The following is a 505,039-nucleotide window of genomic DNA, read 5'->3' as shown; positions in this document are numbered from 1 at the left end:
GAAAGTTTTAGAGGCAGTGTGCGAGCGTGATTGACATAACGTGAGGTCGATTTTTTTTTTTTTTTTTTTTAAATGTGCGAAAATTTTGGATGCGAATTTCAGACTCGGTATAACAAATAAAGGCTTTATATATCTCACTTTGCATGTAATGAGTCTATATAATATATTAGTTTCAGCTTTTAAGTTGAATTATTGAAATAAATGAACTTTTGCACCATATTCTAGTTGTGTGTGTGTGTGTGTGTGTGTATATATATATATATATAGTGTATATATAGCAAAAACTTTTTAATTACACACAGGAATATATGAAGAGTTCAGATGCAAAAGCCTCTAAATGCCATTTGAAATTTTCTTCTTTAATGATGATTTTTATCAAACTTGTATATTTAAGTTCAGTAATTTCACTTAAATGACAATTAATAGGTAATTATCATTGTTATTTAAGTGAAATTACTGAACTTAAATATACAAGTTTGATAAAAATCATCATTAAAGAAGAAAATTTCAAATGGCATTTAGAGGCTTTTGCATCTGAACTCTTCATATATAGCCTAATTTTACGTAATGTATATATATATACTGTATATGCTTTTTCTATACCTTCCAAAACTAATGTATAACTGTGTTTATCTTGTGTTTGCTGTGATCCACAGGTGTGCCTGAGCTGGTGTGTAATGAGGAGTGACTCACGGAGCACTTGTTGGGCTTCTCCCCGGAGTGGACCCGCATGTGTATGAGCAGCTTGTAGCGCGCGTTGAAAGGCTTGTGTTTGCGCGGACACGCGGCCCAGAAGCAGGTGAAGTCCTCGCCCTTACGCTGGTCCACGTGGACCTTCTCGATGTGCTTGACCAGCTCGTCCCGCGGCCCGAACACAGCGCCACAGTCCAGCCAGCGGCAGCGGTGACCTCCGCTCGGGTCCTCGTCCTCGTCCTCCTCCAGCATGGAGGGAAGAACCATCGTGCTCTGAGTGTGCGATCCCCGAACGTGAGCGCTATATGGAGGCGGAGGCCCTCGAGGAGGACTGGGCGTCCGGATCACAGCGGAGAACTTCAGCTGGATTGAAGGCGAGTGTTTGTTCTGGATCTGGTGTGCGGGGAGAAGCTGCGGCTCCACCACTAGATTAGTGAACTGATCTTCTATTCCCTCTAAATGCTGCATTCGGAGACTCTCCGAGTCCGTTTGGACACACACACTCTTGTTCGTGTGTTTTCCATGGTTCGGATGAGGGATGCAACTTCCTCTGACTCCCAAAAAGTGTCCGCAAACGTCAGACTGCAATGGCGAAGGAGTCCCTGGTGGAAGAACAGGTATACTTTATTGTATTGCTGAGTTAGTCTGGGACCTTTAATACAATATTCAGCAATATTACTGATCTCCTGCACTAATAACTGAGCTGGACGATGGCTGTACATATATCACTTAAAAACTGAAACTACTATATTATATAGACTCATTACATGCAAAGTGAGATATTTCAAGCCTTTATTAGTTATAATTGTGATGATTATGGTTTACAGATATGAAAAAATTTGAATATTGTGAAAAGGTATGTAATCCATAATCATCACAATTATAACAAATAAAGGCTTGAAATATCTCACTTTGCATGTAATGAGTCTGTATAATATATTAGTTTCACCTTTTAAGTTGAATTACTGAAATAAATGAACTTTTGCATCATATTCTCAGTTTTCGAGTTTCACCTGCATATATAAATGAACTAAATTAATAACTTTTTTTACAACAGAAATAAACCATCACTGAACTGACTGTGACATATATATAAATACACTGATGTTATATTGCTTGTATGTGTTGAAGACACTCGTAATGCACTTGTAACACAAATAAAGAACACTTTAATATCACTAATCACACATGTAATTAGTCCAGACACTTGACACTAAGTTTGTCCAATTTAGTACACGACATACACTTAAAGTTATGCTTTACTACAATTTAATTACAACTAAAATACACTTTAGTACAAAATTAGCTGTTTCAAAAAGCACACTTCAAGTTAACTAACCATTAACACACTTGTAGTCTTCTAAATTAATTCTGTATTATGAATTTTTAAGGCCAGACAAGTAATATGTTGAGGTCAGTGTTTAAAGAAACACACACGCCTGCGCGCATCTCTATAAACACGAGATATGCATGTCAGCGTTCACAGGTTTGTGTTTTTGAAGTTTACGCAGAGATGATAACACTTTTCAAAAATGTTTAAAACTTGCACCATGGATCCTGTTTCAAAGTTTGCGTTCTCGACACTGTTATCGTGCAAATGAACGTCTTCAGTAGAGCGGTGTCGTGTTAGCGGCCCCTAAGTTAAAGGTTTAGTTCACTTTTTAAAAAACTTTTGCTGATAATTTACTCACCCCCATGTCATCCAAGATGTCCATGTCTTTCTTTCCTCAGTGGAAAAGAAATTAAGGTTTTTGATGAAAACATTCCAGGATTTTCTCCATATAATGGACTTCAATGGGGACCAAACGGTTCAAGGTCCAAAAGACAGTTTCAGTGCAAACTGTTCAAAGGGCTTTAAACGATTCCAGACGATGAATAAGGGTCTTATCATGTGAAACGATCGCTTATTTCAAAACTTATTCCAAAAATGTAACTTTTCTAAGGACAAATGCTAGCCTTGCTCTATTCTGTGAGGCGCGTTTGTAACGTCACGTAATACGTAATTACGTTCAAAAGGTCACGGGCGACGTAGCCGGAAGCACAGAGTCAGTTTTTACAAGTTGAACGCATAGGTTGAACGTGCAAACTAAATCAAACGCCGTTTATAAAAAAGGAATTAAAAGGTAAAACAACGACGTCGGACGATTTTGATTCTGTACTTCCGGCTACGTCGCCCGTGACCTTTTGAACGTAATTACGTATTACGTGACGTTACAAACGCGCCTCACAGAATAGAGCAAGGCTAGCATTTGTGCTTAGAAAAGTTACATTTTTGGAATAAGTTTTGAAATAACCGATCGTTCCGCATGATAAGACCCTTATTCATCGTCTGGTGTCGTTTAAAGACATTTAAAGCTGCATCTGAAACTGTTATTAACTGTCTTTTGGACCTTGAACCGTTTGGTCCCCATTGAAGTCCATTATATGGAGAAAAATCCTGGAATGTTTTCATCAAAAACCTTAATTTTTTTTCGACTGAGGAAAAAAAGACATGGACATCTAGGATGTTGTATGTAATATTTAATAATCTCTACAACGGAAGTGAATCAATCAAAACTCACTTTATCTGGACAGTAACTTTATTCTACAGTAGATCTGCTGTAAAGCCTAAACACTCTCTGTTATCGCTGTAAAGCTGCTGTGAAACTGTTAAATTGCTGTATAGATGAACTTGACAAGTATACTTAACATGTTTTTTTGTCTCCAGGGGTCGGACACGATGCCGGAGAGTTTCGAGACCCGATGATGTACGCCACCAGAGATGTCGGGGAGGTTCTGATGATGGAGTTGAGGTCGAGTCCGAGGCCGTCCGAGAGAGGAGATAAGGACAGCGCTCTCTTCTTGGAGCGGGACGAGAGGCTGTGGTCCTCGGTGAACAGGTAATGCGGGAGAGACGGCGGGTTGGAGAGGGACTCTGGCACGAGGTCCGCCGGTTCTGATGTGTGTGTGAGACCCAGAGGAGGCAGAACCCGGTACCCGTACGGCCAGTCCAGCTTCCCGCTGCGCATCGACTGGGTCTCGGCGAGGCTGAGCGTGGTCGAGGCTAAAGACTCTCTGGACAGCAAACACCTGCAATACATCATGGCATTACTGTCATTCCAAGCTGTTATTTTAGTTATAATCATATTTTGAATTCCTTTATACTTTTGTTTTGCTGTTATAAACTAACATTTATTTTTGTCTTTTTTCAGTTAAAGTCCCACTGTGGAGAGAATCCAGCTTTTAATGTTGTTTATGTGTGTGTGTGGTGTTTTTAATCCGCTTTAACACACACCGTGTGTGCGTTGATAAGTGGACAGCATTGCTGAGTATTTCCTCCTTAAAACTGCAGTGAACCAAAGACAGTCTCAAAAACACGCTTTGGTGTTTCTGACGCCACAAACCACCTTGTGACCAATCAGATCAACGTGTGATCGACAACCAGTGGATCTCTGAGTGAGTGAGTGAGTGAGTGAGTGGGGGCGGGGCTCATCTGCATATTTATAGCACCGCACATACTAAATGAGGCGAGGGTGTCGAGTTACATTCCAGATATTTTAAGACATGAAGAATGATTTTAAAGCAAAAAAAAAAATGTAATTTTGGTGATCAAAGATGCGTTTTAAGGGATACAATTATTGACTACAGGGATGCTTAAATATTTCGAATTAGCTTTTATATTTTTATATGTTAATTTTAGTTACACTTTTTTTGTGCTTTTGTCATTTTATTTGTTTTAGTTTTTTTATTGCACTATATATTTTTATTTTAGTTGAAGTTTGTGTCTGTTTTCAGTAAATAATTTTAGTGCTTCAACTTAAACTTATTTCACTTTATTTACAGCTTATGAAAACCAAAAATTCAGGTTTTCATAATCTGTAAGCCATAATCATCAAAATTATAACAAACAAAGGCTTGAAATATCTCACTTTGCATCTAATCAGTCTATATATTAGTTTCACGTTTTAAGTTTAATCACTGAAATAAATGAACTTTTCACCTAAAGTTTCACCTATATATATACAGTATATATATATATATATATATATATATATATATATATATATTAGGGCTGTGCAAAAATTAATTGCGATTAATCGCATCCAAAATAAAAGTCTGTGTTTTCATAATATAGTTGTGTGTGCTGTATATAATTATTTTGTATATATAAATACCTATGCATGCATGTATATATTTAAGAATTATTTGCGCTTAAATTCTGTATATATATATATATATATAAATACATAATCTATATTATATAAATATTTTATATATGAATAACACATTTTCTTAAATATATACATGCATGTGTGTGTATTAATATATATAAAATAATTATATACAGCACACACAAATATAGTATTTAAACACAGACTTTTATTTTGGATGCAATTAATCGCAATTCATTTTTATATATATAAAATATATAAACTGTATATATATGTTCGATTTCTTTTCACGTGACTTTTACAGTGCATTTCAGATTCGGAGAAGTCATGGATCAACATGAATGTGAGTAAATTATGATGAGCCAGGTTTGATTATGTAGAAGCATAAAGTAGAAGTGAGATTTGAGAGCTTTGGAGGGGAAAATAATGACTCGTATATTAATCTATTTGACATCTAGTGCAAAAGTCATATGTGCGTTTGATGATGTATTCTCCGTAAGGATATTTACCTGGCATCAGTGAAGGGAACGGCGAGTGAGTGAGGCGGGTTGTGTTGCGCTGAAGTTTGATTGACGGATGGAGGGACCGGACCCAGACTGTGGACCAGCATGGCGTTACTCGTCACCTGCAGGTTTGAGCTGCCGTTCGGCCCGAAAACATTTCTGTTCATCCCCAAAGACAAGTAACCTGAGAGAGAGTCATCACACATTTATAACCCATGACTGAATGAAGATAATTCATGCTTGTATTATATAAAATCTTCTGTCCAGAAGTCACATAATACTGAAGTTCAGACTGTCTGATTGAAATCTTGCCATTAAAGAGCAGGAAAAGCTGGCAGTAAAAGACTCCAGCAGAGAATAATGATCAAGCGGTGCTTTCAGTCGATCAGAGGCGGTTCTGCCCTACAGATGTACTTATTCTCCTTCCTTCTACAGCATAGGCAAGTTTATTTATAAAGCACAGATTTCATACACTATGGCAATGGTTCTCAAATTTTTTTTTGCCACGCCCCCCTTTATGCTTTTTTTTTTCATGTCACTTTTTACCCAGCCATCCAATCACAGTAAAGGAGGGGCGGGACTAATACCACACCGACCAACTGACACAACATTCTTTCTGTAGAATGAACGACATCAACCAGCATTCTAAAAATGTCCAGTTCTTAAATGTTCTGTTAAGTGAACATTCTATTCTTCACACATTCTGGAAATGTTACTTTTAAAGAACTCCTATCATAGCATTTGAAATGTTCCTATTTTTGTTTCAGGAGTTCCCAAAAACAGTTTAACGTGCATGCAAGGATAAAAAACACTTTATTTGTCTTATAATATGCATTTATTTTTACCCGATTTGATCAACGACTCCCAAATGATTCGTTCGACGAGTCATTTTCCCAAACAGCTCCTTTGAGTGACGCGAATCTGCGGCGATTGGTCACATGACCCAGTCAGTTATTATTGGTAAACCGTAGGCAGAGACTGTCGGCCCATAACCAGGATTATAGCTCGTCAAGTGTTGAAAACTGTATATAGTGTTTGAACAGAAAAAGTGCTCTTTCCACACGGCCCCTTACGCGCGTCTCCGTCAAGAGCGAGCTTTCCCGGCGAGACTCACATTGCGGCGGCTTTAAGGGGCAGTGCTTATTATATAGAGCGAAGTCAGATTTGGCGAAGTCGTTTAGGAGGTAATTGCCATTTTTCAGTGAATGTCTGGTGAATATCAAAAACAAAACTAACTTTACCCCGCTTAGAAGCTGCGCGGAGTGTACACAACACAATATAACTATAGTAGTGTGCATGCTACAGAAAACATAACAGCAAACATTATTAATATTACTCACAGATTGTGATTCGGAGGAGGACGAACCTGATCCATATACACTGGATACTGAGCCCTCCTTCGGGAACAACCGGCTTGCGAATGATTCGTCATTAAAATGATGAGAACACAAGGTTCGGGCTATTCTGTTGCTAATATGAACTCTGACCACTGCACTGATTCTTCACATGCTCGTCTCTGGACAATGGAAACAAGTGACTGAACTGTCTTTACAATGTAGGACACAGTGTCTTCTGGACATGATGCGATTCAGCTGAAGTTTTTGAATGTGTTCGAGACGTCACTCCCGTCTGCGCGCTCTCTACGTCACGATGTAACAGCTAATGACTCGTTTCAAAAACAATTAATTTCATAGACTCAGAGTCGACTCTCACTTTTGAAAGACAATAACTTTATATACGGTGCACTTTCAGATATAAATCTTTGCAGGATGTTTTCATTCCCTTAGAGCTCTAGTCCACACTACAGTCATTTTCAACAATCCATGATAGGGGCTCTTTAAGTGTTCTCTGAACATTCCAAAACAAGTTGTTGCATTTAAAAAACGTCATATCTCAGGGAAATATTTCCATGATTAACGTATAAATAAAGTTTTTGTGCTAACGTTTCGAGAACATTATTACAGACCAGAAAACGTTGAAGGAACGTTCTATTAACGTTACTGGAAGAATTGTTCATAACTTCTGAGAATATTTCCTTGTTATGGCTTATACAACCTTTGTGGAAGAAAGTGTTTTATTGTTTCCCTGTTTATGTGCAGATTACACATAAATAATTGTTTTTCAAAACAGAAGAGGATAAAGATGGCCTCTGCTGTCTTCTCATGCTTAGCAGATTTATATATTGAGTTGAACATTTCATTAAAGGGAACTTTCTTCCATATTGTGCCGTATATCTGAGTGAAACGCTTCTGGAACAAGAACAAATGTGGGTGGGGCTTGATTGTATACGTGGGAACTAATTGGATGGTTGTGTTGTTTTGTTATTGGTGGGTCTCATGTGAGTGACAGGTTGTGCACGGATAAATCGTTTCTTTTTTTTTTTTTTCTTTTTTTTTAATAATTTTATTTGTAGCAGTTTTTTGTACAACACAAAACATATCCAAATCTCAAAAATGTTTACAGAAAGATTGTTATACATAAAATAAAACTAAACAAACAGCACCCACCACCCCCCACCCACCCACCCGCCCCCACACCAGACAGAGAGAATAAAAAAAAAAATTACACTTTGAATCACTAAATCAAAATTGGAAAAAAAAAAAAAATCATCATAATAAAATAAAATATAAATTGACAATGGAAAGATGAAATAAGAAAAAAGTCATCCATATTACATACATGTCCAAAGATATTTCAATTCTTAGAAAGATACTTAAGGAAGAGGCCCCAGATTTTATCAAATTTTTTAGATGCATCAGCTTTAGAAAAACGAATCCTTTCGAGCTTAAGGGCAGCAACCATTTCAGCCAGCCATTTATGAAAGCTGGGTGGTACAATGGACTTCCAGTCCATCAAAATCACCCTTTTGGCCACCACCATACCAAACGTTAGAGACAGTTGTTGAGAATGTGTCAATGCTAATGTTGGGTCGGAACACCCAAACAAAGCCAACTCAAAATCTGGACTAATCTCTTCTCCAAAAACATTTGAGGACCACGAAAAAATATTATTCCAAAACTCAGAAATCTCAGGGCAAAACCAAAAAGTATGAGCATGCGACGGATAAATCGTTTCTAATACATTACATAAAAAGAATTGTCCACTTTGATTTCATGGTGACTTTATATTTTTGCCAAAATAATGATATAACAGGCAGATGGTTGAGATTTTAAATAGCAATAATGAGCATCAACAATACTGGGTTACAAATCACAAATCAATCCATATTTTCAGCATTTCAACTCAACATTTAATGTAAACCATGAGTTTTTGTGATATTTCCGTTCTGTATTAAACAGAAACACATGAATAGTCATGGAATTCCTCGAGTCAGAGAAGCGTTTCTGCTCTGTTAAGTACTAACGAGTTTCTCTCTCGGCTTCCATGGCTCATTTAGGTCCAAGATTCTGCTTCGTTAATCATCAAAAATATGAAAGCCAGGGTTTGGTCGGAGCTGCTGGACGATATTGAAATGAAATATATCAACCAGTGAGTAAATCTGTGTTTTTTGAGGAGGACGAGACCAGATTAGTCACTATATTTCAATATAACTAGGCAGGTTTATGATCATGACACTATCAATAATGGCTCACATCAACTAAATCAAATTGAACTAAAATGACACTATTGTCTTCTGTATGCTGCTTAAAGCAGAATCTGAATTCCCTTCATGTATTGAAATATATCAGATATTAAACAGTATTTTTTTTTATTGTTTATTACTGTGAAGCTGCTTTGAAATGATCTGTAATTTATAAAATGCTTCAGAAATAAATATGTTTTGACTTCAAGTCAACATGAATATTTTAGGGATGCACGATATTTCGGCCAATATATCGGTTATTAGAAAATTTGGCCGATATATTAAAACCAATAAATAATGGATTATTTCCTTCAGATGCTGATTTGAAAATATGATTTGAAATCACTTAAAGAGAGGAAAATACAGTTCAGTGCAACACGTGGAGCTGTCATAACATTATTATAACGAGAACATTATAATTGTGTGTTTGGGACGAGGCTTTTTAATTGATGAGACTTTTGATTTTATAATCAGGCTCTCAAAAATTATATAAAAATTTGGATTTATATATATCCAATATATCGGTTCTCGGCTTTTAAATATAAAGAATTATCGGTTATTAGTATATCGGCCAAAATTTTTATTACGGTCCATCCCTAGAAAATGTGTTCCAACTCACTTTTATTGATGATTTTGATATAATTGTTCAGTGTTTAATTGATCTAATGGTGAAAATATCTCTATATCAGGCATCTATGATGTCGGCAGGAGGAAAGGCATCTCAAAGCACACCAGAAGTGTAAGTTCAGAAAGTAAATGGGTTTCATGTTGACGTTATGAACCTGTATTATATACATAGTTCAATTCAAGTCCACTTGTGATGAAGGACCTGTTATATGTGACAGTGCGAGAGGAACTGAAGGCTGGAAATGCTATTTAAGTGTGAGTGGGGATGTTGGATTGTCTCTTATCTAATTCAAAGCATCATGTCTGGTGTTGTGGCTCACTGGGCTGAGCAGTGTGAAGCGCAGGGATGGAGATACGGCCTATTTCATCCTCACTGCGGACGTGTCCCTTTTACATTATGAACATCGCCTGCACTTTCATGTGGAAGCTCATTTCTGCCACAGAACAGAAAAATAAACGGTAAACTGTGGTAATAAAAAAGGTAATTGTGACCTTTTCCTCACAATTCTAACTTTTTTCCACACACGTCCAAGAAAAAAAGTAATTGTGAGATTAAAAAAAATATATATATTCTATGGCAGAAAAAAAAATGAAATTTGAAGATGTTAACTCAGAATTCCAAGATGTAATCTCTCAATTAAAAGTTTATAACTTGCAATTGTGAGATAAAAATGTGCATATATGAGGAAACTCTCCAATATGAGTTTATATCTTGCAATTAAGAAATTTATTCTGTGGCGAAAACAAAAAAAGAACAAAATTGCTGGATGTAAACTTGCAAAGGCAAGAAAATTGGTCATTATTAGCTTTATTTTATTCATTCCATGGTAGGAAGAAAAGAAAAACAATTGAGAAACATAAACTCAGAATTCTGAGGTGTAAACTCGCAATTATGAGGAAAAACTCTGAAGTTTCCATACTTTCAAAGCCATCGAACACGCCAAAAACCTGAGAAGTTTATTCTTGATTTGTTCTTACCATTGTCCGTGCAGCTGGGTCGAACCGATTGTTTGGAAGAGGATGCTGGGAGTGAAAGCGACGAAGCTTGGTGACGTGACGACTGTGGAAAGCCCAACTTCCCATTGATCAGCACCTGGCGGCGGAGACTGAGGGCCGAGCTTCCAGAGGTGGAGTCGGGATGGAGAGACGGGGAAGAGGAGGGACCCGTGTGGATCCTCAGCTGAGGTACCTGAGCCATACTGCAGGGAGAAACCATCAGGTTACAGCCTTTCCCGTTCATGTCCGTCACTGCTCCGATGGGGCGACACAAAACATCATCTTCAGATTTACGTCAGTCACCTGATGAACATGAAGACTAGTCAGATTTCCATAGCGAGATCCATTGTCACCGTCTAAAACGCGACCGCTCTCATGTTTCGCCACAGCAAATGTGAGTAAATTTTCTGTCATCTTTGCAGGACTGTGATATGAAGAGTGTGTGAAGTAACATATTTCAGCAACTGTGTGAAAGTGAATTGCACATAACAAGAACAATACTGGTATAAACATCACTATCTTTTGGCATAATATCCATCAAATTTAAATACCTCCTTAGTCCTCACTACAAAAACTATGTAAACTGCGTTTTCAAATTTATCCACTTTGGAGAGCATTTTCGAAAAGCTTAATTTTCATTTTTTTAAAAACAGTGTCTCAGTGTGGACGCAAGGCCGATACAAAACCGTATTAGTGTGAAGTACAAGGCCTAAATTAACCACTTTTACATTATTTAAATTATACTACATTAGTCATTCTTAAAGGTCAGATCAAGTACACAGACAAAAGCTTGGTGACGTGTTGGTGACTTGGTGACGTGAATGTTGGTGTAGAAATAATTTTACCTCAGAATTTGCTGGAAATTTCACAGTAAATTACAAAGAAACTACAAGTACACAGTAGAAAAACTGTGTATTTTGATGCTCATGATGAACTAAACAGCATCAAAAAATATTTTCAAAAATTAGATGAATATTTTTAATGTTAACAGTGAGACAATAGGCCTACAGTATATGCACCCTTAACATTCAGTGTTTCTCAGAAGCGGAAGTCGTCATTGGGAAAACTTTTATAGCGGTGAATTAGAGACTACAAAATATATGTTTTGTTTACCCATTTGCTCACATAGCAAAAGAAAAACTCTTTAATAGTGTTTCACAACAAAAAAAAAATAGAGAGATATTGATATTTGCAGTCAGAAGAGATAAATATGTCAACTTTGCACTCTCTCACACAGCCAGACAACTTCACAACAGTGTTAAATAGTTCATATAATATAATACAATGTAATATAATACACTGTATAATGTTATAAATTTTACTTTTTTAAATGAATATAAAAAAACAGCAGGATTTGATGTTTTTGGTCTTAAAAAGCTTTACCAGTCTGTGAAAATGGTCCATTGAAGATTTTGTTTTATAAGTTGTTCGGTTTGCAATAAGTGTCATTATTACAATTGATTTTCTTACATCATTATATAATTAGCCTAATAAAATCAATAATGATGAATAAACGCATTTTGATGGACAAACCGAAATCGCGCTTTCACGATCATCCCTGAAGCCGTCAAAATTTCAACCGTCTCTCTTCGCGCGCAAAATAATTTGAAATGTATTCAACTCGTTTAATTTTACATTAAAAATGTAATCTCACACTTTACAGTAGTTGATGAAACACACGTCAGTTTAGCGTGTCCTAACTCCTACTGTGTTGGTAAACTCACCTGTTAAAGCCTCCTCCTCATGAAACCTTTATGAAATAAACCAGCTCAGGCGATCTTCTGCCGCGGTGACGTCATCGTCGATCGGGAATTCGGGATCGATCTCGGAGAGTTTCGGCGTGTTTATAGTGTGTTCATGTTGAGTGATTGTGATTGTGAGCTGCTCCTGCCGCTGTTGTGTGTGGGTTGGGGATGGTTGTCATGGGCGGGTAGATCAGACTCATTTGCCCTTTTGCCCCACAGAACCTTCATCATGTGAATGTTTGCCAGCATTACATCATCATGGCACGCTTTTTAAACACCATATTTGGATTCGTTTGCGATCAACGCGCATTATTGATGAGCAATCATTAAACAAGTGTTTGCATACTGTAACTTGTTTAATAACTTCAAATGTCAATGCATGGCATACATAGCCTACTTAAAATAGAATGCATAACTGATCTGAATGATTGTTCTCTTTTGATGTCTAGTTTCGAATAGTTTTGTAATGCAGCATCTTGCATGTGACCTTGTGTTTGTCTTTTGGCTTGAATGTGAATGCTTCTAGTAATATTTATTTTAATAAAGCAAAGGCCTAAAAATGATTGGTAACACTGACACAATAAGTCCTCATTAGTTTGAGCAATATTTTATAAAACATCTTATCTTTGTTACAGTAATATTACCTTGTCAAAATACAGTATAATGTTAATGCATCAAAAGTTGTATGCTAACATGCTGTGATTGACAGTAAATTGGAAGTATTGTTTATAAATGTAAACCTAATTGTAAAGTGTTACCAATGTTTTTTTAAATGACCAATTCTTCAAGTTTTCTATCTGTTTGTCCAGATCCCCCTGAGGCCGAGCTGTCTGACGTGGCTTTGCACTGATACCTCCTGTGTGTGTGTGTGTGTGTGTGTTGGGTCCAGCTCTTCCACTGGCACTTTGAGTGTTTGCTCGGTGAGTTTGCTGCTTGTTCTCATGGCAACATGGGTGTTTATTCTACAGGAGACTTGAGCGAACGCAACGTCTAATAAAAGCTCTGTATTATTATATGATTCAAATGGAGATGCTGTTGGTCTGGATGTATGGAGGCCGGTGTGTGTGTGTGTGTGTGTGTGTGTTCAGGGTGACCAAACATGAATGCTGGCCTCTAGTGGAAATCACAGGGCAGCAGAAGTGACTGTAAGATGTGAAAAATGTGTTTACATGCCTGCATTCGCTCACTTCATTCATTGTATTCTAATTAGGGGGTTTGTGTTGGGCTCTATAATAATCTGTCCACACTAATGCAGAGCTGAGACTGGATTGTCTAACAGTCACTAAGTGCAAATAGACTTCTGAAAGGGTTTTATTATAATAATATTTTATTATATTTTATTTATTTTATACCAGTGTAAAATAAATTAAATCTATTGAAATGGAAGGCTATTTTCATTAATTGAAATAAAGCTGAAATAAAACAAAATTAGTAATTCCGATAATACAATAAAAACTGAAATAACATGTTTTTATTTTGAATTATTAAAAATGAAATAAAAATAGCAAAAGCAAAAGCATAAAGCAAAATGACTAAAATTGAACTAAAATTACTAAGTACTGAAATTAACATATCCTAAAATGACACTGGCTTTATTTAATGCTTAAATGAAATGATCACTTAATTGCTAATAATAATTCATAAATTTCACAGATAAAAAAAACAGAAAGGCTTTCACTTCTTTTGGTGCGTGCAACTAAATTATTCTCAAAATGATCAATGCCATGTGAATTGCATTGCATTATTTAACCATTATACTGTAATGCTGATATAATTCTAATTGCAGTGTTTAACAATGCTGATATATTTTTAATTGCATTATGTCTATGGCTATATGGCTATAGCCAAAATGTTTAGCACCGTTTTGTACAGTTGCAAAAGGTTTTTCACATATCTGTAAAAGTAAAGATGTAAAGATGTTTCAATCTTTCAGTGATCAGTTCTTAAAATAACCATTTTATGTTAGTGTGAAGAACATTTTAAAATGTTAAATGTCAAATATTAATGATTGTGCTGTGTTCAGATCTCGTCCGGTTGAAGAGAAGAAAGCCTGTGATTGGCTGAGATGTTTCTCCAGCAGAGGGCAGTGGAAGAACACACACTACAGTGTTTTCATCTGAATCCATGTCCATATTTAAAAAAGAAGCATCAAATCACCTCGTCAATCTGTGTGTGTTTCATGACAAAGGAGTTTAGTAGCAGGTCTGGCACACATGTTCAGCGTATGACCCGTTACATGATTCATGTCAAGCTCTGCTAGAGTCATTATTCCTGTCATCATTTACAGTATTCAAACACGATGGGTGTTTATGGAGAGCCCGAATGCAAATGGTCATGAAAAGCCTTCCTCGATGACCTCTCAGATCACGTGCTGCATCTAAAGGTTTCTTCATGAATATAATGCTCAGACTGTGATTAATCGAGAGCGCGACACCTGTTTTAAAGGCTCCCAGAACTCATTTCTGCTGGATAATGTCACACACAGTGAGAATGTCACGGACTGAAGGACCGTTCACACGCGAACCAAAGGGATTTCATCAGAGCACTGTTTAAGGGATTTAGTTTGGACTCTTTCTCTGGCAATTTTCCATCATTTATGACAAAGTGCATTTCCATTTTAATATTTATCCATTGTAATGGTGATACAGAATTGCATTTTTAATTGCATTATTTATCCATTATAATGCTGCAATGTTTAGCACTGTTTGCAATTGCAAAACACTACTTTTAGGTTTCATATTTAAAAACAAAATGACCAAATATCGGCCTAGACGATATCAGTCTATCACTATTAATAACTTGAGTTGAACAGATACACAAGAAGAAATTAAATGCCATTAAAGTCCCAAGCATTGCACTCGTGATATCTATGTTTCAGTGAGAAACTCCTGAATCATTAATAGGCAGAGATGCTGTTTTTAGTTTGAGAAACGCTTAGGACTAATATTCCCTTCTATTATGTTGTGAGTTTTAAAGACTATTGGAAAGACCAGCCACGAACCCACAGTCCCTCAGATACGACAGCACTTAAAGGTGCAGTGAGCCATTTCTGAGAAACTGTTAAAAGTGGATCCGAACACCAACACATGTGTAGCCAATCAGCAGTAAGGGGCGTGTCCAATCATGAGGGGGAGGGGCCTGTGTTCCAGAGCGTTTGTGAATTTGGAGGCAGAGCTTTCCAGATAGTGGTGGAAAGCTTGTTGTTGGGGTGATTACTGCAGCTTTAATGACATTAAATAAATTTAATAAATTTAGATTATTTGTCATTTGCACACTTTATTGAAATGCTCATGACTCGGATCAGGTCACAATACAAAGACACTGCGGGACAATAACATGCAGACTGACAAACAACAGATGAAGTGTTTAAAAGTAATGATAATATAACGTCATAATAAATACAGGGATATAGAGTTATTTTTTTATTTTATTTTTTTGTAAATATGTCTATAGTTACATTTTAGTTTTATTTAGAAACATTGCCTTGGCAACTAGTTTAAATATTTTTATTTTATAGAAAAATATTTTATTTTAAATAATGAAAATATTTTTTAATGGTTTTAGTTTTAATAATTTTGTGTTTTTTATTCATATTTTTGGTCTGTAACGCTTTAGATTATACAGCCTGGATAGTACTGCATAATTAAGCTGAATTTACAACGTAACTTTTGTAATTATAGTGTACCTATAAAAAACTACATGTAAGTATAAGGGAACAATATGTCAAGTTTGGGGAATAAAGGGAAAACAACCAGGAGAATTAAACAAATATTTATACTGTAAGTATTATAGAATTAAGGGTCTTATTCTACTATTGTGAAACAACAATCTTACATTTTTCATGTTTCAAGTAAAGCTAAAACAATTGAAACAAATGTAAATACTGGGAAATATACTCTTATTTCATGTAGTGGTGCTTTGATGAAGACATTGATCCATCCATATGGGTTGTATGGATTACTAGTTATTGCATATATTTTGTATGATGCTCCAACTTGTAGAAACACATGAGCTTGCACTATACTTTCATTTGTGTTAATCTGAAGAGGGAAAGTTGAGGGTAAAAGATGAGTAAATGGCGAGGACGTATTTCTGGGTGTACTGCATTTTCATTTTATAATACAGAATATCAAGAGACATGATTTCTTCTTCAGATTCATCAGTGTAAAGAAAGAAAAAGAAGAAGAGAGACAAAAAGAAGAAGCCAAGCAAGAGACAAAACGGAACAAAGTTTCTGTCTAGACTTAAGCATCTCCGCATTTGAAATGAATTGTTGATTAAAAGCAGTTTTAAACAAAAACAAAAAGTGCTGTAAATCTGTTTTGAATTAAGTTGATTTTCAAATAAAGGTTTTGAGGGTAACAAGCACCAATACATGAAACGAGATCTTTCCCCATATTTAAGCAAAAGTTGCAATAGTTTTAGTTTTCAGTGCACTTTTGTGATTTAAAAGATTACTGTATAAAGGCATAGATATGTAGCATGTCATTTTTAGCCTAGGCTATACAGTGTGTATTGGTTCACCATTATCACAATAAGGTATGTTCGTGCTAAATTGCTTCCAAATGTAAGATTGTTGTATCATAATAGTAGAATACCCGTTAGTTCTGTAATACTTACAGTATAAATATTTTAATTCTCCTGGTTGTTTTCCTTTTATTCCCCAAATGTATTGTTCCCTTACATGTAAGTGCTTTATAGGTAAACTATACCAAAAGTTACACTGCAAAATCACTTTAATTACGCAGGGCTGTAATCTAAAGCGTTACCGCGGTATGTCTAGTATAGTTTTTTATTACGTTTTAGTTTATTTAGTTTTAGTTTAAACAAAAACAAAAATTGTTGCCTTAAACTGCTTAAAATTAAATACATTTTTAAAAAAAATATTATTTCAGGTAATGTTTATTTCATTTCAAGTAATGATTCTTTATGACTTTTAGTTAACAATAATAACCCTGAAATAGCTAAAAGGAAATTTATTTCTCATATTCTCTAAATTATTTAATGTTAAAGCTGTGCATCCAGTCAGACTTTACAGTATTGTATCTGTTATTTGGAAATGTGTCTAACACAAAATGTAACATTTCCATGTTCTCATGTTGTGACCTTAGAAAGATACTGTGACCTTGAAATCTTATCATGTGACTAAAGGAGACACATACGGATCTGAAAGATCATGAAATCTGCCTTTATTCTGCTCATTTTTCATCATAAAATGTGTCATGAAGGCAACTGGAACTGCTATTCTGAGTTATTTATGGTTATTTGATTTTGAGGAGCATGGCGATTGATCAAAGTATATGATTTGATTTCGTTTTGTTTGCTTTTTATTGTGGCGGAGAATCGACCCTAGAAAACTGTGTTTGCGAGCGCCGTCTTTGCACAAAACTCGCATTAAACATCCTATGAAATTCACCGTGTCAACATAGTTCTTCAAAATCCAATAAAATATGTCAGCACAGTTTTCATGAACCCAATAAAGTGTAATTTTGAAGCGAGCAGTGTATGTGTGTGTGTTCTTTCAGGTCCTCTCCTGCTCCTCCAGGGTTATTACTCATGTTTTCCAAATTAAAAGCATTGAAAGCAACACTGTTAACGACTGACCGCTTTACAGTCGGAGCTCTTTGAGTCTGTGACGTTGTTGGCTTATAGTGAAAAGCTTCTGTTTTGAGAGGTGTGTGACACACATCATCATCATCATCATACTGCAAAAACATTATTCGTCAGTATTTTATCTCATTTTCCAGCACAAATATCTAAACATTCTTAAATCGAAATACTTTTTCAAGTAACTGACAATATTACATTTTCTGAAAAAAAAAAATCATTTGAGTTTGTGCCTAAAACAAGAAAAAAATTGTGCCAGTAAGGTCAGAAAAATACACTTATTTTTGACCCTGTTAGCATAAATTTCACTGTAAAAAAATCACTGAAAATATTGGCTCAATAAATGACTTCCAAACAATTTTCCCCATACAAAAAAAGACTGTCATTGCTCACAATTAAAAACATTTTCACTGAATATATTTCATAAAGTATCAAGTCGAAATGAAAAAATCTGTTGGATGAACAATATACGCATGCGTTTAGAAAAACCGTTGGTATGGACAATTCAAATGCGCATGGGCGGGAAAGCGTTAAAGCGAGCGAAGCCGAACCAGCCGGAACCAGGCAGTGCTGAGGACCGAAACAAACTTCCCCAAGAGAAATTAGATAAGACGTTATGGTGAGTATTGAGCACGGAAATTATAAGGGTTTAAAAATAATTATCTAATGCTAGCCCTATTTCTCTCATGTCATATGTCTAAAATACTGTTTGATCAACTTCTGATATGTAATTTGCTGTGTGATTTGTGTGCCATGCGACCGCTGAACTCTTTATTAGATCGTTAAGAAAGCTATTCTCGACCACTTTTAGGGGCTTATTGCCTTTTATTAGCATAGCAAACTCTTCAAGTGCCTGAATTTCTTATTTATCATTTTTTTGTCTCTTGTCAGTAGCTTGACAGTCCTGTCAGTCCTGAAAGCTGGATATACCAAGAAATAAATAATAAAGCAAAACTTACATCGAGATTTACATGCCCTGGTGAAAAAAAAAATAATGCTGTAACTTAATTCAGCCAGACTACAACGTTATTTCAAGTGTGTTAATGATTAGTCAACTTGAAGTGTGCTATTTTATAACTAATTTTGGTCTAACTATACTTTAAAAAGGTTTTCGCCTTTTAATGGGATAGGCCAGTAGTTAGACTGGAAGTGAGGTGGGAGAGAGTTTGAGAAAGAGAGACAGGAGGGACGGGATCAGAAAAGATCCACAAGTCGCTTGTCCATGGCTATCAAAAGCCCCTTTCACACAGAGATTCAGTCCCGCGCTGTATGAACAAAAGCCTGGACCAATGCCGTCAGGGGTGTGTCAAAGTGATGACGCTCGTGCCATCGCACGACTCTGTTGCTCTTAGAAGAAAGTTTGTGTTCGTCATCAACAAAGAAAGGACGAACAAATGTCTGCAAACTGGAACAAAGCAGAGACCACCAGTTCCTCACTATCCGCGCTGAAGCGGAGATCGTTCACCAGCTTTGTGGAACGGTATGCGCGTGTACATGTTTTCAACGCGTACGTTACATGTCTCATCCTGATGTCGTGTCTTTCCGGGATTTTTTCATTATCCGTGTATTTTCCGGTGTTGTGCCGAATTTCGACCCCCGCCAAATTATTACCCCCCTAGCATTGGTAGGTTTAGGATTAGCTGTGGGGGAGGGGCAAGGATTAGGGGCGGGGTTGGGATTAGGCAATCAGGTACTGACTTCAACGAGGGGGGTAATAATTTGGCAGGGGGTGGAAATTAGGCACAACACCGGCAATGATACCAGGTCCCCAACCCGGCATCAATGCCCGGGTCGTGTTTATGTTCACACAGAAGGCGTTCTGGCAATTTCCCGGCAATTTCCCGGGATCAACGCGCTGTGTGAAAGGGGCTAAAGACAGTCTCAAAAACACGGTTTGAAATCGCTGGTGTTTCTGATGTCACAAACTATCACGTAAACAATCAGATCAACGTGTGATCGTCAACCAGTTGCTGAGTGAGTGGAGGCGGGGCCTCATTTGGATATTCATAGAACTGCATACTAAATGAGGCAAGGGTGTCGAGTTACATTCAAGCTATTTTAGGAAAAAATGTTTAAATATGTAATTTTGGTGATCAAAGATTAGTTTTAAGGGATAAAATGATTGACTACTGGGGGACTTTAACAGACTGTTAAATTAAATTCACAGAGATTCAATCAGGCGTATTGAAAAAATTTAATGTGACTAATCACTAGAAATTGAGTTGGAGAGGTCTGGGATTTTTTTCTGTGTACTTGTTTGAAAAACAAACTCACTGAATTTCAAATATCTTTTTTTGCAGTGTGAAGCATGTGCTCTTGTGGTGCTGGAGGATCTCCCGAGTGGATCCTGAGGAGTGTGTGAGTGTTTCTCCCCATCAGTCACAGCGGGGTGGCAGGTTAGCAGCTGAAGGTGTGTCATTAGACCCCCGCTGATCGCCTCCTGGACCGGCCCACCTCACATTCGTCTTCATTAAAGAGCCGTTGACTGGGTCTCTCTGAGCAGATGGCCATTAATGTGTCCACCTTATCCACGGGGACTCTACCTGGAGAACCAACGTCACCCCTCCAAGCGGCCCGTTCTGAGAACGCAGGGACTCGCCTGTTTCAATCACTTCCCAGGTGAGTATATAAATGGTTGCCGGTGGGTGGCGAAGGCACACGACAATGCGCCTAATGAAGCCATAAGTACACTCACGCAAACGACAAGTACTGCTATTTTAGTGGCACCATCAGATCTAGACTCAGGCAATCACTTGTTCTGTTTTTAAACCTGTAGTTTAGCAGCATGGACTTACCATCTGAACTGAATGTGAAGGGTACTCTAAACTATTGGTTTAAAGATTGCAAACTCACAATCAGATCATTTCTTTTGCCCTGACGGTATTTTTTTTAAGGTTTTATGTTCACATCAGAAGCATTTAATCAAGTCAATCATTACTAAAAACCATAAAGAAACACATTTTCATCACTAAAATTAACTGAAATAAAATAAAATGTACAAAAAGGTAGTTGCAAAGACACGATTTCTAAATTAAAACTCTTAAAGATAAATACTAATAAAAACACTATAGCCATAGGGGAAAAAATGCTTTCAGTATTTTTATAATGGAATCAGTTCTTCTTCCCGGCCTAATCAAACGTCATTCCTAAAACATAAATTGGTGGTCGTGACCCAAAAATGGGATGCTAAACAATTTTACTGCTATTTGGTCTTTGTCGCAATTTGTGTGGATCCTGAAGCAAAACTACTTGAGAAGCTCTTCTTTAACACATCATCAGGTCTAATAACTCAAACAACACCTTGTTAAGTTAAAGTGATCCTATTATGCCATTTTAAAGCTTCCTAATTTTGTTTTGGCGTCTGCTACAACAGGTTCACATGCATCCAAGTTAAAAAAATGGTCACCCAGATGACATAGTTGTCTGTTGTGATTGGTCTACTCTGCTCTGATTGGTCAGATGGCCCAGTCTGTTGTAATTAGTCTACCCTGCTCTGATTGGTCAGCTGGTATCAGTCTGCTGTGATTGGTCTGAAACCAAACGCTCATTATCATATCTGAATCTCAGCTCTTGACACACAGTGTCTTCTCGACACAAACAACACAAACCAAACTCTTCCAGTCTCAGATACACTACAGTGTTTGAGGGTGGGGCTAAGAGACACTGTTCAGCCAATCAAGACCAGAGGCTGGCATTATCCAAATTAGCTAAGAAGTGAGACTGGAATTGTTGACGACTCGTTTCAGCAGAATCAATTCTTTATTTTAGGGAGACAATAACTTTAATTGTCATGCACTTTGATCTTCAAAGCTTTGCAGACCTTTTCGAGTTGAGAGATGAGACGGGTTTGGTGGTTCGTCTGTCACGTCCGGTTTGAGCATTAGCTGAGATTGTAAGAGCCTGTGTGAATTATGAAACAGAACAGACTGTGCACAATCATTCGGGAGCATGTGAAATATTTACACTGAACTGAGATTCAGTCTGATTCACAAAATCTCAAAATTCAGTTTTACAGGACGCAAATGCGAGTTGGTCCATTTATGAGATGTTTTCATTCATTGCACACACTATAAAAACACTGGGTTGTTACGTCTGACCCAGGAGCCAAAAACTACCCAAACACTGGGTTGTTACGTCTGACCCAGGATCTGGATAATGCAAAAACTACCCAAACACTGGGTTGTTATGTCTGATCCAGGATCTGGGCAACAAAAAACTACCCAAACACTGGGTTGTTACGTCTGATCCAGGATCTGGGTAACACAAAATCTACCCAAACACTGGGTTGTTATGTCTGATCCAGGATCTGGGTAACACAAAAACTACCCAAACACTGGGTTGTTACGTCTGACCCAGGAGCCAAAAACTACCCAAACACTGGGTTGTTACGTCTGACCCAGGAGCCAAAAACTACCCAAACACTGGGTTGTTATGTCTGATCCAGGATCTGGGTAACACAAAAACTACCCAAACACTGGGTTGTTACGTCTGATCCAGGATCTGGATAATGCAAAAACTACCCAAACACTGGGTTGTTATGTCTGACCCAGGATCTGGGCAACAAAAAACTACCCAAACACTGGGTTGTTACGTCTGATCCAGGATCTGGATAATGCAAAAACTACCCAAACACTGGGTTGTTACGTCTGACCCAGGATCTGGGCAACAAAAAACTACCCAAACACTGGGTTGTTATGCCTGATCCAGGATCTGGGTAACACAAAAACTACCCAAACACTGGGTTGTTACGTCTGATCCAGGATCTGGGTAACACAAAAACTACCCAAACACTGGGTTGTTACGTCTGATCCAGGATCTGGGTAACACAAAAACTACCCAAACACTGGGTTGTTACGTCTGATCCAGGATCTGGATAACACAAAAACTACCCAAACACTGGGTTGTTAAGTCTGATCCAGGATCTGGGTAACACAAAAACTACCCAAACACTGGAAAAATGACACAAAAAAATGACCCAAAAGGCTCAACACAGGATTTGGGTAGAAAAAATAACAGGGCAAGGTAATGAATATGTAAAGTAAATTCAAGGTTCCCTGTCGGCTTGAATATTGCTAATGAAGAATCCGGAAAGTCTCTGTAAACAATCGTTCTGCACCTGCTGCCATCCTATATTTTCTTTATAAACTTTTCAGCTCTCTGCTTCTGACCCATCCCGTCCTTCAGGGGTCAGAGGTCAGGCAGGTGTTTGAGGAAGCAGCTAAATTAAGAAAAGATGAGCCGCCTGAGGCTGTGCCACTTCACTTCACAACATTCATCTGAAAAAGCTGCTACAAGAGCAACAGAAAGACGAGGTTGCGTGACTCTAATGCTGAACACATTCATTTTAAAGCTTAGTTATCATCTTTATAATACGCTAGGGGGAAAATGTGTTGCTCAAATGTTCTTCACGTCTCAGGAGACTTAATGGAGATCGTTGAGAGAGTTAATGTATAATGTTAAGAGACTTGGTTTTCCATTTCATCATGTTGCAATCTAAGAGAAACAATTGAAATATATCATCAACGAGATCTCTTTTGTGGTTGTACTGTGTAATCAAGTAAATGTTAATCAAGGCAAAACATAAATTATCTTTATTGCACGGAACTTTCATTTGCGCTAGTGGAATTGTGGGCGGGGCTTCAAGGTCCCACCCAATCAGAATGCAATATAATATATCCTGCATATTAATTTTATTGATGTTCTCAAGAGATTAGTCATTGCTAAAGCAATATATCAAAATGATAATAAATAAATATAGCCTATTATTGAAATTCCACAGCAGGGGTGTCTAGCTGGTGGCATTTAAAGTCGTCTGATGAATTATAAGATTAAACTCTCAGATGTGGAGTAAAGCTTTATTGAAGCAGATCTACAGTGGCTGACTTGTTGCCTTGTGTTTATAATGTTTCTGATGCTTAAGATGATAACATCAGTGAAACACTCCTTTTTCAAAAAACAATGTTTGCATAAAAATGAACAAACTGGATTAAATGAAGCGTTTAATCTTCAATATAATGAATATAAATTACCTGACGTGTTTCTCCATGTGTTTCCATGTCCAGTCAGTCAGACAATTGGTTGAGTTCGTCCTGCTATAGTGAACGCAAGTTTCGTCCGGAGATTTAATGGCAGACACTGGTGTGCTCAATTAATGTTTTTTGAATATGGTGAAAGTTTAACTCATAATGATGACATCTTCATGACTGCAATATAATATCAGCATGACATAATTAACATTCATGATGTAAGCCTTTTTAATCCTTATTAAGCTGCTGTATCATATTTCTGAATCCTCTAAATGAGCAACATGATCTGATAAACCTGTCGCACTCGATCTCCTCCAGTCCTCCTGTCTCTGACTGAGAGTTTAGACTCTTTTATCAAGTAAAAGTCCTTTAGTATATTGTACAAACATCCCCCTTCAGCTCGAGCTTCACGAGTCTTTCCGCAGTCAAATCTGCTCTGACATTATCAAGTAAACATGAGAATAGCTGTGATATTGTTAGCTTGACTGATGCAGGTTTGCTTTTTTATTATCATCATTTATTATAAAAATCATGAGGATCAAATATGATCAACAGGCTTTTGCGGAAGGTTTATTTCTTCATCTCTCTTATTGCATTGCATTAAACTAAGCATTTAAATATCATCTTAATATATTTGCGGATATTGAAATGTTATGCAAGTATCTGCCATACTGTTATAAAGATGTCATTGATTTACATTACAAGCATCAGGATCTGCAGTAGACAGTATATTCTTGCTCTGTTCGGGTCTCTGAATAATATCAAGCTGTTTTTTTGAGCCATAAAAGCCTGATGATTTATGATACCCAACAAAAAACATAGATGCTTTTCATATCTCAATGTTCACTAAATTGATTTTTCTGCCAATTATTTCATACGTCAAGGTTCAGTTAGTCAGGAGGTCTTGACGAGTTTATCCAGTAGTCGCTCCTCTGATCGAAACGAGACGGCTCTGTGATTATCGTCACTCATCACAAAGACAGCTGCTCCGTGTTATTTTATCTTTGTCTTTATTAAGTCAGATCAGTTCTCCGTCTCACTCGTCTTCTCTGATGGTGTGTCGTCTGTCTGCGTTAGATGGAGTGAGTGGCACTGTGAGCTGACGGATCATCATGAGGTCATTGGCAGCGGACTCGGCTTGTTAAGGCTCTGAGAGGCTTTTGGCTCGCGCGCCGCGGGGGAACCGATATATTTCCCCATCGACCGCCATTCTGTCGCGCTAATGGACGAGCCGTCCATTTCACTTGAGTGACGCGACTGCTCCGAGTCAGAGATCATTGGGACGGATGATTTTCTTGCAGGGACAAATCTGGCAACAACTGTAAGGTTACAGTGTCTCAGACTCAGTGTTGATAATGATCTTGCGTCTGCCGAGCTGAATGAGACGACAGCGACAATCTCGATTCAAACACAAACCCAAGCTAATTCCTAAATAACACTGATTCTCATGATACTATTAAAGAGCCCCTATCATAGCATTTGAAATGTTCCTATTTTTGTTTTAGGAGTTCCCAAAAACAGTTTAACATGCATGCAAGGATAAAAAACACTTTATTTGTCTTATATATCTCTTTTATACCCAACTCCGTCAAAATTTTAAATCAAAATTTTTAGATTTGTACGAGGAGGAATGAGAAGTGTGCAATAACTTGGTGTTCTGCTTGTTGTTTTAGTATTGTATATTATTTTTTTTTTAGTTTTTTATTAGATGTGTCATGAGTGTGTGTGTAGTTTACATGTATGTCTTTAGCTGGTATTTGTTTTACTATGTGTATTATTGTTTGTAATGGCAGCTACTACTTTGCACCACTTTGAGTCCATGACAAATTTCCCCTAGGGGACAATAAAGTATATTCTATTCTATTTCTATTATAATATCAATTTATTTTTAACTGATTTGCTCAACGACTCCCAAATGATTCGTACAACGACTCATTTTTCCAAACCACTCCTTTGCGTGACGCTAATCGGCGGTGATTGGTCTGATGACAGACCCAGTCAGTTGTTTGTTAGCATAACGCATAAACATATTGATAAAGCACTGAAGTACTACAAGACGCTCTATTCTTTATGACAACTCCAATAACAGCGACAAACATTCATATATTTAAAAAAAATTGACATATTTAAAATTGATATATTTAATCGCTTGACAGCCCTACTGACTTGCTGTAAGACAGTTTCATATCTATACATGACAACTGCTGTCGGATCTAAATGTTCGCTGTGATCTTACTCGTAAGGTTTGATAGACACAGTCGAATCAGTGTCATTTAGAAATTAGATTGGGTTAGAATTAAGCTAAAAAGCAGAAAAAAGTCAAATTACTTTTCTGATTGTCCTTGTTTTAAGCACAAACTCCCTTCATTTTCATAGTCTGTTAATTATCTTGATTTAAAAATCCTTAGATATTTGTGCTGGAAAACAAGACAAACTATGCAAGAAATCATTTCTTTGTAGTGTTTGTGTTGTTAGAAGCATCCAATTGTCACGCTCAAGGACTTTATGTGTTCAGTGTGAATGAAAACAAGGCTGTGAGTGATTGAAATACAGCAATTTACGAGCTTTTGTCCCTTGCATTTTTTTGTTAGAAAGACATAATCAGTGTTTTGTTGCCCTAATGATCAGCATAAGAGATTCTGGTCAATCAGAGTTAAATTAACAATGCGAGTGTTTATGTAATTCAGTGTGGATTATATAAACACTGCCCGTCTTAATTTATCAGTCGGGGTTTTACTGCGTTTACTTTAAGCCTTAAGTCTCAGAGAGAAAGATCAATTATATTTTTTGTATTTAAACCATTTGACATCCGACATCTCCTGAGAGATGTTTAATATCAAGCAATCAGTTGCAATTCTAAAAAGTCTCCAAATTAAATCTAGTTTGAGTTTATCCTGTAGCTCCGCCCCTTTCCCCGCCCCCCAATCTAAAAACACGCCGTTATTCTAATGCGTTCCGGGTGACTTTGTGTCCTGAAGCTAAAATACGAATTTTCCGGTGAAATTCCAAAGGCAATCACATTTTCTGTCTCGGTAAGCAGCGAGTGTAGCTCGGGGTCGTCGATGGAGGTTGTTCCTCTTCCACAGGCGCTTTACATGAACCCTGAGGCTTACCTGTGTAATTAACTTTTTTCAGTCCGCAGTGGATTTCGATTCCCAGCGGAGTCCGTTGACTGTAACGACACTGTTCTCCTCTCGTCTGCTAAACGCCTCCTGCTTCAGATTATGATTAGAAGAGGCTCTTTTGAGGAGTTCGGTGTTTGCGTTTCCTTTCAGTGGCTGATCAGGGAATACATACATGCCATTGCTAATTAATATTTTTAATACGGACACATCAGGTTGATCAAAAGTGACAGTAAAGCCATCTTCACAAAAAATAAACGCTTTATTCATCAAAGACTCATGAGAAATTAAACGCATCTGGTTTTAACACAAATGTTTTTAACATTGATGATAATCATAAATGTTTTTTGATCCTCATATCAGAGTGATTTCTGAATGATCATGTGACACTGAAGACTGGAGTAATGATGCGGAACATTCAGGAATAAATTACACTTTACTGTATATTCACATAGAAAACAGATGATTTACACTGGAATAATACTTCACTGTTTTACTGTTTTACTGCAGCCTTTTGAGTCGAAGAGACTTTAGTCTTACTGACCTCAAAACAGTGCAGAGGACGATAAAAACACAGCAAACTGGAAACGTTCTCAGAAGGTGTGTTCAAAGTTATCTTGTCTTTAGTAATGTTCTCAAAAAGTAAATTATACATTGTTCTTGGTGTTTTTTAAAAGCCCCCCTGTAGTCAATAATTGTATCCCTTAAAACGCATCTTTGATCACCAAAATTAAATAAAAACATTCTTCATGTCTTAAAATATCTTGAATGTAACTCGACACCCTCGCCTCATTTAGTATGCGTGGCTCTATGCATATGCAGATGAGCTCCGCCTCCACTCACTCACTCAGAGATCCACTGGTTGTCGATCACACGTTGATCTGATTGGTTACAAGGTGGTTTGTGACGTCAGAAACACCAGCGATTTCAAAGCGTGTTTTTGAGACTTTGGTTCACTGCAGTTTTAAGGAGCAATGCTGTCCACTTATCAACTTACACATGGTGTGTGTTAAAGCGGATTAAAAACACCACACACACCTAAACAACATTAAAAGCTGGATTTAACACAAAATTGTCTTAGTTGGACATTCGTCTAATGCATTTAAACGTTGCTACTTGCTCATTTTACAACGTTCAGAGAACATTCAAAAGTGACGTTCCCATGATATTTCCAAAGTGATAAAATGAACATTCCCTCAATGTTTTGTACGTTCATAGAACACTCAAAAAATACCTTTTTTTATAATTTAACGGTAACCTTTGCAAAACATTTTTGTTCTTCGTCTGAACGCTGTTTAATTGCTGGTCTGAATCCAGCATTAAACAGCCTTTATAATCACAATCTGTTCCTTTAGTGCATCCGCATTGTGCTGCTGTAGATAAACCAATGCCACAACAGTTAAAAGTGCAGACAGTTCAGAAATCCCTTTGCCAGTGGGGTAAAACTGAAGCACTTACGAGCCGTCTGTGTGAAATGATAACATTGATTAAAGCACGAGAACAGACAGTTTGTGTTGCTGAGACATCAGTGCTTGAGAAGCTCGGCATCTGCGTATCTGTGACTGTTACAGGGAATCAATGAACGAGTATCTGAAGCTCGGCATCTGTGCGTCGACCTTGCGTGTCAGAGAAGAGTAGTTAGTTTGACGGAGGTGTTGGGTAGCGGGTCTCGCGGGACGGGCGGCGTAATTACCGTAATCTTGCGTTGAAGAGGAACGCTTCTCTTGATCTGTGTGGTAATGATCTGTCGTGAATACAGGATCTTGTCTGCTCTCATAATCAATGTTTTAATTTCATTTTGAAGTAATGAAAGTCATGAAACCCGTATGCATATTAATTTTAGAAATGCATGCTCATTAACGACATGCAAACAATAGTTAACCAGGCTGCATAGGCCACGTCATGATTAGGTATGACAATTTTCAACCACACAGTAGCTTACAAAAATTCATATTAGCTCAAAAGTACTGGGATATTATAGTTCAGATATAAACACTGATGTCTATGGTAGCGTAAAAATAGAGTAAATCACTTTTTGAAAGTAACTTGACACTTCAAATAAAGAAAGAAAATAATTACACCAGTAGGTGGCGACAAGTGAAAAGTTAAAGTTAAAAATGTATTTGTAATTGAATCTTTAGTTCAAAAGATTCGTTCAAAAACGCTGATTAATCCAGTAAGGAAATATTATGAGTCATTGAATCATTCACTCAACCCGATTTTCTTTGAATACTTCATTCAAATTAAGAAACGTTTAAGAACGATACGAACCATATGAACGAACTGATTCACTGAAATGAATCGGAGCTTCGAGAGACAGGTGGTGAATGAATAAATGTAATATAAGAATAGACTGATATGTCCCATTGGAGCGTTCTTCAGCAGCTTTGCAGTGAATGTAAGCCATAGACCGTAAAAGTAGCTGAGTCTGCCAGCCAAGATAGCTGAGGCTGAAGAGGCGTGTCCACCGGCCGGCTCAGTCTCACTCAAAGCCCGCCCTTTTACCCATATATGGATTGGCAAGAAGGTGGGCGGGGTTCGGATTTCCCAAGATTTTCCAAGATGGCGCCGCCTATGCCCCTCATAAACAGCCTCAAAACCATTCTTAAGAGAGTCTATGGGTGACGTCACAGACGCTTTGTCCATTTTTTTTACAGTCTAGGTGATCTATAGATGATTTTTATAGGTCAGACTGAGAAACAGTAAATGTTTGTGGTCCGTTCAGGCTTTTGTCACACTGCTCTGAAAAATCCACATTAAATACCTTCTTTATCTAGTAGAACCGATTTAAGCTCTTATAAACTAGAGCTCTACAGTACTCCCTGTTACTGTGTATTAAGTGTCTTTTAAACTTTTTTTTAAAACATTCTTTCTTCAGTCGAAAAGAAATGAAGGTTTTTGATGAAAACATTCCTGGATTTTCTCCATATAATGGACTTCAATGGGAACCAAACGGCTCAAGGTCCAAAAGACACTTTCAGTGCAAACTGTTCAAAGGGCTTTAAACGAATCCAGACGATGAATAAGAGACTTATCAAGCGAAACGATTGAAAAACGAAAAAAAAGCAAAACGAAAAAAAAGTTTAAGTTTAATATGCACAAATGGTCGCCTTGCTCTGTTCTGTGTTCATTTCTGTTCAAAATGAACGAATTTTTTCCCGAGTCAACTCCTTCATTTTGTTCGATGAATGAACCAAATGACCCGAAAAAAGATTGCTTCATTTTGATAAACAGGTTCGAACAGGAGAGTCATGAACACGTGTCACAGAACAGAGCAAGGCGAGCATTTGAGCTCATAAAACTTAAACTTTGTTATTTATTTATTACATGAGCAATCGTTTCGTCTTGATAGGACCCTTATTCATCGTCTGGAATCGTTTAAAGCCCTTTGAACAGTTTGCACTGAAACTGTCTTTTGGACCTTGAACCATTTGGTCCCCATTGAAGTCCATTATATGGAGAAAAATCGTGGAATGTTTTCATCAAAAACCTTCATTTCTTTTCGACTGAAGAAAGAATGTTTTAAAAAAAAGTTTAAAAGACACTTAATACACAGTAACAGGGAGTACTGTAGAGCTCTAGTTTATAAGAGCTTAAATCGGTTCTACTAGATAAAGAAGGTATTTATCAAAAACCTTCATTTCTTTTCGACTGAAGAAAGAAAGACATGGACATCTCGGATGACACGGGGGTGAGTAAATTATCAGCAAAAGCTTTTTTTTTTTTTAAAGTGATCTACTCCTTTAATCCCTTATATCTCATCTATGATCCCAAAAAACGAGATTCTTCATGCTTTAAAATATCTTTAATGTAACTCGACACCCTTGCCTCATTTAGTATGGGCGGTTCTATGAATATGCAAATGAGCCCCGCCTCCTCTCACTCACTCAGAGATCCGCTGGTTGACTCACACACGTTGATCTGATTGGTTACACCAGCGATTTCAAAGCGTGTTTTTGAGACTGTCTTTGGTTCACTGCAGTTTAAGGAGGAAATACTCAGCAATGCTGTCCACTTATCAACGCACACATGAACACCATTAGAAACACCACATATAAACAACATTTAAAAGCTGGATTCTCTTTAAATGAGGCTGATTTGTGCAGATGCTTCTGCTGTGAGTCACATTTTTCAGTCCTTCTCCTGAGGAGAGTCTCAGACTGAAGCTTGATTGGTAGAAGGCGTGGTCAGTTCTGGATGATGGGAGGAGCCTGATGACGGCCATCTACATGACCTCATGACCTTTTTCATTTCCATGTGAAATGCACCATTTTTTCCCCGGTTGCATTCACGTTCACGCTGCCAAGTTCTGCATCAGAAGGGCGTTGCGTGCATGTAAACGCACCCATAAACTTCTTCAGAGCTCGAAATCAATCCTGAGTTCAGAGCTGTTGATAAGACATGTTTCGATGGGACAAATGAATCCGCTTCGTTTCCATCAACGTCTCCTCAGTGCGTCTACAATGCACCGTTGTTTCTCAGACCCTTTTAATCTAATTGGACATTAAACTGCTGTCATTATGCTGGTTGTTTATGGTGCCTTTACCTTTTCATCACGGCAAACATTTTTACATCAGCAACCTAATTAAATCAAATGCATCAGACGAGAGGGCTGATGCACGGCGAAACGTGTCACTCGATAAATCTCCCTTATGATGCTTCCACACAACGCATCATTTATGTTGTTTATAGGCCTCAGGAAAAGGTGTGTGTGATGGATGGATGGATGGCGGAGGAGGTTCTTCGCATTAGTTGGCACAGGTTGGCGTTGTTCACGTAACTGAGCTCTCGTTTTATTAAAGCGTGTCATTTTACACGTCTAATGACTCAAAATGAAATATCGTTGGCCTTGTTTGATCTTGCTATAATCCTTCATGCTGCTCGCTAATGCAATTAGGGTTTAAATTATTTATTTATTTTGTGGCTTTATAGCTTTTTTGGGGTCTAACTAAATCGAGTTGCATTCAAAAAAACTTTGAAACATGCCATTTTGGTGGTCAAAGATGAGTGTTAAGGGGTTCAACTAGTTTTCATAGCTTTATGAGAAACTCAATTTCTAGGTTGGGAAAGTCATATTAGTTTGTTCACTCCCCTTAACTAAGACCTATGAAAGTTTAATATTGTGAATTTAACTTTGGAGGGGAGAAATGACATTTGAGTGTTGCAATATTCAATAACCAGTCGGAAAAACTGAACTGAGCAGGTGGGAATTTAATTATGCATGTTCAAATTGGAATTTCTCACACTATGAATGGTGGAATATAGACTGAAACGATGACTCAACGCTGCAGGGAGATGATATATGTAATATACGGCTCCTGTCTTTTGAGGTTAACAAATTATACATACATGTGTGCGTGTGTGTGGGACGGTGTCGCTGCTCCAGAGAGGGTTTTCTATCTTTAGGGAGAGACGCAGCATTAGCAGGCATTGTCTAAAGGTGCTGCGGAAAAAAGGTGATTTTTTTTCTTTCTTTGGCCGGAGGCTCTTGAGAGATTCCCTTCATGCCTTTATGCACGGAGCGCCAGTGTGTCCCTCTTCATGGGTGTTTAAGCAAGCACTTTAAATGGAAATGCACTTGACATTTTAGGAGGAGATGCAATCAGACATTAGAATGCAGCTGACATCACTCGAAATGAGTGAATTCTTCCTCTCTTTCTCTCTCTTGTCTTCTCTTTGTGAAGCTGACTGAAGATAACACTTGCAAATTTATAGAGCACAGATGCTGCGTTTTCTCAAAATAGGGCATATTGTATTAAGCGTGAGAGATCAAGTGTTCCAAATCAAATCTGTGCTCATTGCTGCTGTGGAAAAACTTGCATTCCTCTTTATTTAAGAGACACACAGACTGTGATGATGCAAATCTGCTTCATCACGAGGGGCTTCCAGCCGTCTGCAGACGAAACGCATAAAACCTGCTGCTCATTCGGACATTACCGATTAAAACTGACATAAAGCATTTAGAAATTTTCATGAATTTCCAAATCACTCATTTTCACAAATAATTACAAACAAACAGCAAGTTGGATTAAACACTATTTTCATGTATGAGATTTTGTGTGGTAAAACATACTCTAATCATTTTTTGATTTACATTTTTTATTTTTAAAGTCCCCCTGTAGTCAATTTAATCGTTTACAACACACCTTTTACAACACTTACTTTTCCTTAAAAAAAACGTCTGCATGCCTTAAAATATCTTGAATGTAACTCGACACCCTCGCCTCATTTAGTATGGGCGGTTCTATGAATATGCAAATGAGCCCCGCCCCCACTCCACTGGTTGGCGATCACACGTTGATCTGATTGGTCACAAGGTGGTTTGTGACGTCAGAAACACCAGCGATTTCAAAGCGTGTTTTTGAGACTGTCTTTGGTTCACTGCAGTTTTAAGGAGGAAATACTCCGCAATGCTGTCCACTTATCAACGCACACACGGTGTGTGTTAAAGCGGATTAAAAACACCACAAACAACATTAAAAGCTTAAAATAATGCATATGTAAGATTCACAAGTAAGTTTGTGCTCAACGCAAACGTCCCGGGAAAGCACATGAACAGAGTGGGTCTTTCTCTGGCTGTTTTTTGCCTGGGTGCATGTGGCTTGTCTTTGCAGGCCTCCTCGAGGGAAGCACCCCCTTATTACTGCAATTACAATCTGTACACATTTCATTAAACTAATATGTGTGTGTCTGGGCCGCTGAGCATGTGTGAACACATCTCCCAGCTGGAACCCGTCCTCTGCCCGCAGCTTACCAGCGCGACGAGCCATCAGAGCTAAATAACAGGTGGCGAGAGCGAATATTCCTCAATTTCTTTGCCTTTTGAATCACAGTCTTTCATTGTGGGAATCGTTCATTAGTGCTTCAATCGTCTCCTCTCAAACGCAGACGCTCTCCGATTGTTATGCTAACCCGATTGGAATCCGATCAGATTTAGATATAAAAATCACATGAAGTTCGATCTTTACAAATCCTTTTCAAGCTACAATCATGTGAGGTTTGAAATCCTTTTTAAAACGCATTTCTGGAGATCCGTCTCCGTCTGAACGATCTGGGGTGTGTTTCCCGTCCTGGGGTCTGTTTTTCTCTATACTCTAACGATGGTGCTAATTTTCTTCAAAATGTTTTTTTTTTTTTTTCTGAAGGCCTAGACTCTATATTAAACTAAAATACTGCATTAATAATTTTTTGAAAAAAATAATATATATATATATATATATAGAAAAATACATATATTTTTACATGGCAAAATAGACCATAAATATTGCATAAATATTAATAAATTCAATTGAATTGTCTTAAAATACTAAATTACAAAGAATAAATATTATAGAAGAAAAATAAATTGCATTGGTTTTACTGGGATGGAGGAAATTAAATTTTTAGGTGTCCGGTCACTTTTGACCGGGAAGATAACAAGTGTGACTCCGAAACGAAGAGCACCTGAGGGTCAAATAAGACAACATCTCTATTGCAAACCCCTCCATGCTGCGGATGATGATCTTCATTTATATAGCGCTTTTAACAATGTATGTTATTTTCCAGCTAAAGTTAGGTTTGATTGATTCACTTCCGGTGAAATGATTTGAAATGAATGAATGCATGTTATTAAACTACGGTCTGCTAAGACGACACCGTTGATGGCGCTGATGGCGTTCACATGCGCATTAAGAACTGATTCTATAGTTATGTGCGTTTGAGTATATGTGCGCAGGTTTGTAATTCCATACACATTAGGGCTGTCAATCTTCCTCTATAATACTATTCGAATTCCATTCCTTATTTTATGTAATATTCAAATAATATTCGAATATTAAATGCTCAAATTTATCCTATTATTAATATTTACGACATTACACATTCTTATGGATCGTCAATGCCACTATAGCCTGTGGTTGTTGTTGCACGTTCGGCCCACTAGAGGGACATCTAACATTACTACAAGAAACATTTAGGGGCTGTTTACACCTGGCCACTTCAGATCGGATAGCTCTGATTTATCAAAACGATTTCATTTACACCTAGTCACATAAATGTGTTTTACAAAACAGATATAAATCCGATCTTTAATCCCCGCGCTATATACAGATGTAATGAAGTGCACGTCACCGAAAGCAACAGATTTGAGCTGCATTTTATTGATCATCAGCTAATTTCAAAATCAGCAAAGACAACAATAGGCAAGGCAAGTTTATTTATATAGCACATTTCATACACAATGGCAATTCAAAGTGCTTTACATAGAAGAAATTAAAATAATCAAAATAAATCAGAATAATTAAAACAGTTTAGAATAAAAAATAAGAAATAATGAAAAATAAAAATTATGATAAAAATAAAATACAGTAAATTAAAACTATTTAGAATAAAATGAAGGAGAGCGGAGGGCGAGCGACAATAAGGGAGAGCGGCAACAGAACTGGTAATATCATTTCATTCCTTTACTTTTAATGAAGATGGTAGTGTTAAGCGTCTGCGTCTTACTATCACTTTGATTTGCGATAGATTGCGGCGCGTTGGCTTGATGAATAGGGACTCAGCTCTGAGGTGATGTGATCGTCATATCGCGTCGGAAGTTCCGGGAGTCTCCCGCATATTGATAGCATCTCCCTGATGGCTGCAAATCAGTTAAAATCTCCCGAAATCCGCGCATAACATACATAGCGCGCGGCACGTGCATGGCAGAGAGGGAGTGAACGAGACCTTGCGAATGTGCCACGCGAAAGCTAGTCGCGAGCTCTCCTATTGTTAATAAGAAAGCGATAAGGGGCCGTTTACACCTGGTCACTTCGGAAGTATATATTTATTTTTAAATATATATAAAAGCAATATTCGAATAGTAACTTTAGCATTCGAATAGTATTGATTTTTTTTATATTCGAATTATATTCGAATTTCGGAATTCGTTCCAACCGCCCTAATACACACCATGCCTGAACAAACTACTTGTCTTGCCTATAATTTTTTATACACAATTTTATTTTATCACTTCTGGGTTGGTTCGTGAACTCTAATCTCCACAAAACGGACAGGCACATCAGATCTGAACAGTTGTTCAATAATTCAATAATTTTAGCCTCAGATTCCTTTGCCTTTTGAGTCTCATTGCAGTGTTTGGTTGTGGGAATCGTTCATTAGTGCTTCATCCACTGAGGTCAGGAGCGTTCGATTATTAGCTGCGCTCGACGGCTGTTATCGCTTTATTTATGCCGCTGCTTTTATTTGGGGTTTGCAGCTTGCTGTGTGTTTAATGAAATGTGTCCCAAATATTGGAGGAAAAGGACCGTAAATGATCAGCCGTAAGTGAGCATCACTGCAATAAAACATAATCACCTCTGAGATTAAACGAGGGAAATGTCAAGTCTGGAAATTGAACAAGTTGACTTCAAAATATCTCCTGCTTCCTCAATTTAGCACAAAGATGAAACCGTCTCAGACCAAATGTTTGCATCATCAACTCAATTATTTCTCATCAAGTAATCTGATCTGCTCCACATGCATTTTATAATTTATTAATCTTAGTTAATATTAATTTCAGCATTTAATACATTATTAAAATTAACAGCTGTTTTTTTAACTAACATTAACAAAGATTAATAAATACTGTAACAAATGCATTGCGCATTGTTAGCAAATTTATTTAGTAACCCGTTAGTAAACCGTATACATGTTATACACCTTTAAATAATATAAGAAATACCAGTTAGCAATATCAAGCCGTTTTGTACAGCTATACGGTTAATGATGCTTCACATATTGAAGTTACAAATGACCGTGCCATTAGAAATAAAAAAATAAGGTGGATATTTATATTGGATTGTATTCATTTCTGAACTGTGAATAAAACATCAGTGGAAAAGTTGTGGAACATAAAGATCTCCATTTAAGTCAAATGAACTATTAAATATGTGGAAACGCTCTATACTGTAAATCACAGACTAGACCGTGAAATGCTGGCGTCACAAACTCTGAAGCGTCACTCATTCCCTTCAAACCTCCTCCGAGGACGAGAGCGTGTCTTCACTGACTGTCTGAACACTTTCCCTGGGAAATTAATCCCATTAAACAAGTTTCACCTCAGAAATTTCCATTAATATGTCCAGCATGTGGAGAGAGAGACCGAGAGCCTGCTGGTCTTAACTGGACTCAGAGCTATTCTGGGCACACTAGACTGGTCAGACTGGGAACCCAGCTTAAACCAATCATGACCAGCACTCTGACTTTAGTTTAATCTGTTTCCTCGTACAGTAATCTTATTTGAGGTCATGGTTGATAAAGTCACAAGTCACATTTCTTTCCAGTGTTGGGGGCAATGCATAACAAGTAACACAAGTTAAATAATCAGATCGGACTATAGTTACTTTCTTAATTTCTTAATCATTTTTTAAAGTTCAAGTGGTGGTGGTGATGGCACAGTGGATAACACACGTGCCTTTGGTGTGAGAGACCCGGGTTCGAATCCACTGTGAGACACCAACGTGTCCCTGAGCAAGACACTTAACCCCTAGTTCTCCAGAGGCGTGCGACCTCTGACATTTATAGCAATTGTAAGTCACTTTGGATAAAAGCGTCAGCTAAATGAATAAATGGAAATGTTAGTGTTACTCTTGTGATAGATGCACTTTTATCATGGAGAGATCCACTTTTATGATGGACAGATGCACTTTTATGATGGACAGATGCACTTTTATGATGGACAGATCCACTTTTATGATGGACAGATGCACTTTTATGATGGACAGATCCACTTTTATGATGGACGGATGCACTTTTATGATGGACAGATGCACTTTTATGATGGATAGATGCACTTTTATGATGGACAGATGCACTTTTATGATGGACAGATCCACTTTTATGATGGACAGATGCACTTTTATGATGGACAGATCCACTTTTATGATGGACAGATCCACTTTTATGATGGACAGATGCACTTTTATGATGACAGAGCATTGTTATGATGGACAGATGCACTTTTATGATGGACAGATGCACTTTTATGATGGACAGACGCACTTTTATGATGGACAGACGCACTTTTATGATGGACAGACGCACTTTTATGATGAACAGAGCATTTTTATGATGGACAGATGCACTTTTATGATGGACAGACGCACTTTTATGATGAACAGAGCATTTTTATGATGGACAGATGCACTTTTATGATGGACAGATGCACTTTTATGATGGACAGATCCACTTTTATGATGGACAGATGCACTTTTATGATGCACAGATGCACTTTTATGATGGACAGATGCACTTTTAGGATGCACAGATGCACTTTTATGATGGACAGATGCACTTTTATGATGGATAGATGCACTTTTATGATGGACAGATGCACTTTTATGATGGACAGATCCACTTTTATGATGGACAGATGCACTTTTATGATGGACAGATCCACTTTTATGATGGACAGATCCACTTTTATGATGGACAGATGCACTTTTATGATGACAGAGCATTGTTATGATGGACAGATGCACTTTTATGATGGACAGATGCACTTTTATGATGGACAGACGCACTTTTATGATGGACAGACGCACTTTTATGATGGATAGACGCACTTTTATGATGAACAGAGCATTTTTATGATGGACAGATGCACTTTTATGATGGACAGATGCACTTTTATGATGGACAGATCCACTTTTATGATGGACAGATGCACTTTTATGATGGACAGATGCACTTTTATGATGGACAGATCCACTTTTATGATGGATGAACTCTCCCTTTAAGTTAGCGATGTCATTCCTTCTGTAAGTATAAAAACTCTCTCAGAGATAGATGTGTCTGCTGTAGAGAAACGTCTCGTTATCTTTTTGCACTAGCAGAGACTCGAGATCTCTAACTCAGATGTTTAGAGCCGCAATCGGCACAAATCCAAGCGCTCTTCGGTGACCCATCTTTCCAAGTCTCCGTATTGTTTGGCATGATGTGTTGTCATAGCAACAGGCAGACAAAAGGAGCGCACGCAGGAAAAAGGGCTTTCTGTACTCGCTGTGATTTTTCTATCTAATGGACCTAATGTATAAGCAGAAGGTAAAAGCATTCTTCCAGCAAATGGGTGGCTTTTGGCTCGGAGAGAAAATAGCACTTCACCATAGTAACTGGTGACTGAAGCCGCTCACCCTGCATGTGTCACACCGTGCGTCAAATCACGCTAATTGTAACATGTCACGGGTCGATTCAGGTGCCGCGAGGAAGAGGTGAAAACTAACGGCGGAAAACAACATATTGCATTGTTTTAATTATGCGATATTATGATCCTTGAAGGATTATTCATCAGTCATCCAGGCAAGCTGTTGCTGTTCGGATCCGTACTGGAGGCTTTCAGGCGACAATCCAGTTCTGGGTACATTTGGGCCAAACTCCTCATTTAAAGACCATTATTTATTTAGAAAATCATTCAACAATGCATGCTATTTTAGATATGAAATCCCCTGCAGTCCTTCTGAATACTCATGACTTACTGTCAAACCAAAAATTATTCAGACACCAGATATAATTCTGGATATGTTTTACTAGTGTGTGTTGGACACTATAATTTATAGACATTTATGTAAGTGAGAAGTCATTTGTAACATATTATACAGTGATTCCTCCTGAAGTGTGTACACACACACTGAACAACACGAAGCATTGCTTGGTCACTGGTTGAGCTAAACTGGTATTATCTAATTGTGGAGTTAAAGTTCTTGTCATATTTTATTACCATTTTCTAAACTATAGCGAATAAACTGTGATAATGCGAGAAATGTTGAAGATGTCTGAATACATTTTGGTTTGATTATGCTGGTTTCTTTGTGGGCATCAGTTAAAGTGATGCTTTGCTCAGCAAATGCCACTAATAAAAAGAAATAGTACAAAATATGGATTCAGATGGAGAATATAGGCTGTAGCTAATTTAGGAAAGTGCTCTTTGACCTTGCCAAAGCAAATAACACAGAGCCATTAAATGATACACGCTTTTTTATAATGAGACTCATTCCCAAAAGAACACATCATATTTGCTTAGCATACATCGCCTCGTTTAAATTTGATCAATATCTTATTAAATATTATACAGCATACAGGATTTGTCATATAAAAAAGATGCATGGGAAAGCATTCAATCTGACCAGTCAGCATACAAACATATTGCATTCAAGGTTACCTTTTTTTTTTTTTGCATCCATGGGGAAATTGCATAAAATATTCAGTATCATTTGAGTTTGTCCCACAGAGAATAAAACTCACCTTCGTTATTTTCCTGCATTTTCCATCCCTCTAATATTTTGCAGACTTTCACACTATTTTCGGTTCATATTAAAAACGTCCCCTGCCGACACAGAGCCACGAGTCTGAGAGGAAAAAAGGTCAAAGCAATTTATATTTGACATGTGCGGTTTGATCGCCTTGTCATCGCCTCGGGCCACACACACACACACACACACACACTCCACTTCACAGCGATCCAGACACATGTGTTTCTTTGCATTCGCTCCAGAGACGTCCTCGGATAGATGGTGTTCCAGCAAAGTGACCTGTGGCGGATGCGTGAGAGTCATCAATTCTTGCATGCACCGAAATGAAATGTTCTGACATGCCGGCGTGAATGAAAACACACACACTCTTGACGGAGCTCTTAATGGGAAGAGGTGTCCGGGACCCACGAGTGCTTATTTATGAAGCAGACGCCAGCAACACGGGGTGGCGCTCCGCTGCCTTCCTCAATAACCATCATGGCAATTTCACCGTGATTTACGATAAAGCTCTCGCATAACCTTGATTCTGCTGTATCATGAAGGAAACGTCTGCGGACACGTCTGTGCGCCCGCGGGTCTGTCGTCGCTCTGGATTCGTATCGTTGGTGTGTGTGTGTGTTTTATTGGAGTGGAAGTGGCATATGCGCCAGGCCTGTTGGGACCCGGTCTCTCCGGAGCTGCTAGTTAGAAAGATGCTTTAAAAGTGACACGTGAAAATTATTTATATCAACACTTCCATCCAAACACAGTCCAGTTAAGTCATATTCAGTCATTACAGTGATAGTATGAAACCAAAGCAACAGAGATTGTTTTGGCTTTACAGTAGATCTAGAATAAAGTTATTTTCCAGATAAAGCTAGTTTTCATTGATTCACCTCCGTCGCAACGATCATTAGTTATTAACTGGGGCCCAATAAAATCCGTTTTATTTTTTCCCAAATTCCGTTTTATTTTTTCCCCAAATTCCGTTTTTTTCCGTTTAAATTTTTGGGAATTAAGTTATTTTTTTATTTTAGTTGTAAAAAGAGCTTTTAATGTTAATGATTAGGGGTGTAACGGTACATGTATTCGTATTGAACCGTTTCGGTTGGAGGCTTCCGGTTCGGTACGCATACAAACCGAACGATTGCTTGGACCATTTTTCCGGCCGGCAAAATTTGGAATGGTGAAATGCTTTCAAGTACTTCACACATCTTTTTCCAGCACTTCAAAATTCAAATATTATATAAATAAATATATATTTAAATGTTATTTTTAATGTGATGACCAAAACATTATTCGTTCATCCTTCAAAGATGACCCCCATTTATAAACCTGAAAGTTTCAAGATCTAGGAAAACTCACACTTATTTAAAAATATTTTTTCTTTAAGCAAATAGGAAATTTATCTGGCATTTCTTTCTTTTTGCTGTATCGGAAACGTACCAAACCGTGACTTTAAAACCGAGGTACGTACCGAACCGTGATTTTTGTGTACCGTTACACCCCTATTAACGATTAAAATGTACACAAATAAAATGGGCATTTACTCCTAAAATGACAAACACTGCATGATGCAACATAACACTGCACTCTAAGTATACAAGTAACAACTAAATATGGTTATGAGCTTTAAACTGTCCTGTAAAATAAATTAAATTAGTTTATATAAGTTAAAATAAAAGTCATACTCTAGCTGCGTCGTAATGTGCATACTATCCCTAGCACACACTCGGTCCGGCACCTCATAGACAGACGTGCACGGAGGGGACTTTGTGTGTGTGTGCGACGAGTTTCTTAACTTTTTCGTAGACGAAAGCAGAGCCGTGGAGAGCCGCTTCGCCATGCTTTCAGTGGACACGCGGCTATTGTTTTGATGCCGTCATGAGCTGAAATGACGGGAGGGGTTGTGTCGCCCAGATTTGCTTCCCCGTCCCTCTGCATTTTCCCCAGACATACGTTCCTCTCCCACACAAAAAACGGAATTTCATTCCAAATATGTAAAATTCCGTGTTAACACTAGATTCCGCGTTAATTGGCCAATTCCGCGATTCCGTCCGCGATTCCGTGATTGCGGAAATTATAGGGCCCTAATTAACTTAGGGGCGGCTAACATAACACCGGTTTAACAGTTAAAGGGTTAGTTCACCCAAAAATGAAAATTCTGTCTGTATTTACTCACCCTCATTTTTTCCATAGTAGGAAAAAATACATACTATGGTAGTCAATGGGGAATGAGATCTGTTTGATTAAGGCCGGATTCACACATAGCGCCTAAAAACGCGTAGAAAACGCTGGGCGCGCCGCATTCTCCATTTTGCAAAGCGCCAGGGCGGTTGTGCTTCAGTTGGTTCTTGTCACATGACCTATTGTGTGCGTATGGTGCGCTTGCGGTATTCTGAAAAGTTGGGATGTTTTTATCTCGACGCGGCGCAGACGCGCATGAAAAAAACGAGCGCGTCGCACCGCGACCGTGTCGCTTCCATTATGAGCGTGCATACCGCGCGCCTACATTTGAAATAACGAACTTGAGCGCGCAAAAGACGCGATATGTGAACCGGCCCTAAAACATTCTTCCAAATATCTTCCTTTGTGTTCAGCAGAACAAATAAACACATAGAGGTTTGGAACAACATGAGGGTGAGTAAATACTGACAGAATTTTCATTTTTGGGTGAACTAACCCTTTAAGTTCTCTCTTCGCAAACTTTAAAAACGTGAGTCTGTGAGAATGCTGATGGCGTGCACATGCGCATTAAGAGTTCTTTCTGTAAGGTTGCGTGTTTGAATATATAGCGCAGGCATGTGGTCCTTCCCTAAAAAAACAACCCTCAACAAACTACTTGTCTGGCCTTAAAATTTACAATGCAGAATTTTAGCCACGCGAACCGGATTTATCCCGACAACTATTATCTGTACAGAGGTAAAGGGAAGGAGGCCTTCACGGGGAGGGACTAGTGACACTTCAGGACGGCGTTGTCGTCAAAATGTACAAGCAGGACATCCGACGGGGTTTCCCAGATCACATCACATATACTACAGGACTTGATAAACTCTCGATCGGACAAAGAAGGACCAGAGGAGATCGTGCACGACAGGTTTTGGAGTACTCGAATGTTATTTTAGCATGTACTGTTGCTTTAAGTGACAATCCTGCAGACTGTGCCGATGAACTCCTGCTGAATTACACAGTTAATAGATCCACGACTCGCCTCACAAACAAACAGACTGAATGTGCTCATGCAAACCAGTCTAAAGCTCACGCCATCTATCACCCTCTCCGGGAATAAGACGAGGATGACTTCGCCAGCGCAGGACTGTATTAAACTCTTCGGCGCGCAGTGGGCCGGGGACCAGGAGATGAGGAAAATCCCCCGGGAGAGAGGAGCGTGACAGAAGCCGGAGGAACACACGCCCGCTCCTGCTTTAATAACTCTCCTCGCATGTAAACAGATCACCCCGATTCACCACGGTAAAACTACACTATACTGATGACTTCTGAGAGGACGTGTTTCTCCGTAAAATACAGGCTTTTGTCCTTTTTGACTCGTCCTAATCATAAAACTGCCCATTTCAAACTTTATAATATACAGAAACTAGGGTTCCACTTTATATTAAGTGGCTTTAAGTAGTATGTACTTACATCAAAAAACAAGTACAATGCACTGATTGTGTTGATGTTGTATTGTAAAACACTTGTGCTGCTGTTGAGGAGTGATACGGGTGAGGGACAGGTGTAACGGAAGGCCAATTTATGGTATTTTTACAATATAAAAACTTGTATGTACACAATAAGTCCATTCTATCAAATGATTCCTTTCAATATAAGTACATACATAGTACTTAAACCACTTAATATAAAGTGGGAACAAAACTTTTAGTGGCAATATAGTCAAAATAATTTAATGTAATTAAATAGTTATATTTTAATTTAAAAGAAATGCAGTCCATTAAATAGTTATATAATTAAAGTACTGAGGATTTAAAAACTTAATGTTCTTGCACATTTTTATTACAAATTACCTTTTTCTCGTCTTTTATTATTACAGGATTTTTATTATTATAATTTTTTTACTCATAAATGGCTATTTCTTCTTGATAAAATGTTAGATGTTGACATGTCAAGAAATTTTTTTTTATTATACTGTAAAAGTTTGCATTAATTGCCATAACTTCTTAAAATGTTATTATTAATTTAGGACTTTATTAATTTCCACGACTTTCTGAGGTTTTATTGATTTCTTTGATTTTTATTTTATTTCTTTTTTTCCATAACTTTTTAAGAATTTATTTTCCAAGACTTTAAGATTGTATTAATTTCCATAGCATAAAATTGTATTGATTTCAATTACTTTTTGAATTTATGAATTTCCGTAATTCTTTAATAATATTATTTTTCAAGCCTTTTAAGGTTTTATTAATTTCCATAACTTAGGATTTTATTAATTTCCAAAATGTTTTAAGATTTTAATAACTTCCATTAATTTTTAAGAATTTATTTTCCGAGACTTTTTCCTAATTTCCATAACTTTTTAAGATTTTATGAATTTCCATAATTCTTTAAGATGATTATTTTTCAAGCCTTTTAAGTTGAATGAATTTCCATAACTTAAAATTTTATTAATTTCTAATTCTATTAACTTTGAAAACATTTATTCTCCAAGACTTTAAGATCTTATTACTTTTCCTAACTTAAAATTGTATTAATTTCCATAACGTTCCTTAATTCTTTAACATTATTATTTTTCAAGCCTTTTAAGGTTTTATAATTTCTTAAGGCCATTGCACACCGAGTCCGAAATTCGCATCCGAAATTTTCGCACGTTAAAAAAAAAATCGACCTCACGTTATGTCAGTCACGCTTGCACACCGCCTCCGAAACTTTCGTCCGTCATAAAATTAATCGGATCGGGTTCGATTTTCTGCGTTTTTCGCATCCAGAGCCAGCATTTTGAGAGGTCTTTTGAGGGCCGGGGGGAGCTCGTCCTCAAATCATTGCACATATGCGCCGTGCTTTCAGTTTCGGTTTTCAATTCGATCAAGTGTTTATGTTCTCTTCTCTATATTGGATTATGAAATTAATAAACCTCCCCTTTCAATCAGATTGAAATTTAGGATCGAATAAGGTGTGATTGAGCAGCCTATTCGATAACTAATGTATTATTTGGGCACAATACAGTATACACAATAACAGCCTAGCTGTTCAGTCTGCCCAGCGCTTCCAACGGGCCGCGCGCGGGTGTGTGTTTGTCCGTGTGTGTGTGCGTGTGTGTGTGTGTGTGTCCATACCTGGTCCATTTCAGACACACTGCCAGTCTCCGTTCAGAATCGATTGGTTCACGGAAATTGGTGGTCTTGTTTTTAATATGTGGCTCCAGAATCGCTAGCAAAGCATCGAACTGTCCCACTGACATTCTGAGGTAAATTTTGAACCGCTCAGGAATCAGGATAAATTCGCAACTCCTTTATAAGGAACTCTCCTTCCTCTCGGCGCAATTTCAGGATTGGATGGACGTAATATTTTCTCTTTCTTCCCTTTTCAATAAGAGAGAGGGCAAAAATCATCCTCACTGCTTGACGAATCCATTTGGTATTTTTGCGTTTTTCCCCGCAACGGTTTAAGAAATACGCAACGGACTCGGTGTGCAAGGTTTCTATGCGTGACGAATTTTTAAGCTGACGAACACGAAAATACGCATACGAATATTTCGTGCTCGGTGTGCAATGGCCTTTAGACTTTTAAGATTTTAACAATTTCCATAATTTTAGGATTTATTGAACTTACTGTCAATTTGATAAGTTATTAATTTCCACAATGTCTGGAAATCACACTGGAATTCTCTCATAAATATCCATGTTCTCCGAGGCCGTGACTAGACCCCGGTTCTTCAAGAAAAATTACAATTAAGGGAATTAATTAAAATCAATATGTGATATTAGCTGACATTTCGATTTTTATCTGTTTTAACTTTTCCATTAAACATTACATCTGTTTTTTGTCAAATGCATTACATGCACAGCATTATATCCATGCAGTGTGATTCTTTTTAGTGAGTCGGTTCGTTTGTTTGCTGAATCAGCTCGTTGTTTGGTGGCTTTTTGAACCTCTGGTATACTGGTCTTTGAGTTGATTTCTAGCTCCTGAAATATGAAGATTATGGAGGTATATTGTGTGTGAGTGTCTACAGCACATACAGGCCTTAATCACGAAGATCTACTTATTTTCTGCTTGATGCGGTGACATGTGACTGCGTTCGTTTGAAATGCCAGAGCGTCCGCAGGAAATGAGCTCGTGTTGGTTTTCAATTTTTGAAACAGAACACGGGAGATCATTAGATGAGTGCGATTAACCTTTAGATGCATGTAAACAATGCATCTGCTTATGGATTTGTGATGATGGAATAAGATGTCTGAATATCTACAGCTGAAACTTGAAAAAATTAGAATATGGTGCAAAAGTTCATTCATTTCAGTAATTCACCTTAAAAGGTGAAACTAATATATAGACTGATTACATGCAAAGTGAGATATTTCAAGCCTTTATTTGTTATAATTGTGATGATTATGGCTTACAGATATGAAAACCTTTTCACAATATTCTAATTTTGAATTTGGGGATGATTATAAGCCATAATCATGAAAATTCTAACAAATAAAGGCTTGGAATATCTCACTTTGCATGTAATGAGTCTATATAATACTTATATAATACTATAAAACTTTTGCACCAAATTCTAACTTTTGGAGTTTCACCTGTATAGCTGCTAGTGTTGGGTCGTTAAATAAGTGACTTAAAGGTGACATTATGTGCCTTTTCACAAATGAAATGGTGTGCCCAGAATGTGTGTGTGAAATTTCAGCACAAAATACCAGATCATTGTTTATAGCTCATCAAATTTGTCCCTTTTGGGTGTGAGCAAAAACATGTTGTTTTGTGTGTGTCCCTTTAAATGCAAATGAGCTTTAGCTCCACCTCCGTCCAGAAGAGGGTGGAGTCTTCACACGAGCTTCAGAGACTCCGGCAGTAACAGCACAGGCGGATCTGACTGATCCAGGATCAGGAGTAACAGCAGCTTTAGCTCCGCCTTCAGTCAGAGGAGGGTGGAGCTTCACTTTTACACGTTTCTGAATGTTAGCGGAGGCATTTGTGTAGTTCATCATCATGTTGAACTCTTCCACAAGTGTCCACAGTTCCTGAGACAGTGTTTATAAGACAGCGGTCACATGTTCTGGTCAGTAGTGTTCAGTGTCGTCTGCTCGACCGCAGAATCTTCTCCAGTGCGTTAGAACTGGGCTCTGTTGGCGTCGCCCAACCCAGTGTCACTGGTGTGTGTGTGTGTGTGTGTGAACGTGCAGATTAAGGGCCCGGAATATTATAATAAGATCCTCTTCATACGCCAGAAGGAGAGCGAAATCTGATCGGCTTATCTTATGACATGCTCTCAGAGAAAGGCTCACCAGAACAGAGTTACTGGATTTCACTTTTCACGTTTTCTGTGTTGTTAGAAGCACTGGTGACCCGATCATAGCACTTAAACAGAGATTTTAACCCTCTGAGACACCGATAAATGTTTGCATAACTCGATGACAGATTTATCAATTTTCTTACCGTTTTTTTCCAGCAGAAAGCTAACGAGCTAGCCATCACGGGGGTGTCTTTGGTGTCTTTCTAGCCTTTACAGAAGGTTTTCTATCCAGCCTGGAACTTGTGCTTCCTTTCAGAGGTTTTCAGCAATAAATCCAATGGCGTATATCAAACTTTGATACTCTTGAAGTCCATAATTCATAAATAATCCGTCATTTTTGCCGCTAGCTCGATGCTAGCTGCCATTTTGGATATCACGTGATGGTTTTTGACCAATTACAGGCTGATCCGTCGTAAACATTGGTGTGCGTCATTAGGCATATAGTGGAGAGAGATAGAGACGCACAGAGACGTGCGTTTCACAGAGAAACACTGGCCTTTTTTGATGCCATGCAGGATGATGGATTTTCAGGAAAACAGATCTTTTTGACAGATGAGGAACTAGATTACCAGGATAGACCCAGCTGAAGTGCCATTTATTTATTTACTGTAAAAAGTATTATAGTAGAATAAAAGTAGTATAAAAAGAAGATAATAAATAAAATAGAAATGCAAAGCCTGTGATGTGGCCCTCTGTGTGATTGCTGATAGGAACTGTTTTGAGGATTGGCACCAGTGAATTTCATGAGGCCCAAAACGCCTGGAAAAATCTCAATAGTTTTTGTTCTGTACAAGTTATAATGTTTATTCCTGTGCTCCAAGACATGAACAAACTTTTTTCCAGAGGAAATTTGATTAGCTTTTTTTTTATTTGTGTGTGATTTCAACAAATATTTGAGTTATTCAATTTCCATTTGTCTTTATGGTCCCATAACTTATTTTACATTCAGGTGATATCAATGCAACACAAATAAGCTGAAAGTTCAATTTGTCCTTAAATAAAACAGCTGTGTCAATTGTCTGTGCACCAAAGGGTTGATGTTTTACAAGCTTTTTTAGTAAATGACACCAGACGGAAAATTAATTGTAAAAATACCCTTAGGTCTCTAAGGGTTAATGATATATCCTCTTTAAAAACACTTTCAAATGACAAAAGCAGCATCTTTCCCCTGATTTGATCTCTGACCGTTCCAGTGGGTCATCACACCTGTGTCTGTAGCGATGATGAGATAATCTAGACTGCGTATTAAACACAATAATTATCCCTCAGAAGCTCATTAGGCATAAACTCTGCTCTCTAGGGATACAAACACAGCCTTTAGTTAAAGAAACGCTGACGAAAGAACACGCATCTGGCTCCTCTCTCGACACGCTCCACCGCTCGCACGCATTCTGTTGTGTTACAGAAACAAGCCTCAGATTGCGATCCTTATTAATTTTGCCATGACAACATTAATGGAGTGCAATGGTCCGATTCATCCCTTTCTCGGTCTCTCCTCCCTCTGGAGGCGTTTGACGAGCTCCTGTCAGTCTCGGGTGGGCGGAGCCTCGTCTCATTAATAAGTCATCGTTTACTCAATCTGTTTAGATGTGAATTTAAATGAGCTAATATGGAGTGAGACTCCAGACATCCGTCGCGATTGTCTGCTGGATTGTGTTTGACAGCATCACGAGCAGCACCTCGCCTTCTTACGAGGATATTAATCGATAAATATTAATGCTGTGCTTTTTATTTTAAAAACTATCTCATTGTAAAACAAGTTTAACTTACAAATTAAAGTTAATATAATGGAGATGGCTAGACGGATGAAAGCCTGAACATTCTATGAACGTTATTTGAGATTTTAATTCGAAACCTTAAATTACTTAAAATAGAACTTATCAAAAGTAAAATACTTAAATGTAACGGTGAGGGAAAAAAAAAACTGAACATATTTTGATTCAAACACTTGTCTTGAATGAAAATTTGCATTGCAGGGAATTTTTTTAGAACAGCTAATTTAATATAAATCATATTTTATAGTATTATTTTATTCTATAAAATGTTGTATTTTAATATTATATTATAATACTGTTGTTCTAATATTTAATATATCCAAATAAATAATAATTAAATATACATTTTATCCACATTTATAACCAGCTATCCATGTCCTGAAAAGCAATATTAGTGTTTGTGCAGCATCAGTTCAAGTTGCAGATAGATAGATAGATAGATAGATAGATAGATAGATAGATAGATAGATAGATAGATAGACAGACAGATAGATAGATGTATAGATCTAAATATATATAGACAGGTTGATAGATAGAAAGATAGATGTATAGATAGACAGAGAAACTTATAGACAGACAGACAGATGTATAGACAGACAGACAGCTGTATAGACAGACAAACATGTCTAGACAGACAGACAGATGTATAGACAGATAGACGGATGTAGATGTATAGACAGACAGACAGATGTAGACAGACAGATGTCTAGACAGACAGACAGACAGATGTATAGACAGACAGACGGATGTATACAGATGTCTAAACAGACGGACAGATGTCTAGACAGACGGACAGATGTATAGACAGACAGAGAGACAGATGTATAGACAGACAGACGGATGTATACAGATGTCTAAACAGACAGACAGATGTATAGACAGACAGACGGATGTATACAGATGTCTAAACAGACAGACAGATGTCTAGACAGACAGACAGATGTATAGACAGACAGACGGATGTATAGACAGATGTATAGACAGACAGACAGATGTAGACAGACAGATGTTTAGACAGACGGACAGATGTATAGACAGACAGACGGATGTATAGACAGACAGACGGATGTATACAGATGTCTAGACAGATAGAAAGATGTCTAGACAGACGGACAGATGTATAGACAGACAGACGGATGTATAGACAGATGTATAGACAGACAGACAGATTTATAGACAGATAGACAGATGTCTAGACAGACGGACAGATGTATAGACAGACAGATGGATGTATAGACAGATGTATAGACAGACAAACAGATTTATAGACAGATAGACAGATGTCTAGACAGACGGACAGATGTATAGACAGACAGACAGATTTATAGACGGATAGACAGATGTCTAGACAGACAGACAGCTGTATAGACAGACAGATGGATGTATAGACAGATGTATAGACAGACAAACAGATTTATAGACAGATAGACAGATGTCTAGACAGACGGACAGATGTATAGACAGATAGACAGATGTCTAGACAGACGGACAGATGTATAGACAGACAGATGGATGTATAGACAGATGTATAGACAGACAAACAGATTTATAGACAGATAGACAGATGTCTAGACAGACGGACAGATGTATAGACAGACAGACAGATTTATAGACAGATAGACAGATGTCTAGACAGACGGACAGATGTATAGACAGACAGATGGATGTATAGACAGATGTATAGACAGACAAACAGATTTATAGACAGATAGACAGATGTCTAGACAGACGGACAGATGTATAGACAGACAGATGGATGTATAGACAGATGTATAGACAGACAAACAGATTTATAGACAGATAGACAGATGTATAGACAGACAGACAGCTGTATAGACAGACAGACAGCTGTATAGACAGACAGATGTATAGACAGATGTATAGGCAGACAGACAGACAGATGTACAGATGTGTATAGACAGATAGATGTATAGATAGACAGATGTATAGACAGACAGTTGTGTATAGACAGAGAGAGAGAGGTATATTGCCCGATCTGAGTTTATGGAGGACGTTCAGATCTGATCGCTGCTGGTACATGTATATATCCGACGAGGTCAGATCGCGAGCGCGCAGCGTAAACACTGGCGCTGGAGTGTGTGTGTGTGTGTGTGTGATGACTCTGGGAGTACATTAACAGAAGAGCCCCATCTGGGCGGCACCGTTCCACTCGACGCCCCGATTCATTATCTCTCCATGTTCCCTGTGACCTGCAGAAAAATGACAACTGATTTACCTCAAGATCAATTTGTATGTAAATCAGAGAAGGACTGGAGTGCGGCGAGTGGCTTAGCGGCGTTCATGCGCGGGTCTGAGACTCTCAGTGTGTGTGTGTGTGTGTGTGTTCGTCAGCACCGGGCCGGACCCGAGAGGTTAATGGAGCTGATTCAGATCACGTGACCCCGCTCTGACACGTCACGCCAAATAAAATCAACACAAACCGAGACTCTTTCCATGCATGATTCATCAGAGGGCTGTGCTATATTGACAGAAAAATGTATTTCGATATTTTCTGTGATTTTGTTGATAAGGATAATTAGACAAAATTGAGTGTGTTGTTCTGCTGGTCTTGGATATTTTTAGATTCTGACCCCTCACTGTCACGTCTGCGGCTGGATGCGCGAGACCACGTGATTTGCCTGTCCGACGTGGTTTTTCTTGATTTGGGGGTTTCTATCTTACAGTCTATGGCTTCTACAAGGATATATTGGTGTGCAATACAAGTGAGAGTCAGCACAGGGGGTTATTTTGAAATTGACAGTGTTTTTTGACTGTATAGAGGGAATGCGCGTGTAGGGCTGGGCGATATGGCCAAAAAATCATATCTCGATATTTTTTGGTCAAATGGCGATATACGATATATATCTCGGTACTTTCTACGTTTTCTATTTAGATAAAGAAAATCTTAATATTTAAAAAAAAAAATATATATATAATGATATCCTACAATGATATCCTACAAACAATGTTGATATTGAAGGATATGGAAACAAATATAATATAGGCTATGCAATATATTATGTGCAAAAAGCTTTTGTTTTTATATTGACTAAAAGCTAAACTAAAAATGAAAATAAAAACAAAAACAAAAGCACAAACTAATTATATTAGCCTGCATTTGATTACCCCATTATAATCACTTTCACTTTCATTAAAATATATATACTTGTAGGTTTAAAATTCCACATATGGCACATTTATTTTCTCCAACAACAAATATTTTAGCAATATGTTTATTTTAGTCAGAATTATTGCGTACTACGTAGTACTATTCACTCACACTGCAACCTCCGCTATTTTTCAGATGTGCTCATATCAAACTACTGTATCGATATAAACGGTATTGCCTCATTTCATATCGTTTCAAAAAATATAACGATACATCGTACATACTCGATATATCGCCCAGCCCTATGCGCGTGACATCACCATCGGCCGGCGTGCATCCAGTTCCTCACAGTGAGTGGCAAAAAGACTGAGCGGCTGTATGTGTGTTCAGCGTGAATGCCGCGAAAAACAAACACAACACACACAAATAAAGTGGGAAAGAGCTTTACGATTGACTGTAGGCCTACAACTAGATTTGACAAAACATCGGAGGTCTATTTTTACAGACTGCTATAGAAAGAGGAGCAAATGGATCGTAGCAATTCACAGAAACAACTGGACTCCAGTCAGCCAAAGGTGGATTTGCAGTTATCATTTTGTGTCAATATGCTGAATTTAGCTGGAAAACCATACCCATATATTTTGTATTGTTATATACATTATCAGCTCATCAATTAAATGTTTATCATTGCATATTCTGCATTATTGGATGTTTTTTTTTAATAAAAAAAAAGGTCACTGAAAAACACGGGTATCCCGTATCCCTCTTCCCGTCATGCAATCTGTGGCCCTGTGGACCATTTGTTTTACATAGTAACAATAACTAGGGGGCGTGGCTTTTGCGAACAGTCAATTGTGATGATTATGGCTTACAGATTATGAAAACCCCAAATTCAAAATTAGAATATTGTGAGAAGGTTTTCATAAACTGTAAGCCATAAACATCACAATTATAGGCCTGAAATATCTCACTTTGCATGTAGTGAGTCTATATAATAAATTAGTGTCACCTTTTAAGTTGAATTACTGAAATTGCACAATGTTCTAATTTTTCGAGTTTCACCTGTAAATATTTCACCAATTAAGGCATGATATTTCCCACTTTAATTGATTTCCCGCTGCGTTTTCAAGGAAACACTGAGACCGGACCTGTTGTACCGTTAGTTGAGGAGCCGTGCTGTAGACGATCTAACAGCCCCAGTTATTCCTAACGTGTACTTCTCAGTTCCACTATATTCAGCTCGCGTCACTATCTGGCGGCCCGTTTGGAGCCCCGGCGTGTTGTGGGACGTCCAGCGGCCAGTGAAATGACCTTTATCTAGGCTGACGAGCCGATCCCCGACTCGCTGATAGAGCTGCCAGTTTCCCTGGCTTTGATTGCGCGTCTGGCGGAGCTTCTCCTGAGCTTGTCGTTGCGAGCGCACGCTGGGAGGTGGAAGACTCATGCCGAGACACAGATGTTGTGACAGCATCACCTCCTCCGTCACACACACACACACACACAGATTTCAAAGCCAGATGAAACTAGAGCATCTCACCTGATGTGTTGATCTCTGTTGCGTCAGACGCTGGGTTTGAGCTGATAATCGGGATGCGACGAACACTGTCAAAATTCCCCTTTGAGGAAGATGAAAATATGTTGATAATATGCTGCATTGATTTGAGAATAGAATAACTAATATGTATTGTATTAGAATATTATACATAGAATTAAATCATCATTTCTATAACAATAAGAAAGCTAATATAAATGTGTAATATTAAAACAAAAGTCTAATATTTGGTTAAACTGTAACGCATGTAAAATGAAATTATGTTGAAATGCTACATTCATTTATATAAGTTCAAGTTAATATGTATTAATAAATTCATTTTTATTTTTACATTGAAATAAAATTGAAAATAAACCAGAACGGCACGCATATTTTAATTTAATAAATGTTTGTATTAATTAGTTATTCGTGGCTTAAAACAGGTACAGGTCAATTAGGATTGTATGTGTATAAATGACATGCTTTATTGTATGATTAGTATTTTTATTATTATTATTATTTTAGAAAAGCCTTTCTATAGGGGCCCGAGATGCACATTAGCTTATGCTATACTCTCGACGTGCAATACATATTTTTAAGCTTTCGACTGGAATCATATTTTTTTGTACGGTCACAATATAAATGAACTTATAAATAAGCATAGAATAACTCATTTTAATTATATTAATTTATAATTCACAATTATTTTCATGATTTGTTATCACAACACTTTTTCAACTTTGATGATAATTTATGAGGTTCAGATAATATAATATTCTAAGTTATCAATAATTATATATTAATTATATAATATTGTACAATGAATGTCACAGTAAAATTGACATTTCATCATTTGTATAAAAATAAGTAAGCTAATATAAATGTATAATATTATAATAAAACTCTAATATTGGGTTAAACTGTAAGTTTGGAGTGACGTATGTAAAATTAATTGAAAATCTGAAACTATTTTATCATTCACACAAATTCATATTCTAGAATAGCTAGTTTTATTATTATAATATATCTTGTTAGAATAATAATTATAATGAATATTTTAATTATAACAAGATATGATAAATTAATATTATATTTGACTGGATTCATATTTTAAAATGTTATGTTATATTGAATATATTGTATTACATTATGATACTATACTTTTTTAGATTAAAAGATTAATTTTAATTAATAAGCTTAAAAATAACTGATTTAAATTATATATATATATATAGATATTTATAAATCACAGTTATTAAATATATTACAATAATATTTAGAATAATAATACATTTAAAATCTTCTTTTTTATATAATGTAATTGTAATATCTGAATTATAAATTATTTTTACTTCATTTATTAAATTATTTGTTTAATATAGCGATGACTGAAAATATAGATGACATTTTATTATTAATATTATTGTTCATATAATCTTATTAATATTATATTAGTTGTCTGTTTAGTGTGTTAAGTCATAATTGTAATAATTTAGTAGTATTGTTAAAATATTTGGAAAGTAAACAGATTATTTATTACATTTTATTATTTTGTTTTTAAGTTTATACATTTAGAAATCTAAATTTTATGTAATATTGTAAAATTATATGTTTGTGTGTTTGTATATTATTCTTTTTTATGTATTTATTTATTTTTATTTTACATTTATTATACATTTTTGTTTAATACATATTATTTATATATTTTTAATATTATGTTTATTATATAATATATATTATCTATTTTAGTGTATTTATGAATGTTTTCAGGTTTGTGGGTAAAATGCAGTACGTCAACAATTGAAATGGGGCAAATTAAAGGTGTTTCCATAAATTCTGATGTGGGATCTAGTTCGTTTGTCCAGTGTAGATTGTAGATTTGCTGTAACGTTGCTATTGGACGAGAAGTCGTGGACCTGAAGAATGGTTGATCGTTGCGTGAGTTCGGTTGAGCCTCTCTGATGCAATTATTAATGATTCATTGCCTTCAAGAATCATTTCTGATTAAACCTTTGCAGGAACATTTCCTTTGACTCGGAATCTGGCTCTTATTGTACGTCTTTCTTTAGTCTGGACCGATCAATCTTCTCAATTAGATAGGTTTGCAGCTTGAGATGTTCATTTGGGACGCAGCCGGTCGTTTCGCAGCGGTTCAGAGGTTGAAGCTTCTCCCTGATTTCTGAAGAACAGAAAGTGACAGGTAGAAGAACGAACATCTCTTCTGAAAGGAAACATGTCCATCACTTACTCTGGTCACACACACACACACACTCTCTCACTCACTCACTCACTCACTCGCACACACAGCCAGTCCCATCCCAATCTGACGGACAGATGAATCAAATCAAACTGGACTTGCTTTGTGTTTCAGGAGTTCCTTCTCCAATAAAAGCTGAAACGACTTTGAAAAGAGACGTTTCTCTTTGAATAATGTTTTTTATGCCCTTCTAGTTTCAGGCTCTCCTAGAACAGGTTTTCCTGCTTGAATGTTGATTATTCTCCTCATATTCTCTATTATTGAGGCTCCTCTCTTTCCAGTCTGTCAGTAACGCTCTGTTTACTTCCTGTCTCTATGAAGCCCCTCCTCTTTAAAAGCACACTGTGCTCTGATTGGTCAGCTGGATCAGTGTGTTGTGATTGGTTGAGCACTTTGAGTGTGTTTGGGAAATGCCCGCCCCTTAACTGCCAGTTTCCACCATAGACTGAAGAAAATATGTGCGTAGTGTGTGTGACGTCACCCGTAGTGTTTCTAAAGAGCGTTTTTGAAGCCTAAAATGGGCGGAGCCGGCCGTCGCCATCTTGGCAGCGTCACTCCCGGATAAATGAAAACGTGCCGCGAAGAGGATTAGCTGAGGTGACGTGACGCTAACACACAGCAGACAAACGGCTAGCAGTGACATCAGTCACTCAAGTGGCCACGCCCTTAATTATGCAGAACTAATACTGCTTAATATAATTTAAACGGATTAGTCATAAAAAACATTCACCGTCCTCACAGTCGTCATGAAGGGCAACATTAGCTTTATAGACCAAAACCACTTTTTGCACCAGACTGTTTACTGAATGTAAAGTTGGGCATTTTAACATGCGGGTCTATGGGAGTCTGTCTAGTGGCCAGTGGAGGAACTGCAGTTTAAATCATGTAGGATTTGAGCGACCGGAAGCCCCTCCTTCTGAAAAGCACACTGTGCTCTGATTAGTCGGCTGGAGCAGTGTGTTGTGATTGGTCGAGTGTGTTTGGGAAATGTCCCGCCCACCAGTTTCAACACACTACTAACTCAAGCAGACCCCGCCCCTTTATTCTGCGCTGAAAAATAAAGTGTGATTGTTTACTAAAGAAACACACACACACACACACACACACATTATGTTCAGATATGACTGGTGTGTGTTTGACTGAAGTCTGTGTTTGCTCAGCTGATTGATGGCTGACCTTGAGCGCTGATGGCTTTCGTCAGGTGACAGTTCGTCAATATCCTCCTTTGTCCAGTCTGACATCGGGAAATTCAGCTTATTAATGATTAATATGTGATTAAACGCGAATCCCTCATGATCTCACGCTGCTGTTTTCTCATTTTCATCAACTAAATGTTTCATGCCATAGTCAATAGTAAAAGCTGGAAATTAAATAATCTGCTTTTATTCATTTATGAGAGTTTTTCTTTCTTTTTTGCTCATGTTTGTGTTGATTTGTTGAGAATTACAGATGATGTTTTTGAAGAAACCCAGAGGAGAATGCTGTCGCTCTTTATTAGCGTTCGCAGTTTCATTGAAATTCTGGAATTTAATTCATGTTTCGCTCCCATTGGCGGATACCATTCATGTTTTAAGGCAAGACTAAGTGAAAAACGTTTTTTATATGCTCTCACACACACAAACACATTCTCACACACACAGACACACACATACACTCTCTCACACACACAAACACATTCTCACACACACAAACACATTCTTACACACACATTTTCACACACACAGACACACATATATACTCTCTCTCACACACAAACACATTCTTACACACACAGACACACAGATATATACACTCTCTCTCACACACAAACACATTCTCACACACACACAAACACATTCTTACACACACATTCTCACACACACAGACACACATATATACTCTCTCTCACACACACAAACACATTCTTACACACACAGACACACACATATATACACTCTCTCTCACACACAAACACATTCTTACACACACATTCTCACACACACAGACACACATATATACTTTCTCTCACACACAAACACATTCTTACACACACACACACACACACACACACACACACACACACACACACACACACACACACACACACACACACACACACACACACACACACAAATATGTCTGTGTCTGCTGAGTGAAATTGCCTCCATTAATCTTGTCACGGCCAGTTTACTTTTATCTGTAAAGCTAAACACATTAAACAGCCAACAGCCAATCACAGGCTTCCTGCAGAACCAGTCCTATACATCTATACATCTGACACACACTGAACACACACGAGATCTCTTTCCTTTCTCCTGAGATGAAGACTCCAGTAATCTCATGACAGCTCAACAATATCTATTCACATTCAGTTCATATCTCTATACTGGACATCAACTATTGACTCGTGTGTGTCTTTCATTTCTCCGGAAGATTTCAGGATATTTCTGAGAGAAAAGCTGACAATATTTAGTCTCGTCACGTCAGCGCTTTATACAACACACACACTGTTTTAAAGCAGATTCTCAGAAAAGAAACAGGGAAATGTTGCAGTGTTCAAAAATTCATTTTTTCCCTGTTTAAATTCCGGATTCGTTTCAATGCTTACATTGATTTTTAGCAATCTAAAGGCATAAGGTCTAAGGTCTAATTCAGTGAAATAGTGGAACTTATTAATGTTGTAACAAGACTTTTTTTTTTTTTAAATTCCATCAGTTTTTCCAGTTTAATATTTCAATATGTTAATGTTTAATTAAAAGATAATAATCAAAAGGTACTTATGATCAATTTAATTCATACAATGTTAACAATTTAATGATTTACTAACTCTTTTACAGTGATAGGGTTCTATTAAAAGTCTTTTAAATAATAAAATCAGAAATTTTTCAGAAATTTTCAAATGTATTATCAAAACTGATGGTAATCAAATAAAGGTGAAAAAATAACAATTTCATTTTTAAATGTAATCAAATGAAAATTTTACATCTCTTAACAGCATTATTTTTTAAGTGCTGCACAACAAAAGTTGTAGAAGATGAAAACTTGTGATATTTTTATGTTATTCATGTTATTATTATCACTAAACACGATCTATCAAATTCACACATTGATGTCTCGTGAAAAGCTCTTTTTATTCACCGTAAATGAGTTTAACAACTCAAATCCTCATTGGACTTTCATTTTTGACAGATAAAGCCACAAAAATGTTTCAGTAATATGAAAATTGTGAAGTTTTAATTTATCAAAAATGATGGTGATCAAATGAAGGAAATTTAATTCATCTTAAAATGTAATCAAATGGAAATTTAACATTTCATAACAACATTAAGTGCTTCACAACAGTTATAGAACATAAAAAAAAATATATATTTTTACTAGGACTGTGCAAAGATTAATTGCGATCCAAAATCCAAAGTAAAAGTTTGTGTTTACATAATATATGTGTGTATAATTATTTTGTATATATAAATACATATGCATGCATGTATATATTTAAGAATTATTTGCACGTAAATACTGTGTATATATATATATATATATATATATATATATATATATAAATACATAATCTATATTATATTGAAATATTATATATATATATATATATATATATATATATATATAACAAATTTTCTTAAATTTATACATGCATGTGTGTCTATTTATATATACAAAATAATTATACACAGCACACACACACATATATTATGTAAACACAAACTTGTATTTTGGATGTGATTAATCTGAATTAATCTTTGCACAGCCCTAATTTTTTACGTTATTCATATATTATTATCACTAAACGCGATCAGTCTATCAAATTCACACACTGATGTCTCGTGAAAAGCTCTTTTTATTCACCGTAAATGAGTTTAACTACACAAATCTGCATTGGACTTTATTTGTGACAGATAGAGCCGCTGAAATGTTTCCCAGTTGTGTGAGTTTTCCTCTGGAAGTGTCGGGATGTGCTGCCGCTCTCAGCCGGCCGTAAGAGTGTGAAATTATATCCGGTTTAGTGTGATTTTATGGCTCCTGAACAGATGGAAGGCAGATTGTAATATCACTACCTGAGCGACTCCAAACGCCATCACACATCCCAACAATCACATTATAGGATCCGCAGTCTTATAAGCGGATTCGGGATCGTATAGCGATTGCCTTCGGATCCATTAACCCCCCGTGCGCTTTTATTTCTTCCCAGCATTCCAGAGGCTGTTGGGTTTAACGACCCCGCCGAAGGAGAAAAGAGGAATGCTGATGACCTGTTACGTTTTTATTTCTTCCATAAATTACTCCATTATGATCTCCGTAAAGCGCTGGAAGGTGGCTAGCGCAGAGCAGCTAACAGCTGTTAGCCTGGATTGAGCTCGACTGCTGGAGTTATCAGGAACAGTGATGATGATGACGAGGAGTACACTAACCTTCATCACTGTACCATTCATTCTGTCACTCTATCTATCTATCTATCTATCTATCTATCTATCTATCTATCTATCTATCTATCTATCTATCTATCTATCTATCTATCTATCTATCTATCTATCTATCCCCCCACCCCCCCAATAGTTGCGTTTAAATGTTTTTTTCTAATCCATCAGAAAAAATCTTGACTCCCAACTCACCGTTTACCAATTTCAACTCTCCTATTTTTTGAGGGAAATCTGGTTTGTAATCACTGAGATGAGGGGGTGGAAACCATTTAAACAAATTATAATAATGGAATGTTTAGTGATTCATTTTGATGTCATATATCACAGCGGCAGAACAAATGCTTCCCATCGCCCGTGACAGATCGCCGTACACGCATACGGCTGAAAAAGCGAGCGTGTCGTCCAATTGTTATGAGTGCTCTGATAGAACGGCGTTTGTTAATCTGTCTGTCTAACAGAGCTCGAAGCATTTTCTCATTATTGGTTTTATCTTAAAAGCAGGAACGAGCCACAAAGACGGCTCCCTCACAATAAGAAATGATGTTTTCGTTCATGTCCTGAGTGCAGCATGTGAATGCAAGTGTAATTTGGTGGATGCATCATCTTTTAGGGTAACTACCCGAATAACATTGCTCACCGTCGGCCCGGATACGCTCCGACTCGGAGAATAATGGAGAAACCGGAGCGATAGAATGGCGAAACAACACAAAAGCAGGACAAGCACTCAAAAGAATAAGACCCTCCAAATAATAATTTTGACAACCCCGGGGGGCAGTTAATGTTATGGCAGGGGACCCCCTCCTCTCTCTCTCAAACGCACTGATCTAATTATTGCATGTTAAATGGGCATCTGGTAAATGGTGCATGTAATGATGCATTTCCAGTGATCTGCATTAAGTGCGCTCTTGTCCTGCTCGGAGGCTTCGACACACAAATTGGCCCTCTCAGGCTCTTGGCCCTCCATCATGGCTCCGGGCTCCCGAATAACCCCACTTACGACGTGCCCCGGGTCCTCCGCGCAATTAATGAAGTCAGGCCTTTGATTGATTCAGTCCATAACGCGCCGCTCTCGGGGAATTGAGCGGAGATCATAGAGAAAATGAATTCGGAAAATACATGAGCGAGAACATGTCCTCTCTTGCGGGTGAGTTTATTTGACATTCATATTCATGAAACTGCCAATTTATGATTATTTTCTGAAGGCTAATTAACAAGTGAGAGTTTGAAATAACCTCTGATTAGTGTGTGTTTTTCTAGTCGACTACACTGGCCCGTTTCTTTAGGTTTCGCTGCCAAAATATTTAGGTTTTAGCGTAGTAAGGTTCGTTAGTTACCATTTATGAATTGCACGCATTTATTAATCTTTATTTAAACATTTACTAATACTTTATTAAAATCTTGTTTACATTAGTTAATGCACTGTGAACTAACAATGAGCAAAGACGTTAACAAAGATTAATAAATACAGTAACAAATGAATTGCTCATGGTTCGTTCATGTAAGTTAATACATTGATTAATGTTAACTAATAAACAAGTGTTACCGGTTTCAGAAAGAATTGTGGGTGTGCTGATTGACAGTCCTACAAGACTTATTAACATTGTAAAATCAAGAAATACCAAACTAAAAGATTTGTTTTCTCCAATCTGAGCCTAACAGGAATGACAGCGGATATAAATAAGCCCATCTGGAAGACGCAGACTTTAAAGAAACCGTCCGTTCACGCAAATACAAATTCTCCAATTTATTTACAGTCGTTCTAAACATCTTTGCTGTTATTTTTTCTGTGAGGCACAAAAGGGAAACGTTAAAGAATGGAGATTTTCCCCGTACGGTGACAGTGACGATGCCTGTGAAGCTCCAGAAATGACGAAAAGCACTTAAAGTCCTCCATTAATGCCATAAGTCCATTATGTAGTACGTCTAGTCATGAAGGTTTTTGCTGATGTATAGCGTCATTTATTTAAAAGCAGCACTTCACTTGCTGCCTTTTTAATGATTTAATTCTTTGAAAAAAATGAATAATAATTTAAAGCTGTTGCAAATGGGGCAATTAGTTTGTGGTCTCTGCTTTTATGTTTTGTGAAATATATGTTTTTATAATTTATTTATTTGTTTAGCAAAAAGCGTAGTGTTCCAGCAAAGGCCTATGGGAAACATATGGCAAACATTAGCAATTATTTGAAGCAAAGTTAGCTGTGCTTTTTGGACTTTATAATGTACTTTTTGATTCTTTTGGGAGAAACACAGAGCTGCATAATTCTGGATAATTTCAGAATCACAGTTTAATTTTTTAAAGGGATAGTTCACCCAAAAAGGAAAATTAGATTTACTCACCCTTAAGTCATCCTAGGTGTATGACGTTCTTCTTTCAGACGAATACAATCAGAGTTATATTAAAAAATGTCCTGGCTCTTTCAAGCTTTGTAATGGGAGTGAATGGGTGTATGTCTTTGGAAGTCCATAAAAGTGTCCATGATAAAAGTGCATCTGTACATGATAAAAGTGCATCTGTCCATCATAAAAGCGCATCTGTCCATCATAAAAGTGCATCTGTCCATCATAAAAGTACATCTATCCATCATAAAAGTGCATCTGTCCATCATAAAAGTGCATCTGTACATGATAAAAGTGCATCTGTCCATCATAAAAGCGCATCTGTCCATCATAAAAGTGCATCTGTCCATCATAAAAGTGCATCTGTCCATCATAAAAGTACATCTATCCATCATAAAAGTGCATCTGTCCATCATAAAAGCGCATCTATCCATCATAAAAGCGCATCTGTCCATCATAAAAGCGCATCTGTCCATCATAAAAGCGCATCTGTCCATCATAAAAGTGCATCTGTCCATCATAAAAGCGCATCTGTCCATCATAAAAGTGCATCTGTCCATCATAAAAGTGCATCTGTCCATCATAAAAGCGCATCTATCCATCATAAAAGTGCACCTGTCCATCATAAAAGTGCATCTGTCCATCATAAAAGCGCATCTGTCCATCATAAAAGCGCATCTGTCCATCATAAAAGTGCATCTGTCCATCATAAAAGTGCATCTATCCATCATAAAAGTGCATCTGTCCATCATAAAAGTGCATCAGTCCATCATAAAAGTGCATCTGTCCATCATAAAAGTGCATCTATCCATCATAAAAGTGCATCTATCATCATAAAAGTGCATCTGTCCATCATAAAAGTGCATCTATCATCATAAAAGTGCATCTGTCCATCATAAAAGTGCATCTGTCCATCATAAAAGTGCATCTATCATCATAAAAGTGCATCTGTCCATCATAAAAGTGCATCTATCATCATAAAAGTGCATCTGTCCATCATAAAAGTGCATCTATCCATCATAAAAGCGCATCTGTCCATCACAAAAGCGCATCTGTCCATCATAAAAGTGCATCTGTCCATCATAAAAGCGCATCTGTCCATCATAAAAGCGCATCTGTCCATCATAAAAGTGCATCTGTCCATCATAAAAGCGCATCTGTCCATCATAAAAGTGCATCTGTCCATCATAAAAGTGCATCTGTCCATCATAAAAGCGCATCTATCCATCATAAAAGTGCATCTGTCCATCATAAAAGTGCATCTGTCCATCATAAAAGCGCATCTGTCCATCATAAAAGCGCATCTGTCCATCATAAAAGTGCATCTGTCCATCATAAAAGTGCATCTATCCATCATAAAAGTGCATCTGTCCATCATAAAAGTGCATCAGTCCATCATAAAAGTGCATCTGTCCATCATAAAAGTGCATCTATCCATCATAAAAGTGCATCTATCATCATAAAAGTGCATCTGTCCATCATAAAAGTGCATCTATCATCATAAAAGTGCATCTGTCCATCATAAAAGTGCATCTGTCCATCATAAAAGTGCATCTATCATCATAAAAGTGCATCTGTCCATCATAAAAGTGCATCTATCATCATAAAAGTGCATCTGTCCATCATAAAAGTGCGTCTATCCATCATAAAAGCGCATCTGTCCATCACAAAAGCGCATCTGTACATGATAAAAGTGCATCAGTCCATCATAAAAGTGCATCTGTCCATCATAAAAGTGCATCTGTCCATCATAAAAGTGCATCAGTCCATCATAAAAGTGCATCTGTCCATCATAAAAGTGCATCTGTCCATCATAAAAGTGCATCTATCATCATAAAAGTGCATCTTTCCATCATAAAAGTGCATCTATCCATCATAAAAGCGCATCTGTCCATCACAAAAGCGCATCTGTACATGATAAAAGTGCATCTGTCCATCATAAAAGTGCATCTATCATCATAAAAGTGCATCTGTCCATCATAAAAGTGCATCTGTCCATCATAAAAGTGCATCTGTCCATCATAAAAGTGCATCTATCATCATAAAAGTGCATCTATCCATCATAAAAGTGCATCTATCATCACAAAAGCGCATCTATCCATCATAAAAGTGCATCTGTCCATCATAAAAGTGCATCTGTCCATCATAAAAGTGCATCTATCCATCAATGAAGTGCTCCACAGGCACTGTCGGGGTAATGAAGGCCTTCTGAAGTGGAGTGATGCGTTTGTGTGAGAACAATATCCATATTTAATACTTTATGGACTAAAAGAACGAGCTTCCGGCAGACGGCCGTACACAAGTCGCCTTCGAACGTCACTTCCCTGACGAGAGCGCCGGTCTCCTCGGCTCTGACCGCTCCTGGCCTGCGTCTGCAAATCCGCCGTTAGTGATCCGAGCGCCGGCTCTGAAAGGGAACGGGAGAAGACGCTCTGATTGGTTAATTGCACGTTGCGCCCAAATCACATCTATGAGTAATGTAGCGACTTCAGACCAACACAGTTTAGATTAGCGTCGGCCGAGATGAGGTCCGCCCGCAGTTACTTGCGTTTCAGATTGTTAAAAAGGGCCCATTAAGTTAGTAAACTATTTGTCAATTTGATGAATCTCAGTGGAAATGTTCTACCCAAATGCATTCATGTATTTCCGATGCGTAATGCTGAGGTGAGGTGTGTGCATCTCTTCTGCGGTGAACTGACCTTTCCTCATATTATTACCTTTATGAGCCTTGATTTACAGAACATGCCCTGCGCTGATATCCACTCTGAATGTCGGGACGAGGACTCATTAAAAGACCTTTAAACGAGCCTTTAGAATGCGCCCTGTCTTTGTTTTATTTGTCTTCTGCTTAATTAGAGAGGATCATCCGACGCATAAAGAGCATGAACCAACAAATCCCATAATGCAGCTGGAGCCCATTCAGCTGAAACTCTCATATCCATCCATATATGATTTCAGCCCACACACAATCTGCGCTCACACACACACACACTCTCACACACACACACACACACGCATCCATGGAGTCGTTCTCCTGCTGCTTGAGTGTTATATACTTGAAATATTTTGACTAATTTGATTTTGTTTTGAGTCATCAATGAGTTTAATAGTGATGGATGCTGTTCACACACACACACACACACACACACACACACACACACACACACACACACACACACACACACTCTCGCACTATTTCTGCTGTATCTTTATTAGAGTGTTTTTTAAGCTCTCCTATAAAGCTTCTGTATGATATTTCCAAAGCCTCTACATGATCTGATAAACCTGTCGCACTCGATCTCCTCCAGTCCTTCTGTCTCTGACTGAGAGTTTAGACTCTTTTATCAAGTAAAAGTCCTTTAGTATATTATATATTATTATTTATTATATATTGTACAAACGTCCTCCTTCAGCTCGAGCTTCACGAGTCTTTCTGCTGTCAAATCTGCTCTGATATTATCAAGTAAACGTGAGAGTAGCTGTGGTATTGTTAGTAATATTTCAGCTAGACTGAAGCAGGTTTGCTTGATTATCATCATCATTTATTATTAAAATCATGAGTATCAAATATGATCATCAGGCTTTCGAGGAAGGTTTATTTGTTCATCTCCTGTTGCATTGCATTAAACTACAGATCTTAAAACTAAGCATTTAAATGTCATCTTACCAAGACATATTATCGACAGATTGATATTTAAATACATTTTATGTAAGTATCTGCTATACTGTAATAAAGATCTCCTTGATTTACATTACAAGCATCAGAATTTCATCACTTATTGTCCATATGCACATCAGCGTCTGCAGTAAACAGCATATTTTTGCTCATATGCTTCAGTGTCTGGATAAAACCGAGCTGTTTTTCCCTCCATATTCTCTCTATATCTGACTATATGAGCCATTAAAGGAGATCTTTCTATCTAAAGGTTCAGTTAACTGTGCCATTTTAATTTCAAAAAGATAGATTTTTCTCTGTAATATTTCATATGCAAAACTTTCACCTCTCTATCACTAATGAAATTATTTTATTTATTCATTAATCTCGCTTTTTTCCGCAGATGAATCTGATCACGGTCGACCCGGGTTTGCCAGTGATCTCCACATGAGAGCCGATCTATAATCTACACTCAGAAGAAAGTCCTACCAGATGTACATCTGTGTAAAACCACATTTGAGGAATAAGTAGCACATCTAACCTTTATTTCTCTACTTACGGGCATAAATACGCAAGTACAAAACACGTAAAACTAAGATTATGTGATTCAGCTGGCAAAAATATAAATTGTTATTATAAACTGTGTATATATATATATATATATATTAGAGCCAGAACGATATATCGGCATGCCGATATTATCGGCCGATATTAGGCATTTTCCATAATATCGGTAACGGCAGTTATAATGGCCGATAAATGAATATTTAAAAAATAAAATAAAAACGGACGAAACACGCTTTAATCATCTCTCCTTGGCCTGTTATATTGAAAATGTATGTTTTACAATTTGCAGTATGATGTTATCTATTGCTAAATTATGGCTCATCATAGAAGTGAACATTTAGACAGAGAGAAAAAGTATCAAACGTATCTTGTGCAGAGAAGTTAGCTTTCCTTTTACACGTGTGTGAAATCCAACAATATTTAATACAAAAAAAAAATATCGGCCGATATATCGGAATATCGGATTTTAAAACCCAAAAATATTTGTATCGGTATCGACCTTCAAACTCCTTTATCGGTCGGGCTCTAATATATATATATATATATATATATGAAGAGTTCAGATGCAAAAGCCTCTAAATGCCATTTGAAATTTTCTTCTTTAATGATGATTTTTATCAAACTTGTATATTTAAGTTCAGTAATTTCACTTAAATAACAATTAATAGGTAATTATCATTGCCATTTAAGTGAAATCACTGAACTTAAATATACAAGTTTGATAAAAATGATCTTTCTAGAAGAAAATTTCAAATGGCACTTAGAAGCTTTTGCATCTGAACTCTTCATATATTCTCTTCTTTGACCATGTGGGCGGGGCAACCTGTCATATGTCATATCTCATTTGAGATCAGCCAATAGCAAACCACCACCATCCAATCAGTTCTTCACAGACACAATCAACATTTGTTCTTGTTTGAGAAGCGTTTCACTCGGATATACGGTGCAAAAAGGAAGAAAAGACAAACCCAACTTCCCTTTCATGCCAGTTTTAAAAATGTATAAATACAGTATAAGATGGCATAGTTAATTTCTTTAATTAGATCTTGGCATTTACACAAAATGTATATACAGTAATAATAAAATATATATTAATAATTAACTTTATTTTCTATCTCAAAGAGCTTCACAGAAATAAGAAAAAACAAACGAGATACAATAATAGAAAAGAAAAGCATTCAGATAAACAATACGAATATAAAACATGTCAATATATAAAACATGATATATAGAAAAGAAAGGTTGATGAAAGCGACCCTAAAAAAGTGCGTTTTGAGGGCAGATTTAAAACCACTAAGAGATTCTGCTTGCCTAATAATGCTGGAAACATCCCGACTCGTTGTGTATCCGGATCATCCACGCATAACTGAGTGTGTGTTGCATGCTGTGTTGTTTTCCTCAATGCTCTTGGCTTCGTCTCTCTTCCATGTGCCTTTAAAATCTGTGCTGGAAAAGTGAATTCATGACATGACAGATGGATATGGAAGAGAAGAGGCCAGTGTCTCCTCCTCTTGATCTGTGTGCTTAATGAGACTCGACTGCAGGAGGCCGATCTGCACTCGTATGAATGATAAAGCCGGGTCGAAGCCCGCATGGCTGTTTGTCTCTGAATTACTGATGGATTTCTCCGACCGGATCTGCTGGAGTTCTTTATTAGTGTGACTGTGACCTTTCTGCTGGGATCGGGCTGCTGGGAGTCAGGCTTTCGTTGGGTTTTATCGGCAGAAGCGGCAGAAGCTTCTCTTTGTCCCTCCAAAACCGATTAATGAGTCCCGGTGCTTTACAGAAACACACGCTGAAAATATGCATGGTTAATAATGTCGAAATAATTACACGAGCTGGCGTTGAGTGTCGCCACATGAGGCAGCAGAGAGTTAAAAATGCTTTCGCTAATAAAAAGACGAATTCACATTAACCTTCATTTACAGTGATCCACCCGTTGCTGTGTGTGACCCTGGAATAAGCCAATAAGACAATATTAGGCTGAAATACAATTATTTGAAAATATTAAATATGAAAGGAAAATCCCCTTTAAATGTTTGCCATTTTGCTGCATTCACTCACAGAAATATATTTTTGATATATTTACGGTAGGTAAAAATCTTCATTGAACATGATCCTAATGATCTTGATATCCGAATGATTTTTTGGCATAAAAGAAAAATGTACAAATTTGACCCACAGAGTGTATTGCCACAAATATTCCCTGTGACTGGGTTTGTGGTCCAGGGTCACACACACTATTTTTGTTTTTAGGATCATATAAAATGCTTTGTGTGCAGAGCAAACCTTAACTGAAGTCATTCACTAATCAATAGTAGCCTAGACTTGTTGTTTAACTACTGTGCTCTATTACCGGTGGGCGTGGCCTCCTAGGGCAGCGAAGCAAGTGCATTCTGGGAGTTGTTGTCTTTCATCCACATAAGCCAAAAATACATTTTCTGGCTTTTCCCAATCTAGAAAGCTCCACATAAATGACCCATTTTAAATACACATTCATCTTTCCAGAGGTGAAGTATCCTAAATTGATCAAAAGTGACAGTAAAGTAATTTATAATGTCATAAAAGGTCATTTTATTCATCAAAAAATCCTGAAAAACAAAGATAACTGTTTTCATCATTGATAATAACTCATCTTAGAGTGATTTCTGAATGATCATGTGACACTGAAGACTGGAGTAATGATGGTGAACATTCAGGAATAAATTACACTTAGATAAAGAACAGATGATTTACACTGGAATAATAATATTTGACTGTATATCTGATTGTCTTAGTGAGCAGAAGAGACTCTTTCAGAAACATTAACCTCTTTTACGTAGTGCACTTCAACATCTCTGCTTTTGTGTTTTACTCAGAAAATACCAGCTTGCCAGTTTCTACCGTTGTGAGTAAATAATAACAATCTTCATGTTCCTTTAACTATGTGTTTGTGTGTTTTCTATCCATCTTGACAGTACCAGTATGTGCCCTAGAGAGATTTGGCAGCGTTCATGAACAGAAATGTCTTCACACTTCTGCGGGGAAGATCATCAGCACAATGATCTGGATGCGATTGATTAATGACGGGCATGTGGTCATTGTGCCTGTAATGGACGTATCAGTCACACGTCTGCTGTTCGAATTAGACGTCATTAATTGTGACAGGCGCGGAGACGGTGTCGCGGTGAAGGGCCAAACTGATTAAATGCTTAATTTTGTGGGGACACGAGAAGCAAGAGGCTTTGTTTTGTTTGTGTAGTTCGGTGAGCTCATGCATATTTATGAATATTCATGTAGGGTCACCTAAACCCTCTAATCTGGGATATTTTGCATGCTGTTTCTGATATGACATGCTTACGCGTTATCCCACAATGCTTTGCTGTTTGAAAGTCATGATGGCATTTATAGAAGCTGTAACTAGAATTACAGCATCGTTGCTCATTTGAGTCTCGGTTCGTTCTCCTAAAGTTCGTTAGAAATTAAAATAGACACAATCCTAGTCGTTAGAGATGCAACGATTTAAATATTTAACCGATAATTCTTTATACTTGATAACCGATATATCGACCGATAAATCCAAATCCAAATTTTTATATCATTTTGAGAGCCTGATTACAAAAATAAGAGTAAAAGCCACGGCCCAAACACACAATTATAATGTTCTCGTTATAATTGTATGTAGCCGATATGACAGAAATGCCTTTTTTGAAGTGATTTCAATCACATTTTAAGCAATTCAGAACCATCACATCTAAAGTGTCTCAGCTGAAGGAAAAATCCATTATTTATTGGCTTTAATATATCAGACAAATTTTCTTATCAGGACCGATAACGATAATATTAAAAATGAACAAGTATCGGCCGATACCGATATGGTGGCCGATATATATCATGCATCACCAGTCCAATCACCAGAGTACGAGCATAGAGCTATGACATTAATGTAGAGTAGCTCAGAAGTGTGTGAGTTCATTATAGTTGATGGTGTTTTGGCAAACCTGAGCACAGTTTGAGCTCTTTTCTGAAGTAGGATTATACTGTGGTATTTCTCCATCTGTCAAGACTTCTGCTGTCTATGAGAAATAACTGAGCTAGATAAGAGATCGCACATGTGAAAATCAGGACGATGCACGTGTAAACTCTTAGAAACTGTGACTTATACTACATCTTATGCTGTCAATGCTCATTTGAGTCTCGTCTTTGTCTCAGATGTTTCTACTGGAATTCCTCAGTTGCTCGTTGTCAAGTAACAAGCTTTAAATTGAATGTAAAGCAGTTTAGATCATTGATGAGAAATATTTGAGTTCGTATTGAGACTTTTATCTCTTATTGGCAAGTTCATACAGACACACTCACACACACACACATACTCACTTAAACACACTCACACATACACAGACACACACACATTCAATAATCTGAAAGTGTTGTGAAAGTGTGCTGGCGGTGAAAGAGTTAAATCATAACTTGGCAAATATGCGACATCACCTGTTTGCAGGAAACGTCTCGCTGTAATATCTGAGCTCGTACAGAAAGTGTTTAGATGTCCTCTCGCTGTAGGAGCCCATGGTGTGTGTGGCGTAACATCAGCTCGTCCTCCGTCACGCCCGTTCTCTCTCTCTCTCACACACACACACACACACACACACACGTCCTCCAGTCGGCTCGTCCTCCACGAACACAAAGGCCAGTCAGCCGGCCTGATTGTTGAACAAAAGCGAGAGTGTGAGGAGCGAGCCTCTGGTCCCAGACTGGATCTGCACACTTCACTGACTCTCGCTGGCGACAGCTGACACACACACACACACACACACACACTGTTATTAAGACACATCAACAGTTGGAGCCGGAGTCGGAGAGACGATCCTGTGTCTGAACCCCGTCGGGTCCTCACCTGTCTCTCTGGCACCCGTTCTCATCCTCTTACGCGACTCAAATATGAGAATATACTGCAAGACATAATGCGATATACTGCAAAACTAGTGTGAGTGTCACAATATACTGCAATACAAAAATGCAGCAATCTAAAAAGTGGCCTACATTATTTGAAGAATATCTAGCTGGTGAAAGAGCGCAAGCATATTCGTCTAAAATAATTCAATATTTAGAAATGAAGAAAAAATAGCTTTACATGTAATATTCACAAAGTGTGTACATATATTGCACATATAGCATTAAGACTATAATGCCCATATTTGAGCAGTAATGTCTGTGCTGTCCTGTGATAATGCAGCTGAAAATATCAAACATTTATAATGTAAATAATTAAGAAATATATTACATTATATATTTCTCCATATATGTGTGTTAAAAGTGAGATATTTCAAGCCTTTATTTGTTATAATTGTGATGATTATGGATTACAGATATGAAAACCCCAAATTAAAAATATTGGTAACACTTTACAATAAGGTTCATTAGTTAACATTAGTTATGTTAATACTAATAATGAACAGCACTTATACGGCATTCATTAATCTTTGTAAACGTTAATTTCAATATTTACTAATACTTTATTAAAATCTTGTTAACATTAGTTAATGCGCTGTGAACTAACACGAACAAACAATGAACAGCTTTATTTTTATTAACTAACATCAACGAAGATTGACAAATACCATAACAAATGTATTGCTCATGGTTAGTTCATGTTAGTTAATACATTTACTAATGTTAACTAATGAACCTTATTGTAAAGTGTTACCAAAATATTTTTAAGATATAATTAGAATATTGTGAAAAGGTTTTCATATCTGTAATCCATAATAATCACAATAATAACAAATAAAGGCTTGAAATATCTCACTTTGCATGTAATATTGAGTCTATATAATATATTAGTTTTAGCTTTTAAGTTGAATTACTGAAATAATAGAATTTTTGCATGATATTCTACTTGTTGTAGTTTCTCCTGTATTGATCTTCATCTGTGGCGATCATGTCTTCTTCTCTAAGGTTGTCCCTCTCCTCTCGCTCCAGTGCGCAGGGAGGAGTGTGTGTGGGGAACAGCAGGACCGGCAGCTCGTGTGTGTCCCGCCCGGAGCGATGCACATGCCGGCCCAGCGGCGGACCAGTCCACACACACACACCACAGACCCGCTCATGCTTCTGCCAGCAGTCGTCAGTGTGTCCGGCACACGGTCAGCACATTATTCCCTTACTGCTTTATTTAAAACTGCTTACACACATTTTCTAAACTCGGCCTTTTTTATTTTTATTTTTATTTTTATTTTTATCTTGACACACAAACCCAAGAATTGCACACACAATGCCTCGTGTCTCTTGCTGCATTCAGAATATCACACACACATGTACGTTGCAAACTTGTGCCCTAATATTATATTTTTGGATGTGTCATACACACAGTTATTCTGAATCTGAAGCTCTTCTTTCACGTGTATTTCTGTACAAGATTGAAGAGATTCACGGTAAAGGCGAAAGCAAGAGTGAAACCAAATGATTATTGTTTTACTGTAAGTGTGTGTGGCTGTGAATACAGTAATACAGTCTGAAACACATATTATGGGATGGCACAAAATATTGTTCATTTTTTATGCCATCCATTTTTTTATTATTATCATTTTACAGTTTTTTTTTTCAACTGCTTACACACAAAATATTTTCTTGTCACAATTTCTGAAACATGACCACCAGAAACACACACACTTTTTGTAAACCACTACACACAATTCACACAATAATCTAACAGGAAGTCTCTTGATGTCCTTTTTCAAACACAACCTATAAAAATACCACAGTAATTCACCAGAGCCTAACACACACACACACACACACACACACTACTCAAACTCACACACAATCCTCACACACACACACACACTCACACCCACTCCTCAAACTCACACACACTCACGCAAACACACACTCACACAAACTCCTCACACACAAACTCCTCAAACACAAACTCCTCACACACACACACACACACTCCTCAAACTCACACACACTCACACAAACTCCTCACACACAAACACTCACACACAAACACACACACACACACACACACACACTCCTCACACACAAACACACGCACACACTCAAAACACACTCCTCACACACACACACACTCCTCACAAACAAACACACACACGCACACACACACACTCCTCACAAAAATACACTCACACAAACACACGCACACACTCAAAACACACTCCTCACACTCACACACACTCCTCACGCACACACACACTCCTCACACACACACTCCTCACAAAAATACACTCACACAAACACACACACACACACACACTCGAAACACATTCCTCACACTCGCACACACTCCTCACAAACACACACTCCTCACAAACAAACACACACACACACAAACACACACACTCCTCACAAAAATAAACTCACACAAACACACGCACAGACTCAAAACACTTTCCTCACACTCACACACACTCCTCACACACACACACACACACACACACACTCTTCACATGTGCAAACACTCATCACTTTACTGAACACCAGCCAATCATGGCTTTAGATTAGGCCTGTACAGGTTTTGATGCTTACACACATTTTCAAAAGTTTGCCTCTTTTTTTAAAACTTTACACACACATCCAAGAACTGCACACACAAAACGCACATCGCCTCACGTCTCTTGCAAAATGATGCACTACATTTGTAATATTCTGAATGCAATGCTTTATGTGAGGCGATGTGCATTTTGTGTGTGCAGTTCTTGGATGTGTGTGTAAAGTTTAGAAAGCGTGTGTGTGTGTGTGTAAGCAGTTGATCAAAGCTGTACCCAAGCAGATGTGTGTGTGTGATGATGCTTATGAAGGAAGTTGCCATCTCCCCTCTCTTGTGCCATAAATTACCCTGCATGTAAACAACTGCTCTTATCGCATTCATAATGAGGACGAGACATGTTACGAGTCTGCCGGCGGTAATAAGCGGGATTAAAATCCATAAATCTTTACAACAGGGACGTTAATATGATCAATCAAAGGCTTTGTTCCTGTGATCAGAGCGCATGTGTCACGCCAACGTGAGGAACGGCGTCAGAATGGCCTTGTGGGAAGTTTCTGATCATCTCTCCTTCTTCTGGACATCATGAAGATTTAGTGAACTTTACATGATCAGTTTATGGAAGTCATTTAGTTTTGTATTTCTTTCCCGTAGACAGATATACCGCAAAGTTTGGAATAAGTGTAATGTTTTAAAATGTTCTTTTCTGTTCACCAAATCTGTGTTTTTTTAATCATAAATACAGTAAAAATTGTGAAGTATCATTCCAGTGTAAATCATCTGTTTTCTATGTGAATATACAGTAAAGTGTAATTTATTCCTGAATGTTTAGCATCATTACTCCAGTCTTCAGTGTCACATGACCCTTCAGAAATCACTCTAATACGTGATCAAGAAACATTTATTATAATTATTTTATTAGAGTGATTTCTGAAGGGTCATGTGACACTGAAGACTGGAGTAATGATGCTGAACATTCAGGAATAAATTACACTTTACTAGATATTCACATAGAAAACAGTAACTTTCAATTGTAATAATATTTCACTATATTTACTGTATTTTTTAGTAAATAAATGCAGTCTTGGTGAGCAGTAGATACTTATTTTCAAAATCGTTATAAATCACTATTCCAGATTTTTGTCTGCTAGTGTTAGCCATTGATTTCAGCACAATAATAGATTTCACGTAAAAGAGGTTTTGGTGTTCATATAGAAAATAAAATATGCATATAATTCTTAATAAATGTTATAAGAGTAGATATCAAAGAGCAGCACATTCAGTCCTCTTCATAGATTCGTTACATTGCAGGCAAGCGATCTGATTGGACCGTGCAAATGTTGTGCGTTTGTGTGTGTTTTTCTGGATTCATATTGATAAGTAATTAGCTGAGGATCTCTATGAATATCAAAAGGAAATATTCCCTACATGTGTGTGTGTGTGTGTGTGTGTGTTTTTATCAGTGCTGCGCAGAAGACAATAATGCGAATGCTTTTGAATTATAAGCTTTGCTACAACAATCTATGAGTGAAAAGGAACTTTTTTCCCGTCTGCATCATCTCAGCGAGTGTTTTATGCAGTGAGATGTATTCGGCCTTTTCCCAAATTTCAGTTTGGATGAGAAACTTTTGGAAAACGTGAGCTTTTTTAACGAAAACGCCATTTTGGAATGTATCCGGATGAATGTACAGTCCCTCCAGGATTTCACGATTTTTTTTTTGTGATTTTTGCGATCAAAATGACTGATTTTGTGGTGGTAATTTCCAAACATTTGTGAAAAAATTTGCGATTTATATATAACATTTACCATAATAGTATTGAGTCCTTCCAGAAAAACGCAGAGTTTTTTTGTAATTGTTGCGGGCAAAAATTGATTGATTACGTTGCCCGTTTTCTTTAAAAATGCGATGGAATATGCGGGATATTTTAGCAAATTTATGCGATGAAATTTCAGGAATTTGCAAAAATTGAGGGAACTTGCAAAAATTGCGGTTTGATGAAAAAGAGAAAAAAAGTGATTCCCCCAACATCCTGCTCTCACTAGGCTAATGTAAGAGTCATTTCTTATTACTTCCTTTGATAAGCAAGCATACTACATCATAGAAAGTGCTGGGAATATTTAATTTCTCATGTTTTATTTCCGACTGTAACGAGTGTAAATAAGGTGTGGCCCCTTTAAGAGCTCTCTGCAGTGTTATATGTGCGCCTCGAACGCCCCGTGTGTGCGGGTCATTTCTGTTTGATGCTACTTCTTTTATCTTATGTTGTTTATTAACTAACGACGTGACGGTAGAACGTGTGACAGACAGTTATACGAGTTCGATTTGTGAGATGTCGATCGCCTCCGTGAGTCTGTCCGGCGTCGCGTAATTGCGTCACTTCATAACGTTCCCATGGAAACAGGGGGAAATTGCTTCTCTTGTGTGAAGCAAACGCAACATTTTTCAACCTTCTGCTAAGATACATGTGACTTTTTTTGCAACGAAAATGCGAGGATTATGAAATTATGCAAACCCCGCATATTTTGCACGGAAATCGGCAATTTATGCGGCGAAAGTGCGGCGTATTTGAAAAAATGTGGCCCCCGCATAAATATGCGGACCTTGGCTGATTTTGCATTGAATTCAGCGATCGCATAATCGCGTTTTTCTGGAGGGACTGAATGTAGGCGTACCCTTATCTCTCTCCGCAAACAAACACAGTTGACATGGATTTCCATCCTTCCTCTGGGAATGGTTTGGGAAGAGAAGGTCACCTCTGAAGTGCCTGAACCTCTCGGGCTGAATCATCACCTGGCATTGCAATGGAACCCCCCCCCCTCCCGCTGTCCGACACTACATCAGCCGATCCGCTGGGACTCAGGTGTGTTTCCCTCTCGGTGAATAATTGACCTGACGCCAGAGGAACGGGGGGGTCGTCTCCTGCAATGACAGAGAGGACGCCCCGAAACCTGCTTCCACAGTCCTGAGCAGAGAACGATCATAATGCAGGATCATAACGCAGAGTTCTGCGTATAACATATCTAAACACCAGACTCCATAAATCTGGTTTGCTCTGAAACATCTCAGATTTGCGTTTAAAAGACGTCTAATAGCGTCCAAACACAGCCAGATGTCTAGACTAACACAAGGCAACGTCTGGCTGTCAGTGGAGATTTAATAGACGACTAAAGCATCGCCCAATAATAGACTAGTCATCAGTTAGATCACACGTCAAAGAAATGAAACCAATCACTGTTGACTTTGCCTACATGATGGAATATCACACATCTCACGAATTACTGAGGCAAAATGACATGTAATCAAAGTCAAGGTTATTTTGGCTATAAGTTTGTTACTCTGCCGGACTATATCGGGTCTATAGTTTACCTAGACGATTGCTCATTGTGAACACGACATTTCTTAATGGCCACGCTAAACAGAGCAGTAAATATAGTCTGTCTTCTCAATCTTCTCTTGTTCGCCGGGTCAGACAGATATAGATGGACGTTTTTTCCCCACTACTCCCTATTTGTAAGGAAATAAAATTGCGTAAATTGGCCTATTGGTGGACTTTTACTTATTTTAGTATTTCAACCTTAAAGGAGTAGGTCACTTTTGCTGATAATTTTTGCTGAAAACGTTTGCTGATAATTTATGTCATCCAAGATATCCATGTCTTTCTTTCTTCAGTCGAAAAGAAATGAAGGTTTTTGATGAAAACATTCCAGGATTTTCTCCATATAATGGACTTCAATGGGGACCAAACGGTTCAAGGTCCAAAAGACAGTTTCTGTGCAAACTGTTCAAAGGGCTTTAAACGATTCCAGACGATGAATAAGGGTCTTATCAAGCGAAACGTTCGCTCGTTTAATAAATAAATAACAAAGTTTAAGTTTTATAAGCTCAAATGCTCGCCTTGCTCTGTTCTGTGATGTGCGTCCGTGACTCTCCTGTTCAAACTCGTTCATCAAAATGAACAAAATGAACTCGAAGAGTCCTCGATTAAAATTAAGGTAAAATTTATACAAAACGTAATTTACCTTAAAGAAATGCTTTTTACAAAACAAAACTTAATTTAGTGATCAAAATTAAGTCTGACCCATCAAATCTTCCGCATCTTACTCATGCTGTTCAATTTTCCTAATCAGCAAGCATAGATGTAAAAAAAATGAGCATTTTACGTTTTACTGTTCTCTGTACTTGAACTATCACAATTTACAGCACAGTGTAAATTAGATGCATATATATATCTGAATAATTCATAATATACATCAGAACAGGTAAAAAATCGCTGTATGATTACTAGGATAATTTTATAGTACAATATTTGGCAACACTTTACAACAAGGTTTACATTAGTTAGCATGAACTAATAATGAGCAATTCATTAATCCTTATTCTCGACATTTACTAATGTATTTTTTAGGTCAAATATTGTAGCATTTATGCACTGTAAACTAAAACATGAACCAGTAACAATACTGTAAAACTATAATGCTCATTATTAGTTCATGTTAGTTAAAAATGTATTTCTTATTGTGTTATCAAATATCCACGCTTGTCTGATCATTGGCGACGCTTAGGAAAGATCAGCATAATTATCAGGTTTTGATGTCAAAGATGATTATCCATTATTATATTAAGCGTTATGATGTGTAATGCCGTTCTCGTGAGTGTGTGTCCCGTTTACTGCTGGAATCGTTCAGTCACATGGTATAAAATATGGAATAATATAACCTGCACGCTTACAAAACTATTTCAAACTTTCACATTAGAGTTTGTGAGGTCAATGACAAAGCCCAACAAACTTTCCTTTTAGAGTCAAAAGCTTATAAATCACAAAACTACTTAATCTAAAACATTAATAATCCTGATGTTTGGCTCACAGTTATAATAACGTGAGTAATCTGTAGTGTTGCGGTCGCAGTATTAATATCAGTCGTCTGCAGAAGCGAGGCCAACTCTCTAATCACGGAGAACATCGCATTCATCTGGACAGTGATGAATAAAACACAGTTACGTTTAGGTTGTGTGTGGAGCGAGACTGATCTACATGTGGGAGTGTGTAATCGCTTGATCTCAGATCTCGGACGCTTAGTGAAATTAAACACGAAAGCCTTCACAATGGAGATCTTTAAACAGCAGCACACTGACAACAGACATAAACTCAAACATGCATGATGCTTTTATTGGCTTTATGCAGCTGCACTACTTCCTGAACTTCAGCCTGCTCCTTGTTTCCTTGTTTCCTGTCTGCCATTATTGGACAAACTGATTAATCCAGGTGTGCCTGACCTCAGTAGTCACGGCAACAATAATCAGACACACCTGAATTAATCAAGTTTGTCCAATAATGGCAGACAGAAAACAAGGAGCAGTAAAAAGAAATAATGTTTCTAACTTAAATTAAACTATTATTAAATGAATCCGGTAACATAAAACATAAATATTAGATGAAAACTTAAACGGAAAATAGAAATGTTGCCATACTAAAGCACTAAAGTTACCAGAACTAAATATACATAAATATACTAAATAATAATGAAAATATGTAACAAAATGACTAAAACTTAGACTAAAATCAAAATGAAACCTTAACATTTAAAAGCTTAAAACAATCAATATTAACAAATACTATAATAAAAAATTAAAATAAAATAAAGCAGAAATATTAGATGTAAAATAGACATGTTGCCACTGAAAATACTAACTGAAAATACTGTAAGTTTCAGTATTAAAACTGCAAACATTTAAATAGTTAATTAAATTAAAATAAAAACTATTAATTACAAAAGCACATAATACCATACTGTAACTAAGACTTAAACTGAAATAAAAAATCAAGGAGACACTAAATATGAACAAATACCATATAATGGTATAAATAACAAATAATACAAATTATTAATAGATAATACCATGAATGGTGTTTATATATAAATATTCATCAAAAAACAAATATTTGATGAAAACTTAAATGGAAAGTAGAAAGGTTGCCCTGGCAACTAACTGAAATTAAAAAAAAAAAAAAAGTTTATGTACAATTATAGAAACGGAAATAAAAGTGAATAAAACCTATATACTAATGTTAAATAAAAAAAACTAATAATGACAAAATGATATAAGGAAAAATAGAAATGTTGCCATGGCAATTAACTGAAATAAAATATTTAGGTGCTAAATGAACTGTAATAAAATTAAAATTTAATTAAATTTAATTAAAATGCTAAAATTAATTTACAAAATTAACAAATATTTTTTTCAATAAAATATAAAAATAGAATTATATATATGAATTATTATAATAATAATTATAAAATAAAATCTAAAATAAATATTTATATATATATATATATATATAGTTTCAGCAGTAAAAGGTATATATATATATTCTTTTTTTCACATATATATTCTGTATATATTTATACATACATGAAAATCAAATAACCGTGAATGAAAGCCCTGTGTGATGTGTGTGTGTGTGTGTGTGTGTTTGCACTGAAGAAAGATGTCCTGATGTGGAATCATGGGAAAACGAGCAGCTTCATCATCAGCTGTATGACCGGCTCGTCGATAGAAATGATGTTACGTTACCCATGGTGCTTTTCAAGGGGAGCGTAATTGAGGCGATTGTGACGGTGACTGATGTTCCCGAGGAGTGTTTCTGACCCGCTGATGATGTGTGGCCACATTCACATCTCCATCATGTGTGTGTGTGTGTGTCTCGACCTACAGCCACTGGCACACTGCCGTTACCCTGAGCATAATTTGGCAGATCAGTGATTGTGCACAACATGCTGGATTCATCCTCGCTGACGTGTGTGTCGTTCTCTGCATCTTCGGACTCTTCAGTGCATTTGCATTTATATATCCGCCGTGCTAATGCCGGGATCTTAATGCGCCGTCACACATCACTCCACATTCGGGCGTTTGTCTTTGCCGCGTCAGAAATTCATTACAGTCCTGGAGGTCGAGGCTGTCTACTGTGATTATATTACTTAGACACGATGCATGGTGAAGTGAACTCGAGTGTGTACGACTGTAGCTAATGCCAAACGAACGTCACACGCTAATGTTTCAAACAGAAAATATACAGCTGCGAGCGAACTGAAAACACTGCTGATCGTATCACTTCATTATTAATATAACTGACGAAACTCCAACAAATCTGTGCGATGGATGCAGTTATTCATCTAAACGCCGTTCGGGAGTGTAAAAGGCATTCATGCATTAGTGTTTGTTTTGGCTGGTTACGTCAAATCTGCTGAAACCTCCAACTAGCTCACAAATGCACTGCACAATATTCAGTATCGCTCGGTAGATCGATCGTCATCACGAGGTAGGCATCTATTTTATTTAGCTATGCGTATAATGCGCGAATCGGTGGGCGGGGCTAAACCTGCCGTGTTGAAGTAGGCGTTGATCATCTTCTGCGGGGGTTTTAGCCTCTTTGACGTCATATTTCCCCACTTTTAAAAACGAGGCGTTTTCAGAGGCTGGTGTCAATAAAAGCTTTTATTGGACTAATAAGGACGTTCTGAAACTTACAGGATATTCTTATAATATGATGACCTCTTAGATGTCAAAAGCTCAAGGAAAATTTGATTTCTCAGTTCATCACCCCTTTAATGGGTCCTGTGTCCGGTCTTAAAGTGACAGTAGCCTAATACACCGGCTGCCAAATTATGAGATAATATTAAAGATATCTATATGGTATTATATGAAGTGGCGTAACTCTGGAAGACCACTCGCCACAGTGGCTGGTCAGCAAACAGTGAATGCCAATGTATGTATATGTAATGTATATTTAATTTAGAAACTGCTTGTAAAGTCTTGGAGAGCAGAAGAATCTCCAACTTCTGATTGGTGGTTTAGCTGGTCGTGATCAGCTCAGCTTCTCCGTGGCCGAACTTCAGGGAAATATTGCATTGGCACATTGTAAATTCGTATAATCCTGGCCAAAGTATTATCTGGTTTAGTCACAACAAAGCCAGTTTGTGGATTTCCTCCAGTTTGAAGCCTCGGTCATCTTAGCCTCGTCCACTGGGAGCGATCGCACAAAATCCTGTGATGGGATGGTGGACAATAAATAATAGAGCAGACGAACGAGTGAAATCATCTGGGCTCGTGATGAATGAGCTTCTGCTGTTTTATTAGCTAATGGATTAGAGGTCCAGTCCACTTGCATATTGATGATTTTCTGCATATACTCACTCATATTGTAGCGTATGGCTTTATGATGGAGTGCGGGGATCATTCGTACGGGAACGTTTCCCATTGAACTCGCTCTACATATCGGATGATCTCTAGCAGCGATTAATATCTCCCGTGAGAATATTCCCTCTGATGGTCCAAACACTGATCAGAAGATTCAGAGATACCTGTGCCATTCATTATTCAACACAGAGGAATTAAGGTGATAAAACAGGACTAATATAATGTGCTGCAATTCAGATTTCTGGTAAAAAAAAAATAACTGATGGAAATATAATGTTCAGAAATTAGTAATTCGCTGTGAAGTTTGGAAGACTATATAACAGGAATCTGTATCTGTATATATATCTGTCTGTCTGTCTGTCTATCTATCTATCTATTTATCTGTCTGTCTGTATATCTGTCTATCTATTTATCTGTCTGTCTGTATATCTGTCTATCTATTTATCTATCTATCTTTCTGTCTGTCTATCTTTCTGTCTGTCTATACAGTATATCTGTCTGTCTGTCTATCTATCTATTTGTCTGTCTATCTGTCTGTCTATATATCTGTCTGTCTGTCTATCTATCTATCTAGTTGTCTGTCTATCTGTCTGTCTATCTGTCTATCTATGTACTGTATCTGTCTGTCTATTCTATCTCTGTCTGTCTATATATTAGTCTATCTGTCTTTCTGTCTGTCTATGTATCTGTCTGTCTGACTATCTATCTATTTGTCTGTCTATCTGTCTGTCTGTCTGTCTATCTGTCTATCTATGTACTGTATCTGTCTGTCTATTCTATCTCTGTCTGTCTATATATCAGTCTGTCTATCTATCTGTCTTTCTGTCTGTCTATGTATCTGTCTGTCTGTCTATCTATCTATTTGTCTGTCTGTCTTTCTATCTGTCTATCTATGTACTGTATCTTTCTGTCTGTCTGCTTGTCTGTCTGTCTGTCTAACTATGTGTCTATCTATCTATGTGTCTATCTATCTATCTATCTATCTATCTATCTATCTATCTATCTATCTATCTATCTATCTATCTATCTATCTATCTATCTATCTATCTATCTATCTATCTATCTATCTATCTATCTATCTATCTATCTATCTATCTATCTATCTATCTATTTGTCTGTCTGTCTATCTATCTATCTATCTATCTATCTATTTGTCTGTCTGTCTATCTATCTGTCTATCTATGTACTGTATCTTTCTGTCTGTCTGCTTGTCTGTCTGTCTGTCTAACTATGTGTCTATCTATCTATGTGTCTATCTATCTATCTATCTATCTATCTATCTATCTATCTATCTATCTATCTATCTATCTATCTATCTATCTATCTATCTATCTATCTATCTATCTATCTATCTATCTATCTATCTGTCTGTCTATCTATCTATCTATTTGTCTGTCTGTCTGTCTATCTATCTGTCTATCTATGTACTGTATCTTTCTGTCTGTCTGCTTGTCTGTCTGTCTGTCTAACTATGTGTCTATCTATCTATGTGTCTATCTATCTATCTATCTATCTATCTATCTATCTATCTATCTATCTATCTATCTATCTATCTATCTATCTATCTATCTATCTATCTATCTATCTATCTATCTATCTATCTATCTATCTATGTGTCTATCTATCTATCTATCTATCTATCTATCTATCTATCTATCTATCTATCTATCTATCTATCTATCTATCTATCTATCTATCTATCTGTCTGTCTGTCTGTCTGTCTGTCTGTCTGTCTGTCTGTCTGTCTGTCTGTCTGTCTGTCTGTCTGTCTGTCTGTCTATCTATATGTCTATGTATCTGTCTATGTATCTGTCTGTTTGTCTGTCTGTGTCCCACTATCTGTCTGTCCATCTGTATCTGTCTGTCTATGTGTTTGTCTTTCTGTCTGTCTATATATGTATCTGTCTGTCTGTTTTATTAATGTTACTTGCCAGAAACCTTTACTGCAGATCATCCAATCAGAATTAAGCCACAGATTACAGATTATAAACAGTGAGATGATCCGTTTGTTCAGGTCTTTTTTCTGGTTGTTCCTTCATTACAATCTCCCGCTCGTTTAAAGTGAAACACTGTGCATTCACTGCTAGCGAAGAGCAATGGGCCTGTGCTTTAGATTCCAGATATCCATTAAACGTTTCTGTTTGGTTAATTGTACGTCCATTGTGCAAATAAAAGTGCATCAGTAATGGAAAATCATTCGTCTGTATTGTAATGCAGATGCTTCGTCTTTAAACTGAATTCTGAGGCTCCACAAAAGTGCCAGCGAACATCGATCTTACGCAGAGGAAAATAAATATCGAGTCGCTGCAACTCTTTATTTCGGTTGTTCTGACAGAGACGACATGCAGGAAAACACGACCTTATAATGGAACGAGTTTATCTTACTCTCTGCCTGAGTGCACTGCTGGACTACTGGAGGAGATACGTGTGTGTGTGTGTGCACTGAGACTGCTGGACTACTGGAGGAGATACATGTGTGCGTGTGTGTGTGCGTGAGTGTGTGTGTAAGGAAACTCTCTCCCTGCTCTGAATATTAGCCTCAGTAATAGCTGGTATTATGTTCTGTCTGTATTCCCTCAGTCTCTCTTCAGCAGAGTCTCAGTTAATTGATAAGCAGCATAAACACATTTACAATTCTGATGGCGAAGGGCCAGTGTCTCATTTCCATAAAAGTGTAAGAGCAGAAAACATCTGGTGCTGCTGTAGATGCTGTCACCGGCTTTATGACAATCAAATCTGAAGGAATAATATCTAATATTAATGCAGATCTGTTGACCTCACAGCTGTACGGTTCGAGTGTGTGTTCTGTGATGCCAGGGATCTGATCATGTGTGTGAAATAAAGATCATTACTGACCTTTTTTTAACAATCAGATGCTCTTTGGTCATTTCTGTTTTGAAATTTTAAAAATCACAACTTTATCGCAATGTTACTTTTATTGGCATTATGTATGTGAACACAAAAAAAATTGAGGTCATGATCTGAGCATGCTAAGTGGTCTTAAAAAAATAAGAAATAAATGGGAAATGAATGGGAAATTAAAAAAAAAAATGAAAAAAAAAAATTGTGAGTTTTTGTTTTTTGTAAAAAAAAATAATAAGAAATAGTTTTTGAGATTGTTTCAACTATATATTCAAATCCACCACCAACAACAACAACAACAACAAAAAATGTGTTCATAAACAGCTGGGGAATTCACATGCCTCTCCATAGAGAGCTGTATATGCCATCTAGTGGTTACACCAGGATTCTACGCTTTTTCTTTATACTGTAACCAGATGGTCAAAAAATATTTTTTTTTTTCTGAAGGCCTAGACTCTATATTAAACTAAAATACTGAATTAATATTTTTTTGAAAAAAAAAAAAATATATATATATATATATAGAAAAACATATATATTTTTCCATGGCAAAAATAAACCATAAATATTGCATAAATATTAATAAATTCAATTAAATTGTCTCAAAATACTAAATTAAAAATAATAAATATTATAGAACAAAAATAAATTGCATTGGTTTTACTGGGATGGAGAAAGTTTCATTTTTAGGTGTCCGGTCACTTTTGACCGGGAAGATAACAAGTGTGACTTCGAAACGAAGAGCACCTGAGGGTTAAAATATATTCTTGCAGACTTCATCTGCCAATTATCGTTAGGGTAAAGTCCGAGGTTATTATTATCAACAAAAGTATTATGAACAATCCCTTTTTATTTCCAAAAGTTTTGACTGGAGGTGTGTGTTTCTATCAGCTCTGACTGAAGTGTGTTTGTGAAGCGTCACTCGTCCAGCATGTTCTCTTCTTAGGCCGCATTAGTGATGCTTATTCTTCTGACGTTTTACTGCGGCGAAATGTTGGAATGTGACACAGCCCACACGGTTTCCACGGTTACCGTTCTCGAGAAGCGCGGATAACAAACCTCCATCTGTTCTGCTGTATTCATCACACATGCCCACGACCCATTTCCCCAAAACTTCATCTGCCAGCTCGCAGTTCATTAGTGAATACTGCAAGCATCAGTTAAAACTTCTGTACACCACTACATTGTGCTGCATCATTAATCACTGTCTCTTCCAGAGCGCTCGCGTCGGCCTGCCAGACACCGTCAGGAACCCACTGGACGATTTTACCACTCCAGTCCTCATTATTCAGGGGCTGGGAGCCCAAATGCCACAGTGACATGGTTTCCTTACACTGGTCCTGTGTCCAGTTCTTCCTCAGACCTGCTAATGGACCATCTTAGAGGAACTGCAGGTGCGCAACTGTTTAAAGGTGCATTACGCAACATTTCATCTTAAAAATAGCCGTTTGTCTAACCCGTGCATGCTTAACCCCTTAGCTGTCACCCCCCTTTTTGAGAATGGGGGTTAAAATGCACTATTCAAACTTAAATGGTTGTAATTTAAGAATGCTTTGGAATATATACCCCAAGCTTGTTTTAAAGAAAACACTCAGCAGAATATTGCTGAAGTGAAAACACTTCAAAAAATGAAAGTATGAAAAAAGTTATGGAAGTTTAAATTTACAGTAAATTAAATATACTGTACTATATATTTTTTATTTTATATAAAATATATATATTATAAAATATTTTTTACTCTAAAATTTCTATAAAATCAAAGGCATACATCTTATCAAGTTATGTTCCAAATTTGAAGTTGATATCACAAAAATTGAAGTTCCCATTAGATTTTGTTTAGGCGTAGTACCAAAAATAGCCACCGGGTGCCATTGAATTCCATTGAATTTAGTTGTATATATTCTGCCTTAACAAATTAATACATTTCTGTCCAAATATCAAGTCTGTTACAAAATTTGGAACCTTGAGACTCTGACCTTTCTGACAATATCAGTTTTGTCAAGATTAGAAAAGGTTTTGATCATAATTTATGAAATATAATGATACCCAAAAGGGGAGGAGCCTGATAAAATAAGTACCGTTTCTATGCTAACGCAACTTTCAATTATAAAACAGTTTTCACACGACGAATTCTGAGTTTATAAGCTTTCAAATGATACCTAATTTATGATAACTACTAAAATATGTGATATAATAAAAAAAGGCGATAAAAAATAATGTTATATTTTAGAGGATAATAAATATAAATATTATCATTTTTAGAGGATAATATTGTACTATAATTTTTTCTTTTTTATTGAAAAATACTAGATTATATGTTTATTATGAACTTTTAGCATAAAAACAGAAGTTTCAATGATTAAAAGTGGGTTCATCAACTTTTTGTAACAAAGGTCAAAACTCCTGTTATGATGCAGATTTTTTGAGATGCACTCTTGTCATAAATTCATCAATTACTCTTCCTACATAATTTTTAACACAAAACAGGGGTAAAATATCTATTTAGAAGTCTTAGACCTTTCCAACAATATATAATTTGTCATAATTAGATTAGGATTTAATAGAAATATAGTGAAGTAAAGTTAGGCGTCCCGGTACCGGGACAGTGACAGTTGGGGTTAAACAATCGCCTGATGGGCTGAATGAGCCCTTCTCTGATCACTGCGATCACTGCCTCTATAATCCTGTACAGTAAATAAATAAGAGGGATTCGGGACGGATTTGAGACTGGCGTGACGTCATGCGCGTTCACGCTCGCCTGGCGATGTGTGTATTCGCCGCCATTCTCTGTATCAGTAAGACAACTCGAGCGACAAAACTTTAGTCAACAACTTTTTGTCAACTAAAACTTTAGTCTTTTAGGAGACAAGACTGTGACAACTATATAGCAAACCTCAACTGTCGATTCTTTTATTTCGTCACAAATTGTAACTATATCATCGTACAATTCTTTATGTAAAGTTTGATATATTAGTATGCCCAACTTTATTTGCATAGACACAGGTATGTTCACGTAAAGCGATATATACTATAAAGCAAATCACATCTGTCAATGTTTTATTTTGTCGCAAATTCTTACTATATTATCGAACAGTTCTTTATATAAAGTTGCATATATAAGACTGTCCAAATGTATCCCTATACATACATACATTCACGTAAAGCGATTTATACTATATAGAACATTTCAACTTGTCAATTTTTTATTTCATCGCAAAGTGTAACTATTTTCGTACAATTCTATATATAAAATTGGATACATAAGTATCTTTTTAAAGTAGATTTTTGAAAATTCCATTGCAAATTGTAACTATATTTTCATACAGTTCTTTGTATATGGATAAATTTGGGCATTTTTATATATCAAAATGCCCAATATATAAATATATATAAAAATGTCCAGATTTATCCATATACATGAAGTGTTCACATAAAGATATACTATATAGCAAATCTCAGCTGTCTACAGTTCTTTACATAAAGGTTGATATTTTAGGATGTCCAGTTTTATATTTTTGTATAAACACAAAGCGTGCTATACAGACAGATTTTCATGAGATCAGGCTGAATCTTCGTACAGTTCTTTATATAAAGTTGGATATTTAAGTATATCCAAGGTTATCCATGTACGAACGTTACATGTCTTTTTGTTTTTGGACTTCCGTGTCCCTTCGTTTCCCGCCACTCCTTGTTTCCATGGTCACCGTCTTCATCAGTTGGTTGGGTTCGCCTGTGTTGTGTTGGTCAGTTCTCCGTTCTCTCGCTGTTTGTCACTATAATCACAATTTGATTTGAGTTTTCTGTTCAGGAGTGTCTCGTCCACTTTCTCTGCAGTCAAGCCCTCTGTTTCAGTCCGTCCCTTGTCTCTGGCATTGTTATTTCAGATCATCAGTGATACGTGGTTGTGTTAGGGTGGGTAAAGTTTTTATTGTTCAGTTTGATATTCCTGCTCTCCGGTTTCGAGTGAGCGTGTGGTTTATGGTGCGTTTCACGGAGAGATTACATGTTATAGAGTGCGTCATATTTTCTTTGACCTTTTTTAGCTTGTACTTCGCCAGTCTGCTTCTGTCATAATTGATTCACTCCCCTCGGGTGTCATTCGAGAGTTGATAAATCATAGATGCTGGCGGTTTTAGATTGAAAATATGTGAGAGACAGAGAGACTGTGATCTTACGTGTACGAGACGAGACTGAGCGGCATGAGTCCGCATCTGATGCTCTTTCGTGAGAGTTTGGCACATTACGGTTTTCTACTGTATTTTTTATGGTTGTTTTTGTTTTTGGTTGAAGGCTCATAAAAGTGTGAAAGTGTAACACAGTTGTTGTTTTTTTGCCTTTTGTATATCATAATTTATTTTAGTTTAGTTTGGAAGCTTGTGAAAGTGTGATTTAATTGTTTTTACATATTTCATTTATTTATCTTTTATTTTATTTTGGAGGCTTATAAAAGTGTGTACAATTGTATGCTTATTATTTTAATTTAATTAATTTTACTTTATTTTATTTTGTAGGTTTCATAATAGTATGAAAGTGTGACATTTAGTTGTTTTTGCATACTTATTTTTATTTTATTTATTTTGTAGGCTTCTAAAAGTGTGACAGTTTTTCGTATATTTTGTATTGCTGTTATTTTTTCATTTTTTATTTTAATTTATTTTACTTTTTTTGAAGGCTCATAAAAGAGTGTGTGTGATAATTGATCGTTTTTGCATTTTTATTTTATTTTGTTAATTTAATTCATTTTGTAGGCTTCTAAAAGTGTGACTTTTGTGTGTATATTTTGTATAGCTTTTATTTATTTATTTTTTTGAAGGATCACAAAAGAGTGTGATATTTAATTGTTTTTGCACATTAATGTTATTTTTGTTTATTTCATTTTATTTTATTTTGGAGGATTATTCAAGTGAGTTTTTTGTATATGTTGTATGGTTTTTATTTTTATTTCATTTTGTGGGCTCATAAAAGTATGAAAGTGTGATATTTAATTGTTTTAGCATACTTATTTTTATTTTATTTATTTTTTGGAGGCTTCTAAAAGTGTGACAGTTTCTAGGATATTTTCTATGGCTGTTATTTCATGTTTAATTGATTGTTTTTACACATTTTTATTTTGGTTATTTAATTTTATTTATTTTGGAGTCTTCTAAAAGTGTGATATTTAATTGTTTTTGCACATTTATGTTATTTTTGTTTATTTTATTTTATTCTGGAGGATCATACAAGTGTGAGTTTTTTTGCATATTTTGTGTGGTTGTTATTTTTATTTCATTTCATTAATTTTACTTTTTTATTTTGTGGGCTTATAGAAGTGTAAATGCTAGCTGGATTTTCCATCCTTTGGAAACACAGCTTTGTATTGTCTTTGACCAAACAGCTGCTTCGAGGATCCATTAACGTGAGAAGCTGGAGCGCTGCGGGACGGTTCACACACTGAAGTGTATTACAGTAGGTTCAGTTGTTTGTTGAAATCACTAACTCTAACTATGAGCTCCAGAACTGATAATGATGGACTCGTATTGAGATGACGATCCGCTTTCTCTCTGCGAATGGTGTGTGTTTGCTGGTGTGATGGTGTTGTTTGTGTTGAAACACAATCTGTTTCTCGTCTCAGTCCAAACCTGGTGTGAGTGTGAGCCGCTGGGGTGACAGGTTGTGTCTTCAAGCTCAAGTAAACATCAGAAGCAAAGCAGAAAACCTGCTCGTATGCTCCCATCAGCTCTTCTTCTAGTTTTACAGGCTCATTTCAGTTTTTTAGCGTATTTTGTACGGGTGTTCTTATTTTATTTTATAAATTTATCAGCGTTGCCATGATGTTACTATCCTGCAGTCACATGACCTGTAATAAAAAATAAAAAATAACAGCCATACAAAATATACACAAAAAAGTCACACTTTTAGAAGACTCCAAAAAAAAAAAAAATTGTCATGATGTCACTATCCTGGAGTCACATGACATTTACATCTCAGGTGATTGGCTCAAAATAAAGCTGTATCTGAGGATGGACTCACTGTAAAAAGTGATCAGTTGACTTGACTTAAAGAAAAATGAGGACAGCCGTTGCCTTAAAATGATTAAGTAAATAAACTTCACGCTTATTTAAAAAAAAAAAAAAGGTAACGTGGAATTTTTTTCTCTTCAATTAAGCATTAAGTTTCTTCACAGTCTGTACAGTTTATCTGCTGTTTATTTACAGCGTTTGAGCTTCTAACATTAATGAATCCTCAAAGCATGTGTTTGGTTAAAGACAAAGCAAAGTGAAAACACTGTGTTTCCAAAATAACACAACTATTAATTGTCACACTTTTAGATGAGCCTCGTCGCCGTCTTCTTTTCTCCTCGGCCTTTGAAACCTGACGTTGACATTTTGTTTATGTTTATGTATTTTTTTGTGTGTGTTTTCTGTCTCTTGATTAGTTTTATCTGTATTATATGCTTTACATAAAGTATGTATTTTACGTTTTTTGTCCACTCTGGTCATTTTAAAGTGCTTTAGTTTGATCATTCGAGGGCGACGTGTTTCCTCGATGTGGTTAAGTACAGGTAAGTGAACACTGGAGCGCTGCTAGCATTGAGATGAATGTGAAGGTAAAGGTTATCTCTCTGCAGACGGTATATTCTTCCGTGTTTCGGGCATAAATGCATGCGATTGCAGAGCTCTTGTAATTGTCCTGTCGTGTTTCAGCGTTTCACGGGCCGTCACGGTTCAGTCCTTCAGCGTTTCGTCATTATTGTGAAGCTGGTCATTATGCCAACCATCTGCTCCTCATTGGAGACGAGCTCTTGTCGTGTTTCTGCTGATGCCGTCGTATCAGTCGGGCCCTGGAGCCCGTCCAGAGAGAAACACTTCAGGATTCACGGCTCTCGGGAGCTTTGGACAGGAACTCGCTGTTTTTACACCGCTGATGAGGAGCATAATGAATCCAGCTCTTGACGCTCCACACAGTGTTTGTGTGTGTTCACTATATACAGTGTGTTCACGTCACAGTTCAAGTCGCCGTGAAGCAGAAGTTGTGCTAGTGTTTTCTTGCACACACAGACACACACAGCTCTACTGCACTGAAGGTTACTGGGAAAAGGGTCGTGAATGTAAACATCACTCTAAAAAAATGCTAACCCAACTTTGGGTCAAATGTGGACAAACCGAGTCGTTGGGTTAATTTTTATTTAAAATTTTAACCCAACGTTTAGGTATGTCCATATTTGACCTAAAATTGGGTTAAAACAACCCAGCATTTCCGTAGTTTCCGTACTATTTACTGTACGGTGAATAACTGTGATCTAACCGTATACATTCAATGTAATTTTACAATAAAACAGTTTACAGTTTTTGGATTGACATTCCCATAATTCCCTGTGTTACTCTTCACATTTGATGTATTTTTGATGAAATTTTTCTTTTTCTTAGGTTTCTTATCAGTTATATGTGCATTAGGGTTTTCTGTTACTTGTAATGTAGTTAAATTAATGTTTATTGCATTTTTTTAATTTCTTGTGTGTAATGATGTTTAGTGTTCGTGGGAATGACACTGTGCAGAAGTATACTAATATTAAGTTTCCTGTGGAAAAGCTGCTTGTTTGATCATGTGACTCTCATCTCCACTGTGATTGGTGCTTGTCAGTGTATTACAAAGGTACAAAACTATCGGTTTTAGTACTTCAAATCTTTGGTTTATTAACGTTATGTCAGATAATATACATATATATATATATATATATATATATATATATATTTTTTTTTTTTTACTGTAACTAAGTCTGATGTTACTGTATTTTTTTTACTGTAAATTTCACAGCTGCCAGTTTTTATACCGTATTTTTTCATCTTTTACAGTGTGAGTCATTAGAAAGGGTGCATTGCATTCTGGGAGACAGCTTTTCTATAATTAACGTGCAGTTTTCCTTCAGATGAGCTGGGTTTGATTTGACGAGTGAAGCTCTTAATTTCAGCCCGAAGCTGTTCTCAGAGTTTGGCGTTGTGGTTGCGTGTGTATTCAGCCGTATTCCCGTGTGTGTCGGGTCGGTTCTGATCCGCTCGGCGCTGATGCCACACGTTTCTGTCGCCGCACAATCGATAGTCGCCCTCCGGGCCTCCGAGAGGAAGATCAAAGATCCCACTCATCGTCTCTGACAAAGTCTCTCTCTCTCTCCTCTAAATCCTGTGTGTTTTGTTGAACTTTTGAAGCGCTCCACTTTCTGCCGCTGCAAAGCCCCCAAAATGGAACTTGAAGTAATCAGAAATGTCAGAGCAGAAACCTAAAACATCATTATCTGGCCTCGTTTATACACATTTTCTCTTTCAAGCACAAGCCTCTTGGAAGTTTCTGTGCATAATTGGAAAAACAACAAACGTTAAAGCAATTCGAAGTCTCCAATAAACCGTCTTCCAATAAAAGTCTGTGTGTCGTGTCAACAACGCCTGCATGAGTCTTCCCCAACTCACAACTCACAAGGGAAAACTCACGCAATTAACGTTTTTATTTCGTGGTGCAGACGAAAACATTTTTGTTTGTTATTTTTTTGTGAATTTTAAAATATTTGTGAGATATTAGCGCAATTTTGAGAAAAAAAATATTAAGATTAACAACTCTGGATTTTGAGGTATAAAAGGAGAAAAATTTGGAAGTCACAATTACCTTTTTTAATATTTTTTTTAACGTTTTTTTTAAACTGAGATGTAAATTCAGAATCATTGTTATTGTAGTATCATTGAGATATTCATATTTTTATTTCATTTTTATTTTTATGTCCTCTGTTTTCCTTTTAATTTTACTTAAAGTTAAATAATTGAATAATTGTGTCTTTTATTTCTTTTTAATGTGTCTATATAGTTTTTATACATTTTTATTTCAGTTTTCAATTTTAGTTATTTTAGTACATTAAATTTAAACATTGCCTGCAAATAGCTAATATATATATATATATATATATATATATATATATATATATATATGAAGAGTTCAGATGCAAAAGCCTCTAAATGCCATTTGAAATTTTCTTCTAGAATGATGATTTTTATCAAGCTTGTATATTTAAGTTCAGTGATTTCACTTAAATGGCAATGATAATTACCTATTAATTGTTATTTAAGTGAAATTACTGAAATTAAATATACAAGTTTGATAAAAAATCGTCATTAAAGAAGAAAATTTCAAATGGCATTTAGAGGCTTTTGCATCTGAACTCTTCATATATATTAATAGCTAATATATATATATATATATATATATATATATATATATATATATATATATATATATATATAACATTTAATTTATTTAAAGCAACTATTTAAAAAAAATATGGTTCTACTTTTGGTTTTAGCTTCAATAATCTATAATAACCCTGCTCAGAGTTATGAGATTTAAACTCAAAATTGGAAAACCAGCGAACATTAAAGTTCATTAAACTTCTGCAACAAGTGGACTACAGCAAAATACTCCACCTCATGTCGACACCTGTATGATTCTCTGTCACACAAGCAGATGTAAGATGCTCTTTTCCTCCAACGTAATTGACACCACAGTCATCCATATGATTCATGCATCAAATTTCAGAGTTGAAAAATGCATTCACCTGAATATGCATGAAACATAACATTTGATAACTATGGTATATGTAAAGAATCTAATCCTAAACTTAATTTACTGTTTGTCTAATTGATTTGTCAAGTGTTTGAACTGATAAAATCGTGTTATATCGTTTTTGGAGATTTTTTAGATTATTTTAGAGTAGTTTGTCAGTGCATAATGGCATAAGAGTTACATGAAATATGTGTTTTTGAGTATTGCAATATTCTTATGTTTTGTATATGACTGTTGTGAAGTGATGTAATTCATGATAAGAGCTTATTGTTAATGTTCTATACTCATCTGCATAGTGTGTGTGTGTGTGTGTGTTAATGATGGTAATCTCCGTCAGTAAAAGCTGCTGATTGTAGAGGCTGGCTTCTCTCCCTGCTCTTTTAGCTCGACGTGATCTAATGAAATGCTGTCCTTGCACTTTAATGGAGGGATATTATACAACTCTTCCCCGAGAACGAGGGAAATGATCCTGGGAAAGGTGTGCTTCATACATTAGCTCTGAAGTCTAATGAACAGCCGTGAACTCTCTGTGTGTGCGTACAGTAACACTAATAATGGGCTGTCTGAGCCTCACGCGAGCTGCCCGAGACTCTTCTGCTGGAGAATGTTCCTGAAACATTCATTAAGAGTTTAATGTCTCTATAAATACTCAACGGCACATTTGTGTGCAAAGAGGGCTGAATAAGGAACACTATAAAAAAATCGTGGGTTATTTAGTTAGTTCGTTTTTGTGTTACCCAGATCCTGGATCAGACGTAGGGTTACCCAGTGTTTGGGTAGTTTTTGTGTTAACCAGATCCTGGATCAGACATAACAACCCAGTGTTTGGGTAGTTTTTGTGTTACCCAGATCCTGGATCAGACGTAACAACCCAGTGTTTGGGTAGTTTTTGTGTTACCCAGATCCTGGATCAGACGTAACAACCCAGTGTTTGGGTAGTTTTTGTGTAACCCAGATCCTGGATCAGACATAACAACCCAGTGTTTGGGTAGTTTTTGTGTTACCCAGATCCTGGATCAGACGTAACAACCCAGTGTTTGGGTAGTTTTTGTGTTACCCAGATCCTGGGTCAGACGTAACAACCCAGTGTTTGGGTAGTTTTTGTGTTACCCAGATCCTGGATCAGACGTAACAACCCAGTGTTTGGGTAGTTTTTGTGTTACCCAGATCCTGGATCAGACGTAACAACCCAATTTTTGGGTAGTTTTTGTGTTACCCAGATCCTGGATCAGACGTAACAACCCAATTTTTGGGTAGTTTTTGTGTTACCCAGATCCTGGATCAGACGTAACAACCCAGTGTTTGGGTAGTTTTTGTGTTACCCAGATCCTGGATCAGACGTAACAACCCAGTGTTTGGGTAGTTTTTGTGTTACCCAGATCCTGGATCAGACGTAACAACCCAGTGTTTGGGTAGTTTTTGTGTTACCCAGATCCTGGATCAGACGTAACAACCCAGTGTTTGGGTAGTTTTTGTGTTACCCAGATCCTGGATCAGACGTAACAACCCAATTTTTGGGTAGTTTTTGTGTTACCCAGATCCTGGATCAGACGTAACAACCCAATTTTTGGGTAGTTTTTGTGTTACCCAGATCCTGGATCAGATGTATCAACCCAGTGTTTGGGTAGTTTTTGTGTAACCCAGATCCTGGATCAGACGTAACAACCCAGTGTTTGGGTAGTTTTTGTGTAACCCAGATCCTGGGTCAGACGTAACTACCCAGTGTTTGGGTAGTTTTTGTGTAACCCAGATCCTGGGTCAGACGTAACAACCCAGTGTTTGGGTAGTTTTTGTGTAACCCAGATCCTGGATCAGACGTAACAACCCAGTGTTTGGGTAGTTTTTGTGTAACCCAGATCCTGGATCAGATGTATCAACCCAGTGTTTGGGTAGCTTTTGTGTAACCCAGATCCTGGATCAGACGTAACAACCCAGTGTTTGGGTAGTTTTTGTGTAACCCAGATCCTGGATCAGACGTAACAACCCAGTGTTTGGGTAGTTTTTGTGTAACCCAGATCCTGGATCAGATGTATCAACCCAGTATTTGGGTAGTTTTTGTGTAACCCAGATCCTGGATCAGACGTAACAACCCAGTGTTTGGGTAGTTTTTGTGTAACCCAGCTCCTGGGTCAGACGTAACAACCCAGTGTTTGGGTAGTTTTTGTGTAACCCAGATCCTGGGTCAGACGTAACTACCCAGTGTTTGGGTAGTTTTTGTGTAACCCAGATCCTGGGTCAGACGTAACTACCCAGTGTTTGGGTAGTTTTTGTGTAACCCAGATCCTGGGTCAGACGTAACTACCCAGTGTTTGGGTAGTTTTTGTGTAACCCAGATCCTGGGTCAGACGTAACTACCCAGTGTTTGGGTAGTTTTTGTGTAACCCAGATCCTGGGTCAGACGTAACTACCCAGTGTTTGGGTAGTTTTTGTGTAACCCAGATCCTGGATCAGACGTAACAACCCAGTGTTTGGGTAGTTTTTGTGTAACCCAGATCCTGGATCAGACGTAACAACCCAATGTTTGGGTAGTTTTTGTGTAACCCAGATCCTGGATCAGGCGTAACAACCCAGTGTTTGGGTAGTTTTTGTGTAACCCAGATCCTGGATCAGACGTAACAACCCAGTGTTTGGGTAGTTTTTGTGTAACCCAGATCCTGGATCAGACGTAACAACCCAATGTTTGGGTAGTTTTTTGTTGCCCAGATCCTGGATCAGGCGTAACAACCCAGTGTTTGGGTAGTTTTTTGGTTGTTTTTAATGCTGGCTTATTTGTGCCACTTTTGCAACTTAAAATGTAATGGACACTTTATATAAATATCAAAATTCTGACTTTTTTCCTCATAATTCTCCAAATTGAAAGGTATAAACTCATAATTGCAAGATAAAAAAGTTGCAAAAACCTTTTAATTTTTTATTCTGTGGTGGAAACGAGCTTCAATTATATGCAGTGAAAGCGTCTCTGATTCGTGTGTCTCGGCGTCTGAACGGTTGATGTCTGAGACCGCTGCTCTCGAGTCGTATCCCAGCATGCTCTTTATTAGCACACTTATGGAGTGAGATACGAGGCATTATTTCCTCCGCAGAGATCGGCCTTTCTGATTAAATTAAATGGTGAATTATAGATGAAGCCTGGCCGGGTTCAGCCCGCATGCTTTGTGCTGATCTTTTGGTCTGAGCATCTTATAACGCGTTTGCCCTTGGTTTATATCCATAGAAGGAGTGATAAAAGATACATCAGCAATGCATGATGGGTCTGACAGCCGTATTTTTGTTTGCAGTGAAATAAAAACAGCGTGTCTATCGATTCTGTGCTGGAGAAACAGTATATCTATAAACTTCATCTGTGAAGGGCACCAGCTGTCTGTCTGCCATACATTATTCATGGATCTGGACATTTTAGATCTTGCTGATGTTTAGTATCATATAATTGGACGCTTTATTGCGCAGCATCAACTTATCTGCTGTGAATATGCATCAGGTTTTTCTCTGAATTCTCCTGCTTGTGATGGATTGATGTTTGTCCTGTTCAGGCCTCCAGGGGGCAGTCCAGCTGTTCATGCATTTAAACTTCACTCACACCTAACATCATGATCTGAGGTCATGTGACTTCATCTGTGAGACCTTGTGGGAAACTCGCATCACTGCAAAATACTGAAAGAAATGGCACTTTATTTTACACTGTCCTCGTTGCATGTTGCATGTATTTACCATAGTAAATTATGCATAATTACATGCAACTAACCCTCAACCAAATCTTAATTCTATATTAGTAAGTGCATGTAATTGCTTAATATTACTGAGTGCTTATATAATTATACTGTAACAATTACACCTTCAAATGAAGTATAAGCAAAGATCTTGTATATTGTTTGATAAAATAGAATCTATTTTGCATTTTTTAGGACCACACAGCTGTTTTTAATTGAAAGAGAACAGAACGAGAGCACAGGCCATGATGAAGCGCTGCTGAAAGGCATGCTGGGTAATAGTGACATGTCACTGAGGCACATCTGCAACAGGTTGAAGAAAACGCAGCCGAAGCCAAGACTGATTATGTGTAACTCTGAGTGGGTGAGTTCACATGAGTGACCTGAACCGGGAGTGTGTGTGTGTGTGTGTGTGTGTGTGTGTGTGCTTCAACTCACTGATGGTTGTTGGTAAGAACAGTCTGACAGTGTATTGTCCTGTCCTGTAAATGCGCCTGGGATTGATACAAATTTACTGGGATTGATAAAAAAGAAATTATTTCAAAATTGAAAATTCAAAAAATTCAATTTTAATTCAAAAGTTACTTATTTATGTTTGTGCTGTTAGATTACTGTTAAATCTTACCTTTCATGAACCATATCATTCACATCCCTCAGAGAGACCCGAGAATATCACAGAGATCGCCTAGCAACCACTCAGAATACCCAACTGCATAGCAACGCCCTGGCAACCGCCCCCACAAGACTCTATCATGATGGTGAGTTAAACAAAACCCACTAATTTTCTTCATAAAATGTAAAACTGTATGTTTTAATTGATATTTATTTATTGATCTTTATTTGTTTGTTTTTATATCTTTTTATGAATTTTTATTCATATCTCGTTTATTTAGTTATGGATTTATTTACATATTTATTTATTTTTCTTTTTTCCAATTATTTGTTTATATTTAATTCTTAATTATTCTATCTATCTATCTATCTATCTATCTATCTATCTATCTATCTATCTATCTATCTATCTATCTATCTATCTATCTATCTATCTATCTATCTATCTATCTATCTATCTGTCTGTCTGTCTGTCTGTCTGTCTGTCTGTCTGTCTGTCTGTCTGTCTGTCTGTCTGTCTGCAGTATTCAGTGTGTGTATATACCGTATTCAGGGTGTGTACCGGCCTCCATTCATATAGTAAAAGTTATAATATAATTGAAACTCGCATCATATCATGGCCATCTGTTAATGCAGTGCATCTCATCATGATCTTCATGCAATCTGGAGCTTTCAGAGATTTTGTCGATGAGAGTTTCTGACATTACCAGGGGGCAAATAGTGTAATTGATACCAGTCCTGCAATCCCTGAGAGAAGCATATGTGCATCACACACCACACATACATCAGCAGCGCTAATGCATGAAACCTGTAAAACACGCTCTGTTGTTTGATATTACACCGCCGTTATTACAGTTGTAGCTCATTTTGACACACTTCCTGCGTTTTCTGTGAATATGAACCCTCTGTAATGTGTAATTCTGCATTATTGCCTTCTCCGTGTAGGGTAAACATTATTGTTTGCGTGTGATGCTCGTTTGAGCCAGGGCTGTGAATGTGAATGAATTGCTGGTGTTGTAGTTGCTGATTGTGAGCGGAGGCTGTAACACTTACTCATCCTGTCAGCTTTCAGAACCAAAAGAAAATGAAAGAAGAGTTGTGTTGATGCGGAGGAGAGTCGGATATGCCTGGGTTCACTCAAGAAAGCACGTCTGAACCGGATCAGATTTACATCCAGCCCGTAATTGACTTGAGGTGTGTGAAGGGTTTGGTGTTCTCGGGCCGATTTCAGCAGCGTCACGCTCCGCTGAGGAGCAACACGTCCACCTCTGCTTTGCTCTTTTGCATGCAATAACTTCTAATTGCTGGATCTCCGGTCCGGTCGCGTGACTCCTGTACCTGCTCGCGCCCTCGCGTTCACCCGGGATTTGAAATTCATGTGCCGTCCGAGTCGTCAATCACGCTGACAGCGGAGAGGCACACTCCAGAAACACTGCTTACATTACAGTTAATTGTTCAAAAGAGCTACAGTAGCGTGGACGAGCTAGAGTTCATGTTTGAACTGTTACAATGAAAAATGTATCAGTTCCCAAACCTGTGATTCGCCTTGCTAGACCGCATTTGATGATGTCATAGATCTTCCAAAAGTCAAATAGAATTATGCATTTGAACAGATGCTTTTATCAAAAGCGACTTACAGTACATTGTAGGGGTGTCACAATATATCGCAATACAAAAATGCATGTATCGTGGATGGATAATGACTATAGTTCACCCTAACACAGTCTCATCCCAAAAAGTCATATAACTGACGTTTTGGGACGTATTTTGACCATACGTCAATATCCGCCTTTTTAGGGCCCCCTTATATGACGTCTTGGGATGAGACCGGGTTGTTCACCCAAAATGGAAATTAGCGCGCATGAAAAAATGTATACGTTTTAGTGTCTGAACAACATTAAACTACTGTATATAATGTTAAATATAATGTCTAATAATGCGATGGGAATATTTATGGGTCCTGATAATGCCAAATCTCTGATGCTACCAGTAAAAGTGTCCAACATTATTTTAAATATACTAGTCAGTGAGAGAGATCATCATATATCAAAATGTCTTGAATGTAACCCGACACCCTCGCCTCATTTAGTATGTGCGGTTGTATGAATATGCAGATGAGCCCCGCCTCCACTCACTCACTCAGAGATCCACTGGTTGACGAGCACACGTTGATCTGGGGTGCGTTTCCCGAAAGCATCTTTAGCCAACTATGGTCGCAATTTCCATTGATCTCTATTGGAAAACGGCGGAACTTGCGACCATAGTTGGCTAACGATGCTTTCGGGAAATGCACCCCTGATTGGTCACAAGGTGGTTTGTGACGTCAGAAACACCAGCGATTTCAAAGTGTGTTTTTGAGACTGTCTGCAGTTTTAAGGAGGAAATACTCAGCAATGCTGTCCACTTATCAACGCACACATGATGTGTGTTAAAGCGTATTAAAAACACCACACACACACATAAACAACATTAAACGCTGGATTCCCACCACAGAGGGACTTTATTCTGATTGTTTGCTGAAGTATATACTGTATGCTTCCCTAATAGGCAACTCAACTCAAGCTAGTGTTTAGAACAGAGTTTATGTTTTCTTTGATCAGACGTGCTTTCATTCGGTATATCCGCTCCTGTCATCCTCACGCACTTTCCCTCGGAAACAATTCAATTTTAATGGTGCCAGATCCGTGTCTTTCCTGCGGTTGTTTACAGAGGGGTTGTACAGTATCTTGAGTGACACTGAATGCTCTCCTCACACACACACACACACACACTTTGAAGTGCGCAACAAGCCCTCTGTGTGTCTCTAAGTGTGCTGATATGGAAAATGGCATTACAGTAAACATCATAATATTCTCACGAGCTCGCAGCTAATGCCGCTCGATGGTTTTCCCATCATCCTTTGCTCTCTGTGTGAGAGAAAAATGCACCACGGTGGTGCTTCAACCCATCTGGCGTCTTGGATCTATATCGGTCAGAAAGGAAGATGGGTTGTGAATTCATGTTGATTTTAAGAGCTCCTTGATTGCAAAATAACAATAAGAACTAAATGTGGAAAGAAAGAAAGGGGTGATGATGGCGCAGTGGATAAGACACATGCCTTTGGTGTGAGAGACCTGGGTTCGAATCCACTGTGAGACACCAATGTGTCCCTGAGCAAGAAACTTCAAGGGATACTCCACTTTTTTTGGAAATAGGCTCATTTTACAACTCCCCCAGAGTTAAACAGTTGAGTTTTACCGTTTTCGAATCCATTCAGCCGATTTTCTGATATTTAGAAGAGTATCAGTAACCAGACAGTTTCTGGTCTCATTGACTTCCATAGTATATTTTTTTCCTACTATGGAAGTCAATGAGACCAGAAACTGTCTGGTTACTGATACTCTTCAAAAACATAAATAGTGTTTTGTCGCTGTGGCGTGAGATCGAGATCGCTCTGGCTCAGCTCAAGAGAAACAGCAGCGCTGATCTCTCTTCCGGCTCAATAATACCAGTCACAGCGCCAAATAAACATGAATAAGCATCTGAAAGTGTGTTAAAGATAGAGTACAACTTATCGAAATCTGTATCATGTCACATTGATTCGCTCAATCAGCGTTTCAACCGTGGAAAGACGTCAGTTAAACAGCTTGTAATCAATGTATCGTCATACCCAGATAGCAAACTGACATTGAATCAACGTGGAAATATGATATCGAAACAACGTTGATCTGACATTGTTTTGCTCATCGAATTAACGTTGAACCAACGTCAGACGCGTCATTCTTTCAAAACTAACGGAAAATCAACTTGAAATCAACGCGTTGTTTCAACGTTATGAAAGCAAACCAATTTTCGATTTTCATTTAGCTTTGAAGAATGCCGCGTCTGGCGTTGGTTCAACGTTAATTCGATGAGCAAAATCAACGTTGTTTCAATGTCATGAGAGACGTCGTTTCCAAGTTGATTCAATGTCAGTTTGCTGTCTGGGTATTTACCTCAGAAAACCCACATAAACTCGTTAGTCAGCTAGAAAAAAATAACTCTAGAGAGGAGCATTTTGCTAAATATATACACCATATTATGCATTATAATCTTAATGTTCTTCAATATTTAATGCATATTTGAATAAATCTGGAAAGTTTTTATGACAGCCACCATTTAAATGTTTATATTTCATAGTTTACTCCCATAGTTTACAGCATTAGTTAAGAGATTTGATTTCCTTGAGAAAATGTGCTATTTATTGTAACTGATATCCAAAATAATCAATATTGAATCGAATCGAATTGCAAGCTTGTGAATCGAAATCGAATTGAATTGTGAAATTTGTGTCAATACCCAGCCGTACTGCTGATAACGACAGAACTTGCGACTATAGTTGGCTAACGCTGCTCCTGATCATTCGCTTAACAAACATCGTAAGTCCGATCGGTTAGATAAGTCAGGAGAGTCAGAAGGCCTGAGCAGAGTTTAGTGATTATTGCTCTAGTGGAAGACACTGCTTATACTGTAGTCTCTCTAAGCAGCTTGATCACGTGATTTCAGCTCGAGAACATCCAGAAAACACCAGTATGTCTTTGTTGCTCTGAAACAGATATAAATATGCCGTGTCTGTGAAAGCTTGTTGACACGCTCCCCTATTGTTCGCACAAGTGATGCCCTTCGCAAAAGACTCACTCCAGGTGTTCAGAGATGGAATGAAAATTGAGTGCTTTCAGGCTGATGGGACCATTACACCTTTAACCACAAGAGAAAAATGCTCCGTTCAGCCTTCTAGGATTACCACAAAATTACACCAAATGACTTACAGGGCAAGTCACAGCGAATCTGTTGACAGAAGGATCTGGACGCGCAGGTTCAGGCCGGTTTCTTCTCCAGCTGTAATGAATCATCATTGAAACGAGCATCTCCAAGTGCTGTAATTATAGTGTTCGACGGGTGAACTGCAGCTACTGTTCTTATAATCATTCACATATACAGTCAAACCAAAAATTATTCAGACACCGGATATAATTATGGATTAGTTCATTTATGTAAGTGAGGAGAGCAAAATAAAGTAAACTGGGCAACTCTTTACGATAAAGTTAGTTCACATTAGTTAACTACATTAGTTAGCATGAACTAATAATGATAATACAGCGTTTATTAATCTTTGTTAATTCCAACATTTACTAATACTTTATTCAAACCTTTTTTTATGCACTGTGAACTAACAATGTTTTTATTAACATTAGCAAAAATGAATAAATACAATAACAAACGTATTGCTCAGTGCTGGTTAATACGTTAACTGTTAACTAATGAACCATATTGTAAAGTATTACTGAAAACTGTGATATATTATTCGTAAATATACATACAGTGACTAACAATGATTCCTCTAATTTGAGCTGGTGATGTTTTGCTGAAGTGTGTTTTCTGCTCTTTTTACACACACAGCATTGCTTGGTCACTGGTTGAGCTAAACTGGTATTATCTAATTGTGGAGTTCAATTTAAAAGTTCTGCTCATATTTTATCACCTATAGCGAATAAACTGTGATAATGTGAGAAATGTTGAAGGTGTCTGGGTAGATTTGCCCTCCGGTTGCTCCGAGAGCTTCACCTGAGGGTTCGGCTGAATGAAACCTCCTCCTCCACTTCATAAGTCCTGTTTAAAACCAGACTTTAACCTAAAGCCCTCGCGCTCGCTTCCCCCGGGGACACAAAACCAGCGTTCACTCCATGTCAATTACAGCGATTCCATCTGGAAATTCCAAAGGCAGGAGCTCAAACTCACAATGGCTGACTTTACATCAAAGCAACATCATGTTTGTGCTGCGCTGTGATGAATGTGCTGTGAGAGATTACAACTGTGATATTTAACTACACGCAAGTTAAATATCGACTCATTTTAGTTAGAAAGTGTAAAAAAAAAATGTGCAAACGCATCAGGGTGTTGCTAAGTGGTTGCTAGGATATTTTGGGTGGTTGCTAGGGTATTTTGGCTGGTTTCTAGGGTGTTCTGATTAAGTGTTCAGTTCAGTCTGAGGAAAATGTGAGTGGTGCTACTCTGTGCAAAAGCATCAGGGTGTTGCTAAACAGTTGCTAAGTGGTTGCTAGGGCACTATGGGTGGTTGCTAAGGTGGTAAAACTGGTAAAAATTCAGGGTTGCACTTTATTTTACAGTTTCCTTGTTAAAAATGTTACATCTACTTACCATAACATAACAGTAAATTATAACCAAATCCTAGTCATAGCCTAACCCTATTGTAAGTACTTGTTGTTAATTAATATTACTCGGTACTAAATAAGGATGCAAGTACGATTATTGTCTGAGAAATAATCACGGTTCGATTATTATGCATCAATTAATTTTACAACACTACTAATGTATAATATCACATGAACACTCAACACTAGATTTTAATGTGTTATTAAAATTACCATTTAACATAACTCGATGTGTAAAGAGTTAAAATTAGTTGAAGAATGTCAGTAACCAAACAGTATTTTTTTTCTTACTATGGAAGTCAGTGGGGTCCATCAACTCTCTGGTGACCAACGTTCTTTTGTGTTTAGCAGAAGAAAGAAACTCATACAGGTTTGCAATAACTTAAGCCGTAAATGATGACAGAATTATCATTTGTAAGAGAACTATTCCTTCAAAGGAGCTGTGCATTAAAATCTTTCTAAATATATATTTGTTATTTGTGCAAAAAACTTGATTAATGTTATAAGTAACTTCAAGGAACGTATATATATATATATATATATATATATATATATATATATATATTAATATAATAAATAATAATAATAATATATATATATATATATATATATATATATATATATATATATATATATATTTTTTTTTTTAATAATGACCCCTTTAAATCCATCATGTTTTGTGAATCTTGAGTGTTTTCCACAGGACAGTATTGAAACTCTATCAGTGTTTATAGTTCCCCTCCTCTATTGTTCCCGTCTGCAGGAATTGGGAATCTTAAGCCTCATAATGGCAGTGCAGAGGGAGGGGTGCTATAATTAACGTTAAGTGAGCAGATGTCGAAAGAAAAGTGTTTTTCACTGTAATAAATGCGGTTTTGGATTTACCACCTCTGGGTAAAGCAACCCTATCTAAATCACCCCGGGGCCCGGCTCTTAAAGCGCCCTGTAATCCTGGAAGTGCAGTAAAGCGAGGGTGAAGCCCTTCTGCTTCGCAGGAGATCGAATGTCGGCTCTTAAGTGCAGCAACAATGTCAATGAAACCGAGATGAACAATATTTGCATTGTCGCTACACGATGACTTCTGCCGGCTTCACCTCGAGGTGTGGGATGGTGTCAGCCACATCAGCAGGACAAATGAAGAGCGTACACACACACAACGTCAAATAGCTTCTACAGTCAAACCAAAACTTATTCAGACAACTTCGACATCTCTCACGTTATCACAGTCTATACGCTATAGTTTGTTGATATGATATGACAAGAACTTTCACTGGACTCTCGTTATGTTAGACTCTCACACATGAATTATGTTGAATATCTGTCACACTGTAAAAGTAAAAAATGGTTGTGATTTTAACTGTAAAAGACTGTACAAATAACTGTGATACATTTAATGTAATTTTACTGTAAATCACCATTAAATTTACATTCCACAATTCCCTGCGTGACACTCCACATTTGAAGTATTTTTTTTAAATAACTGTTTTTTTCATAATTTTATTATTTTTTTAATCATTTATTAAATCATTAGGGTTTTATGTTACGTTTAATGTTGATAAATGAATGTTTATACCATTTTTAAAATTTCAACATGTTACTATGATTGTGTTTGTATGAGTGTTTGTATGAATGACACTGTGCAGCATCTTTATAATAGTACCAGAATACCTTAGCAACCACCAATAATGCCCTAGCAACCACCTAGCAACTGTTTAGCAACACCCTGATGCTTTTGCACAGAGTAGCACCACTCATATTTTCCTCAGACTGAACTGAACACTCATTCAGAACACTTTAGCAACCAACCAGAATAGCCTAGCAACCACCCATAGTGCCCTAGCAACCACCTAGCAACTGTTTAGCAATGCCCTGATGCTTTTGCACAGAATAGCACCACTCACATTTTCCTGAGACTTTTTTTTTTTTACTTTATTTTGCTTTCCTCACTTACATAACTATAGAGTCCTGCACACACTAGTGAAAGATATAAACAATTATATCTAGTGTCTGAATTATTTTGGACTGTGTGTATGAGGGGTTTACTTTATATTGAAACTAGGTCACTGTAGATAGACAGGAATCTTTTATACAGTTTCTCTGTTTCCATAATAATTACGGAGTGAGAACAGCGGGGTTTCGGAGTCTGTGCTGTTTATTGATGGAGTCCACCATCATACACGACTTCAATTGTTTCCATCTGAGTTGTGGATAAAACTCCCGGTGCTGTTAGCGGCTGCATTTAATGATGCATGGCTGAAATAAACATTTTTTCAAAATATAATCAACCTCCCCCTCTTCCACTGGAGTCAATCACTCAAGTAGCTTTTCATTTCGCTAGGCTTAGAGAAGCTCTTTCTTCTGCAGTCAGAGGAAATCATTCAAACGCTTAAACAGAGACGGAGAGAAATGACTGCACTGAAGATACACACGGGAAATGGGTTTGTTTGCTTCATGGTCGAACTCTGCACAAATTAGAGACTTTTTCTTTTCTTTTCCCTTTCACACACAAAAAATATCTAGTTGAGTTGTGAATGTGATTTAGTGCGTGCCTTTTAGTGTTTGCAGTAAACAGACCAAAAAAGAAACACAAGAAACCTTTTCATTCAGATGTTTTTACAGGTTGGACTCGTAAATGAGTGTAGATCAATTCACAGGCGAATAATTCTCATCAGCCGGTTATTTTTTAGTGAATCAAAACAGAGAACGTGTTCAGTATAGTCCGATTCACCAACAAATGACTCTTATGAGTCGATTCTTTTAATGAATTGCTTAAAGAGAAAGTTTCACCCTGTGGTGAGAATCCAGTGTTTAATGTTGTTTTTGTGTGTGTGTGGTGTTTTTAATCCGCTTTAACACACACCATGTGTGCGTTGATAAGTGGACAGCATTGCTCCTTAAAACTGCAGTGAACCAAAGACAGTCTCAAAAACACGCTTTGAAATCGCTGGTGTTTCTGACGTCACAAACCACCTTGTAACCAATCAGATCAACGTGTGATCGACAACCAGCGGATCTCTGAGTGAGTGGAGGCGGGGCTGGCTCATTTGCATATTCATAGAAGTGCGTATACTAAATGAGGCGAGGGTGTCGAGTTACAGTCAAGATATTTTAAGGCAAGACGACGTTATTTTTAAAAAGGAAAAAAAAAAAGTTTAAATATGTAATTTTGGTGAGTTTTAAGGGATACAATTATTGACTACAGGGAGACCTTAAATATATTAAGAGGACCCAGAGTTGAGATGTGGGCATTAAATGAGTCAGTGCTGGTGTACCGATAGGGATGTACTCCGTATTTATGAATGAACGGCTCGTTTTAAAAAAATCGACTGACATTTGTTAAGACACCTGCATTAAACAACATTACAATCCTCGTGATAACTTTCGTTAACTTTACATGAAGTAAATCCACAGAGATATAGAGCTGTATAGAGACATACAGAGCGACCGCAAAAACAGAAGTTCAAACACAATATTCTTGTTTCTCTGGTGCATAAGGTCTATACATTACAGATTGCATTTAAAAACATTTTATACATATATTTTTTTTTTGTATGTTGTTTAATGTGTTTATATTTTATATGCTGCTATGCTTTTGTTTATGCTAAAATGTTTTATTGTACAGCTCTAAATCTGCTATGGAAATATATTTTGACTTGATTTTTCTTAAATAACTGATGCTAAACTCTTCAAATACGAGACAAGTTCAGGTTCTGCTTTAAGAAGTGCCGTTGTTCAGTTGAGTTTATCAACTATGTGAAGTTAATCAATCATGAAATAAGTTAATGCAACTATAGACCATTTCACAAGATGTAAACAACACTGGTCCAGAAGCACTTCCTGTTTCAGTTTGTAACTGTTTTCTTTATTTCACATGTAAAGAAAACATCTTAAAGATGTTTGTTTAACTTTTTGATTCAGTTTTAAATGTTCTGTTGGTTGTATTTTATCCCAGCTTTTATGTAGTGTTAAAAAACTGAAACAGGAAGTGCTTCTAGACCAGTGATGTTTACATCTTGTGAAATGGTCTTTAAAAGCAGCTCTGCAGAAGACACACACGCTCTTTTTTGATCCTGTGCAGTTGTCCCGGGTTCAGTGTGGGGTGAAGGGTCGCGACGCGAGGCCGCGAGCGCTGCCGTGACCCCGGGCAGAATCAGCGCAGGGGTCCGAGAGAACCCGCCGTCTCCACCGCTCTCAGCAGGAGCTCGTGCAGCTCAAAGAACAAAAGCAGAATTAAAGCACTCGTGTGTGTGTGTGTGTGTGTGTGTGTGTGTGTCATCATTGATTCCCAGTGTTTTAGTTTCAGTAGCAGCTCTCGGGAGTTTATTGGAGGTTTACTGCGGCGCTTCATCTCAATCATTCGGCTTTCGGGTTCGTGAAAATAGGTTTCCGGGACTGCGTGATGTGACGATGCTCTTGTTTACACACCTTTTAAATGAGCCTGGCGTTCATCCTCTGTGTGTGTGTGTTATAAGCGCGTATCATTGCTGTTAATTTGCTGCTGTGTTCTCGTCGACTGATGTCTGGAGGATACGAGACTCTCTCGAGACGCTTGAAGGGGGATAGTTTTGATTTTAATTTTTCCTGCTTGCTTTGCATTTTGTTGCCCTGTAGCGAACATCCATTAATGAGATAAACAGGTCATCGCTCTGGGTGGAGCTCACACAACCTGTCGAGAACACGTCTGGGTCACGCTACACACACACACTTCTTTATTGGCGAACCTTTAACCTTTCTACTGCACAGACGCTTCTTTATGGGTGAAAAGGCTCTACAGATTATGAACTTTAAGACAAAAGAGAAAGTCTTATTGTAATAACTGTTCTCTGAAGGATCTTCTTTAGGGAACCCGACGCTGTTCATGGCATCCTTCTGGAACCTTGATTTATTTATTTATATTTGATTTATATTTGAAAAAAAATTTTTTTTAACTAATTTTAAGAACATTCATTATTTGGATTATTTTAATAGGAGATTCCCTCTCAAATTCTCATTTAAAAAAAACAACAACAATCATATACTGTATATGTGTGTGTGAGTGTGTGTGAGATGGCATGGCTGATATGCTGATGACGAGAGCGTGTTGAAAGCCGTCGACCCTCAGGTCAGTCACACACACTCTCTGGGAATCGTCCAGCGTTATCAGATGGAGGCGCAGGTCTAGAGTTACGCGGAAATAATCCCGTTCGTACTTCAGGATCGGCACATGATCGCGCGGGCAGGGCTGGGAGAGAGATGCTCACCGCGGCTCTGGGTATGGGCTCTATGCACGGCGTTATTTCCGGTGAAGCATTAGGGATGCTCGATAACTTCCGCCGATCATAGAGTCCAATGCAATACCGAGAATTTATATTGAATTTTATACTCCATGGTTATACTAATGAAACGTTAGTCACAAAAACAGATAAAACAGACAACCCTCGTTGTGTTTATGCTTCTTTTTAAAATTATTTTAAATAAACATAACTATATATAAAATTACATCTAAACGTATGTACGTTTCGTTTCAAAGACGGGAGGAGAGTAAATATTGAAGACTCTGCCATAATCCCGTTTTCTCCGGTTTTCCTCCGCTTTAATCTCCACAACCGGAAATGGACGAGCATCCTTACGTCAAATGCGGAACTTATGCGTGCATATAGCCCATTGATCGCTGGAAGCGTGTCGTGTCTGGTTTCCTCTTTGTGCTGTGTGTGTGTGTGTGTGTGTGTGTGTGTTGGTATTACCTGAACATAGAAAGACATTCCAGATCCAGAAGATCCTCTCAGGAGGACATGTGTCACAAAATGATCATTTCAGAATGTTTGGAGCACACACACACACACACACACACACACACACTCACAGACACACACACACACACACACACACATATATATACACACACACAGACAGACACACTCCGACACAACACACTCTCTCTCACACAACACACACACTCACACGCACACACACATATATACACACACAGACACACTCTCATATACTTACATACACACAGAGAGACAGACACACTCAGACACAACACTCTCTCTCTCACACACACACACACACACACACACACACACACACACACACACACACTCACACACTCATATACAGGCACACACTCACACAAACGCTCTCACACACACAAACACTCTCACACACACACACAGACAGACAGACTCATACAGACACTCACACAGATAGACACACACACACTCGCACACACACACACACACACATACACACATAGACAGAATCATGCAGACACGCACCCACACACACATTCTACACAGACACAAACACACACTCACACCAATTTCGAAACGTTTTAAGTTGCATTGCCAGAATTTTTATTTATCGGTCTATTCATTAAAATTAAGTATTGTTTAAGTATTGTTCTCCTCAACTAAGTGTATCTTGTTTAAATGATGCTTAAATATGTTTCTTGCAAAAGCAGAAAGCCCATATTGATAATAATGCTGATTTTCTCTGAAGTGTTGACCGTATTAAAGACTCCCGCTCGACCGCCGGCCGCCATTTCTCACCGTGGGTTTATTATTTCAGGACATTCGTGTTCGCAATGATGGAATGGAAATCACGGTTAACAGCCGCACTAACATAATCATAGATGTGGAGTATTGAAACGCAACTGTATTCATGCATAATTTGTCTGTACGCATTTCAAACATTGTGTTTCGAGACAGATCTCTCGATGACAGAGCGATGGCGTTCCTCAGAAATCTCCATAAATCATCATTAGGAGAACGCCCCGACATGTGACTCATTAATCATGAGGTGGGATTTGCTTTCCTCTTTGGTTACTCAAACCTCAGATCTACAAACACGCCTGTCCTCGTAATGTCACGACTCCACAATACTGAAACACACACACACACACCTGAGTAAAAGAGCAGGTTCGGGTTCCCGAGACACGATGGCTCACGGAGCTTCATTCACACACTCGGCACTCGCTGTCGTGTTCATTCAGTATAGTGTGATTAATCCTCTCTGACACGAGCGCTTCAACACATCTCTGTCTTCCACATTCGGCTCAGAAACTGTGTGCGACTCTTGAATACGTCACAAATTATAGTTGGTTTCTGATTACAAATTACATGATGATAATTGTAGTTTTCTATTTGCAATGTAATCTATAAGATTGTGTATTGATGTATTTTGACTACTTTTAGATAAAAATATAAATTATATTTATAAAGTGATATAAAGTCGTGATTTATGGGAGATATAAAGTCATAATTGTGAGATATAAAGTCAGAATTGCGTGTTATAAAGTCAGAATTGTGTGATATAAAGTCATAATTGTGAGATTTTAAGTCATAATTGTGTGATATAGTCATAATTGTGTGATATAAAGTCATATTTGCGTGATATAGTCATAATTGTGAGATATAAAGTCATAATTGTGATATATAAAGTCATAATTGCATCATATAAAGTCATAATTGCGTGATATAAAGTCATAATTGCGTGATATAGTCATAATTGTGAGATATAAAGTCGTAATCGTGATATAAAGTCATAACTGCGTGATATAAAGTCATAATTGCGTCATATAAAGTCATAATTGCGTCATATAAAGTCATAATTGTGTCATATAAAGTCATAATTTTGTGATATAGTCATAATTGTGAGAAATAAAGTCATAATTGCGTCATATAAAGTCATAATTGTGTCATATAAAGTCATAATTGCGTGATATATTCATAATTGTGTGATATAGTCATAATTGAGTGATATAAAGTCATAATTGTGAGATATGAAGTCATAATTGTGAGATATAAAGTCATAATTGTGAGATATAAAGTCATAATTGCGTCATATAAAGTCATAATTGCATGATATATTCATAATTGTGTGATATAGTCATAATTGTGAGATATAAAGTCAGAATTGTAAGATATAAAGTCATAATTGCGTGATATAGTCATAATTGTGAGACAAAGTCATAATTGTGATATATAAAGTCATAATTGCGTCATATAGTCATAATTGCGTCATATAAAATCATAATTGCGTCATTAAAATCATAATTGCGATATATAGACAGAATTGTGAGATATAAAGTTGTAAATGTGAGATAAAAAGTTGTAATTATCTTTTAAAATCTTTTAAAACATGTTTTTCCACATGCTAGAATAACATATAATAAGTTAAATGAGTTTTTATTGAGTTTCTCCCTCGAACGAACACGGCACAATATTCCTCATTATAATAATTCATATGCAGAATAAAGGGGCGGGGCTGGTTGACTTAGTTAGTAGTGTGTTAAACTGGTGGTTATGGAAAGGGGCGGGGCATTTCCCAGACACACTTGAAGCGCTCGACCAATCACAACACACTGATCCAGCCGACCAATCAGAGCACAGTGTGCTTTTCAGAATGAGACAGGAAGTAAACAGAGCGTTACTGACAGACTGGGAAGAGAGGAGCCGCAACAATGGAGAATATGAGGAGAATAATCAACATTCAAGCAGGAGAACCTGTTCTAGGAGAGCCTGAAACTAGTTTAATAATAACTCTTTACACTTAAACACTTCAGTTTTGTAAAGAAATTCATAGTAATTTCAGCAGAAGCCTTTTGAGCAGAATGTTTTAAAAAAAGATGCGTGTGTGAATGTTTGACTGATGGTGAATGTAAAGAACACGAGATGATTTCTGATTGGGCGGCTCAGAGCTGATTTCAGTCTTTCTGTCATGTCGATTATTTAATTTGTTCTTTTGTTGATTTGATGACACATGACTGATGTCCTCCCTTCTGCAGACAGTTCAGAATCAGACATGTACAATTAACAAATGAACAATTCGTACATGATTGGCTCATCAGTCATGGCAAACACTGCTTTTGTTGGGATCTGCGTCGCACTGATGCATGAATGTCATTTCTCGTGCCGTTAATGCATGCATATCATTACAATTCCCAAAATATGTAAAAATGACAGTATTCATTATTCCCAATCATGTGTGAAAGTCAGTGCCATCCCAGGTGCCGTCCAAAGTGTATAAGCGAATATTTTGGATGTGCACATTTTCCAAAAGTTGCATTTGCACACAGAAATGAGCCTGTAATCACCTTTGATTCAGATCTTTGTCTGATTGCAATCAGCACAGCTTATTCTCCCGCAGCGCAATCTGAACCTGCGCTCGCCAGACGCTCTCCTGCTCTAAAAGCAGCGGTGTGTGTGTGTGTGTGTGTTAAGAACTGTAATGTGACTGCAGGGACACTCTAATGACCCACTGAATGAATCTTCATATTGATCACCTTCTCAAACGCTTTTAAAGCATCAATAGCACTTAAGGTTAAGGACACGTGTGACCTCTGTGTTTAAAGCAGACGGACATCTGGCTGGCAGAAGGAGGACGCTCACGAACGCTCTTACACACCTGTGGTCATCTCTCGCCGGTCTTCAAGTTGAACACACAAGGGTTTGAGATAGTGAGGGCTGGTGTCTTAGGTTGGTTAACGTGACACACTTATTATCTTATTAATTGCCTTCGTGATGAATCTGCACCTGCAACAGAACAACAGCGCTTACAGGATACACCACTGTTCACAATCAGCTTATTACCTTAAACATCGAGTTGCACTGCCACAATCAATGAATGAAGGGATATGCAAGGTAAATAAATGTTTAATAAATCAAATAAATATCTAATAAATTAAATAACATAGGCTAATAAATTAAATAAATACATGGGCCCCTATGTAATAAATTACATTAAAAAAATAATGAATTAAATAAATATGTAATAAATTATATTTAGTTAATTATCCAATAAATCCATCCAATATTGAATCAATTAACTAATTATATAAATATTAAATAGATACATATTTAATTTATATGTATATATATATATATGTATATATATATATATATATATATATATATATATATATATATATATATATATATATATTTTTATTAAGTAATGTGTCTTATTTTAGTATTTTATTGTATATTTATTTGTTGTAAACCAGAGCTCTAGATGAGACTCGTGTGAGATGGCTGAGGAGGAACTGTCTGGGACTCTCATATGAACGGCGCTGGGTAAATGAAATAAATAGGTAATAAATTAAATTTAAAAAAAATATAAATTAAATAACCATGATAAATAAATAAATATCTAATAAATAAAATCTATAAATAAATGCTTAATAAATCAAATAAATATTTAATATATAATTTGGACATATTTGATTAATTAATACATATTAAATAAATAAATAAATAATATTCAATAAAGTAAAAAAATATATTAATTAAATAAATAATATAATATATAAATATTTAATGAATTCAATTAATCCACTCTAAAACATGCTTGGTTTGGGTCAAATATGGACAAACCCAGTCATTGGGTTAAATATTTTTTTTTACAACAACCCAACATTTTTTAGAGTGTAAACATTTAAAGGGATAGTTCCCTTTGAAATTAATGTTTGATATGTTTTATCTTACCTCAAGGGCATCCAAGATGTAGGTGTCTTTGTTTCCACAGTAGTTTCAATTTTGATATTTTTAGGCCAAACCGTTCTTGTCTATCAGTCATATAATGCAGGTTATGGTTACAAGAGGTAAAACGATATAAATACTGTTGGTTTTCTCACACAAACCGCTCATTTCGTGTCTTAGGCCATCAATGTGTACTTACATTTACGAGTCATTAAATCATGTTTAATTTGGACTTCTCTGTGCTGCTCTTTGAGGTGGTGACCATAGACCTCCATTATATGACTGAGACAAGAACGGTTTGACCTAAAAATATCAAAATTGAAAATACTGTGGAAACAGAGACACCTACATCTTGGATGCCCTTTAGGTAAGATAAAACATATCAAAAATGTATTTCAAAGTGAACTATCCCATTAAATAGTAAAACACTGTGAGCAATGCTAATCTAATGCTGTAAATAAGAGCTATTCGATGATGTTTCGCACAGGTCCAGATGTTATTCTCCTCTGTGTTCTGAGTGGGTTGTGATCTCCACTCGGGTTGCGTTTTGAAGTCAGCATGAAAAACTCAGCGCCTGTCCTTGACACACTTCTGCAAGGTGGACACGGTGACCCCGTCAGCTGGTGTCCCGTTCCCCGAGGACACGAACGCCCCGCGCCGCGACCGACCGCATCCATCTTCACGAACCCCCTTCAAACGCCTTGGGCTCGACCTCGGAGAACTCCCCACACGCCTGTGATTAATGCTGTTTACTCCAGCAGGTCAAACCATTTCAGCTTGAGGAGGGGAGACATTATGAGAAAGAACAGCGTAATTACTCAGGGCTTTGACCTGCCAGCGTCAGGCTCACCGGAGCAGCGCGGCTAATAAGAACATCCAAACGCGGCTCAAGAAATGCTTCTCTTTTAATCCCATCAGGAGAAATGCAAACAGACCCGAACGAACGAGTCACGGTTCATCAATGCAGATAGAGAGCTATAGAATCATAATGGAGAGCGATTCAGATCATAGATGAGAAGTGTTTGAGCTCATATGGAGACTGGGCACTGATCGAGACATCGGTGAGATCTCGGAAACATGCGCTTAGCAACCATTTCTGTCAACTAGTTTAGTCTTACTTCAAACGAGTGGTGAACCAGAGCTCTAGATGAGACGCATGTGAGATGACTGAGCTCCTTCTCTGGAGAAAATCAAATACATATTTAATAAATGAAAAAATCAAAATGTAATTAAAATAAATTATAAACACATATTTAATCAATTCAAATTAATATACATTCAAAAAAATAACTCTGTGAATGAACATAAAAAAACATGGAAAGGTTTTCCACATGATTAACTTGCTTTATTTCAGCATTATTCAATTCTGTTATTGCAATTTAATGCACTTATGTTGGGTCAACTTAATGTATTAAAGGTTGATTCAACTTATTTACTATTAGATTCAGGTCTTCAAATTCATAATATTCATTCATCCAATACAATAAAATGTATTTTAGTGTCACACTAATACATTTCTAGACTATAACCAAGTAGTAGATACCAATAGCACTTGTTAGCCTCTAACTTATAAGATTTACATGCTTCATAAACCAAAGCATTTGCTAAAAGAATTGTTGAATCATTTTTCAACCTAAGCAAATGCTCCACTCTTCTCCACAATGGTAACACACAGTAATTGAAATGGTACTAATAATTGCAATGTATTTGAACATTAAACACAATTACGCACTATAAAGTCTTCCCATTTTCTCAAAAACGCATAAAATAACACTTAATTTAGACATTTATCCTCTCTTAATTCAGCCATATGCAAAGCATTCTGGGAACTAACGAGCACCGCCCAGTTTCAGTTAATGCAACACAAATCATTCATGTAATCCAACGCAAACGGATTAAGTAAACTTACATTTTACTTATTTAAGTAGATTGAACACAATCAAATTAAGTTTGGACAAAATGTATAGCAATTGTGTTGCTTAAACTCATTTTAATTAAGCAATTTTGACAAGCAGCAAAAATAATTTTTTGAGTGTAAATATAGAACTATTTTTTATGAATTAAATATCTAATGAAATAAATTAATATTTAATACATAAATCAATAAATGTTTATTAAATAACTAATATATACATATTTAATCAATCAAATAAATAATATATTAATATTTAATGAATTAAATTGATATCAATAGTAAACTGTCTGGGACTCTCATATAAACAGCGCTGGATAAATAATAAATTAAATAAATACATACGTAATAAATAAATATTAATTAAATATTAAAAGACTCTTATAGGTATTCATTTAATTAATAAATTAAATAAATTGTATAAAGTAAATAAATACATATTAATAAATATACATATTTAATAAATGGAAAAAAATAATGAATTAAATATCTAATAAATTAAATACATATTTAATAAATTAAAATTAATTATATAAAAATATGAATTAAATATCTAATAAATAAATATTATCATAAACACATAAATTAATACATATTTATTAAACAAATAAATAAATATTTAAATTTGGGTCAAATATAGACAAACCCAAAATGTTGGGTTAAAAATGTAATTTAAAATTTTAACCCAACTTTCACTTTCAGCTGTACATTTTTTAATACATTTTTAACCCAACATCTGGGTTTGTCCATATTTGACCCAAACTTTTTTTTTTAGAGTGTATTAATATTTAATGAATTAACTGTATAAATATGAATGATTCTCTGCACATTGAGACATTGTTTGTCTTGTGAACTCTCGAGCTGCTCCTCGCTTGAGCTCCAGATGAGACGCGCGGGAGATGTGTGGAGAAACGGGAGATTTATTTCTCCTGGAGAAGCGAGTGAGCGACTGAAGCGCTGTCGTTTCTGTTTCCTGAAGGCTTCTTCTTTCTTCAGGATCTCTAGAGGATTGCCCTCGCTCTGAATCAGAGGTCAGGTCGTTTGGAGGCAGGTGAGTGTGTGTGTGTGTATTAAGGATGCACTCGACAGCGCTGAGGAGGAGTGAGCGTTACACAAGTCTTCAGAGTTATCGGCACGCATGTATGGTGGGCGTCAGTATTAGAAATAAACAGAAAGCTTTCATGTTCTTCTAAAGGTCACGGAGACTCTGATATCGACTCGTGCTGTTCCTCTCGGAGCTTCACATGATGAGGGTCGCGGGAGGTCATCGTTCAAACACTCGCTTGTTCTTCCATGAAGAGGCCACCGCTGATCTTCACTGGGACACGCGGCGTCTCATGATGGGATGGAGACACAGGACGGGCTCATTAGTCCAGCGAGGTAAACACAAACACACTGACTCAACATAATGATCTGTTTGCTCTTCATCAATCACACACACACACACACACACACACATCCGCCCATAAGGACCCTGAGTACTATTTACTGCTGTTTGCTATAACAAACTGCTAACCCTGATGCTGAAGTTTGGCAGGAGCTCATCTCGCACTGTCTTTGCTTCGGGCTGAAGTCACGCAGTCAGATGAACACACACATGCTAAACACAGCCGTATTAATGTTACTCAGAAAACCTGATTACGGAAATGAATGAATATAAACGAGTTCTCACAGACGGGAACATGCTGTACCTGTTCAAAGCTTTGAGTCTGTCATTTTAATACGTTTATTCGTTAAGAACGCGTTAAACTGAGCTTTCTATTCATCAAAGAATCCTGAAAAAATCAATGTATTAGTTTCCACAAAAATATGAACTCTGTTCAACACTGATAATAATCATAAATGTGCCTTGAGCATCAGATCCTCATATTAGAGTGATTTCTGAAGGGTCATGTGACTCTGAAGACTGGAGTAATGATGATGAACATTCAGGAATAAATTACACTTTACTGTATATTCACATAGAAAAGAGTTATTTTACACTGCAATAATATTTCACTGTATTTTTAAACAAATAAATGCAGCCTTGAGCGCAACCCCAAACTTTTGACCGAACTTTTCCAATTCTATATTAAAATATTCTATATTAAATTATTTTTCTATATTTTGTGCATTAAGTGAACTCAGTGTTACCAGTTAACCGTCACGTGTCACGTGTGTAGTCTTGAATCCATGCATAACTATTAAAGTTTGTTTTTGCCACAGAATAAAACATTTTATAAGATAATTGCGACTTTTTATCTCACAATTACGAGCTTATACCTCACAATTTTGACTTTATAACGAGTAATTCTGAGAGATAAAGTCAAAATTGTGAGATATAAACTTGTAATTGCAAGTTATAATGTCCAATTCTGATGTAAAGAGTTTATATCTCACAGTTCTGACTTTATAACACTTTATCACTCAATTATGAGATAAAAACATAACAGATAACATTTTTTTTTTAAATTTAATAAAAACTGATTTTAAATATGATTTAAACAAGGAGATGATGCAATGCATCAGCGAAACACAAGTGTCTTTTCGTCTGTATAAAGCACAATTCAAATAGTAATATAAGCGAGCAAGTGTTGCTGTGTGTCCTTGTGTCTCTGTTGGAGACGTGTGTGTGTGTGTGTGTGTCCTCGCTCCGCCCACAGGTGTCCCGGGATCTACAGGTGACCTGGAAACAGTAGTCGCACAGGATGATTGATCGCATCATTTAAAGGGCCGAGCCGCTGCTCCAGTTTTCTGAACGTCCATTTCAATAATCGTAAAACTCCTGGCATGATGAAAAGTGTGTATGGATTATATCCCAAAATGTGTGAGAGGAATGTTTGATTTCATTATGCAATATATCCAAAATCAAAGGTTGGAATGAAAATGAAGCTTTTTCTAACTATTCAGAGGATCCCATATGGCACTGAATCGTGTGTGTGAGGATGACTCATTCAAACACAGTTGCTGCTAAACAACATTTTAAAGACTAAATGAAATGCTGTTTTGCTTCTGTAATGTGAAGTTTTTTCAATATTTAACAGCAGGACTTGATTTCACTCGTTGCGTGGTGTACAGTGTCTGAAGGAAGATGTTTTTATGGATAATAATGTGCGGTGATTCTGTATTTTTATCTTGTTTTCCAGTACAAATATCTAAACATTGTTGCATCAAGATATGTTTACTTAAAATGAGTGAAGATATTAAATCTTATTTTCTGAAAAATGTATATGAAGTGAGTATGTGCTTAAAACAATAACAAATATCTGTCAATGGGGTCAGAAAAATAATCCTGTTTTATTTAAAGGAGTAGTTCACTTTTAAAAAAAACGTTTGCTGATAATTTACTCACCCCCATGTCATCCAAGATGTCCATGTCTTTCTTTCTTCAGTCGAAAAGAAATTCAGGTTTTTGGTGAAAATATTCCAGGATTTTCTCCATATAATGGACTTCAATGGGGACCAAACGGTTCAAGGTCCAAAAGAGAGTTTCAGTGCAAACTGTTCAAAGGGCTTTAAACGACACCAGACGATGAATAAGGGTCTTATCATGGACTCTTTGAGTCATGACTCGAAAAAAGATTCGTTCATTTTGATGAACGAGTTCGAACTGGAGAGTCATGAACGCGCATCACAGAACAGAGCAAGGCGACCATTTGTGCTTATAAAACTTAAACTTTGTTATTTATTTATTAAATGAGCGATCGTTTCGCTTGATAAGACCCTTATTCATCGCATCGTCTGGAATCGTTTAAAGCTCTTTAAACAGTTTGCACTGAAACTGTCTTTTGGACCTTGAACCGTTTGGTCCCCATTGAAGTCCATTATATGGAGAAAATCCTGGAATGTTTTCATCAAAAACCTTCATTTCTTTCCCACTGAAGAAAGAAACACATGAACATCTTGGATGACGTGCTATCAGGAAATATTAATTCTGAAGTGGACTACTCGTTTAAATGTACCGTAAAGTATAATGTCCTAGTGTTTTATGTAGTAAAAGCTGCTCTTTCCTCTCATTCTGCAGACACTGCTCTGCGCTGTTATTGAGCAACTTTTAAATGCTCCAATTATGTAAATTACACAGAGATTACTTGTGATGATTACAGTAATGGCGAGGTGAGACGGCCAGCAGATCCAGCATGTTAATGCTCTCTGTCGGGGTGTTTTCGGCGCGGTGGCGAGCAGTAAATCCATATTTTGACTTTCGCTGTTGGATTTTTAATTTTTTTGTCTTACAGGAGAAACGCCGTAATGGAGGTGGACTGTAAATAAGCGGAAGCCCTTCTTGACAAATGAATCCATTAACATTTCCCTGTGTCGCCTGGCAAGGAGACTTGCCGTTTATGGGGCAGAAAAGCAGGCCTGTAAATCTGAGAGTCCGCACCGGCCCACGATGCAGCACTTTATCTGCCTCTCGCACGGCATCTTTATCTGCCTAAATTAAGTTTTGATTCCTTGCCACATACGGTGCCGCAAATCACTTTTAACGCTGATATCAAGAGCGGCGCTGAAGTCGGCCCGTGGCCATGAAAACCTCTTGATTTTGTAGCATCCTCTGTTGTTCGGGGCCGGATTTAACCCCTGCTGCTCTGCTCATTTCCCATGCATGATCTCTCGCGGGAAAGGGCGGAGGACGCTCTAGAAAGGGATGGAGACGAGGTTTATGGGCAGAATAAATCTCCAATTTAAATGTGATTTTAGCACCGCGTGTCAAAGACGGATTCCCTGACTTCTGTTTCACTTCACAACACCGGCCTGAACTCAGAGACGGAGGACGCCCATCATTCACTGGGACGCTTAATGTCTTTGTTAGCGGAGGGGAAGAGCTGTCGCGGCGGTGACTGACGGGCCTTTCATCATTAGCGGACGCTGACGGACAGATCTGACTGGAGGAGAGCATCAGTTCTGAGGGGTGAGTTTGCGCTTTAACTTTGATTTGTCATCAAGGTTTAGATATTACATCTTAGTATCGTAAGAAAGTCAACATTAATGCATTATTATTAGCTCATCCAACATGTTTATCCCTGTTGCACCATGCATTCTGCCAACACTTTTATCCAAAGCAACTTACATTGCGTTTCAAGCCACACATTTACGCTCTTATCAGTTCCTGTTATCTTGGGAATCGAACACATGATGTGGCGTTGCAAGCGCTGGCGCCCGACTGTTTGAGCTACAGGAAAGCTGTACGTGAGCTCATTTACGTGGCCTGCCTTGTATTTAAACTAATTGATTTTAAAAACGACACTGTTGTCTTCGTTTCTTCTCATAATTTATGATCTTTTGCACAGTTTTTTGAACTGAACTGAATCAACACTGAACTAAATCAAGACTGAATTGAACTGAATCAACACTGAACTTAAATCAACACTGAACTGAATTGAACTGAATCAACAATGAATTGAACTAAATTAACGCTGAACTGAATCAACACTGAATTGAACTGAATCAATACTAAACTGAATCAAGACTGAACTGAACTGAATCAACACTGAACTGAATCAACACTGAACTGAACTGAATCAACACTGAACTGAACTAAATCAACACAGAACTAAATCAAGACTGAATTGAACTGAATCATCACTGAACTTAAATCAACACTGAACTGAATTGAACTGAATCAACAATGAATTGAACTAAATTAACGCTGAACTGAATCAACACTTAATTGAACTGAATCAACACTGAACTGAATCAAGACTGAACTGAACTGAATCAACACTGAACTACACTAAATCAACACTGAACTGAACTAAATCAAGACTGAACTAAATCAAGACTGAATTGAACTGAATCATCACTGAACTTAAATCAACACTGAACTGAATTGAACTGAATCAACAATGAATTGAACTAAATTAACGCTGAACTGAACTGAATCAACACTGAATTGAACTGAATCAAGACTGAAATGAACCGAATCATCACTGAACTTAAATCAACACTGAACTGAATTGAACTGAATCAACAATGAATTGAACTAAATTAACACTGAACTGAATCAAGACTGAATTGAACTGAATCAACACTGAACTGAATCAAGACTGAACTGAACTGAATCAACACTGAACTGAACTAAATCAAGACTGAACTGAACTGAATCAACACTGAACTAAACTGAATCAACACTGAACTGAACTAAATCAAGACTGAACTGAACTGAATCAACACTGAACTAAACTGAATCAACACTGAACTGAACTAAATCAAGACTGAACTAAACTGAATCAAGACTGAACTGAACTGAATCAACACTGAACTACACTGAATCAACACTGAACTGAACTGAATCAACACTGAACCGAACTGAATCAACACTGAAATTAAATCAACACTGAACTAAACTCTATATAGAATAGATAAAACTCTATTTCTATAGAAATAACCTAAAGTTGACTTGTTTTTTTCTTTAAAAGTGTATAGTTCTTGTTCTGATTCGATGAATTTACACCTAAAACCTTGAAGTTTAACTGTACAAACGACCTTTGACATTTAAACCCTGATGAGTTAATTGTGGTCGTTTGATCAGAACCCGTTTCTGGATTTGAGAATCGCTGCTAAAAACACGCTCAGTCTGTTTGTTCACTGTTTCTGCTTTTCTTCTCTGATTAATATCAGCCCAATTAATTAAAGCATAATGGATTCTTAACAGTTTTACCGCCATATCAATAAAAAACTAAACGGGCATATGCAAAGAGCACTAAATGCCTTATTTATGCATGAACGTCAGGACCATCTGAATTAATTCAGCTTTCTCCCTCTTAGGTCTGCGGCCGCCATTAGTTACTGAAGAACTGGACGAGCTTCTGTGACATTACGATGTGCTTTCGCTACAGAATTTGTTAAAGGGCCATTCGCTTGAAATATCTGCACTGACAGTAAAATACCAACCAGAGCCATTAGGTTTGAAGCCCAATCAATCTCATACTTAAAAAAAATACTAGTGTCTCACAAAAGACAAAAAACAGGCAGAGCATCAGTCGTGGAAATACATATACGCTTACATTAAGAGGTCAGCCAAACATAGCTATAGTTGGAGGAGTAAGTCAAACCACTCCACATTTAGAGTAATCAATCAGTGTGCTTCGTTAGAGTAAACCCACAGCACTTTATAGTCACTTTCCCAACTCCTGATTTTAATTTTAATACTGCAAAGCAAATAAAAAAAATCTATATTCTCACACACACTGCATTTACCAAGCATCACGAATTAGCATAATAATAACACAGGGAAGGAAATACTGTAATCATAGTTTGGTCAAGTTTGAATCTGTTTCCATGAGTAATAGATAATGTTCTCTCAGGCCCATCAGCAAAAAAAGCAATTTCCCTCCCGCTGGTAATTCAGAGTGAAACGCCACGAGATGTCAGATTCTCTCCGACATCATTGTTCATGCCACAAAAACGAGACGAGTCGACGCAGCGGTCACGCTTTCTCTCATCTCAGCATTACTGCCGTTTATTTACAGACTGAAGATCGTTTCTCATCTACGCCTGAAACTAAAATAGAAGATAAACATGTCTGAATTAATTCATCTTTGTGGTTTGGTGTAATTTTTTAATGTCTTTGAGCTGCTCACCAAAGCTGTATTTATTTGAGCAAAAATACAGTAAAAATACTGACATTTAAAATATCTATTTTCTATGTGAGTGTACTGTACAGTAAAGTGTCATTTATTCCTGTGAATTTCCAGCATCATTACTCCAGTTTCAGTGCAAACTGTTCAAAGGGCTTTAAACGATTCCAGACGATGAATAAGGGTCTTATCAAGCGAAACGATCGCTCGTTTAATAAATAAATAACAAAGTTTAAGTTTTATAAGCTCAAATGCTCGCCTTGCTCTGTTCTGTGATGCGTGTTCGCGACTCTCCTGTTCGAACTCGTTCATCAAAATGAACAAATCTTTTTCCGAGATATATGGTTCATTCAACGAACGAATTGACTCAGAAAAAGATTCGTTCACTTTGATGAACGAGTTCGAACAGGAGAGTCACGAACACGCATCACAGAACAGAGCAAGGCGAGCATTTGAGCTTATAAAACTTAAACTTTGTTATTTATTTATTAAATGAGCGATCATTTCACTTGATAAGACCCTTATTCATCGTCTAGAGCCCTTTGAACAGTTTGCACTGAAACTGTCTTTTGGACTTTGAACCGTTTGGTCCCCATTGAAGTCCATTATATGGAGAAAATCCTGGAATGTTTTCATCAAAAACCTGAATTTCTTTTCCACTGAAGAAAGAAAGACATGGACATCTTGGATGACATGGGGGTGAGTAAATTATCAGCAAAAGTTTTTTTTTAAAGTGAACTACTCCTTTAAACAATAATTTATGTTTTTGTGGAAACATTTTATTTTTATTTCAATTCAACATCAATTGGATTTATTTTATTCAATTTTATTTTTCATAAATCTTCGATTACGACATACAATAACGTCTTTACTGTCACTTTTAACCAGTTTCATGTGTCCTTGCTGAATAAAAGTATTCATTCATGTATTTTTTTTTTTTACTTTTAAATGGGAGTATATATATATATATATATATGCTGTAAGTCTTGATAATGTCCATGAAATGTCTTAAATGTGTGTCACAAAGAGTCCACCTTTAAGGGCAACCAATCCAGTCCGTCGTTACGCTGGACTTAAGAAGCAGTGATGAGGATTACAGGCCAGACGACTCTGTAGAGCTGAAGAATAAAGAGACGCTGCAGCTCCGTACAGAGAAGAGTAAGGGGAGGAAATGATGTCACGGCGTGTCACTTCTGGTGCCGAATGAGTGCAGCGGGGGACATTAGTCTTGGAGACTCGGTACATGTTCTTTTCCCAGCTCTCTCGGGGGCCGTGTTTCTTTTGGGGCCGTGATGGGAATAGGTCATCAAAGTGGGTTCATAAAAACGGCCCCCCAAAAACAGAGATATTACAGAGCCGAACCTCGGGGCGAGAGAGAATTAAGGCCATCTGAGCTGGTGTTGCTCTTTGCTGACTGAGACCTCTGACATTTTGATATTACTTTGGAGAATTGTATCATTTCAAAGTTGTAAAGCTAAAAAAAATCTGGACATAAAAGATATATGTTGTTTTTAAAAGATGAACAACATGTGGCACTTAATGCTTGCTCGGGATGCGGTGTGTTTTCCTGCCCTCTATTGTTCCATTGTGGCCAAACTAAGGGTGACCATACGCTGTAAAAAATAAAATAAAAAATATATTATATTTATGGTAAAAAATACACGGCCATCTGTGGCTATAGCAAGTTACTGTAAAAAACATGGTAGCAACATTTGAGGTTTTGCAGATGTAAGTTAAATTTACAGTAAAATACCGTATTTCATTAACTGATATGTTAATTTACCATCCCATTGAAATACTAGAACCAATCACAGCGGTGATGAGAGTCACATGATCAATCACAGCTCATCACAAGCTGAGAAAGTTGCAGTAATAAGGTGAATAATCGTCATTCACACAAACGCTAAACATCATCATTCCTGAAATTTAAAAAAATGCAATGAAAACTACGAAAAACTGACGATATTTCAACTAAAAGCGTCACACAGGGAATTCTGGGAATGTCAATTGACATTTTTCCCCTGTAAATTATACGACTTGTTCTTTTTCACTTCCAAAAACTCTGTTTACTCTATTTTACTGTAAAACTACATTACAGTTTCACAATCACTTTGTTACTATATTCAGAACCTTGATGTCATTTTTCTCACAACCAATGATCAAAATGCACATTTTTCAAAACTCAAACCATTTCTCAATTGCTTGGATAGACTACACATAAAACTCAGATCATTTGTTCATTCAACATAAATCCCCTGTTCAATACGACACAACTGAACATCACAGTACGACTATCTCAAAAGGCAAAAATTCACACATTACATCTCAAATGAGTGTCTATTCATTTCCTTACAGTGATCTGACACAACTGCTCACAATGATCAGAACTGTTGCGTTACTTTTAATGCAGACAAACAATCTTCAACTTTACAGTAAATCATGAAAGTTTCAAGATAACGAGATTCATTGTCACCGATTAGCGTGGAGCATGAACCAATTAGACTACAATATCCATGGATGTAGCCTAATATTATATATTTTTGATTCCAACAAACCTCTGTTGTGTTTACTGTAGTGTTTTGCATCAATATATCACACACTTTGTTCAATGATTCATCTGTGTGTATTCTCTCTACGACTGCAGTGATTTACAGAGATGTGTTTACTGTACATGTAGTGCCATGTTGAAACCTGGATCTCTGATTTTGTTCTACAATATTTAATGATTGTAAGAACAATTACAGTGAAACTATCGGTTGCTTGTATGTGTGTATGTGTGTGTGATCTATAGTTATGTTTCAATGATATTTCACAGTAAATTTGTTTATTGAACCAATGATTGTGCATGTGCAAGATTTCTTTAAAGATGTGAACGCACAATGCAATGTTCTGTGTGATAACCGTTGTGTGTTTTGTGCCTAAAGTTTAGAAAAATGACATCGAGGTTCTGAAAATATTATCAAAGTGATTGTAAAAAACTGTTAATATTACATCTATCGCAGTTATTAACCGTATATAGTATGGAAACTTTCAATTTTACAGTCGCATGCTGACGGAAAGCCCCGGAAAGCGCTTTCCTTAGTTCCCTTTATGAGATTCCACAGGAGGCCACCCATGATGTTAACCCCACCCAAGTAAACGGGTTTCTGAGGTGTCACTCACCAAGATTAAAGGCGGTCCAGAAGACCTGCTGTAAACAGCATTAACTCCATCGCTAAACATTATAGAATTGCATAATATTTACAGAGCCTGTTCACATAGAAAATGTGAGGATGCATAAATCAAATGGAAAAACATGACAAGCGTGTGTCTTTAGTGACCATGCATTCTGTGTAAAACTGGAACTGAAATGAACTCTGTTTACTTTACTGGCCATTTAGCGGATGCTTCATCATGTGAATCCACTGAAGAGCTGAACTGCCTAAACCCGAGGGTCCGAGTCTCGCTCCAGGACTGGGTTCAGCAGTTCTCCGGGTTCCTAGATCTCTTCAAACTGAGGATGAACCCGACACACTGAGGTCAGCAATCCGGAACCATGAGGACATGACATCATCATACGGGCACATGCAGAGACACGATGGAAGAACACCTGCAGAAGAGTCTGATCTCTCACACACACACAACTGCAGAAGAGTCTGATCTCTCTCACACACACAACTGCAGAAGAGTCTGATCTCATGCATGTTTACAAACAAGCATAAAGTGTGTATGTGGGCGTGTATATGTGTGTGTATGTGTGAGAGAGATTGTGTGTGTGATGACATCATCATCCATCATATGTAGACTTGATGCAAGAACACCTGCAGATAGAGACTGATGAGGTCGACACACACACACACACACACACTGTTATCGTGAGCTCAGAGACGGGCTCGGCCTGGGTTTGCAGGATCACTTCAGTTATCATGGTTAGTGGTTTTCTTCCTGTCATAATTATCGATCATGCCTTCTGACGAGAGCATGCTTTGGGTAATTAGCAGCGCTGAACGAATAACAGGAGGGCAGTGATAAGCAAAGCAAACGTCGTTAAAGGTTTCGTTGATTAGATTCCACAGAGGTTTGTTTTCCTCTTGTTGATTCAGTGTCGTGGATCAGAACCAGGAGTAAAACATTAACCTCAATAAAGTCCTTCTCAAACCTCCCAGTGTGGGTTTCACATCACAAACATTCTCCACTGACCATCGTTGCAAATTACAAAATAAAGAAATGATTTTTTGTATATATATATATATATATGAGTGTGTGAGTGAGTGTGTCTTTGTGTATATGTGAGTTTGTATGTGTGTGACAGAGAATGTGTATGTCTTTGTGTGTGAGGGTGTGTGTGAGAGAGAGTGTGTGTGCATGTGAGTGCTTTGAGAATGTGTGTGTGATAATGAGTGTGAATGTGAGTGTGTGTGTGTGTGAGAGAGAGAATGTGTGTGTGTGTGTGTGTGTGAGAGAGAGAGAGAGAGAGTGTATGTGTGTATATGTCCCTCATTCTACAGTATTTATCTGTGCTGAGATTATGCTAATCATGCGCAGAAAACTTATCCTAATCGAAACAGAACAAAACAGTTCTAAATGACGTGTGAAAACAAGAGTTCTGCCCTAACCATAAATCTGATTTGATAACACACACAGACACACAAGGTTAACACCCGCTCCGCGCGCCCGCACCTGGTTTTCTTCACCCTAGACTCGGAGCGCGTCCGGATTGGCTGGAGCGCCGGTGTCTCGCGCTAGGATCCGCGCGCCTCTTCAACTCTCCATCAGAACGCGGCGAGCACGCGCTGGAGGAACTTCAACTGACAGACGCCGATCCTGAACATGAACTCACCTCAGGAAAACTGATTTTTAAGACCTATTGACGGCTAATTTTCGCGAAGCCTTGAGAGAAAACTGCTCAGAAGAGGTAAAACCGAGGATATTTAATCCCAAACATATGTGTTTGACGGGCGTTGGTGGCCGCTGACTGTCAGAAGAAGAGTGCGCTGAGGTAAAAACCAACGGATTCGACCAATATTTCCCCCCGCAAATAACGCGACAGTCCTTGGTTTTGCTATAAACAACACCTTTATCTGATTATTTCACCTGACAGCGGAATTTTTTCTTGTTCGACTGTTTATATGATGGGAAGAAGTCAAAAGACTGCGAGAGGAGAACGAGGCGGATCGGGATTCTTACCGCAGATGGTCACTGTGTTGATTTTTAGTATTTTATTGCTTATCAACATCGGGGCGGCTCAAGGTAAGAAAACCCTTTTAGTATTTGTTATTCACGAACGGCAGGTGAAATATCGATCTTTATCGCTGACTGGAAGTTTGCTGAACGAGCGAGATAAAGTTTCGTTAAATTAACGTTACTGGTCTGATAATTTGCAGGATTTGCGGATGAAAAGTTGTCAAAACAACAGATCTGTCTGTAACTTACACGGACGTGCTAATTAACTTACTGTCTGGTTTCAGTGAATAATGAGTCTGTGGGGAAATTAATTCAGTCAATCATTTTGCTTAGATAATCAAATTTAATATTTCACGCCAGCGGGAATTGATCGTTTTTGTCTCGTGTGTAAATTCCGCGATTCTCTGTTGGAATAATTTTGTAATCCATTTGCGCAAGATCAGATTTGTCTACACTCTTAGTCTACAAAAATAGTCTAAATCTTTGGGTTCAAAAATGTAATTAATATATGTTTATATATTTGTCCACAACACGTCATTTTTTAGGGTGTATATGTTCAACAATATAATATAATATTATTATCAATGTTGTTATATTGGTTGCTCTAGTTTTGTTTATTAATGGTGATATGTAGCCTACATATATGATTACGATATTGGTTTTTATGTTTGAGCCAATATTGTCACAGTTGTTTACATTTCTTTATATTGAATATCATATTATGTGGATGATTGACATTTGGCCTTAATACTAGGTATGAGCTCATAGTGAGGTCATTACTTGAGAAAACTTTGTCTTCTGCTCTTCTGGCTGAACAAAAGCAGGAGTGTGTTTGAGAACATTAGACATGAGCGCAGCGACGTTTGTTCAATTTGTCGTTGTTTATGCGCAGACACTGACCTTCCCGAAGCGCTTATCGTGCTTGTTAATGTCTTCAGTCCTGTTGTGAATGCTGAATTTTTTTACAGGGCATTTGTGTTGTGCTTTCTGCTTTTAAAGGATACGAGTATTTGATCCGCGTTGATTTTCATACGGATTTGCTGTAAATTAGAGATCACATGTTGTGGTGTGTTTTTTTTTGTGATGTGTATATATATATATACATATATATACCGTATGCAACGGAGTTTAAATGGGCTTACATTAGATTAATTACATAAATTGGGAAACCTATATAGCAAATTTCATACATGGTGGGATTTTGTTTTCATGTTTAAAAATATAAATTATGTCCTCAGGGTCCCTCCCCCTGGAGTGAATTTCTGCCATTTGAATAATTAAATCCTCCACTTAATATATTTTATATTATAGGTCATTAATTTAAAAAAAAAAAAGTTAATTCGGTAATATTTTAAGGAAACGGGGAAAACTGCAGTACTTGCATATCAAAATATCACTAATGGCCTTGTTCTGTTTGAATGGTGCTGTTGCGTTTAAATTGTCAATTTACCCAAATTCTCGGTTTCTATGAGTGAAATAAGTATTTGTTTTCATTTATTGACTATTTCTGCTGTATTTTCAGAAATGCATGCTTTGATTGCATTATAATGAACTAATTAAATGAATGTTCCTCCGGGCACATCATGGTGAGTTAAAAGTGCTTTCTCAACGGTGAAGACGCTTTCAAGTTTGTGTTTGGCATATCTCAGATACGCCAGTGCCGATGCCGTTAGCCTTCTTAAACGTGTCCGTTCGGTGCAGTGGCGTGTTGGGACTCCATTAAAGGGATTTCGCTGAATAATTGTTGAGGAAGTAAGCAGGCAGCCATGTTTCTGACACGAAAGGATGGCACAAAGAGCTGCATCTCCTCCGAGCGGTGTTTGACATTGACTTCAACCCTCCCTCAGTGGTTTACCTGCAGTTATAGTGCTCAGATGGACTGGATTATACTCATCTTGTGTTTTTGACATCATTTATTCTCCCCCCAGCATTTTTTATACATCTAAACAACAATTAACAAACATTCATACATCAGCAACCAACAACAGCAAATACAACATAGACATTGTGCTTTTACATTATGTGCATAAAGAAAAAGTGTGAAAGAATGAGGTCAGTAAATCACTTACTCTAAAAAATGCTGGGTTGCTTCAACCCAAATTTGGGTCAAATATGGACCAACCTAGCCATTTGGCTACATTTTTAAATACAATTTTTAACCTAATAGTTGGATTTGTCCATATTTGACACAACAACCCAGCATTTTTTAGAGTGCAAGCAAACCTTGACACCAACATCAGATCGTTCTCTTACAGTTATAATTGCTTTGAAGATCATTTATGAAAGGATGCAACGTTACAGGGAACCTGGAGCCCCTTAAATTAAGTCTTATTTTTGTCCAAACTTAGGAATTGTAAAATATTTGCCAACAAAGAAGTTAAGGTTACATACAGAGTCCAGTTCATTTTTGCCACTGTTTTTGTGCGCACACAATGCCAAAGAGGCCCATTTATTCTCTTCTATTCTAAATTATTATTATTATTTGAAAAAGTGCTATTTGTGTTGCATGCTTCAGGCTCGCATTGCAGTTCCAAAAACGTCAGGAGTCAGATTGTTAGAAACCCTATCCAGTCTAGCGAAACCTCCCTGGACAATTGTGCATAGTTAATGAGGAACAAGGAAAGGATGAGGAAAAACTATCCCGCTCCAGTGTCTGAAGGGCATCGCAGGATGACATAAGCCCGATTCCAAAAGCCCTCGGAGGCCAATGCCATCGACTCTAATGGGAACACGAACCAAGTCTCTTCGTGTCCATTAAGAAGTCGATATTTAGGGAGAACATTGTTTGCGACTAATTAATGGCCCATAGGTTTTTTGGATACTAATGAGCTACACGTTTCCGGTTCACATGGGGATCTTTTCAGTTCTCTTGGAGAACCGGCCAAAAGTATGGTTTCAGCTTTTCTGCATGAAAAAAAAAAAATTCCCTTGCACTCCTTTTCTCTCCTTATCCACCTATTTTTCACTGTCGATGCACTTGTTTTAATTAAGTGTGTGAATTCCCACTCGTCCCAGTGTTCTCTCGGCCCTTTCCATGAGGAGAAGACGGCGATAAAGAGCAAGTGCCTGAATCAAGTACAGTAAAATCACTGACATCTCCACCACAAGTGCCTGATTATGAATAAGAGGCGACTGTGAATGTCAAGAGAGAGCGAGGGGGATGAAACCGAGCTTCCCGACCCTGAGAACCCTTGACAATGCTTAAAAGACAATCTCGTCATCCTCTTTAACGGAAAACGGAGGCTGAAGTAGATCGTTTTGAATATGCGGGGCCTTTGTTGATGAAAGCAGAAGATCCCAAATGTGCATAATCCACTCTTGTACATTTGTTTTCCTGTAGCATATGCAACGCTCTATCCTCTTTTTATGCAAACAAAAGCCTTGTTTGTTCTCTTCTACACATAATTACCGGTTTAAAACCGGTGCGTCAAAGCGTGAGTTCACTTTTTCCATGTGTTATGATGTGTCCTCTGAGCTCTGTTTATGAATGCCTAATGGTATTATTGGTATGACAATATTTTCAATGCTCAAAACACATAAAAATTCAGTGTAAGTGAGAATGTTATTGCGATCATCATTACTCCAACCGCTTCCCTCATTGCCTAACGGTCGGGTCTCATGGGCGCTACTAAGGTTACAGTCATCATGGTCGTTCTCCAAGTACGTTTGGGAACACAAAGAGAGCATTGTGCGCCGAGCGGCTACCACAGCATGACCTAGTGCCACTGTATATCGTAATTCCCTCAGGATGCAATGATGTAGAGCGTTTTTAGTTGGAGAAAATGAGATCTAACACAGTCACGTGCCAGTGAAGGGAAGGTCGAGCCAAACGGTGCGTCATCAGAAACTTCAGCATTGCACGCTGTTTGTTGGCCTTCCCCCGTGCTGAGGATATTTTTTCGTGATAATTGCTGTGAAAGTCGTGCTGAGGTTGCAGCTCTTTTCTCCTGACGTCACGTCGCGCTCTGGCTGTGTAAAAGATGTATTACGGTGTGCGTTGTGCATTGTCTACGCCGAATCGCACCGTATCCAGCTGTGCGAGTAGGTGAGCGAGCAAAGTCACGGCAATGACAGACTCTATCCGTCGCAAAAAAAGAGGAAAAGCGAACGGGGAGTGGAGTGAGTGCAATTAATCACACACTGTCACCCTGTAAACTACAGGGGAAGCATCAAAGTGCAGCTCTGGGTTCTATTATCAGTCCATTAGCGAGACACTTCAAGCATTGCACTGCAGAAGTGACCGACCTGTCTGTCAACACATCTCTTTTATAGAAGCCAGGACTCGGGCGCACGTGCAAACCTTACGTATTCTTCAATATGAAGTGATGTTACGCTTCCCTTTTAACGTAATGAATCAGGTTTTTGAAATCCAAACCCAAGCGCTCAAAGCCTCTTTGTTTTCCACTTACAGAAATGCTGCTGCCCCGAGAATCCTCAGTGTCCAATTATAGCTGAGGATCAGAGAAATGTAATTTACAGCCCCTGCTCCTCATGGAGAGGGTAATTGTGATCAGGAAATGGAGAGAGAGAGATGAGTTATTACCAGTCAAGGGGTTTCACATTTAGGGCAGTTTTGAAGAGGAGAGTGACGCCTCTTTCACGCTTGTGAAGGATAGAGTTCGGTCTTTTGGGAACGGACGACGCCCGGCCATAAATGTGCTCGACCACATACCGGCCCTGCTGGTGTTCGGCGCCGCTGTCCGACCAGCGAAACGCTCAGACGTGACATTGTGAAGTGTGTCATTTTTCTGCGCCACCAAACCAAATCTGTACTTTCGTTCGGTTTCGAAATGTAGAAATTTCTTACCAAAATGAAGATGGCAAGGAAAAGCCAAGTTCATACCAATAAAGATAAATATAAAGAAATGATTACAAGAATAGCAGAGTCCACAGCACTACTGTCACGATAACGACCCACAGTTGGAATCACTTTCGGATAGGGCTGTCAAACGATTAATCGCGATTAATCGCATCCAAAATAAAAGTTTGTGTTTACATTATATATGTGGGTGCACTGTGTATAATTATTTTGTGTATATCTATATCTATATCTATATCTATATCTATATATATATATATATATATATATAAATACACACACATGCATGTATATTTAAGAAAAAAATATTTATATTTATATGTAATATAAATTGTATATAAATCTATATATAGTATATACATGAAAATATTTCTTAAATATTTACAAGCATGTGTGTGTGCACCCACATATATTATGTAAACACAAACTTTTATTTTGGACGCGATTAATCGTTTGACAGCCCTACTTTCGGAATGATTTTAACAATTAAACATTCACAGCCAATCAGCATTTAAAGCAACAGATGACAAAACAGCAGCGCGTGAATAGAATAAACTGAGCGATATCGTCCCCTGTTAATAGTTATCTTTGTAGTTATCCTTAACACAGCGAATTAAACGTGGAGTTCGCTTGTTTACAACAAAGTCCCTTTATTTAACCAACATGAACTAATGAGCAGGACATTTTTATCAATCGTTGTTTAAAATACAGCTGTTCATTGTTAACTCATGTCAGCTCAGATCCATTAAATAATATAAACATACATTGAAAGTGAATGTTGAAATCTAGATAAAGTAAGCTTACAGTAATAGATTGATAGATTGCTTTAGAAAAGCATTTCTTGCGGTGTAGTTGCTCTGTGAAGTTTAATGCTTCGTGCTGTGGGTTTGTTCACGTCACTGTGGTAGTGATGCATAAAATAAGTCAAAACATATGCATATTCTTAGTAGTGTATCTGAAAAGTCATTATTTTGTTTGCTGCCTCTAGTGGTGCAGAAAATACACTCTTAACCTCTGACCTTCCTAAATGAAGCAAAATGTTGCATCATTTGTCTTGTAACAACTGAACAGTCGTGCAGTAAAAGCTTGATCATTTTTGGATGGTTGTCTTTGCATTTTTTTCCTTGTCATTGTGGCTTATGATAGCAGAACACAGTTTTTCGCTTATTGCATGCTTGGGCAGCGGCTATAAAAAGCACACGGTCCCACCAGAAACACTTTGCTTTTAGCTCCGCTGTCGTGTGATGGCTCTCCCTGTAGGCAAAAAGTGGTGTCCAATCAAACAAGATGCCTGCTGGGATATTGTCACAGCGTGCACGAGCGAGTTTACTTGCAAGCTCTTGTTTCTCGTAGTATGGCAGAAAAAAAATCGCATTACTATGGACGCCTTATATGACTTTTTCTTTTTTCTAGGCAAACTTTGTTGCATTATTTTCCTGTTATCTCTGTAAAGCTGCTTTAAAACACTCTGTATTGTAAAAAGCGCTGTATAAATAAAGGTGACTTGACTAGAGGCGACTCCCAATGTCAATCAAAGACCAAGAAACGCATGCAATCCCATCCTGTAAATAGCCGCAAAGCCTCTAAAATTACATTCGTCAAATTATTAGTATTCTTAGCTAATGCACGACACTTGTCCGCCGGCCAAATTGACCATCATGGGATGGATTTTAGTCGTGCATACTGATGTAGAAGTCTTGTAATGAAAGGGCTGTTCACCGTAGAGGGAGGCCGGGACAAGCAATCACAGCCCTGCTGGAATCATGGGAACATGAGACCCACGCGTTTCCATTTCCTATCTTCACTTTATCAGCCTCCTGGCTCTGTTATTCTTTAGCTCGGCAGACAGCAGATGAAAGCATAGCACAGATAAATGTTTGTGCTTTCCTGTTTTTATGGGGCTTAAACAAGAACATACATTTACTTGGTACTTTGAGGTTTTCCTTTGGATTCTGCTTTCCATTAAAGGCCCCATGCAGCCCGAGAGATGATAAGAGGTCAATGCTGTTGTCCTACTGTTGACTTGGCAGTAAAGTCGGAGCTCAAAGGGGGACTTGAGGGTCTGGTCCTGGATGGGTCATTAGAGAAACGCTGCCTCAGGCCAGGCTCCCCTTTTAAGCCTGATTTTACTTGAGTCGTGCTTTAAGTTTAATGCGCAGAGCTGCAGTTGTTTTTTATTATCACGGACAGGTGTTCTGTGGGCAGGAGGGAAACTCTTGGTTAGTCAATATTAAATGTTGTTCACAACCAGATGTAAAAAACAAACAAAAAACTTGGAAAAAGGCAACCTATTGCAGTCGATTTGGTAACTCAACTAAAAAAGGGATATTTCACCCTAAAATGAAAATTGATGTTACCCTAAGTAAAATTCATATTGCATTTTTATTCATCTTGACTTCTCACGATATCCGAGCAATGACCAATGTTAGGATTTTCATTGAATAATACATTACATTCATTTAAGTCCTATTGGATTTTAAATATAATTGTAAACATTAAGTTATCATTTCATTATTTCACTTGCACACTTATAATTTGTTGTTCCGATGGAAAGTTGGGACGACATTTGGACCGGTATTGAGTATCCAAGTAGGTCAATAAAACAAATTAGAGTATTCCTGTTCAGTGCAGATGAAATAACAAACTGACTCATCCTACTAAATTCTTCCTCTTTTCAAGCCACTTCTTTACATTTATCTGAAAGTAAGTAGACGTCCGATGAACCCCATGTGCTCTCCGGCAGGTTATCTTTCTTCATTTGGGGCTTTTAGACTGATCCTAGCGTCTGGATCGCGCGCTATCAGACAGTGATGAAGCGTTCTCCGTCTGACAGATCCTCAACCCGGCCCGAACATGTTTTGTCAGAGAGAATAACTAAACCCAAGGCCCGGAGAGCACAAACCCTGTCGGATAAAGATGCATGAATACCACGCATTCATCTCTCCAGAATCAATCTTCTGGATAATTCCCCCCATATTTCTTCTTTTTAGTTATCTACAAAGCTGCCAAGCAGTTTTAAACTGTACGGGCAGGCCATTACGGGAAAGCTTCAGTGAGTGCGTGTCACAATGTCAATGTTTAATGTTGTTTTTTCGACCGGTTAAATGAGGTGCTAAATTAGAGCATTGTGCGATCCGTTCGAGGCTTGCGTTCTCGTTCGGCATTTCGGTATCTAGTGTAAAACCAAGTAATGGGAGTCTATCTAAGATTCATAATCTTGCATGTTGTGTTTTCTCATGTCGCAGCATTTCAGAGACAAAAACCCTTGCTTTCATGTAATGTTCTGGTGTGGTTCTCTTAATCTCAGTGTGTGTTTGCCTTTGTTTTCCATGTATAAGCAGTTGCTCTGTGTTTGGACCATTAGTTTTTCTGTGTGTGATATCACTGGGTAAACCCAAACTCAGCACTTTCATGTTCAGTCACATCTCCAGGCCGTTTCCCCTGGGTCCGCGAGCCGCGAGTGCTTAACTGGGCCATGCTCACTGGGGCTAATTTTGCTGGAGCCCAATTGAGAATCGTACAGTAGTAAGTCTCCTTAATGAAGGCTTTCTGCATGACCTGCCGCGTTCGTACCCGCGGGGAAACACGGATCACAACAATAGCACGATCACCTACAAGAATGGAGAAGACGAAGACAGGAAGGTGTCAAATGAGAGCGTTCAACATTGTTAATCACAGGACGCTTTGTGGGACAAGCCCAAACCCCAAAACTGCGTTTAATTCATCATAAAAATCCCCCCAGAATGAAAAAAACACTGGAAAAACGTCAGGCCGGAATCCTCTGATTAAACCTGACCATTTAGAAAGCCCGTTAAAGTAGAACTACTGGAATCATTAAAAAATCCCTCTCCTGTGGGCACTCGGAAAATTCCATAATAAACTTCAACAACAATTCACCGGCCCAAACGAGGCCCTCCAAACTTAGACAGGGAAGTAGATAAATAAATAATATCCTCTTCTAAAGTGATAGGAAGCGTAATGGAAGTGGTGAATGGCTGGATAAAGTGGAGAGTCAGCATTGCGCTGGGATAAAGTGACTCTGTGCTTATTGACAACAGGCCGAGTGAAAGGAGCCATTTCTGACTTTGTGCACAAAAGCTTCTGTGTGTTTTTAGTGTTCGTCAGGGATGGGCAGCATGACGGTGTGTTTACAGTGTGTCGGCCAACAGAGACTCGTATCCGCAGATGCTCAACGTGGCGCATTAATATAGATTTAAATTGATGTGTGGTATATTGGCTATTTTATATATATATATATATATATATATATATATATATATATACATTTATTATATATTTTAAATAAATTTATTTATTTATTTTTTAACTGTTTTTGGTATTTTTTAGCGTCTTATAAAATAAGCAAAAACAGCTTCATATAATAGATTTCTTCTATTTAATAAAAAAAAAAACCTTCTCAGAAAAAATGTACAAAAATCACTTGGGCATTTTTCTTAAAGGGTGTTAAAAATAAAGTAAGTGAAAAAATATACATTTTTATCATATTAAATTTAAATGAAGGTAAGTTTTAAATGAAACAAAGTACTTTTTTTCTTTTAGTAAAATATTTAATTCACTGGAAATATCTATAACAATATATAATTTAAAATATGAAACTATTATTTAATATATTACCCTTTTAATTTTTTTCAGTGGAATTCCAGTGTCAGTAAAAATACCATGATATACTGTCGGCGTGATTCGGTCCTACCTAATTTTTGGAAATTTAATATTTTATTATGGTTTCAAATGTTGTTTTTTTAAAATGTATTTATTTATTTTTACAAGTTTTGGTATTTAGTTTTTTTTAAGTCTTCTAATATGAAGCTGATTTTAGCTTATTTTATATTCCATATATTTAATATTTAGTAAAAAAAAAAAGTAAGTGTATAATATAATATGATCACATTTATATACCAGGGCTCTAAATTAAATCAAAGTGCTTTTTTCTTTTTGTAAAATGTCTAGTAACACTTTACAATAATGTTCATTAGTTAACATTAGTTAGTGTGTTAACTAACTCAAACTAACAATGTGCAATACATTTATTAACCTTTGTTAATGTTAGTTAATACAAATCCAGCTGTTCATTGTGTGTTTATGTTAGTTCACAGTGCATTAACCAATTCGACCTCTGATTGTAATACGTATTAGTAAATGTTGAAGTATTGTTTATTGTTAGTTCATGTTATCTACTTGACTCATGTACCTTATTGTAAGTGTTAAGTGTTACCAAATGTTTTGACTAAATATGTAGAGAGTATTTTCCAGTGTCAGTGACCATACCATAATATACTGTGAGCATGATCCGTGATTCGGGAATGAAACGCCCACCCCTGGTGTCGCTGCCATAGTTTGTTAATGTGTATGCCTGTGCATTCATTATTAACTTGTGACATTTTTAGCTCCTTCTGTCTGCAGGATGCAGTTGGCGGCTTCTCTCTGTCAGTCAGGGGTCATAAACTCAGTGCAATAATGAGCGCTGGCTGATTCTCCGTGCATTAAGCGTCTCTAACACACTCTCACGGAAACGCAGGGATTCACCCATGACACGGGAAATGTGTCGAATCCTGGGCCGACCGGGCCAGTTCCTGGCTGGCGCTGGACCAGTGAGTTGTTTAAAGGGAACAGCGGCGCGCTCATTCACGAGTCTGAAGTGCCGAACGCACTGTTGGCGTTTCAGGGAGTTGTCAGATTTGAATTACAGCCCCTTGAATGCTTTCCTTCAGTAGCCGTTCACATAAATTCTCCCGGCTGCACACTTTTTTTGCCTCTCGCATTTGTGAGAAAACACGTCAGTAAATCTCGACATGGTTGTTCTTGCAATAAAACTGCAAAAGTTCTGCACTTTACTGGTTGCATTTTTGGTGCTTTATCGTTGTTGTTGTGAGGGAAATGTTTTATTGTACCGCCGTGTTCCAGCGCTGAGGTTCTGCGCCAACAAAAGCAATGATTTGGGCCAGAAAGGAAAAAGGAGTTAACAGGAGGAAAAGAAGGACGAGTGAGGGAGTCTAGGATAGCAGAACTCTCCGATTTCCTCCTAAACCCAACAAGGCATATTCGGATACATTAACCGCCGCTATTCTTGACTGGTTTTCTTGCTATTTGTATATGGAAATCAAAACCTCAAGTCTGCGAAACAATAGCCTGCTGAGCTGAAAAGCTGGCGTTTTCCCCTTGCACATATACATCTTTCCTTTTTCATCCCCTTCCTTGTCATGTGCAAATGATTTTGTGTGGAAATCTGATCTCTTTTGTGCTGCGTTTAGTGGCAACGCAAGAAATCACATGCCGTGTCTGGTTTCAGCCGATCTCTCATTCTGGCAGTTTGTTTCCACACTGGTTGAGCTTTAGCGACGTAGGCACATGACATATAGCATGAATATTTACTCTTTTTTAGCTCTGGACTTGCATTTTCTCTCTTTGTTTGTTTTCAGTAGTTCCTGACAGAACACATGGTAGTATTTCTACAATCTCTGCTCAGACTCTCAAGAGTGTAAACAACTCGTAAAATAGAAATGAGTGACATTTGAGAGCCGGTCTTGGGCAGTCCGAGACCTTTATCTGAAAGGAGTCGATATCGCAGAGAGGGACCAAAAAACGAGAGGCTTGACTGATGTGTAACAGTCAGAGAGACCAGCCTTTCTCAGAGAAGGACCACCATCATTTCCAGGGTTGTGACGGTGGGAGTTTTTTACCACCGGTTTAGGGGTGATAAACATTAAAAAAATAGAAACAAGGCTTAAAATTTTGTAACAAAGTGTTTATTTTAGCACTTCCGTCAGTGAATATCAGTAATTATTGGTAACATAATTAATATAAGAAAGTTACAAATATTTCCCGACAAAGATGCGTCATATCGCATGTGGGACACGAGCAGGACAAAGACTTTCTCTTTTCTAATATCTTCATTTTCTCCTGAAGCAACGGATACTTTAGCCAATTTTATCTTCCGCACTGTCGAGACATTTAGACCATGTTTGATTTTGTGCTGCCAGAGAAAGCGAAACTAAAATCCAAAGCGTGTGTGAAACGTGCTATACAAATAAACGTGACGTACCATCATAACACAAGCACAAACTGTTAAGTAGAATTTGATGTGTGAGGGAAAAGGTATCAGGCCCATTATATTAGCATTTTTACTGTGGTAAAGTTGAAAAAGGAAGGAATGTTTATAATCCCCTGAGAAAGTGGGCGAGACGTGTGTGAAGATTTGGGAAAAGACGCAAGATGTTTCGCTGATAATCGGGTGACCGGATCGCTAAACATGATACAGAGCCTAAATTTAAAGGGATACTCCACTTTTTTTATAAATACTCTCATTTTCCAACTCCCCCAGAGCTAAACTGTTGAGTTTTACCTTTTTTGAATCCATTCAGCCGATCTCCGGTTCTGGCGGTACCACTTTTAGCTCAGCTTAGCATACATCACTGAAGTGCACAAGACCGTTAGCATTTCTCAACAAAAAAATTACCAAAGTGTTTCGATATTTTTCCTATTTAAAACTTGACTCTTCTATAGTTACATCGTGCACTAAGACCGACGGAAAATGTAAAGTTGTGATTTTCTAGGCTGATATGACTAGGAACTATACTCTCATTCCTGCGTAATAATCTTTTTTAATTATTTATTCGGGACAGTGCACATTAATGGACAGACTAACATTTCTGTAAAGACTGTAAATGAGCCAGGTTATAGCATAAATGCTAATTTTCATGAGTGCAGCAGGCGTATTGATATGACGCAGCACCTGAAAATAGTGCCCAGCTTCTAACGTGACCGGGACTAAGTTTGTGTAGTCATACGCCTGCTGCACTCATGGTACGACAGTGAAGTTTCCTGATTATTACGCAGGAATGAGAGTATAGTTCCTAGTCATATCAGTCTAGAAAATCGCAACTTTACATTTTCCGTCGGTCTTAGTGCACGATGTAACTATAGAAGAGTCTAAATAGGAAAAATATCGAAACACTTTGGTAATTTTTTGGTTGAGAAATGCTAATGGTCTTGTGCACTTCAATGATGTATGCTAAGCTATGCTAAAAGTGGTACCGCCAGAACGGATTCAAAAACGGTAAAACTTAACAGTTTAACTATAATGAGCCTATTTCCAAAAAAAGTGGAGCATCCCTTTAAGGGCTCACGTGACGTACCTCTCATTCGGCACTCGAATGCAAATGTTTCCATGGCTTCAATGTAACATTTAATTTCTAACCTATAATTTCTTTTGTAAACAAAGCTTTGTGCTTCACTCGAGTCGTAATATTCACATACAATGTTTTTTTTTTTTATCGGCAAGAAAAAAAACAACAATCACGTGTATTGGCAAAGCCCTAGTCATTCGGTCTGAAGTGTTCCTGAGGCTGGCGGCTCTGTCCTCGAGTCTCTTTACCTTCCTTTCGTCCTTCCTTCAGGTTCACGAGCGCTGTAGCGAAATGTGCATTGACGCACTGCGAGTTTGTGACTGATAGTGTTTGATGGCCTTTTTAAAAGTGTATTTCAGATCACTCACAGTCGCTCATTGTCCCGGTGGTCTCGGGGTTACAGAAAAGTCCCTTGTGTTGTGTAATCTGCAAATGATAAAAAGCATTTTCCCTCCAGCCACAGTAACTTTATATCATTGAGCTGGCGTGGCGTCCCATGCCTGGATTTTTCCCCCATATTGTTGCGATTATGTGTGCGTGTGGGTTGGAGGTGAAAACAGTAGCCCCATTTTCTTTTCTATTTAGCCAGCTGAATGTGCTGTGAGAGGGGAAGAAACGCCGGTTCGAGTTTCTCACCAGATATGGAAGAGATGAAGCAGATAATGATTTGTTAACCAGGGTCTCGCATGGCCTTTCCCAGCCTCCCTGAAGGTGAACATTTCAAACGTTTCCTTGCATGGACCAATCAATGTGCGCTTGCATCTGAATGGTTTTCCATGCTCATAAAATAATTGTTTTTATGAGAGAACAAAGTCATCAAGGTTTTTAAGTGTGCTCAAAACAAAGAAATGTAGGCCATATGCAGATTTCAGCAGCATTGTTTCTTTGTACGTTGCGGTGCTTTTTGATCATTTGTTCATTTTCATTCTCTCAGCTGGTCACAAAATCTAAAACCCACACGTCTCATCTGTGCAGTCGGTAATTTTCCCAAGCTTTATGTATTATGTACATAAGTATTAGGGCTCTTGTATCAGTGTTTGCAAGGCAGCACTGTATTGAATTGTATTTTCTTTGACTTATTTTTTCAATAACCTCGGTCGAACTGCTGTTCTTCTAAATTTGACTCACATTTTCCATTTCCCTTTCCATTCAAAATTAAAGTGATGATATGTGATATATACAGTATATATGAAGAGTTCAGATGCAAAAGCCTCTAAATGCCATTTGAAATTTTCTTCTTTAATGATGATTTTTATCAAACTTGTATATTTAAGTTCAGTGATTTCACTTAAATGGCAATGATAATTACCTATTAATTGTTATTTAAGTGAAATTACTGAACTTAAATATACAAGTTTGATAAAAATCATCATTAAAGAAGAAAATTTCAAATGGCATTTAGAGGCTTTTGCATCTGAACTCTTCATATGTATGTATATGAGAGCTGGATATTTTAAACCTGGTGTGGTTTATAACTGAATGTCTTTTTCGTTCTTGCATCCTTTTGCTGCATAGAGTTATATTTTACCCATAATTTAATATTATACTTTTGCTGACTTTAAATCAAAAGATAGTATTTTGGATTTTTTTTTTTTAATCAGAAAATCACTATTAGATTTTCTTGCATTTCTTGCATGCATTTACACACTAAATTTGCTTCCTGAACTGATTGGCCTTCTCGCACGCATCCATATTGCACAGTACTATTAATCTCCGCAGGCGGCATATTTTTTTTATTTTATTATTTTACCCGTAATGTAATGTTATTCATTTGCTGCCCTGCAAGCACTTCTAGTTTGCTCATTGTCTTATTTCGCCATGGAGAGCAATGTTGCGCTCGGCCAGACTTTTCTGCTCCGATCAGAATACATTACGGAGAAGGTTTGGATGTTGCCTCATTCATCATTTTGATGATCACAACCCAAATGGTTTCGTGAGTAGCCCTCGTCAATGGACGGTCTCTTTATTAATCGCATTCGGGCCTCGTTTTGTCCTGTCGAGTCTTGTCCCCCTTCCCCTCACCTCTGAAGATAAATAAGCATTCAGCAGAAGGTTTCAGATGGTAATTGACAGGCAGCACTAAACAAATTCACTTGCCCTCCGCCACCCCTCCCGTCCTAAGCCCATCTAATCTAACTAATGCCCCCGTTTTTGTGCTGGAAAGTGAATTAAAAACAGCCAACTCAATACCTGATCCATATCAGGGAGCTAGTTGCATGCACATTAGCCGTTCGTCTGCTGCCCCTGTAATTGCGTTACACCACTTGAAGGCTGTAACTATTAGGAACATACAATCTCCCTGCCGTTGTTAATCGCAGCCTCCGCAGGCCTGAAGGCTCCCGATACCCAGATTAAGGGCCGATCCGGATGGAGGGATGGAGCGCGGGGAGAAAAGCCACAGGCGACCATGGAAAGCATCTTTGTGAGGAGGAGTTCAGCTGCTGGGTTGGTGGATCTTTCTGGGAAGCCGTCCACTAATCAGCATCTTTCTGCTCGCCACCATATTTCATCCCTATTGTGCTCCACGCCCAACAGCGTGGCCTGCTTTTCTCGGTCTTTCTCTTTTCCTCCCTCCCCTCCGCTTTCTCCAGCCCTTCATGCCTCTGCTATCTGTCTTCATTCTTACAGCCAAGAATATGCCGGCGGAGACCACACCAGGCTTATAATCTCCTACTCCCATTTCTCACTGCTGCTTAGAGAAAGACGCTTTCTCTGTAACTTTGAAAATAGCTGCGTGACGTCATTAGATCTCTCTTTTTGTAAAGCAAGGCTTGTGAGCTCAAAGGTGATTTCAAGTGTCACCAAAATGACGGATGAATAATGACTTGAGTTTAGGCTTATACCGAACCTATAGCTAACTACCAGTGGTTTATTTACAGTGATTTATACATTTACATTCATGCATCAGATCCCAGGAGAAACGGTTCTTTTTAGAATCTTAAACGGTTCCGTCGGGCGTTTCGTATATTAATATTTTTAGTAAAATTTTATGAACTGAACATCTCGTAAACTTGCTTCATCACTAGAATTTTTTTTAAAAATAACCTGTTAAACACCAAATAATTATGAGAGATTTCTCATTTGGCATTAAGCGCTCTTTAAACTTGAGTTAAGAACAATAGAGTTCTATATAGAACATTTTAATGCATTTATAAGACACATTTATGTGTTTGGCAGACACGTCTTACAAAGAAAAAACACCAATATACAATAATAGCTTTTTCTTCAAAACAAGTATCAAGTATTTACTCTGAGTATTTTAAAAAATGACACTTTAGCCAGTCATGCATCTAACAACATCTATAAGACACATTTATGTATTTGGCAGACACGTCTTACAAAAGAGGGACACAAGCAATTCGTCAAAGAGACACCAATATACAACAATAGCTTTTTCTTCAAAACAAGTATCAACTATCAAGTATTTACTCTGAGTATTTTAACATACTAAAAAATGACACTTTAGCCAGTCATGCATCTAACACATTGACGTTTTTCAAGTTTTCTCTTTGTCTTTGGTGGCTTTGGGCATGTAGACTGAGGAATGCATTTAATGGGCTTGGTGTGTACATATAGAGGGGGTTGCTGGGATATAAGCACTAGATGGTTGCGTCTCACTTTACATGATGCTCGCTATGCATTCTCTCGACAGATGAGAGATTCTCTGTGAGAAACAGCGCTGTGGCAAACTAGATCTGGTTACATGTTACAGGCCTACAGAGCTCGCCAAGATGGCTGGTAGTTTAGGGACGTGTCCAAGAGCTACAGTAACAATCCCTGCTTCATTGTTAGTGTCATGCAGATAAACTGAAGGAAATGCAACACTCTTAACCTCTGCCACATTCCCTTTCATGTAAGGCTAAAAAGTCTCAATTACATGCCATTTTAATTCCTGTAATGGCGTTTCATTGTTGGCATCATTCAGTTTAAATATAGTTTCATGCAGTTTATATTTGTTTTGTTGTAAAATATATCACAGTTAGGATACCCTTTTTTAGGCTTTGTGTGACGGGTTAAAATCATAATGAAATGCCATTCACAACCAATGTATCCCTGTATCGTGATTTATGAGATAAATAAGATATTTAACACAACAAACACATGATTTTATCCACCAGGAAGTGATTAGATGGTGTCTGATGAATAGGATCTGGTCTTAGATTATAAATCTGCATAATTTTCTCTTTAGCATAACATGCATTGATGAATCAATCCCTACCAGGAATGTTGTTGATTAAGGAATTAAATGAGTTGCTAGGTAATGCTGGAAGAGACGTATGGCTCGCTTTGTTGGCCGTCATCTGTTCCAGTCTCTTTAATGGAGACCCCTGAGTGAATCCAGAGAGCTGCTCTTTAAAATTTTATAACTCTTAACAGGCTGATTTATAATGATGGGCCGAAGTGTAGCTCTGCCGCAGCAGAAATTTCTTTGTCAATACGAAGTGCAAAGACAGAGATGTCCGAGAACAAAAGAACACGGTTTACAAAGTAAACCAAACAAGAGTCCCACGTGACCTCCGTCTCTCGAACCTCTGACCTCTACAAAGTCACTTAAATCATTATCTCCCCAGCCTCTTTCTTCACAGGTCCCGAAGCTCTACCTGCCAGCTGACGTCCAATGATCAATTACAACGGACAGGGGTATCCGTGTCTGGGAAGCTCCCTGGAGGCGGATTTGTCAGGGATGGGGGGTCATCAGATATGCTCGCGCTGAAGCATTGGGGTGGTCGCGCACAGACAGAAGGTCGTTTTGTCATTGTCCTTGTCTACTTCGCATTACTCACCAGTGGGGCGGGTTAATGATAAACCGATCTGGCCCGAAGAAGCCGTGAGTGAGAGCCGTGCCAACTACCAGAGACAGCCGAGGGTGTCTAGTTGGGTGATTCAGCCAGGCTCTGACAGATAATCCCTTAGTGGGAGAAACTGGGAGTATCCGTGGGAGAGATCCGCTCAGAACGACATTAATCCTGCTGTTTATTCTGTTAGTGGCTGTGTCCTCTCTGTCAGGTGCGCCGGCCAGCGTCCAGGACCCCGTCACCTTCAAAGCCCTGTTTGTTTTCGCTGGAGCGTCTGAGTGATGTTAGTCTCCTGTAATCCTATTCAAAAGTCCCTTCCTTAGCCGCCTCCGTTTCCCAGGATCAGGAATCTTGGAGCGGGGTTACGTGGACGCCTAATTAAGCCCATTAGCGGCAGCGTTAAATCTGACTCGTCATAAGCATGCCAGACTTTATCTTGAACCGTGTGTTTACATAAAGTCAACGTTTATGCGTCAGCTGCCCTCCCTGCGCATATTTATTCATCAAATATATTTCAGTGTAAGCTAAGAATGCTTAATGTGTTAATGCCCTGCAGAATTAGCACAAAAAAGTCTTTGCTTTTAAAAACACTGATTTGAAATTTGAGCAAATGAGAAGTAGATGCAGTCTTGCCAGTTCTCTTGCTGATATGTTTAGTTATTTGTTTAAGGTCGTCTTGTATGGGATGTTGTAGTATTCAAGCATAAAAGACAGCAGTGGTGTTTGATCAGAAAATACTTTTGATTCGATCTATGCTTTAGGATCCCCAAACTTTATTTCAGCCAAACCCCTTTGAGCTCAAGTCCATACTTCAATAATTTAACAACATATTTGCATGTTAACGTTTCTCTGATGTTGGTTAATGGCCAAATGATGTACTGGTAAACAAAATAAAATATTGCACATTTTTAGCAAGTATCTGATTTTGTTTCAGTTCCTTTATTGTCCACAAATGGAAATTTGTCTTTGGCTTCACTATACAGCACAAACAAGGACACCAATACAATATACATAAAACAATTAAAACAATAATGTACATGTACAGTACATATCCACCCCTACTCGTATTTATATCTTCTCAACATCTAAAATTCTGATGGCAAAGCATCTAAAACGTCTCCTTGATGGTAAACATGACATTTAGACTGTAAGGGATGAGAAAAATCCTCTGTAATAAGCAATGCTTTTTGTTTAACTTTTATATTTGTGACCGTGTCTCGAGTCGCACGGATATATCTGTGGTGATTGTATTGTATTGGTCAACATGATTGATTTTTCTTTTATGCCAAAAAACATTAGGATATTAAGTAAAGATTATGTTTCATGAAGTAAATTTCTGTAAATATATAAAAATATATAGTTTTTTTATGTTTCTCTGCAAAATATTGTCCTATCCTAACAAACCATACATCAATGGAAAGCTTATTTATTCAGATTTCAGATGATGTATACATTTCAATTTCAGAAAATTGACCCTTGTGACTGGGTTTGTGGTCCAGGGTCACATTTTTATATACAAATATTTTAATCAAACGTGTCATCTTGTTGCTGTTTGTTTTGGATCAAGAACTGTCACAAGAGCGGTCACTATACGGCGGTCTATTATCACAAGATAACAACGTGTATGTGTACTTTCCTACTTAAAACACCCACCTCAGGTCACGCACAGCAGGTCCTGTAGTCGTAGAGTCAGGATATCCTGCCAGAACCCATGGGCCGCCCTGTCTAGCATTGATTTACTGATGAGTGACTCTTGGGTAAACAGTTTCATTTCCCTGTCCTAAGCTCTCTCATCTCTTCTAATGTGATGCAGGTGAGTGCCAGAGAGGAAAACTCCTCCGGCGTGATCTAACCCAGTCTCCAGTCCTGTAATTACATCCCCAAATACACCCTGGGCCCGCTCACAGTGGGGCGACGGCGAGTTTAATCATCTGTCCTTTGATTGTGCCATCTAAAGAACATGCGTTTGATGCAGAACATGCAGTGCTTTTTGTTCTTGTAACGCGTCATATCTTATTCCAGACATCTGTTCAGTCGTGACCCCGCCGTCTACTTGCACTCCTGTTTTTGAGCGAGGCATGAGAGGGAGGGTTGTTTGGTAATATTGCAAGAGTTTTTTTTACAGATCACCCCCATTTAATTTGGGTTTGTAGCTTTGAGGCCAACATCTAAATGTTAGTGTACTCCTAAAAGCTAATTTAGCATTTACAATCTCCAGTCCTTTTTGTTTCAGGAAAATGGGGCATAAACATCTATGACTTGCAGGGGATCAAATTCATGCAAAAATTTTTGGTTTTGTAGTGTGTGAAGTTTAACGGACACTCACTTGCTGTCAGGACGAGCCCGTTATGCAAAAGGGAAATACTAAATGCATGAAATACAATAAACAGCACATGCATCTGAAAGGACATCTGTGTGAGTTAGTTTGAAGCTTTTGAAATTGTTAAAGTGGACATATCATGCAAAATCCACTTTTTTAGCCCTTAAATGCATTTTGTTGTATATTTGGAGTGTTTATAAGTACAGAAAAGATGAAATTATTCTCTTCAGGTGCTTCGTTTATATCTTTATATTCTGTTTTGGTCATATTTTTCAACCTGTTCAGATTTTTCTGTTCTCTATGACGTTTTTTGAACTATCACGATCACCGTCATTTGCAGCGGAACTGCCAAATAAGGACATCGACTACCGGCCCAACACTTCCAGCAATCCGCCATTATTATTTCTCGCTCCGATTTTGTAGTCCGAGCTCAATGATGCAGAAGTTACGAGAGAGCAAGTCAAAATGTTCGGTTGTTGGATGTACGTTAGTGACCTGAAGCACTTCAAGGATCCCCACTTCAACAACCTCCGCCAGTAACGTTATACAGAAGGGTTTGCCGATCGACTTCGTCTGAATGAGGGGTAAATTCCTTCTATCATTTAGCTGCTGTGTTTTCTGATGCTTTTCTACACGTAAGTTATTATATTATTATCAATCCAGATTTTTTTGTGGTAAGATTAGACCGCAGTCATTTATCTTGTCAGTGTGCTTGTTTTAACAAGAGAAATAGTCGACTTTCACTAATAACACAACATAGTTAACTTAACGTTACATACCCCTGCATCCATATGAAGAGGTTGTTCTGCAGGTTCGTCGTCATCTTTATCAACTCGCTCGCTCTGGCTTGAATATGTAAGGCTTGATGGACAAGTCTTCTGTTGTTGACATTTTGTTAACGAGTGAATAAAAATGTTCTTTGAAGCTATAGTAATCGTATATCTCTTATCAAACTACAATAATGGCCGAACGTGGGGAGTTGAACCGACCGTGAACTCATCGACCTGGAGAGCGGGCGGGGAAAGACACATCTCCTTTTTATTTAAAGGGGCCGCTTTGAAACGGGTCGCTCACAGACGCACATCAGAAAAGAGGCTTGTGGAGCTATAATAATGAGGAATTCAGACCCAAGCATTGCAGTTATGCTTTATATAGACCACAACGATATGATTTATATGTAAAAATGAATGATTTAAAAGCATGATATGTACCCTTTAAAACAGCAATGCATTTATTGATAATAAATGGGTGCCGAACCAAAAGACATGTACGTTACACTAATGGCTCGTCTTGTTCGAAGAGTAAGAACGTTTTCTCCCATTTATGCCTCCTGCATAGGACTAGCTATTGCTTATGTCCCACTCTAACTTCCTGTTTTACAGGAAATAGGTCATCACAGAAGTGAAAATTGAAAGGGAATCACTGCAGAGTCAATTTGCCAGAGAACTCAAGTGTTCTCCACAGCGGCCGCTTTAGTCTCTGATAACATAATTGGGACTCGGGTACGACCCGCCCAAAATACAAATTGCTTTTCACAGTATGAGGTTCAGCGCGTCTGTAAATGTGCCACGTCGAGAGGAAAACAGAAGATGCGTTCGCATAGTTTCTGGTGCTCCACGGATGTAACTGTTGCCCCCAGAATGAAATAAGAGAATAAACAGTCTGCTTCCCAGCATAGACACACATGCATCTTTTAATGACGTTCAGCTTTTCCCCTGCTCTTTGTTTTTGCTGTTTTGTATCATTAGTCTGGTTTCCATTACATATGGCGCTGCCCACAGTCCACTCCGGGGAGATTCGCATGCTATATTCAACCGCAGAAGACGGCCTGTTTGCCAGCTTCAGCTTAGGATGCTCATGATGTCATTTCCTGATCATCTGATTCCTTTTTAGGGCTGCACGATTAATCGAAAAGAAATCGCAAAGTCTGTGATTATTTTATAGTACGGCTCTGTGATCGGAAGTAAATGCTGATCCATTTGAACACCAGAGGGCGTCTTGCACACACACACCCCAAATATGCCCCGCAGAAGTACGATAAGACACATTATTCCAGGGAATCCCTTCGGCATCTGTAGCTGAATAAGCAGAAGATTGAAATGCTTTGATTTGATTTATTAGATGTTGTCTTTTGTTGGACAAGAGGTACATTAATGCTCCGTTCAAGTCCTCCTGGGAAGTTCGTACTTACGAGGTGGGAAGTCGTCTTCACGACGTGAGGTGCGTTCAAGTCAGTTTCGTCGGAGCAAAATGGCGGTCTACCTTCTTTTAATGAATTACACGAAAATACAGCAAGTTTTGTAAAAAAATGAAGAACAAAGAGTGCGCATCAGGTGTGTTTTTCTTTTTATGTTTTTTATTATCTTATGAAGTCAATGTAAACTATCATTAGGTATAATTTTTATATTATAATGATGTCATATTTTGTGCAGAGAGCTTGCTTTATAAATGAAAAAGCCTTACAATGACAATGAGTAAACATTGAAATTCAATTAAAATTAACCATCAACAGACGTTGAATGAACGTTTCTCACTGACACGCCCCCAACTCGTACAGATCGGGGCTTAAAGAAAATCCAGAGCTGCCCACTGGTATTTACGACATTGCGGTGGCGTTCAACTCGTAATTACGATCTATACGAGATGACTTGAACGCAGCATAATGCTTCCCATGTTTGGTGAAGTTTGTCGTGCTGCTTTTTCATAAGCAACTCAAATTCGCAGTGCTTTCAGATGGAGCAGCGGATGATCACAGAGCCATACGTCACTGACAAGCTGCGCATAAAATCATCACAGATTTGATAATCGCGATACGCCCCACTCCTTTGGTGTGTTTGTGCCACAATAGAAGAAAAAGCCTCGATAAAGATAACCCACCGGACTCTTCTTTGCAGAGTAAACATGGCGAACAAGAACGCCGTTGACTGGGTTCGAGCTGCGTGACGCCCTTCCTCCCCTTTGGCCCATTACCTCTCATCGTGTTTATTCTGCTACTCCAAATATTGTTTCATCGCTTTGAAGAAAAACAGCAAATAGCCACAAGGGCGTCTTTAAGGCCGGTGTTTAACGTAGTACGCCGTCCAGCCCAGCGGGGTTTGAGGTGCGCCGAACACGACTGAATCAGACCTTTGATGCTGACTGGCCCTGACACAAACAATGCGGCCTTTCACAGCCCTCACCCTGTTGTAATTAACTTGCTGAAAACCTTTTCCACCACTTGTTTTTTTAGGCCGCTTTCCACCGCTGCTCGAAAGGGCCCAGAGGGATGCGGAGGGGATCACGAGCAGGAGAGGGAAAGAGAGAGACGGTTCCAGTGAACTTTTCTTATCTTTTGCCCTTTTAAAATTACCACAGAAAAAGACATTTGACACAGCAGCACAAAGCAGCGACTCTCTCTGAAACGTCACCAAAACAAACCAAACGAGACAAAGGGGAAACAAAAAAGTGGCAGGTTTGTGTCTCTTGAAACTCCCTATGTCATAAAATAATTGTGGGAAGACTCACGGTGTATTTCTAAACCGCTTCCTGGAAGCAACTGGGAGACAAATGCTGCAACGCTCCAGAGTGCTCTCATAAAAACACAACAGGACTGGGACTGAACCCCTGCCGTCCTCTGAATCGCACCGCAGACACGCTCGCTCTGTTCCAGGACTACCTACTCAGACAGCATTTTAAGGTGTCATGCTGGCTTTTTTAAAAAGCTATGCAGATTAATTATAATGCCTTTTAAGAGACTCTTAGTCAGCAGTGACACAATGTAGAGCTCAGTGAAAAAAAGGGCACTATTCAAAATTGAACACAATTCAGTCTAATTAAAAGGACTTTTCCCTTCATAATGTTTGTTTGCAACATGCTGGAATCAGTTGTGAGTCCTGTGTAGGGCTGCAACGTTTAATCGACATTGTCGACAATAAAAAATTGTCGAGTAGTCGTTTGATCTCGCGATTTGCGTGCAATATCGTGATTTATCGTGATCGCTAGAGTGTAATGCAGCCCTTTATAAAAGCAAAAAACAGCGTGAATTATGACGGAGTGCAAACGAATCCGAACTTGCAAAGGTTTGGCAAAGTTTTACAAAACTTAAAACCAACAATGCGGTCATGTGCAATACATGCAAGGCAGAACTTGCTTTTCACGGGGGCACCACATGCATGTTGGAGCACTTAAAGAGGAAACATGACGGGCAAAAGAGGAGCCGGTGAGAGCCGAGTTCTCCAGCTGGAGCTAACTAACTTAACTGTAGTGGTAACATATCTCTTTAATTATTAGATCATGCAATACTATTAATAGTAATATCATCAATAATAATATAATTACAGTAATGTGATTTATTTTGCATAGAATAAAGCTTGATTGAGCTTAGGAGTTTTATTGTAACACTATTTGGTATTATAGTCTTATTTGCCTGTATTTTGTTAAAAAATCATGAAGACTTACAAAAGGGGATGTTGGGAATAATATCATGGCAGTTACTTTTTCTTTTTCATTCTGTAAATTAAAAGGTGAATGAGAACATCTCTGTCAGCTCCATTCTCATGTAATTTTATATCTATAATAATGGTTTGCAGATTAATATTTTACCCTTTTTGTGTCCTGAAGTAATGACCCTTTTTCTGTTTCAGTTCTATGTAAAGCAGTGGGCCTATTAAACGATGCTTAGAGAGCATTTGTGTGTGATTTGAGTTAAATTTAAAGAGAATGACCTGTTTAGTTGGCTCCAAGTTCATTAAAACCATTTGATTTTCTTTTTTATATTATAGTAAGAATATGTATAACTCAATGTTTTAACTATTTGAAAAAGCTGAATAATCGTTCCAAACTTAATGATTAGCCGGCAAAATAATCGATGATTAGTCGATTAATTGATTATCAAAATAATCGTTTGTTGCAGCCCTAGTCCTGTGCGCTTTCTGTGTCAATTCAGTTCACATTTATTTCTTATAGTGCTTTTCACAATACACAGCAGCTTTACAGAAAGTGCACGAGTCCACATTACAATTCATTGTGCTCTAATATCAGAGAAAACCATGTTATGCATTTCATAAAAGTCTATATACCAGTAAGCTAAAATGTATTCATTTAAACAATGTAATAATCAGTCATTTGTGCACAATTCAGCACAGTTAACTTTCACACGCGTGGGTCCAGACGCCTACCTGTTTCTTTTCTCTTGTACTTGTGAAGTTTCTTTGCAATTTGGATGCTGCCTTCGAAAGACACAAGGCAGTTTACTACAGAGCTCTTCAATATCTTGAGTAATGTCTCGAGTCCTCTTCCGCCTGATAAATGCTGCCCTGTGTGGGCCTCTTTTTCCAATTTGAACAAGATCAGGTTCATTAAAGTTATTTAAACTCTGCCATGCATGTCCCCAGACCACAGAATAAGCATTATCGATGTGGTTTTCTGTGAGTGTGCTCATCAATTTGTGTTTCTATACCTCATCCTGACCCTTAACTTTTTTCTGAAACACACTCCAGTGGTCTGTCCGCTGTAATTAGCACCAAGCATTTAGCTATTTGCTCTCATGCAGGCTGGTAGCGCAGTTACGTTTACTCTGTCTGACACTGTTTAACTCCATTGCCTGTGTGATTTAATGTGCGGTGCTCGTATGAGGCCATCATCTTCGGGACGACATCATTAGCGTGGACCGTGGTTAGACGTCTGGACCCGTGAGGACGGATGTTGACTCTATTGTGAATGTTGGGCAAGATGTTGCATGAGCTAAAGCCAAGTTAATGTGTTTTGACACATATTACAGGCTTAATTGTGAATTTAATTTTCTGTCACAATGGGGTGGCTTTGATGGCCAATTCACACAGAGTCAATCTGTCTTTCTTTTTGAGAATGAATCTCCAACTGAATCGCTACAAGCGAACACACTGGGATTTGCGTTCGTCCGTTGGGATTTAACTTGATTAGTTGGCACTGATTCACTTCCTTCTGGCCCGATACGACACTCTCCGCTTTAACTTTCAGACCCAAGATGACTTAGCAGCTCCACAGCTCTGCGTTGATGGATCACAGTCGACAGCTTTCTAAATCTGCTGTCTTCTCATTCGCCAGTTATGAATGATTCCTAAGGTTAGACTGAGGCAACACTTGATCCATTAATGCTAACAATTTCTCTTCTATTCTATTCTAGATCTATAAAAACTGGGAAGGGTCATAGCACGCACATATTGTTGCTGAAGTAATGACCCTTTTTCTGTTTCAGTTCTATGTAAAGCAGTGGGCCTATTAAACGATGCTTAGAGAGCATTTGTGTGTGATATTTGAGTTAAACTCAAAGAGAATGACCTGTTTAGTTCATTAAAACCACTATTTCAAAAGCTCAACTGATTTTCTAGTAAGAATATGTATAACTCAATGTTTTAACTAATTGAAAAAGCTGAATAATCGTTCCAAACTTAATGATTAGCCGGCAAAATAATCAATGATTAGTCGATTTAATCGTTTAATTAATCGATTATCAAAATAATCGTTAGTTGCAGCCCTAGTCCTGTGCGCTTTCTGTGTCAATTCAGTTCACATTTATTTGTTATTGTGCTTTTCACAATACACAGCAGCTTTACAGAAAGTGCACGAGTCCACATTACAATTCATTGTGATCTGTTATCAGAGAAAACCAAGTTATGAATGACACACGCATATTGTTAGTTTAACTGCTTACTTGTAAATCACTTTGGAGTAAAGCGTCTAATGTTAAGGAGTAGACCCAGAATAAAGCTCCTCGGAGGAGCCAAAGCGAGGTGAATGTTTTCTTGTGGAGAAGGACGTTGGAGAGCGCTGGAGGGAGTGTGATTGCTCCGGGGATGCACTGTCCAATCAAGTCCTCTTGCTGAAGAGATTGGCTTCAGGGATGAGTGGGAGTGGGTGTCTCTGAGTAACGTGCGCCCTAGCTGGGTCAAGGGCGGATGGTGACTCTTGACCCAAAGCATCATCATCGCTTTGGGTCAAGATTGCTGAAGTTAATCGAAGCTGATATTTGCACAACACCATGCGTTTCGTGTTTGCCCTGCACATCCAGTTCTGTCACAGTTAAACCGCTTTGAGAAAAGGGCTCTTGAAGCGACAAAGGGAGCGCAGTGCTTTGAGGCTGCTAAGCTGCTAGAAGTCAAAAAGAAAAGTACAACTGTGAGCACGACTTATAACCTCTCATTTCTGCCTCTGATTACACCTTTGGAGCAGTTTCACCTCCCTCTTTGAGGAGTTCTGGGAACTTCCCACTCCAAATAGCTGCACTTTTAATAGAACATCAAACTGTGATGAACAGAGGGGAGTTTGTAATTTTAGATGTTTTCCCCCTCTTTTCCACAACGCTGGAAACCCGAGAGGGGGCCTGGTGAGTGAGAGAGTGACTGATTTGAAACAGTGAGTGGTTAACCTCATTCATTCTCCAACCCAGCGTACTCCCCTCTGGCTGAACCCCTCGTCCTCATCTGCATGGGGAACCTGAGATGACCACTCACCTTTTGGAAGAAACGCTGTTAAATGATCGAGTAGAGCGAGAGGAAATGAGAGCACTGTCACCTTCCTAAACGAAGGTGACGTAATTCACCCTTCACAGGGAGTTTGATTGACAGGCGATCCGACCAATCCGAGCCATTTTTGTCCGACAAAGCAGTCGGGAGAGTTAGTAGATTAACTATGGAGTAGATGAACTGGAGTGTCCTGACGTCTTTCCGCGGTTAAAACAACATCGTTCATGTTCGTTCATGTTTATTTGATGCTATAAATAACTAGGACAAGATGATCTGTTCACAGGCAGCTTTAACTGAGCGATCTGTCAGACACAAAGAGACGGTGATTGAATTTCTTAAAAAAATTACCAAATTTGGACGTTGAGACTTTTTCATATAAAAGTAAGCTGGCTTGTCCTGTCTGTCAGTGTGTTGTCGGTGTCCTCTGCTCCGACATGTATTTAACATGATGTGGTGTGGCGGCGGGGTGGCTTGTTGGACACATCAACAGTCACTAAAGGGGGTGGGTCTTTGCGAACGGTCAATTGTGGTGTGGGCGGTCGTGTGTGCGTTAAGTGCGCGAGACCCTATTTCGCGTGGTGGTGTGCACAGCGTTTTCTGCAACATTCCGCGCGGTTAAATTAGTTGCTTACTAGGGCTGGGTAATAAATATCGATTTCTCGATATTAATCGATTCTCATTTTTACGAACCGATATCGATGCTTAAATCTCAAGAATCGATTAGTCATCCTGTTTCATTTGAATGAATGGATCATTGTATCGCGGCTGCGCGCATCCCAAAAATCACAATAATCTTTGTCCTTTGTTACTATTGATATGAAACAAAGTCTCAATTTTCAATTTTCAAATTACGTCCATTTTCTTTAGAAATTCAAAAACATAAATAGCGTTTTGTCGCTGTGGCGTGAGATCGCTCTGGAGAAACAGCAGCGCTGATCTCTCTTCCGGCTTAATAATACCAGTTACAGCGCCAAATAAACATGAATGAGCATCTGAAAGTGTGTTAAAGATAGAGTACAACTTATCGAAATCCATATCATGTCACAATGATTCGCTCGATCAGCGTTTCAACCGTGGAAAGACGTCAGTTAAACAGCTTGTAATCAATGTATCATATTTACCTCAGAAAACCCACATAAACTCGTTAGTCAGCTTGAAAAAATAACTCTAGAGAGGAGCATTTTGCTAAATATATACACCATATTACATATGCATTATAATCTTAATGTTCTTCAATATTTAATGCATATTTGAATAAATCTGGCAAGTTGTTATGACAGCCACCATTTAAATGTTTATATTTCATATAATCTTCTTATTATAAAAATAAATAAGTGTAATTTAAGTGTTTGTATAGCTACAAAAGTTCATTATTACCTTCATATTAGGCTAATGAAGCCTATAGGCTACAACTAGACTGCCATAGTTTACAGTATTAGTTAAGAGATTTGATTTCCTTGAGAAAATTTGCCATTTATTGTGACTGATATCCAAAATAATCAATATTGAATCGAATCGAATCGAAATCGAATTGTAAGCTTGTGAATCGACATCGAATCGAATTGTGAAATTTGTGTCAATACCCAGCCCTATTGCTTACATTTACAAAATGAGCATACAAAGGCAGACATAAGCCCTTTTGATAAACAGAAAGGTCCATGTTTTATAAAAATGTTAACAAAACCAAATGAAAATGTTTAGTGAAATTAGAAAATATGTAAGAGATCACTAATTTAGTTGTATAGGCTACGTTCTCATATTCATTTATTTTGTAATTAATTTCAAGGTTTACAAACATTCACACGTGTACGTTACTTCTCTCTGCTGGTTCCTGATGGTTTAGAGGACAATTATTCAGTCGTCACAAAGAACAGGACAATGAATGCCTCGTCCGTTTGTGGAGGCTCGCTTAAAGTATAAACAAGACTTTACACTCGCTTCGGACTCCTCCCTGTCAGTCAGTTGTGATTGAGTCCGAGTCAGCGATCAACCCATTGTGTGTTGAGTTATTCCTCCATGCTAACTCATACGTCTACCTGCTGTGCTTTCCTCACATGGGCCTCCCTTGACCATACAAAGGTCCTCGCTTGATTCATTCCATTGTTTTTCCGTGCCATGATCTACAGCCTATTGAAGACTGAGAGCAACAATGCATCTATTCACACTGAGCATTCAAGGCCACCCAAATCCCATATGGCAACGGGAGGATGCTGGGAATTTCCTGATTTTTTTTTTTTTTGAATCCTTACCACAAAAATTCGCTCATCTCTTTGGCAGATACTTTCCAGTGCCGTGCGGTTCTGCTTTCTGTCTTGTGTGGCAGCTCTTCACCAGCTTGTCTCTGATCACAGTAGATTCGTCAGGTTTGAACCCTCTCTAGTGGCCACGGACCCTTCGGTGGTGGTCTTATATTCAAGTCCCTGTGAATAAAGAGAGTCTGCTTTGATAACCTGACCTGTTTACTCACCAGTGTCTCCAGGGCAAGGCAGCTTTGATCAGCTCCAAATTAACTGACCAGTAAGGGAAATATTTAACGTCTGTGATCCCAGCTGGTTTCTCTCTTCTGCTCCAGGATGTTTTTTTTTTTTTTTTTTGCATTGCATTGCATTTCATCTCTAGTAAATGTTTGCTGTGTTGAATCCCTTTTGAGTTAGACATAAAAAAAGTTTTTCCTGCAGAGATAGTCGAACCAAAATGTATTCTGACAATCACTTACATAAATGAACTACAGTGTCCTGCACCCTCTATCAAAAATTATATATACAGTCATAAATTTATACAGAGAGCATATGAAGAGTTCAGATGCAAAAGCCTCTAAGTGCCATTTGAAATTTTCTTCTTTAATGATGATTTTTATCAAACTTGTATATTTAAGTTCAGTAATTTCACTTAAATAACAATTAATAGGTAATTATCATTGCCATTTAAGTGAAATCACTGAACTTAAATATACAAGCTTGATAAAAATGATCTTTCTAGAAGAAAATTTCAAATGGCACTTTGAACTCTTCATATGTAACCAGAATATGCTAGTTATATGGATATGGAAGCGCCATGCTAATGTTTTTAATTTCTGGTCACTTTCTTTGGCTAAAGAAAAGGAATAATCTCAAAGCTCCATAGAAATCATCCTTCATTAAATATAATTAGATAATGCTTTTAATTACCAATTTATTGTTTAAAACTATTTTGCAGATTTTCCCTTTCAGAATCAGCATAGAAAACGATTAGAGTCAGCAGATACTGCCCGGTTCTAGTCCATAAGGGACCACAGTTTGCTACATCTATATTGCTGCAGTTTAATGCCTAGTGTGCTTATATAGACAGTATTTTGATTTTTTATTTTTTTCTTCTATGCCACCCTTATTTAGAAAAGCTCAGGCCGTTGTGTCCGGACCGTACCACGGTTTCCGCCGCATCACTGGGGCGATGTTAAGCCCTATCAGGACCTCTTCAACAACAGTGCCCTGATTAATAGCCTCTCACCACCGTGCCATTCATCATCTTTAAAAGGGAGACAGAGAATAAGACGAGAGAGGAAAAAGAGGATAGAGCCAAGAAAAGAGGATACTAGGGGAAAGTGCTTACTGGAGAGACCTTAAATCATCCAGGCTTTTTCCCCCCCTGTCCCCGCTCTCACTATCTCTTTTTGCCTTTCTTCCACCCCGTGCTCTCGATATCACACTCTTCCAGCCGCGGTGTAATCATTGCAGGTGTGAATGCGGGGGCAGATGCATTGTTGGCCTGTAGGTGAGCTGGCAGAAGTGAAGATCGCATATGTCCTGTTCCCGGTCGCGGCGGGGGAAAGTTAACCGCATCAAGGTCAGCATCCGGGCACGGGTGTATTTGTGAGGTTCAGTTCTCCTGATTTCCTTTTTAATGAATCACACTTTCACAAATTATAGACAAATCAAAGGTCTTCTACAGAAATCCAGCTAAGCCATATTTCACCTGTTATTGCTCATTCCCGTGCTCATTAAATGCCGGCCAGCAGACATCAGCAGTGGGAGACCACGGTGATTATGGCACCTACATCTTTTTAAGGAGCACAGATAAGAATGAGGAACGAGCTCTCGGGCGCTTTGGACTCCAGCTACCACGTACTGTAGATAATGCTGGTTCCATTACCAGAACCGTATTTCAGCACAACCGGCCGTTATGCTCAGTCTCTTGAATCATGAATGGGGAAGATAGTCCAGAACACAGGCACAAGTGTGTCCATATTGCGCTGCATGTCACTGGCAAAGGCGTTGGCTCAGGTTCCAGGTCGGCACTGTGAAAATATTGGCCGATCTCTATCGGCCCAGTGTGTGTTTTGGCGTGCCATCACCAATGTGCCCCTCCTGTCCTGTTTTCTTCTTCCAGTCCTGGCCTGTGATCTGCAATGGGCAGCTTGCTAACCTCCGGGGCAGCTGGCCTGCCTGATGGGCCCGATTCATCACACTGGTTGGGTCCGAAGAGGCCCCTAAAGCCTTGTTTATGCTTTCGCCTGACTCCGCAGCGTGAGCCTCCACAAATGGACGAGGAATTTATACTTGACGCGATTGGCGTTGTGCTATTCTTTGAGACGACAGGGAGCGACTCCAAATTGGAATTGGACTAATAAGGAGCAATTGTCCTCTAAACCATCAGGAATCAGCGGTGAGAAGTAAGGGACACATGTGACCATGTTTATTTTAGGACACCACCAATACCACACCACAAAAAGAGTTGTGTAAAACCCAACTTGTGACATTAGAACAAAATATATGGATATGAGAACATGTGTATAGAACTAAATACAAAATCTCTTAAATATTTTCCAATTTCTCGTGTGAATTTTTGTTAAAAACATGGACCTTTATGTTCATTAAAAAGGCTAATGCTAGTGTAGGCCAGTGTTGGGTGCAACTAATTACTAAGTAATTAGTTACTGTAATTTAATTAATTTTCCCTTGAAAATGTAAAGTAAGGGATTACTCTTAATTTATCTGTAATTTAATTACAGTTACTTCTGATGTAATTGAGGTAAATACTGTGTATAGATCAGATCTCACAGCAATTCGTATGCATTTTATGAGGTGTCTAAATATTACGACCGCACTCGTACAAATTCGTATGAATTATTGTAAAATATGTATGAAAAAAGTGTGAAATATCACGAGATCAGACATAAAACAATACTGGGTTTAACATCAAAATGTATTGTCTGATGCTAAAAAGTATGTTTTTATAATGTAACCTTCTCCACCTTGGTCAGTTTAAGGATAATTCATGCAATTTTTATAGTATTTATTTGAAAGAATTAATACAGATTCATGTCTATCCTTGTATTATTCAGCTGGTTGAGATTGATATGGGATTTTGAAAGTAATTAGTAATTAAAAGTAATTAAATACTTTTTACGGAGAGTTATTAGTACAGTAATCTAATTACACGGTTGAAGAGGGTAATTAGTAACTAGTAATTCATTACTTTTTTAGAGTAACTTACCCAACACTGGTGTAGGCTCATTTTGTAAATAAAAGCAACAAACTGGGCGCTGGTGTGATGCTCGGCTAGATTTGCCTTGAAGTCGTTTATGCACCTTCGGCGCGGACGCGGCGAGTGTAAACCGAGCTTTACTCGGGCCTGTTGTTGTCCTTGAAGTGTCAGCAGAGATTACGACTACTACAACTAGACTCTCCCCTGTTTAGACCTCATCGACACTGATCCTCAACAAACTCGTCTCAATACCGGCGTAACGACTCTTCAACCAGATGGAACTGGATAATATTCTGAATCTTCTGACCCAATCTGACCTGTAATGCTGCCTGAATCATAATCACACACTGTTTGTTCATTGGCCAGAGGAGAACTGAGCGACTGAGCCTGGGTTCTCACAAGGTTTTCCTCTTTCCTATGGCTTTTGGTTAGCTTAGTTGGGGACATTTCATTTAATATTACTCAACAATATATTTCATCTTCCTGCATTGACGCCAGTATACGAGAACTGAACTGAGCTGGACCCGAGCAACTATATATATTAACCAACTAAATGAGTAACTTTAGTTCTGGAAACACATTTTGTTGCATTATATTCCTGTTCTTAAAGGGATAGTTCACTTTGAAATTAATTTTTGATATGTTTTATCTTACCTCAAGGGCATCCAAGATGTAGGTGTCTTTGTTTCCACAGTATTTTCAATTTTGATATTTTTCAGTCAAACCGTTGTTGTCTATCATACACTGGAGGCTAAGGGGGTCCACCAAAGAGCAGCACAGAGAAGTCCAAATTAAACATGATTTAATGACTCGTACATGTAAGTACACACTGATGGCCTAAGACACGAAACGAGCGGTTTTTGTGTGAAAACGAACAGTATTTATATCGTTTTTACCTCGTGTAATCACAGTGATCTGAATCAGTTGTTCAATGTCCAACTGAACCGAACTGAATCAGTTCAATGTTACGCCGGAAGTGATCGCTTGCGTGTGACGTCACTCAATATTTACACGGAGATTTCGGAGGTTTTACCTTTTACTAAACATATTTAGATATCCCGAAATCGGCTTTCATTGCGGTTTCCCGCATATCTAAATATGTTTAGTGAAAAGTAAAACTTCCGAAATCTCTGTATTAACAAAGAGTGACGTCGGCGCGCAAGCGATCACTTCCAGACCGAAGCGTCATGGCTATGATTACACGAGGTAAAAACTATATAAATACTGTTCGTTTTCTCACACAAACCGCTCGTTTCGTGTCTTAGGCCATCAATGTGTACTTACATGTACGAGTCATTAAATCATGTTTAATTTGGACTTCTCTGTGCTGCTCTTTGGTGGACCCCCTTAGCCTCCAGTGTATGACTGAAAAATATCAAAATTGAAAATACTGTGGAAACAAAGACACCTACATCTTGGATGCCCTTGAGGTAAGATAAAACATACCAAAATTTAATTTCAAAGTGAACTATCTCTTTAATCTATATTGTAAAAGCACTATATAATAAAGATGACTTGACTTTATTGTGTTAGTTATTAAATAAACCCTGATGATGGGGCCGTGATAAGAATGCTTTCAAGCCACGCCATAGGGAAGTGCATTCCAGACGGTTAACCGGCCACTCAGAAAGAGAAGTGGAGAGAGAGAAATCCCAGTTACCCGCAAGACGGATGACTTGCCCCAGGCCTGGTCTGAATGCTGAAACGCCCCCTGTGGTGTGGCAGCGAAACATCCAACACACAGGCTTTCATTTGCTCAGCAGGAGAGGGGTTATCCAGGGCCAACGGGGGCCAGACTCTTCACTCACGGTATTAAACGACAGCCAACAGTTGGCATGAGAAAATCAGCTCGGCCCTCCCTGCGCTGCGGTGGATTGTGTGGCCCCGGGGCCCGCCTGCACCCCAGCTGCTGCAGGATCGAGCCGAGGCCCCGGGGCCACATGAAAGAGTCCTTCAAAGACTTCTCTCGGGACAATAGAGGGCAGGCTGCCCTTTCTTTGCGTTCCTTCGTGCTTTTTATTGGGTTTCTTTCCCATCAGGCCTTGTGTTTGGAGGCATTTCCTGTCAGCGGTGCCTGTTCTACCGTTGTGCGTGTGTTTATTTGCAGTTTATCTCCTCTTGTGAGTGCCAAGTCCGAAGAAGCGGAGCTGCAGGCGTGCGTGTTGTGTGAGATGGAGACAGCTGGAGGGTATATTTGAGATTCCCAGGTGAACGCAAGTTTATAGGGAAGTGAATTACCCGTGTAGTCATTCATTACCAATAAACAAATACGTGTGAATATGATCTAGTCTCCTTGCCCAGATTTTGGGCTTTATAATTAGAGAATGTTAGGAGGGACAACGCGGTCTCTCTTCATCAGTTCATCGGTGTGATTATTAGTTCCTAAAATAGTCATGTTTCATGTTCATGTTTCTCCCATACAAGAGTCGTTCCAAAATATAGAGCTTGAGAATGAATGTGGAGCAGCTCAGATTATTCGATCATATTGAGATTTCGATTTCATGATCACAATTTGAAACATTGTCGAACCGTTCAGAAACACAGATTAGGTTCGAACATCTGATAGGCAGACAAATCTCCATTTGCTCTCATTGCTGTTCAGTGTTTTTGAATAAAATGTGAGATCTGCCACAGTCAGTAAACATGTCTTCTGCATAGATGAAAAGCTGAGCTGATTGCAGTGCAAACAACAGCTAATGGAAGCTGTATGAAAGAGACTCATTTCACCACATTTTTCACATCACCGCAATCAGAAGGTTTTTCTCTTGTGTGATTGATGTTTGGGTTTCGCTCTGTTTGGTTGAGAAACTCCCCAGAAATGGTGGCACTGGTGTTCCCACAGCCTCTACTCTCCATTATTCTCAGTAATTGCATTATCGCCTCTGATATTATTTTCTATTATGTTTTCCTCCCCTCCATTGCTCCTTTGACCATGCATAGTGTGTGTGTGGCACTTGTCGATCCAGTGATGATGTGGCATTGTAAATGCGGTGCGGTGAAAGGCACGAATTGCCTTTTGAATCCGAGGGAAACGTAATAGAGAGCGCGACTAGACAGAACAACTTCACCCCGCAGCAACCTTTAATCCGTGTACCTGTACGTATCCAAGTGTGGCATTTCAGAGCATAACCGATGAGCTTTTCAGCGGCGGATATTAACTGAAAATGAATTTCCACACATTCTATTTAATCAAATGTCAGCAAATTAATTGATTTGGATTTTTTTTTTGCTTTCCGGCATGGATGCTTTTACACTGTAGACTTTATTTTGATGTATTTTCCATTGGCTTATAGCTGTGCAGGGTTTGCTCCTTCCCCTTAATTCTGGTCCAAAATGATCAATATTAAATTGGATTAGCCATTGAGAAACCCCATATCATTTGACTAGATATGACAGCTGTGGATAGCATGTTATTTATTGCATGAATTATTAGTATTCATATTTATTGTGCCACTTGGACATTAGCATTGAGCCCAATTTGGTGTTGAATTAAGCCTTTTAAAGTACAATTCAGTTCTTTCATTTTAAATTGAGGTAGTCAACAGGATGCAGAATTGCAATGAGGAAATAGAATTAAAATTTCATTGTGCTGTAATATTTAAGGTCAAGTTTATCAAGGCGTACGTAACTTGTAGACTGATCCTGTTTAGATTTGTATTCATTTCATTGATTTCAGCACATTAATTAATAAAGTAACTTTTGTAGATAAAGATGGAAGAACACTTTCTTTCCCAGAATGCATCACTATAAAATGCAATTTTGTTCATTTTTCTTTGTCATTCCAATTCAGATTCAAACATAACTCCCTGTGTGTTGTGGCCAATTCAATTAAAATTAACATGGCAAGGCCAAAAAAAAAGAAAAAATATTTAAAGTGTTAGTTCACCCAAAAATGAAAATTCTGTCAGTATTTACTCACCCTCATGTTGTTCCAACCCCGTAAGACCTTCGTTCATCTTCGCAACACAAATGAAGATATTTAAGATATTAAGATCACTCCTGCATACTAGTCCATAGGCTTCTTGAGGGAATGACTCTTGCTGGCATCGAAAAGTCATTAAAGACATCGTTAAAATAGACCAAGTGACTACAGTGGCTCAATCTTAACTTTATCAAACCACGAGAACACTTTTTGTGCGCAAAAAACAACAAAAATAACGACTTTATTTCAACTATTGGTTTATTTCTCCCTCTGCCTCGAGTCAGGTTACTAGTTTAATAGCGTAAGCTTCTGTTATTGTACGTCACACGCATCACACACATGACCAGCGTCGGCCAATAGTGAGCCTACGTGTGATGTAGCTCTACGCAATCACACTACGTTAACTGACTACAGGCCCATGGAGAAGGAAGTGAATAGTTGAAATAAAGTCGTTATTTGTGTTTGTTTTTGCGCACAAAAGTATTCTCGTCATTTGATAAAGTTAAGATTGAGCCCCTGTAGTCACTTGGACTATTTTAACAATGTCTTTAATGACTTTTCGATGCCAGCAAGAAGCCTATGGACTAGTATGCAGGAGCGATCTTAATATCTTAAATATCTTAATTTGTGTTGCGAAGATGAACGAAGGTCTTACGGGGTTGAACAACATGAGGGTGAGTAAATACTGACAGAATTTTAATTTTTGGGTCAACTAACCCTTTAATGAAAGTGATTCGCCATTAATTTGCTTGTATTTGATTTCAGTCTGACCCAGTTCTCTAAACCCTCAAACTGTATCTGATTCATATCCATCAATCTAGCTTTCTCTATCGTGCACGTAAACACAGCCCATCAACTCCTGGTTTTAATACACCTTGTGTGTTCTGGAGCAGTGGTGCGCACTGGCAGTGCTGTTAATTATCCGTCTAACACCTCAGACAAATGGGGCTGAAAGTCCATCGCGGCGACCCCGAATGAATGTCATCCGCTCACCTCTCACTCCAGCGCTTGCTAACTCACTGTAAATGGGTTACCGGGCACTCGCTCCACAGTTAACCCCTACTCTCTACATTCAGTCATTTTGTCTAGTCAGAGGAAAACGTTTGCATCCGATTCCCAGCGGTTCTCCTTTCACAGATATTCTCGGCGGTCGTGCCACTCGTGCTCTTAGTGCCGCTTTCTTGAGCTCACGCCTTTAATTTTTCAGTGTTTTGTTCCGTTTGCATAACCTCCCATTGACCTCGCTGTTGTCAGTCTCATAAGGCCGGTAAAATCCAGCCCTTTTCTCTCGCTCTCGGCTCTTCCTCTTTGTGGATTCTAGAAAATGTCTTTGTCATGAATGTAATTACTGGGTATAGATCTAATTTAAAATGCAACAGAGGATAATGGGTCTCACATTGTGGATGAAGCGCGTCAGGTCGGGGTTTTAGAGCAGAATTACACACTTTGAAAGGTCATGCAATGTTGTACGACGTTGCTGGATATTACACGCATCGCATCAATAGTTATTTATCATTCTGAACGGCTGTTTAAGTTCTCGGTTTTGCCTTCTAACAAATGTTATTCTCATTACTGTATTTACCACCCACGGTTTTTGCCGTCGATGTTAATTTAACTTAACTTGTGATGTCAGTCGTATCCGGCGTGTTTAGCAAATCAACTTCTAATAGCCGTGTTGTGGCATGTTTTGATTGCACAGGTCTAAATTGATCTACAATTAACCGTATTTCCATTGCAATAAAATGCAGGAATTCGGCTGAACGAACGCAATCGTGTCTGACAGCTCAGACGAAAGCTCAGTGGCCCCGACAGAAACCTGACGGAAATTAAACATGTCAAACACGTCCTTCGTTCTCTCTAGGAAGGATTGCATGTTAAGTTGCTGTGCAATACCTCAATTCATCTGACGTTATTTTGCATCAATGCCTTTTGTGCTTTTGAGTTTCTGTTAACATTGGATGAAATCCTGTGGAACGTTGACGATTATTACATTTACTACTATACTTGCAGGAAACCTCAAGGTACTTTTAAGTATTGCAGTGTTTGCTTTCGTCCGTCTAAGGAGTAAATGAGAGAATTTGTTGTTGCTAATGGAGAGGCAGTGCATTCAGTCAAACCAAAACTTATCCAGATGCCTTCAACATCTCTCACATTATCAGTTTATTGGCTATAGTTTGGAAAATGGTGATAAACATGAGCAGAACTCAGTGGATATTCGACTGGTTCTGTTGGACTCTCACACATGAATTATGTTGAATAACTATCAGCGGTTAAATTTAACTACACAATTAGATAAAACCAGTTTAGCTCAACCAGTGACCAAGCAATGCTTCATGTTGTTCAGTGTGTGTGTAAAAAGAGCAGAAAACACACTTCAGCCAAACATCATCAGCTCAAAGTGGAGGAATCATATTTGGTCCCACATTTGATGAAAAACCACTGTGTGAAGAATATTTTTTTCCTTTTTTCCCCTTTAGTGTCCCGTACAAACTAGTAAAACAATTTTTTTTTTTTATGTTGTGTCTGAATAATTTTTGGTCTGACTGTATGTGTCGCTAATAGAGGGATCGAGACTCGTATGGCAGCTCAGATTGAATCTGCATCTTTCACCGTATCGGCCGGGGAAATATTCGCTCTGACATCCCCCTCCCGTCTCTCTCTCTCCGATGGGCGGCCATTTAACCCCGCCACCAGACCTGGTGAAATATTAATGCACTTAAACGCGGATGAGGTGAAAGAGGTCTGCCAAAGACAGGACCCCTGCAGGCACCCCCCCCCGCACGCCTGTACGCTTCTCAATCACACAGTCACGCATACACTACTGCTCTGGAATAATTAGCCTCGCCAAGGCTGCATATACATATTTGATAAACATATTTGGTAACACTTTATTTTACTATGTCCTTGTTGCATAAAATTAGGCATAATTACATGCAACTATCCCTCAACCAAATCCTAACCCTATAGTAAGCACATGTAGTACGCAGTATTTAAATATATAGTTACACTGTAACAATGAAACCCTATCTTTTGACCAGTACTGTAGGTTGTCATTGGTCATTAGCAATTGTTGCGCCTTTTGAACGCTCCCCCAGATTTGAAACCGAATCTTAAAGCGGATTAAGGGATAAAGGTGTGTTTATTTGAAAGCCACAACCCCAGAATTCCGCCAGAAGCTCCTGGAAGCGGTGCAGAATGCTGATCTGTGGGAAGGCCAGGGGCCGCGTGTGAGAGTGAATAATGAATAAGAAGCTAGTTGGGGAAAGAGATGGACAGAAAGATAGGAAAAGAAAAAAGAGTTTTAGCAAGCAAGAGGAAAAGAGCAAGAGCTCGGTGTAACGCTTAAACCCAGCAGGATTAGGTGAACTCTAAAACGCAGGGCCTCTGGGATGTGCCCTACCTCTCCTTACACCCCGCCCACCTGGTCATGTGATGGGCTAAGCCAATCAGAACAGAGTGCGTGTGTCATCTATCCGGACCTGACCTGACTGTGGTTTAGTCATTCACGTCAACTCATTTTAGCACTTCCAAAGCATTTTGCTCTGTCTAAAGTGCATTTTTAAATTTTATTTAGTGTGCATACTTAATTTTACGTACTTTGGTGCTCTCCTTGCACCCGGCCCACTTGGCCATGTCAAGGTCAATAGCACTTTAAAACTGCTAAGGTCATGCACAACAGACATACAATAACATCATAAAATAGTCATTTAATACAAAACATCACCAAGCAAATAAAACTGTGATGCGCCAAGGCAGCCAATCAGAACAGAGTGCTCATTGAGTGCATCACATCAACTCATTACAGCCCTTCCAAAGCATTTCACACTGTCTAAAGTGTAAAAATAAATCAATTTAGTTTGTGTAGTTAATCAGGTATTACTAAACCGCTTTAGTTGCCTATATAACCCTGTTTGGGAGAGCAGGCGCTCCAGTGGGTCACTTCACATTCATGTCAAAGCCAGCCGTCGGCCTGGAGGGCTTCGACGCGCAGTGCCTCCGGTGGGTGCTGTTGTCATGGCGCTGTATGAAGTCATCAGTACTCCTTGATGCTATCACTCCATTCGCTGCGGCCTTTTGAGACCCCGACCCCCCGCCCGCCGCCTCACCTCCGGCACGGTCCACTTCCATTAGCACCTTCAGAAGCCTCAGCTGAGATTGAAGTGACAAAGATGGCTAATATTGGGCATTAATATTTCATACGTGCAGAAAAATCCATGCATCTGTGGGTGTCACGTATACTTTATGATTCCAACTAATGCATCTTTGTATAGTGGCGGGCAGGATGTCGTTCTCCATTGACTCTCGCTATTTTGTTCTGCTTTTAGAGTAATGAATCTCTAGCATGAACTTCATCTACAATCGAGAGATTCTGCAAAGACGGAGAGACACAAGTGCTTCACTGTGTGTGTGTTCATGCACAGGCCTTCAAAGATGGGAATCTGGCAGTCATGAAATAATAGTTATTCATAGAATATTTAAAATGATATAGTGTACATAAAAAAATAAAAAATTTGAATGCAAAGATTGTAATGTACTTTCAATGGTAAACATGGTAATTAAGGGTAGGACGAACAATTACATTTATAAACAATTTACGATAAAACGTGTTAATCCACATCCTGCCCAAGTTAATTTTATTTTTTTTCTTTATTATTATTATCCTGCTACAGTTACTCTTCTAAATTGAGCATTAACTAAATATATTTTATCTCTCTGAATATTTTAATATTATAATATTGCAAACATTTTAAACAATTTTTAAAGGAAGATTTAATGTACTTGTTTTAACAATGTACATGCTTTTTTTTAACCCCCAAAGAGCAGTAAAACAGAAATGATTGTCTATGGTGTTCAACATTATGAATCTGCGGCGCGCGGGATATGGTGATGGAAAAATTTTGTGTTGTCCCGAGAAGCGTTGTTCACTCGCAAAACTTTAGCATTTTCGATAATAAATGTTGATTTCGCTGGCAAAACCTTTGGATTTTCCCTAATAAACGTTGATTTCGCTGGCAAAACCTTTGGATTTTCCCTAATATACGTTGATTTCGCTTCCAAAACCTTTGGATTTTCCCTAATAAACGTTGATTTCGCTGGCAAAACCTTTGGATTTTCCCTAATAAATGTTGATTTCACTTCCAAAACCTTTAGATTTTCCCTAATAAACGTTGATTTCGCTGGCAAAACCTTTGGATTTTCCCTAATAAACGTTGATTTCGCTGGTATAACCTTTGGATTTTCCCTAATAAATGTTGATTTCGCTGGCAAAACCTTTGGATTTTCCCTAATAAACGTTGCGTTCGCTCGCAAAACGTTTAGATTTTCCCAGAGAAACGATGCATTTGTATGCAAAACTTTTGCGTTCTCCCGAGAAATCTCGTCTCCACTCGGAAAACTTTTGCATTCTCCGGAGAAACGCTGCGTTCATTAGAGAGAGCTAATTTTTGACAAATAAGGGCAAAAGCATTGACACATATTTTTTCCTCCCTTCTCATGTTGTTTTCCTTTGCCATGTCCCTTTAGGGGCTCCGTATGAAACCAATGCTGCTGTTAGGGCTTCACTTGTATTGAATATGTAGAATTCCTTTTATTTTAAGTCATGGAAAGTCCAAGAAAAGCACAACCGCCGCTTGCTTTTGTGTGCTTCTCTTGTGGCCGTGTGAGGCCGGGTTTGCAATTCTTTAAATGTCCCGGCCATGAAGTAATTGTACGCTGTCTCCGGTGATTGGTAGCTGGAAGAAAGAGTCCGTCGACTGCCAGAGAACCGGATCCCTGCTTGCTCGCGTATCATTACCGGCTTCTGGGAGAGCCCTTACCCTGCAGATTAGGGGAAAGTCTTGGGGTGAACAGGGCTAAAATGTTTCTGTTTATTTTGGCCTGCCGGTTATCTCATGAATCATTTATTTTCAGAGCACAAATGCGAGTTGGTAAGATGCTGTTTGAGCCCTTCATGCTGCCAGGGTTAAGTGGCCGAGCATCTAAAGGGAGACGGGGAACCATTAGGCAGATTCGCCTGAGGAAAAGAGCCACCAGCTGCCAGACAGATGACTGTGCCACACGCACAGGTGGGCACGCTCAATGATAGGTCTGTTAACTCAGACGCCACTAATGTGTGCCTCTCTCTTCTGAGGATTCAGTATCTGCTACACATCTCTCATTCGTGCTACGTCCAGCCCATTTGTGCGGCTTCAACAAACATATTGCAATTCCATTTCATGCCACTAGTTGTATTTTGTGTATTTATTATTATTTGTTTTATTCAGTTATTTGATAGGGACAATGCACATTAATGAACATCTGCATTGAAACCACAAAAACAGACAGATTAAAGCCACAGGGCGAATTTACATCCATTGAGACAAATTGTTGAAGTTGTGCACTTCACTTTTAAGGTTTCGATATTATTTGTGACTTTATTATTATTCATTTCGCAAGTGCATTTTTGAAATGGAAATACAGCTTTTTCTGCTGGAATGGGGAAAAACTCTGACGAGTTTGTCAGTATAAATAATTGGTTACACTTTATTTTGAGGTGTCATCATTGTTAAACGTAAATGAAAATTATGAAAATTTGAAATCTTGTGCTGGCAATTAAATGAATTAAAATGTTTTGTTGAATTTAACAAATTCTTTTTTTAAACATTATAACTAATAACAATTACAAGCAGATATCAAAACTAATAAAACGATTATTCAAAATGTTCATAAATACTATAATAGTATATAAAAAACTAATACAAATGATAAGCACATATCAAAGCTACTAAAACTTAAAATATGAAAATATTAGCTAATTTAAAATGTTCATAAATGCTATAACAGTATTTACAAAAATAATAATAAATACTGTTTTTTATTTTTATTTTTTTTAAGTAGTAGTAGTAGTAGTATTCTTTTAAAGCAGACTCTTCAAAAACACCATAGTATTACTGTGGTTCTTGTCCAACAAAAAAACCCAGAAAAAAACACAGCAACATGCTATTTTTCTTTGCTCACACACCAGTTTTTCACTTGTTTTTGAGCAAATATTTCTGTGCATCAGCTCAGAGAACGCTGTGCACGATGCCCCCAGAACGCCTTTTCTTTCTTTAGATGTCTGTAATCATTTTCTGAGAGTTCGTCATGCGTAGGTCGGGACATAAGCCACGGCGTGAAGTGACACGACGCGCGCGTTTGATTGACAGCCTGTTGATGAAGCCGGCGGCTTTGAGCGCGGCAGAGCAGATCATCACGACGATATCAAAATAAGCATTATGAAAAATACAAGCCGTTTCCCTGCCATGCATCATTAAAAACACACTTTCTGCCTCTGTAATCATATTAATTCCTCAACAGCTTTATTTAATGACAGGGAAAGCATAATATGGAAATCCTGGTCGTTACGAATTGCCATAATTTATGAACAAAAGCAATGTGACGGTGAGCAAGGCCAGCTGATCTAATATTGAGAGATGTTCTCGGCAGGGCTGATTATCAATACAGAATTGCAAATGTGCGGAAGAAAGCTTCCCAGCAGTCTCGGAAAACCGTCTGGGAAAAAAAAAGAGAGCAAATGTAGAAAGCTGCGGCGCCGTGCAGTTCGTCCGTATGGGCGAAGCATGAAGTCTTCAGAAGTGTGCCGGCTACATGAGCTCATGCTGCACTGGGTGTCTGAATAACTCACCAGAGTCCGCCGTCACTGACTGGGCCTCGGCTTTCATGTGCTCCTCCGTCTCTCTCGCTCTTTCGGCCTCTTCGTGAGTTCAGTCTGTGCCTCGTGCCCCGCTGAGTCTAGAGCTTGTGTTTGTGTTTTTGTTTTCCCGGGGTAAAGGAAAGGGAAGGGAGTCCGGTGAAGCGTCCGTCCTCGTGTTGGTCTCCCACAGATGGCCTGTTTCTGAGGACCCGGGACGCTTTCCTGTCACGAGTTGTGTAGTTCGTACTGGTTCATTTGCTCAAAATTAAGTCTATTGCCATTTTAACTCTTTGCTGGATATATAAGACTATTTGTTTATTCACTATTTCATTGTGTTGTAACTTTCTTTTGTTCGCACTGGTTTAACTAGTTAAGTCAGGTTTATTTCCCGTTTTAACACTTTGCCGGTGGCTATAGGTACAGATTCAAATATATATCGTTTGTTCAGTTTTGTTTTTTATTTGTTTGTTTAGTTATATGATTGATTATTAGGCCGTGTGTCCACCAAAGTGTTTTTATCCAGCTGAAAACGCTAGACGCTCTGCTGAAGACGCCGTGCTTTGGGCGCTTTTTCCGTTGAGACGTTTCGTTGCTATGATACAGAATATCCGCAGCACAGTTTGAATGTTGTGACAGTTGGTCAGTGTGGTTTAGTCCCGCCCCTCCTCCACTGTGATTGGACGGCTGGGTAAGAAGTGACAGTGACGAGCGCTGCGTTTTATCCAAAGTTGAATGTTTTTCAACTCTCGGCGACCAGTAAAAAAAACGCTCAGCGCCTCGGTACGCTCATGGCGTTTAAAAAAACGTGGCGCTCCCATTGAAAACAATTGAAAACATAAGCCAGGCGCGTGGAAAAACGCTTTGGTGGACACACGGCCTTAATTTTATTATTCATTCGCTTGTTTGTTCATTTATTTGGTTTTTAACTCTTTGCAGGTGTTGATTGGTAGGACAGAACTGTTTGTCCATTCATTCATCCCTCCCATTTGTTTATTCATTAGTTCATTCATTCGTTTGTTCATTCATTCTTTCTGTTTGTTCATTCATTTGTTTGTTCATTTGTTTGTTTGTTAATTAAAGGAGTAGTTCACTTTAAAAAAAAACTTTTGCTGATAATTTACTCTCCCCCATGTCATCCAAGATGTCCATGTCCTTCTTTCTTCAGTCGAAAAGAAATTAAGGTTTTTGATGAAAATATTCCAGGATTTTCTCCCTATAATGGACTTCAATGGGGTCCAAACGGTTCAAGGTCCAAATGAGTTTCAGTGCAGCTTCAAAGGGCTTTAAAAGACACCAGATGATGAATAAGGGTCTTATCAAGGACCCTTCGAGTCATGACTCGAAAAAAGATTCGTTCATTTTGATGAACGAGTTCCAACAGGAGAGTCACGAACGCACATCACAGAACAGAGCAAGGCGAGCATTTGAGCTTATAAAACTTAAACTTTGTTATTTTTTTATTAAATGAGCGATCATTTCGCTTGATAAGACCCTTATTCATCGTCTGGAATCGTTTAAAGCCCTTTGAACAGTTTGCACTGAAACTGTCTTTTGGACCTTGAACCGTTTGGTTCCCATTGAAGTCCATTATAAGCAGAAAATCCTGGAATATTTTCATCAAAAACCTTCATTTCTTTTCGACTGAAGAAAGAATGACATGGACATCTTGGATTACATGGGGGTGAGTAAATTATTAGCAAAAGCTTTTTTTAAAGTGAACTACACCTTTAATTAATTCATTCATTTGTTCGTTTGTTCTCTCTTTTTCCCCTGCTTTGATTCATTCTATCAGACCTTTTAGACTTTTTCAACTTTCTAATTAAAATTTGTTTTCTTTTGAATTTTAATTTCAATAAACTAGAATTGCAATTCTCCAGCTATTGACTGCCTCATCTCCCATTCAGTTTAATTCAAGTTTCAGGAGCGTAATCATTTCAAAGAGAAGATGTGAATGGCACCCGGCCCCGTTTCAGGAGTCAGACCGGTTTGTGGAAAGCCAGAATCGAGTCTGAGAACTCTTTTGTCGCCTCGCTGTTGCAAAGCATCGGAAATGGCCCAGCCGTCTCTATCCGACTGTCTCCTCTCATCTGTGAACTTGTTCGTTTGAAGCCAGGATAAGTAATGTGGTTCTCGGAGCTGCAGCTCCATTTTTGCTTCGTTTATGATCAATAATAAGTACTCTGAGGGAAGAGCCAGCCGAGCGGGTGTTGCTGATTTATTGATTTCTGTGGGGCCGTACCGCATGCATGCTAATGAGCAACGTGATGCATTGCAAAGCTGTGAACTCTGGAGTGTTTTCAAATTATTGTAGCACAGCCATCGACCCGTCCACCTCCACTGTCTTTTTATGTGGTTTCGGTGTTAAAAGCCACATTGGAATTACGCTCATCTGTAAAACGTGGCTTTCGTGCTCCCTCTGGCAGAGATTTTTATTTGTTTTTTGCTGTTTGGCTGCGTTTCGCCTCGCCAGAGCTGAAGTTTGTAGATGGATGTTGTTTGTGGTTTAAAGTGACGGCAGCAGCCAGATCAGCTAATGCTGAACACTGAACGTTTCTCTTGGCTTCATCACAACCGGAAAGCTCAGAGGAGAATATTATTGCTCTTTTATGAGATGACGGTAGCTCTGAATCAACAATTTCCTATTTGTCATGATCATTTGTTAACAAACAAGTATTCATTTCTTTAATGAGCTCATTGTTGAATACATAAATGTTGTTATTGTTTTCGTTTATGAAATACTTAACTTTGACGGTTTCTTCTGATAACAGATCACTCTGGATTGTGATATGGACGTTTGCTGCTTTAAAACGTTGTGTATTGTGAAAAGCGCTCTACAAATACATGTGAATTGATTTGAACTTTAATTGGGTTCTCTAATATGTTTGGTTTTAAGTATAAAGTTTGTTTCAATTTTTATTACTCATAACGACAGAGTTTGTTTGAAAACAAGCTGATTGTTATTATTCAGTCAAATTAGCCCTATGGGGTTGTTCGTTTCAGAGTCACACTCGGGGTGTTCGGGTCCAAATGGACACAAAGGCCAGGATTCATATTAAAAAAAAAAAAAAAATCATGATCGTTTTTTTTTTACTCTTTTTTTAAAAAAAAACAAACAATCTTTTCTATTTTGGTGTTTTGAGAATTTCAAAATTAAAAAAAAAAAAATTATAATTAGTATTAATGCAATAATTATGACAAAATTTCCCCCCATTAAACATAATAGAAAAAATATTAAAACATTTTTTTTTAAAGCTGTATTTCATTTTAGAGTCACGCCTAGGCCTCAAAAAAGCAATTTTTGAAATGAGATGGATGCCATCTCGTGGACAAACTGAGCTTTTTAAAAATGCAAAACACATGTATAATCTGAATTTTTTGGTGTGTTTGTGTATAAAAGTGTGTTCGTGTGTGTGTGGATGTGTCTGTTTTGCACTCTTGATGTTTTATAGATTCACCCCTTCACTGTTGTGTGCTTTTTTTTCAAGATCGTGGCTGATTTGTAGATTATACGCACAAAAAAACTCAGTATTTTTGCCAATTTCCCATTCATTTTCCATGCGGGTCCATTTGGACCCGAACACCCCAAGTGTGACTATTTTTTTTACTACCACTTAGACTATTCACATCCTGTCCCCAATTTTTTGGGGTGTTCAAATACCAAATACCAACAAAGTCACCAAATTTCGGACCATTCAGAGGAAACTGTGATTTAAAAAAAAAATGTATTTAAATTCTTCGGGTGCATTTGGGCCGAACAACCCCAGAGGGTTAATGTGGAGAAACGGCTCAAAGGGACTTTGCCAAGTAATGTTTAATATTTGTATTTCGTATTTTGCTGAGTAAAGTGAAGGCCACATTATAATGACATGTCGAATGTAGTACGTTGGAATTTCATTCACACTATATAGAGCTCACTTTTTAAGGATTGCAAAGTAATTACTTATTCAAAGTAAGGACCTTTTAGGAGAGAATACGATTTGGGACGCAGTCGTTCTCTATATATTGATGTGTTAAATAGGAGGAGACCTACATTGGTGGAGGAAAGTGTGTTGTAGGAGAGATCTCTGTGGTGTACTGTGACTCTGGATGTGGTGTGGTGAGCCCGAGCTGATGTGAACGGGAGGTTACGACAGATTCAGGAATTTATTCATCAGTTCTCCTTTAACTTTTATAGCCGCTGCGGGGCGTACATCTGTGCCTTGATCTTACAACAAACCCGTCAGTTCACATCGCCACCAGTGCTCAATCAATATCCATTTCAAACTAGACAAATACATTTTTTGATGCAGTTTTTGTCAGACCTGTGATGTATAAAGACAAACTGTGATGTGTTGATATTATACAGCGTTATAGGTCCTGTTTCCGAGGGTTTTATTGGTTGAATGAAAATATTGCTTGCATTTACAATTGCAATACAATATAAATATATATATTAACATCGATTAATCACATCCAAAATAAGTTTGTGTTAACATAATATACTGTATGTGTGTATAATTATTTAGTTTAGCTCACTGAATGTTTCCTTTAAGTATTAACTTTGTCCCATATGTTTCTTCTAAAGGGAAACAGAAATGGTCACAAATGACACAACAATTTTGCATCAAGAATATCGAGCTGTAAAATGAATGTGGACAGCAGTTCAGCTCATTTAATGAGAAATATTTCAGAAATATAAATATCCAAGTGTTGGTTTAATCTAACTGATCTAGGAGGAACTGTGGAGATTAAACGGGCTTTTCTCTCCGGCGGGTCGGTTTACAGCTTCTCCTCCGAGTGTGTGTGTGTGTGTGTGTTTAGTACTTGACTGATCTCCGTCAACAAACCCAGAAACAGCCAACTCGTTCACGTCCGCCCCGTAAGAAAACTCTGAATACCGGGGGGAAGCGCTTTGACAAGGAGAGACGTGAACTAATTAACTAACTTAAACAAACTTGACAAGAGGAAGGAGAAAAAAAGCTTTCAGTGCCCCCTTTTAAAAAGCCATTACCAGGAAGTGCCAGAGAGTGTGTGTGTGTGTGTGAGAGGGAGGGTGTGTTTGTGAATGATAGTGAGTGTGTGTGGCCCTAAAAGTGAGCAACTTTATTATAATAATAATAATTCATTTTATTTGTAGGCGCCTTACGTAACACTCAAGGACACCTTTCATGCAGATAAACACATAAATAAAGATTCACAACCGGTCGGAGATTCATCAACCATATCGCAGGAAGGCCTGCCCAGAGAGATGTGAAGATGGGGAAGGGTCATACTTAGGGTTGGGTATCGTTTGAATTTGAACGATTCTGATTCCGATTCCTTGTTTCGGTTCCTAACGATTCTCGATTCAGATTCTTTTAAGAGGCAGGGTCAAAAAAGTTTAGCTAACCTTGCTAACCAACGGCCTTTCTGAAGGAAATATTCCTTCTGTAAAAATACTCCTTTTGTCACAAATTTTGCATTTTGCCGAGATTTCGTTATTTTTAGAAAAGTGAAGCCACACTTTGGATCGCCGACGTAAGCTACTCATGTTCGACTCGCGTGGTTATGCCAACACTTCCGGTAGACGCTTCTTCGTTGGTGTTGTTCAGCGGTTTCTTCTTCCGCTCGGCGGACTGCAGTGAATATCGAAACTAGGAATCGAAATTTTAACTTTTGAACGATTCCGGGAAAAACGAAAAGTTAGTCTCGGTTCCAATCGATACTCGATTCTCGATACCCAACCCTAGTCATACTGTGGATCCGGTTCCCCAGATGAAGAGCAACTAAAGCTCCATCCCATGGAAGCGCGTGCAGGGATGTTTCCTTTTCCAGAAATGAAGTCATTTAAATTTTTACCCCTAAAAAAGCTGAAGGGTCGGTCAATATAATTATCTCTGGGTGAAAAGTCAACGTTAGGCTCTCATTTAGATGGCTAGATAAACGTGTGTGTGCGTGTGTGTTCGCCGCAGGGCTCGGTTTCTTCAGATGGAGTCGTTCAGGAGGTGAAGAGGGAGATTATGGATCATTTGTGGGTGGAGATCTGTCAGAAACAAGGGCTTTGTGAGCAATCCCAGACTTCTGACAAGATGACCTTTCATCCCAGTAAACAGAAGCCCAATTTAACTGTTTATCATTCAAGGAATGTCGGGATAAACACGGAGAGCTGTTCTGACTTACTTTTTTGTCTTGTTTCCAGTCCAAATATCTAAAAATTCTTAAATCAAGATGCGTTTACTAGACGAGTACAATTACGTTAGATCCTGTTTTCTGGGGGAATTTAGTAAAATTAAGTGAGTTGATGCTTTAAGAAAGCTAAATGATCTGCTAATGGGATAAGAAAAAAATAATCTTAATTAAACCGAAACGAGATTATTTTTCTTACCCCATTGGCAGATCATTTTGCTTGTTTTAAGCAAAAACTCACTTCATTTTGATTCATTCCGCCAGAAAACAAGACTTAATATCTTATGCGTCTTGATTTCAGAAATGTTTGATATGTGGACTGAAAGCATTATTATTTTGCCGTGTAGATGAAGAGTTTTGCCGTCTCAGTGAGTGTGTGTGTCTCGAGGGCTCTGTGTTGAAATAAAGAGATCCGTCTCTGTAAATCTGACATGCAGATGTCTTCATTACGTTCACGATTAATCACTGGAGTTCTTCTCACACGTTTGAATTTCTCTCGCTGTTTCTTCACATGGTTGGAGAAGAGGGAGCGAACCCGAGAACGCAGCGAGGAGGAATCAGATGTTCAGTCTGGTGAGATGTGAGGACGCGCGGACGCTTGTTGATGGGAATATTGTTAACGCTGCGACTATAAAGAGCGTCCTGGTGTCCTTGGAATATACACGGGTTTCCATCAAATCCCCTTTCCCCTGGGAAGAGTTTAGCAAACCAAATCGATATTTATTTTGTTGTGGTCATTATTATTCGTGGAGAGTGTCCACATGCAAATGATTGGATTTTCAGCTTATTAATTAGGGGTTGAGATCTGTCTGTCTGTCTGTCTGTTATATTATGTTAATATGTTAATATTATAAAATAAAATGTATTTTTAAATTATGTATATAAATTAGATTTTATATCACAATATTTTATTAAATTATTCTTAATAAATATTATTTTAATTAAACATTATAAATAATAAATACTTCATTTAATTTAAATATATTTAAGTACAAAAAAATTAATTACAAAATTTAGATATCTAGATATATTATTATAAATAAATATATATATATATATATATATATATATATATATGAAGAGTTCAGATGCAAAAGCCTCCAAGTGCCATTTGAAATTTTCTTCTAGAATGATCATTTTTATCAAGCTTGTGTATTTAAGTTCAGTGATTTCACTTAAATGGCAATGATAATTACCTATTAATTGTTATTTAAGTGAAATTACTGAACTTAAATATACAAGTTTGATAAAAATCATCATTAAAGAAGAAAATTTTAAATTGCATTTAGAGGCTTTTGCATCTGAACTCTTCATATTGTATATAATTACATTTTTATATCTACATTATTTAATTTACAAACAATAAAAAAATGTTTTCTGTCACAGAAATAAATTTGTATCAGTGAGATTGATGTATCAGCCCATATTTGTCTATTTTGAGATGATTTTAATAGGAACGGTTTAACTCTTAAACTCACAGCACAGTTATATTCCAGCTAATGCAGACGTCGCTGCCTTTCTCCCAGGCTTTGTCATCTTCTTTTATTAAACCCTCTCTCTTCTTCTCATTTTCCTCTTTTGAGATGTGACGAGCTGAAAATAGAAAGTTTAGCGTGAGCGGCGACCCAACGCTCTTCAAAGGGAAGAGGTCCTGCGCCGAGCACAAGCGCTTACACACATTGTAATTAGAGGAAAGGCCATTATCTTGTAAAGATGTTTTCCTTCACAGACCAGAAGAACATTTGCCTTGAGGATTTTCTGTGGTAACTTAATAATGGAGGCGTTCAGGTTCATTAGCGGCGGCGCTTCTGAAGGCCCGGATTCAGTAATAGGAAAAGTCTTCTCCAATCCGGCCGCTCGTTCGTCGAGGACGTGTTCATCGGCACCCACGCTTTTCACAGCGAGATTAAGCTTTCTAATGAATTTCCAGTCCTGTACGCTTAAGCCTCATCCAAAATATTAAATCAGAGTGAATTCATCTCTGATGATGTCGCTGTTTCTGCCTCCTGCTCGCGAAATTAACACATTTATTAAACCAATGAATTGAGACGTCTCCTATTAATTGGCAAAAGTGCTGAAAGCTCTGTTGGTAAAACGCACCGCCGAGGCTGGAAAATGAAACTAAAGCCGCTAATTAGTAGATGAAATCGTCCGCTTGTCTAAAGCACTATCATCACCACCATCGTGCCCAGAGATTAATAGGCGGAGCTCGTAAAAAAAATGAAAAAATGAGATGGTGGTTTTCAGAAACAGCTGGTGAGGCCCACAGCACAGAGAGGGTCATCGCAGGGGCCCGTTTAATGAGTCCGGGGCCGACGGCGCGCTCCTGTCTTTGGGCTTGTCAGAGCGTGGCACTTCAAAGGCAGACCTGACGACTCTTATTTTCTGATCTTTTTATTTTGTATTATTTATTTGCACTATTTTATTATATTTTACTTATTTTATTTAATGTACTTTTTTATGTTTTTGAAATTTGATATACTTTTTATTTTATTTATTTGTATTTATTATTTTATATATTTTAATTGTTTATATTTTGTCTTATTTATTTTTTGATCTTCTTATCTTATATTATTTATTTGCACTATTTTATTATATTTTACTTATTTTATTTTATGTACTTTTTTATTATTTTAAATTGCATGTACTTTTTATTTTATTAATTTTTATTTATTATTTTATTTATTTTGTCTTATTTATTTTTTCTCTAATTTTTAGTACATTTTATTTAAAAAAAGTAAAAGTAATATATATATTTATTTAATATTTATCCACCTTATTGCAGAAGCACATGGTGCTATTTTAGTATAACTATTCCAGTTTTTATTCAATATTCTTATACATTTGTTTTATTTTAGACAACAAATGTTAGTTTTAGAATTTTTTTTTCCAACTTTTATTTATTTATATAGCACATTTAATAATGGTGTTTCCCAAAGTGCTTCACAGTTAGAATTAAAGCATGCCTGTATAAAAACATTTACCATGCCTTGCAAATGACTACACACTCTTAGACGTTCACCTTCACACAACTGTATTGTGAGATTAGTATAGAAAAGAGAGAAAATTACGTTATTACGTCAATGAACAGAAAACCCTTAACTAAAAGCTAAGATAAAAAGATAAGTTTTCAACTCAATCTCTATTGTTTGGTCTTGCTCGCTCACCCGTTGACTTCCTCCTAGAATAAGGGCCAGCTAGCAAACATCGGCTAAATAATACCCATCAGTCTTCAGACCAGGAGGGTGAAGAGCTCTGGATCTGCCAGGGTCACAGGGTCACCTGTAAAGAGGTGCTAATGAAGGGAAGGTCCCGTACGACGACTGACGGGCTTTGAGATGAGGCCCGTTTGCAGGTTTGAGTGAGTGCAAACATGACCTGAGACACGTGGCTTTCATTACCCGGACCTCGAGTGCGGCCCACCGGCCACTCGCCGGAAGCAGAACAGGAGGCGAGGCTGATTTGAAATTGGGTGTGGATGTCAACAAATTGATAACCTGCCCAGAGGCATCGGCATGTGGCGGAGACCATTATAACACTCACATGTGCAGTTGTGTTTCTGCTCTCCACCAGTCTTGCTATGATAGTCGGTGTTACCGGTGTTTCAGAAGCAATCACTTGCTCACCTACCGCCGATTTGATTTCAGTGAGTCATGTAGTTCAGTCAGAGAACAGACACTACAATTAAAAACTAAACAGTGGCGTCTAATAACACATTGGTACCGAGTCGACCGTTTTCTGGGATTTGTTTTCATGATAATCGAATGTAAAGGTTTTTATCTCTAAAATCTGTTTATAACGCTAGTATATAGGGCATAGATTAAGTAAACGAAATCGCTAGTTTATACCACTAACAAGGCTCATAATAGCCTCACACTAACGCAGTAACATAATGAGGCTCCATACATGCAAAACAAAGCATTGAGAACTTTGTAAGTGTACAGACCGTTTAATAAGAAGATACTTTATAAAGACAGTTCACTTCGCGTATACAGACAGGAGCCATCTTGGAAAACTCGAATGTCGTTATACGTCAGCTGGTTGATCGGAATTACGTTTGCGAAATCTAATTACATGGAAATGCTTGAATTATATCTGTTTATAAACATATTACAAGAGAAGAAGGGGTCCCTTCTTGAAGGGCTCAGTCTCGGAAGCGTGTCTAGCTCGTCACGTCACGCCCGCAGCGAACACACATAATGATGATTATGGTTCACAGCTTATGAAAACCCCAAATCCAAAATTAACATTTTGGGAAAAGGTTTGCATTTCTGTAAGACATAACCATCATAATTATAACAAATAAAGTCTTGAAATATCTCACTTTGCATGTAATGAGTCTATATAATATATTAGTTTTACCTTATAAGTTGAATTACTGAAATAAATGAACTTTTGCACCATATTCCAATTTTTCGGGTTTGAATATTAGAAACGACCCTTCCGACATCCTGCAGGATCCCTTTTCCCCGTGTGCTCTTTGTCCACGTCCCGACTGCATCTGGGGTCGTCTCTCCACTCCTCCCTGCTGTTTGACCCGACTAATAGAGCCACTTACCAGCCTTTTAACTCTGAACTGCACTGGTTAACCCCTCACAGATCCAGTCCTGCTCCCCAGCACATGTGGAGGCTTGTGTGTAAAAATGAATAATAATAATAATAATGCAGTATAAAACAGAACTGAATTTCGCATACAAAAAAGATCAATAGTGTAAAAAAACCTAATAAAAATGACAAAAGCACAGAACAAAATGAAAACTTGAAACTAAAATTAAAGTTATAACTGAAAAAAAGCTCATATTATTCCAGCAAAATTGAGGAATGATGACAAAGTTCATTTCTGGAGTCTTACTTAGTTCACCCAAAAATGAAAATTCTATCAGTATTTACTCACCCTCATGTTGTTCCAACCCCGTAAGACCTTCGTTCATCTTCGCAACACAAATTAAGATATTTAAGATATTAAGATCACTCCTGAATACTAGTCCATAGGCTTCTTGAGGGAATGACACTTGCTGTCCTCAAAGTCATTAAAGGACATCGTTAAAATAGTCCAAGTGACTACAGTGTCTCAATCTTAACTTTATCAAGCGACGAGAACACTTTTTTGTGCGCCAAAACAACAAAAATAACGACTTTATTTCAACTATTAGTTTATTTCTCCCTCTGCCTCGAGTCAGGTTACTAGTTTAATAGCGTAAGCTTCTGTTATTGTACGTCACACGCATCACACACATGACCAGCGTCGGCCAATAGTGAGCCTACGTGTGACGTAGCTTTACACAATCACACTACGTTAACTGACTACAGGCTCATGGAGAAGGAAGTGAATAGTTGAAATAAAGTCGTTATTTGTGTTTGTTTTTGCGCACAAAAAGTGTTCTCGTCGTTTGATAAAGTTAAGATTGAGCCCCTGTAGTCACTTGGACTATTTTAACGATGTCTTTAATGACTTTTCGATGCCAGCAAGAAGTCTATGGACTAGTATGCAGGAGTGATCTTAATATCTTAAATATCTTAATTTGTGTTGCGAAGTTGAACGAAGGTCTTACGGGGTTGGAACAACATGAGGGTGAGTAAATACTGACAGAATTTTCATTTTTGGGTGAACTAACCCTTTAAACTCCCATTGGTCAGTGGTGGTGATGTAATCAGTGGGTGTGGCTCTGAGGCTCCGCCTCTTTGAGGGCATTTCTTCTGCACACAACACACCGCAGAGCTGCTCTACAGCTGTAATTCTAATCGAAAGCGACACTCACACTTGTTCATGTTTAACACAGCATCACATGCATTTGGTTTAAGTAAGATATGAATCCAGTAGTGAGAGTTTGTATAAAATATTGATTCATGATGTTCTTGTAATGTAACACTTTAACTTTATCATTCTAATTGAATGTTTATAGGACGACGATTCGAGGAGTCATTCGTGTCTTGTCACAGTGTAGTTTAACTCTTGTGTCCGAGGTTTGATGACATGTGCCCCACTGAAGACAGTGTTTCTCTCGTTATCTGGAGGAATCTGTGTAGGGACTGTGTGTTTGGACCGATCGAAGCAGGCTTTCTCTGATGAGCAGGAATCACTGTTGGCTTGCCGTCTGTGACGGATGATAAAGAGAAGTCGTTGTTTTGCTGAATGACTGGACGTAAACTGCTGTGTGAAAGAATCGACCGCAGATATGAACAATGTGCAGGATAGTGTTATCGCCAGCAGATCAGCGGCACGCATTAACACATTTCATAGGACGTGAATATTGACAGGAAGCGTTTATACGCCCTATCGGCTCGATGGCTGATTCAAATGTATTTAATTTCTCCAATGAAGCCGCATAAATGCTTGTGCGGCGCATCGAGAGTGAAGGATGTCGAGCAGATAAGCTTCTGAATGGAGGCCAGAAACAATATATACGGCAATATAAGGCGTATCTCTCCGCCGCGTTATCTGAAATACCCTCATAAACGTGTGTTTATCTGACGTGTGCTGAGAGCTGACTCGTGCGTGCAGGTTTCCCTCTTTTTGCATTTTCTTTCAACGATTAGGCTTGTTGAACGTCTGCTGTGTGTTTGCCAGCCGCTAAATGAAGACGTATAAATCTCACAAATGAAAACAAACACATGCAACGATGTTTGACCCTAATTAAAGCCGGGTCGCGAGCACAACGCAGCGAGACGTGAGGACTGATATATACGGCTTCGCTGCACTCACGTGTGTTTTGAATTTGCTGTTGACCCGTGTTTTACCCTGACGTGTCACTTTAAGCACTAATAATGAGGATTTACTGCTGACCGTTGGTTCTGGATGCTGGACACACACATCAGCCACAGAAACACTGGGAATGCATAGAGCAAAGTTTGTTTCTTCTTGTTGTAACCCCTCGGTTTGGCTTGCCAAGTAAATGTAGGCTCATTACCGAGAATCAGCGTTTGAAGAGCTGTTTTAATGACAAACCAAAGGAAAAGATTGACAAATCGCTCATAAATTGAATTGTTTTTGCTGACATTTTAGTTGCAATTAAAATGCTTCTGATAGAATGCCAGTTCTGTTGCTATCAGCAATTCTGCATATTTGTAATCCTTAATGAAAGTATTTTTATTGATTAGCCTACACAAATGAAAGCATGTTTTAAACTTTGCTCATGAACGTTATTTTTTGTGTCGCAATTCTCAATATTCTCAATAAACAGTAGCATCTGGTTTTCGAGCGCTGATGACGTGAGAGAACCTCGATTTAGAGAAGCAGGTGTTAGGAAAACGCTAATGATGATCAACGACTGACTAATGCGTTCATGACCTCTTCACCTGCGTTAGCTTCAACCTGGAAGTGCTTTATCTCCCTTTATTGCTCTCATTTTCACTCTAATTATTATTTACAGAACATCTAATAATGATAATAATAATGTAGGCCTTATTGAATGACTGTCAGATGCTACAGGTCTGAATCCAGCCTGGGAAAACGTCTCGTTTCTGCCAACGAAACGCTTGTTTGAGTGTCTGTATTCAGTGTTCACGTCACACCCAAAGCAGGTTTGTAATGTTATTTTTACCAATGAATTAAGACAGTGATATTAAAAGACCGACGTCAGTACATCTTAATGAGGATGCATACTATATACAGGCCAACAGATGCAAGCTGAATTTTGTGTTAAGCATTTGTAAGAAAATGCTTAATGTGGTTTAATGCATTAGAAAGTTATTTTGGACCAAAATTCAATATAATAATAGTAATAATACCAATTCAACCTTATTGATCATGCACACTATATACATGCAAGTAGATGCAAACACAATGCATTCATATTCTCGCCTCTATATGGTATGCATCATTGATAATTTGATTATTTAATATCACTTTTTAAACCTTTTTCACGTTAAGCGTTTCGTGTTCCACTGCTTTTAGTGACTGACAGACTGTGCAGGTGATCTCTTTTGCACAACACTTGTTTAGTTCACATATTTTCCCCTTTTTTGAGTCTAAATATTGGTAGCTTGAAACCGATGGAAAATGGACATGTCTGTGCTGTAGTTTTGGCCTCCAGTTCTCTGTGCCAATCGATTCGAACGTAATGACATTAGCTCAACCAATGGTGTGAGTTTGGGGCGGGGCTTACTGTTTCTGACCTATGGCAGTATTTTTAACCAGTTTTTTGCTTCTGAATTGACTATAGAGATGATTTTAAAGCTGAAAGCATATTTCTCTCAGTATTGATATGTCATACTCATACTTTGGAGATGAAGAACTACCACAGCAAACGGACTTAAAGGAGAATTCTGCTATTTAGCACTTTGAGTCTATTTTCTAGTTTGTTTTGAATGAAGAAATGTTGACGATGGGTCCTGATCGCATCTGACCACTGTCGACCGGCATGCACAAACATAAAACACCCCTTAACGTTCGATTTCAAAACTGTGGTGTTCGTTGATGATTAAAATCAAATATAACGGCGCAATGTATGATTTCAATCCATGCTATTTGCTATAGTGGAACTATTTTTTCAGATATCTCACAACCGCGTATAAACTCCCGCGTGATATTTGAGTCTGAAGCGTTAGCACACTCCCGACCACTTGATGATGGTATCGCAGTAATATCAACGAGCAATGAGTCCTCCATCAGAAATCAATGCGATTTTACAAAATGCCAAATAAAACACGTCAGAAACCGTATTTCGCTATGCTACTTGTTTTCAATCGTCAACGAACACCACTCGCTGAGTAAAATAGATGTCCAAAACAAACTAGAAAATAGACTCAAAGTGCTAAATACCGGCATTATCCTTTAATTATATAAAGATGATGAGAAATAATCAGTGAAATTTGCTTCGTGTTTTTTGGATACTACTCCATCCAACCCTGGGGCCGCTTTCACAAAGACAGACTTTGACTACGGCTTGGATATAGTAGAGTCAGACTTCAGATAGACGTCTAAATCAGACCGCTGCACTGAAGACTCTGACTATCTTAAGCAGGACTACACTGCAATGCATTCTGGGTAAAATAAGACTTTTTAGAAACAATAAGAAATGTGTAATTAGGAAAGTGCCTGTCTGTAGTGTAACTGGTCGTCACTGCTGGTTGCCACGGTAACAGAGTCTCAAACCTAAGTTAGCCTGGGGTGTCTAATTGTGTTGGTCTAAATTAAGTCGGTCTTTATTTTTGGGAAACACTCTAACTTCCATTAGTCTATGGACTTGTCTAACACTATAGAGCGGTCTAAAACAGCTTTGAATGATCAGAGGAGAGGCTCTTCAAGGATGTGTCCTCGTGCGTGTGGACGGGCCGGGACAGACGGCTCGGTCTGCAGATGATGGGATTCTGGCCGGTTTCCCCTGTTTTACGGTGAGTCTCATATCGAAGGCTTGCGCTCGAGGCCCGTGTGCGTCGAGGTTTGAGAAGACAGGAAAGCTCGCTGACCCGTGGCGGAGTTCAATTAGCATTTGCAAATTACACCTGCTCTCCGCGTGCCTCTGAGCCGCCGCCGACGGGCATGGCAGCGAGGGGAAGATGTTGTCGGTGTTATTGCATGGCTGTATGAAATATTAACGCCACAGAGCCAGCTCTCCGGGTCCCTGTACTCATCAAAAATAGAGCAGAAAGAGAAGGCGAGAGGGAGAGGAGAGCTAGGGGCGTCGCCGCACCACCTGGCCGGGAATGACGTTAACCTTTGACCTCTCACACCTCGTGACCCGAGCGGCCCGGTCCTCTTGATGACATTAGAACGGGTCCGGCGAACCCGCTGTGGCCACAGGGTCCCTACGAGAGCAGCTTCCCTGAAAAACAAAACACATTTTTATTATACTAATGTATATAATCAAAAAAACTATAATTAATACATTTTTTATACAAATATTTTATTTTTATAACATATGTCAATATATACACACACAAGCTATAAATCAAACAAATCAAATAATAAAAATATACATTTATAAAAATAATATTTATGAATAAATTATTAAAAAACTTTTTATTAAAAACTTATTAAAAATCTATCTATCTATCTTTCTTTCTTTCTTTCTTTCTTTCTTTCTTCATTCCTCTCTCTCTTCCTCCCTCCCTTCCTTCCTTCATTCCTTCCATTTTTTCTTCCTTCCTTGCTTCCTTGCTTCTTTCCTTTTTCCATTTTTTTCTTCCTTCCATCCCTTCTCCCTTCCTTCCTTCCTTCCTTCCTTACTTCCTTCCATTTTTCCATCTCCCTATCTTCCTTCCATTTTTCCTTCCTTGCTTCCTTCCTTCCTTCATTCCTTCCTTCCTTCCTTCCATTTTTCCATTTTTCAATCTTTCTTTCTTTAAGCTCATTAATTTCACCTGCTTCAAATGTAATAATACGAAACTCACAGTTGGAGGGAGACACATCTCCTGTTCCAGTGTGTTTGTCTGGGGAACAGATGTGTGTGTGATGTGTTTGATGATCTTCCTGTACTGAAGGATGTGAGGTTCTTCCCCCTTTAAATCACATTGGTTTCTTATGAAACAATACGCTTCTCTGAATCAGAGCGAAGCGGGAACAATCCTCTTATTTCCTCCGGGGTTCTGATGCGGTTTCTTCAGTTTGCTGTCATTGCAGGAGATGTTGTTTGTGGCGACACAGTGACACACATGTGGTCCAGTGAGGTTCTGGTGAGGGACACACTGTTGCTGGGGTGTTTTCGGCGTCTCGGCTCATTAGAGATGATGGAAACTTTTCCTGCATTCACATGGGAAAGTACTAAGGAGTGGATTCATTTGGTGACAACAGTGTAATGTCTGATCCGTGTGACGGGTTACTCTGGTAAAGAGCCTCCACTTCAAACGGAAAAGAGCGTAAATCTAAAAACTGATGTTCCTCAATAATAGACAGATTTGGGGATGAGGGATAGGGATAGTTCATCCAGAAATAAAAAGGGATAGTTCATCCAGAAACTATCATTTGAATTTATGTGTTTATCACATTTTAAAAATTATTTAACAGCACGAAAACATTACAAAAAATAAATAAATTATCAATTAAATTTGTGAAATTTGTTAAAAATTATTATTATTTTTAAGTATGAAAAATATTGCAAAATTATATTTTAATAAATAATAATAATAATTATTATAAGTTAAAAAAGTACATTAAATAATATTAATAATAATAATATATTTATTGAAACTCTACTTAGAATTTCTTTTGTAAATCAAAAGAAAGACATAAAAGACTTTGTGTTTGTCCAAAGGGTGTAAAACCTGTTGTTTCGCAGACATAAAAGCAGAATGTGGCGATCCGCTTGTGAATGTTTTGGGTTACCTGTGTACAGGGTGGCCACGGGTCCTTAAAAAGTCTTAAAGTTTTCCTAATAAAAGGCCTTAAAATATTAAAATGTCTTAAATTCAGCTTTGATGGGTCTTAAATATTTCTGGTCACGTTACCACTAAAATGTCTCCAGTCTGACAGACCCAATGTCCATCAGATAACAGTGAAGCATCGACTCGCGAGAATGATTCTGATTTTATTACATAAACAGCGATTGATGATGATGATGATGATGATGATGATGTTGTATTTGTGGTAGCGCTGTTGAGACTCGCTCGTCTCTGTGAGAGAGTTTATAGTGAGAAATCAAAACACAGGAGAAACATACTGAGGTAATGTTCAAAATGTTGAGTTTATGTATAACATATGATATAGTTAAGGAACATAACATGACAGGAGCTATTTTTCTGAATATTCTCCCGATTGCAAATGTAACATTGATTTTAGTTCACTAAACAAGTAGTTAAAATATTAAATTCCTTCGCTTAAACATTAAATATTACATACATGTTTGTAATATAATGTATTTCCATCACAGGTTTGGTCTTAATTTCATTCAAATTGGCATTAAAAAGTCTTAGATGTAACTTGTTTATATCTGTAGACACCCTCTTACAGATCTGATGTTGCTAGCTCTCGTTATAAGCCGAGATGTGTTGTGTGTGTGTGTGTATATATCTCTGCAGGATGTGTCGGGCATATTCCTGCTCAAGCTCCAGTTATGGTCTGATGGCTGCATAAAAGTGGCGCCTGCTTTCGGGAAAAAAGACACTTTCTGCAAAGCAGGACGCTCTGGTAATGGACACGGTTACTTACGCTGCGTTGAGATTTTGGCTGAAGGTTGGCGTCAGGTTATCCAGCGGCTCCACACTGTCCTGCGGGGAAATAATGCAGTGCTTGGCCATTTTCAAGGCTTTCCACACTGAATAACGGCCTGACCTGCACTCGTCCTCTTCCAGCTGATGGCGTGTGTGTGTTTCGGCGTGCTCGTGCCCTCCTCGCTTTGCTTGATGAGACCCAGAAGTCTCAAAGGTGCTGTACTGATGTGTCCAACTAAAACACATTTTTGGTAAAAAAAAAAAAAAATGTTAAAATCGATTCCCTATTTTTGTTTTCGAAACTTGTGTTGGTTCGTCCGATCGATTGTGCGATCGACTTTCGAATGTAAAGTGACGGTCCTAGTCGTAATATAAAATAGAAACACATGCAACCCAGTTTGGGGCTTTACTTTTATAGGGAATAGATGTGCTTTTATACAGAGTCATGGCAGCAAAAGCTTTGAAAAATAAATAAAAAGGAGAAAAAACCAATCACATCTTTTGTTATTTGTACAGATTCTTTGAGGTAGAATTAACTAGACAGATTGCTAGACTTGTGTTGTCTCATTTCTGTCCACTTCGAACGGAGGAGAGCGTAATACCACATTAATAGACAGGCATTTGAAACCTCATTAAAGGGATAGTTCGTCCTCAAATTAACATTCTGTCATCATTTACACTCACGCATGTTGTTCTGAACCTGAAGGACTTTGTTTCTTTCTTCTGTTCAACATAAAAGAAGATATTTTTGAATCTGGAATTAATGTGTTGAATATATTAACATTCGGAACAAAAATGTATCAATTAGATTTGTGAAAAATGTGAAATAATGCTGAATATTTTTTAAATAATTGTAAAATAAATACGAAAAGTTAATGGAATTAACTTTACAGGCTGCAAGACTTGTGCACAAAAAACTGTAAAGTAAAATAAATATTGTTTCAATATTATATTTAAAATATTGTTTAAATATTGTTATTTAAATATAATAAAAAATATATAATAATATATATTATATATAATATTTATATAATATTATTTTTATTTTATATATATTTTATTTAATATTTAGATAATTATATTATAATATATATAATATATATATAATAATATTAGTATAATTTAATAATAGAATAATTCAGTTCAGAATTATTCATAGAATAATATTCTATGAATATTTCAGAATTCAGAATAGAATAATAGAATAATTCAATTAAAATAGATGTCCTAAATTATGAAAACATTTATAAAAAAATTTAATTAAAAATAATGCATAAAAGATATTATTTTAAAACACACACACACACACACACACACATAAATAAATAAATATATACCCACTAAATCTGTGCGGAGAACCATCGAGACCCAAATGGAGACATTGATCACAGAAACGACTGAATAAAAGCAGCTTTAATCTGCATGAAGAGTTTTATGGTGAAATATAAGCATTTCCCCAAAGAAAATATCATTTCACATTCAGACTGATCATACAAATGAAGAGGTGTTGTGGTACAAATGAAGTCTCTAACTCAGTTTCTCGTTATATCCCAATATTCTTGAGTCGCGGTCCGGCCGGAGCGTTCGGAGGGGGGTCGGTGGCACAGTTTGAGGTTCTGGACAGCCGGTCCTGCGAGGCGTGGCCCATAAATCTTGGCGTTATTGATTAGGATTAGAGGTGAAATGTTATGATAATGTTTGGTGGTTTCAGGAGTTGTGTTGTTCACTGGAGCAGTTAGCACATTAATCACAGCTGTCCGGCTGGCAGTCGGGGGATTCGGGTCTGGAACGGGTGAAGCCCAGCTGCCCGCGCCGGCTCGGGTCACTTCTGTGAAGGACGGGGGACTATAATTGAAGGCCCAGCGTCCCCAACACAGCACGCATGTCTGACACCTCCACGCGCAGGGAATCACACATGTCTTATAGTGAGAGGCTTGTGTCTTTGGCTGTCTGTGCTGGGATTGTTTTCATATACCTGTGTGTGTGTGAGTACACTACAGTTCAAATGATTTTTTATGTTTTTTTAAAAAGAAGTCTCTTCTGCTCTCTTTATTTGATTAAAAATACAATACAAAAAACTGTAATATTGTGAAATATTATTACACTTGTTTTCTATGTGAATATACAGTAAAGTGTAATTTATTCCTGTATTTTCATCGTCATTACTCCAGTCGTCAGTGTCACATGATCCTTCAGAAATCACTCTAATATTTATGATGATTATCAGTGTTGAAAACAGTTATTTACAGGAAGTTACAGGAAGTCATTTCTACCCACTGCCATTACAATCCACAACAACTCTCTGGGCAGGGAGAGGAGACTGAATGACACGTGAATATAAAGGACATGATATTATATTTAACACTCAATATTCACATGTGATATTAACTTCACATTTTGCGCACTGTTGCACTTGTGTATACATTTTATACTTGCTAAGATACATTATTTGTAATATTTTTAATCTTTTTATTTATCAGTATCAGTTTATGTTATGTGTTTTGTTTGTATTGTGTGTTAAATCCTGCGGCAACACTTCAATTTCCCCTTTGGGGATTAATAAAGTTTTTCTAATTCTAATTTACATTTTTATATCAGGATTCTTTGATGAATTGTAACATTAAAAAGCTACTATTCAAAAGTTTGGGGTCAGTAAGAATTTTTATTTAATTTTTTTGGGGGAAAAACATCAGTACTTCGATTCATCAAGGATGAATTAAATTGATCGAAAGTGACAGTAAATACATTTATAATGTTACAAAAGATTCTTTTTCAAATAAATGCTGTTTTTTTATTTTCTATTCATCAAAGAATCCTGAAAAAAATTATACATAACTGTTTTCAACACTGATAATAATCATAAATGTTTCTTGATCATCAGATCCTCATATTAGAGTGATTTGTGAAGGATCATGTGACACTGAAGACTGGAGTAATGATGCTGGACATTCAGGAATAAATTACACTTTACTATATGAAGTGTTTGGTTCCAAAACGCTATAAATCCATTTTGATGAATTTGAGTAAAACTGTGTTTTCTTTAGCAAGAAAATGGGAAGATAAAAACCACTATTTTCGGTTTCAAATTTTCACATAGCATTTGTAGGCTATAATAACAATAAAAAATGAAATCCAGGTTTTGATTTCCAAAGATTTATTATAAAAACAGATAGTTTTTCCCCCCAAAATGCAATAAATCCAATAATTTTTTTTTTTTTTAATTTTATACACATTGACTTTCTTGTGCATACTATAAATCCATTGCTTTAATATAACAATATTCGCTAACACTTTAAGGGTTCATGTCATGAATTATCATGAATTCATGGATAAATGAATTATGCATTAATTCATATTAATATCATCAGGAACTAACAACGTTTTTTTTAACAGTTCAACGTTTTTCATTCATGACTTCATGGATGAACAAAACCTTAATTAAAACATTAACTAAGACGAGCACATCATCATGAATTATGATTTATTAAGCATGATCTAACGTTATGCATATCGCTGTTGTCAACCTGGGACGTCGCCGCTGAACTTTTTTGACGGCGATCAGCTGTAAACTGGCTTGGTCCTGCTCGGTTTTCGTTGACTTTGAATAAAACAACTGAAAGTTTTCCAAAAGATCCTCTGGGGGTCAGTGTGTCAGCGTGACAGAAGTTTGATGCTGTCGTGTGAGAACAAGCAACAGCCGGCATTTCCTCCTCCCGAGTCCATCTTCTTCCTCACGTAAATGATTCGATTTCGATGTCACGTTTACCCATGCAGGATGCCTTACCCTCCGCAGGTTCACCAATGCTGTCAAAATTATTCATTTTATTGTTTGTTTGTTGATCGAAAGGACAAAATAGAGAAAACCTAGGAAGCCGGGTTAGTTAAAGCGCTGCCGTTACTGTTTACATTGCGTGGAATGGTGCGTTGTGATCGGTTTAGCGGATATGTGGCATTTTGCAGAAAAGGGAGACTGGCGTTTGTCGCGGTTTGGAAAGAAAGGGAGAAAACATTACATAATAACACGACGGATATCCCATTTTACGTAAAATTAAACATTGTTTTGTATCTGGTCGGTATTGAAAAGTCAGATTTTTGCAGTAACTCATTTTTTTTTAAATGGCGTTTTGGAACCAAACTCTTTATATATTAAATTGTCATTGTTTTTTGTTGTTGTATTTTTAAATGTAGCCTTGATAAGAGACGAGCCCATAACTTTAGAACGGCAGTGTATATATTCACAACATTTAAATTCATAGGGTAATTGAACAACCATGGACAAAATGTTCAAAAGTAAACTATCCCAGAAACAGTTGAAAGTGCGTGATCCAGTTTTCTGGTCTCAGACCCTCGGCTGTACCAGAGGAGTACTTCAACAGCTGCTTTGACAGGGAAGATCATCGGTCTCTAAATCCGTACAGACGTGAGTAAGGGTTGCAGATTACAGACGGAGTCAAATATTTGAGGAGGTGCAGAGACGAAAGCTTTTCATCCCTCCAGAACCATTTCTGCCGCTTTCAGAGGGAATCAGAGGCTTGTGGGAAATGTATGCTGACAGGTGAAGAGGAAAAGAGAGATTATTGAAGAACCGATTACAATGCACACGTTCGCCAGAGTGAAGACGGCACAATCAGAGGAAATACATGCTTCTGTTGTCACTTAAACAGAAGATGGAAGCAGTTTCTTTTCATTTTGTGAACAATTGTTTTTATTGAGCAGTCAGTTCAATACAAGAACAAATATACAACGTTTTAAAGTGTTGCTTATACTGAATTTATAAGACGTTCCAGTGCACTCTCAGAAAAAAAGGTACGAAAGCTGTCACTGGGGCGGTACCTTTTCAAAAAGGTACACTTTTGTACCTAAAGCATATTGGTACCTTCATGGTACATATTTGTACAATTATGGTACCAATATGCACCCTTTAGGTACAAAAGTGTACCTTTTTGAAAAGGTACCGCCCCAGTGACGGCTTTCGTACCTTTTTTTCTGAGAGTGTACTGGAACGTCTTATAAATTCAGTTTTATAAATTTTTTCTGACAGTGTGGAAAGGTAAAAAAACAAAATACCAAATGCTGGGTTGGTCAAATATTAAATTAAATTTTAAACTCAACGTGTGGGTTTATCCATATTTGACCCAAAATTGGCTTAAAACAAGTGTAGATAAATAGAAAACGTACATAAACACAACAATACTTTTATTTAAAAAAGTAGAAACGAAGGATTTAACAATGTCAAAAGACGCAACCAGTTTCTGATAACTGGCCCCCGATCGGTCAGACTCGCGGTGAACGTGCTCCTACATATTCAGGCCGTCGGTGTAATGAGAACGGCCTTTTCCTCCAACGCTGAGCCCTTAATGAACCGCCGCCAAAATGCCTTGCTCAGGACTTCTGCCTCGAGCGCTCTTCCGTCGCAGGCCTGAAGGGAACAAGACTCAAAGCCACAATTGCTGGCGAGATTGGCAGTGGAAACTTGGGAGACAACATGTTTGCCATGCAACCTAAATTGGCCCAATGAGCAATTTCTCCCTGTAAGAGCCGTGTTTGTAGATGCTGACCGAGATACAGCAAACCGCCATTACATTTATCCAGCAAATGAGACACTAAGAAGCGCTTCATATATCATGTGAACCAGCAGGGGAGTCGCTCCACAGGAAAGTGCTCTTGCGTGATTTATGCGCGATTTTACCATTTTATATGTAGTGTAGTTTTCATTGATCACGCCACAAACTATTTAATGACCACAGTTTCATGTTCCCAGTCACTGTGAGTCGGGCGTTAGGAAAGAGGAAACACTGGAACACTGTTTGAACATTGATGTGTTAAAGCAGCCCAGCATTACCATCTGTGACTTAACCAATCATGTGAGTTTGGGGCGGGGCTAACTGAGTGACTGGCCAATGACCGATAGCCAGTGACTCAGAGTGAGGAAACGCCAGTAAAACAAACGATTATCAGTTTAAACTAAAGCTTGGACTCGATATAGTGTTCCTGAGATCCAGAGATCATGGATATCCACACGCAGAACGCTTTATAGAAATACTATATAGGTCTAAATCCATGTGATCACTCATATCACTGTTATATAACATCATCATATCGCCAGCCCTTTTTATTTAAAATTCATGCAGAATATACGATGGTAAATATTAAACTGATGTCTTGTCAATACAATATATAACAATACAGTTTATGAGGAATGATTTTACCCCTAAATTCAGCAAACTGACACTTAATTAAAACTGCAAATCCAGCTTTCTCTGCCTGGATCCAGATGATTCTGTCAATCTCAGCAGCCTGGACAAATATACCTCAGATTTATGAAATTAATTTAAATTATTAGGGCTGATTAATCGCGATTAATCACATCCAGAATAAAAGTTTGTGTTTGCATAATATATGTGGGTGCACTGTGTATAATTATTTTGTATTGCATATATAAAAATACACACACATGCATGTATATTTAAGGAAAAAAAAATATTTATATTTAAAATATTTATATTTATATGTAAATTATATATAAAGCAGTATATACATGAATATATTTCTTAAATATATACAAGCATGTGTGTGTTTTTATATATGTAAAATAATTATACACAGTGCACCCGCACATATTATGTAAACACAAATTTTTATTTTGGATGCGATTAATCGGGATTAATCGTTTGACAGCCCTATTAATTATTTTAATCTCAAAACGTTTTAGATGCGTTTCGTGATTTTCACACTGAAAACAAAAGTTGCCACTCAGTGTGTGTTTGTGTTTCTGCCACTCAGTGTGTGTAACCGCAGTCACTCACATTAACTCTATTAAGTTGAGAGAAATGTTGATTATGACTGCTATCATGACTTTGTTTGTTGACCTTTACAAGAATTATAAATGGGCGTTGGTGGGGAATAAATAAAAGTAATAAATGTAGAGGGTGGTCGATAAGCAGTGTGTTTTTAGCGTTAGGATGGTGTTTTTGTGTAGTTCAGGTTGCTATTGAGCGTGAGAGCTCAGATCAGCTTTGATATCTCCGCGCGGTCTCTAATGACTTATGCATGAGAAGAAGATGGACAGAATCACCTTCTACTGTAAAAACAGAGAGAGAGAGAGAGAGAGAGAGAGAGGCTGAAAGGTCACACAGTGAGGAGGAGGGACGAGCTGAACGAGCCACTGGTGTGTAAAGCAGATTTCCCGCTGGTCACTGGTGTGTTTCACTGGTTCTGATGGGTCAGATGGGTTTGACTCTGAATTGATATCAGCCGCTCAGAATTGATGTTGGACATCTCGTATATCACCAGCCCACACACACCACACAAACTAATGTTTAAGTCAGTCACTGTTGCACACATTATTTCTTGCACACTGTTTATTTAAAAAAAATAATAAAAATATTTAAAAAAATATATATTTTTGGAAGTCTCTTCTGCTGCATTTATTTTTTATCATAAATGCATTTAAAATAGTGAAATATTATTCCAGTGTAAATCATCTGTGAATATACAGTAAAGTGTAATTTACTCATTACTCCAGTCTTCAGTGTCACATGATCCTTCAGAAATCACTCTGATCTGATGATCAAGACACATTTATGATGATTATCAGTGTTGAAAACAGTATTTTTCAGGATTCTTTGATGAATAGAAAGTTCAAAGGAACCACATTTATTTGACACAGAAATCTTTTAATAATATTACAAACGTCTTCACTGCCAGTTTTCATTAAATTCAATGCGACCTTGCTGAATTTGCGTAATGAATCTCACTGACCCCAATCTTTTGATCTGTAGTGTGTGTTTTCTTCAAAAAGAGTCTCGTTCCCTCTCGTGTGCCGTCAGGTTATTATGACAAGAGCGTTTGAACACACTCATGAGTCATTGTTTACGGTTCTCTCCATTTATGCAAATAAGCAGGTAGATGATGCGGTAATGATGGTGTGTGTGCGTGTCTGTGTTGTGACTGGATGTGAGAGTGACGGTTCTCTGAGGTCTCTGTAGGGGGTCTCTCTCTCGGTGTGTGTGTGTGTGTGTGTGCTGTAATGGCAGTGAGATGGGAGGAGGAGGAGGAGGAGGAGAGCACTTGCTCCTCATTGCCCTTCCATTATCACTGGTTGACCTACTTCAGTGGAAGAGTGCGGATGAAATCACGGGTCCTGCTGGTCCCTCGACTACAATAGCCAAGAGCGAGTTAGAGAGTGTGTGTGTGTGTGTGTGTGTGTGTGTGTGTGATGCTGTCTGTCTTCCACCTCGACTCCTCAATACTCCATTGGTGTGTCATTTACAGTTAACACCTCCATTATCACTCATGTCCCGCTGCTCTCATGTGGCTTTCCTTTTATGCCTTTGTTGCGTTTCCAGACCGTGTTTGACTTGTTCGGTCTGGGGTTATAATAGGAAACTAAGATTAAATCCATTTAAAAAAAAAAGATTTTTGTTACTAGTAATATAAATGTGTACAGGTGCAATTAGAATATTGTGCAATAGTCTTACAGCTTATGAAAATCACAAATTCAAAATCTCAGAATATTACATGAAATCTGAGAAGTGTAATCATGCATATGCGTATAGTTATATATACTAAATATATTAGTTTCAACTTTTTATTTGAATTTACTGAAATACATGAACTTTTACACTGTTCAAATTTATATTAAAAAAAATAAACTAAACTTAAAGTGAATATAAATGTCTACACAGTATGCTGTTTGATTATTTTTATTTTCCTCTCTCTCACTTTGGTTTGATCTTCTCGTATTTCTGTTGTCTTCAGTTGTAGCTTCTGTACGTGGTCATCGAGTTGTTTGATTACATAAATGCAATGATTAATAATGAACTACTTAAATGCACATTATTATTGATCATCCGAGCATCTCTAGCCTTTCCAAGGCTTCAACTTCAAACTGCAAACAGAAGTCAAGTCACTTTTATTTATAAATGATCAGTGTATTCAGATATTCCGACTGTTCTCATGCAGAGATGAAACCCAGATCCGTCTCTTCTTTAAAGATATTGTTTTTCTTTCATCGGGATCTTAATGATTTAATTCATCTCTTGGAGTATCTGAAGGGAAACGAGACTCGATATCAGTCGTATTGAAATGAAGACGTCCTCCTATATATGATTTAGTCTGTGAAATTCTGTGGAAATACCAGTTACTCAAGTCAAAGAACTGTGATTTCCATGCATTTGGCAGATGCTTTTATCTGAAGCGTTGTAGTTTGCATTGAAGCCGTGACATGATATAAGGCTGGGGATGTGTGGTTTGAACTAGAGCTGCACTATTAATCATTAAAAGATTGCAATTTCGATTCAAACACACAGACTAAATGACACTGATTCTCCTGTGTCTATTAAAGTACGATCACAGCGTTTCAGATCTTTGATCGTTTCACATTCAGATGATCAATTACATTGTTACACCAGTAGGAGGCGACAAGGGGCTTGTACGGTTTTATTTATTCATCATTGACTCATTAATTGAATCATTCGCTCAACCTGATTTAACAAAGTAATTAATTCAAATATATTAAATATTTCTAAATAGATGGTGGAAAGTTATGTTCAGACCCTCTAGTAAATCACATATCGTTATCTTGTTTAGAATCGGGATCTATATTTTAAAAAAAAATTGGGATTCTCAAATTATGTTTCTGATTCACGACGGTCTTTCTCTTTTTCTGTAGATGTTGGACTTCCTCTGTAACACTTTCAAGTAATGTTTTAAAAACACTGCACACACTTTTTCCTTTGCAATAACGTCAGCCATAACAACGGCTGCTGTTCACGGACAAGTCTTCAGGAAGACGCCCTTTAAAAACTGACCATTTCAGACACAATGAGAATATCACGACAGAATAATATTTTTTTCTGCAAAAAAAAATAAAAATAATATATATATATTCATATTCATGCAAAAGAAAAAGCTTTATTAACATTATAAGTGAACTTAAGGAACATTAAAATAATAATAATAAAAAAAAAACAAATCCATGTTATGAGCCTTTTAAGAAGAGACATTACAGGCAAAAACTTTTTTTTTTTTTTTTTCATGCACATTTTGGATTCATTTTTGGAGCCTTTTGGGTTCATTCTTTATCATTTGTTTTGTCCGTTCCAGATTAAATCTTTCGTATTATTGACAAACATCAAGACCCTAAAATATATTTATGAATGCATGTGAATGATCACAAAATTCAAGATATGGGGGTTAGAAAATGAATATATTTATACATTTAAAGGGGTCATGAACTGGCTTTTTAAATTTTATTATATTGTTGTCTGAGGTCAACTTATGACGTTCGCTTGGTTTTTGCATTCAAAAACATCAAAATGAACAAGTAATAGGCTATTATGTACCCAAGTTGTGAGCCTACTTGAAAAACGGTCGGTTTTTATGGGCGTGTCGCACTGAAGACTTGGAAGTAAACGCCCACTGCTGTGAGTGGAGAACAGTTTTGCATATTATAATGAGTTTAACTCACCCGTCGGTGCACTTGAGGGAAAACGTCCAATGTTGTCAAATGGCAACCGGATTCGCCCATACATGTTCGACCCAGAGTCCGTGTGTTGGACAATTCCAAAAGCGTCAGCTAAGTGAATAAATGGAAATGTAATATTTATATCACTTTATGTAGTTAATCAATATCACACAAAGAGTGCCATTTCAGTTTTTCTCCTCCAAAAATCAGCATGATTAAAATGTGATATTAAACAGTTTAATAAACAATAATTTAATTACAACTACAAAATGTTGCAGAATAATGTCATATATGAATGAATAATAGCCTATATTGTGCCAAAAGGGCTCTTTTTCTTGTCATTATAACCTTCTCTGGAGTTGAGTAAAGAACCCTATGCTACATGTAAGCCTTATTTCTAAGAGTGTAGGGAAATATGATGACATGGATTAGTTAATCTTTCACCCTGTCGACCTGTAGTGTCTCCGGGAGACGTGGAGCATCACACACTGCTTATATAAGGTGCTTTACTAATGTTTCTGTGGTGCTTTTGTGGAGCGTGAGAGTGGCACAGTTTTAATGTTGAGGGGCGAACTCTTCCATGTTTCCCCATCAGGTTGATGTGAAGTGGAGGAGTTAAGAGGATTGTGGTCCTCCTGATGATGATTAAATGAGTTTGGCTCATCGGGGAGGAGTCCGTGCTCTCGCCGGAGGGCTTCATAACGCATTAGCTCATTAGCTCCTGAAGACGCTGGTCATGTTAGCTCAGACTCCTGCTGTAATGCCGTCAACACGGCTTGGCGTCGGTCTCTCCGCGATCCGCTCCGCCGCTGCAGGCCAAGATTTGTGCGACTTCACTTTACATGTTCCCCGTCGACGTGAAGCGCACATCAAACTCGTCTCATCCTCAGCTTCAACACCTACGGTGTGTCACACGCGCAGCCAGAGTCCCCAGTCTTTCATATCATAAAGAGCTGCGGGGTAATATAGACACACGGGAACCCACAAACGACACATTTGCTCTTATATGTGTATAAAACTACATTTTTCTCTCTGATATCAATGAGATGGGTGTAAAGAAAATAGTTTCGCTGAAGTCTCAGACGTTCAGTGTTGTGCTTTTGTCATTATTTTTAGTGTTCGTTTACAATAACATGACAAAATCCTAAAACTGAAATTAAAACTACTATTTTAATAGTATTCAAATAATGACTCTGGATGTATTTAGCATCTGCTAATGGCCTTCTTGTTTTGATTTTTTGACATCTGAGACAAAGTCAAGTCTCCAATCTGCTTCATCTGAGCTGCTGTAGTTTACACGTGTGTGTGTGTGTGTGTCGTTGAGTTTCATGAGATCAGGAGACGTTGATAGTAACGTGTGAGTGAAATCTCCATTAAGAGCTCTAGAAGAGCAAACTTTGTGTGTGCTCGTGCAGGTATGAGGGATGAGAGGAGGATTATTCATGCTTGCGTTCCTCAGGATGGAGTGTGTGTGTGTGTGAGTGTGAAGAGAGAGAGAGAGAGAGAGAGAGAGAGAGAGAGAGACAGCACTGGATTGTGTGACAGACAGTCAGAATGTTCCCAGCTCTCATTCACTGACACGTACAGTCCTAAATGTCCTTCAGCTGTGTCTGTGTGTGTGTGTGTGTGTGTGGTATTCTGGGAAAAGTTAGAGTTACTGAGGTGCCAAACACTTTAAACGTTACAGCAGTGTAAGTGAGGTGTGTGTGTGTGTGTGTAGTGTGGAGGAGTACACACATTATTGATAGACGACACAGTACAACACAGTTTTGGGGTCACTACGAATTTATTCAAAATAAGTTAATAGTTTTATACTGCAAGAGAGCATTAAATTGACCAAAAGTGACAGTAAAGACGTTTAGATTTCAAGTAAATGTTGTTGTTTTGAACTTTCTATTCATCAAAGAATCCTGAAAAATACAATGTCACAGTTTCAACAAACACATGAACTGTGTTCAACACTGATAATAATAATCATAAATGTTTCTTGAACATCAGATCCTCATATTAGTGATTTCTGAAGGATCATGTGACACTGAAGACTGGACTTTGATCACAGGAATAGATATTTTATTAAATATAAAATAGAAATAGATATTTTAAATTGTAATAATATTTTTCTGTATTTTTTGAGCAGCCTTAGTGAGCAGAAGAGAGATTTACAGAAGTGTATTTTAGCTAATATTTGCTGAAGTGTGTATTATTTTCATCTTTGAAGTAATGTTTGAGTAAATATTGTATTTTCCTCTCATTTGTCTTCTTTCAGTCAGGTATCGATCAAATTCTCATCAGTCCTTATCAGTAGACGACTATAAATCAATCTGTGCATTATGATATATTGATAACCGTTAATGATTACAAAATGTTACAGTTGATTAGAATCAATATAAAACTAATAGTGTGTTTTAATAATAAGTTTGGTGTCATTATAGTGTCCATTTGAGCAAACAAGGTTGTTTTTCCCCTCTAATATTATTATAATGACACATTATGTTTATATTGTGGAATATTTGGATAATGTGTTTGGAAAAGCAGCTTTAGATTATGCAGATTATGATTTAGCATAGTCACCATAGCTAAAAATGTGTGTTGTTCTGGTTAGATAAGGAACAATGGGAATGTGTGTGAACGTGGCCTTTTTACCCAGAGTCCTTTGTGTGAGAGGAGATAAGCAGCCATGTTCTTCTGACTTTCATCCGAGTATTGATGTAGTGTGTGAGTTGGTCATCGTTAATGTTCTCTGATATTTCTCCGATCTTGATTTGCAGAAGGGGTTTAAACTTTTGCCCTCGGCATCGTGGTGAGGAATATTGAGGCGTACGGGGGACGACACGTGTGTGTGTGAGGACACAACAGCCGCTCAGCGATCAGAATCGAGTATAAATAATGCAATTAGCCCTTTAGTTGATTTGGAAATGTGAATGCTTATATCTACAGGGTGACGCTCGAGCAGAAACCCTCTGACTCCTGGAGAAATGAGGAGATGTGCAGAGCTTAATTAGGGACCAACATCACAAATCGAGCAAGAGCTGTGGTTTCATTGTCTGGTTACACAGCGCAACTAACACTAAAACTATTCTTTCAGTCAAAATAAGGCTAAAATATAAATATAAGAGGAAAATCTTCAACAAAAACATAATCAGAAAATTAGTTGGTAAAACCAAAAATAAAAATGATTTAAAGCTAAATACAAAAAAAATATGTAAATATTAAGAAAAACCTAAAACTATTAAAAATAAATTAAAGCGAAATACAAAAATGTAAATATTAAGAAAAAATATAACTATTAAAAATGATTTAAAGCTAAATACAAAAATGTAAATATTAAAAAAACTAAAACTATTAAAAATAAATTAAAGCTAAATACAAAAAAAATTAAATATTAAGAAAAACCTAAAACTATTAAAAATAAATTAAAGCGAAATACAAAAATGTAAATATTAAGAAAAATAAAACTATTAAAAATGATTTAAAGCTAAATACAAAAATGTAAATATTAAAAAAACTAAAACTATTAAAAATAAATTAAAGCTAGATACAAAAAATGTAAATATTAAGAAAAAATAAAACTATTAAAAATAAATTAAAGCGAAATACAAAAATGTAAATATTAAGAAAAAATAAAAATATTAAAAATGACAACTTTAACACTTAACCTAAAATTAAAATGAAATCTGTAAAGATTTATATATATATATATATATATATATATATATATATATGTATATATATAAGCTCCGCCCCCTTAGTTACTGTTGCTAAGTGACAGCTGTCAGCGTGTGAACCCCGTCCTGAGATGTTGTTGAAGGACCAGCTCTCATCGAGGAGCATCAAGTGGGACTTATATGGAGGGATATATAAAAGATTTTCAAAATAAATATGGCGGGATAAGCCTCATGTTACGGTTAGCCTATAGCTATGCAGGTTTGTGCGACTAACTTCCAGAAAATGAAGGTTTTGGTCTTCATTGGGATTGTTGAATCCTTAGGGAACCATGTGCGCTGGCATCCCTGATATCATAAATAGACTGGGCTTAAGTCGTTTAGTGCAGATAATACTCCACTGCCATTGGCTGATCTGCGTTCGAGGGGAGGGGCTTACCGATTAACATCAGATTCAGCCGTAAAGTTTTTGATCATATAAGCAGCGTGAGGACATCAGATGGCAAACGCTCCGGATCACCACGTGTTCTCCGGCCAAACCTTTGTGCTCATCAGCTTGATCCCATCTGTGAGTGTGTGTGAGTGTGTGTCCGCAGTAACGAGCTGTGGGTTTGTTCTGTGCTTCAGTAATGACCTCGAGGCACTGGAGGTCAGGGTGTGACCGCATCTTCTCCGGCCAATTATCATGTGTGGCGCTGGTGCTGGCGGGCCCTCGCTGTGACGCGTGTGACAGGGGTACAGTGAGATCTGGGCTTTGATTGGCACCATCGTTAAACCCTCAGACGGGCCGTGACCTCCACGCCAGCCTTGACCCCCGACCCCTGCTTTAAAAACACTGTGTCTGCATGAAATCTCAAATGCTGTTTCTCAGAAAAACACCAAGACTTGCCAAGAGAAACTCAAAATATTGCTGTATATAATCTGCAAATAATCTCCCAATAACAAATTATTCCGCATTAATTGAATAGCTCTATAGTCTTACTGTATGTCAAATACTGATTCATTTTTATTCTCTTGATTTTCTCTATTTTTTTTATTTTTTTTATGAGAGACACTTGAGGTAAAGTTGATACTCTCTAAATGTAATACTTTTTAAAAATGTTTTACGTTTTATTATCTTTATTAACATTTTATTGCAGTGGTTCTCAACCAGGAATTCAGGATGCAGGATGATTTAAAAGTATTTTAGTACATTATTAAATATTAAATTTATTTTATATTATATATATATTTATTATATTTTATTTTTTATATATAATTTATTATTATTCATAATTTTCATTAAATATTAATATTAAGAGAACCAGTGTTTGTTTAAATAATATTTAATAATTGTTACATATTTAATAATATTTATTAATATAATATCTTAAAATAATTTAACTCTAAACACAAACTAAGATCGTATTTATTTTTTCCCTCCCTCAATATCTATTGTTTTTATTGAAGATCAACAAATCGCAGAATCAATTGAATACATAAAAATTCATTTGAAAACTAATACTTTATCTTAACTATAGCAGAAATAATAAAAATACTTGTGCTGAGCATTTAAATTAAAAGTTTGTGTTTTACAATATATGTATTTAGTTAAACAGAATATATATTTCCACAAATACTTGCAAATATTTCTTACATGCATGTGTGTGTATATTTATGTTTTATTTTAATTGCGATTAATTGTCGCCAGCACTGAAAAATGCTGAAACTCCATGATTGTGAAGCGTTGAATATTGTGCCAACACGGGTTTGCTGACATGATGTGAAGTGATCTGCGAGACACTGTTGTGGACTCCGTCAGTTAAACGCAGTGGGATACGCCTGGTCTCTGGGAGGGTGGCGTGCCGCTGTAAATTAGTCCCTGGCGGTGACACAGTGCTTGCTGGGTAATTTGGACAATGGGGCGTTTGACAGCTCACCCATCACTGCGACGGCACCCTCGGGACGAAGCCCTCGCCGCGTCGTCCTCGCGCTCCTTCAGCCTCTCTAAGTAGCAGCATCATTCTCCAATCAACCAACAAAATGGCTCTCCATCCTGCGCTGGGGAAGAGCTGAGGATTGGGCGAGAGACACACTTTTTCCCTTCATAAATCTCTCTCTCTCTTGCAAGGATTGGCTGTATGATTGAAACCACACATACACAAAAAACGCTTTGAAATGCTGGAAGAATGCATCCTTTGTCAGATCTCTTTGGCCTTGTTGTTCATCTATAAACACAGGTTTGGGATGTTTCGGTGTCCGGCTGCAGTTTTGGTTTCGTTGGCTAGCGATTCGGAGCCACACTAGCGCTCGTTTCCATGACACCCTGGGAATTAATATTTCTCTCTTTGAGTATCATTTCCCATGGTGATAAGTGAGGAATGTGGCCTTGTGCCGAATGGAGATTTCAGAGACTGAAAGAAGGAGCGTTTCGTTGTAGATATTATATATTGTATTATATATTTTCCTTATAGATATATATATATATCCCTGTATATATATATATATATATATATATATATATATATATATATATATCCCTGTAGATATATATATTAGTGCTGGGCAACGATTAATCGCATCTAAAATAAAAGTTTGTGTTTACATAATATATGTGTGTGTGTACTGTACAATATATACTTTTTTGTATATATAAATACACTCACATGCATGTATATATTTAATATTTTTTAAGTATTTTAAAGATATGTACAATTATTATATTTATATATACTGTATATAAATGATGATGATGAAATACTGTAAAAAAATGATACAGTATATACATGCAAATATTTCTTAAATGTATAAATGCACGTGTGTATTTCTATATAGAAAATAAGTATACACTCTACACACACATATATTATGTAAACTCAAACTTTTTTATTATTTCAAGTATTATTTACTTAAATTTTACTGTAAATTTTACCGCTTTTATTATGTAGCATTATTTTTTCAGATATTTTTTAAACATTTAGTATTATTTATGTAGTTATCAATTATTATTATTTACTTAAATTTTACTGTAGTTTACTCCTTTATTATTTTTTAGCATTATTTTTTTATGCTAGTAAGTATTTATTACTAAAAATATTATTGTTATTTACTTGCAATTACTTCAATTTATTCATTCATTATTACTGAACATTTTTTGAATTATTTATTATTAATGTTATTATTATTATATACTTAAATGTTACTGTAGTTTAGTGTTTTTTCGTATTATTTAAGTGTTATTGTTCTAGTTATTAATCACAATTGTTTGTTTATTCATTATTACTTAGTGTATATATTATATTACTATTAGTAGTATTGACTTTATTTTACTGTACTTTATTTCTTAGATTTAAAAATATGGCTATAATGAAGTTATGATTCTACTTTGGAGAAATAAAATCACATTTGCGAGTGAATACACCCATCAGTCGTGCTCCACAGGAGAGGACAGCGCACTCATACCCGGGCAGGAACAAGTATGAAATATTATAAAACCTGAATTTAGTTGTCAGATGTTCAGTGCGGGGAAAGCTGGTTTCCGTGAGATTCGGCTGAAGCGACGCCATGGCAACCGCGTGTTTCTGCCCTGACCTAGAAAGAGTGAAATGAGTGTGTGTTTCCTTCAGTCGAGACTTTCTATCTGTTACTATACACACACACACACACACACATTTGGAGTGTGTTTATCATCGAGGCTAACAGAAAGAACGAGTCGGACCGTCCCATATCTGCAGTTTCGACTGAATCTTATCTGCTCTTTTTTTTTGAGTATTGACGCATCAGAGACGAGCATTTCATGCAATAACGACGTGTTTAAACAGAAGCAGAATGAACCCAAACATGCGTATTGTTCGACCCACACACAAAACGTGAACATTTGTTAAGTAATTGATGGTGTTTAATTCGTAATGAAAGTTTCACCTCTGGATTGATCCGACCCGCTTTCCCTTAATGATTTCAGTCTTAAACTTCGGTCCTCATGAAGTGTGTGTTTGGTTTGAGTGTGTTTTGACATTAGTGATGATATGTTTTTTAACGTCACGTGTGTTCATCACATCGAAAGTGTGTGTCTGACATCCTGGAGTCCTTTTATTGTACACTGGTTTGACTTTAAAAAGTAGATACCTTGTTGTTCGTTAATACAACGAAGGAGATGGGTTTAATAAATAGAATCTCAAAATATTACGTTATTTGAACCCCTCTACTTATTATTATTATTATTATTATATTTTTTTTTAATTAAGAAAACCATCTCAAACACAATACAAGCATCAGATTGTTACATAATAGAGGGGGAAAAAAATGAACGAGTGTAACGAACGCTCACATACGAATGTAACCACAGTAATATACATATAAACAACTAAAAGATTTGCACATGAATTATGATATTTGTGATGGGCAGTGTAGGACAGGTTCATGGTTTGAGGTGGTCACAGTGTGTGTTGCGCACGAGTCCTGCTCTCCGTGCGGCAGCGAGACGAGAGCGACGGAGGATTTATGGCGGCGTTCACGCTCGACTCTCTCCTGATGGAGGAGACGCAGCGCTGAGGTGATACACTGCTGTCCCGGACCGTAAATCTGACACACACACACACACACACACACCCAAACCAGCTTATCTTTCACTGCGCTGTCAGCAGCTACCATCACACACACACACATACGTGGAGGATACATGTAGAGGTGCAGTGTGTGACACACTGATCTCACACACACATTGATATCTTTTGGTAGTGTGTATCTGTTAAAACGATTTGTACTTTTCCCAGATTATTACACAGAGTTGCTTGAAGTTTCCCACCAATAGTTTGATCTAGTTCACTGATTCACACACACAGAGTCTCGACTCACCGGCTGAGGTATAAAACTCATTATAATATGCAAACCTGTTCTCCACTCACAGCAGTGGGCGTTTACTCCCAAGTCTTCAGTGCGACACGCCCATAAAACCAGTGTTTTTGGGTACAAAACTAGGGTACAAAATAGCTTAATACTTATTAATTTTGATGTTTTTTAATGTAAAAACCAAGCGAACGTCATAAGTTGACCTCAGACAACAGTAGCCAGTTCATGACCCCTTTAACACTTTATTTTACAGATGTTACATGTACTTACCGTAGTAATAACAGTAAATTATGCATAATTACATGTAACTAACCCTCAACCTAACCGGTAACGCTTCCTTTTACAGTCCAGTGACCCATGTAAATACTATGTACTTATTTTAGTAACTACAATTACTGGGTAATAACTAGTACTAACCCCTGAACCATCTACTTACCTTATATTAGCCAGTACTGTAAGTACTGTACTGTAAAAGGAAGTGTTACCACCTAACCTATAGTAAGACATGTAGTTCATTATTATTACTCAGTACATTAGTGTAACAATGACACATTAAAATAAAGTGTAACCGAGTCATTCATTCATTCATTCATTAGATTCAGCCAGTGAGTTCGGGAATCATTTGACTTGATTCATTAGTGAATCAGTTCAAACTGCCGTTGTGCTGTTCATAACACAGCGAGATGTTGTGCGTGTGTTATTGTGTTGATGTTATTTCTCAATACCTCAGTGTTTTGATCTCATCACATTCAGTCGAGGCTGCAGATTCACAACTCTGTTCAAATATCATTTCTATTTGCGGCAAACGTCCAGAAACGCTGACTCCATCCCCTGGTTTCTCCCTCAGAAACATCTCTCGCTCTTGAAGGATTCATTTCCTCAAATCATGTTACTCGTGTTTTGTGACGGTGTGCTGGCGATGCCGTTTCTCCCTCTCGGCTTTCGTCAGATTGCTTCCAGTTTTATTGTGATATTTCCCTGCAGCGTTTCTGTTTCTCTCTTTCACCAAAACTCCTGTCCAAACACACGTTACACAGCTTTACACACACTTTAATTGTCTAAATAGGTTAATAGATCTATAACAATTGAAATCTTTTGATACGTTTAATATCTAGATTTACTGCAAGTCAGTCCAGCGAGTTTTATTGGTAAATGCTTTTAAATCTAATGAAAATAATAATTTTATTTATCTATATATATGTATATATATATATATATATACTGTATATATATATATATATTTAAAAGGTAATGTGTAATTCTGAACATCTCGAGTCATTGTAATTCAATCATTAGTAATTTAAAAGATGTATTTTTGTTAATGATAATAAAGTTTTACTGGTAAATGCTATTTAAAATAATAATATTTTAATTATAATATTTTAATTTAATAATAAATATGATAATTGTATTTATTTATGCTGTTTTGATTTTTTTATGCCGTTTATTTGTTAATTTATGCCATTTATAATGTTATTTTTATGAGGTTTATTCATGACGTTTATTTGCCATTTTTACCGTAATAAAATACGGAGGAAATTTCAACAACATGCTTTTCTCCTTTCGATAATGGATTAGCGGTAATATGTAATCTCAGGAGTTACTGTAATTCAGTTTTTTTTCAATGAAACAAATGTGTGTTAGGTGGGCAGATCAGTACAGGACACAGAACATGTGGGATGCTGGAAAATAACAATGTGTTTAACAATCAGATTCTGCAATACACTGTATTTAATATATCATGAGGATCACGAGTTGCGCATTTGTGCTAAATCCGCGCAGACTTGGCATAGAAACGCCATATTGGCTCGTGATTTACAGCGTTACTCACCAAAGTTCACGTTTACCCGCTTTTGTTAATTTCAATCCCTGAATGTTGCGCTCCTGTTTGTCACTAACTTCACGCCTATAAGCCATCAGGAATATTGCCGACTCGTCTCCTTACGCTCGTCCTAATGCCTGTTAGCTGTCCGTGGTTTTGCCTGTATTTGGTGTTGAAAATGGAAACGTCTTCGATTTCACACTCTATTCAATGAACGCTTGTGTGTCAAAAATCAAGCCCTAAGATGCACTAAACTCACGCCGAAACGCGCATTACTGACGATTCACTTTAAGGCCATTGCACACTGAGTCCCATATTTTCGTATCCGTTTTTTCGTATTTGTGATTCGAATTGTCTGAATTGAATCCATTCAGACTGCTTGCTACGGATGCGGAAAAGGCAGAAAATCGAACTCCATTTGATTTTTTTTTTTATGATGGACGAAAGTTTCAGAGGTTGTTTGCAAGCGTGATTGACGCTTGATTTTAACGTGCAAAAATTTCGGACGCAAATTTCGGACTCAGTGTGCTAAGGCCTTTACACGCGACGCCACGGCACACGCCACTCGCTCGGGGGAAGCCGACGTTAATTGAAAAAAACAATTAGGCTTTGGGTGAAAGAGACTCCAGTGAACCCGAACCTGAACCCACTTCCCACATCATTTATTCCCAGCATGCTCTTGTCAGAGAATGGGCTGTTTGGACACACATGGCCTGCTCTCTGCACATGTAGAGTCTTGTGTTGTTTTAGGTTCGTCTTCCCGCTTTGAAGATGTTTGGCACTCGTTCATCTCGATCCGCCATATGAATGGGAGGTGTAGACGGGTTCGCCTGATCTTACAGCTGCTGTGTTTGCTTTCCGACACGCGGTTATCTCGTCCGCACGGCTTTTCAAAGAGTTGTTCGTCTCGTGTGGCGAGTTATAAAGGACTCGACCTCTTTATTTTAGGAGCCCGCTCCTTTGAGCTCTTTATTCTCCAGCTCCTCACTCAGATCTGTGGTGTCTCACTGTTAACACAAGACTTTGATATCCGAGCTCCTGATATCTGGCTTCGGAAGAGCAAATAAAGATCTCTCGAGTTTCAGCGACTCCAGACCAAGGTTATTCTTGTTAAGTGAAACTAAAACCATTAAAAACATGTTTGTTGATATAAACTACCTTTCAAACTGTTTGGGGTCAGGACTTTTATTCATCGAGGACACATTAAACGGATCAAAAGTGACAGTAAAGACATTTATAATGTTACAAAAGATTCTATTTCAAATAAATGCTGTTCTTTAGAACTTTATATTCTCAGAGAATCCTGAAATATAAAGTGTATCAACTGTTTTCAACACTGATAATAATCATAAATGTTTCTTGAAGCTCATATCAGAGTGATTTCTGAAGGATCATGTGACACTGAAGACTGGAGTAATGATGCTGAAAATTCAGGAATAAATTACACGTTACTGTGTATTCACATAGAAAATAGATGATTTATATTAATAATATTTTTCACTATTTTGAATGCTAGTGTATAAATAGTTTTGTGAAGTCCTTAAAACAGAAACGGAAATAAAAACTAAATAAATATTGAAAAAAGCGCTAAAAACGAATAAAAATTGCAAAAGCACAAAATGACGAAAATTTGAACATGGAAGATATAAAAACAAGAAATATAATTGAAAACTATAAGGCACACTGCATGCATTGATGTGTCTGCAGTGTTTGTTATTCCAGTCTCACAGGACTGAACTCTTCTGTGATCTGCCGGGTCACTGCGCGCTTCTGCCTTCATATCAGAGCTTACGAGATGCATTTCATTTTCATGAGCCATTTCAGCAGGAGAAATCCAATTGAAAAGTTTTTGCCGGCACTCTTTTTCACTCTTCTCTCTCCCTCGCTGACCTTCCCATCTCTCTGTGTGTGTTCATACAGTCCAGCTGCTGTCTCTGAGCGCATCATACGCCGTTACATCACCCTGGATTAGATTTACAGTTTTCCACGGCGTTCTGCTCGCAATATTTATAGATGTAGGTCATCTTATGGTACTTTTACACATCGAGGGGCAAAGTCATTACTTTTCAAAGAAGTGTTTTTATTTACACTGTTTTCACTAAAATATGCAGCAGCAGCAATGTTTGCTCAATATCGTGCATCAGATCCTCATATCAGAGTGATTTCTGAAGGATCATGTGACACTGAAGACTGGAGTAATGATGTTGAAAATCACAGGAATAAATTGCACTTTACTGTATATTCACAAAACTGCAATTTTGCAAGTTTTTACTGTATTTCTGATTAACTAAATGCAGCCTTGGTGAGCAGAAGAGACTCTAAAATCCACTTCTTTACTAATTTATGCACAAAATATGCATATTAATGACATAAACATGCCTGGTTACTTGATGGTCTTTTATGGACAAGTTGCTCAACGATGCCAAAACCCACTTGTTTTCCCTCCAGATTTGTTTTAATTTGATTTATGCACCAACAATAACGTAAGCATCATAATCCAAATTCACATGTGGATTCATATTCAGAAAAGCATTTTTCGGTTATTATAGTACTGTGGCATAAGATGATCCAGTGGAAACACTTTTGCATATTCTAATATCCTCAGTGGAAATGTATGAAATTGAATTTTAATCTCACTTCATATGGAAGTAATTTGTTGTTGATTTCGGATGAAGATCGCTCTAAAGGGTTGCAGATTTGTTGGTGAAGGCGAAGTGATGTCAGTGAATCAGAATAGGCGAAACACTAATTGCCGTAAGCGTGTTGTTCTAGTTTCTAAAGGTGACGGAGGTCACGCAGGGACTGTGCGGTGTGACTGCTGAAGCTAAAAACTCACAGGCAATTAAAAGACACTGAGCAGCTCAGATGATTCAAGGTCAGACTCTTTTATACACACTTTTTTTCTTGTTTTTATTTCTGCGGAAACTCAACAGGCCTGTTTTTCCGAGAGGTTTTTCTAGATGTGACTGTGATAACTGTGCCTCAAATTACATCCCTGAGCTCCAGCATCAAAGCATGGCAGTCTGGCGTGAAGGTTCCCCAGCGTGACGGCATGCAGACGGGGCGGAGCCCGACATGACCCACACACACTTCTGTTGAGGGTCAACTGTCCACACCAGCAGTTAAGACAGTATACTCTTAGGGAAAAGGTTTAGTCTGCTTCTATATTGAGCTCTTTGGTTCCTGATTCAATTTTAAAGAACCCTTCAATGTGGTTCTACTCTCTCCTAAAGGATTATTAGGAACACCTGTTCAATTTCTCATTGATGCAAATATTTAATCAACCAATCACATGACAGCTGCTTCAGTGTATTTAGGGGTGTGGTCCTGGTCAAGACAATCTCCTGAACTCCAAACTGAATGTCAGAATGGGAAAGAAAGGAGATTTAAGCAATTTTGAGCGTGGCATGGTTGTTGAGTATTTCACAATCTGCTCAGTTACTGGGATTTTCACACACAACCATTTCTAGGTTTTACAAAGAATGAAGTGAAAAGGGAAAAACATCCAGTATGGGTCAGTCCTGTGGGCCAAAATGCCTTGTTGATGCGAGAGGTCAGAGGAGAATGGGCCGACTGATTCAAGCCGATAGAAGAGCAACTTTGACTGAAATAACCACTCGTTACAACCGAGGTATGCAGACAACACACACAACCTTGAGGCGGACGGGCTACAACAGCAGAGACCCCACCGGGTACCACTCATCTCCACTACAAACAGGAAAAAGAGGCCACAATTTTGCAAGAGCTCATCAAAACTGGACAGTTGAAGACTGGAGAAATGTTGTCTCGATTTCTGTAGAGTCCGAATTTGTCGTAAACAGAATGAGAACATGGATCCATCATGCCTTGTTCCCACTGTGCAGGCTGGTGGTGGTGGTGAAATGGTTTTCTTGGCACATTTTAGGCCCCTTAGTGCCAATTGGGCATCGTTTAAATGCCACGGCCTACCTGAGCATTGTTTCTGACCATGTCCATCCCTTTATGGCCACCATGTCCCCATCCTCTGATGGCTACTTCCAGCAGGATAATGCACCATGAATCATTTCAAATTGGTTTCTTAAACATGTCAATGAGTTGACTGTACTAAAATGGCCGCCACAGTCACCAGATCTCAACCCAATAGAGCATCTTTGGGATGTGGTGGAACGGGAGCTTCGTGCCCTGGATGTACATCACACAAATCTCCATCAACTGCAAAAATGTGATCCTATCAATATGGGCCAATATTTCTAAAGAACGCTTTCAGCACCTTGTTGAATCAATGCCACGTAGAAATAAGGCGAAAGGGGGTCAAACACAGGATTAGTATGGTGTTCCTAATAATCCTTTAGGTGAGTGAATATACAACATTAGGGATCTTGACAATCAGAGGGTTTCTATAGACCTCTGGGGTTCTTGACGCACTACATGTATCTATTAACTCATGGATACTTAGTATGTGTGATTCTTGTTAGAGTTTATAGCACAATTGGACACCATATGACAGTGAATAGTGTAGTTTGTATCAGTGTGAATGAGGTTTTGATGTTCTGTTCCAATGAAGTCCTGACAAAACAGGCAATATCTTTTCCCTGAGCTTTATCTATGGACTGCATGTGACCATGGCAAAAGAATGTTCTGTTCTTTGCGTAAATAACAGAATACCATCTTCATACATTGAATTATCTGTACTGTCAATCAGAACTTGTAGAAACGACGTCAACAGATTATCTTTTTGACCGTAAGTGCTAGTGTGTCTCTTTAGACAACAAAAACAAAACGTTTTATTCTAGCTTCATTCATTTTTTTTCCATAAAACAACATTTGTACCAAGTGTACAATGTGCATAAACAATGTTTTTATTGTTTTTTTTGGCAGTTTTGGTCTGTAGCTTCTCTACTTTTTCCATATATTGTGAAAACACGGACCGACAGAAAATTCCATCAGTGGCGTGGAAGCGTCTCATAAACTACGGAAAATTCTGTCAATGGCATGGAAAGAGTTAAAGATATGTATTGGAATTGAAACCTTCAGTCTCAAATACACAAAGTGCAATAAAATAGAGTAAAAGAGAAAGGGTGTTTTCTTCCCGCTTGGATGCAAAATAAGGAACCAAAATCTCCAAATTGCCCAAATCTCCAAGTGTTTTTGCCTGTGTTTTCTTGCCTTAAACGGGGGCAGGTGCTGATGTGCCACATTATCTCGTGGGCTTTTCTGCTGGACTGAATGTGAACTCTATTCTGTGTCTTTTGTCCACTCGAGATCTGCGAGTCTGTGGGGGCTTGTTGGCGGGAAGGCAATTTTCTGTCATGTTTTTCCATTTCTCGAGTGCTTTTCGCCTCTTTTATTCTCTTTTATTTATTATTTCTGCTGACGAAGTGGAGCACAAGCGCTTCATGCCACCGTGTGATCTCTCAGGCCTGCCACGAGACAGACAGACAGATGCCGTGCTTCTGTGACTTTACTTGTTTTTTGGGTCAAGGTCTGATAGCTGGCGGTCTCGGTGTCTGCGAGCGTTACACGACTGTCAGTGGTTTGGCACGAGGACAGCGTTCAAGAAATGTTCAAGTGTGTGTGTGTGTTTGGATGCATGTGTGTGTGACTGAGATAGGATCATGCTCAGCAGGGCTGGCAGTCGCACCGGGTCTTGGTTCTGGTCCACAGCTAATTGTTGTGCTGATAAACCTGCCCTGGTTTGCTCAGATACTGCCCGATGGGAAGCTCTCAGCAGGTTTTCCTGTGTTGTTGTACTGTCACTACAATAGAGACTGAATGTTTTTAAAGTACAAACACCACATATTTTCATTTTTGTTAAAGTGATAGTCATCATTTACCTCAAGTTGTTTCATACCTGTGTGAATATATTTCTTCTGCTGGACACAGAGGAAGATATTTTAAAGAATATGAGTGACCACACAGTTGATGGACGCCATTGACTTCCATATCATCCGTTTCCCCACTATGGAAGTCAATGGTGTCCATCAACTGTGTGGTCACTCATATTCTTTAAAATATCTTCTTTTGTGTCCAGCAGAAGAAATATATTCACACAGGTATGAAACAACTTGAGGTAAATTATGAACTCTTCATCATGAAATCATCAACTCTTGAACATTCTTCAAAATATCTTCTTTCGTGTTCCCATCAGTCATTGGGCATTTTTACTGCGTGATAATTGTAAGCAGCAGCACAGCAGTTCATATGCTTCAAATTATTACCAGAAATGGATCAATATTAAGTCAGCTGTTTAAAGCAAATAAAGAAGCGATGCAGGAGAGTACTTATGTGCAAACATCGTGAAACTGTTTATTTTTTCAGTGTGCGCATGTCGAAAAAACTATTCTGACTTGAAGCTTGTGACACATAAACGCACACTTCATGTAAACACTTCATTTCAAATTCATCAGTCAGAATGAAATCAGTCTGATTGAGACAAAATGTGTGCATGTAAACATAACCACTGAGTCAAATATCAGTATTAATGCTGCTCAGGATTTAGGGTTTGATTTAAACACTCTTTAAATACAGCGCTTTAACAATATACAGAGTTTCACAGCAGCTTTACAGTGATAACAGGAGATCACAGTCACAGTGTTTCGGCTTTACAGCAGATCTAGAATAAAGTTACTGAGAGTGTGTGTAGGGGAAGGTCAAGTCGAGGTCACGGCTCCCCTTCAATTAGCAGTGATTGGGCCGGTGACGGGCAGGTGTGATTGAGGACCCACGTGTGATGAAAAGCAGACACACTTTACCCAGAAGCCCCTGGGGCTCATGTGCTAATGCAGTCTCAGCGGTTGACCTCCATCTCCTCGTTCCCTTAACACTCGACACACAGCCGATAGACACGGGCCTGTTACAACACGGCTGATACCGATGTGCTGTCGCAGAATCGTCCCGGTGAGAGAATCGGTTTTATTATGCAAACAAATATACTATTTACAGTTGACAGATACAACAAAAACCAAGGCCAACAAAAATACATAATAACAGCCAACATGGTGTGTGTGTGTGTGTGTAACTGGGTGCGGGAATGGGAGCATATGTAATAATAATCAAAAAAGATCTGTAAAAATGTGTGTCTGTTTCGTGTCTGTCCCTTTAAATGCAAATGAGCTGCTGCATCCAGCACAGAGGGCGGAGCTTCAAGAGCTTGTGTGTGTGTGTGTGTGTGTTAGTTTTACAATGGAATTCTCAAGTTTGTACAAACAGTAACTAGGTTTCCCTGGTTACGCCTGACGGTTTATTTAGCAACCGGAGATATTTATAATCCGCTCGGCCCGGAGAACCCTTGAGTTTTTAAAACTATAATTAAAACACACAGGTAGGAATAGTATAACGGCTAACTAGATGTTTGTTTTGATGCAATAAATTGTAATCGGATACTGACTGCCTGTTGCTATGGTTACTGACAGCTGATGTATCCAGCGCAGTTATTTATTAATTTCGAACGGTGAACAGTCAGTTTCACCAGAACTCCTTTACTAGGTGTCCTCTATCACTTTTTAATGGACACCCTGCAGCCAATCAGAATGGAGTATTCACCCTGACCATGTTATAACTAAAGTTAGAAATCATCCACCCCTTTAAAAGGCTTCCTCTCGTCCTCTCCGCCTCTCCAGATTCATTCTCCTCCTGTGTAAATAATTGATGTCTGGCGGTCAGTCGTTAAGAATAGAAAGGTGACGAACGCTCTGCAAATGTCCTCGCACTTCTCTCTCGCGGATGTTTGAACGAGGCCGACAAACACGGGACGCATAACACCGATTCCCTCTCGGGTGGCGTTTCGCTGTGGATGGCCTCTTCCGGTGATAAACACAGGGTTGTGTTTGATGAGGGAGACACCGCTGAGGCAGGCTCTGATGAAAGCCGGCCGTGATTACAGGGGACGCTTCCCCGTCTGCAGACAAATATCTGTGGAATTTAATAAACCAGATTCCCTCGGCTCCGGGAGACACACGCAGGGTTTTGTGGGAAATGAAATCAGACATATTTAGTCTCAGGCACCGAACGCAGTGTGTGTGAAAGTGTGTGAACGCTAATGCCTCTGGTAATGGGGAGAAAACATTCAGAAGTACATCATACAGACACTGAGTTTGATTTGAGTACATCACATGATGAAGCTATCTATCTATCTATCTATCTATCTATCTATCTATCTATCTATCTATCTATCTATCTATCTATCTATCTATCTATCTATCTATCTATCTATCTATCTATCTATCTATCTATCTATCTATCTATCTATCTATCTATCTGTCTGTCTGTCTGTCTGTCTATCGTTCTATTGTTCTATCTATCGTTCTATTTATCTATCCATCATCTATCGTAGAGATTATATTCTTTTATTCATTATATTACAGTTTTTCTCCGTCGCTTTGGTGCATTTCTCACATCACTCTTTACATTTGCTCAACAGTTAATGCATTTCTCAAAACAATTAGTACAAACTGCAAAACTTAGTTGATAACCTGCAAAAGTGTGTCACTTGCTCAAAATGGATAACTCATTCCTCAAAAGCAAGTATTCATGTCATTGAAAGTGTCCGTGTGGTCAAGATGAAGTCCTAACACCAGTGTTTATGAACAAGATAGTCAAATGGCTTTGTCATGTTTTCATTATGATAGTTTACTCTGTATGTATTTGACAATGCAAAAAAAGTAATATCTTGGTGACACTACCTGAAAATGCTCAAGACAGTCCTATACACTATTTGCACAGCCATTTGAAAACTACAGTAAAGTTTCCCATTACTGTATTTAGTGAGGTACAGTAATTGAGTACAAGACACTGAATATGTATGTTTCACATTTTTACTGCATGCTCTTTGCATTTCTAATTTGTTCAGAGCATTGTGCAAAAGAAAAAATACACCCTTATTTACAACAAACATAAACTCCCTTTGGGTAGATCGGTGCACAACTGGAAACAAGATCACACTACATACTGGAACTGAACATACAACATACATATACTGTAAATCATTCATGCACATCTCTTCTCATCAGTGAAAGCTGAGGCTCACCTGCCAGAAATTGTTCACTTTAGGATAAAAAAAGTTTTTTTTTTAAAGATAAAAAAAAATGTAAAATTTGCTTGACAGATTTTGACAACTAGTTAGTGCTTTAATTTAACTATTTAATTATTATTATTATTAGTTTAACATTTTTGTATGTGATGACTCAAGCAATGAAATGAGGACTATTAGTTTTATGTGGAATGACTATTTAGCATTCACAAGTATACTTAATTTGGACTGATATGACATAAGCAAATGATAATGCTATCTGTTGTGCAAATGTAAATAGTGATGTGAGAAATGCACCAAAGCGACTGAGAAAAACTGTATTATGATGTAGTATTTTGAGAGGTGGTTTGTGTCGTGTACAGCGGTGTCGTGTGGCCTGTTCCCTTGTATGCCGAACCTGTGTTTGATTACAGCGCCTGCATGTGTTTCTCTTTAGCTTTAGCTGTCGAACAGTAGCTCACATCCCATCAGCCTCGCAGGCAAACACATGTACACCGACGACAATCCCCATAAACAGCCGCCAGCGCTCACTCCTCCTCCTCTTCTCTTCCTCTGTAGATGATGACTATCTGGGACTGGGCGAGCTCCCGGAGACGTTCCCCTCGGACCCGCCCGAGCCTCTCCCGCACTTCCTGATGGAGCCGGAGGAGGCGTACATCGTGAAGAACAAGCCCGTCAACCTTTACTGCAAGGCCACGCCGGCCACGCAGATCTACTTCAAGTGCAACAGCGAGTGGGTCCATCAGAAGGAGCACACGGTGGAGGAGCGCGTGGACGAGACTTCCGGTTAGTGGAGCATAGAAAAGCACACACATATGAATAAGGATGCATTCACGTTGCAAAACTGATATTGTGGAACGAAAATATCCAGGAAATGTCACCAGATGACTTGAATAGCTATATTCTAGAGTGAGGGGGATGCTTTTTTAATGATTCACAGTTTTTATTTTCTCCTTCAGATCATCAAAACTGTACGTTCATTCTCCAAACAGACACCCATCCAACACGCGTGGTTACAATTGCCTAAAGATCTGCAAGAAACAAAAAACAAAACAAAATTTAAGTGCAAAAAATATTAATTCATTAATTAAAGTGACTATTCACCAAATTCGTACATTCATGACCCCCAGGTCATCCTCCTGTACCCCCAGTAAATGTCAGGGATCTGCCCCAGTTTCTCTTATGAACCTCATTTCCCCCAGTGATCTGCATGCCGTTCCTTCATATCGCCCAATTCTGGGACCCAATCTTCGTGACCGCCAACTTCTCATAATAATTAATACTTATTTGAATCCATTGAGTTGTCTCCACATCAGTGGTTAGAGAAGATGGGGGACTATTTATATGAATTTACTTAAAATATAATATTATTTTCATTCTGAAGACATTTTTGAGTGGAAAATCCTAAATGATTTGGGAAACACTTTTTTTTGTTTTGCTTTTGGCTTTCCAAGAAACAACTCAAACATATTTCAGTTTCCATAAAGTGAGTTTAAAAACAAATCTCTTTCCAATTGAGTTTTCATAGGCCACATTAACATTGTTTTTGGCCATTTCGATATGACTATAAAATAATAATTATTATGATGATTGTTATTTAAACGAAATATATTGTAATAATACTATTTTACTGTAAAATAAAAAATCAAGTTATAAAAATACATTTATTTTTATTATTATCATTTTATATATATATATTAGTTTATTGTGATTATTATTAAATAAAATATTAAACAAAATAAGAAATATATTGTAGTAATATTATTGTACTGTAAAATAAAAAAATCAAGTCATAAATATAAATATATTTCATGTCATATAATTTTATTGTGATTTTTAAATAAAATATAAAACAAAATAACAAATTGTAATATACTATTGTAATATTAATACTAAATACTATAGTAATAATACTAATAAAATATATATATATATATATATATATTATTGTGATTATTTTTTAAACAAAAACAAAAGAAATATATTGTAGTAATGCTATTGTACTGTCAAATATAAAATCAATAAAAATTATTTACATTTTTTTTGTGAAATTACATTACCTATAAACTTATTCTATATCTTAATTTCTTCATTTTCAAACAGTAAACCAACAAACTTTTTTTATTTTGTGAGGTTGTGAGCAATAAAACATGCGCTGGCGGTTCAGAATGAGGCTTTATGTTCATTCACACACATGAGCGGGAGTGCATGCTGTATATTAACTTTACTAAATCACACAATCTGCCATTTGACTATATTGCGATATTGATTATATTGTGAAGTATCGTGCAGCAGTACGCCTCTCACAGCATGTCGTTCCTCAGGCGGCCGAGGCTTAAAGTGGGGAAAATCACGCAGATGAATAATTCAGAGACGTCACCGTGTCCCGCACTGTAACGAGAGTGGGATTCCTCAGGCTTGTTAACTCCGCTAACCGAAGCCCGTAAAGCCGGCGTAGGACGGGTTTGTTTGCGGCGGGCGTCCGGGACACGGACATCATTAGCACTCCAGGTTTTGATGCTGAGATCTTCTGTCTGACACACAGTGACTCGTGGGACGCGAGGCAGAGATCTTGAGCATGAGAGACGCGGCTCGTCCTCGGCAGTTACGAAGCGCTTCAGGAGGTCGCTTTCAACTGTTGTGTTTCTCTGCGTCTCATCTGTGCTTCTCTCGCTCTGTCGAGTTCAGCGTCTCTCTGCTCATTTTATCATGTTTTGCTCTGTTTTGCTGCTTCCTGTGATGACGACCATCGGGAGTCTGGAGCCTCTGGCTCCTCCAGAACTAAAGAGCGATTTCAATCCAAACGACTACTGTACATCCACACTGCAGACATATATATATATATATATATTATGGGTGTAGCGATTCCCTCATGATTAATACATATCACGACACTGATAATCAGTGGGATATTCCAAGACATATTATAAAACATTAACAAAAAATATTGATTTAAAATGCTAAATTTGGTTTTACATAGTGTGTGTAAATGAATAGAGTTCCCAATACAGAACAATAGAGACACCAGAATAACAATATTCATGACTCTGAAGATGAAAATACTGAATTATTATAAACAAACATGTTCTGTGACTAGATATATTTATAATAATGTCGGACACTTTACTGGAAACGTCTGATATTTGGCATTATCAGGACACACAAATATTCTCCCGTTGCATTATTTTACATTATATTCAACATTATATACAGCAGTGTAATGTAGTTCTGACATTCAGAGGAAATGTATATATTAGTGATGTCAACGTTAATATGAATATGATTATTTTTTTCCAGTTTAACACGTTTAAGTATTAAATGCAATTAACGCAGCATCTGTTTTTCATTCATCCTTTAGCTATAACTATAATATAGCTATATTAAAATTTGGGGAAACAAACCTTTTTTTATTGAGACATCAGAAGCTATATTAGTAGAAGTGATAGTGGCCTTCATTCAGTAAAAGATGCCATTAAACAAGTATTTAAAATGTACAGTATTTATGCTGTTTTTACATTAATCTGGAGATTAACTGTGAATTTTTTACAATATAAAATATATTAAAAACGTATAAAAACTTAAGTGTTTTTACTTGTGATTAATCAAGTTTAATCACAGAAAAAATCACAGAATATATATATATATATATATAAATAGACATATTTTTTAAAAAAGATTTTTTTAAAAGTTATTAATTTTTTTTAAGAATATATATATATATATATATAAATATTCTTAAAAAAAGTATAACTTTTAAAAAAATCTTTTTTAACAGTTAAGCACTAAATATGACAAATATGACAACATATTTATAGATAAATATGTTTTCTTAGTTGCTGGAGTTTAGCTGGTTTGAGATTGCAGTGTATGGTCATAAATGGCCTGTTCTCCATGTCTTTTTCAATTCCTGGTTTATTGAATCCAGCAGGAAGATCGTAGCGATGCTGGGCTAGAAATAAATGGACAATACTGGTGTGTGCACGTGTGTGTGTGTGTCTGTGGGGATTTAATATCCAGCCGTTCAATAGGCGCGCGGCTCTGAACGCCAGAGAGTGTGATTGCTACCTGTGCGCTAGCGGCGACAACTCAATTTCCCTTTTTTGGCAGCTGAATGCAACCAATCAAAGGAGCCGTGTCGTGTGTAATGGCTCCAGAGCCCTCGGGGTGTTTGATTCTCTCTCTCACACACACACACACACACACTGACCATTGTGCTTCAGAGAAGAGACCAGCTTAAACTTAACACAAACACACTCACAAAAACATCTTTCAGACATGCAAATTGAATTTAATGGAAAAGCTGAGAGGAAATCAAATCTTGATGTGTGTATTGGGGTTTAAGCTTTAGCTCAGGCAAACTGATTTTCAATCATCCTGTCGACCGTTTTCTTAGCCGAGACATTGACGAAGATGAGGTTAACACGGAGTATCGGCTCTCCGTCCTGAATGTCAGAGGCGTTTGTGTGCGCAAGTACGAGTTCACCCGAGCTTTATGCTTCTCTCTCTATAGTGTGTATGCGCGCGACGTCACGTGACTGTGGTTACACACACTGAGTGGCAGAAACACACACTGAGTGGCAGCTTTTGTTTTCAGTGTGAATGCCACGAAACGCATCTAAAACGGGAAAGAGTTTTGAGATTAAAATAATTAATTAATAGTAATTCATTAAAATTAATTTCATAAATCTGAGGCATATTTGTCCAGACTGCTGAGATTGACAGAATCATCTGGATCCAGGCAGAGAAAGCTGGATTTGCAGTTTTCATTCAGTTTGCTGATTTTAGGGGTAAAATCATTCCTCATAAACTGTATTGTTATATATTGTATTGACAAGACATCAGTTTAATATTTACCATCGTATATTCTGCATGAATTTTAAATAAAAAGGTCTGGCGATATGATGATGTTATATAACAGTGATATGGATTTAGACCTATATAGTATTTCTATAAAGCGTTCTGCGTGTGGATATCCATGATCTCTGGATCTCAGGAACACTATATCGAGTCCAAGCTTCAGGCCCCGTCCACACTACTGCGTTTTCGTTTAAAAACGGAGACCTTTTGCTACGTTTACTTTGCACCTCCCGTTCAGACTAAAACAAAGACCTAAAACGTAGTTTAGAAACACGTGATTGTCACGTGATCCGCGTTTTCAGTCGTTTTAATGTGGACAGAGATCAATTCTAATGCGCAAATAAAACGCTGGTGTGGACAGAGATCATATTCGTTTTAATTCTCTGTTTTTAAACAAAAACGCAGTAGTGTGGACGGGGCCTTAGTTTTGTTTTACTGGCGTTTCCTCTTTTAAACTCAGTCACTCCACAGCACCTCTGACACTCAGTCCGGCTGAGGGACGTCAGTGCATAACATACAATTTTTTTTTTTTTAAATAATATGCTCACTGAATCCTTTTGACATGATTTCAGAAATCGATAAAAAAAAGTTAAATTAAAATTGCAATTATATATTACTGTGTGTGTATGTATATATGTGTATATACTGTATATATATATATATATATATATATATATATATATTAGGGCTGTCAGTTTAACGTGTTATTAACGGCGTTAACGAAAACGCATTTTAACGGCGTTAATTTTTTTATCGCGCGATTAACAGTTTAATTCGATTAATGTGTGTGTGCGTATATATATATATATATATATATATGTGTGTATTGTATTAAAAATACATTTCAATGACATTATTGCACGTTGTGTAGAACTGTAGTTGGCATCACACAGAGTGTTGTGGTGGAATGCAATTCTGGACATTTCCTTGCTGTTTCTCTCTCTCTCTCTCTCTCTCTCTCTCTCTCTCCTCTGTCTCTCTCTCTCTCTCTCTCCTCTGTCTGTCTGTCTCTCTCTCTCTCTCTCTCTCTCCTCTGTCTCTAATTTCCCCTGATTGACAGAAAAGACCCGCAGATAGAGGCAGGTTGAGCTGGTCAATAGCTATTTGAGCTGATGGAAACTTGATCTGATGGTCACAACCCCCCCTTCTCTCTCTCTCTCTCTCTCTGTCTTGTTATCGGTGTCTCTCGCTCTGGTTTTGCTGCTGTGTCTGGTCAGAGAGGCAGATTAACAGACACTTTATGCCGGGCTCAAGCAGAGACGGGTGGTTATCAGTGCCAGCCACTCGGCTCCAGCCTGCTGTCCCCAAAATAAATAAAGAAAGACTTTTCTTACTGCGCGGCAGATCATTAGCTCACTGCAAACGGATTACTCTGGAAGGCAATGGAGTCGCTTTGAGGAGAAACACCTACTCAAATGCTCTCCTATTGATCCGGCCTCTTAAACACTCATCCGCGCCTCTGAACTCGCATCACTGATGGGGTTTTCAGGATCGCATCTATTTATAGCGACTCGCGCGTTCATCTGAATTACTCCGATGGGTGTCGGCCAATTTTAATTCCGGCCCGTTCGGTCGGCGTGAGCTATTGCACTTAGGAATGACACGTGTGGAAGCAAGATGGATGGCAGTCGATTTGTTTCTTCCGAGCCGTGTGTTTTTCAGCCGCCGTGTTTAATTACGTCGCTCGCCACACGAAACGGCCACCAGGAGGAAATGTGAACGCTCCAATCTTCCCATCAGCGTCAATCTCACTTAAATTCAGCGTCTTCTTTTTCAAACTTAAGGTCATAATAAGGCTTAAATATCAGGGATCGAGCATTTCGCTCTCATTTGCCACTGAAAGTAGAACTATAAAATGTATTTAGGAGTGCGTGTGCAAATAATGTATTTATCTATTTTAACATATTTAAGGTCCTAACAAGGATAAAATGGTGTAACAAAAGTCTTAATGTTTGTTTTTGAGGTTTTAAATTTGGGTCCTGAAGTATTGAAGCTCGTTTTGCCACAGAATAAAACATTTGAAAAGATAATTCGACTTTTTTTTTCTATCACAATTGCGAGATCACATCACAATCTGACTTTTATCTCAGAATTGAGTAATATAGTCGCAATTGAGAGTTATACATTCAGATTTGCATGATAAAAAGTTACAAATGTGTCTTATAAAGTCAGAATTGCATGATATAAAGTTGCAATTGTGAGTTATAAAGTCAGATCTGTGTGATATTAAGTTGCGATTGTGTGTTATATAAAGTCAGATTTGCATGATATAAAGTAGCAATTGCGAGTTGTAAATTCAGATTTGCGTGATATAAAGTTGCGATTGTCTGATATAAATTCAGATTTGAGAAAATGCAAAAAAAAAAATGAATTATTAAACCTCACGTGAGTGCTGCACGTTCAAAACACGTTGCTCGTTCTCAATCTCAGTTCGCCATCAGTGAATACGGCACACATGATTCCTTACAGTAAACATTGTAAACATAATGCACCAGCACAACAGAAGACTGTATGTTCTTTGTATTGTTGCATGTTTTAGATGGTTATGAGATGCATATTTTATGTTTGAGCAGCTGGAAGTAGTAGACATTTCAAAATAAGAGCCCTTGTGTATTGCAGATGTGTTTACAATTAAATATCCTGCATTATGCAGAACTTTTTTCCCTTCCAATTATCCTGAATTAACCCTATAATTAGATATTTTGGGTATTACCTGCCATTTAAGAAATTATCTTTAATAATTATCTAATAATTCCACAATTATTAAATAAATACAGTTTAAAGTTGTACTTTTTGTATTCAAGTGAATTATATAATTTGGCTTGTGAATGTCTCCTCATTAAAGTTCATTATGCGCTGCTATTTTTGATATTATAATCAGATGTGCTGCGTGGGAAAAGGTAAACGCCTCTCTCTCTCTCAGTGTGAGGGCGAGCGAGCGAGGGCTAATGGAGGTCAGGTGAGGATCTGCTGGACTGAAGCGTCACTGATGTTAATCTCCTGAGGCCAGCGACATTGATTGCTACAAAGCAGGCTAAGTTAATTATATGTCGCTACAGCGATGTAATGCACACCACAGATCGAGTGATGACGTGAAGCGCTAATCGATGAAGAACAACCAGAGCTGTGAGGATGAGGATTATGATTATGATGATCTGCACATCAATAATGCATCATGTCAAACAGAGGAGACGTAATGAATGACAGGCAGGAAACTTATTTCATCATCATTTCTCCAGTGAAGAGAGCGTGGCGTTCGGGAGGAGTCGGGATTTATTGCATTTTTTTAAGGCAACGATTTCGCTTAACGAGCCGATGATTGTTATATTTAAGTGACGATTGAGAATCAATATGATAGCTGATAAAATTGATACATTTAACTTTTGTTATAATTTCATATATTTAAATATATAACATCATATATTTTTATTTTAAAAAAATGTAATATAATTTAATACTTTATTTGAAATTTAGTTATATTTAAAATCATGCTTTATATGAATATAACATTTATTATTATGTGAATAAAATTAAATATATAATATCACTTTATAATTTATATGTAATAATTATTAATTACTTAATAATTAATTTGTTTTATTTATTTTCATAATGTTATCATTTATATTTTATTTATTATTATTACATAATAATTACATTATTACATTAACACTGCTTCATCCTGATTTTTTTTAATATTATAATTTTTACAAATATTATAATGTACAGTAGAATTTAACATTTTTATGTAGAATTGAATATTTTAACCCTTTTAAATTTTTGTTTGAGAAAAAAATGGTATTGTAAATATTTAAATAAATAATAATATTATTATATAAATAATTGTTAATCAATTATTATCATTATTATGTAGTTATTTCAATGCAATGATTTATTTTTGAAAAATGCAGATTTAATTAGTTGGGTACTTTTACACATTGATATTATTTCCCTGCTCTGTAATTTTCTATCGTAAATATTATATAATATAGAATATGATAAATTAATATTTACTATTGTCCTAATCATATCAGTGCCATGATTAAAATAAGCAGGTGCTGAGGGTCAATCAGTAGGTGATGCATCCGTCATCTTCACCCTGATCCTCCTCTCTGAGGCTCCAGCATCACACAGCTTTAATTATTGATGCTCATAACGACTCATAAACAAGGTCAATCGTGCTTGGGTCAGTGAGCAGCGTTGGGTTGGTGGAGGTGCCGTTCCCACGGGCTCGACCCGCAAATCAAACATGTCTCTCGCATCATGTGATCATTCCCAGACTTTGATGTTTCGCCTCTTTTGTGTCACACATGAACATCTGAGTCGTTGAGTGAGTGCTAGATGACGGCCTCGGGAATTATTCAGCCGCAGATCAACAATGCGTTTCCAATAAAGCCGTTCGGCATTGTAGCTTAATGCAATTTTGATGTAAATATAATGCCAAGTTAGTCTTTGTTGGCTTTGGAGGCCAGAAAGAAATGTGTGAGAAATGTGAGCAGGCGAGCTGACTGTATTCAGCACATTAAAAATGTAATTTCAGTGCCAGCGCTAGATTCCTAATCCTAATAAGCGGGTAAATAACTCTTCCTGTGTCGAGAGAGGACACAAGCCTGGCTGTGTTCGTCTCCTACCGCAAGCTACTGTATTTGATGGACAAAAACTGCTGTATTGTTTCAGATCTGGATCTAGTGTTTGCAACTCATTTTACTTCCATAATGTGACGTATTTCTGAGATAAACAGGATATTGAGTTGACTGAACGATGAAAGGTGTGTTTAACACCAGAATGGAGCCGGTCCTGATTGGGGTCGTACTACTAAACTGTGCTTATCTAACTATTGGACCGTTAGTTTTCATTATAACCAACAGCTTGAGTGGCTTAAAGAAAGTCAGAAAGATAGTCAAAAGAAAGTAAAGTAAAAAAAAAAATGTTATAAATATGATATTTTTATTTTATATTGTATACATAAATAACAATAAATACATATATTATATGCAAATAAGTAAAAAAAATACATATATTTATATGTGTGTATTTTTCTATATTTCTTTTAATAATTAAAAAAAATATAAATATTACATAAAATAAAATAAAATCAAGTATATTTAACTGTATACTAAAAATAAAATAAGTGTATATATATTCTTTATATATACATAGTTTGTATATGTATATAATATATGTATTTATTATATATATGTATTTTTTATTTTTATATTATTTATTGTAATTTTGTAATATTTTATAGTACATATTATTTTGTCATTATTTTTATTATTTTACAATATTTTGTAAGCAATGAAATGTTTATTTTTATAATTGTGATCTATTCAGTTTTTATGAGCTTGTATATTAATTTGTACTTTTAAAAGAAAAATGTGATGCAAGACCTTTTAACACGAACGAATGAAGGGATATTCATATCCCATGATATTTGCATGTTGCATGTCTAAAAACTAGTAGTTTGTCTTTGCGAGGAAGTAACGGCGTGTGTGATTGTAAACTGCAGATGAAGCAACAAGCAATTAGTATGTAGGAGAGCAGAGAAACCACATTTGCATAGAGGATTACTGTGGCTTTATGGCTCAGGCTGCTGTCGCTGGCAATGCAAGACAATCAGAGAAAACGATCCAATCAGAACTTGTGCCCAAAAATCACCCAGCAGAAAAAACAACCCAATCAGAACCTGTGCCCCAAAACCACCCAATCAGAGAAAACAACCCAATCAGAAGTTGTGCCCAAAAATTACCCAATCAGAGAAAACAACCCAATCAGAACCTGTGCCCCAAAATCACCCAGAGAAAACGACCCAATCAGAACCTGTGCCCCAAAACCACCCAATCAGAACCTGTGCCCCAAAACCACCCAAACAGGGAAAACAACCCAATTAAAACCTGTGCCCCAAAACCACCCAATCAGAATCTGTACCCAAATGCCACCCAATCAGAGAAAACAACCCAATTAGAACCTGTGCCCAAAACCACCCAATCAGAACCTGTGCCCAAAAATCACCCAAACGGAGAGAATGACCCAATCAGAACCTGTGCCTGAAAACGACCCAATCAGAACCTGTGCCCCAAAACCACCCAAACAGAGAAACAATCCAATCATAACTTATGCCCCAAAACCACTCAAACAGAGAGAACGACCCAATCAGAACCTGTGCTCCAAAACCACCCAAACAGAGAAAACCACCCAAACAGAACCTGTGCCCAAAAGCCACCCAAACAGAGAAAACCACCCAATCAGAAGCTGTGTCTGAAAAGGACCCAATCAGAGAAAAGCACCCAATCAGAACCTGTGCCCCAAAACCACCCAAACGGGGAGAACGACCCAATCAGAAGCTGTGTCTGAAAATGACCCAATCAGAGAAAACGACCCAATCAGAACCTGTGCCCCAAAACCACCCAATCAGAGAAAACGACCCAATCATAACCTGTGCCTGAAAACGACCCAATCAGAACCTGTGCCCCAAAACCAACCAGAGAGAACGACCCAATCAGAAGCTGTGTCTGAAAATGACCCAATCAGAGAAAACGACCCAATCAGAACCTGTGCCCCAAAACCACCCAAACAGAAAGAACAACCCAATCAGAACCTGCCTGAAATTGACCCAATCAGAGAAAATAACCCAATCAGAACCTGTGCCCCAAAACCACCCAAACAGAAAGAACGACCCAATCAGAACCTGTACCTGAAAATGACCCAATCAGACAAAACAACCCAATCAGAACCTGTGCCCCAAAACCACCCAATCAGAGAAAACGACCCAATCATAACCTGTGCCTGAAAACGACCCAATCAGAACCTGTGCCCCAAAACCAACCAGAGAGAACGACCCAATCAGAAGCTGTGTCTGAAAATGACCCAATCAGAGAAAACGACCCAATCAGAACCTGTGCCCCAAAACCACCCAAACAGAAAGAACGACCCAATCAGAACCTGCCTGAAAATGACCCAATCAGAGAAAATAACCCAATCAGAACCTGTGCCCTAAAACCACCCAATCAGAGAGAATGACCCAATCAGAACCTGTACCTGAAAACCACCCAATCAGAACCTGTGCCCCAAAACCACCCAATCAGAACCTGTGCCCCAAAACCACCCAAACAGAAAGAACGACCCAATCAGAACCTGCCTGAAAATGACCCAATCAGAGAAAATAACCCAATCAGAACCTGTGCCCTAAAACCACCCAATCAGAGAGAATGACCCAATCAGAACCTGTGCCCGAAAACCACCCAATCAGAACCTGTGCCCCAAAAGCACCCAATCAGAACCTGTGCCCCAATACCACCCAATCAGAGAGAATGACCCAATCAGAACCTGTGCCCGAAAACGAACCAGTCAGAACCTGTGCACCAAAACCGCCTCTAAGACCCGTTGGGCTCGACTCACATGGACACACACTCGCTCGGGCCGATTCAGCGTCTCCTCTTACACGCTCATCCCGAGACAGTGTTAATGTTCCTGATTGGATTAGACACTCTGTATCGCCACCATAAACGATGAGATGTATAAGGCTAAAGGCGTGAAGAATGAAGCGGGGGTTGTAATGTAGCGTTTCGAGAGGAGGATCCGGGCTGAAGGCGAACGCTTGTGTGTTGAGCGGCCAGATGAACAATAATCAGAGGAGTTTAGCCAACGGGATTCGGCCTGACGTGACTGAGAAGAACAGCTCAATCATCCTGGCCCTCGATCTGCTCAAACACAGACGAGCTCTAATCACACTAGCGGCGACCGATACTGGCCCTTAGATGGCTCATTACATGCAAACTGAGATATTTCAACCATTTATTTGTGATAATTGTGATGATTATGAAACTCCAAATTCAAAATGAGAATATCGTGAAAAGGTTTTCATAAACTGTAAACCATAATCATCACAATTATAACAAATAAAGGCTTGAAATATCTCACTTTGCATGTAATGAGTCTATATAATATATTAGTTTCATCTTTTAAGTTAAATTACTGAAATTTATGAACTTTTACACAATGTTCTAATTTTTCGAGTTTCACCTGTAAATTATAAATCTTTAAAATATCTTAAGACAAAAAATCTTTAAAATAAACATGCTTATACTTTAGATGGCAACTTCTTGAATCTGCAATCCTATTACAGTATTTTTCACAAATAAAGTAATTGTTTAAAAATATATGAATATGTGAATAAAAAGGAAGTAAACACTGTAACGGCACTCAGTAATCTGGTCATTTCGTGCGCACTGGTAATCATGTGTTATCACATAAAGACAAGGTAACGTAATTTTACATACAGCAAACAGTGAAAACTATATGAATATGACATAGTGGGACACTGGATATCATAGATCTCCATAATAAAGGCTAGATGTCCGCACTGGCGGCCATCTTGCTACAGGCAGCTGGCTCACTCGTAACATTGTGTTTTAATGGTGTATCTACTTTTTAAATACCCGTAACTTGCTCAATTTTCTACCGATTTTCAAACGGTTTGGTTTCTTATAAACATCAGAGATGTAGTTATAACACTGCATACTAATGAATAATAAGTGTATAAATAAATAATCATCCACAATTAGAGCCTCGTTAATAATGTTTGTAAGAAACCAAACCGTTTGTAAATGCGCCAAGATTTCTGCAAGATAAGAGTGTTTATGTTCGTTCTGATCACTCATCTTACATTAGGAACCACAGAGCCCGTCAGAAGGCTTGCCTGTGACAAAATGGCCGCCAGTGATGACGATAGAGACGCCTAGCCTTTATTATTGATGTCTATGCTGGATATAGCACAGCATATTTTAAAAGTCCAGAGCGCCGTCAAAATAAAAGTCCCTCTTCCAACACATCTAACAAATCACACTTCTCTTGATGATCTCTACGCCTCTGCGGTTTGTGTATGACGTGTGGCGTTCTGTGACGGCACTAATTAAGGCATGTACGTAAAGTAGAAGGAAGTAGAAGGATAGAGATGGTACGAGAATGCATCAGCTAATCTATGATATGTAGTGATGTATGAAAATGCAGCTTTATATAAAAAAGTATATTACAAATTAATTATTTATATATATGTATATAGTGACACTAAAAGCCAGAGGTCAAGCATATGAGCGTTTGACTGCAGAACCTCGATGTCTCAGTGTCAGTGACTCTCTCTCTCTCTCTCTCTTTCTCTGTGTGTGTGTAGGTTTGGTGGTTCGGGAGGCCAGTATCGAGATCACCCGTCAGCAAGTGGAGGAAATGTTCGGTCTGGAGGACTTCTGGTGTCAGTGTGTGGCCTGGAGCTCAGCGGGAACCACCAAGAGCCGAAAGGCCCACGTCCGCATCGCCTGTGAGTCCACACGCACACACACACTAACAACACACACACTGTTCCGACATAAACAGGAACTCAAATTCTGATGTTTCCTTTCGTTTCATTGTGTGACGTTTACATTCTTGTGGTCATGTTTAGTGTTTCTAAACAAAAGCACACATCTATAATCTCACCAATCACAGCGCTCGGTGTTTATAAACAGCTGCTGATCTCACTCTTTCCAACAATTCATCTGGCATCCCTCATGCAGACTCCACTAATGTCTCGACACGTCGCTGTTGCAGACGCTGAGACAGACACACACTCGACACAGTGACGCCAGAAGGGTTTGTTCACTTCAGTCACTCTAACGACTCAGTGAATGTGATGTATTAAAGCAGGGATTCCCAAAGGGATTTGTCTTGTATTCTGTTTTATTTTATTTTTCGTTATTTCATTTACTTTATTATTTTATATTAAATATGTATTTTATTTATTTTATATATATATATATATATATATATATATATATATATATATATATAATTTAATGTATTTAAAATATAATTTTATACTATACTTTTTTATTTTATTTAATATTTTATTTAATTTTACATTGATTTATTTTTATTTTTTACATTTTTATATATATATTTTATTTATTTATTTATTTATTTATTTATTTTTTTACATTTATACATATATATATATATATATAATTTTTATTTTGTTTTATTTATTTATTTATTTATTTATTTATTTTTTCAAGTCAAAGGGGTTCAGTTTCTGTCTGTCACTTTCCAAGAGAGCTGTGGCAGAACGAGATGTTTTCTCAGCATAAAGAGACGCTGGGAGCAGATACTGATGTACTGCTGCTCATTCTTAGTTTAGATGGAGGAGCTCTTCAGTGTGTGTGTGTGTGTGTGTGTGTGTGTGAATGAGAGATGCCCTTCACTGTGTGAAATGACTCAGTCACGCTAGATGAACAGCACAGGTGAGCACCACTAATACATTATCTATCGCTCTCGTCCGCGTCTGCAGTCGTTCAGCAGTGCACATGTAGTGTCTACACTCCTTTACTGCAGGAAACACTGATAATACATCTACAATCTGCTCATCAGGATAACTCACAAACACTCTTTATTGCTCGTATTTGTCTGAAATAATTGCATATGCTTAAAATCATGTGAGACAGGGCAATAACCTGAAATGTAATGCAATAAAACGACAAGTCATAAATCACATCTTTTTTATCATGACATGCAATAAGTGAAATCTCATTCAAAATCACGCTTTTTTTTACCATTAAAGTCCACTTATTATAATTTTTTTTGAGAATGGTAATGTTTGTTAATCAGGTTATCAGGAAGTCCCTCACTAGACTAATTAGCTTAAATCAGTCCAATGAATTCAGCAAGACTAATTCAAACCAATAAAGTGAATCTTTTGATTGATTCATTTCAAAAATTGGTTCATTTGTTTGAGTCACACTGTTTAGAGTGCATTTATGCGTTGGAACAAGAGGAACAAAAGCAATTTGTGTCAACAAGAGTCAACAATATTCGCTAAGCACACTCTAAAAAATGATGTCTTGGATTTACTTAAAATATATATGCACCATTTTTGCATCATACTTTTTAAGTAATCCCAACTTGGAATAATTTTACTTAAAATTAACAAGAAAATCTTTGTTATATGTACTTAATTATTTGAGTTCACGCAACATTCTTTACTTAAAAATGTATGCATCACGTTACATATATTTTTAAGTAAAGAATGTCACGTGAACTCAAATATTTAAGTTTATTTTATGTAAAATTATACCAAGTTAAAAATTTACTTAATTAAATGATTACGGATTACTTAAAAAGTATGACGCAAAAATGGTGCATATATCTTTTAAGTAAATCCAACACAGTGCAGGCCATGTGAGATCAGAACAAATCTTAGTTCTGTTTACTTAACATTTAAGCTCATTTATATATAAAAATAAGACAATTAAATCAGTTGAACCAACCATTTTAACTTATTTTAGATCTTCAGCTTACATGTCTTAAAATAAATTAAACATGCAAATCACACACAATAAAGCATTTCACTTTATTATTTATTTTTTACCCAAAACTTTTAAATTGCATCTTAAAATATATTAAAATAGAAAATAGTTGTTAAAATAATAATAATAATAGTCACAATATTACAGTTTTTTCTTGGATCAAAGAAATGAAGGCTTGGTGGGCAGAAGATATATAGGCCTATATATTTATTTTTTTCAAAAATCAATAAAAAACATTTAAATGTAACAAATTAGTCCATTATTAAATGCCTATAAATAAAAAAATTAGTCTATTAATATCTATTAGTTTAAACAAAACAGAAGTTAATTAATGACTTTTGTCCAGAGGTTTTGAACGAATCTTTTCAAAAACATTTTAGTACTGGAAAACAGTAAAGGTCTACAATCTTTATTTGAAGCTAAACTTTTGTTTAAAGGGTATTTACTTATTTTGATAATAATTTTGAAGGTTTAATTTACTGAATTGTCGCTGTCATTTAGGAATAATATTGTGCTAGAATCAAGATTGCCATTATTTAATGATAAATTGTGCACGGAGCTGTAGGCAATGTGTTTTTGAATGTAATATTTATGTTAACGTTATAAAGTAGGCTAACCCGCGCCCAAAGCCCCCTTCCCCACAATCCATGTATAGATAGAGAATATGGGAATTTGTAAATATGCAAGGTACATTTGTTTTATCCAAAAACAACTCGCTAATAAAGTAGGCCTATAATCCGTGGGGGAGAAAGCGCCGTCCGAATTGGTAACCGAACGCGTCAAACACGTCGCGTCTAGTTAGATGCTTGAATCTTCCGCAGCCCGCTCAAGTTCAAATTTTTCTACCGAGGAAGACTTTCGCGGCAAACGAGTCACCCAATTCGCGACGCCCGGCGCGAATGATGCGTCTTCGCGTCTTTGCATTGACTATGAATGTAATCTGCTATCGCAAGTAATTAAATTCACGTTCTGTGTGAACACACCATTAATGCATAAGCCAACATCATGGTCATATATTTTGAAAAAACACAATATACTCTTCAAATACTCGCGTGCAAAACACTTATTTCATTCATTAACATGTAGACTAAAAACGTTTACATTCGTAAGTAACACGTTTCTAATTGTTGATGCACAATTTGTAGCAATTCTGAAATTCAGTTAAAAGTAAATTTCTTGACCAAAAATGCAATAAATGATCATGTGTAGGCCTTGTACAAAAAATAAGCTTACCTCTTCTCAACGTCTTCACATGTGCTGTGAAATAAAATGGCTTAAAACTTTTGTCTGGATAGGCATCACGGGAAATTGCATATCACGTGGCTAATATAGTTACTTAAAATGATATGCTAGATTTACTTAATTTTGACGCAAGTTGACATGCCTTATGTATTTTTCATTTTATTTATACATACATTTAAGTGCACCTAGTAACTTATATTTTTGTGTTACACACACTATATATTTTAAGTAAACGTTGAAAAGTTATGAATACTTAATTTTTTATGTTTGATCCAATTACTTTTATAAGTAATGGTTGTTCAGCCAACGAATCGTTTTTTAGAGTGCACAATGCCAGGTTTATTAGACAACTAGATTAGGAATTACATTAAAGTCGGCATGAAACGATAATTGTGCTTTTTGTTTCTTCTCTATTGTTCTGTATAAACGCTTCTGGAACAAGAACACATGTGGGCGGGGCTTGATTGTGTCTGTGGTGGAATTGATTGGATGGTGATGGTTTGCTATTGGCTGATCTCATGTGAGTGACAGGTGGCCCCGCCCACATCATCAGAGACGAGAAAAGATGCTGCGAGAGGAACTGATTCTCATTGAACATTACCAGGAACATGAATTCAACACAAAAATGATGAATCATTTAGAATAAACACTTCAATGTTCCATAAAAAAACAAGAATTGTCATTGATTAATCTGTTGATTTATTTCTTTATGCTGTAGATTCAGTACGTGTGTGTTTTCAGTGAGTCTAGGAAACCTAATTAGTCCTCCTCGTTAACCTGTTGGCTTTAGTTACAGTCAGGCTGGTCTCAGGTCAGTGTCACCGCAGCACAATCTGCTTAAATCATTGTAACCTGATTTGATTCACATCAAAATTAATCCCTATTCAAGTGTCCTGGTGTGGCTCCGCTGACCCCCCTCTCCCCCCCTCTCTCTCTGGAGGCTAATGGAAACACCAGTGATCATTTACCCTTTTCAGCGTCTTGTATGTGACAGATGTTTTAATCAGGGCCTGAGTAACACTCCAGAGCGATAAATAAGCAGCGTTTTGTTGTTGTGGAACGGTGATCAATGGAAACGCCATAAAGTTCAGGAGCTGTAGAAGGCTCTGCGCTCTCATTGAGGATATTAATTGCGGGTGTGATTTGTGAGCGTGTCGCGTCGGGCACTTGCACCGTGAGTTATGAGGGGACGAGCTTCGATCTGGACACACAGGCTGTTTAACACGGACTCACACACAGCAGTGATTTACCTCAACACAACACACTCAACTAGACATATGACCGGAGAGAGAGAATAACATACTACTGTACTGTACTACTCATACTTCTCCTTTCTTTCACGCTGTGTGTGGAATAGAGGGCTGAGTGCACTGCATTGCATTATGGGATATAATATGGGTCATAGGGCATTGCAATATATATATATATATATATATATATATATATATATGAAGAGTTCAGATGCAAAAGCCTCTAAATGCCATTTGAAATTTTCTTCTTTAATGATGATTTTTATCAAACTTGTATATTTAAGTTCAGTGATTTCACTTAAATGGCAATGATAATTACCTATTAATTGTTATTTGAGTGAAATTACTGAACTTAAATATACAAGTTTGATAAAAATCAACATTAAAGATGAAAATTTCAAATGGCATTTAGAGGCTTTTGCATCTGAACTCTTCATATATTAGGGCTGTGCAAAAATTAATTGCGATTAATCGCACCCAAAATAAAAGTCTGTGTTTACATAATATATTTGTGTGTGCTGTGTATAATTATTTTGTATAAATACATATGTATGCATGTATATATTTAAAAATTATTTGCGGTTAAATTCTGTATATATATATATATATATATATATATATATATATATATATATATATATATATGAAGAGTTCAGATGCAAAAGCCTCTAAAAGCCATTTGAAATTTTCTTCTAGAATGATCATTTTTATCAAGCTTGTATTGTATATTTAAGTTCAGTAATTTCACTTAAATGGCAATGATGATTGCCTATTAATTGTTATTTAAGTGAAATTACTGAACTTAAATATACAAGTTTGATAAAAATCATCATTCAAGAAGAAAATTTCAAATGGCATTTAGAGGCTTTTGCATCTGAACTCTTCATATATATATATATATACAAAATCTATATTATATAAATATAAATATTTTATATATGAATAACACATTTTCTTAAATTTATACATGCCTGTGTGTGTATTTATATATACAAAATAATTATATACAGCACACACAAATATATTATGTAAACACAGACTTTTATTTTGGATGCGATTAATCACAATTAATTTTTGCACAGCCCTAATATATATATATATATATATATATATATATATAGCTCTATTACAAAATAATTAATTATACTAAAATAATTATATTGATTTTGTAGAGGATTGAATCGGCATAGAAAAAAAAATAAACAAATTGCAAGCATAGATAAATACAATAGAAGAAAGCAAGCAGTGCTTTTTTGTTTTTGAGGTAAATCTCACTGTATTCAGGCACAGAAATGGATTACTCAGAATTAAAATAACTAATATAATTTATATTTGTTAAAGTACAAGTCATTTTCTGACTTAAAGCTGACACAAACAGTACATTAGGCTGCTGCCACTTTAAGATGAATGCACAGACCTAAGATCTGTTTACAACTAATAACCGAGGATACTCACCGAGACGGGCATTTTCACTTCATCTTGCCTGCACGTGTCCATTTAAGCTCAAAAGAGAACTGAATTTGGAGTTCACGTGCTGTCTGCGCCGCTGTGTGTGTGTCTGTGTCATACCTGTCAACACTCCCGTTTTTCCTGGGTTTCTCGGTTTAATATTTCTCCCGGGAAACTCCTGTAATTTGCATGGCCCAAACTCCTTTATGAATAATCGGACCAGTATGTTTGTCTAATGTTGATCAGTTGCCAGATCTTGTATTAAATGCATTATATTCACACAATCCACACACCATATACAATTTCAACCCATTTGTCATCTCAACCTGGCAACCTATAACCCATTTACGCAGTTGCAGAAAGCTTAACCTGAAAGCGACCAAATGTTGACAGCTATACACACAGTCCTCTTGCGTTTGCCTGACTTGACTTAAAACACATGCAAATGATAAACTTTCACTATATTATGGTTAAACTTTGCAATTAATCAGCGAATCTGATTATTAAACTTGATATCGCGCATCCAGTGATGTGACTGGCACATGCGCACATCGCAATATCGATGTTAAAACGATATATCGTGTAGCCCTAATTTGGATATTCCATGGAAATTTGCATACTGTATATGGTAAATGTGCATATACTGCAGCAATCCTAGGCTTGACAGCGATTCCAAACCCAGGATCAGTTTCAGTGTGTGTAACGAGGGCTCGTTTGGTGGATTTGAGCGCTAGATGCAAACTCTGCTGGCTTTACTTAATCAGCGGCAGCGTTTCAGAGGTTGAGACGGGAGAATTCAACTATGTAAATGGCCCTTAATTCACTAGCTTGTGTAATTTAGCACGAGTAGCCAAAGACATGCAATTAATGTAATTGTTTTCATATGCGTCGACATGTGCGGGCGCAGCTTGGCAGAGGAGGCTCATGGGAGCTGAGTTGTGCCCGCCGGGTTCAGCCGAACACAAGTGTGGTCGAGGTTGAGAGCTGATCTGGCCACGACTCCTTTAGTGTGTGAGAGAAGCCGTCAGCATCTCAGCCAACACAAGCTGTGATATTTCCCCCCGAAGCCGTTCTTCTGTCCGAAGACAACAGGAGACGTTTTGTTGTGAACTCCTCTCCTTTCAGTTTTACACAGTGGCAGGTTTCAAAGTAAACTCCACTTTTTATATTTTCTAAAGGAAATTTGAGTGTTTCATTCTTTTGAGAGCGCACTACCGCTATGTTGCTATGGTGATTTGGGTGGTTGCCAGGGTGTTGCTCAGGCGCCCTCTAGGTGTTTGCGAGTTGCACAATGAGTATTAATGCATGTAAGGGGTTTGTTTAGATCCCCATGAGCACTAATAATTGTGATTTATTGACTTAACATGTTTAGAATGTTTATTAGGCTATATAAAATATGGAATGTTTCGAAGCCTTTCGTAAGATTCAGCTGAAAAGAAATGCAAGAAAACCTGGGTGATGCTTGCCTGTGCATAACTCACTATTGTGTTGCCAGGGTGTTTTCAAGCAGTTTCTATTGTGTTTTTGAAGTCTTTTTATAGTCCTGAAGTAGTTTCAGTGTTCTTGGTGGTTGTTAAAAGGTTGCTAGGGTATTGTAGGTTGTTGCTATGGCATTTTTTTAAGAAGTTTAAAGCTTTTTTTTCTGCCTGTTTTGTTGCCCAGCATTTGCTACAGTGTTCTGGGTGGTTGTTAAGAGGTTGCTAGGGTATTGTAGGTTGTTGCTATGGCGTTTTTTAAAAAGTTTAAAGCTTTTTTTTGTCTGTTTTGTTGTCCAGCAGTTGCTATAGTGTTCTGGGTGGTTGTTAAGAGGTTGCTAAGGTATTGTAGGTTGTTGCTATAGCGTTTTTAAAGAAGTTTAAAGCTTTTTTTTGTCTGTTTTGTTGTCCAGCAGATGCTACAGTGTTCTGGGTGGTTGTTAAGAGGTTGCTAGGGTATTGTAGGTTGTTGCTATGGTGTTTTTTTAAGAAGTTTAAAACTTTTTTTGTCTGTTTTGTTGTCCAGCAGTTGCTATAGTGTTCAGAGTGGTTGTTAAGAGGTTGCTAGGGTATTGTAGGTTGTTGCTATGCCATTGTAGGTTGTTGCTATGGCATTGTTAAGAAGTTTAAAGCTTTCTTCTGCCTGTTTTGTTGTCCAGCAGTTGCTACAGTGTTCAGAGTGGTTGTTGAGAGGTTGCTAGAGTATTATGGGTGGTTGCTATGGTGTTGCTAGGGTGTTCTGGGTGGTTGCTAGCTGGTTTCTTAGAGTCTCAAGTGAAGAGTGTCAAGTCTGCATAGTGTAGTAATACTGATGATTGATTTAATATGTTAAATATAGTTTTAATTAAAGAATGCACTAAACTGATGAGAGTTGACGTGAAGACATTTATAACGTAAGTTTTCTATTTCAAACATGTGCTGTTTTTGTCTCTCTAAGTGAGCAATAGAGACTCCTGTCTTTCAGAAGCTTTGAGGCCTTTGGTGAGATTCGGCTGTGTGTGAAATGCTTGTAATTTGTTTATCTTTTCTGTTATGCAGCTGAAGTTTCAATTAAAGTTTGTTGTGTGTTCTTGCACGTATCGAGACAGAAACGCCGCGTTTCATCTATCGTCTCCAGCCTTGCATTAATTTATAATAAGCAGAAAGGTTGTGTACCGCTACATATCACAAATGGCATTGTAATGCATTTGGCCCATTAGAGGCGGTAATAAATTCAGCGTGTGTGTTTGGTCATTTCCACCATGTCCAGCTCTACCTTACATTATTCACCACTCAGGTTTTGGCCCTGGAACGGGACAAAATATGGATCGCATTTTGTCAAGAACCCCAAAGTGCTTTAAATCGGGCCACTCGGAATATTTCCTGATAGTTTACTCTCCCGCACGTCATCCGAGATGTTCATGTGTTTCTTTCTTCAGTGGGAAAGAAATGAAGGTTTTTGAGGAACACACTCCAGGATTTTCCAGATGTGAGTTTCAGAGCAGCTCGACACGATCCAGCCGAGGAATAAGAGTCTGATCTAGACAAACAACAAAACACACATTTATATACTTTAACCACTAATGCTGGTCTTGCACAACACACATTACGCCATCAGGGTGAAAGGTCAATAAATATAATGGTCCAATGAAGTAAATGATCAGGAGATATTAATTCTGAAGTGGACTACTCCTTTAATGTGACACAGCCAGTGCGCCACACATCAGAACAAACATCGAGGAGAAGCTTTGATTCAAACTCGGAAACTATTCGGAGACAGATTGGACGAGGAAACTTTCCTCGGGACGTCTGCCAGGATGTAATGAGTCAGTGACAGGAACATGCGAATACAAACGAAAACACAAACTGCAGTGCCAACGAGCTCCTTTTAGCATCTTCTGTGCCTCGTTTTCATTTAACAAAGTGCTTTCTTTCATTCCTATACTATAGTGTGTCATGTTGCTGTGTGAGTCGAGCCTCCTTCATCTATACAGAGTTTCACAGCAGCTTTACAGTGATAACAGGCGATCACAGTCACAGAGAGTGTTTCGGCTTTACAGCAGATCTAGAATAAAGTTACTGTCCAGATAAAGTTAGTTTTGATTGATTCACTTCCGTTGTAGAGATCATTAGACATTAACCCTTCGGAGTCTTGGGCTATTTTGGCCCTTTTTGAGTGCTTTTTAATTTTTTTTAATTTTGCGACATAAACAAACATTTACCATACCAGTTTTTGGTATGTTTTTTTCAGCACAACATCACCTATATGACCAGACAATTAGTTCATCACTTTGATGTACTGTATCAACATACTGGACCCAAAATCACACAAAAAACACAAAATCCAAGGCACAAGTTTTGAAAAACGTTATCATCACTGTGTTAACTTCAAAAACGTGAATCTGTGAAAAACATGAGCAATATTGATCATGAAGAAGCTCCAGTCCTCCTCTATATGAGTGTCAGTGTTTCTGAACTCCTGAAACGCCTCCATTGTAGTCTTGAGTTTCTCCCACGAACGAACACGTCACAATTCCCTCATTATAATAATAAATGCGCAGAATAAAGGGGCGGAGCCTGGTTGAGTTAGTTAGTAGTGTGTTAAACTGGTGGTTATGGAAAGGGGCGGGACATTCCCAAACACACCCGACCAATCACAACACACTGATCCAGCCGACCAATCAGAGCACAGTGTGCTTTCAGGAGGAGGGGCAGGAAGTAAACAGAGTGTTACTGACAGACCGCAACAATGGAGAATATGAGGAAACCTGTTCTAGAGCCAGAAACAAGAATGCCTCTTTGATTCATGAAGTTAACATTGAGAGCGACTGCGGTGAAGAAGGCAGAAACCCAGTCTCTGAACTGGCCTGAGCCGCGTCCGATTTACAGTCTCAAGCTCACGTGTGTCAGAATATAACACATTAATTGTGCCACAACGGGGCGTGTGTGTCGACCGGGTCTCGAGGGAAGGCCTGTAATGGAATGAAAACGCTGGTAATTGGACTGAGTTGTTTAGACTGCCAATCCCAGTGCCGAGTGGAGACTGACTCACGCTTTAAACTTCCAGTTATTACTGTAATGGCCCCCGATGAGCTCGCTGACGACACACACACACACATGCAGCGTTCATGTCCGTGTGATAAAGCTGTTTTGGACATATTCATTTCACTTTTCTCTGTTGTAGAAACTGCATTGGGTGATATAACTAAAACAGATCTGTATTTTTTTCTGTGGTGTTTCAACTCAATAATTCCCAAAAAGGCATTTTCTCCACCAATCATTTTATCCAAACAGCCATTGTAGCTTTACAAAGAAGATTACATTTTTAATTCAAGTAAAACATGGTAAAATCGACACTCTCTCTCTCTCTCTATTTACACACACACTTTTTATAAAAACACTTTTCCCCATCATTTTATCCACACATTTATTGTTCCTGAAAAAAAAATAGTTAAATTATTCTCACACTTGTTTTTTATTCTATAATATAATATACTGTATATTCTGATTCAGATATCAATTATTAAATATACTCAGTGGTGGAAAGAGTACTGAAAAAACATACTCAAGTAAAAGTAAAATTACACAATTTTAAACTTACTCAAAAAAGTACAATTTCTGAAAAAAACTACTTAATTACAGTAACGTGAGTATTTGTAATTCGTTACTTTACACCCCTGAATATACTCGTCCTTTAGCCTGTTCAGTGATTTCTGAGTGATGCTAACGAATGATTCACAGAAATGAATGGCTTCACATTCACAACTCTAATGGCGTTTCTGCCGGATCACTGAGATTAAATGAAAACACGGATCATTCACACAATGCTGCTCAGTTTTATATCAGCAGCCGAACCATTGTAAATATGTCTCATAAATATTTGAATTGTTAAATTTACTACACTCTTTAAAAAGCACTTTGAGCTAGTACATGTATGAAGGCTACTGTGTGTGTGTGTGTAGTCAGCTGACACGGTTGTTTAACATCACAGATGATGGGGTGTTTCGTCTAGAGAGCAAACGGTTGATTCTTCTTCAGATGGTGTGTGTGATGTGATTTGACGTGACGCTTATGCGGCGGCTCTTCAGTGTCACTTCAGCCGTTCAATCTAATAAGTGATCAGAATAATGTTGTGTTTTTTAAATATTTCCTGATATGAGTAGACAGCCTGTGTGTGTGTGTGTGTGTGTGTGTGTGTGTGTGTGTGTGTGTGTGTGCTGTTGGCAGTCTCTCTCTGTTTTGACCTTGGTTTGTTGTGAGACCCATAGGGCAGCTTTCTGTCTCTGATCTCGACAAACCCGCGACCTTCATCTCTCGTCTCACTGAACGCTCCTCTTCAGTGACGAACATCGGCTTCAGGACGAGTGACCTGATGATGATGCGCTCTCGAGGCGATCTGAATGCCTCCTGACCTCAGATCAGATACATGAGGCCATTCATTTAGTTTTGGAAATCTCTATTACATCTTTCTTTAAAGGTGTGGTATAATACAATTTTCACATGTCCCCAGAGTGTGTGTGTGTGTGTGAATTTTGACCTCAAATACCCCACAGATATTTTTATAGCATGTTAAATTTGTCACTTTTTGACGTTGAGCAGAAACGTGTCATTTTTGTGTGTGTCGCTTTAAATGCAAATGAGCTGCTGCTCCTGCCACAGGGGGCGGAGCTACAACAGCTGGTGTGTGTTAGCAGCTCCGATTACCTCACACACACACACACACACACGCACTGAACATTTCAAAAACGTTGAGCTTGTTATGTTCAAACCTGAGTCAAGTTTATTTGATGAATTTATATAGATTATGTGTACTTAACTCTCCTCAAGTCTTTGATTAGCATATTCTGTCATGGTCATCTATAATTGTGTTCCTGGGGGCGGGGTTTATGTAAATGTTAGGGTTGGTGATGTCACTAACCCGTGAAGAAGCTCGTGTAGTTCTACCAGCCGTTTGTTGTAGTCCTTAAAAGGAGATTTCTTTAAAAGCAAATATCTCTTTTTGCTTTGATCTTCGTAACTTTGCAGATGTTGTTCATGCTCAAACAGCAACATTACACACTAACTACAGCTAGAGAAGTGAAATCATAATCAACCACCGCTTTAAATATAATGTATGTACTGTAGTGCAACAATAATTCATATTTAAAAGCACAGAAGAGCTTCCGGCGGCCTGTACCCAAACACACTTCCCATAATGCCCTGTACCGAGAGCACAAGTGCCCGAGTGAAACAGAAACCCAACTTCTTTAACATACTGTACACAAAGCGCTTGTTTCTGTCCAACACAACTATAACACTCTGTTAACAACCACTGGCTCCGTTTCATAAGCGTTATTATAATCCATCCATCAAATATGTATGAAACGTTTCTTTTATCCTCACTGCATTCATTCCAGCAAACACGTCTCCTGTTACTGCTCGTTTGGGCCTGTGATCCGGCGCCGCAGGTCCACATTTAATCAAATTCTATTTTGCATGTGAGTTGAGAGAAATATAACCTCAAAAACAGGCCAATTAACCCAAAAATAAGCTTGAAGACATTGGTATATTTACTGTAAAGAATATGATCCATTTTTAGAACTATTAAGCTTTCTTAATGTGTGTGTGTGTGTGAGAGAGAGAGAGAGACAGTTTTTTTAAATTTAAATTAAAATAAAATATGTCATTAGTCATCAGATTTTAATGAGAGTAAACAATATATTTAACAGACTCTTTCTGCACATAACACGAGCAGTTTGGGCTGCAGTCGTGAATCTGTTTCATCACAGAGTCGGCGACTGACTGACTGACTGACTGACTGACTTCCCTTGAATGGGATTTTACTTGATTGTCATTTTCTCTTCAGGTACGGTGTTGTTGATCTGTTTGGAGAGAGCAGACGCCGTATACACTATAATATGTGTGTAATGGACCCGCAGGAGCGACACACACTCCTGATCTCACCTCCTCCAGCGCGTGTGGGAACGCAGAGAAATATTGGATTTTTATTAGAGCAGCAGTGAAATCTCTCGTCCTCCGTGGCCCTCTTGGACGGGCGTAGATAGACTGAGTGTGTGATGGAGGAGGCCCAGAGGAGTGTGTGGGATCGGCTCATCCATCACTGTCAGCGAGGGAGAAGCGTGCGCGAGTACCACCGGCCTTCTGACTGACTGACGGGAGCTGTCAATCATTCCTGCAGCTCCGCCCTCGTCTCATTCGCTGGAGTTGATGTGACAAAGTCGTCTAGATTTGTTTGAGTCAAACAAACACAAGAACTTGACTAGCAGTGACGTGACCTTGACAGAAATTATGAGAGTCTGTCTATCTGCATTTTGAATGCGTGTTTGAAACATTTTTGGATTTAGACCATTTATTCACTGTAAAATGTAAAAAATGTGTGACGTCACCCGTAGTGTTTCTGAAGAGCGTTTTTAAGCTCAAAGTGGGCGGAGCCAACTTGGCCGCGCATCACTCGCGGATAAATGTGCAGCGAGGCGGATTAGCTAAGGTGACATGAAACTAACACAAATGGCTAGCAGTGACATCAGCGGCAATCCACCTGTCACTCAAGTGGCCACGCCCTTAATTATGCAGAACTTTACGGCTTGATATAATTCAAACGGATTAGTTATTAAAAAACACTCACCCCCTCATAGTCACAGTCGTCATGAAGGGCAACATTAGCTTTATAGACCAAAACCACTTTTTGCGCCAGACTGTAAACATGTTTATTCTGCTGTAAAATTGGCCGTTTTAACATGCGGGTCTATGGGAGTCTGTCTAGTGGCCAGTGGAGGAACTGCAGTTGGATTCAAGAGTGAGACTGGAACGTTGTTGCTTGACATAGACATATTTGGATTGTCTTTTTCAAATAGTAGTTGTTATAGGCACTTTCTATGTTGATTACAATCATTGTTTATATTATGCATGAGTAGTTTCGATTTGTTTGAACTTTGGGTAATATGCCTGTCCAGACTCATGCTTTCTAGGTAGGGAGCTGACTAGGCTTTGAGACACAGCTCATGTGTTGCACTACTAGCTAATAGTGTGAATGCACATGACGTCATGTGGCAGGTTTTGTTTTCAGTGTGAATGCTGCAAAAAACACAAACACATCTAACGGGAAAGAGTTTTGAGACTGACTGTATAAATAGTGTTGACAAGAGTGAGGTATATTTGTATAATATACATGTCATGTAATATTAATATACATGCATGTGTGTGTATTTATGCACACACACACACAATACAAAATAATTATACACAGTGCACCCACATATATTATGTAAACACAAACTTTTATTCTGGATGCGATTAATCGCGATTAATCAGCCCTTATAATTGAAATTAATTTCAGAAATCTGAGGTATATTTGTCCAGACTGCTGAGATTGACAGAATCATCTGGATCCAGGCAGAGAAAGCTGGATTTGCAGTTTTCATTAAGTGTCAGTTTGCTGAATTTAGGGGTAAAATCATTCCTCATAAACTGTATTGTTATATATTGTATTGACCGGACATCAATTTAATATTTACCATTGTATATTCTGCATGAATTTTAAATAAAAAGGTCTGGCGATATGATGATGTTATATAACAGTGATATGAGTGATCACATGGATTTAGACCTATATAGTATTTCTATAAAGCGGATATCCATGATCTCAGGATCTCAGGAACACTATATCGAGTCCAAGCTTTAGTTTAAACTGATAATCGTTTGTTTTACTGGCGTTTCCTCTATTAAACTCAGTCACTCTGAATCATTGACCCGAGTGTGTATCCGTGTGTATGATGCTTCTATCACTCACAGAGAAATGAGTCTGAATCCATTTGTCTTCATGGCACCGTTTTCCCAGCATGGCCCGATGATAAATGTGTAAATGACACCGACGGCAGATAAGCCGGAAATATCGTGTGGAAAATCTGGTTCACATGCTTTGAATGAGCCTGGTCTTAAGAAAGCCTGATGTACAACATGGAGAGTTGTGTAAAGTCAGTGTTAAGCTGTCTAATGGCATTAATATTCAGGGTGAAACACGAAACTCATTACAGCACCTGTGAAAGCGCTGGCCGTCAGCATGTGCCGCCTCACGGCCTCCTCATCCCAATGCTTTATTCACGCTGGAAGTCAAATATGTACCCAGGAAAGCATGAGGAGTGAGGAGCGAATGCTGAGTGGAAACACACACACACACACACACACACACACACATCTGTATTCCAGCAGCCTCCACCGGACTCACAGAAGCTGAGAGGAGATGTTTGAGGGAAAGATGGCCAGAACTGTTAAATATTACAGAATGAATAACCAACATCTGATGTCATGGATGGAGAATGGCCCGCGGTGGACGTGTGTGTGTGTGTGTGAGAGTGGAAATGAGTTGAAACTGCTGTAGACCTCCACTGATTTACTAATAGGACTGATTTTGGTTTTGGTTTGGATGCGTGTGTGTACTAAATAGCACTCACCTTTTCTATTCTATACTATTGGACATGCAGCAACAGGTGTGTGTGTAACTATTTGTCCACTCTTAAAGTGACAGCGTCCTAATATCTTATGGATAAAAGCGTCTGCTAAATAATAAAATGTAAATGTGTGTCTCATGTACGTTTAGGTTGCTGATTTTACAACAGCTTATTCACTCAATCATATTCATAATGCATTAATGTTTAAGTTTTATTTTAACTCTGTTGTCAAAGTGAAGCCAAACTCATTCATTCGATGCAATGTTTGGTTTGTTGCCATTACAGAGAAAAGTATTTAAGTCACTGGATTATTTAGTCAATTATTTGACCCCTTAAAACTCATCTTTGACCACTAAAATGACATATTTAAGAGTTTGTTCCTTGAAAAAAATGTTTGTCATTGAATGTAACTCGACACCCTCGCCTCATTTAGTATGTGCGGTTCTATGAATATGCAGATGAGCCCCGCCTCCACTCACCCACTCACAGGTTGTCGATCACACGTTGATCTGATTGGTTACAAGGTGGTTTGTGAGGTCAGAAACACCAGCGATTTCAAAGCGTGTTTTTGAGACTGTCTTTGGTTCACTGCAGTTTTAAGGAGCAATGCTGTCCACTTATCAACGCACACATGGTGTGTGTTAAAGCGGATTAAAAACACCACATAGACAAATAAACAACATATAAACTGTATTATTTCATTTAATTTTTACCACAGGTGGATTTTACAAAGTGATTATGTAATAAAACATTTTGCGTTTTAAGTTTCAGAAAAACAATTTGTGTATTTGTTTTTTGTTGGTAAATTGGTTGAGATTTTGGACATATTGACGCCACATAGATCCATGTGAGATTTAAGAATTTCAACTATTTTTGAGTTTTATTTTAAACAATTCCATTTTGCAGTAATTTTTTTTCAAGCGAAAAAACACAGTAATAAAAAAGTTATAACATCAAAAACAGAAATACTTAACTAGTTGACATCTAAAAATTGTAAAGATTTTTTATTCAATCCTCATATTAGAGTGATTTCTGGAGGATCATGTGAAACTGAAGACTGGAGTAATGATGCTGAACATCACAGGAATAAATTACTCTTTACTAGATATTCACATAGACAACATATGATATACATTATAATAATATTTCACTGTATTCAATCAAATAAATGCATAATGTCAAACTTTTGGCTCGGTCGTCTGCATTCTCATGCTTCTGTGTTTCTCTCGCAGATCTCAGGAAAACGTTTGACCAGGAGCCTCTAGGAAAGGAAGTGTTATTGGAACAGGAAGTGCTTCTCCAGTGCCGCCCGCCAGAAGGAGTTCCTGCTGCTGAGGTACGGTTCATTCGTCCCCACACATACACTGTTCGTAAAGATGGACGCTCTTCCCTCTCTTCCACTGGTGAAACGCAGGGATGTGACGTGAGGATATTATCATGTGTAACCTGGGAGCTTTTAAATTGCTAATTTGAAGACCGGAGTAAAATGTGCGTGTCCGTACAGGCATTCATAATGATGCGGAGCAGAGCGAGGGTTTTCCCGTAGTAATGACCTGAGGACACAGTGGGAAAATGATGTAACCAGCGGTGCTTCTGAACACCAGTAACACCAGCTGTCGTAGCAAACCGAGTGAAAAGTGAAGCTGCCAAAGTCCTGATGCTGATTTGGGACCTGATTCTGCACAGTCACGATATCAAGGCCCCGCCCTCACACACACACACACACACACACACACACACACACACACTCGCAGAAACCCTTACTGCAGAACAACTCTTTATGTCAGTGTGAAATGAACAGTAATGGACATGTAGAAATTCAAGTTGAAGCTCCAATCTCGTTGCGAAAATCCCCCCAAAACTCTCTTGGTCCCTCAGTGACACTTCATTTAGAGGAGCTGTCAATCATGACGTCACATTCACGTTTTTATAGCATCAAATGTGACCCTGGACCACAAAACCAGTCACATTTTTGAAATTGAGAGCTGATAAACAAGCTTTCCACTGATGTATGGTGTGTTAGGATAGGACAATATCTGTCAGAGATACAACTACTGAACATCTGGAGAAAAAATTGAGAAAATCTCCTTTAAAGTTGTGCATTTATGTTCACGATTGTGTTGCATTCACTCCCAAAATAAATATTGTATATATTTACAGTAGGAAATTACAAAATATCTTCATTGAACATGATCTCTACTTAATATCCTAATGATTTGTGGCATAAAAGAAAAATGTATAATTTTGACCCATACAATGTATAGTTGGCTATTGCTATCGCCACAGACACACTCGTGCGACTCGTGATCCAGGGACTCAAATAACCAATTAGACCAAAAAAAAAACACACCAAAAACGAAAACTTAAACGTATATCAGCGTGTTAAAAACTACCTAAAATGACAGAAAACATCGTCAGAAAAAAATGATTTGAAGTGTAATTTGGTTGTTTAGTTTCTCTTAGACTTCATCTATACTGGGACCAGTACCGGGGGCGATCGAGGCGCTTTGGCTTCTCTTGATCTCCACACACCGGCACTCTCCTGATGAGTTTTATATCCAATTAGAGATTAACGTTTGTTAGAGGGGCCGAAGCAAAGGTAAACTCCTGGCCGACTGATGTGTAGATAACTCAATCACCTCCACTAAATGTCAGACTTTGTTCAGAAACATTTACCTCGGCGGCCACCTGTTAATTCCTATTTAGCTACACGGGACATATTGATTCAGGCATCGATTTTAGCCGGAGTGGGCTGTCAGACAAACTCGTCCCAAAGTTTTAGCTAAACAGGATTAATAGATGGCAGCTGTAAAGGATTTGTTCAGAGCATCCAGTGTTTTTCCCTTTAAAGCGTCCATCTTTACAATAACAAAGAGTAGGACGCAACGTTTTGATGCAAATCCGCAGCAAGCGAAACCTCCTCCAGGCAGGCTTAACAAACTCAATGGGCAGATTTCAGAGGAGGGTTTCATGTGAACGCCTCGGGCGGTGTTTTTCCCGCTCTTTTAATCATCTTAGCACGTGCAATGGCCACCACCATTAACTCCGGACTATCTTTAGCTCGCTGGCGTTGACGTGGAGGCGTGGGCGTGTTGAATATCACCCCGGATGTGTGGAGGAGAATGGGATGTTGTGTCACGTGACGTCCACATTGTCAAATGAGCTTTATTGGGGGAAATTGCTGGAATATTGCAGAGAAGTTTGAGCGTTTGGTTCATGTGCGTCTGCTGCTTTACACACACGGGTTTGGATGTTTCTGAAAGATCACACAATGAACATTTGGCTTGTTTTTGGCCAAAGAGAAATAGTTTATTCCCTGTTTGGGCTGAGAAACAAAAAGCAAACAGACGTACAGGTGAAACTCGAAAACTGAGAATATGGTGCAAAAGTTCATTTATTTCAGTAAAAGGTGAAACTAATATATTATATCGACTCATTGCATGCAAAGTGACATATTTCAAGAGATATTTCCCATTATTGCGAATGAATGCACTCAGAAATTAGATAAAAAGACAATTAATATTCAGTAATATTGCCTGTTCAACTCTATCAGATGAGAACTGAATTGAGCTAAATAATGAAATTAACTCTGCCACAATTTACTCTCTTGGACTGAGTTAAATCTTCATTGAACCGGGGTTAATATCGTAAACGGAAACTGCTTAAATCATTTAAGTTCACTGATATGAAGCTGGAATAAAATATAAATATTAAATTGAACTAGAAAAATTGAAATGTTGCCTTGGCAATAAACTGATATAAGTTGAAGTTGAAGCACTAAAATGATTAACTGGAAATAAAAACTAAATATTAAAAAGAAAAACATAAAATAATGGAATAACTTTAATATAAAACTAGAATTAACATGAAAATTAGAAATCTAAAAATAAAGCTAATTCAAAATATTAATAACTATAATAATGAGCTGAATAACAACACTAATGTCTTTTGTAGAGCTGCTTATTGCTGATTTTTTTTCGTAATTGATGCATTTTGCGACTTATTGTCTTCTTTATTAGTGCCTTGAAACCCTCTCTATTGCATAAAGCGCTTTACACTGTTAAAAATAAAGTTTCCGAAAGGCTTTTTCTTCAAAGAACCGTGTTTTTAATATCTAAAGGACCTTTTGTGGAATCGATGAACAGATTCCTCGGATCTTACAGGTTCTTCACGGACACATCGATGCCAATAAAGCAGCTTTATGTTTAAGAGTGTAGACATAAATGTGGATATATGATCTTATCGGCCGGCTGATTGAATGTAAAATGTATGGTGGATTTTCTTATCAGCTGGATTTGAAGTAAAAAGCACATTAACCCAACGTGAGTGAAACCAAAGAGCATTCTGGGTCAGATCAGAGCGGTCTCTCCGGGGAGCGTGTTGATTGGCTGAGAGCGTTTCCTTTTGATTCGGCTCTGACAGGAAGTGTGCTTGACCTGGAAAGCTCAGTTAAGTGAGCAGAAGTTCATTGCAGGTGGAAACGCTGACAGAACAAATGAGCCGCAATCAGAAGGGAGTCGTTTCCCGCCAACTCCACAAACTCAGGGAACAGTTTCTTCTTCTACCAGAGGATGGACTCCGTCCCGCATTAGAGAACTACATCACAGATCCTGGATCAGCTCATACAGCCACTCCATCCCGCATTAAAGAACTACATCACAGATCCTGGATCAGCTCACACAGCCACTCTGTCCCGCATTAAAGAACTACATCACAGATCCTGGATCAGCTCATACAGCCACTCTGTCCCGCATTAGAGAACTACATCACAGATCCTGGATCAGCTCACACAGCCACTCTGTCCCGCATTAAAGAACTACATCACAGATCCTGGATCAGCTCACACAGCCACTCCATCCCGCATTAGAGAACTACATCACAGATCCTGGATCAGCTCACACAGCCACTCTGTCCCGCATTAAAGAACTACATCACAGATCCTGGATCAGCTCACACAGCCACTCCGTCCCGCATTAAAGAACTACATCACAGATCCTGGATCAGCTCATACAGCCACTCTGTCCCACATTAGAGAACTACATCACAGATCCTGGATCAGCTCATACAGCCACTCTGTCCCGCATTAGAGAACTACATCACAGATCCTGGATCAGCTCACACAGCCACTCTGTCCCGCATTAGAGAACTACATCACAGATCCTGGATCAGCTCACACAGCCACTCCATCCCGCATTAGAGAACTACATCACAGATCCTGGATCAGCTCACACAGCCACTCTGTCCCGCATTAAAGAACTACATCACAGATCCTGGATCAGCTCACACAGCCACTCTGTCCCGCATTAAAGAACTACATCACAGATCCTGGATCAGCTCATACAGCCACTCCGTCCCGCATTAGAGAACTACATCACAGATCCTGGATCAGCTCACACAGCCACTCCATCCCGCATTAAAGAACTACATCACAGATCCTGGATCAGCTCACACAGCCACTCTGTCCCGCATTAAAGAACTACATCACAGATCCTGGATCAGCTCACACAGCCACTCTGTCCCGCATTAGAGAACTACATCACAGATCCTGGATCAGCTCACACAGCCACTCTGTCCCGCATTAAAGAACTACATCACAGATCCTGGATCAGCTCACACAGCCACTCTGTCCCGCATTAAAGAACTACATCACAGATCCTGGATCAGCTCACACAGCCACTCTGTCCCGCATTAAAGAACTACATCACAGATCCTGGATCAGCTCACACAGCCACTCTGTCCCGCATTAGAGAACTACATCACAGATGGCGCCGCTTCGCTTCTCTTGGCATGTTTCGCTGATGTTATTTTCTGTCTTCCATCAATTGTTTGCTGCATTATGTTTTTCAACTCAAACATGATTAGATCTGAGCAGATGTCGTCATATATCAACATATCTCTTTTCTTTTTTTCTATTTTTCTATCTATTGCATCAACACTTGTATTGATATTAGTGAGTGCATTCATATGATAATCTGCATCAAATTTCAATTATTCTTTTTTTAGTTTATTTTTGTCTACAATGCAAAAAATAAATACAAATAAATGCATTTTCAAAGTTGCAAACATGAACATTTTTATGAACTAACATTACATTTACAGTGCAGCATTTATTATCCTTTGTTAAATGCATTAGCTAATCGAGAGTTGCTAAACATGCAATATCACTCTTTCTACTCTTTCAAAACTGCATGTTTAATTCAGCCGTCATTAATTGTGAAATTGGTTTAAAAAATGTTTTTTTCACTGTACAAAGATAATCAAAGTCATTTCAGCGTGGCTCGTTTAGGTTTATAACTCGAAATATTTGAATTTTGTTAAATAGTAATAATTTTCATGATTATGGCCAAATTCAAAATCTCAGAAAATTGATAATCAATAAAATACGGATTTTAAATCCAGAAATGTTGGCCCTCTGAAGAGGAAGATCATACATATGTATATATTTATATAAATATGAAATATAGTACTTTCACCTTATAATTTAACTAAAATACATACACTTTTGCACGATATTCTAATTTTCTGTGTGGACTCCTAAAACATGCGTGTGTGTGTGAATGTTGATCTGGGCGTGTCACATCGCTCGGATCACGCTCTCCTGTGTGTGTGTGTGTGTGTGTGTGTCCTGTGCAGGAAGGGTTCAGAGAAGGATAACAGTCAGGAATGAAATGACACGATCACACACTGCAATAAGAGCTCCTCTCTCTCGGAGAGCTCACCGTGAGCCTCGGGTCTGCTGTTAATGACATAAAATAACCAACCGGCCTTCTGGGTAATTACATCCAGAGAAAGAGAGCAGACGTGCAAATAAAATAACACAATTCAATTTATTTCAGTCCATTTTGTGATTAAAAAGCAGCTGAAGTATCAGTGTTTGAACAGTGGCTTCTGGAAGTGAACTCATAATTCAGAGCCGGCGACGGGTGACGATAGCATCTAAAACTCGCGGTGATGTTTGCTCCTGTTAGACACGAGTGGGGGTTATCTTTCGTTGAATGGCCACTCTAGAACCGTAATCCTGAGATCTGCTGAAGAAGCGTCCACTCCCATGATGCATTGCAGATCCTTTTAGTCTTGTACAGTTCTATACACTTTGATTGGAAGGCTTGGGGTCAGGAAGATTGGTAATGTTTCTGAAAGAGTCTCTTCCGCTCACCAAGGCTGCATTTATTTGATTACAAATAGAGTTCAAATAGTGAAATATTATTATAATGTAAAACAGCAGTGAATATGAATCAAGTGTGATTTATTCCTGTGATCAAAGCATCATTACTCCAGTCTTCAGGGTCACATGATCCTTCAGAATAATGATCTGATGATCAAGAAACATTTATGATTATTATCAGTGTTAAAAATAGTTCATATTTTTTTTACCATTTTCATGATTCTTTGATTAATAGAAAGTTCAAAAGAACAGCATTTATTTGAATTATAAATTTCCTGTCACTTTTGATCAATTTAACGTTTGCCAATCTCAATAAAAGTCTTAATTATGTAAACAATAAGGTACTCGGGGCTGTGCTGTAACGTGAATCAGTAACGGCTGAAGGGCGTTGTTAGGCTTGACGTGAAGCGGAGTAACCCCTTCAGCCGTTACTGATTCATGTTACAGCACAGCCTCCTCGAGTACCTTATTGCTTTTATAAAACGGTTGCCACACAATATTAAAGTAAATAACAATGTATTAGTGCAACTTTCTTGAAGTAAAATCACTAAAAGCCTTCCTTCCAACTAGTGTTAATTTCGTTAACGAAAACTAAACGAAAATATTTTCGTCAACGCACATTTTTCACCGAACGAAAACTAGACGAGACGAGACTAAAATCCCCACTAATAAACAATAACTGGGACTAAATCAGAAATAATTTTCGTAGACTAATAAAGACGAGACGAAAATGCAGTTCGGTAAATAAAGACTGGGCTAAAATCTATGGACATTTTAGTTCACGAACAAAGACGAGACGAAAATTACATATTATTATATGATATGGTTTTGTCAAATCCTGTCTCCTCCTCCGCCTCCTCCTCGTCAGCTCTTCCGCCACACACACCCACGTTCAAACCTGGAGCGGGCGGGCACAGTCAGAATAGCCTACACAACACACATGGAGCAGACAGGAGTTGGATTCACGGTGAGGCGGTGGCGACAGGTTAAAAGTAAAACATGCTTTTCACGGGGCTCGGGAGAAAGAAGAGACGTGATATATGGACACATTTTGTTACAATGATAAACTAACTAATGATGGCTAACTTTCATTGCATTTATCCAGGCTGGCTATGTTGCGTTAGCTTCTTAGCACGTAGCGACCGTAGCCAAAAACTCAATTTCGACCAAAAGTGGAGATAGAACCTTATAATTCTAAGCTCACGACTTGTTGATAGAATTGTATGTGAAGTTAAATTTATGCTAACTTAGATATGTTATACTGGCCGGGCAACTATAGTTTCAGTTACATTTGATTAAAGCAGACAGACGCTTTAAAAAGATTAACGTTAGTTAAAAAGATTTCATACGTTCTAGCAATCTATGCCTTGTTTCACCTTAAATACTGTACCTTTATATACCATGTGAACTAGCTGGCAGGAAAGCACTTTTGTTGTATCAGTTGGAGTTTTTTTTTTTTTTTTCACAACATTGACCTCAAATCTATTTATTTTATTATTCTATGTGAACTAGCTTTAAACAGCCAGCACTTGTGTTAAGTTCATAATACACTTTATTTTATTTATTTGTTTCCTTTGTCAGGTGTATTTTATTTGTTTTAATGCAAGCATTTGTGTTTGTGTCTTTGAACCTTAACAATGTTCAAAATAAATATGCACATATTGTCAGAACATCTTCCATGTCTGCATGTGTTCCTTAAAATTGTGTTTTTTTTATCAAAAAGATGAGAGAAAATGTTGAAATGTGAAATAATTTTAGGAAATGTTAAATATTATCTGCTGACAAAAAAGTAAAAGGTTAAAATGATGTCCTGACTAAAACTAGACTAAAATGTTGACAGTTTTTTTTGACTAAAACTAAACGAATAAAATTATGTTTTCTTGGACTAAAATAAAGACTAAAATGCTCGACTTATAGTCGACTAAAACTAGACTAAATAAAAATGGGATGATGTCGACTAAATGTGATAAAAACTAACAAGCGATGCTGAAACTGGACTAAAACTGAAACTAAATTTAAAAATGGCTGGTAAAATTAACACTACTTCCAACACATTCTCATCCCAAAAAGTCATATAACTGACGTCTTGGGACGTATTTTGACCATACGTCAATATCCGCCTTTTTAGGGCCCCCTTAAACGTCGGTAGATGGTCATACAACTGACGCTTTACCTTTAACGTCAGTTAGGTGACGGGTTAGGTTTAGGTCTGGGGTAGAGTTAGGATCCCATAACCTCATCTACCGACGTTTAAGGGGGCCCTAAAAAGGCTAATATTGACGTATGGTCAAAAGACGTCCCAAAACGTCAGTTATATGACTTTTTGGGATGAGACTGCGCTAGAAAAAAATAGTCCCTGAGTGTGAACAGCAACAACGCTCCAATGTGTAATATGCATGAAAGCTCAAATAAAAACAACGTAGAACTGCAGTGTTGCACAGCGATCAATAGAACCGTTGGGCCTATCTTTATCCTGAATAAAGCACAGCTCTTGACCAATCAGAATCAAGGATTCGAACTAACCGTTTTATAATTCCAAATAATCCCCAAACCTTTGAATTATAGTTAGCCTGGATGCCAGCCCGAACTCCGCCCACGACATTTTTTGTTCGGGAAGTTCGGTCTGGACTCGATCCATTGAGGAGTAATTATGATCAGGCAAAAAATGAACGGGCCAATCAAATTGCCAGGGCGGGCTTTATATGATGATGGACAGATGATCTGCAGGGACGTAATCATCACGTTATCAAAGAGCGCTTGTCAGAGATGACTGCAGCGGGAGAATTGAGAATTAAGAAGATGGGACGTAATGAAGAGCCTGCGGTCGTTGTGGTTTCTCCTTTGGTGGCACTCATGGAGGAGCAACACTCGTTATTTAACTTCTAAAATAATAAAGTTAGGCTACGTTCTGTATTTGAAAACTGCGCTATGCAAAGGAGTTGACTTATGCGTTGCTCTGATTGGTTGTTGGTCTACCGACTATCCAATTGAGTGCAGAGGTTGTTTTTTTTTTCTGGTTCGGTTACGACACGCCTCATAATCAAAGCCTAATGGAGGAGATTCAGGCTCATATTCTCTCTTGAATACGAGTATGACGAAGTCAGGCTAAATTATAGTGTATATGTATATATATATAGTGCATGCTGTAAGTCAGGAGGCCTCGTTGTATACGGTACGATCATTCATGATTTGCACACATCCTTCAACAGATGAGTGGTGATATGTGCTTCATCTCAGATCTGGTGAGTTTGGCTCTTTATTGAAGACTGGATTAATTCCCTGCGGACTGAATGAATGTTAAAGCGTTCTAGAGAAGAGGGCGGTTGCTGTCACACACTCTTCTGGGCTGTTCTGGGAGGTGTGTGTGAGTGTCAGGTGTGTGTTCGTCTCCTCCACTGACAGCCAGACGACACTCACGCTTGCCTCACCGCTAGAGTACAGAAACACATCCATTATCCTGATTAACTGTGGAAACACTAACGCCACCGTCTCCTTCCTGTCTGTCTCTCGCTCAGGCCAGAGGCGCACATTTTAAAAATAAGTTTATATCAACACATCGGGCCACAATATATCGCAATACAAAAATGCAACAATATGTATCGTGGATACTTCACCCAAAATAAGTGTCAGGACTGCATTACACTACTGTATATAATGTTGAATATAATGCGATTGGGAATATTTATGGGTCCTGATTAGGGTTGGGTATCGTTTGAATTTGAACGATTCTGATTCCGATTCCGATTCCTTGTTTCGGTTCCTGACGATTCTTGATTCCGATTCTTTTAAGAGGCAGGGTCAAAAAAGTTTAGCTAACCTTGCTAACCAACGGCCTTTCTGAAGGAAATACTCCTTTCTGATGGAAAGTCACAAATACTCCTTCTGTCACAAATTTTGCATTTTGCTGAGATTTTGTTATTTTTAGAAAAGTGAAGCCACACTTTGGATCGCCGACATAAGCTACTCATGTTCGAATGTTGGTGTTGTTCAGCGGTTTCTTCTTCCGCTCGGCGGACTGTGAATATCGAAACTAGGAATCGAAATTTTAACTTTTGAACGATTCTGGGAAAAACAAAAAGTTAGTCTCGGTTCCGATCGATACTCGATTCTCGATACCCAACCCTAGTCCTGATAATGCCAGATGTCTGTGTGCGACATTATTATAAATATATGTACTGTAGTTACAGAACATGTTTGTATAAAATAATTCAGTATTTTCATCTTCAGAGTCATGAATATTGTTATTCTGGTGTCTCTATTGTCCTGTATTGGGTTTTCCAGAAGTCTATTCATTTACACACACTATGTAAAACCAAATTTAGCATTTTAAATCAACAGTGCATTTTTTGTTAACCTTTAATCATGTCTTGGAGTATCGCAGTAATGTTGTATCGTGATATCGAATCGGGACATGAGGGAATCCTCACAAATAAAAAACACATTTCTTACTCAGACAAGCAAAGTGAATGATCGATTTACTTGCCCACAGGACAAGCACATGAAAAGGCTAAATATCGAGCCCTGTGTGTGTGTGTTTAAATGAATATATATGTATGTAAACAACAAGGCTTATTTCAGTGATGTATATCCGCTTCTGTCGTGTTAAGCAGTTTTCTTAGTCTGAGGCACTGGCATTTTCAGGACATTTCTAATAGTTGTTTGTGTGTGTGTGTGTGTGTGCTATCTCTCGCTGCAGATAGAGTCAGAGCGAGGTGTGTTGGAGCAGTCTCAGGGTTTGTCAATGAAACACACACTGATTGTGCTCCTGGATTAGGCTGTAATGTAATCCTCTATTGTCGTCCCGAGTCGCTCACACACTTGTTTGTTTTCTCGTCCACGTTTGTTCTGTGTTCATATTCAACCACGGCGCGCTATACATCTAATTGTTTCAAGCTTTTCTTCTTTCTTTTGACACCGTTTCTGTCGCTGAAGGATTAGCAATAAATACATTCTCTGAAAATGTAATTTCAGCTTTGTGTTTTTGCATAATGAGCATGAGCCGTTCCTCTGATCTGATCGACATTATCGCAGTGACTGAGGAGACCCGAGTGAATGTTATTCCTAAATGTGATCAAAAGGGAAATGCATTATTATAATTAAGATCGTGATCGCAGCTGATATTAGTGTAAGGACAGTAATCCTGTGTTTCGCAGAGAGCCAGTTGGACGTTAGCGACAGCAGAAGTTGTGAAGTGATAAACTGGTCTCGTCTGTTCTGGACAGATGAATCCTCAGCCCTCGCGATTCTCCTCGAACCCTCGCAGAGCCGGATCTGGAGCGAGCCGATCGTGCCAGGCAAAGCAAACATGCTGAACATTTGGGTTCGGGAGAGCAGAGCCGGCCTGTCCAGTGAATCACGGATCATGTGACCCGCGTATTCCAATTCAATTCTATTCAAAACACTTTATTTGTCCCCAAGGGGCAATTTGTGAGGCCACATATAGTAACGAAAACATTATGCATTGTAACATCCTACGTTAAATAAATAACACAGTATAAATAAATACATATTAATGAATACCTAATATATTAAAAAATAACTAAATTTGTTAAATTTGTATGTTTCCTCTCTCAGTCATGTGCATGAATGGAAACATCGCATTAGCTTAGTCAGGTGTCTAATATCATACAGAATGTCTAATATAATCATATAATGATAATGTCAGTGAAACCATCATCTTGAATCAAGAGCTGTCGTGTCCGAGTAGATTCACAACATTTTGTGCACGACGCAAAATATATGTATTTATAATATAATATTTATAATGATTTATTTTACAGTTTATTCTTATTGATATTTATTTTTATAATATTCATTACATATACTATTATGATATATAATATATTCTATATTCAGAATACATATATAGTATTTTATTTAATTTATATAATGTTTATGATATTTAATTATATCATAATTTATTCTTATTGATATTTTTATGTAATATTTATTATTTACACTAATATTTAAAATTCAATATTCACAATACACATATTTGTAATAATAATGTTATAAATATGTTTATTTATATCAATCAAAATGTATTTTATATATATATACACACACACATAAATATATATATATATCAATAATATTTATTTAAAATATATATGCATATACAGCTGTAATTATGTTTAATAATATAACATTATATATTAAATCTAGGGCTGTCAAATGATTAATCGCATCCAAAATAAAAGTTTGTGTTTACATAATATATGTGGGTGCACTGTGTATAATTATTTTATATATATATATATATATATATATATATATATATATATATAAATACACACACATGCTTGTATATTTAAGAAAAAAATATTATTTAAATATAAAATATTTATATATTTATATATAAATTATTTATAAATCTACATACAGTATATGCATGAAAATATTTCTTAAATATATACATGCATGTGTGTGTATTTTTATATATAGTAAACATATATTATGTAAACATAAACTTTTATTTTGGATGCGATTAATCGTTTGACAGTCCTATTTAAATCCAATATTCATAGTATATTTGTATATCGTCCAGTTTTAGTTCATAGTAAAAACAGGACCCACTTTGAGGAAATTATTATAAATGTACTGTGTAATATTTATTTATTCATATATTTATTTAATCATATGTCAATATACAATATATAAAATCCATATTCACTGAATGTTTATTGTTTATTTCATATATCGCCCATCTCTAATTATTTATATAATGTTCAATAATATGACAACATTATTTAATATATCGTCAGTTTTAGTTCATAGTGAAAATAGGACCTGCTTTGAGGAAGTCATGTATAATATTTATTAATGTAATATTTATTTATTTATTTAATCACATGACCGTATATCCACAGTGTGTTTAGTGTTTATTTAATGCATGTTCCAGCTCTAGTTGTGAGGCTGTCATTATTCGGGTGACAGTCTTCTTCATGACCTCTTTTTCTTGGCAAGCCCATAAAACGGACTGAAATCAGTGCAGTGAAAGAGCGCTGTGTTTCCAGTCCTTCTTTTCTTTTCTCTGGACTCTCAAAAGCACTTGTCAGCGCGCTCGGATAAAGCCGGGGGTTCAGAGGTGACCGTGCGCCCGAGAGCCGCTGAGATCGTCGCCACGGCAACCGCGTTTTCATTCAGGCGGTCGCTGGGCAAGCCGGGGTCCTGCCAAGTCACATGGCGAAGGCCCACGGTGTGTAGAGAAAAGACTCGTCCGGGGAGATGCGAGCGGATTGGAAACTATCTTGGGTGGAGCCGCCGGGGTCCTGCTCTATTGTGCTTTCAGAGAGACCAACACACTGATCACGGTGTTCCCTTCAGTTTCTCCTGCGAGGCAGAGATGGGTTAACATTCATGAAGTTTATTTAAATTATTAAAATGTTATAAGAAACGCTGAGGAGAAAAATGGTTCTTTTAACAACTGATTACTGAAACGTTATTTAGGGAACCCAAATGTTTGGTTCTTCTATGGCAGCACTGGAACACACACACACACACATACACATGTTTGTACTGGGGCTTGTATATATCCGAACCGGCCAATGGCCAGTTTTTTACCGGCCATGAATGTAATGTAATATAATGACACCAAAATTGTAGATTTCAGTGAAAATTCACAATAATCTCTTCCAATTTTGAGACCACAACTAAAACTACTAGCCTAATATTAAGTAAACAGTATAGTAAAATAAAAGCAAATAATCAAATTACAAGCAAAATCAACAACAACAACAGCGTGAGCGTCCTGCTTGGCATAACAGGGCATAACCGACCCAGTTGTCAACGTCTGTCGCCATGGTTACTGTTGCAGTGCGAGGTCAAACCTGGCGGAAACCGAGGGTAACGCGGATATGACGTCATTGACCGGTGACACCCCTGCTCACACGCCCCGTTTCCTTGGTTAAAATCACAATTTTCTCGTGATTTACAAATAGTTAGAAATATTTGGGATATTGTAAGACAAGTAATCAACAAAACAAAATATATAACATTGGCCTAGTGGTTTTTGGATATTTTACTGCAAAAAAATCCTGCATATTGTACCTTTAATGCTTATTTAATTTATTATTTAACATTATGTTTATTTTTTTATTATATATTTTATATATCATCACTGTCAGACTGAAACCTGTATATCTCATCATTTTGTTTTTCAACTATTGGTCACCCTTTACATTCGTCTGTGAGATGTGTGAATATTTAACTAATGGAAACTGCTGAAAAGAGCGTGTGACTGAACCTGTCAGTCAAACCTCGTGACTCCGCCTCTCTCGTGAAGGAAGCATCACACACAGGTCGGGGGGGCGTCTCTGCTTGTTTGCAATGCCAGGGTTTATAAAGAATAATAAAGTGTATTCTTTACCTAAGAAACACTGAAGGTGCATGGTTTATGTATTTGATGAGCAGAGAAAAGCATCTTTGTCATCGGGTCATATCCAATAATCTCTTTTTTTAAATTTTATTGCAGGAATACATACAGAAATTTTACAAAATACAATCGACCACAAAAAAAAAAAAAAAGATAAACAGCAATATAAATATATTTGTGTTTTTTATTTTTAGCACTTACCTGTTTTATCATGTAAAATGATTTACTTAAATATAAAGTGCATTACAGATGAAACGCATTATTATTAGATGGAATAAAAGAAGTAAAGAAAAAAGAATATGTATCATTTTAAATAAATGTCTTTTGTTGAGTGTTTTAAGGTATTCAGTAATCGAACATCTTTCACACTTTCCCTCATGGTCTTAAATAGCCCGTGTGAAGCTCTTTATCTTTAACACACAGGGTTTTTTTTGCCAAATGACAGAAAAGACTGAGCGCCCACATAGAGTTACAGTAAACTTTATAACTTTACAGTTCCACGTATGCATGGCCGTAAGTGTGTGTCGTGAGCTGAAGAATGGCGTGTGTGGGCGAGTGTAAACACGCTTGCGCTCGTTTCATTAACTTAGGCGTCTCCAGAGAGACCGAACGGAACGCAGAGACCGAGACGCATGCGGTCCGTGACCTTTGACCTCGGGCATACACACACCCACCAGTCAGAGAGAGCAAGGGAGAATGGTATTGCTCAGAAGATTTGATGAGCTCATATTGAAATCACGTCGTAAGGTTCATATCTAATTAGCCTGCGTTTTAAGGGTTTGTGTAGTGCATGATTAAGGGAAAGTCAATGCATTCATTCATTATAAACACGGATGCAATGAACCAAGGACACATGCGTTAGTGAGCGTAGTTCCCGCTCATGGATGTTTACGTCTCTCTGTCATGTGACATGAGATCGATTAGCGGTGAAGATCACCGTGATTGAGACGTAACCGAGGAACAGAGGTCAGAGCCGGTTTGATCCGGTTTAACGTCTAGTTTCTGCTGGAACGCTGCAGATTCTCAGCTATTAATATGTATTCATATTGATTTGGGACACATTTCCATATTTTTCTCTCTGCGTATAGGTTGTTTATGCCTGGATTGATCGGATCTTCATAACTTCTGTGTTCTCCTGCTGTGTTGACTTGAGCGGATGAGATGTTGGGTAATGATTCACGGTATTTTATTGTGTTTCTGTACATGTGGACACATGAGAGCGAAATATGCACCAGCGGCGTTATAAGCACGACGATTAATATACAATATACAGGCGAAACTCGGAAAATGTGAATATACTGCAAAAGTTAATTTATTTCAGTAATTCAACTTAATAAATCTGAAATAAGTGTCTTATGCTCACCAAGTGTGCATTTATTTCCTCAAAAATACAGTAAAAACAGTGCAATATTATTCTAATCGTCTGTTTTGTATGTGAATATACAGATCAGATCCCATGATTTATCACATGTTGGCAGATAGTGAAGCTCAGTGTTGTGTTGCTGAGACTCAGGGCAGGTTAACAAACCCAGCCGAGATCTAGAGACGACACACACACACACACACACTGTGCCCTCGACCTTCAGTGTTAATCAGGACATCTGTGCATGTGTGCGGGACGTCCAGAGAGGATGATGCTTTACCTGTCGACGCTATTAATCACTACTGTGTGTGTGTGTGTGTGTGTGTGTTGACGGGTGTTTGTTGGTGTGACTGAGTGAGTGAGTTAGTGTCAATGTGAGTTGACTGTGTGTGTGTTTTTTGGTGTGAGTGAATGAGTCAGTGAGTGTGCGAGAGTGTGAGTGAGTGAATGAGAGTACGAGTGAGTGTGTGTGAGAGTGCGAGTGTGCGAGTGTGTGAGTGTGCGAGAGTGAGTGAGTGAGTGAGTGAGAGAGTGAGTGTGAGTGAGTGAGAGAGAGTGAGTGAGTGAGTGAGTGAGTGAGAGAGTGAGTGAGAGAGTGAGTGTGAGTGAGTGAGAGAGAGTGAGTGAGTGAGTGAGTGAGTGAGTGAGTGAGTGAGTGAGAGAGAGAGTGAGTGAGTGAGTGAGTGAGTGAGTGAGTGAGTGAGTGAGTGAGTGAGTGAGTGAGAGAGAGAGAGTGAGTGAGTGAGTGTGAGTGAGTGAGAGAGAGAGTGAGTGAGTGAGTGAGTGAGTGAGTGTGAGTGAGTGAGAGAGTGAGTGAGTGAGTGTGTGTGTGTGTGTGTGTGTGAAGGATTGTTTAAAATGAAGTCAGGAGCCCTAGAGTTGTATATAGAGCCCCAGTGAAGGTGTTTTCAGGAGTTTGGTCTTGATCTTCTCAGCGCCAGACGAGTCGTTCGGCCTTCAGCGTCCCGTCGGCGTTCCCACATGAAACAATAATAACTAATAGCTGATTTCTGTGTGTGTTATATCAGTATTATTTAGCCATCTGAGCTGCTCACGACTCAAACAAGGTTGTTGTTTTGTGAAACTGTTCCAAATTAACGTAATAATGTCTTTGGCATGTGAATAATCCACAAACAGTGCGTTTGAATGTGAGGATAATAAAAGAGTTGTTATTTCTTTTCTTATGTTGGACGTCGTCTTTTTTAATCTGGAATGGTGGCAGCGGCTGGTTTATATTTGTGTCATGCACAGATTAGGACATCCGTCTAGTCCAGTGTGTGTGAAGAGAACACACAGGTAAACCCGCTCTTCATCTGCCGGAGTCTTCCGCTTCTGATCCGACTGAAGATTATTTAAATGCTGCCGTCATTTAAAGCAATTACTGCGCTCCATTAAATATTAATGCAGGTTTTTCCTTCATCCTCAACCCGCGTTCAATCACATAGAGACATTTAACCATCACACACACACACACACACACACACACACACACACACACACACACACACACACACACACACACACGCACGCACACAGCTGCTTCAAATTAAATTGATGTCAGCTTCTCTTGATGGAGCCACAAACAATAATTGGCTCCTAATGCTTCTGCCTATTTGTATAATGACCACTTGTATTAATAATTTCCTTCATGAATATGAGCGCAGGACTAGCGGCTGGTGTGTGTGTGTGTGTGTGTGTGTGTGTGTGTGTCCTCAAACCAATCACAAGTGCAGACTCTCTCCTCTATATCCCACTCTCCTACTAGTTATACAATATCTGTTCAAACCTCTAACCCTAAAAGAAATCAATACTTTTATTACTTAAATTGAGCAAAAGTCACATTTGTAAAAGTGATTTCTGTGTACGATGTTTTCCACACGAATATGAAGCCTCACAACTGTTTTCAACACTGATAATAATCGTAAATGTGTCTTGATCATCAGATCCTCATATTAGAGTGATTTCTGGAGGGTCATGTGACTCTGAAGACTGGAGTAATGATGCTGAACCTTACAGATATTCACATTGAAAACAGATGATTTACACTGGAATAATATTTCACTGTTTTTACTGTATTTGATCTAATAAATGCAGCCTTAGTGACCATTTTAAATCTCACCCCTTCAGAACACCGCAAAAAAATCGTATTTCTTTTCTCTGATTTTATATACCTTTTCCAAGAGCGATAGAAACACAATCTGATGACTGACATGCAATTTCCTTCCGTTAATAAATGTGCCAATTATCGCTCTGAACGTCTCGCTGACAATCAGACAATAACGAGCGTCTGTGTGGGAGTGAGAAGTAGACAGTGAACGCTGTCAAAACCAAAACTGTGTGTGTGTGTGTGTGTGCTTTTATAGATAGCACACGTGTGTTGAGCTCCGCATGGATTGGCTGATGTTCAGCTCTATGTATAGCACATGTGTAGTTCCTAAAGACAACTCGAGGAAATGCATGAAATTAATATATAATATAATATTAGTGCTGGGAAACGATTCATCACATCCAAAATAATAGTTTGGGTTTACATAATATATATGTGTGTAATTATTCTGTATATATAAATACACACACAGATATATACAGGTGAAACTCGAAAGATTAGAATATGGTGCAAAAGTTCATTTATTTCAGTAATTCAACTTAAAAGCTGAAACTAATATATTATATAGACTCAATATTACATTATCAATCCATTATTAGTTATGAAAACCCCAAATTAAAAATGAGAATATTGTGAAAAGGTTTTCATATCTGTAATCCATAATCATCAAAATGATAACAAATAAAGGCCTGAAATATCTCACTTTGAGTCTATATAATATATTAGTTTCAGCTTTTAAGTTGAATTACTGAAATAAATGAACTTTTTGCACCATATTCTCAGTTTTCAAGTTTCACCTGTGTGTCATTTTAAAGCTGAAGTCATTTCTGCAGCAAATAAACAATTTGTTGTCAAGTCACCTTTATTTAAATAGTGTTTTTTTACAATACAGATTGTATCAAAGCACAACATGATTGCATGAAAATAATATAAGAAGTTTGTTTCTAGAAGCAAATTGTGTCATCGTCCACCTGAAGTAAGGCAGATCAATAATATAGTTATTGCAGACATGAGAGTGTGTGTGTGTGTGTGTGTCCTGTACATCAGCTCCTGACCGGCGCGAGCATTTAGAAGAGCTTTATTTGCTCTCGATAACACTGGTGTGAAACGGCTTCGGCTCACGTGTTTCACCCATGATGCCTTGCACTCAACGCTGTAAGTGGAGGGAGTGGGAAATGGCTTTAGGTAACCCAATATCTGTCTGATTCACTCTAGTTTCCTGGTAACCGTCGTCTTGCTCAGCTCCAGATGTTCTGCAGTCCACTCCTGGTTTACCGTCAGGAACTGGAGATCACTGGTGTTCACTGTGCATCTCGCTTCATTTAGTCAGATCAGCAGGAAACGATTTATCAATGATCAGCTCCTGTATAATCATCACTACTTTTCAAATATTACTATTATTATTTGGAATTTAAATAATGATGCATTATTTTTCCCATACCAATCATTAACAAAACAATTACTATTATTATTATTATTATTATTATTATTATTATTATGTTTTTAATTCATTTGAAGAAGCTTTTATTGTTGTTGTTGTTATTATTAATATTATTTTTTATATTATTATTATTATTATTATTATTTAAAATTTAAATTATACATTTTTTCCACAACAACAATACAATTATTCTTATTATATGATTTGAAGATGCTTGTTGTTGTTTTTATTTATTATTATTATTATTTGGAATTTAAAAAATAATTCATTTTTCCCCACATTAACAATAAAAGTACTATTATTATTATTATTATTATTATTATTATTTACAGTTTAAATAATGTATTATTATTATTATAAACAGTTATTTTTTGTTCAGTATAATAATACAAATTTGGGAAAATGTACGTGTATGTCATAATGCAAACATGCTTCATTATTCTCATGCAAAACTTTTATAATGTTTTCTCTTGAATTTACCATGAAATATGATTTATTTAATTGTATTATTTTTATTATTATTTGCAATTTAAATGGTGCATTAATTTTCCCACATTAATAAAATTTATATTTATTAATTTATCACCATCATTGTTATTACTTTATTTCCAATTTAAATAGTGCATAATTAATAGACCATTTTTGTGCATCTGCTTAATTGTCATGAAATACATAATGCACATAAGCATGATTATCTTCATGCGAAACATCATTTTATATAGATTTTAGCGTGAAACAGCATCTAGGCATGAGATTTGTTCATTAACTAAAAAGCCCAATACAGTAAATGAGCGTCTCTCGGGGTGGACGTGAACGAGCCTCGCCAGCGCAGCGGGGAACACACACACACATCTGCCGTAAACACACACTGATGGCCGTCTGAGACGCATGCTTGGGTTTTGTTTGCCTGTTTGCTTTAGTAATTTGAGGGCCACATATAATCACCTTGGCAAGCCGAGGGCCCAGTGGATTTGTGGGTAATCCTCATTGATTTTTTTGTCTTCTCCATCCCTCTCAATGGCACCATTTGGCTGATTACATCACAGGATTGTATGATAAAGCAACATCAGCTCAATTCAATTCCATTCGCACCCATTTTGTGTTATTGCTTCAGTTCTGAATGAATCCAAATGGATCCGTCCGCCGATCACGTCCGAGCACCGCGGGATTATATATATATATATCCGAGAGTGACCGGTCGGCCCTTAACCACTCACCCGCACCACGTCCAACTCATTAAATATTAACAAACAGTAATGGAAGGCAATAAAAAGGAAAATTGCACATCATATGCAATACTTTGTTTTTATCAGCAGACGAGCCCTTTAATGAGGCCAGGAAGCCATCAAGTCGGAAGTTATTTTTAGAGCCAGCATAAATCAAATTATGAGTAATAATTTATCATTCTCAGTCTTAATTTTCCACAGAGTTCAGACGCCTGCTCCCCGCCAGTGTGTCTTTGAGTTGTTTATTATGCTCATTTGATGATGATTTTAGCTCCGGTTTGACTTTCTACCCAAAATCTTTACTTTTTGCCTCGCTTTTGGAGTGGTTCGTAGTGCATCGCTGTGTGATTACCAGGGTGTTTCAGATGATTGCAAGAGTGTTTTATTCCCGTCTGCTGTGAAAAGAGTCATGCATCCTTTCATAAACCTCGAAATGACCTGTGATTGGCCAGTCGTGCTGATCTCAGGTCTGTCCAAGTGCTCTCCTGAGACCAGTGAAAGGAGAGCGCTTGATCATCTGCCGTTCCTTCTTGCCAAAACCGAGAGGAAGACCTGCATGATTTACAGTCATATAGCTCTAAAACAGTTCCTTTCTCCACAGATGTGACCTTAGGTTCAATATCGAGGCCGTTTGGAAACGGGAAACTCGTAATAAAAGGTCAAAGAGCCTGAAAGCACTTAGAGAAACACAGTATTTACTTCCCGTCGGCCTGCATGAGTTTGTCAAGTGGAAATAAAGAGAAAATGTGATCGATATTGACGTTTTATGGAGCCGTTTTCACACACATCAACACTTCTGCCGTGACACGAATTTATTGAAACGGGAAATAAGAGGAAAGCTGCCTTTAAATCTGTCACCCTGATTTATGGATCCTGACCGGATTAACGTCTGTTCCTCCAGGCGCTCGTGTGTCTAAACCCTGTGTGTGTTTGTAGGTGGAGTGGCTGAAAAACGAGGAGATCATCGACCCCGCGGACGACAGAAACTTCTACATCACCATCGACCACAACCTGATCATCAAACAGACCCGTCTGTCGGACACCGCCAACTACACCTGCGTGGCCAAGAACATCGTGGGCAAACGGAGAAGCACAACGGCCACCGTCATCGTCTACGGTACGTCTGCGTTTAAATCAGTCTCTCTTCAATCCAACACGACTTAAACTGCAGTTCCTCCACTGGCCACTAGACAGACTCAACCCATAGACCCGCATGTTGAAACGGCCAACTTTACAGCAGAATAAACATGTTTACAGTCTGGCTAATTTTGCCATTCATGTCGACTGTGAGGGGGTGAACTTAAGGGCGTGGCCACCTGAGTGACAGGTGGATTGCTGCTGATGTCACTGCTAGCTGTGTGTTAGCGTCGTGCCACGTCAGCTAATCCGCATTGCTGCTTATATATATAAAATCCTGCATGATGTCTGCTTTCTAACTGAGATAGATCCGATTAATTAGTTCCAGGGCCACAAAACACAGTGTTTTTTTTATTTATGCTCCATTATTATGTTCTGAACAGAAAACCGCTAAGAACAGAAAACCGCGCTGGTGTTTTAAATGTTGTAAATTCCCCCCGAAGGCGAAGGCAAACGCAACTTTGCTGTTGTGAAGTCGCAGCTCGACACATGCTCATCCGCTGTAAAGACGAGACGAGTCTTTCAGGAGCTCTTCGACAAGTGAGAGAAACACACGCCTGCTGCGATCGCTTACTGTTCCCAGATCTGCAGAGCTGGCACACACACACACACACACATGTGCTGATACACTGACTTCTCTTTCTCATCCTGAAGCAGATGTGTTTCAGAGCACCCTGAACAGCGATAGATAGATAGATAGATAGATAGATAGATAGATAGATAGATAGATAGATAGATAGATAGATAGATAGATAGATAGATAGATAGACATATAGATAGATAGATAGATAGATAGATAGATAGATAGATAGATAGATAGATAGATAGATAGATAGATAGATAGATAGATAGATAGATAGATAGATAGATAGATAGACATATAGATAGATAGATAGATAGATAGATAGATAGATAGATAGATAGATAGATAGATAGATAGATAGATAGATAGATAGATAGATAGACATATAGATAGATAGATAGATAGATAGATAGATAGATAGATAGATAGATAGATAGATAGATAGATAGATAGATAGATAGACATATAGATAGATAGATAGATAGATAGATAGATAGATAGATAGATAGATAGATAGATAGATAGATAGACATATAGATAGATAGATAGATAGATAGATAGATAGATAGATAGATAGATAGATAGATAGATAGATAGATAGATAGATAGATAGATAGATAGATAGATAGATAGATAGATCGATCGATCTGTCGAATCTTTAGTCTTCTTTGGCAGGAACGGTTGGAGCCGCTGAACATCTTCTCTCAGTTCCCGCTCTCGGATGGAGAGATGCTGATGATGTCATCGGGTTGAGTTTCTCCTCCATCTCTCACTGAACCACACACACACTCACCCGGACTAACACACTCCTGTTATTCACGCTTTTACTCGCGTTATCGCCTCACAGGAGGAGCGAGGCGGGAAAACCTTCACGCGTAACTGTGAAAAGGGCACGACTCTTTGATGGATTTCTGGAGACACAAAGATCACAATCCCTCGTTCAGGCCGAAGCGCTTTCATCCCGGCTCATCCGCACAAGAAATGAACCACAATCCATCAGGGGTGAAACAATACATCATGTCACAAGACATCACAATACAAAAATGCAACAATACGTGTTTTGGATAGTTCACCCGAAACATACTGTCTGTGTGAGGACAGAATAAAGTTTTCAGAGTTTTAGTGTCAGGACTACATTACAATACTGTATATAATGTTGAATATAATGTCTAATAATGCAATCGGGGAATATTTGTGTAAAACGTGTCCGATATTATTATAAATATATCTGTTTGTCTACTATAGTTCAGTATTTTCATCTTCAGAGTCATGAATATTGTTATTCTGGAGTCTCTATTGTCCTGTATTGGGAACTCTATTCATTTACACACACGATGCAAAACCAAATTTAGCATTTTAATCAACAGTGCGTTTTTTGTTTTCTTTTATCATGTCTTGGAGTTTTGCAGTAATATGGTATCGTGATATATATCGAATCGGGACATGAGGGAATCCTCACACCCCTACAATCCGATCCCAGGAGCGATTAAATCAGTGATTAAAGTCATCAAAATAACGACAGAAAATGCACTTACTCTTATTCTGTCTTTCACATGTCCTTATGTGTGGATTTGTTCAGTCACTGTCAGGAACAGAAAAGCATCCCGCTGTTGTGCTTCTGAATAAATGAAGGTTTAGAAACAGTGAGTGATGACACAAAGTTTATTTTGGGTTGAGTTATTCCTTCAAGTGTGTGTTCCCGTTTTCCACTCGAGAGCTCATCACTCGCTGCTGTGATAAACTGAGGATCTTTCGCTATCAAAGCTACAATCACGTCTCTCAGCCTCTCCAATCGTGTCTCTCTGACTGATTGAAAGAGGAATCAGCGCTGCTGTACGCATCACTCCCATGAGTCTTAGCGACGGTGTCGGAGTGTGTCTGTTTTAACTGTGTTTTCCATCAAATGAGTAAACGAGTGAGTGGCTCAGGCCTTGTCCACAAACGGTTTCAGTTGAAAACGCGTCTGAGGAAACGGCGGTGTTTAAACACAATGACGTAAGTTTAGTCATGTGACCCGTGTTGAACCAATAGATATTGATGTTTCTAGGGGTATCGATTCACTTTCACACAGTTGGTGAAATCTGTTTCTTCACACACTCTTCATATCTCAGTCCTAAACATGACAGAGTTTACTCACATTTGCTGCGGCGAAACATAAGAGCGGTCGCGTTTCAGACCGAACATATAATGGTGAGAGAGCGACCGGACGATCGGGGAAGGCAGAGATATTCTGTTTCAGAAGAATCACGCGATCATTTTTTTTTTTCAATTGCTTTTATTTATTTATTTATTTTTTTATTTAACAGTCAGACATACATACAAACCAACATGGTGCAGTAGAGAGCAATCGTGTAAATCCATAATTCCAGAAGTGACATAAGAGTGATTTAAGTGTTTGATCTAAGTGTGTATGTGTATGTGTGTGTGTATGCATAAACAAAGTAACCATTTATTATTTATTACCATTGTCATTACCATCATGCTGGTCGACCTTTATTTCCATCCTTCCTCCTATCTAACTATTGCCATTGTCAATCCTGTATAAAATAAAAGATTATATAATAAGAAAATATATGATAACCTTCCCCCACATCTCGTCAGTCCCTATCTTTTCCTATTTTTTTTTTCACGCGATAACTTTATTATCTGTGTGTCCGCCTGTATCATCGCGGTGAGTGTTTGTGAGTGTTTACTCATGCGCTGTGAAGGGGAGTTTGGTGCTGGTGTGGACGGACAGTGCTTCCAAACTATAGAAACTGCCGATGAACGTCTTCTGTCGGTCTCCCCGTGTGTGTGTGTGTGTGTAGTGAACGGTGCCTGGTCGACGTGGACCGAGTGGTCGGTGTGTAGCAGTCGCTGTGGGCGTGGCTATCAGAAGAGGACGAGGAGCTGCACCAATCCGGCGCCGCTGAACGGAGGAGCCATCTGTGACGGACAGGCCATCCATAAACTGGCCTGTAACCCGCTGTGTCCAGGTAAACACTTCAGAAACACAACGAGGCTCACGTTTCTCTTACATCTTCAAATTCTGACACTTTTTTCTCACAATTATTATTTTTTTTAATTTTTTTTTTTTTTTGAACTTACATTTTTTATTAATTCTTAACAGAGCAGTTACATGCATCAACAACAATTATCAAAAATGTTGCTAAAGTACAATCTTGGAAAGAGAGAAAAAAAATATATATATATATATTTCAGCATTGCATTTAACATTTCTATGTGGTTTCCTCAAAATTATTTTTGACAAAAAATAAACGTAGTCAAAATATTCCAAGATAAAAAGTCGCAATTACCCTTTATTTTTTTAGGCGGAAAACAACTTTAATACTTATCTTACACATTGTTTTTGTCATCTAGCAGATTGGGGTGAAATAGATAGATATGTGTTGGAAAAACAATATGTGACCCTGGACCACAAAACCAGTCACATGGGTAAAAACATTTTTTAAATTGGATCTGACAGCTGATAAATAAGCTTTCCACTGATGTATGGTGTGTTAGGATAGGACAATATCTGTCAGAGATACAACTACTGAACATCTGGAGAAAAAATCGAAACATTGAGAAAATCGCATTTATGTTCACGATGGGCTATATGCACGCATAAGTTCCGTATTTGACGTAAGGATGCTCGTCCATTTCCGGTTGTGGAGATTAAAACGGAGGAAAACCGGAGAAAACGGGATTATGGCAGAGTCTTTAATATTTACTGTCCTCCCGTCTTTGAAACGAAACGTACATACGTTTAGATGTAATTTTATATATAGTTATGTTCATTTAATATAATTTTAAAAAGAAGCATAAACACAACGAGGGGTGTCTGTTTTATCTGTTTTTGTGACTAACGTTTCTTTAGTATAACCATGGAGTATAAAATTCAATATAAATTCTCGGTATTGCATTGGACTCTACGATCGGCGGAAGTTATCGAGCATCCTTAATCCTTCACCGGAAATAACGCCGTGCATAGAGCCCATTGTGTTGCATTCACTCACAAAATAAATATTGTATATATTTACAGTAGGAAATTACAAAATATCTTCATTGAACATGATCTCTACTTAATATCCTAATGATTTGTGGCATAAAAGAAAAATGGATCATTTTGACCCATAGATTGTATAGTTGGCTATCACTATCGCCACAGACACACCCGTGCGACTCGTGACACACATGTGACTCGGTCACGTCGGCCGCAGTGTAAATATGAATCCCATGAGAAGCCCGGCGATGGACTGGTCATGAATGTGAACACTGATGAGTGTGTCTTTACTGCAGTGGACGGCCTGTGGACGGACTGGAGTAAGTGGTCTCCGTGTGGGACGGAGTGCACTCACTGGAGACGGCGGGAATGCAACGCTCCGGCTCCTAAAAACGGTGGGAAAGACTGCGAGGGAACGGTTCTCCAGTCCAAGAACTGCACTGATGGACTCTGCATGCAGAGTGAGTGTCTCCGACATTTAGAGCTCACTGCTAACAATGCTCTCCTTACTCAGTATTTCTGTCTTGTTTCCAGTCCATATAAATCAAGATGCATTTACTAGATGAGTAAAATCAGGATATGAAGAGTTCAGATGCAAAAGCCTCTAAATGCCATTTGAAATTTTCTTCTTTAATGATGATTTTTATCAAACTTGTATATTTAAGTTCAATAATTTCACTTAAATGGTTATTTAAGTGAAATTACTGAACTTAAATATACAAGTTTGATAAAAATCATCATTAAAGAAGAAAATTTCAAATGGCATTTAGAGGCTTTTGCATCTGAACTCTTCATATTATGTCCTGTTTTCCACGGGAATTAATCCAAATTAAGCGAGTTGATGCTTAAAACAAATCTGCCAATGGTGTAAAAAAAATATCTTAATTCAAACAGAAACTAGATTATTTTTCTGACCTCATTGGCAGATCATTTTGCTTGTTTTAAGCAAAAACTCACTTAGTTTTTATTTATTTCCCCATAAAACGTAATATCTTATGGCATTTTACTACTTTAGTAAATGCATCTTGATTTAAGAAAAGTTTGATATTTGGTAAGTAAGGAAAGCATGTTTTCGCAGTGCTACATGCCTTCCACACACACCTTTCTCTTTCAGCATCCAGAAATCCCAGATCACACCTCAGACTCTCCGTCTGTCTTTCACTGCATGAAAACTGTGGTTTCGTTTCGTTTTCATATCAAAGCCATTGTTTTTTGAATTAGGCTTATTTTTACCTCACGGTCTGTTTTCTTCAAATCTAACGAAGGTGTTTGATTCAAATTAGACGAAACAATAGAAGAAGAAAAATAAACTTCATCCGTTGTTCATTTGGAAACAGCTCTTATCTATGGAAGCTTGTTTCCAACACTGAATAAAAAACAGAAAAGATCATTTCAAGTTTCTCACAATTCCGAGTTTGTCAAAAATAACACAATTACTAGTTACAATTACAATTACTACTTTTTTCTCTCAATACCAAGTTTATATCTCAAAATTCAGAATTTTTTTTCCAAAATTCCAAGTTTATATCTCAAAATGCTGAGAAAATAGTCAGAATTGGGAGAAAAGACGTTGCAATTACCCTTTATATTTTTTTAATCCAAGGTGTAAACAAGCTTTCATACTTGTCTTACGCATTTGTTTTTGTGTAAGGATGCAGTTGCCCTGGATCCTCAGTGTCCTCCTGTTTTCTCTCGTCAGAAGAGCTGTTGTCCTCTAACAGACTATGTTGAAGTGGATGTCGATGGTGTAGAAACAATATGTGACTGTGGGTCACGTGTAAATATAGCCTGTGTGATGTGATGAGATGTAATGAGTGCACTCGCAGCCCAGCGTTCAGCAGCTATATTTAAAATAATGATAAGGGATTATATCGTACTTACAGAAAGTTTCATAATTGCTCCATGTCTATGATTACTATGATTTGGACCCTATTTTAAAACGCACAGAGAGAGGGAGAGGAAAATCACGGCTGCTCAGACTCACTCTCTCAGCTGTTTTTCTAGTGAAGGCAAATATTATATGTGTTGAGAAGCAGTTTTATGATCCTTTAACTCTTTCACAAGATGTTTTAAACACATGTAAGTGGGAAAACAGAAAATAAACTTTTCGATCGGTCGTAATTTACTCAGTTTTGTGTCGTTTCAAAACCATAGACTCAAAAGAACAGACACATAAAGTTGTAAACGTATAAAGTGAGAATGAATAAGTTTAACTCATTTTAACTAAATAAACTCATTAACGTAACATAAATTCATTTAAGTTTTATTAAAAGTACTTGATTTTTAATGTACTTGGGTTTTAAAAGTAAAACAGATGAACCGACCGACATCCACATATAAGCATTTCAATGGGCTTAAAAAATTTGACTTTTTACTGCAGATGTAGTTCATGAACAACTGAGCGACTGAATCATTTGGTGTGATTTGTGAACCAGCTCAGCTGGTTCACAAACCATCAGCCATGTCTGATTCGTGATCGAGTCGATTCTTTCCAGTGGATCAGCTGAGCCGATTCTTTTCAGTGATTCAGTTGATTCACTGGAAATAATCGATTCAGCTGATTCACTAGAAGTAATTGACTCAGCTGATTTTCTGGAAATTATCGATTCAGCTGATTCACTGGAAATAATCGATTCAGCTGATTTACTGGAAATAATCGATTCAGCTGATTTACTGGAAATAATTGGCTCAGCTGATTAACCGGAAATAATCGATTCAGCTGATTCACTGGAAATAATCCATTCAGCTGATTCACTGGAAATAATCGATTCAGCTGATTCACTGGAAATAATCGATTCAGCTGATTCACTGTAAATAATTGACTCAGCTGATTCACCAGAAATAATCAATTCAGCTGATTCACTGTAAATAATCGATTCAGCTGATTGACTGGAAATAATCGATTCAGCTGATTGACTGGAAATAATCGATTCAGCTGATTGACTGGAAATAATCGATTCAGCTGATTGACTGGAAATAATTGACTCAGCTGATTCACCGGAAATAATCGATTCACTGGAAATAATTGACTCAGCTGATTCACTGGAAATAATTGACTCAGCTGATTCACTGGAAATAATCGATTCAGCTGATTCACTGTAAAAAATAGATTCAGCTGATTCACTGGAAATAATCGATTCAGCTGATTGACTGGAAATAATCGACTCAGCTGATTCACTATAAATATTCAATTCAGCTTATTCACTGGAAATAATCGACTCAGCTGATTCACTGGAAATAATTGACTCACTGGAAATAATTGACTCACTGGAAATAATCGACTCAGCTGATTCACTGGAAAGAATCGACTCAGCTGATTCACTGGAAAGAATCAACTTGATCAGGAATCAGACATCTCTCTTTTTCAGCTCGAAATAACGAGGAACGATATGTTTTCATGGAATGTAGTGAAGTAAAAGTAAATGTTTCCCAAAATAAAAGTACACACTTTTTTCCTCATTTGTTAGTGAGAGTCTAATGTAGACGATCATGGAGTTTGAGAACATAAACAGAGCTCAGAAAAGCAGGAAGATGATGAGATCATTCAGACCAAATCTGACATAAGCAATATTTCATGGATTTAATGTAATGCTATTGTGGGCAAAAAGTGCGGTTTGATGTTTCCCATTTTTCGATGGATTGGATTTATCATGCGATTGCTATTTGAAGTCCAGTTTTGATTTAGCATGTTGGTATTTTACACAAATCATAATCACAATAATCACAATAATCATTGATATTTTTAGGCAGTGGTCTATAGTGATGTGTCAATCCCTTGTCACGCTCCACCACTGGGAGTAAATGATGACAGTGCAGTCGGGATGGTGGTCTGTGTGGGTACAGATGTCCTGTCGTGTGTCTCCAGTGAACAGGAACTGGATTCTCTGCTGTTTGCCATTGATTATACATGCAGAGGTTGAGAAGGCCAGAGGAGATTTGAAACTAAACGTTTCCCTCTTCTGAAGCGCCCCGTGTTTATCTGCTAATCCTCCCTTCACTCCTCTCTCCAAATGACATCACGACTGCAGTTTGGAAATACAAAAACAAAACGTTTCCTCAGTAATAAATGCATCTGTTGAGGGCGAAGCGGAAAAAGCAGCGAGCGAAAGCGTTTGTTTTAATAAACGTCGAGTTTCATATTCATTTTGATTAGGTCATGAAAATGAAATGACCAGGGGTCGCAGAGATGCAGAGCAGATTGAATCAAACGTCGTTAATGATAATCAGGAATCTAATTACCAGTTTCATGTGGCGTGTAAATGATGAGCGAGTGTATTGATCAGGGTCTCAAAGGAACGTGTGTGTCTGATGTTTCTCATCAGTTTTACGAGCTCAAGTTCAATGCAGTAAAAACACAAGATTTGACTTTAAAGAGAAGCCTGATTTTTCTATAATGCATACAGTAGTGTTAGACTGCAAAATAAAGTTCTTCCTCTTGTGCTTTTGTCTTGTTTTCCAGCACAAATATCTGAACGTTCTTCCATCAAAATGTATTTACTAGAGAAACTAACATATTAAGGCTTGTTTACTGAAAAAATGATGAAGATCCACCATATGCGTAACACATTCAGACAACGGGGTCAGAAAGATCATCATTTCCCGTTGAGTTGTTATTGTTTCTGACCAGATATTATATTTTAAGCACAAACTCGTTTTGATCATTTTTTATTTCATTAAACAAGACTCAATATCTTCAGTCATTTTGCAAAAACATCTTGATTTGGTATATTTAGATATTTGTGCTGGAAAGCAAGAGCATAATGTTTTTTTTGCAGTGCATTGTGGTCCGTCCTCTTGGTGGTCGAGTTGTTAACTGAGCAGCGTACAGGAAACGCCGTAATCTCAGATATTGAAGTCATTTGAATCTTCCTATTCTCCCAGTGAAATGCATTGTGGGAGCATTACCTCTGGTCAGATGGATGGCTAGTTTGCGGGGAATATAAAACCCATAACGCTATAGATTTAGGCTCACTTCCCTTGATTGATATTCCCCTTTCTCCAGCTAAAAGGGTGAAACCACTTATGTGCATGCTAATGACCATTTCACTGGGCGTTTATCTGGAATGCACATTATCTGAAAGCTCACATTATTGCAAATATCATTGGACATGAATTACACTCGAGACGTGAACTCGGCTCGTCCTTCAGAAGCGTGAGTTCATGCCGTTAGAAAGCATTTACGGAGCGTTTCCTCTGCGTTAATGGCACTGCCGGTCTTCCAGGGCGAGTTTGGGAGAAAGTTATTTGCTTTTTGAGTTTGTAAAGTGCTCAAATGGTGTTTCAGGCGCAGGTCAGATTGAATTTGAAGTCTTGTTCTGGATTGGGCTGTGTAGTTTTGGCCTCGATCGCTGCGTCCTCCCGCTGTGTTCGGCTGTCTTGCTTTGTTATGATGTTGCTTTTCTGGGCTTTGGTTACTTAACGCACAGACAGATGACATTTTCTTGACGTATCGATCCACGGAAAAGGGCACGGCTAACACAAGGGCAAACACCGGCTTTTTCTTCTCCCAGAAACTAAATCTTGTGCACATTTTTTTTTTTTTTTGCTGTATGAAATCTAATATTTGCATTTCATATGGAGCGACAGCAAACATGATTTCCATCATCATGGTAGTGTTTGTTGCCCTTGTGTATTTTTTGCTGTTTAAGAGCTGTTTAATTGTCATGAAAATAATCTAAATAAGTTTATATGATACAATTTCTTAATTCACTGCACAAAATGCTTTTCTTTCTTAGTATTTTTCTCTTGTTTCCAGTCCAAATATCAAACTTTTCTTAAATCAAGATGCATTTACTAAAGTTGTAAAATTACATAAGATATTAAGTCTTGTTTTGTGGGGTAATGAATAAAAATGAAGTGAGTTTTTGCTTAAAGCAAGCAAATGATCTGCCAATGGGGTCTAGTTTCTGTTTGAATTAAGATTATTTTTCTTACACCATTGGCAGATCATTTAGCTTTTTTTTAAGCAAAGACGAATTAATTTGGATTAATTCCCTCAGAAAACAGGACATAATATCCTCATTTTACTCGTCTAGTAAATGCATCTTGTTTTAAGAATTTATAGATATTTGGACTGGAAACGAGACAGAAATGCTAAGTGAGAAAGCATTGTTTGCAGTGATTTTGGTCTGTAATGTGAGCTGAACATCTGTTTGCGAGATTGACTGGGTCGTTTCAGGAAGACACAAAGCAGAGGGGTCAAAGGTCACACGAGTTCCTCACAGCACAACATCTCTGTCGGTTTCATGCACATAAAAGCTCCATCCATCAGCGCATCGATTTTTCTGTCCATCGATGGATCTTCCCGTCTCTGACCGACTGTTTTCTACATCCAAATGGAGCTGTATCGTCTTTTGTTTGTGTATATTTATTTACGTGCCACCATTCTTTCAGTAGGACGTCACGGAAGCCCATTTTCACCACATTAGGGAATAATCATGCTTTTGTTCATAATTATTACACAAAGTTGAAATTATAATATGCCAAGTCCTATTTATGAGATGAAAAGTTGGAATTATGGCATACTAAGTCATAATTTCCCAAATTATTTTTGAAATTGACATAATTCAAAATGAGTTATGAATTATAATGCGAAATTATGACGTTGAGAAAATTTAAATTATGACTTAAGAAGTCGTAAATGTGACATAAATAGTCAAAATTATAACAAAAGTTGAAATTGACAATGTCGAAACTATGACCGTCGTTAAAATTTTCGACTTCAAAAAGTCTTAATCACAACATTAAAATTAGAAATAATGACATACTAAATCAGAATTATGAAAGTGGAAATTAACACAAGACGAAATTCATAATTGACAAAAAGTCCAAATTTAGATGCAAAATTTACAAATCAGAATTATAACATAGAAAGTCACAATTTCAACTTTTTATCTTATAATTTTGACCTTCTTTTTCTCATTATTTTGTCATTTTAAGTCATAATTTCATGGTTTTTGTTCTAATGTGGTGGGAATGAGCTTCCAGAACAGGAAAGAAAACCACTTAATGCCAGCGCAGGCCGAATGCACGATATGCAGATATTCTTGCGTGGTCGGGCCGTTCCTCATGCCACATCAGCGGGCGTCTCTGGTCTAATGGCGTCAGCTCCCAGAGTGCAGCAGAGAGGCCGTTCCTCACGTCCGTGTGTCAGATGTGAGGCTGCGAGTGCTTTTGACTGTTTATCAGCTTAAATCCGCCCCGCTCGCTCGTTAGTCCTAATGAAGCACTAAAACCCGTCTGACGGATGGTGCCGTTCCCTCGTTTGTCTGCAGAAAAGAGTCCGGGCTGGAAGTGACACCAAATGGAGAAGAATCGCCCTCGCCTGCCGTCATCACTCATGTCTTTATTTGGCTTGTTTGATTTTGTTCAATCCGATTGTGTTGAATTTGATTTTCATCCCTCACCCTCCATCCCTCCCTCTCTTTATCCCAAAGGTTCCTTATATCAGAAGTCCTCCGAACACACAGACAAGAGCAATGCTCTGCCTCATCCATGTGAGTCCTTCATTTCATTGATTTCTGTTTGCATGCGTCTCCAAACCTTCCTTATTTCCTCCCTTTTATTCGTTTTCTCCGTTCATACCATCTCTTTCCCTCTCGAGAGTGTTTGAGTGCTGAAAAAACAAGGTCTAAGGTTGTTGGATGACCAAATCTGGTGGTTTTAGAGCGGTTTTGGGTTTGTGTCAAGCCTGGGCGACCATCTAAATCAGCAAAATAGACCAGACCAGGTGTTTAAACTGACTTGGATTCAGGCTTAATGCAAGCAAAACAGACCAGACTCCCTGACCTAGACTGTCTAAGGTGGTTTGGCCACATCAGATCTGTTTCGCTGGTTTTAAAGGGTTTTAGGGCTTGTATAAAGACTGGGGCTCCAGCATATATCACCAATCCACCTTAGATTGTCGAGTCTGGTCGGTTTAGAGGTATTTGTATTGGGATTTGTGTTAGGCCTGGGCGACCAACTAAACCAGCTTACACCAGCAAAACAGACCAGACTGGGGGACCACCTTGAGTCTAAGGTGGTTTGCAGGTTTTTAAGATGGTTTGGATGAACTCTTAGGCTAAAATATACCGAACTACATGAACACACTAGCTTAGACTAGTCACATGGTCTGGTCTGTTTAGCTAGTTTTAGACTTGTGCTAAGCCTGGGAGAACATCTAAGCCATCATAGACCATCTTAAAGCGTCTAATCTAATGTAATGCGCTCACCCAGTTTGGTTTGTTTAGCTGGTTTTCAACGGGTTTGGGACTTGAATGATGTATGGGATAATATCTAAGACTTGCTAAGACCACCTTATACAGGTTCAAGCCGCATCCAGCTGCTTATTTACAATGTGAATCCTTGGAAAATTCCTATATTAAAATTCCTCTATTGAGTGTGTGTGTGTGTGTGGTGTCTCCGGCCTTTAAGCCCTGGGCGTCTCTTTCACATGTGATCGCTTGCTGAGGAAATGTGTGTGTCTCTCGCCCGCTTCTCCAGTGCAACCGCTCAATAATCCTTTTCATTTCTCTCTCTCTCTCCTCACGCTGTTCTACCTATAGTCCCTCATGTTCAAAGAAGCATATTAATCTCAGTGATACATTTTAATGCTCACCTCTGGTGTGTGTGTGTGTGTGTGTGTGTGTGTGTGTGAGACGCTTTATCATCAAAGTACTCGACCGGACGGAAGGGTTTCACGGATAGATCATGATATCGCTGGACTTTCATCATTCCGGCTCGATTCTCCGCGTCCATACGGAGCAGAATATGAGCATTATGCTCCTGTAGAGGGTCATCATTTACCTTGATATCTTTGTTAAAGATGGAAGTTTATGAATAATACAGAAGATCCTTCTGTTTGCAGAGAAATGAGGGAGTATCCATGTCAGCCGACCAGGAATAGATTTTAGTATTTGGGTATTCGGGTCTCTCTCGCTCATTTGGGATGCGGTGTGTGTGTGTGACCGTGTCGAAGTGACCGTGCGTGGAAACGTCGAACTCTGAGTGTGTCAGATAATCAAACCCCGTTCGCTGGCCTCTCTTCGCTTCTGAGATCACGGGTCAATCGATGGGATCAGCTCCTCTCCCTATCCTGAACTCATGCCATCCTCAAGCAGGGCGACTGAACCGTCCTGGAGGAACTCAGGTCTGAAAGCCACCATTAAATCTAATTTTTTTTTTTTAATACTGCAGGTTTTTTTTATAAATTATTTATCGGTGCACGTCATTATTGTGTTAAATTCATGTTCCTGGTAATAAGGCTGTCAAAATGGCTGAATAATATTGAATTTCCTATGGAATATTGCAGTGTATATTGTAAATGATGTATCATCATTGTGTTAAATTCATGATCCTGGTAATAGGCTGAAAAGCTAAATTCCAATTTCTTTCTTAAATATTAGCATAATTCTAAAGACTTAATGAGATAATTCAACCAAAAATTAAAATTAGCCCATGATTTACTCACCCTGAAGCCATCGTGTATATGACATTCTTCTTTCAGACAAATACAGAGTTATATAAAAAAAAATGTCCTGGCTCTTCCAAGCTTTATAATGGCAGTGAATGGCCATTTCTGGTTTGAAGTCCATAAAAGTGCATCTGTCCATCATAAAACTGCATCTGTTCATCATAAAACTGCATCTATCCATCATAAAACTGCATCTGTTCATCATAAATGTGCATTTGTCTATCATAAAAGTGCATCTGTCCATCATAAAAGTGCATCTGTCAATCATAAAAGTTAATCTATCCATCATAAAAGTGCATCTCTCCATCATAAAAGTGCATCTATCCATCATAAAAGTGCATCTATCATCATAAAAGTGCATCTGTCCATCATAAAAGTGCATCTGTCCATCATAAAAGTGCATCTGTCCATCATAAAAGTGCATCTGTCCGTCATAAAAGTGCATCTGTCCATCATAAAAGTGCATCTGTCCATCATAAAAGTGCATCTGTCCATCATAAAAGTGCATCTGTCCATCATAAAACTGCATCTGTTCATCATAAAACTGCATCTATCCATCATAAAACTGCATCTGTTCATCATAAAAGTGCATCTGTCCATCATAAAAGTGCATCTGTCCATCATAAAAGTTAATCTATCCATCATAAAAGTGCATCTCTCCATCATAAAAGTGCATCTATCCATCATAAAAGTGCATCTATCATCATAAAAGTGCATCTGTCCATCATAAAAGTGCATCTGTCCATCATAAAAGCGCATCTGTCCATCATAAAAGCGCATCTGTCCATCATAAAAGTGCATCTGTCCATCACAAAAGTGCATCTGTCCATCACAAAAGTGCATCTGTCCATCATAAAAGTGCATCTCTCCATGATAAAAGTGCATCTATCCATCATAAAAGTGCACCTGTCCATCATAAAAGTGCACCTGTCCATCACAAAGTGCATCAGTCCATCATAAAAGTGCATCTCTCCATGATAAAAGTGCATCTATCCATCATAAAAGTGCATCTATCCATCATAAAAGTGCATCTATCCATCATAAAAGTGGATCTGTCCATCATAAAAGTGGATCTGTCCATCATAAAAGTGCATCTGTCCATCATAAAAGTGCATCTGTTCATCATAAAAGTGCATCTGTCCATCATAAAAGTGGATCTGTCCATCATAAAAGTGCATCTGTCCATCATAAAAGTGGATCTGTCCATCATAAAAGTGCATCTATCCATCATAAAAGTGGATCTGTCCATCATAAAAGTGCATCTGTCCATCATAAAAGTGGATCTGTCCATCATAAAAGTGCATCTATCCATCATAAAAGTGGATCTGTCCATCATAAAAGTGCATCTGTCCATCATAAAAGTACATCTGTCCATCATAAAAGTGCATCTGTCCATCATAAAAGTGGATCTGTCCATCATAAAAGTGCATCTATCCATCATAAAAGTGGATCTATCCATCATAAAAGTGGATCTGTCCATCATAAAAGTGCATCTGTCCATCATAAAAGTGCATCTGTCCATCATAAAAGTGCATCTGTCCATCATAAAAGTGGATCTGTCCATCATAAAAGTGCATCTATCCATCATAAAAGTAGATCTGTCCATCATAAAAGTGCATCTGTCCATCATAAAAGTGGATCTGTCCATCATAAAAGTGCATCTATCCATCATAAAAGTGGATCTGTCCATCATAAAAGTGCATCTGTCCATCATAAAAGTGCATCTGTCCATCATAAAAGTGCATCTGTCCATCATAAAAGTGGATCTGTCCATCATAAAAGTGCATCTATCCATCATAAAAGTAGATCTGTCCATCATAAAAGTGCATCTGTCCATCATAAAAGTGGATCTGTCCATCATAAAAGTGCATCTATCCATCATAAAAGTGGATCTGTCCATCATAAAAGTGGATCTGTCCATCATAAAAGTGCATCTATCCATCATAAAAGTAGATCTGTCCATCATAAAAGTGCATCTGTCCATCATAAAAGTGGATCTGTCCATCATAAAAGTGCATCTATCCATCATAAAAGTGGATCTGTCCATCATAAAAGTGGATCTGTCCATCATAAAAGTGCATCTATCCATCATAAAAGTGGATCTGTCCATCATAAAAGTGCATCTGTCCATCATAAAAGTGCATCTGTCCATCATAAAAGTGCATCTGTCCATCATAAAAGTGCATCTATCCATCACAAAAGTACATCAGTCCATTATAAAAGTGCATCTGTCCATCATAAAAGTGCATCTCTCCATGATAAAAGTGAATCTATCATCATAAAAGTGCATCTATTCATCTAGGATGGCTTCAGGGTGAGTAAATCATGGGCTAATTTTCATTTTTGGGTGAAGTGTCCCTTTAATGTGAGAGGGGGAACAGTACTGTGTTGTCTCCTATACCCACAAGAGGGCGCAATAAACGAGTATAAACCAAATCAAGCATTGCGTCTTTAATTAAAAAGAAATGACATTCACTTTTTAAACGAGGAAAATTAGGTTACAATAGTGCATAAAACTGAGTAAGTGCATCAATAACCTGAGAAAACACACTTCACCACAATGAACTACATGAACACACACCAGCAAACTGGCATTCAGAAACACTCACACATCTACATATAGATCATCACACACACACCAGATGCTCTTGATCTGAGCGAGTGCGGAGCGCTTTCTGTTCTCTGTGTTCCAGCTGATGATGAAAGACTTTTCCTGCCATTTTATTCAAATTAACAACTCACCCACACCGCGCTGAACTGGATAAGCTAAGCTTTTTTTTATTTATTTTTTTTTACAAATTTGACGAATATTCAAAATTGAATTTTTTATTTGACGGCCATACCTGGTAATGTTGAATGAGAATCAGTTCCTCTCGCAGCTTCTCTTCTCTTCTCTGATGATGTGGGCGGGGCCACCTGTCACTCACATGAGATCAGCCAATAGCAAACCATCACCATCCAATCAATTCCCCACAGACACAATCAAGCCCCGCCCACATGTGTTCCTGTTCCAGAAGTTTCACTCGATATACAGAACAATAGAGAAGAAAGAGCAGCACATCTTTAAATGGGAACTTCCTCTTTCAGGAAACAGTTTTAAAGGAATTGTTCAGACAAAACTAAAAGAAAATTGTCATTTATTCACTTTCACATTGTTCCAAACCTGTAGGAGCTTCCTTCTCTGACAAAAGGAGGGTTTCTGTCATTTCTAAACCTTATAAATCACAATCAGTGCTCATTATATGGTAGAAAAGCACATTCTGCTTTTGTGAGGAAAGTGGTACAGCTTTGAGTTTGGGCCGACAGAAATCTTCCCAAGTGTGCGATAAGGCGATTGAAAACCATAAAAGAGAACGATTTCAGCCCGGATAAAAGCTTGATGGTTTAATGTTTAAGATTAGTTTTAATAAATATTAGTATTAATCTAATTGTAATGTAAATTACTGGAAGTTGTGCAGCATAAACTTTTTATTGCATTACTTTTCTTAAATACTTGCTATATTTCAAAGTGAAACATTGCAAGGGTTATATTTATTTTGATTAATGAACATCAATATTTATTTTATACATAATTTAATATTTTATAAAATATTAAAATAAATCTCATTATATTATTAATAATTCATAATACTTTTTTTCATAGTAATAATTCATAGTACTTTCTTATTGTTTAATATTTTATATTTAGTAATAATAATAATTATCATAATTATTAACAACAATAATGATAATAATTAATAATGAAAATCTTAAATACTTGCTTTGTATTTCATATTGAATAGTATTTTTTTATTTTTTTGTAATAACTTATCCTGGTACTAATATATAATTACAAAATTGTTGTCCTAATTGTGCAGACCTACAAACACAATCAGCAAACATGGAGCTTTTTTATTAGGATTTTGTTTTTTACCACAGTTTTAATCAGAAAAATTGCAATTAATTTTTTTTTTTCTCCAAATCACGCAGCCCTTCTCTCAAACTTTCAGCTTTGCACGCGCGTGTGTGTGTGTGTGTGTACATGTAAAGCGCTGTGTTTGTGCGTCAGACGGGTCACAGCGGCGGGTTTGGAGGGCGAGTCACATTAGTGAGATTAATCTGGAATATCACAGTGATTAAACTCGACCGTTCAGCTGATCATGACATCGATTACTGTTACCTTCACCAACACACACACACACACACACAGTATTTACTCCCAGAAAGGCCCCAGACTGGAGCTGCTGGTTGCTGTATTTCTCATCTGAAGTAAAGCTCGTTCTCGTTAACCGCATCAGGTTATTACTGCGCGCTCATAACCCAATATACATAATTGAGTCGACAGACACTCAGTGCTGCTTTATAACACACACACACACACTGCTGACGCCTACTGAGGGCTTATGCTGGAGTATTGCTGTTTATAAAATGCGTTTCTAAAATAGGTCACTATAAAAAATAAAAAAAGTAATGATTATGAAAACACAGTTTTGCTTTCTGCTTCAAAATATCACATTTAATTCGATGCGTCACTCGCCGTTTCTTTGTACCGTAATTAGTAACAGTAATGCCAGCAATTTCAGAGTAAAATGTACACATTTTATCAGTATATTAAAGATAAAAGTGGCTTAAACTTTTTTTCTGACATTTCCTGAATATAAATCAAATTTTATCATTTTTTATCAGTAAAAAAAAAAAATCTTAATATTAAAATACATTCTTATTTTAAAAAATAAGTGGTGTTGCTTTTCAGATCAATTTATTGTTTTGAGTGTTATTTTTAGGTATTTAATTAAAAAAGAAAGAATAATGAAAAACGTGATTTATTTTGTCAGTGCAAGTCCTGCCCGTTTGATCACAGTGAATCCATAAGGTGATGCACATGCAGGAATATCATGAGTATGATTGTTATGAATGCATGAGTACCAGTTGAATGACATCAGGGGTGTGTGACGGCGCCCTCTTCTGGTGGACCAGTGTGTCAGTGTGAGTGGGGCGCTCGTATGGATGTTCGTGTTTGCCTGTCTCCTCGCGGACACCTATATTACACACGCTCACACACTTGTCACTGCTTTGACAGGAAATTGCATTTTTCACAATTATCAAGGGGACAAAGGGCCTGTTTCTATGGAAATGAGGGCAAAGTATTGCTTCTAATGACGGCTTGTCAAAGTTTCCATTCCACACAATCATCGGGACTTTTTCTCCGAGACGGGAAGAGCCGAGGGTGGAATAGATGTGACGGCACGAGAGAACGGGGGAAAGTCTAATCTCTAGACGTGATCCGTGATGAAGTGAGGGAACACAGTCAGGCCAGATCGATCTCAAGCACACACACACACACACACACACACACACACACACGTCTGTCGCTCTGCTGGATCTGTTCTAATGCTGTTTCTTGTATCTGTCTTAAAGACAACTCATCTTTCCCCCTTTGCATTCATTCCACTTACAGTAAAATTAACAAAAAGAGTTTGTATAGTTGTGTGTCTATTAGGTGTGGCAAACCTTACATTACGATACAAGTCATTTTACATCATGGTTACAGCTTTATTAACCAATCAGCTTCAAGAACTGTCTATTCATATTCTATTATAGATATTATGATTATTACTACTTTTATTTTCCAACTATACCTAACTCATAAAGTAATTTTAAAGTCAAAATCCTCTGCATGAATGTAAATGATTATATTTTCTTGATTGACACACAGCTTCAGATCGGATGATTCACACATGACTCGTATCGTATGAATGAACCAGTCTGACATCAGTGTGAAAACCTAAAGACTTCACACAATCAAACTAATATAATGAAACCGAATGTGATTTTAAGTTCTCACACACACACATCATTGGATGATATGCACTCAACGCTGATCACATGACCCAGTCCTAGTGTCCATTATAGCGTGATGATGTGAGATCTAAAAATTCTTGTTTGCTGTTTCACATGTACAGACTACATGACTACACACACCTCAACGGCACTACACTTCCCAGCATGCCTCGTGTTCCCCGCCATCACCTGATCAATCACCATGGATCAGCTGTCTGTCATGGTCTCGTCATCATCTGTGTATTTAGCTTGTCGTCAGTTGTTTGTGTGTTGTGCGTTGTCTCATCTGTTGAGTGTGTTACTCATTAGACAAATTAGTTACTTCTCAATGATCTCCGTCTTCCGTGGATCTAACGGTGACTGAGACGCATGATCAATACATCACCGGTTCCTCTCTCTCGCTGGACACTAATAAAGTCTTGAGTTATTAATATCTGAGCGATCAGTGAGGATATTAGACTCTAGATAGAATCTCCCTCCTAATTTAACAGCGCTTTAATAAAGGCATGAGACTGATCTTGTGTGTGTGTGTGTGTGTGTGTGTGTGTGTGTGTCTCCAGCCGCCCCCAGCACAGATGACGTGGCTCTTTACGTGGGAATCGTCATCGCCGTCATCATGTGTTTGGTGATTTCCGTCATCGTGGCGCTGTTCGTGTACCGGAAGAACCACCGGGACTTCGACTCGGACATCATGGACTCGTCGGCACTCAACGGAGGATTCCAGCCGGTCAACATCAAGACGGCTCGCACAGGTACGGGACGCGTCCCCGCGCTGCACACTCAGCTAATATGAGAGATTCCTTAAAGGGTTAGTTCACCCCAAAATGAAAATGATGTCATTAACGACTCTCCCAAACCCGTCAGACCTCCGTTCATCTCCAGAACACAGTTTAAGATATTTTAGATTTAGTCCGAGAGATTTCTGTCCCTCCGTTGGAAATGTGTGTACGGTACACTGTCCTTGCCCAGAAAGGAAATAAAGACATCATCAGAGTGGTCATGTGACATCAGTGGGTTAGTTAGAGTGTTTCGAAGCATCGAAAATACATTTTGGTCCAAAAACTGGGACTTTATTCAGCATTGTGTTGTGTTCCGGTTCTGCTGTGGATCCGCGTTCAGTGCCGCTGCTGACGTGTGTGTGGTATGTGCGTCTTACGTCACATCCACAGCAGAACCGGATCACAACACAATGCTGAATAAAGTCGCAGTTTTTGGACCAAAATGTATTTTCGATGCTTCGAAACACTCTAACCAACCCACTGATGTCACATGACTACTTTGATGATGTCTTTATTTCCTTAAAGAGTACCTAAACACTTAACCAACTTTTTTTAGTTAATGATCTGTAAGAATGGATCTTTATTAATACCAGTCATTGATTCGAGTAACTTTTTTTGGCATTTGTTTATAAAGTGTTCTATTTCTACAATATATGGTGTAAAAGCGTCTCAGTGCTGCCCTCTTCAGGTTGAACGGTGGCTACTGCAGTTGAATTTTCCTATTGGATGTTTGCGGTGGTACGTGACACAGCGGTTGTTGGTGACATACAAAGAGATGCGTCTCAGGTGCACGCCCCCCTCCGCTGGGCTCCGCCCACTTTTCCAGCATTTTTCAAATATTGCCAGTGGGTGGAGTCAGGCTCTGACCAGGGGATTAGTTACCCTTTCAAAAAAATAAATGCATATACATAAAAACATGTCATACACAACTGGATGGTGGATATGATTTTTCTTTAATAACTAGAGTCTGCCCAACATATGCACACCGATGATATCAATATTTTATTGGGCTTTTATTGCTTTTCTATATTTGTGATATGTGAGAGAACATTTGCCTAGTTTGATATTTCCTGAGAATATCCGCCGTGGCAGTCCAGCCTGAACTCATGACACTCCTCTTTGTGTCAGTGTCACTGTAATGATAAAGGAAGTGACGGATGGTGTGCCGCTGATGAATGCGACCGCAGACGGAGAATTGATGCGCGTCAAAGTCTGGAACGAGGAGATACTCATAACTCAGCGGCGTTTGAGTTTCCTGCTATTAGGAGCTTGTCAGCGTGATGTGAAGGCAATCTGCACGTTATCATGACGGTGTAATTAGTTTTGTCTGTCTGGCATGTTGAGTGTTAATTACCCATCAGCCTGAGTTACGCCAGCCGAAGGTGTTGTGGGAAACAATGGGTCGAATGCGCATCAGCGTTTGCACTTCACACACCAGGAGAACAAGAGCACCGCAATCATCACTTATCAAACACAATCATTCATGAGTTTTGAACATCTTTGAGCTAAACTATTTACTTGGACTCGCTGAGATTAAGCAAATATTTCAATAATTGAATAAACCTTTCATGTGTTCCTGTTTTTATTTATTTATTTATTTTTATGTTGATTAATGGTCACACAACATGCAGGTAAACACATATTTCATATTTTAAGTAAGTGTTTTATTTGGATATTTATATTTATCATTTATATATCATTTTTTTTTTAATTTAGATATATTTTTTAAATATGAAAATGGGAAACTAATGGGAATTTAAATGTTCAAAAAAGTTCCAAAGCTGTACGATTTCTTTCTCTTCCAGGTTTGATATAGTTAACGTAAACTAAAACCACTAAAAATAAAATAAACATTAACTGAAATGGGGTTTATAAAACACAGTTAGAAAACACACACACACATGCATATATATATATATCTTTATATATATCCCTCAATATATCTATATATATTTTCATTTACTTTTCGTTTTAATCTAAATAAAAATATCTAAAAACTATATAGACATTTATTTAAAAATCACAATAAAATATAATAAGTACACTAATAAAAACAACTAAATTACTGAAACTTTAACTAAAATAAAAAAATAAAATACAAAAACATTCAAAATATTAATAAAAAAATGGATTACAAAAGATTGTCCATCTAGAGTCAGTCATTGGGGACCGATGTTTTCTACAACCCAAACATCATCGAAATATCTTCTTTTATAACATGAAAGTGAGTAAATGGTCATTTTTCGACTTCTATGGTGTTTTAATTGGCTAGAACTGCATGTGAAGCCCCAGATTCCCCCTGAAGTGATCTTACGTGTGTGTGTGAAGCGTGTGTTCGGTGACCTCTCCTCGAACCTCAGGTCTCAGCGGCAGACGGTCACGGATGCAGAGAATCGTTAGCGGTGTCAGTTTGCGAGTCGCGTGCAGTGTGTTCGCGCCCGATCTCATGAATATTCATGCGTGTACCTGTGAAGGATCGGTGTGGATCCCGATGCCCTCTGAGTCTGGGTAAAGATGAGGACCGTAACGAGGGAAAGACTAATGATGCCTCCGGATATATGCCGCTCTTCAGGGAGAAACGCTTCATCACAGCGCAAATAATAGACACTCGATTCTACTCAATGCATTAATAATGCTTTACCAGCGTGTGCTAAACAGGTTTGCACTAAGCGTTTTAGGCCTGTGTGTGTGTCGCACACTTGGAAACCCAACTAAAAAATGTCTTATCACACTTATTTGTGTTATTGTACTATAATGTAAATAATTACTGTAGTTTTTATTTAATATGTTGAAGTACCGTTTATTAGTTTTTGTATTTATACACTTTAGTTCACAAGTTTGGGGTCAGTAACATTAGTTTTGGAAAAAAATGAATTCCTTTATTCAGCAAGGACAGATTAAATTGATCAAAAGTCACAGTAAAATATTCTATTTCAAATAAGTGGATCAAAACCTTTCAAAGTTGAACATGAATTTTGAACAAGACCCGTTCTTGTCTTATAAGACTTTGATGTTTTTAACGTTCACAACTTTTACAAAACATTTTCCACACAATACAAATATTAAAGCCAAAAATATGTATAAATGCAACTTTCATGAAGTAAAAACCTTCCTTCCGCTGGAAAAAATAGTCCCTGGCCGTAAACATTACGCATTATTTCGCAGTAAAGACTGTCTTTATGAGTGAGTGAGTCAGTAGAGGAGACATTTACATTGAAATGAGTCCGTTTGTTGAACACGGAGAAGAAAGATGCAACTGACACATGACCTGGTCTCGTTAAAAGGACCAGGTTTTGCTGCAGACATTCAAGTGGATATTTTATTACGAATATAGGACTGACCTGAAGGAAAATGCCATGTCTACTGTAAATGCTCACTCGATTCCTCAATACTCTACAACCAACAATATCAATGTGAACAAACGTGTTTGCGTTGCTAAGAGTGGTTGCTAGGGGTGTAACGGTGCGTGAAGCGGTCAGCCGTGTTTTATCGTGAATATAACACGGCTATTGACCATTATTAGGGCTGTGCAAAGATTAATTGCGATTAATCACATCTAAAATAAAAGTTTACATGATATATTTGTGTGTGCTGTGTATAATTATTTTGTATATATAAATACGCACACATGCATGTATATATGTAAGAAAATGTATATTATGTCATATATAAAAAATAATTATATTTATACATAATATAGATTATGTATGCATATATATATTTATATATACTATATTTACGTGCAAATAATTCTTGCATATATATACAAAAAAATTATACACAGCACACACACATTATGTAAACACAAACTTTTGTATTTGGATTAATCACAATTAATCTTTGCACAGCCCTAATTAAAATATATTGTCGTCAGTTGTTGTTATAATAATAATATATATATTATTTTTCTTGAACATTATATTATCAGATTTTGATTGACTTTAATTAATTTGTCAATTTAAAAATGAAATATCGTATGTATATTATAACTAGTGCTGTATTTGGTGTGTGTGTGTGTGTAGCTGATCTGCTGGCGGCTCCTCCTGACCTGACGTCCGCGGCGGCCCTGTACCGAGGACCGGTTTACGCGCTCCACGACGTGGCCGACAAAATCCCCATGACCAACTCTCCTCTGCTGGACCCGCTGCCCAACCTGAAGATCAAGGTGTACAACTCGTCCGGTCTGGTGACGCCGCAGGAGGACCTGTCCGACATCTCGGCCACACTCTCTCCCAAGCTCCCGCACGCGCTGACGGAGGCCGACACCATGAGCCGGCGCACACACACACTCGTGCGCTCCTGGGACCCGTCCTGCACCGCGTTCGGCTCCTTCAACGCTCTCGGGGGTCATCTGATCGTGCCCAACTCAGGTCAGTGCGGATCTGTGTCCGGACCACACGACAGATGCGCCGCTGTTGTGCCCACTATCATCGGTGGGTTTAGGATGAGTTAGGCAATCAGGTACTTGATTTCAACGATTTGGCTGGGGGTCGAAATTCAGCACAACACCAACAAAATATTTCGTACGTGAATATTATGGCACGAGTGAAGCACAAAGCTTTGTTTACAAAAGAAATAATAGGTTAGAAATTAAATTTTACATTGAAGCCATGGAAACATTTGGATTCGAGTGCCGAACGAGAGGTACGTCACGTGAGCCCTTAAATTTAAGCTTTGTCGGCTCTGTATCATGATTAGCGATCCGGTCACCCGATTATCAGCGAACCATCTTGTGTCTTTTCCCAAATCTTCACACACGTCTCGCCCACTTTCTCAGGGGATTAGAAACATTTCTTCCTTTTTCTACTTTACCACAGTAAAAATGCTAATATAATGGGCCTGATACCTTTTTCCTCACACATCAAATTCTACTTAACAGTTTGTGCTTGTGTTATGATGGTACGTCACGTTTATTTGTATAGCACGTTTCACACACGCTTTGGATTTTAGTTTCGCTTTCTCTGGCAGCACAAAATCAAACATGGGCTAAATGTCTCGACAGTGCGGAAGATAAAATTCGCTAAAGTATCCGTTGCTTCAGGAGAAAATGAAGACATTAGAAAAGAGAAAGACTGTCTTTGTCCTGCTCGTGTCCCACATGCGATATGACGCATCTTTGTCGGGAAATATTTGTAACTTTCTTATATTAATTATGTTACCAATATTTACTGATATTTATTTCAGTACAGGCTGTAGTGTTTCACTGACGGAAGTGCTAAAATAAACACGCTTGAAGCCATCGTGCGCTCGCACATGTGTTTCAGTGTTAATCGTGTTTTCTCATGATTGAAGCTTCTGGGTTTTATAAGAAACAGGCCTGTGTGTGTGTGTGTGTTGGAGAGAAAATCACAGCCCGACCCATAAACACACATTACAGGACGCTCGAGTAGAGAAACCAAACCACGGCCGAGTGAACAAACCCGTAGAGATCGTGCTGTGAGCGGTTTATCAGACTGCAGATTTCATTGAGGGAAGGAAGTGTTTGTCATTGGTCTTTCATCAAAATATAGTGAGTCTGAAACAATCATCAATCTGCTCGTCGTCCAACCGTTCGTCAGCGAATCTCACAAACCTGTCGACATCAACTCCACTGGCAAAAGAAAGTATACTTCGCTTAAAGTCAATCTTGTTTTCAGATTTTTCATGACAATTGTTTCCTGTTACTGTAATGCAAATAAAATTATACATTATATTTAGCCTACTTAAATATCTAGAGCCAACAATGAGGTTCCATTTGTTAACATTAGTTATTTAACTAACAATGAATAATATTTCTAAAACATTTCTTAGTTATGGGAACAACATATACTGATGCATTAATAAACCATAAGTTGCATACATTTTTTAAAACATTTGTCCCTTTGTATATTAACTAACTTTTACAAAGATTAATAAACACACTAACTAATGAAACCTTATTGTAACTTTTAATATGCAATATTATAAAAACATATGAAATGTAAATGTGGTGATGTGATTTGTGATTTTACACCATGTTCATGTCTAGGTTTTGCACTGTCCTGATAAACCTCTCGTCTCAAAACACCATAGGAGCCTTTTAGGAAAAATGACATTCATATTGTCACAATACTTTGATATTGAGCCATTAAATAATTTTATGATCACACGTATCCCCCCGAGTCACAGTGAGGCTCCTGAAGGCAGTGAGGTGTGTGTGAATGATGGCCACATCCACTCGGCTTTAGAGATGTGGCTGTCTGAACGCTCCTCATGGGCGCCGCGAGTTTTACAGCTCCCGGGAGAACAGCGCTGGATCATAAATTAGTCCTCAAAGTGCCTCAGTGTCCGCTGAGATATAAAGGGATTAGGACACTGAGAGGGTGATCACTCTCACGCCTGACACCCATCCTCGACTCAGGCATTCATAACAGGAGCGCGTCAACACGGCCCCTGAGGGAGACACTGCTTCTGTTTACATGCACATTCAATCGGACTGAATTCATTCCTATTGATTTCGGATGGAGAGTTTACATCAACCAGTCCCTCCAGAAAAACGTGACTATGCGATCCCATGATTCAGTGTATAATCAGCCAAAGTTCGCATTTTTTTCAAATGCGCCGCACTTTCGCCGCTTAAAAAGATTTCCGTGCAAAATATGCAGGACTTGCGTGATTTCAAAATCCTCGCATTTTTGTTGCAAAAAAGTCACAGATCTTAGAAAGTTGAAAAATGTTGCGTTTGCTTCGCACGAGAGCCGCCATTTCCACCTGTTGCCATGGGAACGTTATGAAGTGACGTAACCTGTAACGTGTTGCCATGGAAACGTTATGAAGTGACGTAACCTGTTGCCATGGGAACCTTATGAAATGACATAACCTGTTGCCATGGGAACGTTAAGAAGTGACGTACAGTAACTTGTTCAAGGGAACGTTATGAAGTGACGTAACCTGTTGCCATGGGAACGTTATGAAGTGACGTAACTTGTTCATGGGAACATTATGAAGTGACGTAACCTGTTGCCATGGTAACGTTATGAAGTGACGTAACCTGTTGCCATGGGAACGTAATGAAGTGACGTAACTTGTTCATGGGAACATTATGAAGTGACGTAACCTGTTGCCATGGGAACGTTAAGAAGTGACGTAACTTGTTCATGGGAACGTTATGAAGTGACGTAACCTGTTGCCATGGGAACGTTATGAAGTGATGCAACCTGTTGCCATGGGAACGTAATGAAGTGACGTAACCTGTTGCCATGGGAACGTTATGAAGTGACGTAACCTGTTGCCAGGGGAATGTTATGAAGTGACGTAATTACGCGACGTGAACATCATTGAAAAGCTGTAAAACAGGAGCACACTTTTATTTTTTATATTTCATTTATTCATTTTTACAGAAGTTGTAGCTACTTAGCTACTTTTTAGCACTAGTTTCTGTTTGACGTCCATATTCACATGTTGTGTTCGCCTTCGTCTTCTTCGCTGGGTATTGGCACGCATGCTATTACGCGTCATTTCCAGTTAGTTTAATTGCGTGATTTTTCGCAACAAAACGTGGTTTGTAGACAAGATAGAACGGTTGGGTGACAGAGTTGTTGTCAACTGGTGTAGTGCGTTATCTCCTGTTGTGGATCAATCACGTTGTGTCGTGTGGTGTGAACAGCTCAACAACTTGATTTCACAGAGAGCAAGTCATGTAGTGTGAACCGCACAGTTCAGCCTGACGTTTTAAAATCATGTAGTGTGAACTAGGCTTTAAGTGTACTAGATTCCTGACGCCTCGTGCGCTGGATTTCCTCAGCAATTCATAGTTCCCACCGCAGATCCCTGGATCTCAGTAGCACTGCAGGAACATTTAAATGCTCCAAACTTTCTATAATGTTAAATAAGATCATTTCCATTCACTCTCTTGCACAGCTAATACGTTTCCGGACCATTTTAAAAACATGAAATGTCACTCACAGGGTGTTTTATGTCCTTAATGTGACACAGTTCTGAGTGAAACTGACATCCAGCAGGAGAAGAGAGTCGGCCTTGATTTATCTGTCAGGTGTTGTTTGGATCAACCAGACTTCTCTCTCTGTGTGTGTGTGTGTGTGTGTGTAACAAATATTATATTTTATAAATATATTACTACATTTATTTTTTTATTTCTTTTGATTCTTTTATTAGTTGTGTTTGCTGGAATTTATTTTATTTTTCTCTTCTTGGTTTTTGTTTGACACGTTATTGCACTGATCACTTATTTTATTTTTGAAACCTAATGTGCACGGATGAATTGATCACAATAACAGCAGGAATGTGAATTCAGTTCATTAGATAGTTGATTTTGATTTCTTGTTGACGTGAACAGACTCGATCCGGCTGAAGTCTGTGGTTGTGCTCTCTGGTGATGCGGTTCTTCTGTTGTTGGTGAGTGACAGTCGCTCAAAGGGAAGTTCACATGAAGGACACGAGAATCAATGAGTCTGTGAGACTGGAGCAATTCACCACTCTGCGCATAACAACACACAAGTTTGTAAAGTTCCCCCTGTGTTGAAAATGTTGAAAGTCTATGTGGTGTTTTTAATCCGCTTTAACACACACCGTGTGTAAGTTGATAAGTGGACAGCATTGCTCCTTAAAACTGCAGTGAACCAAAGACAGTCTCAAAAACACGCTTTGAAATCGCTGGTGTTTCTGACCTCACAAACCACCTTGTAACCAATCAGATCAACGTGTGATCGACAACCAGCGGATCTCTGAGTGAGTGAGTGAGTGGAGGCGGGGCTCATTTGTATATTCATAGAACCGCACATACTAAATGAGGCGAGGGTGTCGAGTTACATTCAAGAGATTTTAAGATATGTCATTATTGTGTTCAAAGATGAGTTTTATGGGATACAGTTATTTACTACAGGGGGACTTTAAATGTTTTAAAAGTTAAAACGTTCCATTTGATGATTTTTGTAATTGAAATGTTACATTTGAATGTTCTATGAAACCGTAGCAACAAAATGTTAGACAGACATCCGACTACAACGTTCCTTTCCATTAATGAACGTTAAGAAAACATTATTAAAGACAAGATCCCTATGAACCAATGTTCTGTTTGTTCATAACCCTGAGAGTGTTCCCTGTTGGCTGAGACGTGTGTGTGTGTGTGTGTGTTTGACACTGACAGGGCGTTTGGCACGGGGTGGCAGAGGTCACAGGCTGGCAGACTGATGGTGTGTGTGTTTGTGTGTGTCTCTCTGCAGGAGTGAGCTTGTTGGTGCCAGCGGGCGCCATCCCTCAGGGACGAGTCTATGAGATGTACGTGACGGTTCACAGGAAGGAGAGCATGAGGTAACGTGACAAACGTCCTCATTCTGGGGATTATCGCCCATGAAGACGCCCATCTGTACCTGACACACAACTACATGTGCCATTCTTACATTGCTCACTTATTAAAGTATCTGTTTGTCTCCGATCTCGATTTAGCAGTGACGCAATCTTATTCCTAAATGACAGTTCGTCTCTGTCTATTAAACCTTTGATCATTTCCATCACAGCGAGCATTCAGATGTACGTTCTGATCCAGAGAGAGCAGTTGTCATGTATGGATATGACACGGTGTCATTATTTCTGTCTTGCATGATTCAGATTATCACAGAAGTACTGGGATAAAAGCCTATAGTTCTGATATAATGACTGATGTCTACGGTTCAGTGATTTATATCCGTACTATAAACTTTTATCATGGTACTTCTGTGTACTTCTCATAAATCTGAATCAGAGCAAATCACCTTTTAGAAATAACTTGATGCTTCAAAAAACTATTGTCTTAATTACATCGTTTCAACAGTAGTGACTGTTAAAAACATGTATTTGTCATTGAATCAAGAGATTCGTTCAAAAAACACTGATTCATCCATTAATGAAACAAGTGAAGTCTTTATGAGTGAGTCATTGAATCAAGAGATTCGTTCAAAAACACTGATTCATCCATTAATGAAACAAGTGATGTCTTTATGAGTGAGTCATTGAATCAAGAGATTCGTTCAAAAACACTGATTCATCCAGTAATGAAACAAGTGAAGTCTTTATGAATGAGTCATTGAATCAAGAGATTTGTTCAAAAAACACTGATTCATCCAGTAATGAAACAAGTGAAGTCTTTATGAATGAGTCATTGAATCAAGAGATTCGTTCAAAAAACACTGATTCATCCATTAATGAAACAAGTGAAGTCTTTATGAATGAGTCATTGATTCAAAAGATTCGGTCAAAAAACACTGATTCATCCATTAATGAAACAAGTGAAGTTTTTTATGAGTGAGTCATTGAACCAAGAGATTCGTTCAAAAAAACATTGATTCATCCATTAATGAAACAAGGGAAATCTTTATGAGTGAATCATTGAATCAAGAGATTCGTTCAAAAACACTGATTCATCCTTTAATGAAACAAGTGAAATATTTATGAGTGAGTCATTGAATCAAGAGATTCGTTCAAAAACACTGATTCATCCATTAATGAAACAAGTGAAGTCTTTATGAGCGAGTCATTGAATCAAGAGATTCGTTCAAAAACACTGATTCATCCATTAATGAAACAAGTGAAGTCTTTATGAGCGAGTCATTGAATCATTCGTCTAAATGAAGAAAATAATAACAATTCAAATTAATTAAAAAAAAAAGTTATGTAATTGTTACTAATACAATATATTACAGAGATCTCATTTCTAGTCAATCCATGTCTATTTCTCTAGCATACAATACAGGTTGTTTCGAAGCAGCTTTATTATTCCGTGTCATTATTCAGCTCAAAATGTTCAATCAATAATATTACTGAATATGAATTGACTTTTAAAGCCTAACTGAGCGAGCCACGGGCGACAGCGGCAAGGAACGCAACTCTGTTGGTCGTTGATGTTTAATGTGTGTGTGTTTCTTCAGGCCGCCGCTGGACGACACACAGGAGACGGTTCTGAGTCCCGTGGTCAGCTGTGGTCCTCCTGGAGCTCTTCTGACCCGGCCCGTCATCATCACCATGCACCACTGCGTCGAGGCCGACAGCGAGGATTGGCTCATTCAGCTGAAGAGCCAATCACAGCAGGGCCAGTGGGAGGTGAGTGGGCGGAGCCATTTAGCAAGGAAGTTCAGATGGTGGCCATCGAGTTTAAAAGAACAGCCTAAAAATGTAGAAAGTCTATAGTCTGAAATTTTCATGTGTTTTTGTATTCGTCATTCAGTGGCTCTGAATTTGTCAAAACACCTCTCGAAATGCTTGCTACGGATGTGAAAAGCTCAAAAACATCGAACCTGATCCGAATTTTTTCTTGACGGACGAAAGTTTCGGAGGCAACGTGATTGACTCGACGTGATGTTGTTTATTTGTAAACGTGCGAAAATGTGAGACTTGAATTTTGAGCTCTGTGTGCGAGGACCTTAGCACTAAAATCTCCTACTCTTGAGTGGCTCGAAAGGTCCTGGGAAAATGATGCAAACTCAAAAAGTGTGAGAACAATAAACACACTAAATCTGACACTGGTATCGTAAACTTCTTGAGCTCAAACTCTCATACGCATAAAGACGAACCAACTGAGAATGTGAATCACAACATTACAAACTGATTTACAGCACAAAAGTTTTGAAAATCAGACAAAAATATATAGTTACAAGAACTTGGCTTCAGTGAGGGAAAGAACTACAATCCCATGAAGCATTGCGAACATCAGAATTTAATTAATAACTACAGAGAAAAATAAAACTGCTCTTTTAAAATGTTGATCATATTTATTTTAACAATATGTTAGATTTATGTTAAATGTGTTGCATATGTGTTTATTCAAACTGATCGACTCAATTACGTCATTCGCAGTGCTTCATGGGAGTGGGCGGAGCTAAAGAGCTCTTGGCATGTTTTGCTCTCTGATTGGTGGAATTGTCCGCACAGCATCATGGGTAATGTAGTTTTTCACCAGGAATTCCTCTGTAAAACGCTATTATTTTAAAACTAAGCTGAAATGATGCAGGCACAACACAAGCAAACCCTCGCAGCTCACAGTGGGACTTTATAGGTTTAGAAGTAAATCATAAATATCATTTAATCATTAAAAATCAATTTCCCAGTGAAATAAAATCAAAACCATTAAAAAAAAGAAAACCATTAAAAAAAGCATTTCCGTTACTTGAAAAAAACGTTAACTTTGACGTTGTGGCGCAGCAAACTGCATTGGTTAAATATGAATAACTTATTTTTTCACTTGTGTCCATGGAATGAAGCAGCCGGAGGTCAAACGTGTTCATCTGAAGCATCTGAGCTGTTGATGTGCGATCGTGTGTGTGTGTGTGTACATATGTGCGACCCCCTGCCGGTGTCCCGTTGGATATCAGGCGGCCCGGACACTCGCTGCAGCCAAAACACGCGCCGACTGTCAGCTCAACACGGACCCGGAGTTAATTAGACGATGGCGATGGAGAACGTGATGTCAGACGAGTTTCCCACCCACTGGCCTTGTCATGATCACGGGCGACGAGGAGAAGTTGTTTATCCGAAGCAGAAATGAACAGAACTCCTCCGGGCCTCTATTGTTCACACAAACACAATGTTGGCGAGTTAATTAGCCATGCAGGAGGCGACGCAACCCACGCAAGAGCTGCGATACACTCACACCACCCTCAACACACACATTCACACCCTCGCACTGCTGGAACGGTACAGTACACTGCCGCAGTGTCAGAAGAACTGGAGGACGGCGTCCGAGGAACAGACTCGACACCACAACTAAATATTTAAAAGAAATAAAGCTCAAATAAAAGATCATCATATAAATACTAGATGGAAAACTTTAAAGATATATATATATATAATTATGAAGTACATGAAATGATTAAACTTGAAACTAAAATTAAAATGAACTGAAAATGTGAATATTTCCAGTTTGGCAGTAACCTAATGAAATGGTTTTGAAAAAATAATAACTAGTGCGAAATCTTAAATAGTTCGAAATACTACTATAAAACAAATCATTGGATAATTTACACAGTTTATAATATAATGATAAAATATAACTACAGTATGTTATGAATTATATTCGGTTTTGTTATTGTAAACTAAAACAATTGAAAAAATGTTAGTTAACTTAAAATCAAGCTGAAATAAAATAACATGTAAATAATAGATTTAAAACTTATAAAACTTTTTAAATAATTGTAATAAAAAATATATATATAATACAAATGGCAAAAGCACAAACTAAAAATGTAACTAAAATTAAAAAGAAACTGAAAATATAAAAATAAATACTCATTTAAAATGTGAATAAATTCTAGTAATACTAAAATAACACTGCAAAGACCAATTATTGGCCTCCCTCTCTCTCTCTCTCTCTCTCTCTCTGTGTCTCTCTCTCACTCGGACTCTCTCTCGCTCTCTGTTTCTCTCTCTCTCTCTCTCTCTCGGTCTTTCTCTCTGTGTCTCTCAAATTCAAATGAGCTTTATTGGCATGACCATTACATAGGCAATGGACAAATAATTAGTAAATGAATCAGTAAACAAATGCATGAAATACATGTGTATATATATATATATATAAACAAACAAACAAACAAACAAACAAAAAAAGACAGTTTTGAACCAACATTCTGACTTTAGTTTTGTCTACTGGTTGACTCTCGTAGTTTGTCTGTGTCTCTCTCTCTCTCTCTCTCTCTCTCTCTAAGTGTCTGTCAGAGCTGGGCTCCTCCATCAGTGTGACTCTTGGTCCCGAGAGACGCTCTCCTCTTTTGAGCTGCTTAGCAACAGTCCGTGACCTTGTCTCATCTGATCCCACATAAAGCGCTGTTGGATGGCCTTCAGCCGTTCGCACAGAGGAGCGAGCGATGGTGGGCGTCTGGTGGAGTCGGCCAGAGGAAGTCCTGTTGTCTTCAGATCAGATAAACTCTTGTCTGCTGTGCTGGAAAGAAAGTGTGTTTCATCCTGCGCTCTTCCCTCAATCTCTCGTTCTCTTTTGCCTGAAATAACGAGCGCTTCCTGTTGCTGAGAGACGCCGCGGTCCGTCAAACACTTTCTGCTGCCGTTTCATTATTCAGAAGCTTGTTCCCTGCATGCATGCATAATCTGATAGAGACACAGAATAGATGTTTGTTTGCCTCCCAAGCGTCTTCTATTCGCCTCTAAATTGAATGCAAATTCAGTTTAAAAAGAAGAAACTTCCTGTCACGGCACGGATGAACCGCACGCGGGGAACCGCTCGGACCTCACACACACACACACACACTCTCTGACTGAGTGAATCAAAGCAGCGATGAAGTAATGAACAACAGTTGACCCAAAATTTGAAAGTGTGTGTGTGTGTGTGTGTGTGTGTGGGTGGATGCTGTCTAGATCCAGAAATGTGACAGAAAACACACATAAGTATCATAACGTTAATCCATATGACTCATGCACACTCATGCATATTCAAATCTGCCGTGCTGCATTCATTTATAAAGGGTGTTGTCATGCATACAGTTTGCTTCTCTCATAAAACCTTAAATTAAAGCTGAAATTAAATAAAATAAAATCATATATAAATATTAGATTAAATGAAACTGAGAAATTTTATGAATTTTATTTTTTAAATATCAAATGAAACAGAAAATTGGAAAAACAAGATTAAATTAACATTACATAATGACTTAAATTTCAGTTGGTTTCTCTCATAAATCGCACAATTATACACTATTATATTATATTCATCTCACTTGTGTTGGTAAAACTAAACCAACTAAAAAATGTTCATGGTCATTGAAATCAAATTAAAATAAAATAAACATTACAAACTTTGCTTTGTCAACTAACTAAACAAAATTATTTCAGTGCATTATGACTTTGATTTTAGTTTGTTTCTCTCTCATAATCCTCATTTAATTAAATATTATATTTTTGTAAAAATTAAGTAAAATCAAGCTGATATAAAATTAAATATTAAATGGAAAAGTTAAACTTTTTAAGAAATAATATTATTATAGTGCATAATGGCTCCTCTCATAAAGTCACATGACGTGATGGTGTCTAGTGTTTTTGAACACGGTATGGAAAATAATCAGCGACTGTGTTTTTATGTTCGGCGGCACTTCTCTAGGAAGGTGTGTGTTCCGCTCGTGTGTGTGTGTGGGTTCGAGCAGCACATGTTCTCCAGAGTGTGTTGAATAATATCCCGTAATGGCACAGTTGTGACGGTGATGGATACTCGAGGCACAGGCAATAACGCCACATGCGTCTGGACCTTTAAACAAAGAAATAACTATCGATTCCATCTGACGCGTGACAGCCGTAATATCCGTGTGTGTGTGGAGACGCGGTTCCTTCACACACTGATGATGACTGGTTGATCACACACAGATAGGAAATATTGCGTTCCCGGTCGTGTCAAAATACATATCCGTCCGAGTCATTCCACGCGGTAAATGTGTTTTTCACTCGCCCACTCTTTGATTTGATGCGTTTGCCGTTCAGAAAATGACGTTCCTCTGTTTCTGAGTGCGCATTTCTGTCTTTTCTCCTTCGGAAAGCAACATTTCTCCGAGAACGTTAGTGGACGGTGGTTTCTGCATACATTGAGCGACAGCTCGTTGCTCTGATGAATGGACTGAGAGCTGGAGTAAATAAATCATTCTGCAAGGCATTAGCCCAGTTTTCCATCCTGTTTGCTAATTATCTCACTAACGCGCTCAAATCCCGCGCTCCCACAGGATGCGTTAAAGAGGCTAATGGCTAGTCATAATGCCGCTGTTTAACGGCCAAGCCGACTATAAAGTATTTTAATTCCTTTTCTCTCGTCCGTAATGGGATGAAATTAATGACAGTGTGAGCGTCAGGATTAGAGCTAATAGATGGAGACGCTTCCCAGCTGCGTAATGAGACACGCACACACACACCAGCACGAGCGTGAGGTCAGAGGTCACAGAGAGCAGGTCCGGCGCAGTGATGAGCTCGTGATGTGAACACACACACGTTCAATTATGCACACACTCACTTGCACACTCACACAATTAATCACACATTCAGAATCGCGCACACACTCAAAAACACACACACACACACACAAACTAACACATGTATTTCTTCTCACTGAACTGCTGTTATAAGCACTGTTTGTGGTCAGTAAGAGTTATTCAGTATCTGAAGCTTAGAAGCATCAGGATAAACTCTAATCATTAAATATCACATTAAAAATAAATATTACAAACTATTAACATCGGAAAATGGTTCGAGTTTCAGGGCTGAGAAAGAATATTACAAGTAACATTGCTCACTTTATTATAGTTTATTATTTCTCTGTAATGTGGAACAATTAACTTTTAAAATATGAAGCGCTCAATTCCCAGTGCACAGTGTGTGTGTGTGTGTGTGTGCACACACACACACTAACCCGACCCCTAAACCGGAGGGTTCTCTTTACATTCGCTCTGTTTTGGACTGATTGTTTGAATGAGTTGAGTTCCTGGATCATTAGACTGAACACTGTCTGGAGTTTAGTGGCTTAAAATGATCCGATCGCAAACTGAGAAACTGAGAACGAAATCCAGTGAAATGATTCGAGTAGAAATACTCCCAAATCATGCACTCGTGTAACGCCATTGGTCGACTGAAATGTTGTACGTTTAATGTTGTTAATATGTCTGTGGTGTTTTTAATATGCTTTAATTAAGACAAACCATAAGTGTGGAGGCGGGGCTCATTTGCATATTCATAGAACCGTGTTTAATAAATGAGGCAAGGGTGTCGAGTTACATTCAAGATATTTTAAGACATGATTTATGATTTTTCTTGGAAAAACATGTAATTGTCATTTTGGTGATCAGAGATTAGTTTTAAGGGATACAATGGTTGACCAGAGCAACTTTAATATATTAAAGTTAAATGAATAATTGTAAATGGGATTACAAGTGTTTTGACATCAGACACACTGAAGGTGTGTGTGTGTGTGTGTGTGTGTGCAGGACGTGGTGGTCGTGGGCGAGGAGAACTTCACCACCCCCTGTTATATCCAGATGGACGAGGAAGCGTGTCACATGCTGACGGAGACGCTGGGCACGTACTGTCTCGTGGGTCGCTCCGTCAGCGCCAACTCCTCCAAGAGACTGAAGCTGGCGATCTTCGGGCCCGTGAGCTGCACCGTGCTGGAGTACAACATCAGAGTCTACTGTCTCGACGACACACAGGACTCGCTGAAGGTGAGGCACACACACACACTCTAACCTGGCCTCTAAACCTACCCATCACACACACACACACACACTAACCCAACCCCTAAACCGGCCCATCTTTCACACACACACTATATATATATATATATATATATATATATATATATTTTAGGGCTGTGCAAAAATTAATTGCGATTAATCGCATCCAAAATAAAAGTCTGTGTTTACATAATATATTTGTGTGTGCTGTATCTAATTATTTTGTATATATAAATACACACATGCATGTATATATTTAAGAAAATGTGTTACTCATATATAAAATATTTATATTTATATAATATAGATTTTGTATTTATATATATATATATATATATACAGAATTTAAGCGCAAATAATTCTTAAATATATAGATGCATGCATAGGTATTTATATATACAAAATAATTATATACAGCACACAAATATATTATGTAAACACAAACTTTTCTTTTGGATGCAATTAATCGCAATTAATTTTTGCACAGCCCTAATATACATATATATATATATATATATATATATATTAATAAGAATTAACAATAATATTTTAATAATAATTTATAAGGGAATTATTTATCATTTCTAACATTATGAACTATGTAGTGAATCAGTTCATTCAGATGATTCATGTGAAAGAACCAGTTCAAAATTATTCAGTGATTCATTGATTTAATTCCATGTGCATGATTTCACTTCTCGTGTGCGGCTGATCATTTTTAATTAACTTTCAGTTTATTGTATAAATGTTTGTGATTTCTTGTCTTATTAGTTGCTTTTCATGTTATTTTTTAGTCTAAAATGTAGTCATTTTGTTATGCGTGTTGTCATTAAGTTTAATATTGCTATTTAGGTTGTTTTATTTCATTTCCAGTTAATAATTTAAGCGCTTCAATTTAAACTCAGTTTCAGTTTATCGCCAAGCAGACATTGTTAATTTTCAGAAATGTAATTTATATTTTATTTCAGCTTTATTTTGATAATAAAGTAGATTAAACTATTTAGTTCATGATAATAACCCTTTTTTAATACATCAAGTTGGTTAATTATCTAAGAACTTTAGTTCTGTTTGTCAACTAATGTGTCCAACTCTTCTTGTGAAGTGTTAAAAGTAGTTTGCTGCTTTTTGTTTGTAGAAGTGCAGGGTGACCAGTTCAGTCTCAGTGTGTGTGTGTGTGTGGGTGTTTGCAGCAGATGTAGTGTAGGTGTCAGCAAGCAACAACATCATCTGAATATAAACAATGATATGCATATAATTTCTCTTACCCCTCGACATATTAACCCACTGCACATTCATAAATCACAAACTAACCATGCAAAACTCATTAAAGTGCGAGTTGATGGCAGATGAATGCGTGTTTGTTCCTGCTGAGCGCTGACGTGTGTGTGTGTCCGTCAGGAGGTGCTTCAGATGGAGAAACAGATGGGCGGGAAGCTTCTGGACGAGCCCAAGTCTCTGAACTTCAAGGACAGCACACACAACCTGCGCCTGTCGCTGCACGACATCCCACACACACTCTGGAAGAGTAAACTCATCGCCAAATACCAGGTACACATCACTTGCCGAGTATATTTTTTAAATATGTATACTTTCATTTTGGAAAACTTATTTTACTTTAAAAACATTGACATCGTTATTTGGATCTGAAGACATTCGCTGATTCATGAACGAGTTGATTCTTTCCAGCGAACCTGTGGAGTTGGTTCACAAATCACACTGAACGAATCATCCATGAATCACTGATTCGATTGAGTCAACGACTCTCTGATCCGGTCAAAATGAGTCATGAATTGAATGATATTGCGTTACTCTTAAAATAGTGAAGAATTTTGCCACATATGTGCTCAAATTCATTTTCTCCATTTTTACAATAGTATATAGTTTATTATTTACTTTGCACACTTGAATCATCAGTACTTCTGTATTGTTACTCAAGAAAACCAGAAAATGAGTACTTTACTGTTTGGAGGATTTGTTTAGAAAACAAAAACAACGAAGTTATTAAAAACTAAAAAAATGACTAAACAAAACTATAAACTGAAGTAAAATGTATTTAAAAAACACATTTTAAAAATGACAATTAAAACTAAGTAAAAATATGAAAACATTATATCTAAAAATAGAACTGTATATGAAACTACAACAGTGTCAATAGTAAAATAACGATGATGTGGGGTGTTTATGATGTTAGTTTCCCCCTTTGAGGCACTGTGTGATATGATCTTGAAACTGGTGTCTTTGGTCCGTGTTAACGCAGAGACGGTGTGTGTGTGTGTGTCAGGAGCTCTCCTTCCAGCAGGTGTGGAGTGGATCTCAGCGTAACCTGCACTGCACCTTCACCCTGGAGCGCTTCAGCTCCTGCACGCTCACACTCTCCTGTAAGCTGTGTGTGAGACAGGTGGAGGGAGAGGGGCAGATCTTCCAGCTCAACACCACCCTGGCTGAGGTCAGGCTCACAAACACACTCTACATCTGATGCACACTAAAACACACAATGCGATTTGACCAATCACAATCCGCCATTTTTGTTCCGACAAAGCAGTCAGGAGAGTTAATCCAAACCGGGGGTTCGTGGACGATAAGCTGCCATTGGTCGCATAATGGCCCCGAGGGGTCGTAGGAGTCCGTATCCCCCCCCCCCACCCCAATCCCATCCCACAGACCTACTATTTGTCCAATAACTCACTATATTGGTCAAACGGCCCAGGACACTACCCCACCCATTCCCGGGCCACACGTGGAATGAAACTCATCAGAGAAACTCAAAATTTGGACTCGAAAAAACTAAAAGGGGTACCACTGTCGTTTTTTTCGGGGCGAAATTTTGAGTTTCTCCAATCTTCTCAAAACTCTGGACCTGAGTGCAAAAATGGAGTCTCTGAGATATGGAGATCCCACGTGGCATTCATCCCATTATAAAAATAGTGGGGTCGAGGACGGCCCTTGGTGCCACAGACTCAGGGGGCCTCCCTGAGTGCAGTAAAATAGCTTTCATCCCAAAATTTTGAAAGCTAAGCTTAAAAACCACGTGTCCACAAACCCACTATTTGTCCAATAACCCACTATTTTTATAATGGCATAAATGCTACGTGGGATCTCCATATCTCAGCTCTGGAAGGGTCTAGAGCCTCCATTTTTGCACTCAGGACTAAGTCTCATGGCCCTCTATCAGAATACAGAGTTTTGAGAAGATTGGAGAAACTCAAAATTTCGACCCGAAAAAAATGACAGTTTTAGATTTTTCGGGTTGAAATTTTGAGTTTTGAGACAACACTGTATTCGTTTAAATTTATACGTTAAAAAATGACCAAATTTGGAAGTTGAGACTTTGACACTGACAGATCAGGTTACTTTTGATATGAAACCATGTCCCCTTTTCACTGTGTGAGAACATGGTGTGTGTGTGTGTGTGAGTGTGGGTGTGGCTTGTTGGCCATAGCAACAGGAGCTCAACAGGAATGCTCAATTACACTTGAAATAATTTTTGAATAATTAAACAATATCTGAAAGCTTTTGTCAGAGATGAGGTAGTGTGTTGTGTCTGAATCTGAAGGTGTGTGTGTGTGCGCAGGACTCTCAGTGCATCGACACGTCTCTCCTGGACCCGGCCAGTAACATCACGACACTGGTGGGTCCGAACGCCTTCAGGATCCCACTGTCCATCCGGCAGAAGCTGTGTGGGAGTCTGGACGCGCCTCAGACCCGAGGCAACGACTGGAGGATGCTGGCGCACAAACTACACCTGGACAGGTCAGTCACATGACCACTGCACTTCATCTGTGTAACCATACGCATCACGATACGAATGATAAAAATCGGGAAATATCCGAGCCCTGAATTGGCTTCGTTCAAAGCCCGGCAGTATCAATACGTGCGTCGCCAGGAGTTCAAGCACAGCCCTAGAAAACATATTATAAAGACACACTTACATATTCTCTGATATGAGAGCATATTACACTGAAGTAGACTTTATACATGTTCATTAAAAAAAACGGTTGCATTATTTCCTATTATTATTACTGTAACGCTGCTTTGAAACTCTATTGTGAAAAGTGCTGTAGAAATAAAGGTGATAGGACTGTTACATACTGAACACTAGGTGGTGCTCTAGTCACATGTTCTCCTGGTTTGCTTTTTCCTGAAGTTACACTGTTGATGACATTGAAAGAGTTGTCTTTATAAAAATGACCCTCAATTTATTGGGTGTTTTCTGCTGCTATGACCACAATTCCATTCATATCAATATTGTTGATGTTTCTATTTGATTAAATGTTTTTTCCATATTTTATTTTTATTTAAGGTCATTTTCAATAGTTTCAATGTCATTTTTCAGTTTGTTTTGATTTTTTTTTTTCATTTAATTTTAATAATGACATTTTATTCTATGTAATAATTTAATCAGCAAAATGTTCATCTTCCTAAATGAAATGTAAACTTTGTGTTTAAACTTTAGAGCACATTTATATTTACTCACAGTGTAATAATGTTTACTAACAAACACAAATCAATCTTCCTCCTACTGATGACCTGTGTGTGTGTGTGTGATCAGGTATCTGAACTACTTCGCCACCAAGTCAAGTCCGACCGGTGTGATCCTGGACCTGTGGGAAGCCCAACACTTTCCCGACGGGAACCTGAACCGCCTGGCCGCCGTTCTGGAGGAGATGGGCCGTCACGAGAACATCGTTTCCATGGCAACCGAGCACTGACATCACCGTGACGACGGCAGACCTGCTCCGAAACGCATTCAATCCCGCAAAAACAAGGAGACATCCCGAGGGAAGAGTCTGTGCGATTCCTGGTACAGTTTTCTTTTCTATTCGTCGAATCAGTTTCTTAGGAAACGCGACTTCTGCTGTCCAAATACTGGACTTTAGCCCTCCCCGACACGTCACATGACCAGTACCGGGACACGTCACACGACCGAGACACGGGAGCGGCTCGCAGGCGATTAAAACACGCGTGTTGGAAAATGCCTTTATTTATACGTTCCTTTCTTTTCATATCTGTTTTGTTTTTGGTCTTCTTGCGCCATCCAGTGGACAGAGCCTGTAACGACACGTCCAGTCTCCTGTGTATATACAGCAAACTGTAAAGTTTAACAGTGTTACTATGATTATTACTTTTCATTTTATTGTTAATTGCGTTTTGTTGCATAGTGATCTGTATGTAATCGAAATTTAGAAGACAAACTAGGGACTAAACTCTTTTTAACTGTGCGATTCAGTCCTGGATGTTCAACGCCTTTCAGGAACACACACATGTTCATCATAATCACGTTGCTTTTGTACGGCGAGGGTTTCAGTACGGCATGTGAATCGCTGCGACTTTAACGGATCAGAGGACGTTCACCGATGGATGCATGCAGTCGAAATAACTGTACAAACTAAACTAATAGCCATTGAGTGTTTGTGATTCCAGCGTCCACCTTCAGTTGTCCAGATTTATAAAGCTGTCTATGCAAATTCTGCATCCTTTATCAAACTAACTATACATGCTAGCAGTCGCTTTCCATAGTTACCAATCATGCGATTATATTTATAGTGAGGATGTTACTTATTTTATGGCACGTTCATGATGTAATTTGCGAAAGCTTGCATCTCCTCTGTGAAGTTTCTGTACAAAATGTAAGAAAGAATTTTTAAACAAGTAATAAATTATATTTATATGCAACACTGAATTCTGGTGCGTCTTGGTTTTTTTTGTGACGGCAAGTGCTTCACAATATGAACAAGCAGCTTTACAGGAACAAAGGTGAAAATATGATCAAGGGTCAGTATGAATTTAAATGTGTTCATCACACCATGTGAAAAAATGAGTGCTCGACCGCAGAGGTGGAAAGAGTACTGAAAATTTGTACTCAAGTACAAGTACAAGTAGTTGCTAAAATATTACTCAATTACAAGCAAAAGTACTGGTGTTAAAAATGTACTGAAGTAAAAGTAGACCCTTCCAGAGCTGAGATATTGAGATCCCACGTAGCATTAATGCCATTATAAATATCTCAATATCTCAGCTCAGGAAGGGTCTGGAGCCTCCATTTTTGCACTCAGGACTAAGTCTCATGGCCCTCTATCAGAATCCAGAGTTTTGAGAAGATTGGAGAAACTCAAAATTTCGACCCAAAGAAAAAACAACAGTGGTACACCTGTCATTTTTTGTTTAGTTTGTTTTTTTCAGTGCGAAAAAATAAGTTCCTCCAATCTTCTCAAAACTCTGGATTCTGATAGAGGGCCATGAGACTTAGACCTGAGTGCAAAAATAGAGGCTCTAGCCCCTTCCAGAGCTGAGATATTGAGATCCCACATAGCATTTATGCAGAGCCGGCCCGAGCCTTTTGGGGGCCCTAAGCAGAATTTGATTTGGGGGCCCCTCCCACGACGTGGAGTCACCTGTGTTTGACGATTATTGACACAAATGTCACGCAATAGCCTAAAGTTACATTATAAATGAATACACTGAGGTTATAGGCTACTACAAAATTAATACTTAAATACCTAAAACGTGTTACATAAATCCCATGAAACTGCCTGAAGATCGGTTATAACGGTACACAACACACACATTTAGAGGCTTAAATAACTGGGAATGTTAAAGGATGTATAGGCCAAACCAGGTTTAATCAGAATCCCGATATTGACACGGATCATCACAACATGTCTTCATATTAGGGACTGAAGTGAGTGTTGGCAGTCAGGTGCTGGAGGACTGGAGGAACGGATGTGAAGAGGACACAATCAGCGGCAACACGCACTCATCCACACAAACACTGCTGGGCTTATTACACACAGCACTGATCTGGCACTGCACTACTGTGTACTAGACCAGACAGCAGGTGCACACGCACACACACACACACACACACACACCGCAGTCAGTGTGTGAATCTCATCAAAACCAGATCCTGGTCACACGTCACCCCAAAATATAAAGCAGGAAATATATAAACTTAGTCCTGAGTGCCAAAATGGAGGCTCTAGACCCTTCCAGAGCTGAGATATTGAGATATTTATAATGGCATTAATGCTACGTGGGATCTCAATATCTCAGCTATGGAAGGGTCTAGAGCCTCCATTTTTGCACTCAGGTCTAAGTCTCATGGCCCTCTATCAGAATCCAGAGTTTTGAGAAGATCGGAGAAACTTAATTTTTCACCAGAAAAAAAATACGAAAGGGGTACCACTGTCGTTTTTTTTTTCGGGTCGAATTTTTGAGTTTCGATATATCAGCTCTGGAAGGGTCTAAAACCTCCATTTTGGCACTCAGGTCTAAGTCTCATGGTCCTCTATCAGAATCCAGAGTTTTGAGAAGATTGGAGAAACTTAATTTTTCGCCCGAAAAAAAAACAAAAACGAAAGGGGTACCACTGTCGTTTTTTTTTTTTTCGGGTCGAATTTTTGAGTTTCTCTAATCTTCTCGAAACTCTGGATTCGGATAGAGGGCCATGAGACTTAGTCCTGAGTGCCAAAATGGAGGTTCTAGACCCTTCCAGAGCTGAGATATGGTGATCCCACTTAGCATTTATGCCATTATAAATATCCAACACTTTCCCTACAAAAAAAGGGGGGGCCAACATGTTCCATAAATCCCATGAAACTGCCTGAAGATCGGTTATAACTGTACACAACACACACATTTAGAGGCTTAAATAACTGGGAATGTTAAAGGATGTATAGGCCAAACCAGGTGTAATCAGAATCCCGATATTGACACGGATCCATCACAACATGTCTTCATATTAGGGACTGAAGTGAGTGTTGGCAGTCAGGTGCTGGAGGACTGGAGGAACGGATGTGAAGAGGACACAATCAGCGGCAACACGCACTCATCCACATAAACACTGCTGGGCTTATTACACACAGCACTGATCTGGCACTGCACTACTGTGTAATAGACCAGACAGCAGGTGCACACGCACACACACACACACACACACACACACACACACCGCAGTCAGTGTGTGAATCTCATCAAAACCAGATCCTGGTCACACTTCACCCCAAAATATAAAGCAGGAAATTTGTATAAAGACTTAGTCCTGAGTGCCAAAATGGAGGCTCTAGACCCTTCCAGAGCTGAGATATTGAGATATTTATAATGGCATTAATGCTAAGTGGGATCTCAATATCTCAGCTCTGGAAGGGTCTAGAGCCTCCATTTTTGCACTCAGGTCTAAGTCTCATGGCCCTCTATCAGAATCCAGATAAGTTTCTCCAATCTTTTCAAAACTCTGAGACTTACCCCTGAGTGCAAAAATGGAGGCTCTAGACCCTTCCAGAGCTGAGATATAGAAACTCAAAATTTCGACCGGAAAAAAAAACGACAGTGGTACCCCTTACGTTTTTTTTTGGGGGGGGGGGCGAAAAATTAAGTTTCCCCAATCTTTTCAAAACTCTGGATTCTGATAGAGGGCCATGAGACTTAGTCCTGAGTGCAAAAATGGAGGCTCTAGACCCTTCCAGAGCTGAGATATCTAAACTCAAAATTTCGACCCAAAAAAAAAAAACGACAGTGGTACCCCTTAAGTTTTTTTGGGGGGGGGCGAAAAATTAAGTTTCCCCAATCTTCTCAAAACTCTGGATTCTGATAGAGGGCCATGAGACTTACCCCTGAGTGCAAAAATGGAGGCTCTAGACCCTTCCAGAGCTGAGATATAGAAACTCAAAATTTCGACCAGAAAAAAAAAACGACAGTGGTACCCCTTACGTTTTTTGGGGGGGGGGGCGAAAAATTAAGTTTCCCCAATCTTCTCAAAACTCTGGATTCTGATAGAGGGCCATGAGACTTACCCCTGAGTGCAGAAATGGAGTCTCTAGACCCTTCCAGAGCTGAGATATAGAAACTCAAAATTTCGACCAGAAGAAAAAACGACAGTGGTACCCCTTATGTTTTTTTTTTTCGGGTGAAAAATTAAGTATCCCCAATCTTCTCAAAACTCTGGATTCTGATAGAGGGCCATGAGACTTAGTCCTGAGTGCAAAAATGGAGGCTCTAGACCCTTCCAGAGCTGAGATATCTAAACTCAAAATGTCGACTGGAAAAATAAACGACAGTGGTACCCCTTACGTTTTTTTTTGGGGGGGGGGGGCGAAAAATTAAGTTTCCCCAATCTTCTCAAAACTCTGGATTCGGATAGAGGGCCATGAGACTTAGTCCTGAGTGCAAAAATGGAGGCTCTAGACCCTTCCAGAGCTGAGATATCTAAACTCAAAATTTCGACCCGAAAAAAAAAACGACAGTGGTACCCCTTACGTTTTTTTTGGGGGGGCGAAAAATTGAGTTTCCCCAATCTTCTCAAAACTCTGGATTCTGATAGAGGGCCATGAGACTTAGTCCTGAGTGCAAAAATGGAGGCTCTAGACCCTTCCAGAGCTGATATATCGAAACTCAAAATTTCGACCTAAAAAAAAAACGACAGTGGTACCCCTTACGTTTTTTTTGGGGGGGGCGAAAAATTAAGTTTCCCCAATCTTCTCAAAACTCTGGATTCTGATAGAGGGCCATGAGACTTAGTCCTGAGTGCAAAAATGGAGGCTCTAGACCCTTCCAGAGCTGAGATATCGAAACTCAAAATTTCGAACTAAAAAAAAAAACGACAGTGGTACCCCTTACGTTTTTTTTTGGGGGGGGGGGCGAAAAATTAAGTTTCCCCAATCTTCTCAAAACTCTGGATTCTGATAGAGGGCCATGAGACTTAGACCTGAGTGCAAAAATGGATGCTCTAGACCCTTCCAGAGCTGAGATATAGAAACTCAAAATTTCGACCAGAAAAAAAACGACAGTGGTACCCAAAAAAAAACGTAAGGGGTACCACTGTCGTTTTTTTTTTTCAGGTCGAAATTTTGAGTTTAGATATCTCAGCTCTGGAAGGGTCTAGAGCCTCCATTTTTGCACTCAGGACTAAGTCTCATGGCCCTCTATCAGAATCCAGAGTTTTGAGAAGATTGGGGATACTTAATTTTTCACCCGAAAAAAAAAACATAAGGGGTACCACTGTCGTTTTTTTTTCTGGTCGAAATTTTGAGTTTCTTTATCTCAGCTCTGGAAGGGTCTAGAGCCTCCATTTTTGCACTCAGGACTAAGTCTCATGGCCCTCTATCAGAATCCAGAGTTTTGAGAAGATTGGGGAAACTTAATTTTTCGCCCCCCCCCCCCCCCAAAAAAAACGTAAGGGGTACCACTGTCGTTTTTTTTTTCGGGTCGAAATTTTGAGTTTAGATATCTCAGCTCTGGAAGGGTCTAGAGCCTCCATATTTGCACTCAGGACTAAGTCTCATGGCCCTCTATCCGAATCCAGAGTTTTGAGAAGATTGGGGAAACTTAATTTTTCGCCCCCCCCCAAAAAAACGTAAGGGGTACCACTGTCGTTTTTTTTTTCGGGTCGAAATTTTGAGTTTAGATATCTCAGCTCTGGAAGGGTCTAGAGCCTCCATTTTTGCACTCAGGACTAAGTCTCATGGCCCTCTATCAGAATCCAGAGTTTTGAGAAGATTGGGGAAACTTAATTTTTCGCCCCCCCCCCCCAAAAAAAACGTAAGGGGTACCACTGTCGTTTTTTTTTCCGGTCGAAATTTTGAGTTTAGATATCTCATCTCTGGAAGGGTCTAGAGCCTCCATATTTGCACTCAGGACTAAGTCTCATGGCCCTCTATCCGAATCCAGAGTTTTGATAAGATTGGGGAAACTTAATTTTTAGCCCCCCCAAAAAAAACGTAAGGGGTACCACTGTCGTTTTTTTTTCGGGTCGAAATTTTGAGTTTAGATATCTCAGCTCTGGAAGGGTCTAGAGCCTCCATTTTTGCACTCAGGACTAAGTCTCATGGCCCTCTATCAGAATCCAGAGTTTTGAGAAGATTGGGGATACTTAATTTTTCACCCGAAAAAAAAAAACATAAGGGGTGCCACTGTCGTTTTTTTTCTGGTCGAAATTTTGAGTTTCTATATCTCAGCTCTGGAAGGGTCTAGAGCCTCCATTTTTGCACTCAGGGGTAAGTCTCATGACCCTCTATCAGAATCCAGAGTTTTGAGAAGATTTGGGAAACTTAATTTTTCGCCCCCCCCCCCCCAAAAAAAACGTAAGGGGTACCACTGTCGTTTTTTTTTTCAGGTCGAAATTTTGAGTTTAGATATCTCAGCTCTGGAAGGGTCTAGAGCCTCCATTTTTGCACTCAGGACTAAGTCTCATGGCCCTCTATCAGAATCCAGAGTTTTGAGAAGATTGGGGATACTTAATTTTTCACCCGAAAAAAAAAACATAAGGGGTACCACTGTCGTTTTTTTTTCTGGTCGAAATTTTGAGTTGCTTTATCTCAGCTCTGGAAGGGTCTAGAGCCTCCATTTTTGCACTCAGGACTAAGTCTCATGGCCCTCTATCAGAATCCAGAGTTTTGAGAAGATTGGGGAAACTTAATTTTTCGCCCCCCCAAAAAAAACGTAAGGGGTACCACTGTCGTTTTTTTTTTCGGGTCGAAATTTTGAGTTTAGATATCTCAGCTCTGGAAGGGTCTAGAGCCTCCATTTTTGCACTCAGGACTAAGTCTCATGGCCCTCTATCAGAATCCAGAGTTTTGAGAAGATTGGGGAAACTTAATTTTTCGCCCCCCCCCCCAAAAAAACGTAAGGGGTACCACTGTCGTTTTTTTTTTCGGGTCGAAATTTTGAGTTTAGATATCTCAGCTCTGGAAGGGTCTAGAGCCTCCATTTTTGCACTCAGGACTAAGTCTCATGGCCCTCTATCAGAATCCAGAGTTTTGAGAAGATTGGGGAAACTTAATTTTTCGCCCCCCCCCCAAAAAAAACGTAAGGGGTACCACTGTCGTTTTTTTTTCCGGTCGAAATTTTGAGTTTAGATATCTCATCTCTGGAAGGGTCTAGAGCCTCCATATTTGCACTCAGGACTAAGTCTCATGGCCCTCTATCCAAATCCAGAGTTTTGATAAGATTGGGGAAACTTAATTTTTAGCCCCCCCAAAAAAAACGTAAGGGGTACCACTGTCGTTTTTTTTTCGGGTCGAAATTTTGAGTTTCGATATCTCAGCTCTGGAAGGGTCTAGAGCCTCCATTTTTGCACTCAGGACTAAGTCTCATGGCCCTCTATCAGAATCCAGAGTTTTGAGAAGATTGGGGAAACTTAATTTTTCGCCCCCCCCCCCCCCCCAAAAAAAACGTAAGGGGTATCACTGTCGTTTTTTTTTCCGGTCGAAATTTTGAGTTTAGATATCTCATCTCTGGAAGGGTCTAGAGCCTCCATATTTGCACTCAGGACTAAGTCTCATGGCCCTCTATCCGAATCCAGAGTTTTGATAAGATTGGGGAAACTTAATTTTTAGCCCCCCCCCCAAAAAAACGTAAGGGGTACCACTGTCGTTTTTTTTTCGGGTCGAAATTTTGAGTTTCGATATCTCAGCTCTGGAAGGGTCTAGAGCCTCCATTTTTGCACTCAGGGGTAAGTCTCATGACCCTCTATCAGAATCCAGAGTTTTGAGAAGATTTGGGAAACTTAATTTTTCGCCCCCCCCCCCCCCCAAAAAAAAACGTAAGGGGTACCACTGTCGTTTTTTTTTTCAGGTCGAAATTTTGAGTTTAGATATCTCAGCTCTGGAAGGGTCTAGAGCCTCCATTTTTGCACTCAGGACTAAGTCTCATGGCCCTCTATCAGAATCCAGAGTTTTGAGAAGATTGGGGATACTTAATTTTTCACCCGAAAAAAAAAACATAAGGGGTACCACTGTCGTTTTTTTTTCTGGTCGAAATTTTGAGTTTCTTTATCTCAGCTCTGGAAGGGTCTAGAGCCTCCATTTTTGCACTCAGGACTAAGTCTCATGGCCCTCTATCAGAATCCAGAGTTTTGAGAAGATTGGGGAAACTTAATTTTTCGCCCCCCCAAAAAAAACGTAAGGGGTACCACTGTCGTTTTTTTTTTCGGGTCGAAATTTTGAGTTTAGATATCTCAGCTCTGGAAGGGTCTAGAGCCTCCATTTTTGCACTCAGGACTAAGTCTCATGGCCCTCTATCAGAATCCAGAGTTTTGAGAAGATTGGGGAAACTTAATTTTTCGCCCCCCCCCCCAAAAAAAACGTAAGGGGTACCACTGTCGTTTTTTTTTTCGGGTCGAAATTTTGAGTTTAGATATCTCAGCTCTGGAAGGGTCTAGAGCCTCCATTTTTGCACTCAGGACTAAGTCTCATGGCCCTCTATCAGAATCCAGAGTTTTGAGAAGATTGGGGAAACTTAATTTTTCGCCCCCCCCCCAAAAAAAACGTAAGGGGTACCACTGTCGTTTTTTTTTCCGGTCGAAATTTTGAGTTTAGATATCTCATCTCTGGAAGGGTCTAGAGCCTCCATATTTGCACTCAGGACTAAGTCTCATGGCCCTCTATCCAAATCCAGAGTTTTGATAAGATTGGGGAAACTTAATTTTTAGCCCCCCCAAAAAAAACGTAAGGGGTACCACTGTCGTTTTTTTTTCGGGTCGAAATTTTGAGTTTCGATATCTCAGCTCTGGAAGGGTCTAGAGCCTCCATTTTTGCACTCAGGACTAAGTCTCATGGCCCTCTATCAGAATCCAGAGTTTTGAGAAGATTGGGGAAACTTAATTTTTCGCCCCCCCCCCCCCAAAAAAAACGTAAGGGGTATCACTGTCGTTTTTTTTTCCGGTCGAAATTTTGAGTTTAGATATCTCATCTCTGGAAGGGTCTAGAGCCTCCATATTTGCACTCAGGACTAAGTCTCATGGCCCTCTATCCGAATCCAGAGTTTTGATAAGATTGGGGAAACTTAATTTTTAGCCCCCCCCCAAAAAAACGTAAGGGGTACCACTGTCGTTTTTTTTTCGGGTCGAAATTTTGAGTTTCGATATCTCAGCTCTGGAAGGGTCTAGAGCCTCCATTTTTACACTCAGGACTAAGTCTCATGGCCCTCTATCAGAATCCAGAGTTTTGAGAAGATTGGGGATACTTAATTTTTCACCCGAAAAAAAAAAACATAAGGGGTGCCACTGTCGTTTTTTTTTCTGGTCGAAATTTTGAGTTTCTATATCTCAGCTCTGGAAGGGTCTAGAGCCTCCATTTTTGCACTCAGGGGTAAGTCTCATGACCCTCTATCAGAATCCAGAGTTTTGAGAAGATTTGGGAAACTTAATTTTTCGCCCCCCCCCCCCAAAAAAAACGTAAGGGGTACCACTGTCGTTTTTTTTTCCGGTCGAAATTTTAAGTTTCGATATTTCAGCTCTGGAAGGGTCTAGAGCCTCCATTTTTGCCCTCAGGACTAAGTCTCATGGCCCTCTATCAGAATCCCCCTTACGTTTTTTTTGGGGGGGGGGGGGGGCGAAAAATTAAGTTTCCCCAATCTTCTCAAAACTCTTGATTCTTATAGAGGGCCATGAGACTTACCCCTGAGTGCAAAAATGGAGGCTCTAGACCCTTCCAGACCTGAGATATCTAAACTCAAAATTTCGACCTGAAAAAAAAAACGACAGTGGTACCCCTTACGTTTTTTTGGGGGGGGCGAAAAATTAAGTATCCCCAATCTTCTCAAAACTCTGGATTCTGATAGAGGGCCATGAGACTTAGTCCTGAGTGCAAATATGGAGGCTCTAGACCCTTCCAGAGCTGAGATATCTAAACTCAAAATTTCGACCTGAAAAAAAAAACGACAGTGGTACCCCTTACGTTTTTTTTGGGGGGGCCGAAAAATTAAATTTCCCCAATCTTCTCAAAACTCTGGATTCTGATAGAGGGCCATGAGACTTAGTCCTGAGTGCAAAAATGGAGGCTCTAGACCCTTCCAGAGCTGAGATATAGAAACTCAAAATTTCGACCAGAAAAAAAAAACGACAGTGGTACCCCTTATGTTTTTTTTTTTTCGGGTGAAAAATTAAGTATCCCCAATCTTCTCAAAACTCTGGATTCTGATAGAGGGCCATGAGACTTAGTCCTGAGTGCAAAAATGGAGGCTCTAGACCCTTCCAGAACTGAGATATCGAAACTCAAAATTTTGACCTGAAAAAAAAACGACAGTGGTACCCCTTACGTTTTTTTTGGGGGAGTGAAAAATTAAGTTTCCCCAATCTTCTCAAAACTCTGGATTCTGATAGAGGGCAGTGAGACTTAGTCCTGAGGGCAAAAATGGAGGCTCTAGACCCTTCCAGAGCTGAGATATCGAAACTCAAAATTTCGACCGGAAAAAAAAGCGACAGTGGTACCCCTTACGTTTTTTTTGGGGGAGTGAAAAATTAAGTTTCCCCAATCTTCTCAAAACTCTGGATTCTGATAGAGGGCCATGAGACTTAGTCCTAAGTGCAAAAATGGAGGCTCTAGACCCTTCCAGAGCTGAGATATCTAAACTCAAAATTTCAACCTGAAAAAAAAAACGACAGTGGTACCCCTTACGTTTTTTTTGGGGGGGGGTGAAAAATTAAGTTTCCCCAATCTTCCCAAAACTCTGGATTCTGATAGAGGGCCATGAGACTTAGTCCTGAGGGCAAAAATGGAGGCTCTAGACCCTTCCAGAGCTGAGATATCGAAACTCAAAATTTCGACCGGAAAAAAAAACGACAGTGGTACCCCTTACGTTTTTTTTGGGGGGGCGAAAAATTAAGTTTCCCCAATCTTCTCAAATCTCTGGATTCTGATAGAGGGTCATGAGACTTACCCCTGAGTGCAAAAATGGAGGCTCTAGACCCTTCCAGAGCTGAGATATAGAAACTCAAAATTTCAACCAGAAAAAAAAACGACAGTGGTACCCCTTATGTTTTTTTTTTCGGGTGAAAAATTAAGTATCCCCAATCTTCTCAAAACTCTGGATTCTGATAGAGGGCCATGAGACTTAGTCCTGAGTGCAAAAATGGAGGCTCTAGACCCTTCCAGAGCTGAGATATAGAAACTCAAAATTTCGACCAGAAAAAAAAACGACAGTGGTACCCCTTATGTTTTTTTTTTTCGGGTGAAAAATTAAGTATCCCCAATCTTCTCAAAACTCTGGATTCTGATAGAGGGCCATGAGACTTAGTCCTGAGTGCAAAAATGGAGGCTCTAGACCCTTCCAGAGCTGAGATATCGAAACTCAAAATTTCGACCCGAAAAAAAAAACGACAGTGGTACCCCTTACGTTTTTTTTGGGGGGGGGGCGAAAAATTAAGTTTCCCCAATCTTCTCAAAACTCTGGATTCTGATAGAGGGCCATGAGACTTAGTCCTGAATGCAAAAATGGAGGCTCTAGACCCTTCCAGAGCTGAGATATCGAAACTCAAAATTTCGACCAAAAAAAAAAAACGACAGTGGTACCCCTTACGTTTTTTGGGGGGGGGCGAAAAATTAAGTTTCCCCAATCTTCTCAAAACTCTGGATTCTGATAGAGGGCCATGAGACTTAGTCCCGAGTGCAAAAATGGAGGCTCTAGACCCTTCCAGAGCTGAGATATCGAAACTCAAAATTTCGACCGGAAAAAAAAACGACAGTGGAACCCCTTACGTTTTTTTGGGGGGGCGAAAAATTAAGTTTCCCCAATCTTCTCAAAACTCTGGATTCTGATAGAGGGCCATGAGACTTAGTCCTGAGGGCAAAAATGGAGGCTCTAGACCCTTCTAGAGCTGAGATATCGAAACTCAAAATTTCGACCGGAAAAAAAAAACGACAGTGGTACCCCTTACGTTTTTTTTGGGGGGGCGAAAAATTAAGTATCCCCAATCTTCTCAAAACTCTGGATTCTGATAGAGGGCCATGAGACTTAGTCCTGAGTGCAAAAATGGAGGCTCTAGACCCTTCCAGAGCTGAGATATCTAAACTCAAAATTTCGACCCGAAAAAAAAACGACAGTGGTACCCCTTATGTTTTTTTTTTCGGGTGAAAAATTAAGTATCCCCAATCTTCTCAAAACTCTGGATTCTGATAGAGGGCCATGAGACTTAGTCCTGAGTGCAAAAATGGAGGCTCTAGACCCTTCCAGAGCTGAGATATCTAAACTCAAAATTTCGACCGGAAAAAAAAACGACAGTGGTACCCCTTACGTTTTTTTTGGGGGGGCGAAAAATTAAGTTTCCCCAATCTTCTCAAAACTCTGGATTCTGATAGAGGGCCATGAGACTTAGTCCTGAGTGCAAAAATGGAGGCTCTAGACCCTTCCAGAGCTGAGATATCTAAACTCAAAATTTCGACCTGAAAAAAAAACGACAGTGGTACCCCTTACGTTTTTTTTGGGGGGGCGAAAAATTAAGTTTCCCCAATCTTCTCAAAACTCTGGATTCTGATAGAGGGCCATGAGACTTAGTCCTGAGTGCAAAAATGGAGGCTCTAGACCCTTCCAGAGCTGAGATATCTAAACTCAAAATTTCAACCTGAAAAAAAAACGACAGTGGTACCCCTTACGTTTTTTTTTGGGGGGGGGGGGGGGGGTGAAAAATTAAGTTTCCCCAATCTTCTCAAAACTCTGATTCTGATAGAGGGCCATGAGACTTAGTCCTGAGGGCAAAAATGGAGGCTCTAGACCCTTCCAGAGCTGAGATATCGAAACTCAAAATTTCGACCGGAAAAAAAAACGACAGTGGTACCCCTTACGTTTTTTTTGGGGGGGCGAAAAATTAAGTTTCCCCAATCTTCTCAAATCTCTGGATTCTTATAGAGGGTCATGAGACTTACCCCTGAGTGCAAAAATGGAGGCTCTAGACCCTTCCAGAGCTGAGATATCGAAACTCAAAATTTTGACCAGAAAAAAAAAACGACAGTGGTACCCCTTACGTTTTTTTGGGAGGGGGGGTGAAAAATTAAGTTTCCCCAATCTTCTCAAAACTCTGGATTCTGATAGAGGGCCATGAGACTTAGTCCTGAGTGCAAAAATGGAGGCTCTAGACCCTTCCAGAGCTGAGATATCGAAACTCAAAATTTCGACCGGAAAAAAAAACGACAGTGGTACCCCTTATGTTTTTTTTTTTCGGGTGAAAAATTAAGTATCCCCAATCTTCTCAAATCTCTGGATTCTGATAGAGGGTCATGAGACTTACCCCTGAGTGCAAAAATGGAGGCTCTAGACCCTTCCAGAGCTGAGATATCGAAACTCAAAATTTCGACCCGAAAAAAAAAACGACAGTGGTACCCCTTACGTTTTTTTGGGGGGGGGGGGGCGAAAAATTAAGTTTCCCCAATCTTCTCAAAACTCTGGATTCTGATAGAGGGCCATGAGACTTAGTCCTGAGTGCAAAAATGGAGGCTCTAGACCCTTCCAGAGCTGAGATATAGAAACTCAAAATTTCGACCAGAAAAAAAAAACGACAGTGGTACCCCTTATGTTTTTTTTTTTCGGGTGAAAAATTAAGTATCCCCAATCTTCTCAAAACTCTGGATTCTGATAGAGGGCCATGAGACTTAGTCCTGAGTGCAAAAATGGAGGCTCTAGACCCTTCCAGAGCTGAGATATAGAAACTCAAAATTTCGACCAGAAAAAAAAAACGACAGTGGTACCCCTTATGTTTTTTTTTTCGGGTGAAAAATTAAGTATCCCCAATCTTCTCAAAACTCTGGATTCTGATAGAGGGCCATGAGACTTAGTCCTGAGTGCAAAAATGGAGGCTCTAGACCCTTCCAGAGCTGAGATATCGAAACTCAAAATTTCGACCAGAAAAAAAAACGACAGTGGTACCCCTTATGTTTTTTTTTTTCGGGTGAAAAATTAAGTATCCCCAATCTTCTCAAAACTCTGGATTCTGATAGAGGGCCATGAGACTTAGTCCTGAGTGCAAAAATGGAGGCTCTAGACCCTTCCAGAGCTGAGATATAGAAACTCAAAATTTCGACCAGAAAAAAAAAACGACAGTGGTACCCCTTATGTTTTTTTTTTTCGGGTGAAAAATTAAGTATCCCCAATCTTCTCAAAACTCTGGATTCTGATAGAGGGCCATGAGACTTAGTCCTGAGTGCAAAAATGGAGGCTCTAGACCCTTCCAGAGCTGAGATATCGAAACTCAAAATTTCGACCAGAAAAAAAAACGACAGTGGTACCCCTTATGTTTTTTTTTTTCGGGTGAAAAATTAAGTATCCCCAATCTTCTCAAAACTCTGGATTCTGATAGAGGGCCATGAGACTTAGTCCTGAGTGCAAAAATGGAGGCTCTAGACCCTTCCAGAGCTGAGATATCTAAACTCAAAATTTCGACCCGAAAAAAAAAACGACAGTGGTACCCCTTACGTTTTTTTTGGGGGGGCGAAAAATTAAGTTTCCCCAATCTTCTCAAAACTCTGGATTCTGATAGAGGGCCGTGAGACTTAGTCCTGAGGGCAAAAATGGAGGCTCTAGACCCTTCCAGAGCTGAGATATCGAAACTCAAAATTTCGACCGGAAAAAAAAAACGACAGTGGTACCCCTTACGTTTTTTTTGGGGGGGCGAAAAATTAAGTATCCCCAATCTTCTCAAAACTCTGGATTCTGATAGAGAGCCATGAGACTTAGTCCTGAGTGCAAAAATGGAGGCTCTAGACCCTTCCAGAGCTGAGATATCTAAACTCAAAATTTCGACCCGAAAAAAAAAACGACAGTGGTACCCCTTATGTTTTTTTTTTTCGGGTGAAAAATTAAGTATCCCCAATCTTCTCAAAACTCTGGATTCTGATAGAGGGCCATGAGACTTAGTCCTGAGTGCAAAAATGGAGGCTCTAGACCCTTCCAGAGCTGAGATATAGAAACTCAAAATTTCGACCAGAAAAAAAAAACGACAGTGGTACCCCTTATGTTTTTTTTTTTCGGGTGAAAAATTAAGTATCCCCAATCTTCTCAAAACTCTGGATTCTGATAGAGGGCCATGAGACTTAGTCCTGAGTGCAAAAATGGAGGCTCTAGACCCTTCCAGAGCTGAGATATCGAAACTCAAAATTTCGACCAGAAAAAAAAACGACAGTGGTACCCCTTATGTTTTTTTTTTTCGGGTGAAAAATTAAGTATCCCCAATCTTCTCAAAACTCTGGATTCTGATAGAGGGCCATGAGACTTAGTCCTGAGTGCAAAAATGGAGGCTCTAGACCCTTCCAGAGCTGAGATATAGAAACTCAAAATTTCGACCAGAAAAAAAAAACGACAGTGGTACCCCTTATGTTTTTTTTTTTCGGGTGAAAAATTAAGTATCCCCAATCTTCTCAAAACTCTGGATTCTGATAGAGGGCCATGAGACTTAGTCCTGAGTGCAAAAATGGAGGCTCTAGACCCTTCCAGAGCTGAGATATCGAAACTCAAAATTTCGACCAGAAAAAAAAACGACAGTGGTACCCCTTATGTTTTTTTTTTTCGGGTGAAAAATTAAGTATCCCCAATCTTCTCAAAACTCTGGATTCTGATAGAGGGCCATGAGACTTAGTCCTGAGTGCAAAAATGGAGGCTCTAGACCCTTCCAGAGCTGAGATATCTAAACTCAAAATTTCGACCCGAAAAAAAAAACGACAGTGGTACCCCTTACGTTTTTTTTGGGGGGGCGAAAAATTAAGTTTCCCCAATCTTCTCAAAACTCTGGATTCTGATAGAGGGCCGTGAGACTTAGTCCTGAGGGCAAAAATGGAGGCTCTAGACCCTTCCAGAGCTGAGATATCGAAACTCAAAATTTCGACCGGAAAAAAAAAACGACAGTGGTACCCCTTACGTTTTTTTTGGGGGGGCGAAAAATTAAGTATCCCCAATCTTCTCAAAACTCTGGATTCTGATAGAGAGCCATGAGACTTAGTCCTGAGTGCAAAAATGGAGGCTCTAGACCCTTCCAGAGCTGAGATATCTAAACTCAAAATTTCGACCCGAAAAAAAAAACGACAGTGGTACCCCTTATGTTTTTTTTTTTCGGGTGAAAAATTAAGTATCCCCAATCTTCTCAAAACTCTGGATTCTGATAGAGGGCCATGAGACTTAGTCCTGAGTGCAAAAATGGAGGCTCTAGACCCTTCCAGAGCTGAGATATCTAAACTCAAAATCTGACCGGAAAAAAAAACGACAGTGGTACCCCTTACGTTTTTTTTGGGGGGGCGAAAAATTAAGTTTCCCCAATCTTCTCAAAACTCTTGATTCGGATAGAGGGCCATGAGACTTAGTCCTGATTGCAAATATGGAGGCTCTAGACCCTTCCAGAGCTGAGATATCTAAACTCAAAATTTCGACCTGAAAAAAACCGACAGTGGTACCCCTTACGTTTTTTGGGGGGGGGCGAAAAATTAAGTTTCCCCAATCTTCTCAAAACTCTGGATTCTGATAGAGGGCCATGAGACTTAGTCCTGAGTGCAAAAATGGAGGCTCTAGACCCTTCCAGAGCTGAGATATCTAAACTCAAAATTTCGACCTGAAAAAAAAACGACAGTGGTACCCCTTATGTTTTTTTTTTTTTTTCGGGTGAAAAATTAAGTATCCCCAATCTTCTCAAAACTCTGGATTCTGATAGAGGGCCATGAGACTTAGTCCTGAGTGCAAAAATGGAGGCTCTAGACCCTTCCAGAGCTGAGATATAGAAACTCAAAATTTCGACCAGAAAAAACAACAACAGTGGTACCCCTTATGTTTTTTTTTTCGGGTGAAAAATTAAGTATCCCCAATCTTCTCAAAACTCTGGATTCTGATAGAGGGTCATGAGACTTACCCCTGAGTGCAAAAATGGAGGCTCTAGACCCTTCCAGAGCTGAGATATCGAAACTCAAAATTTCGACCAGAAAAAAAAACGACAGTGGTACCCCTTATGTTTTTTTTTTTCGGGTGAAAAATTAAGTATCCCCAATCTTCTCAAAACTCTGGATTCTGATAGAGGGCCATGAGACTTAGTCCTGAGTGCAAAAATGGAGGCTCTAGACCCTTCCAGAGCTGAGATATCGAAACTCAAAATTTCGACCGGAAAAAAAACGACAGTGGTACCCCTTACGTTTTTTTTGGGGGGGGGCGAAAAATTAAGTTTCCCCAATCTTCTCAAAACTCTGGATTCTGATAGAGGGCAGTGAGACTTAGTCCTGAGGGCAAAAATGGAGGCTCTAGACCCTTCCAGAGCTGAGATATCGAAACTCAAAATTTCGACCGGAAAAAAAACGACAGTGGTACCCCTTACGTTTTTTTTGGGGGGGCGAAAAATTAAGTTTCCCCAATCTTCTCAAAACTCTGGATTCTGATAGAGGGCCATGAGACTTAGTCCTAAGTGCAAAAATGGAGGCTCTAGACCCTTCCAGAGCTGAGATATCTAAACTCAAAATTTCAACCTGAAAAAAAAACGACAGTGGTACCCCTTACGTTTTTTGGGGGGGGGGGGGTGAAAAATTAAGTTTCCCCAATCTTCTCAAAACTCTGGATTCTGATAGAGGGCCATGAGACTTAGTCCTGAGTGCAAAAATGGAGGCTCTAGACCCTTCCAGAGCTGAGATATCGAAACTCAAAATTTCAACCTGAAAAAAAAAAACGACAGTGGTACCCCTTACGTTTTTTTGGGGGGGGGGGGTGAAAAATTAAGTTTCCCCAATCTTCTCAAAACTCTGGATTCTGATAGAGGGCCATGAGACTTAGTCCTGAGGGCAAAAATGGAGGCTCTAGACCCTTCCAGAGCTGAGATATCGAAATTCAAAATTTCGACCGGAAAAAAAACGACAGTGGTACCCCTTACGTTTTTTTTGGGGGGGGCGAAAAATTAAGTTTCCCCAATCTTCTCAAATCTCTGGATTCTGATAGAGGGTCGTGAGACTTACCCCTGAGTGCAAAAATGGAGGCTCTAGACCCTTCCAGAGCTGAGATATAGAAACTCAAAATTTCGACCAGAAAAAAAACGACAGTGGTACCCCTTATGTTTTTTTTTTTCGGGTGAAAAATTAAGTATCCCCAATCTTCTCAAAACTCTGGATTCTGATAGAGGGCCATGAGACTTAGTCCTGAGTGCAAAAATGGAGGCTCTAGACCCTTCCAGAGCTGAGATATAGAAACTCAAAATTTCGACCAGAAAAAAAAAACGACAGTGGTACCCCTTATGTTTTTTTTTTTCGGGTGAAAAATTAAGTATCCCCAATCTTCTCAAAACTCTGGATTCTGATAGAGGGCCATGAGACTTAGTCCTGAGTGCAAAAATGGAGGCTCTAGACCCTTCCAGAGCTGAGATATCGAAACTCAAAATTTCGACCCGAAAAAAAAAACGACAGTGGTACCCCTTACGTTTTTTTTGGGGGGGGCGAAAAATTAAGTTTCCCCAATCTTCTCAAAACTCTGGATTCTGATAGAGGGCCATGAGACTTAGTCCTGAGTGCAAAAATGGAGGCTCTAGACCCTTCCAGAGCTGAGATATCTAAACTCAAAATTTTGACCCGAAAAAAAAAAACGACAGTGGTACCCCTTACGTTTTTTTTGGGGGGGCGAAAAATTAAGTTTCCCCAATCTTCTCAAAACTCTGGATTCTGATAGAGGGCCATGAGACTTACCCCTGAGTGCAAAAATGGAGGCTCTAGACCCTTCCAGAGCTGAGATATAGAAACTCAAAATTTCGACCAGAAAAAAAAACGACAGTGGTACCCCTTATGTTTTTTTTTTCGGGTGAAAAATTAAGTATCCCCAATCTTCTCAAAACTCTGGATTCTGATAGAGGGCCATGAGACTTAGTCTTGAGTGCAAAAATGGAGGCTCTAGACCCTTCCAGAGCTGAGATATCTAAACTCAAAATTTGGACCTGAAAAAAAAAACGACAGGTGTACCCCTTACGTTTTTTTTGGGGGGGCGAAAAATTAAATTTCCCCAATCTTCTCAAAACTCTGGATTCTGATAGAGGGCCATGAGACTTAGTCCTGAGTGCAAAAATGGAGGCTCTAGACCCTTCCAGAGCTGAGATATCGAAACTCAAAATTTCGACCGGAAAAAAAAACGACAGTGGTACCCCTTACGTTTTTTTTGGGGGGGCGAAAAATTAAGTTTCCCCAATCTTCTCAAAACTCTGGATTCTGATAGAGGGGCATGAGACTTAGTCCTGAGTGCAAAAATGGAGGCTCTAGACCCTTCCAGAGCTGAGATATCTAAACTCAAAATTTCGACCTGAAAAAAAAACGACAGTGGTACCCCTTGCGTTTTTTTGGGGGGGCGGGGGGGCGAAAAATTAAGTTTCCCCAATCTTCTCAAAACTCTGGATTCTGATAGAGGGCCATGAGACTTAGTCCTGAGTGCAAAAATGGAGGCTCTAGACCCTTCCAGAGCTGAGATATAGAAACTCAAAATTTCGACCAGAAAAAAAAACGACAGTGGTACCCCTTATGTTTTTTTTTTTCGGGTGAAAAATTAAGTATCCCCAATCTTCTCAAAACTCTGGATTCTGATAGAGGGCCATGAGACTTAGTCCTGAGTGCAAAAATGGAGGCTCTAGACCCTTCCAGAGCTGAGATATCTAAACTCAAAATTTCGACCCGAAAAAAAAAACGACAGTGGTACCCCTTACGTTTTTTTGGGGGGGGGCGAAAAATTAAGTTTCCCCAATCTTCTCAAAACTCTGGATTCTGATAGAGGGCCATGAGACTTACCCCTGAGTGCAAAAATGGAGGCTCTAGACCCTTCCAGAGCTGAGATATAGAAACTCAAAATTTCGACCAGAAAAAAAACGACAGTGGTACCCCTTATGTTTTTTTTTTTCGGGTGAAAAATTAAGTATCCCCAATCTTCTCAAAACTCTGGATTCTGATAGAGGGCCGTGAGACTTAGTCCTGAGGGCAAAAATGGAGGCTCTAGACCCTTCCAGAGCTGAGATATCGAAACTCAAAATTTCGACCGGAAAAAAAAACGACAGTGGTACCCCTTACGTTTTTTTTGGGGGGGGGCGAAAAATGAAGTTTCCCCAATCTTCTCAAAACTCTGGATTCTGATAGAGGGCCATGAGACTTAGTCCTGAGTGCAAAAATGGAGGCTCTAGACCCTTCCAGAGCTGAGATATAGAAACTCAAAATTTCGACCAGAAAAAAAAACGACAGTGGTACCCCTTATGTTTTTTTTTTTCGGGTGAAAAATTAAGTATCCCCAATCTTCTCAAAACTCTGGATTCTGATAGAGGGCCATGCGACTTAGTCCTGAGTGCAAAAATGGAGGCTCTAGACCCTTCCAGAGCTGAGATATCGAAACTCAAAATTTCGACCGGAAAAAAAAAGACAGTGGTACCCCTTACGTTTTTTTTGGGGGGGGCGAAAAATTAAGTTTCCCCAATCTTCTCAAAACTCTGGATTCTGATAGAGGGCCATGAGACTTAGTCCTAAGTGCAAAAATGGAGTCTCTAGACCCTTCCAGAGCTGAGATATCTAAACTCAAAATTTCGACCGGAAAAAAAAACGACAGTGGTACCCCTTACGTTTTTTTTGGGGGGGCGAAAAATTAAGTTTCCCCAATCTTCTCAAATCTCTGGATTCTGATAGAGGGTCATGAGACTTACCCCTGAGTGCAAAAATGGAGGCTCTAGACCCTTCCAGAGCTGAGATATCGAAACTCAAAATTTCGACCAGAAAAAAAAACGACAGTGGTACCCCTTATGTTTTTTTTTTTTTTCGGGTGAAAAATTAAGTATCCCCAATCTTCTCAAAACTCTGGATTCTGATAGAGGGCCATGAGACTTAGTCCTGAGTGCAAAAATGGAGGCTCTAGACCCTTCCAGAGCTGAGATGTAGAAACTCAAAATTTCGACCAGAAAAAAAAACGACAGTGGTACCCCTTATGTTTTTTTTTTTCGGGTGAAAAATTAAGTATCCCCAATCTTCTCAAAACTCTGGATTCTGATAGAGGGCCATGAGACTTAGTCCTGAGTGCAAAAATGGAGGCTCTAGACCCTTCCAGAGCTGAGATATAGAAACTCAAAATTTCGACCAGAAAAAAAAACGACAGTGGTACCCCTTATGTTTTTTTTTTTCGGGTGAAAAATTAAGTATCCCCAATCTTCTCAAAACTCTGGATTCTGATAGAGGGCCATGAGACTTAGTCCTGAGTGCAAAAATGGAGGCTCTAGACCCTTCCAGAGCTGAGATATAGAAACTCAAAATTTCGACCAGAAAAAAAAACGACAGTGGTACCCCTTATGTTTTTTTTGGGGGGGGGGGGGGGGTGAAAAATTAAGTTTCCCCAATCTTCTCAAAACTCTGGATTCTGATAGAGGGCCATGAGACTTAGTCCTGAGGACAAAAATGGAGGCTCTAGACCCTTCCAGAGCTGAGATATCGAAACTCAAAATTTCGACCGGAAAAAAAAACGACAGTGGTACCCCTTACGTTTTTTTTGGGGGGGGCGAAAAATTAAGTTTCCCCAATCTTCTCAAATCTCTGGATTCTGATAGAGGGTCATGAGACTTACCCCTGAGTGCAAAAATGGAGGCTCTAGACCCTTCCAGAGCTGAGATATAGAAACTCAAAATTTCGACCAGAAAAAAAACGACAGTGGTACCCCTTATGTTTTTTTTTTCGGGTGAAAAATTAAGTATCCCCAATCTTCTCAAAACTCTGGATTCTGATAGAGGGCCATGAGACTTAGTCCTGAGTGCAAAAATGGAGGCTCTAGACCCTTCCAGAGCTGAGATATAGAAACTCAAAATTTCGACCAGAAAAAAAAACGACAGTGGTACCCCTTATGTTTTTTTTTTTTCGGGTGAAAAATTAAGTATCCCCAATCTTCTCAAAACTCTGGATTCTGATAGAGGGCCATGAGACTTAGTCCTGAGTGCAAAAATGGAGGCTCTAGACCCTTCCAGAGCTGAGATATCGAAACTCAAAATTTCGACCCGAAAAAAAAACGACAGTGGTACCCCTTACGTTTTTTTTGGGGGGGGCGAAAAATTAAGTTTCCCCAATCTTCTCAAAACTCTGGATTCTGATAGAGGGCCATGAGACTTAGTCCTGAGTGCAAAAATGGAGGCTCTAGACCCTTCCAGAGCTGAGATATCTAAACTCAAAATTTCGACCCGAAAAAAAAAAACGACAGTGGTACCCCTTACTTTTTTTTGGGGGGGCGAAAAATTAAGTATCCCCAATCTTCTCAAAACTCTGGATTCTGATAGAGGGCCATGAGACTTAGTCCTGAGTGCAAAAATGGAGGCTCTAGACCCTTCCAGAGCTGAGATATCGAAACTCAAAATTTCGACCCGAAAAAAAAACGACAGTGGTACCCCTTACGTTTTTTTTGGGGGGGGGCGAAAAATTAAGTTTCCCCAATCTTCTCAAAACTCTGGATTCTGATAGAGGGCCATGAGACTTAGTCCTGAGTGCAAAAATGGAGGCTCTAGACCCTTCCAGAGCTGAGATATAGAAACTCAAAATTTCGACCAGAAAAAAAAACGACAGTGGTACCCCTTATGTTTTTTTTTCGGGTGAAAAATTAAGTATCCCCAATCTTCTCAAAACTCTGGATTCTGATAGAGGGCCATGAGACTTAGTCTTGAGTGCAAAAATGGAGGCTCTAGACCCTTCCAGAGCTGAGATATCTAAACTCAAAATTTGGACCTGAAAAAAAAACGACAGTGGTACCCCTTACGTTTTTTTTGGGGGGGCGAAAAATTAAATTTCCCCAATCTTCTCAAAACTCTGGATTCTGATAGAGGGCCATGAGACTTAGTCCTGAGTGCAAAAATGGAGGCTCTAGACCCTTCCAGAGCTGAGATATCGAAACTCAAAATTTCGACCGGAAAAAAAAACGACAGTGGTACCCCTTACGTTTTTTTTGGGGGGGCGAAAAATTAAGTTTCCCCAATCTTCTCAAAACTCTGGATTCTGATAGAGGGGCATGAGACTTAGTCCTGAGTGCAAAAATGGAGGCTCTAGACCCTTCCAGAGCTGAGATATCTAAACTCAAAATTTCGACCTGAAAAAAAAACGACAGTGGTACCCCTTACGTTTTTTTTGGGGGGGGGGCGAAAAATTAAGTTTCCCCAATCTTCTCAAAACTCTGGATTCTGATAGAGGGCCATGAGACTTAGTCCTGAGTGCAAAAATGGAGGCTCTAGACCCTTCCAGAGCTGAGATATAGAAACTCAAAATTTCGACCAGAAAAAAAAACGACAGTGGTACCCCTTATGTTTTTTTTTTCGGGTGAAAAATTAAGTATCCCCAATCTTCTCAAAACTCTGGATTCTGATAGAGGGCCATGAGACTTAGTCCTGAGTGCAAAAATGGAGGCTCTAGACCCTTCCAGAGCTGAGATATCTAAACTCAAAATTTCGACCCGAAAAAAAAAACGACAGTGGTACCCCTTACGTTTTTTTGGGGGGGGGCGAAAAATTAAGTTTCCCCAATCTTCTCAAAACTCTGGATTCTGATAGAGGGCCATGAGACTTACCCCTGAGTGCAAAAATGGAGGCTCTAGACCCTTCCAGAGCTGAGATATAGAAACTCAAAATTTCGACCAGAAAAAAAACGACAGTGGTACCCCTTATGTTTTTTTTTTTCGGGTGAAAAATTAAGTATCCCCAATCTTCTCAAAACTCTGGATTCTGATAGAGGGCCGTGAGACTTAGTCCTGAGGGCAAAAATGGAGGCTCTAGACCCTTCCAGAGCTGAGATATCGAAACTCAAAATTTCGACCGGAAAAAAAAACGACAGTGGTACCCCTTACGTTTTTTTTGGGGGGGGGCGAAAAATGAAGTTTCCCCAATCTTCTCAAAACTCTGGATTCTGATAGAGGGCCATGAGACTTAGTCCTGAGTGCAAAAATGGAGGCTCTAGACCCTTCCAGAGCTGAGATATAGAAACTCAAAATTTCGACCAGAAAAAAAAACGACAGTGGTACCCCTTATGTTTTTTTTTTTCGGGTGAAAAATTAAGTATCCCCAATCTTCTCAAAACTCTGGATTCTGATAGAGGGCCATGCGACTTAGTCCTGAGTGCAAAAATGGAGGCTCTAGACCCTTCCAGAGCTGAGATATCGAAACTCAAAATTTCGACCGGAAAAAAAAAAGACAGTGGTACCCCTTACGTTTTTTTTGGGGGGGGCGAAAAATTAAGTTTCCCCAATCTTCTCAAAACTCTGGATTCTGATAGAGGGCCATGAGACTTAGTCCTAAGTGCAAAAATGGAGGCTCTAGACCCTTCCAGAGCTGAGATATCTAAACTCAAAATTTCGACCGGAAAAAAAAACGACAGTGGTACCCCTTACGTTTTTTTTGGGGGGGCGAAAAATTAAGTTTCCCCAATCTTCTCAAATCTCTGGATTCTGATAGAGGGTCATGAGACTTACCCCTGAGTGCAAAAATGGAGGCTCTAGACCCTTCCAGAGCTGAGATATCGAAACTCAAAATTTCGACCAGAAAAAAAAACGACAGTGGTACCCCTTATGTTTTTTTTTTTTTTCGGGTGAAAAATTAAGTATCCCCAATCTTCTCAAAACTCTGGATTCTGATAGAGGGCCATGAGACTTAGTCCTGAGTGCAAAAATGGAGGCTCTAGACCCTTCCAGAGCTGAGATATAGAAACTCAAAATTTCGACCAGAAAAAAAAACGACAGTGGTACCCCTTATGTTTTTTTTTTTCGGGTGAAAAATTAAGTATCCCCAATCTTCTCAAAACTCTGGATTCTGATAGAGGGCCATGAGACTTAGTCCTGAGTGCAAAAATGGAGGCTCTAGACCCTTCCAGAGCTGAGATATAGAAACTCAAAATTTCGACCAGAAAAAAAAACGACAGTGGTACCCCTTATGTTTTTTTTTTTCGGGTGAAAAATTAAGTATCCCCAATCTTCTCAAAACTCTGGATTCTGATAGAGGGCCATGAGACTTAGTCCTGAGTGCAAAAATGGAGGCTCTAGACCCTTCCAGAGCTGAGATATCTAAACTCAAAATTTCGACCCGAAAAAAAAAACGACAGTGGTACCCCTTACGTTTTTTTTGGGGGGGCGAAAAATTAAGTTTCCCCAATCTTCTCAAAACTCTGGATTCTGATAGAGGGCCATGAGACTTACCCCTGAGTGCAAAAATGGAGGCTCTAGACCCTTCCAGAGCTGAGATATAGAAACTCAAAATTTCGACCAGAAAAAAAAACGACAGTGGTACCCCTTATGTTTTTTTTTTCGGGTGAAAAATTAAGTATCCCCAATCTTCTCAAAACTCTGGATTCTGATAGAGGGCCATGAGACTTAGTCTTGAGTGCAAAAATGGAGGCTCTAGACCCTTCCAGAGCTGAGATATCTAAACTCAAAATTTGGACCTGAAAAAAAAACGACAGTGGTACCCCTTACGTTTTTTTTGGGGGGGCGAAAAATTAAATTTCCCCAATCTTCTCAAAACTCTGGATTCTGATAGAGGGCCATGAGACTTAGTCCTGAGTGCAAAAATGGAGGCTCTAGACCCTTCCAGAGCTGAGATATCGAAACTCAAAATTTCGACCGGAAAAAAAAACGACAGTGGTACCCCTTACGTTTTTTTTGGGGGGGCGAAAAATTAAGTTTCCCCAATCTTCTCAAAACTCTGGATTCTGATAGAGGGGCATGAGACTTAGTCCTGAGTGCAAAAATGGAGGCTCTAGACCCTTCCAGAGCTGAGATATCTAAACTCAAAATTTCGACCTGAAAAAAAAACGACAGTGGTACCCCTTACGTTTTTTTTGGGGGGGGGCGAAAAATTAAGTTTCCCCAATCTTCTCAAAACTCTGGATTCTGATAGAGGGCCATGAGACTTAGTCCTGAGTGCAAAAATGGAGGCTCTAGACCCTTCCAGAGCTGAGATATAGAAACTCAAAATTTCGACCAGAAAAAAAAACGACAGTGGTACCCCTTATGTTTTTTTTTTTCGGGTGAAAAATTAAGTATCCCCAATCTTCTCAAAACTCTGGATTCTGATAGAGGGCCATGAGACTTAGTCCTGAGTGCAAAAATGGAGGCTCTAGACCCTTCCAGAGCTGAGATATCTAAACTCAAAATTTCGACCCGAAAAAAAAAACGACAGTGGTACCCCTTACGTTTTTTTTGGGGGGGCGAAAAATTAAGTTTCCCCAATCTTCTCAAAACTCTGGATTCTGATAGAGGGCCATGAGACTTACCCCTGAGTGCAAAAATGGAGGCTCTAGACCCTTCCAGAGCTGAGATATAGAAACTCAAAATTTCGACCAGAAAAAAAAACGACAGTGGTACCCCTTATGTTTTTTTTTTTCGGGTGAAAAATTAAGTATCCCCAATCTTCTCAAAACTCTGGATTCTGATAGAGGGCCGTGAGACTTAGTCCTGAGGGCAAAAATGGAGGCTCTAGACCCTTCCAGAGCTGAGATATCGAAACTCAAAATTTCGACCGGAAAAAAAAACGACAGTGGTACCCCTTACGTTTTTTTTGGGGGGGGCGAAAAATGAAGTTTCCCCAATCTTCTCAAAACTCTGGATTCTGATAGAGGGCCATGAGACTTAGTCCTGAGTGCAAAAATGGAGGCTCTAGACCCTTCCAGAGCTGAGATATAGAAACTCAAAATTTCGACCAGAAAAAAAAACGACAGTGGTACCCCTTATGTTTTTTTTTTTCGGGTGAAAAATTAAGTATCCCCAATCTTCTCAAAACTCTGGATTCTGATAGAGGGCCATGCGACTTAGTCCTGAGTGCAAAAATGGAGGCTCTAGACCCTTCCAGAGCTGAGATATCGAAACTCAAAATTTCGACCAGAAAAAAAAACGACAGTGGTACCCCTTACGTTTTTTTTGGGGGGGCGAAAAATTAAGTTTCCCCAATCTTCTCAAAACTCTGGATTCTGATAAAGGGCCATGAGACTTAGTCCTAAGTGCAAAAATGGAGGCTCTAGACCCTTCCAGAGCTGAGATATCTAAACTCAAAATTTCAACCTGAAAAAAAACCGACAGTGGTACCCCTTACGTTTTTTTTGGGGGGGGGGGTGAAAAATTAAGTTTCCCCAATCTTCTCAAAACTCTGGATTCTGATAGAGGGCCATGAGACTTAGTCCTGAGGGCAAAAATGGAGGCTCTAGACCCTTCCAGAGCTGAGATATCGAAACTCAAAATTTCGACCGGAAAAAAAAACGACAGTGGTACCCCTTACGTTTTTTTTGGGGGGGCGAAAAATTAAGTTTCCCCAATCTTCTCAAATCTCTGGATTCTGATAGAGGGTCATGAGACTTACCCCTGAGTGCAAAAATTGAGGCTCTAGACCCTTCCAGAGCTGAGATATCGAAACTCAAAATTTCGACCAGAAAAAAAAACGACAGTGGTACCCCTTATGTTTTTTTTTTTTTCGGGTGAAAAATTAAGTATCCCCAATCTTCTCAAAACTCTGGATTCTGATAGAGGGCCATGAGACTTAGTCCTGAGTGCAAAAATGGAGGCTCTAGACCCTTCCAGAGCTGAGATATCGAAACTCAAAATTTCGACCCGAAAAAAAAAACGACAGTGGTACCCCTTACGTTTTTTTTGGGGGGGGCGAAAAATTAAGTTTCCCCAATCTTCTCAAAACTCTGGATTCTGATAGAGGGCCGTGAGACTTAGTCCTGAGTGCAAAAATGGAGGCTCTAGACCCTTCCAGAGCTGAGATATCTAAACTCAAAATTTCGACCGGAAAAAAAACGACAGTGGTACCCCTTACGTTTTTTTTGGGGGGGCGAAAAATTAAGTTTCCCCAATCTTCTCAAAACTCTGGATTCTGATAGAGGGCCATGAGACTTACCCCTGAGTGCAAAAATGGAGGCTCTAGACCCTTCCAGAGCTGAGATATAGAAACTCAAAATTTCGACCAGAAAAAAAAAACGACAGTGGTACCCCTTATGTTTTTTTGGGGGGGGGCAAAAAATTAAGTTTCCCCAATCTTCTCAAAACTCTGGATTCTGATAGAGGGGCATGAGACTTAGTCCTGAGTGCAAAAATGGAGGCTCTAGACCCTTCCAGAGCTGAGATATCTAAACTCAAAATTTCGACCTGAAAAAAAAAACGACAGTGGTACCCCTTACGTTTTTTTTTTGGGGGGGGGCGAAAAATTAAGTTTCCCCAATCTTCTCAAAACTCTGGATTCTGATAGAGGGACATGAGACTTAGTCCTGAGTGCAAAAATGGAGGCTCTAGACCCTTCCAGAGCTGAGATATCGAAACTCAAAATTTCGACCAGAAAAAAAACGACAGTGGTACCCCTTATGTTTTTTTTTTTCGGGTGAAAAATTAAGTATCCCCAATCTTCTCAAAACTCTGGATTCTGATAGAGGGCCATGAGACTTAGTCCTGAGTGCAAAAATGGAGGCTCTAGACCCTTCCAGAGCTGAGATATCTAAACTCAAAATTTCGACCCGAAAAAAAAAACGACATTGGTACCCCTTACGTTTTTTTTGGGGGGGCGAAAAATTAAGTTTCCCCAATCTTCTCAAAACTCTGGATTCTGATAGAGGGCCATGAGACTTACCCCTGAGTGCAAAAATGGAGGCTCTAGACCCTTCCAGAGCTGAGATATAGAAACTCAAAATTTCGACCAGAAAAAAAAACGACAGTGGTACCCCTTATGTTTTTTTTTTTCGGGTGAAAAATTAAGTATCCCCAATCTTCTCAAAACTCTGGATTCTGATAGAGGGCCGTGAGACTTAGTCCTGAGGGCAAAAATGGAGGCTCTAGACCCTTCCAGAGCTGAGATATCGAAACTCAAAATTTCGACCGGAAAAAAAAACGACAGTGGTACCCCTTACGTTTTTTTTGGGGGGGGCGAAAAATGAAGTTTCCCCAATCTTCTCAAAACTCTGGATTCTGATAGAGGGCCATGAGACTTAGTCCTGAGTGCAAAAATGGAGGCTCTAGACCCTTCCAGAGCTGAGATATAGAAACTCAAAATTTCGACCAGAAAAAAAAACCACAGTGGTACCCCTTATGTTTTTTTTTTTCGGGTGAAAAATTAAGTATCCCCAATCTTCTCAAAACTCTGGATTCTGATAGAGGGCCATGCGACTTAGTCCTGAGTGCAAAAATGGAGGCTCTAGACCCTTCCAGAGCTGAGATATCTAAACTCAAAATTTCGACCTGAAAAAAAAACGACAGTGGTACCCCTTACGTTTTTTTTGGGGGGGGGCGAAAAATTAAGTTTCCCCAATCTTCTCAAAACTCTGGATTCTGATAGAGGGCCATGAGACTTAGTCCTGAGTGCAAAAATGGAGGCTCTAGACCCTTCCAGAGCTGAGATATAGAAACTCAAAATTTCGACCAGAAAAAAAAACGACAGTGGTACCCCTTATGTTTTTTTTTTTCGGGTGAAAAATTAAGTATCCCCAATCTTCTCAAAACTCTGGATTCTGATAGAGGGCCATGAGACTTAGTCCTGAGTGCAAAAATGGAGGCTCTAGACCCTTCCAGAGCTGAGATATCTAAACTCAAAATTTCGACCCGAAAAAAAAAACGACAGTGGTACCCCTTACGTTTTTTTTGGGGGGGCGAAAAATTAAGTTTCCCCAATCTTCTCAAAACTCTGGATTCTGATAGAGGGCCATGAGACTTACCCCTGAGTGCAAAAATGGAGGCTCTAGACCCTTCCAGAGCTGAGATATAGAAACTCAAAATTTCGACCAGAAAAAAAAACGACAGTGGTACCCCTTATGTTTTTTTTTTTCGGGTGAAAAATTAAGTATCCCCAATCTTCTCAAAACTCTGGATTCTGATAGAGGGCCGTGAGACTTAGTCCTGAGGGCAAAAATGGAGGCTCTAGACCCTTCCAGAGCTGAGATATCGAAACTCAAAATTTCGACCGGAAAAAAAAACGACAGTGGTACCCCTTACGTTTTTTTTGGGGGGGGCGAAAAATGAAGTTTCCCCAATCTTCTCAAAACTCTGGATTCTGATAGAGGGCCATGAGACTTAGTCCTGAGTGCAAAAATGGAGGCTCTAGACCCTTCCAGAGCTGAGATATAGAAACTCAAAATTTCGACCAGAAAAAAAAACGACAGTGGTACCCCTTATGTTTTTTTTTTTCGGGTGAAAAATTAAGTATCCCCAATCTTCTCAAAACTCTGGATTCTGATAGAGGGCCATGCGACTTAGTCCTGAGTGCAAAAATGGAGGCTCTAGACCCTTCCAGAGCTGAGATATCGAAACTCAAAATTTCGACCAGAAAAAAAAACGACAGTGGTACCCCTTACGTTTTTTTTGGGGGGGCGAAAAATTAAGTTTCCCCAATCTTCTCAAAACTCTGGATTCTGATAAAGGGCCATGAGACTTAGTCCTAAGTGCAAAAATGGAGGCTCTAGACCCTTCCAGAGCTGAGATATCTAAACTCAAAATTTCAACCTGAAAAAAAACCGACAGTGGTACCCCTTACGTTTTTTTTTGGGGGGGGGGGTGAAAAATTAAGTTTCCCCAATCTTCTCAAAACTCTGGATTCTGATAGAGGGCCATGAGACTTAGTCCTGAGGGCAAAAATGGAGGCTCTAGACCCTTCCAGAGCTGAGATATCGAAACTCAAAATTTCGACCGGAAAAAAAAACGACAGTGGTACCCCTCACGTTTTTTTTGGGGGGGCGAAAAATTAAGTTTCCCCAATCTTCTCAAATCTCTGGATTCTGATAGAGGGTCATGAGACTTACCCCTGAGTGCAAAAATTGAGGCTCTAGACCCTTCCAGAGCTGAGATATCGAAACTCAAAATTTCGACCAGAAAAAAAAACGACAGTGGTACCCCTTATGTTTTTTTTTTTTTCGGGTGAAAAATTAAGTATCCCCAATCTTCTCAAAACTCTGGATTCTGATAGAGGGCCATGAGACTTAGTCCTGAGTGCAAAAATGGAGGCTCTAGACCCTTCCAGAGCTGAGATATCGAAACTCAAAATTTCGACCCGAAAAAAAAAACGACAGTGGTACCCCTTACGTTTTTTTTGGGGGGGGCGAAAAATTAAGTTTCCCCAATCTTCTCAAAACTCTGGATTCTGATAGAGGGCCGTGAGACTTAGTCCTGAGGGCAAAAATGGAGGCTCTAGACCCTTCCAGAGCTGAGATATCGAAACTCAAAATTTCGACCGGAAAAAAAACGACAGTGGTACCCCTTACGTTTTTTTTGGGGGGGCGAAAAATTAAGTTTCCCCAATCTTCTCAAAACTCTGGATTCTGATAGAGGGCCATGAGACTTAGTCCTAAGTGCAAAAATGGAGGCTCTAGACCCTTCCAGAGCTGAGATATCTAAACTCAAAATTTCACACTGAAAAAAAAAAACGACAGTGGTACCCCTTACGTTTTTTTTGGGGGGGGGGGTGAAAAATTAAGTTTTCCCAATCTTCTCAAAACTCTGGATTCTGATAGAGGGCCATGAGACTTAGTCCTGAGGGCAAAAATGGAGGCTCTAGACCCTTCCAGAGCTGAGATATCGAAACTCAAAATTTCGACCGGAAAAAAAAACGACAGTGGTACCCCTTATGTTGTTTTTTTTTCGGGTGAAAAATTAAGTATCCCCAATCTTCTCAAAACTCTGGATTCTGATAGAGGGCCATGAGACTTAGTCCTGAGTGCAAAAATGGAGGCTCTAGACCCTTCCAGAGCTGAGATATAGAAACTCAAAATTTCGACCAGAAAAAAAAACGACAGTGGTACCCCTTATGTTTTTTTTTTTCGGGTGAAAAATTAAGTATCCCCAATCTTCTCAAAACTCTGGATTCTGATAGAGGGCCATGAGACTTAGTCCTGAGTGCAAAAATGGAGGCTCTAGACCCTTCCAGAGCTGAGATATCGAAACTCAAAATTTCGACCCGAAAAAAAAAACGACAGTGGTACCCCTTACGTTTTTTTTGGGGGGGGGGCGAAAAATTAAGTTTCCCCAATCTTCTCAAAACTCTGGATTCTGATAGAGGGCCATGAGACTTAGTCCTGAGTGCAAAAATGGAGGCTCTAGACCCTTCCAGAGCTGAGATATCTAAACTCAAAATTTCGACCCGAAAAAAAAAACGACAGTGGTACCCCTTACGTTTTTTTTGGGGGGGCGAAAAATTAAGTTTCCCCAATCTTCTCAAAACTCTGGATTCTGATAGAGGGCCATGAGACTTACCCCTGAGTGCAAAAATGGAGGCTCTAGACCCTTCCAGAGCTGAGATATAGAAACTCAAAATTTCGACCAGAAAAAAAAAACGACAGTGGTACCCCTTATGTTTTTTTTTTTCGGGTGAAAAATTAAGTATCCCCAATCTTCTCAAAACTCTGGATTCTGATAGAGGGCCATGAGACTTAGTCTTGAGTGCAAAAATGGAGGCTCTAGACCCTTCCAGAGCTGAGATATCTAAACTCAAAATTTGGACCTGAAAAAAAAACGACAGTGGTACCCCTTACGTTTTTTTGGGGGGGCGAAAAATTAAATTTCCCCAATCTTCTCAAAACTCTGGATTCTGATAGAGGGCCATGAGACTTAGTCCTGAGTGCAAAAATGGAGGCTCTAGACCCTTCCAGAGCTGAGAAATCGAAACTCAAAATTTCGACCGGAAAAAAAAACGACAGTGGTACCCCTTACGTTTTTTTGGGGGGGGCAAAAAATTAAGTTTCCCCAATCTTCTCAAAACTCTGGATTCTGATAGAGGGGCATGAGACTTAGTCCTGAGTGCAAAAATGGAGGCTCTAGACCCTTCCAGAGCTGAGATATCTAAACTCAAAATTTCGACCTGAAAAAAAAACGACAGTGGTACCCCTTACGTTTTTTTTTTGGGGGGGGGCGAAAAATTAAGTTTCCCCAATCTTCTCAAAACTCTGGATTCTGATAGAGGGACATGAGACTTAGTCCTGAGTGCAAAAATGGAGGCTCTAGACCCTTCCAGAGCTGAGATATCGAAACTCAAAATTTCGACCAGAAAAAAAACGACAGTGGTACCCCTTATGTTTTTTTTTTTCGGGTGAAAAATTAAGTATCCCCAATCTTCTCAAAACTCTGGATTCTGATAGAGGGCCATGAGACTTAGTCCTGAGTGCAAAAATGGAGGCTCTAGACCCTTCCAGAGCTGAGATATCTAAACTCAAAATTTCGACCCGAAAAAAAAAACGACAGTGGTACCCCTTACGTTTTTTTTGGGGGGGCGAAAAATTAAGTTTCCCCAATCTTCTCAAAACTCTGGATTCTGATAGAGGGCCATGAGACTTACCCCTGAGTGCAAAAATGGAGGCTCTAGACCCTTCCAGAGCTGAGATATAGAAACTCAAAATTTCGACCAGAAAAAAAAACGACAGTGGTACCCCTTATGTTTTTTTTTTTCGGGTGAAAAATTAAGTATCCCCAATCTTCTCAAAACTCTGGATTCTGATAGAGGGCCGTGAGACTTAGTCCTGAGGGCAAAAATGGAGGCTCTAGACCCTTCCAGAGCTGAGATATCGAAACTCAAAATTTCGACCGGAAAAAAAAACGACAGTGGTACCCCTTACGTTTTTTTTGGGGGGGGTGAAAAATGAAGTTTCCCCAATCTTCTCAAAACTCTGGATTCTGATAGAGGGCCATGAGACTTAGTCCTGAGTGCAAAAATGGAGGCTCTAGACCCTTCCAGAGCTGAGATATAGAAACTCAAAATTTCGACCAGAAAAAAAAACGACAGTGGTACCCCTTATGTTTTTTTTTTTCGGGTGAAAAATTAAGTATCCCCAATCTTCTCAAAACTCTGGATTCTGATAGAGGGCCATGCGACTTAGTCCTGAGTGCAAAAATGGAGGCTCTAGACCCTTCCAGAGCTGAGATATCTAAACTCAAAATTTCGACCCGAAAAAAAAAAAACGACAGTGGTACCCCTTACTTTTTTTTGGGGGGGCGAAAAATTAAGTTTCCCCAATCTTCTCAAAAGTCTGGATTCTGATAGAGGGCCATGAGACTTACCCCTGAGTGCAAAAATGGAGGCTCTAGACCCTTCCAGAGCTGAGATATAGAAACTCAAAATTTCGACCAGAAAAAAAAACGACAGTGGTACCCCTTATGTTTTTTTTTTCGGTTGAAAAATTAAGTATCCCCAATCTTCTCAAAACTCTGGATTCTGATAGAGGGCCATGAGACTTAGTCTTGAGTGCAAAAATGGAGGCTCTAGACCCTTCCAGAGCTGAGATATCTAAACTCAAAATTTGGACCTGAAAAAAAAACGACAGTGGTACCCCTTACGTTTTTTTTGGGGGGGCGAAAAATTAAATTTCCCCAATCTTCTCAAAACTCTGGATTCTGATAGAGGGCCATGAGACTTAGTCCTGAGTGCAAAAATGGAGGCTCTAGACCCTTCCAGAGCTGAGATATCGAAACTCAAAATTTCGACCGGAAAAAAAAACGACAGTGGTACCCCTTACGTTTTTTTTGGGGGGGCGAAAAATTAAGTTTCCCCAATCTTCTCAAAACTCTGGATTCTGATAGAGGGGCATGAGACTTAGTCCTGAGTGCAAAAATGGAGGCTCTAGACCCTTCCAGAGCTGAGATATCTAAACTCAAAATTTCGACCTGAAAAAAAAACGACAGTGGTACCCCTTACGTTTTTTTTGGGGGGGGGCGAAAAATTAAGTTTCCCCAATCTTCTCAAAACTCTGGATTCTGATAGAGGGCCATGAGACTTAGTCCTGAGTGCAAAAATGGAGGCTCTAGACCCTTCCAGAGCTGAGATATAGAAACTCAAAATTTCGACCAGAAAAAAAAAACGACAGTGGTACCCCTTATGTTTTTTTTTTTCGGGTGAAAAATTAAGTATCCCCAATCTTCTCAAAACTCTGGATTCTGATAGAGGGCCATGCGACTTAGTCCTGAGTGCAAAAATGGAGGCTCTAGACCCTTCCAGAGCTGAGATATCTAAACTCAAAATTTCGACCCGAAAAAAAAAAAACGACAGTGGTACCCCTTACTTTTTTTTGGGGGGGCGAAAAATTAAGTTTCCCCAATCTTCTCAAAACTCTGGATTCTGATAGAGGGCCATGAGACTTACCCCTGAGTGCAAAAATGGAGGCTCTAGACCCTTCCAGAGCTGAGATATAGAAACTCAAAATTTCGACCAGAAAAAAAAACGACAGTGGTACCCCTTATGTTTTTTTTTTCGGGTGAAAAATTAAGTATCCCCAATCTTCTCAAAACTCTGGATTCTGATAGAGGGCCATGAGACTTAGTCTTGAGTGCAAAAATGGAGGCTCTAGACCCTTCCAGAGCTGAGATATCTAAACTCAAAATTTGGACCTGAAAAAAAAACGACAGTGGTACCCCTTACGTTTTTTTTGGGGGGGCGAAAAATTAAATTTCCCCAATCTTCTCAAAACTCTGGATTCTGATAGAGGGCCATGAGACTTAGTCCTGAGTGCAAAAATGGAGGCTCTAGACCCTTCCAGAGCTGAGATATCGAAACTCAAAATTTCGACCGGAAAAAAAAACGACAGTGGTACCCCTTACGTTTTTTTTGGGGGGGCGAAAAATTAAGTTTCCCCAATCTTCTCAAAACTCTGGATTCTGATAGAGGGGCATGAGACTTAGTCCTGAGTGCAAAAATGGAGGCTCTAGACCCTTCCAGAGCTGAGATATCTAAACTCAAAATTTCGACCTGAAAAAAAAACGACAGTGGTACCCCTTACGTTTTTTTTGGGGGGGGGCGAAAAATTAAGTTTCCCCAATCTTCTCAAAACTCTGGATTCTGATAGAGGGCCATGAGACTTAGTCCTGAGTGCAAAAATGGAGGCTCTAGACCCTTCCAGAGCTGAGATATAGAAACTCAAAATTTCGACCAGAAAAAAAAACGACAGTGGTACCCCTTATGTTTTTTTTTTTCGGGTGAAAAATTAAGTATCCCCAATCTTCTCAAAACTCTGGATTCTGATAGAGGGCCATGAGACTTAGTCCTGAGTGCAAAAATGGAGGCTCTAGACCCTTCCAGAGCTGAGATATCTAAACTCAAAATTTCGACCCGAAAAAAAAAACGACAGTGGTACCCCTTACGTTTTTTTTGGGGGGGCGAAAAATTAAGTTTCCCCAATCTTCTCAAAACTCTGGATTCTGATAGAGGGCCATGAGACTTACCCCTGAGTGCAAAAATGGACGCTCTAGACCCTTCCAGAGCTGAGATATAGAAACTCAAAATTTCGACCAGAAAAAAAAACGACAGTGGTACCCCTTATGTTTTTTTTTTTCGGGTGAAAAATTAAGTATCCCCAATTTTCTCAAAACTCTGGATTCTGATAGAGGGCCGTGAGACTTAGTCCTGAGGGCAAAAATGGAGGCTCTAGACCCTTCCAGAGCTGAGATATCGAAACTCAAAATTTCGACCGGAAAAAAAAACGACAGTGGTACCCCTTACGTTTTTTTTGGGGGGGGTGAAAAATGAAGTTTCCCCAATCTTCTCAAAACTCTGGATTCTGATAGAGGGCCATGAGACTTAGTCCTGAGTGCAAAAATGGAGGCTCTAGACCCTTCCAGAGCTGAGATATAGAAACTCAAAATTTCGACCAGAAAAAAAAACGACAGTGGTACCCCTTATGTTTTTTTTTTTTTCGGGTGAAAAATTAAGTATCCCCAATCTTCTCAAAACTCTGGATTCTGATAGAGGGCCATGCGACTTAGTCCTGAGTGCAAAAATGGAGGCTCTAGACCCTTCCAGAGCTGAGATATCGAAACTCAAAATTTCGACCAGAAAAAAAAACGACAGTGGTACCCCTTACGTTTTTTTTGGGGGGGCGAAAAATTAAGTTTCCCCAATCTTCTCAAAACTCTGGATTCTGATAGAGGGCCATGAGACTTAGTCCTAAGTGCAAAAATGGAGGCTCTAGACCCTTCCAGAGCTGAGATATCTAAACTCAAAATTTCAACCTGAAAAAAAACCGACAGTGGTACCCCTTACGTTTTTTTTGGGGGGGGGGGTGAAAAATTAAGTATCCCCAATCTTCTCAAAACTCTGGATTCTGATAGAGGGCCGTGAGACTTAGTCCTGAGGGCAAAAATGGAGGCTCTAGACCCTTCCAGAGCTGAGATATCGAAACTCAAAATTTCGACCGGAAAAAAAAACGACAGTGGTACCCCTTACGTTTTTTTTGGGGGGGGCGAAAAATGAAGTTTCCCCAATCTTCTCAAAACTCTGGATTCTGATAGAGGGCCATGAGACTTAGTCCTGAGTGCAAAAATGGAGGCTCTAGACCCTTCCAGAGCTGAGATATAGAAACTCAAAATTTCGACCAGAAAAAAAAACGACAGTGGTACCCCTTATGTTTTTTTTTTTCGGGTGAAAAATTAAGTATCCCCAATCTTCTCAAAACTCTGGATTCTGATAGAGGGCCATGCGACTTAGTCCTGAGTGCAAAAATGGAGGCTCTAGACCCTTCCAGAGCTGAGATATCTAAACTCAAAATTTCGACCCGAAAAAAAAAACGACAGTGGTACCCCTTACTTTTTTTTGGGGGGGCGAAAAATTAAGTTTCCCCAATCTTCTCAAAACTCTGGATTCTGATAGAGGGCCATGAGACTTACCCCTGAGTGCAAAAATGGAGGCTCTAGACCCTTCCAGAGCTGAGATATAGAAACTCAAAATTTCGACCAGAAAAAAAACGACAGTGGTACCCCTTATGTTTTTTTTTTTCGGGTGAAAAATTAAGTATCCCCAATCTTCTCAAAACTCTGGATTCTGATAGAGGGCCATGAGACTTAGTCTTGAGTGCAAAAATGGAGGCTCTAGACCCTTCCAGAGCTGAGATATCTAAACTCAAAATTTGGACCTGAAAAAAAAACGACAGTGGTACCCCTTACGTTTTTTTTGGGGGGGCGAAAAATTAAATTTCCCCAATCTTCTCAAAACTCTGGATTCTGATAGAGGGCCATGAGACTTAGTCCTGAGTGCAAAAATGGAGGCTCTAGACCCTTCCAGAGCTGAGATATCGAAACTCAAAATTTCGACCGGAAAAAAAAACGACAGTGGTACCCCTTACGTTTTTTTTGGGGGGGCGAAAAATTAAGTTTCCCCAATCTTCTCAAAACTCTGGATTCTGATAGAGGGGCATGAGACTTAGTCCTGAGTGCAAAAATGGAGGCTCTAGACCCTTCCAGAGCTGAGATATCTAAACTCAAAATTTCGACCTGAAAAAAAAACGACAGTGGTACCCCTTACGTTTTTTTTGGGGGGGGGGGCGAAAAATTAAGTTTCCCCAATCTTCTCAAAACTCTGGATTCTGATAGAGGGCCATGAGACTTAGTCCTGAGTGCAAAAATGGAGGCTCTAGACCCTTCCAGAGCTGAGATATAGAAACTCAAAATTTCGACCAGAAAAAAAAACGACAGTGGTACCCCTTATGTTTTTTTTTTTCGGGTGAAAAATTAAGTATCCCCAATCTTCTCAAAACTCTGGATTCTGATAGAGGGCCATGAGACTTAGTCCTGAGTGCAAAAATGGAGGCTCTAGACCCTTCCAGAGCTGAGATATCTAAACTCAAAATTTCGACCCGAAAAAAAAAACGACAGTGGTACCCCTTACGTTTTTTTTGGGGGGGCGAAAAATTAAGTTTCCCCAATCTTCTCAAAACTCTGGATTCTGATAGAGGGCCATGAGACTTACCCCTGAGTGCAAAAATGGAGGCTCTAGACCCTTCCAGAGCTGAGATATAGAAACTCAAAATTTCGACCAGAAAAAAAAACGACAGTGGTACCCCTTATGTTTTTTTTTTTCGGGTGAAAAATTAAGTATCCCCAATCTTCTCAAAACTCTGGATTCTGATAGAGGGCCGTGAGACTTAGTCCTGAGGGCAAAAATGGAGGCTCTAGACCCTTCCAGAGCTGAGATATCGAAACTCAAAATTTCGACCGGAAAAAAAAACGACAGTGGTACCCCTTACGTTTTTTTTGGGGGGGGGGGCGAAAAATGAAGTTTCCCCAATCTTCTCAAAACTCTGGATTCTGATAGAGGGCCATGAGACTTAGTCCTGAGTGCAAAAATGGAGGCTCTAGACCCTTCCAGAGCTGAGATATAGAAACTCAAAATTTCGACCAGAAAAAAAAACGACAGTGGTACCCCTTATGTTTTTTTTTTTCGGGTGAAAAATTAAGTATCCCCAATCTTCTCAAAACTCTGGATTCTGATAGAGGGCCATGAGACTTACCCCTGAGTGCAAAAATGGAGGCTCTAGACCCTTCCAGAGCTGAGATATAGAAACTCAAAATTTCGACCAGAAAAAAAAACGACAGTGGTACCCCTTATGTTTTTTTTTTCGGGTGAAAAATTAAGTATCCCCAATCTTCTCAAAACTCTGGATTCTGATAGAGGGCCATGAGACTTAGTCTTGAGTGCAAAAATGGAGGCTCTAGACCCTTCCAGAGCTGAGATATCTAAACTCAAAATTTGGACCTGAAAAAAAAACGACAGTGGTACCCCTTACGTTTTTTTTGGGGGGGCGAAAAATTAAATTTCCCCAATCTTCTCAAAACTCTGGATTCTGATAGAGGGCCATGAGACTTAGTCCTGAGTGCAAAAATGGAGGCTCTAGACCCTTCCAGAGCTGAGATATCGAAACTCAAAATTTCGACCGGAAAAAAAAACGACAGTGGTACCCCTTACGTTTTTTTTGGGGGGGCGAAAAATTAAGTTTCCCCAATCTTCTCAAAACTCTGGATTCTGATAGAGGGGCATGAGACTTAGTCCTGAGTGCAAAAATGGAGGCTCTAGACCCTTCCAGAGCTGAGATATCTAAACTCAAAATTTCGACCTGAAAAAAAAACGACAGTGGTACCCCTTACGTTTTTTTTTGGGGGGGGGCGAAAAATTAAGTTTCCCCAATCTTCTCAAAACTCTGGATTCTGATAGAGGGCCATGAGACTTAGTCCTGAGTGCAAAAATGGAGGCTCTAGACCCTTCCAGAGCTGAGATATAGAAACTCAAAATTTCGACCAGAAAAAAAAAACGACAGTGGTACCCCTTATGTTTTTTTTTTTCGGGTGAAAAATTAAGTATCCCCAATCTTCTCAAAACTCTGGATTCTGATAGAGGGCCATGAGACTTAGTCCTGAGTGCAAAAATGGAGGCTCTAGACCCTTCCAGAGCTGAGATATCTAAACTCAAAATTTCGACCCGAAAAAAAAACGACAGTGGTACCCCTTACGTTTTTTTTGGGGGGGCGAAAAATTAAGTTTCCCCAATCTTCTCAAAACTCTGGATTCTGAAAGAGGGCCATGAGACTTACCCCTGAGTGCAAAAATGGAGGCTCTAGACCCTTCCAGAGCTGAGATATAGAAACTCAAAATTTCGACCAGAAAAAAAAAACGACAGTGGTACCCCTTATGTTTTTTTTTTTCGGGTGAAAAATTAAGTATCCCCAATCTTCTCAAAACTCTGGATTCTGATAGAGGGGCATGAGACTTAGTCCTGAGTGCAAAAATGGAGGCTCTAGACCCTTCCAGAGCTGAGATATCTAAACTCAAAATTTCGACCTGAAAAAAAAACGACAGTGGTACCCCTTACGTTTTTTTTGGGGGGGGGCGAAAAATTAAGTTTCCCCAATCTTCTCAAAACTCTGGATTCTGATAGAGGGCCATGAGACTTAGTCCTGAGTGCAAAAATGGAGGCTCTAGACCCTTCCAGAGCTGAGATATAGAAACTCAAAATTTCGACCAGAAAAAAAAACGACAGTGGTACCCCTTATGTTTTTTTTTTTCGGGTGAAAAATTAAGTATCCCCAATCTTCTCAAAACTCTGGATTCTGATAGAGGGCCATGAGACTTAGTCCTGAGTGCAAAAATGGAGGCTCTAGACCCTTCCAGAGCTGAGATATCTAAACTCAAAATTTCGACCCGAAAAAAAAAACGACAGTGGTACCCCTTACGTTTTTTTTGGGGGGGCGAAAAATTAAGTTTCCCCAATCTTCTCAAAACTCTGGATTCTGATAGAGGGCCATGAGACTTACCCCTGAGTGCAAAAATGGAGGCTCTAGACCCTTCCAGAGCTGAGATATAGAAACTCAAAATTTCGACCAGAAAAAAAAACGACAGTGGTACCCCTTATGTTTTTTTTTTTCGGGTGAAAAATTAAGTATCCCCAATCTTCTCAAAACTCTGGATTCTGATAGAGGGCCGTGAGACTTAGTCCTGAGGGCAAAAATGGAGGCTCTAGACCCTTCCAGAGCTGAGATATCGAAACTCAAAATTTCGACCGGAAAAAAAAACGACAGTGGTACCCCTTACGTTTTTTTTGGGGGGGGCGAAAAATGAAGTTTCCCCAATCTTCTCAAAACTCTGGATTCTGATAGAGGGCCATGAGACTTAGTCCTGAGTGCAAAAATGGAGGCTCTAGACCCTTCCAGAGCTGAGATATAGAAACTCAAAATTTCGACCAGAAAAAAAAACGACAGTGGTACCCCTTATGTTTTTTTTTTTCGGGTGAAAAATTAAGTATCCCCAATCTTCTCAAAACTCTGGATTCTGATAGAGGGCCATGCGACTTAGTCCTGAGTGCAAAAATGGAGGCTCTAGACCCTTCCAGAGCTGAGATATCGAAACTCAAAATTTCGACCAGAAAAAAAAACGACAGTGGTACCCCTTACGTTTTTTTTGGGGGGGCGAAAAATTAAGTTTCCCCAATCTTCTCAAAACTCTGGATTCTGATAGAGGGCCATGAGACTTAGTCCTAAGTGCAAAAATGGAGGCTCTAGACCCTTCCAGAGCTGAGATATCTAAACTCAAAATTTCAACCTGAAAAAAAACCGACAGTGGTACCCCTTACGTTTTTTTTGGGGGGGGGGGGTGAAAAATTAAGTTTCCCCAATCTTCTCAAAACTCTGGATTCTGATAGAGGGCCATGAGACTTAGTCCTGAGGGCAAAAATGGAGGCTCTAGACCCTTCCAGAGCTGAGATATCGAAACTCAAAATTTCGACCGGAAAAAAAAACGACAGTGGTACCCCTTACGTTTTTTTTGGGGGGGGCGAAAAATTAAGTTTCCCCAATCTTCTCAAATCTCTGGATTCTGATAGAGGGTCATGAGACTTACCCCTGAGTGCAAAAATTGAGGCTCTAGACCCTTCCAGAGCTGAGATATCGAAACTCAAAATTTCGACCAGAAAAAAAAACGACAGTGGTACCCCTTATGTTTTTTTTTTTTTCGGGTGAAAAATTAAGTATCCCCAATCTTCTCAAAACTCTGGATTCTGATAGAGGGCCATGAGACTTAGTCCTGAGTGCAAAAATGGAGGCTCTAGACCCTTCCAGAGCTGAGATATCGAAACTCAAAATTTCGACCCGAAAAAAAAAACGACAGTGGTACCCCTTACGTTTTTTTTGGGGGGGGCGAAAAATTAAGTTTCCCCAATCTTCTCAAAACTCTGGATTCTGATAGAGGGCCGTGAGACTTAGTCCTGAGGGCAAAAATGGAGGCTCTAGACCCTTCCAGAGCTGAGATATCGAAACTCAAAATTTCGACCGGAAAAAAAACGACAGTGGTACCCCTTACGTTTTTTTTGGGGGGGCGAAAAATTAAGTTTCCCCAATCTTCTCAAAACTCTGGATTCTGATAGAGGGCCATGAGACTTAGTCCTAAGTGCAAAAATGGAGGCTCTAGACCCTTCCAGAGCTGAGATATCTAAACTCAAAATTTCACACTGAAAAAAAAAAACGACAGTGGTACCCCTTACGTTTTTTTTGGGGGGGGGGTGAAAAATTAAGTTTTCCCAATCTTCTCAAAACTCTGGATTCTGATAGAGGGCCATGAGACTTAGTCCTGAGGGCAAAAATGGAGGCTCTAGACCCTTCCAGAGCTGAGATATCGAAACTCAAAATTTCGACCGGAAAAAAAAACGACAGTGGTACCCCTTATGTTGTTTTTTTTTTCGGGTGAAAAATTAAGTATCCCCAATCTTCTCAAAACTCTGGATTCTGATAGAGGGCCATGAGACTTAGTCCTGAGTGCAAAAATGGAGGCTCTAGACCCTTCCAGAGCTGAGATATAGAAACTCAAAATTTCGACCAGAAAAAAAAACGACAGTGGTACCCCTTATGTTTTTTTTTTTCGGGTGAAAAATTAAGTATCCCCAATCTTCTCAAAACTCTGGATTCTGATAGAGGGCCATGAGACTTAGTCCTGAGTGCAAAAATGGAGGCTCTAGACCCTTCCAGAGCTGAGATATCGAAACTCAAAATTTCGACCCGAAAAAAAAACGACAGTGGTACCCCTTACGTTTTTTTTGGGGGGGCGAAAAATTAAGTTTCCCCAATCTTCTCAAAACTCTGGATTCTGATAGAGGGCCATGAGACTTACCCCTGAGTGCAAAAATGGAGGCTCTAGACCCTTCCAGAGCTGAGATATAGAAACTCAAAATTTCGACCAGAAAAAAAAACGACAGTGGTACCCCTTATGTTTTTTTTTTCGGGTGAAAAATTAAGTATCCCCAATCTTCTCAAAACTCTGGATTCTGATAGAGGGCCATGAGACTTAGTCTTGAGTGCAAAAATGGAGGCTCTAGACCCTTCCAGAGCTGAGATATCTAAACTCAAAATTTGGACCTGAAAAAAAAACGACAGTGGTACCCCTTACGTTTTTTTGGGGGGGCGAAAAATTAAATTTCCCCAATCTTCTCAAAACTCTGGATTCTGATAGAGGGCCATGAGACTTAGTCCTGAGTGCAAAAATGGAGGCTCTAGACCCTTCCAGAGCTGAGAAATCGAAACTCAAAATTTCGACCGGAAAAAAAAACGACAGTGGTACCCCTTACGTTTTTTTGGGGGGGGCAAAAAATTAAGTTTCCCCAATCTTCTCAAAACTCTGGATTCTGATAGAGGGGCATGAGACTTAGTCCTGAGTGCAAAAATGGAGGCTCTAGACCCTTCCAGAGCTGAGATATCTAAACTCAAAATTTCGACCTGAAAAAAAAACGACAGTGGTACCCCTTACGTTTTTTTTTTGGGGGGGGGCAAAAAATTAAGTTTCCCCAATCTTCTCAAAACTCTGGATTCTGATAGAGGGCCATGAGACTTAGTCCTGAGTGCAAAAATGGAGGCTCTAGACCCTTCCAGAGCTGAGAAATCGAAACTCAAAATTTGGACCTGAAAAAAAAACGACAGTGGTACCCCTTACGTTTTTTTGGGGGGGCGAAAAATTAAATTTCCCCAATCTTCTCAAAACTCTGGATTCTGATAGAGGGCCATGAGACTTAGTCCTGAGTGCAAAAATGGAGGCTCTAGACCCTTCCAGAGCTGAGAAATCGAAACTCAAAATTTCGACCGGAAAAAAAAACGACAGTGGTACCCCTTACGTTTTTTTGGGGGGGGCAAAAAATTAAGTTTCCCCAATCTTCTCAAAACTCTGGATTCTGATAGAGGGGCATGAGACTTAGTCCTGAGTGCAAAAATGGAGGCTCTAGACCCTTCCAGAGCTGAGATATCTAAACTCAAAATTTCGACCTGAAAAAAAAACGACAGTGGTACCCCTTACGTTTTTTTTTTGGGGGGGGGCGAAAAATTAAGTTTCCCCAATCTTCTCAAAACTCTGGATTCTGATAGAGGGACATGAGACTTAGTCCTGAGTGCAAAAATGGAGGCTCTAGACCCTTCCAGAGCTGAGATATCGAAACTCAAAATTTCGACCAGAAAAAAAAACGACAGTGGTACCCCTTACTTTTTTTTGGGGGGGGCGAAAAATTAAGTTTCCCCAATCTTCTCAAAACTCTGGATTCTGATAGAGGGCCATGAGACTTACCCCTGAGTGCAAAAATGGAGGCTCTAGACCCTTCCAGAGCTGAGATATAGAAACTCAAAATTTCGACCAGAAAAAAAAACGACAGTGGTACCCCTTATGTTTTTTTTTTCGGGTGAAAAATTAAGTATCCCCAATCTTCTCAAAACTCTGGATTCTGATAGAGGGCCATGAGACTTAGTCTTGAGTGCAAAAATGGAGGCTCTAGACCCTTCCAGAGCTGAGATATCTAAACTCAAAATTTGGACCTGAAAAAAAAACGACAGTGGTACCCCTTACGTTTTTTTTGGGGGGGCGAAAAATTAAATTTCCCCAATCTTCTCAAAACTCTGGATTCTGATAGAGGGCCATGAGACTTAGTCCTGAGTGCAAAAATGGAGGCTCTAGACCCTTCCAGAGCTGAGATATCGAAACTCAAAATTTCGACCGGAAAAAAAAACGACAGTGGTACCCCTTACGTTTTTTTTGGGGGGGCGAAAAATTAATTTTCCCCAATCTTCTCAAAACTCTGGATTCTGATAGAGGGGCATGAGACTTAGTCCTGAGTGCAAAAATGGAGGCTCTAGACCCTTCCAGAGCTGAGATATCTAAACTCAAAATTTCGACCTGAAAAAAAAACGACAGTGGTACCCCTTACGTTTTTTTGGGGGGGGGGCGAAAAATTAAGTTTCCCCAATCTTCTCAAAACTCTGGATTCTGATAGAGGGCCATGAGACTTAGTCCTGAGTGCAAAAATGGAGGCTCTAGACCCTTCTAGAGCTGAGATATCGAAACTCAAAATTTCGACCGGAAAAAAAAACGACAGTGGTACCCCTTACGTTTTTTTTGGGGGGGGCGAAAAATGAAGTTTCCCCAATCTTCTCAAAACTCTGGATTCTGATAGAGGGCCATGAGACTTAGTCCTGAGTGCAAAAATGGAGGCTCTAGACCCTTCCAGAGCTGAGATATCTAAACTCAAAATTTCGACCCGAAAAAAAAAACGACAGTGGTACCCCTTACGTTTTTTTTGGGGGGGCAAAAAATTAAGTTTCCCCAATCTTCTCAAAACTCTGGATTCTGATAGAGGGCCATGAGACTTACCCCTGAGTGCAAAAATGGAGGCTCTAGACCCTTCCAGAGCTGAGATATAGAAACTCAAAATTTCGACCAGAAAAAAAAACGACAGTGGTACCCCTTATGTTTTTTTTTTTCGGGTGAAAAATTAAGTATCCCCAATCTTCTCAAAACTCTGGATTCTGATAGAGGGCCGTGAGACTTAGTCCTGAGGGCAAAAATGGAGGCTCTAGACCCTTCCAGAGCTGAGATATCGAAACTCAAAATTTCGACCGGAAAAAAAAACGACAGTGGTACCCCTTACGTTTTTTTTTGGGGGGGCGAAAAATGAAGTTTCCCCAATCTTCTCAAAACTCTGGATTCTGATAGAGGGCCATGAGACTTAGTCCTGAGTGCAAAAATGGAGGCTCTAGACCCTTCCAGAGCTGAGATATAGAAACTCAAAATTTCGACCAGAAAAAAAAACGACAGTGGTACCCCTTATGTTTTTTTTTTTCGGGTGAAAAATTAAGTATCCCCAATCTTCTCAAAACTCTGGATTCTGATAGAGGGCCATGCGACTTAGTCCTGAGTGCAAAAATGGAGGCTCTAGACCCTTCCAGAGCTGAGATATCGAAACTCAAAATTTCGACCAGAAAAAAAAACGACAGTGGTACCCCTTACGTTTTTTTTGGGGGGGCGAAAAATTAAGTTTCCCCAATCTTCTCAAAACTCTGGATTCTGATAGAGGGCCATGAGACTTAGTCCTAAGTGCAAAAATGGAGGCTCTAGACCCTTCCAGAGCTGAGATATCTAAACTCAAAATTTCAACCTGAAAAAAAACCGACAGTGGTACCCCTTACGTTTTTTTTGGGGGGGGGGGTGAAAAATTAAGTTTCCCCAATCTTCTCAAAACTCTGGATTCTGATAGAGGGCCATGAGACTTAGTCCTGAGGGCAAAAATAGAGGCTCTAGACCCTTCCAGAGCTGAGATATCGAAACTCAAAATTTCGACCGGAAAAAAAAACGACAGTGGTACCCCTTACGTTTTTTTTGGGGGGGCGAAAAATTAAGTTTCCCCAATCTTCTCAAAACTCTGGATTCTGATAGAGGGCCATGAGACTTACCCCTGAGTGCAAAAATGGAGGCTCTAGACCCTTCCAGAGCTGAGATATAGAAACTCAAAATTTCGACCAGAAAAAAAAACGACAGTGGTACCCCTAATGTTTTTTTTTTCGGGTGAAAAATTAAGTATCCCCAATCTTCTCAAAACTCTGGATTCTGATAGAGGGCCGTGAGACTTAGTCCTGAGGGCAAAAATGGAGGCTCTAGACCCTTCCAGAGCTGAGATATCGAAACTCAAAATTTCGACCGGAAAAAAAAACGACAGTGGTACCCCTTACGTTTTTTTTTGGGGGGGCGAAAAATGAAGTTTCCCCAATCTTCTCAAAACTCTGGATTCTGATAGAGGGCCATGAGACTTAGTCCTGAGTGCAAAAATGGAGGCTCTAGACCCTTCCAGAGCTGAGATATAGAAACTCAAAATTTCGACCAGAAAAAAAAACGACAGTGGTACCCCTTATGTTTTTTTTTTTCGGGTGAAAAATTAAGTATCCCCAATCTTCTCAAAACTCTGGATTCTGATAGAGGGCCATGCGACTTAGTCCTGAGTGCAAAAATGGAGGCTCTAGACCCTTCCAGAGCTGAGATATCGAAACTCAAAATTTCGACCAGAAAAAAAAACGACAGTGGTACCCCTTACGTTTTTTTTGGGGGGGCGAAAAATTAAGTTTCCCCAATCTTCTCAAAACTCTGGATTCTGATAGAGGGCCATGAGACTTAGTCCTAAGTGCAAAAATGGAGGCTCTAGACCCTTCCAGAGCTGAGATATCTAAACTCAAAATTTCAACCTGAAAAAAAACCGACAGTGGTACCCCTTACGTTTTTTTTTGGGGGGGGGGTGAAAAATTAAGTTTCCCCAATCTTCTCAAAACTCTGGATTCTGATAGAGGGCCATGAGACTTAGTCCTGAGGGCAAAAATGGAGGCTCTAGACCCTTCCAGAGCTGAGATATCGAAACTCAAAATTTCGACCGGAAAAAAAAACGACAGTGGTACCCCTTACGTTTTTTTTGGGGGGGCGAAAAATTAAGTTTCCCCAATCTTCTCAAATCTCTGGATTCTGATAGAGGGTCATGAGACTTACCCCTGAGTGCAAAAATTGAGGCTCTAGACCCTTCCAGAGCTGAGATATCGAAACTCAAAATTTCGACCAGAAAAAAAAACGACAGTGGTACCCCTTATGTTTTTTTTTTTTTCGGGTGAAAAATTAAGTATCCCCAATCTTCTCAAAACTCTGGATTCTGATAGAGGGCCATGAGACTTAGTCCTGAGTGCAAAAATGGAGGCTCTAGACCCTTCCAGAGCTGAGATATCGAAACTCAAAATTTCGACCCGAAAAAAAAACGACAGTGGTACCCCTTACGTTTTTTTTGGGGGGGGCGAAAAATTAAGTTTCCCCAATCTTCTCAAAACTCTGGATTCTGATAGAGGGCCGTGAGACTTAGTCCTGAGGGCAAAAATGGAGGCTCTAGACCCTTCCAGAGCTGAGATATCGAAACTCAAAATTTCGACCGGAAAAAAAACGACAGTGGTACCCCTTACGTTTTTTTTTGGGGGGCGAAAAATTAAGTTTCCCCAATCTTCTCAAAACTCTGGATTCTGATAGAGGGCCATGAGACTTAGTCCTAAGTGCAAAAATGGAGGCTCTAGACCCTTCCAGAGCTGAGATATCTAAACTCAAAATTTCACACTGAAAAAAAAAAACGACAGTGGTACCCCTTACGTTTTTTTGGGGGGGGGGGTGAAAAATTAAGTTTTCCCAATCTTCTCAAAACTCTGGATTCTGATAGAGGGCCATGAGACTTAGTCCTGAGGGCAAAAATGGAGGCTCTAGACCCTTCCAGAGCTGAGATATCGAAACTCAAAATTTCGACCGGAAAAAAAAACGACAGTGGTACCCCTTATGTTGTTTTTTTTTCGGGTGAAAAATTAAGTATCCCCAATCTTCTCAAAACTCTGGATTCTGATAGAGGGCCATGAGACTTAGTCCTGAGTGCAAAAATGGAGGCTCTAGACCCTTCCAGAGCTGAGATATAGAAACTCAAAATTTCGACCAGAAAAAAAAAACGACAGTGGTACCCCTTATGTTTTTTTTTTTCGGGTGAAAAATTAAGTATCCCCAATCTTCTCAAAACTCTGGATTCTGATAGAGGGCCATGAGACTTAGTCCTGAGTGCAAAAATGGAGGCTCTAGACCCTTCCAGAGCTGAGATATCTAAACTCAAAATTTCGACCCGAAAAAAAAAACGACAGTGGTACCCCTTACGTTTTTTTTGGGGGGGCGAAAAATTAAGTTTCCCCAATCTTCTCAAAACTCTGGATTCTGATAGAGGGGCATGAGACTTAGTCCTGAGTGCAAAAATGGAGGCTCTAGACCCTTCCAGAGGTGAGATATAGAAACTCAAAATTTCGACCAGAAAAAAAAACGACAGTGGTACCCCTTATGTTTTTTTTTTTCGGGTGAAAAATTAAGTATCCCTAATCTTCTCAAAACTCTGGATTCTGATAGAGGGCCATGAGACTTAGTCCTGAGTGCAAAAATGGAGGCTCTAGACCCTTCCAGAGCTGAGATATAGAAACTCAAAATTTCGACCAGAAAAAAAAACGACAGTGGTACCCCTTATGCTTTTTTTTTTTCGGGTGAAAAATTAAGTATCCCCAATCTTCTCAAAACTCTGGATTCTGATAGAGGGCCATGAGACTTAGTCCTGAGTGCAAAAATGGAGGCTCTAGACCCTTCCAGAGCTGAGATATCTAAACTCAAAATTTCAACCTGAAAAAAAAACGACAGTGGTACCCCTTACGTTTTTTTTGGGGGGGGTGAAAAATTAAGTTTCCCCAATCTTCTCAAAACTCTGGATTCTGATAGAAGGTCATGAGACTTACCCCTGAGTGCAAAAATGGAGGCTCTAGACCCTTCCAGAGGTGAGATATAGAAACTCAAAATTTCGACCAGAAAAAAAAACGACAGTGGTACCCCTTATGTTTTTTTTTTTCGGGTGAAAAATTAAGTATCCCCAATCTTCTCAAAACTCTGGATTCTGATAGAGGGCCATGAGACTTAGTCCTGAGTGCAAAAATGGAGGCTCTAGACCCTTCCAGAGCTGAGATATAGAAACTTTAACATTTCGACCAGAAAAAAAAACGACAGTGGTACCCCTTATGTTTTTTTTTTCGGGTGAAAAATTAAGTATCCCCAATCTTCTCAAAACTCTGGATTCTGATAGAGGGCCATGAGACTTAGTCCTGAGTGCAAAAATGGAGGCTCTAGACCCTTCATGAGCTGAGATATCGAAACTCAAAATTTCGACCCGAAAAAAAAAACGACAGTGGTACCCCTTACGTTTTTTTTGGGGGGGGGGCGAAAAATTAAGTTTCCCCAATCTTCTCAAAACTCTGGATTCTGATAGAGGGCCATGAGACTTAGTCCTGAGTGCAAAAATGGAGGCTCTAGACCCTTCCAGAGCTGAGATATCGAAACTCAAAATTTCGACTTAAAAAAAAAAACGACAGTGGTACCCCTTACAATTTTTTTTTTTGGGGGGGGGGCGAAAAATTAAGTTTCCCCAATCTTCTCAAAACTCTGGATTCTTATAGAGGGCCATGAGACTTAGTCCTGAGGGCAAAAATGGAGGCTCTAGACCCTTCTAGAGCTGAGATATCGAAACTCAAAATTTCGACCGGAAAAAAAAAACGACAGTGGTACCCCTTACGTTTTTTTGGGGGGGGCGAAAAATTAAGTTTCCCCAATCTTCTCAAAACTCTTGATTCGGATAGAGGGCCATGAGACTTAGTCCTGATTGCAAATATGGAGGCTCTAGACCCTTCCAGAGCTGAGATATCTAAACTCAAAATTTCGACCTGAAAAAAAAACGACAGTGGTACCCCTTACGTTTTTTTGGGGGGGGGCGAAAAATTAAGTTTCCCCAATCTTCTCAAAACTCTGGATTCTGATAGAGGGCCATGAGACTTATTCCTGAGTGCAAAAATGGAGGCTCTAGACCCTTCCAGAGCTGAGATATCTAAACTCAAAATTTCGACCGGAAAAAAAAACGACAGTGGTACCCCTTACGTTTTTTTGGGGGGGGCGAAAAATTAAGTTTCCCCAATCTTCTCAAAACTCTGGATTCGGATAGAGGGCCATGAGACTTAGTCCTGAGTGCAAATATGGAGGCTCTAGACCCTTCCAGAGCTGAGATATCTAAACTCAAAATTTCGACCTGAAAAAAAAAACGACAGTGGTACCCCTTACGTTTTTTTGGGGGGGGGGCGAAAAATTAAGTTTCCCCAATCTTCTCAAAACTCTGGATTCTGATAGAGGGGCATGAGACTTAGTCCTGAGTGCAAAAATGGAGGCTCTAGACCCTTCCAGAGCTGAGATATCTAAACTCAAAATTTCGACCTGAAGAAAAAAAAACGACAGTGGTACCCCTTATGTTTTTTTTTTTCGGGTGAAAAATTAAGTATCCCCAATCTTCTCAAAACTCTGGATTCTGATAGAGGGCCATGAGACTTAGTCCTGAGTGCAAAAATGGAGGCTCTAGACCCTTCCAGAGCTGAGATATCTAAACTCAAAATTTCGACCTGAAAAAAAAAACGACAGTGGTACCCCTTACGTTTTTTTGGGGGGGGCGAAAAATTAAGTTTCCCCAATCTTCTCAAAACTCTGGATTCTGATAGAGGGGCATGAGACTTAGTCCTGAGTGCAAAAATGGAGGCTCTAGACCCTTCCAGAGCTGAGATATCTAAACTCAAAATTTCGACCTGAAGAAAAAAAAACGACAGTGGTACCCCTTATGTTTTTTTTTTTCGGGTGAAAAATTAAGTATCCCCAATCTTCTCAAAACTCTGGATTCTGATAGAGGGCCATGAGACTTAGTCCTGAGTGCAAAAATGGAGGCTCTAGACCCTTCCAGAGCTGAGATATAGAAACTCAAAATTTCGACCAGAAAAAAAAACGACAGTGGTACCCCTTATGTTTTTTTTTTTTCAGGTGAAAAATTAAGTATCCCCAATCTTCTCAAAACTCTGGATTCTGATAGAGGGCCATGAGACTTAGTCCTGAGTGCAAAAATGGAGGCTCTAGACCCTTCCAGAGCTGAGATATAGAAACTCAAAATTTCGACCAGAAAAAAAAACGACAGTGGTACCCCTTATGTTTTTTTTTTCGGGTGAAAAAATGAAGTATCCCCAATCTTCTCAAAACTCTGGATTCTGATAGAGGGCCATGAGACTTAGTCCTGAGTGCAAAAATGGAGGCTCTAGACCCTTCCAGAGCTGAGATATCTAAACTCAAAATTTGGACCTGAAAAAAAAACGACAGTGGTACCCCTTACGTTTTTTTGGGGGGGGCGAAAAATTAAATTTCCCCAATCTTGTCAAAACTCTGGATTCTGATAGAGGGCCATGAGACTTAGTCCTGAGTGCAAAAATGGAGGCTCTAGACCCTTCCAGAGCTGAGATATCGAAACTCAAAATTTCGACCGGAAAAAAAAAACGACAGTGGTACCCCTTACGTTTTTTGGGGGGGCGCGAAAAATTAAGTTTCCCCAATCTTCTCAAAACTCTTGATTCTTATAGAGGGCCATGAGACTTGCCCCTGAGTGCAAAAATGGAGGCTCTAGACCCTTCCAGAGCTGAGATATCTAAACTCAAAATTTCGACCTGAAAAAAAAAACGACAGTGGTACCCCTTACGTTTTTTTGGGGGGGGGGGGGGCGAAAAATTAAGTTTCCCCAATCTTCTCAAAACTCTGGATTCTGATAGAGGGCCATGAGACTTAGTCCTGAGTGCAAAAATGGAGGCTCTAGACCCTTCCAGAGCTGAGATATCGAAACTCAAAATTTCGACCGGAAAAAAAAAACGACAGTGGTACCCCTTACGTTTTTTGGGGGGGGGCGAAAAATTAAGTTTCCCCAATCTTCTCAAAACTCTTGATTCTTATAGAGGGCCATGAGACTTGCCCCTGAGTGCAAAAATGGAGGCTCTAGACCCTTCCAGAGCTGAGATATCTAAACTCAAAATTTCGACCAGAAAAAAAAACGACAGTGGTACCCCTTATGTTTTTTTTTTCGGGTGAAAAAATGAAGTATCCCCAATCTTCTCAAAACTCTGGATTCTGATAGAGGGCCATGAGACTTAGTCCTGAGTGCAAAAATGGAGGCTCTAGACCCTTCCAGAGCTGAGATATCTAAACTCAAAATTTGGACCTGAAAAAAAAACGACAGTGGTACCCCTTACGTTTTTTTGGGGGGGGCGAAAAATTAAATTTCCCCAATCTTGTCAAAACTCTGGATTCTGATAGAGGGCCATGAGACTTAGTCCTGAGTGCAAAAATGGAGGCTCTAGACCCTTCCAGAGCTGAGATATCGAAACTCAAAATTTCGACCGGAAAAAAAAACGACAGTGGTACCCCTTACGTTTTTTGGGGGGGGGCGAAAAATTAAGTTTCCCCAATCTTCTCAAAACTCTTGATTCTTATAGAGGGCCATGAGACTTGCCCCTGAGTGCAAAAATGGAGGCTCTAGACCCTTCCAGAGCTGAGATATCTAAACTCAAAATTTCGACCTGAAAAAAAAAACGACAGTGGTACCCCTTACGTTTTTTTTGGGGGGGGGGGGGCGAAAAATTAAGTTTCCCCAATCTTCTCAAAACTCTGGATTCTGATAGAGGGCCATGAGACTTAGTCCTGAGTGCAAAAATGGAGGCTCTAGACCCTTCCAGAGCTGAGATATCGAAACTCAAAATTTCGACCGGAAAAAAAAAACGACAGTGGTACCCCTTACGTTTTTTGGGGGGGGCGAAAAATTAAGTTTCCCCAATCTTCTCAAAACTCTTGATTCTTATAGAGGGCCATGAGACTTGCCCCTGAGTGCAAAAATGGAGGCTCTAGACCCTTCCAGAGCTGAGATATCTAAACTCAAAATTTCGACATGAAAAAAAAAACGACAGTGGTACCCCTTACGTTTTTTTTGGGGGGGGGGGGGCGAAAAATTAAGTTTCCCCAATCTTCTCAAAACTCTGGATTCTGATAGAGGGGCATGAGACTTAGTCCTGAGTGCAAAAATGGAGGCTCTAGACCCTTCCAGAGCTGAAATATCTTTTCGACCGGAAAAAAAAACGACAGTGGTACCCCTTACGTTTTTTTTTGGGGGGGCGAAAAATTAAGTTTCCCCAATATTCTCAAAACTCTGGATTCTGATAGAGGGCCATGAGACTTAGTCCTGAGTGCAAAAATGGAGGCTCTAGACCCTTCCAGAGCTGAGATATCGAAACTCAAAATTTCGACCGGAAAAAAAAACGACAGTGGTACCCCTTACGTTTTTTTTTGGGGGGGGGGGGGGGCGAAAAATTAAGTTTCCCCAATCTTCTCAAAACTCTGGATTCTGATAGAGGGCCATGAGACTTACCCCTGAGTGCAAAAATGGAGGCTCTAGACCCTTCCAGAGCTGAGATATAAAAACTCAAACTTTCGACCAGAAAAAAAAAAACGACAGTGGTACCCCTTACGTTTTTTTGGGGGGGGGCGAAAAATTAAGTTTCCCCAATCTTCTCAAAACTCTTGATTCGGATAGAGGGCCATGAGACTTAGTCCTGATTGCAAATATGGAGGCTCTAGACCCTTCCAGAGCTGAGATATCTAAACTCAAAATTTCGACCTGAAAAAAAAACGACAGTGGTACCCCTTACGTTTTTTTTGGGGGGGGGGGGGGGGGGGGCGAAAAATTAAGTTTCCCTAATCTTCTCAAAACTCTGAATTCTGATAGAGGGCACTGAGACTTAGTCCTGAGTGCAAAAATGGAGGCTCTAGACCCTTCCAGAGCTGAGATATCTAAACTCAAAATTTCGACCTGAAAAAAAAACGACAGTGGTACCCCTTACGTTTTTTTGGGGGGGGGCCGAAAAATTAAGTTTCCCCAATCTTCTCAAAACTCTGGATTCTGATAGAGGGCCATGAGACTTAGTCCTGAGTGCAAAAATGGAGGCTCTAGACCCTTCCAGAGCTGAGATATCGAAACTCAAAATTTCGACAGGAAAAAAAAACGACAGTGGTACCCCTTACGTTTTTTTTGGGGGGGCGAAAAATTAAGTTTCCCCAATCTTCTCAAAACTCTGGTTTCTGATAGAGGGCCATGAGACTTAGTCCTGAGTGCAAAAATGGAGGCTCTAGACCCTTCCAGAGCTGAGATATCTAAACTCAAAATTTCGACCCGAAAAAAAAAAACGACAGTGGTACCCCTTACGTTTTTTTTGGGGGGGCGAAAAATTAAGTTTCCCCAATCTTCTCAAAACTCTGGATTCTGATAGAGGGGCATGAGACTTAGTCCTGAGTGCAAAAATGGAGGCTCTAGACCCTTCCAGAGCTGAGATATAGAAACTCAAAATTTCGACCAGAAAAAAAAACGACAGTGGTACCCCTTATGTTTTTTTTTTCGGGTGAAAAATTAAGTATCCCTAATCTTCTCAAAACTCTGGATTCTGATAGAGGGCCATGACACTTAGTCCTGAGTGCAAAAATGGAGGCTCTAGACCCTTCCAGAGCTGAGATATAGAAACTCAAAATTTCGACCAGAAAAAAAAACGACAGTGGTACCCCTTATGCTTTTTTTTTTCGGGTGAAAAATTAAGTATCCCCAATCTTCTCAAAACTCTGGATTCTGATAGAGGGCCATGAGACTTAGTCCTGAGTGCAAAAATGGAGGCTCTAGACCCTTCCAGAGCTGAGATATCTAAACTCAAAATTTCAACCTGAAAAAAAAACGACAGTGGTACCCCTTACGTTTTTTTTGGGGGGGGTGAAAAATTAAGTTTCCCCAATCTTCTCAAAACTCTGGATTCTGATAGAAGGTCATGAGACTTACCCCTGAGTGCAAAAATGGAGGCTCTAGACCCTTCCAGAGCTGAGATATAGAAACTCAAAATTTCGACCAGAAAAAAAAACGACAGTGGTACCCCTTATGTTTTTTTTTTCGGGTGAAAAATTAAGTATCCCCAATCTTCTCAAAACTCTGGATTCTGATAGAGGGCCATGAGACTTAGTCCTGAGTGCAAAAATGGAGGCTCTAGACCCTTCCAGAGCTGAGATATAGAAACTTTAAAATTTCGACCAGAAAAAAAAACGACAGTGGTACCCCTTATGTTTTTTTTTTCGGGTGAAAAATTAAGTATCCCCAATCTTCTCAAAACTCTGGATTCTGATAGAGGGCCATGAGACTTAGTCCTGAGTGCAAAAATGGAGGCTCTAGACCCTTCATGAGCTGAGATATCGAAACTCAAAATTTCGACCCGAAAAAAAAAACGACAGTGGTACCCCTTACGTTTTTTTTGGGGGGGGCGAAAAATTAAGTTTCCCCAATCTTCTCAAAACTCTGGATTCTGATAGAGGGCCATGAGACTTAGTCCTGAGTGCAAAAATGGAGGCTCTAGACCCTTCCAGAGCTGAGATATCGAAACTCAAAATTTCGACCTAAAAAAAAAACCGACAGTGGTACCCCTTACAATTTTTTTTTGGGGGGGGGGGGCGAAAAATTAAGTTTCCCCAATCTTCTCAAAACTCTGGATTCTTATAGAGGGCCATGAGACTTAGTCCTGAGGGCAAAAATGGAGGCTCTAGACCCTTCTAGAGCTGAGATATCGAAACTCAAAATTTCGACCGGAAAAAAAAAACGACAGTGGTACCCCTTACGTTTTTTTGGGGGGGCGAAAAATTAAGTTTCCCCAATCTTCTCAAAACTCTTGATTCGGATAGAGGGCCATGAGACTTAGTCCTGATTGCAAATATGGAGGCTCTAGACCCTTCCAGAGCTGAGATATCTAAACTCAAAATTTCGACCTGAAAAAAAAACGACAGTGGTACCCCTTACGTTTTTTTGGGGGGGGGCGAAAAATTAAGTTTCCCCAATCTTCTCAAAACTCTGGATTCTGATAGAGGGCCATGAGACTTATTCCTGAGTGCAAAAATGGAGGCTCTAGACCCTTCCAGAGCTGAGATATCTAAACTCAAAATTTCGACCGGAAAAAAAAACGACAGTGGTACCCCTTACGTTTTTTTGGGGGGGGCGAAAAATTAAGTTTCCCCAATCTTCTCAAAACTCTGGATTCGGATAGAGGGCCATGAGACTTAGTCCTGAGTGCAAATATGGAGGCTCTAGACCCTTCCAGAGCTGAGATATCTAAACTCAAAATTTCGACCTGAAAAAAAAAACGACAGTGGTACCCCTTACGTTTTTTTTGGGGGGGCGAAAAATTAAGTTTCCCCAATCTTCTCAAAACTCTGGATTCTGATAGAGGGGCATGAGACTTAGTCCTGAGTGCAAAAATGGAGGCTCTAGACCCTTCCAGAGCTGAGATATCTAAACTCAAAATTTCGACCTGAAGAAAAAAAAACGACAGTGGTACCCCTTATGTTTTTTTTTTTCGGGTGAAAAATTAAGTATCCCCAATCTTCTCAAAACTCTGGATTCTGATAGAGGGCCATGAGACTTAGTCCTGAGTGCAAAAATGGAGGCTCTAGACCCTTCCAGAGCTGAGATATAGAAACTCAAAATTTCGACCAGAAAAAAAAACGACAGTGGTACCCCTTATGTTTTTTTTTTTTCAGGTGAAAAATTAAGTATCCCCAATCTTCTCAAAACTCTGGATTCTGATAGAGGGCCATGAGACTTAGTCCTGAGTGCAAAAATGGAGGCTCTAGACCCTTCCAGAGCTGAGATATAGAAACTCAAAATTTCGACCAGAAAAAAAAACGACAGTGCTACCCCTTATGTTTTTTTTTTCGGGTGAAAAAATGAAGTATCCCCAATCTTCTCAAAACTCTGGATTCTGATAGAGGGCCATGAGACTTAGTCCTGAGTGCAAAAATGGAGGCTCTAGACCCTTCCAGAGCTGAGATATCTAAACTCAAAATTTCGACCCGAAAAAAAAAACGACAGTGGTACCCCTTACGTTTTTTTGGGGGGGGGCCAAAAATTAAGTTTCCCCAATCTTCTCAAAACTCTGGATTCTGATAGAGGGGCATGAGACTTAGTCCTGAGTGCAAAAATGGAGGCTCTAGACCCTTCCAGAGCTGAGATATCTAAACTCAAAATTTCGACCTGAAGAAAAAAAAACGACAGTGGTACCCCTTATGTTTTTTTTTTCGGGTGAAAAATTAAGTATCCCCAATTTTCTCAAAACTCTGGATTCTGATAGAAGGTCATGAGACTTACCCCTGAGTGCAAAAATGGAGGCTCTAGACCCTTCCAGAGCTGAGATATAGAAACTCAAAATTTCGACCAGAAAAAAAAACGACAGTGGTACCCCTTATGTTTTTTTTTTTTCGGGTGAAAAATTAAGTATCCCCAATCTTCTCAAAACTCTGGATTCTGATAGAGGGCCATGAGACTTAGTCCTGAGTGCAAAAATGGAGGCTCTAGACCCTTCCAGAGCTGAGATATAGAAACTTTAAAATTTCGACCAGAAAAAAAAACGACAGTGGTACCCCTTATGTTTTTTTTTTCGGGTGAAAAATTAAGTATCCCCAATCTTCTCAAAACTCTGGATTCTGATAGAGGGCCATGAGACTTAGTCCTGAGTGCAAAAATGGAGGCTCTAGACCCTTCATGAGCTGAGATATCGAAACTCAAAATTTCGACCCGAAAAAAAAAAACGACAGTGGTACCCCTTACGTTTTTTTTGGGGGGGGCGAAAAATTAAGTTTCCCCAATCTTCTCAAAACTCTGGATTCTGATAGAGGGCCATGAGACTTAGTCCTGAGTGCAAAAATGGAGGCTCTAGACCCTTCCAGAGCTGAGATATCGAAACTCAAAATTTCGACCTAAAAAAAAAAACGACAGTGGTACCCCTTACAATTTTTTTTGGGGGGGGGGGGCGAAAAATTAAGTTTCCCCAATCTTCTCAAAACTCTGGATTCTTATAGAGGGCCATGAGACTTAGTCCTGAGGGCAAAAATGGAGGCTCTAGACCCTTCTAGAGCTGAGATATCGAAACTCAAAATTTCGACCGGAAAAAAAAAACGACAGTGGTACCCCTTACGTTTTTTTGGGGGGGCGAAAAATTAAGTTTCCCCAATCTTCTCAAAACTCTTGATTCGGATAGAGGGCCATGAGACTTAGTCCTGATTGCAAATATGGAGGCTCTAGACCCTTCCAGAGCTGAGATATCTAAACTCAAAATTTCGACCTGAAAAAAAAACGACAGTGGTACCCCTTACGTTTTTTTTGGGGGGGGGGGCGAAAAATTAAGTTTCCCCAATCTTCTCAAAACTCTGGATTCTGATAGAGGGCCATGAGACTTATTCCTGAGTGCAAAAATGGAGGCTCTAGACCCTTCCAGAGCTGAGATATCTAAACTCAAAATTTCGACCGGAAAAAAAAACGACAGTGGTACCCCTTACGTTTTTTTGGGGGGGGCGAAAAATTAAGTTTCCCCAATCTTCTCAAAACTCTGGATTCGGATAGAGGGCCATGAGACTTAGTCCTGAGTGCAAATATGGAGGCTCTAGACCCTTCCAGAGCTGAGATATCTAAACTCAAAATTTCGACCTGAAAAAAAAAAACGACAGTGGTACCCCTTACGTTTTTTTTGGGGGGGCGAAAAATTAAGTTTCCCCAATCTTCTCAAAACTCTGGATTCTGATAGAGGGGCATGAGACTTAGTCCTGAGTGCAAAAATGGAGGCTCTAGACCCTTCCAGAGCTGAGATATCTAAACTCAAAATTTCGACCTGAAGAAAAAAAAACGACAGTGGTACCCCTTATGTTTTTTTTTTTCGGGTGAAAAATTAAGTATCCCCAATCTTCTCAAAACTCTGGATTCTGATAGAGGGCCATGAGACTTAGTCCTGAGTGCAAAAATGGAGGCTCTAGACCCTTCCAGAGCTGAGATATAGAAACTCAAAATTTCGACCAGAAAAAAAAACGACAGTGGTACCCCTTATGTTTTTTTTTTTTCAGGTGAAAAATTAAGTATCCCCAATCTTCTCAAAACTCTGGATTCTGATAGAGGGCCATGAGACTTACCCCTGAGTGCAAAAATGGAGGCTCTAGACCCTTCCAGAGCTGAGATATAGAAACTCAAAATTTCGACCAGAAAAAAAAACGACAGTGGTACCCCTTATGTTTTTTTTTTTCAGGTGAAAAATTAAGTATCCCCAATCTTCTCAAAACTCTGGATTCTGATAGAGGGCCATGAGACTTACCCCTGAGTGCAAAAATGGAGGCTCTAGACCCTTCCAGAGCTGAGATATCGAAACTCAAAATTTCGACCGGAAAAAAAAACGACAGTGGTACCCCTTACGTTTTTTTTGGGGGGGCGAAAAATTAAGTTTCCCCAATCTTCTCAAAACTCTGGATTCTGATAGAGGGGCATGAGACTTAGTCCTGAGTGCAAAAATGGAGGCTCTAGACCCTTCCAGAGCTGAGATATCTAAACTCAAAATTTCGACCTGAAAAAAAAACGACAGTGGTACCCCTTACGTTTTTTTTGGGGGGGGGCGAAAAATTAAGTTTCCCCAATCTTCTCAAAACTCTGGATTCTGATAGAGGGCCATGAGACTTAGTCCTGAGTGCAAAAATGGAGGCTCTAGACCCTTCCAGAGCTGAGATATAGAAACTCAAAATTTCGACCAGAAAAAAAAACGACAGTGGTACCCCTTATGTTTTTTTTTTTCGGGTGAAAAATTAAGTATCCCCAATCTTCTCAAAACTCTGGATTCTGATAGAGGGCCATGAGACTTAGTCCTGAGTGCAAAAATGGAGGCTCTAGACCCTTCCAGAGCTGAGATATCTAAACTCAAAATTTCGACCCGAAAAAAAAAACGACAGTGGTACCCCTTACGTTTTTTTTGGGGGGGCGAAAAATTAAGTTTCCCCAATCTTCTCAAAACTCTGGATTCTGATAGAGGGCCATGAGACTTACCCCTGAGTGCAAAAATGGACGCTCTAGACCCTTCCAGAGCTGAGATATAGAAACTCAAAATTTCGACCAGAAAAAAAAACGACAGTGGTACCCCTTATGTTTTTTTTTTTCGGGTGAAAAATTAAGTATCCCCAATCTTCTCAAAACTCTGGATTCTGATAGAGGGCCGTGAGACTTAGTCCTGAGGGCAAAAATGGAGGCTCTAGACCCTTCCAGAGCTGAGATATCGAAACTCAAAATTTCGACCGGAAAAAAAAACGACAGTGGTACCCCTTACGTTTTTTTTGGGGGGGGCGAAAAATGAAGTTTCCCCAATCTTCTCAAAACTCTGGATTCTGATAGAGGGCCATGAGACTTAGTCCTGAGTGCAAAAATGGAGGCTCTAGACCCTTCCAGAGCTGAGATATAGAAACTCAAAATTTCGACCAGAAAAAAAAAACGACAGTGGTACCCCTTATGTTTTTTTTTTTCGGGTGAAAAATTAAGTATCCCCAATCTTCTCAAAACTCTGGATTCTGATAGAGGGCCATGCGACTTAGTCCTGAGTGCAAAAATGGAGGCTCTAGACCCTTCCAGAGCTGAGATATCGAAACTCAAAATTTCGACCAGAAAAAAAAACGACAGTGGTACCCCTTACGTTTTTTTTGGGGGGGCGAAAAATTAAGTTTCCCCAATCTTCTCAAAACTCTGGATTCTGATAGAGGGCCATGAGACTTAGTCCTAAGTGCAAAAATGGAGGCTCTAGACCCTTCCAGAGCTGAGATATCTAAACTCAAAATTTCAACCTGAAAAAAAACCGACAGTGGTACCCCTTACGTTTTTTTTTGGGGGGGGGGGTGAAAAATTAAGTATCCCCAATCTTCTCAAAACTCTGGATTCTGATAGAGGGCCGTGAGACTTAGTCCTGAGGGCAAAAATGGAGGCTCTAGACCCTTCCAGAGCTGAGATATCGAAACTCAAAATTTCGACCGGAAAAAAAAACGACAGTGGTACCCCTTACGTTTTTTTTGGGGGGGGCGAAAAATGAAGTTTCCCCAATCTTCTCAAAACTCTGGATTCTGATAGAGGGCCATGAGACTTAGTCCTGAGTGCAAAAATGGACGCTCTAGACCCTTCCAGAGCTGAGATATAGAAACTCAAAATTTCGACCAGAAAAAAAAACGACAGTGGTACCCCTTATGTTTTTTTTTTTCGGGTGAAAAATTAAGTATCCCCAATCTTCTCAAAACTCTGGATTCTGATAGAGGGCCATGCGACTTAGTCCTGAGTGCAAAAATGGAGGCTCTAGACCCTTCCAGAGCTGAGATATCTAAACTCAAAATTTCGACCCGAAAAAAAAAAACGACAGTGGTACCCCTTACTTTTTTTTGGGGGGGCGAAAAATTAAGTTTCCCCAATCTTCTCAAAACTCTGGATTCTGATAGAGGGCCATGAGACTTACCCCTGAGTGCAAAAATGGAGGCTCTAGACCCTTCCAGAGCTGAGATATAGAAACTCAAAATTTCGACCAGAAAAAAAAACGACAGTGGTACCCCTTATGTTTTTTTTTTCGGGTGAAAAATTAAGTATCCCCAATCTTCTCAAAACTCTGGATTCTGATAGAGGGCCATGAGACTTAGTCTTGAGTGCAAAAATGGAGGCTCTAGACCCTTCCAGAGCTGAGATATCTAAACTCAAAATTTGGACCTGAAAAAAAAACGACAGTGGTACCCCTTACGTTTTTTTTGGGGGGGCGAAAAATTAAATTTCCCCAATCTTCTCAAAACTCTGGATTCTGATAGAGGGCCATGAGACTTAGTCCTGAGTGCAAAAATGGAGGCTCTAGACCCTTCCAGAGCTGAGATATCGAAACTCAAAATTTCGACCGGAAAAAAAAACGACAGTGGTACCCCTTACGTTTTTTTTGGGGGGGCGAAAAATTAAGTTTCCCCAATCTTCTCAAAACTCTGGATTCTGATAGAGGGGCATGAGACTTAGTCCTGAGTGCAAAAATGGAGGCTCTAGACCCTTCCAGAGCTGAGATATCTAAACTCAAAATTTCGACCTGAAAAAAAAAACGACAGTGGTACCCCTTACGTTTTTTTTTGGGGGGGGCGAAAAATTAAGTTTCCCCAATCTTCTCAAAACTCTGGATTCTGATAGAGGGCCATGAGACTTAGTCCTGAGTGCAAAAATGGAGGCTCTAGACCCTTCCAGAGCTGAGATATAGAAACTCAAAATTTCGACCAGAAAAAAAAACGACAGTGGTATCCCTTATGTTTTTTTTTTTCGGGTGAAAAATTAAGTATCCCCAATCTTCTCAAAACTCTGGATTCTGATAGAGGGCCATGAGACTTAGTCCTGAGTGCAAAAATGGAGGCTCTAGACCCTTCCAGAGCTGAGATATCTAAACTCAAAATTTCGACCCGAAAAAAAAAACGACAGTGGTACCCCTTACGTTTTTTTTGGGGGGGCGAAAAATTAAGTTTCCCCAATCTTCTCAAAACTCTGGATTCTGATAGAGGGCCATGAGACTTACCCCTGAGTGCAAAAATGGAGGCTCTAGACCCTTCCAGAGCTGAGATATAGAAACTCAAAATTTCGACCAGAAAAAAAAACGACAGTGGTACCCCTTATGTTTTTTTTTTTCGGGTGAAAAATTAAGTATCCCCAATCTTCTCAAAACTCTGGATTCTGATAGAGGGCCGTGAGACTTAGTCCTGAGGGCAAAAATGGAGGCTCTAGACCCTTCCAGAGCTGAGATATCGAAACTCAAAATTTCGACCGGAAAAAAAAACGACAGTGGTACCCCTTACGTTTTTTTTGGGGGGGGGGCGAAAAATGAAGTTTCCCCAATCTTCTCAAAACTCTGGATTCTGATAGAGGGCCATGAGACTTAGTCCTGAGTGCAAAAATGGAGGCTCTAGCCCCTTCCAGAGCTGAGATATAGAAACTCAAAATTTCGACCAGAAAAAAAAACGACAGTGGTACCCCTTATGTTTTTTTTTTTCGGGTGAAAAATTAAGTATCCCCAATCTTCTCAAAACTCTGGATTCTGATAGAGGGCCATGAGACTTACCCCTGAGTGCAAAAATGGAGGCTCTAGACCCTTCCAGAGCTGAGATATAGAAACTCAAAATTTCGACCAGAAAAAAAAACGACAGTGGTACCCCTTATGTTTTTTTTTTCGGGTGAAAAATTAAGTATCCCCAATCTTCTCAAAACTCTGGATTCTGATAGAGGGCCATGAGACTTAGTCTTGAGTGCAAAAATGGAGGCTCTAGACCCTTCCAGAGCTGAGATATCTAAACTCAAAATTTGGACCTGAAAAAAAAACGACAGTGGTACCCCTTACGTTTTTTTTGGGGGGGCGAAAAATTAAATTTCCCCAATCTTCTCAAAACTCTGGATTCTGATAGAGGGCCATGAGACTTAGTCCTGAGTGCAAAAATGGAGGCTCTAGACCCTTCCAGAGCTGAGATATCGAAACTCAAAATTTCGACCGGAAAAAAAAACGACAGTGGTACCCCTTACGTTTTTTTTGGGGGGGCGAAAAATTAAGTTTCCCCAATCTTCTCAAAACTCTGGATTCTGATAGAGGGGCATGAGACTTAGTCCTGAGTGCAAAAATGGAGGCTCTAGACCCTTCCAGAGCTGAGATATCTAAACTCAAAATTTCGACCTGAAAAAAAAACGACAGTGGTACCCCTTACGTTTTTTTTGGGGGGGGGCGAAAAATTAAGTTTCCCCAATCTTCTCAAAACTCTGGATTCTGATAGAGGGCCATGAGACTTAGTCCTGAGTGCAAAAATGGAGGCTCTAGACCCTTCCAGAGCTGAGATATAGAAACTCAAAATTTCGACCAGAAAAAAAAACGACAGTGGTACCCCTTATGTTTTTTTTTTTTCGGGTGAAAAATTAAGTATCCCCAATCTTCTCAAAACTCTGGATTCTGATAGAGGGCCATGAGACTTAGTCCTGAGTGCAAAAATGGAGGCTCTAGACCCTTCCAGAGCTGAGATATCTAAACTCAAAATTTCGACCCGAAAAAAAAAACGACAGTGGTACCCCTTACGTTTTTTTTGGGGGGGCGAAAAATTAAGTTTCCCCAATCTTCTCAAAACTCTGGATTCTGATAGAGGGCCATGAGACTTACCCCTGAGTGCAAAAATGGAGGCTCTAGACCCTTCCAGAGCTGAGATATAGAAACTCAAAATTTCGACCAGAAAAAAAAACGACAGTGGTACCCCTTATGTTTTTTTTTTTCGGGTGAAAAATTAAGTATCCCCAATCTTCTCAAAACTCTGGATTCTGATAGAGGGGCATGAGACTTAGTCCTGAGTGCAAAAATGGAGGCTCTAGACCCTTCCAGAGCTGAGATATCTAAACTCAAAATTTCGACCTGAAAAAAAAACGACAGTGGTACCCCTTACGTTTTTTTTGGGGGGGGGCGAAAAATTAAGTTTCCCCAATCTTCTCAAAACTCTGGATTCTGATAGAGGGCCATGAGACTTAGTCCTGAGTGCAAAAATGGAGGCTCTAGACCCTTCCAGAGCTGAGATATAGAAACTCAAAATTTCGACCAGAAAAAAAAACGACAGTGGTACCCCTTATGTTTTTTTTTTTCGGGTGAAAAATTAAGTATCCCCAATCTTCTCAAAACTCTGGATTCTGATAGAGGGCCATGAGACTTAGTCCTGAGTGCAAAAATGGAGGCTCTAGACCCTTCCAGAGCTGAGATATCGAAACTCAAAATTTCGACCGGAAAAAAAAACGACAGTGGTACCCCTTACGTTTTTTTTGGGGGGGGCGAAAAATGAAGTTTCCCCAATCTTCTCAAAACTCTGGATTCTGATAGAGGGCCATGAGACTTAGTCCTGAGTGCAAAAATGGAGGCTCTAGACCCTTCCAGAGCTGAGATATCGAAACTCAAAATTTCGACCAGAAAAAAAAACGACAGTGGTACCCCTTACGTTTTTTTTGGGGGGGCGAAAAATTAAGTTTCCCCAATCTTCTCAAAACTCTGGATTCTGATAGAGGGCCATGAGACTTAGTCCTAAGTGCAAAAATGGAGGCTCTAGACCCTTCCAGAGCTGAGATATCTAAACTCAAAATTTCAACCTGAAAAAAAACCGACAGTGGTACCCCTTACGTTTTTTTTGGGGGGGGGGGTGAAAAATTAAGTTTCCCCAATCTTCTCAAAACTCTGGATTCTGATAGAGGGCCATGAGACTTAGTCCTGAGGGCAAAAATGGAGGCTCTAGACCCTTCCAGAGCTGAGATATCGAAACTCAAAATTTCGACCGGAAAAAAAAACGACAGTGGTACCCCTTACGTTTTTTTTGGGGGGGCGAAAAATTAAGTTTCCCCAATCTTCTCAAATCTCTGGATTCTGATAGAGGGTCATGAGACTTACCCCTGAGTGCAAAAATTGAGGCTCTAGACCCTTCCAGAGCTGAGATATCGAAACTCAAAATTTCGACCAGAAAAAAAAACGACAGTGGTACCCCTTATGTTTTTTTTCTTTTTCGGGTGAAAAATTAAGTATCCCCAATCTTCTCAAAACTCTGGATTCTGATAGAGGGCCATGAGACTTAGTCCTGAGTGCAAAAATGGAGGCTCTAGACCCTTCCAGAGCTGAGATATCGAAACTCAAAATTTCGACCCGAAAAAAAAAACGACAGTGGTACCCCTTACGTTTTTTTTGGGGGGGGCGAAAAATTAAGTTTCCCCAATCTTCTCAAAACTCTGGATTCTGATAGAGGGCCGTGAGACTTAGTCCTGAGGGCAAAAATGGAGGCTCTAGACCCTTCCAGAGCTGAGATATCGAAACTCAAAATTTCGACCGGAAAAAAAACGACAGTGGTACCCCTTACGTTTTTTTTGGGGGGGCGAAAAATTAAGTTTCCCCAATCTTCTCAAAACTCTGGATTCTAATAGAGGGCCATGAGACTTAGTCCTAAGTGCAAAAATGGAGGCTCTAGACCCTTCCAGAGCTGAGATATCTAAACTCAAAATTTCACACTGAAAAAAAAAAACGACAGTGGTACCCCTTACGTTTTTTTTGGGGGGGGGGTGAAAAATTAAGTTTTCCCAATCTTCTCAAAACTCTGGATTCTGATAGAGGGCCATGAGACTTAGTCCTGAGGGCAAAAATGGAGGCTCTAGACCCTTCCAGAGCTGAGATATCGAAACTCAAAATTTCGACCGGAAAAAAAAACGACAGTGGTACCCCTTATGTTGTTTTTTTTTTCGGGTGAAAAATTAAGTATCCCCAATCTTCTCAAAACTCTGGATTCTGATAGAGGGCCATGAGACTTAGTCCTGAGTGCAAAAATGGAGGCTCTAGACCCTTCCAGAGCTGAGATATAGAAACTCAAAATTTCGACCAGAAAAAAAAACGACAGTGGTACCCCTTATGTTTTTTTTTTTCGGGTGAAAAATTAAGTATCCCCAATCTTCTCAAAACTCTGGATTCTGATAGAGGGCCATGAGACTTAGTCCTGAGTGCAAAAATGGAGGCTCTAGACCCTTCCAGAGCTGAGATATCGAAACTCAAAATTTCGACCCGAAAAAAAAACGACAGTGGTACCCCTTACGTTTTTTTTTGGGGGGGGGGCGAAAAATTAAGTTTCCCCAATCTTCTCAAAACTCTGGATTCTGATAGAGGGACATGAGACTTAGTCCTGAGTGCAAAAATGGAGGCTCTAGACCCTTCCAGAGCTGAGATATCTAAACTCAAAATTTCGACCCGAAAAAAAAAACGACAGTGGTACCCCTTACGTTTTTTTTGGGGGGGCGAAAAATTAAGTTTCCCCAATCTTCTCAAAACTCTGGATTCTGATAGAGGGCCATGAGACTTACCCCTGAGTGCAAAAATGGAGGCTCTAGACCCTTCCAGAGCTGAGATATAGAAACTCAAAATTTCGACCAGAAAAAAAAACGACAGTGGTACCCCTTATGTTTTTTTTTTCGGGTGAAAAATTAAGTATCCCCAATCTTCTCAAAACTCTGGATTCTGATAGAGGGCCATGAGACTTAGTCTTGAGTGCAAAAATGGAGGCTCTAGACCCTTCCAGAGCTGAGATATCTAAACTCAAAATTTGGACCTGAAAAAAAAAACGACAGTGGTACCCCTTACGTTTTTTTGGGGGGGCGAAAAATTAAATTTCCCCAATCTTCTCAAAACTCTGGATTCTGATAGAGGGCCATGAGACTTAGTCCTGAGTGCAAAAATGGAGGCTCTAGACCCTTCCAGAGCTGAGAAATCGAAACTCAAAATTTCGACCGGAAAAAAAAACGACAGTGGTACCCCTTACGTTTTTTTGGGGGGGGCAAAAAATTAAGTTTCCCCAATCTTCTCAAAACTCTGGATTCTGATAGAGGGGCATGAGACTTAGTCCTGAGTGCAAAAATGGAGGCTCTAGACCCTTCCAGAGCTGAGATATCTAAACTCAAAATTTCGACCTGAAAAAAAAACGACAGTGGTACCCCTTACGTTTTTTTTTTGGGGGGGGGCGAAAAATTAAGTTTCCCCAATCTTCTCAAAACTCTGGATTCTGATAGAGGGACATGAGACTTAGTCCTGAGTGCAAAAATGGAGGCTCTAGACCCTTCCAGAGCTGAGATATCGAAACTCAAAATTTCGACCAGAAAAAAAAACGACAGTGGTACCCCTTATGTTTTTTTTTTTCGGGTGAAAAATTAAGTATCCCCAATCTTCTCAAAACTCTGGATTCTGATAGAGGGCCATGAGACTTAGTCCTGAGTGCAAAAATGGAGGCTCTAGACCCTTCCAGAGCTGAGATATCTAAACTCAAAATTTCGACCCGAAAAAAAAAACGACAGTGGTACCCCTTACGTTTTTTTTGGGGGGGCGAAAAATTAAGTTTCCCCAATCTTCTCAAAACTCTGGATTCTGATAGAGGGCCATGAGACTTACCCCTGAGTGCAAAAATGGAGGCTCTAGACCCTTCCAGAGCTGAGATATAGAAACTCAAAATTTCGACCAGAAAAAAAAACGACAGTGGTACCCCTTATGTTTTTTTTTTTCGGGTGAAAAATTAAGTATCCCCAATCTTCTCAAAACTCTGGATTCTGATAGAGGGCCGTGAGACTTAGTCCTGAGGGCAAAAATGGAGGCTCTAGACCCTTCCAGAGCTGAGATATCGAAACTCAAAATTTCGACCGGAAAAAAAAACGACAGTGGTACCCCTTACGTTTTTTTTGGGGGGGGCGAAAAATGAAGTTTCCCCAATCTTCTCAAAACTCTGGATTCTGATAGAGGGCCATGAGACTTAGTCCTGAGTGCAAAAATGGAGGCTCTAGACCCTTCCAGAGCTGAGATATAGAAACTCAAAATTTCGACCAGAAAAAAAAACGACAGTGGTACCCCTTATGTTTTTTTTTTTCGGGTGAAAAATTAAGTATCCCCAATTTTCTCAAAACTCTGGATTCTGATAGAGGGCCATGCGACTTAGTCCTGAGTGCAAAAATGGAGGCTCTAGACCCTTCCAGAGCTGAGATATCTAAACTCAAAATTTCGACCCGAAAAAAAAAAACGACAGTGGTACCCCTTACTTTTTTTTGGGGGGGGGCGAAAAATTAAGTTTCCCCAATCTTCTCAAAACTCTGGATTCTGATAGAGGGCCATGAGACTTACCCCTGAGTGCAAAAATGGAGGCTCTAGACCCTTCCAGAGCTGAGATATAGAAACTCAAAATTTCGACCAGAAAAAAAAACGACAGTGGTACCCCTTATGTTTTTTTTTTCGGGTGAAAAATTAAGTATCCCCAATCTTCTCAAAACTCTGGATTCTGATAGAGGGCCATGAGACTTAGTCTTGAGTGCAAAAATGGAGGCTCTAGACCCTTCCAGAGCTGAGATATCTAAACTCAAAATTTGGACCTGAAAAAAAAACGACAGTGGTACCCCTTACGTTTTTTTTGGGGGGGCGAAAAATTAAATTTCCCCAATCTTCTCAAAACTCTGGATTCTGATAGAGGGCCATGAGACTTAGTCCTGAGTGCAAAAATGGAGGCTCTAGACCCTTCCAGAGCTGAGATATCGAAACTCAAAATTTCGACCGGAAAAAAAAACGACAGTGGTACCCCTTACGTTTTTTTTGGGGGGGCGAAAAATTAATTTTCCCCAATCTTCTCAAAACTCTGGATTCTGATAGAGGGGCATGAGACTTAGTCCTGAGTGCAAAAATGGAGGCTCTAGACCCTTCCAGAGCTGAGATATCTAAACTCAAAATTTCGACCTGAAAAAAAAACGACAGTGGTACCCCTTACGTTTTTTTTGGGGGGGGGCGAAAAATTAAGTTTCCCCAATCTTCTCAAAACTCTGGATTCTGATAGAGGGCCATGAGACTTAGTCCTGAGTGCAAAAATGGAGGCTCTAGACCCTTCTAGAGCTGAGATATCGAAACTCAAAATTTCGACCGGAAAAAAAAACGACAGTGGTACCCCTTACGTTTTTTTTGGGGGGGGCGAAAAATGAAGTTTCCCCAATCTTCTCAAAACTCTGGATTCTGATAGAGGGCCATGAGACTTAGTCCTGAGTGCAAAAATGGAGGCTCTAGACCCTTCTAGAGCTGAGATATCTAAACTCAAAATTTCGACCCGAAAAAAAAAACGACAGTGGTACCCCTTACGTTTTTTTTGGGGGGGCGAAAAATTAAGTTTCCCCAATCTTCTCAAAACTCTGGATTCTGATAGAGGGCCATGAGACTTACCCCTGAGTGCAAAAATGGAGGCTCTAGACCCTTCCAGAGCTGAGATATAGAAACTCAAAATTTCGACCAGAAAAAAAAACGACAGTGGTACCCCTTATGTTTTTTTTTTCGGGTGAAAAATTAAGTATCCCCAATCTTCTCAAAACTCTGGATTCTGATAGAGGGCCATGAGACTTAGTCTTGAGTGCAAAAATGGAGGCTCTAGACCCTTCCAGAGCTGAGATATCTAAACTCAAAATTTGGACCCGAAAAAAAAACGACAGTGGTACCCCTTACGTTTTTTTTGGGGGGGCGAAAAATTAAATTTCCCCAATCTTCTCAAAACTCTGGATTCTGATAGAGGGCCATGAGACTTAGTCCTGAGTGCAAAAATGGAGGCTCTAGACCCTTCCAGAGCTGAGATATCGAAACTCAAAATTTCGACCGGAAAAAAAAACGACAGTGGTACCCCTTACGTTTTTTTTGGGGGGGCGAAAAATTAAGTTTCCCCAATCTTCTCAAAACTCTGGATTCTGATAGAGGGGCATGAGACTTAGTCCTGAGTGCAAAAATGGAGGCTCTAGACCCTTCCAGAGCTGAGATATCTAAACTCAAAATTTCGACCTGAAAAAAAAACGACAGTGGTACCCCTTACGTTTTTTTTGGGGGGGGGCGAAAAATTAAGTTTCCCCAATCTTCTCAAAACTCTGGATTCTGATAGAGGGCCATGAGACTTAGTCCTGAGTGCAAAAATGGAGGCTCTAGACCCTTCCAGAGCTGAGATATAGAAACTCAAAATTTCGACCAGAAAAAAAAACGACAGTGGTACCCCTTATGTTTTTTTTTTTCGGGTGAAAAATTAAGTATCCCCAATCTTCTCAAAACTCTGGATTCTGATAGAGGGCCATGAGACTTAGTCCTGAGTGCAAAAATGGAGGCTCTAGACCCTTCCAGAGCTGAGATATCTAAACTCAAAATTTCGACCCGAAAAAAAAAACGACAGTGGTACCCCTTACGTTTTTTTTGGGGGGGCGAAAAATTAAGTTTCCCCAATCTTCTCAAAACTCTGGATTCTGATAGAGGGCCATGAGACTTACCCCTGAGTGCAAAAATGGAGGCTCTAGACCCTTCCAGAGCTGAGATATAGAAACTCAAAATTTCGACCAGAAAAAAAAACGACAGTGGTACCCCTTATGTTTTTTTTTTTCGGGTGAAAAATTAAGTATCCCCAATCTTCTCAAAACTCTGGATTCTGATAGAGGGCCGTGAGACTTAGTCCTGAGGGCAAAAATGGAGGCTCTAGACCCTTCCAGAGCTGAGATATCGAAACTCAAAATGTCGACCGGAAAAAAAAACGACAGTGGTACCCCTTACGTTTTTTTTGGGGGGGGGGGCGAAAAATGAAGTTTCCCCAATCTTCTCAAAACTCTGGATTCTGATAGAGGGCCATGAGACTTAGTCCTGAGTGCAAAAATGGAGGCTCTAGACCCTTCCAGAGCTGAGATATAGAAACTCAAAATTTCGACCAGAAAAAAAAACGACAGTGGTACCCCTTATGTTTTTTTTTTTCGGGTGAAAAATTAAGTATCCCCAATCTTCTCAAAACTCTGGATTCTGATAGAGGGCCATGAGACTTACCCCTGAGTGCAAAAATGGAGGCTCTAGACCCTTCCAGAGCTGAGATATAGAAACTCAAAATTTGGACCTGAAAAAAAAACGACAGTGGTACCCCTTACGTTTTTTTGGGGGGGGCGAAAAATTAAATTTCCCCAATCTTCTCAAAACTCTGGATTCTGATAGAGGGCCATGAGACTTAGTCCTGAGTGCAAAAATGGAGGCTCTAGACCCTTCCAGAGCTGAGATATCGAAACTCAAAATTTCGACCGGAAAAAAAAACGACAGTGGTACCCCTTACGTTTTTTTTGGGGGGGCGAAAAATTAAGTTTCCCCAATCTTCTCAAAACTCTGGATTCTGATAGAGGGGCATGAGACTTAGTCCTGAGTGCAAAAATGGAGGCTCTAGACCCTTCCAGAGCTGAGATATCTAAACTCAAAATTTCGACCTGAAAAAAAAACGACAGTGGTACCCCTTACGTTTTTTTTGGGGGGGGGGCGAAAAATTAAGTTTCCCCAATCTTCTCAAAACTCTGGATTCTGATAGAGGGCCATGAGACTTAGTCCTGAGTGCAAAAATGGAGGCTCTAGACCCTTCCAGAGCTGAGATATAGAAACTCAAAATTTCGACCAGAAAAAAAAACGACAGTGGTACCCCTTATGTTTTTTTTTTTTCGGGTGAAAAATTAAGTATCCCCAATCTTCTCAAAACTCTGGATTCTGATAGAGGGCCATGAGACTTAGTCCTGAGTGCAAAAATGGAGGCTCTAGACCCTTCCAGAGCTGAGATATCTAAACTCAAAATTTCGACCCGAAAAAAAAAACGACAGTGGTACCCCTTACGTTTTTTTTGGGGGGGCGAAAAATTAAGTTTCCCCAATCTTCTCAAAACTCTGGATTCTGATAGAGGGCCATGAGACTTACCCCTGAGTGCAAAAATGGAGGCTCTAGACCCTTCCAGAGCTGAGATATAGAAACTCAAAATTTCGACCAGAAAAAAAAACGACAGTGGTACCCCTTATGTTTTTTTTTTTCGGGTGAAAAATTAAGTATCCCCAATCTTCTCAAAACTCTGGATTCTGATAGAGGGGCATGAGACTTAGTCCTGAGTGCAAAAATGGAGGCTCTAGACCCTTCCAGAGCTGAGATATCTAAACTCAAAATTTCGACCTGAAAAAAAAACGACAGTGGTACCCCTTACGTTTTTTTTGGGGGGGGGCGAAAAATTAAGTTTCCCCAATCTTCTCAAAACTCTGGATTCTGATAGAGGGCCATGAGACTTAGTCCTGAGTGCAAAAATGGAGGCTCTAGACCCTTCCAGAGCTGAGATATAGAAACTCAAAATTTCGACCAGAAAAAAAAAACGACAGTGGTACCCCTTATGTTTTTTTTTTTCGGGTGAAAAATTAAGTATCCCCAATCTTCTCAAAACTCTGGATTCTGATAGAGGGCCATGAGACTTAGTCCTGAGTGCAAAAATGGAGGCTCTAGACCCTTCCAGAGCTGAGATATCTAAACTCAAAATTTCGACCCGAAAAAAAAAACGACAGTGGTACCCCTTACGTTTTTTTTGGGGGGGCGAAAAATTAAGTTTCCCCAATCTTCTCAAAACTCTGGATTCTGATAGAGGGCCATGAGACTTACCCCTGAGTGCAAAAATGGAGGCTCTAGACCCTTCCAGAGCTGAGATATAGAAACTCAAAATTTCGACCAGAAAAAAAAACGACAGTGGTACCCCTTATGTTTTTTTTTTTCGGGTGAAAAATTAAGTATCCCCAATCTTCTCAAAACTCTGGATTCTGATAGAGGGCCGTGAGACTTAGTCCTGAGGGCAAAAATGGAGGCTCTAGACCCTTCCAGAGCTGAGATATCGAAACTCAAAATTTCGACCGGAAAAAAAAACGACAGTGGTACCCCTTACGTTTTTTTTGGGGGGGGCGAAAAATGAAGTTTCCCCAATCTTCTCAAAACTCTGGATTCTGATAGAGGGCCATGAGACTTAGTCCTGAGTGCAAAAATGGAGGCTCTAGACCCTTCCAGAGCTGAGATATAGAAACTCAAAATTTCGACCAGAAAAAAAAACGACAGTGGTACCCCTTATGTTTTTTTTTTTCGGGTGAAAAATTAAGTATCCCCAATTTTCTCAAAACTCTGGATTCTGATAGAGGGCCATGCGACTTAGTCCTGAGTGCAAAAATGGAGGCTCTAGACCCTTCCAGAGCTGAGATATCTAAACTCAAAATTTCGACCCGAAAAAAAAAAACGACAGTGGTACCCCTTACTTTTTTTTGGGGGGGGGCGAAAAATTAAGTTTCCCCAATCTTCTCAAAACTCTGGATTCTGATAGAGGGCCATGAGACTTACCCCTGAGTGCAAAAATGGAGGCTCTAGACCCTTCCAGAGCTGAGATATAGAAACTCAAAATTTCGACCAGAAAAAAAAACGACAGTGGTACCCCTTATGTTTTTTTTTTCGGGTGAAAAATTAAGTATCCCCAATCTTCTCAAAACTCTGGATTCTGATAGAGGGCCATGAGACTTAGTCTTGAGTGCAAAAATGGAGGCTCTAGACCCTTCCAGAGCTGAGATATCTAAACTCAAAATTTGGACCTGAAAAAAAAACGACAGTGGTACCCCTTACGTTTTTTTTGGGGGGGCGAAAAATTAAATTTCCCCAATCTTCTCAAAACTCTGGATTCTGATAGAGGGCCATGAGACTTAGTCCTGAGTGCAAAAATGGAGGCTCTAGACCCTTCCAGAGCTGAGATATCGAAACTCAAAATTTCGACCGGAAAAAAAAACGACAGTGGTACCCCTTACGTTTTTTTTGGGGGGGCGAAAAATTAATTTTCCCCAATCTTCTCAAAACTCTGGATTCTGATAGAGGGGCATGAGACTTAGTCCTGAGTGCAAAAATGGAGGCTCTAGACCCTTCCAGAGCTGAGATATCTAAACTCAAAATTTCGACCTGAAAAAAAAACGACAGTGGTACCCCTTACGTTTTTTTTGGGGGGGGGCGAAAAATTAAGTTTCCCCAATCTTCTCAAAACTCTGGATTCTGATAGAGGGCCATGAGACTTAGTCCTGAGTGCAAAAATGGAGGCTCTAGACCCTTCTAGAGCTGAGATATCGAAACTCAAAATTTCGACCGGAAAAAAAAACGACAGTGGTACCCCTTACGTTTTTTTTGGGGGGGGCGAAAAATGAAGTTTCCCCAATCTTCTCAAAACTCTGGATTCTGATAGAGGGCCATGAGACTTAGTCCTGAGTGCAAAAATGGAGGCTCTAGACCCTTCTAGAGCTGAGATATCTAAACTCAAAATTTCGACCCGAAAAAAAAAACGACAGTGGTACCCCTTACGTTTTTTTTGGGGGGGCGAAAAATTAAGTTTCCCCAATCTTCTCAAAACTCTGGATTCTGATAGAGGGCCATGAGACTTACCCCTGAGTGCAAAAATGGAGGCTCTAGACCCTTCCAGAGCTGAGATATAGAAACTCAAAATTTCGACCAGAAAAAAAAACGACAGTGGTACCCCTTATGTTTTTTTTTTCGGGTGAAAAATTAAGTATCCCCAATCTTCTCAAAACTCTGGATTCTGATAGAGGGCCATGAGACTTAGTCTTGAGTGCAAAAATGGAGGCTCTAGACCCTTCCAGAGCTGAGATATCTAAACTCAAAATTTGGACCCGAAAAAAAAACGACAGTGGTACCCCTTACGTTTTTTTTGGGGGGGCGAAAAATTAAATTTCCCCAATCTTCTCAAAACTCTGGATTCTGATAGAGGGCCATGAGACTTAGTCCTGAGTGCAAAAATGGAGGCTCTAGACCCTTCCAGAGCTGAGATATCGAAACTCAAAATTTCGACCGGAAAAAAAAACGACAGTGGTACCCCTTACGTTTTTTTTGGGGGGGCGAAAAATTAAGTTTCCCCAATCTTCTCAAAACTCTGGATTCTGATAGAGGGGCATGAGACTTAGTCCTGAGTGCAAAAATGGAGGCTCTAGACCCTTCCAGAGCTGAGATATCTAAACTCAAAATTTCGACCTGAAAAAAAAACGACAGTGGTACCCCTTACGTTTTTTTTGGGGGGGGGCGAAAAATTAAGTTTCCCCAATCTTCTCAAAACTCTGGATTCTGATAGAGGGCCATGAGACTTAGTCCTGAGTGCAAAAATGGAGGCTCTAGACCCTTCCAGAGCTGAGATATAGAAACTCAAAATTTCGACCAGAAAAAAAAACGACAGTGGTACCCCTTATGTTTTTTTTTTTCGGGTGAAAAATTAAGTATCCCCAATCTTCTCAAAACTCTGGATTCTGATAGAGGGCCATGAGACTTAGTCCTGAGTGCAAAAATGGAGGCTCTAGACCCTTCCAGAGCTGAGATATCTAAACTCAAAATTTCGACCCGAAAAAAAAAACGACAGTGGTACCCCTTACGTTTTTTTTGGGGGGGCGAAAAATTAAGTTTCCCCAATCTTCTCAAAACTCTGGATTCTGATAGAGGGCCATGAGACTTACCCCTGAGTGCAAAAATGGAGGCTCTAGACCCTTCCAGAGCTGAGATATAGAAACTCAAAATTTCGACCAGAAAAAAAAACGACAGTGGTACCCCTTATGTTTTTTTTTTTCGGGTGAAAAATTAAGTATCCCCAATCTTCTCAAAACTCTGGATTCTGATAGAGGGCCGTGAGACTTAGTCCTGAGGGCAAAAATGGAGGCTCTAGACCCTTCCAGAGCTGAGATATCGAAACTCAAAATGTCGACCGGAAAAAAAAACGACAGTGGTACCCCTTACGTTTTTTTTGGGGGGGGGGGCGAAAAATGAAGTTTCCCCAATCTTCTCAAAACTCTGGATTCTGATAGAGGGCCATGAGACTTAGTCCTGAGTGCAAAAATGGAGGCTCTAGACCCTTCCAGAGCTGAGATATAGAAACTCAAAATTTCGACCAGAAAAAAAAACGACAGTGGTACCCCTTATGTTTTTTTTTTTCGGGTGAAAAATTAAGTATCCCCAATCTTCTCAAAACTCTGGATTCTGATAGAGGGCCATGAGACTTACCCCTGAGTGCAAAAATGGAGGCTCTAGACCCTTCCAGAGCTGAGATATAGAAACTCAAAATTTGGACCTGAAAAAAAAACGACAGTGGTACCCCTTACGTTTTTTTGGGGGGGGCGAAAAATTAAATTTCCCCAATCTTCTCAAAACTCTGGATTCTGATAGAGGGCCATGAGACTTAGTCCTGAGTGCAAAAATGGAGGCTCTAGACCCTTCCAGAGCTGAGATATCGAAACTCAAAATTTCGACCGGAAAAAAAAACGACAGTGGTACCCCTTACGTTTTTTTTGGGGGGGCGAAAAATTAAGTTTCCCCAATCTTCTCAAAACTCTGGATTCTGATAGAGGGGCATGAGACTTAGTCCTGAGTGCAAAAATGGAGGCTCTAGACCCTTCCAGAGCTGAGATATCTAAACTCAAAATTTCGACCTGAAAAAAAAACGACAGTGGTACCCCTTACGTTTTTTTTGGGGGGGGGGCGAAAAATTAAGTTTCCCCAATCTTCTCAAAACTCTGGATTCTGATAGAGGGCCATGAGACTTAGTCCTGAGTGCAAAAATGGAGGCTCTAGACCCTTCCAGAGCTGAGATATAGAAACTCAAAATTTCGACCAGAAAAAAAAACGACAGTGGTACCCCTTATGTTTTTTTTTTTTCGGGTGAAAAATTAAGTATCCCCAATCTTCTCAAAACTCTGGATTCTGATAGAGGGCCATGAGACTTAGTCCTGAGTGCAAAAATGGAGGCTCTAGACCCTTCCAGAGCTGAGATATCTAAACTCAAAATTTCGACCCGAAAAAAAAAACGACAGTGGTACCCCTTACGTTTTTTTTGGGGGGGCGAAAAATTAAGTTTCCCCAATCTTCTCAAAACTCTGGATTCTGATAGAGGGCCATGAGACTTACCCCTGAGTGCAAAAATGGAGGCTCTAGACCCTTCCAGAGCTGAGATATAGAAACTCAAAATTTCGACCAGAAAAAAAAACGACAGTGGTACCCCTTATGTTTTTTTTTTTCGGGTGAAAAATTAAGTATCCCCAATCTTCTCAAAACTCTGGATTCTGATAGAGGGGCATGAGACTTAGTCCTGAGTGCAAAAATGGAGGCTCTAGACCCTTCCAGAGCTGAGATATCTAAACTCAAAATTTCGACCTGAAAAAAAAACGACAGTGGTACCCCTTACGTTTTTTTTGGGGGGGGGCGAAAAATTAAGTTTCCCCAATCTTCTCAAAACTCTGGATTCTGATAGAGGGCCATGAGACTTAGTCCTGAGTGCAAAAATGGAGGCTCTAGACCCTTCCAGAGCTGAGATATAGAAACTCAAAATTTCGACCAGAAAAAAAAAACGACAGTGGTACCCCTTATGTTTTTTTTTTTCGGGTGAAAAATTAAGTATCCCCAATCTTCTCAAAACTCTGGATTCTGATAGAGGGCCATGAGACTTAGTCCTGAGTGCAAAAATGGAGGCTCTAGACCCTTCCAGAGCTGAGATATCTAAACTCAAAATTTCGACCCGAAAAAAAAAACGACAGTGGTACCCCTTACGTTTTTTTTGGGGGGGCGAAAAATTAAGTTTCCCCAATCTTCTCAAAACTCTGGATTCTGATAGAGGGCCATGAGACTTACCCCTGAGTGCAAAAATGGAGGCTCTAGACCCTTCCAGAGCTGAGATATAGAAACTCAAAATTTCGACCAGAAAAAAAAACGACAGTGGTACCCCTTATGTTTTTTTTTTTCGGGTGAAAAATTAAGTATCCCCAATCTTCTCAAAACTCTGGATTCTGATAGAGGGCCGTGAGACTTAGTCCTGAGGGCAAAAATGGAGGCTCTAGACCCTTCCAGAGCTGAGATATCGAAACTCAAAATTTCGACCGGAAAAAAAAACGACAGTGGTACCCCTTACGTTTTTTTTTGGGGGGGGCGAAAAATGAAGTTTCCCCAATCTTCTCAAAACTCTGGATTCTGATAGAGGGCCATGAGACTTAGTCCTGAGTGCAAAAATGGAGGCTCTAGACCCTTCCAGAGCTGAGATATAGAAACTCAAAATTTCGACCAGAAAAAAAAACGACAGTGGTACCCCTTATGTTTTTTTTTTTCGGGTGAAAAATTAAGTATCCCCAATCTTCTCAAAACTCTGGATTCTGATAGAGGGCCATGCGACTTAGTCCTGAGTGCAAAAATGGAGGCTCTAGACCCTTCCAGAGCTGAGATATCGAAACTCAAAATTTCGACCAGAAAAAAAAACGACAGTGGTACCCCTTACGTTTTTTTTGGGGGGGCGAAAAATTAAGTTTCCCCAATCTTCTCAAAACTCTGGATTCTGATAGAGGGCCATGAGACTTAGTCCTAAGTGCAAAAATGGAGGCTCTAGACCCTTCCAGAGCTGAGATATCTAAACTCAAAATTTCAACCTGAAAAAAAACCGACAGTGGTACCCCTTACGTTTTTTTTTGGGGGGGGGGGTGAAAAATTAAGTTTCCCCAATCTTCTCAAAACTCTGGATTCTGATAGAGGGCCATGAGACTTAGTCCTGAGGGCAAAAATGGAGGCTCTAGACCCTTCCAGAGCTGAGATATCGAAACTCAAAATTTCGACCGGAAAAAAAAACGACAGTGGTACCCCTTACGTTTTTTTTGGGGGGGCGAAAAATTAAGTTTCCCCAATCTTCTCAAATCTCTGGATTCTGATAGAGGGTCATGAGACTTACCCCTGAGTGCAAAAATTGAGGCTCTAGACCCTTCCAGAGCTGAGATATCGAAACTCAAAATTTCGACCAGAAAAAAAAAACGACAGTGGTACCCCTTATGTTTTTTTTTTTTTCGGGTGAAAAATTAAGTATCCCCAATCTTCTCAAAACTCTGGATTCTGATAGAGGGCCATGAGACTTAGTCCTGAGTGCAAAAATGGAGGCTCTAGACCCTTCCAGAGCTGAGATATCGAAACTCAAAATTTCGACCCGAAAAAAAAAACGACAGTGGTACCCCTTACGTTTTTTTTGGGGGGGGCGAAAAATTAAGTTTCCCCAATCTTCTCAAAACTCTGGATTCTGATAGAGGGCCGTGAGACTTAGTCCTGAGGGCAAAAATGGAGGCTCTAGACCCTTCCAGAGCTGAGATATCGAAACTCAAAATTTCGACCGGAAAAAAAACGACAGTGGTACCCCTTACGTTTTTTTTGGGGGGGCGAAAAATTAAGTTTCCCCAATCTTCTCAAAACTCTGGATTCTGATAGAGGGCCATGAGACTTAGTCCTAAGTGCAAAAATGGAGGCTCTAGACCCTTCCAGAGCTGAGATATCTAAACTCAAAATTTCACACTGAAAAAAAAAAACGACAGTGGTACCCCTTACGTTTTTTTTGGGGGGGGGGTGAAAAATTAAGTTTTCCCAATCTTCTCAAAACTCTGGATTCTGATAGAGGGCCATGAGACTTAGTCCTGAGGGCAAAAATGGAGGCTCTAGACCCTTCCAGAGCTGAGATATCGAAACTCAAAATTTCGACCGGAAAAAAAAACGACAGTGGTACCCCTTATGTTGTTTTTTTTTTCGGGTGAAAAATTAAGTATCCCCAATCTTCTCAAAACTCTGGATTCTGATAGAGGGCCATGAGACTTAGTCCTGAGTGCAAAAATGGAGGCTCTAGACCCTTCCAGAGCTGAGATATAGAAACTCAAAATTTCGACCAGAAAAAAAAACGACAGTGGTACCCCTTATGTTTTTTTTTTTCGGGTGAAAAATTAAGTATCCCCAATCTTCTCAAAACTCTGGATTCTGATAGAGGGCCATGAGACTTAGTCCTGAGTGCAAAAATGGAGGCTCTAGACCCTTCCAGAGCTGAGATATCGAAACTCAAAATTTCGACCCGAAAAAAAAACGACAGTGGTACCCCTTACGTTTTTTTTGGGGGGGGGGCGAAAAATTAAGTTTCCCCAATCTTCTCAAAACTCTGGATTCTGATAGAGGGACATGAGACTTAGTCCTGAGTGCAAAAATGGAGGCTCTAGACCCTTCCAGAGCTGAGATATCTAAACTCAAAATTTCGACCCGAAAAAAAAAAACGACAGTGGTACCCCTTACGTTTTTTTTGGGGGGGCGAAAAATTAAGTTTCCCCAATCTTCTCAAAACTCTGGATTCTGATAGAGGGCCATGAGACTTACCCCTGAGTGCAAAAATGGAGGCTCTAGACCCTTCCAGAGCTGAGATATAGAAACTCAAAATTTCGACCAGAAAAAAAAACGACAGTGGTACCCCTTATGTTTTTTTTTTCGGGTGAAAAATTAAGTATCCCCAATCTTCTCAAAACTCTGGATTCTGATAGAGGGCCATGAGACTTAGTCTTGAGTGCAAAAATGGAGGCTCTAGACCCTTCCAGAGCTGAGATATCTAAACTCAAAATTTGGACCTGAAAAAAAAACGACAGTGGTACCCCTTACGTTTTTTTGGGGGGGCGAAAAATTAAATTTCCCCAATCTTCTCAAAACTCTGGATTCTGATAGAGGGCCATGAGACTTAGTCCTGAGTGCAAAAATGGAGGCTCTAGACCCTTCCAGAGCTGAGAAATCGAAACTCAAAATTTCGACCGGAAAAAAAAACGACAGTGGTACCCCTTACGTTTTTTTGGGGGGGGCAAAAAATTAAGTTTCCCCAATCTTCTCAAAACTCTGGATTCTGATAGAGGGGCATGAGACTTAGTCCTGAGTGCAAAAATGGAGGCTCTAGACCCTTCCAGAGCTGAGATATCTAAACTCAAAATTTCGACCTGAAAAAAAAACGACAGTGGTACCCCTTACGTTTTTTTTTTGGGGGGGGGCGAAAAATTAAGTTTCCCCAATCTTCTCAAAACTCTGGATTCTGATAGAGGGACATGAGACTTAGTCCTGAGTGCAAAAATGGAGGCTCTAGACCCTTCCAGAGCTGAGATATCGAAACTCAAAATTTCGACCAGAAAAAAAAACGACAGTGGTACCCCTTATGTTTTTTTTTTTCGGGTGAAAAATTAAGTATCCCCAATCTTCTCAAAACTCTGGATTCTGATAGAGGGCCATGAGACTTAGTCCTGAGTGCAAAAATGGAGGCTCTAGACCCTTCCAGAGCTGAGATATCTAAACTCAAAATTTCGACCCGAAAAAAAAAACGACAGTGGTACCCCTTACGTTTTTTTTGGGGGGGCGAAAAATTAAGTTTCCCCAATCTTCTCAAAACTCTGGATTCTGATAGAGGGCCATGAGACTTACCCCTGAGTGCAAAAATGGAGGCTCTAGACCCTTCCAGAGCTGAGATATAGAAACTCAAAATTTCGACCAGAAAAAAAAACGACAGTGGTACCCCTTATGTTTTTTTTTTTCGGGTGAAAAATTAAGTATCCCCAATCTTCTCAAAACTCTGGATTCTGATAGAGGGCCGTGAGACTTAGTCCTGAGGGCAAAAATGGAGGCTCTAGACCCTTCCAGAGCTGAGATATCGAAACTCAAAATTTCGACCGGAAAAAAAAACGACAGTGGTACCCCTTACGTTTTTTTTGGGGGGGGGCGAAAAATGAAGTTTCCCCAATCTTCTCAAAACTCTGGATTCTGATAGAGGGCCATGAGACTTAGTCCTGAGTGCAAAAATGGAGGCTCTAGACCCTTCCAGAGCTGAGATATAGAAACTCAAAATTTCGACCAGAAAAAAAAACGACAGTGGTACCCCTTATGTTTTTTTTTTTCGTGTGAAAAATTAAGTATCCCCAATTTTCTCAAAACTCTGGATTCTGATAGAGGGCCATGCGACTTAGTCCTGAGTGCAAAAATGGAGGCTCTAGACCCTTCCAGAGCTGAGATATCTAAACTCAAAATTTCGACCCGAAAAAAAAAAACGACAGTGGTACCCCTTACTTTTTTTTGGGGGGGGGCGAAAAATTAAGTTTCCCCAATCTTCTCAAAACTCTGGATTCTGATAGAGGGCCATGAGACTTACCCCTGAGTGCAAAAATGGAGGCTCTAGACCCTTCCAGAGCTGAGATATAGAAACTCAAAATTTCGACCAGAAAAAAAAAAGACAGTGGTACCCCTTATGTTTTTTTTTTCGGGTGAAAAATTAAGTATCCCCAATCTTCTCAAAACTCTGGATTCTGATAGAGGGCCATGAGACTTAGTCTTGAGTGCAAAAATGGAGGCTCTAGACCCTTCCAGAGCTGAGATATCTAAACTCAAAATTTGGACCTGAAAAAAAAACGACAGTGGTACCCCTTACGTTTTTTTTGGGGGGGCGAAAAATTAAATTTCCCCAATCTTCTCAAAACTCTGGATTCTGATAGAGGGCCATGAGACTTAGTCCTGAGTGCAAAAATGGAGGCTCTAGACCCTTCCAGAGCTGAGATATCGAAACTCAAAATTTCGACCGGAAAAAAAAACGACAGTGGTACCCCTTACGTTTTTTTTGGGGGGGCGAAAAATTAATTTTCCCCAATCTTCTCAAAACTCTGGATTCTGATAGAGGGGCATGAGACTTAGTCCTGAGTGCAAAAATGGAGGCTCTAGACCCTTCTGTAGGATTGAAAAGAATCCAAGACATTTGAAATGATCTTTACTGTGTTCCAACCCTTCTTTTGATCACAAGGACCATTGGAGGATCAAAGACAGATGAGCTGATAGTGATCAAGGCCTGTAGGCCAAGATTTGTGGACTTTGGGGGTCAATGAATTGTCACACCTTTAGAACACTAGGGGAAGTGTAATTATCTGATTGGTCAGTTTGAATGTCTCACATTTGGGTTTTAGTCACATGGTCAGGGAAAGGATAAAAGAAGACTGTAACTGTTGCTCTGTCTCTTTTAATGCTCTGCTTTTTCTATGCTCTGGCTCTCTCCCTTTCTTGGGGTTCTCTCCCTTTGCCTCCTCTGTCTCTCTCTCTCTCTCTCTCTCTCTCTCTCTCTCTCTCTCTCTCTCTCTCTCTCTCTCTCTCTCTCTCTCTCTCTCTCTCTCTCTCTCTCTCTCTCTGGTAATATTTTACATGCTGGGTAAGATTATTGGTATAAGTTATCATCATCTCATACATCTATTTTGTAACCATTTTAAGTGTAACCATAACCATATTTTGTCATTAAACCTTTTCAATTACAACTAAGATGCTATCTAGTTTTGATTTGGTATTGACTTTGAAGTGCTACATATTGCAAAACAATACTGTCACTCTCTATAGCAAAGCTCTCCCACATATTAAGCTATTGTAACTGCGCTTATTTCCGTCGTTGGTATAAGTTGCAGTGGGTGGAATAGACAAGAAATGTGCATTTTTTCTACCATCTTGCTAATAACGTTTCTTTAGTCATTCGGCAGTCTTGCAGCCTGAACCCATGCAGGAAATCCACCCTTACAGATGGTGCCGAAACCCGGGATCCCTTGCAGTGTGTTTTCTGAAATTCACTCTGAATGAGACAATATTTTGCAGTTGATTTTGTGAATGGATTAAGCTGACCTGATGACCATATGGGTAAGTCTGTTTTCATTGTTTTATGGTATGATAGGAAGTCTCCATTTGAATGAAACAGAATTTAGAAGGTTTTGAATAGCTTTAATAGTCACATTATAATTTGTGAATATTGTGAATATTCAGATCTCCTCAGGGATGGAAGGGAAAAATTCTGATAATAGTGACGTATTGTTTGTCTTATGGAGCAAAAAAGTTGAGCCTACCTTATGTAAACTCAAGAAAGAGTACATTGATTTGAAATGTCCAGATGAGGAATTGCTCCAATGGTGGGACACAATTGGCAAACATCAAAAGAAATCAAAACATGATGAAATAATTGAGGCTCTAAACTTCATAAGATGTACACGGCTACGTGAGTTAACATCGTGTCTATTTTCAAGTATAGATGCTAAATGTAAAGAAGTGCAATCTAAAAATGCAGAGGCACAAAAGTCTGAGGCAAAGATTAAAGATCTTCAAACACAGCTAGATAAATTACTAGCTGAACAGTTAGCCCTGACTGAAAAGTGTAAAAATCACAAAGAGAACATTGCAGATCTGAAGGCTAAGCTAAATGCTAAAAAGCATGTTCACTTAGAAGAGGTGACTTGCTCTAATGAATCTGAAACATTTAGTTCAGAAAATGCATGTGCAACTGCTCTAGAAAGTGTGCCTATTTCAGTTCTTAAGGTGATGCAGCACCGTAATAGCGCAGAGTCATGTACCAGAACGCATGGTGTACAAGCATTCGAGAGTCGTGAAAATCCTCAAACTCCAGGAGAACGTAGCAATCAACCCTATGGTAAAGAAAGCAGGTTTTGCAGTTCCTGTCAGAAAATAGGCCATAAAGAGGTGAAATGCTGGTCACTGGGTAGGGGTAGACCTCCTCCTTATTTTCAGAAAAATAGCAAACCACTTTCTAAGAGTAAAAATCTGCGACCTGCACGTACCGGCAAAACTCTTACTGAGTTAACCGCCTTGTTCATGCAAGGCCTTCAGCTATTAACTTCACTTGCTAGTGGGTTGGTAGCCCAATAGCAGCAAGTTTAATATCCAAATTGCAATGATCCTGTTAGTATTTTCAGATTTGTAATTGCGCGTAACACATTGCCCATAGAACGCAATTTATAGTTGTTTGTGCCACTACAATGTGCACATAGACTAATGAAGTTTATTTCTTTAAGACACATGATTGCTTTACTGTAAGTGTTGGATGAAAACACTTAGGTGAAAAGGTTGTAGATGCTGTGCATTCTAGGCCAAGTATCTTGTGTAAACTGGAATAACTGCTTTACTGGAATTGCATTGCAATTTCAAGTTGCATGTGTGTGTCTATGTTGAATTTGTCTCCGTACTGGAAAACTCTGCTATTTTCCATATAGCTGCAGTAAAACCACGTAAAGGAGCATAGTATGGCCATGTGGCTACAATGTGCTTCACAATTGCATTAACCATGAAAATGCTTTGCTCACAACAGGATTCAGTAACTCTGAACTTTGCACTGTTATCATGCTTCTTAACAAAAACATAGGTGTGGGAAGATTTTGAGCCAGATCACATCTCATACTCACATTCTCATGCTGGCTCCCTGTTACAAAAACAGGACCAAATTTGCATCACAATTGTAAAACTCCCTAATCTTTGTTTTGAGGCATGAAGAATTTACACATAGCCACAGCTAAATGCAGCCACATAGATAACACCATTTGATCTTTACACACAAAGTCAAATCTGCAGCTGATTCTGCTTCGCAAAATTTAATTCATACAATTTTATTCAAGTCTTTCATCTAATAAGTGATTGTTTTGTTTTGAATTTACTTTATCACTTAAGTAATCACTTGTCTCACCAAGTTAAATTTTAAAATGTATGTCAGTATTACTAATTTTTACCAAAGTACAAATATTTGTATTCTCATCAATGCTTTGGAATATTTCTGAAACTTATTGGGTGTATGCTTATTTGTATTTTGTCCATTTGACATTGATTAAATTGAATCTCTGTGTTTGGTTGCACTGAATATTTTGCTGATACTGTACATGAAATGGGGTTTTAAACCAGCATTTGTTGTTTTGTTGAAATGCAATTTATTTAAATGTTTCCAGAAACAATGTAAGAGCTTGTAAGATCTTCTTTTATTCTCCCTTGATCACATTTTTAAGTATATCAATTTAAGGGCTTTTTGCCAGAGACACATTTTAATCTGACCATATCAAACCTCTAATCAATGACATTGACAAATGCCATATGTATGCCTTTTCTGTTTGTTGTGCTTCATGCTCTTTTGAATCACAGGATTCCTGCTAAGTTCACACATGTGTCCTGCCTCTGAAAGAGGAACCAGTGTTTGCTCCCAGATTCAGTACCTTTTCTTGTGGAAGTGTGGAGTGTTCCATGGATGATTTGCATATCTATGAAAGGTGCAACACCATTTGATAAAGCCTCCTCATGCAGGGCTGAAGGGAGAACAAAGACTCAAGACTGACCTGCTGGTATTGCAACAAGCCTGGACGAAAAGTCTGAAGATACAACTACACACAACAGAAAGCATGTCTTTATGGATTGTGTCACCTTTGGGCTCCATGGGTGTGGCCAACGGTGCCAAGGGGGGAATTGTAGGATTGAAAAGAATCCAAGACATTTGAAATGATCTTTACTGTGTTCCAACCCTTCTTTTGATCACAAGGACCATTGGAGGATCAAAGACAGATGAGCTGATAGTGATCAAGGCCTGTAGGCCAAGATTTGTGGACTTTGGGGGTCAATGAATTGTCACACCTTTAGAACACTAGGGGAAGTGTAATTATCTGATTGGTCAGTTTGAATGTCTCACATTTGGGTTTTAGTCACATGGTCAGGGAAAGGATAAAAGAAGACTGTAACTGTTGCTCTGTCTCTTTTAATGCTCTGCTTTTTCTATGCTCTGGCTCTCTCCCTTTCTTGGGGTTCTCTCCCTTTGCCTCCTCTGTTCTCTCTCTCTCTCTCTCTCTCTCTCTCTCTCTCTCTCTCTCTCTCTCTCTCTCTCTCTCTCTCTCTCTCTCTCTCTCTCTCTCTCTCTGGTAATATTTTACATGCTGGGTAAGATTATTGGTATAAGTTATCATCATCTCATACATCTATTTTGTAACCATTTTAAGTGTAACCATAACCATATTTTGTCATTAAACCTTTTCAATTACAACTAAGATGCTATCTAGTTTTGATTTGGTATTGACTTTGAAGTGCTACATATTGCAAAACAATACTGTCACTCTCTATAGCAAAGCTCTCCCACATATTAAGCTATTGTAACTGCGCTTATTTCCGTCGTTGGTATAAGTTGCAGTGGGTGGAATAGACAAGAAATGTGCATTTTTTCTACCATCTTGCTAATAACGTTTCTTTAGTCATTCGGCAGTCTTGCAGCCTGAACCCATGCAGGAAATCCACCCTTACACTTCCAGAGCTGAGATATCTAAACTCAAAATTTCGACCTGAAAAAAAAACGACAGTGGTACCCCTTACGTTTTTTTTGGGGGGGGCGAAAAATTAAGTTTCCCCAATCTTCTCAAAACTCTGGATTCTGATAGAGGGCCATGAGACTTAGTCCTGAGTGCAAAAATGGAGGCTCTAGACCCTTCTAGAGCTGAGATATCGAAACTCAAAATTTCGACCGGAAAAAAAAACGACAGTGGTACCCCTTACGTTTTTTTTGGGGGGGGCGAAAAATGAAGTTTCCCCAATCTTCTCAAAACTCTGGATTCTGATAGAGGGCCATGAGACTTAGTCCTGAGTGCAAAAATGGAGGCTCTAGACCCTTCCAGAGCTGAGATATCTAAACTCAAAATTTCGACCCGAAAAAAAAAACGACAGTGGTACCCCTTACGTTTTTTTTGGGGGGGCGAAAAATTAAGTTTCCCCAATCTTCTCAAAACTCTGGATTCTGATAGAGGGCCATGAGACTTACCCCTGAGTGCAAAAATGGAGGCTCTAGACCCTTCCAGAGCTGAGATATAGAAACTCAAAATTTCGACCAGAAAAAAAAACGACAGTGGTACCCCTTATGTTTTTTTTTTTCGGGTGAAAAATTAAGTATCCCCAATCTTCTCAAAACTCTGGATTCTGATAGAGGGCCGTGAGACTTAGTCCTGAGGGCAAAAATGGAGGCTCTAGACCCTTCCAGAGCTGAGATATCGAAACTCAAAATTTCGACCGGAAAAAAAAACGACAGTGGTACCCCTTACGTTTTTTTTTGGGGGGGGCGAAAAATGAAGTTTCCCCAATCTTCTCAAAACTCTGGATTCTGATAGAGGGCCATGAGACTTAGTCCTGAGTGCAAAAATGGAGGCTCTAGACCCTTCCAGAGCTGAGATATAGAAACTCAAAATTTCGACCAGAAAAAAAAACGACAGTGGTACCCCTTATGTTTTTTTTTTTCGGGTGAAAAATTAAGTATCCCCAATCTTCTCAAAACTCTGGATTCTGATAGAGGGCCATGCGACTTAGTCCTGAGTGCAAAAATGGAGGCTCTAGACCCTTCCAGAGCTGAGATATCGAAACTCAAAATTTCGACCAGAAAAAAAAACGACAGTGGTACCCCTTACGTTTTTTTTGGGGGGGCGAAAAATTAAGTTTCCCCAATCTTCTCAAAACTCTGGATTCTGATAGAGGGCCATGAGACTTAGTCCTAAGTGCAAAAATGGAGGCTCTAGACCCTTCCAGAGCTGAGATATCTAAACTCAAAATTTCAACCTGAAAAAAAACCGACAGTGGTACCCCTTACGTTTTTTTTTGGGGGGGGGGGGTGAAAAATTAAGTTTCCCCAATCTTCTCAAAACTCTGGATTCTGATAGAGGGCCATGAGACTTAGTCCTGAGGGCAAAAATGGAGGCTCTAGACCCTTCCAGAGCTGAGATATCGAAACTCAAAATTTCGACCGGAAAAAAAAACGACAGTGGTACCCCTTACGTTTTTTTTGGGGGGGCGAAAAATTAAGTTTCCCCAATCTTCTCAAATCTCTGGATTCTGATAGAGGGTCATGAGACTTACCCCTGAGTGCAAAAATTGAGGCTCTAGACCCTTCCAGAGCTGAGATATCGAAACTCAAAATTTCGCCCAGAAAAAAAAAACGACAGTGGTACCCCTTATGTTTTTTTTTTTTTCGGGTGAAAAATTAAGTATCCCCAATCTTCTCAAAACTCTGGATTCTGATAGAGGGCCATGAGACTTAGTCCTGAGTGCAAAAATGGAGGCTCTAGACCCTTCCAGAGCTGAGATATCGAAACTCAAAATTTCGACCCGAAAAAAAAAACGACAGTGGTACCCCTTACGTTTTTTTTGGGGGGGGCGAAAAATTAAGTTTCCCCAATCTTCTCAAAACTCTGGATTCTGATAGAGGGCCGTGAGACTTAGTCCTGAGGGCAAAAATGGAGGCTCTAGACCCTTCCAGAGCTGAGATATCGAAACTCAAAATTTCGACCGGAAAAAAAACGACAGTGGTACCCCTTACGTTTTTTTTGGGGGGGCGAAAAATTAAGTTTCCCCAATCTTCTCAAAACTCTGGATTCTGATAGAGGGCCATGAGACTTAGTCCTAAGTGCAAAAATGGAGGCTCTAGACCCTTCCAGAGCTGAGATATCTAAACTCAAAATTTCACACTGAAAAAAAAAAACGACAGTGGTACCCCTTACGTTTTTTTTGGGGGGGGGGTGAAAAATTAAGTTTTCCCAATCTTCTCAAAACTCTGGATTCTGATAGAGGGCCATGAGACTTAGTCCTGAGGGCAAAAATGGAGGCTCTAGACCCTTCCAGAGCTGAGATATCGAAACTCAAAATTTCGACCGGAAAAAAAAACGACAGTGGTACCCCTTATGTTGTTTTTTTTTTCGGGTGAAAAATTAAGTATCCCCAATCTTCTCAAAACTCTGGATTCTGATAGAGGGCCATGAGACTTAGTCCTGAGTGCAAAAATGGAGGCTCTAGACCCTTCCAGAGCTGAGATATAGAAACTCAAAATTTCGACCAGAAAAAAAAACGACAGTGGTACCCCTTATGTTTTTTTTTTTCGGGTGAAAAATTAAGTATCCCCAATCTTCTCAAAACTCTGGATTCTGATAGAGGGCCATGAGACTTAGTCCTGAGTGCAAAAATGGAGGCTCTAGACCCTTCCAGAGCTGAGATATCGAAACTCAAAATTTCGACCCGAAAAAAAAACGACAGTGGTACCCCTTACGTTTTTTTTGGGGGGGGGGCGAAAAATTAAGTTTCCCCAATCTTCTCAAAACTCTGGATTCTGATAGAGGGACATGAGACTTAGTCCTGAGTGCAAAAATGGAGGCTCTAGACCCTTCCAGAGCTGAGATATCTAAACTCAAAATTTCGACCCGAAAAAAAAAAACGACAGTGGTACCCCTTACGTTTTTTTTGGGGGGGCGAAAAATTAAGTTTCCCCAATCTTCTCAAAACTCTGGATTCTGATAGAGGGCCATGAGACTTACCCCTGAGTGCAAAAATGGAGGCTCTAGACCCTTCCAGAGCTGAGATATAGAAACTCAAAATTTCGACCAGAAAAAAAAACGACAGTGGTACCCCTTATGTTTTTTTTTTCGGGTGAAAAATTAAGTATCCCCAATCTTCTCAAAACTCTGGATTCTGATAGAGGGCCATGAGACTTAGTCTTGAGTGCAAAAATGGAGGCTCTAGACCCTTCCAGAGCTGAGATATCTAAACTCAAAATTTGGACCTGAAAAAAAAACGACAGTGGTACCCCTTACGTTTTTTTGGGGGGGCGAAAAATTAAATTTCCCCAATCTTCTCAAAACTCTGGATTCTGATAGAGGGCCATGAGACTTAGTCCTGAGTGCAAAAATGGAGGCTCTAGACCCTTCCAGAGCTGAGAAATCGAAACTCAAAATTTCGACCGGAAAAAAAAACGACAGTGGTACCCCTTACGTTTTTTTGGGGGGGGCAAAAAATTAAGTTTCCCCAATCTTCTCAAAACTCTGGATTCTGATAGAGGGGCATGAGACTTAGTCCTGAGTGCAAAAATGGAGGCTCTAGACCCTTCCAGAGCTGAGATATCTAAACTCAAAATTTCGACCTGAAAAAAAAACGACAGTGGTACCCCTTACGTTTTTTTTTTGGGGGGGGGCGAAAAATTAAGTTTCCCCAATCTTCTCAAAACTCTGGATTCTGATAGAGGGACATGAGACTTAGTCCTGAGTGCAAAAATGGAGGCTCTAGACCCTTCCAGAGCTGAGATATCGAAACTCAAAATTTCGACCAGAAAAAAAAACGACAGTGGTACCCCTTATGTTTTTTTTTTTCGGGTGAAAAATTAAGTATCCCCAATCTTCTCAAAACTCTGGATTCTGATAGAGGGCCATGAGACTTAGTCCTGAGTGCAAAAATGGAGGCTCTAGACCCTTCCAGAGCTGAGATATCTAAACTCAAAATTTCGACCCGAAAAAAAAAACGACAGTGGTACCCCTTACGTTTTTTTTGGGGGGGCGAAAAATTAAGTTTCCCCAATCTTCTCAAAACTCTGGATTCTGATAGAGGGCCATGAGACTTACCCCTGAGTGCAAAAATGGAGGCTCTAGACCCTTCCAGAGCTGAGATATAGAAACTCAAAATTTCGACCAGAAAAAAAAACGACAGTGGTACCCCTTATGTTTTTTTTTTTCGGGTGAAAAATTAAGTATCCCCAATCTTCTCAAAACTCTGGATTCTGATAGAGGGCCGTGAGACTTAGTCCTGAGGGCAAAAATGGAGGCTCTAGACCCTTCCAGAGCTGAGATATCGAAACTCAAAATTTCGACCGGAAAAAAAAACGACAGTGGTACCCCTTACGTTTTTTTTGGGGGGGGGCGAAAAATGAAGTTTCCCCAATCTTCTCAAAACTCTGGATTCTGATAGAGGGCCATGAGACTTAGTCCTGAGTGCAAAAATGGAGGCTCTAGACCCTTCCAGAGCTGAGATATAGAAACTCAAAATTTCGACCAGAAAAAAAAACGACAGTGGTACCCCTTATGTTTTTTTTTTTCGTGTGAAAAATTAAGTATCCCCAATTTTCTCAAAACTCTGGATTCTGATAGAGGGCCATGCGACTTAGTCCTGAGTGCAAAAATGGAGGCTCTAGACCCTTCCAGAGCTGAGATATCTAAACTCAAAATTTCGACCCGAAAAAAAAAAACGACAGTGGTACCCCTTACTTTTTTTTGGGGGGGGGCGAAAAATTAAGTTTCCCCAATCTTCTCAAAACTCTGGATTCTGATAGAGGGCCATGAGACTTACCCCTGAGTGCAAAAATGGAGGCTCTAGACCCTTCCAGAGCTGAGATATAGAAACTCAAAATTTCGACCAGAAAAAAAAAAGACAGTGGTACCCCTTATGTTTTTTTTTTCGGGTGAAAAATTAAGTATCCCCAATCTTCTCAAAACTCTGGATTCTGATAGAGGGCCATGAGACTTAGTCTTGAGTGCAAAAATGGAGGCTCTAGACCCTTCCAGAGCTGAGATATCTAAACTCAAAATTTGGACCTGAAAAAAAAACGACAGTGGTACCCCTTACGTTTTTTTTGGGGGGGCGAAAAATTAAATTTCCCCAATCTTCTCAAAACTCTGGATTCTGATAGAGGGCCATGAGACTTAGTCCTGAGTGCAAAAATGGAGGCTCTAGACCCTTCCAGAGCTGAGATATCGAAACTCAAAATTTCGACCGGAAAAAAAAACGACAGTGGTACCCCTTACGTTTTTTTTGGGGGGGCGAAAAATTAATTTTCCCCAATCTTCTCAAAACTCTGGATTCTGATAGAGGGGCATGAGACTTAGTCCTGAGTGCAAAAATGGAGGCTCTAGACCCTTCTGTAGGATTGAAAAGAATCCAAGACATTTGAAATGATCTTTACTGTGTTCCAACCCTTCTTTTGATCACAAGGACCATTGGAGGATCAAAGACAGATGAGCTGATAGTGATCAAGGCCTGTAGGCCAAGATTTGTGGACTTTGGGGGTCAATGAATTGTCACACCTTTAGAACACTAGGGGAAGTGTAATTATCTGATTGGTCAGTTTGAATGTCTCACATTTGGGTTTTAGTCACATGGTCAGGGAAAGGATAAAAGAAGACTGTAACTGTTGCTCTGTCTCTTTTAATGCTCTGCTTTTTCTATGCTCTGGCTCTCTCCCTTTCTTGGGGTTCTCTCCCTTTGCCTCCTCTGTTCTCTCTCTCTCTCTCTCTCTCTCTCTCTCTCTCTCTCTCTCTCTCTCTCTCTCTCTCTCTCTCTCTCTCTCTCTCTCTCTCTCTCTCTCTCTCTCTCTCTGGTAATATTTTACATGCTGGGTAAGATTATTGGTATAAGTTATCATCATCTCATACATCTATTTTGTAACCATTTTAAGTGTAACCATAACCATATTTTGTCATTAAACCTTTTCAATTACAACTAAGATGCTATCTAGTTTTGATTTGGTATTGACTTTGAAGTGCTACATATTGCAAAACAATACTGTCACTCTCTATAGCAAAGCTCTCCCACATATTAAGCTATTGTAACTGCGCTTATTTCCGTCGTTGGTATAAGTTGCAGTGGGTGGAATAGACAAGAAATGTGCATTTTTTCTACCATCTTGCTAATAACGTTTCTTTAGTCATTCGGCAGTCTTGCAGCCTGAACCCATGCAGGAAATCCACCCTTACAGATGGTGCCGAAACCCGGGATCCCTTGCAGTGTGTTTTCTGAAATTCACTCTGAATGAGACAATATTTTGCAGTTGATTTTGTGAATGGATTAAGCTGACCTGATGACCATATGGGTAAGTCTGTTTTCATTGTTTTATGGTATGATAGGAAGTCTCCATTTGAATGAAACAGAATTTAGAAGGTTTTGAATAGCTTTAATAGTCACATTATAATTTGTGAATATTGTGAATATTCAGATCTCCTCAGGGATGGAAGGGAAAAATTCTGATAATAGTGACGTATTGTTTGTCTTATGGAGCAAAAAAGTTGAGCCTACCTTATGTAAACTCAAGAAAGAGTACATTGATTTGAAATGTCCAGATGAGGAATTGCTCCAATGGTGGGACACAATTGGCAAACATCAAAAGAAATCAAAACATGATGAAATAATTGAGGCTCTAAACTTCATAAGATGTACACGGCTACGTGAGTTAACATCGTGTCTATTTTCAAGTATAGATGCTAAATGTAAAGAAGTGCAATCTAAAAATGCAGAGGCACAAAAGTCTGAGGCAAAGATTAAAGATCTTCAAACACAGCTAGATAAATTACTAGCTGAACAGTTAGCCCTGACTGAAAAGTGTAAAAATCACAAAGAGAACATTGCAGATCTGAAGGCTAAGCTAAATGCTAAAAAGCATGTTCACTTAGAAGAGGTGACTTGCTCTAATGAATCTGAAACATTTAGTTCAGAAAATGCATGTGCAACTGCTCTAGAAAGTGTGCCTATTTCAGTTCTTAAGGTGATGCAGCACCGTAATAGCGCAGAGTCATGTACCAGAACGCATGGTGTACAAGCATTCGAGAGTCGTGAAAATCCTCAAACTCCAGGAGAACGTAGCAATCAACCCTATGGTAAAGAAAGCAGGTTTTGCAGTTCCTGTCAGAAAATAGGCCATAAAGAGGTGAAATGCTGGTCACTGGGTAGGGGTAGACCTCCTCCTTATTTTCAGAAAAATAGCAAACCACTTTCTAAGAGTAAAAATCTGCGACCTGCACGTACCGGCAAAACTCTTACTGAGTTAACCGCCTTGTTCATGCAAGGCCTTCAGCTATTAACTTCACTTGCTAGTGGGTTGGTAGCCCAATAGCAGCAAGTTTAATATCCAAATTGCAATGATCCTGTTAGTATTTTCAGATTTGTAATTGCGCGTAACACATTGCCCATAGAACGCAATTTATAGTTGTTTGTGCCACTACAATGTGCACATAGACTAATGAAGTTTATTTCTTTAAGACACATGATTGCTTTACTGTAAGTGTTGGATGAAAACACTTAGGTGAAAAGGTTGTAGATGCTGTGCATTCTAGGCCAAGTATCTTGTGTAAACTGGAATAACTGCTTTACTGGAATTGCATTGCAATTTCAAGTTGCATGTGTGTGTCTATGTTGAATTTGTCTCCGTACTGGAAAACTCTGCTATTTTCCATATAGCTGCAGTAAAACCACGTAAAGGAGCATAGTATGGCCATGTGGCTACAATGTGCTTCACAATTGCATTAACCATGAAAATGCTTTGCTCACAACAGGATTCAGTAACTCTGAACTTTGCACTGTTATCATGCTTCTTAACAAAAACATAGGTGTGGGAAGATTTTGAGCCAGATCACATCTCATACTCACATTCTCATGCTGGCTCCCTGTTACAAAAACAGGACCAAATTTGCATCACAATTGTAAAACTCCCTAATCTTTGTTTTGAGGCATGAAGAATTTACACATAGCCACAGCTAAATGCAGCCACATAGATAACACCATTTGATCTTTACACACAAAGTCAAATCTGCAGCTGATTCTGCTTCGCAAAATTTAATTCATACAATTTTATTCAAGTCTTTCATCTAATAAGTGATTGTTTTGTTTTGAATTTACTTTATCACTTAAGTAATCACTTGTCTCACCAAGTTAAATTTTAAAATGTATGTCAGTATTACTAATTTTTACCAAAGTACAAATATTTGTATTCTCATCAATGCTTTGGAATATTTCTGAAACTTATTGGGTGTATGCTTATTTGTATTTTGTCCATTTGACATTGATTAAATTGAATCTCTGTGTTTGGTTGCACTGAATATTTTGCTGATACTGTACATGAAATGGGGTTTTAAACCAGCATTTGTTGTTTTGTTGAAATGCAATTTATTTAAATGTTTCCAGAAACAATGTAAGAGCTTGTAAGATCTTCTTTTATTCTCCCTTGATCACATTTTTAAGTATATCAATTTAAGGGCTTTTTGCCAGAGACACATTTTAATCTGACCATATCAAACCTCTAATCAATGACATTGACAAATGCCATATGTATGCCTTTTCTGTTTGTTGTGCTTCATGCTCTTTTGAATCACAGGATTCCTGCTAAGTTCACACATGTGTCCTGCCTCTGAAAGAGGAACCAGTGTTTGCTCCCAGATTCAGTACCTTTTCTTGTGGAAGTGTGGAGTGTTCCATGGATGATTTGCATATCTATGAAAGGTGCAACACCATTTGATAAAGCCTCCTCATGCAGGGCTGAAGGGAGAACAAAGACTCAAGACTGACCTGCTGGTATTGCAACAAGCCTGGACGAAAAGTCTGAAGATACAACTACACACAACAGAAAGCATGTCTTTATGGATTGTGTCACCTTTGGGCTCCATGGGTGTGGCCAACGGTGCCAAGGGGGGAATTGTAGGATTGAAAAGAATCCAAGACATTTGAAATGATCTTTACTGTGTTCCAACCCTTCTTTTGATCACAAGGACCATTGGAGGATCAAAGACAGATGAGCTGATAGTGATCAAGGCCTGTAGGCCAAGATTTGTGGACTTTGGGGGTCAATGAATTGTCACACCTTTAGAACACTAGGGGAAGTGTAATTATCTGATTGGTCAGTTTGAATGTCTCACATTTGGGTTTTAGTCACATGGTCAGGGAAAGGATAAAAGAAGACTGTAACTGTTGCTCTGTCTCTTTTAATGCTCTGCTTTTTCTATGCTCTGGCTCTCTCCCTTTCTTGGGGTTCTCTCCCTTTGCCTCCTCTGTTCTCTCTCTCTCTCTCTCTCTCTCTCTCTCTCTCTCTCTCTCTCTCTCTCTCTCTCTCTCTCTCTCTCTCTCTCTCTCTCTCTGGTAATATTTTACATGCTGGGTAAGATTATTGGTATAAGTTATCATCATCTCATACATCTATTTTGTAACCATTTTAAGTGTAACCATAACCATATTTTGTCATTAAACCTTTTCAATTACAACTAAGATGCTATCTAGTTTTGATTTGGTATTGACTTTGAAGTGCTACATATTGCAAAACAATACTGTCACTCTCTATAGCAAAGCTCTCCCACATATTAAGCTATTGTAACTGCGCTTATTTCCGTCGTTGGTATAAGTTGCAGTGGGTGGAATAGACAAGAAATGTGCATTTTTTCTACCATCTTGCTAATAACGTTTCTTTAGTCATTCGGCAGTCTTGCAGCCTGAACCCATGCAGGAAATCCACCCTTACACTTCCAGAGCTGAGATATCTAAACTCAAAATTTCGACCTGAAAAAAAAACGACAGTGGTACCCCTTACGTTTTTTTTGGGGGGGGCGAAAAATTAAGTTTCCCCAATCTTCTCAAAACTCTGGATTCTGATAGAGGGCCATGAGACTTAGTCCTGAGTGCAAAAATGGAGGCTCTAGACCCTTCTAGAGCTGAGATATCGAAACTCAAAATTTCGACCGGAAAAAAAAACGACAGTGGTACCCCTTACGTTTTTTTTGGGGGGGGCGAAAAATGAAGTTTCCCCAATCTTCTCAAAACTCTGGATTCTGATAGAGGGCCATGAGACTTAGTCCTGAGTGCAAAAATGGAGGCTCTAGACCCTTCCAGAGCTGAGATATCTAAACTCAAAATTTCGACCCGAAAAAAAAAACGACAGTGGTACCCCTTACGTTTTTTTTGGGGGGGCGAAAAATTAAGTTTCCCCAATCTTCTCAAAACTCTGGATTCTGATAGAGGGCCATGAGACTTACCCCTGAGTGCAAAAATGGAGGCTCTAGACCCTTCCAGAGCTGAGATATAGAAACTCAAAATTTCGACCAGAAAAAAAAACGACAGTGGTACCCCTTATGTTTTTTTTTTTCGGGTGAAAAATTAAGTATCCCCAATTTTCTCAAAACTCTGGATTCTGATAGAGGGCCATGAGACTTAGTCCTAAGTGCAAAAATGGAGGCTCTAGACCCTTCCAGAGCTGAGATATCTAAACTCAAAATTTCAACCTGAAAAAAAACCGACAGTGGTACCCCTTACGTTTTTTTGGGGGGGGGGGGGGGTGAAAAATTAAGTTTCCCCAATCTTCTCAAAACTCTGGATTCTGATAGAGGGCCATGAGACTTAGTCCTGAGGGCAAAAATAGAGGCTCTAGACCCTTCCAGAGCTGAGATATCGAAACTCAAAATTTCGACCGGAAAAAAAAACGACAGTGGTACCCCTTACGTTTTTTTTGGGGGGGCGAAAAATTAAGTTTCCCCAATCTTCTCAAAACTCTGGATTCTGATAGAGGGCCATGAGACTTACCCCTGAGTGCAAAAATGGAGGCTCTAGACCCTTCCAGAGCTGAGATATAGAAACTCAAAATTTCGACCAGAAAAAAAAACGACAGTGGTACCCCTTATGTTTTTTTTTTTCGGGTGAAAAATTAAGTATCCCCAATCTTCTCAAAACTCTGGATTCTGATAGAGGGCCGTGAGACTTAGTCCTGAGGGCAAAAATGGAGGCTCTAGACCCTTCCAGAGCTGAGATATCGAAACTCAAAATTTCGACCGGAAAAAAAAACGACAGTGGTACCCCTTACGTTTTTTTTTGGGGGGGCGAAAAATGAAGTTTCCCCAATCTTCTCAAAACTCTGGATTCTGATAGAGGGCCATGAGACTTAGTCCTGAGTGCAAAAATGGAGGCTCTAGACCCTTCCAGAGCTGAGATATAGAAACTCAAAATTTCGACCAGAAAAAAAAACGACAGTGGTACCCCTTATGTTTTTTTTTTTCGGGTGAAAAATTAAGTATCCCCAATCTTCTCAAAACTCTGGATTCTGATAGAGGGCCATGCGACTTAGTCCTGAGTGCAAAAATGGAGGCTCTAGACCCTTCCAGAGCTGAGATATCGAAACTCAAAATTTCGACCAGAAAAAAAAAACGACAGTGGTACCCCTTACGTTTTTTTTGGGGGGGCGAAAAATTAAGTTTCCCCAATCTTCTCAAAACTCTGGATTCTGATAGAGGGCCATGAGACTTAGTCCTAAGTGCAAAAATGGAGGCTCTAGACCCTTCCAGAGCTGAGATATCTAAACTCAAAATTTCATCCTGAAAAAAAACCGACAGTGGTACCCCTTACGTTTTTTTTGGGGGGGGGGTGAAAAATTAAGTTTCCCCAATCTTCTCAAAACTCTGGATTCTGATAGAGGGCCATGAGACTTAGTCCTGAGGGCAAAAATGGAGGCTCTAGACCCTTCCAGAGCTGAGATATCGAAACTCAAAATTTCGACCGGAAAAAAAAACGACAGTGGTACCCCTTACGTTTTTTTTGGGGGGGCGAAAAATTAAGTTTCCCCAATCTTCTCAAATCTCTGGATTCTGATAGAGGGTCATGAGACTTACCCCTGAGTGCAAAAATTGAGGCTCTAGACCCTTCCAGAGCTGAGATATCGAAACTCAAAATTTCGACCAGAAAAAAAAACGACAGTGGTACCCCTTATGTTTTTTTTTTTTCGGGTGAAAAATTAAGTATCCCCAATCTTCTCAAAACTCTGGATTCTGATAGAGGGCCATGAGACTTAGTCCTGAGTGCAAAAATGGAGGCTCTAGACCCTTCCAGAGCTGAGATATCGAAACTCAAAATTTCGACCCGAAAAAAAAACGACAGTGGTACCCCTTACGTTTTTTTTGGGGGGGGCGAAAAATTAAGTTTCCCCAATCTTCTCAAAACTCTGGATTCTGATAGAGGGCCGTGAGACTTAGTCCTGAGGGCAAAAATGGAGGCTCTAGACCCTTCCAGAGCTGAGATATCGAAACTCAAAATTTCGACCGGAAAAAAAACGACAGTGGTACCCCTTACGTTTTTTTTGGGGGGGCGAAAAATTAAGTTTCCCCAATCTTCTCAAAACTCTGGATTCTGATAGAGGGCCATGAGACTTAGTCCTAAGTGCAAAAATGGAGGCTCTAGACCCTTCCAGAGCTGAGATATCTAAACTCAAAATTTCACACTGAAAAAAAAAAACGACAGTGGTACCCCTTACGTTTTTTTGGGGGGGGGGGTGAAAAATTAAGTTTTCCCAATCTTCTCAAAACTCTGGATTCTGATAGAGGGCCATGAGACTTAGTCCTGAGGGCAAAAATGGAGGCTCTAGACCCTTCCAGAGCTGAGATATCGAAACTCAAAATTTCGACCGGAAAAAAAAACGACAGTGGTACCCCTTATGTTGTTTTTTTTTCGGGTGAAAAATTAAGTATCCCCAATCTTCTCAAAACTCTGGATTCTGATAGAGGGCCATGAGACTTAGTCCTGAGTGCAAAAATGGAGGCTCTAGACCCTTCCAGAGCTGAGATATAGAAACTCAAAATTTCGACCAGAAAAAAAAACGACAGTGGTACCCCTTATGTTTTTTTTTTTCGGGTGAAAAATTAAGTATCCCCAATCTTCTCAAAACTCTGGATTCTGATAGAGGGCCATGAGACTTAGTCCTGAGTGCAAAAATGGAGGCTCTAGACCCTTCCAGAGCTGAGATATCTAAACTCAAAATTTCGACCCGAAAAAAAAAACGACAGTGGTACCCCTTACGTTTTTTTTGGGGGGGCGAAAAATTAAGTTTCCCCAATCTTCTCAAAACTCTGGATTCTGATAGAGGGGCATGAGACTTAGTCCTGAGTGCAAAAATGGAGGCTCTAGACCCTTCCAGAGCTGAGATATAGAAACTCAAAATTTCGACCAGAAAAAAAAACGACAGTGGTACCCCTTATGTTTTTTTTTTCGGGTGAAAAATTAAGTATCCCTAATCTTCTCAAAACTCTGGATTCTGATAGAGGGCCATGAGACTTAGTCCTGAGTGCAAAAATGGAGGCTCTAGACCCTTCCAGAGCTGAGATATAGAAACTCAAAATTTCGACCAGAAAAAAAAACGACAGTGGTACCCCTTATGCTTTTTTTTTTTCGGGTGAAAAATTAAGTATCCCCAATCTTCTCAAAACTCTGGATTCTGATAGAGGGCCATGAGACTTAGTCCTGAGTGCAAAAATGGAGGCTCTAGACCCTTCCAGAGCTGAGATATCTAAACTCAAAATTTCAACCTGAAAAAAAAACGACAGTGGTACCCCTTACGTTTTTTTTGGGGGGGGTGAAAAATTAAGTTTCCCCAATCTTCTCAAAACTCTGGATTCTGATAGAAGGTCATGAGACTTACCCCTGAGTGCAAAAATGGAGGCTCTAGACCCTTCCAGAGGTGAGATATAGAAACTCAAAATTTCGACCAGAAAAAAAAACGACAGTGGTACCCCTTATGTTTTTTTTTTTCGGGTGAAAAATTAAGTATCACCAATCTTCTCAAAACTCTGGATTCTGATAGAGGGCCATGAGACTTAGTCCTGAGTGCAAAAATGGAGGCTCTAGACCCTTCCAGAGCTGAGATATAGAAACTTTAACATTTCGACCAGAAAAAAAAACGACAGTGGTACCCCTTATGTTTTTTTTTTCGGGTGAAAAATTAAGTATCCCCAATCTTCTCAAAACTCTGGATTCTGATAGAGGGCCATGAGACTTAGTCCTGAGTGCAAAAATGGAGGCTCTAGACCCTTCATGAGCTGAGATATCGAAACTCAAAATTTCGACCCGAAAAAAAAAACGACAGTGGTACCCCTTACGTTTTTTTGGGGGGGGGGGGGGCGAAAAATTAAGTTTCCCCAATCTTCTCAAAACTCTGGATTCTGATAGAGGGCCATGAGACTTAGTCCTGAGTGCAAAAATGGAGGCTCTAGACCCTTCCAGAGCTGAGATATCGAAACTCAAAATTTCGACCTAAAAAAAAAAACGACAGTGGTACCCCTTACAATTTTTTTTTTTGGGGGGGGGGCGAAAAATTAAGTTTCCCCAATCTTCTCAAAACTCTGGATTCTTATAGAGGGCCATGAGACTTAGTCCTGAGGGCAAAAATGGAGGCTCTAGACCCTTCTAGAGCTGAGATATCGAAACTCAAAATTTCGACCGGAAAAAAAAAACGACAGTGGTACCCCTTACGTTTTTTTGGGGGGGCGAAAAATTAAGTTTCCCCAATCTTCTCAAAACTCTTGATTCGGATAGAGGGCCATGAGACTTAGTCCTGATTGCAAATATGGAGGCTCTAGACCCTTCCAGAGCTGAGATATCTAAACTCAAAATTTCGACCTGAAAAAAAAACGACAGTGGTACCCCTTACGTTTTTTTGGGGGGGGGCGAAAAATTAAGTTTCCCCAATCTTCTCAAAACTCTGGATTCTGATAGAGGGCCATGAGACTTATTCCTGAGTGCAAAAATGGAGGCTCTAGACCCTTCCAGAGCTGAGATATCTAAACTCAAAATTTCGACCGGAAAAAAAAACGACAGTGGTACCCCTTACGTTTTTTTGGGGGGGGCGAAAAATTAAGTTTCCCCAATCTTCTCAAAACTCTGGATTCGGATAGAGGGCCATGAGACTTAGTCCTGAGTGCAAATATGGAGGCTCTAGACCCTTCCAGAGCTGAGATATCTAAACTCAAAATTTCGACCTGAAAAAAAAAACGACAGTGGTACCCCTTACGTTTTTTTGGGGGGGGCGAAAAATTAAGTTTCCCCAATCTTCTCAAAACTCTGGATTCTGATAGAGGGGCATGAGACTTAGTCCTGAGTGCAAAAATGGAGGCTCTAGACCCTTCCAGAGCTGAGATATCTAAACTCAAAATTTCGACCTGAAGAAAAAAAAACGACAGTGGTACCCCTTATGTTTTTTTTTTTCGGGTGAAAAATTAAGTATCCCCAATCTTCTCAAAACTCTGGATTCTGATAGAGGGCCATGAGACTTAGTCCTGAGTGCAAAAATGGAGGCTCTAGACCCTTCCAGAGCTGAGATATAGAAACTCAAAATTTCGACCAGAAAAAAAAACGACAGTGGTACCCCTTATGTTTTTTTTTTTTCAGGTGAAAAATTAAGTATCCCCAATCTTCTCAAAACTCTGGATTCTGATAGAGGGCCATGAGACTTAGTCCTGAGTGCAAAAATGGAGGCTCTAGACCCTTCCAGAGCTGAGATATAGAAACTCAAAATTTCGACCAGAAAAAAAAACGACAGTGGTACCCCTTATGTTTTTTTTTTCGGGTGAAAAAATGAAGTATCCCCAATCTTCTCAAAACTCTGGATTCTGATAGAGGGCCATGAGACTTAGTCCTGAGTGCAAAAATGGAGGCTCTAGACCCTTCCAGAGCTGAGATATCTAAACTCAAAATTTGGACCTGAAAAAAAAACGACAGTGGTACCCCTTACGTTTTTTTTGGGGGGGCGAAAAATTAAATTTCCCCAATCTTGTCAAAACTCTGGATTCTGATAGAGGGCCATGAGACTTAGTCCTGAGTGCAAAAATGGAGGCTCTAGACCCTTCCAGAGCTGAGATATCGAAACTCAAAATTTCGACCGGAAAAAAAAAACGACAGTGGTACCCCTTACGTTTTTTGGGGGGGGGCGAAAAATTAAGTTTCCCCAATCTTCTCAAAACTCTTGATTCTTATAGAGGGCCATGAGACTTACCCCTGAGTGCAAAAATGGAGGCTCTAGACCCTTCCAGAGCTGAGATATCTAAACTCAAAATTTCGACCTGAAAAAAAAAACGACAGTGGTACCCCTTACGTTTTTTTTGGGGGGGGGGGGGGGGGGCGAAAAATTAAGTTTCCCCAATCTTCTCAAAACTCTGGATTCTGATAGAGGGGCATGAGACTTAGTCCTGAGTGCAAAAATGGAGGCTCTAGACCCTTCCAGAGCTGAAATATCTTTTCGACCGGAAAAAAAAACGACAGTGGTACCCCTTACGTTTTTTTTTGGGGGGGCGAAAAATTAAGTTTCCCCAATATTCTCAAAACTCTGGATTCTGATAGAGGGCCATGAGACTTAGTCCTGAGTGCAAAAATGGAGGCTCTAGACCCTTCCAGAGCTGAGATATCGAAACTCAAAATTTCGACCGGAAAAAAAAACGACAGTGGTACCCCTTACGTTTTTTTTTGGGGGGGGGGGGGGGGGGGGGCGAAAAATTAAGTTTCCCCAATCTTCTCAAAACTCTGGATTCTGATAGAGGGCCATGAGACTTACCCCTGAGTGCAAAAATGGAGGCTCTAGACCCTTCCAGAGCTGAGATATAAAAACTCAAACTTTCGACCAGAAAAAAAAAAACGACAGTGGTACCCCTTACGTTTTTTTGGGGGGGGGCGAAAAATTAAGTTTCCCCAATCTTCTCAAAACTCTTGATTCGGATAGAGGGCCATGAGACTTAGTCCTGATTGCAAATATGGAGACTCTAGACCCTTCCAGAGCTGAGATATCTAAACTCAAAATTTCGACCTGAAAAAAAAACGACAGTGGTACCCCTTACGTTTTTTTTGGGGGGGGGGGGGGGGGCGAAAAATTAAGTTTCCCTAATCTTCTCAAAACTCTGAATTCTGATAGAGGGCACTGAGACTTAGTCCTGAGTGCAAAAATGGAGGCTCTAGACCCTTCCAGAGCTGAGATATCTAAACTCAAAATTTCGACCTGAAAAAAAAACGACAGTGGTACCCCTTACGTTTTTTTGGGGGGGGGCGAAAAATTAAGTTTCCCCAATCTTCTCAAAACTCTGGATTCTGATAGAGGGCCATGAGACTTAGTCCTGAGTGCAAAAATGGAGGCTCTAGACCCTTCCAGAGCTGAGATATCGAAACTCAAAATTTCGACAGGAAAAAAAAACGACAGTGGTACCCCTTACGTTTTTTTTGGGGGGGCGAAAAATTAAGTTTCCCCAATCTTCTCAAAACTCTGGTTTCTGATAGAGGGCCATGAGACTTAGTCCTGAGTGCAAAAATGGAGGCTCTAGACCCTTCCAGAGCTGAGATATCTAAACTCAAAATTTCGACCCGAAAAAAAAAAACGACAGTGGTACCCCTTACGTTTTTTTTGGGGGGGCGAAAAATTAAGTTTCCCCAATCTTCTCAAAACTCTGGATTCTGATAGAGGGGCATGAGACTTAGTCCTGAGTGCAAAAATGGAGGCTCTAGACCCTTCCAGAGCTGAGATATAGAAACTCAAAATTTCGACCAGAAAAAAAAACGACAGTGGTACCCCTTATGTTTTTTTTTTCGGGTGAAAAATTAAGTATCCCTAATCTTCTCAAAACTCTGGATTCTGATAGAGGGCCATGAGACTTAGTCCTGAGTGCAAAAATGGAGGCTCTAGACCCTTCCAGAGCTGAGATATAGAAACTCAAAATTTCGACCAGAAAAAAAAACGACAGTGGTACCCCTTATGCTTTTTTTTTTCGGGTGAAAAATTAAGTATCCCCAATCTTCTCAAAACTCTGGATTCTGATAGAGGGCCATGAGACTTAGTCCTGAGTGCAAAAATGGAGGCTCTAGACCCTTCCAGAGCTGAGATATCTAAACTCAAAATTTCAACCTGAAAAAAAAACGACAGTGGTACCCCTTACGTTTTTTTTGGGGGGGGTGAAAAATTAAGTTTCCCCAATCTTCTCAAAACTCTGGATTCTGATAGAAGGTCATGAGACTTACCCCTGAGTGCAAAAATGGAGGCTCTAGACCCTTCCAGAGCTGAGATATAGAAACTCAAAATTTCGACCAGAAAAAAAAACGACAGTGGTACCCCTTATGTTTTTTTTTTTCGGGTGAAAAATTAAGTATCCCCAATCTTCTCAAAACTCTGGATTCTGATAGAGGGCCATGAGACTTAGTCCTGAGTGCAAAAATGGAGGCTCTAGACCCTTCCAGAGCTGAGATATAGAAACTTTAAAATTTCGACCAGAAAAAAAAACGACAGTGGTACCCCTTATGTTTTTTTTTTCGGGTGAAAAATTAAGTATCCCCAATCTTCTCAAAACTCTGGATTCTGATAGAGGGCCATGAGACTTAGTCCTGAGTGCAAAAATGGAGGCTCTAGACCCTTCATGAGCTGAGATATCGAAACTCAAAATTTCGACCCGAAAAAAAAAACGACAGTGGTACCCCTTACGTTTTTTTTGGGGGGGGCGAAAAATTAAGTTTCCCCAATCTTCTCAAAACTCTGGATTCTGATAGAGGGCCATGAGACTTAGTCCTGAGTGCAAAAATGGAGGCTCTAGACCCTTCCAGAGCTGAGATATCGAAACTCAAAATTTCGACCTAAAAAAAAAACCGACAGTGGTACCCCTTACAATTTTTTTTTTGGGGGGGGGGGGCGAAAAATTAAGTTTCCCCAATCTTCTCAAAACTCTGGATTCTGATAGAGGGCCATGAGACTTAGTCCTGAGTGCAAAAATGGAGGCTCTAGACCCTTCCAGAGCTGAGATATCGAAACTCAAAATTTCGACCTAAAAAAAAAACCGACAGTGGTACCCCTTACAATTTTTTTTTTGGGGGGGGGGGGCGAAAAATTAAGTTTCCCCAATCTTCTCAAAACTCTGGATTCTTATAGAGGGCCATGAGACTTAGTCCTGAGGGCAAAAATGGAGGCTCTAGACCCTTCTAGAGCTGAGATATCGAAACTCAAAATTTCGACCGGAAAAAAAAAACGACAGTGGTACCCCTTACGTTTTTTTGGGGGGGCGAAAAATTAAGTTTCCCCAATCTTCTCAAAACTCTTGATTCGGATAGAGGGCCATGAGACTTAGTCCTGATTGCAAATATGGAGGCTCTAGACCCTTCCAGAGCTGAGATATCTAAACTCAAAATTTCGACCTGAAAAAAAAACGACAGTGGTACCCCTTACGTTTTTTTGGGGGGGGGCGAAAAATTAAGTTTCCCCAATCTTCTCAAAACTCTGGATTCTGATAGAGGGCCATGAGACTTATTCCTGAGTGCAAAAATGGAGGCTCTAGACCCTTCCAGAGCTGAGATATCTAAACTCAAAATTTCGACCGGAAAAAAAAACGACAGTGGTACCCCTTACGTTTTTTTGGGGGGGGCGAAAAATTAAGTTTCCCCAATCTTCTCAAAACTCTGGATTCGGATAGAGGGCCATGAGACTTAGTCCTGAGTGCAAATATGGAGGCTCTAGACCCTTCCAGAGCTGAGATATCTAAACTCAAAATGTCGACCTGAAAAAAAAAACGACAGTGGTACCCCTTACGTTTTTTTTGGGGGGGCGAAAAATTAAGTTTCCCCAATCTTCTCAAAACTCTGGATTCTGATAGAGGGGCATGAGACTTAGTCCTGAGTGCAAAAATGGAGGCTCTAGACCCTTCCAGAGCTGAGATATCTAAACTCAAAATTTCGACCTGAAGAAAAAAAAACGACAGTGGTACCCCTTATGTTTTTTTTTTCGGGTGAAAAATTAAGTATCCCCAATCTTCTCAAAACTCTGGATTCTGATAGAGGGCCATGAGACTTAGTCCTGAGTGCAAAAATGGAGGCTCTAGACCCTTCCAGAGCTGAGATATAGAAACTCAAAATTTCGACCAGAAAAAAAAACGACAGTGGTACCCCTTATGTTTTTTTTTTTCAGGTGAAAAATTAAGTATCCCCAATCTTCTCAAAACTCTGGATTCTGATAGAGGGCCATGAGACTTAGTCCTGAGTGCAAAAATGGAGGCTCTAGACCCTTCCAGAGCTGAGATATAGAAACTCAAAATTTCGACCAGAAAAAAAAACGACAGTGCTACCCCTTATGTTTTTTTTTTCGGGTGAAAAAATGAAGTATCCCCAATCTTCTCAAAACTCTGGATTCTGATAGAGGGCCATGAGACTTAGTCCTGAGTGCAAAAATGGAGGCTCTAGACCCTTCCAGAGCTGAGATATCTAAACTCAAAATTTCGACCCGAAAAAAAAAAACGACAGTGGTACCCCTTACGTTTTTTTTGGGGGGGCGAAAAATTAAGTTTCCCCAATCTTCTCAAAACTCTGGATTCTGATAGAGGGGCATGAGACTTAGTCCTGAGTGCAAAAATGGAGGCTCTAGACCCTTCCAGAGCTGAGATATCTAAACTCAAAATTTCGACCTGAAGAAAAAAAAACGACAGTGGTACCCCTTATGTTTTTTTTTTTCGGGTGAAAAATTAAGTATCCCCAATTTTCTCAAAACTCTGGATTCTGATAGAAGGTCATGAGACTTACCCCTGAGTGCAAAAATGGAGGCTCTAGACCCTTCCAGAGCTGAGATATAGAAACTCAAAATTTCGACCAGAAAAAAAAACGACAGTGGTACCCCTTATGTTTTTTTTTTTTTCGGGTGAAAAATTAAGTATCCCCAATCTTCTCAAAACTCTGGATTCTGATAGAGGGCCATGAGACTTAGTCCTGAGTGCAAAAATGGAGGCTCTAGACCCTTCCAGAGCTGAGATATAGAAACTTTAAAATTTCGACCAGAAAAAAAAACGACAGTGGTACCCCTTATGTTTTTTTTTTCGGGTGAAAAATTAAGTATCCCCAATCTTCTCAAAACTCTGGATTCTGATAGAGGGCCATGAGACTTAGTCCTGAGTGCAAAAATGGAGGCTCTAGACCCTTCATGAGCTGAGATATCGAAACTCAAAATTTCGACCCGAAAAAAAAAAACGACAGTGGTACCCCTTACGTTTTTTTTGGGGGGGGCGAAAAATTAAGTTTCCCCAATCTTCTCAAAACTCTGGATTCTGACAGAGGGCCATGAGACTTAGTCCTGAGTGCAAAAATGGAGGCTCTAGACCCTTCCAGAGCTGAGATATCGAAACTCAAAATTTCGACCTAAAAAAAAAACGACAGTGGTACCCCTTACAATTTTTTTTTTGGGGGGGGGGCGAAAAATTAAGTTTCCCCAATCTTCTCAAAACTCTGGATTCTTATAGAGGGCCATGAGACTTAGTCCTGAGGGCAAAAATGGAGGCTCTAGACCCTTCTAGAGCTGAGATATCGAAACTCAAAATTTCGACCGGAAAAAAAAAACGACAGTGGTACCCCTTACGTTTTTTTGGGGGGGCGAAAAATTAAGTTTCCCCAATCTTCTCAAAACTCTTGATTCGGATAGAGGGCCATGAGACTTAGTCCTGATTGCAAATATGGAGGCTCTAGACCCTTCCAGAGCTGAGATATCTAAACTCAAAATTTCGACCTGAAAAAAAAACGACAGTGGTACCCCTTACGTTTTTTTTTGGGGGGGGGGCGAAAAATTAAGTTTCCCCAATCTTCTCAAAACTCTGGATTCTGATAGAGGGCCATGAGACTTATTCCTGAGTGCAAAAATGGAGGCTCTAGACCCTTCCAGAGCTGAGATATCTAAACTCAAAATTTCGACCGGAAAAAAAAACGACAGTGGTACCCCTTACGTTTTTTTTGGGGGGGGCGAAAAATTAAGTTTCCCCAATCTTCTCAAAACTCTGGATTCGGATAGAGGGCCATGAGACTTAGTCCTGAGTGCAAATATGGAGGCTCTAGACCCTTCCAGAGCTGAGATATCTAAACTCAAAATTTCGACCTGAAAAAAAAAACGACAGTGGTACCCCTTACGTTTTTTTTGGGGGGGCGAAAAATTAAGTTTCCCCAATCTTCTCAAAACTCTGGATTCTGATAGAGGGGCATGAGACTTAGTCCTGAGTGCAAAAATGGAGGCTCTAGACCCTTCCAGAGCTGAGATATCTAAACTCAAAATTTCGACCTGAAGAAAAAAAAACGACAGTGGTACCCCTTATGTTTTTTTTTTTCGGGTGAAAAATTAAGTATCCCCAATCTTCTCAAAACTCTGGATTCTGATAGAGGGCCATGAGACTTAGTCCTGAGTGCAAAAATGGAGGCTCTAGACCCTTCCAGAGCTGAGATATAGAAACTCAAAATTTCGACCAGAAAAAAAAACGACAGTGGTACCCCTTATGTTTTTTTTTTCAGGTGAAAAATTAAGTATCCCCAATCTTCTCAAAACTCTGGATTCTGATAGAGGGCCATGAGACTTAGTCCTGAGTGCAAAAATGGAGGCTCTAGACCCTTCCAGAGCTGAGATATAGAAACTCAAAATTTCGACCAGAAAAAAAAACGACAGTGCTACCCCTTATGTTTTTTTTTTCGGGTGAAAAAATGAAGTATCCCCAATCTTCTCAAAACTCTGGATTCTGATAGAGGGCCATGAGACTTAGTCCTGAGTGCAAAAATGGAGGCTCTAGACCCTTCCAGAGCTGAGATATCTAAACTCAAAATTTCGACCCGAAAAAAAAAAAACGACAGTGGTACCCCTTACGTTTTTTTTGGGGGGGCGAAAAATTAAGTTTCCCCAATCTTCTCAAAACTCTGGATTCTGATAGAGGGGCATGAGACTTAGTCCTGAGTGCAAAAATGGAGGCTCTAGACCCTTCCAGAGCTGAGATATAGAAACTCAAAATTTCGACCAGAAAAAAAAACGACAGTGGTACCCCTTATGTTTTTTTTTTCGGGTGAAAAATTAAGTATCCCTAATCTTCTCAAAACTCTGGATTCTGATAGAGGGCCATGAGACTTAGTCCTGAGTGCAAAAATGGAGGCTCTAGACCCTTCCAGAGCTGAGATATAGAAACTCAAAATTTCGACCAGAAAAAAAAACGACAGTGGTACCCCTTATGCTTTTTTTTTTCGGGTGAAAAATTAAGTATCCCCAATCTTCTCAAAACTATGGATTCTGATAGAGGGCCATGAGACTTAGTCCTGAGTGCAAAAATGGAGGCTCTAGACCCTTCCAGAGCTGAGATATCTAAACTCAAAATTTCAACCTGAAAAAAAAACGACAGTGGTACCCCTTACGTTTTTTTTGGGGGGGGGTGAAAAATTAAGTTTCCCCAATCTTCTCAAAACTCTGGATTCTGATAGAAGGTCATGAGACTTACCCCTGAGTGCAAAAATGGAGGCTCTAGACCCTTCCAGAGCTGAGATATAGAAACTCAAAATTTCGACCAGAAAAAAAAACGACAGTGGTACCCCTTATGTTTTTTTTTTTCGGGTGAAAAATTAAGTATCCCCAATCTTCTCAAAACTCTGGATTCTGATAGAGGGCCATGAGACTTAGTCCTGAGTGCAAAAATGGAGGCTCTAGACCCTTCCAGAGCTGAGATATAGAAACTTTAAAATTTCGACCAGAAAAAAAAACGACAGTGGTACCCCTTATGTTTTTTTTTTCGGGTGAAAAATTAAGTATCCCCAATCTTCTCAAAACTCTGGATTCTGATAGAGGGCCATGAGACTTAGTCCTGAGTGCAAAAATGGAGGCTCTAGACCCTTCATGAGCTGAGATATCGAAACTCAAAATTTCGACCCGAAAAAAAAAAACGACAGTGGTACCCCTTACGTTTTTTTTGGGGGGGGCGAAAAATTAAGTTTCCCCAATCTTCTCAAAACTCTGGATTCTGATAGAGGGCCATGAGACTTAGTCCTGAGTGCAAAAATGGAGGCTCTAGACCCTTCCAGAGCTGAGATATCGAAACTCAAAATTTCGACCTAAAAAAAAAAACGACAGTGGTACCCCTTACAATTTTTTTTTGGGGGGGGGGGGCGAAAAATTAAGTTTCCCCAATCTTCTCAAAACTCTGGATTCTTATAGAGGGCCATGAGACTTAGTCCTGAGGGCAAAAATGGAGGCTCTAGACCCTTCTAGAGCTGAGATATCGTAACTCAAAATTTCGACCGGAAAAAAAAAACGACAGTGGTACCCCTTACGTTTTTTTGGGGGGGCGAAAAATTAAGTTTCCCCAATCTTCTCAAAACTCTTGATTCGGATAGAGGGCCATGAGACTTAGTCCTGATTGCAAATATGGAGGCTCTAGACCCTTCCAGAGCTGAGATATCTAAACTCAAAATTTCGACCTGAAAAAAAAAACGACAGTGGTACCCCTTACGTTTTTTTTGGGGGGGGGCGAAAAATTAAGTTTCCCCAATCTTCTCAAAACTCTGGATTCTGATAGAGGGCCATGAGACTTATTCCTGAGTGCAAAAATGGAGGCTCTAGACCCTTCCAGAGCTGAGATATCTAAACTCAAAATTTCGACCGGAAAAAAAAACGACAGTGGTACCCCTTACGTTTTTTTGGGGGGGGCGAAAAATTAAGTTTCCCCAATCTTCTCAAAACTCTGGATTCGGATAGAGGGCCATGAGACTTAGTCCTGAGTGCAAATATGGAGGCTCTAGACCCTTCCAGAGCTGAGATATCTAAACTCAAAATTTCGACCTGAAAAAAAAAACGACAGTGGTACCCCTTACGTTTTTTTTGGGGGGGCGAAAAATTAAGTTTCCCCAATCTTCTCAAAACTCTGGATTCTGATAGAGGGGCATGAGACTTAGTCCTGAGTGCAAAAATGGAGGCTCTAGACCCTTCCAGAGCTGAGATATCTAAACTCAAAATTTCGACCTGAAGAAAAAAAAACGACAGTGGTACCCCTTATGTTTTTTTTTTTCGGGTGAAAAATTAAGTATCCCCAATCTTCTCAAAACTCTGGATTCTGATAGAGGGCCATGAGACTTAGTCCTGAGTGCAAAAATGGAGGCTCTAGACCCTTCCAGAGCTGAGATATAGAAACTCAAAATTTCGACCAGAAAAAAAAACGACAGTGGTACCCCTTATGTTTTTTTTTTTCAGGTGAAAAATTAAGTATCCCCAATCTTCTCAAAACTCTGGATTCTGATAGAGGGCCATGAGACTTAGTCCTGAGTGCAAAAATGGAGGCTCTAGACCCTTCCAGAGCTGAGATATAGAAACTCAAAATTTCGACCAGAAAATAAAACGACAGTGGTACCCCTTATGTTTTTTTTTTCGGGTGAAAAAATGAAGTATCCCCAATCTTCTCAAAACTCTGGATTCTGATAGAGGGCCATGAGACTTAGTCCTGAGTGCAAAAATGGAGGCTCTAGACCCTTCCAGAGCTGAGATATCTAAACTCAAAATTTGGACCTGAAAAAAAAACGACAGTGGTACCCCTTACGTTTTTTTTGGGGGGGCGAAAAATTAAATTTCCCCAATCTTGTCAAAACTCTGGATTCTGATAGAGGGCCATGAGACTTAGTCCTGAGTGCAAAAATGGAGGCTCTAGACCCTTCCAGAGCTGAGATATCGAAACTCAAAATTTCGACCGGAAAAAAAAAACGACAGTGGTACCCCTTACGTTTTTTTGGGGGGGGCGAAAAATTAAGTTTCCCCAATCTTCTCAAAACTCTTGATTCTTATAGAGGGCCATGAGACTTACCCCTGAGTGCAAAAATGGAGGCTCTAGACCCTTCCAGAGCTGAGATATCTAAACTCAAAATTTCGACCTGAAAAAAAAAACGACAGTGGTACCCCTTACGTTTTTTTTTTTTGGGGGGGGGGGGGGCCGAAAAATTAAGTTTCCCCAATCTTCTCAAAACTCTGGATTCTGATAGAGGGCCATGAGACTTAGTCCTGAGTGCAAAAATGGAGGCTCTAGACCCTTCCAGAGCTGAGATATCGAAACTCAAAATTTCGACCTAAAAAAAAAACGACAGTGGTACCCCTTACAATTTTTTTTGGGGGGGGGGGGGCGAAAAATTAAGTTTCCCCAATCTTCTCAAAACTCTGGATTCTTATAGAGGGCCATGAGACTTAGTCCTGAGGGCAAAAATGGAGGCTCTAGACCCTTCTAGAGCTGAGATATCGAAACTCAAAATTTCGACCGGAAAAAAAAAACGACAGTGGTACCCCTTACGTTTTTTTGGGGGGGCGAAAAATTAAGTTTCCCCAATCTTCTCAAAACTCTTGATTCGGATAGAGGGCCATGAGACTTAGTCCTGATTGCAAATATGGAGGCTCTAGACCCTTCCAGAGCTGAGATATCTAAACTCAAAATTTCGACCTGAAAAAAAAACGACAGTGGTACCCCTTACGTTTTTTTGGGGGGGGGGCGAAAAATTAAGTTTCCCCAATCTTCTCAAAACTCTGGATTCTGATAGAGGGCCATGAGACTTATTCCTGAGTGCAAAAATGGAGGCTCTAGACCCTTCCAGAGCTGAGATATCTAAACTCAAAATTTCGACCGGAAAAAAAAACGACAGTGGTACCCCTTACATTTTTTTGGGGGGGGCGAAAAATTAAGTTTCCCCAATCTTCTCAAAACTCTGGATTCGGATAGAGGGCCATGAGACTTAGTCCTGAGTGCAAATATGGAGGCTCTAGACCCTTCCAGAGCTGAGATATCTAAACTCAAAATTTCGACCTGAAAAAAAAAAACGACAGTGGTACCCCTTACGTTTTTTTTGGGGGGGCGAAAAATTAAGTTTCCCCAATCTTCTCAAAACTCTGGATTCTGATAGAGGGGCATGAGACTTAGTCCTGAGTGCAAAAATGGAGGCTCTAGACCCTTCCAGAGCTGAGATATCTAAACTCAAAATTTCGACCTGAAGAAAAAAAAACGACAGTGGTACCCCTTATGTTTTTTTTTTTCGGGTGAAAAATTAAGTATCCCCAATCTTCTCAAAACTCTGGATTCTGATAGAGGGCCATGAGACTTAGTCCTGAGTGCAAAAATGGAGGCTCTAGACCCTTCCAGAGCTGAGATATAGAAACTCAAAATTTCGACCAGAAAAAAAAACGACAGTGGTACCCCTTATGTTTTTTTTTTTTCAGGTGAAAAATTAAGTATCCCCAATCTTCTCAAAACTCTGGATTCTGATAGAGGGCCATGAGACTTACCCCTGAGTGCAAAAATGGAGGCTCTAGACCCTTCCAGAACTGAGATATAGAAACTCAAACTTTCGACCAGAAAAAAAAAACGACAGTGGTACCCCTTACGTTTTTTTTGGGGGGGGGGGCGAAAAATTAAGTTTCCCCAATCTTCTCAAAACTCTGGATTCTGATAGAGGGCCATGAGACTTACCCCTGAGTGCAAAAATGGAGGCTCTAGACCCTTCCAGAGCTGAGATATAGAAACTCAAACTTTCGACCAGAAAAAAAAAACGACAGTGGTACCCCTTACGTTTTTTTGGGGGGGGGGGGGGCGAAAAATTAAGTTTCCCCAATCTTCTCAAAACTCTTGATTCGGATAGAGGGCCATGAGACTTAGTCCTGATTGCAAATATGGAGGCTCTAGACCCTTCCAGAGCTGAGATATCTAAACTCAAAATTTCGACCTGAAAAAAAAACGACAGTGGTACCCCTTACGTTTTTTTTGGGGGGGGGGCGAAAAATTAAGTTTCCCTAATCTTCTCAAAACTCTGAATTCTGATAGAGGGCACTGAGACTTAGTCCTGAGTGCAAAAATGGAGGCTCTAGACCCTTCCAGAGCTGAGATATCTAAACTCAAAATTTCGACCTGAAAAAAAAAACGACAGTGGTACCCCTTACGTTTTTTTGGGGGGGGGCGAAAAATTAAGTTTCCCCAATCTTCTCAAAACTCTGGATTCTGATAGAGGGCCATGAGACTTAGTCCTGAGTGCAAAAATGGAGGCTCTAGACCCTTCCAGAGCTGAGATATCGAAACTCAAAATTTCGACAGGAAAAAAAACGACAGTGGTACCCCTTACGTTTTTTTTGGGGGGGCGAAAAATTAAGTTTCCCCAATCTTCTCAAAACTCTGGATTCTGATAGAGGGCCATGAGACTTAGTCCTGAGTGCAAAAATGGAGGCTCTAGACCCTTCCAGAGCTGAGATATCTAAACTCAAAATTTCGACCCGAAAAAAAAAAACGACAGTGGTACCCCTTACGTTTTTTTTGGGGGGGCGAAAAATTAAGTTTCCCCAATCTTCTCAAAACTCTGGATTCTGATAAAGGGGCATGAGACTTAGTCCTGAGTGCAAAAATGGAGGCTCTAGACCCTTCCAGAGCTGAGATATAGAAACTCAAAATTTCGACCAGAAAAAAAAACGACAGTGGTACCCCTTATGTTTTTTTTTTCGGGTGAAAAATTAAGTATCCCCAATCTTCTCAAAACTCTGGATTCTGATAGAGGGCCATGAGACTTAGTCCTGAGTGCAAAAATGGAGGCTCTAGACCCTTCCAGAGCTGAGATATAGAAACTCAAAATTTCGACCAGAAAAAAAAATGACAGTGGTACCCCTTATGCTTTTTTTTTTCGGGTGAAAAATTAAGTATCCCCAATCTTCTCAAAACTCTGGATTCTGATAGAGGGCCATTAGACTTAGTCCTGAGTGCAAAAATGGAGGCTCTAGACCCTTCCAGAGCTGAGATATCTAAACTCAAAATTTCAACCTGAAAAAAAAACGACAGTGGTACCCCTTACGTTTTTTTTGGGGGGGGTGAAAAATTAAGTTTCCCCAATCTTCTCAAAACTCTGGATTCTGATAGAAAGTCATGAGACTTACCCCTGAGTGCAAAAATGGAGGCTCTAGACCCTTCCAGAGCTGAGATATAGAAACTCAAAATTTCGACCAGAAAAAAAAACGACAGTGGTACCCCTTATGTTTTTTTTTTTCGGGTGAAAAATTAAGTATCCCCAATCTTCTCAAAACTCTGGATTCTGATAGAGGGCCATGAGACTTAGTCCTGAGTGCAAAAATGGAGGCTCTAGACCCTTCCAGAGCTGAGATATAGAAACTTTAAAATTTCGACCAGAAAAAAAAACGACAGTGGTACCCCTTATGTTTTTTTTTTTCGGGTGAAAAATTAAGTATCCCCAATCTTCTCAAAACTCTGGATTCTGATAGAGGGCCATGAGACTTAGTCCTGAGTGCAAAAATGGAGGCTCTAGACCCTTCATGAGCTGAGATATCGAAACTCAAAATTTCGACCCGAAAAAAAAAACGACAGTGGTACCCCTTACGTTTTTTTTGGGGGGGGCAAAAAATTAAGTTTCCCCAATCTTCTCAAAACTCTGGATTCTGATAGAGGGCCATGAGACTTAGTCCTGAGTGCAAAATGGAGGCTCTAGACCCTTCCAGAGCTGAGATATCGAAACTCAAAATTTCGACCTAAAAAAAAAATGACAGTGGTACCCCTTACGTTTTTTTTGGGGGGGGGGGGGCGAAAAATTAAGTTTCCCCAATCTTCTCAAAACTCTGGATTCTTATAGAGGGCCATGAGACTTAGTCCTGAGGGCAAAAATGGAGGCTCTAGACCCTTCTAGAGCTGAGATATCGAAACTCAAAATTTCGACCGGAAAAAAAAACGACAGTGGTACCCCTTACGTTTTTTTGGGGGGGCGAAAAATTAAGTTTCCCCAATCTTCTCAAAACTCTTGATTCGGATAGAGGGCCATGAGACTTAGTCCTGATTGCAAATATGGAGGCTCTAGACCAGGGGTCCCCAACTAAATTGGCAAGAGGTCCACTAAACCGATGAGCCCAGTAAACGAGGGTCCAGACATGCAAAATCACCCGGCAAATTAAGTTCTTTCATTTTATTAAATTGTAAACAAATTGACAAAATCTTTGACAATAAAATCTTTATCTTTAAAATGTATTCAACTGATTTTGTTGAAATTCACTTAAGTATTATTTAATTTTAGTGCAAATATTCAAATGTCAAACCTTTCAACATCAATAACAGCAACAGGAAGCATAATTTTGATTGGTGGATAATTTTCATTGAAAGCTGTGTGTCTTGTCTCGAAATGCCGCTTGATGTTTCCACTTATAACAACAGCAACAGACTCTGAACAAATAAGACACACGGGCCTCGTAGAGCTCGATGACGGCAAAAATGAACGCGTACACTTCAGTCCATTCATCTCGAAAGATCTCGAAAGATTCCACTTTTCTAATTTTTGACAAAGCCATAATAATCAATTCACGAATATCCAACCCGATCTCACGACCAAGTCGTACGAATTCGACGAATGATTAAAAAGTGGCTAATTCGTAACAATACATACGACCTCACTCGTACGAATTAATACGATTTTGCTAAATCGTACATATTTTACGAATTGGCCAATTCGTATGAATTATGAATTCGTACGAATGACCTACCCCTTACCCCGCCCCTAAACCTAACCATCACGTGGGTTTAGACAAATTGTACGAATTAGTACGAGTGAGGTCGTACGAATTAGCCACTTTTTAATCATGCGTCGAATTCGTACGAATTGGTCGTGAGATAGTGTTGCAATATCATAGTAATGTGTGTACAAGCCAAAGTTTGTGATCTCTCCAGACCCCGGCTCTTGCAAAGGACCTGACACAGACATAGCTGCCCGCGCGCTCGCCTGTTCAAAAATTACTTTTGGTAAAAATTCTTTTTTTTCTTTTTTTTTTCTGAAACTTTTTAACAAAAATGTTTAGAGGTCCAGATAAAAAGGTACTGGGGTCCGGACCTGGACCCCGGTCCGCCAGTTGGGGACCCCTGCTCTAGACCCTTCCAGAGCTGAGATATCTAAACTCAAAATTTCGACCTGAAAAAAAAACGACAGTGGTACCCCTTATGTTTTTTTTTTTCGGGTGAAAAATTAAGTATCCCCAATCTTCTCAAAACTCTGGATTCTGATAGAGGGCCATGAGACTTAGTCCTGAGTGCAAAAATGGAGGCTCTAGACCCTTCCAGAGCTGAGATATAGAAACTCAAAATTTCGACCAGAAAAAAAAACGACAGTGGTACCCCTTATGTTTTTTTTTTCAGGTGAAAAATTAAGTATCCCCAATCTTCTCAAAACTCTGGATTCTGATAGAGGGCCATGAGACTTAGTCCTGAGTGCAAAAATGGAGGCTCTAGACCCTTCCAGAGCTGAGATATAGAAACTCAAAATTTCGACCAGAAAAAAAAACGACAGTGGTACCCCTTATGTTTTTTTTTTCAGGTGAAAAATTAAGTATCCCCAATCTTCTCAAAACTCTGGATTCTGATAGAGGGCCATGAGACTTAGTCCTGAGTGCAAAAATGGAGGCTCTAGACCCTTCCAGAGCTGAGATATAGAAACTCAAAATTTCGACCAGAAAAAAAAACGACAGTGCTACCCCTTATGTTTTTTTTTCGGGTGAAAAAATGAAGTATCCCCAATCTTCTCAAAACTCTGGATTCTGATAGAGGGCCATGAGACTTAGTCCTGAGTGCAAAAATGGAGGCTCTAGACCCTTCCAGAGCTGAGATATCTAAACTCAAAATTTCGACCCGAAAAAAAAAAAACGACAGTGGTACCCCTTACGTTTTTTTTGGGGGGGCGAAAAATTAAGTTTCCCCAATCTTCTCAAAACTCTGGATTCTGATAGAGGGGCATGAGACTTAGTCCTGAGTGCAAAAATGGAGGCTCTAGACCCTTCCAGAGCTGAGATATAGAAACTCAAAATTTCGACCAGAAAAAAAAACGACAGTGGTACCCCTTATGTTTTTTTTTTCGGGTGAAAAATTAAGTATCCCTAATCTTCTCAAAACTCTGGATTCTGATAGAGGGCCATGAGACTTAGTCCTGAGTGCAAAAATGGAGGCTCTAGACCCTTCCAGAGCTGAGATATAGAAACTCAAAATTTCGACCAGAAAAAAAAACGACAGTGGTACCCCTTATGCTTTTTTTTTTCGGGTGAAAAATTAAGTATCCCCAATCTTCTCAAAACTATGGATTCTGATAGAGGGCCATGAGACTTAGTCCTGAGTGCAAAAATGGAGGCTCTAGACCCTTCCAGAGCTGAGATATCTAAACTCAAAATTTCAACCTGAAAAAAAAACGACAGTGGTACCCCTTACGTTTTTTTGGGGGGGGGGTGAAAAATTAAGTTTCCCCAATCTTCTCAAAACTCTGGATTCTGATAGAAGGTCATGAGACTTACCCCTGAGTGCAAAAATGGAGGCTCTAGACCCTTCCAGAGCTGAGATATAGAAACTCAAAATTTCGACCAGAAAAAAAAACGACAGTGGTACCCCTTATGTTTTTTTTTTTCGGGTGAAAAATTAAGTATCCCCAATCTTCTCAAAACTCTGGATTCTGATAGAGGGCCATGAGACTTAGTCCTGAGTGCAAAAATGGAGGCTCTAGACCCTTCCAGAGCTGAGATATAGAAACTTTAAAATTTCGACCAGAAAAAAAAACGACAGTGGTACCCCTTATGTTTTTTTTTTCGGGTGAAAAATTAAGTATCCCCAATCTTCTCAAAACTCTGGATTCTGATAGAGGGCCATGAGACTTAGTCCTGAGTGCAAAAATGGAGGCTCTAGACCCTTCATGAGCTGAGATATCGAAACTCAAAATTTCGACCCGAAAAAAAAAACGACAGTGGTACCCCTTACGTTTTTTTTGGGGGGGGCGAAAAATTAAGTTTCCCCAATCTTCTCAAAACTCTGGATTCTGATAGAGGGCCATGAGACTTAGTCCTGAGTGCAAAAATGGAGGCTCTAGACCCTTCCAGAGCTGAGATATCGAAACTCAAAATTTCGACCTAAAAAAAAAAACGACAGTGGTACCCCTTACAATTTTTTTTTTGGGGGGGGGGCGAAAAATTAAGTTTCCCCAATCTTCTCAAAACTCTGGATTCTTATAGAGGGCCATGAGACTTAGTCCTGAGGGCAAAAATGGAGGCTCTAGACCCTTCTAGAGCTGAGATATCGAAACTCAAAATTTCGACCGGAAAAAAAAAACGACAGTGGTACCCCTTACGTTTTTTTGGGGGGGCGAAAAATTAAGTTTCCCCAATCTTCTCAAAACTCTTGATTCGGATAGAGGGCCATGAGACTTAGTCCTGATTGCAAATATGGAGGCTCTAGACCCTTCCAGAGCTGAGATATCTAAACTCAAAATTTCGACCTGAAAAAAAAACGACAGTGGTACCCCTTACGTTTTTTTTGGGGGGGGGGGCGAAAAATTAAGTTTCCCCAATCTTCTCAAAACTCTGGATTCTGATAGAGGGCCATGAGACTTATTCCTGAGTGCAAAAATGGAGGCTCTAGACCCTTCCAGAGCTGAGATATCTAAACTCAAAATTTCGACCGGAAAAAAAAACGACAGTGGTACCCCTTACGTTTTTTTGGGGGGGGCGAAAAATTAAGTTTCCCCAATCTTCTCAAAACTCTGGATTCGGATAGAGGGCCATGAGACTTAGTCCTGAGTGCAAATATGGAGGCTCTAGTCTAGACCCTTCCAGAGCTGAGATATCTAAACTCAAAATTTCGACCTGAAAAAAAAAACGACAGTGGTAGCCCTTACGTTTTTTTTGGGGGGGCGAAAAATTAAGTTTCCCCAATCTTCTCAAAACTCTGGATTCTGATAGAGTGGCATGAGACTTAGTCCTGAGTGCAAAAATGGAGGCTCTAGACCCTTCCAGAGCTGAGATATCTAAACTCAAAATTTCGACCTGAAGAAAAAAAAACGACAGTGGTACCCCTTATGTTTTTTTTTTTCGGGTGAAAAATTAAGTATCCCCAATCTTCTCAAAACTCTGGATTCTGATAGAGGGCCATGAGATTTAGTCCTGAGTGCAAAAATGGAGGCTCTAGACCCTTCCAGAGCTGAGATATAGAAACTCAAAATTTCGACCAGAAAAAAAAACGACAGTGGTACCCCTTATGTTTTTTTTTTTCAGGTGAAAAATTAAGTATCCCCAATCTTCTCAAAACTCTGGATTCTGATAGAGGGCCATGAGACTTAGTCCTGAGTGCAAAAATGGAGGCTCTAGACCCTTCCAGAGCTGAGATATAGAAACTCAAAATTTCGACCAGAAAAAAAAACGACAGTGGTACCCCTTATGTTTTTTTTTTCGGGTGAAAAAATGAAGTATCCCCAATCTTCTCAAAACTCTGGATTCTGATAGAGGGCCATGAGACTTAGTCCTGAGTGCAAAAATGGAGGCTCTAGACCCTTCCAGAGCTGAGATATCTAAACTCAAAATTTGGACCTGAAAAAAAAACGACAGTGGTACCCCTTACGTTTTTTTTGGGGGGGCGAAAAATTAAATTTCCCCAATCTTGTCAAAACTCTGGATTCTGATAGAGGGCCATGAGACTTAGTCCTGAGTGCAAAAATGGAGGCTCTAGACCCTTCCAGAGCTGGGATATCGAAACTCAAAATTTCGACCGGAAAAAAAAAACGACAGTGGTACCCCTTACGTTTTTTTGGGGGGGGGCGAAAAATTAAATTTCCCCAATCTTCTCAAAACTCTTGATTCTTATAGAGGGCCATGAGACTTACCCCTGAGTGCAAAAATGGAGGCTCTAGACCCTTCCAGAGCTGAGATATCTAAACTCAAAATTTCGACCTGAAAAAAAAAACGACAGTGGTACCCCTTACGTTTTTTTTTGGGGGGGGGGGGGCGAAAAATTAAGTTTCCCCAATCTTCTCAAAACTCTGGATTCTGATAGAGGGCCATGAGACTTAGTCCTGAGTGCAAAAATGGAGGCTCTAGACCCTTCCAGAGCTGAGATATCGAAACTCAAAATTTCGACCTAAAAAAAAAAACGACAGTGGTACCCCTTACAATTTTTTTTTTGGGGGGGGGGCGAAAAATTAAGTTTCCCCAATCTTCTCAAAACTCTGGATTCTTATAGAGGGCCATGAGACTTAGTCCTGAGGGCAAAAATGGAGGCTCTAGACCCTTCTAGAGCTGAGATATCGAAACTCAAAATTTCGACCGGAAAAAAAAAACGACAGTGGTACCCCTTACGTTTTTTTGGGGGGGCGAAAAATTAAGTTTCCCCAATCTTCTCAAAACTCTTGATTCGGATAGAGGGCCATGAGACTTAGTCCTGATTGCAAATATGGAGGCTCTAGACCCTTCCAGAGCTGAGATATCTAAACTCAAAATTTCGACCTGAAAAAAAAACGACAGTGGTACCCCTTACGTTTTTTTTTGGGGGGGGGGCGAAAAATTAAGTTTCCCCAATCTTCTCAAAACTCTGGATTCTGATAGAGGGCCATGAGACTTAGTCCCTTCCAGAGCTGAGATATCTAAACTCAAAATTTCGACCTGAAAAAAAAAACGACAGTGGTACCCCTTACGTTTTTTTTTGGGGGGGGGGGGGCGAAAAATTAAGTTTCCCCAATCTTCTCAAAACTCTGGATTCTGATAGAGGGCCATGAGACTTAGTCCTGAGTGCAAAAATGGAGGGTCTAGACCCTTCCAGAGCTGAAATATCTTTTCGACCGGAAAAAAAAACGACAGTGGTACCCCTTACGTTTTTTTTTGGGGGGGCGAAAAATTAAGTTTCCCCAATATTCTCAAAACTCTGGATTCTGATAGAGGGCCATGAGACTTAGTCCTGAGTGCAAAAATGGAGGCTCTAGACCCTTCCAGAGCTGAGATATAGAAACTCAAAATTTCGACCAGAAAAAAAAACGACAGTGGTACCCCTTATGTTTTTTTTTTTCAGGTGAAAAATTAAGTATCCCCAATCTTCTCAAAACTCTGGATTCTGATAGAGGGCCATGAGACTTAGTCCTGAGTGCAAAAATGGAGGCTCTAGACCCTTCCAGAGCTGAGATATCTAAACTCAAAATTTGGACCTGAAAAAAAAACGACAGTGGTACCCCTTACGTTTTTTTTGGGGGGGCGAAAAATTAAGTTTCCCCAATCTTGTCAAAACTCTGGATTCTGATAGAGGGCCATGAGACTTAGTCCTGAGTGCAAAAATGGAGGCTCTAGACCCTTCCAGAGCTGAGATATCGAAACTCAAAATTTCGACCGGAAAAAAAAAACGACAGTGGTACCCCTTACGTTTTTTTGGGGGGGGCGAAAAATTAAATTTCCCCAATCTTCTCAAAACTCTTGATTCTTATAGAGGGCCATGAGACTTACCCCTGAGTGCAAAAATGGAGGCTCTAGACCCTTCCAGAGCTGAGATATCTAAACTCAAAATTTCGACCTGAAAAAAAAAACGACAGTGGTACCCCTTACGTTTTTTTTTTGGGGGGGGGGGGCGAAAAATTAAGTTTCCCCAATCTTCTCAAAACTCTGGATTCTGATAGAGGGCCATGAGACTTAGTCCTGAGTGCAAAAATGGAGGGTCTAGACCCTTCCAGAGCTGAAATATCTTTTCGACCGGAAAAAAAAACGACAGTGGTACCCCTTACGTTTTTTTTTGGGGGGGGCGAAAAATTAAGTTTCCCCAATATTCTCAAAACTCTGGATTCTGATAGAGGGCCATGAGACTTAGTCCTGAGTGCAAAAATGGAGGCTCTAGACCCTTCCAGAACTGAGATATCGAAACTCAAAATTTCGACCGGAAAAAAAAACGACAGTGGTACCCCTTATGTTTTTTTTTTTCGGGTGAAAAATTAAGTATCCCCAATCTTCTCAAAACTCTGGATTCTGATAGAGGGCCATGAGACTTAGTCCTGAGTGCAAAAATGGAGGCTCTAGACCCTTCCAGAGCTGAGATATAGAAACTCAAAATTTCGACCAGAAAAAAAAACGACAGTGGTACCCCTTATGTTTTTTTTTTTTCAGGTGAAAAATTAAGTATCCCCAATCTTCTCAAAACTCTGGATTCTGATAGAGGGCCATGAGACTTAGTCCTGAGTGCAAAAATGGAGGCTCTAGACCCTTCCAGAGCTGAGATATAGAAACTCAAAATTTCGACCAGAAAAAAAAACGACAGTGGTACCCCTTATGTTTTTTTTTTCGGGTGAAAAAATGAAGTATCCCCAATCTTCTCAAAACTCTGGATTCTGATAGAGGGCCATGAGACTTAGTCCTGAGTGCAAAAATGGAGGCTCTAGACCCTTCCAGAGCTGAGATATCTAAACTCAAAATTTGGACCTGAAAAAAAAACGACAGTGGTACCCCTTACGTTTTTTTTGGGGGGGCGAAAAATTAAATTTCCCCAATCTTGTCAAAACTCTGGATTCTGATAGAGGGCCATGAGACTTAGTCCTGAGTGCAAAAATGGAGGCTCTAGACCCTTCCAGAGCTGAGATATCGAAACTCAAAATTTCGACCGGAAAAAAAAAACGACAGTGGTACCCCTTACGTTTTTTTGGGGGGGGCGAAAAATTAAATTTCCCCAATCTTCTCAAAACTCTTGATTCTTATAGAGGGCCATGAGACTTACCCCTGAGTGCAAAAATGGAGGCTCTAGACCCTTCCAGAGCTGAGATATCTAAACTCAAAATTTCGACCTGAAAAAAAAAACGACAGTGGTACCCCTTACGTTTTTTTTGGGGGGGGGGGGGGGGCGAAAAATTAAGTTTCCCCAATCTTCTCAAAACTCTGGATTCTGATAGAGGGCCATGAGACTTAGTCCTGAGTGCAAAAATGGAGGGTCTAGACCCTTCCAGAGCTGAAATATCTTTTCGACCGGAAAAAAAAACGACAGTGGTACCCCTTACGTTTTTTTTTGGGGGGGCGAAAAATTAAGTTTCCCCAATATTCTCAAAACTCTGGATTCTGATAGAGGGCCATGAGACTTAGTCCTGAGTGCAAAAATGGAGGCTCTAGACCCTTCCAGAGCTGAGATATCGAAACTCAAAATTTCGACCGGAAAAAAAAACGACAGTGGTACCCCTTACGTTTTTTTTTTGGGGGGGGGGGGGGGGGGGCGAAAAATTTAGTTTCCCCAATCTTCTCAAAACTCTGGATTCTGATAGAGGGGCATGAGACTTAGTCCTGAGTGCAAAAATGGAGGCTCTAGACCCTTCCAGAGCTGAGATATCTAAACTCAAAATTTCGACCTGAAGAAAAAAAAACGACAGTGGTACCCCTTATGTTTTTTTTTTTCGGGTGAAAAATTAAGTATCCCCAATCTTCTCAAAACTCTGGATTCTGATAGAGGGCCATGAGACTTAGTCCTGAGTGCAAAAATGGAGGCTCTAGACCCTTCCAGAGCTGAGATATAGAAACTCAAAATTTCGACCAGAAAAAAAAACGACAGTGGTACCCCTTATGTTTTTTTTTTTTCAGGTGAAAAATTAAGTATCCCCAATCTTCTCAAAACTCTGGATTCTGATAGAGGGCCATGAGACTTAGTCCTGAGTGCAAAAATGGAGGCTCTAGACCCTTCCAGAGCTGAGATATAGAAACTCAAAATTTCGACCAGAAAAAAAAACGACAGTGGTACCCCTTATGTTTTTTTTTTCGGGTGAAAAAATGAAGTATCCCCAATCTTCTCAAAACTCTGGATTCTGATAGAGGGCCATGAGACTTAGTCCTGAGTGCAAAAATGGAGGCTCTAGACCCTTCCAGAGCTGAGATATCTAAACTCAAAATTTGGACCTGAAAAAAAAACGACAGTGGTACCCCTTACGTTTTTTTTGGGGGGGCGAAAAATTAAATTTCCCCAATCTTGTCAAAACTCTGGATTCTGATAGAGGGCCATGAGACTTAGTCCTGAGTGCAAAAATGGAGGCTCTAGACCCTTCCAGAGCTGAGATATCGAAACTCAAAATTTCGACCGGAAAAAAAAAACGACAGTGGTACCCCTTACGTTTTTTTGGGGGGGGGCGAAAAATTAAGTTTCCCCAATCTTCTCAAAACTCTTGATTCTTATAGAGGGCCATGAGACTTACCCCTGAGTGCAAAAATGGAGGCTCTAGACCCTTCCAGAGCTGAGATATCTAAACTCAAAATTTCGACCTGAAAAAAAAAACGACAGTGGTACCCCTTACGTTTTTTTTTTGGGGGGGGGGGGGGCGAAAAATTAAGTTTCCCCAATCTTCTCAAAACTCTGGATTCTGATAGAGGGCCATGAGACTTAGTCCTGAGTGCAAAAATGGAGGGTCTAGACCCTTCCAGAGCTGAAATATCTTTTCGACCGGAAAAAAAAACGACAGTGGTACCCCTTACGTTTTTTTTTGGGGGGGTGAAAAATTAAGTTTCCCCAATATTCTCAAAACTCTGGATTCTGATAGAGGGCCATGAGACTTAGTCCTGAGTGCAAAAATGGAGGCTCTAGACCCTTCCAGAGCTGAGATATCGAAACTCAAAATTTCGACCGGAAAAAAAAACGACAGTGGTACCCCTTACGTTTTTTTTTGGGGGGGGGGGGGGGGCGAAAAATTTAGTTTCCCCAATCTTCTCAAAACTCTGGATTCTGATAGAGGGCCATGAGACTTACCCCTGAGTGCAAAAATGGAGGCTCTAGACCCTTCCAGAGCTGAGATATAGAAACTCAAACTTTCGACCAGAAAAAAAAAACGACAGTGGTACCCCTTACGTTTTTTTTGGGGGGGGGGGCGAAAAATTAAGTTTCCCCAATCTTCTCAAAACTCTTGATTCGGATAGAGGGCCATGAGACTTATTCCTGAGTGCAAATATGGAGGCTCTAGACCCTTCCAGAGCTGAGATATCTAAACTCAAAATTTCGACCTGAAAAAAAAACGACAGTGGTACCCCTTACGTTTTTTTTGGGGGGGGGGCGAAAAATTAAGTTTCCCTAATCTTCTCAAAACTCTGAATTCTGATAGAGGGCACTGAGACTTAGTCCTGAGTGCAAAAATGGAGGCTCTAGACCCTTCCAGAGCTGAGATATCTAAACTCAAAATTTCGACCTGAAAAAAAAACGACAGTGGTACCCCTTACGTTTTTTTGGGGGGGGCGAAAAATTAAGTTTCCCCAATCTTCTCAAAACTCTGGATTCTGATAGAGGGCCATGAGACTTAGTCCTGAGTGCAAAAATGGAGGCTCTAGACCCTTCCAGAGCTGAGATATCGAAACTCAAAATTTCGACAGGAAAAAAAACGACAGTGGTACCCCTTACGTTTTTTTTTGGGGGGGCGAAAAATTAAGTTTCCCCAATCTTCTCAAAACTCTGGATTCTGATAGAGGGCCATGAGACTTAGTCCTGAGTGCAAAAATGGAGGCTCTAGACCCTTCCAGAGCTGAGATATCTAAACTCAAAATTTCGACCCGAAAAAAAAAAACGACAGTGGTACCCCTTACGTTTTTTTTGGGGGGGCGAAAAATTAAGTTTCCCCAATCTTCTCAAAACTCTGGATTCTGATAGAGGGGCATGAGACTTAGTCCTGAGTGCAAAAATGGAGGCTCTAGACCCTTCCAGAGCTGAGATATAGAAACTCAAAATTTCGACCAGAAAAAAAAACGACAGTGGTACCCCTTATGTTTTTTTTTTCGGGTGAAAAATTAAGTATCCCCAATCTTCTCAAAACTCTGGATTCTGATAGAGGGCCATGAGACTTAGTCCTGAGTGCAAAAATGGAGGCTCTAGACCCTTCCAGAGCTGAGATATAGAAACTCAAAATTTCGACCAGAAAAAAAAACGACAGTGGTACCCCTTATGCTTTTTTTTTTCGGGTGAAAAATTAAGTATCCCCAATCTTCTCAAAACTCTGGATTCTGATAGAGGGCCATGAGACTTAGTCCTGAGTGCAAAAATGGAGGCTCTAGACCCTTCCAGAGCTGAGATATCTAAACTCAAAATTTCAACCTGAAAAAAAAAACGACAGTGGTACCCCTTACGTTTTTTTTGGGGGGGGTGAAAAATTAAGTTTCCCCAATCTTCTCAAAACTCTGGATTCTGATAGAAAGTCATGAGACTTACCCCTGAGTGCAAAAATGGAGGCTCTAGACCCTTCCAGAGCTGAGATATAGAAACTCAAAATTTCGACCAGAAAAAAAAACGACAGTGGTACCCCTTATGTTTTTTTTTTTTCGGGTGAAAAATTAAGTATCCCCAATCTTCTCAAAACTCTGGATTCTGATAGAGGGCCATGAGACTTAGTCCTGAGTGCAAAAATGGAGGCTCTAGACCCTTCCAGAGCTGAGATATAGAAACTTTAAAATTTCGACCAGAAAAAAAAACGACAGTGGTACCCCTTATGTTTTTTTTTTTCGGGTGAAAAATTAAGTATCCCCAATCTTCTCAAAACTCTGGATTCTGATAGAGGGCCATGAGACTTAGTCCTGAGTGCAAAAATGGAGGCTCTAGACCCTTCATGAGCTGAGATATCGAAACTCAAAATTTCGACCCGAAAAAAAAAACGACAGTGGTACCCCTTACGTTTTTTTGGGGGGGGGGCAAAAAATTAAGTTTCCCCAATCTTCTCAAAACTCTGGATTCTGATAGAGGGCCATGAGACTTAGTCCTGAGTGCAAAATGGAGGCTCTAGACCCTTCCAGAGCTGAGATATCGAAACTCAAAATTTCGACCTAAAAAAAAAATGACAGTGGTACCCCTTACGTTTTTTTTTGGGGGGGGGGGCGAAAAATTAAGTTTCCCCAATCTTCTCAAAACTCTGGATTCTTATAGAGGGCCATGAGACTTAGTCCTGAGGGCAAAAATGGAGGCTCTAGACCCTTCTAGAGCTGAGATATCGAAACTCAAAATTTCGACCGGAAAAAAAAACGACAGTGGTACCCCTTACGTTTTTTTGGGGGGGCGAAAAATTAAGTTTCCCCAATCTTCTCAAAACTCTTGATTCGGATAGAGGGCCATGAGACTTAGTCCTGATTGCAAATATGGAGGCTCTAGACCCTTCCAGAGCTGAGATATCTAAACTCAAAATTTCGACCTGAAAAAAAAACGACAGTGGTACCCCTTACGTTTTTTTGGGGGGGGCGAAAAATTAAGTTTCCCCAATCTTCTCAAAACTCTGGATTCTGATAGAGGGCCATGAGACTTATTCCTGAGTGCAAAAATGGAGGCTCTAGACCCTTCCAGAGCTGAGATATCTAAACTCAAAATTTCGACCGGAAAAAAAAACGACAGTGGTACCCCTTACGTTTTTTTGGGGGGGGGCGAAAAATTAAGTTTCCCCAATCTTCTCAAAACTCTGGATTCGGATAGAGGGCCATGAGACTTAGTCCTGAGTGCAAATATGGAGGCTCTAGACCCTTCCAGAGCTGAGATATCTAAACTCAAAATTTCGACCTGAAAAAAAAAACGACAGTGGTACGCCTTACGTTTTTTTGGGGGGGGGCGAAAAATTAAGTTTCCCCAATCTTCTCAAAACTCTGGATTCTGATAGAGGGGCATGAGACTTAGTCCTGAGTGCAAAAATGGAGGCTCTAGACCCTTCCAGAGCTGAGATATCTAAACTCAAAATTTCGACCTGAAGAAAAAAAAACGACAGTGGTACCCCTTATGTTTTTTTTTTTCGGGTGAAAAATTAAGTATCCCCAATCTTCTCAAAACTCTGGATTCTGATAGAGGGCCATGAGACTTAGTCCTGAGTGCAAAAATGGAGGCTCTAGACCCTTCCAGAGCTGAGATATAGAAACTCAAAATTTCGACCTGAAAAAAAAACGACAGTGGTACCCCTTATGTTTTTTTTTTTCAGGTGAAAAATTAAGTATCCCCAATCTTCTCAAAACTCTGGATTCTGATAGAGGGCCATGAGACTTAGTCCTGAGTGCAAAAATGGAGGCTCTAGACCCTTCCAGAGCTGAGATATCGAAACTCAAAATTTCGACCCGAAAAAAAAAACGACAGTGGTACCCCTTACGTTTTTTTTGGGGGGGGGCGAAAAATTAAGTTTCCCCAATCTTCTCAAAACTCTGGATTCTGATAGAGGGCCGTGAGACTTAGTCCTGAGGGCAAAAATGGAGGCTCTAGACCCTTCCAGAGCTGAGATATCGAAACTCAAAATTTCGACCGGAAAAAAAAAACGACAGTGGTACCCCTTACGTTTTTTTTGGGGGGGGCGAAAAATTAAGTTTCCCCAATCTTCTCAAAACTCTGGATTCTGATAGAGGGCCATGAGACTTAGTCCTGAGTGCAAAAATGGAGGCTCTAGACCCTTCCAGAGCTGAGATATAGAAACTCAAAATTTCGACCAGAAAAAAAAACGACAGTGGTACCCCTTATGTTTTTTTTTTTTCAGGTGAAAAATTAAGTATCCCCAATCTTCTCAAAACTCTGGATTCTGATAGAGGGCCATGAGACTTAGTCCTGAGTGCAAAAATGGAGGCTCTAGACCCTTCCAGAGCTGAGATATCGAAACTCAAAATTTCGACCCGAAAAAAAAAACGACAGTGGTACCCCTTACGTTTTTTTTGGGGGGGGGCGAAAAATTAAGTTTCCCCAATCTTCTCAAAACTCTGGATTCTGATAGAGGGCCGTGAGACTTAGTCCTGAGGGCAAAAATGGAGGCTCTAGACCCTTCCAGAGCTGAGATATCGAAACTCAAAATTTCGACCGGAAAAAAAAAACGACAGTGGTACCCCTTACGTTTTTTTTTGGGGGGGCGAAAAATTAAGTTTCCCCAATCTTCTCAAAACTCTGGATTCTGATAGAGGGCCATGAGACTTAGTCCTAAGTGCAAAAATGGAGGCTCTAGACCCTTCCAGAGCTGAGATATCTAAACTCAAAATTTCGACCGGAAAAAAAAACGACAGTGGTACCCCTTACGTTTTTTTGGGGGGGGCGAAAAATTAAGTTTCCCCAATCTTCTCAAAACTCTGGATTCGGATAGAGGGCCATGAGACTTAGTCCTGAGTGCAAATATGGAGGCTCTAGACCCTTCCAGAGCTGAGATATCTAAACTCAAAATTTCGACCTGAAAAAAAAAACGACAGTGGTACCCCTTACGTTTTTTTGGGGGGGGCGAAAAATTAAGTTTCCCCAATCTTCTCAAAACTCTGGATTCTGATAGAGGGCCATGAGACTTAGTCCTGAGTGCAAAAATGGAGGCTCTAGACCCTTCCAGAGCTGAGATATCGAAACTCAAAATTTCGACCTAAAAAAAAACGACAGTGGTACCCCTTACAATTTTTTTTTTGGGGGGGGGGCGAAAAATTAAGTTTCCCCAATCTTCTCAAAACTCTGGATTCTTATAGAGGGCCATGAGACTTAGTCCTGAGGGCAAAAATGGAGGCTCTAGACCCTTCTAGAGCTGAGATATCGAAACTCAAAATTTCGACCGGAAAAAAAAAACGACAGTGGTACCCCTTACGTTTTTTTGGGGGGGCGAAAAATTAAGTTTCCCCAATCTTCTCAAAACTCTTGATTCGGATAGAGGGCCATGAGACTTAGTCCTGATTGCAAATATGGAGGCTCTAGACCCTTCCAGAGCTGAGATATCTAAACTCAAAATTTCGACCTGAAAAAAAAACGACAGTGGTACCCCTTACGTTTTTTTGGGGGGGGGGCGAAAAATTAAGTTTCCCCAATCTTCTCAAAACTCTGGATTCTGATAGAGGGCCATGAGACTTATTCCTGAGTGCAAAAATGGAGGCTCTAGACCCTTCCAGAGCTGAGATATCTAAACTCAAAATTTCGACCTGAAAAAAAAAACGACAGTGGTACCCCTTACGTTTTTTTTGGGGGGGGCGAAAAATTAAGTTTCCCCAATCTTCTCAAAACTCTGGATTCTGATAGAGGGCCATGAGACTTATTCCTGAGTGCAAAAATGGAGGCTCTAGACCCTTCCAGAGCTGAGATATCTAAACTCAAAATTTCGACCTGAAAAAAAAAACGACAGTGGTACCCCTTACGTTTTTTTGGGGGGGGGCGAAAAATTAAGTTTCCCCAATCTTCTCAAAACTCTGGATTCGGATAGAGGGCCATGAGACTTAGTCCTGAGTGCAAATATGGAGGCTCTAGACCCTTCCAGAGCTGAGATATCTAAACTCAAAATTTCGACCTGAAAAAAAAAACGACAGTGGTACCCCTTACGTTTTTTTTGGGGGGGGGCGAAAAATTAAGTTTCCCCAATCTTCTCAAAACTCTGGATTCTGATAGAGGGGCATGAGACTTAGTCCTGAGTGCAAAAATGGAGGCTCTAGACCCTTCCAGAGCTGAGATATCTAAACTCAAAATTTCGACCTGAAGAAAAAAAAACGACAGTGGTACCCCTTATGTTTTTTTTTTTCGGGTGAAAAATTAAGTATCCCCAATCTTCTCAAAACTCTGGATTCTGATAGAGGGCCATGAGACTTAGTCCTGAGTGCAAAAATGGAGGCTCTAGACCCTTCCAGAGCTGAGATATAGAAACTCAAAATTTCGACCAGAAAAAAAAACGACAGTGGTACCCCTTATGTTTTTTTTTTTTCAGGTGAAAAATTAAGTATCCCCAATCTTCTCAAAACTCTGGATTCTGATAGAGGGCCATGAGACTTAGTCCTGAGTGCAAAAATGGAGGCTCTAGACCCTTCCAGAGCTGAGATATAAAAACTCAAAATTTCGACCAGAAAAAAAAACGACAGTGGTACCCCTTATGTTTTTTTTTTCGGGTGAAAAAATGAAGTATCCCCAATCTTCTCAAAACTCTGGATTCTGATAGAGGGCCATGAGACTTAGTCCTGAGTGCAAAAATGGAGGCTCTAGACCCTTCCAGAGCTGAGATATCTAAACTCAAAATTTGGACCTGAAAAAAAAACGACAGTGGTACCCCTTACGTTTTTTTTGGGGGGGCGAAAAATTAAATTTCCCCAATCTTGTCAAAACTCTGGATTCTGATAGAGGGCCATGAGACTTAGTCCTGAGTGCAAAAATGGAGGCTCTAGACCCTTCCAGAGCTGAGATATCGAAACTCAAAATTTCGACCGGAAAAAAAAAACGACAGTGGTACCCCTTACGTTTTTTTGGGGGGGGCGAAAAATTAAGTTTCCCCAATCTTCTCAAAACTCTTGATTCTTATAGAGGGCCATGAGACTTACCCCTGAGTGCAAAAATGGAGGCTCTAGACCCTTCCAGAGCTGAGATATCTAAACTCAAAATTTCGACCTGAAAAAAAAAACGACAGTGGTACCCCTTACGTTTTTTTTTTGGGGGGGGGGGGGGCGAAAAATTAAGTTTCCCCAATCTTCTCAAAACTCTGGATTCTGATAGAGGGCCATGAGACTTAGTCCTGAGTGCAAAAATGGAGGCTCTAGACCCTTCCAGAGCTGAAATATCTTTTCGACCGGAAAAAAAAACGACAGTGGTACCCCTTACGTTTTTTTTTGGGGGGGCGAAAAATTAAGTTTCCCCAATATTCTCAAAACTCTGGATTCTGATAGAGGGCCATGAGACTTAGTCCTGAGTGCAAAAATGGAGGCTCTAGACCCTTCCAGAGCTGAGATATCGAAACTCAAAATTTCGACCGGAAAAAAAAACGACAGTGGTACCCCTTACGTTTTTTTTTGGGGGGGGGGGGGGGGGGCGAAAAATTTAGTTTCCCCAATCTTCTCAAAACTCTGGATTCTGATAGAGGGCCATGAGACTTACCCCTGAGTGCAAAAATGGAGGCTCTAGACCCTTCCAGAGCTGAGATATAGAAACTCAAACTTTCGACCAGAAAAAAAAAACGACAGTGGTACCCCTTACGTTTTTTTGGGGGGGGGGGGGGGCGAAAAATTAAGTTTCCCCAATCTTCTCAAAACTCTTGATTCGGATAGAGGGCCCTGAGACTTAGTCCTGATTGCAAATATGGAGGCTCTAGACCCTTCCAGAGCTGAGATATCTAAACTCAAAATTTCGACCTGAAAAAAAAACGACAGTGGTACCCCTTACGTTTTTTTTGGGGGGGGGGGGGGGCGAAAAATTAAGTTTCCCTAATCTTTTCAAAACTCTGAATTCTGATAGAGGGCACTGAGACTTAGTCCTGAGTGCAAAAATGGAGGCTCTAGACCCTTCCAGAGCTGAGATATCTAAACTCAAAATTTCGACCTGAAAAAAAAACGACAGTGGTACCCCTTACGTTTTTTTGGGGGGGGCGAAAAATTAAGTTTCCCCAATCTTCTCAAAACTCTGGATTCTGATAGAGGGCCATGAGACTTAGTCCTGAGTGCAAAAATGGAGGCTCTAGACCCTTCCAGAGCTGAGATATCGAAACTCAAAATTTCGACAGGAAAAAAAACGACAGTGGTACCCCTTACGTTTTTTTTGGGGGGGCGAAAAATTAAGTTTCCCCAATCTTCTCAAAACTCTGGATTCTGATAGAGGGCCATGAGACTTAGTCCTGAGTGCAAAAATGGAGGCTCTAGACCCTTCCAGAGCTGAGATATCTAAACTCAAAATTTCGACCCGAAAAAAAAAAACGACAGTGGTACCCCTTACGTTTTTTTGGGGGGGGCGAAAAATTAAGTTTCCCCAATCTTCTCAAAACTCTGGATTCTGATAGAGGGGCATGAGACTTAGTCCTGAGTGCAAAAATGGAGGCTCTAGACCCTTCCAGAGCTGAGATATAGAAACTCAAAATTTCGACCAGAAAAAAAAACGACAGTGGTACCCCTTATGTTTTTTTTTTCGGGTGAAAAATTAAGTATCCCCAATCTTCTCAAAACTCTGGATTCTGATAGAGGGCCATGAGACTTAGTCCTGAGTGCAAAAATGGAGGCTCTAGACCCTTCCAGAGCTGAGATATAGAAACTCAAAATTTCGACCAGAAAAAAAAACGACAGTGGTACCCCTTATGCTTTTTTTTTTCGGGTGAAAAATTAAGTATCCCCAATCTTCTCAAAACTCTGGATTCTGATAGAGGGCCATGAGACTTAGTCCTGAGTGCAAAAATGGAGGCTCTAGACCCTTCCAGAGCTGAGATATCTAAACTCAAAATTTCAACCTGAAAAAAAAACGACAGTGGTACCCCTTACGTTTTTTTTGGGGGGGGTGAAAAATTAAGTTTCCCCAATCTTCTCAAAACTCTGGATTCTGATAGAAAGTCATGAGACTTACCCCTGAGTGCAAAAATGGAGGCTCTAGACCCTTCCAGAGCTGAGATATAGAAACTCAAAATTTCGACCAGAAAAAAAAACGACAGTGGTACCCCTTATGTTTTTTTTTTTTCGGGTGAAAAATTAAGTATCCCCAATCTTCTCAAAACTCTGGATTCTGATAGAGGGCCATGAGACTTAGTCCTGAGTGCAAAAATGGAGGCTCTAGACCCTTCCAGAGCTGAGATATAGAAACTTTAAAATTTCGACCAGAAAAAAAAACGACAGTGGTACCCCTTATGTTTTTTTTTTTCGGGTGAAAAATTAAGTATCCCCAATCTTCTCAAAACTCTGGATTCTGATAGAGGGCCATGAGACTTAGTCCTGAGTGCAAAAATGGAGGCTCTAGACCCTTCATGAGCTGAGATATCGAAACTCAAAATTTCGACCCGAAAAAAAAAACGACAGTGGTACCCCTTACGTTTTTTTTGGGGGGGGCAAAAAATTAAGTTTCCCCAATCTTCTCAAAACTCTGGATTCTGATAGAGGGCCATGAGACTTAGTCCTGAGTGCAAAATGGAGGCTCTAGACCCTTCCAGAGCTGAGATATCGAAACTCAAAATTTCGACCTAAAAAAAAAAATGACAGTGGTACCCCTTACGTTTTTTTTGGGGGGGGGGGGCGAAAAATTAAGTTTCCCCAATCTTCTCAAAACTCTGGATTCTTATAGAGGGCCATGAGACTTAGTCCTGAGGGCAAAAATGGAGGCTCTAGACCCTTCTAGAGCTGAGATATCGAAACTCAAAATTTCGACCGGAAAAAAAAACGACAGTGGTACCCCTTACGTTTTTTTGGGGGGGCGAAAAATTAAGTTTCCCCAATCTTCTCAAAACTCTTGATTCGGATAGAGGGCCATGAGACTTAGTCCTGATTGCAAATATGGAGGCTCTAGACCCTTCCAGAGCTGAGATATCTAAACTCAAAATTTCGACCTGAAAAAAAAACGACAGTGGTACCCCTTACGTTTTTTTGGGGGGGGCGAAAAATTAAGTTTCCCCAATCTTCTCAAAACTCTGGATTCTGATAGAGGGCCATGAGACTTATTCCTGAGTGCAAAAATGGAGGCTCTAGACCCTTCCAGAGCTGAGATATCTAAACTCAAAATTTCGACCGGAAAAAAAAACGACAGTGGTACCCCTTACGTTTTTTTGGGGGGGGGCGAAAAATTAAGTTTCCCCAATCTTCTCAAAACTCTGGATTCGGATAGAGGGCCATGAGACTTAGTCCTGAGTGCAAATATGGAGGCTCTAGACCCTTCCAGAGCTGAGATATCTAAACTCAAAATTTCGACCTGAAAAAAAAAACGACAGTGGTACGCCTTACGTTTTTTTGGGGGGGGGCGAAAAATTAAGTTTCCCCAATCTTCTCAAAACTCTGGATTCTGATAGAGGGGCATGAGACTTAGTCCTGAGTGCAAAAATGGAGGCTCTAGACCCTTCCAGAGCTGAGATATCTAAACTCAAAATTTCGACCTGAAGAAAAAAAAACGACAGTGGTACCCCTTATGTTTTTTTTTTCGGTTAAAAAATTAAGTATCCCCAATCTTCTCAAAACTCTGGATTCTGATAGAGGGCCATGAGACTTAGTCCTGAGTGCAAAAATGGAGGCTCTAGACCCTTCCAGAGCTGAGATATAGAAACTCAAAATTTCGACCAGAAAAAAAAACGACAGTGGTACCCCTTATGTTTTTTTTTTTTCAGGTGAAAAATTAAGTATCCCCAATCTTCTCAAAACTCTGGATTCTGATAGAGGGCCATGAGACTTAGTCCTGAGTGCAAAAATGGAGGCTCTAGACCCTTCCAGAGCTGAGATATCGAAACTCAAAATTTCGACCCGAAAAAAAAAACGACAGTGGTACCCCTTACGTTATTTTGGGGGGGGGGCGAAAAATTAAGTTTCCCCAATCTTCTCAAAACTCTGGATTCTGATAGAGGGCCGTGAGACTTAGTCCTGAGGGCAAAAATGGAGGCTCTAGACCCTTCCAGAGCTGAGATATCGAAACTCAAAATTTCGACCGGAAAAAAAAAACGACAGTGGTACCCCTTACGTTTTTTTTTGGGGGGGCGAAAAATTAAGTTTCCCCAATCTTCTCAAAACTCTGGATTCTGATAGAGGGCCATGAGACTTAGTCCTAAGTGCAAAAATGGAGGCTCTAGACCCTTCCAGAGCTGAGATATCTAAACTCAAAATTTCGACCGGAAAAAAAAACGACAGTGGTACCCCTTACGTTTTTTTGGGGGGGGGGCGAAAAATTAAGTTTCCCCAATCTTCTCAAAACTCTGGATTCGGATAGAGGGCCATGAGACTTAGTCCTGAGTGCAAATATGGAGGCTCTAGACCCTTCCAGAGCTGAGATATCTAAACTCAAAATTTCGACCTGAAAAAAAAAACGACAGTGGTACCCCTTACGTTTTTTTGGGGGGGGCGAAAAATTAAGTTTCCCCAATCTTCTCAAAACTCTGGATTCTGATAGAGGGGCATGAGACTTAGTCCTGAGTGCAAAAATGGAGGCTCTAGACCCTTCCAGAGCTGAGATATCTAAACTCAAAATTTCGACCTGAAGAAAAAAAAACGACAGTGGTACCCCTTATGTTTTTTTTTTCGGGTGAAAAATTAAGTATCCCCAATCTTCTCAAAACTCTGGATTCTGATAGAGGGCCATGAGACTTAGTCCTGAGTGCAAAAATGGAGGCTCTAGACCCTTCCAGAGCTGAGATATAGAAACTCAAAATTTCGACCAGAAAAAAAAACGACAGTGGTACCCCTTATGTTTTTTTTTTTTCAGGTGAAAAATTAAGTATCCCCAATCTTCTCAAAACTCTGGATTCTGATAGAGGGCCATGAGACTTAGTCCTGAGTGCAAAAATGGAGGCTCTAGACCCTTCCAGAGCTGAAATATCTTTTCGACCGGAAAAAAAAACGACAGTGGTACCCCTTACGTTTTTTTTTGGGGGGGCGAAAAATTAAGTTTCCCCAATATTCTCAAAACTCTGGATTCTGATAGAGGGCCATGAGACTTAGTCCTGAGTGCAAAAATGGAGGCTCTAGACCCTTCCAGAGCTGAGATATCGAAACTCAAAATTTCGACCGGAAAAAAAAACGACAGTGGTACCCCTTACGTTTTTTTTTTTTTGGGGGGGGGGGGGCGAAAAATTTAGTTTCCCCAATCTTCTCAAAACTCTGGATTCTGATAGAGGGCCATGAGACTTACCCCTGAGTGCAAAAATGGAGGCTCTAGACCCTTCCAGAGCTGAGATATAGAAACTCAAACTTTCGACCAGAAAAAAAAAACGACAGTGGTACCCCTTACGTTTTTTTTGGGGGGGGGGGGGGGGCGAAAAATTAAGTTTCCCCAATCTTCTCAAAACTCTTGATTCGGATAGAGGGCCCTGAGACTTAGTCCTGATTGCAAATATGGAGGCTCTAGACCCTTCCAGAGCTGAGATATCTAAACTCAAAAGTTCGACCTGAAAAAAAAACGACAGTGGTACCCCTTACGTTTTTTTTGGGGGGGGGGGGGGGGCGAAAAATTAAGTTTCCCTAATCTTTTCAAAACTCTGAATTCTGATAGAGGGCACTGAGACTTAGTCCTGAGTGCAAAAATGGAGGCTCTAGACCCTTCCAGAGCTGAGATATCTAAACTCAAAATTTCGACCTGAAAAAAAAACGACAGTGGTACCCCTTACGTTTTTTTGGGGGGGGCGAAAAATTAAGTTTCCCCAATCTTCTCAAAACTCTGGATTCTGATAGAGGGCCATGAGACTTAGTCCTGAGTGCAAAAATGGAGGCTCTAGACCCTTCCAGAGCTGAGATATCGAAACTCAAAATTTCGACAGGAAAAAAAACGACAGTGGTACCCCTTACGTTTTTTTTGGGGGGGCGAAAAATTAAGTTTCCCCAATCTTCTCAAAACTCTGGATTCTGATAGAGGGCCATGAGACTTAGTCCTGAGTGCAAAAATGGAGGCTCTAGACCCTTCCAGAGCTGAGATATCTAAACTCAAAATTTCGACCCGAAAAAAAAAAACGACAGTGGTACCCCTTACGTTTTTTTGGGGGGGGCGAAAAATTAAGTTTCCCCAATCTTCTCAAAACTCTGGATTCTGATAGAGGGGCATGAGACTTAGTCCTGAGTGCAAAAATGGAGGCTCTAGACCCTTCCAGAGCTGAGATATAGAAACTCAAAATTTCGACCAGAAAAAAAAACGACAGTGGTACCCCTTATGTTTTTTTTTTCGGGTGAAAAATTAAGTATCCCCAATCTTCTCAAAACTCTGGATTCTGATAGAGGGCCATGAGACTTAGTCCTGAGTGCAAAAATGGAGGCTCTAGACCCTTCCAGAGCTGAGATATAGAAACTCAAAATTTCGACCAGAAAAAAAAACGACAGTGGTACCCCTTATGCTTTTTTTTTTCGGGTGAAAAATTAAGTATCCCCAATCTTCTCAAAACTCTGGATTCTGATAGAGGGCCATGAGACTTAGTCCTGAGTGCAAAAATGGAGGCTCTAGACCCTTCCAGAGCTGAGATATCTAAACTCAAAATTTCAACCTGAAAAAAAAACGACAGTGGTACCCCTTACGTTTTTTTTGGGGGGGGTGAAAAATTAAGTTTCCCCAATCTTCTCAAAACTCTGGATTCTGATAGAAAGTCATGAGACTTACCCCTGAGTGCAAAAATGGAGGCTCTAGACCCTTCCAGAGCTGAGATATAGAAACTCAAAATTTCGACCAGAAAAAAAAACGACAGTGGTACCCCTTATGTTTTTTTTTTTCGGGTGAAAAATTAAGTATCCCCAATCTTCTCAAAACTCTGGATTCTGATAGAGGGCCATGAGACTTAGTCCTGAGTGCAAAAATGGAGGCTCTAGACCCTTCCAGAGCTGAGATATAGAAACTTTAAAATTTCGACCAGAAAAAAAAACGACAGTGGTACCCCTTATGTTTTTTTTTTTCGGGTGAAAAATTAAGTATCCCCAATCTTCTCAAAACTCTGGATTCTGATAGAGGGCCATGAGACTTAGTCCTGAGTGCAAAAATGGAGGCTCTAGACCCTTCATGAGCTGAGATATCGAAACTCAAAATTTCGACCCGAAAAAAAAAACGACAGTGGTACCCCTTACGTTTTTTTTGGGGGGGGCAAAAAATTAAGTTTCCCCAATCTTCTCAAAACTCTGGATTCTGATAGAGGGCCATGAGACTTAGTCCTGAGTGCAAAATGGAGGCTCTAGACCCTTCCAGAGCTGAGATATCGAAACTCAAAATTTCGACCTAAAAAAAAAAATGACAGTGGTACCCCTTACGTTTTTTTTGGGGGGGGGGGGGCGAAAAATTAAGTTTCCCCAATCTTCTCAAAACTCTGGATTCTTATAGAGGGCCATGAGACTTAGTCCTGAGGGCAAAAATGGAGGCTCTAGACCCTTCTAGAGCTGAGATATCGAAACTCAAAATTTCGACCGGAAAAAAAAACGACAGTGGTACCCCTTACGTTTTTTTGGGGGGGCGAAAAATTAAGTTTCCCCAATCTTCTCAAAACTCTTGATTCGGATAGAGGGCCATGAGACTTAGTCCTGATTGCAAATATGGAGGCTCTAGACCCTTCCAGAGCTGAGATATCTAAACTCAAAATTTCGACCTGAAAAAAAAACGACAGTGGTACCCCTTACGTTTTTTTGGGGGGGGCGAAAAATTAAGTTTCCGCAATCTTCTCAAAACTCTGGATTCTGATAGAGGGCCATGAGACTTATTCCTGAGTGCAAAAATGGAGGCTCTAGACCCTTCCAGAGCTGAGATATCTAAACTCAAAATTTCGACCGGAAAAAAAAACGACAGTGGTACCCCTTACGTTTTTTTGGGGGGGGGGCGAAAAATTAAGTTTCCCCAATCTTCTCAAAACTCTGGATTCGGATAGAGGGCCATGAGACTTAGTCCTGAGTGCAAATATGGAGGCTCTAGACCCTTCCAGAGCTGAGATATCTAAACTCAAAATTTCGACCTGAAAAAAAAAACGACAGTGGTACGCCTTACGTTTTTTTTTTTTCAGGTGAAAAATTAAGTATCCCCAATCTTCTCAAAACTCTGGATTCTGATAGAGGGCCATGAGACTTAGTCCTGAGTGCAAAAATGGAGGCTCTAGACCCTTCCAGAGCTGAGATATCGAAACTCAAAATTTCGACCCGAAAAAAAAAACGACAGTGGTACCCCTTACGGTTTTTTTGGGGGGGGCGAAAAATTAAGTTTCCCCAATCTTCTCAAAACTCTGGATTCTGATAGAGGGCCGTGAGACTTAGTCCTGAGGGCAAAAATGGAGGCTCTAGACCCTTCCAGAGCTGAGATATCGAAACTCAAAATTTCGACCGGAAAAAAAAACGACAGTGGTACCCCTTACGTTTTTTTTGGGGGGGGCGAAAAATTAAGTTTCCGCAATCTTCTCAAAACTCTGGATTCTGATAGAGGGCCATGAGACTTAGTCCTAAGTGCAAAAATGGAGGCTCTAGACCCTTCCAGAGCTGAGATATCTAAACTCAAAATTTCAACCTGAAAAAAAACCGACAGTGGTACCACTTACGTTTTTTTTGGGGGGGGGGGTGAAAAATTAAGTTTCCCCAATCTTCTCAAAACTCTGGATTCTGATAGAGGGCCATGAGACTTAGTCCTGAGTGCAAATATAGAGGCTCTAGACCCTTCCAGAGCTGAGATATCTAAACTCAAAATTTCGACCTGAAAAAAAAAACGACAGTGGTACCCCTTACGTTTTTTTTGGGGGGGCGAAAAATTAAGTTTCCCCAATCTTCTCAAAACTCTGGATTCTGATAGAGGGGCATGAGACTTAGTCCTGAGTGCAAAAATGGGGGCTCTAGACCCTTCCAGAGCTGAGATATCTAAACTCAAAATTTCGACCTGAAAAAAAACGACAGTGGTACCCCTTACGTTTTTTTTTGGGGGGGGGGGGGGGCGAAAAATTAAGTTTCCCTAATCTTCTCAAAACTCTGGATTCTGATAGAGGGCCATGAGACTTAGTCCTGATTGCCAAAATGGAGGCTCTAGACCCTTCCAGAGCTGAGATATAGAAACTCAAAATTTCGACCAGAAAAAAAAACGACAGTGGTACCCCTTATGTTTTTTTTTTTCGGGTGAAAAATTAAGTATCCCCAATCTTCTCAAAACTCTGGATTCTGATAGAGGGCCATGAGACTTAGTCCTGAGTGCAAAAATGGAGGCTCTAGACCCTTCCAGAGCTGAGATATAGAAACTCAAAATTTCGACCAGAAAAAAAAAACGACAGTGGTACCCCTTATGTTTTTTTTTTTCGGGTGAAAAATTAAGTATCCCCAATCTTCTCAAAACTCTGGATTCTGATAGAGGGCCATGAGACTTAGTCCTGAGTGCAAAAATGGAGGCTCTAGACCCTTCCAGAGCTGAGATATCAAAACTCAAAATTTCGACCTGAAAAAAACCCCGACAGTGGTACCCCTTACGTTTTTTTGGGGGGGGGGGGGGGCGAAAAATTAAGTTTCCCAAATCTTCTCAAAGCTCTGGATTCTGATAGAGGGCCGTGAGACTTAGTCCTGAGGGCAAAAATGGAGGCTCTAGACCCTTCCAGAGCTGAGATATCGAAACTCAAAATTTCGACCGGAAAAAAAAAACAGTGGTACCCCTTACGTTTTTTTTTGGGGGGGGGCGAAAGATTAAGTTTCCCCAATCTTCTCAAAACTCTGGATTCTGATAGAGGGCCATGAGACTTAGTCCTAAGTGCAAAAATGGAGGCTCTAGACCCTTCCAGAGCTGAGATATCTAAACTCAAAATTTCAACCTGAAAAAAAACCGACAGTGGTACCCCTTACGTTTTTTTTGGGGGGGGTGAAAAATTAAGTTTCCCCAATCTTCTCAAAACTCTGGATTCTGATAGAGGGCCATGAGACTTAGTCCTGAGGGCAAAAATGGAGGCTCTAGACCCTTCCAGAGCTGAGATATCGAAACTCAAAATTTCGACCGGAAAAAAAAACGACAGTGGTACCCCTTACGTTTTTTTTGGGGGGGCGAAAAATTAAGTTACCCCAATCTTCTCAAATCTCTGGATTCTGATAGAGGGTCATGAGACTTACCCCTGAGTGCAAAAATGAAGGCTCTAGACCCTTCCAGAGCTGAGATATAGAAACTCAAAATTTCGACCAGAAAAAAAAACGACAGTGGTACCCCTTATGTTTTTTTTTTCGGGTGAAAAATTAAGTATCCCCAATCTTCTCAAAACTCTGGATTCCGATAGAGGGCCATGAGACTTAGTCCTTAGTGCAAAAATGGAGGCTCTAGACCCTTCCAGAGCTGAGATATAGAAACTCAAAATTTCGACCAGAAAAAAAAACGACAGTGGTACCCCTTATGGTTTTTTTTTTCGGGTGAAAAATTAAGTATCCCCAATCTTCTCAAAACTCTGGATTCTGATAGAGGGCCATGAGACTTAGTCCTGAGTGCAAAAATGGAGGCTCTAGACCCTTCCAGAGCTGAGATATCGAAACTCAAAATTTCGACCCGAAAAAAAAACGACAGTGGTACCCCTTACGTTTTTTTGGGGGGGGGGGCGAAAAATTAAGTTTCCCCAATCTTCTCAAAACTCTGGATTCTGAAAGAGGGCCATGAGACTTAGTCCTGAGTGCAAAAATGGAGGCTCTAGACCCTTCCAGAGCTGAGATATCTAAACTTAAAATTTCGACCCAAAAAAAAAACGACAGTGGTACCCCTTACGTTTTTTTTGGGGGGGGGGGGGGGCGAAAAATTAAGTTTCCCCAATCTTCTCAAAACTCTGGATTCTGATAGAGGGCCGTGAGACTTAGTCCTGAGGGCAAAAATGGAGGCTCTAGACCCTTCCAGAGCTGAGATATCGAAACTCAAAATTTCGACCGGAAAAAAAAACGACAGTGGTACCCCTTACGTTTTTTTTGGGGGGGCGAAAAATTAAGTTTCCCCAATCTTCTCAAAACTCTGGATTCTGATAGAGGGCCATGAGACTTAGTCCTGAGTGCAAAAATGGAGGCTCTAGACCCTTCCAGAGCTGAGATATCTAAACTCAAAATTTCGACCCGAAAAAAAAAAACGACAGTGGTACCCCTTACGTTTTTTTTGGGGGGGCGAAAAATTAAGTTTCCCCAATCTTCTCAAAACTCTGGATTCTGATAGAGGGGCATGAGACTTAGTCCTGAGTGCAAAAATGGAGGCTCTAGACCCTTCCAGAGCTGAGATATAGAAACTCAAAATTTCGACCAGAAAAAAAAACGACAGTGGTACCCCTTATGTTTTTTTTTTCGGGTGAAAAATTAAGTATCCCCAATCTTCTCAAAACTCTGGATTCTGATAGAGGGCCATGAGACTTAGTCCTGAGTGCAAAAATGGAGGCTCTAGACCCTTCCAGAGCTGAGATATAGAAACTCAAAATTTCGACCAGAAAAAAAAACGACAGTGGTACCCCTTATGCTTTTTTTTTTTCGGGTGAAAAATTAAGTATCCCCAATCTTCTCAAAACTCTGGATTCTGATAGAGGGCCATGAGACTTAGTCCTGAGTGCAAAAATGGAGGCTCTAGACCCTTCCAGAGCTGAGATATCTAAACTCAAAATTTCAACCTGAAAAAAAAACGACAGTGGTACCCCTTACGTTTTTTTTGGGGGGGGTGAAAAATTAAGTTTCCCCAATCTTCTCAAAACTCTGGATTCTGATAGAAGATCATGAGACTTACCCCTGAGTGCAAAAATGGAGGCTCTAGACCCTTCCAGAGCTGAGATATAGAAACTCAAAATTTCGACCAGAAAAAAAAACGACAGTGGTACCCCTTATGTTTTTTTTTTTCGGGTGAAAAATTAAGTATCCCCAATCTTCTCAAAACTCTGGATTCTGATAGAGGGCCATGAGACTTAGTCCTGAGTGCAAAAATGGAGGCTCTAGACCCTTCCAGAGCTGAGATATAGAAACTTTAAAATTTCGACCAGAAAAAAAAACGACAGTGGTACCCCTTATGTTTTTTTTTTTCGGGTGAAAAATTAAGTATCCCCAATCTTCTCAAAACTCTGGATTCTGATAGAGGGCCATGAGACTTAGTCCTGAGTGCAAAAATGGAGGCTCTAGACCCTTCATGAGCTGAGATATCGAAACTCAAAATTTCGACCCGAAAAAAAAAACGACAGTGGTACCCCTTACGTTTTTTTTGGGGGGGGGGGCGAAAAATTAAGTTTCCCCAATCTTCTCAAAACTCTGGATTCTGATAGAGGGCCATGAGACTTAGTCCTGAGTGCAAAATGGAGGCTCTAGACCCTTCCAGAGCTGAGATATCGAAACTCAAAATTTCGACCTAAAAAAAAAAACGACAGTGGTACCCCTTACGTTTTTTTTGGGGGGGGGGGCGAAAAATTAAGTTTCCCCAATCTTCTCAAAACTCTGGATTCTTATAGAGGGCCATGAGACTTAGTCCTGAGGGCAAAAATGGAGGCTCTAGACCCTTCTAGAGCTGAGATATCGAAACTCAAAATTTTGACCGGAAAAAAAAAACGACAGTGGTACCCCTTACGTTTTTTTGGGGGGGCGAAAAATTAAGTTCCCCCAATCTTCTCAAAACTCTTGATTCGGATAGAGGGCCATGAGACTTAGTCCTGATTGCAAATATGGAGGCTCTAGACCCTTCCAGAGCTGAGATATCTAAACTCAAAATTTCGACCTGAAAAAAAAACGACAGTGGTACCCCTTACGTTTTTTTGGGGGGGGCGAAAAATTAAGTTTCCCCAATCTTCTCAAAACTCTGGATTCTGATAGAGGGCCATGAGACTTATTCCTGAGTGCAAAAATGGAGGCTCTAGACCCTTCCAGAGCTGAGATATCTAAACTCAAAATTTCGACCGGAAAAAAAAACGACAGTGGTACCCCTTACGTTTTTTTGGGGGGGGGGGGCGAAAAATTAAGTTTCCCCAATCTTCTCAAAACTCTGGATTCGGATAGAGGGCCATGAGACTTAGTCCTGAGTGCAAATATGGAGGCTCTAGACCCTTCCAGAGCTGAGATATCTAAACTCAAAATTTCGACCTGAAAAAAAAAACGACAGTGGTACCCCTTACGTTTTTTGGGGGGGGGCGAAAAATTAAGTTTCCCCAATCTTCTCAAAACTCTGGATTCTGATAGAGGGGCATGAGACTTAGTCCTGAGTGCAAAAATGGAGGCTCTAGACCCTTCCAGAGCTGAGATATCTAAACTCAAAATTTCGACCTGAAGAAAAAAAAACGACAGTGGTACCCCTTATGTTTTTTTTTTCGGGTGAAAAATTAAGTATCCCCAATCTTCTCAAAACTCTGGATTCTGATAGAGGGCCATGAGACTTAGTCCTAAGTGCAAAAATGGAGGCTCTAGACCCTTCCAGAGCTGAGATATCGAAACTCAAAATTTCGACCCGAAAAAAAAAACGACAGTGGTACCCCTTACGTTTTTTTTGGGGGGGGCGAAAAATTAAGTTTCCCCAATCTTCTCAAAACTCTGGATTCTGATAGAGGGCCGTGAGACTTAGTCCTGAGGGCAAAAATGGAGGCTCTAGACCCTTCCAGAGCTGAGATATCGAAACTCAAAATTTCGACCGGAAAAAAAAACGACAGTGGTACCCCTTACGTTTTTTTTTGGGGGGGCGAAAAATTAAGTTTCCGCAATCTTCTCAAAACTCTGGATTCTGATAGAGGGCCATGAGACTTAGTCCTAAGTGCAAAAATGGAGGCTCTAGACCCTTCCAGAGCTGAGATATCTAAACTCAAAATTTCAACCTGAAAAAAAACCGACAGTGGTACCACTTACGTTTTTTTTTGGGGGGGGGGGGGTGAAAAATTAAGTTTCCCCAATCTTCTCAAAACTCTGGATTCTGATAGAGGGCCATGAGACTTAGTCCTGAGTGCAAATATAGAGGCTCTAGACCCTTCCAGAGCTGAGATATCTAAACTCAAAATTTCGACCTGAAAAAAAAAACGACAGTGGTACCCCTTACGTTTTTTTTGGGGGGGCGAAAAATTAAGTTTCCCCAATCTTCTCAAAACTCTGGATTCTGATAGAGGGGCATGAGACTTAGTCCTGAGTGCAAAAATGGAGGCTCTAGACCCTTCCAGAGCTGAGATATCTAAACTCAAAATTTCGACCTGAAAAAAAAACGACAGTGGTACCCCTTACGTTTTTTTTGGGGGGGGGGGGGGGACGAAAAATTAAGTTTCCCTAATCTTCTCAAAACTCTGGATTCTGATAGAGGGCCATGAGACTTAGTCCTGAGTGCCAAAATGGAGGCTCTAGACCCTTCCAGAGCTGAGATATAGAAACTCAAAATTTCGACCAGAAAAAAAAACGACAGTGGTACCCCTTATGTTTTTTTTTTTCGGGTGAAAAATTAAGTATCCCCAATCTTCTCAAAACTCTGGATTCTGATAGAGGGCCATGAGACTTAGTCCTGAGTGCAAAAATGGAGGCTCTAGACCCTTCCAGAGCTGAGATATAGAAACTCAAAATTTCGACCAGAAAAAAAAACGACAGTGGTACCCCTTATGTTTTTTTTTTCGGGTGAAAAATTAAGTATCCCCAATCTTCTCAAAACTCTGGATTCTGATAGAGGGCCATGAGACTTAGTCCTGAGTGCAAAAATGGAGGCTCTAGACCCTTCCAGAGCTGAGATATCAAAACTCAAAATTTCGACCTGAAAAAAAACCCGACAGTGGTACCCCTTACGTTTTTTTTGGGGGGGGGGCGAAAAATTAAGTTTCCCCAATCTTCTCAAAACTCTGGATTCTGATAGAGGGCCGTGAGACTTAGTCCTGAGGGCAAAAATGGAGGCTCTAGACCCTTCCAGAGCTGAGATATCGAAACTCAAAATTTCGACCGGAAAAAAAAAACAGTGGTACCCCTTACGTTTTTTTTGGGGGGGGGGGGCGAAAAATTAAGTTTCCCCAATCTTCTCAAAACTCTGGATTCTGATAGAGGGCCATGAGACTTAGTCCTAAGTGCAAAAATGGAGGCTCTAGACCCTTCCAGAGCTGAGATATCTAAACTCAAAATTTCAACCTGAAAAAAAACCGACAGTGGTACCCCTTACGTTTTTTTTGGGGGGGGGTGAAAAATTAAGTTTCCCCAATCTTCTCAAAACTCTGGATTCTGATAGAGGGCCATGAGACTTAGTCCTGAGGGCAAAAATGGAGGCTCTAGACCCTTCCAGAGCTGAGATATCGAAACTCAAAATTTCGACCGGAAAAAAAAACGACAGTGGTACCCCTTACGTTTTTTTTGGGGGGGCGAAAAATTAAGTTACCCCAATCTTCTCAAATCTCTGGATTCTGATAGAGGGTCATGAGACTTACCCCTGAGTGCAAAAATGAAGGCTCTAGACCCTTCCAGAGCTGAGATATAGAAACTCAAAATTTCGACCAGAAAAAAAAACGACAGTGGTACCCCTTATGTTTTTTTTTTCGGGTGAAAAATTAAGTATCCCCAATCTTCTCAAAACTCTGGATTCTGATAGAGGGCCATGAGACTTAGTCCTTAGTGCAAAAATGGAGGCTCTAGACCCTTCCAGAGCTGAGATATAGAAACTCAAAATTTCGACCAGAAAAAAAAACGACAGTGGTACCCCTTATGGTTTTTTTTTTCGGGTGAAAAATTAAGTATCCCCAATCTTCTCAAAACTCTGGATTCTGATAGAGGGCCATGAGACTTAGTCCTGAGTGCAAAAATGGAGGCTCTAGACCCTTCCAGAGCTGAGATATTGAAACTCAAAATTTCGACCCGAAAAAAAAACGACAGTGGTACCCCTTACGTTTTTTGGGGGGGGGGGCGAAAAATTAAGTTTCCCCAATCTTCTCAAAACTCTGGATTCTGAAAGAGGGCCATGAGACTTAGTCCTGAGTGCAAAAATGGAGGCTCTAGACCCTTCCAGAGCTGAGATATCTAAACTTAAAATTTCGACCCAAAAAAAAAACGACAGTGGTACCCCTTACGTTTTTTTGGGGGGGGGGGCGAAAAATTAAGTTTCCCCAATCTTCTCAAAACTCTGGATTCTGATAGAGGGCCGTGAGACTTAGTCCTGAGGGCAAAAATGGAGGCTCTAGACCCTTCCAGAGCTGAGATATCGAAACTCAAAATTTCGACCGGAAAAAAAAACGACAGTGGTACCCCTTACGTTTTTTTTGGGGGGGCGAAAAATTAAGTTTCCCCAATCTTCTCAAAACTCTGGATTCTGATAGAGGGCCATGAGACTTACCCCTGAGTGCAAAAATGGAGGCTCTAGACCCTTCCAGAGCTGAGATATAGAAACTCAAAATTTCGACCAGAAAAAAAAAAACGACAGTGGTACCCCTTATGTTTTTTTTTTTCGGGTGAAAAATTAAGTATCCCCAATCTTCTCAAAACTCTGGATTCTGATAGAGGGCCATGAGACTTAGTCCTGAGTGCAAAAATGGAGGCTCTAGACCCTTCCAGAGCTGAGATATCAAAACTCAAAATTTCGACCCGAAAAAAAAACCGACAGTGGTACCCCTTACGTTTTTTTGGGGGGGGGGCGAAAAATTAAGTTTCCCCAATCTTCTCAAAACTCTGGATTCTGATAGAGGGCCGTGAGACTTAGTCCTGAGGGCAAAAATGGAGGCTCTAGACCCTTCCAGAGCTGAGATATCGAAACTCAAAATTTCGACCGGAAAAAAAGAAAAAACAGTGGTACCCCTTACGTTTTTTTGGGGGGGGGGGGGCGAAAAATTAAGTTTCCCCAATCTTCTCAAAACTCTGGATTCTGATAGAGGGCCATGAGACTTAGTCCTAAGTGCAAAAATGGAGGCTCTAGACCCTTCCAGAGCTGAGATATCGAAACTCAAAATTTCGACCCGAAAAAAAAACGACAGTGGTACCCCTTACGTTTTTTTTGGGGGGGGGGGGGGCGAAAAATTAAGTTTCCCCAATCTTCTCAAAACTCTGGATTCTGATAGAGGGCCATGAGACTTAGTCCTGAGGGCAAAAATGGAGGCTCTAGACCCTTCCAGAGCTGAGATATCGAAACTCAAAATTTCGACCGGAAAAAAAAACGACAGTGGTACCCCTTATGTTTTTTTTTTTTCGGGTGAAAAATTAAGTATCCCCAATCTTCTCAAAACTCTGGATTCTGATAGAGGGCCATGAGACTTAGTCCTGAGTGCAAAAATGGAGGCTCTAGACCCTTCCAGAGCTGAGATATCTAAACTCAAAATTTGGACCTGAAAAAAAAAACGACAGTGGTACCCCTTACGTTTTTTTGGGGGGGGGGGCGAAAAATTAAATTTCCCCAATCTTCTCAAAACTCTGGATTCTGATAGAGGGCCATGAGACTTAGTCCTGAGTGCAAAAATGGAGGCTCTAGACCCTTCCAGAGGTAAGATATAGAAACTCAAAATTTCGACCAGAAAAAAAAACGACAGTGGTACCCCTTATGTTTTTTTTTTCGGGTGAAAAATTAAGTATCCCCAATCTTCTCAAAACTCTGGATTCTGATAGAGGGCCATGAGACTTAGTCCTGAGTGCAAAAATGGAGGCTCTAGACCCTTCCAGAGCTGAGATATCTAAACTCAAAATTTCGACCGGAAAAAAAAACGACAGTGGTACCCCTTACGTTTTTTTTTGGGGGGGCGAAAAATTAAGTTTCCCCAATCTTCTCAAAACTCTTGATTCTTATAGAGGGACATGAGACTTACCCCTGAGTGCAAAAATGGAGGCTCTAGACCCTTCCAGAGCTGAGATATCTAAACTCAAAATTTCGACCGGAAAAAAAACGACAGTGGTACCCCTTACGTTTTTTTTTGGGGGGGGGGGGGGGGCGAAAAATTAAGTTTCCCCAATCTTCTCAAAACTCTGGATTCTGATAGAGGGCCATGAGACTTACCCCTGAGTGCAAAAATGGAGGCTCTAGACCCTTCCAGAGGTAAGATATAGAAACTCAAAATTTCGACCAGAAAAAAAAACGACAGTGGTACCCCTTATGTTTTTTTTTTCGGGTGAAAAATTAAGTATCCCCAATCTTCTCAAAACTCTGGATTCTGATAGAGGGCCATGAGACTTAGTCCTGAGTGCAAAAATGGAGGCTCTAGACCCTTCCAGAGCTGAGATATCTAAACTCAAAATTTCGACCGGAAAAAAAAACGACAGTGGTACCCCTTACGTTTTTTTTGGGGGGGGGGCGAAAAATTAAGTTTCCCCAATCTTCTCAAAACTCTGGATTCTGATAGAGGGCCATGAGACTTAGTCCTGAGTGCAAAAATGGAGGCTCTAGACCCTTCCAGAGCTGAGATATCTAAACTCAAAATTTCGACCCGAAAAAAAAACGACAGTGGTACCCCTTACGTTTTTTTGGGGGTGGGGGGCGAAAAATTAAGTTTCCCCAATCTTCTCAAAACTCTGGATTCTGATAGAGGGCCATGAGACTTAGTCCTGAGTGCAAAAATGGAGGCTCTAGACCCTTCCAGAGCTGAGATATCGAAACTCAAAATTTCGACCGGAAAAAAAACGACAGTGGTACCCCTTACGTTTTTTTGGGGGGGGGAGGGGGGGGGGCGAAAAATTAAGTTTCCCCAATCTTCTCAAAACTCTGGATTCTGATAGAGGGCTATGATACTTAGTCCTGAGTGCAAAAATGGAGGCTCTAGACCCTTCCAGAGCTGAGATATCGAAACTCAAAATTTCGACCTAAAAAAAAAAAAAAACGACAGTGGTACCCCTTACGTTTTTTTTGGGGGGGGGGGCAAAAAATTAAGTTTCCCCAATCTTCTCAAAACTCTGGATTCTGATAGAGGGCCATGAGACTTAGTCCTGAGTGCAAAAATGGAGGCTCTAGACCCTTCCAGAGCTGAGATATCGAAACTCAAAATTTCGACCGGAAAAAAAAACGACAGTGGTACTCCTTACGTTTTTTTTGGGGGGGAGGGCGAAAAATTAAGTTTCCCCAATCTTCTCAAAACTCTGGATTCGGATAGAGGGCCATGAGACTTAGTCCTGAGTGCAAATATGGAGGCTCTAGACCCTTCCAGAGCTGAGATATCTAAACTCAAAATTTCGACCTGAAAAAAAAACGACAGTGGTACCCCTTACATTTTTTTTGGGGGGGGCGAAAAATTAAGTTTCCCCAATCTTCTCAAAACTCTGGATTCTGATAGAGGGCCATGAGACTTAGTCCTGAGTGCAAAAATGGAGACTCTAGACCCTTCCAGAGCTGAGATATCTAAACTCAAAATTTCGACCCGAAAAAACAACGACAGTGGTACCCCTTACGTTTTTTTGGGGGGGGGGGGGGCGAAAAATTAAGTTTCCCCAATCTTCTCAAAACTCTGGATTCTGATAGAGGGCCATGAGACTTACCCCTGAGTGCAAAAATGGAGGCTCTAGACCCTTCCAGAGCTGAGATATAGAAACTCAAAATTTCGACCAGAAAAAAAAACGACAGTGGTACCCCTTATGTTTTTTTTTTTCGGGTGAAAAATTAAGTATCCCCAATCTTCTCAAAACTCTGGATTCTGATAGAGGGCCATGAGACTTAGTCCTGAGTGCAAAAATGGAGGCTCTAGACCCTTCCAGAGCTGAGATATCTAAACTCAAAATTTCGACCCGAAAAAAAAAACGACAGTGGTACCCCTTACGTTTTTTTTGGGGGGCGAAAAATTAAGTTTCTCCAATCTTCCCAAATTCTGATAGAGGGCCATGAGACTTAGACCTGAGCGCAAAAATGGAGGCTCTAGCCCCTTCCAGAGCTGAGATATCGAAACTCAAAAATTCGGCCCGAAAAAAAAACGACAGTGGTACCCTTTACGTTTTTTTTTTGGGCGAAAAATTAAGTTTCTCCAATCTTCCCAAATTCTGATAGAGGGCCATGAGACTTAGACCTGAGTGCAAAAATGGAGGCTCTAGCCCCTTCCAGAGCTGAGATATCGAAACTCAAAAATTCGGCCCGAAAAAAAAACGACAGTGGTACCCCTTACGTTTTTTTTTTTGGGCGAAAAATTAAGTTTCTCCAATCTTCCCAAATTCTGATAGAGGGCCATGAGACTTAGACCTGAGTGCAAAAATTGAGGCTCTAGCCCCTTCCAGAGCTGAGATATCGAAACTCAAAAATTCGGCCCGAAAAAAAAAACGACAGTGGTACCCCTTACGTTTTTTTTTGGGGGGCGAAAAATTAAGTTTCTCCAATCTTCCCAAATTCTGATAGAGGGCCATGAGACTTAGACCAGAGTGCAAAAATGGAGGCTCTAGCCCCTTCCAGAGCTGAGATATCGAAACTCAAAAATTCGGCCCGAAAAAAAAACGACAGTGGTACCCCTTACGTTTTTTTTTTGGGGCGAAAAATTAAGTTTCTCCAATCTTCCCAAATTCTGATAGAGGGCCATGAGACTTAGACCTGAGTGCAAAAATGGAGGCTCTAGCCCCTTCCAGAGCTGAGATATCGAAACTCAAAAATTCGGCCCGAAAAAAAAACGACAGTGGTACCCCTTACGTTTTTTTTTTTGGGGCGAAAAATTAAGTTTCTCCAATCTTCCCAAATTCTGATAGAGGGCCATGAGACTTAGACCTGAGTGCAAAAATGGAGGCTCTAGCCCCTTCCAGAGCTGAGATATCGAAACTCAAAAATTCGGCCCGAAAAAAAAACGACAGTGGTACCCCTTACGTTTTTTTTTTTGGGCGAAAAATTAAGTTTCTCCAATCTTCCCAAATTCTGGTAGAGGGCCATGAGACTTAGACCTGAGTGCAAAAATGGAGGCTCTAGCCCCTTCCATAGCTGAGATATCGAAACTCAAAAATTCGGCCCGAAAAAAAAACGACAGTGGTACCCCTTAAGTTTTTTTTTGGGGCGAAAAATTAAGTTTCTCCAATCTTCCCAAATTCTGATAGAGGGCCATGAGACTTAGACCTGAGTGCAAAAATTGAGGCTCTAGCCCCTTCCAGAGCTGAGATATCGAAATTCAAAAATTCGGCCCGAAAAAAAAACGACAGTGGTACCCCTTACGGTTTTTTTTTGGGCGAAAAATTAAGTTTCTCCAATCTTCCCAAATTCTGATAGAGGGCCATGAGACTTAGACCTGAGTGCAAAAATGGAGGCTCTAGCCCCTTCCAGAGCTGAGATATCGAAACTCAAAAATTCGGCCCGAAAAAAAAAACGACAGTGGTACCCCTTACGTTTTTTTTTTTGGGGCGAAAAATTAAGTTTCTCCAATCTTCCCAAATTCTGATAGAGGGCCATGAGACTTAGACCTGAGTGCAAAAATGGAGGCTCTAGCCCCTTCCAGAGCTGAGATATCGAAACTCAAAAATTCGGCCCGAAAAAAAAAACGACAGTGGTACCCCTTACGGGTTTTTTTTGGGCGAAAAATTAAGTTTCTCCAATCTTCCCAAATTCTGATAGAGGGCCATGAGACTTAGACCTGAGTGCAAAAATGGAGGCTCTAGCCCCTTCCAGAGCTGAGATATCGAAACTCAAAAATTCGGCCTGAAAAAAAAACGACAGTGGTACCCCTTACGTTTTTTTTTGGGCGAAAAATTAAGTTTCTCCAATCTTCCCAAATTCTGATAGAGGGCCATGAGATTTAGACCTGAGTGCAAAAATGGAGGCTCTAGCCCCTTCCAGAGCTGAGATATCGAAACTCAAAAATTCGGCCCGAAAAAAAAAACGACAGTGGTACCCCTTACGTTTTTTTTGGGGGGTGAAAAATTAAGTTTCTCCAATCTTCCCAAATTCTGATAGAGGGCCATGAGACTTAGACCTGAGTGCAAAAATGGAGGCTCTAGCCCCTTCCAGAGCTGAGATATCGAAACTCAAAAATTCGGCCCGAAAAAAAAACGACAGTGGTACCCCTTACGTTTTTTTTTTGGGCGAAAAATTAAGTTTCTCCAATCTTCCCAAATTCTGATAGAGGGCCATGAGACTTAGACCTGAGTGCAAAAATGGAGGCTCTAGCCCCTTCCAGAGCTGAGATATCGAAACTCAAAAATTCGGCCCGAAAAAAAAAACGACAGTGGTACCCCTTACGTTTTTTTTTTTGGGGCGAAAAATTAAGTTTCTCCAATCTTCCCAAATTCTGATAGAGGGCCATGAGACTTAGACCTGAGTGCAAAAATGGAGGCTCTAGCCCCTTCCAGAGCTGAGATATCGAAACTCAAAAATTCGGCCCGAAAAAAAAACGACAGTGGTACCCCTTACGTTTTTTTTGGGGCGAAAAATTAAGTTTCTCCAATCTTCCCAAATTCTGATAGAGGGCCATGAGACTTAAACCTGAGTGCAAAAATGGAGGCTCTAGCCCCTTCCAGAGCTGAGATATCGAAACTCAAAAATTCGGCCCGAAAAAAAAAACGACAGTGGTACCCCTTACGTTTTTTTTTTGGGGCGAAAAATTAAGTTTCTCCAATCTTCCCAAATTCTGATAGAGGGCCATGAGACTTAGACCTGAGTGCAAAAATGGAGGCTCTAGCCCCTTCCAGAGCTGAGATATCGAAACTCAAAAATTCGGCCCGAAAAAAAAACGACAGTGGTACCCCTTACGTTTTTTTTTTTGGGCGAAAAATTAAGTTTCTCCAATCTTCCCAAATTCTGATAGAGGGCCATGAGACTTAGACCTGAGTGCAAAAATGGAGGCTCTAGCCCCTTCCAGAGCTGAGATATTGAAACTCAAAAATTCGGCCCGAAAAAAAAAACGAAAGTGGTACCCCTTACGTTTTTTTTTGGGGGCGAAAAATTAAGTTTCTCCAATCTTCCCAAATTCTGATAGAGGGCCATGAGACTTAGACCTGAGTGCAAAAATGGAGGCTCTAGCCCCTTCCAGAGCTGAGATATCGAAACTCAAAAATTCGGCCCGAAAAAAAATGACAGTGGTACCCCTTACGTTTTTTTTTTGGGCGAAAAATTAAGTTTCTCCAATCTTCCCAAATTCTGATAGAGGGCCATGAGACTTAGACCTGAGTGCAAAAATGGAGGCTCTAGCCCCTTCCAGAGCTGAGATATTGAAACTTAAAAATTCGGCCCGAAAAAAAAAAACGACAGTGGTACCCCTTACGTTTTTTTTTTGGGGGCGAAAAATTAAGTTTCTCCAATCTTCCCAAATTCTGATAGAGGGCCATGAGACTTAGACCTGAGTGCAAAAATTGAGGCTCTAGCCCCTTCCAGAGCTGAGATATCGAAACTCAAAAATTCGGCCCGAAAAAAAAAACGACAGTGGTACCCCTTACGTTTTTTTTTTGGGCGAAAAATTAAGTTTCTCCAATCTTCCCAAATTCTGATAGAGGGCCATGAGACTTAGACCTGAGTGCAAAAATGGAGGCTCTAGCCCCTTCCAGAGCTGAGATATCGAAACTCAAAAATTCGGCCCGAAAAAAAAACGACAGTGGTACCCCTTACGTTTTTTTTTTTTGGGCGAAAAATTAAGTTTCTCCAATCTTCCCAAATTCTGATAGAGGGCCATGAGACTTAGACCTGAGTGCAAAAATGGAGGCTCTAGCCCCTTCCAGAGCTGAGATATCGAAACTCAAAAATTCGGCCCGAAAAAAAAAACGACAGTGGTACCCCTTACGTTTTTTTTTGGGGGGCGAAAAATTAAGTTTCTCCAATCTTCCCAAATTCTGATAGAGGGCCATGAGACTTAGACCTGAGTGCAAAAATTGAGGCTCTAGCCCCTTCCAGAGCTGAGATATCGAAACTCAAAAATTCGGCCCGAAAAAAAAAAATGACAGTGGTACCCCTTACGTTTTTTTTTTTGGGTGAAAAATTAAGTTTCTCCAATCTTCCCAAATTCTGATAGAGGGCCATGAGACTTAGACCTGAGTGCAAAAATGGAGGCTCTAGCCCCTTCCAGAGCTGAGATATCGAAACTCAAAAATTCGGCCCGAAAAAAAAACGACAGTGGTACCCCTTACGTTTTTTTTTTTTTGGGCGAAAAATTAAGTTTCTCCAATCTTCCCAAATTCTGATAGAGGGCCATGAGACTTAGACCTGAGTGCAAAAATAGAGGCTCTAGCCCCTTCCAGAGCTGAGATATCGAAACTCAAAAATTCGGCCCGAAAAAAAAACGACAGTGGTACCCCTTACGTTTTTTTTTGGGGGCGAAAAATTAAGTTTCTCCAATCTTCCCAAATTCTGATAGAGGGCCATGAGACTTAGACCTGAGTGCAAAAATGGAGGCTCTAGCCCCTTCCAGAGCTGAGATATCGAAACTCAAAAATTCGGCCCGAAAAAAAAACGACAGTGGTACCCCTTACGTTTTTTTTTGGGGGGCGAAAAATTAAGTTTCTCCAATCTTCCCAAATTCTGATAGAGGGCCATGAGACTTAGACCTGAGTGCAAAAATGGAGGCTCTAGCCCCTTCCAGAGATGAGATATCGAAACTCAAAAATTCGGGCCGAAAAAAAAACGACAGTGGTACCCCTTACGTTTTTTTTTTTGGGCGAAAAATTAAGTTTCTCCAATCTTCCCAAATTCTGGTAGAGTGCCATGAGACTTAGACCTGAGTGCAAAAATGGAGGCTCTAGCCCCTTCCATAGCTGAGATATCGAAACTCAAAAATTCGGCCCGAAAAAAAAACGACAGTGGTACCCCTTACGTTTTTTTTTTGGGCGAAAAATTAAGTTTCTCCAATCTTCCCAAATTCTGATAGAGGGCCATGAGACTTAGACCTGAGTGCAAAAATGGAGGCTCTAGCCCCTTCCAGAGCTGAGATATCGAAACTTAAAAATTCGGCCCGAAAAAAAAACGACAGTGGTACCCCTTACGTTTTTTTTTTGGGGCGAAAAATTAAGTTTCTCCAATCTTCCCAAAACTCTGGATTCTGATAGAGGGCCATGAGACTTAGACCTGAGTGCAAAAATGGAGGCTCTAGCCCCTTCCAGAGCTGAGATATCGAAACTCAAAAATTCGGCCCGAAAAAAAAAATGACAGTGGTACCCCTTACGTTTTTTTTTTTGGGCGAAAAATTAAGTTTCTCCAATCTTCCCAAATTCTGATAGAGGGCCATGAGACTTAGACCTGAGTGCAAAAATGGAGGCTCTAGCCCCTTCCAGAGCTGAGATATCGAAACTCAAAAATTCGGCCCGAAAAAAAAACGACAGTGGTACCCCTTACGTTTTTTTTTTGGGCGAAAAATTAAGTTTCTCCAATCTTCCCAAAACTCTGGATTCTGATAGAGGGCCATGAGACTTAGACCTGAGTGCAAAAATGGAGGCTCTAGCCCCTTCCAGAGCTGAGATATCGAAACTCAAAAATTCGGCCCGAAAAAAAAACGACAGTGGTACCCCTTACGTTTTTTTTGGGGGCGAAAAATTAAGTTTCTCCAATCTTCCCAAATTCTGATAGAGGGCCATGAGACTTAGACCTGAGTGCAAAAATGGAGGCTCTAGCCCCTTCCAGAGCTGAGATATCGAAACTCAAAAATTCGGCCCGAAAAAAAAAACGACAGTGGTACCCCTTACGTTTTTTTTTTTTGGGCGAAAAATTAAGTTTCTCCAATCTTCCCAAATTCTGATAGAGGGCCATGAGACTTATACCTGAGTGCAAAAATGGAGGCTCTAGCCCCTTCCAGAGCTGAGATATCGAAACTCAAAAATTCGGCCCGAAAAAAAAAACGACAGTGGTACCCCTTACGTTTTTTTTGGGGGGTGAAAAATTAAGTTTCTCCAATCTTCCCAAATTCTGATAGAGGGCCATGAGACTTAGACCTGAGTGCAAAAATGGAGGCTCTAGCCCCTTCCAGAGCTGAGATATCGAAACTCAAAAATTCGGCCCGAAAAAAAAAAACGACAGTGGTACCCCTTACGTTTTTTTTTTGGGCGAAAAATTAAGTTTCTCCAATCTTCCCAAATTCTGATAGAGGGCCATGAGACTTAGAACTGAGTGCAAAAATGGAGGCTCTAGCCCCTTCCAGAGCTGAGATATCGAAACTCAAAAATTTGGCCCGAAAAAAAAACGACAGTGGTACCCCTTACGTTTTTTTTTTGGGCGAAAAATTAAGTTTCTCCAATCTTCCCAAATTCTGATAGAGGGCCATGAGACTTAGACCTGAGTGCAAAAATGGAGGCTCTAGCCCCTTCCAGAGCTGAGATATCGAAACTCAAAAATTCGGCCCGAAAAAAAAACGACAGTGGTACCCCTTACGTTTTTTTTTTGGGGGCGAAAAATTAAGTTTCTCCAATCTTCCCAAATTCTGATAGAGGGCCATGAGACTTAGACCTGAGTGCAAAAATGGAGGCTCTAGCCCCTTCCAGAGCTGAGATATCGAAACTCAAAAATTCGGCCCGAAAAAAAAAACGACAGTGGTACCCCTTACGGGTTTTTTTTGGGCGAAAAATTAAGTTTCTCCAATCTTCCCAAATTCTGATAGAGGGCCATGAGACTTAGACCTGAGTGCAAAAATGGAGGCTCTAGCCCCTTCCAGAGCTGAGATATCGAAACTCAAAAATTCGGCCTGAAAAAAAAACGACAGTGGTACCCCTTACGTTTTTTTTTTTGGGGCGAAAAATTAAGTTTCTCCAATCTTCCCAAATTCTGATAGAGGGCCATGAGACTTAGACCTGAGTGCAAAAATGGATGCTCTAGCCCCTTTCAGAGCTGAGATATCGAAACTCAAAAATTCGGCCCGAAAAAAAAAACGACAGTGGTACCCCTTACGTTTTTTTTTGGGGCGAAAAATTAAGTTTCTCCAATCTTCCCAAATTCTGATAGAGGGCCATGAGACTTAGACCTGAGTGCAAAAATGGAGGCTCTAGCCCCTTCCAGAGCTGAGATATCGAAACTCAAAAATTCGGCCCGAAAAAAAAAACGACAGTGGTACCCCTTACGTTTTTTTTGGGGCGAAAAATTAAGTTTCTCCAATCTTCCCAAATTCTGATAGAGGGCCATGAGACTTAGACCTGAGTGCAAAAATGGAGGCTCTAGCCCCTTCCAGAGCTGAGATATCGAAACTCAAAAATTCGGCCCGAAAAAAAAAACGACAGTGGTACCCCTTACGTTTTTTTTTGGGGCGAAAAATTAAGTTTCTCCAATCTTCCCAAATTCTGATAGAGGGCCATGTGACTTAGACCTGAGTGCAAAAATGGAGGCTCTAGCCCCTTCCAGAGCTGAGATATCGAAACTCAAAAATTCGGCCCGAAAAAAAAACGACAGTGGTACCCCTTACGTTTTTTTTTGGGCGAAAAATTAAGTTTCTCCAATCTTCCCAAATTCTGATAGAGGGCCATGAGACTTAGACCTGAGTGCAAAAATGGAGGCTCTAGCCCCTTCCAGAGCTGAGATATCGAAACTTAAAAATTCGGCCCGAAAAAAAAACGACAGTGGTACCCCTTACGGTTTTTTTTGGGGGGCGAAAAATTAAGTTTCTCCAATCTTCCCAAAACTCTGGATTCTGATAGAGGGCCATGAGACTTAGACCTGAGTGCAAAAATGGAGGCTCTAGCCCCTTCCAGAGCTGAGATATCGAAACTCAAAAATTCGGCCCGAAAAAAAAAACGACAGTGGTACCCCTTACGTTTTTTTTTTGGGCGAAAAATTAAGTTTCTCCAATCTTCCCAAATTCTGATAGAGGGCCATGAGACTTAGACCTGAGTGCAAAAATGGAGGCTCTAGCCCCTTACAGAGCTGAGATATCGAAACTCAAAAATTCGGCCCGAAAAAAAAAACGACAGTGGTACCCCTTACGTTTTTTTTTTTGGGGCGAAAAATTAAGTTTCTCCAATCTTCCCAAATTCTGATAGAGGGCCATAAGACTTAGACCTGAGTGCAAAAATGGAGGCTCTAGCCCCTTCCAGAGCTGAGATATCGAAACTCAAAAATTCGGCCCGAAAAAAAAACGACAGTGGTACCCCTTACGTTTTTTTTTTGGGCGAAAAATTAAGTTTCTCCAATCTTCCCAAATTCTGATAGAGGGCCATGAGACTTAGACCTGAGTGCAAAAATGGAGGCTCTAGCCCCTTCCAGAGCTGAGATATCGAAACTTAAAAATTCGGCCCGAAAAAAAAACGACAGTGGTACCCCTTACGTTTTTTTTTTTGGGGCGAAAAATTAAGTTTCTCCAATCTTCCCAAAACTCTGGATTCTGATAGAGGGCCATGAGACTTAGACCTGAGTGCAAAAATGGAGGCTCTAGCCCCTTCCAGAGCTGAGATATCGAAACTCAAAAATTCGGCCCGAAAAAAAAAATGACAGTGGTACCCCTTACGTTTTTTTTTTTGGGCGAAAAATTAAGTTTCTCCAATCTTCTCAAATTCTGATAGAGGGCCATGAGACTTAGACCTGAGTGCAAAAATGGAGGCTCTAGCCCCTTCCAGAGCTGAGATATCGAAACTCAAAAATTCGGCCCGAAAAAAAAACGACAGTGGTACCCCTTACGTTTTTTTTTTGGGCGAAAAATTAAGTTTCTCCAATCTTCCCAAAACTCTGGATTCTGATAGAGGGCCATGAGACTTAGACCTGAGTGCAAAAATGGAGGCTCTAGCCCCTTCCAGAGCTGAGATATCGAAACTCAAAAATTCGGCCCGAAAAAAAAAACGACAGTGGTACCCCTTACGTTTTTTTTTTGGGGTGAAAAATTAAGTTTCTCCAATCTTCCCAAATTCTGATAGAGGGCCATGAGACTTAGACCTGAGTGCAAAAATGGAGGCTCTAGCCCCTTCCAGAGCTGAGATATCGAAACTCAAAAATTCGGCCCGAAAAAAAAAAACGACAGTGGTACCCCTTACGTTTTTTTTTTGGGCGAAAAATTAAGTTTCTCCAATCTTCCCAAATTCTGATAGAGGGCCATGAGACTTAGACCTGAGTGCAAAAATGGAGGCTCTAGCCCCTTCCAGAGCTGAGATATCGAAACTCAAAAATTTGGCCCGAAAAAAAACGACAGTGGTACCCCTTACGTTTTTTTTTTGGGCGAAAAATTAAGTTTCTCCAATCTTCCCAAATTCTGATAGAGGGCCATGAGACTTAGACCTGAGTGCAAAAATGGAGGCTCTAGCCCCTTCCAGAGCTGAGATATCGAAACTCAAAAATTCGGCCCGAAAAAAAAACGACAGTGGTACCCCTTACGTTTTTTTTTTTTGGGGCGACAAATTAAGTTTCTCCAATCTTCCCAAATTCTGATAGAGGGCCATGAGACTTAGACCTGAGTGCAAAAATGGAGGCTCTAGCCCCTTCCAGAGCTGAGATATCGAAACTCAAAAATTCGGCCCGAAAAAAAAAACGACAGTGGTACCCCTTACGGGTTTTTTTTGGGCGAAAAATTAAGTTTCTCCAATCTTCCCAAATTCTGATAGAGGGCCATGAGACTTAGACCTGAGTGCAAAAATGGAGGCTCTAGCCCCTTCCAGAGCTGAGATATCGAAACTCAAAAATTCGGCCTGAAAAAAAAACGACAGTGGTACCCCTTACGTTTTTTTTTTTGGGGCGAAAAATTAAGTTTCTCCAATCTTCCCAAATTCTGATAGAGGGCCATGAGACTTAGACCTGAGTGCAAAAATGGATGCTCTAGCCCCTTTCAGAGCTGAGATATCGAAACTCAAAAATTCGGCCCGAAAAAAAAAACGACAGTGGTACCCCTTACGTTTTTTTTTTTTGGGGCGAAAAATTAAGTTTCTCCAATCTTCCCAAATTCTGATAGAGGGCCATGAGACTTAGACCTGAGTGCAAAAATGGAGGCTCTAGCCCCTTCCAGAGCTGAGATATCGAAACTCAAAAATTCGGCCCGAAAAAAAAACGACAGTGGTACCCCTTACGTTTTTTTTTGGGGCGAAAAATTAAGTTTCTCCAATCTTCCCAAATTCTGATAGAGGGCCATGAGACTTAGACCTGAGTGCAAAAATGGAGGCTCTAGCCCCTTCCAGAGCTGAGATATCGAAACTCAAAAATTCGGCCCAAAAAAAAACGACAGTGGTACCCCTTACGTTTTTTTTTTGGGGCGAAAAATTAAGTTTCTCCAATCTTCCCAAATTCTGATAGAGGGCCATGAGACTTAGACCTGAGTGCAAAAATGAAGGCTCTAGCCCCTTCCAGAGCTGAGATATCGAAACTCAAAAATTCGGCCCGAAAAAAAAACGACAGTGGTACCCCTTACGTTTTTTTTTGGGGGGCGAAAAATTAAGTTTCTCCAATCTTCCCAAAACTCTGGATTCTGATAAAGGGCCGAGAGACTTAGACCTGAGTGCAAAAATGGAGGCTCTAGCCCCTTCCAGAGCTGAGATATCGAAACTCAAAAATTCGGCCCGAAAAAAAAACGACAGTGGTACCCCTTACGTTTTTTTTTGGGGGCGAAAAATTAAGTTTCTCCAATCTTCCCAAATTCTGATAGAGGGCCATGAGACTTAGACCTGAGTGCAAAAATGGAGGCTCTAGCCCCTTCCAGAGCTGAGATATCGAAACTCAAAAATTCGGCCCGAAAAAAAAACGACAGTGGTACCCCTTACGTTTTTTTTTTTTGGGCGAAAAATTAAGTTTCTCCAATCTTCCCAAATTCTGATAGAGGGCCATGACACTTAGACCTGAGTGCAAAAATGGAGGCTCTAGCCCCTTCCAGAGCTGAGATATCGAAACTCAAAAATTCGGCCCGAAAAAAAAAACGACAGTGGTACCCCTTACGTTTTTTTTGGGGGGCGAAAAATTAAGTTTCTCCAATCTTCCCAAATTCTGATAGAGGGCCATGAGACTTAGACCTGAGTGCAAAAATGGAGGCTCTAGCCCCTTCCAGAGCTGAGATATCGAAACTTAAAAATTCGGCCCGAAAAAAAAACGACAGTGGTACCCCTTACGTTTTTTTGGGGGGGGCGAAAAATTAAGTTTCTCCAATCTTCCCAAAACTCTGGATTCTGATAGAGGGCCATGAGACTTAGACCTTAGTGCAAAAATGGAGGCTCTAGCCCCTTCCAGAGCTGAGATATCGAAACTCAAAAATTCGGCCCGAAAAAAAAAACGACAGTGGTACCCCTTACGTTTTTTTTTTGGGGCGAAAAATTAAGTTTCTCCAATCTTCCCAAATTCTGATAGAGGGCCATGAGACTTAGACCTGAGTGCAAAAATGGAGGCTCTAGCCCCTTCCAGAGCTGAGATATCGAAACTCAAAAATTCGGCCCGAAAAAAAAAACGACAGTGGTACCCCTTACGTTTTTTTTTTGGGGCGAAAAATTAAGTTTCTCCAATCTTCCCAAATTCTGATAGAGGGCCATGAGACTTAGACCTGAGTGCAAAAATGGAGGCTCTAGCCCCTTCCAGAGCTGAGATATCGAAACTCAAAAATTCGGCCCGAAAAAAAAAACGACAGTGGTACCCCTTACGGGTTTTTTTTGGGCGAAAAATTAAGTTTCTCCAATCTTCCCAAATTCTGATAGAGGGCCATGAGACTTAGACCTGAGTGCAAAAATGGAGGCTCTAGCCCCTTCCAGAGCTGAGATATCGAAACTTAAAAATTCGGCCCGAAAAAAAAACGACAGTGGTACCCCTTACGGTTTTTTTTGGGGGGCGAAAAATTAAGTTTCTCCAATCTTCCCAAAACTCTGGATTCTGATAGAGGGCCATGAGACTTAGACCTTAGTGCAAAAATGGAGGCTCTAGCCCCTTCCAGAGCTGAGATATCGAAACTCAAAAATTCGGCCCGAAAAAAAAAACGACAGTGGTACCCCTTACGTTTTTTTTTTGGGGAGAAAAATTAAGTTTCTCCAATCTTCCCAAATTCTGATAGAGGGCCATGAGACTTAGACCTGAGTGCAAAAATGGAGGCTCTAGCCCCTTCCAGAGCTGAGATATCGAAACTCAAAAATTCGGCCCGAAAAAAAAAACGACAGTGGTACCCCTTACGTTTTTTTTTTTGGGGCGAAAAATTAAGTTTCTCCAATCTTCCCAAATTCTGATAGAGGGCCATGAGACTTAGACCTGAGTGCAAAAATGGAGGCTCTAGCCCCTTCCAGAGCTGAGATATCGAAACTCAAAAATTCCGCCCGAAAAAAAAACGACAGTGGTACCCCTTACGTTTTTTTTTTTGGGCGAAAAATTACGTTTCTCCAATCTTCCCAAATTCTGATAGAGGGCCATGAGACTTAGACCTGAGTGCAAAAATGGAGGCTCTAGCCCCTTCCAGAGCTGAGATATCGAAACTCAAAAATTCGGCCCAAAAAAAAAAAACGACAGTGGTACCCCTTACGTTTTTTTTGGGGGGGCGAAAAATTAAGTTTCTCCAATCTTCCCAAAACTCTGGATTCTGATAGAGGGCCATGAGACTTAGACCTGAGTGCAAAAATGGAGGCTCTAGTCCCTTCCAGAGCTGAGATATCGAAACTCAAAAATTCGGCCCGAAAAAAAAACGACAGTGGTACCCCTTACGTTTTTTTTTTTGGGCGAAAAATTAAGTTTCTCCAATCTTTCCAAATTCTGATAGAGGGCCATGAGACTTAGACCTGAGTGCAAAATGGAGGCTCTAGCCCCTTCCAGAGCTGAGATATCGTAACTCAAAAATTCGGCCCGAAAAAAAAAACGACAGTGGTACCCCTTACGTTTTTTTTTGGGGGCGAAAAATTAAGTTTCTCCAATCTTCCCAAATTCTGATAGAGGGCCATGAGACTTAGACCTGAGTGCAAAAATGGAGGCTCTAGCCCCTTCCAGAGCTGAGATATCGAAACTCAAAAATTCGGCCCGAAAAAAAAAACGACAGTGGTACCCCTTACGTTTTTTTTTTTGGGCGAAAAATTAAGTTTCTCCAATCTTCCCAAATTCTGATAGAGGGCCATGAGACTTAGACCTGAGTGCAAAAATGGAGGCTCTAGCCCCTTCCAGAGCTGAGATATCGAAACTAAAAAATTCGGCCCGAAAAAAAAACGACAGTGGTACCCCTTACGTTTTTTTTTGGGCGAAAAATTAAGTTTCTCCAATCTTCCCAAATTCTGATAGAGGGCCATGAGACTTAGACCTGAGTGCAAAAATGGAGGCTCTAGCCCCTTCCAGAGCTGAGATATCGAAACTCAAAAATTCGGCCCGAAAAAAAAACGACAGTGGTACCCCTTACGTTTTTTTTTTTGGGCGAAAAATTAAGTTTCTCCAATCTTCCCAAATTCTGATAGAGGGCCATGAGACTTAGACCTGAGTGCAAAAATGGAGGCTCTAGCCCCTTCCAGAGCTGAGATATCGAAACTCAAAAATTCGGCCCGAAAAAAAAACGACAGTGGTACCCCTTACGTTTTTTTTTTGGGCGAAAAATTAAGTTTCTCCAATCTTCCCAAATTCTGATAGAGGGCCATGAGACTTAGACCTGAGTGCAAAAATGGAGGCTCTAGCCCCTTCCAGAGCTGAGATATCGAAACTCAAAAATTCGGCCCGAAAAAAAAAACGACAGTGGTACCCCTTACGTTTTTTTTTTTGGGGCGAAAAATTAAGTTTCTCCAATCTTCCCAAATTCTGATAGAGGGCCATGAGACTTAGACCTGAGTGCAAAAATGGAGGCTCTAGCCCCTTCCAGAGCTGAGATATCGAAACTCAAAAATTCGGCCCGAAAAAAAAACGACAGTGGTACCCCTTACGGGTTTTTTTTGGGCGAAAAATTAAGTTTCTCCAATCTTCCCAAATTCTGATAGAGGGCCATGAGACTTAGACCTGAGTGCAAAAATGGAGGCTCTAGCCCCTTCCAGAGCTGAGATATCGAAACTTAAAAATTCGGCCCGAAAAAAAAACGACAGTGGTACCCCTTACGTTTTTTTTTTTGGGGCGAAAAATTAAGTTTCTCCAATCTTCCCAAAACTCTGGATTCTGATAGAGGGCCATGAGACTTAGACCTGAGTGCAAAAATGGATGCTCTAGCCCCTTCCAGAGCTGAGATATCGAAACTCAAAAATTCGGCCCGAAAAAAAAAACGACAGTGGTACCCCTTACGGGTTTTTTTTGGGCGAAAAATTAAGTTTCTCCAATCTTCCCAAATTCTGATAGAGGGCCATGAGACTTAGACCTGAGTGCAAAAATGGAGGCTCTAGCCCCTTCCAGAGCTGAGATATCGAAACTCAAAAATTCGGCCCGAAAAAAAAAACGACAGTGGTACCCCTTACGGGTTTTTTTTGGGCGAAAAATTAAGTTTCTCCAATCTTCCCAAATTCTGATAGAGGGCCATGAGACTTAGACCTGAGTGCAAAAATGGAGGCTCTAGCCCCTTCCAGAGCTGAGATATCGAAACTTAAGAATTCGGCCCGAAAAAAAAACGACAGTGGTACCCCTTACGGGTTTTTTTTGGGCGAAAAATTAAGTTTCTCCAATCTTCCCAAATTCTGATAGAGGGCCATGAGACTTAGACCTGAGTGCAAAAATGGAGGCTCTAGACCCTTCCAGAGCTGAGATATCGAAACTCAAAAATTCGGCTGGAAAAAAAAAAACGACAGTGGTACCCCTTACGTTTTTTTTTTTTTGGGCGAAAAATTAAGTTTTCTCCAATCTTCCCAAATTCTGATAGAGGGCCATGAGACTTAGACCTGAGTGCAAAAATGGAGGCTCTAGCCCCTTCCAGAGCTGAGATATCGAAACTCAAAAATTCGGCCCGAAAAAAAAACGACAGTGGTACCCCTTACGTTTTTTTTTTTTGGGGCGAAAAATTAAGTTTCTCCAATCTTCCCAAATTCTGATAGAGGGCCATGAGACTTAGACCTGAGTGCAAAAATGGAGGCTCTAGCCCCTTCCAGAGCTGAGATATCGAAACTCAAAAATTCGGCCCGAAAAAAAAAACGACAGTGGTACCCCTTACGGGTTTTTTTTTTGGGCGAAAAATTAAGTTTCTCCAATCTTCCCAAATTCTGATAGAGGGCCATGAGACTTAGACCTGAGTGCAAAAATGGAGGCTCTAGCCCCTTCCAGAGCTGAGATATCGAAACTCAAAAATTCGGCCCGAAAAAAAAAACGACAGTGGTACCCCTTACGGGTTTTTTTTTGGGCGAAAAATTAAGTTTCTCCAATCTTCCCAAATTCTGATAGAGGGCCATGAGACTTAGACCTGAGTGCAAAAATGGAGGCTCTAGCCCCTTTCAGAGCTGAGATATCGAAACTCAAAAATTCGGCCCGAAAAAAAAAACGACAGTGGTACCCCTTACGTTTTTTTTTTTTGGGGCGAAAAATTAAGTTTCTCCAATCTTCCCAAATTCTGATAGAGGGCCATGAGACTTAGACCTGAGTGCAAAAATGGAGGCTCTAGCCCCTTCCAGAGCTGAGATATCGAAACTCAAAAATTCGGTCCGAAAAAAAAACGACAGTGGTACCCCTTACGTTTTTTTTTGGGCGAAAAATTAAGTTTCTCCAATCTTCCCAAATTCTGATAGAGGGCCATGAGACTTAGACCTGAGTGCAAAAATGGAGGCTCTAGCCCCTTCCAGAGCTGAGATATCGAAACTCAAAAATTCGGCCCGAAAAAAAAACGACAGTGGTACCCCTTACGTTTTTTTTTTTGGGCGAAAAATTAAGTTTCTCCAATCTTCCCAAATTCTGATAGAGGGCCATGAGACTTAGACCTGAGTGCAAAAATGGAGGCTCTAGCCCCTTCCAGAGCTGAGATATCGAAACTCAAAAATTCGGCCCGAAAAAAAAACGACAGTGGTACCCCTTACGTTTTTTTTTTGGGCGAAAAATTAAGTTTCTCCAATCTTCCCAAATTCTGATAGAGGGCCATGAGACTTAGACCTGAGTGCAAAAATGGAGGCTCTAGCCCCTTCCAGAGCTGAGATATCGAAACTTAAAAATTCGGCCCGAAAAAAAAAACGACAGTGGTACCCCTTACGTTTTTTTTTTTGGGGCGAAAAATTACGTTTCTCCAATCTTCCCAAAACTCTGGATTCTGATAGAGGGCCATGAGACTTAGACCTGAGTGCAAAAATGGAGGCTCTAGCCCCTTCCAGAGCTGAGATATCGAAACTCAAAAATTCGGCCCGAAAAAAAAAAACGACAGTGGTACCCCTTACGTTTTTTTTTTGGGCGAAAAATTAAGTTTCTCCAATCTTCCCAAATTCTGATAGAGGGCCATGAGACTTAGACCTGAGTGCAAAAATGGAGGCTCTAGCCCCTTCCAGAGCTGAGATATCGAAACTCAAAAATTCGGCCCGAAAAAAAAAACGACAGTGGTACCCCTTACGTTTTTTTGGGGGGGCGAAAAATTAAGTTTCTCCAATCTTCCCAAATTCTGATAGAGGGCCATGAGACTTAGACCTGAGTGCAAAAATGGAGGCTCTAGCCCCTTCCAGAGCTGAGATATCGAAACTCAAAAATTCGGCCTGAAAAAAAAACGACAGTGGTACCCCTTACGTTTTTTTTTTTTGGGCGAAAAATTAAGTTTCTCCAATCTTCCCAAATTCTGATAGAGGGCCATGAGACTTAGACCTGAGTGCAAAAATGGAGGCTCTAGCCCCTTCCAGAGCTGAGATATCGAAACTAAAAAATTCGGCCCGAAAAAAAAAACGACAGTGGTACCCCTTACGTTTTTTTTTTTGGGGCGAAAAATTAAGTTTCTCCAATCTTCCCAAATTCTGATAGAGGGCCATGCGACTTAGACCTGAGTGCAAAAATGGAGGCTCTAGCCCCTTCCAGAGCTGAGATATCGAAACTCAAAAATTCGGCCCGAAAAAAAAACGACAGTGGTACCCCTTACGTTTTTTTTTTTGGGCGAAAAATTAAGTTTCTCCAATCTTCCCAAATTCTGATAGAGGGCCATGAGACTTAGACCTGAGTGCAAAAATGGAGGCTCTAGCCCCTTCCAGAGCTGAGATATCGAAACTAAAAAATTCGGCCCGAAAAAAAAACGACAGTGGTACCCCTTACGTTTTTTTTTGGGCGAAAAATTAAGTTTCTCCAATCTTCCCAAATTCTGATAGAGGGCCATGAGACTTAGACCTGAGTGCAAAAATGGAGGCTCTAGCCCCTTCCAGAGCTGAGATATCGAAACTCAAAAATTCGGCCCGAAAAAAAAACGACAGTGGTACCCCTTACGTTTTTTTTTTGGGCGAAAAATTAAGTTTCTCCAATCTTCCCAAATTCTGATAGAGGGCCATGAGACTTAGACCTGAGTGCAAAAATGGAGGCTCTAGCCCCTTCCAGAGCTGAGATATCGAAACTCAAAAATTCGGCCCGAAAAAAAAAACGACAGTGGTACCCCTTACGTTTTTTTTTTTGGGGCGAAAAATTAAGTTTCTCCAATCTTCCCAAATTCTGATAGAGGGCCATGAGACTTAGACCTGAGTGCAAAAATGGAGGCTCTAGCCCCTTCCAGAGCTGAGATATCGAAACTCAAAAATTCGGCCCGAAAAAAAAACGACAGTGGTACCCCTTACGGGTTTTTTTTGGGCGAAAAATTAAGTTTCTCCAATCTTCCCAAATTCTGATAGAGGGCCATGAGACTTAGACCTGAGTGCAAAAATGGAGGCTCTAGCCCCTTCCAGAGCTGAGATATCGAAACTTAAAAATTCGGCCCGAAAAAAAAACGACAGTGGTACCCCTTACGTTTTTTTTTTTGGGGCGAAAAATTAAGTTTCTCCAATCTTCCCAAAACTCTGGATTCTGATAGAGGGCCATGAGACTTAGACCTGAGTGCAAAAATGGATGCTCTAGCCCCTTCCAGAGCTGAGATATCGAAACTCAAAAATTCGGCCCGAAAAAAAAAACGACAGTGGTACCCCTTACGGGTTTTTTTTGGGCGAAAAATTAAGTTTCTCCAATCTTCCCAAATTCTGATAGAGGGCCATGAGACTTAGACCTGAGTGCAAAAATGGAGGCTCTAGCCCCTTCCAGAGCTGAGATATCGAAAATCAAAAATTCGGCCCGAAAAAAAAAACGACAGTGGTACCCCTTACGGGTTTTTTTTGGGCGAAAAATTAAGTTTCTCCAATCTTCCCAAATTCTGATAGAGGGCCATGAGACTTAGACCTGAGTGCAAAAATGGAGGCTCTAGCCCCTTCCAGAGCTGAGATATCGAAACTTAAGAATTCGGCCCGAAAAAAAAACGACAGTGGTACCCCTTACGGGTTTTTTTTGGGCGAAAAATTAAGTTTCTCCAATCTTCCCAAATTCTGATAGAGGGCCATGAGACTTAGACCTGAGTGCAAAAATGGAGGCTCTAGACCCTTCCAGAGCTGAGATATCGAAACTCAAAAATTCGGCTGGAAAAAAAAAAACGACAGTGGTACCCCTTACGTTTTTTTTTTTTTGGGCGAAAAATTAAGTTTTCTCCAATCTTCCCAAATTCTGATAGAGGGCCATGAGACTTAGACCTGAGTGCAAAAATGGAGGCTCTAGCCCCTTCCAGAGCTGAGATATCGAAACTCAAAAATTCGGCCCGAAAAAAAAACGACAGTGGTACCCCTTACGGTTTTTTTTGGGGCGAAAAATTAAGTTTCTCCAATCTTCCCAAATTGTGATAGAGGGCCATGAGACTTAGACCTGAGTGCAAAAATGGAGGCTCTAGCCCCTTCCAGAGCTGAGATATCGAAACTCAAAAATTCGGCCCGAAAAAAAAAACGACAGTGGTACCACTTACGTTTTTTTTTTGGGCGAAAAATTAAGTTTCTCCAATCTTCCCAAATTCTGATAGAGGGCCATGAGACTTAGACCTGAGTGCAAAAATGGAGGCTCTAGCCCCTTCCAGAGCTGAGATATCGAAACTCAAAAATTCTGCCCGAAAAAAAAAACGACAGTGGTACCCCTTACGTTTTAGTTTTTGGGGCGAAAAATTAAGTTTCTCCAATCTTCCCAAATTCTGATAGAGGGCCATGAGACTTAGACCCGAGTGCAAAAATGGAGGCTCTAGCCCCCTCCAGAGCTGAGATATCGAAACTCAAAAATTACGCCCGAAAAAAAAAACGACAGTGGTACCCCTTACGTTTTTTTTTTTGGAGCGAAAAATTAAGTTTCTCCAATCTTCCCAAATTCTGATAGAGGGCCATGAGACTTAGACCTGAGTGCAAAAATGGAGGCTCTAGCCCCTTCCAGAGCTGAGATATCGAAACTCAAAAATTTGGCCCGAAAAAAAAAAACGACAGTGGTACCCCTTACGTTTTAGTTTTTGGGGCGAAAAATTAAGTTTCTCCAATCTTCCCAAATTCTGATAGAGGGCCATGAGACTTAGACCTGAGCGCAAAAATGGAGGCTCTAGCCCCTTCCAGAGCTGAGATATCGAAACTCAAAAATTCGGCCCGAAAAAAAAAACGACAGTGGTACCCCTTACGTTTTTTTTTGGGCGAAAAATTAAGTTTCTCCAATCTTCCCAAATTCTGATAGAGGGCCATGAGACTTAGACCTGAGTGCAAAAATGGAGGCTCTAGCCCCTTCCAGAGCTGAGATATCGAAACTCAAAAATTCGGCCCGAAAAAAAAACGACAGTGGTACCCCTTACGTTTTTTTTTGGGGGGCGAAAAATTAAGTTTCTCCAATCTTCCCAAAACTCTGGATTCTGATAGAGGGCCATGAGACTTAGACCTGAGTGCAAAAATGGAGGCTCTAGTCCCTTCCAGAGCTGAGATATCGAAACTCAAAAATTCGGCCCGAAAAAAAAACGACAGTGGTACCCCTTACGTTTTTTTTTTTGGGCGAAAAATTAAGTTTCTCCAATCTTTCCAAATTCTGATAGAGGGCCATGAGACTTAGACCTGAGTGCAAAATGGAGGCTCTAGCCCCTTCCAGAGCTGAGATATCGTAACTCAAAAATTCGGCCCGAAAAAAAAAACGACAGTGGTACCCCTTACGTTTTTTTTTGGGGGCGAAAAATTAAGTTTCTCCAATCTTCCCAAATTCTGATAGAGGGCCATGAGACTTAGACCTGAGTGCAAAAATGGAGGCTCTAGCCCCTTCCAGAGCTGAGATATCGAAACTCAAAAATTCGGCCCGAAAAAAAAAACGACAGTGGTACCCCTTACGTTTTTTTTTTTGGGGCGAAAAATTAAGTTTCTCCAATCTTCCCAAATTCTGATAGAGGGCCAAGAGACTTAGACCTGAGTGCAAAAATGGAGGCTCTTGCCCCTTCCAGAGCTGAGATATCGAAACTCAAAAATTCGGCCCGAAAAAAAAAACGACAGTGGTACCCCTTACGTTTTTTTTTTTGGGGGCGAAAAATTAAGTTTCTCCAATCTTCTCAAAACTCTGGATTCTGATAGAGGGCCATGAGACTTAGTCCTGAGTGCAAAAATGGAGGCTCTAGACCCTTCCAGAGCTGAGATATCTAAACTCAAAATTTCGACCTGAAAAAAAAAACGACAGTGGTACCCCTTACGTTTTTTTTGGGGGGGGGGGGGGGCGAAAAATTAAGTTTCCCCAATCTTCTCAAAACTCTGGATTCGGATAGAGGGCCATGAGACTTAGTCCTGAGTGCAAATATGGAGGCTCTAGACCCTTCCAGAGCTGAGATATCTCAACTCAAAATTTCGACCTGAAAAAAAAAACGACAGTGGTACCCCTTACGTTTTTTTGGGGGGGGCGAAAAATTAAGTTTCCCCAATCTTCTCAAAACTCTGGATTCTGATAGAGAGCCATGAGACTTAAACCTGAGTGCAAAAATGGAGGCTCTAGACCCTTCCAGAGGTGAGATGTCGAAACTCAAAATTTCGACCCGAAAAAAAAAACGACAGTGGTACCCCTTACGTTTTTTTGGGGGGGGCAAAAAATTGAGTTTCCCCAATCTTCTCAAAACTCTGGATTCTGATAGCGGGCCATGAGACTTAGTCCTGAATGCAAAAATGGAGGCTCTAGACCCTTCCAGATCTTAGATATCGAAACTCAAAAATTCGACCCGAAAAAAAACGACAGTGTTACCCCTTTCGTTTTTTGTTTGTTTTTTTTCGGGCGAAAAATTACGTTTCTCCAATCTTCTCAAAACTCTGCATTCTGAAAGAGGGTCATGAGACTTAAACGTACAGTATGAAATTTTTGGCCACCAGGGGTCACTCATTTAAAATAATAACAAAAGACGTACTTTGATGACGTCGGGAAAGAGCGTGGGCTCACGGGAGTTGTTGTCGCTGTCAATGACAACCAGCTCAGCTCATGGCATGACATCATTGGTTCACAAAATATACGGATATACGGCATCTCTCTGTAGATTTAGCTTGTTGAGAAGCTTTAAATGCAACCCCAATGTTTACCTGTGTCATGCTTCTCCTGTCCCAAACCCTTCTCGGGTCATATTTTTCACCCGTACGTTTGAGCTTTACTGAGCTGGCTGTAGCAGCAGAACGTGCAGGCAAAGCGTAATCGTGGTCCACAACTATAATACAGACCGCAGTAGACGAATATAAAATATTTATATTACGCTCCTTCAATGAATGACCTATTTTAGAACATTTTTCATTTATAGGGCGCACCGGATTATAAAGCACATACTGCTTAGATACTACAAAGATACTGCAGTCAAACGTTTGACTGGGTTTGCGTTATGCATCCACTATGTGCTAAAGGCTAAAGGGAATATAGTGAGTGCGCGGCGCCGGAGGTAAGGCGTTTATTTAGTAAGCATGAGCGCGCTGAAGCAGGCACGTACATTCGCAGCCTGACTCATAAGAGTATTCAATGTGCGTGGCTCGCTAACAGCAACAGTTGGCTGTTTTGCATGAGACGAACCGGTTACTGTGAACGGGGAGCGCTTTATGCGCGAGCAGCACCGGGGACAGTGTCTGTTAAGAGTGAGCGCTCGTGAGCGCTCGTGAGTGGGCACGTGATTTACACACATAAAAATACGTACGGCTTTTTTTTCTTCGTCATTTTCTTTGCTTTATTGACGGTAGTCCAGTGTTCCCCTTTGTGTTTGACGGTTTCGCCTGGTTCCGCAAGGAAGTTAGAGAAAATAGAGGAGTCAAAGGTTATATGACGGCATAGACGGGCGACGAAACGGAAATAGGAAAACGTCCCGTGTCTTCGAATTAAACTATAAATTTCTCCGTATTTGAAAGTTGGTGGAAACTGTCGGGATAGTGTAAGTACACATCTAATAGAAATATATAACATAGATACAGTTATTTTTGCTATTTTTAAAGCAGAAAAAATACATATTGTGGCTTTAAAACTGCGTGCAAAAATGGAGGCTCTAGACCCTTCCATAGCTGAGATATTGAGATCCCACTTAGCATTAATGCCATTATAAATATCTCAATATCTCAGCTCTGGAAGGGTCTAGAGCCTCCATTTTGGCACTCAGGACTAAGTTTATATATTTCCTGCTTTATATTTTGGGGTGACGTGTGACCAGGCTCTGGTTTTGATGAGATTCACACACTGACTGCGGTGTGTGTGTGTGTGTGTGTGTGTGTGCGTGTGCACCTGCTGTCTGGTCTATTACACAGTAGTGCAGTGCCAGATCAGTGCTGTGTGTAATAAGCCCAGCAGTGTTTATGTGGATGAGTGCGTGTTGCCGCTGATTGTGTCCTCTTCACATCCGTTCCTCCAGTCCTCCAGCACCTGACTGCCAACACTCACTTCAGTCCCTAATATGAAGACATGTTGTGATGATCCGTGTCAATATCGGGATTCTGATTACACCTGGTTTGGCCTATACATCCTTTAACATTCCCAGTTATTTAAGCCTCTAAATGTGTGTGTTGTGTACAGTTATAACCGATCTTCAGGCAGTTTCATGGGATTTATGTAACACGTTGCCCCCCCCCCCTTTTTTTGTAGGGAAAGTGTTGGATATTTATAATGGCATAAATGCTAAGTGGGATCTCCATATCTCAGCTCTGGAAGGGTCTAGTAAAGATATAAAATGTAAAACCTAACATTAAGGTCTCTAGCGTTATATTTTGCCAACGAACTAAAATTGAAACCATGTTATACAAATCTGTGTTTCGAAAAGGGAGAAGAGAGAGTTCGGCAAGGCGGATTCGAACTCGCGTTCAGCGCTTCAAAAAGCTGCTGTCAAGTACTTCACGCCCTACGACCCACGCCACTGAGGCTGTTACAACACGGGTGTCGTTTTGCTGTAAAGACAGGCACTTGTGCAAATATATGCTCCGTTGTAGAAAATGTAAAAAAAAAAAAAATGTTTTCTTCCCTTAGCTTGGGCCATGGCGAACTTCCAATAAATACATTTTATCAGACCGGGCCGGGCCGGCCCTCGCGGCTTCGAAACTACCGGTGTCAGAACACCGGCCCACCGGGAAAACTCCCGACTCTCCCGATTGCCACTCCGCTTCTGATGAGCAGTGACAGATCAATGCGACTCAGATGAACGCACTGAATTGTCACTACTGAAGTGAACACAAATCTGTGTAGCCAACTCAATTACTAATTATTATTTTTACTAACCCCCCAAACTATAATTTTCATCCCTTTTGGGATGGTCCAAATGTTTTCAGACTCTTTGAGAAATGAAGTGATGTGGAGCATGAGTAAAATGGTGCTTTTGACATTGGGTTAATGTAAACCTGTTGTAGGAGAGCTGCAAAATAAAAACAGCCTAGTAGGCACTTTAAAAACTAATGGAAATGTTGATAGCACACAAATCATTTTTTATGCTTATTCAAACCTACCTACCTAGATCACTCACATCAGCTAGAAACACCAAGGGTTCACTCTAAGCATGGAGATTCTGCTTTTAGCTATTATGCCAGCAGCCGCCACTGGAACCAGCTTCCAGAAGAGATCAGGTGAGCTCCTGCAGTAGTCACATTTAAATCCAGGCTCAAAACACATCTGTTTAGCTGTACATTTTGCCACTGTTCGTCTGACTGTTACTGTACTTCGTTTTATTTTTGATTCTAAATTGTTTTAATTATTTACTGTATTTTATTTTTATAATTATTTTTATTTTTCATATGTTTTATTCTAAACTGTTCTAATTATTTTGATTTCTTTTGATTATTTTAATTTTTTCTATGCAAAGCACTTTGAATTGCCATTGTGTATGAAATGTGCTATATAAATAAACTTGCCTTACCTACCTACCAGTATTAACTTTCACATGTAGTTACACATTAACCTACCTACCAGCATTGAATAAAAAAAAATATCAAACAACCCATACATCCCCACATGTTGTTTGAGAGGGTTTCAAGAAAGATCCTCCTCACTCCTCCAAAAACAAACTCCAGCATATTCAGGTGTCAGACACGACTGGATCTTCAAACGGCACAGGGTTCTGTGGTCAGATGAGACTAAAAAAAGAGCTTTTTGGCAGTAAGCTCACTAGATAGTTTGGTGGACATGAGGATAAAAAGTACCATGTGTACAATTTAATAAACCATTGGATCTTTAATGTTGGGGACCTATTTTTCAGCAGGAGGTCCTGGACTTCTTATTCAGACACATGGCATTGTGGATTCTATTAAATATCAACAGATAAAAAATCAAAACCTGACACCTTCTGCTAGAAATCTTATTATGGGCCATGGTTGGATCTGCCATCTGGACAACGATCCAAGACAAACATCAAAATCAACACAAAAATTTGTTAGGGAGCACAAAATGAAGCTTCTGCCATGACCGTCCCAGAACCCTATAGAAAATGAGTGGTCCGAACTGAAGAGAAGAAGCACAAACATGGATCTGGGAATCTGAAGGATCTGGAGAGTCTTTATGGAGGAATGGTCTCTGATCTCAGGTCAGGTGTTGTCCAAACACATCAGGCATTATAGCAGAAAACTCAGAGCAGTTATCTTGGCAAAAAGATATTGCAAAAAGGTATTTAATAAAAGGGTATGAGTAATTGTGGCCAACGTGTTTTGGAAAAAAACATTTATTTTATAATGTGATCCCACATTACACATTAACAAACATACCTAGCAACCAGTATTAACGTTCACATAGTTACACATAAACCAACCTACCAGTATTAACTTTCACATGCAGTTACACATTAACCAACCTACCTACTGTATTAACTTTCACATACAGTTACACATTAACCAACCTACCTACAAGTATTAACTTTCACATGCAGTTACACATTAACCAAACTACCTACCTACAAGTATTAACTTTAACATGCAGTTACACATTAACCTACCTACCAGTATTAACTTTCACATACAGTTACACATTAACCAACCTACCTACCTATAAGTATTAACTTTCACATGCAGTTACACATTAACCTACCTACCAGTATTAACTTTCACATACAGTTACACATTAACCTACCTACCAGTATTAACTTTCACATGCAGTTACACATTAACCTACCTACCTATAAGTATTAACTTTCACATACAGTTACACATTAACCTACCTACCAGTATTAACTTTCACATACAGTTACACATTAACCTACCTACCAGTATTAACTTTCACATGCAGTTACACATTAACCTACCTACCTATAAGTATTAACTTTCACATACAGTTACACATTAACCTACCTACCTATAAGTATTAACTTTCACATGCAGTTACACATTAACCTACCTACCAGTATTAACTTTCACATACAGTTACACATTAACCTACCTACCTATAAGTATTAACTTTCACATGCAGTTACACATTAACCTACCTACCAGTATTAACTTTCACATAGTTACACATTAACCTACCTACCAGTATTAACTTTCACATGCAGTTACACATTAACCTACCTACCTACAAGTATTAACTTTCACATGCAGTTACACATTAACCTACCTACCTACAAGTATTAACTTTCACATACAGTTACACATTAACCTACCTACCTACCAGTATTAACTTTCACATACAGTTACACATTAACCTACCTACCTACAAGTATTAACTTTCACATGCAGTTACACATTAACCTACCTACCAGTATTAACTTTCACATACAGTTACACATTAACCTACCTACCAGTATTAACTTTCACATGCAGTTACACATTAACCTACCTACCTACAAGTATTAACTTTCACATACAGTTACACATTAACCTACCTACCTACCAGTATTAACTTTCACATACAGTTACACATTAACCTACCTACCTACAAGTATTAACTTTCACATGCAGTTACACATTAACCTACCTACCAGTATTAACTTTCACATACAGTTACACATTAACCTACCTACCTACCTACCTACCAGTATTAACTTTCACATAGTTACACATTAACCTACCTACCTACAAGTATTAACTTTCACATGCAGTTACACATTAACCTACCTACCTACCTACCTACCTACCAGTATTAACTTTCACATAGTTACACATTAACCTACCTACCAGTATTAACTTTCACATACAGTTACACATTAACCTACCTACAAGTATTAACTTTCACATGCAGTTACACATAAACCAACCTACCAGTATTAACTTTCACATACAGTTACACATTAACCTACCTACCAGTATTAACTTTCACATGCAGTTACACATTGACCTACCCATCAGTATTAACTTTCATAGTTACACATAAACCAACCTATCAGTATTAACTTTCATAGTTACACATAAACCAACCTATCAGTATTAACTTTCACATAAAGTTACTCATTAACTTTCACATGCAGTTACACATTAACTTTCACATACAGTTACTCATTATCGTTCGCATGCTGTTACTCGTCATTTCACATGCAGGTACTCATCATTTTTCACAGGCAGGTACTCGTAAACTTTCACATGAAGCTACTCGTAAACTTTCGCTTGCAATTACTCAACAACTTTCTCACGCAGTTACATATCGATTTTCACTGCAGTTACACATTAGCTTTCACATGCAGTTACACATCAACTTTCACAAGCAGTTACTCGTCGCCTTTCGCATGCCCGTTACTCATTAACTTCGCTTGCAAGTTACTCATTAACTTCAGTGCAGTTACTCATCATTTCACATGCAGCTACTCATAAACTTCGCTTACAAATTACTCATCAACTTTCAGATGCAGTTCCACATAAACTTTCTCTGCAGTTACACATAGACTTTCACATGCAGTTACCGGTTAACTTCGCTTGCAGTTACTCATTACCTTTCACATGCTTGCTACTCGTCTTTCACATGCAAGTACTCATATCTTTCACATGCAGCTACTCGTTACCTTTCGCATGCAGCTACTGGACATTTTCCGATGCAGTTACATATCGATTTTCACTGCAGTTACACATTAGCTTTCGCATGCAGTTACACATTAAATTTCACTGCAGTTACTCGTTGCCTTTCGCATGCAGCTACTCATTAACTTCGCTTGCAAGTTACTCATTAACTTCACGTACAGCTACTCACCATTTCACTGCAGTTACACGTTAACTTCGCTTGCAAGTTACTCATACTTTCACCTCAAGTTACTCGTACTTTCACCTGCAGTTACACATTAATTATCACACGCAGTTACACATATGACTTTCGCAAGCATTTACTCAATAACTTTCACCAGCAGTTACACATTAACTTCCACTTGCAGCTACTCATAAACTTCATCTGCAGATACTCATCACAGTAACATGCACTTTACTCGCCGACTTTCACCTGTAGTTACACATAGATTTTCACTGCAGTTACACATCAACTTCCACAGCAGTTACTAAATAACTTTCACATGCAGTTACACATTAACTTTCACATGCAGTTACTCATTAACTTTCACATGCAGTTACACATTAACTCTCACATGCAGTTACACATTAACTCTCACATGCAGTTACACATTAACTCACATGTAGATACACATTAACTTTCACATGCAGTTACACGGTAACACTTTACAATAAGTTTCGTTAGTTAACATTAGTTAACTACATTAGTTAATATGAACTAATAATGAATAGCACATATACAGCATTTGTTAATCTTTGTTAATGTTATTTTCAACATTTACTAATACTTGATTAAAATCTTGTTAACATTAGTTAATTCACCGTTAACTAACATGAACTAACAATGAACAGCTGTGTTTTCATGAACTAACATTAACAAAGATGAACAAATGCAGTAACAAATGTATTGCTCATGGTTAGTGCATGTTAGTAAATACATTAACTAATGAACCTTATTGTAAAGTGTTACCAGTTACACATTGTTGGTTAAAAACAAGAAAGTGGCTAGTAAAAACGTCGAGTGGCTGGTCGATTTAGAAATCCACAGTGGCCGCCGGTGGACAAAAGAGTTGATTTCCATCCCTGCTTGGTAAATGTCAAGGTGTCATAACAAAGACATCTCAAACAATGTCATATTTGCATTAAAACTTTCATAACTGAGCAAAAGACACTTAATGAACGTTGTCACAAACATGCATAAACCTTCCTTCATATTCATAACATACATCATGTTAGTCTTATGCATACCCCTTCAAGTAACGTGTTACCAAAGAATGAATCTCAGACAGTTCATAAGAGAAACGTGTGCAGGATTCCGTGTTGCAAGAATGCTGTCTTGACGAAGCCTAACTTGCTTCATAAATGTAATATATTTTTTAATATTTAATTTATCAGTCAGAGCAGGAATCAAGGCTACATTCGAATAAACAAAGCCAGCGGAGCGATTATCTCTGTCCATCTTGAGGAATGAAAACGGTTGAACCAAAGAACGTATATTGACAAGAAGTGAACGCTCCATTGCAACACAAGTATTTTGCAGTATTATCTTATATTAATGACCGTTAAAACAAAACTATGTAAACAAAAAAAAACACAGCCACTGTTCAAAGTGGCAGTTAAAGTTATAGGATAACGGACACAGCGCATCAATGATCATCATGTTTGTAGCATGATCCAGGGGATTAAAACGTACAAAATATATTTCAGGCCTAATGGAGTTGGTAACTAATATAAGTAGTAAATGTGTAAAGTTGCATACAATGGAAATACCATAGACTGTAAAAAATATGGACAAAGCGTCTGTGACGTCACTCATAGACTTTCTGAAGAACAGGTTTGAGGCTGTTTATGGGGGGTATGGGCGGCACCATATTAGAAAATCTTGAGAAATACAAAATACAAATGTTTCAGAAAGGATACAGAGATGCGTCGTGTCAGATCATGGCCAAGACGTCCAATTCCACTCGGCGCAGCCCGTTATCAGCTGTCAATCAAAGTTAACCGCCCTTATTTTTCATACATTTTACATCCAAATACGATCTAAACTAACGAGTTAGAAAAAAATTCACTCACCTCACAGTTGTCAGGCACTCAGAACCTATCGAAAAATACAATAAAAGTCAAACTGTAAACATATGAATTGATGCTGTGAAAACGGACATTTTAATGTGAGGTCTATGGATATTCAACCCCCTTTTGGGACCGGCCTCTAGCGGATTTTCGATGGATTGCAGTTTTTCCCACTTCCGGGTAGGCTTCATTTTTCAGATTAGAATTTTGCCGCTTGGGAAAAATTAGAAGAAAAAACTACCTCAAAAAACTGTTATCTATGCTGTTGTCCAGTAACTCCAGTTGGAATTTTCACCCCAAAATGGCGGCCCCGCTCCTGAAGCGCCACCTAGTGGCTTTTACCAAAAAAGCATCAGAGTTTTGCTTCTTGTTCTTCTATACTCTTTGGTTGAACTCTGACCAATAAGAAGATCGTTTTATACATGTGGCTTGCATAAACAAATTTTGGTACGCTTTGAAATGTTGCCTTGTGAAAGCAAACCGAACGAGTAAAAAATTAAATCCGTGCTTCAGAACACAGAAAATGACCTACAGGTATGAAAATGCAGCCCTACACTGCAACCTATGGCATGAGTTGGGCTTTGCTTATCAGGTTTTCTGATAATCAAGTCATTTTGTGTGAAAAGACAATGGTCATGAAAACAGTAGACTTCCTTTTGGAAAAAAATACTTTTGGCATTTGGTTGGAGAGACAGTGCTCACAGAAGGCACATGCAAACTTTCTTTCTCAATTGGCTCATTTTGGCTTTCATGGGCTCTATAATAACATTTTCTACTAGGGCTGAACGATTTTGAAAAATAATCTAATTGCGATTTTTTTTAACCAATATTGCGATTGCGATTTAATATGCGATTTAAAAAAAAGTTCTTTACCTTCTGTATTAGTCGACAAAGACAAGCAATAAATCATTGTACAGTAGAGATGGGAATCTTTAGATAGCTCATGATCCGATCTAATTAATTAATCTTAATAACTCTTAAAATATGTATTTAATTACTTGTGTAAAAACACATACTTTAAAAAATAAAAAACATTTAATTAAACCAATTACATGTTAAGAATTTTAAAATAGGCTATATAAAATAATATAGCTTCAAAATATAAAAGCTAGTAAATAAAGAGAAACAAAAAAAGCATTACAAGCATTTAACAAAGAGTGGTCTCAGTATTTAAAAGTAGGCTGTCTGAATGTTTATCATTCAAGAGCTGGAGTGATTTCCCCTCAGTTTAGATACGATAAGCTGCATTCACACTAATGCATATATCTCTTTTGAAATTGTAAATGTGCTTTGTCCTGTTGGTTTAAGATATAACTGACCGTGTTCACATTAATTTCGCGTCATAAAAGCATTTTGACATGCAAGTACATTTAACCAATGAGTCGCTTACGGCCGCGTGCACGAGCGCTCTTCACAAAGCACGCGTTAGTATTTTAAAATGAAATCAGCCTTCTCAGTGATTTTCATAGTTTTAATATATAAGCCAACTGCATTCCAAAAGACATAAATAATGCCTCTGTGAAGCATTTGTAAAGAAAATTCCCACGGGAGAGAACGCGCACTGCAAGTGTAACGTTATAACATCAAGCAAAGCGGCAAAACCTGTTCAATGAAGCCCGCGAATGTCCTTGTAATTCGGTTCAATCCCGAACTTTATGAAATAACGCTACTATGTTTCGGAAGGTTCGAGTGGTGTCGTGTGTGTGAGTGAGGAAGAGAGAGAGCGAGAAAATAGAAGCAAGCAGAACGGTTCGTTTCTGAAGCACGCACAGCGTCATCACGCATCTGTGTTTAAAAACTAAGCTCAGACTCGATTCTGAAATTCTCTGAATCGATCCAGGATTGTTGAGGAGAGAATAAATAACACAATATCACATACATTAAAAATAAACTTTTCTTTTCTGAACGCCAAACCGCGTAGCGTGGCAAGTTGATGCTTTTATCTTGCAGACTGCTTTTCTCTCGCGTGTCACGTGACCAGTGTAATCGCAGCTCTTGCGATTACAAAATCGCGTTTCATCATAAAATCGCGTTTCATCATATCGCGATTTTATCGCAAATGCAATTAATCGTTCAGCCCTATTTTCTACCTCATGAATTTCGCTGAATATGAAATGAATATCTTCATAAATGGATATTAAAGGCTTTAGCTGTGCTTTGCCGCCGGAGTATAATAGAAACCCACATTTTGCTTAAGCCGAACAATAACTCCTGGCAAATAAACCGTCGAGGTATAACGGTTAACGGTAAAGCTGTAAACGTGCGTGGGAGAGAGCAGACCTTGCCTATATCAGAGCAACTCAAAATTTCGACCCAAAAAAAACGACAGTGGTACCCCTGTGGGTTTTTTTTGGTGCGAAAGAATAAGTTTCTCTGATCTTCTTTAAACTCTGGATTCTGATAGAGGGCCATGAGACTTAGACCTGAGTGCAAAAATGGAGGCTCTAGACCCTTCCAGAGCTGAGATATTGAGATCCCACTTAGCATTTATGCCATTATAAATATCTCAATATGTCAGCACTGGAAGGGTCTAGAGCCTCCATTTTTGCACTCAGGTCTAAATCCCATGGCCCTCTATCAGAATCCAGAGTTTCAAGAAGATCAGAGAAACTCAAAATTTCGACCCCAAAAAAAAAAAAACGACAGTGGTACCCCTGTCGTTTTTTTTTTCGGTGCGAAAAAATAAGTTTCTCCAATCTTCTTGAAACTCTGGATTCTGATAGAGGGCCATGGGATTTAGACCTGAGTGCAAAAATGGAGGCTCTAGACCCTTCCAGAGCTGAGATATTGAGATCCCACTTAGCATTTATGCCATTATAAATATCTCAATATGTCAGCACTGGAAGGGTCTAGAGCCTCCATTTTTGCACTCAGGTCTAAATCCCATGACCCTCTATCAGAATCCAGAGTTTTAAGAAGATCAGAGAAACTCAAAATTTCGACTCCAAAAAAAAAAAACGACAGTGGTACCCCTGTCGTTTTTT

The 505,039-nt window shown here is 39.3% G+C and overlaps 4 protein-coding genes and 3 long non-coding RNA genes across 14 annotated transcripts in view; 5 read left to right on the top strand and 2 right to left on the bottom strand.

Moving 5' to 3' along the window:
- Positions 1–12,461, bottom strand: part of glis3 (GLIS family zinc finger 3) — a 33,451-nt gene extending 20,990 nt beyond the window's left edge. Inside the window, exons 1-5 of one of the 3 annotated variants that reach the window (XM_039670347.2) lie at positions 12,278–12,461; positions 10,536–10,856; positions 5,354–5,531; positions 3,383–3,762; positions 694–1,295 (exon numbers count right to left, since the gene is read on the bottom strand). In XM_039670347.2, coding sequence (XP_039526281.2) covers positions 694–1,295; positions 3,383–3,762; positions 5,354–5,531; positions 10,536–10,797 — 1,422 coding nt within the window. In that variant the 5' untranslated portion in view covers positions 10,798–10,856; positions 12,278–12,461. The remainder of the gene's footprint in view (positions 1–693; positions 1,296–3,382; positions 3,763–5,353; positions 5,532–10,535; positions 10,857–12,277) is intronic. The other 2 variants (XM_089126465.1, XM_089126466.1) reach the window with 2 other exon arrangements.
- Positions 12,462–18,445: 5,984 nt separating this feature from the next.
- On the top strand, positions 18,446–99,191 carry LOC120471873 (uncharacterized). The gene is made up of 5 exons (XM_089126347.1): positions 18,446–18,524; positions 20,206–20,524; positions 73,343–73,527; positions 87,169–87,345; positions 99,064–99,191. The coding sequence occupies exons 2-5, from the start codon at positions 20,409–20,411 to the stop codon at positions 99,114–99,116; spliced, it is 531 nt and encodes a 176-aa protein (XP_088982473.1). The 5' UTR covers positions 18,446–18,524; positions 20,206–20,408; the 3' UTR covers positions 99,117–99,191.
- Positions 99,192–99,440: 249 nt separating this feature from the next.
- Positions 99,441–118,868, top strand: LOC148969482 (uncharacterized). 2 transcript variants are annotated; one of them, XR_016149506.1, is made up of 4 exons: positions 99,441–99,604; positions 99,898–99,998; positions 116,029–116,115; positions 116,991–118,868. It is a non-coding gene; the product is annotated as an uncharacterized LOC148969482 (long non-coding RNA). The 2 variants fall into 2 exon arrangements; XR_016149505.1 differs by lacking the exons at positions 116,029–116,115; positions 116,991–118,868 and adding an exon at positions 115,378–115,828.
- Positions 118,869–119,027: 159 nt separating this feature from the next.
- Positions 119,028–126,204, top strand: LOC120471872 (uncharacterized). 3 transcript variants are annotated; one of them, XR_016149504.1, is made up of 4 exons: positions 119,028–119,795; positions 122,633–123,306; positions 123,502–123,580; positions 123,686–126,204. It is a non-coding gene; the product is annotated as an uncharacterized LOC120471872 (long non-coding RNA). The 3 variants fall into 3 exon arrangements; XR_016149503.1 differs by having other exon boundaries at positions 123,458–123,580; XR_005620860.2 differs by lacking the exon at positions 123,502–123,580 and having other exon boundaries at positions 125,163–126,204.
- Positions 126,205–126,396: 192 nt separating this feature from the next.
- On the top strand, positions 126,397–129,608 carry LOC148969481 (uncharacterized). Its single transcript, XR_016149612.1, has 3 exons — positions 126,397–126,673; positions 127,002–127,213; positions 129,355–129,608. It is a non-coding gene; the product is annotated as an uncharacterized LOC148969481 (long non-coding RNA).
- Positions 129,609–130,587: 979 nt separating this feature from the next.
- Positions 130,588–320,076, top strand: unc5cb (unc-5 netrin receptor Cb). 3 transcript variants are annotated; one of them, XM_039662011.2, is made up of 18 exons: positions 130,588–130,952; positions 131,055–131,203; positions 224,330–224,557; positions 237,798–237,941; positions 255,036–255,139; positions 276,416–276,596; positions 280,007–280,174; positions 281,481–281,645; positions 288,621–288,680; positions 297,019–297,210; positions 301,260–301,607; positions 306,438–306,525; positions 308,118–308,289; positions 314,151–314,384; positions 315,795–315,944; positions 316,678–316,842; positions 317,968–318,146; positions 318,946–320,076. In XM_039662011.2, the coding sequence occupies exons 2-18, from the start codon at positions 131,083–131,085 to the stop codon at positions 319,103–319,105; spliced, it is 2,859 nt and encodes a 952-aa protein (XP_039517945.2). In that variant the 5' UTR covers positions 130,588–130,952; positions 131,055–131,082; the 3' UTR covers positions 319,106–320,076. The 3 variants fall into 3 exon arrangements, with proteins under 3 accessions (XP_039517945.2, XP_088982650.1, XP_039517946.2); XM_089126524.1 differs by having other exon boundaries at positions 130,588–131,203; XM_039662012.2 differs by lacking the exon at positions 288,621–288,680 and having other exon boundaries at positions 130,589–131,203.
- Positions 320,077–497,710: 177,634 nt separating this feature from the next.
- The window catches only part of bmpr1bb (bone morphogenetic protein receptor type 1Bb), a 103,475-nt gene continuing 96,146 nt past the window's right edge, over positions 497,711–505,039 (bottom strand). The window contains exons 15-19 of the transcript XR_016149413.1: positions 502,059–502,083; positions 501,906–501,969; positions 499,427–501,071; positions 499,027–499,206; positions 497,711–498,972 (exon numbers count right to left, since the gene is read on the bottom strand). The gene's annotated coding sequence lies outside the window, so the exon portion shown is untranslated. The remainder of the gene's footprint in view (positions 498,973–499,026; positions 499,207–499,426; positions 501,072–501,905; positions 501,970–502,058; positions 502,084–505,039) is intronic.

Source organism: Pimephales promelas, chromosome 23 (genome assembly GCF_988280905.1).
Source record: "Pimephales promelas chromosome 23, fPimPro1.hap1.1, whole genome shotgun sequence".
Lineage (NCBI taxonomy): Eukaryota > Metazoa > Chordata > Actinopteri > Cypriniformes > Leuciscidae > Pimephales > Pimephales promelas.
The sequence above is the reverse complement of the archived record's forward strand: the minus strand, read 5'-3'. Positions and strand labels throughout refer to the sequence as shown.

What these genes read in the sequence shown, in the direction of transcription:
- LOC120471873 (XM_089126347.1), top strand. Translation starts at nt 20,409, where the DNA reads ATGGCCATTAATGTGTCCACCTTATCCACGGGGACTCTACCTGGAGAA. An exon ending in CTGTTTCAATCACTTCCCAG is followed by an intron (nt 20,525 to 73,342) that starts GTGAGTATATAA and finishes TTCTTCTCTAAG; the next exon opens with GTTGTCCCTCTCCTCTCGCT. An exon ending in CCATCTTAGAGGAACTGCAG is followed by an intron (nt 87,346 to 99,063) that starts GTGCGCAACTGT and finishes TGTCCTGTTCAG; the next exon opens with GCCTCCAGGGGGCAGTCCAG.
- unc5cb (XM_039662011.2), top strand. Translation starts at nt 131,083, where the DNA reads ATGATGGGAAGAAGTCAAAAGACTGCGAGAGGAGAACGAGGCGGATCG. An exon ending in CAATGCTCTGCCTCATCCAT is followed by an intron (nt 288,681 to 297,018) that starts GTGAGTCCTTCA and finishes GTGTGTCTCCAG; the next exon opens with CCGCCCCCAGCACAGATGAC. An exon ending in CACAGCAGGGCCAGTGGGAG is followed by an intron (nt 308,290 to 314,150) that starts GTGAGTGGGCGG and finishes GTGTGTGTGCAG; the next exon opens with GACGTGGTGGTCGTGGGCGA.